Below are 472,592 nucleotides of genomic sequence, written 5' to 3' on the forward strand. Positions count from 1 at the left end.
ACTCACTGAAGTATGCAGTGTGTACATTCCTCATGCACACCGGCCACCATGTTGCCTAGCAACCAAGTCGATCAGTGGGAGCCCAGAAGTCTTGCATGTACACATCCTCCAGGGAGTGCTGCACTGCCTTAAAATGTTCTGCCCCCTCCTCAAATAGAACATTAGGCACTGCAGAAGACCTAAAGGTAAGTGTTTGTGCTTCGTGCATGCATGAATTCTTAAATTGGATGCATGCAGTGTGTGCGACTGTGAGCAAGCGTTTATAGTGCATCTCAGCATGTATGCATGTGTATATTAGTTTCAGTGTGTGTGTGTGTGTGTGCGTGTAAGAGAGAGAGAGAGATTGTGTCTGGGTATGACTGTGATCATGCATGCAATGTGTACATATGTCTATATGGCAGAGTGTGGGTGCAGTACCAATGCTGATATCTATTTGGGCTCAGCTTCATGAAAGTTATTTAGAATTACCATTACTGGCATAATTAGACTGTGGTGGCAGCTTCATGAAAGTGATATGCAGACTATAAATTGCTTTCATGAAGCTGTGGCCGCAATCTGTTTATGACAGTAATAGCTGTTTCGAAGGGGTGGTGGCCACTCAAGGGTGGCAGTGGTCTGCCCTCGGGGTAGCGTACCAGTAAAGGGCTGGTAAGATTTATATACACAACAAAAAGGGTACTGGTAACGCAGGGAAGGGCCCATGAAAACTGTTAGAGAGTTAAGTCCTATATGGGTCCTATTCCCAAAATAACCTCATTGGTTATGTAAAACACTACACCCATTTGTATATTTCAAAGTCATAACCTCACATCACAATTGGATTTTTTGTAAATAAAAACATATTTAATACGAAATATTTGTACATACAATTAAGTCAAAACATGTAATACACATACATAATAAGTGAAATCATTGAAACCATATATTAACTGGTTGGAGCCAAATCAACACTTTTAACCAAACAAGGCCAAAGAACAAAAAAACAAAACAAGAAGGAAAGTGCCGGACCAAAGCCAGACATAAACAGGAGTTCCTAAATTGTTTTTAGGCTTACAATATTACTTAACAAAAACAAGAATTCCTACTCATATATAGGCATTCAATTTTTCTAGAATACATATTCCTTTGAAAGTGAAATCCCAGGTTAAAAATATTAGGAAGCTGGGATTGGGTCTGCCAACGCATCAGAGGGGAGTTTTTAGAACCCAAAATAATGAATGCCAATACTGCGCGTCCTTAGAAAATGGAGCACAAAGGGCAGGGTTCGAAACCCAAAGTGGGTGAGGCGTGTTAGTGAAGAGCCTCCAATATCCTCTGATCAAGAAAGTGCGTTTCGGCGGTGGTAACTGTGCGGAGAAAGTAGCATCTTCACAGTTGAAAGACTGTTCCGCCTTCGTCAGGGCAATAAGTAGCAAGACCCCCAGTGTGCAGCCCCAAGTCGTGCTTCAGCCCCCTGGGGGTGTTTCCTCTTCAGGGAATTGAATTTTAAATAATCCAAACGACCTCACAAAGATGTGTGTATCGTGGCGTGCAGTTCCGAAAGATCGTAAAGATGACAGTAATAGCAGCGTAAATCACTTTCATGACTGGCATAGATAGATTGTAGCTGCCGCTTAATGCTTAATGCAAGTGATTTACAATGGCCATCACTGGCATAGATAGATTGTGACTGTACCTTCATGCAAGTGATTTACATTGGCCATTACTTGCATATATAGATGGTAGCTGCAGCGTCATTCAAGTGATTTACAGTGACCATTAGTGGCAAAGATTGTGGCTGCTGCTTAATGGAAATGACTTACAGTGACCATTCCTGGAATAGACATATCATGGCCACAGCTTCATTCAAGTGATTTATGAGGACCATTACTGGCATAGAAACACTGTGGCTGCAACTTCACGAATATGTTGCAAAATGTTCCTGTGCACTGCTGGTGACATGCCTTTTACTTATGACTATATACATAAACATAATTCACACAAATTCATAAAGAGTACAATACACTATCAAAAGAACTCTTGAACTCTGTAGTACACATACACAAATGGGAACAGTGACCTGTGTGCCACCAACATAGGAAAGCTGTAATTGATTAATTTGACACTGTGGCAAAAGCAGAAATATGAGGTAATAGAATAGTTCTAAATATATTAATAATATAATTATTTGTTCACAGGCGAAAAGAGAAGCCAAAGGGTGCATGTAAGATATATGCACAAAGGGGAGAACTTACACAAGTGCTATCAAAATAAGAAAGGGATAAGAGAAGGCAAAAGGTGTATAATATGAATCAAGAAGACTGGAACAATATTAAAGGATTCTCCTGAAAATTAAAGGATATCAGAAAATACTATTGAATAAAACTTTGGGAAATCTATGAGACATTAGAAATATGATTTAGAGCACACCCTTGAGGAATGCCCTACAGTTAGAGCAATTAAGAATATCGATCATGTAGAGTCAGAAGAACAGATACACATATTGTTTAAGGTGTATCTAAAGTGACTTGCAGAAAGAAATGAATATAGACCCCATATCATTGTTACTTGGGAGTCAGGGTTCCATGTGTCTCAGAGAAGAATGTCGTAATGAAAGCACTTTAATAGAATGTGTGCACACCCTATGTGTTTTAATTTATGTTGATCGTGTTTTGTACTTTGAATGCCTTTGTGCAATTGTATGGAGTATGTATATATGTATACGTCTGTATTTCAGTATTCAAATGGGTATTTATGCATTATCGAGTTCGAATATAAATAAATATTGAAGTTAAATATTGAACAATAAGGTCAGTGTTCAGCCCATGTATAGTAAATAACTGTGAACACAAATATACATGTACAGGTCTCTCCTTCTAATTAATACCTACCTACCATGTATGTTTGGAATTCCTACAGCACAAACCTGGGTCGCTAGCTATGGGGCAGTGCAGAAATAGGTTGTACAGAGTGTACATAAAGGGTAATTAACATGTATTATGGCTGGGGCGGGGGGCGGGGTGTGTCTGAAAGCAGTCATTGTCCGAAGTGGATGAGCAGTGTCTTCGCTTATTTCAGGAAGTGCAGGAGATAAGGCCCCATCTAATTTAGGACGGCAATTACTGGTGCGATGCAGGGGAATCAGTGCTTTACCTTTTCTTTCTTGCATTTCTTCTTTTAATTCATTTGTTGTTTTTGGTTTATAAACAAATCGTACAAGATACAAATACAAGGTTTCAAGCAAAGCGCAATAAAACTTACATTACAATAAATATCATTTCAAAATCACCCCAATTCAAGTAGTCGTCATGATACATTCAGTATCCTTCCATAGATGAAACAAAGCATTAGTGAGAATAATAGAATTTCCAGAGACCACATAAGACCAACACTGGTCAGATTAATCAGTGTTTTATCATGCACATATTTCCTATAACTTGCTTCAAATAATGACATAAGTGCAGAGCATTGAGCCAATAAATGTCAGCTTGTTTCATATTCACCAGAACATAATCGACAGATTCTTGCGTCAAGTGTTATTGGTATTTTTCCAAGAACCAATGGTTATTAATGAAGGTAACAAATTAAATATAAAATAGGAATCTTTGAAGCTGTTCATCCCTGGTATACAGCAAAAATTGAATGGAGCTAAATAGGGGAAACCCTGTCCCGCAGACTCTGTACGAGTTTTCCTGGAAGCAAAATAATCAATATTAAGAATATGGTCCCAACAATGGGCTGTATCAATTAATTGCTTCTTCAAAATGGCAGAATGCATAGGATAATCTATGGACCAATTTATTTCCTCATGGAAGTCAATGCAGGAATTCCCAAACTCTTTCAGAGCACTATATTCATCTGTTATAGTCCTAATCATGTTAGTAAAAAATCTCAGAATTGAATTGTCATTGTCTGACATTTTACAATATAAAATACTTTGTTTTATTTTCAAACGTGTGCTAAGCAATGTCAATCCTAATTCAGTTCTCATGGCCTCTAGAGGTAGGGATCTTGTTATATTCAAAAAATATCGCCACGGTGTGCCTTCTAATGTTTTTAACCATCCCAGTTACACCTCTGGGTAAGTTTCAAGTCCATAAAGATCTCATCGACGTGATAGCCAGATTGAGACGAGCTCAGTGAAGTTCCCAAATACATGTCTACTACTTCGCTGGGGTGGGTAGCAATATGTCACAAAGATGTTCTTAGATCTTAATTTCCTTATAACAAGTATCTTAATTTTATTATGATTTTAAATGATTGGCTTTAGAATATGTGGAAAGCGCTTGTAAAGATCTCTCTAGGACAATAGGGGTCCTGTCCATGATATCTGTGTCATTTACATACGTTTTGTTATATGTCACTTGTGTAGCACCTACTGTCATTGGTATGCCCTCGAAGCGCTGTGGAGTTAACACCATTCGGAAGACTGTAGTCAGAGATGCAGATAAAGAAAGGATTTCTGAAATACGTGTGAGCATTTTCAGCCAGAACCAAGGTGGGTAGAAAGTGGCTAGGTCTTTGGAGAAACCCATAGTTATCAGGTGAGAGAACGGGTGCTGTGACAAATTGTCAGGGGAGTGGAATTGTCACAAGGGTATGATTATGTGAAAGGCTGGTCCAAATTTTGCATAAATCTCAGCCATACTCTATTGGATGAGGTGATGCATGTCTTGGGTGTGTGCAACCGAGTAGTGTTTATTGAGAGGTATGCTGTTAAGATCGCCCTGCCCATGCGTAGTACGGTTACGTTTTGTAGCATGCAAGTATGAAAATGGAAAACAGCACAATACAGGAGGGAAAACCCCACCCTGGAGCCTAACGGAAGAAGAAAAGCAAGTATGGCTGTGGAAAAATTTAGCAAAATACAGTAGGGAATCCCACACCCTGGACTCTAAGATAAGAAGGTCAATAGGGGGTGGAAAACAGCAGCAAAATACATTTGGGAAACCCACACCATGGACCCTAGGGAAGACAAGCAAGTATGGCAATGGAGAACAGTATCAAAATACAGTTGGGAAGCTCTGTGGGAAGAAAATGCAATGTGGTGGAACAAAACAGCGAGATTCAAAAGTGAGCCACGCCATATGTTGGTGAGCTATTTTAGGGGGAACATTCTTACAGTTCTTGAAAGCCATATGAAGATCTGCAAAACAGAGGTTAAGAAGATGGGATGACAGAATGCACCCCTGCTTGAAACCACTGTTAATCTCTATATAAGGTGATAAGGATCCGGTATTAACTAATCTTACTGATACCGAAGTTTGATGGTACAATTGTCTCATCAAGTTCAATAATGCAGACTCTAAAACCCATTTGGCTAATGTATCCCATAATCTGTTGCGATTGACACAATCAAAAGACAGCAGAGTAATCAAAAGAAGGTAAATATAAAGATTAACAGGGTAATTCATGGATTATTTGTGCCGAAAAAAATGAGACTAGTGCGCCATTCTGCCCGCAAATCCCCATTTGTTAAACAGGGATTTGTGGGCAGAATGGCGCACAAATCCTGTTTTTTTCGGCGTAAATAATCCATTAATTACCCCCTAAGTATAGTCATATGGTAAAAGGGTCTGATTCAATTGCAATCACGAAGGAGCATGGGAGGCTCTCTACAATATAAGGATGAGATGCACTTTATCCAGGTTTTCTCAGACACCAGGTTCATTTCCAATGTTTGAGAAAAAGTGTTGTGTTTTGTGTAAATGTACCAAAATGTCTTATTATGTTTGCCCCATAAAGCGCTGTACATAAGTTGCCAGTGGACATTTCATGATCATTATTCAATCAATTATTTATCTTTTTAATGTTGTTTTTGTTCCAGGTTACACGATTTCCTGTAAATTAACTGCATATTTGCCAATCACATAGGTTGCCTATAGATACTGGGTACATTAAAGGATGACTTTAATAAAGAATTGTCACTCAAGAAATTGGGCAACATTTTAAATGCTTGTTGCCATTTTAAATTTTTCAGAGACAAACATGTAATCGATTATGCTTAATGTCACTCCATTTGTCCGAACAAAATTGTGTACACCCTGTACGGTTTCTGAATCATCAAGATATCTTAGTCCATAACCTGCCATGAAATGTAAACATTGGTCACCTTGTTTCATGCGAGGCATCCTAAGTGTGTGTCCTAATGGTTTTCCACTAAGCACCATGAGCCCTTGGCGCTTCATTGTTATAATAAGTCCAGTTACATTCAAGTAAAACCTTGCTCATTCATATAGGTGATAATAATCAATGTAATCAATGTCTACCCCACCACCACCCACCCGGTGGGTTATATACTTTTCATTTTCAATATTCTAAAATTGAAATGACTGCTGGCTGTTTGGCCAATTGTGCATGATAAACACGAAATGAACAGCCCCTTTTTTTCGAATACAATTGTGCATAATACATTAGCCAATTCAGAAGGTATACTTTCCGATAAAGAATACAGAGATTTAGCACCAATTACAAAGCCTCCACTGGTCCTACCAGCAATTCCCCTAGTGTCCATTCTTTCAATAGTTGAGTAACCATCAATCAACAATTTCGATCTTGACAATGGGCCTCATTATGAGGCTGGTGGTCGCAGAATGAACGGTGCGGGTAAGGTACCGGCACCGTTCATTCCGGGCCGCTATATTACGAGTTTGCTCGCGGGTGGCGGTATGCACATGTTGGCCAGACCAGACGTGCATACCGCCACCCGCCAGCAGACCAGGATGCTAACAACGGACCCGTCATTAGCGGGTCCATTGTTAGCATCCTTCTCATTCCCATTGAGCCCTATGGGGGCTCGAATGGGGATGTACCAGGTCCGGGTCCCGAAAGAAGGGAATTACCTGGCCCGTAAAAATCGGAATGGCCCGGTAATTCAAGTTTTTTGGGACCCGGACACGGGTTTGCAGGCAGCCATGCCGCTAGGAACGGCATGGCTACCTCCAAACTCGTAATGAGGCCCAATGTCTCCTGGAGAACAAAGAGGTCACAAGTTGCTAATCCATCATATCCAGCTGAAAATTGAACAAACTGGGGATGGCCTTGTGTGTTCCAGGAGATCAGTGAATGAATCGTGTATTCTCTGGGCATTGTTATTTAATTTACTACATCCTTCTAAGATAGCTGGTTGCCACGCCCAATTGTCACAAGAGCCATTTTGCAAGAGTTCTCTGTGTTTATGATTAGTGTTAGAGATCTATCTACCACTAGCATGATCGGTTATCTTAATATTGCACCATTGTCTTCTGTCAGTAAAAGAATGACACACAGGACCATATTAAAATTCAAAGCCTAATTTAAAAATATAAGATGAGAAGGACATAATTAAATCTACTGCGAAGGGCGAATAAAAATGCAAGCATGACCAATTTTTATCGATGCATTGTTCTGGTAATTCTACCAGGTTCAAATCTTTTGAGATTACTCTAATTTGTGGGATAGTTTGCAGCACATTTAGGACAAGCTCACGATTCAAAAAGGGGCTTTCTTGCGTTGCAAACAGTTCTGTGATTGTCACAATCTGTTGTCCGCTCTTATTCTTGGTATCCAAAGTATGTTTATACTGATGAGGTGACCTTAACTGAAGACCTGGGTTGACGTAAAGGTCCTAATTTGTTACTGAAGTGTGACATTGCCTCTACCTTTGTCTGATTTGTTTCCTCATCTCCAGTTTCGTTCAGATTGATACATGACATACGAGATGATAATACTATGGAGGCATCAATTATGACAATGTTATCTTCATCCATGGCAATACCTTTAGATGTCTGCAACCAGTTATCGAGAGTTCCATTATTTAGTTCATTTTATGACCGTCTTTTCTTTCAATGGATTGCCTTTCTCCAGCAGTTTCCTCATCAGATAGATATCCATTCCAGCGCTAGCTATTCAGAATTTGTTTCGACAGGGGCATAGTGCACCTCGACTCGGCTGTCGGTCCATCTTGCCTCGTTCATCGGCTATGGAAGGGATGCCGTTGCCGTACATATACTGCGTCACCACACCTTTGTACCTCAGTTCCTTTTTTTTCGCGCACTCAGCACGCTACTCGAAGAACAGCGTTTGTCGTTCTCGTTAGACGCAACTCAAACCCTGTCCGCACCCAGAGTCTCTGGATTCAAACACTGCAGAAACTGCAGCTCAAAAATGTCTGTTACGGACCCAAACGGCATCTCGTGTGGTGCCTCGCGCCGGTCATGACACTGAGGGCTGTAGTTCGTGTTTCAAGATGAATCCAAAATCCCTCAGGTAATGGGCGACAAAGCTTGTAGTAAGCCGACCTCCCACTAAACCCACGGCACGGTCGACCGTTCATTCATTGGAAGCCGAAACAGAGGTGCCGACTCCAGAAAAGGAAGAGAGGCATCGGAAAAAGACCAAAAAGAGGTCCCATTCCCATCCTCATTCATCCTCTTCATCCTCCCACAGGAAGAACTGATGCAACCAACACTGGCATGAGCCCAATTATTCAAGTGACCATGGTAAGTCGTGGGCGGAGTGGGAGGAATTTGAATCTCAGATGTTGGATATGTTTCACAAGGCAGCTGTGGGTATGGGAGAGCCCTTATTGCAGCAGGCCCAGGCAGCTCCAGCGGTGCACAGTGACCCCGGCCCTAGAGCAAAAATCATCACAACGCTATCGACGGAGGAGCCGTCTGGCTCATCGCCAAGCAAGGTAGGTCCACCTTCAGCCCCGGTACTTGCCAGTGTTCTTCCGATGCCAGTTCTTTTCCGACACACCCTCAGCGCTGAAAAACCTGTTGGTGCCGGTTGCAAAGCCATCAACATCATTGCGTCTAAGTCCAGAACCAACATTTTCGTCTCCATGGCTGATATTTTCGGTGGCGTTGATGACGACAACAGGGCGGCTTCGACCATACGTACTCAGGGGCTGGAGGATCGACGCAACAGACCCACCCGTATGGTCAAATATAGGGTTTGGTGGACAGGGTGGTGATACCCTAGTCTGGAGAGTGCCAGCAAGGCCAGTTTCAGGCTACGATTTAACTGATATTCTTGATGAGGTTCCTGCTACTGAGAGGGCTATGCCCTTTAATGCAGCTATCGCTGATGCTATCGCCACCTTGTGGCAGAGACATTGTACCACACATCCGGTCAACTCTGGGTTCTCCAAAAAGTACAGGCCGGCAAGGGCAGACACGCTGTATCTCTCTACCCACCCAACAACGGAGGGGCTAGTGGTGCAGGTGGCCACAATGTCTATCAGGCCACATCTATGTACAGTCTCCCAACTGATAGACAGGGAAAAAGGTTGACGCTTTGGCAAATAAGATATTACCATCAAGCAGTATGCCCTTCAAGGCCATCAATGCCTCTTGCAGTTTTGCAATATATTCTTTTGGTTTGTGGATGGCCATTGGGGAGGCTGCCCAGTATATCCCTGAAGAGGAGATGCGGGAAGGCGTCCAGAGGTTGGTAGATGACGGCAAGGATGTGGCCCGGCAGTCTTTGCAGATGGGCCCGGACATTGCAGACTGTGTGAGAAGATCGATGGGATCGGCCACGGTGCTCAGGAGGCACGCTTACCTGCATACTTCAGGATTCTCACAAAAGGTTCAAAATTAACTCTTTGATATTGCTTTCGATGGATTTGAAGGCCGGCGACTCTCTAGAGAAATTCAAAGAGTCCAAGCTAACCGCAAAGTCGTTGGGCTTAGCTGTGCAGCAGCCAGCCAAGCCTGCCATTAGTTTTGCATCAAGGGGTAGAGGCCACCGCCTCTATGTCCTCTATGGCAGGAAGGCTTAGCTCCCGCAAGCCAGTCAGGGGCAGAGGTGTTTCTTGTTTGTCCAGAAGGAGCAGGGGGGCCTCCAGTGCACAGCAGACAGCAGCAGATGTGGCTGGGGCAGCTCTGCCTTCAAAGCCGCTTAGATGTTTCCCCCCATGATTCCCCGGGTTGGAGGGAGGATAACAGAGCACTGGGCCTAATGGCAGGAGATTACCTCCGGCGCCTGGGCTCTTCAACTCGTGCAGTGGGGTTACTGTCTGCCTTTCCTAAAAAGGCTGCTGGTCAGACCACAACCACCTCCTCAACAACCGAAACAGGATCTCCAGGAAGAAGTGCGAGCCCTGCTTTTGAAGGGTGCTGTGGAAGAGGTTCTGCCCGAGCACAGAGGATTGGGTTCGTATTCTTGGTATTTTCTGTTACCCAAAAAGGGGGAAGGACTCTGTCCCATCACGGGCCTACAGGCCTTAAACAAGTTGCTGAGGAAAGACAATTTCAAGATGGTGACGTTGAGAGAAATTCTCCAAACTCTCGAGTTGCAAGACTGGCTGGTGTTGATAGATTGAATTGAATTGATATTTTATTTCTATCGCGCTCACACACAAGTGTTTCTTTGATGTGCCGATCCAACAGAATCACAGGAAGTTCCTGTGATTCTTCATAGAGGATAGGCACTACCAACTCAAGGTGCTCCCCTTTGGGTTGACCGCCACTCTGAGGGTCTTCACCAAGCTCATGGCGCTAGTCACGGCTCACCTCAGGAGATCCAGCGTCCATGCGTTTCCTATCTCGAGGGCACCTGCAGACAATAAGGTGGGGAAGCTTTTCCTCCAGAGGAGAGAGGCGCCAGCATCAGACAGATGGTCTAGCTCTTCCAGAACCACACCACCTTAGCAGCTTCCTTCCTCTGCCTCTTAGGTCTCATGGCCTCCTGCATTTTTCTGGTGCCAGAGGTCAGACTGTGGATGCGGTCTCTGCAAAGGTTTCTGCAGGGTCAGTGGTCCCAGTATTTCAGAACTTTGAGGGAGGTTCTCAGGGTGTCCAAGTCGGTGGTTGACGACCTCTCGTGGTGGCCCAGCAGCAACAACATGTTGGCGGGAGAACCTTATGGCCTCCGTAGCCCCAAGCGAGGGTGGTTACGGATGCGTCCTTGAAAGTGGTGAGCGGCCTTTGGTCAGCGAAGGAGGCCAGGTGCACATAGACTGGAGTTGCGAGCGATCAGGGTAGCCCTCAAGGTGTTTGCACCCTCTCCGAGGGGGAAGAATGTCCTGGTTTTGATGGACAATATGGTGCATGCAGTACCTGAACATCAAGGTGGCGTGCGCTGCCCCCCCCTTTGCAGAGAGGCAATGCAACTGTGGTTCTGGCTGTTGGGCAATCAGATCTCATTCTCGGAAAGTCCATCTGGTGGGGACAGAGAACGGTTTGGTGGATGCTCTGAGCAGGCAGAGTTGGTCTCACACAAGTGGGAGGTGTTCCAGGAAGTCCTGAAAGAGTTCTTCTCTCTCCGGGGTACCCCAGCAGTGGATCTGTTTGTCATGGAGTCCAACAGAAAGTGTAGACAGTTTTGCTTGAAGGAACTCCCAGCAAACGGCACGTTAGGGGATACGTTTCTAGTGGACTGGACCTTCACTCTCCACTATGCCTTTCTTCGTTTCCTGTCATTCTGTGGGTTCTCAGGAGGTTGAGGAACATTCGAGCAACCCTGATCTTGATCGCCCTGGACTGGGCGAGCAGGACATGGTACTCTGACCTTCTGGGCTTGACCATCTGCCTACCTCTCCGTTTGATCTCCTAGCCCAGTCAGAAGGTCGCGTGCTCCATCTGAACATGGAATCCCTCAATCTACACGCGTGGCTCTTGAGAGGATGAGGCATGATGACTGGGACATCTCTGAGAGGTACTTGGTGCTTCTGGCTGCATGCAGACTGTCAACAAGATCAATGTATGTGTCGAAGATTCGAGGCAAGGTGCAGGGAGCGCAGGATTGATCTCCTCTCTTGCCCCACCACTACAGTGATGGAGTTCCTTCTGTCACTGGCCTCGTCAGGCCTTCAGGTCACCACAGTCTGTTTCAGTGTTCAAAAGGTCTATGGAACAAGGGTCTTTCTTTAAGATCTCAGTTATGGCCAAATTCCTGAAGGGCTGTGTGAATAAGTTTCAGCCTAGACCATTTGTCGTTCCAGACTCTGACCTTAATTTGGTTCTCACATTTCTTATGGCAGCTCCGGTTCAGCTTTCACATCCTTATTCTTTGCAATTGCTCACATTGAAAAACGCTTTCCTAGTGACCATCACATAGCGAGCTGCAGGCCTTGTCTTGTAAGCCACCTTTCCTCTGTTTCTTCCAAGAGAAAGTTTCTCTAAAGGTGCAACCCGGATTTCTGCCTAAGGTTGTGTCAGAGTTTCACTTGTTCCAGGTCATTGACCTTCCTGTTTGTTACCGGCCTCCGCACCTCTCTAAGGTGGAGGAACGATTTCACGGGTTAGACCCAAAGAGGGCATTGAGTTTTTATGTGGCCAGAACGACGGAATTCAGGAAGGTGGACCAATTGTTTGTGGCCTTCTCTGTGGATAGGAAAGGCTTAGATGTTTCAAAACAGACCATTGAGTGTTATCACAATGCAGGGAAAGAGTTGCCTCCGAGTATTACAGCCCATTCCATCAGAGGGATGTCCACCTCAATGGCAAGCAAAGACGAATCAGACAAAACTGCTAGCGACTGTGCATTTTTCTTTCGGTTACATTTTTTTTGTGTTTTTTTTATTTATATTTAAAGTGTGCACGATCCGAGATTACTTCCTGCTCCTCTTCCACAGGGGTCATAATCATCGAAGATTTTGATATAGCCACCACTGCTTGGGGTGGGATTCCTTCTGTTGTATGCATAAGTAACCTAGCGGTGCTAGGTTGATTTTCGATTTCATTTTGTGTACCCGGCACGATCACTGCCTCCTTGATCATGTCTTCGAGCAAACTCCCATTGACTGTTGATGTGTGGGAATTAGGTGCCAAAACAGAGTCTTCAATTCGTTTTAGAATTATGTTACTACCACTCTTTTCTCTGAGGATTTCAGACCATGTGAATAGAAAGTGTCTTTGGTAGAATAATAAGCATGCTGTGATCTTCAGGAGATTTACTGGGGATTTTATCACTTAATAGAGAAGAAAATCTCTTTCCACTAGTTGGATCTGATGATGTTAGATATAGCATTATTTCTTGCTACACAAATAAAACGCCCCCTCCTCCAAAAAAAGGAAACTTCGAAAGGGCGTAATACCCCCAGGTTACACCCAATTCACCCACCCCAACCTCACACAAGGTCAATATTGCCTATACCCCTATATCATACATTATGAACAGTAAATCACATATATCAGATAACACACAGTTACCAGATCCATCGTTTCAGTCAGGCTTAGATCCCCCCACCAATTTTCCAGTAATGAAAAACTACTAATTGTAACCAGAGTAAGATTAAATTACAATTCCAAAGGTCGAAATGCAAACACAAAGTATTATAAACAGAGTCTATCAAGAGGGCTTGTCATCTGAGGAGGATGAAAGTGCAGACAGAAGTAAGCCCCAGTCTAAGGTCATGTTCCCTGTATCCTCCTGCTGAGGGTGACGATGCAGCACCCAACCTTCCGCAGCCACCCATATTTTCACATCGCTCAAACACTGAACCGCCAGAGGTCCTATCTGACACTGCCAAGAAATAGCTAAACTTCTGCTCACCAATAACACTAGGAACCCTGCAATTGTTTTCATGGATCTCTTTCTGCGACTCCCGGTAGTAAACCCAACAAACATACCTTAAGAGCAGAATTGAAGGCACCCTACACTAGTTCATTCACTTAATCCATCACCATTTGCAAACGGTTTTGATAACAGGGCATGTGCACACCATATGCCAGAAGCCAGCATTGTCTTGCGAACACCTCAGACACTTGGCAGGAATTTCCCTATTTTTCGTTTTTTATTTAAAATATGTTTTTACTGACATTTACAATAAACATCCATTAGTTCCTTACATTGTTCCAGCCACTTATAAATGCTATACAAAAAGATACAACAAAAACAGAGAATTCCCATGTGTCAACCAGCCCCAACTCCCCTCCCACCCTCCTCAATTCACCTTTTATTGCGATTTCCACAGACCGAACAGCATGAGTTAGTTGCCAGTCCACCATTGTGACCCAGATAGAACAACATATCTAATTGCAGAGTAAATACAAATCCAGTTATGGTTTCAAGGGGATCTGTCATCTAAGGGGTACAACAATCCCTCCAGAAATATTGCCCATTGTGTTCTGTTTGACATATTTACATTGGTGAAGCCTGCAGTTTAATCAATACCACCAGTTGCACCATGGTCTATTTGAGTAAGTCTCTCTCCCAGTCTGTGAACTTTGGAACAGTCGGATTAAATCAAGCCATAGCTATGCACCTTTTCACGAGAACCATGGATAAATCACCCATTTCATACAGCTGTTCTTTTTCATTTACTCTGGGGAATTTCACATTAATGGCATCAGGTCTATCCATGTGGCCCGCATGCTGTGAATTTTGTCTACTAACGCCTCCCAAAATTGGCGCAAGTGTGCGCATTGCCATATCATGTGTAGAAATGGAGCATCCTTGTCCCCACATCTCGGGCAGTCCGTGGACCTGGATGGGTTCATTTTATGTAGTCTTCCTGGCATCAAGTAGGTCCTTTCTGATACATTGTTCTGCACTGATTTCAGTCATGCATTACAAGACAAGGATTTTGTATATGAACATATTTCCTCCCATTGTGTGTCCTCAAAGAATAATCCTAAACCCCACTCCCAGTAATCTTTCATTTTAAGCACTGGTTGCTTCACTCTTCCCAGTAGCAAATTATAAACGGTGCAGGTGGTGTAATGTCTTTGTCACAGCCTGTCACTGTCCTTGGGCCAAGGGAGTGGCCACATTGAGGCGCAAATGGAAGGAAAGTGACGTGGGGTTAGGGAGAGGGTTCTGTGGGTGGAGGAGTTTGGTTTCAGTGTTGTAAGAATAAAGGTTGTGGATGGCAATGCACTTTGAGTCTTGCGTCATCTTAAGGTTATGGAGCGGTTCTCCGGTAAGGCAGGCACACTGAGTGCACACTTGCGACAATGGGTTCAGACCCGTGCTGTGGGCCTGCTGCCCGCACCTGGTGCAGGCATCTCTGGGGAGGCAGAGGACTGCCTATGTGCCCCGGAGCGGTGCACCCATGCGGCGCAGGTGAGGCCGTTGTACGGGCTGGCCAACGCACCCGTCTTCCGCTCATATAGAGAGGAGCTGTGACATCGGGCACCCATTGCTGCATGTCAGCGCTCTCCTCTTCCTTTTGGTTGGGCTCAGCTGTTCCAGTGAAGAGCTTTGTGCTAAAGTAGTGAGCTGCTGGGGAGCCATGCATGGCTACTGGAGCCGGCGTGCTGTTACAGTGGGTCCTAATAACACGGCTGTGGAGGCTTCAGGAAAGAGACAACTAAAATAATAAGTACACATTGGTGATACCACGCTGCACAAAGGCACATAAGGGTGGGAGGCACTGAGGAGGTCTCATTGCGAGCCCCAAGGAAACTACCTATTGTAAGGAACTGAGATACCACGACTGCAAGTCCCACGAACACCCTAACTCACCCCATTACATAAGGAGATATAGCAGCAACGGTGCCCATGAGATGTCTTGCTCATTCCAGCCATCCCCAAGTGAGTCATAAACCATGGATTTACCTCCTGAATTTGACCTTCGTGACACCAGTAACCTGGGGCCCAGGAGGGGGTGAGGTGGCGAAGAGACTTCAAGTTCCATGTTGGAGCCCTCGGTATTACAGATGATGGCAATTAAGAATATGCTATCGCTTGCAATGGGTGCTGCTGTGAGGGATATTGCAGGCGAGCAGCTGGATACAGACAGCCTCTTTCAGAGACTTACATGAGACACTGTCAAATTATTTTGCTCCCCACACCAATGTGGATTACAAAAGACATGTATTCCACACAACACGCCAGGACACAGGTGAAACCCTTGACGACTTAGTTATGAGATTGTGCATCAAGATCATGCGCTGTGAGTTTCACAGGTACTCCAAAAATGAAGCTCTGCACTCCAAAGTCATTGCGGGGTGTGAGTACCTTACATTTCGTAGGAAATGTATTCAAAATCAGAGGTCACTCGAGGAGATACTTGCGTTAGCCCGCATGGAATCAGCCGGCGACCAACAAATGGCCAGGATGAATAAAGTATCCATACTGCCTAAGCAGATAGAAGGGGAGAGCGTAAAGAAGCTCACCCTATCCAACAATAACCCCCTGAGACATGGCGACTCCACGTGTTTCAAGTGTAACTATCAATATCCACACAACGGTAAATGCCCCGCGCTGCTACAAACATGCATGGTGTGTGGAGGCGAGGACCATTTCAGGGTTGTTTGTAAAAACACACCAGCGCCAAGACAAGGAAAAATGCTCACCGCCAGGTTCAATGGAGAGCTCAGAGGACCATCCCAAATGATGTTAGCTCTGGTAGGGAAACAAGGAAATACAAGTCGGATGACCGTGAGAGCACCACATTTTACTTTCACAGTGAACGTCAGGCGTAAGATGGGCGCGGCCATTGGTGATCCAGGAGACATGTTCGCTACATTGAGGTGAGATCACCATTGAGCAGTGACTCCGCATTGTCCACAGATCACCACAGGAAGAAGGGATATGTGTGGGCACAAAACAACGATGTGGCTAAAAAACAAAGTCCTACTCTAATAATGCACGTTAATGGCATGCCCGCAGAATTCCTCATTGACACAGGGGCGACGGTAAACATCCTCAGTGAGGAGGCATACAATAGTCTCCCTCAGCCTCCAAAGCTGAAACCGGTCAGCATAGATATTTACCCATATGGGTCCACCACACCCCTACCATGAGAGGGAGTAATCTTGGCAGTCTGCTCGCACAAATCGCACACAGCCCATCTCCAACTACATGTCCTCAAGACAGAGACCAATAGCGTTGCAAGATGATGTGCGTCGAGCTCACGATAGTGGAGGATCACATAATCATCAAGGGCTGCAGAGTCATACTGCTCAGCATGTTATGTCAGCGAGTCATTAATCTGGCTCTTGAAGGACACCAGGGAGTAGTGTCAACAAAAAGACTATTGAGACAAAAAGTCTGGCTCCACAAACTAGACCTGATGGTAGAGAAGACAGTGCAAAACTATGACATGTCAAGTCGTGATCCTACCTCCTCACCTCAGCCCACGACACATGTCCCCATTACCTAAAGAAGTGTGGGAGGAACTAGCAGTGGGCTTCTTTGGGCCACTATGAAATGGGACACGTGCTGGTGCTGATAGGTGAATACTTGCGTTTTCCACTGATAGTCGACATCAGCCACCTGTGTCATTTTGGTGTCAGACCGCATGCTGCCAATTTACTGAATCCCCAAAATCATCAAATCTGATAATGGCCCCCCATTCACGAGCCATGACTTTGTGAACTTTGCAAAATACATGGGCTTGCAGCATAGAAGCCATTGTGGCCACATGCCTACGGAATTGTGGAAGGTTTCATGGCGAGCATCAAACGATCCCTAGAAGTGGCAAGGGTGACCAACAATCCATTCAAACAAGCATTGCATCAACTGCTTAGAGAGCATCAGCATATGCCGTACAGCACCACAGGAGTGTGCCCGGCTGAGCTCATGTTTGGAAGGATGGTACAAACCAGCCTGCCTGAGGGTCCGATCATGCAGTACATGAATCCACTAGAACAGCAGTTGTGATCAGGAGGAAAAACAGAAAATGAAGGACAGGGTGGATGCCCGTTGGAGAGCCAAGGAAGCCACCACTGAATTAAGGGGCCAGTTGATAGTTTATGATAGTTAATCAACTGTAATGCCGAAAGGATACACCCATATTTTCCCCTGAACGGCTGACCATTACAGACAAGAAGGGAACATTGCTCACGGAAAAGAAGGACTCACACCAGATGATTACCCGCAATGCATCGCATCAAGTGAAGGCACGTGGTACACCACTCGTGCTGATGGTAGTGACCTGGACTCTGATGACTAATATCTGGGGACGGAGAAGCATCCGATGAAGAAGAAGAGGTCCCAAGACTGATCGACAATCCAGAGGTCACAACGCCCGGGCAGGAGAGACACTCCACGAGGTCTTGTATAAAACCCTAAAGACTGAATGAGGAGATGGGATAAAATGGTTCATCTAGCTTGTTAAAAAGGGGGGAGATGTAATGTCATTGCTTTTTTTTACAACCCAGTCACTGTCCTTGGGCAAAGGGAGTGGCCACGTTGAGGCGCAAAGGGAAGGGAAGGGACGTGACGCAGGGTTAGGGAAGGAGTTCCGGTGGTGGAGGGATTTGGTTTTAGTATTGTAAGAATAAAGGTTGTGGATGACAATGCACTTTGAGTCCTACATCTCCTTAAGGTTACAGAGCGGTTCCCCGGTAAGGCAGGTGCACGAAGTGCACACATGGGTTGGTGCCCCTTATTTAAGTTGTGAAGACCACGGTGCAACACTCTAGTCAATCCAGTTCAAATCTTACGAGCTCTGCTAGTAAGCCCAGCATGAAAGGGAACATGTCCTTTATCTATCTATCTATCTGTTACAAAGGTCAGAGTACAATGATAGCTGTCCATTCACAAACAGATTCCCCCACACACAGTCCTTTCAACTCCCAGTTCTTCAACAACTTCCTACTCGCTATACCCTGATGGTCCATGCTCATGCTCAGTGAGATAATAGCGGAGTATGGGTGCAAATCTCCACTAGCTTTACATGCCTGTTCCCAAACATGTTTACCCATTTCTATAATATACACACAGCTCCTGTCTTCAGGCGTTGCCTCCACTGTGCCACAAATTGTAACTGGGCAGCCTTATAGTATGATTCAAAGTCTGGTACCTGCAGACTCTGATTCTGATATGTTTGCTGCAATGTTGATAGGGTCACTCTCCTATGGCCTCTCACACAGTGTATCCGTATTATGAGAGTGTCCAGTATCCTGGAAGTGTTTTTTGGAATAACATATGGTACGCTGGTGAAATAATATGAGGCAATAAGAAGAGACCAATTTTACAACAGCTTTAGGCGCAACACCCGCAACTGGCTACGGCACAATGACCAATAAATCATAGCCACTTATGCCCCCCCTCTGCTCTTTCTGACCCAGGCAGTAACCAGTTATCAACAATTCTTACTCAGGCATATGTACACACCAGCAACTAGGCCAATTGTAATTATCACTGTAACTGTAACTACCCACACACTTGTACATACCTGTAACTATGTAAATTATGTAAATGGTAATCCTATATGTACCTGTATATATTTATCCATGCAATATGTAATGTAACCAAGCTATAAGTAATCTTGTTATGTTGTGCGCCCAGGTACCCAAGAGTTCAGGGTGCCCTATAAATAATAAACAAACAAGCAAGCATAGTAAAATAATAATAATTTTCTATCAACTCAGTGTCCTTCAAGGTGCTGTCTTTGTATGTATCCAGAAAGTTCTGCTTTCTCTTAATGCGCAGGAAAGGGAAGGTGTTCGTCTTCCATTGAATTGGGAGTTCCGGCAGTGCAGGCATTGTGACACTGGCTAGAGACGCTAGCGGGAAGAGCAGGATTTGGCCTTGTTTATGTGAATTTTCCTGACAATGTGCTCAGTACTTCCAGCAAAATCTGGATATTCAATTCCAGATTTGCGACATAAGGAAGCATGTTGTCTACGAACAGGAAAACAACATGAGTCACCCCATTCACCTGTATCCCCGCCTGCTTCATGTCCCACTGGAGAATCAATGCTAAGGGTTCCAGTGCCATGGCAAACAGAACCAGAGATCAGAGGCATCCCTGTCTTGTCCCTTTCTCTACCGCTCACTTTCCAGAGATCAATTTCCCTGTCTTGACTGTGGTCGTAATAGATTCATTCAGTAATTTAATCCAGCGGGTTATCATCGACCCAATATTGAATTTGTCTAGAGTAGCTCAGATCCACTCCCACCTCCCAGAGTCAAATGCTTTTTCAGCATCCAGTGATACCACAGCAGAATGGTGTACCATATCTTTAGATTGTGGTATGACATGATGAAGACATCTCAGATTGCGCAAGGTGTCCGGATAGGCATAAATCCAGCCTGGTCAGGGTGCACTAATGCAGTCACCACACGTTGTAAGCATTTGACTCTCAAAGTGCTCAGGGTTTCAAAATCCGAGTTCAATAAGGAAAGAGGGCAGTACGAACAGAGCTCGGTATGATTTTTCCCAGGTTTGGGCAAGGTGACAATCAGTTCCCACCTCATTGATTGGGGTAAGATACCTTTTCAAAGGCATTTTAGAAAAACCGAAGCAGTTTAACGCCTAATTCTTTTGCAATATGTTTTAAAAATTCTGCCGGAAGACCATCCAGTGTTAGAGGTTCGTCCAGCTCAGTGAAGCATGCAGGGCTCACGCTTGCTGCATCTATTAGTGCCAAAGTGACTGTGATCTCTGACTCCATACAAGTCAATGATTCTGTATACAAAGTCTCACAATAGTGTGCGAATAAATCATTAATGACTGATTGGTGGTAAACCTCATTACTAAGATTACAGATTGTTAAAATTGTGTGTCTGCCATTCGTTCATAGCCAACCATGCCAAAAGTCTTGCCGCCTTATCAGCCTCTCTTTGTAGATGACTTACATATGTGTTGTAGTCATGGTTACCCAGTGCTTCCCAGTACATCGTACAGCTCTTCCTCAATTCCTGCAATTCCGCTTCCCTCCCTAAAGGGCCGCATCTTCGTTTTCAATCAAATCTATTTCCAATGCCAGCCGATAATTTTCTCAGGGATTACCTCACCCCATGTGTGGATGAAATACATATTCCTCTTACCACCACCTTGAAGGTACCCCATTCTATCCCTGCACACAGCAATGTGCACACCCAGTTCATCCCTATAGGACAGGTCATTCACTCCTTCTGCATGTATTCTTCATGTTGGAACGCTGACTTCTTGGAAGCTAACTCAGATCTCCAAGTCCGAATAGTTAGACAACGTTCTGCCCAAATATCTTATCCCCTTACACATATAAGCGTGTTGACCAGCCATGAAGAAGTGACTATTCCTTGTATATACCAAGTGAGGGTTAGAGTTAAACGAATAACCGGATGTGACAGGGTGTTCAGCTCTCCATAGCTCTACCAATTTCCAATCAGCCAGACTATCTTGCAAAGTTCAGGAGGCCTTGGATTTATGTACTGTGCCTATAGATCTATCTAAGATAGACTAAATCATGCAGCTGAAGTTGCTGCCCCATATCCATTTCACATGCCTGTACTTCACACATCTACCCAACAGTTTGGGGAAGAGTTCCTCGTTATCAACATTCCTTGCATATGAATTATAAAGTCATAATTCTTTTCCTTCCAAACTACCATTTATTTTCACATATCTCCCTTCGGGATCAGTGTGGCACAGTTTGGCCCATAGGGGAACCCCTTCTGCCACCGTTATCAATATACTGCTGGCATATATGGAGCAAGAGGAGCCATATCCTATACCACCCCAATTCTTAATCAACTTAGCAAGCTTATCAGGGAGTAAGTGTGTCTCCTGCATGAACGCTATGTCCACCCTGTTTTTCCTCAAATATGCTCTCATTCTACATCTCTTGGCAAAATTATTTAAACACTGTACATTCCACGTCAGACACTTAACCGACACTGACATTGTGGTGTATAAGACAAGACCCCTTCCCACCACCAAAAAAGTGCACTTCAGCAACCTGTGTCCCACTCTTTATAGGCCCACCCATCCTCAGACATCTCCCACCATGATAAGATTTAGGTGTATTGCAACCCTAAACGTTAACACACCCATGCATACACAATACATGCTCGATGGCAAACGGCCATCCAAGAGTCGCAAAGGTGTATAGCTCATGTGCACTGCTATGCAACATGGGGTCCTTCAATTCAGGGCTGCCTTCCGAAAGATAAACTTGAACAAACGGTCTAGAGTGGTTGAACCCGCAGTTGGAACTGCCGTTAGGGCATAGGCCATTCCAGAGAGATGCCAATTTTCTCCCTCCCAACCAACCTGTTAATTTCCATCATAACTCCCTTGCCCATAATATCAGGGCATAGCCCGTATCATCAGGTGCTTTGTTGCCATAGTACAAGATGGTCATTTACGGAGACTAATGCACACATTATGTATTTCAATTTTGAGCAATATCAAGGGTCTGGAGGGTGTCCCAAGGAACCAATTCCATCCTCTCGCCACCTCCACACTCGGATGGTAAGACTGAGACCCCTCTAGTAGCCTTCGATCGAGTATTTCGCCTTTACCAGGAGGACCAGGATCATGTTTCAGAGCCAATGTCTTGATCCACTGGCTCCGTGTCCGCAGACCCACCTCGATGCATTGTCCAGCGTTCGTCTCCAGCCTGTCATTCAAGCGCTGCTGTTGTAGCCAAGACATGGCGTCCTCCGAAGAGTTGCAAAATAGGGTCTTGCTGCCCTGCAACACTGAGTTTGGCCGGAAATAGAGCATGTAGAGCAGCTGCCGCCTTCGCAGTATAGCTCAACCCTTTCATTTGATCTGTGTTGCGCTTACACTTGCCAGGTGTAATCTGCCTATTACCTCTGCAAATAAGTCCTTGTTCCTGCGTGTGTCATAAAATCAGTTGTTTGGGGCTCATTACAAGTATGTTGGTGTGGGCAAAAAGTGGCAGAAACAAAATGACTGCCACTTTTCCCGCTCCGCCATTCTAAGAGTTTGGCCCTGGAGTGGGGGATTTACCTCCAGCATCATGCTGGCAGCATATCCTGTAATATTCTGCTGAAAATTCAGCAGAATTGTCTGAATTGCTGCTCTGGTAATTCTGCCAACATCCCCAATGGAGTCCTGTGGACTCTGAATTAATGAGGACTAACACCGCCACCACCACTTGTAATCCGGCAGTAAATCCGCCAGACCAAGTGGGGGATAACAGTAAATCTGTTGAGTGGTATTCTGGTGTATTTATCACCAGAATACTGCCCAACTTGTGTTGAGCCTCAGTCTTTATAGTTCATAATGATGGCAACAATATCACCGGGGGGGGGCATCTAGTGGAGATCTCCTGGTCAGGGCCCTATACACCCGCTCCACAACAAAGCCCTATAATAGCTTTCCAGGATTCACTGATTGCAAGAGCATGTTCTCCAAATAGTTTTTAGGGTTATCCCCCTCTTCACCCTCCAGCAGGCCTATAATCTGTATATCGTTTCTTCTGGCTCTACATTCAGCATCTTCCACCCTCTCTTCCAGAAATGTAGTGCAATCTTGGTGTTCCTTCATCTGGGTCTGTAATGTAGAGGTTGATGTGAACACTTCAATATTCTGTCTGTGTTCACTTACTGTATCTGAGAGGTTGCAGAGATCCTGGCGTAGGAGCGATGCACATTTCCTCACCTCATCCACCTTTGTTTCCAATGACGTGCGCAAGGCAGCAATTTCCTCCAGTACGACCTATTCAGATTCACTATGCTTTGTGGGAGCTGGGGTAGTCACGTCTTGTTTCTGAGCCTGTTGGGGTGAGGAAGATTTTTTGGAAGGTGGCCCAGCTTGCATAAATCGCTCTATTTATTTATTAATTAGCATTAGCCCTTAGGCATTGTGGCGCTGTTACAGTAAGCATGTCTGGTTACAATGGGTATAACAGTTACAGAGATGAACAGTGGCATACATGGATAAATACAGTCTGGCGTGTTTTACATACTTAGTTACAATAGGGCAGTGGGTGCGGGGTGAGCAGGGTGGCAGGAGGGAGTGGGATGGAGTGTCAGTTGAGTGTGGTTTTGAGGTTTTTGCGGAAGGTGGCAAGAGAGGTCTCCGCTCGAAGAGCGTTGGGCAGGGCGTTCCACAATTTGGGATCTAGGTGGGGGAAGCACAAACCCCCTGCTTTGGTTTTCTTGATGGCCGAAACGATCAGTTTGTTTGCGTGGTGTGTTCTTTTAGGTCGTGTGGAGGTGTCTCTGTTGATGGTTTCAGATAAGTAGGGGGGGCATTAAGGTTGAGACATTTATGTGCTAAGGTGAGCGTCTTGAAGGTAATTCTCTCCTTAATCGGGAGCCAGTGTGCGACTTCTTGCTTGTGTGATGTGGTCTTTTTCGTGAATGTTGAGTGCTGCTCTGAGCGTGTTGTTCTGGATAGTTTGGAGCCGGTTTATATTTTTTGCTGTGGTGCCTGCAAGGAGGGCATTAGAATAGTCTATCATGGCACCAATGGTGGCTCGGGCAACAGAGAGGCAGTTTTGGCTAGAGAGGAATGGTCTAACGGTGGTTATAAGTTTAGTGGTGTGGGTGGAAGCAGAGGCGATGGTGCTAACATGTCTATTCATGGATAGAGTGGTGTCAAGGTAAACTCCAAGGGTTTTAACTGATGAGGGTGCTGTTATAGTGGTGTTGTAAATGAGGAAGTTGCTGTATTTTTGGTCTAGTTTATTCAGTGTTTCTTTTGGGCCAAGGATAATGATTTCAGTTTTTCTCAGTAAGGCAGAGTCCGTTGGCTGCCATTCAAGCTTGGATGGTGGCGTATCTTTGTGATAGTGCTGCTGAATCCTGGTCATAAGCGCCGGAGAGGGGGAGGAGGACTTGTGTGTCATCGGCATGGTTTGTGTAAGCTATGCCGAAGTAGTCAAGTATGTCGAAGAGGGGCTTGGTGAACAGGTTATAGAGGGTGGGGGCGGGTATAGGATCCCTGAGGAACGCCACAGTGGATGGTTGTGGGGGTGGCGTTGGCAGAGTCTGAGAAAACTTTCATGGCTCTGCCTTCCAGAAATGAGGTTATCCATGAGGTGGCCTGTTTAGAGAAGTGGGCTGCATTGGTGAGGTGAGTGTTTTGTGATCGACGAGGTTGAACGCTGCCGAGAGGTCTAGTAGTAGTAGGAGGGCTGGTTTTCCTTTGTCCATTATTTTAGTGATTTGGTTTTTCAGGTCTAGGAGGGCAGTTTCAGTGCTTTGGCCTTTGCAGAATCCGGATTGTCTTTTGCCTAGGACGGAGTTGGTCTCAAGGAAGTGCTGGATTTGGTTGTGGGTGGATTAATCAAGGGTTTTTAGCAGGAAGGGGATGGTGGTGATGAGTCGGTAGTTGTTGGGTGAGGAGGGATCGACGGAGGGTTTTTTAAGGAGGGGGCGGACCCATGCTTCTTTTAAACTAGATGGGACAGTCCCTGATGTGAATGAGGCGTTAATGAATGCTGTGATGAGTCGGGCCAGGAATCAGTGCTTTTCTTTAATGATGCTAGGTGGACATATGTCCCCTTTGCATGTGGATGGTTTGAGGGGTTGGATGAGAGCTGTGACTTCGGTAACACAGACTTCTCTAAATGCGAAGCGAGGATGGGGAGGATTTTTGGGCAGGGAGGGGGTGGGGGAGATGAGGTGGTTAGTGTTGGATTTGGGTAGGGCTTTGCGCTGCGTTTGTTTTTTGTCCTGGAGTAGGGTGATTTTATTTAGGAGGGCTTCCAGTATACTGGTACACCAGGTTTCGTCTTTAGTGATTTCGTCAGGGCTGGTTTGTAGTGAGATGAGGTCTTTGAAGATGAGAAGAGTTCCCTAGACTTTGAATTGGCTTTAGAGATTCGGGTGTTGATGGCGTTGGATTTGGCAAGGAAGATGGCTTTTTTGTATTGTTTAGAGATTTTTTTTTAATTCTTCAATGTTGGAGTCACAGGGGTTAGATTGCCAATTGGTTAGTGCTGTACGTTTGTTGGAGCGGAGTATCAGTAGGTCATCTGTAAACCAGGAGTTGGTGTTCATGGATTTCTTTTCTTTTTGCTTCAAATGGGGCTATGGTGTTGATGGCTCTGGTGAGAGTGTGGGTGTAAATTTCAGCAAGGGTGTTAGGGTCGTTGACAAGGGGGGTTTCAATTCCTTGATGTCTAGGAGTGGGCGGAGGTTATTGGCTGTGTTTTTTAGAGCTTCTGACCATAGCTAGGGGGCATAGAGGAGAGGTTTGGTAGTGGGCTTCGTGGGGATGGAGAATTGGATGCAATTGTGATCCGTCCATGGGTATGCCTAGTTGGAGGTTATGGTGGCGGAACAGTTCTGCAACCCAGTCGAGGGTGCGGCCTTTGGAGTGGGTGGGGAGAGTGAGCATAGCCGAGATTAAGGTCACCCAGTAGGAAGGATTTGGTGGAGATTTTCAGATTGTTGCTGAAGGCGTGGAGAAGCTGTCCTTGGAAGTCAGGGGGTGTGTCGGGCGGCCTGTATATGAAGTATATATTTATGGAACAGTTGGCTGATAGGGTAAGTTTAGCTGAGAGGAAGTCGGTGTTGCATTCCCAGGTGTGGTTACATAGTCTAACATGGAACTTGTCCTTGGGTATGAGAGCAACACCTTCGCCTTTTGAAAGTTGTCTGTCCTGGCGAATGATTGAGTAGCCTTGTGGGAGTGCAAGCGAGATGGCTGGGCCGGAGGCCTCGTTAAGCCAGGTCTCTGAAATGGCCAGTAGGTCTAGGTCAAGGCTGGTGATGAGGCCCTTGATTTCTAGGGCGTGTGCAGGGAGGGACCGAGTGTTGATGAGGGCGCATTTGAGGGCGTGTGTGAGCAAAGATTTGGTGGGGTTCGAGTAGGGGGGGTCGGTGGGGTGCCGGGGGGGGTGAGTAGGGGTGGGGCGTGGTGGGGTGTTGTGGGTAAGGTTAATGCTGGAGGGTCCTGTTGTGTAGAGGGGTTGAGGGAGCTTTGGAGTAGTTAGGTGAGCAGGAGCTGTTTTGAGAGGTGGACTATTGTGCAGAGAGTGGTTGGTTTTGGTACGGGAGCTGATTCCTAGATTTCTTTTAACCGTAGAATTGGGGAGGCTGGGGCGAGGCAAGGGCTCGGTGCAGGATCTCGAGTTTCTAGTTTTGACTGACGTTGTGAGATCAGGGGGGGTGTGGAGAAGTTGCACATGGCGGTACGATTGGTGGGCCTAGTGTACTTGTGTGACTGGAGAGGCAAGAGGTGTGTGGAAAGTGTGGTCGGGGTGTTTGTGTGTAGTAGTATGATTATTGTGAGTGTGAGTGGTGTTGGTGCTGAGTGATGGGTGTTTTGAGGTGAGGACATGGAGGCTGGTCGGGGATATGTGGTAGGATGTATTGAGCTCTGCAGGGGTGTGTGTGGCACGGTGTAGAGCACAGTAGAGGTGCGCAGGAACAGGGCACTATGTGCTGCAGTCAGTTTTTCCTGAAGCAGATACAGTCTATTAGCAAAGCATGTGGCACAGTGGGCAGAAATTCAATTAGCAATGCGAGAGGCATAGTAGGCTAGATGCGAATTGCTATACAACTGTCCTAACAGGGGCAAAAGCAGTTTGCTGTGCGTGAGTCATGGTGGGCTAAAAGCGATTTTCTAAACATGTGACACTATGGGCTGAGGACTGTTTATCTTAAGCGGGTGCAGCCTATAAGATCTGGTTAGCAAAGCCCTTGGCACAGTGGGCTAAAAAAGCAATTAGCAATGCGAGAGGCAAAGAATGCTAGATGCAGATTGTCAACAACATGCAGAATATGACAAAAGCAGATTGCTGTGCGTAAGGCACGGTGGGCTCAATACCATTTTCTAGACATGTGGTACATTGAGTGTTACATCAATTAACAGTGTGAAAGGTCGAGTGGCCTAGAATCGGTTTGCACAATGCGTTTCAGACTGTGCGATAAATTATTTTTAAAGTACAAGGCACTGTTTTGGAAGCATGTGGCACAGGGCACTGCGGTTGGAGCACACTATTGAAGATCCTGATGGGCTGATTCATGGAATTATTTGCGCCGAAAAACGGGGATTTGTGCGCCATTTTGGCCGCAAATCCCCGTTTAACAATGGGGGATTTGCGAGCAGAATGGCGCACAAATCCCAGTTTTTCGGCGCAAATAATTCCATGAATCAGATGAGCCTCTTTTCACGTACCTTGCTGCGGGCATGGAGGCAGTCCTGAAGTATGTCCTGTGGGAACGGCAGCAGACTGGTTCAATGTTCACGGTGGCGATTTGCAGGCACAGGGAAGGGTGGCGGTAAGTAAGCTGAGTGCGAGATGAGGGGGACAGACTCAGACAGACGGGTGGCCTTAAATACCCTGGCCGTTGCAAGCACCAGACCGGCTAGCTATCTTGGTTGGTTTGTGATGTGTACCCATCCTGTTGGACAGGTCAACCTGCAGCACTAAGAAAACAGTGCGCAGCCGAGGCCAGTTCACAAGGCGCACTTCATAATCCACATGCATGTATTGACTGAGCTGAGATGCACTGCAAGAGCCTGTGTCCCTGCATGCACCGTTATATATCCAGGGCCACAGTGTCAAAAGGTTGCAACCCAATCACTCAGGGCGTATATCTGGCAGCTCCAGCCTCCCGTTTCAACCGGTGGATCTCAGTATCCAGTCATTTTACAAAGAAAAACATTTCGATGGATTTCCCCCTGAAATAAATCCATCAAAAAACATTGATTTAAATATATGGGATACATTACTCACCGTAATCGTATTTCTGAAGCTTGTATCTGCTTAGATTCACATACTGTGCATAGGCCGACATCTAGTGGAAGCTGCTGAGTATTACAGTTTGTTTTTTGAAACTCGAAAATGGGCGTCGACACAGGGCGTGCCAGTAATACTATCCCTAATATGACGTCCACTGTACCCATGATCCCTCACGCGTGTAGGACCCTGATTGTATTTTTTCTGATATGAGGTAGCATGAGGAGTAGCGGGAGTACAGGTTATCCAAGCAGATAGATAGATAAGACTACAAGCATCCATGCGCCTTCTCTCAGAGGGGAGGAAGTGTGGGCGCTTGTGAATCTAAGCAGATACAAGCATCAGAAAAACGATTACGGTGAGTAATGTATCCCTTCTGAGGCTTGTGGAATCTGCTTAGATCACATGCTGTGCATAGATTAGCGAGCAGTGTTAGAGGAAGGAAGTGGGATGTGAGAAGGGTCATGAACAAACAGGTGTCTTCGAACCGCTTGTCCCACTTGAGTATCTGTCTTGGAATGAGTGTCAATGCAGTAGTGCTGAGTAAAAGTGTGAATAGAGCTCCATGTAGCTGCTTTGCAAATGGTGTCAAGGGGTACATTTGCAATGAAAGCAAGAGTGGCCCCAATGCCTCTTGTAGAGTGGGCTCTGGCGTAAAAGGCAGAGTCTTTTCAGAAAGGGAGTAACATAGCTGGATACAATTGACTATCCACTTGAAGATGGCACCTCTAGAGACGCGATCTCCCTCTCTGCCTGTAGCTACGGAGACAAACAGTTGGTCTGTTTTTCTTAGCGGCCTGGTCTTGTCTACATAGTAGAGGACTGCTCTTCGCACATCTAGAGTGTGTAGTTTCACCTCAGCAGAGCTGTTGGGTTCTTGGAAGAAGGCCGGAAGCTCAATGGACTGGTTAACGTGGAATTTAGAAATGAACTTAGGTGAGAACCTAGGGTGTGTTCGTAGAACCAGTTTATCCTTATGAACAGTAAAAAAAGGATCCTGCACTGACCGAGCCTGAATTTATTTCACTGACCCTTCTTATGGATGTAATGGCTACTAAGAAGGTAGTTTTATAGGTCAGGTGTTTGAGACTGGCTTTATGCATGGGTTCAAAGGGTGGACCCATGAGCTTAGCAAGCACCACATTAAGGTCCCATCCAAGTGGTGGGTTTGAAATTGGAGGGTGGAGTCTCTTTACCGATTCCATGAAGGCTTTAACCACTGGTACTTTCCATCATAAAACTTTGTTATGGGAGGTGGTGTAGGCTGACAGCACCGCCAGGTGCACCTTGAGTGAATTAAATACCAACCCTGCATCCAGTAGGTGGAGCATGTAGGTGACAATATTGGAAGGATTGCAATCAACCGGGTTGATTTGCTTATTCTGACACCAGATAACGAATCTCTTCCATTTATCAAAATAACAGTGCCTCGTGTTTGGTTTCCTAGATTCCTTTAGGATGTCCATGCACCTGTGGTAAGTTGAGATGTCCAAACTCTATGACTTCAGGAGCCATGCTGCCAAGTTCATTGAGCCAGGCTGAGGATGCACAGTTTAACCTTGGTGCTGGGATAGTAGGTTGTGCCAGCACGGGAGTCTGATGGGTTCGCACGCTGCTAGTCTGCGCAGGTGTGGGAACCACGGTTGTCTCGCCCACATGGGAGCAACTAGGATGAGCGTCATCGATTCCCTGTGCATCTTGTTGACCACTTTCCTCATGAGAGGAGTTGGTAGAAAAGCATAGGCAAACATCCCTGACCAGTTCATCCACAGGGCGTTCCCCTTTGAGTCTGGCTGGGGGAACCTGGATGCGAATCCTGGGCATTGTCTGTTTTTGCTTGTGGCGAACAGGTCTATAGTGGGGAAACCCCACTGTGAGAAGAGATCTTCTACGATTTCTCTGTGCAGACAGCATTCGTGTTCTTCTGGGAGGGGATCTCTGCTCAAAGCGTCTGCTAGTGCATTGAGATCCCCTGGAACATGTTGAGATGACAGGTAAATGTTCCATCTGAGTGCCCATGTCCAAATTTTCTGGGCAAGCCTGGACAGATTTGGCGAACGAGTCCCTCCCTGTTTGTTTATGTAAAACACTGCTGTTGTACTGTCTGTTAAGATCTGTACCGACAGGTTCAACAGATGGGGTTTGAACGCTCGAAGCGCTCTGAAGACCGCCAGAAGCTCTACCAGATTGATATGATTCTTGGCCACTTTGTGAGACCAGAGACGTTGAGCTGTGTGGTGAAGGAGGTGTGCTCCCCACCCCGACAGGGATGCGTCTGTAGTGAGTACAGCTTGTATCTCCGGATCGTAAAAGGGTTTCCCCTTTGACAGGTTCTCTCTTGTCCACTAGTGAAGACTTTGTACAAGTGTTGACGAAAGGACCACTAGATCGTCCCACTGACCACTTGCCTGAGACCACTGTTTCGCCAACCATTCTTGCATGGGTCGCATGCGCAGGCGTGCGTGGGGGACCAGGTAAATACATGACGCCATCATGCCTAGCAAACGCATCGCTTTGCGCACCCTTATCTGGCGGCCGGACCGATATTGAGGAATTTGCAGTAGTATATTCCGAATTCTTTCCTCTGATGGAAAGGCCAACCCCTCTTGAGTGTTTAGGACAGCTCCTAGGAACTGTTTGGAGGTGCTTGGCACCAGGCTTGATTTTTTCTCGTTGCTAGAGAAACCCAATTCGAAGAGGAGGTCAATTGTTCATTGGATGTTGGATCTGCAAATTACTTTGGTTTCTTCCGTGATGAGCCAGTCGTCCAGGTAAGCGTACACTGGGGTTGCCTCCCTGCGTAGGTGTGCCGCCGCCACCGCCAATACCTTGGTGAATACCCTTGGAGCCGAGGCTATACCGAAGGGCAGCACCTTGAACTGGTAGTGCTGACTGTCCACCTTGAAGCGCAAGAATCTTCTGTGCGCTGGGAACATGGAAATATGAAAATAGGCATCTTTCATGGTCAATATTGCCAAGTAATCGCCTCTTTTTAGGGGTGGGATTACCTCTTGTAGAGTAGTCATGTGAAATTTCTGGGGCTTGACATACTTGTTTGCAGGGCGTAAGTCTAATACTGGGCGCATTGTCAAATCATTTTTTGGCACAAGGAAGTAAGTTGAATAGATACCCTTGTTTACCTGGTTGCCCGGGACGAGTTCTATCGTTTCCTTTGCGAGAAGATTCACGATTTCCTCGAGGAGGATTTTCTGGTGATCCATAGAATGTATTTTTTGTTGTGGAGGGTGGTTGTGGGGCGCTCTAGCAGTTCAATGTAGTACCTGCGGACACTGTGGACAGCACCCATCTGTCCGATGTGATCCCTTCCCATGCCTGGGTGAAGTTGCGCCCCCCTACTGGGGATGCGTGGGAAGGGACCCTGAGTGGAACATCACTGCTTTGCGGGAAGCTTACCGCCTCTGCTGGGGCTGCCTCTACCTTTACCACGGCCCCTCTTGTTACCTCTGCCATAACTCTGGGTAGTCTGCTGGTTGCCACCCCATGATGTACCCTGTCCCTGTGTATAATTGGAGCCCTGTTGCGAATTGTGGCCACGTGAGCGATGAAAATGACCATTCCCTCTTTAATTAGTGGGCTTATTCGTCAATTGTCCCAGGGACTTCAGAGTATCATACTCGTCTTTGGCAGTTTTTAGCGCATCCTGTACCGATTTGCCAAACAAGACATTCGGTTCGACTGGCATGTCAATAAGGGTCGCCTGTGTTTCGGGTTTAAACCCTGACTGTTTTAGCCAGGTGTGCCTTTTAATGACAGTGCTCTCTGCTATGAGCCGGCCTGCATTATCTGCGGCGTCAAAGGTTGTCTTGAGGATGCAACCTGACACGGCTCTACCCTCCGACGCAATCTGGGCCAACTGACCCTTCAGTGGTTCCGGTGCGGAGTCAACGAGAGCAGCTACCTGCTCCCACTGGTGGCAATTATAGCTTGCCAGCAGAGTGGTGGTGTGGGCGATTCTCGCTTGGTAAGCGGAAGTGGGGCTACCTTCCTTCCTAACCCATAAATTCTCTTGCTCTCCTTGTCTGGGGGAGCCTCAGATGATGATAGCGGTGTCCCCGCTCTCTTTCTGGTTTTAGTAATTACTAAGGAGTCGGGCTTCAGTTGACCCCTTATGTAAAGAGGGTCTGTCTGGGCGCCCCTAAACATCTTCTCAATTATGGGGTTTACAGCCCTGGTGAGATTAGGATTAAGAAGGGAAGGATCAATTCTATGTTGGATTGATTTGAAAATAGGAATGGCTTTAGCAATGGGTTTCTTGTCTCCCACTAGCTCTTCTGCGAAGTCCCTCTCCTCTTGTGCTCCCTGAGTGTCAATGCGGAAGTGCTCTGCCGCTTTAGCCAAGACCTCATTTAGCAGGGGCTGGTTATCTACTGGAGACTCGGTAACCTGAGGTTCTTTGTGAACAGGAGAGTCTATATTGTAGACCTCTGCGACATCTTCCTCCTCCCCATCCTGGCCCTCATCATCTCCATAATAATCTACCCCCTTTTGGTCATCCAACAATTGGAAGTCTGGATCCTCAGTATATTGTTGTGGATCCTCACTATACTGTTGATAAGGTTGTATATAGTAAGGGTCTGAAATCAGGCCCTGAGTTGGAGTCTGAAACCAGGGTGTTTTACTAGGGGGCTGAGGGTCCCTGGATCCTGAAGGAGTAGCGCTGTCTGGAGTGTAAGTGAGGAAATGTTCTCGGTTTTTAGAGTAGAAATCAGCCAGGGAAGACATTCTCCTATTTACCCTGTCTATATCTTCCCTGCTCCATTCTCTGGAGCTGGGGATGACAACCTCTTGAGAAGGTTCCCCTCCTATTTCCCTAACGTGAGGAGTGGGAGGAACAGGTTTGGTCTTAGGGGCAGAGACAGGGGTCTTGGAACTTCCTTTATCTGAAGACTTAAGTGTCTGTGGTGCAGAAGTAGAGTGTACTGACTTTTTCTGCTGTTTACCCCCTTCCCCTTTAGTAGAAAGGTGTTTTCCTGAAGTTTTCATTTTTTCTAAGTTTTTCGACGCCTGGCGTCGAGAATCAGGGGTACTATCTCTCTCTCTTTCGAGTGCGCACGTCGGGACTCAAAAGCAGACACGAACGGGCTGCTATAGCCGACTTCTGGTGTGCGGCCTGGGGGTGGAGGTCAGATTCATCATCTGACGAACGTACCTCTGTGACTTGGGGAAGCGAGGCACTCTTGGCAACTGTGGACAGTTGCCTCGTGTCGTGCGGCGATCTTGACCTGGAAAGCCCAGACACCGACTCTGTGGACCGCTCTCTCCGTGCCTCTTTTTTCCCGAGAACTCGACACGCGTGGTGAGTCACGGTTGGACTTAGAGTGTTTATGTGTAGTAGTAGTGTGGGTAGTGCTCGTGTCGCCAGGTGTGTTCCCCATAACTGCCCTGCCGGACAATCCTCCGGGGTCAGGGACTAGCGCTTGGGCGTCTTTCGATACAGCTGTGCCCTCGCTGTCCGAAAGTACTGCGTTGCTGCCATCACTGAAGGCACCCACCACTTCCATGGCCTCGAGTTGCCTGGCGTGGTGGGCCCAACGTTTAGTGGAGCGGTCCTTTAGTGTTTTCACCTTAAACAGGCTACACACTCTGCAATTAGCCTCAGGGTTATCCCTCGGCAAGCAGAGGTTACAAGTGGCGTGTTTGTCAACACAAGGGTACTTGCGGTTGCGCTTGGGGCAAAATTTAAATGGAGTACTCTCCATATGCACCTAGTGGCAGCGGGCTTGTGTGTGTAGGAAATAATAGTGTAGAGTATGTTATCACCCCCCACTCTCCTTACTTGCAGGGCCAAGGCCAGAGGCCTTCCAAGGCACGGGCCGAGGCCAGAGGCCTTCCGAGGCCCAAAGTCCGTCGTGCAGCTCTCAACATTTGTTTGTTCTTCGGATCGGCATCGATCTTCGATGTCTCGACGTGGGAGTGAAAGAACGGGGAAATTAATATCGATTTTATGCAAAATGGCTGAAAGCCAGGGAACTCCGCGCAATGCTTCTGACAAGTATGGCGGAAAAAACAATCTGAGGGTCTTACACGCGTGAGGATTCATGGGTACAGTGGACGTCACACTAGGGATAGCATTACTGGCACGCCCTGTGTCGACGCCCATTTTTGTTGTTTCGAAAAACAAACTGTAATACTCCGCAGCTTCCACTAGATGGCGGCCTATGCACAGCATGTGATCTAAGCAGATTCCACAAGCCTCAGAAATATATATATATATATATATATATATATATATATATATATATATATGGGATACATTACTCACCGTAATCGTATTTCTGATGCTTGTATCTGCTTAGATTCACATGCTGTGCATAGGCCGACATCTAGTGGAAGCTGCGGAATATTACAGTTTGTTTTTCGAAAATCGAAAAAGGGCGTCGACACAGGGCGTGCCAGTAATACTATCCCTAGTGTGACGTCCACTGTACCCATGATCCCTCACGCGTCTAGGATCCCCAGATTGTGTTTTTCCTGACATGAGGTAGCATGAGGAGTAGCGTGAGTACAGATAGTCCAAGCAGATAGACAGAAAGGTAAGACTACAAGCAACCATGCGCCTTCTCTCGGAGGGGAGGAAGGGTGGGTCGCATGTGAATCTAAGCAGATACAAGCATCAGAAATACGATTACGGTGAGTAATGTATCCCTTCTGAGGCTTGTGGAATCTGCTTAGATCACATGCTGTGCATAGATTAGCGAGCAGTACCAGAAGAAGGAGGTGGGATGTGAGAAGGGTCATGAGCAAACAGGTGTCTTAGAACCGCTTGTCCCACTTGTGTATCTGTCTTGGAATGAGTGTCAATGCAGTAATGCTGAGTAAAAGTGTGAATAGAGCTCCAAGTAGCTGCTTTGCAAATGGTGTCGAGGGGAACATTTGCAATGAAAGCCAGAGTGGCCCCAATGCCTCTAGTAGAGTGGGCCCTTGGTGTAAACGGCAGAGTCTTTTTATAAAGAGAGTAACACAGCTGTATACAGTTGATAATCCACTTAGAGATAGCGCCCTTAGAGACGCGATCCCCCTCTCTGCCTGTAGCTACGGAGACAAACAGTTGATCTGTTTTCCTTAGCGGTCTGGTTTTATTTACATAGTATAAGAACGCCCTACGCACATCTAGGGTGTGTAGTTTCACCTCAGCCGAGCTTTGTGGGTTTTGGAAGAAAGCCGGAAGCTCGATGGACTGGTTTACATGGAACTTGGATATGAATTTTGGTGAGAACCTAGGGTGTGTGCGTAAAACCAGTTTGTCCTTGTGGATAGTAAAGAAAGGATCTTGCACTGACAGAGCCTGAATTTCACTGACCCTTCTTATGGAGGTAATGGCTACTAAGAAGGCCGTTTTATAAGTCAGGTGTTTGAGACTACTTTTATGCATGGGTTCGAAGGGGGGCCCCATGAGCTTAGCTAGCACCACGTTGAGGTCCCATCCTGGCGGTGGGTTCGAAATAGGAGGGTGAAGTCTCTTTACTTCTTCCATGAAGGCTTTAACCACTGGTACTTTCCACCACGAGACCCTGTTATGGGATGTGGTGTAAGCCGAGAGGGCTGCCAGGTGTACTTTCAGAGAGTTAAAAACCAACCCTGCATCCAGCAGGTGGAGCATGTATGTTACAACGTTGGAAGGAGTGCAATCAACCGGGTTGATTTGTTTATTCTGGCACCAGATAACGAATCTTTTCCACTTGTCAAAGTAACAGTGTCTTGTATTTGGTTTCCTGGACTCTTTTAGAATGTCCATACACCTCTGTGGTAATTTGAGATGTCCAAACTCTATGACTTCAGGAGCCATGCTGCTAGGTTCATAGAGTTGGGTTCCTGATGCAGTGTTTGACCTTGTTGCTGGGACAGAAGGTTGTACCAGGCTGGGAGTCTGATGGGCTCGCACACCGCCATCCTGCGTAGGTGTGGAAACCATGGTTGTCTCGCCCACATGGGAGCAACTAGGATGAGCGTCATTGATTCCCTGTTCATCTTGTACACCACCTTCCTGATGAGAGGAGTTGGTGGAAAAGCGTACGCAAACATCCCTGACCAGTTCATCCACAGGGCATTCCCCTGGGAGTCCGTTTGGGGGAACCTGGATGCAAATCCTGGGCATTGTTTGTTTTCGCTTGTGGCGAATAGGTCTATAGTGGGGAAACCCCACTGAGAGAAGAGATCTTCTACTACGTCTCTGTGAAGGACCCATTCGTGTTCTTCTGGGAGGGGGTCTCTGCTTAGAGCATCCGGTAGGGAATTGAGCTCCCCTGGAACATGTTGCGATGACAGGAAGATGTTCCGTCTGAGTGCCCATATCCATATTTTCTGGGCAAGCTTGGACAGATTTGGCGAACGAGTCCCTCCTTGCTTGTTCAGATAGAACATGGCTGTCGTGCTGTCCGTCCTGATCTGCACCGACAAGTTCAGTAGATGGGGCTCGAACGCCTGCAGCGCTCGGAATACTGCCAGAAGCTCTAGCAGATTGATGTGGTTCTTGGCTACTGAGTGAGACCAGAGACCCTGAGCTGTGTGGTGGAGATGGTGAGCTCCCCACCCAGTCAGGCATGCATCTGTAGTAACCACTGCCTGTACTTCGGGATCGTAAAAGGGTTTCCCCTTTGCAATATTCTCTCTTGTCCACCAGTGTAGGCTCTGTACGAGTGTTGGCGAAACGACCACTAGATCGTCCCACTGACCACTTGCCTGAGACCAATGTTTCGCCAACCATTCCTGCATGGGACGGATGCGCAGAAGCGCGTGGGGGACCAGGTAAATGCATGACGCCATCATGCCCAGTAACCGCATAGCTTTGCGTACTGTTATCTGTTGACCTGACTGATAATGCGGAATTTGCAGAAGTATATTCCGAATTCTTTCTTCCGAAGGGAAGGTCAATTCTCTCTGAGTATCTAGGATAGCTCCTAGAAACTGTTTTGAGGTGCTTGGCACCAGACTTGACTTCTTCTCGTTGATAGAGAAGCCTAATTCGTGGAGGAGGTCGATAGTCCTCTGAATGTTTGATCTGCAGATTCCTGGGGTTTCCCCCGTTATGAGCCAGTCGTCTAGATAAGGGTACACTGGGATTGCCTCCCTGCGTAGGTGTGCAGCTGCCATCGCCAGTACCTTGGTGAATACCCTTGGTGCTGAAGCTATCCCGAAGGGCAGTACCTTGAATTGGTAGTGGCGACTGTCCACCTTGAAGCGCAAGTATTTTCTGTGCGCCGGGAGCATAGAAATATGAAAATAGGCATCTTTCATATCCAAGGTTGCCATGTAATCCCCCTTTTTTAGGAGTGGGATTACCTCTTGTAGCGTGGTCATACGGAATTTTTGGGGCTTGACATACTTGTTGGCAGGTCGTAAGTCCAATACTGGGCGCATTGTTAAATCTTTCTTTGGCACAAGGAAGTAAGTTGAATAGATACCCTTGTTTACCTGGTGTCCTGGGACGAGTTCTATCGCGTCCTTTAGGAGCAGATTGTAGATTTCCTCGAGGAGGATCTTTTGATGTTCTAAAGAGTGGACTTTTTGTCTTGGAGGGTGGTTTCGGGGACGTTGCAGTAGTTCTATACAGTACCCCTTGGATACCGTCGACAGCACCCATCTGTCGGATGTTATCCCTTCCCATGCCTGGGTGAAGCTGGATATTCGTCCCCCTACTGGGGTTGCATGGGAAGGGACCCTGAAATGAGCGTCACTGCTTTGGTGGAGGCGTGCCGCCTCCTTTACTGGGGCTGCCTCTGCCTCTACCACGTCCTCTTCTACTAGCCCTACCATACCCCTGGGTAGACTGTTGTGAGTTGGTGTTCCACTGTGTACCCTGGGTGTGGGAATAGCTATTTCCTCTATTGGAATTTTGGCCGCGGGGGCGACGAAAATTGCCGTTCCCTCTTTGGTTAGGTGGTTTTGTAGTTAACTGGCCAAGGGATTTGAGGGTGTCGAATTCCTCCTTAGCGTTTTTTAGTGCGTCCTCGACTGCCTTTCCAAACAGGAGATCACTTTCCACTGGTTTGTCTAAGAGTGCAGCTTGTGTTTCTGCTCTGAATCCCGACTGCCTCAACCAAGCATGTCTTTTGATGACAGTCCCCTCTGCTATAATTCTACCCGCATTGTCTGCGGCGTCTAAAGTTGCTTTTAAAATGCAGCCTGAGACGTTTCTTCCCTCTGCACAAATGCGAGATAGCTGGCTCTTAAGGGGTTCGGGAGCGGAATCTATTAGTGCTGCCACTTCTTCCCACTGATGGCAGTTGTAGCTGGCCAACAGTGTGGTGGAATTCGCGATTCTGGTTTGGTAGGCTGCCGTGGAAGCTACTTTTCTACCCAAACCATAGAGTTTCTTACTTTCCTTGTCGGGGGGAGCCTCCGAGGAAGATAATGGGGTTCCAGCTCTCTTGCGGGTGTTAGTTACGACTAGAGAGTCTGGCTTAAGTTGGCCTCTAATATATAGAGGGTCCGACTGGGCTGCTTTAAACAGCTTCTCTACTCTCGGGTTTACAGGTCTTGTCAGGTTTGGGTTGACAAGGGATGGTGCTATTCTGCGTTGAATAGATTTCAGGATGGGAATGGTCTGGGCTACTGTCTTCCTTTCCCCTATTAGTTCCTCCGCGAAGTCCCTCTCTTCTTGGACACCTTGTGTGTCTATGTGGAAGTGGTTAGCTGCCCGAGAGAGCAGTTCATTCAGGAGGGGCTGATTATCTATTGGGGAATCAGACACTGGGGCTTCCCTTTCGACTGGTGAGTCCATTCTGAAAATATCTGGGCTATTTTCTGGCTCATCCTCGTCTTCGTCCTCTCCGTAATAATCTGACACTGCGAGATCTTCTGGTGTCTCAAAATCCTGGCCCTCTATAAGGGAAGAGTCTCCTTGGCCTGTAGGGAAAAGGCAAGAATAGGGTTGGACCTCGAAGGGGTCTGAAGCCTTTACTGGTGTCTCGACCCGGGGCCTTTTATTTGAAGGGATAGGGTCCCTTGAACCTGAGGGAGAAGATTCCTGAGGGTTTAAAGCTAGTAGTTGGTCAGGGTGTCTTTCGAAGAAATTTGCTAAGGAGGACATCCTTGACATTACTCTGTCAATGTCCTCGCATGACCAGAGTTTTGAGCTTGGGGTGACCTTGCTGGAACTCTCTATGGACTGTCCCTGAGAAGACTTGGACGGGGAAGTCAGTTCTATTGTTGTGGGGGATTGCAAGGGTTGTTTCCTTTGTTGCTTACCCCCTTCCCCGTGGGTGGAAGTGTGTTTACCCTTTCCCTTATCTTTCGACGCCTGGCGTCGAGGATCGGAGGTGGAATCCCAGTGTTTCGACCTAGGCTTCGAAACTGGGCCCTCCTCACTCCCAAGTGATGTACCCTTTCCCTGGGGTGCAGGCTGGGGATGGAAGCCGTGTTCGTCTCCGGACGAGTGATCTTCCGTGATGTTAATGGGCGAGGCACTATGTGCAAGTGTGGAGGCTTGCCTGACGTCGTGCGGCGACCTCGACCGGGACCGCCCAGAGGACGTCCTTTCGGACCGCTCCTTCTGTGCCTCTTTCCGAGGTTTCGACGACGTCGAATCTCGGGTGGGTTTTTTGTGTTTAGCGTGTGTATGTGTAACGCTCTTGTCGCCGGGGGACTTCCCCATAGTCGCCGGGACGGACGACCTTCCGAGGCCGGGGACGTGCGTTAGGCTGTCTTTCGACGCCTTGGTGCCCTCGCCGTCCGAAAGTCCGGCGTCGCTGCCGTCGCTCAAGGTACCCTCCGCCTCCATAGCTGCTAGCTTGGCGTGGTGGGCCCAACGCTTGGTGGAGCGGTCCTTAAGAGTCTTTGTCTTAAACCTGCTACAGGCCCTGCAACCCGCCTCGGGGTGGTCTCTGGGCAGGCAAAGGTTGCACGTAGCGTGCTTATCTACCCAAGGGTATTTCTTATTACACTTGGGGCAAAACTGAAAGGGCGTACCCTCCATACGCGCCTGTGGGCAGCGGGCAAGTGTGTGTAGGTAAGAAGGTGTCTATAACCGAGTGTGGAAGTGTACCACCCCCCACTCTCCCTACTTGTAGGGCCGAGGCCAGCGGCCCAGGCCCGAGCCGAGGCGGAAGCCTCAAGGCCCAATCCGTCGGGTTTCGACGTTGATCTCCTCCCCGGTTCGGCGTCGAGATGCTGGTCGACGTAAGGGTGACAAAATGGGGCAAATTAGAATTAGTTTTAAGTGTAAATATGGCAAAGCCAGGGAACTCCGATGAAGTGCTTCCGACCAGAATGGCGGAAAAAAACAATCTGGGGATCCTAGACGCGTGAGGGATCATGGGTACAGTGGACGTCACACTAGGGATAGTATTACTGGCACGCCCTGTGTCGATGCCCTTTTTCGATTTTCGAAAAACAAACTGTAATATTCCGCAGCTTCCACTAGATGTCGGCCTATGCACAGCATGTGATCTAAGCAGATTCCACAAGCCTCAGAAATATATATATGGAGCGGGGGATTAAGGGGTTGAAACGGGTGGGGAAGGAGTTGGGAGGGGTTAAAACATCAGGAAGCGGGTGGCTTTGGGGGACCCTCCTTCCCCAAATAGAAAGAAGTGTGGTGATTTTTTCAATGGATTTATTGGGTAAAAAAGTCATTTGAAAAAGATTTTTTTCAGTAAAACCCCGTACAACCGTGGATCTCTACAGTATATACGATTGGCCCCTCTTCCCTCAGCGCCATACTGTTTAAGGCTCTTGATCAAGCCTGGTGCTCCACAAGGGTTCACCCACGAGCAGATCCCTCCATGTAGAGTCAAGTCAAAGGCAGTTATATCCCTCAGTGCGGGTGCCTAGAGATTACCGTCTGGTTGTGTCTGGGGCCATTCAGCCATTTCGTCAACCACGTTCCAGAAGTCTACATGAATATGATCCACTGTATGTGGGCAAAGGCATGATTGTGCTCTCCGGATCCACTGGTCTATCAGGAGCTGAGCGTGACTACATCTTTGCGCTGCAGCTTCCATGCCACCAAAATGTCATATAACATGCATTAGTCTCCGGTTGAAGAAAGTAATTTAATTCGGGCTCTGCTAAGGTTGGTTGAATCTTTAAAAGTTAAGTAGCCCACAAACCTGGAATGGCCATACATTTTAGAAATCTGGGTGGTCAGCCAACAGTTCTCTTGGGCTTCTTTCACATACACAATGGGCCTCATTACAAGTCCAGTGGTAACCTGCTGGTGCTACCGGCGGGTTGCCGCCGGACTTGTAACACTGTTTCCACCATTTGAGATCCTAATCCCTCCAGTACATTACAAGTCCCGGCGGGTCAGGATGTCAGGTGGCAGAAAGTGTAAGTCTCCATTCCCATGGGGTCGCAGCATGGGAATGGGGACACGGAAGCACTGGCACGCAGAGTTGTAGTGTGGCGGTCCGGAACTTGTAATGAGGCCCAATGTTAATAAACATTTATTGCCATTAAGGGGACTCTATCTCAAGATACTTACTCAAAGAATGCATTGCACCGGCCCGTCTATTTAAGAGAAGTGTGCTTTTCGTTATTTGTTGGGACCGGGAGCTAGAGCTGTAGACCGTAACACCCACATAATTAATGCCCCAGACGCGCCCCCATGCAAAGCAAAAACAGCCAGAAACAGCTACCTTTGCATGGTCCCCGGGCACAAATACATGCACCCTTGAAACAGTGCGTGGGTTCCCGCAACTGTTACCGCCACTCCAACAACGTCAGTACGATTTATCGTAACATGGATAAAATTCGGAAAATCTGCATGCAAACCCCGTAAACCGTTCCTGCACCCCGCTACACTGTGTATGCATACCTATAAGTTAGATCGGAACCCCAGCTGCGTACACAGACCCCTAATTCCGACACCCGATCTTTCCTCTGTGCAGTGAATCCTTTGTGCAAGTGCCTGTATGCCTGCTTTCAGGTGGCGGATCGAATGAGGGCTTTGTGTGGCCCTTTCCCTGCCGAAAGGTTGCACGGTTGGATCCATGAATACGTAGCGTTCCTCGAAAAAGTGGGCACGCGATGGACTGACAGCAGGCCGTCGTCCGTAAAGCCTACATTTTCCCTTGTTCTACCACATTTTATGAGTTCCGCCCCTTCCCTGCCCTCTGCACAAGCCACACCCATGCTCTGCGTGGTGTCTCGCGCAAAGCACTTGGCCACTCGCAGAGACGTGCCGAGCCTGTGCAAAGTCCCTGCAGAGTCCATAAAATAACAAACGGGATTTTGCACACAGTTTGCTGCATAAGGTCCCTATTTACAGCACAAATAATTCCATGAATCGGGCCCTTAATATATAAAAGAAACGGGAGTGAGGTCACAATGCAACACCAGCATTGATAGGGAAGGGGTGAGTAGCTGCGCCCCATGAATCTATCTTTCTACCCCCGAGTGTAGGTTATGGAACATCTTAATATCTTCTAGTAGTGCTAAAGAAACCCCATGCTGTGCTTAAACTTTCCATACGATTAATCTACCTACTCTATTGAATGTCGTTTAGAGACCGATTCTTCCAGGCAGAACAATAAAGATTTGCTATAAATGTTAGCCATGCCTCCTACAGATTCCAGCTACCTCTGCTACCCTCACCCTGGGTGCATCCCCTATCTACAGCGCTCTGTTCCATCCCATCTAGGTTTATATACATTCCACACATACATATTTAGGAACAGAATGTCAGGTCATGATCAGTGGAAGATCAATGAAAGTAGTACTGGCCCGGCCGGATTACGAGTTGGGCGCTAAATGGGCTTTTTTACCTCCAGCTTTTTCCTGGACATGAAAATCCCATTTAGTGCCCTGTTTTCGCCGCTATTACCACCTGCTGTATTAGCGGTCAGTATTTGCACCGAAAATGCCCCATTGGGTCAACCCGTGATTCAGGGCTAATAACGCCAGACCGGCTAGCGCTAACTATTACAGTTTGGCGGTATTACAGCCGGAATGCCACCCCACTCAGGGCCTCATCACGAGTTGGGCGGTATCCCAGCTGGAATACCGCTCGACTGTAATAGCCTTAGCATCCACCGGTCCAGCAGCATTACCGCCGGACCACCAGTTGGGCGTTAACGGTAAATCCCCATTCCCCATTGGGTCCATTGGATACAATTGGGAATTTTTGACGCTAATACTGCGGGCTAATGCAGCCGGAGGCAATACTGCTGAAAACAGGGCGCTAAATGGGATTTTCACCTCCAGAAAAAAGTTGGAGGTAAAACAGCCCATTTAGCGCCCAACTCGTGATAGGGCCAGCCCTAAAATGCAGCAGGAATACCCTTACCGCCACATTTAAGGCCTACCGCCCAACTCGTGATGATGCCCCCAGTGTCTCTTCGAAATAATTTTCTATTCTAACAGCGGGGTTTCACACACGCAGAGGGAGCAGGATGAGTTAAAGGATATCTCGGAAAAAACGTATTCTTTTTTAAAATGTATATTTTATTGTGTCTAGTTCAAAGAACTTCTAAAATGTTGCATTATCCTCAAATTATTATATCACAGTTCATATTTTCAATAGATTTACAAAATGCAGCCAAACTCGATAAAGTGCAATGTGCAATGAAGATCTGCCAGAATTAAGGCAAAAGTTCAAAGGGCCTGACTTTTGATCGTCTCATAATCACAAAAAAATCTTTCTATATTACACATAGAAACACATCCCAAAGTGCGTCCTTCAGTTGTTACATGTTTCGGCGTTTCTAGTACATGATTTAATTTACAGATATGACAGTATCTGTTATTAGGGCGAAGCTTCATCTTGGTGCCACACACCGTTAAAACAGGTTGTTTATAGGTAGCACTAGAATTAATTTCCGAACAGCAGGGTTGGGGCATTGTAGAAGATATGGTTGTGTAGTCTTGTGCTCGGTGGACACAAAGGTCTCCCACTAAGGCCCTGGTCGATTCCTCTCTGGCCCCACCCGGCCATGGCAGAGCTACATTTTCACGCTTTACTGCATACTCCGATCCATCCCCAGATCCGCAGCTATACCAATGCTACCTGCTGCAGATCGTCGGGACCGCTGTAACCACCGATGCCAAAGCCATTTTATCTACGTTGCGCCAGGTAAAACCAATTCCTCTACTGCTGCGTACCCTTACCCTCATCCCTACCCATCCAAACTGTATTGGAGGTGGACGCCCCTACAGGGCTCACTTCTCCTGTTCTCTTTTGCCACCTGGCATGCGCTACTTCACTGCGTCGTCATTCACTACTCACTGTTGCGATCAATGAGTTGACTCACACAAATTATCTCCATTCATGACTATGCATTCCTGGTGTAGCCCCCACCTACTCTAGGTGCGGCTTCACACCATCATACATGTCACTCCTTACTTCGGGACTTCTTTCACTCTCATTGACAATGCATCTACACCTGGTTGATCCCTGGCCTGCCCACTTGATCACGCATACCAATTGTGCATCGATGCATCGCCAGCGAGTGGGGTTTTGTCCTGCTTGTTAGCCTTTTCTGTAAGTTTTTCTGTATATGTTTACTCCCTATTGTATTTTCCAGCTCACATTGGATCCACCTCCTACGTACCCCCCTGCATTATGAGGTGTGACTTTACCTGAATGTAAATGTACCATGCATTTCACGTTTGCGTATTATGTCCACATGCACCCCAGATGTAGCCCCCCGTACCGTGAGGCATGGCTTTACCTGAATGCACATGCATTTCACTTTTGCCTATTATGTCCACATGCACCACAGATGAAGCCCCTGTACCACGAGGCGTGGCTTTACCTAAATGCGTATGCATTTCACTTTTGCTTATTATGTCCACATGCACCCCAGACGTACCCCAGTACAATGAGATGTGGCTTTACCTGAATGCGCATGCATTTCACTTTTGCCTATTATATCCACATGCACCCCAGATGTACCCCCAGTACAAGGAGGTGTGGCTTTACCTGAATGCGCATGCATTTCACTTTTGCCTGTTATGTTCACATGCACCTTAGATGTAGCCCCTGTACCATGAGGAATGGCTTTACCTGAATGCGAATGCATTTCACTTTTGCCTATTATGTCCACATGCGCCCCAGATGTAGCCCTGTGCCATGAGGCGTGGCTTTACCTGAATGTGCATGCATTTCACTTTTGCCTATTATGTGCAAATGCACCTCAGATGTAGCCCCTGTACCACAAGGCGTGGCTTTACCTGAATGCGCATGCATTTCACTTTTGCCTATTATATCCACATGCACCCCAGATGTACCCCAGTACAAGGAGGTGTGGCTTCACCCGAATGCGCATGCATTTCACTTTTGCCTGTTATGTTCACATGCACCTTAGATGTAGCCCCTGTACCATGAGGAATGGCTTTACCTGAATACGAATGCATTTCACTTTTGCCTATTATGTCCACATTTGCCCCAGATGTAGCCCTGTGCCATGAGGCGTGGCTTTACCTGAATGTGCATGCACTTCACTTTTGCCTATTATGTCCACATGCACCTCAGATGTAGCCCCTGTACCACAAGGCGTGGCTTTACCTGAATGCGCATGCATTTCACTTTTGCCTATTATATCCACATGCACCCCAGATGTACCCCAGTACAAGGAGGTGTGGCTTCACCCGAATGCGCATGCATTTCACTTTTGCCTGTTATGTTCACATGCACCTTAGATGTAGCCCCTGTACCATGAGGAATGGCTTTACCTGAATACGAATGCATTTCACTTTTGCCTATTATGTCCACATTTGCCCCAGATGTAGCCCTGTGCCATGAGGCGTGGCTTTACCTGAATGTGCATGCACTTCACTTTTGCCTATTATGTTCACATGCACCTTAGATGTAGCCCCTGTACAATGAGGAATGGCTTTACCTGAATACGAATGCATTTCACTTTTGCCTATTATGTCCACATGCACCCCAGATGTACCCCAGTACAAGGAGGTGTGGCTTCACCCGAATGCGCATGCATTTCACTTTTGCCTGTTATGTTCACATGCACCTTAGATGTAGCCCCTGTACCATGAGGAATGGCTTTACCTGAATACGAATGCATTTCACTTTTGCCTATTATGTCCACATTTGCCCCAGATGTAGCCCTGTGCCATGAGGCGTGGCTTTACCTGAATGTGCATGCACTTCACTTTTGCCTATTATGTTCACATGCACCTCAGATGTAGCCCCTGTACCACAAGGCGTGGCTTTACCTGAATGCGCATGCATTTCACTTTTGCCTATTATATCCACATGCACCCCAGATGTACCCCAGTACAAGGAGGTGTGGCTTCACCCGAATGCGCATGCATTTCACTTTTGCCTGTTATGTTCACATGCACCTTAGATGTAGCCCCTGTACCATGAGGAATGGCTTTACCTGAATACGAATGCATTTCACTTTTGCCTATTATGTCCACATTTGCCCCAGATGTAGCCCTGTGCCATGAGGCGTGGCTTTACCTGAATGTGCATGCACTTCACTTTTGCCTATTATGTTCACATGCACCTTAGATGTAGCCCCTGTACCATGAGGAATGGCTTTACCTGAATACGAATGCATTTCACTTTTGCCTATTATGTCCACATGCACCCTAGATATAGCCCCTGTACCATGAGGTGTGGCTTTACCTGGATGTGCATGCATTTCACTTTTGCCTATTATGTCCACATGCACCCTAGATATAGCCCCTGTACCATGAGGTGTGGCTTTACCTGAATGTGCATGCATTTCACTTTTGCCTATTATGTCCACATGCACCCTAGATGTAGCCCCTGTACCATGAGGTGTGGCTTTACCTGAATGTGCATGCATTTCACTTTTGCCTATTATGTCCACATGCACCCTAGATATAGCCCCTGTACCATGAGGTATGGCTTTACCTGAATGTGTTGCAATCTTCCATCATGCTTTCATTATTATGTTTACACTTGTACTGTAACTAGTAGCTAGTTGCCTCTTGGTTTTGTGCGCTGCTATAAATGTAAAAATAAATACATAAATAAATAAATTATACTTGTGAACCACCAACTGAACTTCTTGATAAGACTTGAATTTGTTTAGGCGACTATTATTCAAATTCCAAACCCATAGTTCCAGTCTTGTTTTTGTTGGAAATAATTGTCCCCAAAAGTCACCTTCTGTACACACCCCACTTGTTCAAATAACACTGTTCAGATCCTTATATGTTTTGGCGTCTAACAGTGGTCTCAGAATTAAGATTTGCGCCGATCACAGACAACAACGGGCATTTAGGAGAACTGGAGGCCTTGATATAAAATTCCCCTCCACTTTTTAATGCCACACCTCGAAGGGAGATCAGACCTAGTTCCAATCTAAGATATTCCATTGGAACACTCAGGGAGAGATTCAGGATTGTACGCCGATATTGATCCCTTATTGTCAAAGCTTCAAGACCATACACTATTGCTGGGCAACAGCTTAGCTTATAAAGAGAAAGAATACCCGCCTGCTTCACACCATCATAAAGCGCACCGAGGTGTAACCAACAGCCTGCTTCACACCATCATAAATCACACCGAGGTGTAACCAACAGCCTGCTTCACACCATCATACAGCACACTGAGGTGTAACCAACAGCCTGCTTCACACCATCATAAAGCACACCGAGGTGTAACCAACAGCCTGCTTCACACCATCATAAAGCACACCGAGGTGTAACCAACAGCCTGCTTCACACCATCATATAGCACACCGAGGTGTAACCAACAGCCTGCTTCACACCATCATAAAGCACACCGAGGTGTAACCAACAGCCTGCTTCACACCATCATATAGCGCACCGAGGTGTAACCAACAGCCTGCTTCACACCATCATAAATCACACCGAGGTGTAACCAACAGCCTGCTTCACACCATCATAAAGCACACCGAGGTGTAACCAACAGCCTGCTTCACACCATCATAAAGCACACCGAGGTGTAACCAACAGCCTGCTTCACACCATCATAAAGCACACCGAGGTGTAACCAACAGCCTGCTTCACACCATCATACAGCACACTGAGGTGGGCTGCTCTCCTATTTTTATATCCACCAACTCACCAGAGCCGGTTCTCTTCCCAATCTCAACACCCAGATAAGAGTAACAGCATTCAAGAAAAGTATGGTCAAAAAATGCCTGAAATCCCGAAAACGTAAGTGCGATTCAGCAGAGCACCTGGTCCCTTGGCAGAAAGGCAGGAGCGCCTGCATCGATTTCACACGGCAGTTTGTCCCAGTCGGACTTTTGCAAACAGGTGGGAAGCGGGGAGATTGGGGCAACAGGACAGCACAAATTCGATTGCAGAAGGCTTAGAAACACAGGCACGGACGGCTTTATTTGTAAAGAGTTTCTTTTAGTGCACTTATTTATTACCAACCAGAATTCGCAGAGAAAGCGTTGGCCGCATAATACACTTTGCGCTCTTGGCATGTGTTTCATGAGGCAGGTGAGCAATCATGAACAATACCAGCATCTTTATCTTTAAACATTTATATCATCGTTTGATTAAACAAAGCGGCATCGCGAGCTCTCACGAACGAAAAGCGAGCCTCCGAATTATACCTCATGGGATGTGGCCTTGCTATGAATGATCGTGTTCTGACCGTTTTTTGAACAAAGTGCTTCTCTCCTTATCTGACTAAGGAATTCTAGGTGTAAACATGACAGACATTAACGTGTACATCATGTCTGTTCTGTACTGACGCCTGAAGTAAGAGAAGGATGGCCCCTCCTCTTGCCACTCCGGGCTTGCATAAGATAGCAGCACCCTTGGAGGTCTGCCTTCAGACCTGGTTAGAGGTGCTGAGGGGTGGGCGCTTTGGACTACTGAAATATGGGAAGAGGTGCCTTGTGAAAAGAGGGGGGGAGGGTAGCGGAGCAGACGAGAAGAGAGGGGGAGGATGTAGGATCCACATTCTGGCTTCCGGTTCCGGCCACAGCCTTGGAAAGTGAGGACCAGTAATAGGCTACTGATGAGTAGAGACACTTGGAGCAATGTTTATCAGTTCCAGTGGAGCTTGGCGGATACCTGTGGAATCTGTCAGGGTAAAGCAGGACTAATATGGGCCTATATTTAAATGAACCCCCACCCACTAGAACATGGCTGACAGATATACTTTGCTTTATCATGTAGTCTTTGGGCAACCATCCATCCATGCCTGATGTTTAGAGGCCTGATCATCATCGTGTAGATGGCATTAACCACTGCTACTCACTTGCTGCCTTCATGCAGTTCTCAGGGCACAGGATCATGAATGGTGCTTACATTTTCTTCAGGACCTGATGTAAATGATGGCAAATGATGGCAAAGTGCAAATGTTTGAGCCTGTCCAAACTGAAGTTGCTTAGGAAAACACTGTCCATCCGTGGCGAACATAACTCTGTGGTCGAACCAGGTCCCTCCACATCATTATTATGGCCTTCCACATAAATACTCGCCATGCTTTTTGCTCCCATTCCACTCCTTGTTGGAGTTCGCCCTACGAGATCTCCAAAGGCCAGGATTTTCATTCTTTCTATAAAGATTCCTCACCACCAACAGAGCGGCGCTCTCTTCAAAGGCAGCAGAGCCAAAGAGCGCCCGTGTATTGTGCTTCCTCTGAAAGTTGCCCTTCTCAGATATGACGCAAAGTCATGAGCACAAAGCATTGTATCACTTCTCAGTCCATCAGACCAAGCATCAAGAAATCCCGGGAAGGATCCTACTCTTCTTTCGGCGTTACAAGGAGCCATTTTCGTTACGAGGAGCCATTTTCGTTACGAGGAGCCATCTCATCAGTGGGATATGATCCACAAGTGAAGTTGGTTCTGGTCTTGCCCCAGCATCCTCTTTTGGTTTAGATCTAACCATTGCTGGTTAATTCCAGTCTTACCAACAACCCCAAAAGCAAAACTGAAACAGCAACTACGACAGCAAGGCCCCTGCGGAAAATGAGTGCTTCCACTGATAAGGTTTCGCCAATGGTTGCGACGGCACAAGGAGCGGTTTCTTGGAGCAGGGCGATCTCATCCATTTGGTCCTCAATCTGGAAATCGACACATTCCTCCAGTTCCTCTGCAGAATAAGCTGTGAAATCAAAATGTAGCATATGGTTAATATATTCAAATAACCTATGAAATTCTACACAGCTAACATGACCAACGCATGCATTTGCTTTTGTTCTGGAAAAAAAGTTACTCACCTTCAATTCTTTATCTTTGAAATATTCCCAGAAGCTTGGCTGGGAACCAAAGCTTGCCTCACTCTGCGCCTTAGATACTGCCAAGCACAGAGACCAGGAACATTTCAAAACAATGGAGGCCAAGAAGACATACAACAAATCGCCAGAGAAAAATAATTACCCCATGCTCCGGTATCCGGTAATATTTTCCTCATGTATATGGTTGCCATACATAATATCGCCGGGAAAAGGTCATGGCGACATTATGTATGGTGACCATATATGTGGGATCAAGGGGAGAAGGGGTGTCCCACAGTCCTCTTGAAAAAAACAAAGGTTTTGGGGGCGGCGGGGGTGTCCCATGTAATAATGACTGACTTTTTTGCCAGACGACATTTTTGCAGGGACATTATTACATGGAACCAAGAGCATTAGATTTAAGCCAATCATGATTTTCGGAACAAACGCAGAGAGAAAGTTCCTGCCTTGCAGTTTTCTTCAATGGGTACAGCCCTAAAAAATTAAGTTGTTGCTACTCTTCCCTTGTTGGAACAAGAAATGTGGACCTTTGTTTGATCATCACTGCCTGCTGAGACTACGGTTCCAGGCTTAAATACTCTATAAACGTAAACAAAATAAAAAGGAAGAGGTGAAAAATAAACTAATTTGAAATTCAAGATAGTTTATTCAGCAATAATGACGAACATAAACATATCATTTACCATAAAACTTCTGGTTAACTATTACATTATGTTTTAAAAAAAGAACGTGTTATCAAATGAGGTCACCCTCCATGACCCTACCACTAGAAAGCCATGATTTTTTTTTTTAATTCATTTGTTTTGGTTAAGTACACCTTTACAAATGTTTGTTACACTTTAAAACAACAGTATCAACATATATTTTTATATCATTAGAACATATAAAAGTATTAGTAAACATGAATATCATATTCCGCTAATAAATTAAAATCAAAATCAAACAGAGCTTCTAGTCTCTTCAAATTACTTCATACAGAATCTTCAATACAGCTATATCATTTCATCATTCTTATAGGTATTAATCCTTCTTATAGCAACCTTTAAGGTTTTCCTCAAGAACAACAATAAAGCGTATTCCCCCACATGCATTGTGACCATAGCAGCTCTCTTGAGAGAGCTAAACTGCCATTTTAAAATTTTCCTAAATGCAGTCTTCTAACGGTTTCAGGCTCATTACAGTACATAACCAAGTGTTTGAGCGACTCAGGACTGTCTTTGTTGCCACAAAATCTACAACACCTTCCCACACCACGATGTAAAGCTTCTGACCAGTACTTGGCTCTCTCTCCCGTTTTATAAGATTTAATTTAAATCTCAAATAAACATGTCTTGCTTTCGGACAGGGAAATAACAGTAAATATTGCAGTCTGGGTGATTGTTTATGAAAAAAGTAGTAATGATCATTATAAGATTTGTATGCTGCATTACCCTCTATGATGTTTGCCCAATCCATTTGGAAAAATGTTCTTTTTACCACATTCTGTTGTTCATACAATTCTTTGTGGTCCATCGCTATTACTAAGTAATAGCTCTTCCATCTTATCAGTACGTCGTTCGATAGAGCTTGGATTTTGTTTGATAATCATACAACAGAAATCTTGGTACAATGAATTTGGGGGAGGAAACAGCATTTTGCTATAGTTCGTTAGCTTGCGCCACCAAAATTTCGAAGCGAACGAGTTTAGCCCAAGTTCGTGAATTAGTATTGAGTTGGGCACAGATTTAGGTAAGCCCAATACTGCTTTCCATATTTTTCCTTGCAGTATATTCAATATCTTTGTGATATCCAGAATACACAAATCTAAACCATACAGTAAGACAGCTTCCACCTTTAAAGTATAGAATTCGAACAGCGGTTTAAGTGAAAATTTTGCATATTTGTGATATATAACTTTCATCTGTGATACGAGAGCAGTTGCGTTCTGGGTGAGGGTGGTCTTCCACATGATCAAAGAATTGGAGTCGCATAAGTTGTAGCCCAAATACCTGGTTTTTAACACACGATGAATAACTATATCATTCATATGCCAAGTATACCTACGTAGCTTTTTTCTATTAGCAAAAACCATTATGTTTGATTTATTAGCATTAATTAATTAATTTTGATATATTTCAAAGGCCCATAGGGGGTACGATCGCACAAAATGATGTCATCCGCGAAGGCCAACCAGTTAATTCGTGTTTCTCCCAATTTTATTGGAAATACCACTAATTCGTCCCACAGCTTATCTATATCACATATATAAAGATTGAACAGGATGGCCGCCACTGGCATCCTTGTTTGACACCTATCGCAGTGTCAATAGCCTCAGTGGTCGTGCCATCCTGCTTAATCTGCACCATATAGGACGTATGAGAGTGTAAAAGTGATATAAGCCCAACAATGTGTCCAGGAACCCCGTAATTAAGGAGTTTGTTCCATAGGCGCACACCCAAATGATGCTATCGAAAACGGTTGAGAGGTCCAAAGATGCCATGTAGATTGCCCCTGAAGATGTAGTATGAGAGGTTTGTAGTAAATGAGTTACCTTACCTTACATAAAGCCATGATTTAAATAACTTGTTGTATTATAATAAAGTTTTACTAGGAAAACCTACAGATAGACCCTTATGGCCTCATTAAGAACTGGACCTCTCCACTGTTTTCTCACTTTTATGAAGTTGCACTGTATGTACTTCTTATAAACGCTAAGAAAAAAACAATTGGGGGGAGGGGGTCATTTTTTATGTCTCCCATATTTTAAAAGGACTGTAAAGACAGGCTTTACGGATCAACCGTCTCCATATTGCCACTCTCAACTCTTGCTCAGCTGTCAAACAATCCTCTGATATCTGCCGACTCCTGGAAGAACTCGACCTTGATGTCGTCGCTCTCACAGAGACATGGTTCACGGCCAGCCCTGCCACAAGCTTTGACACTCTCCTCCCTGATGGCTACAAAATCCTCTTCGCCCAGATCCAACCGTCCTGGTGGGGATGTAGCCTTGATCTTTCCTGAGTGGATTCCTGGCTCTGTTATTCATATGCAGGCCTACTCCTCCTTCGAATCCCTTGTCTCCAGGCTTTCTCTCTCTCCTGGCCACTCTCTCACCATTGCTACTATCTATCGGGAACCTGGCCAGACTACCTCTTTCCTCTGAGTGGGCTGACCTCCTCCCTCTTGGCCTCGACCACTCAACTCCTCCTCCTTGGAGACCTCAACATCCACCGCAATGCTTCCTGTCCCTCCTCCGGACTCTTTCATGAACTTTGCAACTCTCTCTTTCTTTCTATTCTTCCCTCTGGCCCGACTCACTCTGCAGGACACTCTAGATGTTCTCATCTCCTCTGGCCTCCCCCTCTCTAACGCTCCCATAATGCCTCTCTCCTGGAGTGATCTCTGTCTCCTTTTCTCCCATCTCTCCCTCTCTACCCTGCAGGTCAAGCCAGCTCCAGCACTGCCACCTACCTTTTCGATCATCCGGCCCATGAAGCAGGTGTCAGTTGAGGCGCTGCCACTTTCTCTCCCCCTCCTCCACCCCTGGCTGGCTCTCACCCTGACACAGCCCTTTTCAAGATGTAGTCTGCTATCTCTGATACTCTCGATGTTCTTTCCCCCGTCATGAGAATCCGCTTGAAGCCCTGTTGGTATGACTCTGACCTCGTCACTCTTAAAAGCAAGTGTAGGGTGGCTGAAAGGAAATGGTGGGCATGTTGTGCACCCTCTGACAAACTGGCCTACCGCCTGATCCAAAGGCAATACCGGCTCTCTGTCCGCACTAAGAAGAGAGCCCACATCCAAGCCTGCGTCTCTGTGGTATCTACTCTTTCAAATCTGTAAGGAGCTGGCCAACCCTGCTACAGTCTCCGCTTCACCTGTCCCCTCCCAGGCCCTCTGCACAGCCCTGGCTTCTCATTTCATCTCTAAAACCCAGCCCATCCCGTCCACCCTCTCGTCCTCTCCTCCTTTTCCTTCCACTCTCTCTGACACTTCCGGCCCCTCTGCAGCCGCCTCTCCTCCCTCTTTCCTTTCCCATGTTCTCCCTCTGTTCTCCCCTGATGACATTTCTAGACAAGTCCGATCTAAGAAAGCCTTGTCAAAACAGGTTCTTGCCTGTTCATCCAAAACCATCAAGGACCATATTGATACGCTTGCTCCTGCCCTGGCTCACTTCTGCAACCACTCCTTCACCACTGGAGCCTTCCCCTCCCCTTTGAAGCACTCTTGTGCACCCTCTTCTTAAGAAACCCTAAGCCGACCCCTCCTGCCCGGGTAACTATCACTCCTTTCCTGGGCAAACTCTTGGAAAAGCTGGCCATCTCCCAGCTTAACCTCCACACTGATTCTGTTGGTGGTCTCCATGGCCATCAGTCTGGCTTCAGAGAAGCCAGAAGCACGGAAACTGCTCTCCTGAAAATCTGTGAAGACCTGCTCTTCAACCATGATTCTAATCTCCCCTCTGTCCTCATCCTACTTTCTTCTGCCTTTGACACCGTCAGCCATGACATCCTGCTCAACCGCCTCCATGATAACCTGGGTATCACTGATCAGGCGCTGGCCTCGCTGACCTCTTTCCTCTTCAATTGACCCTCCCAGGTCCAACTTGGGTCCTTCCACTCCTTTATCTCACTCTCCACTTGTGGTGTTCTGCAGGGGTCTAACCTCTCTCCCTGCTTTTCAACCAATGCCTGGCACCCCTCGCCTACCGCATTGCTGCTCTCTGCTCCAACTTTCAGTGCTACGCAGATGACACTCATCTCGTTTTCAGGCTCCCCTATACCACCTCCTCTCCCTCTCTCATCTCTGACTGTTTGTCTGCAATACAGGAGTGGTGTGCCGCCAACGACCCCAGCCTTAATGCCAGTAAGACAGAGATCCTCCTGCATCATCCTTTCCTGTCACTCTCTGGCTGGCCTCCGTTGGCCCTCTACCTGCTCCCACCTGTGAGGCTAAGAACCTCAGGGTCATCTTCGACTCCACGCTTTCCTTTGTTACATACATCTCTGACAGACTACCAAATGCATCTCCTCCGAGGTATTCTCCCTTTCCTCTTCTTCCCCCAGAAGCTCACTGTCTCCAGAGCTCTGGTTCTCTCTAGGCTGGACTACTGCAACAGCCTCTTCCTAAATATGCCTGCAACTACCCTCCGCCCTCTTCAACTCATCCAGAACAGGACTGCAAGACTTGTCCTTGGCCCCAAGCCCAGGGATCGTATCTCTCCAGCCCTGAAATCTCTTCATTGGCTCCCAGTGGCTGCAAGGGTTAAATTCAAGACCCTCTGCATTGTCCACAAAGCCATCTGGGGCCTGGGCCCACAATACCTTCAACTGTCCCTTCAGAAATACCTTCCTTCTCAAGCTCTTTGCTCCTCCACCGCCAACTCCCTCACGGTCAGCCGCTTCTCCAAGCAATGAGTTGGTGATAGATCACTTTCTTAGGCGGCGCCTCTCTCTGGAACAGCCTCCCTGCCTCTCTGAAACTTGAGAAGAGCCATCTTTGGTTCCGGAAGCACCTCAAGACCATCCTCTTTGCTTCTGCCTTCTCCCTTCTTCTCCCCTCCTGATCTGTCTGCTTCTGCACTGGGCACCTGGCTACCCTCTGAATTCGGTCCAGATCCCTGCCCACCGAGCTGCATACCCGCACTTCTTCCTGGCAACTCTTGCACTTGGGTCTGTATCTGCAACCCTACAGTCCCCTTACCTGCACTTATTAGACACCCGTTTGTCTACACCTAATTCTTGCACTCGCCACCTGGCCGCATTACCTGTTGTTTTGTTTAAGTGTTCAGCACTTTCCACTCCTCTCGTACCCCTTGAACCCCCCCTCTCCCCTGCACTTGCGCATTATCAATGTCACTGGGCCTAGTAAGATGGTGGTTTTGTCCTCCCATGTACCCCTCCCTTGCCTCGTCTCACCTTGAAACACTTGTGAATGGGTGCGCTACAAATAAAATATATCATATATCATATATCATCAACACCTCTCTCTACACCTTTATTACTGATCCAACAGATTTTCTTCTTGTTTTTCCACAATTGAAGGGGCAGGACACTCGGCCTCATTCTAACTTTGCCGGTATCCTGGCTTTTAATGCAAATGTGTTGACTTTGGGTTTGTTTTGCCAAACAATCAATTCAGCGCCGAAACAAGGAGCCAGGGAGAGAAACCTGGATCGCTACAGAGGAGAAGGGCAATTACCCTACGAAAATTCTTAAGTTGTGTCCACAGAAAGTACATAGACAGAGTTAATAAAATTGAATGTTTGGCAAAAAATTGATGGACAAAAGTGAGCAAAAGTTTATGCATGAAATAAAAAGATAATTCTTGAGAAAAAACCTGACAAGTGTGAAGACCCCCCTTTTTTCTTTGGCACTCGCAATTAAGAATCAATATATTATATGGTATGTCGCAAGTGGATATGTCTACAATTGTAAAATAGTTTAACCCTATCTATGGCAACCTATATATTGATGCAATACCACAGCTGACATCCAAAAGAAACAAAAACAAGCTACCAAATTGGAATTCGCCCAAGGTCAAAGTCCTGTTAAGGATGCAAATAGTGTGTTAATACCATGAGCACTAGCATTCTCAAGAAAACCCCAGATGGATATTTGGTTGTAAGAGCTGCTATGGTCTGAAAGTTTGACTCTCTCTGGGGGAGCAAAAGCCGTGCCCTGCTCTGCGTCGAAGACTGCACAAATATACTGGAGTTGCAAGGAGGGAGTCCAAACCAACCTTATTAGGATCATAGAAATCTCTAAAGAGTTTAAAAGGTTGCCTGGGGGTCCTCCACTGCCTCGTTCCTCTGTCCTAGTCCATAGCAAACCTCTGCAAAGATAAGCTTCCACCTCCGCCATGACGTTCATGAACCTGGATGGGCGATCAGCAAACTGTTAATGAGTGTTTCCCACCCCAAAACTAAAGAACTCCTGATATGTGGGATGGATAGGGACAAGAAAGTATGCATCTTGCAGGTCTAAAGAGACAAACCAATCTTGCAACTCAAAGGCTTTGTGGGTCTGGGTAAGGGTGACAATCTTGAACGTGTCCTTCTGGAGAAGCTTGTTTTGGAGACTCAAATCTGAGGTGATCAGAGTCTTCAGGCTTTCTCGTTGATGATAAATGAATGGGAATAGTAGCCTTTAACAATTTGTGCTGATGTTACAAGCACCACTACTCACTTCAGCAGCATCAGAGTGATCTTTAAGAAAGTGGGTTTCGAGAGGTGGAATGTGGAGGGAGGTCTGATTGGGGATGGCTGGTTCAGGAACAGAGGATTGGGGCACTAGGCCAGTATCTGAAGGATCAAGTGTTCCAATGTTATGGCCTTCCTAATGAAACCTAATCCTTCCCTCGGAAAAGAGTTGTGCAAACACACAACTATCCTAATGAGTCTGGGGTGCTAGAGTGAATGGAAGCAGTGGACTCGCACTTCCCAACCCCACTGCCTCTGGATGGATAAAAGTGTCTGTCTTGCTGGCATCGAACAGATCCCTGTAATCTGAGGGAAGGAGTATGTGAGATAGTGACTTCTCCTAGAAAATTAGGTGGAGGCTGTGAAGTGTCCCAGGCGAGCTGCAACATGTAGATGCCCCTCCAGTGTCCCCTGCACTCCCACTGCAGGCCCTGCTGATTCACGAGGGAAGAACCCCTTCTAAAATGGCTGCTGCCACTACCACAGACCTATTCTTCACCCAGAAGTGCCTGCAACAGGCCTCTGGATCCGACCACCTTGATTGGCTGCCCCCTTAGCAAATGGGGAGATGTGCCTTAAACCGGCAAGCGCAGCCGGCCCATTTGCAAGGGCCGTTTCAAAGGGCACTGATGCCTGTCTTGACTTGTCCAGGACGCGGACAGCCGACTCCTCCCACCACACCCAACTCAGTCTGCCAGATAGACTGCAACTTAGAATCGAGTCGGTGAAGCAGACACGGCCACAAGCACTAGGTAAAGTGCCTCCTCCTAACATGTATAACTTACATGCATGCACCGAGCATATGAGTCGTGGTTCGCTATTGAAACACAACCTCCTGCTGTCCTTGCCGCTGCCGACTTGGTTCCTCCCACCCCTTACCTATGCCCTCATCAAGGCCCGGCTATATTATCCAGCACATCCCAGCCTTATGGAGCAACCCACCTTGACCACTCAGGACCGGATGCTTTACTCCGCTACGGCTTCTCGCTATAGTCCTCGTAGTACCCACACCCCACAAGCAGAGAACCTCCATCCACATTCACAGACTCTAGCAATTGCTACACGTCCCTTACAAAGAACCCAATCACTAGGGAAAAACAACATTGCACCCCCACAGATACCCTTGATGCTCCTAATCCCATCTGGTTCCTACTATGCCTGAAGTTCCCCAGCAACCCGTTAAGCCTAGAGGCTAAAACCCTCTCCCCCCTAACTTGACCAAGTCCATCTGCAGCCTCCGTAGTGCCATGACTCTTCCTGGTACTGGTTTAAACATGCCATCACAAATTCACTTTGACCGGGCCCCCCATCACCATACAACTAAACAAAGTAGCACCCGTTTATTCCTAAAGTCATGTGGCAAAATGCCACTACAAGGAAATCTTGCTTAGGCGATTGCTGCACAGCTAGTCAGAGACCCATCAACCTCTGTCCTACCACTAGCCCTTAGGGGACCACACCAACACTGCCAAAACTAAAACCACACATGCAACTGCCATATATGCCCACCACAAGCCTACTAAGACCTTACCATTGCGGAAATACATGAACAAAACCCTATCCAGCAATCAAAAGAAATGTACTCCTACCCTCACATTACAATGTGCACTAATCAATGCTAGGTCTATTCCTGCACATGCCCTTGAAATCCACAATCTCATCACTTCCCGTAATCTTGATATCTTAGCAATTACGGAAACCTGGTTACATGCAACCTCCGGCCATGCCCTATCCATTGACCTTCCATCAGGATACACTATCTTACGCACAGAGTGAATACCAGAGGCGGGGGAGTGGCACTCATCACAAGGGACACTCTCCCCATTAGACAACTGAATTGCTCCCTTTCTCACAATAGTGACATCCTGTCAGCGGAATAGGAGTTATCTGACTCAGTCACCATCACTCTCCACACCATTTACAGCCCCCCTGGTCCATCCTTGACTTTTGAAGAAACCACCTTCACTCCCTGGGTGCCCACATCACAATGACCTCTAAAACAATCCTCCTGGAGACTTCAACTGAGGCATTAATGATCAAGATGATCCAGCAGCCCTTTCGCTGTCTAGTTCGCTTAGCTCCCTTGGCTTCCAACAGCACCCCCACACACAATAAAGGTCGGACTCTCGATTCTCAGGTATCTGTCCTCTCCAACGACCCCTGCCCGTGATGAGACCACAACATTGTGCAATGCCCCATCTCGCCTGTCATCCACTCCACACCCATCCCTATCCCACTGCCCTCCACCTTGGCCCACAGCTACAAAAACCTCACAATGGAACGCGTAGCCCCCCTGCTTAGCTCACTCCTACCTAAGCCCCCTTTCTCCAAAGACTGTAACACTCTCTCGAACCAATACATGAAAATACTAACTGCAGCCATCAACACCATAGCCCCACTTAAGCCCTGTAAACGTAAACCATCTGCTCATAGAAACTCATGGTTTACCCCTGAACTTCAAACACTCTGCACCAACAAGTGTATAGCTGAAGCCAACTGGGAGGCCAGTAAGTTACTGTACACAGCAGCCTCCAAACTCTACAAAAAAGCTATCATCCCTGACAAATCCGCCATTTTCACCATTCTCAGGGAATTAGAAACTCCCACCATCCCTCCCAGCACCTTAACCAAAGAGGTCACCTGGTGCTCCAATATCCAAAACGCCATGCTCACCAGAATTGACACCCTATAAAACAAAATTGACACCAAACAAGCTCTGATCCAACCCCTCACAAAGACCTTAGATAGCCCCCACCCCTTCTACTGACCTCCTTCATGACCCTCCTATGTTTCGGAAGAAGAAGTCAAAGTCATCCTTAAAAGCCTCAAACATTTTCGCTGCAATGGCAACATTTGTCCGGCGAGCCTCATAAAAGATTGCTCAGACATTCTAGACCCCCTCATTACCTCCTTTATCAACGCATCCTTCTCCATTGGCATAGTCCCTACTAGCCTTAAAGATGATTGGGTTCTTCATCCTATCAAAAAACTTACACTAGACCCTGCAATCCCTACCAAATACCGCCCAACCACAACTTAAAATTCTTAACATTCTTAACAGAGCCGCCTATCTACAAATCCAGCAACACCTTGAAGCCAGCCAAATCTTGGGCATGCACCAATTAGGATTCCGGCCACGCCATGGGATTGAATCGGCTCTTATCCACCGACTGATCCAGATGTATTTATTTTATTTATTTATTGTTTGTTTGCTAGGCGCTTATACAGAAAGTAAAATACTGTTTCAAAGCGCCCACAGGGCGAGGGGGGGGGGGAGACAAGGGAGTGGAATACATTACATAAAAATAATTAATAAGAGCAGTGGAGTGAAAAGGAGGAGGGACGAACCTACTATGCCTTGTGAGTATTCAGAACATGCAAGTGCAGCAAGGAAAGGGCAGAAGTAGTACGTGCTGGGGAATCCGGGCTCATGGGTGAGCCACAGATGAAGTGCTTGGGTTGTTGAGTGCTACATGGTCAAGGGCCACGTTAGGAGTAAGTGCAATCCTCTAGGGTGCAGGATGTGCCAAGGCAAGTGCTGAGGGAAGACAGGAGCTAGGCTGATTGGGTGTGGGAGGTCATGGGACCAGAGGATGCATAACGGCACTGGACACCAATCACAGCAACTGTCAGATTAGCAGAGAAGAAGGGAAGGAGGAGGTGAAGAGGAAAGTCTTGAGAAGCTTCCAGCGTCCTGCTCAAGGGGCAGAGGCAGGGGGAGGCTGTTCCATAGGAGGGAGCCAGCTGAGGAACGCGATCGACCGCCTAACCTCTGTTTAGCAAAACGGTTTACATGGTGTGCATGAAAAAGTCAAAAACATTGGCCCGCATTATGACCTCGGCGGTAGCCATGCCGCTGTTGGCGGCATGGCTGCCGCCGAAATCGCGTCCGGGTCCACGGAATGAGGAATTACCGGGCCATTCCGAGTTCGGAAGGCCCAGTAATTCCTCCCTCCAAGGACCCAAACCCGGTCCTTCCCCATTCCCATTTCAGCCGCTATAGGGCTGAATGGGAGAGGGAGCAAACAACGGGCCATTACGAGTTGGCCCGTTGTTTGCTCCCTCTTCCCCTCGCGGGACCCGGTAAGCACGCCTGGTTTGACCAGGTGTTACTTACCGGGTCCCGTGAGGGGACCTCGTAATGAGGCAGTACGGGGTAAACGGCGGCGGCACCTTTTACGGCGCCATTAACCCCGTACCGCCAGCGTCGTAATGAGGCTCATTATGTCGAAAGTCATAATGTTGAAAAAAAAATATCGAATTTTTTTTTCTTCAAATGTTTTATTTTTTTATTTACATGTTTTTTTTGGGTTCCGCAAGTAAAAAAAAGTGGTAAAACAAAAAAATAAATTAAAAAAAAGGGGGTTTGAGGGAAGCCCCCTATTACGAACAGAAAAAAAACAAAAATAGACATTCGGAAAAAAAAATGTTCAACTTTTTTTTTCGACATTGTGACTTTCGACATAATGTAATTCGAAATTATCACTATAAACCAGTTTACACACAAAGAGTTGGTGCCAGAGGAACGAAGTGGTCTAGAGGGACAGTATTTAGTAATATAACGTTGAATATAGTGTGGTACCCGGTCCCAGATAGCCTTGTGGATGATGCAGAGGGATTTGAATTTAGTCAGTGCAGCAACCGGGAGCCGTTGAAGACATTTTAGGGCAGGAGAGATGCAGTCCCTGGGCTTAAGACCAAGGAAAAGTCTTGCTGGCCCATTCTGGATTAGCTGGAGGGGTCACAGAGTGGCAGAGGTAGATTCAGGAGGAGGCTATTGCAATTAGGGATGAAGGCAAGCCAGCCCTGCTAGTTTTCCTAGATCTCTCAGCTGCCTTTGACCTGGTTGACCACAACTCCTAGGCCAGCACCTATCCACCTCTGCCAACCTCTCTTCAGAAGCCTCAGTCTGGATTGCATCCTTCCTAGGGAACAGATATTGCAAGCGCACCACCAGCATTTCCTGCGGCGTCCTGTAAGGTTCCTTTGTGTGACCAACTTTGTATAACATATTCACAAAACCATTATTCACCCTATTGGACTCCATTGGCATATCTTATGCAAATTATGCAGATGACATACAGATCTTTCTCCCCCTGTCTGGAAATTGCCAAGAAAATTCCTCCTCTCTCAACTCGGTCTACATGACCATCCAATCATGGATGGCCATGCACCAGTTATGCCTGAATGATGAGAAAACAGAGCTTTTCATAGTGGATGCCCCTTTGGTTATCAATAAGCTAAGCCTCAATACGAATCCTTCAATATTGACAGGATAGTAATCCCAGCCTCCCCCGTGGTGAAAACCCTTGGCGTATATCTAGACGCTTCACTATCGCTATCATGGCAAGTGAGTGGCATTTCCTGCAGTGCCACCTATACGACGAAGCTAATCAACACCTCCAGACCTTTCCTCTCACCAGAGAGTTGCATGACCATAGCCAGAGCCACAATAGGATCTAGACTCGACTACTACATTGCCATCTTTGTAGGTACCATCTATGTCAAAATCCGGAAAATGCAGGTTATTCAGAATAACGCACTCAGAGCAGCGCGCAACATCCCTAAAGCCGATCACGTCACTGCAGATAGAAAACTTGCCCACTAGCTTCCGATTCATGAGCGAATCATTTTCAAAAACTCTTTCCATCACACATAGATGCCTATCCAAAGTTTCCCCTCTCTACTTATCCCAAAAAATCACCAAAGCATCCTCTGTCAGACCGACCAGAGCAGCGTATGCCCACCGCATCACCACGCCTAAATTTAAGCAGGCTAAAACTGGAGGATCTAGTTTCCCAACATTTTCTGCCAAGCAGTGGAACCTCCTAGCGCCCACTCTCCAGGCTGAACAGTCTTACCGGACCTTCAGGAAAGCGCTAAATAATCTGCTGTTCACCTAGCTCTGACGAACACTGTTCCTTCCTTTGTGAGAGTATGTCAACAAAGAATGTCCTTCGATCTCAAAATTCATACCATGTTTTTTTTCTGTCGTCGATATTGCTCACATGTGTAACTGGTTCATGTAACAGAACCTTGATGACCATTTATTTATTTATTTTTACATGTATAGAGCGTGTTCTATATATGTAAAAATAAATAAATAAATAAAATAGAATTGAGCCCATCAAATAGCATGTCAAGGAGTTTTTCTTACACATCATGGCTGAAATTCTACAACCACATGTAAGGGTGACATCTTACACCAACACCAGTCCTATTGTACCTTGCCACACAATATGTGGTGCCCAGACCAGGCTGAAGAATCTGAATGCATGTCTACTTTCGGTCGAGTGCAAAACACTGAAATAAACCCTGCATTCTTGGAAGCAAATTCTTCATGACCACACCCTCACAGGGAATGAGAAAAACCAAAGTGCAGTTTGAGTTGATGGTTTGTAAGAAAAGACTTTACTTCACCATCCCCGTGCATCTAATTTCCCAGACTCCATGTCAGCAGTCACAGACGTGAAAGTCGCAGAATGGGACCCAGCTGTAGTGGCATGGACCACCAAGCTTTCCGGGGTCAGATGTGATCTTAAGAACATCGGATCCTTAGGTACTAAAGAATGGTTCTAGACAAACTCCTTCAGCATTGTGTGCGCAGGGATGTGTCTATCCCATACCACCATCATGCATACATGCCAACATTCTGTGACCAAAAATCTGTAGGAATCTTAAAGTTTCAAAAATAGTCAGGCGAGGAGGTAATGATAGGAATAGGGCGCGTCAGCAGCCCATTGTCATTGAATGAGCCCGCCGCCGCGGGTGCATTCAATGACAATGAGGCGCCTGCCACGCCTTCTGCAATCAGGCCAGCTCGGGGGAGCCCTTGAAAGACTCGCCAGAGTTGACGTGGTGGGGGGCTAATGGCACCTTTTGAAAGGCACTCGCGGCGGAGGGGCGCCCTTAGCCCACCGCCGTGGGCGCCTTTTACATCAAAGGCCTGCATGCTGCGCCTTCTCCCGCTACGCCAGCTTGGGGAAGTCCTTGAACGACTCCCCCGATCTGGCGTGATGGGGGGCTAATGGCGCCTTTGGCCAAAGGCACCCGCGGCGGAGGGGCGCTTTTAGCCCACCGCCGTGGGTGCCTTTGACATTAAAAGCCTGCATGCTGCGCCTTCTCCCGCTATGCCAGCTCGTGGAAGTCCTTGAAAGACTCCCCGAGTTGGCGTGGTGGGGGGGCTAATGGCGCCTTTTGCCAAAGGCACCCGCGGCGGAGGGGCGCTTTTAGCCCACCGCCGTGGGTGTCTTTGACATTAACAGCCTGCATGCCACGCCTTCTGCCGTTACGCCAGCTCGGGGAAGTCCTTGAAAGACACCCCTGAGCTGGCGTGGTGGGGGGCTAATGGCGCCTTTTGCCAAAGGCACCCGTGGCGGAGGGGCGCTTTAGCCCAGCGCCGTGGGTGCCTTTGACATTAAAAGCCTGCATGCCGCGCATTCTCCTGGTACGCTAGCTCGGGGGAGCCCTTGAAAGACTCCCCCGAGCTGGCGTGGGCAAAAACAAAAGTTTTTTTTTTTTAACAAAAAAATCGGTATTTGGTGTCAAAAAATCGGTAGGCGGTAGGACTGCTTAAAAAGCGGTATCGTACCGCCTAAATCGGTAGGGTTGGCAAGTATGCATCATGGGTTAAATGTGAGCAGAGAAACAGTAGCAACTTGGACTCTCTAGGCTGCAAGATGTCCAATAGAGAATACATCTTTCTCTCCACTGGAGTGGCTTGTGACTCTAAAATGCCAACAGCCCTTGCTATGAAACTTATGAAAGCCTTGATGTCCAGACCAAGGGCTAACATGACGGTGGGACCTATCTCGATGAGTCACATTTCCTGGCATCTCACAGACCTTCTGCCAGGTCAAGAACAGCAGGATCCATCTGACTCAGAGGCAAATCCTTCGGGCAGGGAACATTCCCTGAGCTCATTCTAAGGAAGCAAGTCATTAGGGATGTTTCCATAGTACCCCTCCTTCTTCTTGAAAATGCTGTGAAAGTTTACAAAGGTCGTCTGCCTATCAAGCGGAATAAAGTGTGAGGCTTTCACATCTGGTTCTGGCAAGGAGCATCCCATCAGTGCTGGCTCCAAAGAGTCAACAGCTCAGCGGTAGTGTCAGGAAGACCAGGCACCAGAACCAATGACATCACCAATCCCAGCTCACTCTGTGCTGTACTCTGAACATAGTCCTTGGGCGTGAACAGCATCAGTAGGCCTGGGCTGAACTGTGGAGGAGCAGCAGACTTCAAGGTTGGTGGCAGCATGGTTGGACGGACTGTTGGAAAGCCACCATGGCCAATCTGAAGCCACCTCACGTCTCTGGAGTGAATGAAGAGGTAAGGAAGTTGGGATTGTTGGTTTCTGTAAGCTGTGAGAAATGTCACTAACAAAATCTTCCATACCTTCCTTGACGAGGAGGATGTGTTCAAGAAGACGACGTACTGCGCAAATGATGATGGAGCTTCCTTTTCCTCATGCTCCATCTCCTCAGACACTGAAGAAGCCTCCTGGGGCTGGAGAAGGTGGGCACCATTGCCACACACTCCCTTAGCACCTTGAGGTGCATAGAATGGCACAAATTACACTCCTCGGTACCAAGGTCCTTACCAAGACACCAGGCAAAGGAAAGGAGTGAGTCAGAGATTGAGGTTTGGTGGTCACAAATTATAAGTTACTCACCGTAGTGACTAACATACCCTTAGTCCTTAGTGCCCTTTCCTCCATACTGCATGGGCATCCCTTAGACGTATGGAGGAAAGGGGACTAAGGACTAACAGTACGTTAGTCACTACAGTGAGTAACTTATACTTACTCTTACGTCCCGTACCCTTTCCTCCACACTGCATTGGCAATTACAACTGAGTGTAGCCCCAAGGTGGAGAGGAAACCCTCTTTAAGCAAACAGGTTCCTAAGAACCACCTGTTTGAATGCCGTGTCTGATCTAGAGCCGGCATCCAAAGAGTAGTGCTTGCAGAAAGCCGAAGGTGTGGCCCATGTGGCCGCCCTGCTTATGACTTGCCAGGGGACATGCTGCTGGAAAGCAATGGCCATTGCCTTGGCTCAGACCACGTGGGTGTACATGTTGGTCGGCAGTGGCATATACTGTACCTCATAAGCATCTCTGATGGCCGAGACCATCCAACGGGTTATGGATGCCTTGGAGGGATGATACCACAGTCTTCATCCGCCGATGGTGACAAAAAGAGCATCCGACTTGCAGAAGCCCTTGGTCCTGTCTAAGTAGAATTTCAGTGCACGCCTGCCATCAAGGCAGTGCAGAACTCTCTGTGCCTCGTCTTTAGGCTCAGCAAAAAACGTAGGCAGCGCTATTTCATCGTTCGTATGGAATGCGCAAGGAACCTTAGGTAGGAATGCTGGGTGTGTCTGTAGGACTACCTTGTCTCTGTGAAACGTAGTGTATGGCTCGGAGGAGACCAGCGCCTAGATTTCGCTGAATCTGCCAGCCGATGTGAGGCCGACTAACAAGGCCGTCTTAATGGTGACCAGCCTGATGTCTGCGGACGCCATTGGTTCAAATGGTTTGTGCGACAGAGCAACCAAAACTATGTTGAGGTCCCACACGGGGTGCGGCCTCTTGATGAGCGGGTAGAGCCTGGCGAGTCCCGTCAAATGTTTCTTGACAATCGGGTTGGAAGAGGAAAAGATCTCCTCCTCCGAGTTTCTGCAAGCCCCAATGGCTGCCATGTAGGTGCAGCAAGTGTCTACCTGCACGCCTGAATGGGCGAGGTGCACCAAGAAGGAGAGCACATCGCCCAGGGTACATGCTAGGGGATTGACACCCTTAAAGTCTGCCCAGTGGCAGAACCTGGTCCACTTGCTCTTATATTGGGCCCTGGTAGACTTGCTCCTGGCGCCCTGTATGATCTCTTGAATGGCCTGGGAGAGGCTGAGGTGACCTAGCGTGACCTGTTCAGGAACCACGCTGTGAGGGCTAGTTTCTCTGGCGCGGGGTGGATGACCCTGCCCCCCTGGTGCGCCAGAAGATGTGCCGGGCCTGCCGGAAGGCGAATGGGAGGCTTCTCCGAGCGGCTGAGCAGCTCCGAGACCCATGGCCCGGCTGGCCACCATGGAGCTATTAGAATGATGCTGAGGTGGGGAGATTCCTAGATCTTGGATATCACCCTGTGAAACAGTGGAGTAGGCGGAACGGCTTATACTGTCATTCCGTCCCACCGGATCTGGAATGCATGGCCCAGGGAGCCCAAGCCTTGACCCTGCCAGGAGGTGAACAGTGGCACTTCCTGTTGCACCAGGAGGCAAAGAGGTCCACCTGAGGGTGTCCCCATTTGTAAAAGATCTCCTGCAGTACTAGGTCGTTCAACTGCCACTCGTAGTTGTCAGCTCCCAGTCTGCTGAGCCTGTCTGCCTCCAGGTTTGATTCTCCTGGCAGATGGACAGCCATGAGGTAGATTTTGTTCTCCAGGGCCCACTCCCACATGCTGACTGCCAGCCTGCACAGTGGGGGGGATCTGGTACCTCCCTGCTTGTTGACATAGAACATGCAGGTCGAGTTGTCTGTCTGAATGAGGACGACCTTGTCCAGCCAATTGATGTGGTGCTCCTGCCAGGTCCAAGTGCCATGGACGAAGTGGTTGTCCAGGGTGGCCCCCCAACCCTCCAGAGAGGAGTCCATGATGATGGTGACATGTGGGGTAGGTTACCAGAAAGGCTTGCCAGTCCGCAGGTTGCAGTCCCTGGACCACCATGTGAGGTCTGGGTGAAGCGACGGAGGAACGTTGATCATCTCTGACTGATGGCCCGTTCCTGGTTCCAAGAGGCTGCAAAGTGCAGCTGTATCCTCCTCATCCTGAGTCTCGTATGGGGGATGGCCATGAGGACTGCTGCCATGAGACCCGGTAGGTGTTGGTACCATATTCCTCTGCTGAGGAAGTGCGCCGAGGCCCTCTTGATGGCTGTGATCTTGTCCTCCGAGAGAAAGACCTTCTTGGAGCACGTGAGGCCCAAGAAGGTCAGTCTCTGCGTAGGCTGCAGCTGCGACTTCTTGAGGTTGAGTGAAAAACCCAGCTTGTGCAGTGTGTTCATAAGAGTGTGGGAAGTGTGTTGTACCGCTTCTGGAGATGTCGCCCTGACGAGCCAGTCATCGAGGTATGGATAGATGTGGAGGCCCTGAGGCCTGAGGGCCACCACTGTATTCATCAGCCTGGTAAAGACCCTGGGGGCCGAGTTGAGGCCGAAAGGAAGCACCTTGTATTGGAAATGGTAGCCCATGATCCCGAATCGTAGAAAAGAATTATGATGCTGCCATATCAGGACGTGAAGGTACGTGTCCTTAAGATTCAGGGAGCACATCCAGTCTCTCTTGCACAATGTCTCCGCTATCAAAGCTGGCATAACCATCTTGAATTTTTGTAGAGGTAGGGAGAGGTTGAGGGTGGAAAGGTCCAGCACAACTCTCAGGCCCGCCTGATTCTTTTTCTGAATGGTGAAAATCCTGGAGTAAAAGCCCAAGCCTCGCTGGGAGGCTGGGACTTCCTCCACTGTCTGGCTCTCGACGAGCGACCGGATCTCTGCCAAAAGAGTTGATGACCCAACCTGTGGGAGTGGAGGGGAAGAGACAGGAGAGGCTGGGATAGGGAGGCGGTACCCCGTGGATACTACCGAGAGGATCTAGGGGTCCGCAAAGTTCTGGCACCAGAAACGTGCATTGAGAGCAAGCCTGTCCCCCACTGGAGACACATGGACCTGGAGGGGCGTGTTATGCCTTCTCCTTCTTTCCCTCTGCGGCTGTTGCGCAGGAGGGGAACTGGAAAAAGCCCTTACTCCGCCCCCGCCCCTTTTGTTGATTGCACCGATGCTGTGTCGGCGAACGGTCAGGCTGCCTGGACCTCCGCTGTTGGAAGTTGCTGTAAAACCCTCCGTACATATGCCCCTTATCAGAGCGCTGCTGTGACTGGGTGTACGTTTTGGGCGTGGTCTTTGTAAGGATGGATAAAGATTTGGTCGTTTGTAAGATGTTTTTTCTTTTTGTCCAGCTCTTCGTCTGTTGTGGAGTGGAAGAGGTCACCCCCTTTGAACGGAAGATCTAAGATGCATTCCTTGACATCTGGGTTGAATTTCGTAGCACGGAGCTAAGCCATTCTTCTCATGTCCGTGGCAATGCAGATGGCACGTGGCCAAAGGTGTCAATGTGGGCCACAGTGGACGAAATGATGTTCTGCGCCACAATCCTGGCCTCTGCCAATCCCGCCTTGAATCGTGATTGGCTCTGTACTGGAACCTCTGGGAGGAAATCAGCAATTTCCCACGAGAGCCTCTGGTTAACGGCTGCCAGCATGGCTTCTGCATTGGATTGACAAAGGTACAAGGACGCGTTGGACAACAGCTTCTTCCAGTATGCCTCCAAGATCTTCTCCTCTTTGACTATGCAGCGCCGCAGAGGAGGAGGCTGAGGACGACTGAGGCTTGGAGTATGGTGATGCTGTAGCGATCACCGAGGAGTGTGGCTGAGGGTGGGCCGATAGCAAGAGTGTACCCCCCCATCAGCCTGTACTTGGCGTCCAGGTGTTTATTCAACGGCTAGAATGAGTGAGGCTTGAGCCAACCCTTCTTGGCCAAGGCAACTACGTCCTTCTGCATCAGGATACCCATTCTGGCCAAGGGATGTAGCTTGAGGACTTCTGCGACGACCCCCTCTGCTGGTTGCTCGACCTTGGGTTGAGGAAGGCCCAAGTACTCTGTCAGCCCTGCAAGACGTTCGTGGAAGGCCTTGGCCGAAGACGGTGTGTCAGGGTCTTCCCCCTCATCTGTGTACACCTGAGGGTCCGGTTGGTCTGGCACCTGAGGAGAGTTGTTGGGAGTCGAGGGCTGAGGTGTGTAAACGGGAGCCAGAGGCTGCGGTGCAGGCTGGAGCGGAACCGCCTGTAAAATTGGTTGGGGGGCTGGGGTGGGCTGCTGAGGCTGTACTGGGGCCAGCGGCTCCAGAGCCATAGGCGGGAACACGTCCCTGATGGCGTCCCTGAGGATGACCCCCATCCGAGGAGATTTCATGAGCCCAAGGAACCGTTCAAAGAACCTGTCCTCGAAGGCCGGAGTGGTGGTAGGCGATATTGACAGGGTAGGGAGTGGCTGCTGGAACCGTTGCGTGCCCTGCCCATACGGACGCAGCGGGAACCTGCCTTGGCGAAGGAAGGGTAAGCTGTAGGCCACATACCTGGTTGACATCAGTCCCAACTTGACACATTCCTCCACATGCTGCCTTCCTTGTAGCGGGGGTCGGCCAGATGTCTGGATTTTTTAGCACAGTGGCTATTTTGTCGAGCTGCCTTCAAAGTGCCTGCGTCGTGTTGCTCGCCTCACTGGGCCCCACCCAGGACTCTTGAGTCTGGATCATGGGGCCTACCCTGTTCCTCAGGCTGAGGCCCGGTAGGCGTTTCGCCCTCGGCGGATCTGCCAGTAGAACTGTGAATAGGCGCCCCCTCTGACATGTTGCCGGTAGTAGGGCGTAGCCCCTCGGGTGAAGACCCGGTAAAAGAACCTTCCGGTCCCTCAGCACTGTCACTGGGAGGATCCACTGACCCCTCGGCCTGTCGGCCGGTAGCTGATTCAGCCTCGGGTCTTGTGTTAGTACAAGGGCCTCGGCAGTCATTCCCGTGCAGGCGAGTCCTTGGGAAGGAGAGCCCCTTGCGGGGTGCACTGGAAAAGAGCAGCCCTACCATGGGCCTGGATCGATGATAGACAAAGTCCTTTAGGTCCTTTGGAGGCGATCTCTGGAAGCGCTCCCGCCACCTGGCTAGTCTGTTCTTCAGAGACCTTGAGGAAAGAGCGTTGCACGTGGTACAAGCTTGCCAGCCGTTATCTGGGCCAAGGCACCGTAGGCAGAGGGCATGGGGGTCTTTAATTGGGAAGAGCCCATCGCAGGATGGACACCTGCTGAACCCTGCAGAAGTCGACATGCACCGAGGTGGAGCGTGACGCCTGAGGACCGAGTACCTCAATGACAGAAAGACAAAAAAGACAGAAGAGAAGAAGTATCCGTGCGTGGAATTACATGGCCGAAGCCAAACCCAGGAGTGCTGGTGGATTTGGCCCGTTCCCGTCGATGCGGAAAAGGGGACCGATGTGTGGCACCAGAGAGCGGAGTCAGGGTAGCGCATGCTCCAAGGGCTGCACCCCCGCACGCCTCTAAATTTAAAGGGGAAGAAGGTTTTATCTGGTTAAAAAGGTTCCGTCTCCTGTCCCATGGAAGAGACGCCCATGCAGTATGGAGGAAAGGGGACGGGACGTAAGAGTATGACTGTTAAAGGTTTTTTTTTTTAGACCAGGTGGCACATGGAGGGGAGTTCAAGGATGAGGAATATGTAGGAAAAGTGTATTCATTTGCAATGTATATTTATAATTACGAGTTAAACATAACACACCTACTCTAACGTGTGTTGAAGGTTTAGGACGTATGCACTGATGTCAAAGTAAACATTTCATTCTAAGTCATTATGAGCACCCATTTTCCATCAATATGCCAAGACTGTGTGGAGTGTCCATGAAAACGGTCAAGCTAGTAGTAACACCAGACGACAGGTTACGCAATGCACATGTACATTTGAAAACTATTTTGAGAATTCTAGTCAGGTCTGGAATTTCAACAAGTGGCTTTGAAGTCAAAGGTTCCCCAACTGTTTCAACAATCAAGAGCAGTATTCTGCGTTTGACCTATACATACCATGGGGGATAGTTGTAGAGGAGATTTCGTTGATGTCCCCCTGGATCACTTTTACCCCGGCACGAATCCGAGCCTAAAATATAAAAACACAACAGAATATTGACGCAAGCAGGAATATGGAATATTTGAGGTATACCATTGGTTTGGAAAAATAACATAACAGTGAAGAATCTGTTATAACCCTAATCCCCTTTATTTGTTATTATAGCTTACCATTTAGGAGAATGTGCATTTAACCTAAGTATTGGGACATGAATATAAATGTGTCGTGCTGGCCCTCTCTAACCACCATAAAACTCAGTATGTTGACATAAAAATTGCCTGGGCAGAGACGCCTATTTGGATAAAATGTTTCTCCCCAATATCTGCTCAATATACTCTATGCACCCTCATTAGTTGTCAAAGGGTGCCATTGGCAGTTTAGTGTCCAAGTGGCTCAGTTGGTGCAATTGTGGCCAGTATCAAAAGACATTGATTGCATGTCACTTGGTGGCATTGGCGTATCCAGCTACCAAAGGGCTGCTTGGAAATTAAGGCGAATATTTAGGCAATAAGCCCCTCGCCTGTGGGCCATTACAGCATAAGGTAATGCCCCCGAGGCCCATAGTCACTTAACGAAGGCCCCTGGGGCATTACCCTATGCAGTAATGGTCCGCAAGCGAGGGGCTTATGGCCATTAGTACCCTGGCCTGTTAGACTAGGGTACTCATTTTTTTTTTCGTCTGAGAGATGCATTGCACACTCACCAGTTTCCAACACTCCAGCCCTTTTACTGTAATATAAGCAAAGTGGGAAAATCCGGGTGGGGTAGAAGTAGAAAAGTCACTAACGCAAGCTATGCCCGGGCCTCTTTTCTCTACACTAATGGGAGGATTACAAAGTACTTATTCCAAATTGAGTGGGTCACATGGAGACTTGGTGACTGCAAGCCTCTGGGTGAATCCGATTGTGCTGCAAATGGTCCAACACAAACAAAGAAGTTAGAAATCCCAAGATACAGGTGAAATTTGTTTAACCACAGTACTTCTATTTGTGAGTGCCTCATCAAATATATCCAAAAGGAACAGAAGAGTTCAGATTGCAAATAATCCAGACTTTATTGGCAAAATAGAAGACACATTTAGATCCAGTTAAGTCGACAGATGCTTTGCTCGACACTGCGCTGTTTCAGGACTTCTAAAGAAGAAACATAAAACACAAATAAAAGAAGGATCCATACAGAACTGAAACAAAAAGCCTCTGTGAAACAGCTCCACCTCGGGCATCACAAAGGTGCAGGATGCCATGAGGGCCAGAAGATGAGGAAGGGCTGAGACTGGAACCTGTCTTTGGGAATGGAAAACCTAATTCCTGAGACATCTGCAGGAACCTTTTATTCCCCGCTCCCTGCCCCCGCCTCCCCAAAACACAGATGCTTGCGTCCCTACACAACCAAAAAATCAAATACGCTTAACTCAAAACAGTTCAACTGTGTAAACCAGGTTGACCGGCGCAAACCCTCTCTTCACATTGAGCCTTGTGACAATCCTTCAAGTAGCTCTGTGGTTGACGTAGTGGAACCTGCTTCTCCTCCTCCAGAGCCCAGGGACATTCTCCCCACACCAGCCCAGTGTTCTCCTGCACATGGACTCCCTTACCCGCTTCTCATGGTGCTCCCCATTTACCAATCAATGGGCCCCATCCCTCATGAAACGTTCCCACAAAGGGCCTCATTACGAGTATAACTCAAAATTGGCGGTAACGCTGCTGTGGCAGAATTAGCATTACTGCCGTGTGGATCTGTGGAATTTCCCCTGAATTACAACCTGAGGGGGAACGTACACAGCAATGGCGGTAATGATAATTCCCAGTGGAGTAAATGCCGAGCAACCCATGGAACAATGAAATTCCACCAACAATCGGCAGAATTACAGTTACCGTCCTGGCAGTCGGCGGAATTTCCAACAGCTGAAATTCGTCATCACTAAATAAGGAAGCACTGCAGCGCCCATTTTGGAAATCAGAATCCATTGACTATTTCAAGATCACAAATCAAGGCCAAGGTGTATTAGATCCACTCAGGTGGAGTATAAAAGGCCCTCACCCACCTCCAACACACATTCAAGCAACATGCAGACGTAGATTACGGGCTCCATAACCTGCTACAGTACATTGAGCTACAGCAGCATGCTGGAGCACAGCAGGGAAGGAGGCAGGCGCAACAAAGGCGCAGGAGATGCATGCTGTGGAGGCCACCCATACCACATGTCCGCCCATCCCCATGGAAACTCACGGACAGCCAATTAGTCACCTTATACCGATTGGACCGTCCAACCATCTTCCAACTGCTCACCCTAACACAGGCAGAACTGCAGAGTGCCATTGCCATCAGAATAGCCACCCCACCCTGCTGAAGTCCTACATTTCTCTGGCAGAGGTGCATTACAACACACAGTTGGGACACTGCATGGGTTGTCACAGCCCACCTTCTCCAAGGTGCTGGACCAAGTCCTGGATGCCCTAATGATGCATGCACATCAGCACATCTCCATGCCCATCACCCAGGCACAGGTGCATGCTGCCAAGGCAAGGTTCTATAGCATTGCCCATTTCCCCAACACCATTGCGGCACTGATTGCAACCATGTGGTGTTGGTACCCCTCCCCCCAGGCAACAGAACAGGCTTACTGCAACCGTAAACAATACCATTGGATGAATGTGCTGATGACCTGCGATCCGACCTCACCATCAGTCACTGCTAGGCCTGATATCCTGGGGCCACACATGACTCACTGATTCTGCACAACAGCACCATACCTGCGTACATGGAGAGGCACAGAGAACAGCACACCTGTCTTGTGAGTAAGTAGCACTCAGACCTGACTGCCAACAGCACTGACACACATCTGGGTACGTAAGCAGTAGTAAAGTGAATGAACTACTGAAGCCCCTAGGTTAGAGAAAAGATATAGCAGCCGAGGGAGAACATTCATTTGAAGAGAGACCATCCTCCCATACCACCACAGCATCCAGGGAGCCCACCTCCCCAAATCCCTGATCAGTGTCCCAAGCATTTGGGTATCATTCAATGAGAACAGCGTGGTGAGATCTCTAGGAAGCTGGACTCCCAGGTATGTGAGTGCTACTTTCTCAAATCTCATCCCCTTAAACTGAGCCCTATTCTCCACAAAAGAGCCCTCTAGCAAGATTGGCACGATACATGATTTGTGAATGTTAAGTCCTGAAAACTAGCCAAAGGTCAGAATCAAAGACAGAAGCTCTGGAATCGATGAGTGTACATCCACTAAATATGCCAAAATATCATCTGCAAATAAGGACAGCTTGAAGGACATTTCCCCACAGTGAATACCCTTAATTTTTGGGTTAGCACGGACCTCAATCGCTAAGGGCTCTAGGGACATAGCATACAACAGAGGCGAGAGGGGACACTCTGGTCAACTGCAAGGAGGCGGTGAGAGATCCATTAACACCTGAGCCGTCAGGGACCCCTAAAAGGCTGCTATCCATTTCTGCATGTGTGGCCCCACCCGAAACCTCTCCAGGACCTTAAACATATATGGCCACTCAACACGGTCAAATGGCTTTTCCTAATCCAATGAGATCACTGCAGCATCTATATCCGCCTCCTGCGCCATATGCATCAGATCAATGTTTTTTCTAATGTTATCTGACCCCTGTTGTCCCTGAATAAAGTCAACCAGGTCACCAAAAATCAGTGTCAGAATATATCCCTTGAGCCTCCATTCCTGGAGTCTAGCAAATATTTTCACATCCCTACAGGAGCGATATAGGCCTGTACGAGGAACACTCGGCCAGGTCTCTCCCCGGCTTATGGATAACCACTATAATCGCACTCAGCATCGAGACGGGAAGAGCCTCCCCTTTCAACACCCTGTTAAAAACTTTGGCCAGATGCGGGGCCAAAATAGACCAAAACGTCTTGTAAAATTTGACTGAGAACCCGTAATCTTCCTGAGTGGTACCTGACTTTAATTCCTTGATGGTAAGGGCCACCTCTTCTGGGGTGATCAGACCTTCGATAGTGTCTGTCGCTAGGTCAGATAAACCCGGCATCCGTAGTGAGGCAATGAAATGCGACACTGGATCACCGTCTACTGAGTACTCTGTGTATACAGTGCCTCATAAAACGTACAACACTCCTCTCCTATTGCCCCAGGGTCGAACAGGCCCCCCCTCTCTGGAATTTTAATTCTATTGAATAATTTGGATTTCTGCATCTCCCGCAGGTGCCATGCAAGGATTCTATCGGCCCTCGTGAAATCTCTTTCTTGTAATACTTCTGTTTCAAGAAGGTCAACATCTTTTCTGTACCCTGGATAACCAGGGTCTTCAACCGAGATTCATGATTTATATAAATGCAGCTGCGCTGCTCTTACAGGTCCTGTCCTCCCGTCCTATTACCCCCCCCAGGCTAAGTCCCTCTATTTGCGATTGAAGATCCTCTGTTCCCTCAGTTTCTCTTGTTTTTTCCATGCACCCAAAACTATCAATACCCCCTAATCGTGGCCTTGAACCCTTCCTAAACAAACCGAGGACTGGTATCCCCCCCACCACCATTAAACTCAAAGTATTCCTGAATGTGGTGTCTGAAGTGTTTGAGCTAACACCTTATCCTATTGCAGCAGGTCATTGTACATCCACCTCCCCGGGGCCTTCGAGCCGATACCTCTAAAAATACCACACAAACAAGATCGCTATCCGACCACGGGATGGTAACAGTCGACAAACCCCTCCAAAGCAGAATCAACCAGAACTAAGTCTATTCTATAGCAAAACGAATGGACTTGATAATTAAAGGTGAAGGGAGGCTCCTCCTCTGCGTTCAATGTAGGGGCGTCTTCAACGGCCCTTTCAGCATTAATGCTGTGGAACTTTGTGGACTGGGAATGCTTAGCAGGCAATATCCGCTATCCCCTTTCACCTTTATCTATCTTTCTGTGGGTCGAGTACCATATTGTAGTTGCCTCAAATTATCAGGCATCCCTCAACAAACAGTTTCAATTTCTCTTTGAGGTTAGCCCAGAACACAGCCTGCCCCTCATTGGGACCATAGACTGACACGACTGTGGTTGGTTGGGCTGCCCCTCAACAACCCCTTGACTGGAATATACCTCCCCTCCGGATCCCAAAGGAGATCATGACCCAACAGCCCTAGTGTGGAAGCTTGCACTATGGCCACCCCTCTCTTCTTAGTCAGGGCCGAGGGCAGAAATGCCTGCCCAACACATCTAGCCTTTAGTCCTGGTAAACCCCCTTCAACCAAATGGGATTCCTGTATAAGCAGCAGGTCTAGGCGAGCTCTCTTAAATTCTCACAGTAAAAGACTATTTTGTAGGAGAGTTTAGACCCCAGACGTTAAGAGACCCCACCACCAAGTCCACATCACATCAGGCAATAAAAGAAATTAATTCCCCATGATGGTTGCACCTGGGCTCCTGGCATTTTGCCAAATTAAGCATACTTTCCGCAAAATGAAATCTTCAAGCAGTGCAAGCTCACTTGTCCCCAGCCAATAACCAACTGCGAACACCCCACAAGCCATCTCCTCCCCCAATTTAGTACAACCCCCTGACTCCCCAAGGGCGTCCAGACCTGCCAAGTTACGGTCACTGGCATTAGACAGAACCACCAGATAAAGCCTGTTTTGTCAGGTGATACTCATTACATTCATACTTCGAAAAGCCCCCTCCCTTCCCCCCTCACCATAGCACAACTACAGCCCGAGAGATCCATCTGTCTCCGCAATGGCACCTTCGGGCAGCATAATGTTGGCCGTTTTCCCTGCCCCCTCCCCCAAACTACACCTCTGTGTTAATACCCCACAGTGTATAAATCATAACAGTTTTTTTTTATAGGCAACTGCCCAATTCAAAACAACTAAACAAACACCAACGGTAGATCAGAGAGTCACTCTCTCCCCCACTTCCCCAACCGCCCAACCCTAAGGTATATCCCCAGCACTTAAGGGTCTGTATCTGCAACCCTACAGTCCCTTCACTGTGCACCTATGAGAAACCCTCTGGCTGCACTTGTGAGTTAACTGCACTTCCCCCTTCCCCTCCCCCTGGCACTTCTCCCCTTCCTTCTTCCCCGCACTTGTGCAATCTGAATGACACAAGGCACAGTAAGATCATTTTTTGTCCACCCTTTGTTACCCCGCCTTGTCTTGTCGTGCCTGGAAACACTTGTGTACAGGCCCGTTATAAATGCCACATCATGTCATAACAAAGATCCCCTTCCGGGGACCCCACCCACCATAGTGTACAGGGTTGTCAGCCCTTTAAGGCCAGCTGATAGGTGGTCAGCTCCAACACAAACACTAAGCCCAAGAGTCCTAACATCCTCTGATGTTCAAGTCGCATATCCATGGGGTGAGCAAGCATTTTTTTAATTTCCTGGAGCCTGGCACTTTCCGCCACCAGCCTCCCTTCACCTTTTGGAATAGGTCAGCCTGAGGTCCATCGTCCTCTCGAGGCCACCCGCCCAAGGGATCCATGAGCTCTCCCATGTCTCTCTGAATGTCATCTTCCATAATCAACTTGTATTTGTGACAGTCATTCAAAGGAGAGGGAGACAGATCTTAAAAAACAGCTATCTTGGAGTCCCCCAGGGACAATGGCCCCACTTTCTGGCCTTTTCCAGAATCCTAACTTTTTTCTTGATAGTAATAGAAACGTGCCAGTACTGACCTCGGGCCTCTACCCCCCCCCCCCCCCCCTAACCCAATGTGCTCTGTCAATAGTCAGCTCAACTGTAGAGTCACCCCCAAAACAAGAGCTTGATCACCTCATATATAACTTTTTTGATGTCACTGTCCGTTTCCCCCTCCTTCTCCTGGATCCCAAAAAAACCTGATTATTCTGCCTTTCATGGTTCTCAAAATCATCCATTCTGCGTGCCATTTCCGATTCTTGTCTTTCAAGTTCGGAGATTCGCATATCGACCTGTGCTTCCATCGTATCCAATGATGTTTGATTGTTCCCCAAGTTCTACAATCTGTCATCAATTTTGTCGACTCTTTTGCCTGAAGTATCTGTACGTATCCCAATATCGGCACGTATGCCCCTTATCTCCTTGAAAAAAGCTGCAATGTCGTTTTAGTGGAAACTGGGTCAAGAGCAGACTCTGCCATTGTCCCCAACCCTGTTCCTGGCCCCACCACAGTGGAGGGAGAGCTATTGAAGTGTAATTTCTGTAGGCAGGACTTCCAGTCCATCCGTGTGGAAGGGGAATGGGGTCACAACTGTATAACCCACAATTCCAACCACTTCTTATCGCAGGTAAGCGCATCTGTGTGTGGATGCCCCCCCACCCCTTCCCGGCTTAGTGAGCCAGAACCGACCAAGACAACCAGCCCTGCACACTGGGTCTCAGGCCTCAGTCCACCTCCGCTGGCCATAGAGGTTGAGCAGTGTATTAACCAAGAGCCTCCGCACCCAGGGTTCACGTCTACACACCGAAATGGGGCTCCATAGCAAACTAGTCTCCCCCTTGTGGCCCCTCCGCTGCCTCACCTGCTTCACAAGCTCCTCCCGCTCATCGAAGCTTGTCGGCAGAGCTCAGTGTCACCAGGTCTGAGGGATCAGGACTTCCCGCACATAACCTTCTCCAACTGGACACCTCAGGACACCTTCACCAGCAGGGACCCAGCACCTCTACACGGCAGCGGCACGTTCAGGCCACAGATGCTGGCGCAGCTGCCACAATGAGCATGGCCTGCAAAGCCACCCTCCGGGGGCAAACTTCTTTAGCTTGTATATTCGGAGCCCGACACGCTCAGGCTATGAAATCTCACCAGGCTGTGCCACCACCCTTCACAACCCCTCAGCTCTAATTCTGGCCTTTCTAGGGTGCCTGAGACAGGGGCTCCTGCCATTTCAGACACTCTGAAGACAGAGCAGAACGTTCAGGCACCTTCCAAGAATGTGCCCACTGGTGGCCTCCTGCAAGAATCTTTAAGGGGAGATAGAAATGCCTGAGGGGTGTGTCCAGAACCTCTCATGTGAACTGGAGTGACTGGGATAACGTGACATGAAACTTCTCCAAGTTAATGGATACGCCCAAGCTGTGCAGATGACAGAAGTGGTGCATATGGCAGACACCAGATCAAGGGTTGAGCTCAAATGAGCCAGGCTTCTAGGTAGAGAAATACATTAATTTCCCTGCTGAGATGTGTGGCTAACACACTCTACAGCTTAATAAAGAACCTTGTGGCTGAGTAAAGGATGAAGGGCAGGGTCCTGAACTGGTAATGGGGGTCACCAACCATGAACCACAGGTAATTCCTGTTCTTTGGATGGATCAGCAAATGGAAGTAGGTGTCCTGAAGGTTCATTGACACCAGGCGGTACTGCAGATATAAAGACTGTAGAACCGGAGCCAAGGTGACCATCATCAACTTGTCCTTTTTACAGGTACAAACTTAGCAACTGCATATCCATGGAGGGATGGGGGTCCCTGTCCTTCTTTGACACTAAAAGATAATGGGACCCTCTCATCGGCGCAGGTACCAAATATGCCGAAGGGATAATGGAAGCAACAACATTGTCTCTCCGGGCATCTCAGCCTCTAAAGGAAAAGCAACTGGTCCTCTTTGCCAGAGTGTGTCTGAACTCTACCATGGTAAGTAAAGGGAGTTTAGGGCTGAAAGAACCTGCTCCTGGTAGCAGAGGCAGTAGGCTATTGGAAAAGTATATAGAAGGACTTTGCAGTAGCCTTGTATTTCTTTATGGACTCATTGACTTTAGCACCAAATGGGTTGTTGTCATCAAACGGCATATCATGGAGCATTTCTGGGATATTCTCGGTAAACCAAGAGTTCCTCATCTAGCATTTTCTGAGACCGACAGGTCCCAGCGCAAAGCACGTAGTCAGTTGTGTCCCGGCCAGACTGCAGTATCCGACACTCTACCTCCTTTCCATCTTCTACCAGAGTGGTGAACCCATTTTTCCTTTCTTGCATGGGTAAATTCCCTGACGCTTCAGAGACTCCACTCCAAAGGATGTGGATCTACATGGCCAGGGCCTAGTTGGCATTCACAGCCCACAGAGCTAGACTCCCAGAGGCAAAGATGTGGTGTCTCCAAGGCATGATGTGTTTTGATCTCCCTGTCAGCGGGTAAAGAGAGAAAGGTAGCAGAGGCCCGCACCACTGGGCTCTCTGGGGTTGGTGCGTGGACAAAATCCCTGCGTTTGTAGGGGGAAGGGCCTGGTCCACAGCCATCGCCTAGGCAGCTTTAAGTCATGTTGCTAGAAAGTTGCTGCAATACCTGGGTTAAAAGCAAGAGAGTATCAGTGGGATGAAACTGGACCACAGGCTTTGGCGGCACAGCTGTGGCAATGGGCATCTGAAAAGACAAGTAGGGCTTGCATAAAATCAAGCTCCGGTGATGTTGTAGAGTAGACCATTGGCATAATGCAGGATGGATGCTATTTCCGTTGGAACATAATCTTGGCCATTGAATTACTCCACCTCAGCAGAATCCAAAGGCTTCAGCCCATATGAGACAGGGTCATCATTTTGATCATATCTTGCTTATATTGCAAAAGAATTGCAAACCAGAGAAAAGTCCAGCAAGGTGTTGGTGTTGGCACAGAGGATGGTGAGGTCTCTGTGCCAGAAGATGGAGGTGCATGGGGCTGAGGGGCCCAGAGTCCAACAATTGAGCTGGCTTGAAGCCAGCAGGCATGTGGTTGTGGTTCAAAGAGGTTTTTCTGTGGGCTTGACCAAGAACAATTGGTCCTGGCTCCACAAACCAGGACCTGAGCCGCTAGCACCAGGACCTTGCAGATTATGCCTAGCATCTGGTGCCTGAAGCCTCCCTCTGCTCTTGGGTAGAGAAGAAACAGTACTTTATATGATGCTTCCGCAGAAGTGAGATAACCATTTCTGGAACAGGAGTGATTCTTTTTTCATTGGTGGAAAAGCTGTTTTGATGTTTCTTCTGCTTTTTCTCTATTCAGTCTCCATCCTGAGAGTGGAGGGGTTTCCATGGCAGTCACATCGATTTTCCTGGAGGAAGGATCCAACAATTATTAGGGTATTTATGAAGCGCAGACCTAGCTTCAGGAAGCAACGGGGAGCTTTACAATCATAGTGGGAGAACAGGCGGAGGGAGTAGAGAAACAAGGCATTGGGGATCTGGCAATAGGGGAGGGAGGGTAATTGTCAGCAATGGGTCTACAAGTAACCAGGGGAGGAATCCGTGGGGACCAGATCACTCAATCTCAGGTATGATGGAGAGTGTGTGGTGTATGGGCCTAGGTGTTGGGGAGGAGGAATTCCTTGAAGAGGAGGGTCTTGAGCTCCTTCCGGACCTGTAGAAGCGAGGGGGCGAGTAGGATTATGGGGAGGGTGTTCCAGAACCCTGAGGCGTAGACACAGAACGCCAGCGGAGTTCAACTCTGCAAATGTCCTTATTTCTGGTGTATCACAGGCCGCCAGAGATGCTAAGTTTCTCAGTGAGGTAGCTCGGGGACTTCAGGGGGATATCCTTGTACATGATGCAGCAGGGTTTGAAGAGGATACTGGCTTGCAGCGGGAGCCAGTGCAGTTCAATGAGGGTTGGGGTGATGTGGTCGAATTTGAGGGGTCCTTTGATGAGTCATGCTGTAGCATGCAGGACACATTGCAGGATAGTCGCTGGGAGGCCTTGTAAAAGGGCATTGCCACAATCCAGGTGGGAGAGCACCAAGGCTTGGACAGCAGATGTGAAGCTATTTTCTGGGATCAAGGGCTTGATTTTACACAGGTGAAAAAGTTGTTACAAAGCCGTTTGTGTCTTGCATGCTATGTGTTGTTTGAAGGAGAGTTGTCTGTCAATGTCAAACCCAAGGGGCTACAGGTGGCCAGCTGTGGTGTGAAGCCTTCATGTTACATAGCAGAGAGCCAGGTCTGGATTTCAGGGTGTTTGTGTTGTTGACCAGCAGTAGGAATTCCGTCTTGGAGGGGTTGAGCTTCAGGTAAACACTGGACATCCATGACTTGATCAATGAGAGGCAGGCCTTGAGCCTGTGGATGTTTTCGATGGAGGATATCTTGAAGTAGAGTTGTGTGTCATCTGCAGAGACTTTCGAAGGAGTGCGTTTCTCGCCTTTGTGGAAGAAATTGCAGAGTTTTGTCGCATACTACTAGAGGGCCTTAAGGTTTATGGATTAGCACAAACTTTAGGCGCCCTTTTTATGTTCCTTCCCAAGGCAATAATGGTACACCTTGTGGGAAATCAATACAAACCACACAATCCCAATCCTTGGTGGGATAAGGCATGAAGCAGTAGATAATTAAAAAAAGTGTTGTTACTAAGCAGCACATTGAGTGTGCACAAAACACGATTGGGGTTATGTGGCGCTGCTTGCTCCATTTTTACTGCCCATGCCATCACAACCAGCTTCATGGGCACCAAGTGGACCGATTTGGAGCCACACTGCAGGCCCCCACCCCTCCCACCCCCGATTGGTGAAACATTTTCTGAAGAAAGCTGATGAAGAGTAAAGATGCAGAATATGTGAGTATTAGAGATCAGAGCTTCGGCACATGTTGGTACGGAGCCACAGCAGCGTCCACAATCCCTTTATGAATGCTGGTGCCTTTTGGAAAGCTGCTGCACTGGTCATTGTGAGGACACTACAACTACCATAAGCTCAGAAGCATGGTAAAGACATCCCACAAACGCACTGCCAACCAATGGCGTACGTACAATATGCCCAGAAGACGGCAGACCAGGAAAATAGAAAGTAATCACAAACATCAAAAATGTTTCTCAATAGATGTCTATGAACAGTCTTGGACATGTTTCTGGCACCTGTAAATCCCCTCCAGGTCCCTTTTGTCTTTTCTAAGTTCTTGGCATTGACCATGGCTTTCAAACTACCGAGCCTGATTCTGGACTTTCCTTGGCATATGGCGAGACTGCTTACATCTTGGTGGACTACCCTTATTGGATTATGTGTTTTCTTGGCTTACTATAATCATGACCTACAGTATCCGCTTGAAGGATCCTTCTTGGATTTTTTTTAATGGTTCCCACTGAATCACCTTTGACGTGCACTTCAAGTTCTATATCCCTTGGCTCTACAGTCCTAGGACTGTTTCCTCGGGGAATGCCCACCCATCCGTGTTCGTTGTTCTTGGGACCTGCCATGTGGGCTATAACTGGGCTATCCAACATCCATCGGGTGGTTTTCTGGCCTATGGACTAACAATTCATCATCAAGGAGGTACAATATTTGGACACACATCAGGTGGGTGTGGAAAAACCTAATACGAGCATGGTTAGGAAAGGTGTTTATCTACTGCTTACATTACCAATTCTTTCCTGTGTTCTTGAAGTCTGAGAGAGAAAGAGCCTTGCTGCCATTCCTCTGCTTTTTCACCCGATTACCTAGCTAAGGGTGTCTTTATGGTCATCCCTGACACAGGGTTAGGGGAAAAAGGCATACTGCCCTGCTGGGGGTATAGGTGGTGGGTAATGACAGAACCAATAGTGGGAGGAAGGAATACATTATAACTAAACACTTTCTGGGCTCACTGATCTCAATCAGCGCCAACCCACTGGACAGGAAATTTCATTTGCATTTCATGACTCTATTGTAGACCTCTTTATGATCAATTGTGACTGATGATTTCAATCCGTAAAGCATTTTTCATTTCACACCATATACAGTTACATTGGGCATTTCCAATATGTAAATCTGAAGTCAACTACCTACCTGTTTTGATTATCTCGAATTATTTTTCGTAAAATATTTTTTTACTTAATACATTTTTTTTCCATAGAACAATTTCTTGCATTCATTGCTTTCCATCTTACTTATCTGATTCCCATTTTGTCACCTATTAGTTAATTTCTTTGCACTCTTTAGGGCACGTCTTACACCAATATAGGCACCCTTACTTTACATCACCCCCAGTCCATTATAGCCACCCTTGGGACGCATCTCCATAGCTTTACTTACACCATACTATAGTCCTTCCCTTATGTCGACCTCCTTGAGATCCACTATATTCTCTATATGAGGGGCACGCTTCAGGATACTTGCGTTAGCGTCCTGGTTACTGTTGCCATCAGTAACGCCATGTGGAGCCCTCCGCACGGAGGACTTTTCCGTTGGATGAACGTTCGCACACCAGTGATATTTTTCACTGATCCTAGCGATTCAAGAAGACTCAGTTAGTTGCTAACTTTGCGGACACGTTATACCTCTTTCTTGCTTTCCAGTGCATTGATTCCGTTTATACACTCCTTAACGTAGCCTCACGTTTTTCTCACAGCTCCTATCTGAATCTCTACAACGCACGTGCAAGACATCCATATTGTACGGCGCATCGCTGACACACTCTTGATCCCATTCATATACATCTTTAATATTTACACCAAGGTGAGTGTTCAGTCTTTATCTCTTTACTCTCTCGACTCCACTGACTCTCTGTGTTTGTTATATCTGTGCCTATCCATTAATTACAGGACCAGTGCTCTGGCCGTAGATTTCACCACCCAGGATTCACACTCTAAGGAACCCCAGAATATATGGACACTAGGATCAAGCTCTTCACCCAATTCGATCAATACAATGAAGTGATAAACTCACTCTTTTGAACTCGGGTGAGTGCTCGGATGCAGAGCTAACCCATTTTTTCTTTAAACTAATGCAGATATTTTGAATTGATAATACTAAACGGTCCATTTGGTATACCTTTATTTCTTTTAACATCATATATATGTCAAATGTGGTTTTGGCACTTCTACTTGGTTTTTATCGAGATAGCACCCGACTATGAGATCACCTTAACACATGGTGGTTGTTGGCTTCAGATAATGATTCAGATTTACGAACATTACAAATACTGTAATCAATGATATATGAAATTGTGAACTCCTTTGTTATTTCCCATTAAGTAACAGATGTTAGCTGTATGTATGGATTTAGCCTCATTACCTCTTCCTTTTCTAATTTTCAGTTCAGAAATTCCATCTGGCTCTAGAAGAAGAGAATGTTTTTCTCGAAACGCATCAGCCATATTTTAATTTGAACTGTACTAAAAATTTGACCAATGTGTTTTTCTTATTTATTCATTAAACTTACTTTCTGTATCACAGTTATATTTATAGCTGTTTCTCTTGTAAACCTATAGACGTAACAACAATTGCTTAACCTAATTGTCATTGACTAATGATTTAACCGTCCAGTGACAGGATTGTAAGCTGTGCAGGGGACGGGAGGGTTCCATCTACGGATCCTCTTTTCTTTGTGACATATCAGATAGTGCAAGAGCTAAGACAAAGAAAGGAAGGGGGGAGGAGGTGGGCAGAGAGGGAATGGGAACAGACATGCAACTAACATACTAGGCCTGGTGACATTTTAGATAGTGCTGGAGAGGTAGGGGGAGCAAGAGAGATGAGAGGGAGGGGGAGGAGACAAACAATGTAGCTTTCATACTATGTCCGAGGACAATTATGATAGAGTAAGTGCATAGAGTAAGAAAGGAATGGGGGGGAAGAGAGAGGAAGAAGTGAGAAAGGAGAGAACAAGAGTAAGCAGTGAAATGAGTGGAGAAACAAATGGGGGAAGACAGTACAGTGCAGGAGTCGGTAATACACACAGTGTTGCAGGGAAACAGCAGATGCAAGACAGAATTCAGGAAGCTATAGAGCAAAATGACCAAATCCGCCTGCTTTCAACAGGGGAGTAAGGTTTAGGGGGTGGTGCTTTTTTTTAAAGGGTAACTGCTTGATGGCCTGAGACAGATGAGAAAGACACTTGCTGTATTAAGGGGGAGAGGGGCAAGCAGGCACCAAAGACTGTCCAGGCATGTCAGCCAAGCATCTGCAAGAATGTATCTTGTCCTTAAAAAGGCTGGCTTTTTAACATCTACCTCACTCTGCTTGCAGGCATCATCGCCTCCTTCTATTCCAACTTCCAGTGTTATGCAGACAACACTCTGCTCTTTTTCAAACTCCCTGCCAATCCTCTTACACCCTCCATCATCGCTGACTACCTATCTGCCATATAGTCCTGGTGCACCACCAATGATCTCTGCCTCAACACCTGTAAAACTGAGATCCTTCCCATCGGGACTCTGCTCCCTCCTTCTTCCCTTCACTCTGGCCTTCCTCTTTGGGCTCTCCCCCTGTGCCCTCTTCTGAAGCCAGAAACCTTGGAGCATCTTTGACTCCTCCCTCCCCTTCCTTCCTCAACTCAGGACATTGCAGAGAAGAACAAGTTACTTTCTTACCTGGTAACGTTCTTTCGATGGGATGGTCCGACGACGTATTCCATATCTATGGCAGGTAATCACCACAGCTGTGCTGCTTCGGAAACTTTTCCGGCGTCTGCGTCCTGCGTCGATGACGTCGATACGCCGACGTCGAGGACCTCCTCCGACGTCCGACGTCATCCGATGTGATAAGTAGGACGCACGACGCCTGTAGCCTCAGTTGTAGTTTTTTCCCCCAGAATGTGTGACAGAAGTCAACTGCCAGTCAGACACAAAGCCTTGCGGAACGTAAGCTGCAATCGCAAAAGAAATTCTGCAGCGGGGAAGGCAGGGCGGGAGCGATATGGAATACGTCGTCGGACCATCCCATCGAAAGAACGTTACCAGGTAAGAAAGTAACTTGTTCTTCGAGGGGATTGGGTCCTCCGACGTATTCCATATCTATGACAGACTCCCAAAGCAGTACCAGAGCAAGGAGGAGGGAAAGAATTTATAAACAAATTTAGAATAGCCAATCAAATAGCAGAGCAAAGGACCGCCTTGCCAAAGGCCAGATCCTGCCCTCTGATGGAATCGAGGGAATAATGCCGTACAAATGTATGTACTGAAGCCCAGGTGGCTGCATCACAGATGTTGCGAATAGGAACACCCCTCTGCAGGGCAGTAGATGCAGCCATGCCCCTGGTAGAATGGGCCCGCAAGCCAGCCGGTGGGTCCTTACCCGCCAAGCGGTAACACTCCGAGATGGCCAAAATAATCCAGCGGGACAAAGTCTGTTTCGTCACAGCTTGCCCCAAACGCTTACCAGCGTAACCAATAAAGAGTTGATCGTCCACTCTGACCCGGGACATGCGTGAAACATAAAAGCTTAAAGCTCTCCTAGGATCAAGCCTATGGAGCCTCTCCTCTTCCTTACCAGGATGCGGAGGAGGATAGAATGCCGGAAGAACAACCTTCTGGGCTAAATGAAATTCTGTCACTACCTTCGGAAGAAAAGAAGGACGAACACGAAGGACAACCCTGTCCTTGTGGAAAACAGTGAAGGGTGGCTTAACTGAAAGTGCCTGTAACTCACTCACTCTGCGAGCGGAAGTAACCACAACTAAAAACACAGTTTTCAGAGTTAACAGCCTCAAAGGGCAAGAATGTAAAGGCTCAAACGGAGCACCCATAAGAAACCTAAGAACAAGGTTTAAATCCCAACCGGGCACCAGGAAAGGTGACGGAGGGAACACATTAGTGAGCCCTTTCAGAAACTGTGAAATTAAAGGGATCTTAAAGTAAGAACACTCATCAGACGAGCGCTTAAAGATGGACAGCGCTGCCAGGTAACCCTTAATGGTACCCACTTGCAAGCCCCTGTGGGCCAAAGAAAACAAAAAGGACAGAACCATGGGGATGTCACATGCAAAAGGATCCACATTCCGAACTCTGCACCAGTCGCAGAACTTACGCCAACGGCAACGGTACAGAGACTTAGTTGCTGGCCTTCGGGCCGAAAGCAACACCTCCATCACGTCTTCAGGGAGGTCCCAATCCCTATACCTCAACCTTTCAGAAGCCAAGCGTGAAGGTTGAGGGATCTGACCTATGGATGGAGAACCAGACCCCCCTCCCGTGAGAGCAGATCGTCTCGGTAGGGAAGAAGACGTGGAGGGCAGATGGACAAGTCGAGAAGGTCCGGGTACCACGTCCTCCGAGCCCACGCCGGAGCAATGAGGATCATCCGGGAACCGAACTTCCGCAACCTCCGCAGCACTTGCGGGATGACGGGGACTGGAGGAAACGCGTACAGCAGCGGGAACGACCAATCCACCACGAACGCGTCTCCTAAGGCCCCTCTTGGAGGAAATTCCCGCGAGCAGAACCTCCCGCACTTCCGGTTGACACTGGAGGCGAAGAGATCCACTTGAGGGGTCCCCCAAAGGGCGAAGATCTCCAGGAGAATCTCCTGAGCCAACTCCCACTCGTGAGAGATCACGCTCTGCCTGCTCAGAGCGTCCGCCGTCACGTTTTCGACTCCGGCCAGATGAACTGCCGAGACCGAAACTTCCTGCTGGATGGCCCAGAACTCGAGCTGCATCGCCTCCCTGCACAGAGGAAGTGACCCTGCCCCCCCCTTTTTGTTGAGGTAGTGCATGGCCACCGTGTTGTCCGTCAGGATCAGGACATTCCTTCCTCGCACAGTCGGCAGAAAAGCCTTCAGGGCTAGCCTGACGGCCCTCAGCTCCAACAGATTGATATGGAGTCTGGACTCCGACGGAGACCAACGACCGCTGACTGTCAGCTCGTTGGCATGAGCTCCCCATCCCGTGAGGGATGCATCCGCCACGATCGTCACCTCCGGCCAGGGAAGCCAAAATGGAGCCCCCTTCATCAAGTTGCCTTCGACGGCCCACCACAGAAGGTCCTGGGCGACCGAGGGCGGCACCTGAATCGGGTCCGACATCCTGCCGGAGGACTGCGACCATTGCATCTTGAGTGCCCACTGCAAAGATCTCATGCGCAGGCGAGCCTCTGGCACCAGAAGAATGCAGGATGCCATGAGGCCGAGCAACCTCAAGAACTCGAACGCTGGGAGCGACTGGGCATGCTGAAACTTGTGCACCATCTGCTGAATGTGAAGAGCCCTCACCTGGGGAGGAAAACACTGCCCCAGGGAAGTGTCGAGCACAGCTCCGATATACTGGAGCCTCTGCGTTGGCGTCAAATGGGACTTCTTTAAATTGAGGGAGAAGCCCAGCCTGTGGAGGGAGTGGCAGGTGACGGACAGATGATCCAGGACTTGCTCGGGAGAGCGCCCCCTGATCAACCAATCGTCCAGGTAGGGGTAGACGTGAATCCCCCCTTGCCTGAGATGCGCTGCCACCACCACCATGAGCTTGGTGAAAACCCTCGGGGCGGAGGTCAATCCGAACGGCAGGACCCGAAACTGAAAGTGCGAGTCGCCAACCGCGAACCTCAGGTACTTCTTGTGCTTGGGATGGATCGGCACATGGAAGTAAGCATCCTTGAGGTCGAGTGACACCAACCAGTCCTGAAGCTGAAGGGCCTGGAGGACTTGAGAGAGAGAGTAACCATCTTGGACTTGACCTTCCTGAGGAGTTTGTTCAAACCGCGCAAGTCCATGATGGGTCTCAATCCCCCGTCTTTCTTGGAAATCAAAAAATAAGGGGAATACCATCCCTTGTTCCTCACCGCTACAGGCACCAGTTCTATAGCGCCTTTCTCCAGCAGGGCTTGAATTTCCTGCGCAAGGAGCGGATCCGGACACTTCAAAGAGAGGTTCCCCGGTGGATTGTCGCGAGGCCTGTGCCGAAAGGGAAGACAGTAGCCGTGGGCTATGATCTCCAGAACCCACACATCTGAAGTAATGGCTTGCCACTCTACAAGATGCTGCGCCAGCCTTCCCCCAACCGGCGAACCATGGGACATGGCCTCATGACTGAGTAGGAGCGGCTGCGGCGTTACCCGAGGGCAAAGAGGCAACTGCCCGAGCGGCCTTGGCACCACGGGTACCCTGTCGTCCACCTCTGGTACCCCTGCGTTGGCCTCTTTGACTGCCAGCTCCTCTCGCTCTACTGAAGGATGAGTAATAGCGAAAGGAACCACCCCTCCACTGCTGTCCCCTAGGACGAAAAGGTGGAGGTTGGCGAACTGCAGCGCCCAACGACTTCGCTGCAGCTTTTGAGATCTGCAACCTCTCAAGGCTCTCGTCAGCCTTGCTGCCAAAAAGAAAGGTGTTCACCATCAAAGGGCATGTTGAGGAGCCGGGACTGCACATCAGGAGCAAACCCCGACTTCCGCAACCACGCAAACCTGCGTATCACGGTGCTCGCCGCTATGGACTTACTGACGCATTCAGCCAAGTCCAGACCCGACTGAACGGACTCACACATGGCATCCTTACCATCCTGGACCATAGCAAGGAAACCCTCCCGTTCAACCCCTTCGGGAATATGTTCAGCCGCTAACGCAACACAGTTCCACAGAGTGTGCGTGAAACGTGACAAGGCACAAACGGAGTTGGCCGCCTGAAGCGCCATACCACCAGAAGAAAACACTTTCTTCGCCCAGCCATCAAAACGTTTGTCATCCCTATCAGGAGGGATGGTAGGGTACGACGCCTGCTTTGCCGGGGCCGTGGCCGCCTGCACCACCAAACTCTCCGGAGTGGGGTGCCTGGTCAAGTAGCAGGGGTCGCTACTGGCTGGACGGTATTTACGCGACAAGGATCTGCCCACCGCCGGGAGACTCTCCGGAGCAGTCCAAGCTGCCGCCACCCTTCTCTGCAAAGCCATATGGAACGGCAGTACCGGGTCAGTTGGGGGACCAACATCAAGGATGTCCGTCAGATCATCCTGCACAAACTCCCCTGGGGGAGCAGACCATCCCAAATACTCAGACACCCTAGCCATAAGGCGCCGGTACGAGGAATCGGCATGGGAGCCAGGCTCAGGCCTACAAAAGTCCACCTCCGGGGAGGTGTCCAGTCCACTGGCATCATGCAGTGACTGCCTCAAATCGTCAAACTGACTATGGCCCGAGACAATTTCATCAGGCACCAGACTAGGAACCAGGCCATCAGAATCCTCATCCGCCTCCGAAATAAATTCCAGGTGGCGAAAAGGCACCCGAGAGTGCTTGCTCTTAACCAGAGCCTTCCTAGGGGGTACACCCGTGACACGGGGCACCTCCGACACGAAAGGCGTCGATGGCGTCGAGCGAATCGGCGGCGACGCCGAGAAAACCGGCAACGGCGCCGAGAGGATCGGCGTCGACGTCGAGGAAATCGGCGACGACGTCAGATGCAGCGCCTCCAGTATCGGCGGCGTCGACACAGCCCTCGAGGCCGGAGCCCCGAGCGTGTCCCTCGACGACCTGAACGTCGACGGCCTCGACGACGTCCTCGAAGCCGGAGCCTCGAGAAAGCCTGTCGACGCCCTCGACGCCTCAGACGTCGACGTCTTCCTCGAAGACTTCACAGGAGCACACGGTCTCGAACGCGTCGAGGACCGGGACCTGGAACGGGTACGGCGAGAACGAGCCTCCTTGTCCGAACGGGACCGCTCCCGTGACTCGTGCCGACCACTCTTGCGAGCGGCGTCTCTCGACCTCACACGGCCGACCCCACTCGGGGGCGCGGACGGCTGAGTACCCTGCGACTCAAGAATCGCCAACATATTCTTCCCGAAGGAAGCCCATTCCTCCGGCGTCGCACGGCTGGTGGGGTAACCGACGTGCCAGGCAGAATCCTCGGAAGAGGACCTGGAAGGCGACCGGTGACGGCGCTTCCGAGAATGCCTCGAAGAGGCTGAGGAGTGGCGAGACCCACTCCTAGAAGAAGACCGACGAGACTTCCGACGATGACGCGGAGAGTCACCCCTCGAATCATCCGTCGAAAGCCCCGCCGACTTCGACTTCCGGGGCTTGGACACCCGACCTACCGACAACTTCTTCTTACGTTCGCGTAAGGCTTTGGACGTGAGCGACAGGCAGTCAACACAGTCATCCGTGTCGTGGGCCTCCCCGAGGCACCAGAGGCAGGCGTCGTGCGAGTCAGTCACCGACATCTTGGACCCACACTCCCCGCACTTCTTAAAGCCCGGACGCGGGGTTGAAGACGAAGTGGAAGACATCGCCGAAATTCACAAACGAACAGGTTCGAAGAACCAGAAAGAACAGAACTCCAAAGAGTCGAGGCTTAGAACCGAGAAACACGAAGCAACACGTTCGCGGAAAAAACAGAACTGAGGCTACAGGCGTCGTGCGTCCTACTTATCACATCGGATGACGTCGGACGTCGGAGGAGGTCCTCGACGTCGGCGTAATCGACGCAGGACGCAGACGCCGGAAAAGTTTCCGAAGCAGCACAGCTGTGGTGATTACCTGTCATAGATATGGAATACGTCGGAGGACCCAATCCCCTCGAAGTCGCACTTTCAGCTCTTCCTTCTCAAAGGAATTCTCTCTTTTCGCACTTTCCCGCAGAGGCTCAATGTGACCCAAGCCCTGGTACTCTCTAAGCTTGACTATTGCAATAGCTTCCTCCTGAATCTACCATCTTCCACTCTGCGACCCCTCCAGCTAATCCGGAATAGGGCAGGAAGACTTATCCTTGGCCATAAGACCAGGGGCCGCATCTCTCCTGCGCTAAAAAGTCTTCACTGGCTCCCGGTTGCTTCACAGATTAAATTCAAATCCTGCTGCATCATCCACAAGGCGGTCTGAGCCCAGGAACCACACTATCTTCAACTGTATTTTACCAAATACTCCCCTTGTAGACCACTACGCTCCCCTGGCTCTAACTCTGTGTGTAAAGCGTTTTGCTAAGCGAAGGGCAGGTGGTCGTTCTCTTTCCTCAGCTGGCTCCCTCCTATGGAACAGCCTCCCCCTCCAACTGCACCTTGAGCAGGATCTTCTTAAATTCCAGAAGCTCCTTAAGACTCCTCTTTACCTCCTCCTTCCCTTCTTCTTTCCCCAGCTAATCCCACAGTTGCTCCGATTGGTGTCATGTGCTCTTATGCATCCTCGGGGCCCTGACCTCCCTCACCCAAACGGCCCAGCTCCTGTCTATCTGCACGTGCACTTACACCCTCCGCTCTGGTGACTCTCACTTACACCACTCACGGCTCCTGGCCGTATAGCACTGAACATTCCTAGCACTTCATCTGTGGCTCACCCATGAGCTCAGATTCCTCAGCAGTGACCCCCGACCTTCTTCGTTGCTGCACGTGCAAGTTCTGAATACTCACAAGGCATAGTAGGTTCGTCCTGTTTTCCTCTTCCCCCACTGCTCTTATTTATTGTGTTTTTCATGTATTTCCCCACTCCTGCTCCCTCCCTTGCCCTGTGGGCACTTTGGCACAGTATTTTCTGATTGTATAAGCATATAAAAAGCAAACAATACATTAATAAAATACATACACTATAGGCCCTTGCTACAACACATTTAAATAACCAAGTTACTCTGGTTTTATCTCCAACTAAAACCTATCCCATGCATACAGGGTATTTCAGTATTCTTTGCCAGCAACAATCTATTTACAGGAGCAAATGCAAGTGCTCACAAACAAACAAAACCTTGTGAACTATTGTAAATTATACAGATCATAGAGAATGTCCTTCCTGCTGTTTTATATAACAGATACACAATGAAAATGGAATCCTCATTCACATTACATATGTAAATAAAATCAACTTCAAGAACTCAGACTCATGAAAATGTTACGCACTTTTCTCCAATTAAAACAAAATATTTACAAAAACACTGGATTGGGATTACACTACATATACTGTTACGATACATATCACTGGTCATCAGAGAGTACATACACTAATTACAAATTATACTGATTCCCATATATTCATTTCAGCTATAAACTACACCAAATATGCAATCATTCATTTTCATCGGAACTCGGCTACCACTGGTCACCGTGTAGATTACTTTAGGGAGAACACCTTGTGGTATGAATGCAATTACGATAAAATTACAATTAATTTAAGTCTGGCTAAGAATTGAAAATACACCTTCATAATGTTAAATAAAATGTAGCATATTATCTTAACCATTTCACAGCTAGGATATCAATGATTTCCTATAGGAATTATGACATACACATATAGATTGCAAAAAAGTAACAGTAAGCAAGCATTTTGGTAATAATGAACAACTAATGTAAACAGGCACACACACCCACACACATCCATAAAATAAACAAGACAAAAGCTCTTTTCTTACTGATTATTAAAAAACTGACAAGCATTAAATCCATTCTAAACAAAACATGTCAATGTTGCCAACTCCAACTAGCCACAATTCACCACATCATTTATTCACCAAATTATACAAACAGATAATTAACAATGTTTTCTTCTAATGCACTAAGCAATGCTATAGAGACTCTGGGTTACCCCTAGACTAGAACTATTCTAGAACACACAAAACCCATCCACTTGTACTCTGATTGTTTGGTTCGTTATTTCATTTTATTAGCAGTGCAACTTGGTAACATTTTATCGGCCCACTAGATTAGTAACCATGTGGACTTCATAAGGCATTACAATGTATTTCTCAACAACACATATTGCTAGAGTACAAAAGTGCATACTTAATTCATATAATGTTGATAATACCACTAAATACAGCAATATAAACTAGTAAAATCATTCATGTATACATTGTTCTCATACTCACCCAGCACAGCTATACAAAAATGCAACATAGTGCCAACATGCAAAATGTTCACAATAATGCCTTTCTAACAATCTTTGTCCATTGATCAGGGATTGATCTTGATATAGCTTGCGTCTCAATCAGCCAATAACCATCTCAAACAATGTCAATGGCCTCACATCACACAGATCACTATATATTGTAAAATGGTATCCTAACCTCTCCCAACATGTTTCATTCCTTCAACCAACATTCACTTACAGAACTTCTTCAGGGGACACAACATCTATCTAATGCTCAGGGGTGTCACAGAGCAAGGTTTTTATAACCTATTCTTCTCTAGATAACTCAAATCTTGCATTGCCTTTGTTTTCTTTTCTAAGCAGCCCTGCTAGTGTACAGTAACACCGCCAAGCAAGGGACCCCTCTAATAACCTTGCATGTGATGCGCAATGGTCCGATACACGTAAGGCTTCCTTTTACTTCATACAGCCCTCAACGTGGATGCCACAGTTAGGGACATTAGACTATAGTTCCAATCCGGCACACACTACAGTGTCTTCTTTCACTGTACACCTAACCTGCAGTGTACACAATGCCGAGCATTAATGCTAGTAATTACAAACACGTTAATGCTAGTAATTACAAACAGGTATAAGAAAATCCTTCAACAATGTATGCTCATTCTTAAAAGCCCACGTGCGGTGATACTCCAACTTCAGCAGCATGAGAAAGGTCTGGTTAATGGGCCTGGTTCCAACCTTGCACTGGAAAGACAAATCATTGTGGTGGTCTTCCCATCTGTCTTTTACCCATACACCCTATTAGGTAGGCTTCTGCTTATCATATAATGGCTTCCACATTTGTCTTACTCACTTATAGGCAGCATTTTTATGGTATACGCCACTGTTTTGCAAGTATCCATTCAACGGGCATGTGGGCGCGGCATTCACTGCTTGCAGGAATCAATGCGTAAGGGGCACTTGTACTGTCTCTGCCTTATGGATAAAATAAATGTTATGACGTGAGGAGCGTGCATAACACATGTTCTCAAAGCCTTTTCTCCAATGCGAGTTGGACTCCCAGTCTCTCAGGAATATAACAACTCAAAGTCATGTTGAAAACGTTATAATGCAAAAACAAGGGTGGTCCTGGGAGCCCCTGTGCCAACCAATAAGTCCTGGTTTCGAGAGTCTTACCCAGAATCTTTAGCTCACTATCTCTTTCACAGAGGAGAAATACCCATAACATATCAGTCTTTGTCCTCCCTGGGGCAGTCCAGCACCGAAATGCCAGGCAATTCTCCTCTGAACAAGAGTACCAACAGCAACCCCAGACATGTGTTTCAGCCTCCTTGAGCCTCTTCAGTAGGGTGAAGCTGTGCCTCTCTAAGAGCAGTGAGCAAGGGGTCCACGCCTGGATTACCCTAGTAACTAAGGGTGAGACCCAAAGTTACTTTAATTATGCAAAAACAAGGGAGGGTCCTTGGAGTCCCTCTGCCTACCAATAAGTCCTGGCTTTGTCTTACCCAGATTCTTTAGCTCACTATCTCTTTCATAGAGGAGAAATATCCATAAAGTTATGATGCCACAGCTATGAAGAAATTCTATGTACCCCAATATGAATCGCGGTACACTCGCTCTCCACAAAAGGCTGAGGGGATGGAAAAATGCAACACAATGTTAAAAAACAGTGAGAAGCAGTAAAAACTCAGAATCAATGAAAAGCAGAGAGCGCAAAATAGGTGGGACATGGGCTAGCAACAGCCACTGTCTCAAATTATGTTTTAACTTAGTGTCACTCAATGCACAACTAATACACTGCCACTAAAATAATCACCCTATAAGAACACAACCTGATGAAGTAGAAGGAAAAAGCAAAAACAGAAAAAAAACTCTAGACCATTTCAACTCTCACATGGTCAGTCCAATTTTATTTGGTATTGTACGAGCATGTACAACAATGTTGCACCATAATAAACAAAAATCAGTGAAAAAAAAAAGAAATGTAAAAAAGAATATTGGTTATGAAATTTAAAAATGTATAAGCTACAAACTTTGGAAATATTAAGGTGCAAACCATTGCACAGTGGTCGCAGTGTATGAAAAGAAGTAGTGGAACTCTGCTCCCTGTTGGATTTCTCCAGCTTCCCCCATAAACCCATACGCCACGTCCCTCTCACGTGCAATCCAACTCCTCAAACAAACGGGCCTGCTGTTTAATGGACAGCGCATCGCACCCTAAGGGTCGTAAGATGTGTCGACTATCACAAGACTTCTCTGGAAGTCTTTGGTGCTCCCATTTCTAAGAACGTTTCCAAGTGGATAGACTGGTTGAACCTGATAAGTATATATTTTGAATTCTGGTCACAGCAATCATATACCCGAATCTCTAAGTGTTGATCAACCAAACGTTGCATAGATGATGACAAAGTCACTTACTATTAACACTGAGTCACATTGCTCAGCATTATTGTGTAGTGTATATTCTGTTTGATGACATTTCTGTTGTATTTGGTTTTTGTTTTTACATAAATACTTGGAATAAATAGTTTTTTCAACATACTTGATGGTCACTCTATGTCGATTTTGACTTAGTAACACAGTCAAAGAGAGGCAATTGGTGTGGTCACACAGAGGTGTTAAGTCTAAATGGAGGGATAACCAGTTTCCAACTCGTTTTTTGATGTGTAATGGAACATTCAGTGCAGTAAATTGCTACGCTTTTTTTTTAAAAAAACCTAAGCCATTCCGCAATGGTTTCTTTTTAAAATAAAAGTATAGGAACAGACAAAATTAATTTTAAAAAGTAGAGAAGCACCGTTCCCAATCGCTCCCGCCCCTTTGACCACTGCTAATATGGCACACTATGCATACAACCAAATCATCAATGTTGGAACAAGACCTCATCTTCCAAAATGTTAAACCACTTAGTTCAATTCTATGATGATAATGCCATATACATACATTTTTACCAAATTTGAATGCAAACCATCTATGGACAATGCAAATTCTGACAAAAGAATTCCCTCGTTTATCATTGACATCAAACCTCACCCAAAACCGACCTTTTAGTTTCTGAATGAAGATATCACAAGTTAGATGTTGGATGATTTGCATTCTACTCGAAATTCGTACAAGACAATACAAAACAGTGAACTAGGGAAATAAAAGATGGACAATGGACAGGTCCTTACTGTCGCCAAGGTTCATAGAGAATATCAAGGAAGGAGACAGGTTTCAAACATCCAATTGAGGTATTGGCGAGTCAAAATCGTTTCTAACAAGCCCTAAATGCTCATATTAATTATCAAACCTCTACTTTCTCAATGAATCCCTACAATGACAAAGTATAAAATAGAAATAGCAAAAGGACATAAATCATAGATAACAAGATGAAGTTCCTTTATAAGGGAATCCCACTGGCACTCAGTTTACAGTGTGGAAAAAGCACTCCTATTTTCTATTGGCGGTATGACGGGCCTATGGCAACATTATATTACAGCTTTTAAAAACATATAGAGCAAATTTAGCCCTCGAGAACCGTTTCACAAAATCCATCGAACATCACGTGCCGAACCGGGCAAGGTTACCCACATTGTTGTAGTTTGCAACATGACTAGAGCCACTTCACAAACATATTACAAAGCTCAAAAGAGATTGGGCTTTGTGTGCAAAGAACAAGTTACTCTCGTACCTGGTAACTTTCTTTCGATGGGATGGTCCGACGACATATTCCATATCTATGACAGTAATCACCACAGCTGTGCTGCTTCGGAAAATCTTCGGCGTCTGCGTCGATTACGTCGATACGCCGCCCTCGAGGACCTCCTCCGATGGCCGACGTCACTGGATGTTATAAGTAGGACGGACAACGCCCGTAGCCTCAGTTGTAGTTTTTTCCCCAGAGCGTGTGGCACCAGTCTTCTGCCAGTCTGACACACAAAGCCTTGCGGAAACGTAAGCTGCAATAGAATAAGAAATTCTGTAGCGGGGAAGGCAGGGAGGGAGCGATATGGAATACGTTGTCGGATCATCCCATCGAAAGAACGTTACCAGGTAAGAGAGTAACTTGTTCTTCGAGGGGATTGGGTCCTCCGACATATTCCATATCTATGACATACTCCCAAAGCAGTACCAATGCAAGGAGGTTGGAAAAGAATTTAGAAAACATAAATTTAGAATGCCCAATCAAATTGCGGAGTAAAGTACCGCCTTGCCAAAGGCCAGATCCTGCCCCCGGATGGAATCGAGGGAGTAGTGACGTACAAAAGTATGTACCAAAGCCCAGGTGGCTGCATCACAGATGTTACGAATAGGAACACCCCTCTGTAGGGCAGTAGAGGCAGCCATACCCCTGGTAGAATGGGCCCGTAGGCCGACCGGTGGGTCCTTACCCGCCAAGCGGTAACACTCAGAGATAGCCAAAATAATCCAGCGAGACAAAGTCTGTTTCGTCACAGCCTGTCCCAAACTCTTTCCAGCGTAACGTAACCAATGAAGAGTTGATCGTCCACTCTGACCCGGGACATGCGTGAAATATAGAAGCTTAACGCTCTCCTAGGATCAAGCCTATGGAGCCTCTCCTCTTCCTTACCAGGATGTGGAGGAGGATAAAACGCTGGAAGAACAACCTTCTGGCTGAAATGAAATTCCGACACCACCTTCGGAAGAAAGGAAGGATGAACTCTAAAGACAACCCTGTCCTTATGAAACACAGTGAAGGGTGGCTTAACTGAAAGTGCCTGTAACTCACTCACTCTGCGAGCGGAAGTGACCGCAACCAAAAATACAGTTTTAAGAGTTAACAGTCTCAAAGGGCATGAATGCAAAGGCTGAAACGGAGCACCCATCAGAAACTTGAGAACAAGGTTCAAATCCCAACCGGGCACCTGGAAAGGTGACAAGAGGGAACACATTAGTGAGCCCTTTCAGAAACTGAGAAATTAAAGGAATTTTAAAATAGGAACACTCTTCAGACGAGCGCTTAAATATGGACAGCGCTGCCAGGTAACCTTTAACGGTACCCACTAACAAGCCCCTGTGGGCTAAAGAAAGCAAAAAAGACAGAACCATGGGAATGTCAAATGCAAAAGGATCCACATTCTTAACCCTGCACCAGTCGCAGGACTTACGCCAACGGCAGCGGTACAGGGACTTTGTTGCTGGCCGTCTGGCCGAGAGCAACACGTCCATCACGTCTTCAGGGAAGTCCCAATCCTTATACCTCAACCTTTCAAAAACCAAGTGTGAAGGTTGAGGGATCTGACCTCTGAATGGAGAACCTGCCATGAGAGCAGATCGTTTCGGCAAGGAAGACAATGGGGAGGGCAGATGGACAAGTCGAGAAGGTCCGGGTACCTGGATCATCCGGGAACCGAACCTCCGTAACCTCCACAGTACTTGCGGGATGACGGGGACTGGAGGAAACGCGTACAGCAGTGGGAATGACCACTCGACCACGAACGCGTCTCCTAAGGCTCCTTTTGGAGGAAATTCCCGCGAGAAGAAACTCTCGCACTTCCGGTTGACACTGGAGGCAAAGAGATCCACTTGAGGGGTCCCCCAAAGGGCGAAGATCTCCAGGAGAATCTCCTGAACCAACTCCCACTCGTGAGAGATCGCGCTCTGCCTGCTCAGAGTGCCCACTGTCTCGTTTTCGTCTCCAGCCAGATGAACTACCGAGATCGAAACTTCCTGCTGGATTGAGCTGCATCGCCTCTCTGCACAGAGGAAGTGACCCTGCCCCCCTTTTTGTTGAGGTAGTGCATGGCCACTGTGTTGTCAGTCAGGATCAGGACATTCTTCCCTCGCACAGTCGGCAGAAAAGCCTTCAGGGATAGCCTGACGGCCCTCAGCTCCAACAGATTGATATGCAGTCTGGACTCTGACGGAGACCAACGACCACTGACTGTCAACTCGTTGGCATGAGCTCCCCATCCCGTGAGGGGTGCGTCCGTCACGATCGTCACCTCCGGCCAGGGTAGCCAAAATGGAGCCCGCTTCATCAGATTGTCTTCGACGACCCACCACAGAAGGTCCTGGGCGACCGAGGACAGCACCTGAACAGGGTCCGACAACCTGCCGGAGGACTGAGACCACTGGAGCTTGAGTGCCCATTGCTGTTACGCTCACCTGGTTCCCACGGGGGCGTCGATCTGAACTGGCCAGCTGTTTCCACCAGTGAGACGCGTAGTGCCGAGATGATGGACTGGACTGGCCCACCCAGCTTCGTTTGTTTGACTCGTAGGAATATCCTTCTGTAATGGAGAAAGGGAATTAACTACCTGTGGAGTTTGAGCGCTAACCCCACCTTCCCCTCTCCCGTAGTTCTTCCCACAGGTCACTTTTGGATTCCCTCTATGCTCTCACCTGATGGTTTGGAAAGATGAGCTCTCCATCCTGCTTCGAGCGCAGGGGCGCGTAGATGACCAGTTTCTTCACGGGTGTGGAGGAGTTGGGGAGTTCCAGAACGGTATTGACTCAAAGAATGCCGGCAAGACGCCGTAGGTCTGTAGTTCGTAAGAGTTCAAAACACGTCTGACCTTCACTCTGTCCAATTCCTTTTAGGTTGCTGCATTGCCCTTATGAAGAGTTCCACGTGGCAACCGGTAAGATGCAGGTAAGGGTTTTTATTATCCGGCTCAGTTCGATACAATGGTGTCAATGCATAACATGTGGCTTTTCCCCCATTCAGGCGCTGATGTGGTATGAGGTCTTGGGGATTGATGCCTCCAGCGGTAAAACCAGGTAAGTCTATTGGGAAAAAATCGGTTTCCCCTTATTGCGCCTTGCTGTTCTGTTGTTTCCCCATAGGGGCCGGGGCATGGCAGAGATGCAGCGGATGCTGCGCTGACCCGAAATGAGGTAAGTTCCCCCTGTGGTAAATCAGGTAAGTCTTGGGGGGTAGCTTGTACAGTCTTAGAGTATCCCCTTGGCTCACCTTGCTGTTTTTGTCTCCTTAGGTGTCGGAGAGCGGCCGCGAGATGGAGAAGAGCGTGATGGAATGTTGAAGTGCTGCAAGGCAGGTGAGTACAGCGCTGCGCTGCAGGATGCAAAGTAAGGCTTTTTTAAAGACTTCTTCTCCAGCTCCGTGGCGTGATGGATCAGGATTCAGGTAAGGATTAAGGGTAAAACTCCTGTTCTGACCTTTCCTCCTTCTTTCTTCTTGGTTCCAGGAGCTCCGGACTCGAGGCGGGCGTGGCTGAAGACTGGAAGCTGCTGCAGGCACGGTGAGCGTTACGCTGCTGGATGCAGAATAACGCGAAGCGTGTGCTGCTGTCCGGGCGTGGTTTAAATAGCCTTGGAAGTAGTCCCAGGTAAGTATTCTTCCACAGCCCCACCCGAGTAAAAAGTAGTCCCTTAGGTAAAATAGTCCCTCCTAAGCCTCATTTGGCTTGTGGCTTCTTGCAGCATGGTCTGCATCAGGTAAGTTTGCAGCATGATCTGCATCAGGTAGGTTTTCTACTATGAGCCTGGCGCCCATGGCGCCAGGACTGACTCTATTCTTATGAGCCTGGCGCCATAGGTGCCAGGACTGCACCCAAACAGCCCCTAGCTGTGGTTTTTGGGCTTGCTCCAAATGGCATGAAGCCTGCTTCTGGGGTTGCTGGGCCTGGTCTGGTTTCCCGGGGGCAGGCATCATGACAATTGCAAAGATCTCATCTGCAACCTGGCCTCTGGCACCAGAAGAATGCAGGATGCCATGAGGCCGAGCAATCTCAAGAACTCAAACGCTGGGAGACTCTGAGCAAGCTGAAACTTGAGCACCATCTGCTGAATGTGATGAGCCCTCATCTGGGGAGGAAAACACTGCCCCGGGGATGTGTCGAGCACTGCTCCGATGTCCTGGAGCCTCTGAGTTGGTGTCAAATGGGACTTTTTTAATTTGAGGGAGAATCCCAACTTGTGGAGGGAGTGGCAGGTGACTTACAGATGATCCAGGACTTGCTTGGGAGAGCGCGCCCTGATCAACCAATCGTCCATGTAGGGGTAGACGTGAATCCCCCTTTCCTGAGGTGCGCTGCCACCACTACCATGAGCTTGGTGAAGACCCTCGGGGCGGAGGTCAATCCGAACGGCAGGACCCGAAACTGAAAGTGCGAGTCGCCAACCGCGAACCTCAGATACTTCTTTTGCTTTGGATGTATCGGCACATAAAAATAAGCGTCCTTGAGGTCGAGAGACACCAACCAGTCCTGAAGTTGAAGGGCCTGGAGGACTTGAGAGAGAGTAACCATCTTGAACTTGTCCTTCCTGAGGAGTTTATTCAAACCGCACAAGTCCATGATGGGTCTCAATCCCCCGTCTTTCTTGGAAATCAAAAAATAAGGGGAATACCATCCCTTGTTCCTCTCCGCTACAGGCACCAGTTCTATGGCGCCTTTCTCCAGCAGGGATTGAATTTCCTGCGCAAGTAGCGGATCCGGACTCTTCAAAGAGAGATTCCCCGGTGGATTGTCTTGAGGCCTCTGCCGGAAAGGAAGACAGTAGCCGTGGGTTATGATCTCCAGAACCCACACATCTGAAGTAATGGCGTGCCATTCTGCAAGATGCTGCGCCAGCCTTCCCCCAACCGGCGAACCATGTGACATGGCCTCATGACTGAGCTGAAGCGGCTGCGGCGTTGCCTGAGGGCAAAGAGGCAACAGCCCGAGCGGCCTTGGCACCTCGAGTACCTTGTTTTCCACCTCTGGCACTCCTACGGTGGCCCCTCTGACTGGCAGCTCCTCTCGCTTTACCAAAGGAAGAGTAATAACGAAAGGAACCTCCCCTCCATTGCTGTCCCCTAGGACGAAAAGACAGAGGTTGGCGAACTGCAGCGGCCAACGACTTTGCTGCAGCTTTGGAGTTCTGCAACCTCTCAAGGCTCTCGTCAGCTTAGCTGCCAAAAAGATGTTCCCCGTCAAAGGGCATGTTGAGGAGCCGGGCCTGCACATCAGGAGCAAACCCCGACCTCCACAACCACGCAAACCTGCGTATCACGGTGCTCACCGCCATGGACCGGCTGACGCAATCTGCCATGTCCAAACCCGACTGAGCGGCCTCACACATGGCATCGAAAACATCCCGTTCATCCCCTTCAGGAATATGTTCAGCCGCTAAGGAAACACAGTTCCACAGAGTGTGCGTGAAACGTGACAAGGCACATACGGAGTTGGCCGCCTGAAGCGCAATACCCCCTGAAGAAAACACTTTCTTCGCCCAGCCATCAAAACGCTTGTCGTCCCTATCAGGAGGGATGGTAGGATATGATGCCTGCTTTGTCAGGTCCGTAGCCGTCTGCACCACCAAACTCTCCGGAGTGGGGTGCTTGGTCAAGTAGCAGGGATCGCTACTAGTTGGGCGGTATTTTCACGGCAAAGACTTGCCCACTGCCGGGAGACTCTCCGGAGCAGTCCAAGCCGCCGCCACCCTCCTCTGTAGAGCCATATGGAATGGCAGTACCGGGTCAGTTGGTGGACCTCGGTCGAGGATATCCGTAAGGTCATCCTGAAGAAAATCCCCTGGGGGAGCAGACCATCCCAAGTACTCGGTGACCCTGGACAAAAGGCGCCGGTACGAGGAGTCAGCATGAGTGCCAGGCTCAGACCTACAAAACTCCACCTCCGGAGAGGTGTGCAGCCCACTGGCATCGTGCAGGAATTGCCGCAGGTCTTCAATCTGGCTATGGCCCGAGAAAATCTCGTCCGGTACCGTATCCGGAACCATGCCATCATCAGAGCCTTCATCCACCTCTGAAATAAACTGAAGCTGGCGGAAAGAAGGCACAGAATGTGGAACAAAGCCATGCTTGGCCTTTGCCAGTGCCTTTCTAGGCGGTTCCAGCGAGCCCAGGGGAACCCTTGTCGAAACAGCCTCAAAAGGCGTCGCGTGAATCGGCGTCGACGCTGAACGCGGTGCCGACAGTATCGATGGCGCCGACACAGTCCGAGGCCTTGGCCCGAGCATGTCCCTCTACAGCCGGAGCGCCGATGGCGTCGACGACTTCCTTGAAGACACCACAGGTTCACACGGTCTAGAGCGCGTCGAGGACCGGGACCTGGACCGGGCATGCCGAGAACGATTCCTCTTGTCCGAGCGGGACTGCTCCCGCGAATCATGACGACCACCCGAGCCCGAAGGCGTGCGAGCGGTGTCTCTCGACCGATCACGACCGACCCCACTCGGAGGCGCGGGCGGTCCAGTGCCCTGCGATTTGAGAATCGCCAACATTTTCTTCCCGAAGGAAGTCCATTCCTCCGGCGTCGCATGCTAGGTGGGGTAAGCGACCCGCCGACAGGCAGAGTCCTTGGAAGAGGACGAGGAAGGCGACCGATGACAACGCTTCCGGCAGTGCTTCGAAGAGGCAGAGGAGAGGCGGGACCGACTCCGGAACCGAGATCCACTTGAATTCTGACGACGACGCGGAGAGTCGCCCCTCGAATCGTCCGTCGAAACCCCAGCAGACCTCGACTTCCTTGGTTTGGACACCTTACCTACCGATAACTTCTTCTTGCGCTCCTGCAAGGCTTTTGACATGAGCGACTGGCAGTCGACACAGTCATCCGTGTCATGGGCCTCCCCGAGGCACCAGAGGCAGGCGTTGTGCGAGTCCGTAACCGACATCTTGGACCCACAGTCCCCGCACTTCTTAAAGCCCGGACGCGGGGTGAAAGACAAAGTAGACATCTTCACGAAGAAAGACTTCTTACAATGTGAAACAGGTTCAAAGAACCGAGAAAGAACAGGAACTCCAAAGAGTCGAGGCGCACCGAGATCTCCGAAGCGAACACGTTCGCGGAAAAAACAGAACTGAGGCTACGGGCGTCATGCATCCTACTTAAAACATCCAGTGACGTCGGCCGTCGGAGGAGGTCCTCGTGGGCGGCATATCGACGTCATCGACGCAGGACGCAGACGCCGAAGATTTTCCAAAGCAGCACAGCTGTGGTGATTACTGTCATAGATATGGAATACGTCGGAGGACCCAATCCCCTCGAAAAATGTATACTTAAAACTCTCATTACATGGAGATGGTTGAGGGCTAAAATGAGCATTGGTCCTGAAACTAGGTCTTTACAGCAGACTCTATGCATGAATTTCCCATTTGTTGGGGCTAACAAGAGAGTTCAAAACTGCAGTGCTGTACTCTGGGATGTGTGTACCTCACCAATGATTGCAGTGTTTGCGTGAACTTTGCTGCATGCCAGGGGAGATGAACAGTGTCAAGCAGCCAGTCAACTCTGCCTGCCCTCTGCCACAGTTTGGGAGGGAAACAGAAGGTACAGTCCTTTCCATGCTTAGAGGCTGACCGGCCCTTGGAGGGGGCGCTAGAGGGACAGCCTACATAGCGGGCTGTCCCCTCTGGCCAGCCCCTTCCGGGGTGGTGCCAGCCTCTACTCTTCCTCCCCAGTTTAGGTGGAAGAGGCGTCCCCCTGGGCCTGACTTCCGGTCGGGGTTCCCGGAGGATGCATATAAGGTGGGAGCTGCGGACAATCAGTCTCTTTGTCCATCAGCTCCCGCTGTGTTTTTTGATCCTGGGTTCCAGTCATCGCGTCAGGTGATTGGAGTTGGAGTGGGATTGGTAAGTATCGTGGGCGCTTCGGTGCCCAGCGATTGAGGGGGGTTAGGATGGGGGCTGCTCGCTGGCCGCTGTGCCAGCTGGAGCGGACCCGATTTAGGCCATCTATAAGGGGTACTATCGACCGTGCTATTATTTTGTAACATGCTTTGCGCACTCGTATACCTAATTATTTATCCTGTGTTTTGCTACAGAACGTTGCCATCTCGTCGGAGGGTATAGGCAGCGCGGTAGCTTCCGTGTGATTGTGTATTTGGCCTGGTCGCTGTACCACCGCGTGGCAAGCGTTCCGGTGCCTGGGTTGTTCGTTGTTTGGGATTTCTCATTTGGCTGAGGTCCGAGGTGTTTTCATGCACGTTTTCTTTATGTGGGCAGGAGCATGTAAGTAGTACAGCCGCCATGCCAATGTTGTATATTGGGCTTTAGGCTTGCAAGTTTCTCGTGCGGCAGACTGCGGGAAGCTTGACATGTGTGTTATTGTGGTTTATATGCATGCGCTTAATTCAAAGTTTGCTGGATCAAGAACGGGGCACGGCCGCCGTGCTTATGTAGTATCTTGGGCGTTAGGCTCGCAACGTTCCTCTTGCGGCAGACCGCGGGAAGGGGTACATGTGTTGTATTTTGTTTTTATTTATGCATTTATTTAATAGTTTGCTGGATCATGAACGTTGTACGACCGCCATGTCGATGCAGTATATTGGGTTTTAGGCTCGCAACGTTCCTCTTGCGACAGACCACCCAAAGGTTTTACAGGTGTTGCAGATTGTTTAAATGCATGTGTTTCCTTTAATAACTGCTGGATCATTTAAGTAGTACGGCGACCGTGCAGAAACAGTGGATTGGGCCTTAGGCTTGCAATGTTTAATTAACTGTATACTGCGCAATGGTTTTCATATGTTGCTGTTTCAGTAATTATGCAGTTATAGGAACGTTTTTTTTTTTTAAATGTGTACTGCGCGCGGTTGTAGCTGATGTAGTTGTACAAATAATTTCAGATATATGGGCATTTTGTCGTTATCGATGCCTTGATTTACAACGTGACCTGGCCGCTGCGTTGCGCACTGCTGCGGTGTAATGGTTTTTCTATGTACGTGGTGGCCCAGGCACCACGCGCGTGCGAGGTACAGCTTCAAAATGGTTTGCGCTGAGGTTACACATTGGTGGAGCTAATGGGTTCCAAGGTCCTGAATGCATCCCTCAGCCGCTGTGCCATGTTTAACGTGCTTGCATATAAGGAAAGGATTTTTTTCTCACATTCTTTGTTCAATGCGTGTGTCTGGTGTTGAGACAGGCGTTGGTTGTTTTAAGTTGACTTAAGGAGTGACTGATTTCTTTTTCTTAGCTGCCGTGACCTGGCAAGGAACTAGGTATAGGATTGTGCGCCAAACAGTTGCGGGGCCGCCGTGCCTTTGCATGGATTACATGCTTAATGCCCGGGGCTGCCAAGTATAATTCATACGTTCTTCAAAAGCCAGTTTCTGTGGCACAGTCAGTAAGTGTTGTGACGTGTACCCGAAAGTTGGGGGTTCGAGCCAATGCTCCAACTTCAAATTCTGAAAGTGTTGAAAAATAATTAAATTTTAAATACAAATATTAGCACTTTTGATGCGGCTCCACAACGCGGAATTACCGTCTTAAGGGTGGTTTGAATGAGTCACTGTCCACGGGCAACACGAGGTTCACAGTGACATTTGTTTTAACACAGTAATTTTGTATGAACACAGGTCTAGTAAAGAGCAAAGCATTAGGAAAGGATTGTAGGCTTTCTCCGCAGAAGAGAAGAAAGTTGGTAAGGTAAAGGCCTATGTTTTCCTATTAATGTTAGGCCGTTTCGGAGAACGGGAGACCAACAGCCCATCCATGCACTGGGAAACACGCAGGGTATTCAGGTTATTCATTTTCAATTTTTCCCACCTTTAGTCTAGGATGTCTGTTGAAGACTCACAGGACCTGTTTCACACCATTGACGAGGTGCCCAACACCCCGGGTTCAAGCGAGCATGAGGATGAAGGAACAATCTGGGCTTTATTCCAGGAAAAAATGCGCAGTGAAGAAAAAGGCTGGGCTAAGAAGGTTCTAAAGGGCAAGCAACAACCGCCCACCCAGCGCTTGGTAGTAGAGGCGCAGGTTTGCCCACCCCCTTTGGTGGACACCCCACCACCGACTTAGATTGCCCCGAAGCCATTACCCGCTAAAAGGAAGCGGCAGCAGAAGGGTAAGAAAACAATAGAGGAGGTGCAGGTGGTGGCGCCACCTCAAGTCACCGCCGAGTTGGCACAAACTGGGTTGGGGGCAACAGCTGCACAGTCCTATGCAATGCCTGGTACGCTAGTGGGTAACACTGTGCCAGCAGTGGCCCCTGAACCAACACTGGTGCAATGTCCAATTATTAGTCCAGCTGTGGTATCCCCTGGTGGGGGCATAATGGGCAATGAAAGGTTTGGTCTGATTTTGGAGGAAATGTTGTTGATGGTCAGGGGTGGAGGGGCCCCACCCTTAAGGATGGACGGCCAGCTGGTGGCAAGGAGTGTTTGGGAGGGTCCTTTTGTAAACAATTTAAGCAATGGTCCCCTCCCCTGCTCCCATCCACCCTACACCCCTCCTCCTGGTGCCGAGCAGCAGTACCATGGGAGCGGTTCCTACCATGCCCTTACCTGCTCCAGGAACAAATCAACCGACGACGGTTGCCCCCTTGCTATCTGGCAGGTCCTCTTTAGCCTGGCACATCCCCAAGGACATGAAAGAACAGGTATGGACCAGAAAATATTTCGACATATTTAGCCTCTTGGCGGTAGAGGATGCTGGCCCCAACTTAACAATAAGTGCAGAGGAAAACAATAAGAGGCACAAAAAGTATCATCCAGAGGAGAACATTGCTAACTGGGAAAAAGTGTTCGCTATAATGTCTGTGATAGTGATGGAAAAAAAAAAAAAAAACCTGGGCCGGGTTTGGTAAAATATAGGGAAACAATTGTAGGGGAGGCCAAACAGTATGGGTTTACAGGTTGGCTTGATTATGACAGGAAGTTTAGGCAAATGATGGAGAATTGCCTAGAGATGACCTGGGACCAAAAAGAGATGGATGGGTGGGAGGACCAGTGTTGTCTGGCCTGATTTGTACAAAGGAGGCAAGAAAAATTGGTACGGTAAGAAAGACCAGGGAGGGAGGGGTCGCCCCTTTCCTAATGGCCCCCATCGGCGGGGGGCAAAGATTCGGGAACAGCAAGCTCAAATGCAAGTGGAGATCAGGAAGGCCGTAAGACAGGCAACAGCACATGCCGGTTCTTCAACAAAGGTAACTGCACTTGGGGCTCCAAGTACAGGTACTACCATGAATGTGAGAAATGTGGGTGGAGTCATCTGCTGGTCAAGTGCATTAAGAGGGCAGGTGCCTCTGGGGGCAGGGGCCAGCGTAAAGGACTGTAAATGCCCAGTGGCCGAATTGCCTCCCCCGGTCACCATTGCAGTGACACATAGCATGGATTTAAAGAACAAGGGACCCTCACCGGTCATTTTGCGCATTTTAGTTGAACATCAGAATTATTATCCCAAGCAGCAGGAAAGGGAGTTGCTTTTTCGGGGTATCACGGAAGGATTTTTTATTCCTTATGAGGGACCTCTGACCTGCCAGTTAGCAAAGGACTTACCTTCTGCTATGGATCTGCCGGGTGAGGTGGAGAAAAAGATAAGCAAGGAGCTTGAAATGGGCAGGATTTCAGGACCTTTTTCAGGCCACTCCTTCCCAGCTTCATCGTGTCACCAGTAAGCATAGTTCCTAAGAAAGAACCCGGCAAGTACAGGCTCATTCACCATCTATCCTACCCAATGGGTGAGTCAGTGAATGACTGGTTGAGCCCGGAACAATGTTCTGTGCACTATGCCTCGTTTGATCAAGCCATGGTGGTTGTAGCAAGCATGGGAAGGGGGGCGCTGCTCGCAAAAGTTGACTTAGAGTCTGCATTCCGCTTACTACCAGTGAACCCGACCATCTTCCACTTGCTTGGTTTTCAGTGGAAGGGTGGCTTTTATGTTGATAAATGTATGCCCATGGGTTGCTCGGTGTCTATTTCGCTTTTTGAGACATTCAGCACCTTTTTGGAGTGGGCAGCGCGCAGATTAGAGCAACGAGGTGCCATTGTTCATTACTTAGATGGCTTTCTGTTTTCAGGCAGGGATGGGTCCAGGGACTGTGTGCTTGCCATGTCTTCCTTCCAGCATTTAATGAGCGAGATGGGGGTTCCTTTAGCTCCTGAGAAGACTGAAGGGCCGTGTAGGGTCCTGACTTTCCTTGGCATTGAAATAGATACTGTGGAAGGGACATACAGGTTACCGGAGGAGAAAGTGAAAGGGTTGATGGCAGAGATTGAGAATAATCTGGCAAAGGATAGAACTACCTTGGAAAAAATGCAGCAACTCCTTGGAAAACTTAATTTTGCAGCCAAAGTGATCCCAGCGGGCAGGGTCTTTGCGCGCAGGCTAGCTAGGGCAACGGCAGGTGTAGTGCAAAAACAACATATTAGATTAGGTGTGGCAATAAAGGCAGACTTAAGGATGTGGTGCAAATTTCTAGAAAGTTTCAATGGGGTGTAGATTTGGTGGACTCCTTGGGAGACCAGCGGGGAGCTGCAGATGTTTTCGATGCTGCAGGGAGTGAGGGTGTCGGAGTGATTTTAGGGCCAGAGTGGCACCCCCAGAGATGGCCTCAACAGTGGCACAAAAAAGACAGGTCTAAAAACATCATGGTCTTGGAAATGTTTCCCATCGTGGTTGCGCTTTTGTTGTGGCCGAAAGCACTGGCCAACAAAAGAGTGTGCTTTTGGTCAGACAACCAGGCCGTGGTCCAGGCAATTAATTTACAGTCAGCATCTTGCCCGGCGATGTTGAGCCTGCTCCGGAAATTGGTGAAGGTCTGCCTTTACAGTAATATTGAATTTAGGGCTCGGCATGTGCCGGGCACTGCAAATATTGCTGCTGACGCCCTGTCGATTTCAGTGGACCAAGTTTCGGAAGGCCCGCCCGGCACCCATGCTGGAGGGAGCGCAGTTCCGGAAGGAGTGGTGGCAGCTGGTAGCGTGGACAGGGCGCTCTGTGAGTTAAGTGAGCGTTCGCTTACACCTGGCGTCCGGTTTAGATATCAACAAAATTATGTTAAGTTCAGGAATGCAACTGCTGCTTTGAATTGCAGGGAACACAATGCAGAGGAACAGGTGCGCACATTTGTGATCTGGGCGCACAGCGAAGGCAAATCAAAAAGCTGGGCAGCATCTCACCTGGCAGCAGTAGCTTTTCATTTTAAACTGGAAGGTAAAAGTGATCCCACGAAAGGTTTCTTGGTGCGCACCGTGCTGAAAGGCTGGGCACGATCGGAGCTTAGGCAAAAGGACGTGCGCAAGCCCTTTGGGTTACTTGTAAAGTTTTTATCTGCTTTGTCAGGTGTGTGCTTTAATGAGTATGAAATATCCCTATTCAGGCTGGCATTTACATGGGCTTTTTTCGGGGATTTTAGGATTAGTGAGTTGGTTTCTGCATCCAAGAATGCCAGATCGGGGAGGGCCATTGCCTCGGGGGGTGTCGCTCTGTTCTGCAAAAGTATGGGAGAAGGGATCACCATCCAGTTGAGAAAAAGCAAAACAGACCAGCAAGGTAAAGGTTTTAGTATTGAATTGCATGCGTCTCCTCTCAAGGACAGTTGCCCGGTTCATCGCCTCAAGCTCTTCCTCGGGATCAGATTGTCAAATGCTGGCCCCCTGTTAATTCACGCTGACAGGTCCCCCCTTTGTTTTTTAATTCCGGAAGGTTCTGGCTATGTCCCTGCGGGTCCTGGGCATCCAAGGGGAGGGCTGGTCCACCCACAGCTTTAGAATAGGTGCGGCTACCACGGCCTTCCAGCAAGGCATGTCTCCCAGGGCTATTATGAAGTTGGGTAGATGGGAATCTGGCCGTTATCGACTCTATGTACGCCCGCAGCCTGGTACATTCCCAGGAACCTGTTAGACAACGCCCCACTCCCGCAGGTCCATGTGCAAGGTGGTTGATCAGGGGGATCCGGGATATTATGGCCGACTTATGACATACATTTTTTCCCACAGATGACGCAGTTTGGCTGATCGGCCACTCATTCGTATCGCGGGCAGAAAAGAGAGCCATGCAATGGACAGTTGGCCCAAACCTAGGATTTAAGGGGACCAAGTGTGCATGGTTGAGCATACCTGGAATGAGGTGGCACTCTTTGCTGCCTGCCATTCACTGGCAACTCTGGTGGAGGCGGGCACCAAGGATGATGTTAATTCACTTGGGTGGCAACGATTTGGCCAAGTTGGTTCGGGGACGCTTGTTGGCACAGATACAGGTGGCTTTGCGAATAGCAGCCCCGGAGTTACCAGGCACTGACATTTTTTGGTCTGAGGTGGTGCAAAGACAGGTCTGGAGGGATGCCATTTCCTTGGCGGGCATGGAAAAGTCCAGGAAGCGTCTGAATAGAAGCGTGGAGAAATTCACAAGGGCAGAGGGCCTGGGTTACGTGGGGCATTGCTGCTTGAACTCCCTACCTTCCCATTTCCATGCAGACGGTGCTACCCTATCAGACAAAGGCACTGACCTGTTCAGCAGTACAAGTGGCACTAAGAAGGGCTGGCTGCAGATGATTGTTATGGTGAGTATTGTCCTATGGATTATGTTTGGGATGGTGAGTATTGTCCTAAGGTATAGGGGCACCACCAAAGCGTGGCGGAGTATCGGGGCGGTCCTAGCCAATGAGGGACTTACACGCTGCAGCTTCGGCGGCAGTGGCTCAGGATTGGCCGAGCTCGAGCCAAATCCATCGTCGGGCACTGATTTCCCTTTTTAGGGCTCTATGCCAACAAACTCCTTGTCAGTGCCCCTAAGTGTCCTACTGGTAGTAACCGGTGTTAGCCTGGTAGTAACCAGAAGCTTGTCAGCTTGTGCCGGTGGCAAATAGGGTGACACGGTTCACCCTTACCTGACTGTAATGATGTGTGGCTGGGACCGTCCCAAGTTTATTGTTGCTCCAAATAAACTGTGACCTTGTACATTCCAAAGAACCTTAAAAGTTGTCTGTGGTTATTTTATCTCATGTGTGTTACACTGGCCAAAGGAGGTGGGGTTGTCCAATGGGGATCTCCCCGCTAAGAGGCTGACTGGCCCCCGCAGGGGGCGCTAGAGGGACAGCCTACATAGCAGGCTGTCCCCTCTGGCCACCCCCTTCTGGGGTGGGGCCAGTCTCTACTCTTCCTCCCCAGTTTAGGCGGAAGAGGCGCCCCCCTGGGCCTGACTTCTGGTCGGGGTTCCCAGAGGACGCATATAAAGCGGGAGCTGCGGACAATCACTCTCTGTGTCCAGCAGCTCCCGAAGTGTTTTTTTATCCCCGCCCACCCACACCAGGTTTAATTGAAAGGGAGATGGCAACATGGTGAAGTGTGAAGTGACATAAAAGTAGTGCGTGAAGTAGTTGTTAGGTTTTTGATGCAAATAAAATAGCTTTTAAGGATCACAGTGAGGCGTTCGTATCACCGAATAAGTTCAGGTAGAGATTGTAGCAATGACAAAGTATAGACAAATGGTAATGATAATTGTGTTGTGTGAGTTTTTTCTAATATTCCTTTCTGTTACAGGCGGAGTATCGTGTCAGTCCTAGCCAATGAGGGACTTTCACGCTGCAGCTTCAGTGGCAGTGGCTCAGGATTGGCCGGGCTCGAGCCAAATCCAACGACGGGCACCCACTTCCCTTTTTAGGGCTCTATGCCAACAACCTCCTTGTCAGTGCCCCTAAGTGTCCTACTGGTAGTAACCATTGTTAGCCTGGTAGTTACCAGAAGCTTGTCAGCTTGTGCCAGTGGCAAATAGGGTGACACGGTTCACCCTTACCTGACTGTAATGATATGTGTGGCGGGGACCGTCCCAAGTTTATTGTTGCTCCAAATAAACTGTGACCTTGTACATTCCAAAAAACCTTAAAAAGTTGTCTGTGGTTATTTTATCTTATGTGTTACACTGGCCAAAGGAGGTGGGGGTGTCCAATGGGGATCTCCCCGCTATGGACTTCCTTGCACAGCTTCCACAGACTATTTCCTCCAACAGGCCAGACCCCTGAACCCATAGCTCTGGCTAGGCCCACGCCAGATTGAGCATGTTGCCTCCTCTCATGAAAATAATGAGCATAGCTGGGATAGGCAGTACCTCACAGGAAGGGATGCAGAGCCTCTCTGAGAAGGTGTACATGCTTGCTGAGGGGCTGAAGTGACCGATTCACAGGGGGGGGGGGGGGGTCAAGTGGCTTTAGGGCCTGCATTGCATCGCTGAGGTACTTTTTCCTGAAAGTATTTGAAGCTGTGCAGAGTGCGAATAAAGGTGTGCAGACTGAATGTAGCTCAGGCCGACTATAAAAAAGTTGGCATGGGCTCAAGGCCATTTTTATTTTTAGTATCATCACACTATGGGCTCATTAAAGGTGACATAGTTTCCTGAAAATTGAGAGGTTGGGACAAAGGTCAGAAGACCAGAAAAAACAGCCTATTTAACTTTTGTTCACCTTAACATTTATTCACCTGATTTTGAAAAGTAACGGCCACCAAACGCATCACTTTGGAACTTGCCAAATCAACACGGGGTCATACAGAGACAATTCCCAGAGTGTGCAAATGGCAGACGATCTCCCGAGTCCTGTGACATTGGGTATGCCCCCTGTGAGGCCATTGACATGGATACAACCCCAAGCCTACCTTTGACTGTGACTCACTTTCTCAATTCTCCTAGGAGGCAACCATTAAAGTGCTTTAAGGAAAGGAGCGGCCAGGGCGAGGGCAGGCGGACATGAAGTTCTGAGGATGTGAGTAACTGAACAGGGGGGCAGATGCATTAAGTTCACCTCCTGGGAATTGTATTGGGGACAATGGTATCCAAGTAGCTCAAGGAGGGACTTATCCTTTTGCAACACATTGACCCTCATTATATGTTTGCCGGTCCGGTAAGTACAGTACCGGTAAGCTTGCCGGTACCGTAGTTACCGGACCGGTAAACTATGAGGTCTACCCGAGGGTGCCCGTCAGCCGGGCAGGTCCGACATGCCGTACGGAACGGCACCCATGAGCAGACCTACCCGGTAGCGCCGGCATCGTTATGAACGGTGCCAGTGCTACCGGCCTCTACATTCCCATTGAGCCCTTTAGGGCTCAATGGGAATGGGGAGTAATAAATACCGGCACCCGGCAATGGGCAATTACCAGAATGCCCCGCTAATTGGCCATTGCCGGGTGCCGTTAAAAAACGACTCTGACAGCAGCCGTGCCAGTAATTACCGGCACTGCTACTGCCATTGTCATAATGAGGCCCATTCCCCTTTCAGGGACTTATTATAGACCTTGTTAGAAGTCACTGTTTGCTCACCCCAAAAGCCCCCTGCACTCCACACTTAATTCAGAGGGCAGCGCATGCATTGCAAGTCTCTACACTTTAGGCACATTTGTCACCCTTTCTAAGTGAGTATGGATATTTGGGAACATGTGGAAAACTGAAGTAAAGACCGTAGCAGTGAGTTTTTTAAACTGCAGCTTCACTTCGAAGAAAAACAACGGAGAGATGGTGCAGATGTGACACCATCAGAAGAGCAGGGCCTGGTAAGCGGAGAGTAAGCGCTAGTCTGGTCAATCAATTCTCTCTATATGCACCTGAAACTAAAGTCAGAAAACTGAGGCTACAGGCAAGGCTGTTGAGTCCACGTTGTGGACCTAGAAAGTGGTTATCCTTAAATGTCTAAGGGCCTCATCAGGAGTCTGGCAGTATCCTGGTGGTATACCGCCGGGATACCGCCAGTGCAAATAGCGTTACCGCTACTTCGCCCGGCACGGTTAGCGCTGGATCACGAGTAGCGGTACACCAGTAAGTTCCCATTCCCCATTAGGGGCCTCATTACAAGTTGGGCGGTAGGCTTTAAAGGCAGCGGTAGCAGGGTTATGCCGCATTTAAGGATCCTCCCAATCACGAGTATGGCGTGTTTACCCCAGCTCAGAGCTGGGGGTAAGCACACCATGAAAATGCTGATGGACCCAATGGGAAATGGGGAAAAAATGCCCAACCCGTGATCCGGCGGTAATCCCATTGGATGGGTGGGCGATAATGCAATTACCGCCCAACTCATGATTGGGCCAACCCTTAAACGCAGCGTTAATAGCGTTACCACCGCATTTAAGGGCTAAGGCCCAACTCATGATGAGGCCCAAATTAAGCTGCTGGGTTCACAAATAGAGGATTTAAACACAATCAAAAAGATTCCTAGAGGCTGATCGGGTGCACCAATAGACTACCCGCAAAGGACAGATTGGAGGTGAGGGCAGGGGTGGTACTGTGATGGTGGATTTGCACTCTACTGAGCTGACAGCAAAACATTACTGAAGGCATGCAATTTCAGAATTGCTTCTTCTATTTAATCCCTTCCTCCTACTGATTCCTCATTTTTGTTTCCCAAAGCAGTACAGAACCTAGAAGAGGGAAAAGAGCCAGGAAGCACACACACACACCCATGCACACCAGGAAAGGAATGGAGCATCGCACAATCAAACAAGGTGTCTTGACCAGATAAGGAATCCAGGCAGTAAAGCTTGGCAACATGTGCAAGGATGCCCATGAGACCACCTAACATATGTCCACAATTGGAACACCCTCTGTAAAGAAGGAGGTAACCGCCAGGCCGCTGGTAGAATGATCCCCAATACATGGAGGTATTTATTTTTTGGCCTGATTTCAGTGTAGCAATTGAAAATGACGAGAACCATTTCACTTGGGAAGGACCATTTTGGTACTAGCCCTGCCGGAGCACTGGGAAAACCAACCAAGCTGGATGTCTTTGCTGAAGACCCTCGTATGAGAGACGTATAAACTAAGAGGAAATTTTTTGAAAAATTACATGGAGGGAAGAATACTGAAAGGTGAAGTCCAACAAGACCTTGGGAAAGCAGGACGTTCTCACCATCAAAGTCACATTTTACTTGGATAGACGTGGTAAGACTGTTTGACAGAAAGGGCATTCAGGTCAATTACCTGTTGTGTGGACGTCGTGGCAACAAGGAAAATCATGTTAAGGGTAAGCAAACACAAAGGGCATGCATGCTCAAAAGTGCTGTATATCAAAGAAATCAGAAGAAGGTTCATATCCCATAAAGGAAAAACAACTGGTGTAGTGGAAAATGTTCAGTCAACACTCATGAAATCAGTGGGGTAGTAAAGAAGGAATCAAGTTCAGGAGTCATCTTAAAGACCACACTAGTGGCCACACACCACCTACTGGTATATGGGTTAGGAAAAGCAGAACATCAAAAACAGAAGAGTACAAACAGATGAAGCGATCTAGACCCTTTCCACAGCACCAGCTAAAGAACCTCTGGCATTGGCAGTGAGAGGCAGACTTGGTGGCCAGCCCCCAGACCCAAATCAACACATCTGGGATCTCAAACAAGTCCCAGACGTTTTACCTGAACCTCTCAGCAGCCAAGCATGACACCATAGACAGCTCAGGCTCAGATGGCAATCTCAGTCTTCTAACTGGGAGACCAAGTTCAATTATTTTTTTTATTTGTTATTCTTTATTTTCATTTCTTAAATAACAGAACACATTACAATAGATTTAATGAACAAACTGAAATCTTAGAATCAAGTCTAAACTTATAAATAATACATAAAATCAATCTGTTTAACATTTCACAATTATTCAAACTATATACATCTTACATCATATTTGCAACCTAATTTGCCCCCTTCGAATACCCCCGCCCCATTCATCCACACAAATTGACAGACTAATATAAGTTCATGAATTTCCCCAAATTGTATCAAAAAAGGAATTATTCCCTTCTCTACCATGGATTGTTCTTTCCATCTCAGCTAATTTGTACATTTCATCAATCCAATTCTTCAAATCTGAGGATACCCTCGATTTCCATCCTCTCAAAATAATTTTCTTTGCCACTGAATCACCCCTAAATAACCATTTCTTTTGGCAGGTGCTCAAATCTCCCAATAGCTCATCATTCCCCATGATCAGGGTTTTAAAGTCATAAATAATCGTCTCACCTAGGACCTCATCCAATATTTCACAAATTTCCAACCAGAAATCATGCACTCTCACACATTCCCATAATATATGTTCCAATGTTCCAGTCCGAAGTAAACATCCCCAACAGTCATTCGAGTCTGAAATACCCCTTCTGTGTAGGCGCTCCGGGGTCCAGTAGACTATTTAAAATTTTAATTTGATGTGACTGTTCCATCAAACTATTGAGCACAAGCTGACATTCTTGCATAAGCAGACATTCTTACACATGGTTAACCACTGTTCAGAAGACATTTCACATTGTAGTCTTCTACTCCAGTCCTCATTCAACGGCCCTTTCTCCTTATATCTCGAAACAATTTGTTTATAGAACCAACTTGCCAATCCCCCCTCCCTTTTTGTTTTCAACTTTAAATGCGTATAAATCTAACCTATTCTCAAAATCTACCACTCCTATAGCTTTTTTAACCATCCGTAATGTGAGGAAGAAAAGTTATCTATGTCCCATTTACTCTTTACTTCATTCACCATTTCCCATCTTTTTGCAAATCCCCAATCCATCTAATCCCTCCTAAAAACCATATTTTCCCATTTTCTTTAATTCCTGGGTTGTACCAAATGGAAGCATCTAGGCACGTAAATGCATTAACACCCAACAAACTTAAAAGTTCTTTCCAAGCACATTGTAAAAACTCAGTGATGGGATTCACCTTACTTCCAGGTCTCGACATTGTTGATAGTATTGCCCTTGGCGTTAGTGGTACTACAAAACCAGCTTCTGCTGTCGCCCAATCATTTGGTACCTTTTCCCAGAACGGAATAAAGAATTTGGCCGTGAACGCTAAATAAGCATAAATGTTCAGGACACCCAGTCTGCCTTTTTCAAGAGATAATTGTAACTTCCATAGCTTTAGTCTCGGGGCTTGTTATGCCATGAAATCTCTGTAAGAGCCCATCAAGCTCTTTCCAATATTGTATGCCTATTGTCAGTGGTAACATACTAAGCACATAGTTCATCTTAGGCGTTGAATTCATTTTTAAGGCGTTCACTTTCGCCCAGAATGAAAGGTTTAGTACTTTCCATCTCTCTAGATCTAGTCTTAATCCTTCACTTAATTCTTTCAGATTTTCGAATACCATCTCCTCTATCTTTGGGATTAACCAAACTCCTAAATATCGCATCCTTTCCGAGCACCATTTAAAACCCAGTGACGTAACCCACGGTTTATTACAGGTTACTGTCAATGTCATCACCTCTGACTTCGTCCAAATAACTTTATATCCTGAACATGTATTGAAATTTGAAAGAATTTTCATCAAGGTGGCCAGTGAGTGTTCTAAATCTTTCAAGACCAACAGTAGGTCGTCGGCATAAAACCATTGTTTTTGTTCCACACCCCAGAAACGTAGCCACTTATCATTCTCACGCCTACTTATAATAGCCAACGGTTCTACCGCAATGACAAAAGTGAGGATAATAGGCACCACTGCTTAGTTCATCTTGCTAGTGCAAATTTGCCTGATCTCAAACCATTTGTAATCATATCGGCAGTCGGTTTGGAGTACAATAACTTAATCCAAGATATAAATCTCTCACCTCTGCCCATTTTGTGTAGCACAGTATATACATAATTCCGAATTTACACGATCAAATGCTTTTTCAGCATCTAATGACATTACCGCAATATCATCGAATGAATCTGCAGCTTGTGACATTGTTTGAAGAAGCCTTCGCATGTTACAAGAAGCGTGTCTTTTCTGGACGAATCCAGATTTTCTTTTGTGAATTAACTTTGGTTATAAAGCTTCCAACCTTATAGCCAAAATATTAGACAAAACTTTGTTGTCCGTGTTAATTAAGCTGATTGGACGATTACTAGATGGCAGAGTCTCATCCTTTCCTTTCTTTTTAAATAATGTTATCATGGCGTGTCTAGTTGTTTGAGGTAGTATACAATCCCTTAGTGATGACAAACACATCTTTCATTAGGTTCAGGATAGAACTTGCTACATTTTGGAGAATTTAGCCAGAAGGCCATCGGTCCCAGGTGATTTCCCTGTATTCAATTTTGCGATTGACTTCCTTATTTCTTCAATCGTCAGCTCTTCTAATACTTTTTGTTCCTTCTCCAATAGCTTTGGGATCTCTAAGCTTGCCATTAAATGTTCCGCTTCACCTCACACTGATTGTTCGTTGCAGTACAAATTCTCATAGTATTTCATGAACATTTCGTTGATGTCTGTGGGTTTAAACGTGATTGAAAAGAAGAAACGGATAACTTCCGTCCCTGGGTGAGCTCACTCAAAGAACCCTTTCTGGGGTTTCAAAATTATGTTCCACTCAATTAATCACTTTAATGCCAGTAAGACACGATTGCAAGTTTCTGTGTAGTTTTTCCTCAAATCTCATTATTTATTCCTGACCCATCAGTGTTTATGCAGTTTTTAGCCAATGCATTTCGGACGTCCGTCCATCATCAGGGCTATTAACACTGTTATACATCAACCGTACATTCATCAGTCCTCATGATATAATCCACATATTCAATTGAAACAGTTGAAACAGTTCCCCATCATAAAGTGCATCCCACGATTAGAGCAAGATATAAAGTATGGCATATAAGTAATGTGAATTAAACATACCAGGTGATAGTTGCAGTCCACGTGCAATTCAAGAAAAAAATAGAGAAACATACAATAAATCAACAAAGATTCACTAGAGTACCTCATTCAGTTGTCTACTTGGCTATTTGTTTTAAAGATATAACTCGCTACCTGTGTGTCCTTTTCTCCCAGAGCACTGTTCCGCTCTGCCGAGTCTCTCAAAGCAGCCCGTATTCACTGTGAAATAAATGTGCATATCGAGTTCCCCTACTAATTAATACAGATCTATGTGCTCATCCCTCCTAGACGTACGATTACCTTGCGTCCTGTCGTTCGCAGTGATGAACTGGCTACCCGAAAAGAGTTGCCGCCATCACTGCAAGCGTATATAAACACTATTCCCCCTCGCGCATGCACGCGACTCGTTGTCTCTTTCTTACATATACTCTGTCAGCCTACTCCGTATAGTGCAAATTAGGGATATGTGGCTCCTGAAAGATCAAACTACTCACAGATCAAACCTCCTTCCTAACCGCTTATTGTGCTAGCTAAAAATTAGTATTAAACCGGGCAGAAAATACCTTTTCATTACGTAACTGTTGTGCACTACTCTCTCGGCGGTACCCGAGAGAGTAGTGCACAACAGTTACGTAATTGTTATTACCTTGTGCCGAGGCTACAAGGTGAGCTCCCACAACAATTGTGAACAATAAGAAATAACTGTGAATTATTGAATATAGAAATGGTGCCCACCCTTCCACCTGATTTTGAATTTACAAACGGGTGGAGGCACAACGGGTGGAGGCACACAATAACATGTAATTCGAAGACATTGAGCAACTTACGAATGTGAGAGCATAGACCTTAGGTTTTACGCCTGAGGAAGCGGAGGCAATCCTGACCAAAATCAGTGATTCCACATGGAAGACAAAGACCGATGATCCCAATCCAACTAAGAAATTAAAACAATTGGAATATTTAATTCGGAAGGAGATCAACAGAAAATTACATGCTATAACTCTAGGTAGATATTATAAGAATCAAAGAATCCCAAGAGGACTTTGAATAAACTTGAGACCCACGCTTTGTAAAGAAAATAAAGAATTTGTGCGCAAAAGGGGAGGCAATCTTAAATAAATGTTTCCTAGATTTGATTCTTTTAACAATTTAAGAACTTACTAAGAATGTCAAAACCCTTAATGAGGAAATTGGAGAACTTGAAAAAGAACTTAGCACACTGGTTGGCAAAGATGAACTAGGTGCAATTTTGGTAGAGATTAATCAGAAGTTAGAATCCTAGAAGAGCGAAATAGAATCGAAAAAAGTAAGGAAATTCCGGAGAGACACCTACGATTACCTAAATGGTGAGGTGTACACCTGGATGGATAAATACCAGACTCCATTCCAGAAGAAATAATATCAAGGAAGTACGGACAACACTTCAAGCACAGACTCTGAAGATCCAAGGGATAAACAAAATACCACAGAGAAAACCTCAACAGGGCGACAAACGGAACCGACAACATCAACGGGAAGAGAATTGAGAACAGAACCATCAGCGGCACCAATTTATTTAGGACGAGAAACAGGAAGAAAAGAACGAGACGGGGGAAGAGAAAACCAAAGGGTAGAAACCAGAGGAGCAAGACAGAAGAAAACTTAGTGGTTAACATATCATCTAGAATATTGACTGACAGAGATAACCTTGCTTCAAAAAGGTTTAAGCTTTGTCCCCACACATAGCACAACCATGTTTGAGACGAAGATCGAGTTATTCAAATTGGTACGTAAACTTAAATTGAAAGTGTTTTTTGATGAACTTGAAATGGCACAAACAAAAGAGCAAGATCAAGAAGAGCTATTTCATGCCACCAATAAGTGTTCCATCAATAGACATTTTTCATAGACCGGTACTTAAAGATTTGAAGATTTCATTCAAATGTCCAAAATACAGCAATTTGAAACAGAACAAATTTAATTTGCTTAAGGGTTTGTTTGGAGATGACAACATAACTATACGCCCTGCTGATAAAAGGGGGAGCGCTTGTGATTATGGATAGTCAAGATTACCATAATGTATATATGGATCAACTGATGAACTCTGATGTTTATTCAAAACTGGATAGTGACCCTACGGTAGAAATACTGAAAAATCTTGAAGAACTGTTGGAGAAAGCTGTAGGTTTAGGCTGGAAAAGTGATAAAACAAGATCTTTTCTCACCAACAAACACCCAAGAATACCAAACTTTTATACACTGCCCAAGATACACAAAGATCTAACTAAACCACCAGGCAGGCCCATTGTCTCTGGTGTAGACAGCGTATTACAACCATTAGGGCAATATATCGATCAATTTCTACAACCACTCATACAGAAAACAGATACCTACATCAAGGATACGACACATTCTTTTGAGAAACTGAAGAATAATAAATACACAGCAGATTCTATCATGTTCACGATCGACGTAAAGAACCTTTATAAGTCTGTCCCTCATGACTTAGGTATGGAAGCAATAGAGTGGCTACTCTTAAAGGAAGGTGACTTGAAGGCAATCCTTGTGTTATTACAATTTATTTCTGAAAATTCTTATTTTCAATATAGAAATACATTCTACATACAAACATCTGGGACAGCGATGGGGGCTTCAATGTCCCCGACATATGCTAAAGACCTTTATGCATAAATTCGAAAAGGAATTTGTATTCGATCATATGGAGAAATTATATTTCGATATGGGTCAGATTTATCGATTACATTTTTGGAATCCGGATTGGTACAGAAGAATCTTTGAAAGATTTTTTTTACATATTTCAACAGTATTGACCAGAGGATTCAATTTACCCATGAAATTTCAAAAACTGAAATACACGTTCTGGATGTGGCCATACGAATTGAGAACAACAACTTTTCAACCAACATTTATAGAAAAGAGACAGACCGTAACAATCTTCTCCACCGTTTAAGCTTTCTCCAACCGAGTCTGATAAGGAATTTACCCTTTAACCAGATGATGAGGGTGAAAAGGATTGTGAATGACCATACAACATGTGAAATAGAAATTGAACATAGGGGTGAAAGATTTGAAGCAAGAGGGTATAAACCCTCAGAGATAGCGGCAGCAAAAGAACATCTGATGGAATTTCCCAACAGTGTGACAAAAAAGGAAAAGAAAGAACCTCATATAGTCTACGTCTCTTGTTACTCTGTACAAAGTAACAAGATTAAGAATGTGATCAAAAAGAATTGGCATACATGACAAGTGACTCAAGAGTGGAACATCTGTTTAGAGTAATGCCCACCTTTGCGTACAAAAGGAGCGTGAATCTAAGAGATAGATTGGTGAAAACGAGACCTGGAAAGAAAACACTAGAGACAGCAAGAAGAGGGACATACCCATGTTTATATTCTAGCAATTGTAAATTCATAAGGAAAGGAGACATCATAGAGCACCCACGCACGGGTGAAAAGATCAAATTAAAGTGTTACGCCACATGTGATACATCAAATATAATTTATGGAATTAAATGCCCATGTGGCATTTACTATGTAGGGCAGTCCAAAAGAGCTGGGAAACTACGGTGGAACGAACACAGATCCTGCATCCAGAACAATAACGTAAATTCAGCAGTAGCAAGACATTGGAACTCAAAGAAACATAACGTAAGCCAAATGAGGATACAGGTTTTAGAAGTCATTCAGCCACTCAATGCACATGAAGATTTGGGGAAAAGACTCAATCAATGAGAATCATTTTGGATCGATCGTCTTGACTCCTTGAGACCGGGGGGTATAAATGAAGAATTAAACCTCATGTGTTTTTTGTAACTAGAATTGGAATTGAACATTATGACAGCATATCACCCAGGATCATAAGTATACTATCCAGACAGAATCCAGGCTACGTCCCACAGGGATTGATCCCCCTGTGGGACGTGAGGCAGTGTGATACTGCCAAACAGCGCATTCGGTTCATAAGATATGTTTGAACATATGTAAATGCAGAAAAAATGAGTGACATATCTGAATTTACGTAGACCAGATGGTCAATGTTATGAGCTAGAGAATGTATATAATGCATTTAATCAGGCTAATTTGATTTTACAAGAGAAACAGAGAGATAAACACATGCAAGATAAAGTATGCAGGCACCACGTGAATGTGGATAAGAAATTGGTGGCAACATTGCAAATAATGTCTTACATTGAGCAGAAGTAAGGAGATATATTTGGGTACATTTGGGAATATACCTTATGACTCATTTTTGGCATTGCAGTAATGATTCAGGTATCTACAGAACGGCACTTTGAGAACATATGTATAATTCATTTTACCATTTGGAAAGCGGGACACTACCCCGAGGTTGGCGCGCAAGCGCGGTACCCGAGAGAGTAGTGTACAACAGTTACGTAATGAAAAGGTAGTTTCTGCCTGGTTTAATACTAATTTTTTGCTAGCACAATAAGCGGTTAAGAAGGAGGTTTGATCTGTGAGGAGTTTGATCTTTCAGGAGCCACATATCCCTAATTTGCACTATACGGAGTACACTGACAGAGTATATGTAAGAAAGAGACAATGAGTCGCGCGCATGCGCGAGGGGGAATAGTGTTTATATACGCTCGCGGTGATGGCGGCAACTCTTTTCGGGTAGCCAGTTCATCACTGCGAACCACAGGATGCAAGGTAAGCGTACATCTAGGAGGGATGAGCACATAGATCTGTATTAATTAGTAGGGGAATTCAATATGCACATTTATTTCACAGTGAATATGGGCTGCTTTGAGAGACTCAGCAGAGCGGATCAGTGCCCTGGGAGAAAAGGACACACAGGTAGCGAGTTATATCTTTAAAACAAATAGCCAAGTAGACAACTGAATGAGGTACTCTAATGAATCTTTGTTGACTGATTGTATGTTTCTCCATTTTTTTCTTGAAGTGCACATGGACTGCAACTATCACCTGGTATGTTTAATTCACATTACTTATATCTTCTCTAATCGTGGGATGCACTTTATGATGGGGAACTGTTTCAACTGTTTCAATTGAATATGTGGATTATATCATGTGGACTGATGTATAACAGTGTTAATAGCCCTGATGATGGACGGAAGTCCGAAAAGCATTGGCTAAAAACTGCATAAACACTGATGGGTCAGGAATAAATAATGAGATTTGTGGAAAAACTACACAGAAACTTGCAATCGTCTCTTACTGGCATTAAAGTGATTAATTGAGTGGAACATAATTTTGAAACCCCGGAAAGGGTTCTTTGAGTGAGCTCACCCAGGGACGGAAGTTATCTGTTTCTTCTTTTTGATATTGTTATTACCTTGTGCCGAGGCTACAAGGTGAGCTCCCACAACAATTGTGAACAATAAGAAATAACTGAATTATTGAATATAGAAGTGCTGCCCACCCTTCCCCCTGATTTTAAACGTGATTGAACCATCTAGACCTCGTACTGATGGAATTGCTCTAGCCGAATCTAGTTAACTCAACCGGTGCGCCAGCCACTGATCACATTTTTCTCCTTTTTCAATGTAGGTACACTTTAAATGAAATTAACTGCGTTCAGCTCTCTGTTAGTATTTTATTCATTTTAGATTTTAGCGTCCGTAGCTCTTTGGTTTTCTCTGATTGCATCGGATTCTCCATCACCTCATGCGAAAGTCCCTTGATCTGTAAATCTAAATCTTGGCTCTCCCTTTCAAGTCTTTTCTTCTTACTGTTTGACAAACCTAGTAACAACCCTCTCATTGTACATTTGAAAACTTGTTACACCGTTTTTGCATCTAAATCCCTGGAATGATTTTCCTCTACAAAGTGCTCTGCTTCAGAATCTATCTTCTCCAATATCACCTACTCACTCAATAATGATGTATTCATCCTCCATGTGAATGATCTTTTGAGCTCAAAATCCAAGTTCAAGTACATTTCTACTGGTGCATAGTTCGATATAAGTATTTTTCCTATCCTTCCTGTAGTACAATTTTCTGCAACTTTACCTGCAGTTCAATTCTGCCATGAGGGTGCAGGGAGGACAGATGGATTTGTCCACTAGACCTGGGTTCCACCTTCTCTGGCCATAGACTGGCGAAATAAAGAAGTGGGTGCACCAAATCTCTTTAGTCTCGAGGACCATTGGCATGACAGGAATGAGGCAAAGTATAGAGGCAAACGAAGTTCCATTTTACAATGAATGAGTAACCCAGCACTCCATAGGAGAAATTCCCAAGAGCAGAAATTGCACTTTCAGGTGATAGTGGAGGCCAATACATCTAGCTAAGAGAGCCACCAAGAGGCAATAATCTCATCCAGAACTTACTGACAGAGTTTCCACTTGTTGTAGACTGAAGAACAACTGCTCAGAAGCCATTGTAAAAATGTTCTCCATTCACGAAAGATGGTTTGCCAACGGGGAGACATCATTCTCCAGAGCCAGGAGCTATAGTCACATTGTCTCCTTTCAGAGAGGCAATAACCAGACACCACCACTTTTTGGGGCATTGCATGGCCACATTGTTGTCCATCAAGCATTGGATACACCTGTCCTGCAAAGAAGGAAGTAAAATAACCGGGGCAAGCCTCATGACCCAGAGCTCCAGGAGGTTGATATGCCCCATTATGGGGGACCACAAGTCATTCACTATCAGTTCATCCAAGATAGCAGCCTAGCTTTTCAAAGAGGCATCCAGGACTAATGTCAATTGAGCTAAAGGTTGCCCAAAAGGCTTCTCCTTTGGGAAGTTGTCTCTGAGGGCCCGCCACAAGATGTCTTGTGGCACACTGTTCCACACCTGCAAGAGAACTATCATGTTGCCTTTGAAATGAGACCTTTGACAGTGTGGCAGCCACTGGAGGGACCTCATGCACAGCCGTATCTCTGGCATCAGAAAGATGCATGGGGCCATAGGACCTAAAAGACTGAGAAAGCAGAGGCTAAAACCCATCTCTGGGACAAGAAAAGCTGTACCAGCTTGAAAATGTTGAAGACACAGTGATACGGGTAGGCCAGCACATAATCTGTTCCCACTTGTAACGAATGGTCATCACAACTAAAAGCTTGGTGAAAATCCAGGGGGCTAAATACAGGCCAAAGGGCTGGAGAGCAGTCTGCTAGTGGGTGTTGCCAACCATAGACCTTAGGTACTTCCTGTGCTTCAGATCGATCGGCACCTGGAAAGAGGCATCCTGAAGGTCCAGGGATACCAGCCAGTATTAAGGTCCAATGACTGAAAGATCTAGGCAGAGGTGACAAATATGTTGTATTTCCTCACGCACGTGATGGCATCCCAACGCTCCATATTGGAATATCATTGAGTGCGCTCCTCGGCATGACAGTTGACCGTTACTTGAAACAGTGACTCCAGCACTTGTATCTTGGTGACTGGACCTGCATGGGATCTTATTCTTCAATAAAGTTATGATCATCACTCCCTTTCTTGGTGCAACTATTGATTACGGCATCATAGCGGCAACGAGGATCCAACCGGAAGGAAGACCCCCATCGCGGAGGGCAGCTGATGGTGACTGCGGTATCCGGAGCTTACTGCTTTGTTTGGACTGGGCAGTGCTCATGTGCTGTGTTAGGCTACCCTATCCGCTGCTACAACCCTGTGAAGAGATCGGATGTTATGTGGTTAATCGTGGTGGTAGCTGTGCTGTCATCTGTTTTCGTGTCATCACACCAAGCTGAAAGGGTGAGTTTCGGACCCCTCATATGGGGCTGGAGTGATCGGAGGGGGTGTGGGTTCTTCCTAGGGTCCCTGCCTGGGGACAGTTGCTGCCAAGGGGAGCGCTGGTCATTGGGGCTCATATTGGGGCCCAGGGAGGTGGAGCATCCTGTGAGGGGATTCAGAGGACAGTTGCTGGCAGGGGGGGCACTGGTCATAGGGGCTCTTATCGGGACAAAGGGAGGTGGTGGATCCTGTGTGGGACGGCAGAGGTCAGATCACAGAATTTCCCTTTGTCTGCTCCCACATATCTGGAACCTGTTGCAGTGCTGGGAGGAAGAGTGCTACAGTGCCCCGTTGTTAGCCATTGGGGGTGCGCACGTCATCTGCTCCTGTTGTGCGGGGCTGGTTGTCACGGGTTGGTGGAAGTGTGCTCCAAGCCTGGTTGGCAGCCTCCCACTTCAGGGCCCATGTGGGGGCTCGAGGAGGTGGCGACAGAATTCGGCATCAGACCCCAGGTTGGGGCAAGTGTCCAAATGCCTCTGCCATACGTGGACCAGTTGCTGCAGGTTTGAGAGGCTGTTGTCTCCGGCGTGGAAAGCAGTGCTGGGATCACATTCATCTCGCTTGCAACGTGCATTACAGTAATAGAGACAGATCCTCCTACAGTCAGGCTGGATTGTGAGACAATTGAATGGTACATTGGCGAGGCGACATCTTTAAGTCGGGAGACAGATCTGACATTGTGATGCCACAGTCTTCCTGGCCAGAATTCTAGGACATTCGGATTGGTTTATAACATACTCTGAATCTAAGTGAGGCTGATATTTTTGAGCATCACTCTTCTTTAATTCTGGAACTATCCATTGGAGTTGGCATTGGGGAGTATATACTGACAAGGACCAATCTATGGGCAGTGGAAAGGTACCCCCCTGGGAGATTAAGGGTGCCGCTGTAGCACACTCATCTCAGGGCTTCCAATATTGTGGGTTTCTTTCATGGCTCACTCTTGTTGAGGTTTTGCAGGCAATTTCATGTGTTTCTTCACCGGTGGTGGGTGACTCTGCTTGCCATTATCTTTCTTTTGGGTGCTGTAAATCACTTTATTTCCTCAGGGGAGTTTGGTTGGTTTATTGATTTTTATTTTTCAGTCTTACCATTATGCAGAATTTAGATCCACCAAAGTGTTAAGCTATGCCAGGGGAGATGCCTGTACCATGGGAGGACTGGAAAATCCTTTTAAAATTCTATTTTGTGGCATCTGGTTTTGAGAGATTTGCGGATGAAAGGAAGTTTTCAACTCGCATGTGTTGTGTGGGGGCGAAGGTGGCAAAAGAAATAAAGAAACTGATAGATTTACAAGGGGTTGATGAGGAAGACGGTGGGAGTGGAGATGGAGATGGTTTGTATGGAAAAGCAATGAGGAAGTTGGAGGCCCAGTATGGTAAACAAGTAAATGTCATGTTGGAAAGGTATATGTTTTTTTCAAGGAAGCAGGGGATCAGTGAAACAGTGGATGCGTTTGTGGCTGACCTGAGAGGGCTGTTGGCATCACGCGAATTCACGGGAAGGGGGGATGAGTACATCTGAGAAACTAATTATGCACACATCTAATCCCAAAATCCAGGAACAGTTATGGCACGTGAAGAACCCGCCAGTACAGGACACTTTCACAATAGCAAAGTGTTTGGAGATAACAAGCAGGTCTTTAAAGGAGGTGAATGCAAAAAGTGGCAAGGAGAGCGTGAGTGTGGTAAAGGACAAAGTGTGTGCAGTAAAAATGTTTAATAGAGCAGGGAGCAGTCCAGATTTTCAACATGTTAAGCATAAGGGGCATTGCCGAAGATGTGGGTTTGAGAAGCATGCTCTCAATCTAAGGAGTGTCCTGCTATGAGAGGAAAATGCAGGAAGTGTGCAGATCGGGACATTTCAGCAGATTGTGCAAATCCAATAATAGTGTAACAGAGGGTGAGGCAAGTGTGAAGTGTTTTCTGGAGGAGAAACAGGAGTGGTCCAACAAGATTGTACACATTGTGGGGGAAGTGGGAGATGATGAAGAAGGGGAACACACCCCACTGAGGTGAGGGGAAAATGGTGGTGGTCAAGTGACCCGGTAAGGCTTTGGCAGATTCAGGATCACCTGACAATTATTTCAGAGGAAAAATATGAGGAAATCTGGGGTGTTACACACAACTGATATTCAGCCCAAGGCATATGGAGGTGGCAAAATTGACGTACATGGTTTTGTTTGGTGCAGTGTTGCATATGGAAACAGACACATCCATGCCAAGGTGTATGTAGCTGCAAAAGGGGATTGTTTGCTAGGAGGGAAACACCAGGTAAAACTTGGATTGGAATTACACCCTGGAAAAGAAATGCAAGTAAGGCTGATTGGTAAAGACACGTCAGAGAAATTCATGGATGAGTTGAAGAGGAGGTTTAGTAATGTGTTATGCCAAGGGATAGGTAGGTTGCGTGGCTATTGGCACAAAATTCAGTTGATGGAGTGCATATGGTACAACATTCACTCGTTCCCTGTTTTTTTTCACTGCACTTTTTGCTTAAAATATTTTGGTGAAAAGAAATTTGGAAAATATGGGGGGGGAGGGCATATAAGTGGTAAGGTGGGGTGGTGTATAGTGAATAAATAATAGGGGAAGGGAAGATGGGGGGCCCCCACAATAAAAAAAAAAGAAATCAATTTTATTCAGCAAACTATTTTTGCCAAAAAGTGCCACAAAAAACCGACCAAAGAATAACATGGAACCTGTGGGATGTTTTTACCCACTTTTGCTCTGCTATGCTGCATCACTGTGTTATGATGGTGCCAGAAACATCAAAATGGCTGCAAAACCCTGGTGCGCTCCAAAACCCCTGAAAATCGCGCTTTGCAAAGCACACAAAGATGGCTGCCCAATCTGCCATGCATGTTGTCAGAGGTGGAACAGAGCTCTCACTCCTGGAATATGTCACCTGGCTCCACAACAAGTGAAAATGGAGTACAGAAGGAAAAAGCAGTGCTTTGCTAAAGGAAATCCAAAATCTTGCTTTAAATCCCTTTGTCTTTGTTGCTGAAACTGCAGAATGCCGGTACAAAACACCCTCAAACATCCAAAATTCTTGCTGGGTGCTATAATTCACTTAGTTTAAGAAATCATTGTGAACTTGCAAGGTCCTGAAAAGCTGAAAGCATAAAGGGATTTCCACAGCAAAAGTGGCCGGTCTATGGATGTAAAAAAATCTCTATGCAGCATAGGGCTGCTGGATGACAGCTGTCAGGAGCCTGCCTGATTAAACTTTAACATGTATAAACTGAAATCAAATGTTTGCAATCTAAGAGACCTGTTGCTGATAGTAACCCATCTTGTAATTGTTTTCATCTCATGGTTTAAAATCTTGAATGAGAATTCTAGCTGCTATTTGAAACTACAAGTTTTTTTTTATGTTAAGGGAAAATTCAACAGAAATAATAATTAAAATAAGCTTGGCTAAAGCTACCAAACTGGAATAGCAGGTTTCTCACAGAAGGAAGGCCTTTCCCTCCAGCAGGAAATCACACCAAAGTGGTAATTCTAGGGTTTGGGAAGAACCTGGTCTACAGAGCCCTAGGGAACAATGAACAGCTACTGCTAAGGAAATGTGAGGTGTGAGGACAGTCGTAAATGCCCTCTGCCAAGAGCAAACTTGGGGGATGGCTCCTGGCTTTCCAGGGAGAGACCAAAGAGGCGGAGCTAAACAACCATGTGTTGCTTAACAAGGACAAAGAACACATTTGAAAAAGATGGATAACTTATGGTGTAAAATTGTGAAAAATGTAAAAACAGATTTGTGAATCTAAATTTTGGCTGCACATTTAAAGAGGCGGAAAAATTGTGTGACATGTTCTGGAAAGAAATGGCAGAAAATGTGATTTTACACAAAATTTATTTATGCTAGCAGTATGAAACTTTATATGTTTATGCCCATGTTAAACGCGCACACTTGTAGAAATCTGCTTATAAATTGGACATTGTGTTCCCAATGAAAAGGGCAAAATTCTGTGAAAAGCTGAGAAAAGGTACCACAGCTCCAGGGTTTTGAGGAGTAGCTGCTATGGAAAATATGTAATCTGTATATGTGACTGTTATAGAGGTTGCACATGTGTAAATATGTATTGTGGCAAAAGTAGATTTTGTGTGGGAAGGGCCAGGGGTGGATTCTCAGCCTCATAAAATCACACCATAAAGGTGACACTGTTTTTCTCCTCCTATCAAGGCAGAGAGTAGACTCTGAGCCAATCACCTGCCAAAGGGGTGAGCTTAGGATAAACCAGCCCCCACGCCCCCTTTATCACAGCATAAAGAGACAGCTCTCCACTCAGAAAAAAAGACAGATTCACTGACTATCCTGATACTGGCCCAGCACCCTGCTGCTTAACTCTACATCTTCCTTGGTCCAGACTCCAGAAACTTGGCAAAGCAGAACACATTGCATATTGAACCATTTTCAGCTAGGCCTCAATTTCCAGAACCAGAACCCCACAAACCTAAGGGGAAGCATCATATACAGCTGGGCTGCGCTATACTGCTTGCCTACTGAAAATAATTATCATCAGAACCAAAAAGGGCAGATCCAATCCAGTCCTGTGCCGTGCTGTGACCAGAACCCTTGCAGATCCAGTCCAGTCCGATGTGCCCAGCTGTCTTTCCTAAAACCAGATCCCATTCCCTGACCAGAATCTTGATGGACCAGAATCCTGACAGTTCCATTTAAAAACATATCTAGTGCGTATCTATAGAAAGAACTGTGTCACTAGCATAGTCAATCCCTATCTTAAACCAATCCTATCCTGTATTCATAACCTGCATTGTTAGGAGTATTTTTGAATTGTCTGAACACTCCATTCAAACCTCCTATCTTCCTCCTGTACTAGTATTGCTAAAACTATCTTTGCGTTGATCTTTTCTCATCTGAAGAAGGCAAGACCTCTGCAGGCAGTCATTCTGATCAAGTGGCTGTGTTCCTGTGTGGTGTTCGTTTTGTTCATAGTCATTCTCAAGTGTAATAAATCCTTTGGCCATTTTAAAAGTGCATTCCTGTTTTCCATTCTTGCGCCTATCTCGAAAAAACAACCTCCACTAAAATGTCCATAATTTCCTCCGTTTTTGTGCTAGAAATCTTTTTCAACTTCTGCTCGTAGCTAAATCCACAGCTTGAATTTGCATCTAAAACCGCATTCCAAATCCATACGGTTCTCCCGCTATCGCGATTATAGCCCAGTGAAAAGTTTGCTGCAAATTTCGTTTTTGGGAAATTCTGACACGTGTAAAACAGCTTTTGATTGCTTCCGACTTGAATTTCAAGATTTCAAATTGTTTCTTGGTATTAAATCATTGCTTGTGTTTGTGTGCAACTATCCAAAGCTCATGAGAATTTATAACAATTTCAGCAATTTAGACCATATTTAGTGTTTTTGCCCAGCCCATTCTCAAGATAACTTTAAAAGCCATTCTGACAGCTTGACAGTCAATTCCGCTTTTCTCTTGTGTTTGTTGGGAGAAAGTGGGATTGAGATTCTGTTTATTTTGCCTTTCCTGAATACCTGCTCTCTCCTATCTCTTTGCATTTCCTATTGGCCTCCTATATTGGCCTCCTAAAAAAATCATCGGCAGGTGAGTGCCTGCGGCCCCCGACCTCCTTTTTGCCCCGCTGACCCACCTTCCCACCGCATCCCTTCCCTGAGCGTGTCCCTGCTCCCTCCCGCCTCCCAACCCGCCCACCGCCCGTGATTGGTTACTGGGCTTCCGGGCCCAGGGTCTAGCGACCCGCGCTGCAGGCGCCCACTGCCTCCTAAAAAATCATCGGCAGGTGAGTGCTTGCGGCCCCTGACCTCCTTTTTGCCCCGCTGACCCACCTTCCCACCACATCCCTTCCCCGAGCGTGTCCCTGCTCCCTCCCGCCTCCCAACCCGCCCACCGCCCGTGATTGGTTACTGGGCTTCCGGGCCCAGGGTCTAGCGACCAGCGCTGCAGGCGCCCACTGCCTCCTAAAAAAATCATCGGCAGGTGAGTGCTTGTGGCCCCCGACCTCCTTTTTGCCCCGCTGACCCCCCTTCCCACCGCATCCCGCATCCCTTCCCCGAGCGTGTCCCTACTCCCTCCCGCCTCCCAACCCGCCCACCGCCCGTGATTGGTTACTGGGCTTCTGGCCCAGGGTCTAGCGACCCGCGCTGCAGGCGCCCACTGCCTCCTAAAATAAATCATCGGCAGGTGAGTGCTTGCGGCCCCCGACCTCCATTTTGCCCCGCTGACCCCCCTTCCCACCGCATCCCGCATCCCTTCCCCGAGCGTGTCCCTGCTCCCTCCCGCCTCCCAACCCGCCCACCGCCCGTGATTGGTTACTGGGCTTCCGGGCCCAGGGTCTAGCGACCCGCGCTGCAGGCGCCCACTGCCTCCTAAAAAAATCATCGGCAGGTGAGTGCTTGCGGCCCCCGACCTCCATTTTGCCCCGCTGACCCCCCTTCCCACCGCATCCCGCATCCCTTCCCCGAGCGTGTCCCTGCTCCCTCCCGCCTCCCAACCCGCCCACCGCCCGTGATTGGTTACTGGGCTTCCGGGCCCAGGGTCTAGCGACCCGCGCTGCAGGCGCCCACTGCCTCCTAAAAAAAAATCATCGGCAGGTGAGTGCTTGCAGCCCCCGACCTCCTTTTTGCCCCGCTGACCCCCCTTCCCACCGCATCCCGCATCCCTTCCCCGAGCGTGTCCCTGCTCCCTCCCGCCTCCCAACCCGCCCACCGCCCGTGATTGGTTACTGGGCTTCCGGGCCCAGGGTCTAGCGACCCGCGCTGCAGGCGCCCACTGCCTCCTAAAAAATCATCGGCAGGTGAGTGCTTGTGGCCCCCGACCTCCTTTTTGCCCCGCTGACCCCCCTTCCCACTGCATCCCTTCCCCGAGCGTGTCCCTGCTCCCTCCCGCCTCCCAACCCGCCCACCGCCCGTGATTGGTTACTGGGCTTCCGGGCCCAGGGTCTAGCGACCCGCGCTGCAGGCGCCCACTGCCTCCTAAAAAATCATCGGCAGGTGAGTGCTTGCGGCCCCCGACCTCCTTTTTGCCCCGCTGACCCCCCTTCCCACCGCATCCCTTCCCCGAGCGTGTCCCTGCTCCCTCCCGCCTCCCAACCCTCCCACCGCCCGTGATTGGTTACTGGGCTTCCGGGCCCAGGGTCTAGCGACCCGCGCTGCAGGCGCCCACTGCCTCCTAAAAAATCATCGGCAGGTGAGTGCTTGCGGCCCCCGACCTCCATTTTGCCCATTTTGCCCGGCAGCCCCCAGCGGCTAAGGGCCCCGAGGCCAAGGGCGATTCCAACAGAGGCAACTCCAGGAAGTGTCAGCAGGTGTCTGCAGGGGAAGCCACCCCAGTGACCAGCCATCAACCAGCGACTACAAGGACCAGTAAGGTAGGAGGGCCGGGGTTGGGAGAGGTACAGCTTTACACCAGATACCTAACCCCGTTGCCCCAAACTGCATTTGATAGAAGGGCCGCCGCGCCCAAATTGCATTGTCTATTCTCCAAACTGCATTGCTGGGCTTTTCTCCCACTATACAGGTGTCTCAAACTTAGCAGGGCCGCCGTGCCCAAAGTGTATTGTCTGTTCTCCAAACTGCATTGATGGGCTTTTCTCCCACTACACAGGTGTCTCAAACTTATCAGGGCCGCCGTGCCCAAAATGTATTGTCTGTTCTTCAAACTGCATTGATGGGCTTTTCTCCCACTATACAGGTGTCTCAAACTTAGCAGGGCCGCCGTGCCCAAAGTGTATTGTCTGTTCTCCAAACTGCATTGATAGGCTTTTCTCCCACTATACAGGTGTCTCAAACTTAGCAGGGCCGCCGTACCCAAAGTGTATTGTCTGTTCTCCAAACTGCATTGATGGGCTTTTCTCCCACTATACAGGTGTCTCAAACTTAGCAGGGCCGCCGTGCCCAAAGTGTATTGTCTGTTCTTCAAACTGCATTGATGGGCTTTTCTCCCACTATACAGGTGTCTCAAACTTAGCAGGGCCGCCGTGCCCAAAGTGTATTGTCTGTTCTCCAAACTGCATTGATGGGCTTTTCTCCCACTACACAGGTGTCTCAAACTTAGCAGGGCCGCCGTGCCCAAAGTGTATTGTCTGTTCTCCAAACTGCATTGATAGGCTTTTCTCCCACTATACAGGTGTCTCAAACTTAGCAGGGCCGCCGTGCCCAAAGTGCATTGTCTGTTCTCCAAACTGCATTGATAGCCCACTCCCACACCGTACGGGTGTCTAAACCTAGCAGGGCCGCCGTGCCCAAATTGCATTGCCTGCTCTCCAAACTGCACTGATAGGCTTTTCTCCCACTATACAGGTGTCTCAAACTTAGCAGGGCCGCCGTGCCCAAAGTGTATTGTCTGTTTCTCCAAACTGCATTGATAGGCCTCTCTCCCACTATACAGGTGTCACTCAAACGTAACAGATAAAAGGGCCGCCATGCCCAATTTGCATTGCCTGCTCTCCAAACTGCACTGATAGGCTTTTCTCCCACTATACAGGTGTCTCAAACTTAGCAGGGCCGCCGTGCCCAAAGTGTATCGTCTGTTCTCCAAACTGCACAGATAGGCCACTCCCACACTATACAGGTGTCTCTCAAACGTAACAGATAGAAGGCCGCCTTGCCCAAATTACACGGTCTGTTCGCCAGGCTCCATTGACGGGCCTCTCTCCCACTATACAGGTGTCTCTCAGGCTTAGCAGATAAAAGGGCCGCCGTGCCCGGGTTGCATTGCCTGTTCTCCAGACTGCACTGATAGGCCTTTCTCCCACTATACAGGTGTCGCAAACTTAGCGGGGCCACCGTGCCCAGGTTGCATTGTTTGTTCTCCAAACTGCATTGATAGGCCTCTCTCCCTCTATACATTTGTCTCAAATTTAGCTGGGCCGCCGTGCCCAAAGTGTATTTTTCTGTTCTCCAAACTGCACTGATAGGCCACCCCACACTATACAAGTGTCTCAAACCTAGCAGGGCCGCCGTGCCCAAATTGCATTGTCTGTTCTCCAGACTGCACTGATAGGCTTTTCTCCCACTATACAGGTGTCTCAAACTTAGCAGGGCCACCGCGCCCAAATTACACTGTCTGTCCCCCAAACTGCATTGATAGGCCCCTCTCCCTCTATACAGTTGCCTCAAATTTAGCTGGGCCGCCGTGCCCAAAGTGCATTGTCTGTTCTCCAAACTGCACTGATAGGCCACTCCCACACTATACAGGTGTCTCAAACTTAGCAGGGCCGCCGTGCCCAAATCTGCATTGTCGCTAAGGGAGACGGAGACCAAAGAGAGCCACTGTTAGAACCCAACTACATAACTATACAACCCTTAACTCCACCCTTACACCCCGACCAAGACAACAACTAAACTAAAACAACTCAGAATCGTACAATGCCGCGCAAACGACCCACCCAGAGGGAAAGAAGAGAAGAAAGGACAAACACCCCGAAACTTCAATTAAGAACCGCAACAACAGAACACACCCCCACAGACAGGTTCAAAGATTGGACCAACACTGAAAGAAGAGACAAATCCCTTTACCTAACTCCATACCTCACTGAGACCTACTCACCAGATCGAAACAACGCGACGCCAAAACCAACTACACTGAACAACCTACCAACATCACGAAGAATGTCAAACTCCACCAGATACAACATGCGCACAACTGAAGCGATAACACCATACATCACCAAAGCAAGAAGAACCCCCAACCCACAACCATGTCCCCTGGAAGACGAACCAGATGAAAACAAAAACCCTAGGCTAAACCTAGAAGTACTACTTGAGAACGCTGACAACCCGAAACCTGCTCCTGAACAAGATCAGAAAACGACCCTAACAAAAAAAGGCAAACCAAGCTACACCTCTAAACTCCACTGCAATCTAATAAATGCGAGATCCATGTCAAAACACTCTACAGAGATCTTCGACCTACTCGACGACAACGGCATCGACATCCTGTTCATCACAGAAACTTGGCTGGACGACAACTACAAAATCACACTCCAAAGCTGCCTCCCAGCAAACTTTAAATGCCTTCAAATAAACAGGAAAAACAGAAAAGGAGGAGGCATCGCAATAGCATTTAAAGAGCAGCTAACAATAAGAACAGACGAACCACTCAACATCCCCAACTGCGAGTCCATGGTCACACAACTAACAACTAGCCCAAAACCCAACATAACATTCATCCTGGTGTACAGACCCCCAACTTATGATGCATCCTTCGTCGAAAACTTCATAGAAGCCATAACCAACATAGCCATCAACCACGAACACCTAATCATACTGGGGGATTTCAACATCTGGTTCGAAGACAGTCATGCCAACTCCCAAAACTCAATGATTGAACAACTCGCCACCATGAAACTACGACAACTAGTAAAAGGGGCAACTCACTCGGCAGGACACACCTTGGACGCAATATTCGCAGAGGAAAAACTCATCACCATGGCACCGCCGATACAAATACTGTGGAGTGACCATCTCATCATCCCATTCGTAATCACTCTGCCTACTCAAGTCTACATCCAACCTCCCAAACTCACAGCCACCACAAAAAGAAACTGGAAAGACGTCAAAAAAGGCAACCTATTCGAACAACTGGAGTTAACCAAGCCCTCAACAACAGAACTAGACCTAGCTGACCTAGACAGGAAAGCGGAGATACTACACAAATGGATTGCAGATACAATCGACAAGATGGCCCCAGAAAAACCATTCACACCATCAAAAAAAAGAGCAATGGCAAAATGGTTTACCCCACTACTAAGCACCATGAAAAAGGAAAACAAAAAGATGGAAACTGAATGGAGGAAAGATTACAATCCAGACAAAAAAACAATGTTCCAGAAGCACATTCGCGCATACAAGAAGGAAATTCAAAAGGCAAAGAGAAAGCATTATGATGACAGAATCACAAATGCCACCAACACACAAAAAGAAATGTTCCGTATCATTAAAGAAATGAGAAACCCACCAGGCTGTGACAACACCCCAACCCCCTCGGAGAAACTATGCAACAACCTTGCAGACCACTTCAAAAAGAAGATCAATGACATCCGACAAACCATCCAACAGGGACCAACCAGCAGCGACTTACAACCAAACGAACCCAAATCAGAACCGCAGCGCAAACTCAACAACTACCCTCAAATATCAGCAGAGGCTTTCGCAATGCTAATAAAACACAGCAAGAAAGCAGGCTCACCGATGGATCCCTGCCCCCCGGACATCTACAAATCAATCCTCGGACAAGGAACACCAGCAGAATACTTCAGAAACCTTCTAAACCTATCACTGGCAACAGGGACAGTACCAAGGATCTTCAAATCGGCTTACATCAAACCACTTCTGAAAAACACAAGCGGGGACGTAGATGACCTCTCCAACTACAGACCAATCTCCAACATCCCCTACCCAGCCAAACTCCTCGAAACCTACGTATACAAACTAACCCAAGAATACGTTGAAGAACACCACCTGCTAGACCAAGCTCAAGTCGGCTTCAAACCCACAAGAGGTACAGAAACAGCACTAGTATCCATCTGGGATGACCTAAAAACAAACGCAGACTCCAACACAACATCTGCCCTTATCCTGCTCGACCTCTCAGCAGCCTTCGACACAGTTAGCCATGACACCCTAACCAAAAGACTAGAAGACATAGGCATAACAGACACAGCGCTACGCTGGACTAAATCATTCCTAGCAGACAGAACTGAAACCGTCTGGATCAAACCCTTCAAATCCACCCCACAAGTCAACGACTGTGGAGTACCACAAGGATCCTCACTATCTCCATTGTACTTCAACATCTACCAAACCCCTGTAATCAGAATCTTCAAGAAACGCAACATCAAATGCTACAACTATGCAGACGACACTCAAATCATCTACAAGATCGAAGACACCCAAGCCGATCATTCAAACCTAACCGACTGTCTAAAAGAAGTCTTCAACTGGATGAATGCCAACAACCTGAAAATCAACCCAGGAAAAACAGAAATCATGGTCATATCCAAAGACCAAGAGAAGGAAACTGCCATCCCGTGGCCAACAGAAATGGGATCTATACCATCACCATCTAAGGTAGTAAAAAATCTGGGAGTCCTGATGGACAACACCCTAACCTTAGAACCGCAAATAAACGCAACAGTCAAGAAATGCTTCTTCCTCCTCCACACGGCAAGAAAAATACTACCTTTCCTCTCCTTCACACACAAAACACTCACCATCGTCGGCCTCATCATGTCAAGTATCGACTATGCAAACAGTCTCTACCTCGGTATACCGGAATACCTACTGAAGAAGCTACAACGGATCCAAAAACACTACAGCCAGACTACTCCTCAAACTATCCAGAAGAGACCACATCACCCCGGCCCTAAAAACACTACACTGGCTCCCAGTAAAACAGCGTATCATCTTCAAAACAATGTGCATAACGCACAGGGCAATCAGCGGACAAGGAGCCGAATTCCTACAAAAAAAAATAACAATCTACAAGCCAACGAGACCACTCAGGTCAACCAACGAAATCCGACTGGAACAAAAACCTTACATCAAGAAGAAACTCGGAGGCACCGCTTTCTACCACTTAGCCGCGAAAACCTGGAACATCCCAAAATTGATAAGGAACACCAAAGACCACCTTAAATTCAGAAAATTACTAAAAACCTACCTCTTCAACACCGGAGACTAAAACCGAAACAACAATAAGACAAGCAAATCATCAAAAAAGGACAGTGACAAACCGCTAGAACCGACAGAAGTACCCTGGGCACCAGCAGGGCTGAAGCTGGACACAGGGGTCCACTCGCGAGACCCAGAGAAACGGATACAACTACTCCAGCCAACCCTTACCATCCCCCACCGCCCTCACAGCCACAACTAGGTCCCACGAGGCTGTGGAACAGACAAGATACCACCAATCACCACACAACCGGGTGTATGGACAATAGCAGCGGCGCTAGTCATGTGGAGGGGGGGAGGAGCATGCAAGGTTATTAAGGGAGGGGGCGGAGGGGACAGCTAGATCCTCAAACGGCCTCGAATGGAAAATCGGGCACGTACCTCCAGAGGCTCAGGGTGTACAAGCATCCCGTCGGGTAAGATTACACGAGCCCAACCGGTTTCAGTCCAGGATAGAGATGACTAACGAATACCATTAACAATTTCCTTCTCTGCATACACCTCTCAAACTCCAAACCAAACACAACCACAAACCTCTAGCGCAGCAAACCGCACGAACTTCACTACACTGCAACAACAAAACAAAAAAACACAGACTCGCACATCAGCACACGACGACTACCGGCCGCATACACCCCAGGCCCAGCCGACGGAACCACCGGGCTGAGGCTGCCAACAGCACATCACTGCAATCTTGCACTTTTCCAGCCTCCACCCACTAACCCACCATCCCCCCCTCTTTCAGAGCCGCCAGAGCGCCAGGGGACCACTCCGGTGGTGATAGTGCGCGGTACAAATGACCTTTAACATTAACATTAACATTGGGGGTTGAGGGGTGTGCAGGGGGAACCTTTAACCACAGTTCTATCTGATCTGCACACACACACAAAAGTATTATTTCTGTGCGGAATTGTTTTGCTCACTACTACTCCTGGTGTATTAAAGTGATTATTCAGTGTTATATCACCCCATTGGTGATTATTGTGTACCCATTAAAACATAGTGTGATTAAATTGTAAATACATAAATAAATATTTTAACTTTGCAAACCAGCCTGATTCCTGGTTCAGTGTGACTGAGGGGGGGTTCCAGGAGAGGGAGGGGCGTGATATGAGTGGTATATCGTTCAGAATAAAGAACTTTTAGACAAAAATAAATAAGGATTTTAGTTATGCACTACATGCCAGGCGTTGACTTGGGTGTGTGCCGGATTGAAATCACTTACAAACCGTGTGTATAAGGTGAGAAATCTGCCTTTGGGGTGAGGGAGAAGGTGAGGTTGGAGTTGCAGGGTCTGGGTGTCTACCATTGTTGTGACCCTGTGCACGGATGGTCGGGTTAGGCTATGTGTTGCAATATATTGGTCAACAGACACCCCTTACCCAGAGTTAATGAAATGTTAGCAACTATAAAGGAGGCACAATGGTTTTCCACCCTGGACCTGTCGGCAGCCTACAACCAGGTGGATTTTCAATATACATCAAGGGCGCTTACTGCTTTTATTACGCCCCTGGGCGCGTATCAGTTTGAGAGATTACCTTTTTGTATGGTGTCAGCGCCCGCTGTCTTCCAGAAAATTATGGAAGATCTATTAGCGGATATCCCTGGAGTAAGATGCTTCCAGGATGATATTGTGGTGGGAGCTAAAACAGGGTTGGAACATGATGCAAGGGTTATTGAGGTTCTGAGAAGGCTCAAGGTGGCGGGAATGACTGAAGAAGGACAAATGCCAATTTAAGGTTCATCAGGTATCATTCTTGGGTCGCAGATTGTCTGGAACAGTCCTGGAAACTCGCCCGTAGATGGTTGATGCCATTTTGGAGATTAGGGCGTCATCAAACAAGGATGATTTGCCAAATTTGTAGAGAACTTTCAGCAAAATGTGCTATATTGATAGATTTGTTGAAGGTAAGGGCGGAAAGTTTTTCGGGGGGGAAGAAGAGAAGGTATTCATAGGAATGAAGGAAGAGGTGGAAAATGCATCCATGCTACATAGGTTTGATCCCTTGGCAGAGACAACCATTACTGTGCTTGCACCCATGGTCTGGGTGCAGTTCTGAGTCACTCCAGAAAGGGCGTGGAGGTACCGGTAGCATTTGCATTGCAACCCCTTCCAGTTGCTGAGTCTAGGTATTCCATAATTGAGCGTGAGAGCGTGTCGTGCTATTGGGCGTCAAACTACTCCAAAACGTATGTGTGGGGAATTCCTTATGTCATAAAAAGAAACCATAATCCTTTGGTGCATTTGTTTCCTACAAGGGTTTCAGGTTTAGCCACACCAAGGATCGCTACATGGTTATCTGCTTTGCAGGGTTTTAAGTTTGTGGTCAAATTTGTCATGGGGTGTTGTAATCCTGTCGCTGATTGCTTATCAAGGTCTCCTAGGATGGGTTCTGCTGAAGTAGAAGTGGTGAGCGACGAGTGGATTGCACAGGTGGTTAATACCATGGATAGTGCATTTTCCAAAGATATCTGGTTGGAAGGCATCGATAGTGATATTAAATTGAAGGAAGACATGTCCAGGACCGAGCAGGGTTGGGGTCATGGGGAGGATGTCAGTTCACCGTTCTACAAGATCAGGGACAAGTTGAGTAGTTCCATGTGGGGTTTGGCCAGGGGTGAAAAGATTGGTTCCCCCTACATCACTTCGGAGATAACTGGTTAAGCATGCTCATAGGGGGCATCTTGGTAAGATCCAACCAAGAGCAGTTTGAGGGCTAAGTTCCGGTGGCCCAGCATGGATGACATGGTGGATGAGGAGGTTGGTTTTTGCCTTCCTTGTAGAGCAAGTGATAATTCACCAAAGACCCAGAAGATGGAGATTGGGAATGTGGATGTACCGGAGCACTCATGGAAGAAAGAGGCTATCGATTTCATGGGACCCGTGAGTATGTTGGGACAGGAACATAGGTTTCCATTGTAATGGTGGACTATGCATCAAGGTGGTTTGAGGTGGATTTTGTGGAAACATTTCTACCAAATGTGTGATTGATTTCATGCAAAGGTTGTTTTCAAGAGAATGATACCCTAAAGTTGTGATTTCCGATGGTCCATGTCCAAGTCGCCATGAGGTTGACGACTTGGGCATGCAGCTTTCAGGCAATGATTGAAAATCATGTTTGTTCTGGTTATGATTGAAAAGACCAGAGAACATGACCATTTTGAAATCATTGCAATGGCATCATGCAACATGTGTGTATTACTTACAAAATACAAGGAAGAAATACTTCGCACCAAACGCAAGTCTTACAATAACAAAATTAATCAAGGTAGCTTGAGTATTAAAGAGTTATTTGTGATACTCATTGCCTATCACCCCCACGGATCCATGCGTAAAGGACAAACTCTGGTGCACGAACATTCAGAATGCTCTAACTAACAAAATAGCTTCACTGCAATCCAAAATTGCGGCAAAACATCAAAACCTCCAAAATGCCGGCAACCTGCAAAACCTTAAAAACTCAGACAGCCCCCACCACAACACAAACCCTAATACTAAACCACCCCAAGACTTTAAATTCTCCCAAGTCTCCGCCCTGGAGGTACAAAAAATGATTGCATCACTTAAACCGTCAAGGTTCTAGGCGATAGTTGCCCAGCGCAAATAATTAAAGATGCTGCGAGAGACCTGGCACCATTCATAACTAAACTGATTAATGTTTCCTTTACTTCACGTGTAGTACCTAGCCACCTTAAGGAATCATGGGTTCTACCCCTCCTTAAAAAACAATCTTTGGACCCGACTATCCCTACAAACTATAGGCCAATTACCACAGTCCCATTTTTATTGAAGAGACTGGACAGGGTAGCTTATTTACATATCCAGAAATATCTGGAAACTAACCGTCTCTTAGGGACTCGTCAATCCAGTTTCAGACCTCAACATGGCACCGAAACAGCGCCGATTGACTTAAAAGCACAGATCGACGAACTGAAGGACAATGGGAAAATTGCCCTGTTATTACTCCTAGACCTCTCTGCGGCATTCAATCTGGTTGACCATAAATTATTATGTAACCACCTTGCCTCAGCAGCCCATTTCTCCAATAACACCATTACCTGGATACAATCTTTTTCTCAACAGCAGGACAATGAGAGTCTTCTCTCCCACTGCATCAGCTGACCCTACCCCAAGGCTCCTGTGCATCACCCACTATGTACAACATATTCACAAAGCCGTTGTTCGATGACCTGGATCATCTGGGTGTCACCTACACTAATTATGCAGATGACACCCAGATCCTCCTTCCTCTAAAGGGCATCTGCGATTATGATGCATTACTAGTGAATAAAATCTATCTCATTGTTCAGGCGTAGATGGCCACCCACGGCCTATGGCCTAGGCCTGAATGACGACAAAACTGAGCTGTTGATTGTAGTATCTACAGTTAACCTGAAAAAACTTAACACAGACTACACTTCCTTCAACACAGATGGCAACAAGATCCCAGTGGCTAAAGAGGTAAAAACTCTAGGTTTCTATCTCAACGCCACATTGAATCTACATAAACAAGAGACGGCCACAGCTTCGGCTACGGCCTATACAGGTAAACTGATCAGGGCTTGTAAACCTTTGCTCTCGAAGGAGAATTGCATTACCCTTGCCGGAGCACTAATACTTTCCAAATTGGATTATTGCAACGAACTGTACCTGGGAGCAAGTAAATCTGTTCTCAACAAATTACAAATCTTGCAAAATAATGCTCTTAGATCTGCTCCGAGTATCTCAAGGAGAGCTCACATATCTGAAACAAGTAGACAGCACAAATGGCTGTCAATCAAGGACAAGATCCAACTTAAAACTATGTCCCTGACGTATAAATCCGTGAACCATGATTCCCCTACATATCTAACAGAAAAATGTAACCTCAAATCTTCAACTCGAGTCACTAGGTCTTCTAACACCCTTGGCCTGATAGTCCCTAGATACAAAGTACAAAAATCAAGGGGGGCGCAGTTTCCCAGTCTTGGATCTCTCTCTCTGGATCTCTATCTCTCTCTCTCTCTCTCTCTCTCTCTGGATCTCTCTCTCTCTCTCTCTCTCTCTCTCTCTCTCTCTCTCTCTGGATCTCTCTCTCTCTCTGTCTCTCCGTCTCTCTGTCCCTCTCCATCAAATGCTAACAAAGAACGATGAACTTCTAATGACCAATGTGCCTCATAACTGGCTACTGAATATCTGTTTCATCCCTAAAACCTCCAACTGCCAACATACAAGTTGAAACTAGGACGGTATTTGTAAATGATTGTCTTTATTACTGACTGACTGGATATCTTTGCACTTTCTGTATTCTATGACCTTTGTACAAGTGTAACACTTGTAATATCGAATGTGCCCAGATATCTCTGGGTTAAGGTGCGATAGAAATAAACAAACAAACTTAACTAGATCATGGATATATATGTGAGGTGAGCACACATCTAGTTGTTTCAATGTAAAGATTACATTAACCAAAACTGTACCTCCTCCATAGCTTTGGTCCAATTCATCCGGAACACCAAAATGAGATAGAAAACTGCTTGCAAGGCGACGCATATGAACATTCCGAACCACAACCCTATGATAGGAGAAATAACATTGTGCAGTTATACAAAACCTGACGTCTACATTTGCAATATTTTATATTTAACATTTCGACGAAAGAGTTGCACATTTTGAGATTGTGTAATAATCCAGAAATAATATCTCAAAGTTAAAATGAAGCTATACAAATAAAATACAAGCTGTACCAGCGTATCATGCGCCCCTCTCGCAATGGCTCTCTCTGTGCTCTCTTTCCCCTTCTGTCTCACAATCCATGTCTCTTGCTCTCTGTGAGCTGGAATCATATTGTCAAGAGCACGTGTAGCTGCTGCTGATAGATGCATAACCAGACAAAAAAAGCACATTGATAGAAGCATCTCTTTGCAGGGGACCAACCTGATGCTTGCAAACATTCATTGCCATTTTGTATGTCCTGCTATCAAACTGAGGGTGCATTGTCGATATGGGGAGAGTTGAGGATAGTCTCTGCAGGATATCCTGGGGTTCTGACAGGCCTTGCAAGGGACCAGAGGACTAGGCTGAAAGGTCTACAAATGCATTTATTATCTATTTTTGTTAATTATTAATGCTTTTGCAATAGTGGGCGGCAAGCACATTCTAACATTGCTGTGGTGCTCAATTATGAAACAGACTATTTGTTTTAACCGGAGAGCAACTCTTTACAAGAAGGAGTGAAACTAAATTAACTGTATGCCTGGTAAAAGAAGGTATAAAAAAAGGAAATTATTTAAATTAAAAACTGGCTTTGAATTTTTCCAGTGTTCCTTTAAATTGTTTGTAATAATGTTTCACTTGTCTTACTGAACACCCAGAACAACTAAATTAATCATTTCTGTTTGAAGATTATCCTTCCAAGATTAAGAAAGGCGAAGGAGACAAATAGCACCAATGAGTATTCTGTCTGTTTTGCACACAATTAAAGAGCATTTTGGCAACATTAAAATGACTACAGATCTTTATTTTATTATTTATTTATATTTATCAGGTGAACTGAACTTTTACCCATATATGAATTAAATTCATTAAAAACGTAAGTGCATTAAATACATATTACACAATGTCAGACAATTTCCTTAATACCAAAAATAGAAATAAGCAATAAAAGCAAAATGAGAAACCCTTTAAAAAGAGGCAAGAACTATTAATTAATAATAAACCTTTACAATATCCTATACATTTAAACGAACTAAAAAACGTACAACTGTTATTAAGGGGTATACGAACCACTAAATAACACGGAGCACCATTTATCCACTGATAGCATTCTATGCTGTGCTATGGCTATTTGAGGTAAAAGGGCTGAATGCTTGAATCACTAAACACATAATGCACAAAGAACTTGGTGTGAATTTTAGTTTTCGCAACACTCGCTCTGACAGTAAATCGTTTGTAAGCATAAACAATACGTTCTTATTTGGACGGCCCCAGGATTTGCAGGCGAGGATAAAATGGAGGTGAAATCTGGAACAGAGACCCCAAATAAGCAAGAATTTTAGAGGAGGAGGGGCTGAGAGGGGAAACCGAGCTATGCCCAGGCCTTGTCCCCAATACACAAACATTCTTGTACATTTAAATGTATATAGGTTAACCTTTATGCTGATTAGGCACTCTTGTTCTCCATCTCTCCATCCTTCACAACATATTGGGAGTCCTACCACTGCAGCAGGATAGGCAGAAACATTTCTACATCAAATTTGAAATGCAGAACCACCCAAATTCTAGTATCTGTTCCTGTGCAACAGTTTTACCACCACATATATTTGCGGGCCAACCGCCTGTTCGAAATATTTTACGCCAAGCACTAATACAATGACATTGAAATATGCAGGAGGGGGCAGTAGTAGTAGTACAGGAAATACAAAGGTGGGAGAGCTGTAGATCAAAAGTTCCAGAATCACCATGAAGGTAATATTTCATTACGCTTGCACTCTTCTACCCTTCCAAATTATTGAGCCAAATGTCAAAGAATAAACATACTGGGGCCGAGGAACTGAGAGCATAAGCAAAAACGCTTAATGCAAACCAAATACATAGAGCACCCATGCCAGAAGAAGTATCACGTCTGACGGAGATGTCCAGCGATTAAGGGTTAAAAAGTCATGGGGCATTGCTTATGTTACCACCGGGAAAATCTTAGTGATGGGCGCATGCCTCTGAAATTTTAGAAATGCTGCATGGGACCTAGTAGAATATGCATAAAGTCGCTCTAGAATCGGCAGGTCCTAATGTGTAGGTTGTAGTAATGGCAGACACACGGGGTGGCGCCATTTTATGTTATTAGGATTTGTACCACGCACTGCTGCCATTTACATGGTCTTCAGGCGCTCTGGCGGATCTGGAAGAGTGGCTTAATTTGGTTAGTTGGGAGCGGAGGGAAAAAGCTATATTGCGGTGCTCTGCATTGATGGTGCAGAGCGGATGTACCCTGAGCTCTGCATGCATGAGAGCTTTCTAGGTGTTATGTGTTAGGAGTATTGAAGGATTTCCGTCTAGAGAGGCAAATTCAAAGCAACGACGGAGACAACAAAAATGATTACTTGTCCTCCACTTGAGAAGCACGCACTAATGTGAATTAAAAAGCGTGGTGTAAAGGCTATTCAATATAACTTGTGTATGTCACCACCTGCCAAGACACACTTACGGTTGGTCCTGACAAAGATTGTCTGATAGTATTTGAAGTAACATCTGTACCATTTATCTGTGGTTACCTCCACCAGGGATCCTGCTAAGATCATTTTATCAATGTTCCCTAATGAGGACTGATTCGTGTTGAATAACAAAATCAATTAGGCATCATTTAATGATCATATCTATTCATGTCACGTAATGAAGCCTGATCTATGTTTTGATTAATGGAATTTGGTCAATGTCACTTAATGCAATAATTATTTAATGTATATTTGTTTAACCATTCTTTGGAATTAAATATATTTTTCTGTTACTATTGGAAACACATGAATGTCTATGTAAACACATGTTTTCTTTTCATACATATTACATCATGTAACTAGTCTTCGGCATTGGTCGCCCCGACTGTTCTACAGAAGGGGCACCCAAGTCGGTGCTGTGACAGTTTTATTATTCATTGGAATCTCTTAGCAAATCCACGAGTTGTGTGATTAGGCACACTTCAATAATACCCTAGCTGAGATGTACTATTATTACCGTGGTTAGCACATCTTTTATTCTTGGGCTGATGCCTCAGGTCACTGCCTTACACATGTAGTTTGTCCTACGGCGATATAAACTTATCTGGGGTGGCGTGACCAGTAGCATGTTTATACATAGGGTTGTCTTGCACATCAACATCAGGGTATCCATGCATTTAGAGGTTGCCATCATTTCAATAATTGTTTTAGACAAGGTATACCATTGCAACCACAGCAATTCACGACTTTGTACATTGTGGGATAAGATGGTCTCCTATCCTTTCTGCATTATTTCTTCTAAAGGTTCGGGTTGATAGGCACCCTTCCAAGATGGCAGACGCCTTGTTAATAAACATTAGTAACCCGGCAAGAGACAATCTGAATGCAACAAGCATTCTGATTGGCTCTCGCCAGGTCCCTACCCGGCCGGGAATCCCTCTGTCGGGATTCCACCGCCTTTGTCCAAGCCGGGGGGCGTGGCAACCCCTCAGCCAATGAGGAGGCTCGAAGCGGGGCCATTCCCGCTCAGAGCCTCCCCGCGACTGAGAGGCTGCATTCGCCCCCCGCCGGGGACTCGGGTAAGTTTTTTTAAAAAATTTTATTCCCTTCCCTCCCTCCCTCCCACCCACCCCCAACTTACCTTCTTGGTCCTGCGTCCCGGGCAGGGGACGAGGGAAGCCTCCAGCCGTGTGGAGACTCGGAGCGGGGCCATCCCGGCTCTGCGCCTCCACATGGCTGGGGGATTCCCTCGTCCCCCGCCGGGGACGCAGGTACGTTTTTTTTTTTTTTTTCCCCGTCCTCCCACCCCGTCCCACTCCCGCCCTCCCAACCCCACTTACCTTCTTTTTGACCCTTTTTCGGGAGCAGACGGACTGGGAACATTTGTGTTCCCAGCGCGTCCGCTCCCAATGGCCGCCATGGAAAGGGAAAACGGACGGCCATCTTCTTTTTTTTTTTCCCCGAAATGCTGCAGCGTTTCGGGACAAAAAAAAAGCTTTTAGTGCCCCGGTCACGCAATTTTTGCGGGCAGGGGTACTAATAGCATTAGAACCCTCGTGTCGGGGGCATTACTGACTCTGGTAATTCCCCGGGGCCTTCGGTAATGCCCCCGACGCTCGGGTTCTATTGCTTAATTAACAGCCTTGACAGGTATCCACACATGCTTTCATCACGTGACGCAGGCCGTTGCCATCAGGTTCAGTTTGCTTGAATCTTTACGGCGATTAGCAGTCTCGCACTTTTAAGTATCGGGATAAGGTGAGGATTAGTATCATTGTGATATACGCCGACCTCTTCGCTTATGGTATATTGCCGTTGATGTGAGCGGGCAGGCACTCATGCCCTTTTCTTTTTTCCAGAGTGGTTTTTCGAGAAGTGTGCGAGTCGTTGTTGAGACAGGATTTCTCTTCCTGTGCAGGAATTCGGTTACCCAGATGTGAAAGTTTTTATTCTGAAAGGCAGGTTTTTTTCTGGGAGATCAAGACAATTTGTTTTCTAGATCTGTGCACTACAGGTAGAGCATTAAGTAGTGGGGTTTTATTTTTTGTGTACGCATCATGTAAACTGCCAGATTTGCTTGGTCTTCCACAGTCAAGGTGCTGGGAACAAACAATTGAGTGAGATCAGTGTCTCCTATTCATTTTTGATTGTTTTGTTTTCTAAAGTGGGTCATAATGTAGAGTGGTGTTTAACCAGTTCACTAAGGTCTATATATCTTCATTACATTGTAGGTACTGAATAAGGATGTACCCCTGAAGATGGGATTTGATCCTGAAACATGTTGGGTGTCTTGTTTGGATCCTTTATTTTAGGTGTTAAACAGGTGATAGGGGAACTGATCCTTTGGGAAATAATTGGGCATTATGGTTGACTCTCTATTTAATATATTTACTTTGAATTTCTTTTTATACAATACGTATACTAACACCACCAATGAAGTAGATGTGATATTGTTTTTTTATTGTATTTCTTTAGTGTACCTTAGATTATACTCTGTTGCATTAGTACACATTTATTTTGAAATATTCTGTGGCTGTCAACTCTTTGACTGCCTCAATACAGTTTGCAATTGAATTCTGGATAATGCTCATTCAGACACTTTGTTCTCCATTTGCAGTAGGGTTTTAGGGCATACCCTTTTTCAATTTTGCACCTGTGAATTTATTTTTAGAATTATTATTGTGTTAACAATTGTTATAACTATTGCATTTTAGTGTGGTCTCAATTCTCTTCGTTTCTTCCAAAGGGGGTTCATGAGGCTGCCATATGAACTTTTTTCTGTAGCTTCAGTAGTAGAGCATGTATGAATTGTTGCAGGACCAGCATATGTTTTACTTCCTCATAGGTTTTTATCTGCCAATCATTTGGTAGGTCCCACACTCAATAAGATAATTGTTGGGGTGTTGCTACCTTTCGTATTCTTAGGTGACAGAGGCTGAGCCAATAATGTTCTCTGTTCTGCCCCAGTCTCTCCAAGATGCCCCTCTTCAGGTCTTCATAGGGGGCTCTTCCATCGTAATGGAGGAACTGAAATGCCTGTTGTGCCTTTCTCGTTAATAATTTGGGTGATGCATTTGGCCCAATAATCCCATTGCCACCTGGCAGTTTCAGTGACCCTCTCACAATGTATAAAGCAGGCTGCAGGGTACCTAACCGTGCCTAATTTTTGTGGGATTACCAGAAGAGCTGTTGGGTGTTCTCTTCTCTCAGTCACCATGTCCTGTAACGCTGTTAAAGCTTCCTGATGTCGACAGATGGCCAATTCACCATCTAGCAGGGCTCTTAACATGTCTGCCATTGTGGTGCTGCTTGGACCTTTATGCCTCGTAGTGACCTCTGGATTGGATGGTACTACTATTTCCACTTCCTCATCTGAGCTGGTAGGGCTCATTGACTGCTGGAATGCCGAGCTGATGGGACGACTCTGTAGTCCACTGCTACTACCTTGGGCTCGTCTCTACTTGCTGGTTCTCTCTGGCCTCCTGTATCTGATCTATCAGACGTCGACTGGTGTTGTCGGACAGGAATGATAGACTCCTTGTCCACTGAACTCAACAGGGTTTCACTCTGATCCAGCAGACTCCAAGGAACTTTAAGTTTCTACTGACACTGTATCAATATTTAGGAATACTAGCTCTACTCCAATTTCCCCAAATCATTTTGGCAGTAACCAAGGTGTGTTTGGCCTCAGACTTTTCTTCCATTCTCTTGGTTTAGGCAGCCTCTATTTTTGGGCCTGAGGAATCCCACTTCTGACACCACATGTGATTGCTTAAACAACACTTAAACTCCTAGAAAGGTCTCAAGGGTTTTTCAGGCACTGTGCTAAGGCTATTCCCCTTATCATGTATAAGCAACAGTCCCACCCTAACCCAGGTATCCTTTTCCCAGATAAATATAGAGAGAAGGTATATCACTGCTGACTAAGCTCTAGCTGAAGCTAAAAGTGAAACACTATAGGTCAATGCCTTATCTACCTAATCTCCCTCTGGGACATTCTGACTGACCCTACACTATCAAGTGGTTACTCAACTAAAAGGGCTAGGGGATTATGCCTTCCAGACAATTTGGCTGACTGTCTTCTTTCTGTCACACCTACCAACTCCCCTCCCTTTGATATTGCAACACCCTCCTCCTGAGTACTACCCGCTCCTCCACACTGCTACACCTCCCTCAACACTGCTGCTCCACCGTCCACACAGCTACTCCCTTCTTCACACTGCTTCTCCTCCCTCCAGACTCCACCCCACCTTATACTCAAACACCCACCTTTCACTCACATAAACACTTCAAAGTTCTACACTCCTTCTCCCAAACAAACTTGCCACTATTTTACACACACTCACAAAAGAGTACCACTTGCACACACTAACCAAAACCTCACTGGTTACAAATATTGCCTCCACACTCCACTTCTCAGTCCTTGATCCTGGCGGTCTCTTGTTCTGTCACTTCCCCCTTTGACTTCACCCAAACAATTTACAAATACCTGTTTCCTGGGGCCCCCTTTGATCCCCTCCTTATACTCTGGACGATGGTTTGCTGCCGGCAATTCTGGCCCCATCGTCCCCACCTAAGAAGTGTTCCATACATAGAAGATTTTCAATAATGTATTAAGCTCTGACCCTTTTTTCTATGCAGGACCACCGTAGAATGGTGGTAGCGGCTTGGGGCATGCAGTGCCCAGCTTCGTGTTAGGGGGCCCTAGTTTGGCCTCCACCAAGGTAAGTACATTCTGGGTGGGTGTCTGTGACCCTTGATTTAGTCCCTAGCGGTCGAGGGAGTCTGCTGTGGCCTGGTGCAGCCGGCGCCAATGCTGGGGAATGGTGCGCTGCATCTTTTTCAGCCAGGTAGCCTCTGCAACCTTCTCTCTGCCTTCCCTCTCTCACTTTGCTGCTTACCGATTTCCTGCATTGGGACATGAGTGGCAGATGCCGGAGGGCTGCTCTCTCTGCTGGTTTCTCCCGTGAGTTCTTTTGAGTATGCTGGACCTAGGGATAAGAGAGACAACCTGACAAGCATGTGGCTTAAGTTGCATGTGGTGATGCAAATGTATATTACTCATGTTTAAGCTGCCACTTGAGGGAGGGGGCAGGGATTGAGGCCATCTCAACTGCCACTATTCCCTCTATGGGGCAGGACTCGCACTGGAATACACACAGCTCAGCCTCGCGCCCCAGGCTGAGTGGGGCTCCCATCCCCTCTTGACAAGGTCAGTGTACCTACTCGGTTTTATATTGCAAACTTGAATTTGGCTATTTTCTGATGCTTTCCATCACTAGTTTGTGCTTCTTTGTTTACTATATTAGCGCCCATGAGCCAAGGAAGCACACTATAGCACATGTGGACCTTACAAAAAGCAGACCATGCAATACAATACTCCAGTGTTTTCTGGGACGTTTTTGAGCAAGAGGAATGTGGCTAGTTTCCGGCTAAATGCAGACAGGAGCACGTGACATCATTGGCTCATCTGTTGATGGTGTAACTTGTGTTTATATAAACGCTGCACTCCTGCAGTTCCACACAATGAAAGAGTGCCATCTTTTCTCCATGCAGCAGGATCCTGAAGCTCAGTCAGCAAGTAATCAAGCAGATTACCTTTGATGGTGGAGATGATAACACTGTCTGACAAGACTTCAATCGTATGGCTGGCTGGAGGGATGGGGACATTCCACAACAGCAACTGCTTACCTGAAACGCTGGATTTTTAGACAGCCAATGCACCCCTGACCGATAGTGTTGCACAGTACCAGAGCCTTTATTGTTGTTCATTATTTTATCACAAGCTTATGTAAAACATTCACTGCTTTATAGTCATTGCAAAGCTCTTTCCCATGGGGAGACAAGTCTTAGAAAACAAGGATTGGGGGAGGAGGGGTCATACGACTTATCTGGAAAGGATACTGCTATGTTGAGTTGTATGCATCTGCTGTTCAGGCTTCTCCATGTTCAGCTCCTAAAGAGGCAATGTTCTGGATGGTATTCAGCAAGTGGCCAGGGTCTGGGCATTGTGCATCTGGTGGGCGCCGCACGGGCTAAAGCCTCATCAATCTTCAAGGTGCTGCTTGGCCAAAGGTACCAATGAACAGATGGGTTTTAGTTTATTGAATCTTAGGAATATTTCCTCCAATCTGAGATGAAGTGGAAGCAGAGAGGTTCAGGAGTGGAGCATTTTACATGGAAAGACTTCCCGAAACACTACTTAGCCAGCTGATGAGCAGTAGATTCAGCGATGGTGGACTTAGGCAACTGTTTGACATGATCGAATTTGACTTCCCACCTTATTTACAATCTTTGGCAGATGTCTCACAGTACCCCCTCTTACCAAACTGCACTGGTTCTTACTCCCGGTACAGATAATTTTCAAAACCTTATGTATTGTACTCTCAACTCATTATCATGCTGCCCTCGGCCACCTCATCTCCTTCTCTCTTCTCTGACTTCCTATCTGCCATTCAGGATTGGTGTGCTGCCAACATCTGCCTGAATGCCAGCAAACAGAGATTCGCCTCATTGGCACACCTTCTCCCTTCTTTCCCGTCTCTATCTGGCCGGCCTCCCTTGGCCCTCCTCCTAATCCCACCTGCAAGGCTAAGAACCTTGGTGTCATCTTTGATTCTACGCTCTCCTTCTCTGCTCAAATCTCTGTCTCAAAAAAGTCACACTACCAGCTGCACCTCCTCAGAGGTATTCTGCCCTTCCTCTCCTTTTCCGAGAAGCTCACTGTCTCTTGAGCCCTGGTCTTCTCTAGGCTTGATTACTCTAACAGCCTCTTTCTAAATCTACCTGCTTCTACACTCTGTCCTCTACAACTCATCCAGAACAGGACTGCAAGACTTGTCCTTGACCTCAAGCCCTGGGATTGTATCTCTCCAGCCCTGAAATCTCTCCATTGGCTCCCAGTGGCTGCAAGGATTAAATTCAAAACCCTTTGCATTGTCCTCAAGGCTTTCTGTGGCCTGGGTCCAAAATACCTTCAGCTGTCCCTCCGTAAATACCTTCCGTCCCTAGCTCTTTGCTCCTCTAACTCCTTCAGGGTCAGTCATTTTTCAAAGAAACGAGCTGGGGGTAGATCTCTGTCTTCGACTGGTGCCTTCCTCTTTAACAGCCTCCCTGCCACTCGGAAACTCGAGGAAAACCATCTCTGGTTCCGGAAGCACCTCAAGCCCTTCCTCTTTGCTTCTGCCTTCGCTCCTCCTCTGCCCTGCTGATCTGCTCTGTCTTGGCACCGTGCACCTGGCTTACCCTGTGACTTTCGGGCCCAGATACCTGCTCACCCTGCCACCCACCCGCACTGCCTCCTGGTGATCCCTTGCACTGGGGTCTGTATCTGTAGCCATACAGCCCCCCCTTTCTGCACTTATCAGACACACCTCATCTATTACCTTATACCTAGCACTTGCCATTTGTCATTTGCTGGCTACACTATCACTGTCTATTACTTTTACTATTTACTTATTTATCTATTTATTTATCTGTATTCCTTTGCTCAGCACTTTCCACCTCCCCCCTCCCATGCACTTTTCCCTTTTCCCCTCTCCCATACACTTGCACGTTCTCAATGTCACTGGGCCTAGTAATATCATTTTTTGTACTCCCTTGCTCCCCTCCCTTGCCTTGTCGTGCTCTGAAACACATGTTAACGAGCATGATGTAAATAAAATATCAATATCAATTGTGTTGCAATGTCAGCCTTAAGCAGTGTTCTAGGCGAGTACTAGAATACTACACTTCACTATCCACACTTTGCTAGTGTTGCTTAGACATAGATTGGCCCAGCCGGGCGGGTACTTTTGCATTCGTGCCTCAGCAATTTCAAACACACTCCCTTGTTCCCTGTTCTTACTAGCTTCCCCTGCAAACTGCTGATATAGCTCTTCATTTCCACTTTTGCTGAGTAACTGTGACTGTTTTCCTCTGGTCTAGCACCAGGAAACCACGTGAGCAGTCAGTGCACTTTATAACTTTACAAAACAAACATGGACGAGCGAAAGATGGTGGTGGGGTATTCAGAGGTCCCTCTCGAGGCAAAGAGTTTTAAAGTGACAGAGAAAGAATGCAAGGTTTGGAGGTTATTTTAATCCTGAAGTGCATTGATAAGAGACAGTCCTGCCCTTCACTCCTTGGTCCACTTCTCTTCACTCTCTATACTTCAGGTCTTGGCCCCCTGATCTCCTCTTACGGCTTCTCCCATCAAATCTTCAAGGACGAAACTCAGATCTGTTCCTTTCACTCCTTATTTGACGAGCTGTTGTAAAAAAATGTAAAACTGTCTCTCTGCCATCCAATATTGAATGACATCTCACTCACTCCTGCTCAACTCCACTAAGGCAGAAGTTCTCTTCTTCACAGCCAAACAGGCTTTTTCTCCCTCTCGCCCTCTTCTTCGCTCTCCTGACTACTTTCCTTACTCTGCTTCTGCTCATAACATTGGTGTCATCTTCAACCCATCACACAACTTCTCACTCTTCATCTCCAAATCTGCCACTGGAGCCAGACTCAGCCTCCTCAATATCAGAAAAATCCATCATCTTCCTTTCAATATTCATAAACAGCTAATCTCCTCTTTAGACCTTTCTATATCCTAGTCTCCCCTATGGCCTTCTCAACTATGCTTTTTCCCCTCTGGAAACTTCGTGGTTGGCACACTTTTTCAAGCTTTCTCACTTTACCTCTATCTCCTATGCCTGTCGCCAGATTGGCTGGCTATCTATGAAAGAAAGAGCTAAAAATAAATGTCTTCCTATCATCTTCAAAACTATCCATGGACTCGCCCCCCTCCCTATCTGCTCATCTCACGCCCTACTCTCCTCCTCGCTCATTAAGAACATCCTCAGCTCACCACCTTGCCACCACTCAAGCCCTCTGTGCTCCTCTCGTTTCTGCTTTCTCTCTCCCCTACTCTGGAATGCTCTTGATCGCCCCTCCACACCGCTCCAACTCAACATTTAATTAAATCCAAATTCAAAGCTCTCCTTTCTGAAGAACCTGTTTCTTAGGACTCTTCGCTACTGCATCACACTGTTTTCCTCTCTGCCTGCCATTCATGGACAACCGTACAGCACTTTCCCATCACCCCTCCATCATTAATTCAGCACTTCCTCCAACATCCAGTTCCTATGCCATTCTGTCCTGTCCTCGCCCCTAGTTTATCTTTCCACCTTCCCCTGAAACATCTGGTCTACGAATCAATCTCTCACCCCATTGTAAAGGACCCATGCCCGCAGCTCTGTTATTAATAATACATTCTGTGGGCGTTTTTGTGCCACAAATGCATTACTTTCCCAGTGATTTTTATAAATCGATTAGGTTTGAAATTAAGACCACAATTTTTATAATTCTGGCTCAGACCCGGAAGGAACTGCAGTGGAATTCCACACACCACTGCCAGAGAGACATTTTCCCCTAACTAGAGGCTATCAGGACTACTCAACAGTCCGATTTTGAAGATGCAATCATGAATCAATCAAGGGGTCTGAGACACAGTGTGGCATATTGCATTAAGGGTGCAGGTACCCTTGCGGCCTCAACGTGCTCACAATGCCCAGTGAGGGACCTTGGCCCTGAAGAAAGTGGTACCCAACGACAAAAACACTGAAACCGGTCGGCCTAAGGATAAGAGTCTCAGTGCCCCCTAATATTTAAGGAGGCCACACCAGAAGAATCGTAGTGTACATCACTCCTTAACTATGGAGTCTTGTTTTTAGTCTTAATTGTTTTTAATTATATGGGAAGCCGTTAAACAAGGTTATTAAAAGCAATTACAACCAGGTATGACTGCCAACACCTATCAGGCCAAGGAAACACCTAGGAGGTGCTTTTCATATTAGCCACTTTGGCACTTTTTTAATCCTACTAGCTAGGGCAAGCCTCTTCTCCTGTCCCCTCACACTAGATAAGCGGCGCATCACCGCAAACTAGGGATAGCCACTCAACGAGGGCTTAGAAAGATTGGTTGGAGGGAAAGATTATCTGTACTCCTACACAGCACATAAATAGCTAGAACTCAATACTTAACCTGTCTCTGCAGTGTGTTAATGTGTTAATGTAAAAAGGGTTAGTTACAGGTTAGCTACCCACCCCAAGCCCCTAAATGTGTTTTAGATCATCAATGCACACCTATTTGAATCCATAGGAGATGCAAGCCCCCAAACAGCGATTCTTTGGGCCCATCTCGGTATAAATTTGTCAGCTAACCTAGGAAGGAAATTAGGAATGACGTCTAAAATGATGTATACAGTGTCTGAGAGCAGGACAAAGGGGAAAATATGGACTTGTGTTGAGATAAACCCTGTGATTTGGTGAGTGACAAGTATCAGCAGCAGTCCTTTAACCTGGGGACTCCCTTCAGCACGACGTGCAGTTGGAATCTGCGGGTAGCCTATGGGGGCTAAAACAACAGCCACTCCACCTCATTGGCGAGAGGGAAATTAGCCCAGAAGTATGTGGATTGGATGCATGTAGTGATAGTTTTATTTAACTGCTGTTTTAAAATGATATAGAGGATCCCCAACAGGGAATATTCAAAGCAAGGAAATCAACGATGGATCCAGTGTTGGAGAAATTAAGTTTGACAAAATAAAGAGCTTTTTTGCAATTATGATAGAACACGAGTGTGATGACAACAAGAAACACGCATCAACAATGCCATCAGTTTTGACTTTTGTGTAAGCATGGGAAAGGCTTTTGCCAGGCACTGCTGTAGTGGTATGACTTGGCCATCAATGGTAGCAGCAGGAAAATGGTGCGAATACCTGGGCATATAATAGTAGTGCCCGCAAAAGCCTAATACTTATACACACACCAAAACTGTTGGCTTTGCCAATGCTTGTTTTTTTGTAGGACTTCACTGAAGGACATGCATAGTGCTTATAAATCGAGTGGCTGAAAGCTGACCTTGTTAAGACATTTTTATTACAACTCCAATTAAGTCATGAACTCGCAGAAGACTGCTTTGAAACAGATGCGTGTTGGGGGAGGAGGGGCAGGCAGTGGGTGAGAATGGCCACAGGAATTAGCATGGCCACAGGCAGTCAATGGGTGGTTAAATAATCAAAAACATCACCTACTTATATTTGGTCATTCTTTATATGCCATTTCTCCCTAGCTGTACTCTAATGCAACAGTTTTGGCTTATAAGTGGCACTTCCATCTAATAGCCAAAACTAACAATGGCCACCTCGATGAACGAACGTCTTACATGAAGAAATAGTGCAGAGGATGCCCTGGCCACTTAATGGAAAGAAAATGTTTACTGGCCCAATGACAGCATTTAGCAGTACTGCAGCCAACATGTATTCACACAATTGTGTTATGGCCAATACAAAATAATCTACATGCAGAGAGAGGAAACTACAAGAATTACAAGGCCTTTATTCTGAAGAGGTTGGTGGTTACCCAGATTGGAAAAGGTTGAACAGGGACTTATACAAAATATTGTTTTTACAGAGTGATGGTTTTCCATTTAATTGCATTATGTGCATAAGGGCATACACAGATTAACAACTCATAAACCATAGCATATACCAGCAATAGCACATGTATGACAGCCCTTGAATCCAGGAACAATACTCTTTGCTTACAGTGAAGCACTAACAAGTCCGTAAACATAACAGGGCGGACACGGGATAAACATGGAAGCTTGAAGAGAAGTTATAAGGAGGAGAAGGACTTCTTAATGCACATTTGGCCGACTCGTGTTATGGCTTTCATACTACAACTAGCAAGTAGACTGTGACAAATGGATCCTAAAGTATGCCAAAACTACAAGTGCATCTACTTAAAACATTTTGCTGAATTACTGCTTCTAAACTTTAGAAGCACAGCAAAGCCTAAAGTTGAATATGTTTCCAAAGCAGTTCTTGAAAGAGTGCGTGGTTTGGAGTTGTCTTTGCTAACAGTGTTTTGTATTTCTCACAGGCCCCTGGACGGACATGAGCCATGGGCAGAGTAAAACTGCAGCCATGGCTGTGGACATGACGCAGTGAAAAGCGTAAGCAGTTTTCAGTGTTTGGGACAAAAAGAAAAGTGGACACAAAGCCACGCGACCATGAAACTAGTCTGAACCGGGTAGCTGGCACGCCAAGCAACGCGTGGGATGTCACCTATGAAGGCGAGGCCTTCTTGCCTGCGAACCAGAGCGATGATCACATGGGTACTAGTCGCCAGATTAAGTTCTGTTATGTGTAAAGGAAAGGTTTTCTGCAGACAAAGGTTTCTCTCCATGCCTGATGTAGTCTCCCTCTCCGTACAATGAGGTGAGACTTTGCCAGTCTGTATACTCAAACCTATTTTGCCTTTTATGCGGTCTGCATGCCTGATGTAGCTTCTCGTACCATGAGGTGAGGCTTTGCCAGTCTGTATACTCACACCTATTTTGCCTTTTATGCGGTCTGCATGCCTGATGTAGCTTCTCGTACCATGAGGTGAGGCTTTGCCAGTCTGTATACTCACACCTATTTTGCCTTTTATGCTGTCTACATGCCTGATGTAGCCTCTCATACCATGAGGTGAGGCTTTGCCAGTCTGTATACACAAACCTATTTTGCCTTTTACACGGTCTGCATGCCTGATGTAGCCTCTCGTACCATGAGGTGAGGCTTTGCCAGTCTGTATACTCACACCTATTTTGCCTTTTACGCGGTCTACATGCCTGATGTAGCCTCTCGTACCATGAGGTGAGGCTTTGCCAGTCTGTATACTCACACCTATTTTGCCTTTTATGCGGTCTACATGCCTGATGTAGCCTCTCGTACCATGAGGTGAGGCTTTGCCAGTCTGTATACTCACACCTATTTTGCCTTTTATGCTGTCTACATGCCTGATGTAGCCTCTCATACCATGAGGTGAGGCTTTGCCAGTCTGTATACACAGACCTATTTTGCCTTTTACACGGTCTGCATGCCTGATGTAGCCTCTCGTACCATGAGGTGAGGCTTTGCCAGTCTGTATACTCACACCTATTTTGCCTTTTACGCGGTCTACATGCCTGATGTAGCCTCTCGTACCATGAGGTGAGGCTTTGCCAGTCTGTATACACAAACCTATTTTGCCTTTTATGCGGTCTGCATGCCTGATGAAGCCCCTCGTACCATGAGGTGAGGCTTTGCCAGTCTGTATACTCACACCTATTTTGCCTTTTATGCGGTCTACATGCCTGATGTAGCCTCTCGTACCATGAGGTGAGGCTTTGCCAGTCTGTATACACAAACCTATTTTGCCTTTTATGCGGTCTGCATGCCTGATGAAGCCCCTGTACCAGGAGGTGAGGCATGTCAAGGTATGCTTCTACCACCCACCATTACACTGTAATCCTTATGCACGTTCCCGTACCTTAAGAACTGTATTAAGCATGGGTGACCTGAGCTGAATTGTACAGGTCTCCCGTGGCGCTGTAAAGCCAGAGGATGCTCTGTTGGGCAGCTCATTGTTCATGTAAGTGACTAAATGTAGCTCTGGCTGACTTTTGTGTGTGTAACTCTTTGTGTAAGACCCTATACAACTGAGGTTTGTGAGCTTGGCTGCCTCATTTATGGAATGGGGATACTCTACCAGTGTTCCTGCCCATTTCAGCACAGCTGTATGGAAATCAAAGCCGACTGTACCTTTGCTGCCTGGGCTGCTTATTGGATGTATTGCCGGGTTTCGCGAGGGTCAAGGAGAGCGATGTGGTCAAACACAGTCGACTAATTGGCCTTCCTGCAGTACTCCCTCCAGACTGCGAAACACAGGCTTTGGCTGAGAAGAAGGCGCAGAGAGGCAAAAAAACAACCAATAACAACATGAAAATGACAGGACTTTCACCATCATGGATTTTTACCTATAACTCCAAGTTTGACGGCAAACATCAGGGAGATCCCAATAGGAAGACCAATAAGGTAATATCCAACTGCATTCATTATTGCACCAATTGCTTGTTTCCCAGTTCCTCTTAAAATTCCACCAGCTGTGGCCTACAGGGAAAAAACATATGGTACAATGTAAATTGACAGTGTATAATGCATTAATTACTACAACAGCATTGCTAGTTATTTTATCTGGTGCTAAACCCGCCCTAAACATAATCAAACAAGATCGTATATATAAAAGGTACACTTAACAAATGCTCCCTAATCACGGGACATATATGGATTATGAATACGACTGCAAAATAATAAAGTACTGCAGTGAGAACATCTGTTAAATTAATATTTCTCACTGTAGTGACTTGCACTCTTAAATCTACAGTTTCACTTCCTTCAGACTAGTGAGGTAACCATCCAGTACAGCCATGCCCTGGAGACAGTACACTTGCCTGGACTATAAAATGTCACGTGACGTGTGTGCACCTGCCAAGATTTCCCTGCCTGTACTGCAAGCACAGAAGAGACCTATTTTCCCACCCCGCCTTTTCTTATTAGAATAGCCAGTGGGCTACATTACGAGTTTGCCAGTCTGGAAATAAGGGTGCCAGTAAATTCACTGGCACCCTTGTTTCCAGATCGGCAAACTCTGAGTCTGCCTGACATGGCCGCTGTGCCCGACCAGTCTGACCCTGCTGGGCGCTGCAGCCACGGTAGGCAGACTGTTCATGGAAGCACCGGCGCTGTTGCTAACGGTGCCAGTGCTTCCATGTCCCCACTCCCATAGAGTCCAGAGACCCCCCTGATGCGGATCCTGTTGATTCATGGCCCCATTGCGTACATAGCTGGCTGCACCACCTACCTGCACTTCAACATGCCTAGTGTTGATTGTCCTTATCCTATTAAGTACAGCCATGTAATGTCCCCGGTGACTGTTCTATTTACTCCCCACCACAACCTGGTCAGAATGTCACTTAAACGGCCCCCATTGTAAGAAGTTCAATGCTTCCCATCACATCTTCCCACAAGCCGCGCAGCTCTGGAACTCCATGCCTCCTGCAATCCGAGAAGATCAGCCTTATCAGAACTTCAGATCCAGATGTACCATCTGGCTCAAATCTTCTGACATCTAACCCCTGCCTTGTGTCCACCAGCTGTAAATTACCTTTATGCCAACAGCAACGTAATGTATAACTTTTTGTCACCTTGGACTCTATGGGAATGGGGACTAAGAATTTGCTGGCGCCTGACTTCCCAGGCCGCCGGACACGTAATGAGGCGGTGGCACCAGGAAGTCAGGCGCCGGTGAAGTATTACAGGTCCGGGGGCAAGCCACCGGTAGCACCGGCAGGGTTCCCGCCTGACCCGTAATGAGGCCCATTGAATGCATTTTTTGTTGTTTCTGCATTCTACTGCGAACAGTAATGCTGTTTCAGAGTGGAAGTACTCTTCCCCAACAAATAAGAGTCAACATTCTTTTAAATGTAGGTATTTTAGCCAAGCAAGTTGCATGAATTTCCGAGGTTTTCAGTGATTTAGTTGAGTGATGAAGTAGTCCCATTTCTAGCTCAACGTCCTGCAGAAAATAAACATCTTTGATGTCCATTAATGCAAGATTAAGAGAGCAGCCAAGAAATAGAACACGGTCAAAGAAGAGGTGTGACAGTTGTGAGAAAGAAACATTAAGGAGGCAGATGGCGCAGCACAGAGCTGCGCAACAGAACAACGGAAGAGCATGGTGGATAGAGCAAACCAGTTCCAAACACTTAAGGTGCAGAGAGACCAGATGTAGCCAACCCAGCAACAGAAAGCAGACGTAGTAGGCCATTCAGCCCTAGAGCAAGTTTGGAGATACAAACCGGAGTTATGGAGGCAAGCATGAACTGGAGAGAAATCTCTCAGTGAGAGATTCCACAGAGCAGGGAGTGAAAGATTTCCCGAAGCACCACTGATACTGAAGAGGGGACAGACCAAAAGATAGAAACGACACGCGAGGCAGAAGCTGTGAACTAAGGTTCTAGAGATGAGAAATACACACTCATTTGAGAGGGTGGACACGGAGGAAAGAAGCTAAAAGAGAAACCAAAGGCAAATTTTGCGTTAGGAGCTTTGGTTCTAACGCTACACGATCTTAGCTGAGTGGTGCTGACAAAGAGAAGGGAACTAAAGACGAGCTCCACATTGAGAGTTGTGATCCTACCACTCCAAAAGTCTAGTGCCTTGCAGAACAAGCAAGGATTTCGGAAGTTATGATACTTATTTTCAGAAGAGTCAGCGCAACAGCGCTGATGAGTAAAAGCGAACCAGAGTAATACTTACAGGTTAACAACTGCGGCATGAACGTTTCAGGAACACAGCATGTGCATGATGACGAGTGAACAATGACCAGCACAGATTTGCATGTTGGCAGTTGTGGTTCAGATACTCACAGAGTATAAGATAGACTCACTGACATGTGAGGGAGCCTCCAAAGAAAGCCACCGTGACAGTATTAACCCTACTGCCTAATTTGGAGAACACAAACATTAGAGACCGTGTTGCGTTGATGCAGAACTGTATAGTAAAAGCTCTAGGATTCAATCACCAAAAAGACTATTACAAGGAAAGGATATAGAAAACCAACAGAGTTGGAACCAGAGACCCCCTGATCCGGATCCTGTTGATTCATGGCCCCATTGCGAACATAGCTGGCTGCACCGCCTACCTGCACTTCAACATGCCTAGTGTTGATTGTCCTTATCCTATTAAGTACAGCCATGTAATGTCCCCGGTGACTGTTCTATTTACTACCCACCACAACCTGGTCAGAATGTCACTCAAACGGCCCCCATTGTAAGAAGCTCAATGCTTCCCATCACATCTTCCCACAAGCCGCCCAGCTCTGGAACTCCATGCCTCCTGCAATCCGAGAAGATCAGCCTTATCAGAACTTCAGATCCAGATGTACCATCTGGCTCAAATCTTCTGACATCTAACCCCTGCCTTGTGTTCACCAGCTGTAAATTACCTTTATGCTAACAGCAACGTAATGTATAACTTTTTGTCGCCTTCTAGCCTTTGACTATTCCTGTGTACATATATATATATATATGCATTGTTAATTTAGCTTTGTGTAACTAAGCTGATAACTTACTTGTAACCTCTGCGCCCTGATACATCTATTGCATGTTCGTTTGTGATCAAAAGAGAACTGTTCTTCCCGATATCTGTAAATGATATATTTAGTGTATGAAGAAAATACATTTTATTTCCTACACAATACAATATCTTGGGTGTTGAGTCTATTCCACGTATCTCAATATTTGGCAGAAGCTTGGTTCCTTCTCCTCTGTGGTGTGTTGCCCATGCTGGTATTTTTACAAAACAGTTTCCCGGCAAATTAGGGTAAAGATCCATTGTACAGGTGCTCTCTGCAAGAGTTCCGTGGAGAACGAACCAAGCAGCTGCAAGATACTGAACTAGATGTCTAATTCCAACATAAATGCAAAGTGGAACAGTATATACGTTGAGGAGGATTTTATTACTAACTTTAGTGAAATAAGAAAAGGCTCATGTGTACAAGAATGATTTGAAGCCCTGAGGAAGAGTGCGATTCTCGAAACATGTTTTGGCACAGGAGTATTGCTTAAAATGAGCCTTGAAAGAGGAGTTTAATGCATTTCTGAAAAGGTTTATAATTGTGTAATTCCTGATGGTTTGGCGCAGATGCAACACAAGATATTTTATTGTGTTGCATTAATTTAAAAAAAAAAGTGAAGAAGTGTCTCAATCTAAGGGTGTTTGCAACACCATTGATTGCAACTTGTCAGCGCAGGAGCCCATATTCTTTCTTCTCTGGCATACAACAGTTAATTTACATTTTTGTTCTACTTTCAAAACTAAATTAGACGTTGTCACTTGTAAATAGTTTGCTGCCTATTTGGAATCACCGTAAGGATATATTGTTTTTTGCTAAAACCTTTGCACCAAAATTATCCAAGTCTGCTCGAGGTACCTTAAGCAGCCTGGCATAACTGGCCTGCAAAATTTAGTGTCCTTTCATTCAGAGTTTTTGGCTCTACAAGCAAAATAAAATCCATACTGGCATTTCTATAAAGTGTACTTTTGTTCTCGTCTGGTCCTTACTATACTGAATCGAGGGCTTAAGTCGAGGGTACACGCGGGGGGACGCAGCCTACCCACTTTTTTCAGAGGGTGGATTCAGCCCACCCCCAGCTAAGAGAGAAACATTGGATGTCCTCTTTGAATTTATGAATTATAAAGTCGACCTCGGGGATCAAATCGCAGTCGTCCGGTTTGTAGGCCAGACACTTCACCACTGCACCATATGACCTGATTAAAAAATAAACAACTAAAGGTGAAATGTCCCATTTCAGTACTGCAAGTCCCAGGAAAAACATTTGTATTGGTTCTTGGAGATTAAAACGGGCGCACCTTTTAACGTTTTCAAAAACACTATCTGACGAAAATATCCTGTCTTGGTTTTGTGTGTGTGTGTGTGTTGAGTTTATGAATGGCAAATACCATTCATCCTGTTCAATTTGGGTGGTTGTGCAAAGCCAATTTAATGAAATGTGCATATTTTACCTTGATATGCCGACGTCAAATCCCATTGCGTTTGTTGATGAGTCCCCCCACTTTAATTTTTAGGGCTTGACCCCTGACAGAATGCCTCTCATTTCTTCACTCTCCACCTCAACTTCCGCACCCCCAGCAGATACCAAACTTTGAAAAACAAAATGAAATATTGCTTTATACCCAAACAACGTTTTTTCAATATTTTGGTACAGATGTGTCTATGGGTCCCATCTTCCCCAACTCCCCTCCCTCTTCTACGTTTCAAAAGCATGAGGGAAGGAGACACTGAAGGAAGGCTTCAATTGGCTCCGCACATCATGACCAGACTGAATGAATTTTGACATGTATTTGATGCACACAAACAATAATAAAGACTGCACTAGCTTTAAGGTGACAAGTCGAATTACCATTACACAGCACAGGCAGTGTGTATTAGCTGTGATGGCCTGCCAAACTATGTTGGTTAATTGCTAAAAAGGTTTGCACCATCACATGTTTTTTTAAGGAATTCTGCATTGTACCACAGCTGTGACATCAGAGTTCCAGCTCAAGTGTGCCCTAATTAGTACCCTGAGCCCTATATGTCACAGGTTTCCCCCCCTTCTCATGTGTCTGTGTTGTTTGTTCGAGTTCTTCGATGAAACCTTCTTTCGCACAGTTCGGGTCTTGTATAACCCTGTGCGTCGGTCCTCGGTTTCCAGCGTGCGGTTCGTGTCCCGTCTCCAAGGAGCGTTCAGATGTCTGGGAAAAAAGTCCAGGAAATGGTGAGGAGCGCACTCGGAAGGCGAGTGCAAAGGAGATCCAGGAATGCAAGGTGAGGACAAAAAAAGGGAGGATGAAGGAGGAGGAAAATTAGGGGACCGGCAACCAGGAATCAGTGGAAATCGCTGTACGAACTACAGCAGCACACGTCTGACTACTGCAAGCAGTAGCGTTGAGACGCGCACGGCCGCAGGGGCGTGTCTGCTTTTCAGAACGCAGGGCGTACAACGCAGAGACTGGCAAACAGCGTTTCACGTTCAGCTGCCATGTTGGGAGTACTGCTGAGTTCAGTCCCCTATGGGTCAGGGACCACAAAGTCCAGAAGGGACGCATCCGGTGGTTCACGACACTATATGCCTTAACCACCTGACTGCACATCTTTATGGATTTCGAGATGGGAGAGCCAGGTGATATTCGGGCCACAGGGCGGTCTCTAACTTGACTCCAGTTAAGAGCCAGTGCCTGGCTATAACTTGGGCCCGCCTTGTCTGGTCCCAACATTATGTGTATGGAATAAAACCATCACATGCTTCCTGTAGGATCCAAATCAATGTCCTACGGGTTACATGCAGTGCTTTCCAGTAACTGGGCTATTCAGTACGCTTTCAATTTTTCAGTTGAGTATTCTATGTGCCTAGGAAATCTTTTCCAAGTCGGTGAGGGAGATTACCTGAAGCCCCTCTGAGTTGTTCAGAAGGGCTGAAGTTTTCTCTTCGCCAAACGTGCTAAAGACAACCGTTTCCTGTGTTAGGAAAAAAGTTATTCTGGTCTAGCCTCTTCCTCACCCCAGCTCAAAACGATGCTGGAACCCCGCTTCCCCTGCATTTAAATACTGCTACCAGAAGTGAGGAGGCAGCAACTATGCCGAGTTGTTGGTAATCAATGGCCTTTAATCCTGCAGATGATGGAATGGTGTGCTCTACCTTAACCTGCTAAATCCCTCTATCCCTTTAAGTACAGTAGCTGATGGCCATGCGTAGATGAGACAAGCTGTAAATCGCTCCCTTGAAAGAGCATAGGGCTAATTTATGGAAACAAGGAGAGTTTTAGAGAGACTGACATTTGAGCAGGCCACTATATCTATTAAAGCCCTTTTGTATTTGAAGAAAAGCCACCTTCCCACAAAAGCATTATGCCACGAGCGTGCCCTGCCACCATGAAGTAAGCTTCAAATGAAAACAGCTAGAGACAGATATATTTTTCCCACCTCCCCACAAAAAAATCCACAGCTGCCTAGTCGCCACTACCTGGCACTTTATTTCTTTAATGTTATTTTAAGCTGCACCATATGTTAGCTCTGGTTGCTTTCATGGTCCAAGCATTCAATGAGTATTTGTACGCAGCAGTGTAAATGAGGGTGTGTGTTTGGGGGCAAGGAGCAGGGCATCAGGTAGGGAGCTTCCAGTGTCGGGGTGATTTACAGTACTGTAAGTGGGAGCTCTCCCAGGTTAACCTGATTTCTTTCCCTGCGAGGTTTAAGCTTTTTCCACGTCACTATTGCTTTATACAGGCTGTCTGTAATATACCCCGGTGTCCCATTCCCACTTCACGGAACTCACTGGTCTCTTCTGGCACCTTTAGTTTCTCTTGCGGTGGACCGTAGCAATGGCTACAGTGAAGTCTGCTTTGCTTTTGCTTCCTTCTGCTTCTGCAGTCTCCACTTCTTCCAGAATCTTGAGTAAGAACTCTGGAAAGCCTCATCTGGCTTGATTGCACCTGCGAACGCCCCCGAGCTTCTCCTCTGCTCTCGGCATCCCTGCAGCATGCTGCTTTCTTTCCGCGACTCTTGTCGCTGAGCCTCCTCGCTCCACCAAACTGGCACTCGCTCTTCTCTCAGCACGACTTCCTAGGGAGATTTGGTCCTTTCACGTCCACAACCATAACCTTTCTGCATCGCGGGTATTTAAACCTCCCACCGAGCTGATTGGCTCTCTGACTACTACACCGCACATTGTTGGTTTTAAAGTCTTTCATCTCTTTTTGTTGCTTCTTCCTCGTCCCAGTAGCAAAGTGGTGTGTGTAAGAGTTATGTCAATGGGTGAATAGGGATCTGACCTACAGTATCCCACAAAGGTAAGGGGATTGAGGGGACATTTGGAGATGAAAAAGGGGTATACCACGTCTCATCTAAGTGTACCTCATCCCCTTTCCCCAAGTCTCCTCCAACCGGTAGTCCTCCCTCGCAAATCCACCTCCAGGGTCAGGATCCGACAGCTACAGCCTTTCCCTGGCCACCTGGCAGGAAATATATATTAGGGGAAGTGAGGATACCCTTAGATTCCTCACACAGCCCAAACCTTTTCATTGTGCCAGTTGTGTTTACCTTGTAAGGTAAACAGCAGTGAGCAAGATCTTCCCCGTCACATCCGGTCTTTTGCCCTCCTTGCTTAAAGGAATGGTTTGGTCAGAAATATTATTCTCCCTATGGTTCGGCCATGTGTTTTTAACCATAAGTCGATCGATCGTACAAACATTCCTATGCACCTTACCCGAGTTTTCGTCTCTTGAACACAAGCGAAATCAGGCAGCAGGGCGCGGCCATCTTGTGATAATCTTATCACTTGCCGCATCGCCCTGGGTGACCTGCATTTGCGGCACTAAATCATATCCCCCGCCCCTGAGCCTGGCATCAGTAGACGCGTGCCACCCATTTCACAACGCCAAAGCACGTCTCGTGCCAACATTCTCTGCGCTTCAGCTAATGACGTGTCACCATGGAAACGGCAGGAAGCCTCTTTCCTCGATAAGTATAAACAGACCGTTTCACAACACACAACAGCAGATTTTCTTTTCCATTACCCTCAATGCATTTCTTTGAGTATTCTGTGACTCGTTTCTGTGCTCTGGTCAGCTGCCTTTGTTGCTTGTAGCCCGTGTGAACAGATACCAGTACCACCGCTATAAATTATTTTTGTTTGTTTACCACACAATGGCAACAATAATGCCCTACCTGTACGAGCCCGAGTATTCCGAGGAGGAATTACTGGAAAGAGAAAGCTGCGCAAACGATGGGCCTTTGGACAACAGTTGGGCGACCGTTTCAACAGATGAAGAGCCTGGGCCTAGTCGCATGGATGGTGTTTCCACCTGGTGTACCTGCAATCGGTGCGCGCTAATGCCAACCGAGGAGAAGAACTGCTGTTGCTGAGAAAACTCTGGATGCTCGTCCTACATATCGCAAGGCGATCCACAGCCGCAATGCGTTAACGAGCTGCCAGACTTCACGGCAGCCTGCCTCACACGGTCCGCGTTGAGGATTTTGATGGTGCTTATGCACGAACTTCGCACAACAGTTCGCCCTCGTAATCCAAGTAATGAGTAAGTATAGTCTGGTTGTGATGTCAGTTAGGCCACTACTATTTCATGGTTGTCCCCTATATTCTCGTAACTTCAATATATCATTGTCATATCAGTTTAGTCTTGCAATTCTCTAGCAATAGTCGCATAAAAGTCGTTCAATATTGTGCAGTGTCTAGTTATCATTTGTCCTGCCATAAATGCCATTGCATACAAGAATTGTCATTGACAACTAAGGTTTAATACACTTATCTTGGTCATTTAAAAACAGTTTGTATCTTTCTCTTCCACGGGTGGTACCAGCTGGTGGCCTATCGTTCGTACACATGGTGGCTTCATGGGAGGCTTGGACACCGCGTTAGACGAGTAATACCCGCCTGAGTCGTTGGTGCCATTAGACAAACTTTCCCCAGTGACAGCGGTCAGTACAGGGGATTTTCCCTCTCTGAGCTGCAACCAGACCTTTACAATGTGTAGTATTTGTGTGCCATCAAAATAAGAAACCAAATAAAACACAACATATTTTATATCAATGGTTGTTTCAGTTTTTAAGTGAATCAAGTGTGTTTCCATTCAGGAGTGTTCCGGTGCCTTGTCTGCACGCCCCAGGCCCATCCATCCCCCCTCCACTATCAAAGGCAGTTCGCACCAGTGGATGTGCGCTGCCAAGGGGTGCTGTCAGGGGCACAAACGGCCAAGGTGCCAAACACCATGTACACTCAAAAGGTATCTTATGTCCAGGGGCCATTGTTCACATGGCCTCCTCAGACCCCGTGTCTCCAGGCAGGCACCCCTTGAAGCAGGTCGCTCCCCGGCAATACACATAATACCATGACATATACATGTAATTCATTCACAAACAGACCCCTTTTTGTTATTCTTTATAAACCACTTGATATTTACCATGAGAACATCTTTGAGCACTGCAAGTCAACTCGTGAACGTGCTACTCTGTGACCGCTTCAAGTGAACTCGTCAGTGTGCTACCTGTGAACATCGCTCTGTTCTCGTGCCACCAATTACTCTGCTTGCTGAATCCAACTGTTTGTTGGTCAAGGTAAGGGCACGTAGCCTAATCATATCTCCTTCATTTGTAAATTTATATCTATTTCGAAGTAACGTACTCAGTAGTGCTATGTTAATTTGTCTCATTGCTATTGACTTGAGTTTCTTTTTGTTATGTTATCGATATATCAATTTTTATCAGTGTCAATTGGCATTGTATTGCATCCTTCGCGGACCGTGTCTATAGTATATGCATGTTTCCTTTTCGTGCATGATAGAACATTCAAGGGACGAGTAAAATGTACTGATTTTGAACACATCAATGAATCGTTTGTGAAATGTATCATATAATACAGCCGCCCACGCTGCACTGGTTTTGCTGTGGTGCCCAAAAGAAAGCGTGCAATGACCAATGTATGATCCAATTCATTCTTTCTCACATTTTTATGCAAAATAATTTTCTAATAATGTTGACCTTTATTTTGCAGAATTTACAACAATGACTGCATGTTCTATTTTCGGTTGCCCTTCGAAGACCCATGACAAATCTGAAGGCATTACAATGCATGTATTCCCGAAGACTGTTGATCAAATAAGAGAATGGGTCAGATATTGCGGATATCCACTGGAAGAGCTTGAAATTAGAATCAAACAAGTCTCGGAGGACAAGAGGGGTCATCAATACTGCATCTGCAGCCTGCACTTCAACCTGGATATGTACAAGACATCCTTGTACACAAAGAGGAATCAACTGAGAACAACTCGGAAATTGCTCCCAAACACTATTCCGACTTTATTTGTGAAAATGCCGCCAGAGGTGAGTCACGCTTCCAGATTTAGCTTTACGCCTGCATTTTCGGTGTAAATGTAACTTATAATACTTTTAATATTTATCTGATTGAATAGCTCTTTAAATAATGACTATTTTGCTAAACATCAGTCCTTGTTTTTGAGAACCCACATAGAAAACATGCCACTTTTTAATGTTGGAATTTCTAAATCGTATAATACTTTCCCTTTACAACTCCATGACTATCCACCGAATATGAAGCAACAAGATTCAACATCCATGTCTTGCCTGGAGTCTTCAACCACTTCGAGTGCGTATCAGGTAATCTTACCTAGCTATTCTGTTCCAGACTGGTTTTATGCACGGAATTCTAGATAATGTGATAATATTTACATATCGTGTAATTGTTTTACACAATGTTTCATTCGTACTTTACTTTTGATATGTACCTTTGTCGCCTTTCCAAAATCTGTGTCCAGATTCCAATATTTTCGTCCTTACTAATGCTAGTACTGTGTTTCAGGGAGATGCTGTAGCGTCCACTACAATTATAACATCCCTCGTAGTAGATCCGGTGCCAGAGGTATGGGTCGTCTCAGTTCAATTGGACGAGATAATCTGATCATAGTTACATATTGTGTCATTGTTTTACACAATGTTTCATTTGTACTTACTAATGCAAGTACTGTGTTTCAGGGAGATGCTGAAGCGTCCACTACAATTACAACAGACAACGATACAAATGACAGATGCTGCTTGCCAAACTGTTTTCACCATGGAGGAACTATTAATTGAGGTGAGTTCACACTGGAGATGCCTATGTCCAATGGCCAGAAAATGAATTTAATATGACCGGCAAATCCAGCAAAGTGTTTTTGGACCATTGCTACAATGCGTCTGCTCCGCCAGATGAAGGTGAAAGTGAATTTATAGAAGATAGTTTTACATTACTCGGTGAGCACATGACACAATCGACACCCGCCAAAAAAAATGGCCCCCAAAAAACAGTCCACATTGATGTTTTTTCATATCCATGGTCAAGTAACAGATGTTGAAATGACAGAGACTGAAGCATCAACACTATCGACCGACGAACCATTCAAAGATATCGACTGTAGTATGTCCAGTTTGGCTGATATGTCAACAACGGTTCAGTCCGAAACAACAGTGTTGCCGGATGACAATCTAATAAAAGAGGCCAAATACATAGTATTCGACAGGAGCTTGATGGAGATTATAAAGATGCTGAAATGTGTGCATTCAGTGGGAGTAGTAGTATGTGGGAAGCCATTGGTGAGCGTGACTCGTCTAACACAAGGCAGTAACCTGTAATGCTCACCTCGTATCCACGGGGACGTCACTCAGCTTGTTCTGACCTCTTATGACCTTGAACCCTTCCCTGGAGGCTATTCGACTGGAGACTGGGCCTGAAACACAGATTTGGTAGAGTTTAACTCCCTATTGTCTCTGTGTGCTTGAACCCCTTCTTCCCCGGGGTCCAACCCTTCCCTTTGATCCAAAGCTCACCTTGTTTTCTTGGATAGTGTGCTCTCCATCCTGCTTTCAGCACAGGGGCGCGTTGATTGATGCGGGCTCATTGCTGCCTAGTTACTTCACTGGCAAGAGTCCGACAGGTAAGTATAATTAGACTTTTGAACAGTTCTCTAACTTTGTTCCTTTCCTTCCTTAGATGATGGCCGGCGTCCGGGGATGGTGGAATGGGAATGACATCGCTGAAGATGCCCGCAGAACAGAAGGAGCGAGGAATGATGGGCAGAAGCGCTGCAAGGTAAGGCTGTTCCTAACGGTGTTCTTGTTCTTGCAGGAGCTGAGCGCAGAAGAAAGATGCAGGCCTACTGGAGACCGATCTGAACACGGTGAGTGTCACGCTGCAGGTGCAGAAAACACAAATCATGGTTCTCAGCCTGGGCATGGCTTAAATAGTCTCTGGGTATCCCAGGTGTCTCTGGGCTGAACCACACCCAAAAGACTAGACTGCACATGCAGTTCTGGGAACCGAAATATGTGGGGGCATCCATCTTGTCCTCATCAATGCTACAAGTCCAATCTCCAATGTTATCCTATGGGAGTGAGTGAGTCTGGTGCCACAAGCGCTAAGTCTGACTCCAAGTGGGTCTTTGGAGGGATGGAGAGGCCCTTGAGGGCCATGTAGGTGATCGTGGCCTGGCTCCAGCCTGACATCTTGGAGGGCTGGGGACATGAGGGGCGGGAATCATGACATAATCTCAAAATACATGCCACCTGTCAAAAGTTCCATAAAACATTTTCATATTCCGCTCAACCGATGCCGGGAAAACTGCCAGCTGGCAATCTATTGTGTGCAGCAGCTTTACTTTTCAGTGGCTCTAGTTTCACGAAGTTATCCAGTTTCTTTCAGTTTGTGGGACTCCATTTCATTTCTAAAACGCAATACTACAAATACCAACGTGATTATCTATTCCCTGTCATTAGTGAAGCTTGGAAAATAGAACAATTGGCTATTGAAAGTACATTCTCCGACAAACGGTTCAGGCTAGCCGGCGATGGACAGTGACACAGCCCCGGACTTTCTGCTAAGTACTGCACCTACAATTTTCAGGACATGGAAAGTAAGAAAATTGTGAGTTTGGTGGTCGTGCAGGTGTCCCAATTTAAATCCTTGGTGGCCATGGAGAAACTTGGTTTTATGAAATCACTGGAAGATCTACAATCGAGGGGAATGCAAATCGACCTCATAGCTATGGACAGACACGTTTCAATAGCCAAGACAAAGAGAGCAGCATCCAAATATTACACATCTATTTGATGTATGGCATGTTGCCAAATCAATCAATTAAAAGATCTCGGCAGCAGGCAAAAAAAGGTTTTGAAAGTATTTCACAATGGTCCCAGTCTTTCAGCAACCATCTTTGGTGGAGCTCCAAAACATGTGATGGTCTGTGGAAATTCTACTGGAAAAATGGTGGTTACTAATGTACCACTGTTCCAATGTTCACCACTGGACAGAAAACCAACATTTCCACCAATGTGAACATGGCCCTTTGTCCCCAGAGCAGGCACAGAAGAAGAAGTGGTTGATCCCATCTTCACCTCCACACAAAGCCCTTGAGAAGACTGTGTTTGATAAAACTCTATCAAGAGATCTGAAGGGACTCAATGAATTCTGTCACAGGAGATTTGGAGGTGTTCCACAATATGTGCCTAATGTACAGGCCAAAGAGATTGCATTTCGGCATCCAAGGGATGAAATCTAGGACTTTACTAGCGCTATTAACGCATAACGAGAATGTAGGCCGGGAACAATCTAGGACTGCAGGAAACTTAGGGATGCTTGGCCTTTACGAAAAGAAGCACAAAATGGGTTGTCAAACCAGTATATGAGAAAATGGAATTCGATTTTCTGAAAGATCTTATTGTTAATGTCGTAGAGATGCATACTCATGGAATGGCATACAAATCTGTTCAGAGCACACATACATTGCCACAAATCATTGCCAACGTGCCATGTCCACCCAAAGCAGAGCTCGTTCAATCGTTCAAATCCCGGTACAAATGACTACCATCTGTTTTTATTTTTGCCAAAAATGTTTTTATAAACTGTACAAATAAAGTATGCAATTTGTCTTTTGAAATCTATCCTCTTAGTCCTTTTCATAAAAAAATAGTACAATTATTAGGATTGCTTTCACATTTCTTCACAGTTTAGTCGAGCTACTGTGAGACCTTCATTTTTCATGTAAATTACCAATGGATAACAGTGTGTAAGAATCTTTGGGTTTTGGCAGTTGCCTTGCCATAAAGTTCCCCAAACAGCTGAATATCTGCTCTTCACAAAAAAGGGATTAGACCTAGGCTACAAAAAATTCTAGGCACGCAAAAAGTACTGACTGTGAAAACATGCCATGGGGTAGGAGGCCATGAAATAAGCAGAGGTGGGCCTATTACTAGAGACATTTCGACTCAGTTTTTGTGTTACATTGACTATAATTTGAGAGTAGGGGGCATTCTGTCATTGGCAAGTTTCCCCTACACCTCAGCAGCGCCACGAACGACGACCAGTGACAGCACCCAATTTTTTCATCCTGTGCCTGTGCTTCAAAATTCATGTTCTCATGGATGCGTTGACATTGGATGTTGCAAAGTAAGAAAGTATGTTCATTGTGAGTGAAGGTCAACAGCTTTGAATTTTTGCTTCGGAGCTGGGAGACCCACGCGTCCCGCGCACATTATAAGGTTCTATTGTTTTTTGACCTGGAGAGGCAGGGACCATTCCGAAAGGGAGTGATTTGAAGGGGGGTGTAATAACGTATGATATGATATGGTTGCCCATTCCGAAACTGTACCTAGTTACTAATAAGTTCAGTTTATGAAAATTCGTTGACACGAACGGAGGAGTCTGCATTACGGTCTGCATTACACCAAGAGAATGGAAATGCCGAATATAATGTAAGTTTATCTTTAAACGATTTTATACCAGAACTAGTTGAAATACGAATAGCTGAGCGTTATTGCTGGGTCACATTGTACTTGTTCGTTCTGTGTGGCATATTGCAATGAAGTGCTAGTACAACCTTTGTGTGCTTGGCTATCTACCGGGCACATGGGCAGGCCAGCATAGAGACGCATGTAGAGCACCACTCGTTTCTCCCTGGTTCTACGCTAATAAATCATTACATTGTTTGTGCACCTCGAATTGTTGCCCCAGTTTACGCATTACGTTTAGAGCTCAACATACTCCATTGCACTATCCTCGGAAGCAAATAGCGGAGTACTGTATCCTCTCGGTTCACATTGTGTCACCTCTGCGCTAATAAAGAAAATTATTAATTGTAATAAAGATCGGCTACTGAGACACATTTCTATTTTTATGTTTTGCAAACAGGTACATCGTGCTATTCTGCGATTGTCATTTATTCCAGACCCCGACCGATGGATTCTTCAACCGCCAGCTGCAGCTACATGTCACTCACTGGATCTACTTAACCGTCTTTTGGGACGACAGACAAGGTCCAATATGCCCGTATGTGGTACCAGCGATAATGAGCAACATAACAACCTTTACTGTGGTCTAGCGCCAAGTTCATGCACCAGCTTTGCAATTCACAGTGCGACCGAAGTGCTTAATTTAGACAAAACGAACACCCTGTGTACCAAAAAGGAACAGCGCGTGACTCACAATAAACATTTGCGGATTTGCGGATCGAGAGCAAAGGAAAAAAGTCCAATTTTGATCGATTATGTCAGACACTGAATGTTATTGAAACATTTAATGTGAAATAAATGTATTTTACCAATTGTACAGTCTTGCTGTTTCCTTTTAAAGTCCAGTTTCATATTCCTAATTGTGACCCGCTGTGCTGTGAGACGATGTGTGTTGTTTTCCGGGTTCCGCGACTAGTCGCGTAGGTGACGACTGGCTACGCTGCCCAGTAACGTCACAGAGAATATAAATGATTAGTTGATGTCAGGCTCGGGGCGGGGGATATGATTTAGTGCCGCAAATGCAGGTCACCAGGGAGATGCGGCAAGTGATAAGATTAGCACAAGATGGCCACGCCCTGCTGCCTGATTTCGCTCGTGTTCAAGAGACGAAAACTCGGGTAAGGTGCATAGGAAATGTTTGTACGATCGATCGATTTATGGTTAAAAACACATGGCCGAACCATAGGGACAATAATATTTCTGACCGAACCATTCCTTTAGGAGAAAAATAGCAGCTGTATGACTTACGGATCTCCTGGTCACTGTGATAATCACCTGCTCTGGCCTTAGTAAACACAATAAGCATAAGGGAGCTAGACACTGTCCAAAGTAGAAGGTATAGAAAGGGAACTTTTAAAAGCAGCCGGGCAATTTCCAAATTGTGTGCATGATTTAAAGAGTGATAGTGGATTTGTGGGATCGTTAGACTTAGCACCAAATTCTCTTCACCACTGGTGTAGTATAACAGGCGATGTCATATTTGCATGAATGACTAATCATGTTGCACTTCTCATGCACTGGTTTCCAGTGTGTGTACTCAGATGGCTTCCTAGCATTCAGTTGTGTTATACATATCTATAGACTTCTCAACTTCCACTAAGGGCTGTGCAAACTGTACCTTCACACAGCTATAAATCTCGCTACTTTGAAGCCTTCATCTTTCTGTATGTATTCTGTGCTCATTTGAATTCTTATAATTTTACATTTAATACAAAACACGGGTAACACTCATGAGGACACCCCATTTTTCAGTTCTATCCGAAATCAAAACATAACACAAAACAATTATCTGATTCCATGCCATCTTTAATTATACACATGTCTGTGCAGTATACATTTGTATTGCTTTGGGTTTCCCTGAAAATGTTATTCCCTATCTTACCTAAAGTCTCTATTGCTCTGTCTCTGCCACTCGTGCTGCCACATAGCGTTGAGTTTCACAATTCATATATTATTGACATTACTGATTATTTACTTTTTCTTCCTCATGAACCTATAATACAGACTGCTGTTAAACCGCATCGCACGTCACACCTACTCTAATGGCTTACAATTCCATGTTCTCGGTTCCAAATTCTTCTTGCAATAGCGTTACCACCGTTTCATAAACTTCATCTTTAGTAGATATTGGGCCTCATTACGACCCTGGTGCTCCCGTAATGAACGGTGCCGGTACGGGACCGGTACCGTTCATTACGGGATGCCCTATTACGAGGTCCCCTTGCGGGACCCGCTCAGAATGTCTGGTCAGACCAGACGTCCTTAGCGGATCCCGCAAGGGGACCAGGGAGCTAATAACGGGCCTATTATTAACGGGCCCGTTATTAGCTCCCTCCCCATTCCCATTGAGCCCTATGTGGGCTCAAATAGGAATGGGGATGGGTTTTTTCAATGAGGAATTACCGGGTCCTCCAAGGTTGGAATGGCCCGGGTATTTCTCATTGAAGGAACCCGGACCTGCAACCCGGAATGGAGGCAGCCATGCCCTTATGGGCATGGCTGCCTCCATACTCGTAATGAGGCCCACTGTCTTGAATCCAAGGAAATATGAATAAGGTATACATAGATGAAATATGTCAAAGCCAACTCATTTAATAAGCACCAGGATATGCAAAGTTCCAATGAACTTCCTTTTATTTCTTGGGAGAAAAAAAGGCATTTTGGTATCTAAAATGGCTATTTAAAACAGTACTGAATAGTGCAGTCAAATACTTATGTAAGTCACCTTCTGATTAACAAAACATTATCTTATTGCTTTAATTCCTTCAGTAAGTGGGATTTCTATAAATACTATGACCACATGTATTGTATTTATGATTTTTTGCCTTTCAATCCTGAATACCTCAGACCCCATCTCTGAGATCATAACTTTTAACAGTTTAGTACTGGATACCTTCTTTTCTTCTGGATTAATCATCTAGCTGTTTCAGAAAGGTGTCCACGAACCTCGGGCAGAGATCATTACCTAGAAAAGGGTCAGAGTTACGGAAAATGTGAGGCTTCTGTGAAGTTGGACAGCTCATACTATTCCCCCTACCCCCAAGCCCAGACGCCCTTTCGTTTACTGCCAAAATGTACCTCTTCACCTTGTTGCACCCGCTGAGCCCTCCCTAGACCAGCAGAGGGTACACCAAGCTTACTGGGACACTCTCGAGGACTCCACTGTTTACATTTCCTGCTACTCATTTTATACTGAAGAACGCCTGCTGTATTTTAGTATCTTTCTGAAACCGGAGTTAAAGTCGCCTCAACATCCGTAACGTGGGGCCATTGCGAGAATGTAATTTTGGCCCATGACTGTTCACTGTCTGACCAGTTCAAGGCTTGTAGGACACCCTACAGTAGATCTGTAGCAGACACCATGGTTAAGGCCCTTGCCCCAATCGCTGGATAAATGCTGTTCACGCAAAAGGGGGGGCCTGGGAGGAACGCAAAGCGTTTCCCCCCGGGGAGGTTTTTGGTGCTGCACACAGCCAGCGAGTGGCCGCGGGGGGCAGAGCGCCGCTCCAGGGTATTTAAGGGGCTGGGGAAGGTTCGGGAGGCAGGTGACGGTTGGACTTGGCGATTGTCTGGAGTCCGTGTCACCTGCTCCCGAGCCTTTCCCTGGTAGCGGTGGTGTCATCTTAGTTCGGTGAGGTAGCATAGGGAGGGGGTTAGAGTGAGAGGGGGGAGGTTAGGTTTAGTGAGCGTTAGCAGTTAATTGCAATTTTATAATTTGGTGCTGCATTTTAATTTTGTGCATAGGTTTGTACATAAGGTGCTCCCATTCTTACCAGTGTTTTTTGTTGTCATTTGCCGGGTGTGCCGTCTGCACCTTGGGGGCGGAAGTTTTTGGGCTTCCTCGTATTACGGGGGCCCCCGGGATTTGGTCTTGAGGGAGCGGAGCGCGTTCAGTCGGGAGTCACCCGCCCCCTTCAGGCGTGGGTACGGGAGGGATTGGAGCCTGCTGCCCGTGCCCGGCTGGGTGGTGGGCTGGAGCGCTGCCATTGCGGGCTGTCACTGGAAGGGCAGTGCCTAGCGGTAGCACGAGCAGCAAGGCCGTCAGGGTAGCGCCGTGGGGGGGAAGGAGTGCGGCTATCCCGCGTGGGTGCCTGCTCCGGGTCGACTGGTAGGGAGCGCGGTATCAGCCTCCGGCCAGAAGGGGCGGTGCGGGCACCTTAAAGGGCCCGCAGCTGTTTGAAGGAAGGGGAGTGCGGTGAGGGTGGAGTGGCCCGCGTCCTTTTTTGACAGAAGTGGGAGAGCGTGTGGAAGCTCTGGGCAGGGGCACTGTTTGGGGGATAGGGGAATTTCTAAGAGGGGTCCACAGGGCGGGTTAAGTCAGGGGAATTAGTTAGGCTTTTGGGGGCAACAAGGGGGCTGTGCAGGTAGGGGGGAATTAATTTTTTAAAAAAAGGGCTTTGTGTTTGGTTAGGGTGGGGAGTATTTAACTGTACTATTATACCTTTTGTTAGGTAATCCTTTATCTCTAAGACAGTGGTTTTAGGTATAGGGGCATTTTGGTCCAGGGGTGCCCAATTTTTAGGTCCTTGTCCTCGGGTAGTTTCTGGCTCGGGGGTTTAGTTAGTTAGCGGTAGAGGGCTTTAAACTGGTGCACAGTCCGGAGTAGGGGTGCGCAATGGTGGGACAGGGAGCAGGCAAGAAGGCCCTGGTAGATGCTAAGGCGCTGAGGGAGGCCTTGGAAATTATTAGTAGGGCATCTAGGGCCCAGTTGGAGGGGGCAGTGGGGAAGGTCACGGGGGGTGAGGTCGCGGGTGAGGGGGGGATAGGTGGGGGTAGGCCAAAGCGCAGAGCGGCTGCGGATGGGGCTCTCGCGGCAGTGGTAGCTTGCAGCCCCGCGGCAGGGAGGGGTGAGGTGTGGGAATGCAGGGGCAGGAGGATGAGGAGGGAATTGGACAGGAGGGCGTCCGGGGGGAAATGAGTTCGGGGGGACAGCCATTGATGGTGGGAGTGGTGGATAATACTAGGGAGGATGGGGGTGCACAAAAGGAGGTGGCTACAAGGAACCACAGCGGGGCCGGGGATGGGGCGCAAAAGGGGGGGGCAGGAGAGAAGGGTAGAGGGGGTAAGTACCTGCAGAAAAGTGCGGGCGGGAGGAGGAGGGAGAGGTCCCCGTCAATGGAGGAGGGTAGGGAGGGGCGCGGAATGGCCCCCCCGGGCAGGAGGAGGGTGGAGGGTGCTGCGCAGCCCCCGCTGGTCAAGTGGAGGGAGAGGGCTTCAGAGCGGCCCATCCCCGGTCATCGCATGGAGAGCCTAGAGGGTGCAGCACGGCCCCTAGCAATGAGGACTCCAGGGTGGAGGTCGGAACGCCTCGCCCGAACGAAGAGGACCAGGCAGGGGTTTCCGCGGCCCCACCGAGAAGACGTCAAAGGAGTGGCAGACGGACGCCCCGGGCTCGCAGGAGGATGATCGACTCGACTGGGGCACAAGCCCGCAGCCACAATGGTATTTGAGGGGCGATGAAGTTGGTTTGGAGGATTATGCGGGGCTAGGGGAGGTGGAAGGTTATAGGGTGGTGGGGGAAAGGGGGGAGGAGAGAAGATATTGGGGGTGGGACCTGGAAAGGCAGTGGCAGGGGGGGGTCGGAGGGTAGGAGGGCGGGGGAACTGTTGGTTGGGTGAGTCCGCTGACATGTTTTGTCCCCGCAGTAGGAGCCCTCTAAGAAAAGAGATGAGGAGCATTGGTGTGGACGCCAGACCGCAGATGGCCGGTGTGGAAAGAGGTGAGCTTGAAAGGGAATGGCCCTCTGCATGGCAGAGAGGGGTCACGGAAAGGGGGTCGGGAAATGTAGGGTTGGGACGGCAAGGGGCGGGGAAGGAAGTTGGTGTGCAGGCCATTGGAGCCTTGGGGGTTGAGAAGAGCATTTGCTCAGTGGAGAGTCAAACGGACAAGGTGGTGGAGCCATTGGGGCTCGAGGTGCAAGTTGGGAAAGAAAAAGAAGTTGAAGTGAAAGGCAAGGAGAAAAAACTGCCATACATGGGGGTAACAAAACCGTTGGGGTCGCACTTGATGGCAGCGACCAGGGAGAAGATTCAGGCGGGGGAATTCGTAGACGTTTTTAAATTGCTCCATAGGGAAGTGAGAGCTAAGGAGGGGTCTAAAGAAGAGGAGAGGGAACTGGCTGCGCGCCCAAAGGTACCGGTGACCATCGAGAATTGGACGTCCGCATTTATCATTTATGCCAGTGTGTATTGTGAGAAATTCCCTGAACGCTCTGTGGCCCTGCTAAAATATATGGACGTCATTAGCACGAGTTTTGGGGGCTTTGCCTGGGTAAGGTATGATGAGGAATTCAGAGCGAGAATGGCGGAAGACAGTCAGGCAGTATGGGGGGAGATAGATATGGATCTTTGGCTGCAATGGATGGCCCCAACGAGGCCAGCCCCGATATTGCACACACCCAGTGGGCTGCCGGTGCCTTTCTGGCCCTTTCTTGGTCGCCCCGCCCATGAAGGGGCGGGGGGAGGAGGCAGAGGGCAGTCCTCAGCGGCATGTTGGGCGTTTAATAAGGACGGCTGCACAAGGACCCTGTGTAGGTTCAGGCATGAGTGTAGCAAGTGTGGAGGAAAACACCCTCTTACGCAGTGTTTCCAACAGGGAGACAGGGGGAGGGGGAGAGGTTCAGGAAAAAGGGTTGTGGGGAAAAGCTTCTACGCCAGTTAAAGTGGGGGTGCTGCAGAAATGGTTGCAATTTTATCCGGACAGGTAAGGGGCGAAGATTTTGAGTGAGGGGTTTAGTGAAGGTTTTAGATTGGAGTACCAGGGCCCTAGGGTGCGACGGTGGGCTGAAAATTTGAAGTCAGTCAAAGAAAATGTTGAAGTGGTAAGGAATAAATTGAGCAAAGAAATAGCGGCGGGAAGGATGGTAGGGCCATTTGATGACCTGCCGGGTGATTTAGTGATATCCCCACTGGGGGTGGTGCCCAAGAAAGCCCCGGGGGAGTTTCGATTAATACAACATCTGTCATGGCCGGAGGGCATGTCAGTCAATGATTTCATTGCCCCGGAAGAATGTGGGGTTGTATATGCAAGTGTTGATCAGGCAGTGGAGCTGGTAAGAAAAGAGGGGCGGGGGCCTTCATGGCCAAGTGTGACATCAAAGCGGCTTTCAGGTTATTGCCGGTGCACCCGGAGGATTGTTGGTTGTTAGGCTTGCAGTTTGAAGACCGCATATACATAGACAAAGCCTTGCCAATGGGGTGTGCAATTTCCTGCGCGTTGTTTGAACGGTTCAGCTCCTTTTTACAGTGGGTTTTTTCATTTACCTCGGGGTGGGAGAGTGCTGCACTATCTGGATGATTTTTTGTTCATTAGCGGGGCAGAGAGAGAGGGTGAGTGCAAAGAAATGCTAAAGTTGTTCCAGGAGCTAATGGAGGAGTTGGGTGTGCCATTAGCGGAAGACAAAACAGAAGGGCCAGCAGTGGTGTTGACATTTCTGGGAATTGAACTGGATTCAGTGGCTATGACCTCACGCTTGCCGCACGACAAGGTGAGCAAACTGGTGGTGTTGCTGGAAAAGGTGGTAGGGGCTAAGAAAATGACGCTGGTTGACATGCAGAGATTGGTAGGGCATTTGAATTTTGCATGTAAGGTGGTGGCCCCAGGACGGACGTTCTGTAGGAACATGGCGAGGGCGATGGCGGGGGCAAAGTGCCCACATCACCGGATAGTATCAGGGTCAGTGAGGGAGGACTGTAGAATATGGCTGCGTTTTTTGGAGAAGCTTAATGGGGTGTCAATGTGGTTGCAGGGATACCCGGTGACATGGGAAGTACAGATGTTCTCGGACGCAGCAGGAGCAGGTGGTTTTGGAGTATTTTGGGGGAGAAAATGGTGTGCTGAGAAATGGCCGGACCTGTGGTTGAAGGAGGGAAGGAGTATTGCATTTCTTGAATTTTTCCCATTACTGGTGGCTTTGGAGTTGTGGGGGAATGATTTGCGGGATAGGAAAGTGAATGTCAATGTGGATAATGAAGGAGTGGTCCACGTGGTAAACAGGCAGTCAGCTAGGGACCAGAGGGTGGCAAGACTCACGAGGGAGTTTGTGCTGCGTTGCATGGAATTGAATGTGGTGTTTAAGGCAACACATGTGCCAGGGAAGGATAATGGCATCGCTGATGCATTATCTCGTTTTCAGTGGCAGAGATTCCGTGGATTGGCTCCAGATGCGGATCAAGAGGGGAGGAAGATTCCGGAGGAGCTGTGGAAGATAGGAAGATGAGAGCGCTGGTTTTGGTGGAGGGTTCATTGTCCGGGGCATCTAAGGAGTCATACAGGAGGGCCTGGGAGGATTTTATCGGGGGGGGAGCGCGTAGTTGGAAGGGTAGATGGGATGCGGAAGAGAGGAGGAGGGATGATGTCATGAACTTCCTACTGAGGTGCATGGACAGGGGCTGGTCGAGAGCAACTATAGCAGGAAAGTTAGCTGGAATTGCTTTCTACGGGAAATGGTTTTGGGGTTTCCAGCCGAGTGGGGGGGAAATGGCGAGTAGGATGTTAGAAGGATGGGCAAGAGAGACAAGGACAGGAGGAGGCCGATATCGGCTGAGTTATTGCAGAGGTTGGTTAAGGCAGTAGGGGGAGTTTGCTGGTCAATATGGGAAGTGGAGCTTTTTGCGACCTGTTTTACATGGTTATTTTTCGGGGCTTTCCGGGTGTCGGAGTTGGTTGGAGGAAAAGGGGGGTCTGGGGGATTGCAGTGGGAGGATGTGCAAATAACTGAAAGGGGTTTGGACATCAAGATTAACAAATCTAAAACAGACCAGAGGGGGAAGGGTTCTTGGGTTCTGTTGGGGCAGGGGAGCAAGGATTTATGCCCGGTGCAGGCAGGCAGGTTGTGGAAGGAGCGGTGTGGAGGGAAGACAGGCTTGGTGTTTAAGCATGAGGAAGGGTCGCCGGTTTCAGCGGCACAAGTTTTGGGGGTATTGCGGAAGGCTCTGCTAGTGGTTGGAGAAAAGGGGGAGGATTTTGGTACACATTCATTCAGGATGGGTGCAGCATCGGAGGGTAGCAGGTTGGGTTTTTCGGAGGATAAGGTGAAAAGTTTGGGGCGTTGGAGGTCTGGGAGATACAAGGGGTATGTCAGGGATTTTCATAAAGTGGAATTTTGAAGGAAAGGGGCAGAATATGGCGGACAGCGGCGTGGGGGTGGTTATAATGCGGTGGTAATGTTGTAATTTCTTTTTCAGATGCTGTGCGAAAGGAGGGGGAGTTGGCGCAAGTGTGGATTGTCGGCCATTCAATTGTTAAATGGGCTGGGAAAGAAGCGGAGAAAAGGGTTATGGGCAGGCAATTGGAGTGCAGCTACAAGGAGGTGGTGGTAAGATGGTACGGGTTAGGGGGCCTGCGCTGGGACCAGTTGCTGCAGATGTTGGCGGGATTGCGGGAACGCTACGGGGCACCGGAGGTGTTGATTATTCACGCTGGGGAGAATGATCTAGTTAGGGATACGGGGGTGGCACTGCTGAAGAAAATGAAAAGGGACTTAGTATGGGTGCGGGAGATGTGGCCCCAGGCAGAGGTATTATGGACTAAGTTGTTGCCGCACAGAGTGTGGAGGGGGGCAAGGAGCGAGGGAGCGATAGAGCGGGCTAGAAAGGGGATCAACAGAGAAATGGTGAAGTTTTGTGCCTCGGTGGCTGTGCAGGTGATGGAACATAAAGAAATAGTGTATGAGGGCTTTATGATCTTTAGGGAAGATGGTGTACACTTGTCGATTTATGGGAACAACCACTATTTGGCGGATCTGGCCTCTTGGCTAGGAGACTGGTTAAAGAGTTGGAAATAAAGTATAGCTATGGGGCAGGGGGGCAGAAAGAACACCTCGGGGGACGGTTTTTCTGGTGCCGGGGGCATGGCCCCTTTTGATGTGGGGGGGGGAAGCACAATGGGGGAATGGCACGGGAAAGGATGGGGTGGTGCTGTTTGCACAAGCGGGCCATCCCGGGGGAACAGGTATTGAGCCTGGAGGGGCATGGCCCCAGGGAGAAAGCGGGACGCCTGGAAAAGGGGTAAGGAGATGGTAGGGTCCAAGGGACAGTTAGGGAGGAAATGGCTTTATTTAATTATTTAATTGTTGGGGGAAATGAAAATGTGTAAATAGTTAATTGGTTGTTTAAATATTTCAGTAGTCTGTAAGGCCATGGAGCCAGGTAAGCGTTTAATTGTACGCTTTGGCCTGTCACATTAAAGCAACCTTTTCCACTTTTAAATGAGTCTGGGTTTTTGTGCAGTAAGCCAAAAGGGGGGCCCTGGGGGGAACGCGAAGAGTTTCCCCCCGGGGAGGTTTTTGGCACTGCACACGGCCAGCGAGTGGCCGCGGGGGGGCAGAGCGCCGCTCCAGGGTATTTAAGGGGCTGGGGAAGGTTCGGGAGGCAGGTGACGGTTGGACTTGCCGATTGTCCTGCCCTCCCACCCCTTCATTTTGTTTTAGGTCTGGGGGTTTGGTTTGTTAAAAGGGGGGAGGACCATCGTAGGTTGGTGTGGTTGGGGTTTTGTTACATCCCAGAGCAAGTTGTTAGAGGGTTTTTGGTGTAGGTTAAGGGGAGACTGGCGGGTAGCTTGCTGTGACAGGTCGGGGCATTAGTGAAGTTGTGATGTAAAATTTCTGTTGCTGATGTGGCAGGTCAGACTGGCTGCAGGTCATAGGAAGAGGGAGATTGGTGTAGAGGGGAGTCTGATGGGTATTGAAGGGGTTCTGGGCTCCGGGGGCATGGCCCCTTTTGATGTGGGGGGAGGGAAGCACAATGGAGGAATGGCACGGGAAAGGATGGGGTGGTGCTGTTTGCACAAGCAGGTCATCCCGGGGGAACAGGTATTGAGTCTGGAGGGGCATGGCCCCAGGGAGAAAGCGGGACGCCTGGAAAAGGGGTAAGGGGATGGTAGGGTCCAAGGGACAGTTAGGGAGGAAATGGCTTTATTTAATTATTTAATTGTTGGGGGAAATGAAAATGTGTAAGTAGTTAATTGGTTGTTTAAATATTTCAGTAGTCTGTAAGGCCACGGAGCCAGGTAAGCGTTTAATTGTAAGTTTTGGCCTGTCACATTAAAGCGACCTTTTCCACTTTTAAATGAGTCTGGGTTTTTGTGCAGTAAGCCAAAAGTCCCAGCTGGCAATGGAGCACAGCATCAGATCCCTGAGCAAATTATAACGAAGTTTGAGGTGGCTCTGTGCTTGCCATCCAGCATACTGAAGAAGGTGAAAAGGGTCCACATATTTCAAGCAGCCCTTTCTCTGAGCCAAACTTTCTTGCCTCCCATAACCATAAGCATGTAGCTTATGGGAATGAGGGGTGTCTTCAGACAGCCCCATTACATCATCTGTCAATTTGTCAATTCCCAGATCTTTGCTGCTCAAGAGGCACACTGTTTCTATGAGAGAGACAGAGAGAGAGAGAGAGAGAGAGAGAGAGAGAGAAAAGAGAGAGAGAGAGAGAGAAAGAGAGAGAGAGAGAGAGAGAGAGAGAGAGAGAAATAAGGGGTGCGAGAGAGTGTGCAAAAGCGACAGAGAATGCAAGAGAGCGCAAGAGTGTGAGAGAGAGCATGAGAGAGAGAGAGCGTGAGAGAGTAAGAGTGTGAGATGGAGCGAGAGCGCGAGAGAGAGCAAGAGCAAGAGCGTGTGAGAGAGAGCACGAGAGAGCGCAAGTGAGAGCGATCAGGAGAGAGAGCGTGAGAGAGCGAGAGACAGTGCCAATGCGAGAATGTGAAATGGGAACCGTCTGCTAGAGAACAGTGCTAGGAGTGCATAGAGGATACCAGGACTCCCTCAAAATGTCCTCGGCCATTACACTACACACTGAAATCCCCCATGGACAGCAACCAGAGACCTAGTCATTAGCACATCAACAGTAATCAAGCCATGACTAAGCTCCTACCTGTAGCTCTATCACCCTCCCCATGTCAGTGGCTAAGCGGACCAGAAGCACTATAGTCTATCAGATATTAGGCTCTCCCCTTTGGATAACATAGTCTCAAGTGTCTCTGCCAAACCGAAAGAAGAATCATGGCACTCTGGTCCTTCTGACCTGTACTTACCAACATCACATGTTTTGCACCTCCCACTCCTACCCCACTAACACCACCCCTCCCTCTTTCCTCAGAGACGCATGCAGCAAGGCCAACAAAAGCTGCAGAAGGGCACTATAGAAGACCACTTTACATTACATTTCGCAAGCTCACACATTTCTAGTTCTTGAACAAAATCTGTGGTGTCTTTGTTGTGATGATACTTATTTTGTAACGGGACACTAATGTATGATTGACAGATATACATAATTGTTCGAAGAGCGATTCATTTGGGCCACTATGGACCTGAGTAATATGTGTGCACTTTCTAAAGGACAATAAAATATTGATGTAATCTGATACAGATTTATTATGACTTGCTTAAAATTTCCAATAACCATTAATTATAGGCTCCAGTTTTCCCCAGTGTTTATAGAATTGCCACAATCATCTGGACCAGGGGCGACAGAGAACCTGTCAAGATTTACATGCAATGATTCCTACATTTGTAAAAAAAAAAAAAAAAGAACACAAAATATGATAAAAACCGTTATGAGGAATAGTAATGCAAGGATCTCCAAGCATGGATCAAGAGTGCCACATGGCCAAAGGGAATCTGCCTTTAAAAATCAAACAAAGAAGATACAGTGGGACAAATGGCAACCAGGGCAAGGCTAGGATAAGGCCACAAAACCGAGAGTTAAATACAAGTTTCTTAGCCAAAAAGAAGAGGAAAATAGGGAAAAATAATTGGGAATTGCTGCACCCAAAACAGATATAAAGTTCAGGGGACATTTTGGAGAGTAGTTGCCAGATGCTCAAATTGCAACCATAGAGAATTACCTATTCGATTATCTGCATGGTATGACCATTCAACTTTAGGGCAGAACAACCACCAATTATGTTGAATTTCTATAGCCTAATGATATTTTCTCAACAGGAAGTGGAGTCGGAACCATCAGTCGAAAAAAATGGAAACGCCTCAGGCCCTGATAAAATTCAATCAGATGTATCCCTGGTTTTGGTCCCTGCTACTTCCAAACTTTTTTAATACAGTGCTTTTTTATGCTACTGTCCCAACATCCTGGAAAAATGAAGAATAAGTTCCCATTCATGAAAAGAGCACTAGATTAGACCCATGGAATTCCAGACCAATATTGGTGAGTGATGCCCTCTGTAAAATGTGCGGCAGCTTGATTCTTTGCCATCTGAAAGTCTGGGTAGCAATGAAGAATATAGCACCTGATTTTCAAATGAGATTCCACAGTGAAGTAGGGACTGTAGTCCAAGCATAAAATTAATCATGCAAAAAGATATATTTCAAATGAGAGTCTATTGAAGAAAGGGTGCCAGGAATGCCCCTCCTCACCCCCATGAGCATGACGGGCCGAAGAGTCAAGAACACTTGAAGTTGTTCATTTTTTGGAAAAACCCAAGTGCACCACTGACTAGCACGTATGCAGAGAGGTATCCCCTCAGACAGCCATTCCAACCATATCCTTCCAGATCCAGGGAACCCAACTGAGATTGTGGATCTGAATACTATAATGACTGCATCGAGTAAATGCCACAAAACACTGGGCCGTTGTCACTAGTGAACCCATGACACAGCAGCAATAGTCATGAACCACACTCACAGCCATGCACAGCATTACACAAACATACACTAGTATACACAAAGAACATGCTTACACAGTTTTGTAGATAGAGGACAGATACATATATATACTGTCAAGAACTTTATTATTTTTCTCATTAACCAAATGCTGTAACGCTGAAACACAAGGCAACAAGAGATCCTGAGCAAGTTTGCAGATGCTTATGGCAACTAACCCTATGGAACTACAGGAGTATATATGGAGCCTGGTAGGACCATGTATGACTAACTTATAGGAAACACAGCAGAGCATGAGCATGTAGAAAGCACATTATAAGTCTTGGAAAATTACAGAAGGCCTCAGCTGCAGGTCCCCAGACTAGAGAAGCAGGCTCAGGCTGCACGAAGCGGGAAGACCAAGTTCACAGCCAAGGACAGAGATAAAACAAGTGCATTCCAAGCTCCACATGACATGGGGTCAGCTGCAGGAAAACAGAATAAATCCTCATAAATGCAGACACTAAGAGCTCAATTTTGTGGTCCACAACCATGTGATGCAGCCCAACTAGACAATGGGCATTCACCTGTGGTGGGAAGACAAGCCGTTCTCAGCAACCAAGATGAGAAGTGAAACAAATGTTGCAATGGGGAGCACACTCTCATAGGCAAAGGTGGTCTACTACCAGATACAATTAAGACATATTGGGCCTCATTACGACCCAGGCGGTAAGTTACCGCCTGGGTCGTACCCTTACCACCATGGTGTAAACTACGTTTTCACAATTCTCTAGAACTTCTCTGCGCCCCAAGATGCGCTCCAGTTTTGTCCTCAAATGGCGTTATCACCTGGGACCTGCCCCAAAAACCTATCCCCACTACTGATTGAGTGCTTAGAGTGATATCACCTATTTTTTATTTTATTTTACTTAATCATTTGTAATGCACCGGTAACTCGCAAGTCTCGGGGCTTAGATACATGTACACGAACGACATACAAAGGACAAAACGAACAAAGAGGACAAGACAAGAGCTAGGAGCTATGTGCATGGGCCTGAATATACCACAAAACTGCTATTTAGTTGAAGAGGTGAGTCTTCACCAGTTTGCGCAAACGTGGATAATTAGCTTCTTTTCTTATATTTATAGGCAGATTATTCCAAAGGCCTGCTGTAACGATCGGGATGGATTTACCTATAGCTAGCCCATATAGAGGTTATTGTACTGGCCCTTGAATGTCAGATGGCTGACCTGCCCCGTCCCTGAGAAACTATCTATTACATTGTTGCAGGGTCGTAGACTTACCATTGGCCCTTGCCCTCTGCTATCCTCCCCTGGAGTTCTGTCTCTTGATTGGCTAGATCTGGTCTCCCCAGGCCTGGGACCCAGTTCGGTTCTCAGCCCTCTCTGCACCTCTTCAAGGTGATGTAAAATGACTATGGGCCTCATTACGAATCAGGCGTTAAGGGGTTAATGGCGCCGTAAACGGCGCCGACCCTTAACGCCTGATTCCGAGGTCCCTTTGCGCCATGGTGAGTTTAACGCCTGCTTTTTGCAGGCGTTAAAATCCATGGCGCTAAGGGACCATGGTGCTAATTACGCCACCGTAATTTACGGTGGCGTAATTAGCGCCTTCCCCACTCCCATTTGGTATATTTTGGTATATTTTCTATTAGGCAACTTTTGTTTGTTTTGCAAATATCATTCTTCACTTCCATATACTTCAACTATGATTCAGTCCACTGTTCCCCACTTATTTTGGTTGATTTATCTGCCATTTATCCCTGCTTATTTCTATTATGTTGTTTGTATCGTTACTTTTTGGGAAAATCCTACAGTTCTCCATAACAGACTTTTATATTTCATAAGGTGGTCCTAAAAAGAAAAGTGATAGTCATCTCAATTCCCTAAAAGCTTTCCCTGCTGGTTCCACAACAGCTTTGAAAACTAATTCCCTTTTTATAACAATGGGCTAGATTTGCAAATCATCATCTCCATATCCTTAGGGTTCAAACTGTCCACATGATATATTCAGTAGGCTTCTTTTCGTAATAGTCTTTTTTTCTCAGTCGCATTCTCCTAGAGGTTAGCAGTAATTTTCAATATTTTCTTTCCTTCTTTCTTTTTCAGCTGATGTAAATATTAGCTGTGTAAGGCCATTGCATTATGTCACACCTACTCTAATGGCTTACAATTCCATGTTCACAGATCCAAATTCTTCTTGCAATACTATTACCACCGTTTCATAAACTTCATCTTTAGTAGAGGGTCATTACGAGTCGGGCGTTAAGGGATACCGGGCACCGGTAAGGAGATTGGTGCCGGTAATCCCTTACCGCCCAATTCCGAGGTCCCTTGGAGGGAACCGTAAGGAACGTGTGGTCTGACCACACGCCCCTTACAGGTCCCGCTAAGGGACCAGGGCGCTAATAACGGGCTTGCCATTCGCAAGCCTGTTATTAGCGCCCTCCCATTCCCATTGAGCCCTATAGGGGCTCACATGGGAATGGGGAATGGTTTGTTCAATGGGGACTTACCAGTCCCGCCAGGGTCGGACTGCACCGGTAAGTCCCCATTGAACAACACCGATGCCGGAGCCGGTATTGGAGGCAGCCATGGTGCAAATAGCGCAATGGCTACCTCCAATCTCGGAATGAGGCCTGTCTTGAATCCAAGGAAATAGGAATAAGGTAGACCTAGATGAAATATGTCAAAGACAGCTCATTTACTAACCACCAGGATATGCAAAGCTCAAATGAACTTCCTTTTATTTCTTGGAAAAAAAAGGCATTATGGAATCTAAAATGGCTATTTAAAACAGTACTGAATAGTGCAATCAAATACTTATGTAAGTCACCTTCTGATTAACAAAACATTCTCTTATTGCTTTAATTCCTTCAATAAGTGGGATTTCTATAAATACTATGAACACATTTATTGTATTTATGATTTTTTTGCCTTTCAATCCTGAATACCTCAGACCCTATCTCTTGAATACTGGATACCTTCTTTTCCCCTGGATTCATTATCTAGCCATTTCAAAAAGGTGTCCACGAACCTCGAGCAGAGATCATTCCCTAGAAAAGAGTCAGAGTTACGGCAAATGTGGGGCTTCTGTGAAGTTGGACTGCTTATACTATCCCCCCTCAAGCCAAAACGCCCTTTCTTTTACTGTCAACATGTATCTCTTCACCTTGCTGCACCCGCTGAGCCCTCCCTAGACCAGCAGATAGTACACCAAGCTTCCTGGGACACTCTCGAGGACTACACTGTTTACATTTCCTGCTACTCATTTTATACTGAATAACACCTACTGTATTTTAGTATCTTTCTGAAACCAGAGTTGAAGTCGACTCAACATCCGTAGAGTGAGGCCATTGCGAGAATGTAATTTTGGCCCATGACTGTTCACTGTCTGACCAGTTCAAGGCTTGGAGGACACACTATGGTAGATCTGTAGAAGAAGAGACCATGGTTCTGGCCCTTGCCCCAATCGCCGGATAAATGCTGTTCGCTGAGCTGGTGTCTTGACATGCAAAAGTCCCAGCTGGCAACAGAGCACAGAATCTGATCCCTGAGCAAATTATAACTAGATTTGAGGTGGCTCTGTGCCTGCCATCCAGCATACTGAAGAAGGTGAAAAGGGTCTATGTATTTCAAGCAACCCTTTCTCTAAGCCAAACTTTCTTGCCTCCCATAACCATTGGCATGTAGCTTATGGGAATGAGGGGGTGACTGCCCCATTACATCATCTGCCAATTCCCAGATCTTTGCTGCTCAAGAGGCACACTGTTTCTGAGAGAGAGAGCGAGAGAGAGAGAGAGAGAGAGAGAGAGAGAGAGAGAGAGAGAGAGAGAGAGAGAGAGAGAAATCAGGGGTGCGAGAGAGAGTGCGACAGTGACAGAGAGAATGCAAGAGCGCAAGAGTGTGAGAGAGTATGAGAGAGAGAGCGTGAGAGAATAAGAGTGTGAGAGGGAGCGAGAGCAAGAGTGTATGAGAGAGAGAGCAAGTGAGGGCGATCGAGAGAGAGAGCGTGAGAGAGCAAGAGACAGTGCCAATGCGAGAATGTGAAATGGGACCCGTCTGCTAGAGAACAGTGCTAGGAGTGCATAGAGGATACCGGGACTCCCCTCAAAATGTCCTCGGCCATTACACTACACACTGAAATCTCCCATGGACAGCAACCAGAGACCTAGCCATTAGCACATCAACAGTAATCAAGCTATGACTAAGCTCCTCACTGCAGCTCTATCACCCGCCCCATGTCAGTGGCTAAGCGGACCAAAAGCACTATAGTCTATCAGATATTAGGCTCTCCCCTTTGGATAACATATTCTCAAGTGTCTCCGCCAAACTGAAAGAAGAATCATGGCACTCTGGTCTCTGGTTCTTCTGACTTGTACCTACCAACATCACAGGTTTCGCACCTCCCACTCCTACGGCACTAACACCACCCCTCCCTCTTTCCTCAGAGTCGCATGCAGCAAGGCCAACAAATGCTGCAGGAGGGCACTATAGAAGACCACTTTAGATTACATTTCAGAAGCTCACATATTTCTAGTTCTTGAATAAAATCTGTGGTGTCTTTGTTGTTATGCTTCTTATTTTGTAACAGGACACTAATGTATGATTGACAGATATACATAATTGTTCGAAGAGCGATTCATTTGGGCCACTATGGATCTGCGTAATATGTGTGAACTTTCTAAAGGACAATAAAATACTGATGTAATTTGATACAGATTTATTATGACTTGCTTGAAATTTCCGATAACCATTAATTATAGGCTCCAGTTATCCCTGGTTTTGGTCCCTGCTACTTCCAAACTTTTTTAATGCAGTGCTTTTTTTTATGCTACTGTCCCAACATCCTGGAAAAATGAAGAATAAGTTCCCATTCATGAAAAGAGCACTAGATTAGACCCATGGAATTCCAGACCAATATTGGTGAGTGATGCCCTCTGTAAAATGTGCGGCAGCTTGATTCTTTGCCATCTGAAAGTCTGGGTAGCAATGAAGAATATAGCACCTGATTTTCAAATGAGATTCCACAGTGAAGTAGGGACTGTAGTCCAAGCATAAAATTAATCATGCAAAAAGATATATTTCAAATGAGTCTATTGAAGAAAGGGTGCCAGGAATGCCCCTCCTCACCCCCATGAGCATGACGGGCCGAAGAGTCAAGAACACTTGAAGTTGTTCATTTTTTGGAAAAACCCAAGTGCACCACTGACTAGCACGTATGCAGAGAGGTATCCCCTCAGACAGCCATTCCAACCATATCCTTCCAGATCCAGGGAACCCAACTGAGATTGTGGATCTGAATACTATAATGACTGCATCGAGTAAATGCCACAAAACACTGGGCCGTTGTCACTAGTGAACCCATGACACAGCAGCAATAGTCATGAACCACACTCACAGCCATGCACAGCATTACACAAACATACACTAGTATACACAAAGAACATGCTTACACAGTTTTGTAGATAGAGGACAGATACATATATATACTGTCAAGAACTTTATTATTTTTCTCATTAACCAAATGCGATAACGCTGAAACACAAGGCAACAAGAGATCCTGAGCAAGTTTGCAGATGCTTATGGCAACTAACCCTATGGAACTACAGGAGTATATATGGAGCCTGGTAGGACCATGTATGACTAACTTATAGGAAACACAGCAGAGCATGAGCATATAGAAAGCACATTATAAGTCTTGGAAAATTACAGCAGGCCTCAGCTACAGGTCCCCAGGCAAGAGAAGCAGGCTCAGGCTGCACGAAGCGGGAAGACCAAGTTCACAGCCAAGGACAGAGATAAAACAAGTGCATTCCAAGCTCCACATGACATGGGGTCAGCTGCAGGAAAACAGAATAAATCCTCATAAATGCAGACTCTAAGGGCCTCATTACGACCCAGGCGGTAAGTTACCGCCTGGGTCGTACCTTTACCACCATGGCGTAAACTACGTTTACGCCATGGTGGTTGGCGGACTTACCGCCCCATTCCGAGGTTGGCGGGGCGGTAAGTCCCCAATCCCCATTTACCCTTCCCCATTCCCATTTTTGCCCCATAGGGCATAATGGGAGTGGGGAAGGCGTTAATTACGCCACCGTAAATTACGGTGGCGTAATTAACATCAAGGTCCCTTAGCGCCATGGATTTTAACACCTAGGTGTTAAAACCTCCATGGCGCTAAGGGACCTCGGAATCAGGCGGTAAGGGTCGGCGCTGTTTACGCCGCCGTAAACCCCTTACCGCCTGAGTCGTAATGAGGCCCTAAGAGCTCAATTTTGTGGTCCACAACCATGTGATGCAGCCCAACTAGACAATGGGCATTCACCTGTGGTGGGAAGACAAGCTGTTCTCAGCAACCAAGATGAGAAGTGAAACAAATGTTGCAATGGGGAGCACACTCTCATAGGCAAAGGTTGTCTACTACCAGATACAATTAAGACATATTGGGCCTCATTACGACACAGGCGGTAAGTTACCGCCTGGGTCGTACCCTTACCACCATGGTGTAAACTACGTTTACACCATGGTGGATGGCGGATTTACCGCCCCATTCCAAGGTGAGTGGGGCGGTAAATCCCCATTTCCCATTTTACCCTTCCCCATTCCCATTTTTGCCCCATAGGGCATAATGGGAGTGGGGAAGGCGCTAATTACGCCACCGTAAATTACGGTGGCGTAATTAGCACCATGGTCCCTTAGCGCCATGAATTTTAACGCCTGCAAAAAGCAGGCGTTAAACTCACCATGGCGCAAAGGGACCTCGGAATCAGGCGTTAAGGGTAGGCGCCGTTTACGGCGCCGTTAACCCCTTAACGCCTGATTCGTAATGAGGCCCATAGTCATTTTACTTCACCTTGAAGAGGTGCAGAGAGGGCTGAGAACCGAACTGGGTCCCAGGACTGGGGAGACCAGATCTAGCCAATCAAGAGACAGAACTCCAGGGGAGGATAGCAGAGGGCAAGGGCCAATGGTAAGTCTACGACCCTGCAACAATGTAATAGATAGTTTCTCAGGGACGGGGCAGGTCAGCCATCTGACATTCAAGGGCCAGTAGAATAACCTCTATATGGGCTAGCTATAGGTAAATCCATCCCGATCGTTACAGAAGGCCTTTGGAATAATCTGCCTATAAATATAAGAAAAGAAGCTAATTATCCACGTTTGCGCAAACTGGTGAAGACTCACCTCTTCAACTAAATAGCAGTTTTGTGGTATATTCAGACCCATGCACATAGCTCCTAGCTCTTGTCTTGTCCTCTTTGTTCGTTTTGTCCTTTGTATGTCGTTCGTGTACATGTATCTAAGCCCCGAGACTTGCGAGTTACCGGTGCATTACAAATGATTAAGTAAAATAAAATAAAAAATAGGTGATATCACTCTAAGCACTCAATCAGTAGTGGGGATAGGTTTTTGGGGCAGGTCCCAGGTGATAACGCCATTTGAGGACAAAACTGGAGAGCATCTTGGGGCGCGGAGAAGTTCTAGAGAATTGTGATGTTCTTGTATGATCCCTGTCGGTTTTTTGTAATAAACCTCAGTCTGACTTGCCCACGGCTGAGTCCTCTGTTATTCTGGGGAAAGGGTTGTTGGGCCCTCTGGAGCAATACCCCATATCTCTGGCATACCTGGTTTTCTCACCAACACTATATATATATTTATAGACTCAAAAATGCCCTTTGATTCTGTTCATCCCGCTCCTAATGGAGTTCACTAAAAATATATTGAGGTTAAAGAAAATACAGATGCTTTACTTCAGGAATAATGCAGTTGTGAGATGGGGACGGGTGAACAGGTCACAGTGCACTGAGCAGGAATTTGTCTGCAGAGGGGGTGCATGCTCGATCGCTTCTCCTCCCCACTCTTCATTAATGCCTGGCCATCCGCCTATCCAATATGGAGGCAGATATTCTATGGAGTGGATACTGAGCGTGACATATTCTCTCATTCTGTGGCAAAAAAAGGACATCTTCCCAGGCTTCCAGTGGGCAGTAATATCAACAAGTGGGAGGATTTTGAGGTAACATTTTAGGTTGAGGGATGTCTTGGCAATGGTGACAATGTTGTCTGGATAATCTGTGCAAAAGGTGTTTTCAGCAACTGATAGAAAACAATCTGGGGGTACCCACATCAATTAATGAACATATAATGTTCCACCCAATCACTATAGGTTCTCGTTAGCCCCCTGGGTGCGTCTGTCACCCCCCTAAAAATCAATGAAATGCTCCAATTTTAATAACATTATCATATTTATGTATTCATACCACTCCGAGGACCTACCGTCCACATTAAAAAAAAACATACCCAACAATGCCTTTCTACACGTTTGCAGTTGTGGTGAAAGGGATAATCTAACCCAATATATCAGCGGTCTAAGATGTATTTCATTTCCAAACATTTCAGGCTGACTTCAATTTGCCGTGGTAAGTTTGATGCCCCAGTTGGTAAATGAAGGACTGGCTATATAAATGTGTTTTCCGGCAACTTTAGGGGTTCAACATTTTGGAGTCCCCAATGTTAAGTCCCATACCCGACTGCCGATCAGACTTGGGCCCTAAAATCATCAACAGCTCATGTAAGAGCCTTACCTCCAAAGCGGCTCAAGAATGATAATGTTGCACAAGCTCTCCATTTTAGGGTGATTTAATTATTGGCTATCTGGGGGCCCCATATTCCTCCCGATGAAAATCAAAGTCCTAAGTAGTGAAAGCGATTGACCTCATTTAGGGGTACACATGCCAGTTCTAATTTCAAATTTGGTGGATGTCTGCAATGACAGGTCTGGTGGATGCAACCTGGGCATGTCGTTCAGCAGCAACCAACCTAGCAGCATTTTCTGGTTACCCATTTAATGCATGGAGGAGGTGGAGTGCAGTACCCAGCTCAATTTTACCACTAGCAGCTCTGTACTATGCACATGGTTGGTTAGTGTTACTTTCCCCTAGTCTCTGTGTTCTGGGTTGAGGCACAATAATCAGCACCTATATTTCAAGGCTTCTGTGTATATGTCTGACTCTTTCAGTTGGAGACATATCAAATCAGGCAAGACTATACTCGTAAGAAGGGAACGGGTGGCAAAAAGGTACAGGTTAAACATGAGATAACTCAAAAGGTGAATGTCCACGCTGTATATCTATGTCAAAAACATGCCCTTCACAGCTCCATCAGGAAACAAAATGCAGTGTTTTACAGGGGACTTTAGTATTTTTGGACTAGATTCTTTAGGGCAGTGACTTCCGCAGAAGTAACTAAACGCTTGGAATGTCCCACACAGTTTCAGTCCTGACCAACTAAACAGTCTTCTTGGCAAGCCTCTTTCCTCTTTTGGCTTCTCCTGCCACCTATATGAGGAGGACACTCAAATCATCTTCTCTTTTCCTTTCCATTAACTTTGTCTTCACACAGGATCTCTCCTCAAGGATATCAAACTCCCTGTCAGCTATCCATCTTTTCTTGAGAGTCCACTGTCTCATGCCCATCTCCTCCGAGGCTGAAGTAATCTCGAAACCCAAGTTATGCATTTTTATTTGTTTATTTGTAGCGCGCCGAATCCCCCAGGCATCAGGGCACGAACATAAAGACAGCGGACGAACATATGTGACAGGACAGTGGGAGCAGCCCTACCACGATCTAATTCCTGATTTAATTATTTGAATAATAGGGTTTTCAATTTCTTTTTAAACATCAAAAAGTGATACTCTGTCACCTTGACTACTGCTTGAACCTCTTAAACTTTCTCAACCACTACATTCCCCACTGGACAAAATCCTCACTATTTATAATCTGCCCCACCCATCTACTCCATGCTGGCGCGCTCTATCACCAAATGGTTGCCCTACAATTCCCTGCTACTGGTCTCTAAATATATTCATGGACTATTCCACCCCCCGTCCCCGTCTCCAATCACGCTTCTTTTATCTCCCTTCATTCTAGCTCCCTTGTTATTGTATCCGTTCCTCACCCATCATGCACAGCCTTTCACTTCCGCTCCTCTCACCTTGCTACCCACTACTCAAGTTCTCTACCCGTTATTAAAAACACCATCAACATTCATGTACCCACACAAGAGTCATCTCTTATACTCTGGCGGTGCTCCCACACTAATCCAGAATATTCTTGCCACCCTCACCCATAAACCCCACTCCCCTCTGATAATTATAAATAGGTTGACATCACTTTGTAGATGTCCCTCTTTTCCAAAGGGTTAGATACTTGTCTCCAGTGCATGTTCTGCTCCACAGTTATCATGACCTGCTTCATTGTCCACTGCCCATAATTCAAGTGAAAGGCACATGCTAGTGGCATTGCCCTACTACACCTGATGTTCCAGACAAATGTAATGCATGCATTGTGATATCTCAGGGTTTTCCAGTCACTTTGCATGATGCACAGCTATACTTATTCTAATAGACCCAATAAAAGGATGCAATGTTATTTTACAGTAGATAAAATGTCATTCCCGTTGAAGGAGATGAAGTTAGACAAAACATGTGTGGGCTTGAATGGGGAGGCTCTTGGCAAAAGAGACAACATTCTCATGTACAGTCTCTGTCATACTAAGCAACGGTAAGACAACATGATGCATATCAAATGATGAACATGTTTACAAGGAGATTTACAGAAGGGTCACTAGTAATGCTTGATGACTGGCTGCTCAATGTGTCATCTTGTTTAATCTCACTTAAGAACAGGATCAGATGTTGGGAGTTTGAAATGCCGGCGTTTATACAAATATTTTCAAACTCTGGTTGCACCTCTAAGGGCGAATAAACATGCCATAAATGTATGCCTGCTAGGAAAAGCACTCTGTATACCCTTTTTCTAAAAGTGAATGCAAAGATTTGAATACACAGAGTGTGTGGTTCATTAACCAGTTGGCAGAAAACTGAAAGATTAGATCATTGATGGAATCCAACCTGTCCAAAACACGAAACCGAGAGGTCTGGATTTTCCCAATAATCTTAGTGTGGGAAACAGATGCTAGTTGGCATTTTCGCATTGGCTTTCGCAAAGTTATGACCTATTACATTGTGTTGCCTATCCCATGGCCAGGGTGGATAAACTGAGACGATTAGACCTTCAACCGTGGTGACTACCTTGGACCTTCCTAAGGGTTATTGGCAGGTTCCCTTAGCTCTTGCAAATGAGGACTAAAACAAGTTGTTTCAACCCCTTGTGCAGGATTCTTTCATTTAACTCTATTGCTCTTTGGGTGATAGAGAACAACTGCAACATTCAAGCGATAGATGGTTTTGATACTCAGTCTTGATTGTGCGTTTGAGGAGCCTACATCAGTTAGATCATTATCCACAGTCAATCTTGGGGCAGGAGGAAGCTTATACATTACCTATACTGGGTAGGTAAGGCGTTGACGAAGGTGGGACTAACTGCCAACTTGTATCCTTGCAAAATGGTCTGTGAAATACGTTAGATTTTGTGTGGGCAATGGGTTAGTGCAACCAAAGATTGAAAACTAGTTCAGAAAGTCCATACTCCTACTAACAAAATCCAAGGGCTTTATCAGAACCTGTGTGTAACTATTGTAGATATATTCAAACGTTTTCCACCATAGTGGAACAGACAGCCTGAAAGCAAACCAATCTTCCTGACTGTCCTAGGCCCAGCTTGAATTACAAGCCTTTCAAACATCTATCCTGCTAACTGGTGACTCAAAGCACACCTTATGCACTGCGGTCTCAGGATAGACAGGAACTGGAGCAACATATTTTGCACATAACTCCTAAGATATATCCTACAGAGAAGAACTATGCTATTATATAGCTTCATTTCTTTACCATTAAGTGGGCCACCAACACCCTGAAATACTAATTATTGGGATGAAGTTCAGACTTTCAGCTGACATGGCTATCAAGTAAATATTTTAGCAGGGGAAATGTAAAAGATCCATACCTGTGCGTCCCTCAGTGCCTGCCATCCTCTTTGTTGTTCATAAAACAAAACTCAGGAGCATTGGCAACAACCATTTACTGGTCTGTACTGCTACTTTGTAGATCTTTCTCCTGCCTCCCTGATATGCATAAAGGACCTTTATCAATTTAGAAAGCCTTGTAGACTTTTCTCCATCTTATAGATTTCTCAATGATTCGACTTTAGCTCTAGGAACCTACTGTTGGTGGTGTCAGTGTGCTTAATTAAAACTAAACATTAAATATCTATGCACGGATAACACAATTGTTCCAAGTCTCCATCTCCCAGCATGTTCCTTTTCCATCGGACACCGGGTGCAGGGGGTACATTTCAAGTGAATGTGGTCTTCCTAAGCCAACACCCAATTGCAAATGTTAAACAAGCTATATGGGTCAAGGTACAAGGGGAGGAGGTGTGAGACAGTCACCAGTCAGTCAATGCTCGGGAAGTCTAAGGAACTCTGTAGTCCTGGGAGAAGCCAGCTCTGCAATGAGCCCTTAACAGAGGTACATGAAGGATTGTACAGAGATCCGCCAGTCCTACCTTCTGTGGCATCCTGCATTCTGAAACCCCCAGTGATTCCCAGGTGGCCCAACAGAAGATGTTCTGGATAAATAATGGTGGGAATTTTTTACTGTTGATCCTCAGTAAGGTGCCTGTGCAGAGGGTTGCACTTGCAAGGACGACATTCCTACTTTCAAGTTTGTGAACTGGGCCAGTACGCAGGCCACTTCTTTCTGTGGGTCCCACCATGGAATGTGGAGCGGTGTTAGCAGCAAAACTGTTCCAGAAATTAAATTTACGGAGCACACATGTTTAGAGAAAAATACTCACAAGGAAGCTGTCATGAAAGTAATGCCACCCCTTAAAATAGTAGCCAGGTCTTTTATGAGGTAAGGCTGTGGGACTTGGAGGGACAGCCAATTTCCTGCATTGGGTAATCCTCCCCATGTGTTCCCATTTAGCAAAGAGACACACACAGATAAAGACACATACGAAGGCAGTGGACCAAATTAGAAATGGCCAAAATGGATCCTGGATCATAATGGGGAAATGGACCCATGTATCGGAGAGCTGAAAGAATTGATTGATTGTACAGAAGGAGCCAAAACTCTGATATGAGGGAATCGGGACAGCATTCTAGAGTGAGGTGCGAGTTAGAGCACACATTAACAATGGAGACTGAGACAGTGTGAACATGCATTGGCCAAGACAAACAGATCAATAGCATGGGATGCTGTAACCATATATGAATAAGCGAACTGGGCATTAAAGTGAAGCAGGACAGGTTGGGGGATGAGGAAGTGAATGTTAGAAATGTGTAAGACCTGTGTCTAGGGGCTAGCAGGAGCCAGGCCATAACAAAGTTGGGAGAAAAGCCAGCTGGGGGCATTGCCCAGATTTTGACAACCTGGGTATCACCGATCAGGCTCTGGCCTGGCTGACCTCTTTCGTTTCTGATCGACCCTCCCAGGTACAACTTGGGTCCTTCCTATCCTCTATCTCCTGCTCTACCTGTGGTGTCCCTATGTTGTTCCTCAGGGGTCTAACCTCTCACCCTGGCTTTTCAACCAATACCTAGCAACTCTCGCCTACTGCATCTCCATTTTCTGCTCAAACTTCCAGTGCTATGCTGATGACACCCTACTCATTTTCAGGCCTCCCTCAAACATCCCCTGTCTTTCCCTCATCTCCGATTGCCTAATCACCATTCAAAATTGGTGTGCCACCAATGATCTTTGTCTAAATGCCAACAAGACAGAGATCCTCCTCATTGATATACCTTCAACATCCTTTCCCCTCACTCTCTGGCCGGCCTCCCTTGGCCTTCCTCCTACCCCTACCTGCGAGGCTAAACATCTAGAAGTCATCTTTGATTCCACAATTTCCTTCTCCGCACACATCTCTGATGTCTCTAAAAAGTCAAATTTCTTACTGCATCTCCTTAGAGGTACTCTGCCTTTCCTCTCCTTCCCTCAGAAGCTCAATGTCTCCCAAGCTCTGGTTCTTTCTAGGTTAGACTACTGTAACAGCCTCTTTCTAAATCTACCTGCCTCCACTCTCCACCCTTTACAACTAATCCAGAACAGGACTGAGACTTGTCCTTGGCCTTAAGCCCTGGGATCGTATCTCTCCAGCTCTGAAATCCCTTCATTGGCTCCCAGTGGATGCAAGGATTACATTTAAAACCCTTTGCATTGTCCACAAGGCTCTCTGGGGCCTGGGTCCAAAATACCTTCAACTATCCCTACGTAAATACCTCCCCTTTGGAGCCCTTCGCTCCTCTACTTATAACTCCTTCAGGGTCAGTTGTTTTTTAAAGAAACAAGCTGGGGGCAGATCTCTGTTTTCAGCTGGGGCCTCCCTTTGGAACAGCCTCCCGGCCACCCTGAAACTTGGAGAGAACCATCTCCGCTTCCAGAAGCACCTCAAGACCTTCCACTTCACTTCTGCCTTTGCCCCTCTTCTCCCCTGCTCATCTGCTTTTCTTTCTAGGCACCGTGCACCTGGCCACCCTCTGTCATTCGGGCACAGGTACCTGCTCACCCTGCCTCCCTCCTACACTGCCTTCGGGCCACCCCTTTCACTGGGATCTGTATCTGTACCCATACAGTCCCCCATTTATTTCTTCTGCACTTATCAGATATACTCTGACTAATCATGCACTTACCACTTGCTGGCTGCACTACCTCTTTTCACCGCCTTTATTTATTTATTTCTCTCCTCTGTTCCACACTTTTCACTTCTCCCCCTTCAAAGCACTTTACCCCTTTTCACTTACCATGCACTTGCACATTCTTAATGTCACTGGGCCTAGTAAGATCGTTGTTTTTGTTTTCTCCCTTGTTCGCCTCCCTTGCTTGGTCGCACTCTTAAACACTTGTGTATGAGCGCAATATAAATAAAATATCATATCATATAATTGTGGTGGAACCTGCAAGTTACCAAGCTCAGTTTAAGAATCTTGCAGTGCTGAACCTAGGACACATGTAGTGGGGCTTAAATACCAGTGAAAACTGGCATTTTAGAGCGAGGAATATCGGCAAAGAACAGATCACAAACCTCTAGAGTTAGGGGGATGCACCTTACAGGTCTTGCCCAGCTAGCTGTTTTCTGATCATTGCTCCTTTCAGGAGGCGAGGCAATGGAAGGTCAATCCCAAGAAAGACAAACTCCTTCCAAGAAACAAGGTCAATTTACACGTTTTGTTTCACCTAAGCGTGCTTTGAAATCCATTGATCATGGTTCAGTTGATATGTACCATCATGCTCGAAACACGACAATGTGATTTAGCACTTCAAAAATGTTACAATAAGAATTAGCTTTCCAAATGACATTTCATAGTTACAGTGCTCTAAAGACAAACACACATTTATTCAAATTGAACGCTGATTAAAATACTTACAGATACTGCATCAAAGAAGTGGAAAGGAGCGAATATCAACATAAGCCGGGCCACCAAGGCTACAATCTCTCTGCAGGAAGAAGATAGCAAAATAGTCAGTGGCATGAAATGCACAATCACAATAGCCTTAATCTATCCTTTATTACATTTCCATCCTACTACCCAGGATTTGCTTCATTTTCTAAGGTTCTGGGATGGAGAAACCAACTATGAAGTGGTCAGTCAACCTGACCTCTTGTTAGCCATGTTGACAGCTTAGATCTCACTGCCTCTCTTTTACTTGATGTCCAGCTGCATGGAGAAATCAATGTGGTGTAGAGTGCTTCCCCCCCCCCCCCACTCAGCAGAGAGAGTGATTCTTCCACCTGGCCTGATAGCCGGTAGGTAGGGCAGAGGAGGTGCACCCTGGTCACAAGGAGGTGCCTGGTTCAACTTCAAAAGTTGAACTTCTCTTGCAAGAGCCACAGAACAGTATTAGACAAGTTGTCCCAGGAATGTCCACATGGCAGGAGGCAGGGTGCCGGCGTGGTGGAAAATCAATGTGCAGACAGTGGTAATCACCACTTGTGTATGTGTAGCAGAAGAAAATGTAATTACACATCAGAGTGAACATTGTATAGGATTTCCTAATAGGACACTTTTGCATGTATAGTAAACCCTTTGGAAGTTTGTGTTGCATTGCATTATCATGGCATAAGAGGAAGAGCCAATTCATTGGATTGTATTGTTGCAACTCTGTGTATTGGTAAATAAAAATAAATTAAAGAACACCACTCTAAGCCCATAAAGTTCCAAACAGTCCGTCAAAACTTCCAGGAGGCAAGGGCTAGGGCTTTGGTCCCAGAGCAGTCATGGCTCGAAACCCACCCTCATTTAACAATGTGCATATTTCTACCCAGCTTTCCTTCCTATATGACCTGGAGGTTTGTAGCCATTCAAGGCCTGGAGGGGTTTAAGGTAGAAGGGTAAGTAGATGGGGTTTCCTCTCCTATTTTCTTGGGCATGGTTTCAAAATGCCCAGGCTCCCGATGACACACTGCCACTATGAGCACTACTACTAGGGCTGCGTATTATTATACTTTGATAACCTACTCCCAAGTAAGGCACCAACCTGTCTCACTGTGAACTAAAATAAAGTCTAGCATGATATGACGCTAAACAATCTTTTAATATTAAGCTTTTTAGCATCAAGGCTCTGAGCAGGGCCTTGAACTGCAGCCATCCTGCTGAAGTGTCAAAATGCAGAATCCTGCAGTGGGGAGGCCAAATTGTTGTGTGCATGCATTGTGCAGGCACATATTCTAAGTCATGCTGGATGAAGGGAGGTGGTGCGACAATGGCCATTAGGGGGCACTGCACTGTTGTGTACTGCACCATGATCTCGCAGGAGATGCACATTTCTAGTATTATCTCCCCATCATTGTCATCGAAATGTTCTGCATCTGTCACTTCCTTGAGGGGTACGGTGGGATCGACGCACAATACAGTACGCCACTGGCACCCTTCTCTGTCTGTTCCGAGGACAACTACTCTTTTGCAGATACTAACAATCCTTGTAAGTCTAAGGACAGTATTCTACCTGCTACCAATTCTGGGGACACCACAGGGTGGAAAATGAAATCAGTTGGCACTCTCAAGCAGGCTTTGGTCATTTCTGGCACTGCTTCTACAAGCACTGTTATGCCGTATATGAACATGTCTGAGTCGATGCCTATTCCTCACACTACTACCTCACGTGCCATGGCGTGTATTATGACCATCGCTCTCACTGCGCCCATCCCTGGCGTGGCGCAGGCAATGCCGTGATCAGTAAATGAGATCGTCATGTTCAACTTGCTGAGCAGATCTTTGCCGAGCATGTTGACAGGAGAACGTTTGGAACATAGTAGGGGAACGCATTCTACCTTTCCCCCCAACTTTACATCCAAATCTTTAGAGTATGGAAGCATAGAAATAGCCCCAGAGAATCCGTGTGTCGAGAGTTTTACGAGATAACGGGAAGTCCCCTTCACTCAAGCATTATTTCTCAGCACCTGAATCAACCATAAAAATGAATTGCTTGTTTCCTATGTATGCCCTCCAAGGGTTCCTCTTCGGGGTTGAGGGTCATCGACAGGACCAGAAACACAAGTGCTCTCTGTGGGCTGTCCTAGTCAGGGAAATGAGAAGGGGCTTCCTCCCCACCACTGTTGCGCCCTGGAACAGGGCTATTGTGCCACTAGCCGTTCTGTAAAAGGGGTTCGTGTCTCCTGTCTGCTGGAGGTTGTTGTGAGGCATGTATTGTTGCATCATCTGCTGTGGTTGTTGCTGTTGGGAGGGCCTGGAATCTGTGGGGCCAACTGTGTGTATGCCTGATGTATTTCATAGGGTATGGAGGTAATCCTGGGAGTTGGCCCCTGAGGCAACCCTTAAGAGGGCATAGCATCATTTTATGACTATAACTAACCACCCCTTGTATGCTTCTACACTCTTGAGAAGTGTCCCCACTTGCCACAGTTCCAACATTGCCCCATTCCTCCTCCCTGTGGTCCCATTCCTCCAAACCCCACTCCACCTTGATCCTCGGAACCCACCTCTTCCTCGCTGTTGTCCTCCTTGCCACTGCAGGTCGGGGTATTGTGTTCCCGCCCCACTGTCCCTGTCCTCCTTCTGATCACATTGCTGGTATTCTGGCGTTCGAGAAATTAGGTGTGCACCCTGCCACTTCCTTCTGGGCTGGCATCGACACTGACGCCTCCACAGCTACTTTAGCTAGTTTGTTTTGTACTACCTTTGCTTCTTCTGCTTGTCGCCTCAGAGTAATTTCCATCACATTCTTTTATTCGTCTACAATGGTGTATTATGCTCTGTATTTCAGGCCATCCCTTCTCTTCAACACCCACATATTTGTCTAGTGCCTTGTGAATCTCCTTGGGTAGGCCCTGTTTAACAATAAAATAGAAGAGAGCATTGTTTGGTCCCATGCGTTAACCGTCTCTACTCTCCACATATCTTGAACCTTAAGAATGTCTTCGTCATCGCCCATAGTACATTGCATGATAGAGTTGGGTGTGTCAGGAAATGCTCTCTGAAGCACATCCCATATTTTCGCTTGAATCTTATTAAAGGAGGCCCCATCATGTCTATTGTTTCCCAGGGTTACTCCTGGGTACCACGCTTTTACCCACACATCACCAGCCTGATCTCCGATGGTAGCTACCGATAGCTTTTGATGTCTCCTATTGACAGGGGCACTCCCGCCATTTGCTTTTAAAATGCATAGATCCATTTGCCCGCAATAAGGGATGGGAGCGCTTTTACAAGATTGTTTTTGTCCATCTGTGCCCATGGCACATACGGAGGCCTGCTGGTCCCGTTTTGTATGAGAGGCATTTGTAATCGTGCTAAGTTTCCTTTGCTCCTTTTCCCACTTCCCTTTTTCCTTGCCACCGCCATCTGGCCAAACCTACTCCTTAACCTCCCATCCCATAAGCTTTCCACCCTAGGAGTTCATTCAGGTTCCTGTTCTGCTTCCTCATCCTCATCATCCTCAAACTCGTCGAATGTACTCCACCCGTAAGCATTGTCATATCCCAAGCTGGCGGCCCATTCACTTCCTTCTCCCTCCTTTTTCACATTATTATCTACCCTGAATAGGAATTCCCTGCTTTCTAACCATCTGGTGCCTGTTCTACCTGCCTGTCACAGCTTGTACTTTGTTTTTGCACTGTTCGTAGTCTATTTAATTCTGCTCTTGCTAAGGCTAATGCCACCTCTAAATCCCTTTTTTTAACATTGGCATGCCCTGGGGCGTCCGGAGGAGACACATATGGGGAAGGTGGAGCTGTTGCTGCTGTGGACACAGCTCTCGCTGTTGTGGACACATAGGCAGGGTTGGTATTGCCTACTGTGGGGCGAGATGCCAGTGGGTATATCACTCTGCATTCTGTTGCTGCCCTGCCCTCTCTTCCTGGGCACTTACCCTTGCTACCGTCCTGTCGTCTTCTCCCTTACACTCAAACATCCTCCAGAGATCTAATATTTTCTTCCGTCTTTGTAACTGTTTTCCCTTATACTTGGCTGTTAGAAAAATTGACATATGTTCTAGCATACGCTTATTGTGGGAGCCCTGCTCTGGCCACGAGCGGGGCATCCCCCCTCCTCTTGTCTCTGTCACCCACTGCTTATGGTACTTCTCAATTTTGTCTTGATATAGCGGTAAGGGCCTAACCATATACTCTATCTCTGTTTCTCCTCCCATGTTGGGCGTGTTTGCGCCTCAACTGCCCTTATTCTTGTGCTAACGCAATGCACACAGTGTTACAGGGTTATCAAAAAATACAAACAATTAACACTCCCTCCCTTTTCTTCACACTATCGCTCACACACTACACACACTCAAATATACCACAAATTACATAATGCCCCTCCTGGGCCTCCACCCTACATAATAAAAACACCAATAAAACAAGCTAAAATAAACTAAAATAACAACTACTATTCCTGAGCCCTCTAATTATGCAGGGCTCCTATATAATTCCTTTTTTCTCCGTTATAAAGTATGAGTGGCGCCAACTTCTCCCCTCACTCGGGGAGGCTCCCTATGTTTCCTTTTTGCTTTCGTAAATATTCTCCTCAAAAAATGAATAATACCAAAGAACAAAACAAACCACACACATGCCACACCTATAATTTCAATATCCACGTGTTCACACAGTTCACACTTTCCCATCCATCTATGCCCTACTTGTTATCACTTGCAAAACTACACTCATGTGCACGTGTACACCAGAACCCCTCTGTTACGGGGTTCCAACAACACAGACCTGCATTTCTCCTCTGAGCCACGCCCCACTCCAAAGAGCAGACAGGAATTCAGCAAAGACGGCTCCTGTACGGCCACTGGGATGTATGTGTTTTTTGGGAATGGTCGCTGTAGGTGGGAGCGGACAGGCTGCCTGGACACCTCTGCAGATACGGGGTGGAGGGTGTTGGGATCACATTGGGGTCACGAAATGAAGGCACGCCTACAAACGCTCATGCTAGAAAAAATACAACCCGCTAGGAAAAAAAGGCCAAGAGATTCTTGCTAGGATTACACGTTTTAATCACACAAAAAATAGGTAGTCCAGTAAAGAACTGTGCTGCTCAAGAATGTTCTGCACACAAATAGTACAAGCAGAATGTTATAAGGAAACACATTGTTACTGATGATGTCAGATATACAGTAAAAACCTGCATGGCTAGTTGGTGAGACCCTGTATATGGGTGGCCTGCTCCCAGCCCCGTCCATCTGTCTTTCATCACGTGGGATCAGCTGGGCTCATCATCTCCAGGGAACTAAGGCCATGTTCATAATTAGTAACTGTGTAAGACAATGCTACTCTATCATTATGGCGGGCACCTGGGAAAGTCGGGTACTGGTACAGGGGGAGGCTTAAGATCATGCTGACCCACACATTCTTCATTCAGTTGACATTGCACTCTCCGCACCCAAGGTTTCCACCCTCACTTTGGACTATCATTTATTCCACCTGGTATCTCGTATTACAAAGATTGTCATTATGCAAAAGGTGGAAAAGCTGTATTCTTTTAGATCTTTTATGACCACTGGGTTTACGGTCGGTGGTCTGAGGTCACCTATTATCGCGGAATTCAGGGATCTTAGACAGGTGCATTTGTGGGTGTCATAACTCATGGTGGCCTGGGTGCGGTTTGGATGTCTGCGATAAACGTGCATTGTGAGGCATCTGGTGCTGTCTCGCGACCTTGCAGGGCACATTCTTTCTTGGGATAACACATATTAGCAACAGTAATGGAACAAAGGAAAGTTTCTATGAGAGCTAGCAATGTGGGTCTCTCTATCATCAGCGCTTGGGCCTGTTCGGGTTCTGTGTTTATTGGTCAGCCCTGCAGGGCCGAATGTTTGTACCATAACTAAACAAATGGCACTTATATGCGCGCACTAAGTCTATGCATTTGTCATACTGTGTACATGCAGGGTTTAACATGCTCCACTCCCCCCTCGTACATTGCAAGTAAAGTTACGGGATTCACCTTACTCTAAAGCACCTAGGGGGGGTGGCAGAGGTTCATTTCCTTCCCAACAAGGTCCACCACACAGCCATTTCCCCCCAGCTAAAATGGCACCAGAATCTATGCTGATGTAAACATCTTGAACCTCTCTTCTGAAAGTTATGAGGTAATGTGAACTGAAGTAGGATAAAGCGAGGATAGTACAAAGGCCAGCCTTGTCCTTCGGATCTATGAACAACAGAGTAGAAGCCCTCCAATCCCACTCCTTGAAGTAGTTCCTCGACCACTCCCTAGACCTTTTATGATCTGTGAAATTTAGGGAAATGGGGAGAGAAGGGAGAACACAAAACCTTGACTTACCACCAAAAGCATCCATGAGAGAGGATTGAAGTTGTCCTTATAAAACTAGACCCAGCCTACTGTCGGGATAATGTGCTCATTGGGCTGTGGGATGTAAATTCGTCTTTGTATCTGAGCCTGCCAAGGAGAAGGGGACAAAGTCCTTGTTGGTTATTTCCATTTTGTAATGTTGGGAGGAGGATGAAGAGTTGGGCTCATCCCTTCAGCCTTGCAAGTGAGACTGTAAGAACTGGATATGTCCTGCCTCTGTTTGTCCTCTTATGTGGTGGTTTAATGGCAGTGCTTGCTTGTAGGTTGGCTGGCAGGAAATGGCTGAGAGGGGTTTGTCTTCTCCCTGTACAATTCCTCATCCATTGATGAGTGAAGAAACAGATGGCCGTTGAAGCTTTCGCAGGACTTCAGCTTCGTGTTTTTTTGCCAAGTTCCTCAACAGATGTCCAGTGCCAGACACATTCCTCTAGCTGGTTTGTCTACAAGTCCTTACAATGACTCCAGCATGTACTGTGGTCACCACTCGGCCTCTGAATGAAATCCTTTGCTTTTGTCAGCCAGGAGTTATGAGGAGAAGTCAACAATACCACTACAAAGGCAGGTATTGAATGCCATCAAGATAGAGTTGCTTTTCGTCTGGTGCAGGTGCAGTGGGCGGTTGCTGTGCACTTCCTTTCCTAAGGATTCTAGAGTATTTTCCTCTTTCCCTATAGGGGTGATTATTGAAAGCGAAGAAGTCAAGCCACTGCCATAAGCAAGGGCAGTTGGGACCACAACCAACTGGGCCAAAGGGGTGTAAGCTTATTCACAAAATAATTAATTAGTCTTTTTTAGTGCATTCTAAATGTTTTATTGGTATTAGAAGTAGGTTGCCCTTTGAAAGGGCAACCTACTTCTAATACCAATAAAAATAAAAATTGGGAATGCACTAAAAACATCATTATAGTTATTGCTTGGTCTACTAATTAATTATTTTGTGGCGCTGCAACAAACAAGTGAAGGAGGTTTTTCCTCCTCCCCCCTTTTTTTGTACATGAGTACTAGGTGTACATGCAAGCCAATTCACACAATGTATCAAAGACACATTTTGGTATCATGCAGGACAATATTGTAAGTCATTGAAAACACCATAGGCTGTGAAAACGTGTGCATTTTAAATGTACAGCAAGAATGCTCAGGAAGCAAGCAGATGTGTTTCCAGAACTGGTAGTCCACAGCACATGTGCTTGGTCTAGGCTCCAGCAATGAGGAGGTAGTGCCCACTACACGAGAAGCTAGGGGTGAAAGCCCTTTTCAGCTTTTACTGAGAGAGCATGAGTGTATGTAGCTACTCATGGTGAATACTTCTGTTGTACTGCTAATTACATGTATGTTCAGTTAAGATGTAGGTATCAGAAAAAACTGCTCTTCTGAAATCTAGAGTGATCTAATTTCAATATTCTGCATTTATCCATGGTCACCTGAGACACATGCTTATTTAAAAACATGTATTTAAAGTTACGTAATATTGTAAAAAAAGGCATATGGAGATGAAACGCATCACTGAAAAAGTTAAAACTAGTGTAGTAGAGACTACCTACTTGTCACTGGTAAATATATACGCCACCACATCTTTTGAGGCTGCCACCAAAACTCCAATGATTATAGCCCAAAACACTAAAAACAAAGACAAGAAAATATTAGAAATTAGAGTTCTTAGACTGCAAAGGGACGGCCTGTAACATGTCACTGGAAACACTAGACACTTTTTTGAAAAGTAGGCAACTGTCTCCATCGTACCTCCTTGAAACTACTAGATTGCAAAAGAATTGACCAGTCCTCCAAAAGACCTTACCAAAGGCATACATCTTCAGTCTGAGCAGTTCCATTGTTTGAGGCAGAACCCCTGTACAATGTGGCGCAAAAGTGATGCTAAGCATCTTCCATAAGTCTTGCATAAATGCTCAGAACTGAAACTAAATCGCCAGTCCCCATTCTCCACCCAGAAGCATCCCAATCACAGGTCAGAAAGTTAATGACAAGTTGTACATTTTGGACACATCAAAATAAAATGATTTCCAATCAAAGTACAGAGAATTACCTCAACTACAGGATAAAATATATAGGATACTTTAGACATTTCAGAGACAACATATCACCCAGATTGCACTGGCTAAGTATGGAGGAAGAGGTACCGGGTATGCAGGTGCTTTGGTGCCCAGGTACTCGCCTAGGACCCTGAATCAGACCTGCATGGTGCACACTCAGAACACAGAGCACCAGCACCCACTGAGAAATTCATTTGGCTCTCCTGTGTGGAGGTCACTAAAAGCAGATAAGTCAAAAGGAGACAGTACAAGTGTTACAGATGATAACTTAGGATGCAAAGCAGGGAGAACTCACCTGTGCACAGCAAAGACAAAATTGCTGATCTCTTCGCCTGCTGAGCACTGCCTGCTCCAAGTGCATTCCCTACACGGACACTTGCAGCCACACTAAAACCAGAAGGAACCTAAGAAGCACAAAACAGGAGAATTGGCAGATGCTTAATCAAACTTCATGACATTTAAATCCCTCATTTCCAAACTTTGCACTATAATGAATCTTGCAACTTTCATGGAAGGATCTAATGTCATGAATTGCTGTTTGTGTTTAAGTGCATCCAAATGTTAATGATTTTGCTTTGATTTTAGAATTTGTATTGCAAATTTTCAGAAGGAACCAGGCAGCAACTGCATCTGGGCGTAGATGTTAAATCAGAGTCGAGCAAGCTGAATAAAATAGTATTTTAAGAGCTAGATCCCCATTGTAAGCGCTTCTAGCATGTACCATTAATACGACAAGTCAGAAATATACTTTGGTTCATAATTTTGTATTTAAGTAGACATTTTTTACAAGTTTGTCTCACAATCACATAGCATCATTTGCATTTGTAGTCATACACATTGTGGTGTGTTAGTATGTTTAGTGACTTGTTTCTTACCCTTATCGGCCTATTGGGCCATCTAATTTAGCCTAATGTACCAACTCCATGGGCTGAAGTTTCGACCTTGGGGATTTTCCAAGGCAATTCTTATGGCTAGTATAGAACAGATAGTTAACAGTTTGATTGTTCTCTGTAATTACTCCCCAATTCTCTTTGTTGGTTAGGTTTGGTACCAGTATCTAAGAGTTACAGAGCTATACAGATTTAGAAGGTAAAACCGCAGTCATGCAAGATATTAATTTGCCTATCAATCAATACATGTAAAGTAAATAACATGGAAGTAATACGTTTGGACATAAGTTGGATGCATTAAGGAAAAGAAGGAAAAGGGCTAAAGGAGAGAAAGATTCATGGTATTTACATTTAGTAATTTGTTGCTCATGCTTAGAGGTGATCCGAGTTTGGTGTTTAGGGTAATGCTAGCTGGTCACTGCACCCTGTGTTCCAACATAAGGCTGACTTTATAGGTGAGATGTTAACTGGCTGTTGTGAAAAAAGGGGATTGAGTGAGGTGATTTTGGGATGAAGTGATTGTGATGTGCTTGAGTAAGATGGGAGTGGCTAGGTAAGAGTAGGCGATATTAATACCTGATCATGGATATTGGTGTGCAATCTGATAAAGGTCGGCCTCTATATTAATTGGGTTTAGTTGGTGCAAGATAGTTATATCTTGTTATGCTCCCTAAGTAAACATGTACAGGTAAATGTATATGGTGGATGGGTAGTGTCAAACTTGTAAGTGTGGTACGAATGGTCACAATACTTTGTGGTCAATAATACTTGGTACTTCAAAACAGCTGGTCTTGTCAATTGGTTGATTCCCAATATCTGTCAGTACTTATAATCCGTTACATTGTCATGAATGGAGCTACTGAGGAGATAAAATAGTCCTATGCCTTTATTGGAAGAGAAAGGTTTTTAATTCCATCCTAAACTGCGGAAGAGAATACAATTTGCGAGAATTAGCAGGTAACATGTTCCATGCTCGCGGGCCCCCGACAGAAAAATATCAGTCACCTCAATGAACAAATTTGGATGGGGGACCACCGAAACGTTTCCACTCATAGAACAAAGAGGGCGATTTGGCTAATACACAATGAAAGATAATACATTTTTATATAGCACTTTAATCTAAAGCTCTCTACATAGGACATATTTACATAAACTACTATTAAAAAGTTAGCTGCGGGCAAGGTCATGGAAGCGTTTAAAAACCAAACAGAGGGTTTTGAAAAGAACAGTCTGCTGCACAGGTAGCCAATGAGGACTCCTCAAAAAGTGCTGGGTAGGAAACATATTGCTGCATATTGGCTAGTTTGTTCTTGGATCGGAGTACCATGATCTTGGTTTTAGATGAGTTTAATTGAAGTTTAATCTCCAACATCCAATTGTGTATCTTACATGCACAGGCTAGCACTCTATCTACTGTTTCCAAACCAAAGGCTATTTCAATCGAAAATAAATGTGGGTATCATCAGCATGTGAGTGGTAGTGCATGTTAAACTGGGAGAAGATACTCAGTAAGGGCCAAATTGAAATGTTAAATAGCAGTGGGGATAGAGAAAACCCCAGGGCCACACCACACTTGACGGTACAGAATTGGAGCAGTGTGGACCCATTTTAACTTGCTTAGTACAGTTCGATAGAAATTATATTAACCATCTCAGGGATTCCCTAGAAACCTGCGCCAGCTCGGTCAATCTTGAGATGAGAATATTGAAATCGACAGTATCGAAGGCTGCCGATAAATCTAGCATGAATAACATGCTGATCCCACCATCATCAGCAGTCCTCAAAATGTCATCCCAAAAAGTGACTAGTGCAGTCTCAGTACCATGTCCTCGCCTGAAACCTGACTGATCCATATCAAGGATCCTATGATCTTTCAGGAAACTCAGAGTTGTATAGTAATAATGTTTTCTAAAAATCTTGGAAGGCCAAGAAAGACCTGAAATATGTTGATAATTTGACAGCGCCTTGTGGTCCAATGAAGTCTTTTTGAGCTGAGGCGTAAGATATGATTTATTTTAAGTTTATTGGGATGCATCCTTTGGGCTAAAGGGGCATTTACAAAGGTGGCAATAAGCCCACCCATTGGGGACGCATGTTGTATGGCCAAGTATGCTGGAATAGGATTGTAGTTAAAATGTGCAAATTTAAGTTCAGAAAGAAGATCAGTAACTACTTCTGGACTAACAGGTGAGAAGTCAAAGAAAGATGATGTTGAATAAGCTGCAGTTGTTGTCTCTGTATTCGACAGGGACATACTGGTTAACTGAGCGTCAATGTTTGAGCGAATCGAATTTTTGCCCATTGAAAAAAGACATTAAATTAATTCATCAAACTGAGCGATTGGTATATCACACTGAGGGGAGGCAAAGTTCTTCATAGCTGCCAAGAGAGCTTTTGATCTGTTATAAGCAATGTCAGTCTGTTTCTGGAGAAAAGAAGATTTTGCTAAAATTATACCTTTTTGTAAGCATAAAAGGCTGTCTGACAGCCTAACGAGCTTTAGGATCTCTGTTTAGCCATTTCTTCTAAATTTTCCTATAGACTTTGAGTGTTTTCAATGACTCATTATACCATTGGTTACTCCCTATCCTGGGTTTATTCATATTTTAAAAGGGGCAAGGATATCACAATTGTCTTGTAGTAATGTCATGTTAGTCAGATAGAATTCTAAACAATTTAAATCGGATGAGAGAGAAGTCAATCCCATAAGTAATTGATCACTCTTAATGGTGTTGAGATCTCTTTTGCGGAGTGAGGAATGGGCAGTAGTAGTGAGAATTTTCCAGGGGTCTGCGTGTGAGGTAGGCATAGAGAAAATTACTACAAACTGGTCGGACCATGAAACAGGAAGATGTTCCTGGTGAGACAGGGTTTTACCTCTAAATATTACAGGATCCAAGCAGTGACCGCCTATATGGGAAGTAGCAGGAAAATCATATGACCGTAAAATGTCTCTGAACTTGATACAATCTAGATAATCAGACATATTGCACCAAATATCATGTTCCTATGAATTGGAATTTTTCTTGGATTATGAATTAGAATTTAAAAATTACACCCTCTTTGGTTTTAGTAACTTTTAAGTCAATTGTTATTGCGCTGTACTGGATTGAAGTCCCGGACTCCATTTCCCAGCTTTCTGAATTCAGCACTTTGTTATTGCATCGTTGTGCCACGCCACAAGCACAAAAGACTAGCGTCAGTGCGACTGTGTCCCTGGTAAAACATCAGGCTGACTCATGGCAGTATTTGCATGGCCTGCCTGATTTGTATAAGCTGAATTATATAAAGACTTGTTTTTAGTTTTTATTGATTGTTAATCATGTTTCTATGAATAGGAATTATACTTGGATTATGAATTAGATTTTAGTATTACACCGTCTTTGGTTTTGGTAACATTTTTGTCAATTGGTATTGAGTTATTGTGCTGCAATAGGCACTGTGTTGATGTCCTGGACTCCAATGCCCAGCTTTCTGAGTTCGGCGCTTTGTTATGATGTTGTTGTGCTGTGCCGGAGGCACAAAAGAATCATGTCAGCCTCTTTGTGCCGGTTCGAGCAGGTCGATGGTTGGCGCAGAACGCTGCACAACCTTTGGTGGGGCCGTTTATTTTTTGATTCCCGCCCTTCTATATTTACGGACAGCATACTTTATATGTATTAAATCCAGTGTACTGCCTGACTGTTGTAATATTGGTCCTTTTGATCACCATATTAGCAATAGCATTATGCTACAATATATGACAACTGCCTTAATGGCATTAAACAATGAGCACAGAACACTCACCTTATGTGCCCTTAATAAAATCAGACATGTAGGTATACAATGAGTGAATCTTCTCACTCCCCACATTATATGATTTTTAAAAAGCAATCACTACTGTTGCAGGCTGGTCTGATCAATGCTAGATCAGTTGTTAAAAATGAAACTCTACTTATTAGCTCTTTAAACCTGGACTACTTCTGCTTTACAGCCAATTCCATTTCACATGTCAATGCATTGGTACAAATCAAATGGTTAAACAGAGAGTCCCAGAAAAGAGGAGGAATTGCCATGATTGTTAAAGCCTCCCTGGAACTGCTCAATTTTCGTACCTTGACCTGGGACAAAAATTCATCAAAGTTATCTGTACACTTCAGCTGTCCCCTAATGAATCCAATCAGTTAATTCTCTGTTATAGACCCGCGGACCCTGCCAGTTCTCGTTTACATGATTTTGACGTCTTTCTTATCGCAGAAGCATATGTTATCCTAATATGATCCTTTTTAGGTGATTTTAACAGTTGGTGCATAGTGATCATAGTCTTAGCTGTCCTTCTGCATAGAAAATGTTTACTTATTATTAACGAAAAGCTACAGTGTCGGACCCTTAGGCATATTGATATACACAGACTATCCGAAATTATAAGAGTGGGATCTCTGAATCAGTTTTTCATTAAACCCGCTTAGGCTTTTGCACACATAATGGTAAACGTTATCAACAATATTAAAACTCAAAAAGCTCAACTGTTATTGTTCCAGGTAGTTAAAAAATGTGACTTAATAAAAAGGAAGAAGGAAAGAAAATAAAGCTAAAAGTTAAAGATCAAAAGCAGGGTTAAGCTAGAAGTTGCTGAGGACGTTAAGTATTTCACTCAACTGTTAAAAATGGGGTTGTGATCACAGAACAAAAAGAACTATCTGAAAAGGAGTCTAAATCCCTACAAACAGAAAAAAAAGCATTTAGGCCCAAAAGTTGAAAGTGGCAAAATACACAGGGGGAGCAACATGGGTAGGCTTAGATAGGGGATAAGGGTGTGACAGTCCCCTGCTGTGTCACTGTGGGTGTTGGATGGCGTGCTCACAGATGCTGGGTGCCACCACCAGCAGTGTGATGCTCCACATAGATGTGGTGTATGGGGATCACCTGGTCCACTCCACCATGCCCCAGCACTGTGGCAGAGGACTGCCACAGTAATCATGCAAAAGGCTGCGTGGCTCCCTTTAAGGGATACCCCAAGGCATGTACAGGTCCAAACCAAGATGGAGGGCAAGCGTTTTGTGAGCTTGTTCAGTGTTCTGCCCAGTCCTGCATGGCCATACTGCCATCCGGTGTGCTGAAGCAAGGCAGTCCTTTGAACCAAGCACAGTCCCAAATGCATTACTGCACGCAGGTGGAGCACTCACTCATAGGGAAGGCCATCAGCTCAATAAAGCCATCAATCCTGGGGCTTCAGTGTGAAAGTTAGGAGTTAGAGAGCTACAGAGATTTCAGGACAGAGGATGTTGTGGCAGAGAACAGGAAAAAGATGGAAGGCTTGAGAAGGAAGAAGGCAGGCTGGCGACAAAAGGAGGACAATGGAATATAAGGAGGAAGGCTTGAGGCGAACAGCAAGGAGGTGATTGGGAGACACTGCAAGGAGGATTGTGGAAGGAACATTGAAGAAGAAGAGGTTGGAATGCGTTGCAGGGAGGAGATTGAAAGAAGTTGTAAGGAGGTTGGCAGAAGCTAGAAGAGGCAAGGGGTTGTGAGGGGGTTGCGCAGAGCACATCAGTGAAGAGATTGGAAGGAATTGAGGAGGACATTGTATGAGTTGTGAGGAAGAAGGAGACCAGCAACGACAGGCCAGGTGGAATATCAGGAGGAAGAACTACGGCGGCGGTTGTAGGAAACCATAATACTGAAAAACAGAGCACCATTGGAAAAATGTTAGGACTACAACAGAAAGGGGGTGGGGAGATACAACAAAAAGAAGTAGAGTAGGAGAGTGGAAAGGAGGGGAGATGTTGAGGAAGAGGTCCCCTTAAGATAGAGATTGTTACTGATCATCGAGACGGAAGATGTAGTTAGGGTTTTGAAGATTACAGTCAGGACCCCGTGACAGAGAGATGGCAAACAAGATAAAGAAGAGGAAGATGGATTGGCAATTTCCTGCTGGAGGCTCTGGGGATTTTTCAGCCTGCACAAATTCCCGCACTAGCCCACTGCAGGCGTAGCACACCGATGAGCATGGGCCTGAAGATTCTTGGGAAGGATCTTCCACTGTATTAGAGGTGAGAAGCAGATTACCGGATTCCACAGAACCAAAAGACAGGACAGGGTGCAGGGAACACTTACAAACCCCAGCTCTGTGAGTGACTGCACCTACTATCCTTTCCAAGAAGGTATCCATATTCTGTTTTGCAAAACCAAAAACTGTTGAAGTGAATGATAAGTTATTCTGTAGAGGGTGTGAAGATGAGCTCATCAAGAAGCTTTCCTGCTGGTATTATGTAACCAAGAGCTGTTGAAGCCATCCGGTTAAACACTATTTGCCTTTCACTACTTATTAGGTCCAGCATTGTAAATATGATACAATACGATATGTTATTTATAACGCGCTTAATACCCAGAGGTTTCTAAGCGCAGACCCGGGATCGATGCGTCATCTTGCTTCCAAGGCGAGCGGGTTGGCCCGGAGCTATCCTCCCGAGACTCTATAATAAACCCTAATTGAAGTATATCTCTCTGTATTTGCCTCTTGTTGATACCTTTTGGCTTAATGACTGGGAATAATTTGAAAGTGCAAATAAAATACTCCATACAAGCATATCGATGGTGCAGTTTGGTAAAAAAAGAACAATTAAACGTTGTAACCTGTATTAAAAGTCCCAGATCTGATAAAAATCGATTGGTTTCAGATACTGTATTCAATTCATGCAAGTTTGTATGGCTGCTTTGACCGTAACAATGACTTACCAAAAATTAGGTGGATTGATTCAAACCCCTCCTTTTCCTTTTATCTGCTTCTATCGTGTTCAGGTTTTCTTTCTCTGATCTCTTGTACCAATATGATTTTACACTGCTTTCCGGGATTCCATTTGGCTAGGGCTTTCACTTCACCAAGCGATTCACAAGAAAATAGCTCTATTTTAAAAAGTGCTATTACAGAGACATACCCATGAGGACAGAGCTTGCTCAAGTATGTATTGGAACATGATGCTGTATTTGGTGTCAGGCTGGAGCTGGCCTTGATCTAGGCCAAAAGCCATATGTAGACAGGAGGACACACTAACATCCTTAAATGGTCCTCTCTAAGCCTCTCAGAACCTCCCTCTCCAGGGGTCCTTGTTCTATAGTAGAATTAGGCAGAGTAAGTCAAAAAATGTCCACAGCGCTTATACAGGTATTCGGCAATTAGCACCAGGCAGCGGCTGTCTGTGTGTGTGGGTACACTGCCAATGTACTACCACAGTGCATAAACAGTAATCAAGAGGTCCACAGACACACTGCGCCAAGTGCAAACGTTAAACTGCGGTCTGGTGTGTATTCAGAGATTTGCCAGTATTTGTGACAACTCTAATGCTTCGCGGATGCGGTAATTTTCTGAAAGCAGTCGGGGTTGCAAAAAATGAATGAACGGCATTAGAGTTGTCACAATTACAGGCATAATTATGCCTTATGTAATTTGATTCAATCATTCTCAACCACAAGCCTCAGATGAAGAGCCAGTTGAGCTTGAAACACGTGTCAGGCGGTTTTCTAAATTCTCTGAATAAACACCAGACCGCAGTTTAACGTTTGCACTTTCTTGGCGCAGTGTGTCTGTGGACCTCTTGATTACTGTCCTTGTTCTATAGTTTTCCAACCCAAACATACTCTCCTCAGCATCCCACCATAAGCTTGTAAAGTGGGGGCTTTCTCTTGTTCCTTTCTTCGCGCCACCCTCATTCTTGTACTTTCCCTGGCCCTCCTTGACGTTTCTGTTTTGGCTCATACCCCACCCATACCAGACTTTGTGCCTTCACTCAGTCTCCTCACCCCGTTCTTCCATTCCCCATTCTCTTCCCGAATACTCTTACTATTTCTTCCACTCTGCACACTGGCCACCCTTTTCTCCTCAGACACCTCTAAAAAGAGCTAACTTTGAAATCTCTCTTCCCTCAAACTCCTGGGTCTCTCGCTCCCCAGTTTGCAAAGTGCATTGCTCCAACCTGCTCCAGGATCTCCACCTCCCCCAGATTCATGCATCTCTCCCTCTTCCCCAGACTCCTGGATCTCTTCCTCTCTCCGAGCCTGCTGGGTCTCTCCCCGAGCCTCCTGGTCTCTCCCCGAGCCTCCTGGGTTTCTCCCCACCACCAGCTTCCTCGGTCTCTCCCCTTCTCCCAGCCCCATGGGTCCCTCGCTTTCCCCTGCACCACGGGTCTCTCCCTTTCCACAGCCCCCTGGGTCTCCCCTTCAGTCTCTAATATGGTCCTTACCCAAGTCTCCTAGGCCCTTGTACACTTAGCCTTCAGGTTCTCTCCTTTGGATACCTCCCTCCTGCATTCTTCCTCAGCTGTCTCCAAATGAGCTCCTTCGCTGGACTCCCACAGCCTTCTGTCACATGCCATTCCTTGTATAGGGCCTTGACCCCACCTTCCAGCCTCTGTGGCCTAAAGAAAGTCAGATGTGCCTCCCTATGAAAGTGGTAGGCCGAATGTTTGATGGACCCGCCCCTGGGGATGGCTTGCAGTGTTGACGTGGGACTTCTTAGACACTCCCCATGGGTGGCACTCGTTCTGTCTACTACACCTTTGCTCCCGCACTCAGGGAGAATTACCTTAAGCTAACAGTTCTTATGTGGATGTAGACTGGGTCTAATTATGAGTACAGCATTGCGGGAAAAAACCGTAGTAATGTGCCAGTAATTCCATTACCGTTGCATTACCATGCCACCGTACTATGAGTTTGTTCATAAGGTGGATATTTAAACCTCCAGCAAAAATCCCCATGGAGTCTTTTGGACACCAACAATGGGGACTTACACTGCCCTACCACCACTTGTAATTCATGCAAGTGTTGCCGGCTCTGTGGGACCACTCCATGTTAATTACCTTAAAGGGACAGATGCTGCCAAGTCCGTTATGTAATGAGCCCCTGCTTCACATGTATAGTATGGTGGGCGCAACCAGGGGACTCATCCTGTACTATCTCTGGGCCGAGCATCACCTTGCTGGTGGCAGCTTCTGGACCACCTGGTGACTCCACCACCCACCAGTAAGGTCAGGCAGGTTACGTCATCACAGTGCCCACAATGGAACACCAGAGAAAGGTGTTGGCTGTGGTCTTGGAAGAGTATGAGCCACAGTTAGAAAGGTGGTTTGGAGGGCATTTAACAACTGGACACAAATGAGGTGATGTTTGACAATCTGAAATGGAATGGGCTGCGTCAGGTGCTTGGGACCCCGAGATGGTACCAGTGGATGTGTTGTCCCTGAAAATATAGGTTGTTTCGGATGTCCAAGTATGAGAATTTGGAGCGGGGACACCAATGACTGGTGCCTTAGGCCTACAGGAATCCCATTAAGGGAAAGACATCAAGAAAGGTTGACAGAGGCACAGTCATGATGGTGTTGCACATATCAGGGGTCTAAGGAGAATATTTTATATGTTGCCATCAAAATGTAGGTTTTGTTATTGGATGACTGTTTCATTCTGATATTCCCAAACTTGAGTCCCTACATTTTGAACATGTCAAAATGGAACTGGATGACAATGGCATGACAGCTACTGTGGGTTTTCCAGTGCATTTAAAAGTTGCATTTCTGGGGAAAAGATACTCATTCACCCAGGTGTTGGCTGACATGAAGATTCTGTGAGATGGGCATTAGAAAGAAGAATATACTACCGGTTGACTGTGGTTGATCTATTTGGGTGGTGTTGCTGCTGGTCCTATCAATGAGACCTGTAGTAACCCCAGTTTTGGCCACTGTGGGGTGGGGGAGAGGTTGGTGGAGCTGGATCCTAGGAGGAGTTCGGATTCCTGTGTTACTTTATTGTGTTCTCTACCAATGCACTCTTCCCCTATGAGATAGAAGTGGGACCCTAGGTTACGTAGGTATCTTCAGAGTTTTTATGGACTGTAGAAAGATTATAAGGTCAGCCTTTCTGTTTTGCTTTCCATATATGAAGCTTTAAAACGAAGACATTTTAGGCATTTCCACACACAACCTTTCCTACAATCGGTAAACCAAATTCTGTACCATTGGACCCTCCTCCTTTAATAGACATTCTTGATATTTTCCTACTTCTTTAAAGTGCTAGTTCAAGCGTTCCCTGGTCCTGGACAGATAAGACAATGTCAAATGAAGATCTTCACATTTTCCACACTCACTAGACATGCAACTCTTTCCATAGCCTGGAACCAGGTCACTAACACACAGTTTCTGCATACTTTTAGTAGGGAAGTTGAACAATGAGGTCAAAGTGCTCAGGAGTGACATTTTTGAATCAAGAAACATCACTTTGAACACCGTATTCTTGAAAGGGAATGTCACTATATTTTGTAAGCCTTCTCAAGATCAACAATGTCTCCAATGAATAGAGTTTGGTGCAACCCACCGAGTACTGCCCGAGGTGTGGAATGGGACTCTTAAGAGCGTCTTGCAATGCTGTTCCAGATTCTGAGGACAGTGTTGCAAAGTTGCATTAAAAGAGCTCTTGTGTGGATCAACAGGCTTCTAGGTTGCTGCCACCGATCACCAGGCCGCTCACGCTCTGGTTCTGGGGAAGTTGGCCGGGTTCCGGGTGCATGAGATTGGGTCACAGAGTCACGTGCAGAGGATCCCAGTGCCTGTACGTCCACTGGCATTTTGCAGCTTTTAGAGCAAACAAAACAGGGCAATTTTCTAAAGACGGATTTGGGATGGCACAAGGTAGAAACCATAACAATGCCCCAGTGGACTGCAACAGCATTTCACATAGCCCGCTGACTTTCGGTATTCAGGCGCAAGAATAAGAGGAAGAGATGGACAAGAGTAATATTAAAGGACAGTGGCACTAGGCGTCTGATGCAGGCTGTAGAACCTCAAATGAATCATGCTGTTGATAAATTACACTGAGTATTTTTCTAATATACAATCTCTTCTGTTCTCGAAGGAGGAGTAAAGAGCAGGGGGGGAAATGGAAGGGCATGCGCTTAACAGTACCAGGTTACAAGAAAAGAGTGCAAGGATTCCCCAGTAGACAAGCCAGATGAAGGACATATCATGGTAGCATAAGTCTCAGCCACCAAGGTCATAGGATTTCCTGACGTGGGAAGTTTTTGTTTTTGTTTTTTGCGGAAATGTATGTGGTTGTCCATATAGATGGCCAACGGTATGCTGATGCAAAGTGACGACCCAGCTGCTGCAGGAATTCTGCCTCCAAGCTGCTTTGACGCCTAGGATCTCAGATGCCTTGGGGAAAATATATTTTTTATTTCTGTCATGGTTAGTGGACTGATGTTCCAATAAGCTCTGCTGATGAGGCCGAGGATTTTGAACTCGATGCAAGATTTAAAAGATTGCCAGTGAAGAGATTGCTGAGGTGATGTCATCCCTGAATTTGAGGCCCATACGAAGTTTAGCTGCTTTGTTCTGGATCACTTGACGTGGTTGAGGAATGTTGTGGGGGAGACCAAGTCCGAGGCTATTACATTAGTCCATGTGCAAGAGAGGGAACCATTGCGAAGGGCACCTCAACCTTCTGAGACATATTGAGGAGTTGGAGGCTGCATTTCAGAATATGCTATTGGAAATGAGATTAGTGAATTCCTGGCTGTGAGGTACATAGGACAAAAGATTACCAAAGTTAATATGAAGGTTTTTCGCAGAGTGTGTCAGTTTTGGAGAAGGGCAAAGAGGGGGGGATCCAAATGAAGGGAATATAGGTGCGATTGGAGTTGCCAATGTAGATGATCACTATTTATGAGGCATTCAGACAGAGATCCTTATCAATCATCTCATCTTGGATCTGGTGTAGGCAGCCTGGGATACAGTGATGGGTAAGGGCTAATTACTGCAGATTTAAAGCATTGCCCGCATAAATTTGGAGAATGGCAGCGTATGGTGCAATGAGGTTCACCAAAGGTCTGAGATAGATTTAAAGAGCTAGGGGGATAGTACAGAGAGTTGCGGGACGCCAACGTGTTGGGTGATGGGCTACATGAGTAAAGGGCCTCGCCTGACCTGAATAACACGGTTGGACAGGAAAGAAGAAATCAGGTGGTTTGCAGAGCCAGATAAGCAATATGATTTTTCCAAGCAGCGGGGGGTGGCAGTGTGGGTGGTTTGCTTGGTGTGGTTTAAAACCTAACTAGCACAAAGTCACTCTCCTAATGGAGACATGGAACCAACACATATGTGCTACAATGTGGAATGTTACCAAGGCATAGACTCCAAATACTAGAACAGCGGTGAGCAGGGAAAGGGACCCAACAGAGACAAGTCTGCTATAGTAAATGTACTCCAGCTAGGTTTAGTAAGTGCTCTTTAACAATAGGATTAGGCACCTTGAAAAGTAAGAAGAATGCAACTGTGCCAAAAATCTCATATTATGCACATTTTGAGTGACTACACTATGACTTATGCCATCAATGCTTCTCTGAATAGCACAGATTAAGAACACCATACATGAGTCCATCCTTCCCCCCACAATGATTCCAGTTTATGTAAATCTTGGTATGTCTCGCACCAACTGGCTTCCTCCATCTTCAAAACAGCTTCAAAGTGGAGCGTCATGTCAGGCACATTGGTCAGTTAGCAGTCCTGGTTTTTCACTATAGATTTTGGTGCTTGTAGTTTGATGCTTTGCCTTACAACTGTGGCCCTACAAGTCACTGCATACACAGCAAAATGGCAGGAAACTGTTACTCATGGCCTGGGGCAACTTTGCAGCTATACTTCAAGTAGAATATCCCGAATAGGCGGACCCCCAAGGGCTCTTAATGTTCAAGGAGTTTCAAGGTAGACCCAGGTGTTCCGCTGCACAGTAGGTAGGATCATGGTTCCTTTTTTGACTGAGGCAAGTCCAGCAAGATCCAGCAACAGGAAAAGATGTTACTCAAATGACGGCAAACTCGTTGGATGCAAATCCAGCACATGAAGGCAGAAATTACACTATGTGACAAAACCAATACAATATCTGGTTCACTACAGAAACAAAAAGGAGAAAAGATTGACGCCGCTCAAGCTGAACTATTTGGAAAAACAGGTCAATTTCACTCTGGACAAAAAGAAAAAAGAAGATTCGATTTAGTAGTAATACTGAGAACTTAAGGGATGTGGTGTGAGGTCAACACATAGGTATATATAGGACCTTTGAAATCATACTGCACTCACAGCTTTTTTTCATTCCCAGCAGCTGACACTTATTCTGCTCACTGGTTGGCTTCACTGAATCCACGGATCAAGCACTGCCATCGCCTTCTTCTCAGTTACAGCACGAATCAGAAGTTCCATAAACTTATGATCCTCACGAACACATTACCTATCTTGTTAAATAAACAATTGATCCTCCAGATCCCACCATTACCCTATCAGAAAGAGGATTACGAGAGGGGAGGTGGGGCAGCAAAAGAAGTCCTACTATTGCAAGGCTTCCCTAGGTTGATCCCCAAGGACTTTGCTCCTCCTAGAATGGGCCCCAAAAGCGTGTACCCCTTATCAAAAGTAGAAGACATGAACAGTGGCAGTTTAGTAAACAATTCTTCACTGGTTCCAATTCATTATTTGTGATGACATGCATTGCATCGTAGATGTTGGGTAGTTTTGCATTCCAGGTGCAAGTGGAATGCATGGATAGCTGCCCACACTGGCACTCTGCTCGAATTATTTCTTCCCAGTTCTTACCATGTAGCTTGCAGTTGCCAGCTCCAGCATTATGGCTTGTGCCCCAAGCTCAGTGATACTGATGAGCCCTGAAAGAAAGGTAGACTTTAACAGAACAGAATACATTTTGGGAGTAAAAACACTAAACACAGTATGGCAATATGCTTACCAACCTGCCAAAAAGCCTCCAATTTCAAAGGTCCACCACTCGATGCAGACCATGAACATGCTAGGAATGGCCAGACGTATGAAGCACCCCCATTCCTGGAGGCAATCCATGGACCAACCTTTAAAAAGATTCAAAGCAGGTTAATCAATGATCAGCCAAATTATTTCCGAGTGACAGTTCATGTCACTGAAATAAAGATACATATTAAACATGTAATTGCCAATGTGATCTCGGCTACGACTAGCAGACCATAAATAGGTGCATTCCATTACCAACTTTCCAAAGTAAGAAAACCTGTGGCTTGCTGTCTGGATACCCCCACATTGCAATTGTTGCCAATCTGCAGGCAAGACACTGATGCAATGTATGATCTTTTGACTGGATTCTCCCACATTGGAATGTTTTTCAATGTGTATGGGAGACATTGATGCACTTCACGATCTCTGTGATATACATGTATTTGGTGATTGATTACATAGGCTTTATGATAGATGCATGTTTGAGTGGTTTGTAAGAATGGATTGGATGAGTGAATCATTTTTAAACAGGATTTTTTTTTCTCAGTTTTGTATATGTTTTGATACAATCTTAAAATGTTTAAATTGTTATAATACATTCATCTTTGTCCTCGTTACAGTAGTGTGTGAATTCCCTGTGGGTGGGAACTTATCTAAAGTTATATTTAGTGACATTAGTACTTTGAAGTCTCATGTGACAGCATCCTGTTCTGGTTTGTGTTCAACAATATATGGCAGCATTGCCACGGTAAGATATGTTCATGCTGCTTGTGCCCAAAGAAGCACAAGGCTGGATTCAGCAATATAGGCGTGTTTTGCCTAAACACTGGCATCAGGAAATTCAACTAAATCCCTCCCATGTTTCAAGATTTTCTTTAAAATAATATATTCAAGGCTATACCAACTTAATTAGTAACATCTTAACTGGTCTAAAGGTTAGCCATTTCTGAGGGTCAACATATTTTCAGAAGCCCCAACATGTGAAAATAACTAATGCCAAAAAGTGTAGAACAGGAAACGGGTCTTCTCTTGTTATAAACCAATAGAGAAAAGCAACAATCCACCAGAATCCGTGCCACTCCAACACTATTAATGTTCAGAAAAGATGAATGCCCGGCAATTAAGGAGGCCCTCTTGAAGCAACTTAATCTGAAGATGCTGGTCATCCTATGAGATGGCCAAAATGTGCCCGGCTCCTGTAAACGTTGCATTAACCTTTGCACAGCACTCCACTTCCTCTAGCTAGGTTCATGCCATATACATCAGTAGTCACTGTAAAGAACAAGTTACTTCTTACCTTGTAACGTTCTTTCGACGGGATGTTCCTCAGCCGTATTTCTTATCTTTGATAGATCATCTCCCAGCTTGCTGGCCTCAGAATTGTTTTTTCAGTAGAGGGCGCTGTGCGTCGACATCCCTCGAGCCGATGTCCCTCGACGGCCTCCGTATCGGCACCGACGTCACCACGCGTATAAATAGACTCACGCAGCGTCCGTTGCTCAGTTCCGTTTTGACGTTAACATTTGTTTTACATGAATTGGTTATTGACCTTGAAGGAGCGCAAGCTGCAACCACAAGGGAAGTATTACTGCGGGGATGGATGGGAGGGGCGATAAGGAATACGTCGGAGGAACATCCCCGTCGAAAGAACGTTACAAGGTAAGAAGTAACTTGTTCTTCGAAGGGATTGTGTCCTCCGACGTATTCCTTATCTTTGATAGACTCCCATAGCAGTGGTGTGCAATCGGAGGTGGGAATAAAACGCTATGTTTTCTTTAGGAATTAACCGAATGTAATACGGCTTTGCCAAACCTAGTCTCTTGACTAGAGGAGGAATCCAGGTTGTAAAATCTTGTGAAGGTATGTGCAGACGACCATGTGGCAGCCGCACATATGTCTCGAACCGGAACCCCTCTTTGGAGGGCCGAGAAGGCTGCGATACCCCTGGTTGAATGAGCCCTAAGATTTTGAGGAGGCTCTTTCCCTGCCAGTTTGTAACATTCCAGGATGGCCAAAATAATCCATCTGGAAATGGTTTGTTTTATCGGTAGTCCCAACTTGTGCCCGGAGTAACCCACAATCAGTTGGACTGCTTGCCTAATCTTAGCAAGTCTGCTGATGTAAAAGCTTAAAACCCGCCTTGGGTCCAGCCTATGTAGCCTTTCTTCCTCTTTCCCCAGATGGGGAGGCGGATAGAATGAAGGCAAAGTAATTTTCGGAGTGATGTGGAATTCAGAAACCACCTGTGGGAGGAAATTAGGCTTCACCTGTAGGACAACCTTGTCTTTATGAAAAATTGTATGAGGGGGTTTACAAGATGGAGCTTGTAATTCGCTCACCCTTCTAGCAGATGTTAAAGCCACTAATAAGATAGTTTTAAGGGTGAGAAATTTTAGCGAACAAGAGTGGAGTGGTTCGAAAGGAGTAGCCATCAGGAAATTTAAGACTAAATTTAAGTCCCATAAAAGGAACCTGGAAAGGTTTTGGAGGGGAGACATTAGTTAATCCCTTTAGAAATTGTATTACTAAGGGTAATTTGAAATACAAAGGTTCCTCCGCAGTGCGCTTGAAGATCGATAGCGCTGCGAGATAGCCCTTGATAGTGCCAACTTGAAGTGCTGAATTTGCCAAGTAGAGTAGAAAGGATAACACTGTTGGTGTACCACATGAAAAGGGGTCGATATTCTCTTCTCTACACCAGCTGCAAAACTTGTTCCAATGGCAGCGGTATAAAGACTTTTTTTGCTGGCCTTCTGGCCGAAAGCAACACTTCCATGACGTCATCAGGGAGGGCCCAATCCTTGTATCTCAACCTTTCAGAAGCCAGGCATGAAGGTTGAGGGTTCTGATGTCTGGATGGAGAACCTGACCTCCCTTCTGTGAGAGAAGATTCTCCTTGAGTGGAAGACGAATTGGAGGGCAGATGGACATGTCCAGAAGGTCCGGGTACCACGTTCTCCTGGCCCAGTCTGGGGCAATTAGGATCATGGTCCTCCGGAATCTTCTCAACCTCCTGATCATTTGTGGAATGACAGGGACTGGTGGAAACGCGTACAGGAGTGGAAACTCCCAGTCCACTACGAATGCGTCCCCTAGAGCTCCTCTCGGGGGAAATTCACTTGAACAAAACAGATCATACTTTCTGTTGGTACTAGTGGCAAACAGATCCACTTGAGGGGTTCCCCAAAAGGCGAAGATCTCCTGAAGGACTTCCTGAGCTAGTTCCCACTGGTGGGAGACTGTGCCCTGCCTGCTCAGAGCGTTCACCGTCAAGTTCTTCTCTCCGGCTAGATGGACTGCCGATAGAGAGATTCCTTCTTGAATTGCCCAAAACCAGAGCTGCATTGCCTCTCTGCCCAGTGGTAGTGATCCTACGCCCCCTCTTTTATTGAGGTAGTGCATGGCCACTGTGTTGTCCGTCATTATCAGGACATTTTCCCCCTGTACAGATGGCAGAAAAGCTTTCAGCGCTAGTCTGATTGCTCTCAGCTCTAACAGGTTGATATGTAGTCTGGACTCCGATGGAGACCAACGACCGCTGATGGTCAAGTCATTGGTATGGGCTCCCCACCCCGTGAGTGAAGCATCTGTGACTACTGTTATCTCCGGCCATGGTTGCCAAAACAGTTCCCCCTTCAAGATGTTTTTCTGGCAGGCCCACCAATGTAGGTCTCGAGCCACCTTGTCCGGAATCTGAAGGAGGTCTGTCATTTTCCCTGAGAATTGTGACCACTGAGTCCTCAGTGCCCACTGAAGAGATCTCATTCTCAGGCGAGCCTCTGGCACAAGGAAGATGCAGGATGCCATGAGGCCTAGCAACCTCAAAAAGTCAAAGGCTGGGAGACGTTGGCATTTTGAAACTTGGTGACCATCTGCAGAATATCTTGAGCCCTCACCTCTGGTGGCGAGGCTTTTCCCAGGGAAGTGTCCAGGACCGCTCCAATGAACTGGAGTCTCTGTGATGGTATCATCTGTGACTTCTTTAAATTGAGGGAGAAGCCCAGTTTGTGAAGGAAGTGGCAGACATAATCTAGCTGGATCTGAGCTTGTTCCGAAGGCACAGCTCTGATCAGCCAATCGTCCAGGTAGGGGTAGACGTGGATCCCCTCCCTCCTTAGACTTGCAGCCACTACCGACATTAGCTTGGTGAAGACCCTCGGGGCGGAGGTCAGCCCAAATGGCAGAACTCGAAATTGATAATGAGCCGCCAATTGCGAACCTCAGGTATTTCCTGTGTTTGAGATGGATTGGCACATGGAAATAAGCATCCTGCAGGTCCAGAGATACCAGCCAGTCCTGGAGCTGGAGGGCCTGAAGGATCTGAGAGAGAGTTACCATCTTGAACTTGTCCTTCCTGAGGAACTTGTTCAATTCTCGTAAGTCCAAGATAGGTCTCAGTCCTTCGTATTTCTTCGGTATGAGAAAGTAGAGGGAGTACCAGCCCTTGTTCCTCTCCGCTACAGATACCGGTTCTATGGCACCTTTCTCTAGCAGGTCTACAATTTCCTGCAAGAGGAGCGGATCTGGAACTCTCAGAGAGCTGTTCCCCAGTGGATGACTCTGAGGGATGCGTAGAAAAGGCAGGCAGTAACCTTGGGCAACTGTCTACAATGCCCAAGCATCTGAGGTAATAGCCTGCCATTCCGTCAGATGTTGAGTTAACCTGCCCCCTACTGGTGTTTTGTGAAGAGAGTCCTCAGAGCGGTTTGGAGGCGGCTGATGCAGATGCCGAGGGTAAAGAGGCACCTGCTTCTGCTTTTGTGTTTTACCCCGTCCACCTCGGGTGAATTTGTTCTGACCCCTTTGAACCGGCTGTCCTCTACCCTTTCCGAATGCGGAATAGAAGCGAAAGGACTTGCCTCTCCAAGAGGTTCCTAAGGGGCGATATGGTGTCTGATGGATTGCAGCTCCTAAGGATTTTGCCGCTGCCTTTGATGTTTGTAGTTTTTCTAAACTGTCATCCGCCTTCTTACCAAACAAAGAAGAGCTGTCAAAGGGCATATTCAAGAGTCTGCTTTGCACATCTGGAGCAAAAGCAGACTTTCGCAACCAAGCAAATCTCCTGGTTGTTGTACTTGCCGCCATGGCCCTGCTAATACTGTCAGCAGAATTGATGCCAATCTGAAGGGATTCGCACATTGCGTCCTTACCATCCTTAATGATGTTGAGAAACGCTTCCCTTTCTTCTCCCTCCGGGAGGCAGTCAGCCGCTGATGAAGCACACTCCCAAAGTGTTTGGCTGAACCTTGCGAACGTACAAGTAGCATTGATGGATTTCAACACCATGCTACATGCGGAAAATACTTTTTTGGCCATAGAGTCATATCCCTTATCATCCCTGTCCTGTGGAACAGTAGGGTAAGCCGATTTACTACCTGCTGAAGTAGCTGCCTGAACAACCAGACTCTCTGGAGTTGGGTGTTTGGATAAGTATTCAGGGTCAGCAGAAGACACCCGATATTTAGCTGATAGTTTTTTGTTAACTGCTGGGATAACCTCAGGTGTTTCCCAGTTTGCCAATATTCTCCTTTGTAATGCCGGATGAAATGGCACCACAGGATCCTCCTGTGGACCTTTGACCAAGATGTCTGTGAGGTCGTCTTGCTGAAAAGCAGGCGAGGGTGTGGACCATCCCATAAACAATTATCCTTGCCATCAAGGTTCTATAAGGAGTTTCAGCATGTTTCCCTGGGTCTGGTGTGGCAAATTCCACTTCTGGGGAAGTGTCCAAACCACTTTCTTCCTGTAGGGTTTCATGGAGGTCTTTCAACCTACCTTCCTCAGAGGTAAATTCCTCTGGTGCAGGAGTTGCAGATCCTTCCAACTCAAAAGGTCTTTCCTGATCTGAATCCTCCCCTTCTTCATAAATAGAAGACAAGACCCTGGAGTGGTCAGGTCTTGAAAATGGTAAAAATCCCATTTCCAGAGCAGAAGGAGCCAAATTTGTCATGATTGGCTGAGAAAACGTCGACGTCGTCGACGCAGACGTTAAAGGATTCAAAGCCATCGAAAAAGGCGTTGAGAATGGTGGTAGAGGCCGCGATGAACTCGAGAGTATTGGGATTCTACTCGAGGTTGTCAATGACATGCTCGTGCTTGAGGCTCTGGGTATGGCCACTGGCTGTGAGGTGGCCGTGGGTTTATCCTTTCTCGGCGTCGACGGCATCGACTCGACTGACCTGTGCGTCGAAGAACCCTTCAATAACTGCATCAAGGCCGATCTATGTGTCGAAGGGATCTTCGACGACGGCATCGAAGACGCAACTTTGCCTTTACTCGAAGGGGTGTGACGCTCTCGAGTGGCTTCTTTCGCCGGGTACTGCGACTCGCGGCTTTATGATTTTTCGGGTCTTTCACCCAGGGTATCACAATCAGCAGTCTTCGAGGGGGTCGAGGCCGCTTTCTCGAAGACGTTTAGCATCTTTTTCCTGAATTCCTCCCACTCAGACTGAGAGCTATGTTTTGTGGGGCAGGAGACCCTTTTTGGGGAAACGAGAGAAGACGAAGACGAGGAAGGGGATCTTCAACGTCTCTTTTTTGAATGCTTAGATCTCGAAGAGTGATGGGAACTGCTTCGAGACCTAGAACAAGAATGTCTTTTATGATGGCGAGTAGACGAATGTCTCGGCTCTGCCGAGAAAACTTTCGAATAAGTTTTAACTGCCTTCCCTCTCTCGAGCTTCCCCTTACGCTCCTTCAAGGCTTTCGCCGTCATGGACATGCAGTCCTCGCACTCCGAACAATGGTGCTCGATTCCCAGGCACCACAAACAGATCCTGTGAGGATCCGTCAATTACATTTTCTTTCCACAGTCTCAACATTTTTTGAAGCCGGACCGTGGAGTCGTCAGTTCGGGTGAGGAAGCCATCGGGTACGAGTGGGTATTCACGAGGAATATATCGATATATTTGACTGAAGAACTGAGCAACGATATTCCGAGGCCCCACAAAGCGCAGAAAAACAGAACTGAGCAACGGACGCTGCGCAAGTCTATTTATATGCGTGGTGACGTCGCGCCGATACGGAGGCCATTGAGGGACATCGGCTCGAGGGACGTCAACGCGCAGCGCCCTCTACTGAAAAAAAAATTCCGACACCAGCAAGCTGGGAGATGATCTATCAAAGATAAGGAATACGTCAGAGGACACAATCCCTTCGAAGCATATTTTAGTCTGCTTGTGCCTCAACAATATATGCCAAAGCTGCCCAAGTAAAATTATTTTCTTGCTGCTTGTTGCCCCATTTCACTCTCCCTGTTCCACTTTTGCACTAATTGCCCAATTCTACTGCATTTGCCCCTCAGTGTCAAATTATTTCCCAATGCTCGGCAATGTGCCTCTCAGAGCAAAGTTCTGCGGCAGAATGCCCCTTAGTGCACAGTTGTGCCCCATTGTCACTTTCACTGCATCAACACTGTCCCACTGATCCCTCCACCAGACACCACTCACGTGTGCCTCAATGTCCCCGCACAGAAACACACTTTTACTTTAAAAAGCATCATTAGGCTGCGTTCCTCTCCTCCGCTCCGCACCGATTACTCTGTTCTGGGTGCTATGAGGGAAACAGTAACATGGGCGGGTGATTGGTTGACAATATCCCTTTCTGATTCCAGTCTCCAATAGTCTCATAAAATTCCACAATAGCTAAAATTCTCTTGCATGCTGGGGTTTCAAACTGGACGCTCTCCTGGCTTCCAACGAGCTTGGGATCATAAGCACCATGGTGGTCTCCTGAGCATCTGTCCTTGAGGCAGGAGGCATATAATATAGGGTATTGCCAAGGTAGGTTTACTGATGAGAAACCTCCTGCATGAAAAAGTAGCAGCCTGCTCATATCGGACCAGCACTGCACCAAGAAACATTGTGCACTGGCTGCCACTTCCGTGGTGGCTGCGCATGCGTTAATCCATAAAATGGAGTTTAGGATTTGCTTTGTCAGTGAGGAGTGCTAAAAAGCAGAGTATTGGAGGCCAAGGTGCTGGGCAGACAGCGCCCAAGACACCAAAGGTGGGTGCAGGCTGTAAGGGGCATGGTGGAGAAAGATATAGCTCTATCACACAGACAATGGTGCATCATTTTTGTGATCGCCCAGGTGGTAGGACGTGTTTAACAGATCCCTCATCCATGCCGTTTTCAGACTGACCTGCATCTTCTCTACTTGGCCTGCTCCTTTGCCCACTCCCAGGTGTGGGTAACCCATTCGGGTTGTGACCCTTTCACGGTACAGGTGCGGTTAGGAGACAGGTTCTTAGTGATACATTATACTGGGTCTGCCAACTACATAGGGCCTCTTTACCCATTCTGAGAGCTTGTATGCCACTTTGTCTACCCTCTAGTTCTCCAAGCTGGCCACCATTTGTGCCTCCACCACCTCCTAGGTCTCGGCCCAGCCTGCTGCTTCTGGCCTGCACCCTAATGAGTCTCTTCATCTCAGCATTGACTTCATGGGCCTTCTCTGGGTTCCTTCCCTTAACCTTCAACTCCCCTACCAGGGTGGCCTATCTCATTGGCCAGTAAGCTGCCATATCTCTCCTCCTTCCTTCAATCTCACAGGCCAGTGCCTTCCCGAAAGGTGACTTGCAATTGTGTGTTGGTCTGATTATCTTTCTCGGGCTATGGTTTGGAGTTGAACGGTTCCTCCCTGTCCTGTTTCTCTTTCTTCTATAACCGAGGAAGCTTGCCACTGCATTCAGCCCGGCAAATGTATATACATGAAAAGGTTGCAATGCAAGATGGCGCTGCCGGCACCCAAGTGGCATGGCCCCTTCCAGCAGAATTTATGGTATGTTGCTGTAGATGTGGAAGACGTGGTAACACTGAATATGTGTAAACCCCAGACCACAAAACACTTCAGAAAAGGCAATATGTTATTCCAGTGCTAGACAAGATAAGGACGTATTTAATTCTGATAACAAAATCGATAAAGAAATGGATGCCCTGATGAGAATGGAGGTTTACAATGTAAGGATGGGATTAATAAAGGTGTGTCTGCCCACACCCAGTTCCAATTAAACCCTTTGAACATGTGACAGGGCCAGGGACTAGAAATGTGATGAGTGTTGCCTTGCACTGTAGTGCAAAAGGGGGGACGACTGTGGGCGCATATAATTTTGCCTAGGCCTTTCTCTCAAATATACTAGAAATGGAAATCTGATTATGTGTTAATATTGCTGTCTCTCATAACCAATGGCCTTCAATGTTAGTAAACACACTCGTTTGCATTCTGTGCCGTCATAAGTATTTGGTTTTGACAATGTTTCTGTCGTGCTATTTGACATGCGCAGACCTTTTCATAACAAAGACTTTTGTGAACACATTTTTTTATTTGTTTGTTTGTTTACAACGTTAATACCCGAGTTTGGTTTCAAAGCGCGGATCCGGGATTCGAACCTCTGTTGCTGTGGGTGGTTTTGCAACCAAGACCAGCACGTTGCCCATGTGCTATCCTCCGTTTATGATAACAGAAACGAGTGCCTACCACACAAAGTCTAAGCCACTGAGAGAATATTGGAATCGGTCATGGGGGCCGGGATGGGTAAGCGGAGCGTCTTCATGGAATGCGTCCAGTTGGCATCTCAGCAGATGGGGGACTATTATAGAGAGGTTTGTGATTAAGCACGATGCGGGTAGGCCTTCAATCCACTGTATGGGCAAAGGTTAAGGATTCTGCAAGATACCTGTTAGATTTTGCATCGTTCACCTGACAAGTGACCTAGAAATAATTCGAAGGTCAGGTTGTTGTGCTCAGTTCCAGTGCTGTAAAGATGCATCTGGGATTTCATCTAGTAAGATAAATAAAGCACTTTCTGTTTTTATACTACCCTAAACTGTGTGAGCTTGGTTTCTCCGACAAGAAAAAACACCACCGTCGAGCTAGAGGAAAACGCACAATAAAGTTGCTCTAGTTGGGTGAAAGGAAACGCTAAATTGTATATGAAGAACCCCTGATTTTACTTCAATAGGTGAACATAAAGCAAATATTGGCACAAACATTTTTGAAAACATTTTCCAGGAGGTAAAGAGGAAACTACAGAACATCCAATACAGTTGGAACAGCCTAAAAACACACAGCAAAGTTAGTGTCTTATTACATCAAGGAAAAAGGGCCACACTAAGGATCCCTCAAAAGGACATACACAGGAAAAAGGCCAATAAGCACTACGAACTAAAACACTGGCAATATAACACATTCGTGACCTAAAGAGAATTGTAGATTGACAATGTCAATAAATGCAATTAGAAAGTAAGCCATCTTTCAAGAAAGGCAGTATTAGAAGACAATGGGCCAGATCCCCAAAGGTAGTGCAAATGAAAGGAGAGCAGAGAATGTGCTAATTTTACGTGCGCTATTTTTTGAAATTCTCAGATCCCCTTATTCGCAAAGGTGACCAGAGCATTTCAGGAGGCGCTGGACAGTGCCACAAAAATGCGCTGTCCAGCCCCCTTGAATAAAGTAGTGACAGGATCCCAGCAACCACGAGGTTTCCCCTAGAGATGGGCCTTTAAGTTGCCATCTCAATGAAATGCTCAAAAAACAAAACACTTCCATCCTTGCTTGGGGATGAAAATGCAGGTGTAAGAGCGCCTGTCAAACTTAAAAAAACAAAATCATGACAGGGCTAGAAATTACCCTGTCATGATATCTGCCTCTGCCTGCGCTTGTTTCAATAGCAATAAGTGCAGGCCATTTAAAAGCTTATCACTGTTGTGAATTTGGTATTCAAATGCCTACACTCGCCCCCTGACCCCTGCAAATGGTGAAGCTAAGATGCGCTCGTTCAGATGCCCTATGAGATTGTCTCGGGAGGATAGCTCAGGGGCAACCTGCTCGCCTTGGAAGCAAGACGACTCGATCCCCGGGTCCGTGCTCAGAAACCTCAGGTTATTAAGTGTGTTATAAATAACCAATTAAACTAAATAAAAGTGCCTGCTCCTTTTATGGCTACTGCATCTCATCACTTCTGCTAACATTTTTGGGAGAATCTGGCCCAATAGAATATAAGAGTCAGTGAAGATGGTGTTTCTATGTGATTTTGTCAAGTATTTTTTTGCCGGAGTAGATTTCATCAAATTTTATTTTTGAATGGGTGATTTTGCTGACAATATATGCAGGGGGAACCCCTACAGCCCCCACCCCTCTTAACTCCCTTACAATAATTATTCACCTAAACCCACCCCCCATATATATTGTCAGCAAAATCCATTGGAAAAAACTCTATGAAAGATACTTCGATGAAAAATGCTGCGGCAAAAACTCCCATTTCAAAAATGATAGGTATTTACAACTTACCTCCCCAGGTGTCCGTATGTATTTTTCTCCACCAAATGTAAAGGAAGAGTAGGCCAGAGAGGGCAAACTGAGAAAATGTGTTGGCCCACGCAGAACCTCTAAAAATGGAAAATAAAATACAATTAAGCAATGTTCTACCTTGCAAACAATAACAAAACCTTCCACGCTGTGCTCCTTGTTTCTTGTGCTCCCTACGTACCCACCCACAGCCAAATACGTTTGGATTGACGATCATGGTGGAATCAAAAGGCGTGGTCCTTGGAGGCAAGGGCACTAGAATGTTGGCAACCATTCGATTGAGTGACCAGTCACTCTAATCTTGCCACCAGTTATCCAAGTTTGATGGGATTCCTGATTGTGAGAGAAGGAAAGGTAGCAGAGAAGGCAAAGGTTCTTGTTTTTTGGGAAGCCATTCTGAAGGCTACCCCACACCTCCACAGCACACATGCAAGCCCTTCAACTCCTCCATGCCGGTCAGTACACCACAACAAATGCTGCTTTAATGTTGCAACCCTTTGAGGTCAAGACACTGATTCCGTGATGGTTCCACAACACACCACAATTGCCACAGTGTCTTGCTTTCGGTTGATTGATTTTATTGTGCAGGGAGTGGCCGGAGGGGCCGCTTTTGATATTTTCTTCATATTTGACAAGGATGGACATTTCTGGAATGATGTTTGCAGACGAGGAACAACCATTGAGACCGCCTTTGCTGCCTTGAGAAATCGTACAGTAGCAGGTCTAAGCATCCCATGGTGGGTTTGGATCGCAGCGAACACTGGTCATAAAACACCACACAAGGTGATTAATAAGAGGTGAGGAACGGTTCCATGTAATAATGTCCCCTCAAAAATATCGCTGTGCAAAAATGTTGCCAAAAAATGGCCGTTTTTTGTGGGGACATTATTGCATGGAATATGCTGGGGAACACCCCCGCAGCCCCCAAACCCTTTTTCTTTTGCTGCCCCTGTCCCTATTTATATGGTCATCCATATAATATCGCGACAACCTTTTCCCGGCGATATTATCTACGGCGACCATATATATGGGGATAATATTACCCGATACCGTGAGGAACGATAGCTGGAGCAGCACAGCCTTCCATTATTAGGTTATGTGGGAGAGAATAGCACTTTTTTGAGGCGTTACTTGTACACCAATCTCAAACGAATGGGCGTTCGATGAGTGGCCCTTGCAGCACATAAGTAATCAGAAAAGGGCTAATGGACCAACGACCATCCAGCATTGACCAGGTTGATTATTACTGGGAGTTTGTGATGGGATCCCTTGCTTCAGGGGCCCGAGCATAACCAATGTGCTGATATTGCTACCAAGGCAAAGGCAAGCTTGACAAAGTTGCACAGCAACACAAATTCAGTTTCACAGTTTTGGTGCCTAAATGCACCCATTACAATCCTGGTTTGTCCGTAGGAAATGCTGTCATTTATATTATATGTTCAAATTGCATTTTGCATTTAGAATTGTTTGATGAACAATAGATCATTGTTTGTTCATTGCAACCTAACGGTGCACACAATTAAATCGCAGAGCACATTTACCAAGGTTTTTTTTTAACAAAAAGATTGCTGGTGTTGCGGGCAGTAGGGACAGTTTCATGGTCTCCCCAAATTATCCTATTTTCTTATACATTTTTGTTGTTGTAGTTTCGTTTTATTTTATTGTTTAAAGCGAGGGTCCAGCACAAAAGCAGCAGAGCACTGTACAGGGTGTGGATAGCCAGCGTTTGGTTTGGCCCGGTGAGTGGCCGTCTGTGCCTACATTGGTATTAGTTCTTGGCCAGTGCGTCTGCATTGAAGTGGTTGACGTTACAAAGGCTGACGTAAAAACAAACGGTACTGCGCCAAACGTATGGTGCCAGGAAGAGTTCCATCACAAAAGCCTATACAAGTCTCTTCCAGTCAGGGACATCAGATGAAGGTGGCACGCCAATACTTTCCACATGCAAATGTTCATCAATGATCAGAACTTTCAGCAACTCCCATTCAATGTTCCTGGTTCATTAATTTCCTGTTTTAAATAACACTGGGAGAATTGGCCTTTGACGGCCACAAGCATTGTGCTGTGCAACAAGGTCACCTGTTCGTTACCACACAGAGGGAGCGTGGGGAAATCTGCGGATTATGTGATGTGACCCCTGGAGGTTGTAGGATTCTCTCAAACTCCCTTAGCACTTACGTGAGTAAGCCCAAAGTACAGACAGTGCCTAAAGTGATGAAAATGCCGCCAGGTGGTTCAAGGGGGATGTAGTTAAGGATGTGACAGGACAAGGTTGCATCGTTAATTCCATAGCTCTCAACTCACACGCTTTTGGCAGGTGTCACCCGCCTTGTAAACAGCTGACTCACCCGCCAAGCCTCCTGCACGCCCATTCATTTCAATGGGCCTCTCACCCGCCAAAAATAAAATCGGGTGTTTTCACCCGCCTTTACAACACAAATGGTTGAGAGCTATGTTAATTCATAAGATCAACCATAACTCAGCAGCGAAGAAACACTGAAAATTCATCCCCAAAATCATTGTTTTTTTGTGTAGCTTTAATGAGTGATTTTCTGCCTTGTTCAGAGGCCAGGCCCAGGTGCAGACCGGGAACTGGGGGATCACCACACGCAGGGTGCACCATCTACGACTGGAACCAGATACAGAACCAAACAAACATCACAGGACAGACACCACAGTTGCACACGGTGATCAATAGTGCTTCAGGTACCACTGCCGAACGAGGGGCAAGAAACTCACAAGGGTGTGGCACACCAGAACGCCCGATTTCAACATGGCGACAGTGTATTTGTAATGTTCGACTGCTGAGGCCAAATGTTGATCCGAAATTCATGCAAAATACGCACCACCAGCAGGAAACTACAAATATCGACCTCAGTAATGTCAATCCATCTAAAGGCCTGGTAAAAAAGAAATAACAAACCTTACATTGAAGGGGAAAAGAAACATAGTCCCTGACACTGAGCGGTGCTATACTGAGGAGGGCTAGAGAAAGAGGGGAATCTGGATTGGCCAAGCCAAGAAGACTGAACAGCCAAGGAGAGGAACCAGGAGAACAGACGCTGGGTGTGCCAAGCCATGGGAGACAACCCGGAGCTAGGACTGTAAAAGGGAGTTGGCTAAAACAGTGGAGCTAGAGATTAAGGGAAGCCAGGTGAAAAGACTGGCTAGTTGGAGTGGCCTGCCAGGAACCGCCATTAGACATGCCGTGTGACCCCCTGAAGCAGAGAGAAAGTGAAATTCGCTGAATGCTATAAACTAGACCCCGATGGCGGTATTAAGGTCGCCAGACCAAGGGAAGAAACCTTGCTCAAGTTAGTGGAGCCCAGACTCTGGTGCAAGTAGCCAAGCCATCAGTCTAAATAAAGGAACCTTTCTAGCGCTTGTGTGGGTGGATGGTGAAAGGGAGTAAAGTGAACCTACAAGTCTCCAGTAGGGTAAAGAATATTTACCAGCCTCGTCCGAAACACCACTACAGTGAGACAGGTCCCATACAGCTCTTGATCAGGTACCTATTTTTTTAGACCTTTGTCTCGACCTGCCTTCAAGGAACAAGACACCAACCAAACATGCCAAGGGTCAGGATCAGGAGAAGATGAGGGTCGGAACGCCAGGTAAAAGCCCAGTCAAACAAGGATCCCATTATCATGAATAAAAGAGTGCTGGTACACTCTGAAAACCCTGAGGCAGTGAGTGGCTTGCTGAACGCTTTCTTGGGTGAACACCTGGGAGCTCTTATTTAAAATGATACCAGGGATTGTACTTTGGCTCTCCCGTCCTTTAGGCTAGGGGCCTTTTGAAGGACTTGTAATAATCAGCCTCTTGTTCATCCTGTTCCCTAGAATTACATCTATGTAACATTCCCATCTTGCAAGCCATCCTCCAACCTCACACAAAATCATGATACACGGTTGGGAGTTACCAGAGTTGGCGGAGTAGCCTGATTTGAGAGGACCAATGATCCAGTACGTTTCTTTTTCCAAGTCACCATGGAGGATCCTTAGGCCATACAGTACACCATAGAGGGGATTTTGAGGAATACGAAAGACAGAGGAGACCTATTCTCTTGTGTTCATCTTCACTACCCTCTTGGTTGAATTCCAGAATAAATAGGTTAAAACCTAAAGTTGCCTGTGCTTTCTGTTCCTCCCCATTCATGACACCTCCCACAGACTAGGTCACACTCTATAGAATAACGAGAAATCAACGAGTACTTACACCACTCCCAGGTCCAACACATACAGGCATATGGCATTAACTACCAAGTTCAGGACATTCACTATTCCGCCAGTTATAACCTGTGGCCAAATCACACCCTGTAAAAGAACAAAAAAGGATTCAGAAAAGAAAACCATGAAAACGACCAGCATTCCATACCTACTAAAGAGCATCCTCCTTCCCACCCCCCATCAGTACTCCATTTGGTTTGCCTGTCATCATGCCTCCATCATGCACTGGAGGCAAGTTAAACGAACTGCGCTACAATTTATCATTTCCTGAAACATTAAATTGAGAAAAAAAACATGACGCCCAAAGTTGTCGGCCTAGATACATCTATGCATGAACATTTAACGGACAGGCACCCACACCAGCTAAGAAGATTAACATATTTATTATGACAGAGAACAATAAATAAAACAGAGGACAATAATATATAACAATTAAGGATGTTATATTACATCCATAATCCTGTCCAGTGGGAACCCAATTTAGTGGAACAAGTAGCTCAGAGACAGACGACACTGCTTCACCGACCTGTGTCACTATGAACAACCACTGGTTCCAGCGGGAAGGATCCCTGTGTGTGTCTAATACACGCTACTATATCCCACCAACAGCATCAAGACATCTTCTCTTCGCGTTCCAATGCATCAGAACCTGATGGTGAACGCAGAGGTGTAGACAGGGTAGGGCCTGAGTGGCCAAGGCACACTCAAAATCTGTAAATGACCACTCAGGAGAGCTGGGTGGGCATTTACAGATGTTAATGTCACTGTGGTCGGCCCAACTACATTATCCTCCGGCCCCACTTCCTAGACAATCCTGGCTACGTCTCTGGGCAGTCAGTTGTTCATATTTGGCAAACATTCCTCCACCGGTAAAAAGCAGCCGTGCCTTAACGGCTCTCAGACCAGCACTATCTGCAAGGCCAGAACATCTTCCTACTTCTCATCAAATTATTCAATCAAAATATAAGCATGCAGCAATGCTGCGAGCACAACAGTGTTAAATAGTAGTTAACCCTCAAGGTACCAAAATGCCTGCTCCGCTACAGAAAACAAGGCATTTTAGAGCTAAGGATTGAGAGCCACGTAGCACTGAAAACAAAGGCTACGTGAAGCAGGGCCAGGGATTAAAAAAAGGTGATTCCAGGCAACTGCCTGGGCCACCACGAGAATGACAGTATTAGGAGATGCTTTTGAGTTGCTAAAAACACAATCTGACCTTCCCCTAATGTGGGGCTGGTACACCAAAATAGCACTATGCCTATGGCGATATAAATCATTACACCATCCTTGAAGTGAAGGCAGGTATATAAGAGGCAAGGCTGCATTAAATCATCATTCAGCAGGGGTGCACCAAGCAGGTCGTTGGTCTGGAAAGGCACATGCCCTCAGTTGACAAAATACTTCGATTTTTGGTACATGCATGTGCCAAAGTGTGACCACTGGCTGGTGGAAATCATATTTGGCTCACTCCTATGCTAGCCAGAAAGCAGGTTTCTCAGGTTCCATGTCTTTCCTTTGATGCGTGGACCTCTAGTTGTCTTTGCATTGGTGCACATGATTCTTTTTTTTTGTAATTGGAGGCAAGCCTCTATTGCCCACCTTTTTTTAAATCTATCCTCCCTTGCCTTTTTATTCCTTTATTAGCTGTTCCCAGCGTAACATATGCTGCTCCAGTAAATCCAGTAAAGGTCAATATTGGTTTGTAATTCATAGGGTTACTTCTATCCTCCTTCTTAAATATCGCAATCACCACTGATCTCTTACAGGAAGGGGGCATTGGTCCCTGTGACTTATTTTTTTTTTAAAACTTTGGTTTTATTGGCATTTTATTAGTTTTACAAACCGGGCTGAGTAACCCATAAGGCACACAAAGCGATTAACTGTCCCATTCAACCCTTAACCCCTCCCTTCCCTCCGCCCCCCTCCCGACAAAGCCCCCCCCGCAATCCTGCAATAACTTCAAACGAGAGAGACAATGAGCGGCTTTATCCTCCCCTCTGCTCGGGAGACGATGTGGTAGGTGACCATTCTTTCCGGCTGTGGTCGATGGTGCCGTTCCCCCGGTCGTGGGCATTCAAAGCGGGCCCAGCTGGGCTCCGAGCCCTCCTCCCCTCCCTCGGTGCGGGCCAGTGACTCAAGTCAGTGTACATCCCATCCCCAAGATTGTTGCACCCCATACCAATGTGCCATGAAAGGCCCTGAGTCATTGTTCACCATAGCTGTGAGTTTGCCCATCAAGAACATATTCTTTACTTTCTTCAGCCATTCCTCCTTGGAGGGGAGTTCCGGGCTCTTCCACTTCTGAGCCAGGGCCACCCTCCCCGCCCGCAGCATTGTTTCCATCATCCTTGGATATCTATATATTTCCATATCTTCCGGGGGTATCCCCAACAACATTGACAAAGGGTCCTGGGGGAGAGGTTCGTCCGACACCTCCGCGATCCAGGTCCGTACTCTTCCCCAGAAGACCTGAACTTTCGGACAGAGCCACCACATGTGCTTCCTGGATCCCCTCTGGCCACAACCCCTCGGGCACATTGGAGTAACACCTGGGAACATTTTAGACAATTTTACTGGGTCCCTATGCCACCCCTGCAATACCTTGAAGTTATGCTCCATGTCTGCGGTGAACAAGTTCCCATGGAAAGCGATTTTGAAAATTCTTGACCAGGTGTCTTCCGAGATGACCTCTCCCACCAAATCGTCCCAAAAAGAGCGGAAGCCCCTTCTCCCGGGGAGGTTGAAAGTGTTCAAGATTTTATACATGTTCGACACCGCGCCCTTTCTCGAGGTCGCTGTATCTAAGAACTTTTCAAAGGGGGTCAGCTGCCTCCTCAAGTTTTGGCCCCATGATTGGTCACACAGTATGCCCTTGAGGCGGAGGTATTCAAAAATGGTGAGGGACCCCCGGCCGAGGGCCTCCCTCAGGTCCTCGTATGAGAGAAACTCTCCCTCCCTGAACATCTGCCCAGCCCATTCCATCCCCAAGTCGGACCAGATCTGGGAATTCCGAAACCCCCTCCCGCCCAGGTCAAGTGGGAGCCCCCAAAGGGAGGACAACGGGGACGGCCATGAAGTGAGGTAGGCTGTCTGTGGGCGTTCCTTCCAAATTTCCCAAAGAACTCCCAGGGTCGGGTGACCTCTTAACTTCCGCGGGATAGATTTGCGTGGGGACCACAGGAGATCCCTAACCTTCAGGGGGTGGGCGTCCATGTCCTCTAAGTAAGACCAGAATGTCCCCATCCCTTCTTTCATGTGTTCCAAGAGTACCCTCAATTGTGCAGCCCGGAAGTACATGCGGAAATCAGGGAGCCCAAATCCCCCCTCCTCCCTCGGCAATGTCAGGGTCGCTCTCCCGGTCCTTGGGGTTTTCCCCTGCCATATAAATTCTTGGACTGCGTTTTGTAGGACCCTTAAGGTCTGCTCTGGGATGATGGTGGGGAGCGCTGTGAACAGGTACAATAGCCTCGGTAAGACATTCATCTTGACCGCTGTCATCCGGCCGTACCAGGACAGGATCATCTTGTCCCATCTCCTCAGGTCCGACCTGATCCCTGCAATTATAGGGTCATAGTTAGTCGAGACTAGTTTAGATAGGTCCCTAGTTAGCAGGACTCCCTGGTATCGGATGAAGGTCTTTCCCATCGCGATTCCCTCGAACCTGTCCAGGGGTTCCAACCCGGGGTCTCGTACTTTCATTGGGAGCAGGACTGATTTGGTTGTGTTGATTCTCAGTCCAGAGAAGCGGCCAAATGTGGACACCAGGGACAGAAAGGGGGGGAGTGAGGTGGCCGGGTCCACCACATAAGCAAGGATGTCGTCTGCAAAGAGGGAGAGCTTAAACTCCACGTCGCCTCTGCTAATCCCTGATGCCCGCATGCGCTCTGATCGCTATAGCTAACGGTTCTATCGTGAGGACGTATATCAAGGGGGAGAGGGGACAACCCTGCCTGGTCCCTCGTGAAAGTGCGAAGGACTCGGACAACCTCCCTTTCACCTGGACCCTCGCTGTGGGGGCTCTATAGAGTGCCGATACCCAGCTCCTAATGTGCGACCCGAAGCCCATTTTCTGGAGGAGGAGTTCCATGCATCTCCACTCCACCCTGTCGAACGCTTTTTCGGAGTCTAAAGAGAGGACACATGCGTCCAGGTCAGATTCCTGTGCGAAGTGGAGCAGATCTATTGTTTTACGGATATTGTCCGACCCCTGTCTCCCTCTTATGAAGCCCACCTGGTCCCCATGAACCAACCTCGGCATTATCCCCTCCATCCGCTTCCCCACCACCTTGGCCAAGATCTTGACGTCCGTGTTCAATAATGATATTGGGCGGTATGAGGAGCACTCTGCGGGATCTTTCCCCTCCTTGGGCAGTACTGCTATAATGGCTCCCATCATGGAGTCGGGGTAGAGTACCTCCCTCATGGACAGAATTGAAGACCCTCGCCAGATGCGGGGCCAAACTGTGGCGGAACCTCTTGTAAAAGTACACTGTATAACCATCCTCCCCCGGGGAGGTTCCCACCTTCATCCCGCTAATCACTTTGTCTATCTCCTCCTCGGTGACCGGACCCTCTAACCCCTCCGACATCTCTTTTGTTAGGGCCGGGACTTGAATAGATTCCAGAAAGCCCTCTATCCGGGCATCGCCCTCGTCATATTCTGAGGTATGTAGTTTCTCATAGTAGTGGCGGAAGGCCTCTCCTATGTGGGAAGCATCATAGCCTATCGTCCCCTGGGCGTCCTTCACTGCCTTGACCATTCTGCTTCGTTGGACTTCCCTCAGTTTCCAGGCTAGGATACTATCTGCCTTATCCCCTTTGTCGTAATATTTTTGTCTCACCATCTGGAGGCTCCTCTCCGTTTTGTGCAGGAGGAGGTTTTTAAGTTGGAGTCTGTAATCCTCCAGGGCAGTGACCTGGTCACGCTCAAGTGGCCGTTCCGGAAGGCCGCCAGGCCGGTGCTGGGCTATCTTATCCCTTAGGGTCTTTTCCAGGGTCTCCCTTTCTCTTTTCTTCTGGGCTCCTATTTTAATGAGCACGCCTCGTAGGGTTGCCTTGAAAGCGTCCCACAGTGTGTGTATGCCGACTTCCCCATTGTCGTTCAAGTCAAAGAACTCTGTTGTGGCATCTAGCACTTCCTGTGCAACGACCTCGTCTTTGAGAAGGGGGTCATTACATTTCCAGCGGCCTATGCGTTCCGCATGCCAGCCCTCAGCTATAGTGACGCAGGCCATGTCATGGTCCGTCCAGGGGATCGAGTCCACACTGTAGCCCGAGACGTGTGGGCGAAGCGTCTCGTCCACCAGAATATAATCGATTCTGGAGAATGAGGTATGAATGGCCGAGTAGTACGTGAACGAGGGGACGTCGGACCTGGGGGATGGAATCGTGTCGACCAGGCCCAGCTCGGTGTTGACCCTCCGGAAGCAGCGTGCCGTGGCCTCATCCACCGGTCTGACGTTCGGAGGGCCAAGTCGCTTCCTATCTAAGGCCGGATCTAGGACCATGTTGAAATCCCCCCCTACCACTATTTTGCCGTGAACAAAGAGTTTAAGCCTGTCTCTTACTTCCTCCCAGAACTGGGCTTGGCCTTCATTCGGGCCATATACAACTGCGAGGGTTAAGGGGGCCCCTTGTAGTGTGCCCCTCACCATTAGGTAGCGTCCCTCAGGGTCCTTCAGGGTCGCCTCCTGCTCAAAGCCTACGCTCCTTGCTAGCAGAATTGCCACTCCCCTCTTCTTAGACTTATGTGATGCACAAAAAATCTCGCCGATTCCTCCTCCCCTCATCTTGGGTTCCTTCCCCCGGGCCCAATGAGTCTCCTGCAGGAAAAGCAGGTCTAGCTTAGCTCTTCTGAACTCCCTGCAAACCAGGGACCTCTTTGTGGTGGTATTCAGACCTCGCACATTCAAGGTGCCCACCCCCAGGGCCGGCAAGCCATCAGCCATTGTCTATGTAACTCTCCCGGCTGGCCACCCACATCATGTCAAAAAACCTGTATCGCTTAATTTGTCTCGCTTCTAGATTGCTTGGATTCTCCCTACCCCCTTCCCCCGGGCCTTAAAACTGACCCCAAACATCCCCTCCTCCCCCCTCCCTGAAAAAACATCCCCAGCCAACTTGAAAGAACCCCCCACCCCCCTACCCGACGTCCAGCCAGTAAGTTCCGCCATCACTGGCATGTGGCCGGACCACCAGCCTGACCTCCCCTGGCTAGGCCCACAGTACAATGCTCATCTCCTTGAGCCCCCCTTTCCCCCCCGGCCTCTTCCCCGTCGGTTGCCCACTGTATACTTGCTGTTCCAGGGGACAGAGTCGTCACTAGGACCTCACGTACTTCCACACCTGTCCCGCAGCTTGTCGGGGCTCCCCCGCCGTCAGCCCTCCGAGTCCATTTGCTCTCTCTCCTGGGCGGGAGGTGGAGTATTCAATTTTTTGTATTTTCGTGAAGCTGTTTTCCTTCTCCTGGGTCCCGACTGACCTGGCCCACCCTTGGCCAGTGCCTCCGGGCCGATTAGGCTTCTTCGGGGGGCTGGGTCCACCACGTAGTCGTGTATGGCTCCTCTAATATCCTCTTCTGTGACCAACGTAGTGCGTTGGCCCATGTATTCGAAGGACAGGGAGAAAGGATACCCCCACCTGTAGCGTACCCCCTTCTCCTTGAGTAGCTGCGTCAGGGGACGGCACATTCTGCGCTTCGCCAAGGTATAGGCGGAGAGGTCCTGAAAAATAGTGATCTGGGCATTGTTGTAGGTGATCACCCCTGCCTTTCTCGCTTCTTCCAAAACCTTGGTCTTTTCCGTATAGTAGTGGAATCGGGTTAGGACAGATCGGGGGTTCCCTGCCCTGCCCCCTGCTCTATGCACCCTGTCGAACGTGGGTTCCGTGGTCATCTCCTCCGCGAACAGAAGGGTGATATGTCTTTCACGACTCGGGTTAGGTCTCTCTCTGTCTCCCCCTCCGTTTCCGGGATCCCGAAAAATCTTAAGTTATTCCTCCTTTCCCTGTTTTCAAAGTCGTCAAACTGTCTGGCCTTCTCCTCATCCCTTTTCTCCAAGGCCGAGAGCCTCATGTCAAATTGGACCTCCTGTGCCGTTGACGAGGACTGGTTGGTTTCTACCCGTAGGAGCCTCTCCTCCACTTTGTCCACCCTCTGTTCCATTTTTTTGAATTTCTGGGTGATGTCTGATCGCATTTCCCTAATTTCCTGAAGGATGGAGGCGAAGCCCCTCTCCATCGCCGTCGAGGATTCCGACATGTTTCCCGGGTGGGTCGGATCACTGGAGCCCATGTGGCTGTTGTTGCGATCCCTGTACCTAAACGCTTGCAGAGATTCTAGCCAGTTCATGCGATCCCCCTCTGTGCCCCCCTCGGGGTCCGCCGCTGGCCAAGAGCCCCCACGTCTTGGTGCGGTCCCGTGGGGAGGGGGGGGCTGCCAACGTCGTGTTCCAGCCTCTGTTTGCTGTCTGAGTTCTCCACCCGGGGGGGGGGGAGTCAGGCGGGCACACGCCCCGGGGTTGTCACCGGGGGCCACCACCTGATTAAGCCTTGTCTCTGTGCCTCCGGGCTCGCTGGGTTCCTTGTTGGGTGGGTGGGAGATATCCCCTCTCCCCAGTGTGTTTGCGCTGGGCGGCAAGGCCAGGGCCCCTATGGGTCTGTGGTAACGGGGGTGGGGTGTGCTGCGGGGGTAGCCTTGGCCGCTGCCGATCCCAGGTGTGCTCCCCTTTTCCTGCGACTGTTTCCTGGGGTTTTAAGGGGGGCGACGTTTTCAGGCCTCGGATGCTGGGCTCGGGGCCGCCAATTGGATCGTCCCGGCCCGGTGCGGGAGCAAGAGCTGGGGGCCCGGTTCCCCTCTTAAGAGCTATTGCCCTGGGTGGGCCCGGGGTGTGGAGCTGGTGCCGGCGGGAGGGGCTGATCCTGCCGTCGGGGTCTGGCAGGGGTGGGCCCGGGCCGATCCTTTGAGGTGATCCGCCGGGGTCTGTCCGGGGGATGGCCTGGCCCGCGAGCCGCCTCGCCGCCGCGGCCCCCCTACCTCCTCCGCCGGTGTTGGCGGCCGACTCCGTTCGCCCGCCCCTTCTGGGTCGGCGGGGCGCTGCACTCCGGCTGGCGGTCGGGGTCCTCTGCTGGGCTCCGCACGTCCGCAGGCCGCTCCCCGTCCTCACTTGCTCGGTCGCGGCTCCGACACGGCCCGAACTCCGGTTCCCGGGGGGCGGCGAGATCCGCTCCTTCGTGCCGGCGTCTCACGGGGGGGTCACCAATCGATGGGCAGTTAGCTGTTCCGCCTGGGGGGGTCCGGCGGGGCTCAATCCCGCTAAAAGGCCCTGTTCTGGCGGGAGCTCGGCACTAGGCAGCCATTGCCTCTGCACCCCCTGGTGGTCTCCCCCCCTGTGACTTATTAATGGTCATTGAAAAGGCTAAATGTATCAGATGGTATGAGAGGTATGCGCGGTATGAGAACAGTATCTAAGTTCTAGCGATTACACGAGCCTCTATGATGTGTCTTTGTAGACGAGTAATTGTCAACCTTGTTCCATTGCATAATCCCTGTGATGGCTTAAGATTGCGTAGTAGCCCAATTACAGCACCTACTTTCAGTTTTAGCAAAGGTGATCGCGTATAACCGTGCTCATTCTGTTTGTTGAAATGATAGCTGTTGTTCAAGTGGGTGCCCTCTAATCAAGACAACGCAGAGCAGCACATGGTTGAATCACAGTCCTGCGCTTAGAGACTGGTCTCTGGTATTTATTGTATTATAAAAGATGTATTAACACATACATTTACCTAAAGAATCCTTTACCGGCATAACGCTTCATTCGCAATAACTCCACAATAATTGAAAAAGAAATGCACCACCAGGGAACTAATCTTACCTGATTTTGTAAATATCTGGTCTGCAACCCGTAGAGGAACGAAGCCTATAAATATAAAAAGCACACATTTAAAATCAAATGACCTTAATTGGGACTGTAAAGACTGCTGCCTGCCCTGCAATATACATTACCTTCTTCAAACATACTAGACAACATGATTGGACAACAGGTGTTAAAACACTTCAGCAACAGCGGCGCTGCTGCGTAAAAAGGCAGATTAGATGTGGGCAGCTCTAGCTCTGCTGCAGTGCCAGCATTGGTAGGCTCCGAGACCTCCCCGAAGTGCCGGGAGAGAACATACCCGCCCAAGAACAATCAGAACCCGCTGACAAGCAGCAAAAATGGTGCCCCGAGTCGCGCACCAAGCAAGACAGGGAGAAAAGGCAGCCTACAAGATAGCAGAGCGGGAGCCTGGGAAAATGATTCAGCTGGACTTGCGACAACTGCAGATGCTGGGAGACGGAGGTGGGGGCGGCCGGGGCCGTGTTTGCATGGTGAGCGTGCCCGGTGCAGCATCCCCCTTTGCAGCCGGGCCCGGAGGGCATGCTGTGACAAGAAGCAGAGAGGCGCAACATACAGGGCTGGCTGGGCTCCGACAGCCAGTGAGGTCAGGGGAGAGCAGCGGGAGATGCCACTGACACTGCAGTGAGAAGGAGAGCACTGCCCCTTGCAGCACTCTGACAGCAGCACGTATACACAGCAGCAGAGTGGAAACAGAGCAGCAGCAAAGAGGCAGATACAGAACAGAGAGCGGCGGACAGGCTTTACTGAGGACTCGGGGTTGGCCTGGGGGCCAGAACACCCATGCCAACAAAAGTAAGCGAGGAGCACCTGGGTCCCTTAGGGAGCCTTGGACCAGGGGGCGGCCAGGGAGGCAGTGTGAAAACAGGCAGGAAGGAGGTGGGACATAACATGGGGGTCTGGTGACAGGACTGTATTCAAGCAGCTGAGACACATTGCGAGCACCAGTTTCAAAGCTCACCACCCGTCGTGGCCAGATACATAGGGAAACAAGCGGGGGCAGAGGAAGAGCAAGGCTGCAGGGATTGGCACTAGAAGGCACAAAGGGCGAGGAGGTGTCCACAAACAACGGCAGTGTGGAGGATGCACGGAATGGCGGATTGAGGCCTAAGAGACATTCAGACTGCAAAAGGTGCTGGGGAGGCAAGACCCTGAGGCCAACAGAGCTCAGGACCTGAAAGACCTCAGGGCAATAAGCAGGGGGGCACTGAACACCCACCAAGGGGGTATAGGCCTCAGATGATACCCAAATTCCAGAGGATATTGTCAAGGAGATTCTGGAAGGCAGTGGGGACCGTAGACACCAAAAGCCCTAAAAGTGAAGGTGAAGGGAGCGACGGAACGCATTGGGAGGGTAAGGAGAGAGCCGGAAACTCACACAAGGGTGGATGAACTGGAGGGAAGTGGCACCCCTAGACAAGTCTGAGACGGCGCGTATTAGAGGAAGGGAGCACTATGATGAAAGAAAAACTGAAGAAGGGTTCTCTGCAAGCAAAAATTGACACCTTCACACTCCTCCCCCTACCCCTAAGGAGACCACGGTCGGGACAGGGAATGGAGTGGCTACTGGAGGGGAGGAGGCGGGAGCGGCACCCTCCACGAGATACCTCTTGATTGCCATAAGGTACTCCAAGAGCTCGATGGAAAGGAAGGTAGACGCGGTGGGAGTGGAGGTGAGCTTGCCGAGACAGGACATGCAAAAGATATTGGCCATGGTGGGATAGGCAGAAAAAAGAATATTGGATATGGAGGACGCTGTGCAGCCCATGTAAAAAGACATTCAAAAGCTTCAGAAAAGATCAGAATTGTTGGAAGACAAGGTGGAGGACGCCGAAGGAAGGGCCCGACGGAATAACATCAGGGTGCTGGGACTTCCTGAAAAAGTAGAGGGGCCGTCTGTGGAACTTTACCTAGAACAATAGCTGACAGAGTGGATGGGACCAACGAGCCTCTAACAATTCTTCTCCATTGAGCGAGCACATAGAATCCCCAGTAGAGCAATTCCAGGAGCCCACCCGAGAACTATTATAGCAAAAATATTGAATTACTGAGACTGAGATGCGATACTGCAGGCATCCAGAAGGGCAGGGCTCAATAATAGTTAAGGGGGGCAAAGTGACAGAAGAAGAGGCACTCATTTGAGGAAGTTCAAAAAAAGATTGCGAGCAGCCAACATTAAATATGCCATGCTCTTTCCGGCCACCCTTTGGGTGGTTGGTCCAGTAGGGGTTCAGTTCTTTCAAAGCCTGATGGAGGCCTGGGACTGGGCAGACAAAGAGGGCCTAAACAAGATGAATAACACAAACACAACAGAGGAAAGTGGGCGTTGCGGAGGGCCCAGAACATGATACAAGTGAAAAGTGGATAACAGTGTCCCAGTCTCAGACGTGGCCTGGGCTGGGGAGACAAGGAGCAGGCAAAGCACATGAGATACGCAGCTAGAGCGTAGCTGGAGAAGCGCTGTATGCAGCACACCCCTGGATCGTTGGCTGGAAACTGGGACGATCGTAGTTTGACTTCTTGTTCTGGGGTGTAAGGAAGGCATGGTATCAACAGTAAGACAGATACAAGTGACCACGGTTCAAGGTTGTTTATTGAACTTTAGAAAGGGGTTGAAAAACGCCTTTCTAATCCAACCATCAAATAATAATAACACACTCCTAGTGGTGTCTTGTCAAAACAAAAGGGCCTATACTAAAACACCTATTGACAATCCTTACCTCTAAATACAAATAGTGTGGGAAGCAATGTTATGTAAAAGAAAGAAGTGTTCAAGAAATTATAAATCAGGATATTCAGGCCGTTGGCCTGCCTTCCTGACGTTTTCAGCACAAGACAAGGCGGCACACTCGAGCTTAGCATAGTCCCTAGCTTCTCTAGCATGAGGGTGCAGTTCAAACATTAGCATCATGGCCTTCCTTGCCCAAGTCTCTTTGCCTTTCAAAGTCTCTTCTTTCAAAAGGACTGATGCGACTAACAAACAATACATTATTTTCCTCTGAGGATTTCACACATATTCAATTTCGCAGGTGATTCACTATTCACCATGGATCCCAGTCAGCTGGATTCAGAGCCCCTTTAACATAATGCTCCTAGGATTTTCATGTATCCAATTTCTCGGGTGAATCACGGTTCACCCCGGATCCTTCTCAGCTGGGCTCAGATCCGATTTAACACAATGTTCAATCAGTCTCCCTCTACTAGGCTTGGACCAATTTAATTAACTCTAACACAAACTTTCTTCAACCCACAGCTTTCAATTGATCTCCCTCGTTCGGGCTCAGACCAACTTTATCTACTTTCTCATCAACTTTCTTGGCAGTATCAACATCAAAGACTTTCGATTGTGCATAGGACTTCACTTGACCCATTGCAGGACCACTTTGATGCACAGTTCTTTTCCACTCTTTCACCTTTGTCAACTCTCAGTTGGATACCTTACAGAGACATTCGAATGAGCACGCAAGCATTGCCAGACCACTCTGTCAAAGGTATTGTATCTTGGTTTCAAAGTTCAATCACTCTTTTGTTATCCAGTTTTACTCGCGGTTATTACATGCGTTTCATACACTTGGTCGTTTCAGCGCTCACCATACAGTGTTACCGTTTGCAACTTTGGCTTCAACACAGACCGGTCTGGTATTGGTGTCCCCAACTCACTGGCAGTGTTAATTTCACTGGTGCTGCTTTGTTGTTGGAGCCAAGGAAAGTACCACAGCAGTAGGTGATTCTCTCCGCCTTGATTTTCGGCGCGGGGGGGCCCCGGTACCTCCGACACACAATGCATGATTCTTCTTCCTGGTTTCCTGGTTTCTTGCGCTTTCTATTCACAAGGTTTTGTGAAAGTAACAGTTCCTCCCCAAAAAGGTCAAGGGCACTTCCCTCCTTGAGATATCCTTCTGTTTGACTGTCTTTCTCCTCGTGTTAAACTGCCATCTCAGAACTGCTGTGTCCTCATGTGCTTTGCCTCTCTGAGGGTGCTCTCGTGCTTGCCTTTTTTAATGGACGTCAGGTGTGCGTGATGTTCAGTAATTGCCTGACTCTGCCTGACCATTATATTGGGACATGTCAGGTATATGGCTTGGGTGTTAGTCCGTTTTCTCTCATAGCGAGCTGTCCGTGAGAAAGTGTGTGTTGCGAAAAGGGGGGGGGGGGGGGTTTGAGTTCCTAAGTATCCTACCTGGTAGGAAGGGGTAAAGTTGTTACAGGGAAGGGGATACCGCGTCTCACCTGAATGAGACAGGTCATCATAGATGGGAGGGCTGGGTAGACCCCACACGAGGCTCCACACCTTCACCGAAAACACTGGGATGGACGGACACCTGGCAGGAGCTGCATCTGGCAATGAGGGGGATTCTCTTTCTTCTCAAACGCACTCATGAATTGATTACCTCCTAGTACCATCCATTAATTTAAGTAGGGTCCTCAAGGCCACCTTTCTGCCAAGAGGCATCTCAGACCACTATCCTATGGTGGTCACGGTGTAAGAAAGGGGGTACCGACCCCAAGGGGGTTGGAGATTAAATGCATACCAACTATGAAACCCTGAAATAGCAGAGCGGATTTCTCAGGCATCCAGGGAATATTATACGCTCAACGAGGGATCAGTGGACAGCCCCTTGGTACTCTGGGAGGCCTATAAAAGGTGGTGATGCGGGAGGAGAACTCTTTGGTGGTGGGGCATCAAAAGCGCCTCAGGCGGCATAACGGGATGATGAGGTTCCCTCCCGAAGAGTTCGCTAGGCATCATGAATCCAACAAACAATACCTATAGCGGGGGAATACATTAACAATGATGTTATGCAGGGGGCGCTAGCGAGCCTGCAACCAATATGGCCTCATTGCTATGAGCTATGAGCTGGATCTCTCTGAGGGGAGGCAGACCTATGACCCATCGGGGTCCAACTAGGCCCAAAAGCTAGCAAAGTGAGGCACATTGACCCGGCAGGTGGTAGCCCAAACGTCAAGAAAATATTTGCCCCAGAAGTCCTTAACAATGGCAGGTCGCCAGAGACGCCACGGACACCGGTGGTCCGGACGGGCGACTCGCGGTTGACAATACCCGAGTGTGTGCACGGTCCAGGTGTAGGAGACCAGAGGCCCAGAGTGTTGCGGTGAGGAGGCGACCCCTCGTGAGGGAAGGAATAAGTGCCCTAGACGTCCTGCAGTGTGGAGAGAAGCCAGAGGCGCCACAGATATCGGCGGCCTAGGGGTACGGATCGCAGTTCATCCCACGCGAGTGCCTGTGCACTGCCCAGGTGGGAGAGTACGGCACCATCATAGCCCCGGCGTGGTGCGGTGGAGGTGCGACCGCCCCCGGGGGAAGAAGCACCACTTGCCGCCCTGCCCCCAAGCGGATGAGACCGCCAAGCAGAGGGCCCAGAGCAGAGGCAATCCAGAGCGGGAAAGCCAAACTCGGCGAGAAGGGAGAGCGGCTGAGACAGCGGCCCACGGGAGCCCAGGTGAGGTGGGCAGCTGCCCTCAGCGAGGAGTGTGGGACCCAGAAACCCCATAAGCAGCAGCCGCAGCCCCCCCACCCCTCTGGAAATGAGGGGGAATAAATGAAAAATAAGGCGGGGCGAGCCTGGGAATCGGTGCGTTATTACCGTACTTTGTAAGACTGCTTGTGACCATACGCCGCACCAGCCCCGGCTCCCCAGTAACCACCTGAATAGTGGATTCCGGCCTCGGGTCTGGCAACTTGCAGGCTCTGCAGCGCACAAGTGGCCGTGTGCATTACACGGCGGCCTGACACCTGGGAAGCCAGGCAGCAGCATCCTCGCCTCTCCAACCCCCTGAGGCTTAACAGTAGGGAACTTCTGACACCCTGCTTAGAGTAGGTCACTTGCAAACACTGCTGAGGCATTACACTGTGCCGACCCACAATATAGGCATCCCTGTGGATGGCGGGGATAGTGAACCCGGACAGTATACCGGAGGAGACCTGACCGGTACACCAAGGAAACGTGCACTACCACAATACTATGACTGGCGCACAGAGGGGGAACTTAGGAGAAAGGGCAGATTCAACCTGCAAAACATACATTCGGAGGGGCAAGGCTGCAACTGGACAGCCACCGTAACCGGAGGGAGGAACACGTGTGCACATTAGGGCCAGAACCCCGTAAACCATCTGCAGTATTTCCGGGAGGGAATCTGGTAGAACGAAGGGGACACTGGCCACAAACTGACACAAACCTAGCAATAACTAAAGGGGCGCTCTCCCACGACTCGACCCCATGCTGGGGGTAGGTTGGCACGGCCCCCGTCAAAAGCTACATGGCAAAAGGGAACAAGCGGCAATCTTGTTTACCATTTACTCAAAAAGAGGGGCTTAGTAAGGGCAGAGATACATTGACAGCACCCGAAGAAACTCCCACAATGCTGTCCATGGCATCCCAATTGGAAGAGGCGGCCGACTCGAGCGTGTCCAATCCCCCATCGGAACTGAGCCGGGTGCTAGCCGAAATGCGATTTGGTTTTGCCGCCATAAACACAAAGTTGGATGGAATGGCATACAAAGTAGACAGAATGCAGGAACGTTTAGACAAAGAAAGCAGCGGACATCCGAGGTCGAGACTCAAGTCAGTGCGCTCGAGGATACTAGCAATGAAACAATGCAAGCAGTCCGAGATCTGCGGCGAGAGGTAAATTCTGTCATAGATGAGAATAAAGATTTGGAGGCCAGCAAAACATGGAGGTCTTCGTGGAGAAATTCATTATGGAAGTGCTGCAGGCCCCAACTTTGTCTTCCCAATTCTTAGTGGAGAGGGCACACCGATTGTGACAAGTCACCCCGAGACCGGGTCAGAATCCCTGTCAGAGCTTTGCACGAGTCCTGAATTATCGGGATCGGGAAACCATACTTTGCAGTGTGAGAGAACTTGAGACCTCACTTGCGAGAACACAAGAGTATCCTTCTATCTGGACTTTACCCCCGCAGTGCAGAAGGCCAGACTGTCCTTTCTGGCAGCGAAACGAGCGTTATGAGACAGAGATACAATATTCCATGCAAGAGCGGAGTGGTGTGAGAGTGGGCAGTCTGTGGCAGTCCCTCTCAGTCTTTCTACAGTGGCTACAGAGACATTTTTGGCGCCTTTTTCCTTCAAAATCAGAAGGCAGCAGCGAAGCGGAGTGGTGTGAGAGTGGGCAGTCTGTGGCAGTCCCTCTCAGTCTTTCTACAGTGGCTACAGAGACATTTTTGGCGCCTTTTTCCTTCAAAATCAGAAGGCAGCAGCGAAGCGGAGCGGAGTGGTGTGAGAGTGGGCAGTCTGTGGCAGTCCCTCTCAGTCTTTCTACAGTGGCTACAGAGACATTTTTGGCGCCTTTTTCCTTCAAAATCAGAAGGCAGCAGCGAAGCGGAGCGGAGTGGTGTGAGAGTGGGCAGTCTGTGGCAGTCTAATGGCGTCTAGGGCGGATGGGGGAGAGACCCTGGACCTGAGACACAACATCTTTGAAGAGGAGGATGCTCCACGAAGACTGCGGAGTGCCAACAGTTTGTCTGCCCTTTTGTTGGGTCCCTCACCTTCTAGAGAAATTCACTCTACCCTGACTTCTAACACTCTAGCCTGTGCAGGCTCTTTGAAAAGATCAGGAGGCAAACCACAAAACGTCCCATTAAAGAAGTTGAAGTTACTCAAATCAAATGTGCAATCAACTGTACAGCATGCCATTAAAAACATCATCTCCATACAGAAGCACAAACAACAATTACTACCAGAGGAGTGGATCGAACATACCTCTGGTTCCCCCACGGCTGGGGACGCCGCTGGCAGATCGAGGCGGCGGGAGCAGTGTAGCGTTTTCACCTTGGAGCCGGTGATGGGCTCCAGCCCCGGAGGAGCCGCGGTGCCGCGGAGGAGAACGGCGTGGGGGGTCCCCCCCTCGTGGGAGGGGGGGCCTCCCGGGCTGGAGACCGGGTGGGGCTGGGGTCGGATGGCGTCGGCGAGGAGCTCGCGAGCAGGGCTGGCGGCAGGGCTAGCCGCGGCTCCCCGGATCAGCGGAGCTGCGGGAGAGCCTCGTTTGAACAGCTGTTGGAGGCTGGGGCCGAGCGCGGACAGATTCGCACGGGGGGTGGGCAGGCTGGGGCCCGGTGTCCATTCCCGGCGGATGACTCGGAGGAGCCGCCCCTCGGAGGAGGGGAGGCCACCATGGTCGTGGACCGGGGGGAGCCGCGGCTGGGCTGCACAGGTCCTGTTGCACTCAAGGGAGCTTCGTGCACACTCCAGCATCCGGATGAGGAAACCAGAGTCTGTGGGGCAGAGAAGCCCTTAAACTTGACTCCTCCTGGTTCAGCTGCCCCACAGCGCCATCAGGCGGACACGGATATTGTGACAGAGCCCCCACTACAAATTCTAACAAAGGCTCAAGTTCATAATAAACTTTCTTTACCACCAGCAGAACGTGCGGAACTGTCCATTTATGAAAGAAATGGCCTAAAATCGCCAGAGGGAGGGGACAAGACTCTTGAACACTCATCCAACCTCGCCCGCACTAACCTTTTCTCCTTTGGCCCCCATAAGTCTTGAGTCCATCGAACCTGAGGTTGTCAAATCTATAGACTTGAGGAGGGGTAGCAAACAGGGGGATCCAACTCGCCAATTACATGGAATCCCATTCAGACTGCTTTCTAAGAAAAATTTTGACCTTCCAAAGTCTACCAAGCGAACAGCTGCAAAAAAACCTCCGAGATTAGCAACACCAATGGCGAGTCAGCGTTTGGAAAACTCACTAAAAACGCTTTTTCACAGACAAGCCACAAAGAAATTGCACCACGCAGGGCTTGGGGAAATTTCAGACGCAGACCTTTTGGAAGCCCTCCTAGAACCTCTACTCACTGCATCATCGGGCTCTCAGAAGAATTCCTCCAACAGTGGGTTTATGGCTCCATTAACTCATACAAAGGTGCATCCAATAGATACTCCTAACCTTGGTCCATCAGGCTCACCAACTTTCTTGGAACTACAAAAAACTGGGATAGAGAAACCGGTATCTCCACCACCATCACTAGTGTATACCGAGCCTTGTGGTGAAGTCCAGGAGTCTCACAGTGAAGCCCCAACTGTCTCGGAGGCTGAGCCTTTAATTGAACCTCTACTGGGAAGTAAGAATTTCTTACCCCAGTAAGACAGCACAAGATCAATACCACCTCTACCTGTGTCACCGGATCTAATCTGTTCGGGGCTAGCTGACAGTCCAAGTCCGACGGAGTACCCTTTTGAGAAAAGCAACTCGGGATACAAGCCCACCCCTTCGGTGGCTCCCTCGGCCAGGGAAGCACATGAGGAAAATGGAATCAAAGACGTCCTGCTGGACCCCCGAGAGGGCTCCCTCCAGAAACCAAAGGAACTGCCGCGGCTATGGCCGCCTTCAACACCTGTGAGTTCCGCATCGAATAGAAGATCAAGTGAGGCTTCTTACACTATCCCTAAGGAGACTCCGTCAAAAAAAGCGGATTTCATGTACATCATGTCTGCTGTAACCATCGCTCTAGCACCTTTTTGCAAACTCTATGAGGCAATAAACGACTCTTTGAAAGACCACACTTCTATCTTTGCGATGATGAATTCTAAGCTCATTTACTTAGAAGGTTACATCAACGCTTCAGAGAAAAGAAAAACTGACCCAATTGGTGCTTTGCAGCTCCAACAAGTTGAGTTCATGGAAGCCCTATCAAGCTTAAGAAAAACCAACAAAGATAGCCTAGGGATGGATGTAAGTACCCAAACAATAGCACCAGTCACTCCGTGCAGCGACGTATCCTACACTGATTGTGGGACAAGGCCAAAAGCGGGCTCAACCTCCATGTCAGGCTCTCTTAACACACTGCCAATCAGAGCAAATCTGACATCTAACAATCTGAGCGTAAACGATGTAATTTGTTTAGACGCCATCCTCCCACAGAAAGACCACTTAGGACCGAAACTCACCCAAGGCCCAGGCCACAAACCAATGAACCCAGGGCCGCGTTTTGAGGGGAATTTGGACACGAGACCAAAGCAACAGACTCTCAAAACGCACACATGCCTCAAGACGGCTCCTTTGTTTAAAGCATCTCCAGTAATGCCGCAATGTGATCTCCAACAAAAAGATCCCTTACCAAAGACGCCCCAAAACTGGGGAGGGATGAAACCAGTGACAACAAATGAGTCAGACATAGAGGCACATTTAGAAGTCACATCGCAGTCACCAAAAACAGTAGAAGATTTTCTTATGCAAAAGGACTTGATGGACATAAGTCAACACTTTGACGACTCCCCGGACAAACAGAAAGGGGCGAACGCTCATCTAACTAAGATGACACACAACCAGCAGTCAGTCACGAGAGACCTTTCAGGCTTTAGCTCACTGGATGAGCGCTTCAAATCTCTACGTAGCACTCAAGGGGATCAATTCAGGAAATTCACTGAAAAGCGTCCTGAACAAAATTGTGAAGTGGTCTCACCTCCTCATCGGCCTCAAGTGACGTATAGATCAAGAGTTCACACTCAAATAAAATCTGATCTACCGGATAATTCTAAAGACTTGACGTATTCTCACAAGAGAAAGGGACCTCAAGAATATAAACAACATGAGAATGGGGATCGTAGATTCCATCATTCGAAGAAGTCGCACCAAGACTTGAAACACCACAACAAGAATCCAGCGGTCAAAATACGCCAACGGTCTGGGAACCAAAAATATCTGGTACTAAATAGACGTACGGTGTTGAGACTGCTACATAGTATCTCCTCCTTAAGAAATATAAAATCAGAGGACCTTACAACGGTGGAACCTTTCCACAAGGACCATACAGCATATTGTCTGCTATACACATCAGCTGATCTGACTACAGCACTACTAGCAGCAGAGGAAGTACTATTCAAACAAGGGTTTGAGTTAACATTAACCAGACCACCTAGAACAGATAACGACAAGACAAAGGATTGTACAATGGAGGAAAGATCAAACGAAGAATGTCAGTCCACTAACTCAAAGGAAAATTCCGTAAAGAAACCACCAGCTACTCTTAAGTCCAACACGATCGACTCTATTCCTCAGGGGAAAGCAAATTCCCCTAGTAGCTCTTCTAATACAAAGGCTCCCACAACCTTAGAAGAGACCCAAAAAGTGACTCAGACCAGACCGTCTTTAGAATCGTCTTCATGGGCCTGGCTACCAAAAGCTTTATCCACACGCCTACAGAAATAGCCATCAGAATCTACAAACACTGACCAAGACCAACATCAACTGACTCTGGCATCATGGAACACAAGAGGGTTTTTACATTTGACAACTTCTGGAGACATCAATTTAGGGGACTATGACATCTTATGCCTCCAAGAAGTCTGGTTACAAACCAAACCAACATTGGATGGTTTCGAGATCGCCTTCTCAGAAGCATTAGCGGGCCCTAAAGGAAGACCATCATCAGGCCTAATCATCGCAGTCCGGATGGGTGTGGGTTTAGAAATAACCAAAACCATCTTGACGACCCCATACGTCATCGCGGTACTCATCTCGTGGCAACGAAAGGAGGCTGGGGAAGAACATCAAACATGCACCCCCCTGTTGGTGATGTCGATCTATTGGAACCATAAAGGGATTCAACAGACCTCACTGTTTGATATAGTAACCTCCACATTGGACTCAGTCTACTTAGAGTTTGGGGTATGCGATGTTATAATATGTGGGGACTTAAACATCAAGTGCCCATTGGCTAATAATAGCACCACAGACCCCGCACAGAGTAAGCCTTGTAAACAAGGCTTAGCCTGGCAGAAGCTGATGACGGCCAGACATCTTTTCAACTCTGCAACTACATTTCTTGACTCTATCTCTCTACCAACATGGAAAAGAGGTTTGACCAGCTCAACAATAGACTACATATTCGTCTCTGATTTGCTGTTAGCCCGGTTGATAGATTTCAACATTTGCCAGTCACAGCAAAGCGATCACAACCTGCTGGCCATTAAATGGGCCTCCATAAAACCAGATACCTATCATTACTCTGAAAGAATAGAACCGGTAGGAAAACGCAACCGGGTAAGGATCTCACGGACCAACATTCAAGAAATTACTTGTTTGTATGGAAGCAGCAAGGAGGCCGCAAAGATGGACTACAGACCATTCTTGGAACCATATAGAGCCTCGTTAAAAAGATCGAAGGGGCCCAATACAACCCAGACCTACCATGCACATACTTTTGACTCGCTGTTGGTGGCACAACTAAACATCCTCCGCAGAGCTAAAAGAATGGCTGCAAGAAACAACTCGCCCGCTACTAGGGCTTACATGAAGGAGACAACAAGAGCCTATAAAAACTGGCTACGGGGCCACCGCTTAAAACTACACCAACAAGACTCTGAAAACATGTTAGAACAAATTGGAAAATCCAACTCTAGAGACTTTTGGAGTCTGGTTAACCCACGCGCTAAGGAGGCATCTACAATGATGCTAAACAGTATATCGGAACCAGCATGGACTGGGTTCTACTCATCACTCTTCAAATCTCCAGACTCTGAGGCAGGACCTTTATATCCCCAGACGACAGCTCGGTGGGTCGACCTTTCGGACAGAGCTGAAATTCTGGACAAAATACTCAAGCTAAAGAAATCAAGGGCTCCAGGGCCTGACGGTCTGTCAAACGAGAACTTGAAATCCGCGCCAGAAGAATGGGCAAACCTGCTGAGCATAATTTTCTACAAATGCACTACCTCTCGCTCAATCCCGCCCACTTGGACCTCAGGAATCATTATTCCCATATTCAAAAAAGGAAGGAAGGACGACCCTAGAAATTTTCGCCCGGTGGCCCTCCTAGATGTGATAGGGAAAGTTTATGGTTCCCTTTTGTTGGATCACTTTAATCAGTGGGCAAAAAGTGCGCCCTGTAATGACCCTCTCCAATCGGGGTTTAAAAAAGGAGTAGGAACTAGTATAAACATCTTTATACTCAGCCTCTTAAAAGCAAAAGCCTGCGAAAAAAATCGGAACCTGTTTTTTGGCATTTATAGATCTGTCCCAGGCCTTCGACTTAGTCAACCGAAGGAAGCTCTGGGGAAAACTTTCCAGTTGGGACTGCCCTCAGGAGATCCTGAACCCCATCAAGGCCCTGCACGCTGCCACATCAATGCAGGTACGACTGAATACCAACGGCCTACTCTCGACATCCATAACAGACAGAGGGGTTAAACAAGGCTGCCCACTAGCACCAGCCCTTTTTCTGTCCTATTTTGGGGACTATAAAGATTCTCTAATCAGCGCACGAGTATTCCCCCCAGAACTGACCCCAATTGGTTTACAACGGCAGCTATCTGCATTGATCACATATACAGCCGCCAACGACCTAGAGGTAAACAAACAGAAAACGAAGATAATGGTATTTGGAAAGAATCAAAAAAAGACAAAAATGAAGATTTTTTCGTGGTATCTGGCCACAAACAAAATCGAACAAGTGGCTGAATTTAAATATCTTGGAGTCCTCATTGACTCCACGGCCAATGACTCAGCGATGCAGCACCATCTTTCTGAAAAAATGAAAACTCTAGCCTCGCAAGCAAAAATACTGGATAACAAATACGGACGTTTTTCATTGTTGCCACTACTTAAATTCTACAGGGGCAAAGTTATCCCGGCCATCACCTATGGAGTCGAGGCCATGCCATCTTTACCTCACTTCATATGGGCCAGACTGGAGAGTCAGTTCTGGCGCTCAGTACTGAACATGCCATCTTCTACTCCGATTGCTCTGATTAGACGTGAACTTTCCCTCTCTTCCTTAGAGTCAATCGTGAAAAGAGCGTCAGTTATGTTATATCGGAAAATAATAGATCCTTCTTCCTCTGCAATTTTCCAGATGGTCCATGAAGAGATGAATTCAAGCAAATCCATGTTATCGTCTAAATGGGAGCAAATGTGTTTACAGCAACTTGACATCTGCGGCAGCTCGATTGAAGAACTTCTGGGGAACCCGACAAGAACTAAAACCCGACTAGAAGATTTGGACTGGATAAATACATTGGAAAAGGCATCTGAGTACAAGTTAACTAGCCACCTTCCACCAACAAACAGAAAACTGAATGTACTCCAACCCTTCCTGACAAAGCACCCAGACAAAAAAACTAGGAACACTCTACTCCGTGCGAGGCTAAATTTGCTACCTACAAATGAGATTCTGTACACAAGGGGCCTTTCAACAACAAATACTTGCCGCTTTTGTAATAACATTGAACAAAGCGAAACATTACGGCACCTTTTACTACTATGTCCAGGTACTGACAAATTTAGATCACCATACATTCTTCATCACTTAAAAAACTTCTACCTGAGGGAGGAAGAGCTCTGGTGGGAGCGCCTAATAGGAGGCTTGAGAACATCTTGGTCTATTGCAGCCACAAAAATTTTGGATCAGATCTTCGCACATGTACCCCTGTTTTAACGGGCCTGGCCACAGAAGTAGACAGTTTGACAGATAATTGTTGGAACTGGGGAGTGTTTTCCGTTGTTTTTCGTTCATCCTCTTGTAAAAATCACCACGGTCGTTATACACTCGTAAAAAAAAAAAAAAAAAAAAAATATTCCATGCAATACCCCTCCAAATTAAGGGTTGAACATAATGGGCTGACCCATTTCTTTACAGATCCGGGGGCGGTGCACGACTTTCTTGAATCCCTGCCGACGTGATCAATTTGGATTCACAACCAAGCACCTTGAAGCGACCGTCGAAACGGTGTCAGCCTTGAAACTTCTTGATCCTCGCCAAAGAACAGCGGCAGGCGAATAGACGCTCTCGGCGGGGCTTCCCCCATGGGTCTTTATAATGTTTTGCTAATGATGTAATGAATCAGTCCAACAGCATATGTAAGATTTGTTTGTCTCTTTAGGCCCTGCCCTCGAGGTCTGAAACGGTTGAGGTCACTTGGGCGGCGGTGTCCAGCGCCCCCGGGCTGTTGCCCATTGTAATGAAGATGTTGAGGGATGTTGGAAAGGGGGCTCCAGCCACTGCAGGTTGTGAGAGGGAATTGTGGGTGGGGGAGGGAGGGCTGGGGATGTTTTTGAGAAGGGGGGAAGAGGGGTTGTTATGGGGGTTATTGGTTTAAGTTACATTAAAAAAAATGTGTGCCTCGGGCAGTGGCCAAGAGTCGGAAAACCTGTGTGCTATCGAGGCGGCGTACAATCGCCTTTGAACACATCCCTCACCCATGCTGCAGGAAACTCACCTCATGGGAAGGGGGAACGAAGGTGTGGCCAAAAGCTGGAGAAACTGCAAATATTACACCTCATACTCTGCCTACTCAGCTGAAGTAATGACATTAGTGCACAAATCTCTGGGGTTCCGAGCGAATGCCACTAATATCAACCCACAGGGAAGATACGTTATAGTCTCTGGATGCTGGGGGACCACTAAGCTCACACTTGCCAATATTTCTGGTCCAAACCTTGATAACCCCCGAGTTTTTCCACACTTTAGTGAGGCTATGCCAGAAATACACACATACCAACATTGTGTGGGTGGGGGACCTTAATGTGGTACTAGACCCAAGCAGAGACAGAACAGCAGTGGGGGTGAGGCAACGCTCCAGGGCGGCGGAAGCTGTCCTTAGTGGTATGAGTGTGTTGGAGCTAGGGAACGTATGGAGACGCCTTAGGCCGGAGGGGGAGGAATTATCTTACCACTTATCTGCTCACAACACCTCATCACGGTTAGATTACAGCCTCGCATGACCACACCTAGTGCACCAAACAGAAAACTGTGTACTCGACCCAAGAACACTCCAGTGCTGTGGTCATTGCAGCTAGACACGGCCCCGCCTCGCCCTCACTGGAGGTTCAAGTCGGCGGCATTGGGGGACTTGGTGTTCAGGAGCGAAATTCACAGCATGATCAAAAACTATTTCACTGAGAACATGGGCAAGGTCTCCACAATGGGTACACTGTGGGAGGCGTTTAAGGTGGTCATTCGAAGTGGGTCCTTGTCTCTAGAACTGGGGGTGTTAAAACAGACAGAGACAACTAAATGATACCGAGCTTCAAATTAAAAGATGGGAGAGAGGTGAACAAGGGGGAAGCGCCGGGTCCACTAGCTAAATTAAGAGAGAAACTGGATCGCTTCGGTGCCCTTGCTGAGAGGGAGGGGAAATATTTTTCTCGGACATCAATGGCCGCAGAACTGGAGAAGAGGGTAAGCCTGGCAGACACCTAGCAGCAATTGTGAGGCATGAAAGGGGCTACAGGGACATAACTGCGATAAAGACACTGGAAGGGGAGATGGTCGTGAAGGCAAGCGAGATAGCGGATGCCTTTCGACACTACTACGAGTCCCTGTACACAACCCGGGGGACGCTCCCGAAAGCAAAACTGCAGGTGTACGTGGGTGAGGCTGCTCTACCGAAGATCAGTGACGAGGCGGCAGAGGTCTTAGCGACCCCTGTCACGGTCGATGAGATTTTAAATGCAATACGAGCCCTGCCCTCCTCTAAGGCACCAGGCACTGACGGCCTGACTTCAGAGTTTTACAAGGAGTGGGGTCCTGAGGTAGCCCAGTACATGCTGGCGGTATGGGAGGAGGGACTGACAGTAGGTCATCTCACGCCCTCGATGTGTTAGGCAGTGATCACACTGATCCCCAAGCCGGGCAAAGACCCCTCCAATGCTCTTCCTACCGACCAATATCCCTGCTGAACCTTGATACAAAAATATTTTCCAAGGTGCTGGCAGATCGGCTACTCCCGTACGTCTCCCAAATTGTCCATATGGACCAGTCAGGGTTTATCCCAGGGAGGTCGACCTCTCTAAACCTGCGGCGATGGTTTGCAATACTAGCTCAGATAGACCCCAATACTCAAGCAGTGGCAGTACTGCTGGATATGGAAAAGGCTTTTGTCTCAGTGGAGTGGAGTTATCTGTTTGAAGTATTGACTCAATTTGGGGTCCCAAAATATTTTCTCTTGGCGGTGCAGCTCCTGTATGCAGGCTTGAGCGCCCAGATAGGCACTGGTAGCACGCGCTCCAGCGTCTTCAAACTAGGACATGGAACCAGGCAAGGCTGCCCCCTCTCGCCCCTGCTATTCGCCATGGCAATTGAAGTAATGGCAGCCCATCTGCACAGATATCATGGGCATAGGGGCCTGGCGATGGGGGCGAGAGAACTAATATCGTTATATGCGGACAACGCAGTCGTATATATCAAGGACCCAGCTAATAACCTAGCTCCAATAACTCAGGAGGTTGAGAGGTTCGGTGCGGCCTCTGTCCTTAGAATCAATAGGACCACATCCTCTCTATTCCCCCAAATGAGAAAACTGTTCGACCCCCTGATACCCAAGGGTACGGTTAGTAACAGCGAGTGGTCACATGCCAGGGGGTGCGGGTGAGCAGGGATGTTAGAACACTACTAGAGGACAACCACAACAAATATCTGCAAGTGTTGAAATCCAGAGTGGAAAGGTGGTGTGGGCTGCCCCTCCCCCTTACGGGAAGAATAGCTATTGCCAAAATTATAGTGGTACCCAAGCTTCTTTACATTTTCCAGAATATTCCGGTCTGGCAGGGGGTGGGCTTCTGTGGGGAGGTGTGCTCCTTGCTGATCAAGCTGGCCTGGCACCTAAAGTGCTCAGCATAAGCTGGGAGACATTAGCTCTGCCCTGGGAGTTTAGGGGAATCAGAGCACCGGACGTTGAACTATATTTCCTGGCGGCACAACTATCTTTTACAAAATTCTGGATGCCGGTAGCGCAGACGACCCCCCAAACCCTCATCTCCCTATTGACCGTTGCTTGGTGCACCCGTACAACCTCCAGGGAATGTTGATATCCGGCAAATCCCAGGACAAGTGTAGATTTGACCCTATAGCTTGCACCATACTCGCCTGGAAGAGAGTCTTGAGAAGGCTGGAAGTGGATTGCCCATTTGATGCGGGCATATCCCTATGGGACATAGAAATCTTGGCACCAACCTGCGACAAGGCCATCATTCAAGACTGGGCGGGGAGCGGGCATCGCTCGTATAGAAGATATGTACCCTGATGGGACGTTCGTCTCTCGCAGGAAATGTTTGTGGAAAAGATGGGTGGTGTTTTCCAATGCACACTGCAATATTTCAGAATGAGAGCGGCTTTCAGAGAGTGGTCCCCGGTGTTCCCGGAAATACTGCATACAATCCCACCTCTGACACCCAACTGATCGTAGAAATCAGCAGTGATCATGATCTAGACACTTTGTACCTGAATATCATCTATGACATCATTGAAAGTTGGATGTCTCAAAGGTTGTTTTATTGCTGTTGTGTGTAAAGTGAAGATGCTAGGTTTGTTCCTCAACTCCTCACTAGACGCAGAGACTCAAACAAGTTATGTTTCAAGGAACTGCCACCACCACCTAAGACTCTTAAGGATCATCAAACCCTATATTTCAGAGACAAATTGTGCCTCAATTGCTCAAGCAATTATTCTCTCATGCCTGGACTACTGCAACGCTCTGTTGGGGGCTAGCAAAAAGTACCTGCAAAAGCTTCAGATTCTTAAAAATGATGCCCTTAAGGGCATCCCCAGGCATGAGCATCTCTCTTCCGGCAGACAATCCCTTCACTGGTTCTGCATCAGGGACCAATCCTGTTTAAGACTGCATCCATAGTGCACAAATGCCTCTTTTGCAAAGCACCCGTCTATTTGAAGTACTGTATCGCACTATAAAAAACAATCTACGCGCCACAAATGTGGGACTCATAAATGCTCATAAATTTAAAATAGCTAAGTGCCTGGGTAGAGCTTTCCCAACATTAGCAGCAGGCATGGAACTCCCTTCCGATGACCCTACCTATGGACCAAAACGAGAAAAAGTTTCAAATCTCTCTGAAGACCACTCTATTTCAGCTAATTAGTGCCCTGCACAATCCACTGTGAAATTGACCACCTTCACATGATTCCTGTTTGAGTCCTGTCTTTTGTGTTCATCTTGCGAGTATATGTGCACCCAGATGCCTGCAGGTTCCCCCCTGAGCTAGATAAGTCATTAAATAAAAATAAATAAATTTGTCAAAATAGGCATCGGTGTGCATGCTTGCATCGTTGGGTTTCTGTTAAAGCAGACTTGATGAGCTTGCTGTAACTCTTAACTAGTTTACAAAGAGCTTATTTAAATAGTAAGGTAACATATTTACTAGAGTCACCCCCTTCTGATCTGCAATCCCATAGATTTTGAGGTTAGCCCATTGTGAATGATTTTCAAGGTCGTCCATTGTGCTTGCCTGCACTTTGCTCAAGGCATGATTGGTTTATATTTACTTGGCATCATGATCCTTGCCATCTTTCATGTCTTACACCCTAGATTCCAGCTCATGCTTGTGAGTAGTTACAAATGTGAGTGAATAGCTAATTTTCTTCAGTGCATCACACATCCTTTCCAGGTCCTTCTGATTGGTATTTTGCATTTTAACTTCTTGGCTATCCTTCCTGTTTTCTTGCTGTGCCACTTTTTATATAGTTTGAAAGAAAGGCTCCGAGTGAGGTATGGGGGATGGGCTGGTCACCTTTCCCAGGATCCAATGGATCACTCAGCATCAGGTTGACAGTCTTTGCAATTCTGATACATTGCCATAGTGTTCTATTCTGAATGAATCATTGGGTCACTACTTGAGGTGCTTTGCTCCCTTTATAGTATCTTCAGTTTCCGACCATTCAGTATATCTCCAACTTTTGGTGGCCTTTGAGGTCGTTCTCCCTACGTCTGCTGCCTCATGCTCCATTTGATTTGGTGGAAGTATCTGTTGCAGAGATCATGTGATCCTTTCTTTTGTTTTTCTATATGTTGAGTTGGATACCCACTTCATCTCATCTGTGCCGGATAGTCTAGTTAATTTGAGTGAGGGATCTAGTGATTGCTTATCAGATTTTATAGCAGCGCCAGAGTTTTTTCAAATGTAGCCTCATTGAGTTCTTCACCTAGTACATCTGCTATTCTATTTTTTAGGTGTCTCCTTGCACTCATGATCGGTCTACAGATCCCCTTGCTAGTATCAGAGATTCATCGGTAGATCTTTGTAATTTCGTCAAAACCTGATCATATGTAATGGATTTCCCCTTATTGGCATTATTGTGCTGATTAAGAATTATTGTGGCAGGCTTGATTGCTGATCGTGCTGCTGGAATACACCCTTCCATTAGCCTCAGCACTAAAGTAGAGCACTGGTGGAAAAAATGTTCTCTTAATTTTGCCCCGAGGTTGCCACTTTGCTTTGCCCCTTTTCTGATAGTTCCCACCCATGTTTCATGTGTTACTCCAACTTCCTTCACCACTCTTTTGCATGCCCCACTACACAGATCCTGGGCCACTTCTAGTTCAGTTTAAAAATGTGTTGGGTGCAAATGCTGACTCGCTCACAAGTGCTCTGCCCCTTTGATTTCCCCCTTATCAAAGTGGAGTGTTTATCACCCCCTGCACAACCTCTTCACACCACCTCATTTCCGATTTGACTCTGCTGTTGACTTCCTGGTGAACTCAGCTTCTGCTGCTTCAGCCCCAGCTGTTGACAGATGTGGTCACTATGATGCTCCTTCCCTAATACGTTGAATCTCTAAACGACTGGGCTCAGATCTACAGACTTAGACTTTTGTGCACCACATTTGCTCTACCGGGTCAATACAAAGGTTCAAAATGGCACCCTTATGATAAACATAACTTTTTACAAAAGTGGCAATAAAAAAGGGAAATAAATCCTTAACAGGGGATGGAAAATAAGGATCCATAATAGAGTAGTGGTATTAGTAAAAAGTTTATTCAGCGTTAGCCATTAACAGTAATTAAAAATGGATACTTATATAAATATCACTTTAAAACCATACTTTAAAAATGGTTGCCCGTACATTGAGTCCTTTCTTTACAAAAGTACATTTATCAGATATAAAATTCAGATCGTTCCAATTCATAAAAAGAGACATCACTTTCGAAGTGTCCCGAATACCAAACTTAACAAAATTGTCAGGAAATCACCTGTTTGTAAGATTCCTGGCGTACCATCTCGTGGATTATTGTCTCCCTCCTCCACAATTAGGACATCTGGTCATTTTGTCACACGCAGACCAAAAGTACACAACACCCGTTTTTCTGTGCAAACACATCACCAGACGTTTCGGGGGTTGCTCTGGAAACGTTGGTGTTCTGTTTTCAGCGGGTCACGTGTTCTGGCACGTTTGACTCGCTCTTCGCGCTAAATCAGCTGATTTCATTCATTCTTACACCCGGCCTGCTAGTGCACTCAGGGCTTCTGAATCCGCATTCTGCAGTGTTGCGTTCTTGTACTCGAATATCTGTTTATTGAACTTGGCTATGTTTTTGACCCTGTTTTTATCTTCTCCCATTGGTACCGTCATTTTCTTTACTGGAAATCTGACCTCGGTTTGTTTCTCTGACCTGCTACTGCCTACGGATTAACAGGCCGATTCATGTAATTCCTTCCAAAAGTGTCGCACGCGGCTGGCGCACAGCGTGCCCGTGCGAATGTCTGCGCCAGCCGCGTGCGATAAAACCAATTTCCGCGCACAGCGTATTCATGGATTCCCAACCTCCAAAAGCAGACGTGGCGCAGAGTGGCGCAGCGACCCTGCAGCAGCGCCAGTTACGCCCCCAAGAACGCCCTCGCGCAAGGAAAAGCCATCAAGATCGCAAAACCATCGCAAAGGGCTGCGCCAACCCTGTACCAGTGCGATAAATAACACACGCGACCTGGCCTGGGGGAGCGTGTGTGTGTATTTCAAGGGTGCGCGAGAAGTTCCACACGCGATTGGCCTGGGCGCGTGTATTTCAGAGGTGCGCGAGAAGTTCCACACGCGATTGGCCTGGGCGCGTGTATTTCAGGGGCTTGCGAGTGGTTTCACACGCGATCGGCCGTGGGGGAGCGTGTGCGTGTATTTCAGCGGTGCGTGAGAAGTTCCACACGCAATTGGCCTGGGCGCGTGTATTTCAGAGGTGCGCGAGAAGTTCCACACGCGATTGGCCTGGGCGCGTGTATTTCAGGGGCTCGCGGGTGGTTTCACACGTGATCGGGCCTGGGGGAGCGTGTGCGTGTAATTCAGGGGTGCGTGAGAAGTACCACACGCGATTGCCCTGGGCGCGTGTATTTCAGGGGTGCGCGGGAAGTTCCACACGCGATTGGCCTGGGCGCGTGTATTTCAGGGGCTCGCGGGTGGTTTCACACGCGATCGGGCCTGGGGGAGCGTGTGCGTGTATTACAGGGGTGCGCAAGAAGTTCCACACGTGATTGGCCTGGACGCGTGTATTTCAGGGGCTCGCGGGTGGTTTCACACGCGATCGGGCCTGGGGGAGCGTGTGCGTGTATTACAGGGGTGCGCAAGAAGTTCCACACGCGATTGGCCTGGGCACGTGTATTTCAGGGGCTCGCGGGTGGTTTCACACGCGAACCGGCCTGGGAGAGCGTGTGCATGTATTACAGGGGGGCGCGAGAAGTTCCACATGCGATTGGCCTTGGTGCGTGTATTTCAGGGGCTCGCAGGTGGTTTCACACGCGATCGGGCCTGGGGGAGCGTGTGCGTGTATTTCAGGGGTGCGCGAGAAGTTCCACACGCGATTGGCCTGGGCGCGTGTATTTCAGAGGTGCGCGAGAAGTTCCACACGCGATTGGCCTGGGCGCGTGTATTTCAGGGGCTCGCGGGTGGTTTCACACGCGATAGGGCCTGGGGGAGTGTGTGTGTGTAATTCAGGGGTGCGCGAGAATTACCACACGCGATTGCCCTGGGCGCGTGTATTTCAGGGGTGCGCGGGAAGTTCCACACGCGATTGGCCTGGGCGTGTGTATTTCAGGGGCTTGCGGGTGGTTTCACACACGATCGGGCCTGGGGGAGCGTGTGCATGTATTACAGGGGTGCGCGAGAAGTTCCACACGCGATTGGCCTGGGCGCGTGTATTTCAGGGGCTCGCGGGTGGTTTCACATGTGATCGGGCCTGGGGGAGCGTGTGCGTGTATTTCAGGGGTGCGCGGGAAGTGCTTCGTGCGGGTATTTCAGGGGTGCGCGCGAAGTTCCACACGCGATTGTGCTGCGTGCGGGTATTCCAGGGGTGCGCGCGAAGTTTTACACGCGATCTGGCCTGGGGGAGCGTGTGCGTGTATACCAGGGGTGCGCGGGAAGTTCCACACGCGATTGGGCTGCGTGCGGGTATTTCAGGGGTGCGCGCGAAGTTTTACACGCGATCTGGCCTGGGGGAGCGTGTGCGTGTATACCAGGGGTGCGCGGAAAGTTTTACACGCGATTTCAGCAGGGTACGTGTATTTCAGGGGTGCCGGGGAGTCCTACATGTGATTTGCCAGTGTGGGTCCTCCCAGGTGTTCCCTGTATACCCTCCACGGCCCCTGCAGGCAGCCCACACCACAGGGGACTACCCTGCATCCATGGTCATGTCCCGCAGGCAGCCCACCCAACATGGGCATGCCCCCCAGCAAAGGCACATGTCTCCTTGCACTAATGATCACCAACTCATGTCCCCTTGCACCCCCACCCCCAGAATTGTGGGGCACCTGCCAGCAGGCCCCCACCCATGTCCAACTCATGTTCCCCAACACCCCCACCCCCAGAATTGCGGGGCACCTGCCAGCAGGCCCCCACCCATGTCCAACTCATGTTCCCCACCACCCCCACCCCCCAGCATTGCAGGGGCACCCTCCACCAGGCCCCCACCACCCCCACCCCCAGCACTGTGGGGCACCTGCCAGCAGGCCCCCACCCATGTCCAACTCATGTTCCCCACCACCCCCACCCCCCAGCACTGTGGGGCACCCTCCACCAGGCCCCCACCCATGTCTCCCACCACCCACACCCCCAGCACTGTGGGGCACCTGCCAGCAGGCCCCCACCCATGTCCAACTCATGTTCCCCACCACCCCCACCCCCAGAATTGCGGGGCACCTGCCAGCAGGCCCCCACCCATGTCCAACTCATGTTCCCCACCACCCTCACCCCCCAGCAGTGCAGGGGCACCCTCCATCAGGCCCCCACCCATGTCTCCCACCACCCCCAGCACTGTGGGGCACCTGCCAGCAGGCCCCCACCCATGTCCAACTCATGTTCCCCACCACCCCCACCCCCAGAATTGCGGGGCACCCTCCACCAGGCCCTCGCCCATGTCCCATCCATGCCCCCCTGCACCTGGGTCCCAACAATCCCCAATCATGTCCGTAATGGCCATCCTCCCCTGCCAAAAGGCCCATCCAACTATCACATCCACCCACATGTCAAAGGCAATTACATGTTACACACCCAATGTAAATAATGCAAATGAACACATGTCTGTCACACACAATGGCTGCAAGTGAATGGTAAAACACCCAACATGACATGCATGAAAGCAATGAGATGATACGACACATTGAAGGATGAAAATAAAAATGTATTGAAAATCAACTTGAATGGAAATGAAATGAGAAAAACCACAAAGAAAAACAACCAAAAGAAGATGAATGTCCATGAAAAAAATCCAAAAAATAAAAAAAGCCATTGAAGAACTATTTACAAGATAATCCCGGGTCCATGAGCCCAACCAAATGAAACCTAACTATGACAACTAACTAAAAACTGAACTATATACAAAAATGTGGCGCATTGTCCAATCGCAACCAAATAAAAAAGAGAAATTAAAGGAAACCTAACACTAACTATATAACTATATACAAAGGCAGCGGGCTAGTCCGAAGGCTCACTGGTTGTTGTCATGGGCCAGGGCATCATCGAACTCCTGGTCAATGGCTTGGAGGCGGGCATGTTCCCTGGCCCCGAGGTCCCGCAGGGATAATGCAGTGTCCAACTCCAACTCCCTGCGAAGACCCTCGAGGCATTCAGCCGCCTCAGCGCCCTCCGCATGGAGTCCTCCGCCCTGACCATTGTGAGCCGTTCCTCCTCTGCCCGCTGCCGCTCCGCACCTATCTGCTGGCACAACCGCTCCCACACGGAAGCCACTCCCATTCCAGGGTTCTCCTGCCCTCCGGCCGATGCCTGCACCCCTGATGTTGATGGCCCCGAGCCATGATGCCTCCCACGTTGAGCCTGCTGCTGCCTCCGACGCAACTGCCTGTGCCAGCACGACGGCATCCAGGCTGATGGAAACCACCGATGCCGTCGTGCACGTGCCCTGCCCGATGATGCCGTTACATCCTCCATCTGCTGGGGTCCAGTTGCTGTGGTGTCCACCCCTGCTGGACCTCTGACTCCCGACTGTGGCAGGGATGGGATCCCCACCGAGCTGGCTGCATTGGTCAGGGCAGGTCCACAGGGGGCCCTGGTGGCATCTGGGCCGGAAGACGGCAAGGAGAACGACTGGCGTATAGTCTCCACAGAGGAGGAGAGGGCCGCCAGATTGGCCGACACATTCAGGAAACCCCCGAACATGGACAATCCCAATTGGGCCACGTCGGCACGGTGCTCTTCGTGATGACATGCGTGCTCCACCTGGGAAGCACGCACGGCATCACAAATCACAGCCGTGCGCATCGCGACCCCAATCAGGACCTTCTCCATACGGCCAGGGGTCCCCTCGTCCGCAGGTGGAGGGGAGTCAGATGACATGGACATCCCCTCTACCTGCGGACGGGCCTGGGACAGGGCATCCCTGCTGGTGCATGGTGGTGCACCCACAGGGTCAGGGACAGTGACATGCACAAGCCCCTCCACGGTGACCTGTGCTGCCTCCTGCCCCTGCCCCTGGACTGCACCACTTGCACCAGCAGGGATGCCCCCACCAGGCCCCATGTGCGCCTCAGTGGCGGCCTCCTCCTCCTCTGTGGAAACCACCAACCTGGATGGCTCCTCACTGTCTGCCGCCGTAGCATGCTCCTGTGTGGCTCACCCACCCCTTCCGCTGCAGCCGTGAGGGCATCCCTGCCGCCTTGCTCCACAGCACCGTCTCCGCCCTCTTCTTCACTAGCCGCTGCGTAGAGGGAGACATAGAATACAAGCATCAGGGTACTGTACAATGGTCCCCTAGACAGGAAGCAATAGCAGATGAGTGCCACTGTCAAAGTACACTTCCATCATGTCACTCCACAACACATGTCAGTCCAGGCAAAACACACACAGTGACAGTCATGGTGCATGCCATGGACATTTCCATACATGTCCAATGGACTCTCGAATCATACAATGTAATGATACTCACATGCATCATGGGTCATGCCTATCACATGCACACACTTCACCTCAGTCACATCCATCTGGCCCCGTACACCCCAATCACAGTGCATACAAGGATGACTAGGCTGCATCAGTGAATCTGTAAATTGTCACAGACATGTGTCATGCATCCATGGCATTCACAAGTCACAGACACGCAGGTCAGGCACACAGACATGGATACCATATATGTACCTGGCACCAGCACCCATCCCTCACCCCCACCCATGTCCAGGAACAGACTGCCATGCTCTCATGTGTGCAATCTGCATAGGGCTCCCCATGTCGCACTTAAACACATGCAACAACCGTGCGTTTCACACATTACTGGTTGCACATACATGCGTACATGGCCTATGTCACACATGCAGGAAAGTATCAGACAACCAGCACACTGCAACATGCCCTGTCTCACACAGCAATGCTTGGCCACTTACCGCTCAACTCCAGACGGGTCTCCCTTTCAAGGACCTGGGCGTGGAGCGCTGGGTGTACGCGTTCCAGGACCCTCATCTGGATGGAACTCATGCGGCCCCGGCCCCCCTCCACGAGGCGCCGGGCCTTTATGAGGGTCCTGGACCTCAAGTCCTCCCAGCGCTTCTTGACCTTCTGGATGGTGCGGGTTGCCACCCCCTCCGCGTTGATGGCAACCACACAGTCGGCCCAGATCCTCTCCCGTCCTTCCTTGTTGGCGCGGGACGATCCGAAGAGGGCATCATACTGCCCCAGGGCTTGCTCCACCAGGACACCAACTTCGGTGGCAGTGAAGCTGGTGCCCCTCTGCCCCTTTGGCCGGGGGTTGCCACTGGTGTCAGATGTTGATGTGCCCGACATGGCAACCCCAGGGGCAGGAGTGGGTGGGCAACTGGGTCCTGGGGCTGGGCTGTGGAGCGATGTTATCCGAGTTGGGAGTCTTCTGTTCCAGCAGGGGTGGACACAGCAACTGGACCCCTGTAGATGGCTGATGTGCAGGCACCAAATGGCAGGGCACGGTGGCAGCAGGCAGGCAGGCAGCAGCAGATGGCACGTGGGAGGCTGCTCGGGGCACTGGGGGGCAGTGATTCAGCCTTCTGGGCAGAAGCGTGGTCTTCCGTGTGTTTTCGCGTGGCCAGCTTGATACGGAGTGATTTGGCACGTGAAAATCTTTGCACGTCAGCGTGAAATTCGAGGAAAGGGCCTTAGTGCGTAAGCGCGTCAGCACGCGTACGCGATTTCATTGGACCAAAGGCCCTTACAGCATAAGCACGTCTATGGAGTTTCGCGCACGGGCGTTGCCCTGGCAGGGCTTGGAGATCCTGCGTGTCTTTACACTGCTCTGTACGTGCTTTTCGTGCGGTGCGTGTGTTTTCCATCCGTTGGGGTTCACACGCTATTACTTCACAGCGGGTGTTGGCTACGCGTTCTTCTACACGCAAGGCAGACAGTGAGTGGTACCCCGCTCCCCCCAGGCGCGATCACGTGAAAAACTTCACGCGCACCCCTGGAATACACGCACACGCTCCCCCAGGCCCGATCGCATGTTAAAACACCCGCGAGCCCCTGGAATACACGTACCCCGCTCCCCCAGGCCCGATCGCGTGTATAAACACCCGCGAGCCCCTGAAATACCCGCACGCAGCCCAATCGTGTGTGGAACTTCACGTGCACCCCTGAAATACACGCACACGCTCCCCCAGGCCTGACCGCGTGTAAAAACACCCGCGAGCCCCTGAAATACACGTACCCCGCTGCCCCAGGCCCGATCGTGTGTAAAAACACCCAGAGGCCCCTGGAATACACGTACCCCGCTCCCCCAGGCCCGATCGCGTGTAAAAACACCCGCGAGCCCCTGAAATACACGCGCCCAGGCCAATTCCGTGTGAGAAGCTTCTCGCGCACCCCTGAAATACACGCGCCCAGGCCAATCGCGTGTGGAACTTCACGCGCACCCCTGAAATACACGCACACGCTCCCCCAGCCCGATCGCGTCTGTAAACACCCGCAAGCCCCTGAAACACACGTACCCCGCTCCCCCAGGCCCGATCACGTGTAAAAACCCCCGCTAGCCCCTGGAATACACGTACCCCGCTCCCCCAGGCCCGATCACGTGTGATAACACCCGCGAGCCCCTGAAATACATGCACCCAGGCCAATCGCGTGTGGAACTTCACGCGCACCCCTGGAATACACGCACACGCACACGCTCCTCCAGGCCCGATCGCGTATGGGCCTTCTCACGCGTGTAGGACTTTGGCGCACATTTTTTTTCTGCGCAGGGACGCTACCGCCTGCTTTCGTGTGGCGGACATGTATGGGCCTGTGCGCGTCTTTGGCCGTGCGCTGTTTTTCCCTGTTCGATTCCATGAATACGTGTTGTAGGCGAGCGTGTGGGCGTTCTGTGCACTTGCCTCCTGTACTTCCCCCGTGACGCCCACATTTTCACGAGTTGTTCCCCATTCTGCGTGTGACGCCCCGTGTTACGCCTACTTTTGTTATGTGCGCCGCGCTATGTGCGAATTCCCTGTGGCCTTATCGCACGGCATTCGTTGACCTGTGCGCCAGCATGCGCCAGCATGCGCCAGCGTGCGCCGCGCACTTTCTCAGCGCACATCCCACATTTCGTGCGTGCACGGACTTCCATGAATTGATGTGCAATGTTTTCTGTGCGATAATCGCACTTGCACTGCGATTTTCGCAGTTTCTCTGCGAATCGCACGTTTTCGCAGGCGTGCGCCGTTTTTCGGCGCACGTGGATTCCATGAATCGGCCTGTAACTCTGTTCCTTGCCCGCACGTTGCTGATTTTGGACTGCATCTGACCTGTTTTTGCCTGCGGCATCAACCTTGTCTTCCACACGCACATTGCTGTAATTGGATTGTATTTTGAACATAGTTTTTCTCACCGTTTTTTTGGATTGCTTTCCTGGTCATCTTCGCTATTCATCTAATATACCTCTGAGCCTGCACTATTCTTCTGTATTCTGGACTAGAGTCTGCCTATTGGAATACTCTTAGGCATCCTCGTGCCGGCAGGTGATAGGTTGCACCTTTCTGGACTAGAGTCTGCCTATTGGAATACTCTTAGGCATCCTCGTGCCGGCGGGTGATAGGTTGCACCTTTCTGGACTAGAGACTGCCTAATGGAATACTCTCAGGCGTCCTCGTGCCGGCGGGTGATAGGTTGCACCTTTCTGGACTAGAGACTGCCTAATGGAATACTCTCAGGCGTCCTCGTGCCGGCGGGTGATAGGTTGCACCTTTCTGGACTAGAGACTGCCTATTGGAATACTCTTAGGCGTCCTCGTGCCGGCGGGTGATAGGTTGCACGTTCCTGGACTAGAGACTCTCTGGGGATTTTCAAGGATACTAGAACTATACTGAAGCTGTTTTTCCCGGACCCTTTTATCATTTTCTCCTTCACTGTTCTGTGGTAAGTATTGTGGCATTCTTTGCATCTGTTTAAAACATACTTGATTCTGGTTTTTCCTGTTAGACTCATGTTTATTGTTGTCCTTATTGCAGGATAACGTCTGTCTTGTCAGGAAATATTAACTGCTGATATCTGGTCCACAACCTTGCTTACTAAGGTACTAGCGGTTACTTTCGTTCATTGTTATTTTGACATTAATGAACTGCCTGGTTGTCTAACTGTACCTTCCTTTGCAGGTCAGCGGGTTTCCTGTGGCGTTTTCCATCTTTGGGTCAATAGACCTCTCAGTTAGTCCTTTTGTACTGCTGAGAGGTACATTGGCAGAAGGAATACTTCGGCTAGACGACGGGTTCAACTGCCTAAACAGAACTGCCCTCCGTTCTTACAAAAATAATTTTTAAAGCATAGTCTTCTAAGGTTAATCAAGAAAGGACATATTAATAACAAATTGGGTATGCTTTCCTCGTATTCCATCCAGCAAGAGCATTCTTTACGGCCGACCAGCCAAGACATTCTGGCTGTCAATGGTAGAATGTCTAGTCGAACCATTAGCATTATTTTTTTCTGTGCTCTAGGGAATTCAGGGAGCTTACAGCGCCTCTCTCATGGATAGTCTGTCACAAGCCAACATAAAATGACATTGATGGGAGAAAGGATATACAATTAATTATTGTAGAATATTCAAGTCTGACAGCCTTTTCGCTAGGGATGATCTTTAATTCGGCTGGGGAATTAATTTGGTTAAGATCGATGTGCCATTTGTTTATCAATCTGTTCCCATATTTGTACCATGTATATTTTTCTTTGGCTGGCGACGAGCATTTCCTGAGCTACATTTCGTCTAATGGGATTTGGGGCATCAAATATATTGTTTTTGAGATAGACTTACAATAATTTACGCACTACTAGAACTGCTATGCTATTAACACCAAGTTCTGCTCAAAGAGCATCCCCTGGTGCACTAGGGTCAATCCCTGCTATATTCCTTAAAAAATAGAGGTGACTTCTTGACCAGCTTCTCCTTCTCCCCTTTGTTCTCCTTCTCCCCTTTGTTCTCGGGCCATGCAAAGCTGCCAAAAACGAAAAACCGATTATTCAGAGTGGCTAATTTGCTTTAAGGCAGTTTGTCCACTTTTCGTTATCTTTGTTTTACAGCGCTTCTGCTTATGTTATGAAACCTCTTGATGACAGATGTCGCTCCGCGAGATCAGTGCAAGTTTTTACTCTTAACAAAATGAAGATCTTATTTAAACTTCTCAGAGACAGTCAGACATCTTCCTGGGTACAGATCGGTCTTTCCTTGGCTCCCTTTAAAAACCAGGACACTCGCATCATGACCCTGGGTCTTAACATTCGAATCCCTGCATTGCCTGGATGGGCCTGATTCTTGGAATTTTTCCTATGGGATTGCACCATTATAAAACACTTCCATGAATCAGGCCCGATAGGTTTTCTCAGCACTTTATAAGATGCAAATAGGAGACGGTGAATAGGATTGTTGGAGCGGGCAAATATAAAAAGCCTTTTTCCCTGCAAATCATGCAGATCGAATATGTAAGGCTGGTGTTTCCTTCAAATGCCCTATTCTACCAAAGCAAGTCTATTTATCTGTGTTTTTCTTCCAGTTACTTTACTTGAAAGGTCCCTCTACTTTTCTAAGCCTGTTTAATGTGGTAAATTCACCAGATTCAAGACGATAACCTATGGAGGTAACAGGTGTAGTTGAGAGTGGCCTACTTAGTTTGCCTGCTTGGCAGATTTTATTTTGGGCTATGGTTCCTTAATAAAGGGAATGGATCGTCCTCAGAAATAGTGGATCTATATTCATGTGGGACAATTTTGTACACAATTTTACCAACTGGCAAGGTGAAATGCACTGCTAAAATCTAAAAACAGTGCAATATTTGTGAATAACGTTCAGGAATGGGGGGAAACCTGGCAGATTGTAGACAGCCCTGCTTTCAAGCTACCCAGCACCAAATTCAAGATATTTGTACTTTTCAACCCATCTTGTAAGGCGTTCAAAACTGTGTGTGAGAACAACTTGCAGACTAGCAGGCCGATTCATGGAAATACAGTCAAAAGTATTGCACGCGGCTGGCGCACAGTGTTCCCGTGCGAATGTCTGCGCCAGCCGCATGCGATAAAATCCATTTCAGCGCACATCGTATTCATGGAATAATCCTCCAAAACAAGCCGTGGCGCAGAGTATCGCAGCGACCCTGCAGCAGCGCCAGTTACGCCCCCAAGAACGCCCTCGCGCAAGGAAAAGCCATCAAGATCGCAAAACCATCGCAAAGGGCTGCGCCAACCCTGTACCATTGCGAGAAGTAACACACGCGACCTGGGGGAGCGTGTGCGTGTAATTCAGGGGTGCGCGAGAAGTTCCACACGCGATTGGCCTGGGCGCGTGTATATCGGAGGTGCGCGAGAAGTTCCACACGCGATTGGCCTGGGCGCGTGTAATTCAGGGGCTCGCGGGTGCTTCCACACGCGATCGGGCCTGGGGGAGCGTGTGCGTGTAATTCAGGGGTGCGCGAGAAGTTCCACACGCGATTGGCCTGGGCGCGTGTATATCAGAGGTGCGCGAGAAGTTCCACACGCGATTGGCCTGGGCGCGTGTATTTCAGGGGCTCGCGGGTGGTTTCACACGCGATTGGGCTGCGTGCGTGCATTTCAGGGGTGCGCGAGAAGTTCCACACGCGTTGGCCTGGGCGCGTGTATTTCAGGGGCTCGCGGGTGGTTTCACACGCGATTGGGCTGCGTGCGTGTATTTCAGGGGCGCGCGGGAAGATCCACACGCGATTGGGCTGCGTGCGTGTATTTCAGAGGTGCGCGAGAAGTTCCACACGCGATTGGGCTGCGTGCGTGTATTTCAGGGGTGCGCGAGAAGTTCCACACGCGATTGGCCTGGGCGCGTGTATTTCAGGGGCTCGCGGGTGGTTTCACACACGATTGGGCTGCGTGCGTGTATTTCTGGGGTGCGCGGGAAGATCCACACGCGATTGGGCTGCGTGCGTGTATTTCAGGGGTGCGCGAGAAGTTCCACACGCGATTGGCCTGGGCGCGTGTATTTCAGGGGTGCGCGAGAAGTTCCACACGCGATTGGCCTGGGCGCGTGTATTTCAGGGGCTCGCGGGTGGTTTCACACGCGATTGGGCTGCGTGCGTGTATTTCAGGGGTGCGCGGGAAGATCCACACGCGATTGGGCTGCGTGCGTGTATTTCAGAGGTGCGCGAGAAGTTCCACACGCGATTGGGCTGCGTGCGTGTATTTCAGGGGTGCGCGAGAAGTTCCACACGCGATTGGCCTGGGCGCGTGTATATCAGAGGTGCGCGAGAAGTTCCACACGCGATTGACCTGGGCGCGTGTATTTCAGGGGCTCGCGGGTGGTTTGACACGCGATTGGGATGCGTGCGTGTATTTCAGGGGTGCGCGAGAAGTTCCACACGCGATTAGCCTGGGCGCATGTATTTCAGGGGTGCGCGGGAAGTCCTACACGCTCGCCTACAACACGCATTCATGGAATCGAACGTGGCCAATCCGGAAGCACGTACGCCAGCAGGAAGCAGGCGTACGTTGACCCGCACAGCATAAAAGTGCGCGCAAACAACAAACAAGCTCAGACGCCAGGATGAATATACTGTTCCTAGCAGCAGTGGCCGTGGGGTATCGCAGGAGGAGGAGGATAGTCCGGGCCAGAATTTTCACACCCAGAACCAGCCTTTTTGGGATGCCTGATGACCAGGTGTATGGGAGGTACAGGTTCCCACCTCATATTATACTCGACCTGGTCAGTGAGTGGGAGGATGACCTCACATCACCCACCCTTTGCTCCCAAGCCCTCAGCCCCCTGGAGAAGGTCCTAAATGTACTGCACTTCTTGGCCACTGGATCATTTCAGCGGACAAGTGCCATAGTGGGGGGGGTGTCACAGGCCACCCAGTCACGCTGCCTACACCAGGTCTTGGCCATCATCACTGCACGCCCATCAGTCCGCAGGCACATATACCTGCCCAGAACACCTGCAGAAAGGCAGGCTGTCACACAGGAATACTACAGGGTGGCACAATTCCCCAAAGTGCTAGGCGCCATTGATTGCACCCATGTGGCTCTACGTCCCCCAGGGCAACTGAGCACATCTATAGAAACCGCAAGCACTGGCATTCCATCAACGTCCAGGTAGTATGTGATGCCAAGGGAATCATCACCTCAGTATATGCAAACTATCCAGGCTCAACCCACGACAGCTTCATCTACAGAATGTCTACCCTAAACCGGGACATAGAGGCTGGGCGGCATGGCGATACATGGCTCCTCGGTGAGTATAAATGCCACTGCGCGTGCATGCATGTCAGATACTGAGTAATGTCACAACCCCACTAATGATACCCATCACCACCTCCCCAGGGGACAGTGCCTACCCTCTCAGCACCCACATGATGACGCCAATTCGGAACCCCACCACGCCACCCCAGGTAAGATACAACACAGCCCACATTACAACCCGGGGCATAGTGGAGCGCACATTCGGAGTGCTCAAGTCACGCTTTCGCTCCCTTGACCGTTCTGGCGGGCAGCTGTTATACGCTCCCCCAGTAGTGTGCAGGATCATAGTGGCAGCATGTGTCCTGCACAATGTTGCAACACGCCGGGGCCTGGCCGTGGACATGGTGGTGCCCCCACATCCCCAACCACATGCACGCCCGCTGCACATGGGAGGGGAAAGGGCACGGGGGGAGGCAGCCCGCACGCAGCTGGTGGCTGATTACTTCACATAAAATCACACCCCTGTGGATTGGGCACAGCCCTGGCACATACCAGCTGACAATCAATGATGACTCATTCTGACAAAGATGATGCCTCAATGGAGAGTCACCTGTCACAACCATACCAGCCTGAGACTGTACAACTGGAAGTGTACCATTGTGTGCCACCCTACCTACACAAACACCACCAATGCTGTGTCATCAAAAGACACACTTCAATGATGCCAATATCACTACCACCATCAAAGATAGTAAATGACAACAGTGCCATGTCACACAACGCCTCCCCCCCAGGCCCCCATCCATGTCCCCCTGCACCCACACCCCCCAGCAGTGAGGGGCACCTGCCAAAAGGCCCACACTCATCTCCACCATGGCATGTCATGCAATGTGAGAGCAAACAAATTCATACCCTAAACATTACACAAGTGCCACAGAGTACAGTGTCCCAAATGGAAACTGCCCACACACAGTATGCCCACATACATGTATAAATGACAACAAACATAACCAAATACCAAAGGATACGTTGACCTACAACCTGATGATGCCAGCACATCGACCACCTCTTACTGTACAGTGTTGGTGCCAGCCACATCTGCGAGTGCACTGCTAACAACATGAACTCCATCTCCAAAGTAGACGGGCTTGCGAAGACATGAGGACTGACCCTGCAAATTAGGAGGGAGACATGGAAGCACAAGCACACATCAATACACCATGCAGTGTACAATACTACTACAATATGCACTAGGAATGTATACACAGTATTGACTACAGACTGGCCACATAGCTCATGGGAGTCCAACGTCACTGTGTAATTCACTGTCACTTGGGCACACCCTTTGCAAGCCCATGGAAACGGGAAGCAGGAGGGGTGTGTGTCTCACAAACCCAAGCATCTAACCCAAACTCAGTACAAGCCTGCATGTGCCCAACGGAACACAGTGGAAGCCCACGGGAGCCACACAAGGCAACACACTGCACCTCAAAAATCAAAAAGCAAAAATCAAAAATGGCCATGTGGGGGACAGGGGGGGTGGGGGAGGCCACCCAGGAGGTCTGAGGACAGGATGCTCACCAACAGCCACCTGGGTGAATGTTGCGAAAATAAAACACCTCCATGGGCTCATGGCCTGCACGGCTACTAATTTGTGGGAGAATCACTGCTGGATTCGCTCTCCTCGACCTCTGCTGCTGCCACAGGAGGTGGTGGTGCTATGGGAGGCAGCCCACGCAAAGCCCTGGTGTGGTCCTCCATTGCAGCAAGCATGCGGGTGTTGAAGGCCTCGTTCTGGAGGGATATGGTGCGGAGATCCCCATGCAACACCCGACGTGTTGCCCGGACCTCCGCACGAGTTGCCTGCATCTCTGCCGAGAGCGTACAGGTGACGCGCTCCAGCAGCTGTTCTGTCCTGGTGACAGTGGAAGCCTCAAGGTCCAGTAGAGTCTGCCTGAGGTGCTGGACCTCCCCCCTCAGGGCTTCCCTCTGTCCCTGGGCATCTAGAGAAATTGATTCCCTCAGATTGTCCAGGGCCACCCTGTCCATGGCTTGAGCAATCATTTCTGATGATGCTGCCTGTTGGTTGGCCATACCATATATGGATGGCTCCCATACGGTATTGCCAGGTGGCGGACGGCCACCGCGTTGGCGGGCACCACACCTGTCTGGGGCAAGGCGAACTGCGCCTCGCTGTGTCGGCACTGCCTGAGGCTGCAGGACTGCATTTCCCCTCTGATCTGCTGGCCCAGGAACAGGATCAGATGTTGCGGAGTGTGGCCCTGCATCCGTAACCACCACAGGCGCACCTACCAACACTGACATCCCCATTGTGGGCTCTACCCCTGGTGCAGGTGGGTCAGACAGAACAGTATCCCTTCCATGAACACATACCTGCGAATCCACATGGGTCTCACCCGAATCAACACCTGAAAAGAGTTCTGGGGAGGTGCACCCATATACAGCCCTGGAGAGAATGCCCTGCAGCAAGAGTGGGTTCTCACCCACCAACACACCACGTCCCCCACTCATGCTCGGACGTGTCAGAGATCCCTCCTGGGTGAGCACCATCTCCTCACCCTCAACAGCATCAAGTGCGTCATCCTCTGAAAAAACATGAAAGACAGAAAATGGAAACAGGCATTAGCACCATGGCACACAAATAGGCCAGACAAGCTACAGGAGATGTACTTGATAGACACGTCCCACATGACTATGTCCCTCACATGCATGCACTGTCACTGAGTTGGAAGGGGAGGTAAATGTCAGACACTGATGACACCAAGATGGAAGGGCAACACATCAGATGCATGCTGGCTAGCAGTGCCATCCCACAGTTGGCATGTACCATAGGCATGTCATATTTGTGAGAATAGGGCAGAGTGATGTGCAATAGAACTGGGGGTATTCCTACAATCAGCCAGAACGTGCACAGCGAAATACGGAACAATGTTGTTGCATGTTGCCACTTCAAGGTCAACTGGCGCAATATAGTGGCAAATGCCTGCTGTGGCCAGAAGGGACACTGCAATACCCAAATCCCGGGGGGCAAAATGCATTGGATGAAGCACATGGGTGACCCAAACCACTCAGGCACACACACCCTGACCTGGCACCCACCCTGGACCCCTCCCACATGCAACGTACACATGGATCACACACACATGCATGTGCACTCACCGGACAATGCCTCGTAATCTGGAAGTTCTCCCACACCTTGGATCTGCTCCTCTGTGACGTAGGTCCCAGCGACATTCTCATGTGGACTGGGCTCAATGTCCTCTACTGGAGACCCACCTCCAGTCACCAGAGTTGCGGCATGACTTGAGGCCAGCTTACTCTTTGCCCTGCGCTTCAGGTCATTCCATCGCTTGTAGCACTCGGTAGCTGTGCGCCTCATAAACCCAAGGGAACTTATGCTGTCCGCGACGGCCTGCCAGTGTGCCTGACGGCGAGCAGGTGTGATCCTAGACCCTGGAGTGCTCAACATTTCGGCGTCATGATCGGACACGTACTGCACAAGTTGATTCAGTTTGGCATCATTGAAGCTAGGCTTCCTCGGCGTGCCGGACTGTGTAGCCGTGTCTGGGGCATCAGCCTGTAGTGCACGTGCACTCTTCCTCTTCCTCTTGTAAGGTGGTGGGGACTGTGAGTGGCATATGCCGCTCTGGCCACTCGGGGCAGGAGCACCGGTGGACTGTGTCGTAGTGTGCAATGGCACACTGACCATCTGACTTCCTGCAGGCATTAGCTCGAGTGTGATAGTGGCAGGGGGAACCTCAGACTGACGGACTGGGACCAACACTGTCCTGGCTGGGAGAGTCAGAGCTGGGGTGGACGGAGCTGCATCTGCCCCTGCAGCCTTCCCACCCCGCCTACTTGGGGCAGCAGATGACATGGCTGCCCCTGATACACGTGGCCTGGTGACACTGACTGGCATGGCCACCCGTGGCCTAGACTTGTGGACCTGGAAATCAGTCTCGGAGTCAGCCTGTGCCAGGTCAGGTGCCACAATGGACGGGTCCAACAAGGGCTGAGCATCGATGGTGTCCGCCACGTTTTCCTCAACCATGGGGGGGGGCATGGGTCTCCCCGACTGGTCCTCCACACGTGGGGTGCTAGGGGTAGCCTGCAAATCCCGGCCACGTCCCCTACCGCGCCCACCACGCCCACCTCTTGAGGGTCGGCCACCTTTGCCACCCTTACCTCTTGCTCGCCTCCCAGACATGGCACTGATGTAGCTGTGCGTATGGGAGTAGCAGGGAAATATTGTCCTGGGCAATTGGGGGTCAAAGGGGTAGGGTACTAGATGGTATTCATACCCTAATGCACTTGCAAGGCTGAATGGAACCCCTGGGGAAAGATGACGGGTCACGCAATGCACAGGCACCCCAATAACAGAAAATGACGTGCAAGCGACCCCTCGTAGACCACGTGCGTGTAAACAAAAACACGCACTACGCTGTGGCACCCAGAAACACAATAATGAACGTATGCGTGTCACATGCAGCCTACAATGACCTCTGAAGGGGTACGCGACACACGGGGCAAGCACTGTTGGAAAATAGGTGCGCAACTCACCGTCTGCCTGGAAAAAGTGTGTGAAGTAACACCCCCGCCAAAAGAAGAATTGTACGCTGTCTGAGGAGACAGGACTACAGGAGAAGTGAACGCTGTCTGAGGGAACAGGTCCAGAGAAAAAGAGAAAAAAAAAATCTGACAGAGGTAACAGGGAGTACGAACTCGAAACGCTGTGAAGTAATTCGCGTGTGAACCGACAAGAAGTACAGATTTCACCCACTCGCTCTCCACGAAAAGCACGTACAAGGAAATGACGTCCTACACGTACCTTTTAAACCGGACCACACGTCCAACGTCACTTCCGCGTATACGTGCTAAGGACCTATTACAAGTGCTGATACTAGGACGTGCAGTTCACGTCACAGACGCGCCTGCGCTGTAAGGGCCTTTGGTCCAATGGATTCGCGTACCCAGCCAATACGCATGTGAAAATTCTCGCGCACCCCTGGAATACACGCGGCCAGGACAATCGCATGTGAAAACACCCGCGAGCCCCTGAAATACACGCACACGCTCCCCCAGGCCCTGATCGCGTGTGAATCTTCTCGCGCACCCCTGAAATACACGCACCCAGCCAAAACGCGTGTGAATCTTCTTGCGCACCCCTGAAATACAAGCGCCCAGGACAATCGCGTGTGAAAACACCCGCGAGCCCCTGAAATACACGCACCCCGCTCCCCCAGCCCCCATCGCATGTGGGACCACCCGCAGGCCCCTGAAATACACGCACACGCTCCCCCAGGCCCGATCGCGTGTGAATCTTCTCACGCACCCCTGAAATACAAGCGCCCAGGACAATCGCGTGTGAAAACACCCGCGAGCCCATGAAATACACGCGCCCAGGCCAATCGCGTGTGGAACTTCACGCGCACCCCTGAAATACACGCACACGCTCCCCCAGGCCCGATCGCGTGTGGGCCTTCTCGTGCGTGCGCACATTTGTTTCCTGCGCAGGGACGCTACCGCCTGCTTTCGTGTGGCGGACATGTATGGGCCTGTGCGCGTCTTTGGCCGTGCGCTGTTTTTCCCTATTCGATTCCATGAATACGTGTTGTAGGCGAGCGTGTGGGCGTTCTGCGCACTTGCCTCCTGTACTTCCCCCGTGACGCCCACATTTTCACGAGTTGTTCCCCATTCTGCGTGTGACGCCCCGTGTTACGCCTACTTTTGTTCTGTGCGCTGCGCTATATGCGAATTCGCTGTGGCCTTATCGCACGCCGTTCGATGACCTGTGCGCCAGCATGCGCCAGCGTGCGCCGCGCACTTTCTCAGCGCACATCCCACATTTCGCGCGTGCCCGTGCTTCCATGAATGGATGTGCGCTGTTTTCTGTGCGATTTTCTGCGATTTTTTCTGTGCCACTGCGAATCGCACGTTTTCGCACGCGTGTGCCGGTTTTTCCGCGCCCATTATTTCCATGAATCGGCCTGTAGATCTTTAACAGGTTAATATGTATGGGAGTTGGCAGAGGGTCCTTTCTTATATATGAGTACAATGATACTACAATTATAGCTAGAGGGATGCTGAAAGCTCCACATCTGCACCTCAGAGGACTGGAAGGTTGCAGGCTCCACAGCACCACAGCAGAATTACTACCTGCTGCCGTCAATCGAGCTCCATACTCTGAAGATGGGAACCAGCTATGTATAACACTGCTTGCTCTTTCCTTCCTTCCCTCACCTTTTCTTTCCTGGATCCGGTAATCTGTTTAGAATCGCAGTTGTACTGAGGCTTGAACGGTTGTTTGTTGCAGTACCCTGGCTGATTCTTTTTTGTTTTAAATACCCTATTTTAGCCCATGCCTAAACATAATCACCTGTATTCTTTCTAACCAAGCAGTTGCAATTGGCAACTGTTACATTTCTGTCATACAGGATGCCAAGTTGAGGCTAGCCTGCAGAAACACAACTCATTTTGCTTCGACTGGAGACAACTTGTCAGTTCTCTCAACATTGCTTTGAAGGAGGCAACAAACTGTGTGTGTTAAGCAGAGGTTCCTCAGTCATAACAACGGGAGCAGCCAGTGCAACACACAACCAGAGTGGTTACTAATATCGGGCCTATCCTCTTTTACATAGGGCGAATTGGACAGCACTCTCATTCAAGAAATCCTTTAGTATTTTCAGATAGGCATCACACTTGGTAGTTGTCAGGGACAGCCTCTCACCCATCCCTCATCCAGAGTTGGGAGCGGCTCCAACCAGAGGTGTTGCTATGGGGCACGGGGACTGAGGGGGCTATAGCCCGGGTCTTTACGTTGTAGCCCTCGATAGGAGCGCAGGGGCTAGCACCAAAAGACTAGCTAGCCCAGAGTCCTGACAGTCCCGACATTAAGAGTTGCACCAGATCTTTAACAGACCTTGCAACACCCCTGGCTCCAACACATCCTAGAGTGCTACTGATTGAAGGCGGGAAATGTTCTCAGTTTCCAATGACTGGAATTCAAATTGTGACAGTTGGACTAGCAGTATGGGCAGGGCTGCTCCCATTGGTGGCAGTACCTGATTGATTTGCATATGGCTGGACCTCTTTTGCAATGGCGCAGACGGGCTAATAAACGGTGGTGTGGAAGGTTGCCCAGAGCAACGCCAGTGGTTCAGATAATTCAAAACCTTCCACCCACGACTTCTTTGGTCACAGTTGGACAGCCTTCATTACTTTTGTTAGTTCAAATTTCAGAGTAAAAGTAGAATTTTATTGGATTTTCATCCAGCGAGTGGTGGGCATCATATGCGCTTACTTCTTTCCAGTGACTCTGGGAATGACAACAAAGGAGACGCTGCTTGATGCATTCTGTAGTCCTCACTGGGTTCACAAATAAACACCACACACTGACCCAAGAAAGGAGCTACAGTTCCTTGGGAGAGGAAAAGCACTTATCAGGGGAACCTCTCCTTGTGGATGGAAGAAGTGGGAATCGGGAGGATGGTGGTTTGATAAGGCTCCAAACACGACAACTTTTAGCAGTAGATCCATAGTTAGGTTATCAGGACCAACAGCATTGGCAAAAACAGGGAAAATTGATAGGAACTAAAAACACAAGTAATTCCAGATTCTGGAATAGAGTAGCGCTATTTACTGTAGTTACTTGTATTCAGAACCGCCAATGGCCAATACGTTACTAATGGGTGCCCATTACTCTCCATGACTTTGTTCTCAACATAAGCAGAACTTCATCAAAACATGCTTAGGAGACACTTTTGCAGGTTGAACAAATCTTGCCTTTGTAAAAGTGCTGTATTAAAGAAATGATCATGCAAATGTTTGTTCTTATAAAAGCTGTTAGGTCATGATTAACCCTTTCAATCTGTAGACATGTGCCTTTTGAAGAAATCTCTGCATAGTCTGCAACCATGCAGGATCCTGTCCAATATTGAGACTGCACACAGTTTTCATTGCATTGGCGGAAAGAATTTCAGCAGTATCTACTTTTGACTAGTTCTATATTGTTTCGATCATGAAAAACAAATATGTGCCATGTATATTGCTCTACAGTGGTTAAAAAAGCTTTCAAGATGACATTTCAAGCAACAGAGAAAAGTAGCCAGACAACTTACAGGAAGTGCAGGGATGAAGATCATGACATACTGCTGGGTCATTCTGAAAATGAAAAAGAAACAGAACATAAGATAGCGAGAAGTTTCTTGCCCAAATTCCAATCTTTGATGACTGCATTTTTGGGTCTGGTCAGTGCAAGATTTGGTTGCTTCCAGAGCTCATGAAGATACATATGAACGAAGGCCCCTGGTGGAAGTAAGCTGCTCAGTCATGCAGAACGGGAGCAGCTTTGAGAAAGCTTTGTTAAAGCAGGGGCCCTTTTGTGGGAGCCAGTGGAAGGCACTCATTCTTATTTCTATCTCATATAACTGGCTTTTATTTATGGCACCTAACAATTGACGAGTTTCACTATTACGGGCTTCCTCAGAATTGAAAAACATACATGTGAAACACCCCTTTTAAACGTGTTGTGAGTGGTGTCATTGTCCATCTTGATATTCACTCATTCACAGGTTCCACTGTTTGAGTTTACAAAAACAGCCGCCATCTTAGAATGTCTGGACTTGGATGCATAACATGTGAATATTTACAGCATTTCCTTTCATGGTCTATAAACGAACTTCAGATATGTGCCATGGTACTTAACAATTAATTATTATTTTACCATTATTTATTATTTCATCAGTAACTGTGTGCATATGCCTGCATTGTCATAATTAAAATCAGGTACATATGCTTTATGTGGGATATTGATCTTAATAAAATGCATAGTGCTGCTGTTTGGTTTATTGCCTGCTATAAGTTCGTATAAGGTAAAGTGCACAGTGCTATTTGATTCACAAGGACTACATGTTAATGTAACTTTACCCTTTTAAACATAAAGGTCATAATGCAAATTTGATTGACCCTATTAATATCCTTACTGATGAAGTACATAGTGCTTTTTGTTGTCATCCTCAGAACCTAGACATATTTGTAATTCGTTGCCTTTGACATGATTGTCAAACAAGACCCCCACATGGAGGTTCATAATACAATCAGACTTTCCAAGTTGTTTGTAGTTGTTGCTACAATTTCCTATGTCCAGCCTAACCATTAATGTAGGTATTCAAATGAGAAACCCAAGTATATCAATCCCTGGTTCTCCCTTATGTGACCTCTTCACTATCAGATACATGTTCAGCTGTTATCAAGCCCGCACTAAAATATACACAGTGCTAATGCTGTTAAAAGGCATCATAGCAAATTCTACTACTTATAAAGTGCTCTCATAAAGTGCGTAGAGCTAGGTACTGCTGCGGTTAAAGAGCATGTTGACAACTGATATTGCTTACGAAACACTCTCATGGGTAAAGTGCAATAGGGTCAATGTGGTCATGTTGCCCATCCCCCTTGAGTCTTCATACTGAACTGTTGAACCACCTTGTTAGTGTATGCATGTAATTCAAAGTGTAAGAAAGTGGTCTGAGTCCTGTATTGATTCCTAAGCTTTTGCATAATGTTTCGGGCCAATTCCCCATACAGTTACTAATGTGTTATCATCCAGGGTACGATAAGAGCACATTGCAAACTGGTTCTTACATTTTCTCTTTCAACATGATACTAATATCTTAGTGCATTGACAGGATACAACTATACTCACATAGTGGGACTATTTGAATAATTGCCTACAGTGCTAGTGCAAGTTATCATATATTTTTCTAGTAACACAGTAAGTCATATTGGACAATATGTCACGTCCAAACGTATGTGTGCATTCCTGTGGTGAAGGCATGTTACAGTCCTTTATGTGGTCACACATTAATGATTATGCTGCCTCCAAATCCTGCAAATGTCAATGGGCCTATAGACTGCAAATATTTTGCAAAATAGATTAGTAAAGAAAATATAACACTTTTGCCCACAACCTTAAACCTACTGCAAATTGTTAAAAAAAAAAAAGAGTAACCTGACAGAATACATATATTTCACTCAACGCTTGTATATAAAATGCTCTCTCTATTTGTCTATAAATGCAATGATAAACACGTGCCTTACATTTCAAATCATCCATCGCATCTATGTCCCCAGAAAAACGTGCATCTCTTCATCCACATATAGTCCCGTTGGGATTTTGGTGTCCAACTCTACAATGTACTTGGATTCCTTTTGCCGCAATATCCTTCTTTAGCTCCTTCAGAGGGATTTGTGACTACGTTATCAAACACAAAATATCTAAAAGATGCCAATTCTCCTTTGTGTGCACCATTGAAGAGTTTGGCTAATGCATATGCTGGGTCTTTGTTTTGTATAGCCTGCATATGCTGTATAATGCGTGTTTTCGCTACATGCATAGTGCTCCCCACATACCATTTTTCACAACTGCACTGGATTACATGAATCGCAAATGCACTGTCACATGTTAATGCTTTGTTTATGATGGTCCTTTTAGTGAATCTATGTGATCACTGCGCCGCCCATAATGTGGACCATTAAATTGCCGACTCCCATTATTGCGCTGTGCAGTGATCACATAGATCACTGTGCCCTGCATCCCCATAACTGCCTACCCCTACCCACTTAGCTTTTCGGCAACACACCTTGAAGGGTGCCTCCGTCTCTTCTCCGACCCTGCGGCTTCAGTTCTCGTCCACTAACGTGGGTCTGAACTGGCATCGCAGGGACTTTTTTTCTTTTTTACTTATTTTTTACTTTATTGTCCCCGCTACTATCTAATGGAAGCGGGGGACACCCCTGAAACCCCTGCTCACATTCGTCGGTGTAGTGGGGGCGGGGGGTCGGCATTTTATTACCGCGCAAAGGCACAGTAATGAAGGTCGAAATTTTGGGGTGACATTTTAGTATTATTCCCTTTTCGTGTGTGGGTGAATGTATTCTTTGATATTGATTCAAAATGTACATGCTTTAAACTTACTTCACTTACTGAAGCATTTTATCTGCCCAGATAGCCAATTAATAGGTTACAATTTCCTGTTTAAAAAAAGTTGGCACCAATAAGGTTCTAATTTATATGGTTTTCTGAGGATTAGCTGGGCTCTCTCACCAGTATGTGAACTGATGCCATGGTCTTTTCGGTTACAGGTCATTTGGTCAAAAAAAAAGGTCGACAGGACAAATGGTCGACGCAATTTGGTCGAAAGACAAATGGTCGAATTTTCTTTTTGTATTTTCACATTGTTTTTTTGTTGTTTTTTTGGGGGGGATCCCCCCCACCCCCAACTCCCTTTTTTTGCTAAAAAACCCTTTTTTTCCTAAACGAAAACCTAGAAAATATATATAAAAATAAAAAAAAAATTCAACCATTTGTCTTTCGACCAAATTGCGTCGACCATTTGTCTGTCGACCAATTGTCTGTCGACCAAATGACTGGACAGCGGTCTTTTCTAAGAATCTTAATCTTCCAGTATTTACCCAAGATGTTCCTGATCTTCTGTGCTTGATTGCTAAAAGTGCTGATAAATCTAAGTTGTTTCTCTTTTATTACTTTGCACATTCCTTTCCGTTAATAAGTCTTCCCTTTTATGGCCCATAGCTTTCTCATAGGCAAGGTCAATAACGCCCCAGGGATATTTACGTTCCATGAATGTTCTTGCTGTCTGTTGTGCGAGTTTACCAAACTCTGATTCAAACTGTTTCTTTTGATTCCAATGAACTCCCCATATTTTATGCTGTGTATAAGGTTCATAGGGTGGCATTTTTTTGCATGTAATACTGCATTCGTAATGGAGGATTTTCTAAGCACAGAACTCAGCATGTGTTTTTTCTCAATATACACTGTACCGTCCCGGTATATATATATGATTTCTATATTATCATGATGCTCAGTAAATCTGATGTTATGGGTGTTTGCATTGATTATGGAGGCAAAGCGTAGCCAGTCCTGTGTGGAGCCATCCTACATGATGAAACGATCTATATATCGGCTCCGCAACACAACGTTATCTCTGTATTCCTGAAGTTACTCAGAATGTAGTACTTCTCTTTCCCACATACCCATGATAAGATTTGCAAATGCTGGAACAAATGTTGTGCCAATCACTGTTCCACAGGTCTGTAAGTAATAGACATCACATTGAAAACATGCTCTAGGCAATAACTGAGCATTTCCACAACCATCTGAGAAGATCCCTATAGTTAGCCGATTACATAGATCGAAAGCTTTTTACAGATGCTATGCCTATGTCATGGTATATGGAGACACGACATGAAATGCAAGCCTGCTTGGCTGATTAGGCTATATATAAAGTAGCACTGCCCTGTAAAACACAGGCAATTTCCTGGAGCAAACAGGCTTGCGTTTTTGCTGATTTACATACCCACAATTCCTTACTTATGCACCTCTGAACTGGAGCTCTACTTCCAGCGATGGTTGCTATTGTGCGTTGTGGCATGTGACTTGGCTCAAATGGAGTATTGCACTTTCACATTTAAGGTGGAAGGATTATTTTCCAAGCCTTATAAAATCCCCTAAAATGTAGCTGATATAGTTAAATTGAGTATCGAGATGCATAGGAAACCCGAAAAATGAATTGCTAATAACTTTTGACACACATGACGGATTTGGCTGAAATATTGCAAAGAAAGCATTTGTCAGCCCCCGCCCTCTTGGCCCCCCAAACCCTGTAACACCACCACCCAGACTGGACATTCTGGGAATGACCAGTTAAAAAAAAATCAAAACAATTAAGAAAGTTTAAAAAACAATGTTTTGGCCTAGTCCATTCATTTTCCCATAGAGGAAAACTCAAAATCTTGATCCAGCGCAAAGCCGAAACCAGTGGACGGAATTGGACCAGGTACGAAAAAACTTGCACAGAAAGCATGAGATTTCCAGGGAGAGGTGGGGGGGTAGTGGTCTGGGGTTATTCCGTCCAGTAGTTAAACGATTTAACGGAGAAGGGAGTGCCCCCTTCTCCAAAAATGACATCTATATCTCCCATGGTGTTTTGCAGAAATGAAAAGCTGCCATTTGTTTTTGTTCGATGAGAGAGCTAGTCGAACAATTTTGAAATGTCCACCAGTATTCGAAAACTGTTTGAAAAATGCCTTTTGGAGGAGGAAAAGGGATGAAATGGCATCAGGCTAGAGGTGGGGAAGGGGAAAGAGGACACCATGTGAAAGTAGGGAGTTGTTGCAGGGTGGCGCTATAGAACAAAGTTCAGAGCTTGAACATTTTCTCTTGTTGAGGTTAATTTTTTATAGTTGAAGGCCCTGCCTAGTGGACCTGAAAGACATGTATAGTGACCACAGGCATCCAAAATAAACATATTGGGGAACATGTACAGTGGACATGGACAAGGGCTAGTGGTATTACAAAATCCTTGAAATTCACAGAAATAAATCTTAGTTACAGTGCAGTGAAGTTGCGCAGCTTTAACGCAACAAAACACTTGACCATGAGTGCATACATGTTATATGAGAAGGGATTTAAATGACATACAAAATGGCATTGTGGGGGAACATCAACGGGAACATGAAGAGTTGTCGTGACTTCTCACATCCACTGAATTTCAAGGGTTTTGTTGCGTTAAATCTGTGCAACTAAACTATGTTTTTTCAGTGAATATACCATATATATATCCCTTTATCATTACTTTCTATGGTCCAGGATTCATGTCTTTGCACACACAGCATTATCAATAGGCATAGACAAAAGGCTACAATGCACGGTTCACATAAGTCTTTTTATTATGCTAGTTAGTGTGTTATTTTTTTGCCTGAAAACAGCTTGCACATATTTGTGGACCCTTAGAAGTGATTATAGGTATGTATTGCCCATGCAAACAATTATGGTGACGTGTAAGTGCATTTTGAGAAGGTGTTCTCACCATCTCAATATTCCATTTCCAGTCACCATAACTACCTACATGGGCTCTGCAAACCCAGTAATTACTTCTAATAGTACAAAAAGACATGCATGTTATTGTTTGCATACATATAACATATGTCCTCTCGAAGATGGCTGTGGTTTCTAAAGGGCAGTGGAAGGTGGTTCCCACCCCATCTTACTTACACATGAGCAGTGTGCCTTAGATGGCATCTCCTCTCAGGCTGTCAGTGGAGCCCCTGCTCGCTAGGCCCAGGCTTGTCTACTGCTTCCCACGCCCGGCTATTAGTCATGTAAGGGTGGCATGCAGAGCCAGAGTCAGACCTGAGTTACTGCAGCGTGACTCAGGTTAATAAAATGCAGGCTTGTGGCTCTGGGCTACTTTTGCAGTATCATAATGTTGTGGGCTGCTTTGAAACACAATTGACTTACTGTATAAACGCATAATAAATAAAAGGTTCGACACTGCCCCTAAATATATGTTTAAAAAGGATCAGGGATCCTAATGGTATTTCAGCAAAACAACGCAGGATTGCTTTTTGTTGGTGCATGGTTCATAATGTTCCAACATAACATTTCTATCATCGAATCGGCCTTGTAAAGGTTAGTGTCATGGTTTTCATTCTTATTTCTAAGGTACACATGATGTTTTTTTCCTTAGTTTTTTTTAGCAGGAGTTACACATAGTGTTGGAGCCTTGTAACCATTTTAGTAGAAACAGGCCCCAAGCGTCAGGCCTCCCCCTCCCCCCCCACCCAGCAGCTGCCCCCGTGCTGCAACAACATATTTCTGTAATTCGGAAAATAAAATGTGCGCTTTGCCGCCCAGTCGTCACAGGCTGCCACAAGCAGTCATCTCACTCCAGCCTCTTGCAGCATTGTTATACATCGGGTGCCATCATCATTGAAATTGGACTTACTCCATTTTGCTTGGTTGCCATCTTGGGGTTTTGTGGAAAGAAAATTGGTCTGCAGTGTCATCTCCACACGATTCTCTTAAACATATCACTCTGGAGGAAGCCCCAAGATGCTCATAGTGTTAAGCTGCAAGTTGGGGGCGTTCTTAGCCTTCATTTGCCAAGTCAAAGTCCACCCCTTCATTGACTTACAATATTAACTGGTGTTGATAGTAACAATATATGTATTCTTACCTTTTTAGTTTTCTTAATACTGTGATACACATAGAGCTGTCACTGTAAGGTTAAGAGTCTTCTTTGGTTTCCCCATTTACATATCTAGGAAACACCCAAAAATAGTACTCACACACTTCTCTAAGGACTTAATACTTTGTAATCCCCAATCCTAAATAACTTCTTCTATTAGTCATTAGTTATGCTGCATAGTGGATCATCAAACTGCAACCATGATTACTCAAAGTAGGATGAGATCAGGATAGAAAAGCATTATTTGCGTGGAAGGGCGTACATTACATCCTTTCACATACAAAATAACATCTGGTGAGAAACTTAGAGAAAAATGTACGGACCAGAAAAAATACATAAAAAAAAGATCACAAAATATTGGGAAATTGTAACTCTGAGTGAACATCTGGAAAATGAAATTATCCCTTGCGGATTAAGAATTTCAGTTTTTCCAAATTCTGATGAGGAAGATGACAGTGAATCAGCAGAACTTTGGGATAAGATGAACTACAGGGAGTCCTTTCTCTTTGTCCACAACAGCGCGGACCCAGTGAAGGAGAAGCAGGCGTCCTCATAAACCTGGTACCAGCACGAAGCACCGCAAAGGACGTAGGAGGACAGTTGTGACAGCGGAGGCCTTGGTGCACTGAAGCAGGGTTTGATCTGCCTGATTGATTTGGTATATTTGGTTGTGTAAGCACATGCAGCTTTAGTCTGTTGTATGTTGTGAGAAACCTGAGAGTATCCTCACTTCCACTCCCTTGGGATCTTCTGAGTCGGTAGCCAGGGAAAGGCCATCACTCTTGAATGGCGACCCTGGGAATTGACAAGCGAGGGAAGACCACTTGGGTGGAGGATACTTGGGGGTTGGAACTGCGGTACCTTCGGAAGAAAAGCAGTATTCTCCACTTCCCTTCCCAGGAGAAAACTTTGTTCCAGAGGTAGATATGGGATATTGTTATCCATATCCTATAGACCAAGAAAACGGAAGGAAATATTCTCAATCCAGACAGGTTAGGAAGAAAACAAAAATAATTCAATATAAAAGGGGTAGATGATCTGTGGGGACTGGGAGTGGGATGCCCTTGGGAGAGACATGGTATCCCTATTCTCCTACTAATGTACAACCCAACCCTTTCCATCCTTCAGGGGTTATTACGAGTCAACTCCCCTGACTTCCTCCGATATCACTACTAACAGTACTGGGAAGAAGAAGAGTCAACCGAGAGTAATGACGACTAGGTGCTTTTACCATTCTGATACTGGGACGAGGAAGATGCCCGCAGAGAGGAGTAGAGGTCTGGCATCTCCTTTTAATGATGGTCAGGCAGGACTAATTGTACATTCACACCTGCAGCCTGTTAAAGGGCTGAAGGTGTATAAAAGGCGCAATCAGATGATGTCAGGGAGAGAAGCAGTGGCGAGAGAAGCAGTGGTGGTAACGGTGGAGCGGCAGCAGAGAGGCCAAGAGAAGCAGTGGGGAGCTTGTACTTGTGTAGCATGCCAATAGTTCAGGGGAGAATTGCATGGGAGCTGGAGCTCTGTGGAACCAAAAGAACACTAAAAGAGGAGCCGTGCATGGTGGCTGCCCCTTTTCCAGGTGTTCAAAGTGCTCGTTCTCCTGGGGACAGATGCTGCCTCGGAGTGCCTGAGGGGCAGGAGGAGTAGAAGATGTAGAGAACAGAAGACCGAGAGATCTGTGCTGTGGAAAAGATAAACAAAGCCACCAGTATGCAAATGTTTGATATTACACGGAAGGTTATTTTGTAACGGAGTGGTCAGTGGAATGATGACACGTTTTCAAAGGTCTCCGATCCAAATCCGTGTTAACCAGCAAAACAATGGAACTTGTTAATCATTGAACACTTGAGAATACTTTATGAAGTGGTCGCATGTACATGAAAGCACATTTTGGAAAAAGTCTCTGTGCTGGGTGCGGTATCCAGTTAAAAAGTAAAATTTGGTCGAATGCAAAACTGTGGAAAAAAAATGTCGAAAAAATATTTCAAATGTGTTTTTTTTAATTTGTATATTTTTTTGGGGTTTAGCTAGTAGAAATAAATTGTAAATAAAAGAAAAAAGCGGGGGGTTTAGGGGAACCCCCACATAAAAAATAAAAAAACATTCGCATTTTTTTTTCGCCATTTTTTTTCTTCACATTTTTGCATTCAACATATTCACTATAAACCGCTGGGTGCGCTTAAAGGCAAAACTACAAAGGCATATCACAACGCAATAAATGGAATATAACAACAAAGTGATTTAAATGAAAACCTTTTACAATTATTTAATTCTGAACCGAAAGCAAAGCTTAATAAAACTATCTTTATATTTACTAAATGCTGCATTGAAAGAAAACTGTCACTTATTAAGATTATAAAATAATGAAGCTTTGAAATTCAGATAAACTCGCTGTGTGCCAAATCTAAAGTGAATGAAACTTTAAAAGCAAGCAAAGTTCATAATTGTTTTGTCTACAAATCCACCAGACTTTGAACCAAATAAACCAATACAGATTGAATCTTAAAGTGAATACAAGCTTACACAAGTCAAGCGAACCCAATGTATATTGGACTCCAAAGTGAGTGGAATTTTGCCAAGGAACTTTAATAAGTGAACCAAAACGAACTACAATTTTCAGCAAAGACACTTTTTTTTGTTACAAAGACTAACCATATGCAGAGGGTGCAAATGAGGAGCAGACCTTTAAGAAAACTGGGAAACACCAGTATACCAATATATCATTGAAAGTGCATCTTGGGAAAAGGAACACTGTGGTTTGAACTACTTATTGACTCGAGGATGGAATCTCAGGATATTTGGTGTTTTGAACTGTGTTTTGAAACTTGTGGGAGGGAACCCTGAGTACTGCTTAATTCTATATCATTCTGAACTGTGTTTTGAAACTTGGGGAGGGATCCCTGAGTACTGCTTAATTGTATATCAACCTGAACTCAAGGAAATCCAGAGACTCTTTTTGGAACTGCTTTATACTTGGGGAAGGGAGCTAAAAGAAAACTGCAAGCTGGCCAGAGCTCGGAACTTTATGATGATCATGGTTTTTATTGGTTGCTGACATCCCTACACATTGTATAGATCAGTTGTGAGGGTAAGTATAGGTTTTGGACACAGACAGCTTCCTAAGTAGAACTCTTGGACTTTGAGGTTCCTTAGTTTTGGTTTGGTAGGGAAATCCCACCATAGCATAGGGCAAGATAGGCCTTTTTCCATACTGACTTTGAAGTAAATAACATTTTATTATTAATTCAGAATCGGTTGTCTGCGTCTTATTCCAAGATGCCTTCACAAAGTGTTTTGTCCTGGTAAGGCCTAAGTCTAAGTAGACCTCCACAGTCTTTACCCATGAGCTGACTTGTATAGTGCCGTTCAATATTTTTTCATACTCTGGTTTGTGCCTACAATTAATAGCTCTGTCCTATTCTTATTCAAGGCCAATTAATTAACATTCATCCATTCCTGGATTAAGTTGTATACTCTATTTTTTCTGCATCCTCATCACAGTTCCCATTAAGTTCCAGGACCATCTGGGTATCGTTAGTATAATCTATGCCGATGCTATACAGGGGGGTCAAAAAGTGGTCTTCTATACACATTAAATAATGTGGGGGAAGAGGCATGCACCTTGATGTATATCTCATACTTGTTGCTGTGAGGGTGTCTGAAAACCATCTGAGGCTACTCTAGTAGTTTGTGGTCTGAGAAAAGATGCCATTCAGGTGACAGTATTGTCAGCACAATTTGACAGAGCCTTCAACTTCTCGAGCAGCAATTTATGATCAATGAGGTCAAATTCTGCCGAGAGGTCGAGGAGCATCAGTAGTGCAATTCGGACTTCATCTACAACCTTTGCAAGATTTCCTTTTAGATCCAACATAGCGGTTTCCATCCCATGAGAGGTTCGGAAACCAGATTGTCGGACACTCAACACATTATATTTTTCAATATGTTTGTAACTGCAAATATGTCGCCCTGTCTAAGATCTTTAAAAAAATGGAACCTATGTGATAGGACAATAGCTATCTGCCTCCAAAGGGTCAGCAGTGTTTTTTAAGGATGGGGGAAATCCACACATCATTTAAACACTGAGGTACAGTAGATGTGCTAACAGAGGAATTCACTAATTCAATCACAAGAGTTGCTAAGCAAGCAATAGAGGATTTGATTATATTGGCTGGACATGTTTCACCAATACATAGCGAAAGTTTCAGGCGTTTCACAATTTCAATCAATTTTGCCTCAGTGACAGCATTAAACTTAAATTCAGGAGGGATGGTTGAATGGTTAGTTGATAACTTATTGTTCGATATCTTTTTAGGAATAAGACAGAGTCTGCCTGCTTCAATAGTTGCCTGGTGTGACATCATAACACACCACGATTCACTTTTGTAGTCTGATAGGCCTGCCGTTTTCTTACCATCCAATTCTCTGAGAACACTAAAGAGTTCTTTTTGGTCCTAGCTAGCATTCTTTATTCTATTTTCGAAATGATCTTGCCTGGGCTTGAGTATATCATTATTATAGCTGGCTACCACCTTTCAATAAGCTTCTATATTTGCTTGACAGGGTTGGTTCCTCCACACCCTCTAATTTAGCCTTTTGGCTTTCCTACGTTCAGTGATATCTGATGAACACCAGGTTTTACCTTGCGTTTTACTTTTTCATTTCTTTGTCACCAAAGGTGCCAGTATATCAATCACAGTGGTAATAATATTAATTCTGGAACTGATTAAACAAGGCATTAATTTCTCCAGAGGGGGTTCGATTAGTTAGCATCTGACCAGCAAGACATGAAAAGGTCTCTAGAGTAACTTTACGAATGTTGTAACAGAGGAATCAGAGATTTTAGCTAGCTCTCACCCAGGGGAAGAGTCAACATCTTAAGCACATTCTGATACAGAGAGAGTCTCAGAAATAAGCATAATCAGTCCTCATCATTAGGAACTGGCAAAAGAAAAAGCAGGGGGAGAAATGTACTCAAAAAGATTAGACAAAGGGCACATTAGATGAAGACAAATTCATTGAAGACATGCTTGTCGTTGGAAAGCTGGGTTGTACCAAAAGGAAAAATACTCGCTCCTACCAAAATACCAAGGAAATACAATGAAGGAACGAAGAAGGCACAGAAAGACCTATAGATTCCCCCCGAGAAGGGTAACATTAGACAAATGGGCCCATTTTAAGGAGGACAGTATAAAAGTGCAAAATTCCCCAGAGTAAAATAATAATATCTGAACAAGATGATACCAACGAGATAGAGTGTTCCAGTGACAGCAGGCACCCATTAGGCCAAGGATATCTAAACCCTCCAGCTATGGAAATCATTAAGGTTCCAGTTATTTGTAATTCACACCAAGAACCCACCATACTACCGCTGGGAAAATGGGTAAGGTTTGTGGAGATAAAACCCACAGCGAAAAACCCTTTTGTGAATAGGAGCTTCTTGTTGAACTTATTGAAACAAATCCTGCCACTGAAATCAATACATTTTGCAGATATTGTACATGTGGAACTCCCAGAGATAGGTTGCACCAAAGAGTGGGCACTAGTGGAGTTTCTGTCTCCACTTGTGATTGAGCTTATTTGTGAAAATATAAATCTAATATATAACAAGGGATTTAAATTGAATATAAGTCGAAAGTATTGCTTAGAACCACAGACTTCAGAGATTGTGCAATCCAAGTTATGGAGATTCAGAGAACCATCTAGGACATGCCACAACGCAATGAAGTTTACTATCTTGTATTGATAAATAATTACCACCAAAACCATTACCTGCTCATGTGCATCGATGGATTACTGAACTATTGGGAAAATAATTGCCATGATATGTGTCCATGCATACATTTTACTTGCTATCTTGGAATGAGCAGGGCTATCAATCATTTCTGTATAATGAATTGGGACTAAATGAACTCCGAGAGAGGACAATTTTTGCATTGCAGGAAACCTTCTCTATTAGAGAGTTTATGATTGATGGTTATAATATTATCTAACAACCTGCCATCTCACGAGAAAGAGATAGACCAATTGAAGGATTGTGTATTGGAGCGGGAAACTACTTTAATTTAAGCAGGATTGCCGTTGGTAAAGTGTGCGCTAATGTGTTGAGTGCCATCGTAAAAGTGCTGCCCCTTCCACTCAAAAAGATGCCCATTATCAACCTCTGACACCCACCAGGAGGGATTAATACCACGAGAATACAGAGTTTTTTTGTTTTTTTTAAAGTTTTTTATTATTTTGAAAACAAATAAACAATACAAACCAAACTTGCAGCATTATTTACAACAGACTCGTGAACATCAATTAACGCACATTACTGCTCCCCAAATCCCTCCCCCCTCAAGAGCTTGTTTGCGTTTCTCGTTCTGTATCTGCTGCATGTGGCCGGGTATCGCTTCCTTCCGAAGCTGCAGAATCCATTATTGTGCCAAACAGGCCTGTTATTAACACTCTCCAAGCCATCAGGTTACCCACTTCTTCCCCGCACTTGCTACATGCCTCCTGCCACACTACCATTTCAGCCTCCGCCCATTTTTGCAAATCCCGACACCATACCTCAACCCGTGGCTTGTGGCACTGCTTCCAGCCCATGGCAATCCTTTTAGCAAGCACATATGCCAGGTCCCTCAGTTTCCCAACATATTTAGTATTCCGTGGTCTGGGAAACCCTCCCAACAGGCAGGCCCAGGCCGTATCTATGTTGAGTGTGACCCCTTTATCCGCTAGTTTTCGTGCCACTTCCCCCAAAAAGCTTCAATCACTGGGCAAGACCAGAACATGTGTGTCATATCAGCATCTTCTTCATCGCATTTTGGGCATGCTTGTCTTCCTGCGTTTACAAACTTAGATATTCTCTTCGGGGTCATATAGGCTCTATGCGTTATGTATAACTGTATCTGCTGCAATCTGGCGTTTCTGGACACCTTCTTGTGGTATCCCATAGCACGTTCCCACATCCCATCGGTCATCTGTGCCCCCACCTCCGCTTCCCAGTCCAGCCTCAAATGAGTCAAATCCTTCCCCACCCGGGTCATCACCATCTCGTACAGTCTAGAGATCTCGTGCCCTCCTTCTGATATGTCATATATTGTTCCCATTAGGACGTCTGGCTCCTCCGCCAGTACAATCTCTGGCCAGGTTTTACGAATAGTCTGTACTAGCCTAAGATACGTGACATATTGGCCTCTGTGCAAACCTGCCTCTTCTCCCAGTTCTTCGAAATCTTTAATAATCCCCTCTTGCCATAAATCTCCCAATGTGACCAGCCCGACCGATTCCCAATAGGTCCTAATTATTATTCTGAGTTGGTTGTCTCCCCCAGCTAAGGCGACTAGCGGTACCTGTGGGGAACACGGGTACGGGTTCTCCATCAGTCGGCATACTCTGCGCCACATCTTCCACCCAAGCAACATCATACCCGGGCGTTCTTTCATTTCAAGTCTAGGCACCCAGATAATCTCCTTTAGGTAAAACGGGGTGCAGTCCTGCCCAAACAGCCTAAATTCAGGAGTTACCTCATCAGAAATCCATTTGGTTACATATTGCAACTGACTAGCTACATAATAGGCCTCAAAATTTGGCAGCTTAATGCCCCCTCTATCATGGAAGTTCTGCAGCTTCCATAGCGCCACTCTATTGCGAGTGCCATGCCATAGGAAGTCCCTGCACATGCTATTCAGTTTGACAAAAAACTTTTTGGGTATCAAGTATGGTATATTACTGAAGAAATGTAACAGCCTGGGCAGGACCACCATTTTGAGCATCGCCCCCCGTCCCATCATCGCCAGCGGCAGCTTCTCCCAAAACTTCATACTTGTTCGGATTTTTTTCACTGCCACCTCGGTATTATGCAAGTGTTCCCCCTCCACCGTATGATACACATCTATTCCGAGGTAGCGGAAGGAATCAGCCGCCCAAGGTACGGACAACACTGGCAACCGCTCCAGAGGGGCTCCTATGTAGCTCCCCAATGGGAACATGCTCGATTTTTGGGGGTTCACCGCTATGCCGGACAGTTCTGCATACCTTTCCATAACCTCTAGAATATACTGAAGATTTTCCTCTGGATATTTCAAGTATAGTAGTAAATCGTCAGCATACAAGGATATTAGGTGTTTCTCTCCCCTTACCTCAATACCAACGATGTCATATTGTTGTCTGAGGTACACTGCCACGGGCTCCAGGGCTAAAATGTATAACATCGGGGACCAGGGGCACCCTTGTCTGGTGCCTCTACTGAGTTGCCATCTCTCAGATATCACCGATCCTGTGTGTACCCTGGCCAGTGGTTCACTGTATAGTAATTTTGCCCACCTAACATAACCCGGCCCCATCCCGTATTCTTCCAGGGCCTCCAGCAACCATGGCCACCTCACTGAATCAAAAGCTTTGACTGCATCTAGGGACACCACCGCCATTTCCCCCTCGCTCCCGTTTCCCTCTTCAATCACCCGGTGGAGTCGCCTATGGTTGTGGGTTATATTTCTGTTAGGGACATAACCTGTCTGGTCCGGGTGCATCAGTTTGCTAATAACTCTATGCAGCCTATTGGCCAGGACCGCCGTCAATATCTTGCTATCCTGGTTCAACATTGACAACGGCCTATAGGAGCCGCAGCTATGCCCTGGCTTGTTGGGCTTAGGGAGCGGCACAATTAACGCTTCTCTAAGCGATTCCGGCAGCCGACCCATCTCAAAAGACTCATTGAGCATCTCTAGCATAGGGGGAGGGGGGAGTACTTCCTCTCTATATGTTTTATAAAACTCGCCAGGGAATCCGTCCGCGCCCGGGGTCTTACAGGTGGGCAGCTGCTTCACCACCTCCTCCAATTCCTCTAAGTTAATCGGTGCGTCCAGCTCCTCCCTTTCTTCAGCACTAATCTTAGGTAATTCCATGTCTTTTAGAGTTTCTCTAATCACCTCTCGATTGTCCCCTCCTCTGTCCTCATATAATGTCCTATAATAGTCCAAGAATGCCTCGTTGACTCCCTCCTGGGTGTCAACCACCTCACCGTCTTCTCTAGTTATTGTCCTAATCGGGGGCCTGGGGGTTTTGCTTTTATATAACCACGCCAACAAGCGGCCAGTTTTATCCCCTCCTGCATGTTGCCTCTCGACATTCTTCTTATAGTTAAGGTTGCAGAGCCTTTCCCAAAGCTCTGCGCACCTCTGCTGTAACTCGAGTACAAGTTCTGCATCCCCTCCCGCCCTGTTGCTTTCCCGCTCCAGTTTCTCTTCCGCTTCCTCTAGTTCCGTTAGGACCCCACCCTGTAGGCCTTTTGATTTAGCAATACTACCTTAAAGGCTTCCCAGAGCGTGCACGCTGAGTCTACGCTGCCTGTGTTTACCTCAAAGTACTGTGTGATCGCATCCCTGATATCTTCCCTGAAGACCGGGTCTCGGAGCGCCTCCACCCGGAGGCACCATGTCGGTATCCGCGCCCTGGGGCGGCAGTACCGCCAACTCAGCACCAGAGGCGAGTGGTCCGACAGGTCCCTCGCTCTATAGTCTATTTGGGTGGTCTCTATCACCACATCTGGCGTGGCAAAAAAGTAATCCAGTCTCGTGTGCAGTTGCTGCAGAGCTGTGTAATAAGAGTACTGTGTTTCATTAGGGTGTTTCAGCCTCCAAACATCTGCCAGCCCAAAGTCGTCTAGTAATCTCTGCAATACCCTGGCTGCTGGGGTGGGCCTATCGATCTTCCCATCAGATCTGTCTGCCTTTGGGTTGAGCACGCAGTTGAAATCCCCTCCCCAGATAACCGCTCCTCCCACACACGCGCCCAGATGAGTACACAGAGTTCTAAAATATGTCGCAGTGTTTTGGTTGGGGGGATATGTATTTATAATGCACACCTCTCTATTCTCTACTAAAGCCTTCAATATGACCAACCTCCCCTCCGTGTCCACCACTTCTTGTGTAAGTTGGAGCGGAACGTGCGGTGCCACCCAGACCAGCACTCCCCTAGCGTAGGCGGAATACAGAGAGCCTACTACAGTACCTCTCCACTTCTTCCCCACCAGTTCCAATTTTTGCCGGGTCAAATGTGTTTCCTGCAACAACGCAATATCAATCTTCTGTCTTTTCAAGTACATCATGACTTTGTTTCTCTTTGGGTAACTGTTAAGTCCCCTGACATTCCATGTTACGATCTTAAGGTCCCCCATGGTTCACGAGTGTCTTCTTGCCTTCCGTGTAGCGACTCCCCTTTGCCCACGCGATACAGATACAGCTCTCCATCTTTACTTGTAGCTTCTTGTACCAGCTCAAACTATCCATAACTATGTACACAGCAAATTCCCAACTTCACTCCCCTCCCTCCACCCGTCCCTTCCCCAACATCACACCCCAACTGCTGCCCAGCTCCAATCTCGGAACTCAGGCACCCCCACATCTAGCCCTGCAAGCACCAAACAATGCACAGAGCTCAGTAGGGTGAAGTCGCCCTAATGGCCACTTAACTAAAATTGTTGTGGGGTAAAGAGATCCGCTCTGTAAGGCTCCCATTATTTCAATAATAACTACAGTGCTCATAACATCTAGTACAATAGTCTGACCTTCTCTACTGAAGGCTGCGCAAATGACTACATTCAAGTCCCACGTGCCGCGCCATCTTGTGGCACCTTCCTCGTGCATTACTTATCTCTTCCGTGCTCTCTCTCCGTCCGAACTTCTGACTCCTGGGGATATCCCTGCGCATCGAGCCATCCCATGGCATCCTCCGGGGTCTCAAAAAACAAAGTTTTGTGTTTATGAATGACTTTCAATTTTGCCGGATACAGTAACATATTTGTGGCCCGCCTCTCCCAATCTCTGCTTTACCGTCCCAAAGTTCATGCAGCTACGCTGCACAGACATGGTATAGTCCGGGTAGGCCGTGATGTTTGCCGCTCCTCGCGTAATCGTTCCTCCCTTCCCAAAGTGTTCCAATATCCTCTCCCGATCTCGGTAATTAAGAATTTTGGCTATCACCGGCCTAGGCGGGTTTCCCGGCGGCGTCCTCCTTGTAAGAGCTCTATGTGCCCTTTCCACCGCAAATCCTCCGGGTATCTCTTGCAGTAGCATGGACTCAATAAATTCCGTGGGATCGTGGCCCTCCAATCCCTCCGGTAGGCCCACGATGCGGATGTTGTTTGTCGGGCGCATCCTTCCGCCTCCTCTGCTCTGCTCTCCAAGTTGCCCACTGTTTGTATCAGGGCATGCAATTCGGCCTTATGGGAGGCACAATCCGCGATATGCTAACTTCCTTCTCAAGGGACTCTGTGCGCTCCGCCAAGGCCCTGACGTCCTGTCAGAATAGATTAACATCCTCCTGCAACTCTCCGACCTTGAGGTCCAGTGCCGTTTTCAGTTCAGTGACGGCTAGTTCGAGTTTAGATTCCCAGGCCGCCTTTAGGTCCGCAATCGCAGCTAGGACTTCTTGGTTAGCGCCCGATGTCGTCATGCCGCTTGCGGGCGGCTTATCCCTGCTCTTGGTATTGTCTTGACTCAGGGACGTCTTAGCGAAGTCGTCTAAGGTGGGCTGTTTCGCCTTCGGCCTCACCGTTCTATTTGTCATGACCCAGAGGACCTGTATTTTGCACACATGACAAATGCGCACCCAGTACGCACCTTTCGCTCGGTCACCGTGCGGCCTGCTCCTTCCTTTGTTCCGGACATTGGTTGGCCATTTTGTGTCGTCTTTCGTCTCCGGCGCTCCTTATCCTTTCCGCACAGATCTCTGCCGCCGTTCTTCCTACACCTTCCAGAAGTTCACCAAGCGTGGCCCAATCATTCACACACCGACATGTGTATTTTCAGCGGTCGTCGGCCCATCGTTACGCACTTTTTCACCCGGATCATTGCAGGATCTCAGGAGCTCCTCCAGATCACGTCCTCCTACATGGCCCTCGTAGCCACGCCCCAGAATACAGAGTTAAGGTGCTAGTAAGTGAGTGGCGCTCTTGCAATAAATGTAAAAATGAATTGCAATAGCAGACCTCAATGACCATGAGATAATGAAACACGCAACAGTTTATGTGGAAATAGATTAGAGCACCCAACCAATACCATACCGGGGTGTTGGGGGAGTCAAGTGATTAGGTGGAGTTATTATCTTACTATGATCTCTGACTTATGCAAATGAAAAACGAGGAAGGTAGTAACAAAGTCCACACATGGCCGAATGGAAAAGTGTGTTTCCATTTGGACTATGTTTCGCCAGTCCCTCGATTAGAAGACTATCTTCGACTATGATGGTGGATCATAATAAGCTCGGTGACCACGCAAAGCTCACATGGTGTCTAGATTATCCCCATGAAAAAATAATTCACACATTTTATACAGAAGTGGAGGTAAATCCTCAGGGAAACCGATAGATTTGGAATTTACACAACATTGAAAAATCTAACGTGCGTTTAGCATCAGACAAACATCCTATTGCGACTACGTTAGAAGCATATGATTGGAACATATGCAAATTAGCAAATGCAACTATATCTCGGGTACGACTAGGTAAAGTAGGTCACATTCGAAAGAGCAGGGAATAGGCCTTTATGTTGTTCAAAAAGCCAAAAGGAAAAGAACTCAAAGTGGCAATACAAAAAACTAAGACATATTTCTAATTTGCACACGCATTATAGAAATTGGTTGTAAAATCAGAAATTACGTTTGAATAATGCCAATTGGAGGGTTCTCTTTACTTTACCAAAGACAAATGATAGTCGTACATTTTGGCATACCTACAGAATGCATCTAGCAGGTGATGTTCCCTTGATCTTAAATCCCATATTGGAAGAGGCATGGGTAAAATACATCACCAAGTGATATTGAGACAGTAAAACATACCTATCAGGGACAACTTAGTATAGAGGGCTTTGAAGACACGGATATACTGATGGCCATAAAAATAATCAAGGGATGGTGTGCCCCTGGACCAGACCCCTTGGTAAATGTGGTCATTAAAAATAACCCAGAATACTGGGCCCCGGGTTTGGCTGTGGTCTAACAGGAACCACCCCTACAAGTTGGAAAGGCCAATAATAATCATCCCAGTGTTTAAGAAGGGGTGTAGGACAGTACCATCAACATATAGACTCTTGGTGATGATTGACTCTAGCTATAACATTTTTGCTGGGTTAATATTGAAAAAATGTAATATTTGGGGGAAAAAAACAAGGTCTTTTAACTCACTTCCAAGCTGGATTTAGAAGTGGCTTCTGCACATCACATAACATCTAAGCTCTTAATTATATAATGGCAGACACTATTCGTCATCCTGAATGGAGACTATCTATGCTATATGGCTACATTTAAGCATTGATGGAGCCTCCCGCCCCCAATACTCTGGGAAAAGCTTAGAAGTTGGGGCATTGATTTAAGTCTGCTCCATTTAATTAAATTACTTTACACTTATAACACAGTGGGCCTCATTATGAGGCGGGCGGTAAGGGATTACCGGAACCGGTAAGGGCACCGGTGCCGGTAATCCCTTACCGCCCTACTACGAATTCCCTTTGCGGGTCCTCCCTTAACGCCTGGTTTTTCCAGGCGTTAAGGATGGGACCCGCAAAGGGACTCTGGAGCTGATAACGGTACCGCAATTTGCGGTACCGTTATTAGCACCTTCCCCATTCCCATTGAGCCCTATGGGGGCTCAAATGGTAATGGGGAAGGGCCCTGGTGAATGGGGAATTACCGGTCCCGCCAACCTTGGAATGGACTGGTAATTGCTCCATTCACCAGGGCGGAGTCGGTAGGGTTTTGGAGGCAGCCATGGCGCTACTAGCGCCATGACTACCTCCAACCTCGTAATGAGGCCCAGTGTCTGTCCAACTCGACTCTGAAGGCCTTCTCACTCACCCCATTAAAACCAGCTTAAAGTTGAAGCCGGGATGCGTTCTTTTGCCCCCGTTATTCAATTTATATACAGCAACCATGAACATGGCAGTAAGAGCAGCCCGTAACCTGCTGCCTCGAGTGGGTGACGTGGTAGTCCCATGGTTGGCGTATGCAGACAAACACCATCTTGTTGGACCAAACACTGATAGGTCGCCAACATTCGGTCGAGGCACTGACCAACTATGCAAACAAAAATAACATGACGATAAACATCTCAAAGACTTCTGATGTTCTGCAAGATGGGGCATGGAGGGACACATTTCTGCTGGAGACTAGAAAAAGAGAAATTCCTAGGACACAACTTGGAATTCCGATTGTATCCACTCCCAATTCCACTTTTGTGGGTAATTATGTATGTTTTAAAGTAATGAAAAAATGCAGTTATCTGAAATGTTGTCATTAGAAAGGGGGGCCAAAACATTGAAGGTTTCCTAGAAATATATAGAACTGGGATTGTACCTTGCATTCTCTAGGGCGTGGAGACCCTCCCATTGAGAATGGTCACTTGGTTAGATCACCTACAGGGCAAACTGTTATACTCGAATCTTGGAGTGCCCCAGGCAGCACCAGTAGAGGCACTTTGATGCAAACGGAGAACACCATCACTTCAAGCCCTTTGGTTGATACTTTGAGTGGAGTTGTATGTCACACTCTGCAAGGCTTGAAGTGAGAGCAAGTAACACTCTTCTACACAAAATCCATAATGAGTGAAACAGGTTATACCAGGACCTTAAGAAGTCAGCGTTGACCCATCTAGAAAATATAGACCTCGCCTTACAAATGAAATGACATTCCCCTTATTTTCCAAGGAATTATGCAAGAAAACCCTAATATGGGATAGAGAGGAAAATCTGGGTACATTGGCTCAAAAGAAAAGATACCAATTGTACAGTAAACCGGGCTACCGGCCGCAAGCACCAAGCTCTTACTTATTGAAACCTTGTATGAATGAGGTGAGACGTTTCATTAGCTACTTACATCTCAATATTTTACCCACATTAGACTACATAGGCACGTGGAATGAAGTAGACAAAAAGAAAGACTGTCACCTTTGTGGCCTTACAATCGAGACTAGCAGACATTTGCTTACCACTTGTAGCACATTGCAAGAACACCACATGTTGAGCTACAGCAGATTTATATATGCCAAAACTGGGTCAGAGGGGGTGGGGGGGCGGAAATCGATGGTAATTACTAGAGTGGCCTTCCATCGAAGGAGATAACTAACATTTTAGAAAATCAAAAGATAAGAGAATGAGTATATAACCCGCCCTTTGGAAAATCAGTTATTTTTAATAAATTGGTTAATGAATGAGCGAATATTGTATATGTTAGTGCAAATGATGAATTTTAAGATTATGTGATCATGTAATTTAAGAATGAACTATTGTATGTGCATTTTATTTTCATACGTTAATATAGTGCTGAAGGTTATATTTATTTAAGCATAACTATGCACTTATTAAATAAAATAAAGAGAAAAGGGTTTAGTACATATATATATATATGTTTTAATTTATTGTGAATCTAGTTGTTCTGAGTCAACCTTACACAACTATTTCATTCAACATTAAAGCTCCTTACATAAAAGCATCACACAAAAGAAATTCTAATTACACAGCCGATCAAAAAGAAAATTCATATTACATTCAACATAAAAAATCAGCTCAGTACATAAAACCCTGCATCAACGGAAATTCATATTACATAGCATAGCAAAAGAAATTCATATTACACCAGACATAAAAACCTTCACTTAGAGGATACTTAGTTTATCACTTAGGACACTTGATTCAAATCACAACAAGGGAATCAGCATCGCAGCTTTATCAATCTTGCTTTGTTTAACATTTTTATTACTGCTATTGTGGCCGTAGCTTCCTCTCCAGTCGATACCCGAATGCTTAGTATATTTATAACAATGAAATTGATGATAACACATATTTAATGATGCTACTTTATGTCTGTTCCTCTGTTTCTTTTGTTATTCTTTGTCTCCTATACCTATAGTTGTTTGGTTTGGAAACTTGTTTTGGCAATTTGAAATATGCAAATTAGATTCAATTGTTAGGGAAGTGTGAAACTTAAGTCAGCCCTGAAGAAGCTCACGAGGGCCACATGAATTGATGCGACAGTTTAGCGAAAAACCTGTTGGCAGGGACTTAGACATGATAGATGCATGGATTTAGGCAAGATATATATTGACTAAACAAATGCATTGTACATAAATGCTTTGACTAAGTATGTATTGTTAGGCAGGAACTGAGGTACAACATACATTTGCTAAATCAGTGGATGTATTTGTGTTGTTGCAAAAGAAAATAAGAGTTGTTTCAATAAATTTGACATATGGAATGGAATTTGTGTATATGTGGTTTACATTGGGGGAAGAAATTCCCAAGGAAATAGAAGGTAGTTGAGAAGTATGTAAGAAAAAAATAATTGAGGGCACTTAGGGGATGATCTGAAGTTGAATTTAAGTTGATAATATGGGCACTTTCAGGTGGGTGCTGTGATGAATCAGTAGTGATTCCCCCCAGAATTTTGCCCTGGTACCCATCTCATGTGGCATGGGGAAGGCAGATGCTTCCTGATCCCGACCAGAAGTGGGATGCAGAGGAAAACTGCTGTAGGAGCGGACAACTAATTAGTGTTATTGACTTACACTTGAGGGCAACTGAGAGGCTTAAAATGCTCCTTCAGATGCAGGCACTAGAACAGCTGAAGCAGAAGCAGCAAAAGCAGCAGAAGCAGCAGGAGAGGAGAAAGCAGTGCTGGCCATGTATGCAGAGGAAAGTGAAGCTGGAGGCGAGAGAAGATGCTGGGACCACTGTAAAGCCTAACGCAGTGGCAGTTCCTGAGAGTGTATTTGCCTCAAGGTATCCCTGTTGCAAAAGGTCACGCAGTGGGAAGCGTAAGAAAAGGACACTTGCCCTTTGAAGGGTTGTTGAGCAGAGGAAAGCAGAGGTAGCAAGGGAAGTTTGCCTTTTTTAAAGGCTTCAGGTGGCTGGGTTGCATCTGAACTTCTCCGGAGCAGAGGAAGCTCCAATTCCCAGTGGTGCGAGCAGAGGTGGACCAGAGGAGGTTGTTCGCCTGACCGCGAAGAGCCACAACGACAGAAGGCCTGCGAACACCAAGTGGAGAGTGATCGAGCGACTTACCCGGTGAGTTCAAAGCTTGCAAGTGGCTCCGGAGCGCTCCGACGCTGTCCGCATGTTCACGGCAGGCAGTTTCACTCGTGTGTGAGTGGAAGAAGCTGTAGTGACACTTTTGAATACCAAACTGTTTGATTCAACACTCTGGAGCATGGCTGTAGAATTTCTCATCTTATCCAAAGTCAGGTGAGTGCTCAGTCTTAACCCTCCAATGGCAAGATCTGTCCCACTCATGCACACCAACAGTGGTCCACTCAGGGACTACTGGGGTCCTCATGCACACATCCACCAGTATGTGGATTGGGACCAGACAGTCCTAGCCCACTTCCTGAGAACACAAAAACACACATGTTTGGCTGTACTAGCCCACAAAATATAAGGCTTTCCCGGGCAAGTGCATGCATTTCCCGATGTGGCAGGAAGGAGGTCATAGAACAAAATGGCCAAAAGAACAAGCAAACACTGTACTAGCCCACAAAATATAAGGCTTTTCCGGGCAAGTGCATGCATTTCCTGATGTGGCAGGAAGGAGGGCATAGAACAAAATGGCCAAAAGAACAAGCAAACACTCTGTGGCATACACATGTTGGGACACTAGCCCAGTTAGTAAACAAACACAGTAAAGGTGGTAGGGCTAAAGAAAAGTACTGCAAAAATAGTAAAAATGCAACTGCTGCCAACAACTTGGCTTAGACACATCAAAGGTAACCAAAAATCCTCTATTGGCCAAAGGTCATAAAAAAAAATAACCCCATTTGCACTGCATTGTAAGATGCATTGTGCAATGATCCAAAGTTACCCAAAATATAAACACTTGTATCCAACTAAGGAAAACACAGTTTCCAGTACTGACAGCCTTAAGGACCAGTCAGTTTCCCCATGACAAATCAGCAAAAATCACTGGATGAAGCTGAGGGCTTCACCTACAGGTCCGATTAAAAAACAAAAGCAAACGGTTTGGGCTACATAGAAATGGAGGGAAAGATGCCTAAAAGAGAAATATTTTCTAACATTAGAATGGTACGGTTTAACACTATGTTGTACACCTATATGGACAATGTTTCATTTATGCAGCTACCTTGTGTCCCTTAGCTGGGTTCAATGGGGATTGTGAAAGTTTATCTGTGACTTTTCTTTTCTCTTTAAGCACCCTAGGTTAGTCTTAGCTCATAGTTATTCATATAGTATTAGTTGTCTTTCTAACCCTACTTTCCTTCAAAGCCTGCCACCTTTTATACAGTGCAATATTGTTGCCAACACAGAGCGAAATCAGTCTGTGATTGTTGGATGTCTTTGAGAGGGGACTGCTGACAGATTAAAATGTCAAGCGAATGTTAAATGTACACCATTATACTGAATCGTTCATTCTAATGTTTTAGTATGCCAGTGTCCCAAAGCCCAAGCTAAAAATAATAGACAGAGTGTAATCGGGTGAAAATATGATTAGAGCTGGGGTAAGTGGGGAGATAGACAAATAGAAAGTGTTTCAAATAAAATGTGAGACAAAAAGACGAACACACACACAGAGTACGTGACTCCGCAGGGAGATGGGGTACAATTCATAGAACTGGGTCGTGAAGACACTGATGAGTCCCGGCACGAGAGTAGTTTTTGGACCTTACTGAGTCTGAGCTCCGGCCCACTTAAAGCCTAGACTGGTGAGCACCTGCACTTCTTTTTTTTCCATTTAAAGCACTGGATACAGAAACTGAAATATACATGTGTTACAACCTGACGGTATAGCATAAACGTATGTACACTTTACGACTGGGACTGCGTTTTCACATAGAAATAAATCATTCTTTCACATGCGGCATAGCCAGACTGACCGTCAGTAACATGTCCTGACAGCAGAACAGTGCTCTGCACTTAAGCCGGTAATGCAGACATGTTGATAAAGTATTTTATTATTTTTGTTTACATTACACATTGGCACTGGAGTAGGTATAGGATTGTTTTATAAAGGAGCTTGGATCCTTAGTATAACTATTTGATAGGTTACTGGTTGAATCTCTGGGAATCTAACTACGCCCCAGTAAAAGTTAATAAGATTGATGTATATCCTTTAGGAAACCAACCTTTTGACCACCGCTCATTAAATTTGTAGCGAGGTACTGACTTCCAGGCAAACCAAAAGCCTATAGAAATGATTTTCGAACTTCTGGATCCTCACGCAGCTGCGCTACCACCAGCAGACATTGTGGTGTTTGAATTGTGGGTTTCCGCAGATTTGCCTAGGGAACTTTGTCCAGCTACAAACAGGACAAGCCTGAATCCATTTGGGGGGAAAAGTGTTCTTCTAAGGTGGTTTATAAAAGTGTGAATATTATTTCTGTACAAAAATAGTTTTTCTTTGCATGTGTATAGACTTCGTTTTTGGCCAAAGTCTAAGCATTTTGCACCTGACCTGCTTCCCACAAGTACAGTGAAAATCTGTTGCCAACATGTTTTCTATCACTTTATTTATTTACTGACATTTTATAACCCCACATTTCTAATGATCTAGGGAGGTTTGGATGGGTTAGATATGCATGCTATGCCCATGCACGTTGTCAAAATGTGATGACAATAGAGGTAAGTTAGCGTAAACAAGTGAATGTTTATTTTATTTTATCCTCTATGTTTTTCCATTCTTGGGATCAGGGAACACTGCTTGCGGGAATGAGCTCAACATTCCTTGCATGCCTAAAGCACTCCTTCCAGATGTTGCGCTTTAGTTTGGCCAGTTGGGCTTCCATCTTCAAGGCCGCAAGTCATTATCATCACTAGCAGGCCTCAAACTTGCGGGAGGCCTGGTTAAGGGTTTTGCTTCTAGAGGAGCCACTGTTCAAAACCCCAGGCTCATTAAAAAATACCCATAGTTCCTTCCAGATCCCCGTTCCATGAAACCCAGACGTTCATGGCCTTGGGAAGCGAAAGTACGTTGCTCTCCTGCTACCTTGTGCAGGGTTCAACATGCCCAGACTCCCAATAACACCCTTGCTCTGTGGAAGTCTTAAAGACCACTGCTATGCCACTGACTGCCAGAATGTCAAAGCATACAGGAAGACCGGCATCTAGCCCATCTCTTCCTACCCATCCCATTTGCCAGCATCCACATTCACCTTTCCTTGGCCAATAGGCCTGATAGTTCCAGAAGAACAAGTAATTTACCAACTGGTAACGTTCTTTCAACTGGATGTTTCTCCAACGTATTCCTCATCCAAGATATGCATTCGGCCAGCTTTAGCTGCTTCGGAGATTTTTCGTTGAGTCGAAGTTCCTCGAAGGCCTCCGTCGAGGGTGACGTCATCGGGTATACAAGTAGCACGCATGGCGCCTGTTGGCCTGAGTTCTGTTTTTCCCCTCTTACTTTGCTCTATAGATAGTGTAGGTAGCCAGATGTTAGCCTTGCGAGAGTTGAAGTGGTAATAACACTGGAAAATCTACAGAGGGGTAGGATGGGAGGGCAATGAGGAATACGTTGGAGGAACATCCAGTCGAAAGAACATTACCAGTTGGTAAGTAACTTGTTCTTCGAATGGATTGTGTCCTCCAATTTATTCCTCATCTTAGATAGACTCCCAAAGCAGTGTAAAAAAGCACTCTGGAGGAGGGAGTAGATTATATATTTTTTAAAATATTATATATCTGAATATAATACTGCTTTACCAAAAGCAAGCTCTTTAGAGTGGGAAGCATCCAGATTATAGAATGTAGAAAAAGTGTGCAGCGATGACCAAGTTGCTGCTTCACAAAAGGATTTTATGGGAGCACCTCTTTGAAGGGCTGTCGAAGAGGCTATGCCTCTGGTAGAATGGGCCCTCAAGCCTTCTGGTGGATCTTTGCCCGCCAATCTGTAGCATTCTGAAATGCAAAGCACAATCCAACGTGATAGGGTTTGTTTTGACACCGATTGACCCAATTTCTTTCCGGTGTAGCCAACGAAAAGTTGATTATCCACTCTAAGCTTGGAGAGCCTACAAATGTAAAAGTTTAGAGCTCTTCTCGGGTCCAGCCTGTGCAATCTTTCCTCCTCCTTACTGGGATGAGATGGAGGATAGAACGCAGGCAGAATCATTTTCTGATTCAAATGGAAATCAGACACAACTTTAGGTAAGAATGAGGGTTTAACCCTCAATACGACTCTGTCCCTGTGGAACACAGTATAGGGTGGCCCAGAAGACAGTGCCTGCAACTCGCTCACTCTTCGTGCAGATGTTAAAGCAACCAAGAAAACTGTTTTCAACGTTAGTAATCTTAATGGACATGTGTGCAAGGGTTCAAAAGGGGCACACCTTAAAAACTTTGGAACCAGATTAAGGTCCCAAACTGGGACTTGTAAAGAAGTAGGGAACACATTGGTGAGTCCCTTTAAGAATTGTATTATCAAAGGAATTTTGAAGTAGGAACACTCTTCCGAAGAGCCCTTGAAGATGGAAAGCGCTGCAAGATAGCCTTTAATGGTCCCAACAATGAGACCTCTATGCGCCAATGATAAGAGGAAAGATAGTGCTTCTGGAATAGGACACAGAAAAGAATCAACATTCTTTTCCCTGCACCAGTTGCAAAACTTCTTCCAGCGGCAACGGTACAAAGATTGTGCTGCTGGCCTTCGCGCCGAAAGCAACACCTCCATGACGTCATCCGGAAGGTCCAAATCCTTGTATCTCAGCCTTTCAGAAACCAAGCATGAAGGTTGAGAGTCCTGACCTCTGGATGGAGAACCCAGCCATCCATTTGTGAGCGAAGGTCCTCTCTCTGAGGAAGATGTAACAGAGGACAGATGGACATGTCTAGAAGGTCCGGGTACCACGTTCTCCTGGCCCAATCCGGGGCAATTAGGATAATGCGGTATCCGAACCGTCTCAATCTCCTGATGACTTGAGAAATGACGAAAATCGGAGGGAACGCGTATAGCAGTGGGAAGTTCCACTCCACCACGAACGCGTCCCCTAGGGCTCCTCTTGGGGGAAATTCCCTTGAGCAATACTTTTCGCACTTCCGGTTGATTCTGGTCGCAAACAAGTCTACTTGAGGGGTTCCCCCAATGGGTGAAGATCTCTTGAAGGACTTCCTGAGCCAGTTCCGACTCGTGGGACACAGTACTGTGCCTGCTCAGAGCGTCCGCCGTCATATTCTCCTCCCCGGCTAGATGAACTGCCGTTCAGGAGATTCCTTCTTGAATTGCCCAATACCAGAGCTGCATTGCCTCTCTGCACAGAGGGAGTGACCCTACACCTCCTCTTTTGTTTAGGTAATGCATGGCCACTGTGTTGTCTGTCATTATCAGGAAATTTTTTCCCTTGATAGATGGCAGAAAAGCTTTCAGCACTAGTCTGATTGCTCTCAGCTCTAAAAGGTTGATGTGTAGTTTGGACTCGATGGAGACCAACGACCGTTGATTATCAGACCGTTGGCATGAGCTCCCCACCCCATGGGTGAGGCGTCTTTCACTACTGTAATCTCTGACCATGGTTGCCAAAAATGTTCTCCTTTTAGGATGTTCTCTGTGCAAGTCCACCATAGAAGATCCTGCCGAACCTTGTTCGGAATCTGAATGAGATCCGTCATTTGTCCAGAGAATTGGGACCATTGAGTCTTTAGAGCCCATTGAAGGGATCTCATACTCAGGCGTGCTTCTGGTAATAGGAAAATGCAGGATGCCATGAGGCCAAGCAACCTCAAGAAGTCGTAGGCCTGGAGATTTTGGGTATTTTGGAATTTGGAAACCATCTGAAGAATGTCTTGAGCCCTCGACTTGGGAGGCAAGCTCTTTCCCAAGGATGTGTCTAGTACAGCCCCTATGTACTGGAGCTGCTGGGAAGGTGTCATTTGTGACTTCTTGAAATTGAGGGATAAGCATAGTCTGTGGAGGAAGTGACAGGTGACTTTCAGATGATTCAGGGCTTGCTGGGCGGAACACGCCCTGATCAACCAATCATCAAGGTAGGAGTAGACGTGAATCCCCACTCTCCTGAGGTGGGCTGCCACCTCTGCCATCAACTTAGTGAAGACCCTTGGGGCGGAGGTCAACCTGAATGGTAGGACTCGAAACTGATAATGCGAGTCGCCAACCGTGAACCTCAGTTATTTTCTGCGCTTGAGATGGATTGGCACATGAAAATAAGCATCCTAAAAGGTCCAATGACACCAACCAATCCTGAAGTTGAAGGGCCTGAAGGATCTGAGAAAGAGTAACCATCTTGAACTTGTCCTTTCTGAGGAGCTTTTTGAAGCCTCTCAAGTCCAAGATGGATCTCAGTCCTCTGTCCTTTTTGTGATAAAAAAATATGGGGAGTACCATGCCTTGTTCCTCTCCGCTACAGGTACTGGTTCTATACCACCTTTCTCTAGCAGGGTTAAAACTTCCTGCTGTAGGAGTGGGTCTGGAAGCTTCAAAGAGTGTCTCGCCGGTGGATTGCTTTGAGGTTGCGTTAGAAAAGGAAGGCAGTAACCTTGGGCTATTATTTCTAGAGCCCAAACATTTGAAGTAATGGCTCACCATTCTTGCAGAGCTGTGACAGCCTGCCTCCTACATGTGTCTTGTGATGAAAGTCCTCAAAGTGGTTTTGTGGTGGTTGCTGCAGCTGCTGATGGCAAAGAAGCTGCAGCTGAGGCTGGCTTAGCATGTTTTCCTCGTCCACCACGAGTTGCTTTTCGGCGGCCTCTGACTGGCCATTCCTCTCGCCTTTCCATATGAGGAGTAATAAAGATAGGATTGTCCCCTCCAAGATTGTTCTGATGCACGAAAAGGCTGAGGTTGCCTAATAGCAGCTCCTAAAGATTTGGCAGCCGCGTTTGAGGTTTGCAACCTCTCAAGGCTCTCGTCAGCCTTGTTGCCGAAAAGGTGAGACCCGTCAAAGGGCATGTTCAAAAGACCGCTTTGCACGCCTGGTGCGAAACCCGACTTTCGAAACCCCGCAAATCTGTACATCACCGTTCTAGTGGCCATGGACCTGCTCACGCTATCTGCAGTGTCCAATCCAGACTGAAGGGATTCCTGCATGGCCTCCTTTCCATCTCTAATGATGGCTAGGAATCCTTCCCTTTCTTCCCCTTCTGTTATGTGCTCCGCCGCCATTGCTATGCACTCCCACATAGTGTACGAAAATGTTGCCAAGGCACATGTGGAGTTGGCCGATTTTAGCGCCATACTCCCAGCTGAAAGTACCTTGCGTGCCCAACCATCCACACGCTTGTCTGTCGTCCCGATCCAGAGGGATGGAAGGGTATGCTACCTTATTTGAAGCTGTGGCTGCCTGGACCACCAGACTCTCTGGAGTAGGGTGTTTGGACAGATAGCCGGGTCGCTACTGGAAGGGCAGTATTTAGAAGTGAGGGACTTATTCACAGGAGGAATTGAGTCGGGGGTCTCCCAATTTGGCCATCCTATTTTTTAAGGCTACATGGAAGGGTAAAATTGGATCTTCGGTGGGGCCATGATCTGATATGTCAGTCAGGTCATCCTGGATGAACTGAGTTGGTGGTTTAGCCCATCCTAAATAATCGACCACCTTTGTCATCAGCTGCCTGTATGAGGGACTGGCATGTTCCCCTGGTTCTGGTCTGCCAAAATCTGTCTCAGATGAAGTGTCAATTCCACTTGCGTTATGCAAGGTTTCCACTAGATCCCTCATTCTGCTTTCCTCAGAAATCAGACATTATGGGACATTAGGGGTGCCACACTCTAGGCCAAACGGAACCTCTTCCTCAGACCTCTCTTATTCTTCAAAAATTGAAGTGAAGGATTTAAAATATTCCTTCCTTGGCAGAGGTATATACATTTTTTCTGGAGGAGGTGTTGCAGTAGAGACTGAAGGCTTTGCAGTCTTTGCAGCCTTTTCTTTTGCTGCTATTTTGACAGTTTCGGGCTGAATTGGAGCCTTTGAAAAACATTTGGTGCGGAGGGCTTCGGGGTCGACGTCAACAAAGTCGGTGATGGCGTCAACGAAATAGTAGTTATAGACGGAGCTGGCTTCGAGGGTGTCGAGATGCTCTTTGAAGGCTCGCCCTTCGAGGTGTGTCGGGTTCCGCATGGCGTCGGTGACCTCGAGCGGTCGACTCGACTCGAGCAATCTTTCGCTCGGGGTCCTGGATGGTTCCTGATCTTTCCTCCTTCGATCACCCGGGCTTGAGGGCGCGCGAGCGTCAGAAAGGTAACGCTCCCGGCCGGCTTCTGAGGAAGGCACATACCGAGGCTTAGCCTTTTAAAAAAAAACTCCATCATTTTAATTCTAAATGCTTCCCATTCTTTGGAGGAAGAATGTTTTGTGGGGCATTTCATTCTCTTGGGGGATTCGTCTAAAGACGATGTGGAAGGGGACCGGTGGCGTCTTTTTTTGAGACTTTTTCGTCGAAGACGAACAGTAGTGTGAACCACTTTGGGACCTAGACCTATGCTTTTGCCTTTTGCGTCAAGGCGATTTCTCCTCATGGGATCTCGACTCAACGCTTAAGGCTTTTCGGTCGGGTTATCGACCTACCTGTAGTTTTCCCTTCCTCTCTCGCAAGGCCTTGCCCGTCATTGCCTGACACTTCATACAGGCCTCCATGTCGTGGCCTTCACCAAGGCACCACAGACATTCTCGGTGCGGATCCATGATCGACATTTTAGACCCGCGGGATTTACATTTCTTGAACCCCGAACGCGGGGTAGTCGGGGTCGATGACGAGGACATCTCGAATATCTTTCACAATAACTACATCACAGAACTATCGAGGCGCGCCGAGTCTCTGAAGCAACACGTACTGCGGAAAAATTGAGGCCAACGGACACCGCGCGTGCTACTTGTATACCTGATGACGTCACCCTCGACAGAGCCCTTCGAGGGACTTCGACTCGACGACATCGACACACGGTGCCTTCTGCTGAAAAAAAATTCCAAAGCAGCTAAAGCTGGGCGAATACATACCTAAGATGAGGAATATGTTGGAGGACACAATTCATTCGAATTACTATTCTGGAGATGGTTTTGCGGGAAAAATGAAATATCGTCCCAGCCAATGTAAGCAATCGCGCTTCCAGGGGATGTTTTATCACATCTCGAACACATCACCCACAGTCATGCATTGCAGCTTGCAATACTCTATATTAATCCTGCCCTCAAGTAAATTATCCCTTATCTAGTTATCTTTGAACTTACTCTTAACTTTCTGCACATTTCTGTCACGTTACAGCTTATTGGAGCACCATGCACCTAAACCTTCACAAACACTACTCCTCTCTATTTTACCTGCTAGTTTAGGTCTTCCCCTGTTTGTCTTTTATTTGCTACCGCCTTTATCTCCTCCTGCACTCCGTTCCTTGTTCCCTTACCTCAGACTAAGGCCTGGAAACCTCTAGCAGGGGCACCATAGTTAATGTTTCGGATAAGCCAGAGAAAACAGTGTTGGTGATTTGGGACTTTATACACATTCTGTAATATAAACAAAAGAAACAAAGGTTTGCCAAAATATTCTTTTTTCAGCTAGTCGCAAACTTGGGAAACTCACATTTCTGGCATTCCAACTGTTGGTATTAAAATGGTTTCAAGGTGTACAAGCTAGCCAGATCACCATTTCTCAAGTTCGTTTTGGCACACATTCACTTGGGCTTAAAGCCCATTGTAGGCTTCAAGGTTGTCTTGGCATTATGTGCTGTTAAAAGAACAGTTTGTTCAGTAAATCTAGCTGTTTTCCCACAGTTATGTGGGGTCACGCTACTGACATTGGTTAACCTAACTGAAGTGTTTGGAATGAGGTGCTTTTATTGAGAATATTCAAGAGTGCCTAGCTGCCATCTAAGAGCCTCCACAATGCCCCAGCAATCCATCAGCATCATTGAAATCTTTATTCAACTCAAGTAAAGTAGATGCAACATACAGATAAACATGATAATAGAAACAAGAAATTTAAAAACATTTGGAAAAAAAGAACATTGATAAAAACCCATAATAAAACAGGTAGAAAATACCTTTGCATAAAAATCTAAATTCTCCCCGTTCAAGAAACGCTTACAGGTACCCTTGCCCTGCAAACATAATTTCCACTAACACTTTGTTCTCACCAGCCAGGCTCTGTGGATGTATTTGGCGACATTACTAACAGTCAACCAATCTTGGGTGTTAGCCAAACAAGAGATTTTATCCAAAACAGTCATTACTTCTGCTGCTCTCAGTATTGGCTTTAGATACATGGACCTCAGTGCATTAAAATGTTTACAGCAAAGTAAAAAGTGGCATTTAATTTCAATATCAGAAGCACAAAATTGCATATGTCTGTTCCTTTTCTCTTCCTGGACTTCGTCACTCTCAGTATCCCAAAACAAAAGTCAAGGTATAAGGCACAAGCGTATAATATAACTAGCCTAAGTACCCAGCTTCGCCCGGGATGTCCATTCTCAGATTTTTTTCATATGCCACTAAAAAAGATGAACAAATATTGTTGTTTGCCACAAAGGTAAAATGCAAAACATGTTAATTTCACTAATTAATTGAACACCACATTTTCATGTATCTCTGATTCACATTCTCACATGAATATCATATGTGTATGCTTACTCTGATTATTTGCAGTGTTGTTAGCAGTGGTGACTATTGTTGCTGCAAAACACATTGCAAATAATCAGTAAGCATACAAATATGATATTCATGTGAGAATTGAATTCAGAGGTAAAATGTATTTATTTAGCTATATACTGTTATTTCGTTCCTAACCCTACAAATAGCAGCTTTATTAATCAAAGTAGGGATTGTCCATACCTTTTGTTCACTTAGGACCAACAAAGAATTCTGTACACGTCTGACCCACATTAGACCCCTGTCACTATCCAAATTCAACAGATGGACAAAAGCATCCTATATTGGCACAATGATGGCATGGCCCATAATCTCAGCCGGTACAATAATGGTTTTATTTGGAGTTCAATGTTAATTGGGCACAAATCAAACTCCATATGCATAGTGGGATATGGTGTCCGCTGGTTGGACATAGTACGTTTCTTCAGGAAGTTGTTGTCCAGGACAGAAGCCTTTACATGGTCCCATATTTCAGTGCCTTATACACACTGGCGCAATTGCTCTTCTGCCATGCCTGTTAAAGAATTACTTGACCCCCCCACTGTGTTCTTCCAGGTTTGCACAACCTTCTTGATCTGTGAGGACCAGATCCCGGTATCATTGAATCTGACCACCAGGTAGTCATAAAAGGTAACCTATTCAAGCAGATGCCCATCGACTTTGGGATAAGTCTACGATGTTTAGTAAATTTTGGTTTGACCACCATGGACTTAGTTTTGCCTATTTATAGTGAGCAGGAGGTTTTTTTTTTTTTTTTTTTTTTACATTTATAAAGCGCTCATACAGCCCGGAGGCATCGAGGCGCTGTTACAGGAATTGTTAGTTTTAGTTGTGTAATTGTGTTTTTTCTTTGTCTTAGTTACGTATTTATAACGCGCTTAAACACTCAGAGGTTTCTAAGCGCGGACCCGGGGATCGAACCTGTTGTTGCTTTGTGTCGTCTTGCTTCCAAGACGCGCACGCTGCCGCTGTGCTATCCTCCCGGGACACATTCCCTCGCCAAAAACAACTCCAGTGTTGCCTGAATACCCTGTGGTGTTGTTGACAGAAGCACAGCGTTGTCCGCGAAGAAGAGTGCTAGGAAAATGCAGGAACCCAATTTAGGTGGGTCTCGACACTCCTTGAGCAGAGTGTTGATAACTTCCTCCACCATGCCCCTACCTTTTTGGAACCCTGCCTGGATAAAACAGATGATATTTTTATCATCAGCCAACTCCTGAATATGTTTTAAAATTACCTTTGCAAAAATAAATCTGGTAGTATCAAGCAAAGAAATTGGATGGTAATTGGCCGGGGATTCTCTTGTACCCTTTTTATACAATGGGATAATTTCAGCATTCCTCCATGAGAGCGGGACTGTGTTCAGATTGATTCATGCTGAAAAAGCTTTCCATAGGACAGGGCCCCAAACAACTACTAGGCGGTGTACTATTACCAAAGTGTGCTAGTGCAGAGTTAGAATATAGAGGATGGCGGTATATAGAGATTGTGATGGCCCAGAGGGTGCAGTCGTGCAGAGGCTGAAATAGTACAATGGCCAGATGGTGAGACTCTGCAAAGGATGGGATCTTGCAGATAGGGATAATGTGGTGATGCTCACACGTGTCGAGAGTGAGAACGTGCAGCGGCGAGGCTGAAGCGCATGAGAATATGAAGAGGGACTGATAAGGGGGCTTCTGAAAAAGCATTAAGACTGAGGTTATACAAGGTTTAAAATGGTACAGAGAAGACTGTACAGTGGGAGAGATTGTGCTATGCGGAGGAAAATGTTCAGAGAAGGAGTTGGTGCAAAGTGTGAGAATTGCCACTATTTGTTATACGTGAAAGAGTGCTCCGAGATCTGTTTTGAAGTTGATGTTCGGTGTCCCCTCCCAATGTGTGTCCCCTCCCAATGTTTGTCTTCTGTAGAGCAATTATGTAGGACAGGAACATACTGAGAGTGCTTGGCTTCTTCTCATTAAACTTTTTAGTAGCTGCTCTCAGGCTGGATTTCTTGTTCTCAAATAAGTGTTTCTAGGGCATTTGGGCCTCTGATGATCGGCATGGGAGACCGTGCCCAACACTTTTGATTATAGTCTGCATATGAAGCTTTAAGTGGCATGCATGGTAGTCTTAGATCATTTGGGTCCCTGTGAGCTATTTGATGGGCAAAATATTTTATTTTCCAAATGTATGTGTCCATTTTCCTGCTTGGCTCGTGTTTGGGCCTGAGAGCCAACTTCATGTCTCTGCCTTAAATTCATACAGAAATGGTTATCCGCCAATTCACTATGCCTTACTGGGGCTAAAAAGGGAAATTCCACTCATCGACAACCAACACGAAATCACCCGATTTTACATTGTTTCTTGACATAGGAACAGCTCCCACACCACACCACAGACCAAAGTAAAGCACATCAGCACGCTATTAGACTCCTACACCAATTTCCATTCGCAATAACAGTGCCCGTCTTTGACATTTGTAATCCTGCAAGACCCATAATGTAGCTTTGCTGCAATGCAATTCCAGTCCCACAGCTGCATATGCTGAATTAATTAAATGTTTCCCCGTTTGCGACAGGCATAAACAGAAAGAAACGGCACATCTCTGCGAAGCATGGCGATAAATGCAAACTGAACTGCCCAAGTGTACAGTTTTTGCTGGTGAGTGCATGGTTATCTCGCGCTTGGCTTTGCTAAAGCTAATGTAGGCTTGAACCAGATGTATAGACAGAGCAATTGTGGTGAAATGGTTTCACCATCGGCATGCGAAAATAGAGCTGCCACAGGAGCTGGGTTTGAATTTCTCCTGCTCCTAAATTTGCCCTAGAATAGGGCAAAAACGTGGGGCCAAAGCCTATGTGCACTTATCACAGCAACTAGTCTCACTGCTTGATAGCCAAAGGGATTTACCAGGATAATTTCAGGTAGCCTGCCCATGGTTCACAGTGCCTCAGATAGCAGATCCTTGATAACCAATGCAGCGGTTCGTTTTGTAAACAAACCAAATCTAATAATTAATAGGACAATAGCTATTATTTTTTAGAGGGAGCAATTACCCAAACAACACTTTTTTTTATTTGAGGTATATGTTCCATAAACCATTCACCAGAGCAACAAAAAAAACAAGACTGGCATAGGGAGGTACTAACAGAACTTTGTGGGAAAAGTCACCACCAACAGTATATAACAGACTACTATCAACTATATGGCTTGCGCACAAGCCTTTCCGCCAACCACCTGGAAAACTGCATACCATGCATGATGGGCCAGGATGTGTGTTGTCTCAGCGTGTCATTTCTTTCTCATATGTGAAACTAAGTGTACTGCTTGACCATGTGGACCAACAGATGGCTGGTCGAAGAGGCCAGGGCCGAACCACAGTTGTGTAGGCTGGATCCAGAGGAAGTAAACAGTGCATCATCAGACAACCAGGAGTGGGTCCCCACACTAAAGCAGGGCGCATTCACATGAGTCCTCACACCTACATACATCTCTTACCATCTAGAGAAGCCAGGCGACATAATGGGGCAGTCACCAGGGCTGCAAAAAAACATTTACACCCCAGAACCCTGAGATGATAACCTGGTCACTCCTACGAGGAAAAGATTCCTCTTCAAACAGCAATTCTAACTTGTCAAAATAAATTTAAATATTCAATTCCTGACGTTTTTATAAATGAGAATTTTCTAGAGTAAACATTCTTCAGTTCACTATTACGAATTCCTGTTGTAATTAATTCTAATGCTACTCAAAAAAATAATTTAGAGCACGAAAATCAATAATGGACAAACTTCTTATGAAATAGTAATTTCAAACATGATATGTCAATTTATTTTCAAGGTTAAATTCAGAGAACATTCAAACAAATATATATGGTACATTCCAGTAACAATCCTGTGTTGATTAAACAGTATTTACTTCATACTGTTTTACAGTGATTTCATCAACACATCATACGACGCGTTTCGGGGTCTTTTAATCCCCTTCTTCAGGTATGGATGTTACTTGTTCAATTTCCCTTGTCTGTTAACAGAAATAAATAATTTCAATCATTAACATCTATAGGATGAATCCCATTCCAAGACCAAGTGCACCTGCAACATCAAAAGAACTTCACTGACCTTGTAGTCATGGGGTAACTCTCACCCCTGCCGGTCAAGCTGGTTAATGGCCAGGAGTCAATTCCACCATGATCTGTGGACAATGGTCCAGAGAAAATTTGTATAGAAATATGATCCACTGTATGAAGAATAAAACCAAATAATACGCCAATATAACACTAAAAACAAAGAAAGAGTCAACTGAACTGCTACCTACTTGTAGAAGCCTCCAAGAACTTCCTATTGAATGGACACCAAGACTTTCAAAATGAACTCTGCTGTCTGATGGCCCAGGTAGATCTGTAATAAAAATCACCCATGTACCATGAGACCCATTCACCAACGATATGCTCCCTAACAATATGTATTCAATTCAATCTGTTTATCACTCAATACCAAAGAAGTCTAAGCAATAAGTCCATAAGAAAATCTACACAAAAATATTTTATAATTCTCCTCAAACAAAATATCCATATTCCTGTAGACCCATTGGGACTCACCTTCCTTTGCGTAAATTAAAAAAACGAGGACCAGGAGTACAGAGAACAGCTGCATAAGCAGCCTCCTGTCCGGGGCCTCGTTTTTATCCATTTCCTGGATAGTGTCAAGTGATCGCCTATCCGATCACGTGACCAACGCTACGTTGCTTTTGTGAATACTAAGACGATTCATGAAGGAAAGTGAATACCGGAGTTTATAATCGTATATGAGAACGATCTAAGTCACAGCATCCTGCTGTTGCGAGTCTGTAATCACTAGTTTATTCAACATCCGAGAAGATTATTGTCACGTGATCGCCTGTCCGATCACGTGACTGAAGTGATGTTATTCCTATGAGTGCAGAACTCACCGCAAAAGAGCCAAAGGTTCCAAATCTTTTTTTGTGTATACAACTTTATTACAACATCTTGCCGTTGCAAAATAACACATGATCGCTCTCCCAGTCACATGACTGCCGGATTAGCAAATCACGCGAAGATGGTGCCTATCAGGAATACTGGAATACTCTCTTCGTAGTGAATATGACATGGAGCAATCCCCATGTTCAAATAATAAAACATGTAAAGTACTGATAGCGTTCATAGCGCAATATTACTATGCGTCATTAGTGCCTACAGAGTCCATCTTCAGAATATTGATCTAAATTACATTGCATCACGTGATGACAATGTTAATCACGTGATTAGATGATAGAATCCTGAATAAATGCTCTCATTCACTACTTCTAAACATCAGTGAAGGGAAACTCCCTATTGTTAAATAAGAAAAAAATATATAATTATAAATTATACAAAATTCACTCTAGATCAATGTAAACCACATTGAAGGTGCTAATCCTAATCAAATAATGTAAAAAATGTACTATGTATATAACTCAATGTTATGATAATGTTCGAAACCTACAAGGAGGAGGCGAATCCTTCCAAGCCGCAATAGGGTGCAAGTTGTACTTGGTAATGGGAAAACAATGTAACATGATTGCTGTTGCAATTCCACAAAAGCCTGTATCAGTACAGAATTGTGAACACATTTTTATTTTTGTTTCCGAATTGATCACCACTAAACAAAAAGAGAGTTTAACATCAAATCAAAACAGAAATACATTCCTTATTGATCTCTATATTGAAGGCAGAAAAAAGACATACACAAAACCATCACTCAATATAACATGTTAAATTAAACTCATTGTTCATCCCTCTAGGTTCCAATGAGTCGAGCCTGTCAATCCATTCAATTTCCTTTCATCTCAAAAGCAACTTCATATCACCTCCTCTTTTTGGAGTTTTAATGTGTTCCAGAATGATCAATTTCATCTGGGCTATATTGTGGTTATGGGTGTTAAAGTGTTGTGAGACTGGTGAATGACTAGACTTGTTTCTTATATTTGATTTATGTTCGGTCCACCTTATTTTGACTTTCCTGGAAGTTAGACCTACGTAAAAGATGCCGCAAGGGCCCTCACATTACCACCCCCCAATTACCACCTGAAAGAGATGGACTAATTTGATCCCTTTCGAGACTGCTGTATCAGTTCTGCTGAGTCAATCCCACTCGCCTTGTCAGACCCAAATAACCAGAATATAGTGTTAACCACCCGTCCCAAGGGCTAGAACAGGGGTTAATGGCCCAGCAGACCAAGTCATAATGAGGGCACCAGGCCGTTACCCCTCGTTCCAGCCCTTGGAATGGGGGTTAACGCTATTAGCACTCCGGGTTACCAAAGGGGTAATCCGGGGTGCTAAAAAAAAGTATTTTCATTAATTCAACAGGACGCTGCACGTGCCCCGTTAAATGAATGAAAATACTTAACCAAAATGGCTGCCTTGGTTATAGAAGGCGGGGCTCCGTACGCAGCCCCTCTTCTATGACCATGGCAGCTGGAAAAGGGAAGCTGCTGCGGCGGTTGGTGGCACCAACGCAATCAGGTAAGTGGTGAGGGGGAGGGTATATATATTGTTTTAAAGACACAGGAGGTCGGGGGTAAGGGGGAAGATGGTGGCCTGTGGTGGGGGAGGCAGGCTGCAGTTTCTGTAGAACGTGGGCTTAGATTACAGGCTTCAGCCCACGATCCGTGGATCCTGATTGTCTGCGCTCCCCACCCCAGGTGCTAATAGAAATTCAAGCCTCTTTCTTTAAGAGAACAAAAAATCATTCTAGGCATATCCCCTGAGAGCGTTGTGGACCATTGCACCTCTATGCACTGCTGCCAAGGGAAACTTCAATTCAAATTCTAGCTTTTTGTGGAACTCCTGCGATGGCCTTGAGTAGCAAAACAAAGGCAGCAGATGTACACATTCATTGTGCAAGAAAACAAACAAATAGATTGCTTGCAAGCTCATGAATGCTTTGTGGGAAATACAACAGCACAATTTCCCCAATGACAAATACACACTGGTAACCCCATACCTACAGAATGATTTCGTGAACATGGGATCACAGGCTAGGGAGGCAGCGGGACATGATACACTGCATGGCATACCAGCAAACCTCAAGAGGTGAGTGGGAGAGAATGCCCAGAACTAAAAGGCCAGCATGCAATCCAAAATGGCAGCAGGCCTTAAAGGAACCTTAGGTCCTACCCCTCTCAACTCACATGGTCACAGGCCCATGGCTCAAATCCAGGCTAGCTAAGCCCATACTACGTAGCTGGAACTTGTGATTACAAGCACCACCCGGTGGGGGACAGAGGGAAGACCACCATATAAAAAGCAGGCAGTACTTTCTGGCATTGTTGAGGAACTGGAGGCGAGACTTGGAATGTCAGGGGAAATTAAGGATGTTGGCAGGAGAGAGTATCATATAGAGGAGAGAATTGGCAGTTGGGAAGAAAGGAATGTGGTGGTTGGGGGAGGAGAGACATTGTGGAAGTGGAGAAGGATCACCTAGAGTGAAGGAGGAGGATAAGGTTGAGGAAAGGAGACAACTCCATTGGAGAATGAGGCCAGAAAGCTGGAGGGGGAAATAAAGTGGCTACACTTGAGGAGGCGGGAATGAAACAGGTACCCTCACTAGTAAAGAATAGAAAGGTTCTGGCATCCCAGGACTATCCGGCACTGACTTCATAGGTGGGAGGAGGTATGCAAGGGTACAACATCACTTGGGGCCAGGGAGCTCATTGCAAGGACAGTCAGGGTAGGGGCGTCACCAAGCCTAAGACCCCACAGAGCGACCCTTGTCCCGGAACTGTGGGCCCACACAGACTATAACCCTGACTCCTCTGAAGAGATTTCAGGAACCCCAGAAACATACAACCCAAATACAAAGGCGTGGGTAATCTCTTGGACTTTAAAACTGGGGGAAGGAGCAGCTTACCCTGAAACTGTGTAAGAGGCTCTTTCTTTTGATTACAATTTTCTTTAAGGAAAATTATTCAGACATTCTTTTATCTGTTCTTGTTAATAAAACTGTAATTGTATCATTTTATCCGACACTTTGTACCCCCCACACTCTTGCACCCAATGACATGTGTTAGAGTATTCTAATAATGACTCAGGAACGATATTGATATTGATTTATAGGTTAAACGTCAGCAAAACACACAGTATTGGAGGTCTCCTGCACTCTGCCCTTTTGCCTTTTGGAAAGGTGTGTATTTGAACCTCTCTAATGGGAGATTTCTCACTAGCCAGGATGCAAATGACAATTAAACTTGATTAAGGCACCAAGCTTGCAAATATTTTCATAGCAGATACAGTAGTTTGTTTGCTTATTTAATTATTGGGTATTTATAATGCACCTATACACAATGTGTTTCAAGGCGCAACAAGTCGCCGCCTGCAACCTTGGGCCCAGCACAGTTAGGTTTTACAATCTATCTTCTTCGACTCACCGGCTGTGCTGAACTTTACTTTTACTTCACTTTATTTAATTTATATAGCGCACCTGGGGCCCCGAAGGCATAAGAGCGCTCACAAAACAAACATCAATACATTCACGAACCTAAAACAAAGAATAATACATTCAGTATAGATAATTCAGAATTAGTCCAGGAAGTTTCAACAAACTCAAGTAGCAGAGAATCAAAAGTCCATAGCTTTGGAAGTAGGTAAGGAGAACGCAGAGGTGCAACCTAACTAACATCAGAGGATCAAATGACAGATTGAGGGCCCTCTAGGGAAATATTTACAACAACTGAGAAACGCAGGTAAGGTGCTGTCCCCACAACCCATTAAAACTCAGTCGCGGTTACGCTGTGAACACCAGTCACTCTGGTCCATTCTACGCAGGATTTTTAAAATCAGTGAGTCTAACCACACCAGGTCCAGTTCTCTGCCGCAACCAGGCAAGGACCTTATTGCACAGACCTTCTCTAGTCTCTTTTCCATCGATTTTCCGAATGTTGGTTATAACAAAATGTCTTTGGTCTATGATGAAGTCATGCATAGTCGTATCCTTTATTGCTGGCATTTGAGACTTTTTTAGGCAAGCGTTCCATGCGGGTAGAGTCTCACATTTAGCCTTCATCGTTGTGGGAGGTTTGACCACTTTTTGGTCAGATTTCTGGTCAGGGATCAACGAGGGGAGCGATATATACTGTATTAGGCTATTGGAGACCAGATTGGGAATTGTTGTTTTCTCCCTGCGGCCCAATATAGGCATAGTGGAGTTAGGTGGCACCTCGCTACAGGCATTAGTTCGTAGAGCTTGATCTCTTGTCTCCTTCCATATAAGGACTTGACAGGCATTGTTGACCTTCAATATCTTCGGAAGGGCGAAAAGACTGGACAGCCGTCTGTCTGTGAGGCAGTATTCACTTTAGACGATCGCATGTCCGCCATTCGCAGCGAAGTTCATGGATTTTCCGGGGAATGGGTATTTGACTGAGGTTAATACTGGCACCATGGTCTCAGCAGTGCCAGATTTTTGTAAACATTCTGGGGATACAGATTCTAGGGGACCAGTCTTCAAGGGAGGACTGTATGGTTCCTGACTAGGACTTTTTAGCAGATAGGCAAGATTTTTATTTTGAGGCATTATTGTGGCAGGAGCTCCATCACGCAATCTCAGTCTCCTGCGAGTACTGAGGCCAAAACCTCCGAAACACGGTCTCTGTGGTCAAAGGGGAAGAGGCCACGGAGCCCTGTAAGGCCCATTAAGCCTGTTCCTGGTGCCTATTCAGTAGGCCATCAGCATTGCTCTTGTTATTAGCAGCCATAATGACTCCAGACTACGCGGCCGAAAAACTAAATCAGCAGATTAGAAGATGCAGAGGAGGGACAACAACCAAATGCAACACCACCCACGTGGCGCAGAGCTGTCCCGAAATTATATGCAAATCGAGGGCGCTTACCACAAGGGGATGGCCAAGATGCCCAAAATGGCAAAGGGGATTCCACAGGTACTCGCCTCAGTGTATCAGTATAGCCTCTGCAGCACCGGTCCACCGAGCCGCGGATCCGTGTAGTTGCTGGCGTCTGTTCCTGACACGCCAGAGCAGGCGAGAGGATTAGAGAAAGGGACCCATCAGCGTCAGCATCAAGCCGCATGGCAACCTAGAGCTGCCGCCGCTTCCGACACTCCATTTTCCAGGAATGTCAGAGTTTTCTTGTCGTGTCAGTCAAGGACGGCACCATGGCGGCAAATGCTTCCTCCCGCTTTGGCTATCAACGTGGGGAAGCCCTGTGTGCTGTTGACACCTGTCACACCACACGCCAGCTGGACTTCCCGGTTTTATGATTTTCCTTTCGAATGCTTCACGCGTCTGAGTTGAAAAGAACAAGGGCAGTTCCCCCTTCGTCATCCCTCCAGGTCTCACTGCCTTTCTCCTGCGTTTGAAGTGGCGGTCCTGTGTTTCCTCGTGCATTCAGCGTTGCTCAAAGTGTGCTCTTGTGCTCTGCCTTTTATCGCAATGGGGAAGGGAAAGGGCCGTCAGTTGTGTGTAGTTATTGTTAATTGCCTGACTCTGCCTGACCCTTGTGTTGGCACATGTCAGGCAAACGGCTCTGGTCTTAGTCCGTTGTCTGTTACAGTGTAGGAAAGTGTTTGTGTTGAAAAGAGGGGTGGGGGAGTAGAGCTTCTAAGTATCAAAGTAGCTTCTAAGTATCGAAGCAGGATGGGGAAAAGGGGTTCGAAGGAAGGGGGTACCGTACCTCGCCTGGTGTCCTGCTTCCACTCCAGACCACCCATCCAGGTGACCCCCCCCCCCACTGGTCCATCTCCAGGAACTGGATCCAATAGCGATGGATGTGTCCTGGCCACTGAGATGACAGATCTGCAGGGACTAGCGGGTGAAACATTTCAGGTTTCTCAGTGTGGGAAAAGGCACAAAATAAGATAGGTGGGACATGAACTACAATGTTAAACACTTGTTGAAACCTGAAGATAGACAGTGGTTGTATTGCTTGAATAATTATTGGCTGTGATTAATTCACATAGAAATTAGGCAAGCATATTAGAGAACAGTTTGCAATAATCAAATCTCTCATCTTAACCTTTATATGAATGATGGGTTTAATAAGGTTTATGCCAATCAGCTGTATTTTACATTCTCTATTTTTGATTAATGACTGGGTGCTTAAGGTTGTAATTGTTTAATCAAATGCACAATAAATAAAAAAATTAAAAAAGAATTACCCTCGGCCTCAAAAGAATGTATAGTTGAATCCGTGAGCGGTACACTTAAGTCTTACAATGGCTTGATTTTTAGTTTTTTTAACAAGCAAATTCGATAAGGTTCTCAACAAGTTGGAAGACAGGTGAAAATTCACAGGACTTTACAGATTATTTTGCTGCAAAATGCAAGGGGGAGGTTTGGGTGATGTAATATGGAATGGGGAGGGGGCATTGGGTCTAGTCTCAAAGTGTGAGGCGGAAAATGCAATAAAAAGAATGTGTGGTGAGAATCAGCAATAAAAATACATGGAGGTCACTGCACTGGCACAAGGGCTCTGGTAGGCAGCATGTCCTGGTTTGCAGAGTCCAGTCACCGCACAAACAACCACACACCCAAATGTCCCCTAATTAAATAGCCTTTTGATAAAAGAAAAAGCCTTCATGGTGGGTCATGCCACCTATAAAGTTAAGCATCTACTGAGTAGCCACAAGGTATTATCAGAGCTGTTTAATGACCCACCAAAGAAAACGTGTTCTTTGTCTGACACACACAATATAAGGAAACAAGCTTCAGGTAAGGCAGTGAATCACTGTCACATAGCTTTCTTCAATCGCGTGTAAAATCTGCATGACAGCAACAGGGGTTCGAACCAAAAAAGTGATGGGTGGAAGGTTTTGACGTAATCTGAAGTACTGGCACTGCTCTAGGCAACCTCCCACAGCACCGTTTTTTAGCCCGGCTGCGCCCTTGGAAAAGGAGTCCAGCCATATGCAAATTAGTCAGGTACTGCCACCAAGGGTGAAATGACAGCAGCTGCCCATGTCCTACTGTGGCCAGGGCCACCAATGATTTAACAGTGTGAGCCTAGGGAAGATGGCATAAGGCCAAAGCACTGGCATACACATGTCCCTGATTTTGTGGCGCAAATGTTCTCCATCGCCATAACTCCCCATACTTTCATCCACCACCATGGGGTTGTAGGACATTCCACTGTCTTCCATCGTTGGGCCACTGTCATCCTTGCTGCAGACAGTAGGTGGGTGATGAGAGCCGCTCTGTTCCCTGAAGCTGCGTATCTTCCTTCCTTACACTGCTCCCAACAGAATGACCTTAGGGGATTGTGGTAGGTCTGCGCCTGTTATATCTTTGATTAGACTCAGTATTTCCTTCCAATACACTTTTTTCCTTGGGCATGACCACCACATGTGGAATAGGTCACCTCTTTCTCCACACTGGCGCCAACAGTCTGAAGGATACGTGGGGTTCATTTTATGAATTCTACTTGGGGGCAGATACCACCGGTAGCATATTTTATATGCTGATTCTTTGATTGCCGTGGATTTGGATAGTTTGTGAGCCCTTCTCCAGATTTGACTCCATTCTTCCTGTGTGATTTCCTCCCCTATGTCCCGCTCCCAGTCCTTCATATATTGGAGGGTTTCATCTGCTTGCGATTTATCGAGTTACTTGTACAGTCTAGTGATCCCTTTTTCCTGTGTCCCCTCCAGTATCGTGAGTTCTAGACCTACTGGGGGGCGTAATCCAGCCTGTTTTACGTCTGGGTGTGAGATCCAGTGACGCACTTGTATATATTTAAATCTGTGATGCTCGGTGATGCCAAATCTTTGTTTGCATAGTTCAAAGGAAAGTGGAGCATCATCTTGGTACAAGTCTCGTAAAGACACTGTCTGCTCCCTGCCAACCGTCCCAGAAACTTTGTTGGAGCCCAGGCGTAAAATCAGGATAATGCTATAGGGGACATTGGACCCAGGCCTAGTTTGATCCCCCTGCCGTGAATCGCCGTGTCCCAGGTGTGAAGTGTTGTTTTTGTCGCTTCCAATAGGATACCTTCTCTCTCTCGTGCTTTTGGCTTGAGGAATGGTAGCATACTTAGTGGGGTGTCCGTCGAGGACTGTTCTATTCCCCCCACCCTGGGAGGGGGTCCCTACCAGTCCATTTCAGTGCTGGCACCAACTGGGCAGCTAAGACATATCTCCCTATATCCGGCACTCCTAACCCCCCCATAAGTGTTGGGCGCATCATGATCTTTTTTTGGATTCTCGGCTTCCTATTCCCCCAGATGAATTTAAACACTGCTTTTTGGAGTTGCTGGATCATTGCCGGGGGGATCACCACTAGGGTGGAACTTACCACGTACAGTAGTCTGGGTAACAAGGTCATTTTTATAGCCGCTATCCTAGCAAACCATGCTAATTCCTGGACGTCCCATCTCTGCAAGTCTTCTTGCAGGCGCTTCCATAGGGGAGTGATATTCGCTTTGAGCAGGTTTTTTGTGGATCTAGTGATTTGGATTCCTATGTATTCTAGGGACTGTTTTTCCCACTGCAGGGGGTAGCATTCCTCTAGGTAAGTTATATTCTCTCTACCCTCGGTTACATTCAGTACTTTGGATTTGGCGTAATTTATTGTGAACCCTGATGTTTTTTCGAATTTCTGCAGTTCTTTGATTATTCTGGGTAACGTGTGCTTTGGATCTGCCATGTAGAGCATAATATCTGCATATAGGGCAATCTTATGTTGGGTTTCCCCTGTACACACCCCTCTAATACCTGGGTCCTCCCTAATCCTGTGGGCAAGTGGCTCCATTGCCATGGCGAATATAAGAGGGGAGAGGGGACACCCCTGTCGTGTACCTCTCCGGATATTAAGTCTTTCCAATGTGTAGCCATTTACAATTAGGTGTGTAGAAGGATGCTGGTAATTAGCCAGAACCATCTTAGCAAATGTCGTCCCGCAGCCGAAACCCTCTAGAACCAGACTTATGTACTCCCAGTCTATGCTGTCGAATGCTCGTGTGGCATCAAGTGCAGGGACGGCGAATTTCTGGACGCCCCTGGTGCCCCAGTCTATGATGTCAATTACCCACCTGACATTATCCTGAGTGTGTCTTCCCCGTACGAAGCCCGTCTGGTCTGTATGTATATCCCAGGCAATACTGTCGCAAACCGATTTGCGAGTATTTTTGCATATAGTTTTGCGTCAGTATTGAGGAGGGTAATGGGGCGGTAACTGGAGCATTTCACCGGGTCTTTCCCCGGCTTTAGGGGAAGGATTGTGACTGAGTGTCCCATATCCTTTGAGACCGCTCCCTTATCCCTAATTAAGTTGAAAAGGCGAGTGAGGGGGGTTGTCAGCTGTGTCAGGAATACTTTGTAAAACCCGTTCCCTAAACCATCTGGGCCGGGTGCCTTTCCTCTAGGTAGTGCTGCAATCACGTCACTCACTTCTTGTCTTGTGAAAGGGGCTCCTAAGTGTTCATTTTGCTGTTCGGAAATCTGTGTCAGTTTTATGGTTGACAGATAGGACTCTTGTTGTGCCGCGTTCAGGTTCCCACTAGACATCTGTTTTTTGTGAAAATGGACCATCGTTTCTAATTTCTCATTATCTCCCGTTTGCAAAACCCCACTACTATTTCTTAACCGGGTGATGTGGTTGCACGCCTTCTGTTTGCGTAATTTGGCTGCCAAGAATTTGCTCGCTTTCCCCCTGTGTATGTAATATGATTGTTAAGTGTTTAGCAGTATTTGCGCTGTTCTGGCCGCCATGTGATTTTCTAATTTGGATCTAGCTTTTTTTAGGTCTCGCCAGGTTCTGGGGGTCTGACGGGTCTTATGGAGCTTTTCAGCATTTCTTACCTCTTCTTCTAATTTCTGCGTTGTAAGTGCTTTCTCTCTGTAGTATTGCGTTGCTTGAGCTATGAATTCCCCTCTAATAACTGCTTTCCCCGCATCCCATACTACCCGCCAGTCCACCTCTCCATTGTCATTTTCCAGGAAGTAATTACTTATGACTTCCTCCATATGTCTCTGAGCGCTATGTCCCTCAGGATTGTTTCATTTAGCCTCCATTGTGGGCGGGGCCTATTCGTTATTTTCTGCAGTTCTATGCAGGTTACCACTGGGGCGTGATCTGAGAGGTATTGGACCTTGATTTCTATTTTCTTGATATAGGGGATCAGGGTGGAAAACACCAGGATCATGTCAACTCTAGAATATCCCCTGTGTACTGCCGAATAGTGTGTATATTCCCTGCTTTCTGGGTGGAAGAACCGCCACGTCTCTATCACCTGCAAGTCTCTGAAGAGTTTTCCCAGGGCCTGTCTATTTCGCTGGTCTGCAGCTGTCGGGGGGAGTGTTTTATCTATTTTTGGGTCCATGACGCAGTTAAAGTCTCCACCAATTATCACTCTGCCTCACACCAGCTCCCGATCTTCTGGAGTAGTTTGGGGATATACTGGTCCTGTCTTTCATTGGGGACATATACTGCTATAATTGTGTACATTTTGTCATTGATGGTACCCTTCACACCCAAGTATCTGCCTTCCCGATCCTTCATGACATGTTGTTTGTGGAAGTCCAAGTCCCCGCTACATAGGATTGCTACCCCTTTCGTTTTAGACTGGCTTGAGGCGAAAAACTGGAGAGGGAATGATCTACTACGCATCCTTCTCTCATCTTGCTGGAGCAGGTGTGTCTCCTGTAGGATCGCTATTTTCGTTTGCATGGTTCCCAGCCTACTCATAATCGATCGTCTTTTAGCAGGGGAATTCAGACCCTGGACATTAAGCAAGATTATGTTCACTTCTACGATTGCTCTCTAGGAGATGGGGTTCGGCATATTGGATCTTGTATCCTGCTACAGAATTTTCCCACTGTCTGTTTTCTTTCTGTTAAACCCAGTTGTGGAGGTGGCTCATTTTTGCTCATAGTTTTTTGGTTCCTTGCTTTCCCAATCTTCAAACATTCCCCCCCCCCTTCCCATCTCCCCCATCCTGGGAGAGTATGAGGCCTGGGCCCCAAATGGGCTCCTCCGCTGAACCAATGGATGTAAGGCCTCTAGGGTCCCCCAAGTTCACAATGGTCAGGAGTAGATTTACTCTGATCCTGCTTCCAAGATGAATGACCTCCTACCTCCGTGCAGGCGCTTCAGAGTCATTTTGCGGTCTTCTCACTTTTAGGTGGCGTTTCACTCATTGTCTGTGTGCTTGGCTGCCTTCGGGTCTGGTGGGCCTTTGGGTTCACAAACCTGAACTGGTTGGGTGCTGCCAGTTTTACCCACTCTTCCTCATCTTTGCCTTCTCCCCGTCGTCCATTCCCATGGTTTGCTTCACTGGCCAGGTGTGTTTGGCCGAGGGCGCTCGGGTGCCTCCTGCTGTTCATCCTCCAAGTGTAGGAGAGCTAGACCTTCTGCACAGTTCCCGATATTCCTCTGTTTGCCTTCCCATGTGAATGAAAGGCCGAACGGGTGCAACCATCTATATCTGATTTGGTGTGTCCGAAGGGCTTTCGTGATTGGTTGCATTAGCCGCCTTTTATGAAGAGTGATTCGGGCGAGGTCTTGGTATTGCTGTATGCGGGACCCGTTGATCGTGAGGTCCCGTTCATCCTTGCCGCGTGTAGCACCTCTTCCTTCAGACCATACGATGTCATTGCTATTAAGACATCTGAGTCGTGACCCCGGTTCGTTGCATATCGGGCCCACTCGATGAATCCTGTCGAAGCCTATAGTTTTAGGTTGGGCATCAGCTAGTAGGCTGCTAAAGCAGAGTTGCATAGTGTCTCTTAAGTCCTTGTCCAGTACTGATTCCGCCAGGCCCTTAACCCTGATATTGGATCTTCACAAGCGTTTTCTAGATCCTCCGCCTGGAGTTCCAAATTGTTCGTTGAGGTTGCCAGCTGGTCTAGAAGCATGCTATTTTGATTAGTCTCCTCCGTGATGTTCAAGAGGCCTCTTTCCACTATGTCTACTCTTTCACCCATCTCCGCCATTTCCTTGTTAACCTCCTGGAGGGACGATTTCAGGTCCTCCCTAAGTTGTTCCATTTGAGTATGGAAGGCTTTTGTCATCCTGGCCTCCATACCTTTCAAGCAATTTAACAGTTAGTCTTTGTCGGTTGCCATATTACTAGTAGGGTGGGCCTGTGCTTCAGTGAGTGGCGCTGGGGGAGGAGAGGGCGAGTCCGCCTGCGTACGGCCTCTTTGTCGCCAGCACTTCTCAAGCTGTCCCTCTGGGGCCTGGCCGGGGTCCGTGCTCTTGATGGGCCCGTTTTGGATTTGGTACCTGGCATCTGAGGCAGGCAGCTATTGTTGGTTTGCCTGAGGCAGTGCGAGTTTCGGTGTTGCAGCCGTTGCCTTCTTCCGTTTTAGGTGTCCCTTGCGGAATTGTGGATCAAGGGTCTGGATCACAGCTCCTTTTGGGCGCCTAGGCGGAAATTTCCGTGCCTCTCAGGGTTCCAGTGGCCAGTTACTGGGCTGCTAGCGTGGCGCAGACTTAGGGGGAACCTTTAAATACTCCTAGCGTGCTCTGCTCGCAGCACCCCTTCTAGCCTAAACACCTCGTGTAATATCATGGGTGGGGGTCACCCACTGCCTGGCGCCTTGTGATGTGCTACCTCCTCTGGTCCAAGTCCGACCTATGTCTCACCGCTCCTCCGGGCGAGCGTTCGCTTTTCCACGGCTTCAGGGGTGTCAGCAACCTGGGGGTGGGGGTCCCCAGGTCGCTCTCAGATGGGAAACTTCTAGAACTTGGGGCGCTGGATGTGCCCGGTGTCCACTCCCGTGCTTCCGCAGGGGAGGGAGAAAGGGTCCCAACCTCAGCAGCGTCTCACTCTCCCCCACCACCGCAGCTCACTGATTCCGTTTCCCGGGCCTTCCCCCAGCGCCCGCCGCTCCCCCCTCCATTCACACCGCTATCTCTCCCTCTGGTCACTCACCCCACAGTATGTGCTCCTTTTGCAGGAGCCACGGGCACCTCGCGGGCCCCTCCACGCCGCCAAGGTGCGTTGTCAGGTGGGGGGAGGAAGGGAACCCCCAGCGGGCTTTTCTGCACCGGTGAGGTGTGCTGTAGGGTGGGGGGAGGAGAACTCGCAGCTCCGATCAGCTTCGCTGCCTTTGGTGCGGCCTGGCTCGGGGCTTCGTTGTCTGGAGGCGGGGGAGACCGGGCGCGTGGGGCTGCCCGTCACCGCTGTCTCGGGACCTCTCGCCTCCCTCCGAGGTCTCCCGCTGGCACTTCGCGGGCTCCGTCGCACTGCTGAGGGGCAATGGGAGGGGAGCTCCTACCTCCGATCTTCCTTCGCTGCCCCTTGCGTGGCCAGGCTCGGGGCTTCGCTGCTTGGGGGCTTCGTCCGGACCGAGCGTGTGCGGCTGCCCGTCACTGCTGTCTCCTCCCTAGGTCACCGGCGGGCAGCTCGCGGGCTTCTCCGCGCTGCCTAGATGTGTTGCGGGGCGGGAGGAGGGGAACTTCCACCCCCGATCTTCTTATGCCGCCACAGGTTTGGCCCCTAATGGGGCTCGAGGCTTTGTTGCTTGGAGGGGTGGGGGTGTCTCTGCCGGTCCTCCGCTGGTCCTGGCTCACAGGCTTCTCCGCACCGCCTAGAAGTGTTGTAGGGCCGGGGGAGGGGAACCTCCACCTCCGAGCCTTTTTGCCGCTTCAGGTTTGGCCCGTAACGGGATTTGGGGCTGCGTTGTCCGGGGGCAGGAGTGTCTTCGCTGGTCGTCCTCGACCGAGCGTGTGGGGCTGCCCGTCACTGCTGTCTCCTTCCTAGGCCACCGGCGGGCAGCTCGCGGGCTTCTCCGCGCCGCCTAGATGTGTTGCGGGGCGGGAGGAGGGCAACTTCCACCCCCGATGTTTTTGCCGCCACAGGTTTGGCCCCTAACTGGGCTCGAGGCTTTGTTGCTTGGGGGAGGCGGGGGTGTCTCCGCTGGTCCTCTGCGACCGAGCGAGTGGATCTGCCGGTTGCTGCCGCTTTGGGTCTTCCCGCTCCTCTCCGGGGCCTCCAGAGGGCTAGCACGCCCTAGCTGCTGGGTGCGCGCCCGGGTGTAGTAAGCCCCGTCGCCTGCGCCGTACACCGTGCTCAGGCATAGGTCGTCTGGGTGCACGGTCCACGTCCTGCTGTGCTTCCCCCTCGGTTGCTTAGGGGGCTTTCATACGCCGCTATATTCACCTTTTTCTCAGCCTGCATGGAGGACTTGAGGAGTGCGTCCTCACAGTCCGGCGGCCATCTTGGAATCTTATCTCGCTTTTTACGTGCAAAACTAGTGCTTTTGAAAGGAGAAAACCCTCACAATAGCTGCTTTGCATTCCTCATGGTTGCTAAGGCTGATGCCAAGCAGCAAATTATACACATGCAAAAGCGGTGGCTTTGATGTCAGGATGCCACAATATCACTTTAACAGAATATGGTGCTTTTAAGGTAACTGTTCTTCCTTCATGGAAGAACACTTTCCTATGTTTGCAAGCAACTCAGAATCAGGGCCCAGTGAATTCTGTCAGATGCCCTGCATCTTCCTCAGCCTCAAGTTTGGCATGTGCCTTATTTATGGCTTGACAACAGCCCTAGCAACCATCAGGATTTCGGGGTAGGCACTGTGAGGGGATTCCCCTTCCAAAAGCCATGGATTTGCATGTCAGAAAAGGGAGTTAAAATACAGCGCCTGTAAGGTGAGGTTCTCTACTGCACACTTTTTGCCTTTATAAAATAACGTTTACTGAAAGCTTAAGAAAACTTTCTTGAATCAGGAAAGTGGCAGTCTTAAGAAATGCTCAGAGTCTACTGGTGCACATGTTTCTATCTATCTATCTATTAATGTTCGAATTAACAGGAGATTACACAACAGATAGCGCTAAAATAGAGGAGGTTTATAAGATCATTGACATCTGGATGCAGAGGCACTGGATGTGTCTAAATAATAGCAAGACAGAGCTCATGATCTTTGGATCCCAGCAAGTTAGATCCAAGTTAGGAGTCCCATACAGGGAATTTATGATAAGAGAAGCCAGAATTCCAGTGCTATCTCAAGTTAAAACATTAAGGATGATGGTAGAAGCATCAGTGGGGGCTGAAGCGCAGGTAAATTATTTATCTAAAAATAATGCATACTACTTGCGCCTGCTGAGAGCCATCAGACCATATATTAGCGAAGCTAACCCGGCAAACATCGCAAGAGCGATCATTCTGTCCAGGCTAGACTACGGCAATGCGTTACTAGTGGGTGCCACCAAGAGGGACCTGCAACGATGCCAGGTCATGCAAAATGATGTCGTTCGTATTGTCAAGAAAGCCAAATACGGAGAAAACATATCTGCTGCAAGGAGAGATCTCCATTGGCTCAGAATTGAAGAGAGAGTCAATTTTAAGGCCATGACGATTGTTCATAGATGCCTATATGGCAAGGCGCCAAGGTATTTCAAAGAGAAATTCTCACTCTACACACCTGGGAGAAACCTTCGGTCAGCCAATATAGGCCTCCTGGCCACCCCAAGGGCCAAACGAGCAGCAGGTGGAGGCAGATCTTTCCCGATCAGAGCAGCCATTTTCTGGAATAGTCTCCCATGGAACCTAAGACGGGAAGAAAATTTCAGCAATTTCAGGAAATCACTGAAAACCCACCTATTTCAATAGCTCCCAGACAATCTAGGGCGTCTTCTTCCTGGGCATTTCACGATAGATCTGATATGCCTGGTCTCTTAACCATCTTCTCACTCCCCATGCTTTCTTTTTCGTCACCAGGATGTTCTCCGCGCCCTGATGCCTGCGGGCTGTCGGTGCGTTATAAACACACAGAAATAGAAATAGAAAAAAGATAGATTTTAGCAGCTTTTGCTGCTGGAAAGCCCAACATCTCCCCCTCAATTCTTCCACTGACCTCAGAAAGGTGGTGCTGGAAAAGGGGAGAATGTCAGATTTCAAAAGCTCCGAATCAGGCCCTAGGTCTCAGAGAGATGCAGAGTGATTAGCTAGAAACAGCACCTGTAGTCCAAGCTGCGATGCAAACCATTAATTATGAAAGTGAAATAAAAAAAAGAAGTCAAATAAAATGACTAAGAAATAAGAAATCGAAATTGCATGGCAAACTCATGTTATTGTAGGTGCCCAAGATATAAATACTTACTACAGTTACCCACAATACACTTGTACATAGTGCTCAATGCTACAGGTCTGCCTTTTTGTACTGCGGCTACCATTTTCCAGCTCAATGGTACTCCTATCGACCTCCGAGGATGAAAGGCTGATTGTAAAACTGTTTTGTACCTGTTGAAATGTGATCTGCTCCGATGCATTTGTGCCTGGTTCGCTCTGTAGAAACAATGCAAATAAATACATTTGAAATAATAACAAGCAACCCAGGAGACTGCATGGAGTCTGAATAGAGGGTGGAACTAAAGGCCTTTATGAAGACTCCCGTGAAGTATCCCATCCCACAAGGGGTGAAGATAGGAGGAGTTTGGGGTAGGCAAGGCAGATTGGCCCAGGGAGATAGCTGAACCAAGTACCCATTGGGAACTGTTTTAGTCAGGTAGGGGGTGGTTATAAAAACCGAGGAGAGTCGGTCTTTAGTTAAAGACCCAGAGAGGAGAGTGCAACAGGGTGGGGAGGAGTTGCAGGACATTACTGGCATGTTTGTAGAGCGTGACGCTAAGGGGTTGGTATTGAGAAAGGGGTATCAATGTTGTTGTATGTCCGCATTTGAGTGAGTGAAGGTAAGCGTGAAAGGCGGCGAAGATCAGGAGGAGAATGGTAGGCAAAAGAAGAGTAGGGAGAGATGCAGTAAGATTAGGAGGCAGGAGGAGTGTTGAGGTAGCAGGGGTGAGAGGTGAGGGGAAAGAGCGAGACCCACACGAGGGGTAGAGAGTAGAGAGGAGGAGTGGAGGATAGAGTGAGAATAAGAATCGCAATGCCATTGAAATAAAGAGACGAAGGGTACGGCAAGAGGCTCAGACTTCCCCTGCTTAGATCACTTAAAAAGTCCCAGAGGGAAAGGGATAGATAATGCTGCGGCCTTTAGGACTCCACGGAGTATGGCAAGCTTGGACAGTACGGGAACCCTGTCTGCAGCGAACCAGTACTACACAAAGATAAACTGAGGAAAGTAGGGAACTTGGATTGTGGAGGTGGGAGCACCCTTCCTGGATGAGAGCCAGTGTGGAGAAACACACCCCTAAACTCAGTCCAAACTGCTTTTATTTGTATTTTGTGTCTGAAAATGTACCGACCCAGTCACGTGAGTTATTGGTTACCTTGGCACACCGATCTTACTTCATTGGGTGATCCCACCAGATTCTGGGATAATTCCATATATTCAATAGGTTAACTCAGGGCTTTAATTGGGCCAGGGCCTGCCGGGGCCGGGCCCTGGCAGTCTCCTGAAAAGGCTCCCGAGCCGGGGCCCTGCCGGGGCCCACCCGACTAGCCCCAGACAGCCGACTACTCAGGCAGCCCGTGTAGAGGCTGCATGGCTACACGAGACACCTGCAGGTGTCAGCACTTCAGTTTAGAAAAAAGAAAAGCCTTTTCTTTTTTCTAAACCGAAGTACGGACGGCTACAAGCAGCAGGTGTAACCATGCAGTGTGGGCTGCCTGATGTCTATGTACTCGAAAAAGGATAGGGCTAGACTGCCCAGCTCTCCTTTTGTTTCGAGTAGCTAACTAGTCATCACCCAGCATGATGTGGAGTGATGACTAGTTACTCGAAAACAAAAGGAGAGACTGGACCCTCCAGCCCTCCTCCTTTTTCAAGAACAGACCTTTAATTCAAGGAGCCTGTGGTTAAAGCGGGCTCCTTGAATGAAAGGGCTGCCTGCTGCGTGCAAGCTGGGGCACACTGGCGTCACACCCTTTGGTGCGCACAGCCCCTTCTTTTGTTTAAAAGGAGAGGCTGGGCGCATCAAAGGTAATAATGCCAGCGTGTCCTTAGGCCAACCCCCCTAACTAGGGCCCACCTCGATTTCTAATCCCACTAAAACACTGGGTTAACTAAGCAATAGGTGAGCTTAGCTCACCCACTTGAATTTCTTATCAGTCAAAAGTGTATTTGCTCAGCAGAAATTGTGCCACTAAACACAGTTTTAAGTAATCACAAACTAAAAAATAATTGAAGCCTATAGAAATCAATCAGGTTTGAAAATATATATGTGACTAAAAAGCCCACCATGTTCTTAAAATAAGATTTAAAATAGATTTCAGCTGGATCTTGGAGCCTAAAAGATGGAAGGCAGCATTGAAGTCAGTCTGCTAGCCTTGCAGTCCACAGGCATCCATGGATTAGCCAACTGCTCAACATACTGCAGGCTATTACAATGCCAAGCCGCAGGTTAAGCTATCCGGCGCACCCAACCAAAGGCCTGTTCAAGATGGCTTATTCCTGCTTCTTTTAACAAAGATTTTAGATATTTCCCTCCAAGAATTTTAAAATGGTGACAATAAGAGCCAATTTTGCAAGGGCAGACACAGTCACTGGGCTGCAAACCATGCCTTTTCGGTTCCACATGGTTTTACCTTTATAATTTTGAAAAGTGGTACGTTGGTTGAGTCTTTTCAATCAATGCATTTTTTACCTTTTGTCTCATGCCACTCCTCTCCCAAAGCTCTGCCTTCCACCACCTTTGAAATTAGGGATTCCAGAGGGGTTCTTTGTCTCATCCCTGGGACTCAGAACCGACATCCTGGAAATGGGAGCATGCACCAGATTAAGGAAATTTCGAAAATAACCTCATAGTGGGTGGGGGCGGTTACCGTTAGGAATCCTGAGAGATTTACGGTCCAGTACTAGAATCAGCTGTTACAGAGATAATGCCTGGACCATTCAGGGGTATACATGAATCTCCTAAACACATTTATTTGATGGTGTGATAGAAGCTCCATTTCAGGATGGAAGCAGAGTCAACAATGCAGATATTGGCGTTTCTGATGAACGGTCCCAAGTTGATTATATTGTCTATCACTAGTGTCCAAATCGCCACGCTGCTCTCTGCCTCCTTGAACCACCAGCAGACTGAAATATCCAATGATGAGGTTATGGAGTCTGCTCTCCTTGGGAGTCTTGGGCAGATAGCTCAGGGGCAATGTCATCGCCTTGGCAGCAAGACAAAACAGAGAAACACAGGTTCAATCCCCGGGTCCGCGCTTAGCAACCTCTGGGTATTAAGCATGTTATAAATAACCTATCATATCATCATATCTTCTCAAAGGTTCCCCATATGATCCGTAGCATGGGTAATAGGAATTTTTCCAAGATCGTTCTAGGGTGTTTTCCTTGAAGTCCACATTTCAAGCAGCTTTGGGATCTTCTAGTGAGAGCATCGACAATTGGCCCTACCTACAACTTCATCATATGGAACTTAAAAGTTCTATGAGAAATTGTATGGCAGCATTGGCATAGGAAGAAGCAGAATGGATGAGCCATGTTTAATACAAGTCCTGACCTGCTTTGAACTAGGTGGATCTCTCTTGGTCAAGGTGATAACTGTGGTGGTGTGTCAACCAGCTGTGTCTTGTCCTCAGCTGAAAGGAAACTGCACATCCATTGCTCTGGAGCTTCTAGTGGGCTCTCTAGGTTCATTTATCTGACATCCACAGATGCCAACTGGCCAACAGTACAAACAACAACCTGGGAGTAATGAAATCTGACTCCTTAATCTTAGCTGGTTCACCAATTCTAGATGTTTTGTTGCAAATGCCACATTGCATTGGTCACTCTGGGAATATGCACCATGCACAAAGTATGATTGGTTCTTGAGACGAGAGGTTCCTGTGTGCCTTACTCCTTGTTTTCTGTGAATTGCAAGAGTACAGTCACATATCATTTGTCAACAGGCGTCTATCCTTCTGGTGGCAATAATGAAGCCAACTAAAATGGGGTATCTGCATCCTCTCAGTCGTTTCACTCTCACCTTCAGTTTAGGGGATGTTCCAGCCCCAACAGGGGGCGCTTGAGGGACGTCCCACATAGCGTGGGCGCCCCTTTGGCAGCCCCCCTCCCCTCGTGGCTTTGCAAGTCCCTACCCCTTCCGCTCCGTCATGAGCGGGGGCGGGTGTCCCCAGGGCAGGCATTTCCAGCCAGCCCTGGGGACGGCCTACAAATACAGAAGAGGACTGCAAGGCCGACATCGTATCCATCGTCATCGCCATTTCAAAGGGTGAGTTGCGGAGTCCCATGGTGCGCCTTGCCGCTCTCTGGGGTGAGAATGGCGAGGGGGCCGCCGGGCCTTAATATGTCTAGCTATGCAAATCCTTAAAAAGGAATCGGGCCTGGGGCTTTTAGTGTGGAGCAGCATGGTTAAAAGAAATGTCATGCGGAAATGTGTTGTCAGAGGAGACTCGAAAGTTTGGTTTGTGCATTTTAATTTTGGATGGGGAGAATCCAAAACCGCTGTGCAGTATGGCCAGGAGTTTGAAAATTGTATCGTGTTTAATTCTCCATGGCGTCACACACACACACCTGAGCGGGGTGGTGGCGGTGGTTCCATGTTTATATGGGCAGTGAAATCAAATGGGGAGAGAAACCGCATGACGGGATGAATTGCCAAAAATATCATTTTAACGCGCCATGTGCCTTTTGGGCTTAATGCACAAAAACCCAGACTCGCTTCAAAGTGGAAAACGTCACTTTAATGTGACAGGCCAAAGCTCACAAATAAACGCTAACCTGGCCCCTGGCCTTACATACTAAAACTAACCACTTTAACAATTAGCCAAACATTAAATAAATAAATAACTTTTCATGCCTCCAACAATAAATAATTAACCCCCAACTACCTCCCTACCTATCCCCAGGCCCTTACCATCCCCTTACCATCTACTCAAACCTTCGTCCCGCTTTTTGGCATCAACTCCCCCGGGCCATGCCCCTCCATCTTCAAGACCTGCTCCCCTCTCTGCACCCCCAGGGTAGCCCATTCGTGCAAACAGCACCACCCCCATCCTATACCCGCGTTATTCCCCCCATTGCTTGCCTCCCCCCTCATCCAAAGGGGCCATGCCCCCGGGCACCAGAAAAAAACCTCCCCTGAGGTGTTCTTTTCTGCCCCACCCCTCAATAGCGTACTACCTCCAACTCTTCACCATGTCCTGTAATAACAACATCAAATCCAACAGGTAGTAGCTATTACCATAAACTGACAGGTGAACCCCATTTTCCCTAAAAACTTCAAAGTTCTCATATACAATCGCCTTATGTTCCAAAACGCGCACTGTTGCCAAACCACAAAACTTGATAATTTCCCTGTTAAACTTCTTCCTCGTTCGCTCTACCGCGCCCTCACTTACTGCACCTCTCCAAACTCTCCTCGGTAGAACTTAGTCCATATCAGATTTACCTTAGGCCATATTTCCCTAAGCCATACCAAATCCCTTTTCATCTTCCTCAACAGAGCTACTCCCGTATCCCGCACCAAATCATTCTCCCCAGCATGAATAATCAACCCGTCCGGGACCCCAAAATGCTCCTTTATCCCCGCCAGCGTGGCCAGCAGTTGGTCCCAGCACAACCCCCTCAGACCTGACAATCGCACAATCCCCACTTGATAGCTACAGCCTAACTGCATGCCAAAACCCTCTTCTCTGCCTCTCTACCCGGCCATTTCACAATTGAGTGCCTGACTATCCAGATCTGCCGCATCTGCCCCCGCCTCCTCGCTGTCTCTGAAAAAATAAATCATATTGTCACCTCACCATCCAAAAAAAACCTTTTCCCCCACCACAAACCCGCTGCCCCCCACTCAACCCGTCCCTTTTCCCAGCTCCCTAATATATCCCTTATACTTCCCAGACCTCCACCTGCCCAAGCTCTTAACTTCATCCTCTGATAACCCCAAGCGCTTACCTTCAGAAGCTGCACCCATTCTGAATGAATGCATCCCCAATTCCTCCGGTTTCTCCCCCACCACCTCCAACGCCTTCCTCAACACCCCCAACACCTACGCTACCAACACCTTTGACCCCCCCTTCATGCCGGAAGACCATCCCTGACCTCCCTCCCGATAGCTCCTTCCACGCCAAACCTGCCCTTACCAGGCACAGCTCTTTACTTCCCCACCCCAGCGACACCCAACAGCCCCTTCCCCTCTGGTCCGTCTTTGACCTCCCGATCCTAATATCCACCCCCAAATCCGAGAAATGGACATCCTCCCACTGCAACCCATCAGCTCCCTTTTTAACCCCCACAAGCTCCGATACTCGTAAGGCCCAGAAAAACAACCACGTAAAGCAGACTTGAAACATAACTCCCTCCCAGGCCGACCAGCAAACTTCTTCCAAAGCCCTACACAAGCTGACCAACAGGGTCGCTGATACCGGTCATCTGCTATCCTTCTCCTTACCCCTTTCCCTCGCCCATCACTCTAACATCCTACTCGCCATCTCCCCGCCACTAGGTGGGAAGCCCCAAAACCATTTGCCATAGAAAGCTATTCCAGCTAATTTCCCTGCTATGGTCGCCTTCGACCAACCCTTGTCCATACACCATAACAGAAAATTGACCACATCATCCCGTCTGCGTTCCTCTGCATCCCCCCTACCCTTCCAGCTGCGTGCCCCCCCTTTATGAATTCCTCCCACGCCCTCCTGTAAGCTGCCCTAGACGCCGAGGCCAGGGAGCCCTCCACCAACGACAGAGGTCAACTGCCTAGCTTCCACAGCTCCTCTGGGATCCGCTGCCCAATCTGGTCTGCTCCAGGTGCCAATCCATGTAATCTCTGCCATTGAAAACGATCAAATGCATCAGCGATGCCATTATCCTTACCCGGCACGTGCGTTGCCCTGAACAGCACATTCCATTCCATGCATCGCAACACAAACTCCCTCATCAGCTTCGCCACCCTCTGATCCCTTGCCGACTGCCTGTTGACAACATTGACCACGCACTTGTTGTCCACATTAAAATTCACCTTTCTGTTGGAAAACTCCCTGCCCCACAGCTCCAACGCCACCAACAAAGGAAAGAACTCAAGGAATGCTATACTTCTTCCCTCTTCCAACCACCGCGGCGGCCACCTCTCCGTACAAAATCTACCTTGCCAGAAAACTCCAAACCCACCCACACCTGCTGCATCCGAAAATATCTGTACCTTCCAACTTACAGGATCCCCCTGAAGCCACCTGGACACCCCATTAAAACCTTCCAAGAAACGCAACCAAATCCTACAATCCTCCCGCACCGCCCCCGAGACCCTCACCCGATGATGTGGGCATTTAGCTTGTGACATGTTCCTACAAAAAGTACGGCCCGGAGCCACCACCCTACATGCAAAATTCAAATGCCCTACCAACCGCTGCATTTCCAGCAATGCCATCTTCCACGCCACCACCACCTTCTCCAGCAGACCCACTAAACGACTAACCTTGTCGTGCGGCAAGCGTGATGTCATGGACCTGGAATCCAGCTCAATCCCCAAAAAGGTCAAAACCACAGCCGGCCCTTCCGTTTTGTCTTCAGCCAAAGGCACCCCAAATTCCTGCATCAATGCCTGAAAAGACTTCAGCATGTTCCTGCACTCCGATTCATCCTCCGCCCCGCCGATGAACAAAAAAATCATCCAGATAGTGCAAAACTCCCTCTGCACCGGAACTAAACATAAAAGCCCACTGCAAGAATGAACTAAAACGCTCAAACAACGCACAGGATATCGCACACCCCATCGGTAGAGCCTTGTCCAGATATGCGATCTTCAAATTGCATCCACAGCAACCAAAAATCCTCTGGATGCACCGGCAGCAACCTGAACGCTGCCTTGATATCACACTTGGCCAAAAATGCTCCGCGACCCACCCTCCTTATCAACTCCACTGCCTGATCCACGCTTGCCTATGACACCCCACAATCCTCTGGGGCAATAATGTCATTGACGGACAAGCCATCTGGCCAAGATAAATGATGAATCAGCCTGAATTCCCCCGGCACCTTCTTGGGCACTACCCCCAACGGCGATATCACCAAATCACCCGGCAGATCTAAAAATTGACCTACCACCCTCCCTGCCTCCACCTCTTTGAGCAACTTCGCCCTAACCACCTCCCCATTCTCTTTGGCTGATTTCAAGTTTTCTGCCCATCTATGCACCCTCGGCCCTTGGTACCCCAACCTGAAACCCTCCCGAAAACCGACTCCCAGGATCTCCGCCCCCTCCCTGTCCAGATAAAAATTGAGCCACCTCTCCAAAACTTCAACTTTAACCACCGGAGTAGAAGCTTTTCCCCACATCCCCTCGACCTGCTCCCCGCCCCCGCCCTCGATCCCCTTGCTGAAAGAACTGTGTAACCGGGTGCCGACCCTCACATCTGGTGCACTCGTGTCTGGACCTGCACGCTGTCCTCGTGCTGCCCTCCTTATTGAAGCCCCAACACACTGCCGACTGCTGGCCCCTGCCTCCTCCCCCACCCCCTCATGGGCGGGGCGACCAAGAAAGGGCCGGTAAGGCACAGGTAATCCACTCGCCGTGTGCACCGTCAGCGCAGGCCATGTCGGCGCCATCCATTGTAGCCAGAGGTCCATATCTATCTCCCCCCCAGACCGCCTGGCTGTCTTCCGCCATTCTCGCCCTGAATTCCTCGTCATATGGCACCCACGCGAAACCTCCAAAGCTCGTAAAAGCCTTCCTAATCACATCCATATACTTCAACAATGCTACACACCTCTCCGGAAATTTTTCGCAATACATACTGGCATATATGATAAACGCTGACGTCCAATTCTCTATAGTCACAGGTACTTTGGGACGCATCGCTAACTCCCTCTCCTCTTCCTTGGAGCCCTCCTTGGCTCTGACCTCCCTGTGAAATGACTTGAAAACGTCCACAAACTCATCCGCCCAGATCTTTTCTTTTGTAGCTGCCATCAAGTGCGCTCCCAATGGCTTAGTGATGCCCATATAGGGTAACTTATTTTCCTTTCCTTTACCCTCTCCATCCTTTTCCTTTGATACCTGAACCTCAGTTGCCCCGGGCTCAGTCGCCCTGTCAGTCTGGACCTCCACCGAGGACACTTTCTTCTCCTCACCCACTGCTCCCACAACCTGCATGTCCACCTCTCTCACCCCTTGTACCAGCACCCCTTCCCCGTTTGCCCCCAACCTCCCATCCCTCCTTCGCCAAGCCTCTGACCATTCCCTCTCCTGCTCACCTCTCTCTGCCCTGCTGCAGCCCATCTACAGCCTTGCCTCAACTCCAACGCTCCGCATTTCCCTCCTCAATGGGCTCCTGCTGCAAGAAGAAAACATGTCAACCCTCTCTTGATAATTGCCCAGACCCGACCCTTGCCGAACTCCTTGCCCTTCGTCATCCCCTTCACATCTTAACCCAACTCCTCTTTCTCCCCTCTTAGCCCCACCAAACCCCTCCTCCAACCATTGTCCCACATGCTCTTCGACCCCTTCATCATCCCCCAAGCCATACCAGGGCCATTGCGAGCACATGCTCAGGCCGGGCAGTTCCTCCTCTTCCGAACTCGGTGTCCACCCCACCGCTCCTTCTCATTCTCTGCGGGGCCGTGCTAACCCCTGCTTGCTCTTCTCTTCTTGGGTGAGGGGTCCTCACCTCCACCCGTTGCTCCTCCTCGCTAGGGGCCGTGCTGCGCCCTCTAGGCTGCTCCCTGATAAACTGTAGAGGGGCCGTTCTTAAGCACTCTCCTGGCCGTTCCAGCAGAGCTGGGGGGCCGCCCCAAGCCCTCCAACCGATGCCCTCCTCACCGGGGAGGCTGTTCTGCGCCTCTCCCTCTCCTCACTGCTCTCCGGCGACCGCTACCTCTCCGCCCTAACATTCCCCCTTGCCCCTCCGCACCCCTACACTCTTCTTCCCCCCCGCCAGCACTCCTGAGTACATTCCCCTCTCTTCCTTCATCTCCCCCGACCTCTTCACCCAAAACCCTCCTTATCCACTCCTCTTCCCTGGACCTCTTTGATGCTCTCCTAGGGATCTCCCTCCTACTCCGCCTACCTCCCCCCTCCCAGGACCCCCCTTTCCCGCCGCTGGGGTGCATGCGACGACCACCGCCAGCGCCCCGTCTGCTGCCACACGCAGCTGCGGCCTTCCCACCTCCCCACCACCCCCGCCAGTAACTTCCACCACTGCGCCGTCCAACTGTCTTTTGGAGGCCCTACTGATAATCGCAAGGGCCTCCCTCAATGTCTTGGCTCCACCAGCCCTTTTATGTTTGCCACGCGGCCAACCATCCCGACCTCCCTCACGCAACACGTGCCAACCTCCACCGCAGCCCCCAGCCCAGCAAACGCCAAAGGTTACCCCAAATCTTGCGCCCCCTTTTGCCACCGAACTTCCTGCTGTCCCCCCACACTATGAAGCAACTATGGGCTATCCCAATTGACCCTCTACTCCCCCTTTCCTCGACCCTCCTTGCTTTCTCCCTCCCACTTTTATATTGTTTTTTTTTTAGCCCCCCCCACTCGCTACTATTCCCTCTATAAACCCTTTTTTTTATAAAACTATAAAACTTACCCCCTAAACTGCCCACCCCTCGGGCCTAGAGAGGCAGCTATGCCCCCCCCCCCGAAAACCGCCCCAAACTCTTTCCCCTACCCCCGCCCCTGTCTAAACCTCACGCCCTTTGAAGGCTCTCCGGTCACACCGCACTCGCGTGCAGCTGACCGCCTACACCACCCTACACGGCCCCTTTAAGGCAACGCGCTTCACCGCGAGTGTCAGCCGCACAAGCTTGTGCGCACGCCGGCCCGCGACTGCCTTCCCCCCGCCTTCTGACTCATGGCTGAGGCATGCCCCAACAGCGACGACCCAGCCCTGGCCCCAGGTAAGCAAAGGGGGTACCTTATCTATGGTACCCCCGCTATTCTTCTCTGTCCTCTTTATATTTTTTTTTTAACTTCCTGCCACCTAACGCTACACCCGTACAACACCCCACCACCTCCGCCTCACTAGCCCCCCCCTGCTCACCTCACTACCTAGCAGGCCCCGAGGTAAGGAACGCTCGAGAGCAGGAGACCCTGACAAAACGACTTGCCCTTAACGGTCTCTTGCTCTCGAACATTACATGCCCCTTAAATATGCCCCCCTGCGGCGCTCGCTGGCCTGTGCAGCGCCCAAAACCACCCGGGGGGGGGGGGGGGACTCTGCGCGTTCCCCCCAGTGCCCCCCTTTTATGATGCGATGAGTGGAAGTATGGGCCGCATGTTTTCTTTAAGGTATTCTTTACTGGGAATGCTTAAATAAAGTCGAGAACACGTGAACGGGCAAGATGGTTTGTTGCAATTGTCCATTAGGCGCGCAAGAAAGAGGCCAAACATTGTATGGGTGTCGGTCGGCCCGCTGCCAGACACAATGGCGGGGTGACCACGTTGCGCATCCATTCTGTGCTGTAACGGGGGGTACACGGCAAGACGCGCCGTATATATAAGGGGATATTATTATTGCTTTGACACAGAACAATTAATTCCTGACCGCCCAGAGAAGAGGGGGGTGGGGTACAAATACATACATATGTGATAGAATATATGAAATATACACGGGAGGTTATAAAGACATAAGACCATAATTCACGTGTGATAGTTCCAGTACAGAATTGTGTCGTCATGCAGGGGTTGCCGTGTGTAACAGGCGGCAAACCGTGTTTGTTGGTTGGACGGGCCGGCGGGCCATGGCGTTGGGATGTCGGGCTTGCTTGTGTTCGTTTTTATTGCAATGCTCAAGGTTTATGGTGGATCACATTTCCCTGGGGGGGGGGGGGGGGGGGAGGTGGCACGCAATGGGGCCTACAGGATGTTTTGCTACATAGGAACGTGGGCCGCAGTTTTTCACTTTACGGCCGCCACACTGGCTAAGAATTAATTTATTGTGCTGGATTTACTTCTTTGGCCGTGGTATGTTGTTGTGATTATAAGGGTGGCGCACCTCTGTATGCGTCCTGCAATTATCGCCCCCAAATTTACTGGGTGGGTCGGGTATGCTGCAGGATGCAGTTTTTATGGGGGGGGGGGGGGGGCGCCACGTAGGCGCAGTCTGGATGCAGGATGTACCCACGACGCTGTATGCGCCCAGTTATGGCCGCTGTGCCATCTCTCTTTTGTTCCAATGCTGGAGTGTAATGGCTTGGCGCCATTTCTGTCTATACTTAAGAATGAAGTTTGCTATGTTTTCTACTTTTACGTGCAGGAATAAATCATTTCCACAATAACTATTACTTACGGGCAAGTACTAGTGCGGGGCCCACGCGCAGCAAAAGGCATTAATTAGACACGTCGGTTGCGAGGGATTTCAAACATACAATGGCATAAGCTTAGGCTGCTTTGTTTGAAGAGTCTTATTACGGGCTCAATCGCCAGCGTGTGGCAGTTATTGGTGCTTTTCACGATCGGCTGCAGCGCCACGTTGGAATTTTAAGGTTTCTAGATTCTTTGTTTACTTTGCATGGCTGAGAACAGCAGCCGACCACGCGTGATATCGCAATTTGGGGGATTGGCATTTTTAAGGTATAGGCTTGTTTAATGCGGCTATTCATGCCTGGAGTTGGCCGCATGGGCTCTCATCAGGTAACTTTGGAAGATATGTCATTGGGATGGCAAAGGGGAGGAGGTCGCACACAATGGATTTGATTACAATTGCCGGCGATTACGTTTAGGGGGCACACAGTATTATTCTATTTTGGCTAACCCAGTGCAGTTTGTTTGGGATGGCACGGGAGAGCTGAAAGGGGTTTCTGATAGATTTTACACACGCACATTTGTTTCCTGGGTCCGGGGCGAAGCACAAGCCCGCAATATTTATAACACGCCTATGCACAAGTGTTTCTGTGGCCTAGCAAGAAGCAAGCAAGTGCAGGTAAATGTGATTTAATGTTTTTTAACCACGGGCCGTGACCGGGGCTATATCTGGACAAAGTGTTTCTTCTTTTTCAACATATGGGAATGAGGGAGTCCGTTCGAGGAAAGATGGCGCCTTTCAGTACATTAGGAGGTATATATGGAGGTTCCATGGTTTATCAAAGGGTGGGCATATTTATTTCTGCACGGGCGGGAGTAACCTTGGTTTTGAAAGTACAGTTCAATTTTCGGAATCTAAAGGCAGCAGGTGCTTTGTGAAGGGCTACAAACGTGTTATGGTGCGGGATGAAAAAGTGGAAGGCATCATGTAGGTTCTGACAAGGGATTAGGGTGTGTGTGAGGAGACAGGACAGGTTAAACACGCACACAAGCGTTTTTGTCCGGAGCACAAGTATTTCAGTGGCCTCGCAAGAGACAAGCCAGCAGTATTTATAACACGACTATAGACAAGTGTTTCAGTGTTTTTCAGTAAGGTGGGGGGGGGCTACAAAATCAATACACAGGGACGTGAGCCGCAGTTCACTTTTCGGGCCACCAACCAGGCTAACATGTGAACTTATTGATTTTAATTTACTGTTTCAGGCGTTGTAATTATCTCGGGTTTCAGTGTGGCGCACCTCCGTTTGCAGAAGTTGTAGGGGCCTGACGCAATGTGGTTGATACTTGGACAAAGTGTTTTTGCAACAGATGGAATAACAAATTTCGATTTTGTACCAAAAACAGGTTTATAGGGCAGCTGGAAAGGACCACATTTTAGGGTGCAGGAGATACAGTGGACAGTGCTTATTCATGGGTAAGGTGTGTTTGTGATTGAAATACATTCCTGTTGCAAACAGCAGTACAAACGGTTTGCGTAATGGATCAGGTGCAGGAGTTTCGAAAGGGGAAGCGGGGGGTCAAAACAAAGGAGTTGGGAGGTTTAAGTTGCGGATAATATCTTAATCCCTGGTTGGTTCGTATTTAAAGCAGTAAGGAGCAGAACAAGGATGTTGGGAGGTTTAAGTTGCAGATAATATCGTAATACCCAGTTGGATAGTACTTAAAGCAGTAAGGAGCAGGAAACAATCAGGTGAAGCGGCCTGAAGTGAGGAATGAAAGATATGGAAATTCATTTGTTCTGCTTTTTCACCCAGCTCCAGGTTTGCATAGAAATCATCTATCAGACATGTTTGCAGTGGTGGAGATAGTTTTGGACACATCGGCCAAGGAATTGGAGGAGGAAGCCTGGTTGTTCGTACGATTCCAGGAACGAATGCGGGCCAGAGGAAAGGACTGGGCAGAAAAAATGCTGAGCGAAGGAAAAGGGCTGCTACCCAATCAGCAGACCGTGGTAGCACAAGGGCGTGCAGTTCCACACATCCCCCTACTTAGGAATGTACCCCTAGTGAATGGCCCAAACCCTAGAAGGGTATTCAGGACCAAGCAGGGTGAGGCAGCGGTTTTGGCGCTGGTAAGTGCACTGGTGGGATCAGGGTTGGGGGTCCAAGGAACACCAACCCAAAAGAAACGGGCGGTTGGGGAAGGTAGGGTGGCACAGGCTGTGCACTCCAAACACCATTGGGATTGCTGTCCTGCAGCACGGCAAGTAGCCCGAGACTAACGGTAGATGCGGTCGGCCCATCCCCCCCAATGATCACACACACACCGATGGCTGCCCATCAACCAGTTGGGACTGCAAGTGCACCCAAAACAATATGTGTTGCATCGGCCATTAATGAAAGGGGGTCCACATCCAGCGGGTTGCAAATGCACCCTTATTAACTTCCACGTGTGGGATGGCTTGGTACATGCATAAAGAATTTAAAGGAGGAATCTGGGACAGAGCAATGCGACACAGGTGCAGTTGCGAGACCAAAAACGCGGAACCATATCTTAACATTAGCAGGGGCGAGAGGGGTGCCCCTTGAATTTCCGCAGGAACGCCCGAGTGCTGGGGATAGGCAATTACTGTGGGGAGGGTTCTCTCAGGGATTTAGGATGTTATAAGGGCCCCTTGTGGCAGGGTGGCGAAGAATACCGTGTTGCCACTACATCACCAACAGAGCGGATGGTAAGTGGTTGGAGCATGGGGGGATTGGGTGTATCGGGGGGCTACCCCCAAAGCGTGGCAGAGTTTGGGACAGTCCTAGCCAGGGAAGATGCCGCGGCTTGAACCTTGGGTGGTTTCCTGATGGCCGTTCTCGAGCCAAAGTCGGACGACGGGCATTTGATCCCTATGGACACTGGAGACTCCTCACCTTCATGTGCAGTGGCCCGAGGGAGAAGCACTCTGTGCACCAATCTGGCACAAATGTCCGGTGCCTTGTGACATGCATAGAGGCGGCAAGGGGAACCCGGAACAGTCAGAAGTTTTGCCCCACTTTTAGGAGGCTAGGCGTTTTGTGGTATAGATGGTCAGGGACCATGGTGCTTTAGGGCTGTGACTGCCCCCTATATATTGCATGCTCCAATAAACTGATCTGTGTTTCCAAAAAATGTAAACTGTTGTCAGACTACTATTCACTGACTGCTCTGGCTTTGGATTCCCAAGGTATGTCATCCGCACATGACATGTTGGGGGGGCGCCAATGGGGGCCGACACCGCTATGTGTGGGAGAAATGATTACTGACATAATGTGCTTTTTGTTCAGGCGGTGCTCTAGGACAGGAGTCAGCAACCCGTGCCTCTCCATATGTGTTGTGCCATGACTCCATGAATCCCTCACCATGACTATGCTGGCATGGGCTGATGGCAGTTGTAGCCCAAAAACATTCGGAAAGTAAAAGGTAGCAGACCTCTACTCTTGGACATACTGCATCTCACAGCCTAGAGTGTTTCAAGGGACCCTGGAGCCTTGCAGCACAGACTCATGAACTATGTAGGTTTACTGGTCCACCTGGCCCAGGATGTTCAGGTGGTGCAGTGGAAGGCACGTGTATCCATGTTGCGTTTTGAGGGAGCTTTTCAGTTGCTTTTTTTCAGCTCATCCACAAGTTATTGTTTCAAACTCTTAGCTATTGATCTGGCATTTTGGTAAATTGCGTGAAAATGGAAGGATTTTCAAATTCCAATACCTGCTCATTGTCAGGCTCATGACTTGGTTTCTTTGGCTGGACCTAGAATTGCAAAATACAAGGAGTTGTGGAATACTGTGCTGTCATCCTTTTTAAAAGAGCTGTGTGTCATCTAACATTCTTACCCTCGTGAATCATTTTTGGCAAATTGCCAAGTAGTGCACTCGTCATGATAGCCAAGGACATCAGGAGCAGCACAATGGACGTGGATAATGGTTGTGTCCCAAGTAGCAAGGCCAAGCATGGCATTCCTTAACCTTGTCGGGGACACTACTCTGTGGTCCGATTAGTCCATTCCAAGAAGACTGCCACTGTTTCTCTTCTTCCCTTCTACATATTAAAGAAAGAAGATGGTGGTTGCAGCTTCGTTCCTGTTGGATGGCACTGGTGCAATGTAAAAGTAGGGAGTTGGGGGTGGGGGGAGCATGTTGCAGATTTTCTCCCTCCATGATCACTGATGGATTCACTACTGCTTGGTTCATGGTCTTCATAATTCACATGTTTGGTAGTGCTCATGCACATGGTACAGGTTGTTTGTGTCTTGTGTTTTGCCTCTATGGCCCCTTCATTCTGAATTTCTTAGTTTTCACACCAGCAGCAGCAGGGTCACCCTACCGACCGAGAAGGTAAGAAGGATTTTAGTGCACCACAATCCTTACAGAGCTGCAATGCCAAGAGATTTTGCTTAGGGTGATGGATTAATAACGGGAGTGGATGCCTGCCAGCTCCACAACACAGGGGCACATGATGTTGCAGAAGGACAATCTTCTTTCAGAGGACAGGGGCATTTGGCTGTGCTCAGATTGCATGGTGCTGGGGGCAATGAGCTGGCGGCCATGTTCAAGGGTGCAACGCTCACCGCAGAGTATGCAAGGGGTCATCAGGGTGGCATTTCACAATAGCATCCATCATTCACGGGGTATGCATGGCACAATGTGCGGTTCCTTGAATTTCGAATATAATAGCCCATCAGGGCCTACCTGAATGGCTGGGGCCACAGGACCCTCCCAGGTGCAGAGAGGCATCTTCATCTTTGGAGCCTGGATATTCAGCTACACACAGAGATCCTGGCCAGACAGGGGTAGATGGAGCCCTTAGTGTTTGGCCTTCGCGTGGGGCCGGCTTTGCCTGCTGGCTCCGCAATACAGGGGCACATGATGTTGCTGAACGCCTATCTGTTTTTGGAGGAGGGGGGCATTTGGCTGTGCTTGGATTGCATGGTGCTAGGGGCAACGAACTGGTGGCCATGTTCAAGGGTGCAAAGCAATGAAACGAGAGTACAACAGAGATGTTTAGGTTTACACTTATATTGAGGTAGAAAAAAACATTTGACTAAGGATGGCTTAGTGCATTCAGCACAGTAAGAATAATGGGAAACTAGCTCCTCGACTTCATTTGAGAAAGACATTTGGTAGATTATTTTACCTTCCTCCAGTCTTAGTCAGTTATACACAGTCCATGTTGGCCACTTTTGCTGGCATAGAGTCTTTGCTGACGTTGAAAGTAATTTCATCGTTTCATGGTCCAACCTAGGAGACACATCTTTTGTTGGATTGTGGCCCCTTATGGATGTGAACAGATAGATCAGGCATTGCTAAGGATACTGGACTTTGTGTGATTCCCAAGGACGTGATGCATTGCATGTTGTGGATGGGACAGAGTTGGTTTCTCGCCATTTACTACCCAGGTCAGGATGGAAGGGGGTCAGGGAAAAGAAAGATGATATTTCTTGATGCAACTGCATCTATTCTGAGGTTTCAGTTGACTATTGGAATTCATTAGTTTGGGAGAAATAACCTCTATATTAAACAGGTATACTTTATCTGTGTTCTACTGTGAGTGGAATGATTTGGCTGATGTAAGATAGTGGGCTCCAAAAACTGAGTACCACCACTCAAGGATTTCTTTAAGAGGATTAAACAAAAATCCAACTTTTGATACCTTTTAACTGAAACTGTGGGGGATGCATTAGCTTTATGTTTGATTACAATTTGGATAGTTGTATTATAAAACTGGGTTAACACAGCATTTGCAGTTCTATGCACATCTAAGGAAATTAAAATTGATTCAGATTCTCCAGGACTACCATATTGCTAGAGTATTGCAGGATCTCATTTAAGGCCATTCTCTTGCCTAGGTCAATTCCTATGAGGTTTTTATTTTATGAATTGTTCTTTACCCATTTCTGTCTCTGTTACTCTGAAATAGTTTTCTGGTATTTTGCTGCTTGGCTACCCAGAGGTTGTATTGAGTCAGAAAAAATAGAGACAAACACAAATAGCTCGAGTGTTTCATCTTGCTCTCATTCTTTTCTGAACATGTTCCAGAAAACTAGTGTAAACCAGTTTTGGTTGGAATGTGTGGTGAAACCTGGCAAAATGAGATTAACAATCTGTCTGCTTGCTGGGCCATGCAACAGGAATGAGGGTCAGTTTAAATATTAAAAATAAGGAATGCAGCTTGTATTGCATGTGGCCATCTGATTTCAATTCCATGACTCAACACATTTTCCCCCAGCAGTAACAAAGCAGATTACGGTTTAAGGTCTAGTGAGTTTATGTAGCTGGAGGGTATCTCGGGACAGCCGGAGGGAGGATATCTGCAGCGGGAGTGCAAACAAGAGTGATTGGTGGAAGACAGTTCCTGTGGTTTTGTGGTAAGGGGCCCATGATTAGCTTTTGGAAGATATCCCCCGTGTTATGGTGTACCGAGGCCCCCTGGCTGCTACTGCAGGGACAAGTAGGTCCCCATTTATGCTACCCGCAACACCAGAGCATAGCTTGAACCCTCCTTTAGAGCCACACTAGAGGCATGGAAAGAGATTAGTCAAGAATGAGCTTGTGGAGTGATTATTGCACCCAGGCCCGTCCAGTGATTAATGACTTAACCGATGCCAGTACCTCTAGTCAAATATGAACCCCTCTGTGTGAAACCTCCTTCAGTCAGTCCGTATTAGCCCTCTTCTCAAGGACCATATACAGCTGGGCCTACCCAAGTGAGTTCTCCCAGTAGAAAATATGGCACACAGTTATAACTCTTTCCTCAAGCCACACTCAGATCCGTACCTGGATCTGAGAGCAGCGGTGCCTGCTACATAAAATCAGTAAGTGAGATCTTCCTCAGAGGTCAGTTGCCACAACAGAGATGTTCCAAATATCCAAGTTTCTCTCAACTCGAGATTATGAAATCCTGCAATGTAGAAACAGGTTGTCTGATTGAGATGAACTGGATCTCCAACAATTCGGCCTTTCTGCAAAGGATGCATATGTATACCATGAAAGGAGATAATACAATAAGCTTGGACAGTTGATAATTGATGCCTTTCTTTAGAGGATTCTGCGTTTATTTTCTGATTATGTACAGGCTGCTAGTTCTTCAACACCAATATATACATATGTTCAGCATTAACTTAATTCTCTTAGGGTCCCTGTCTGTCAAATTGGAAAGGTGGAGGCAAGAACCTGGAGGAGCCATCTGCAATGGGCTGGGGCAAGGGCATAGTTATGCACACTGTAGAAACTCAGGAGGCCGTTGAAATCTGAAACCATCAACCAATACAGCTCACAGTTAGTACCTAGAATATTACAGACCATGCTTGTACTATATAATACTCCCACACTACAGAAATGGGTTGTACTATATATATGGTACTCACACTGCAGAGATTAGGACAGAGTTATCGATTTGAAGCCTGTGTCAATGGTTGCCTCTGGACACATGTACACCAACAGAGTGAGAATGGAAAACACTAAAAATTTAAGCTAAAGAGCAATCACCGGAATGGATTGGTTGTTATGACCAATTTATCAGACAGTGGCATCTTTCATTCCCAAAAAAAGGCAAGAATTGCATCCCTCTGTGGCATTTCAAGGGATAACTAGTGTGACAATCAGTATTCTCTTTAGTTAATGGCATTTTGGAATCCGTGGGCAGGACTAAAGTTTTTCTTTCACCAGATTCATGTGTGGGATGCTGATCATCCATTATGAATATTTGGTGAGTAGAAGAGCTTGTTCACGGTGCCCTTCTGACACTATGAATATTGATTGAATGATAATCTTTTGGGTGTATAATGTTCCATCCATTTCTCAGAGGCGCATGGATTCCACCTTTGTGAGGTTTGTGAGGTCTTGAAACGGATATCTGGTACCCATTTGTCAGCAGCTAAACCTGAGAAGTGAGAACTTGAATGGGAGTCTGTTGAACATCTGGGATTCGTTCTCTCACCTTATGGATGGGAGAAGGACCTTAAGGTTTTTCGGTTCTCTTGGATTTATCCTCTACTTCTTCTAAGAGGTTCGATCCAAATTATTATTAATATGAATCTAAAAGTTCTCATCTTTTGAAGAACAATGTGGTGAAAGTTTTTTTCTCTAGTATGATTGCGAGGAGAACACCTTTATGCACCAAGACCGCTCACTACTGCCCTGTTCTACACCATCAGTTTCACTGAGTAGGGCAGGCTTATGGCTGGCTTACAAGTCAGACTTGTAAGCCCGGTGTAAGTCGGAGTTGGTTGGTGTAACTTCTTTTGTAAATAGCATAGCAAGCACACTTTAGGTTTAAGTCCGGTCTAAGTCGGAGCACTCCATGGAAATCCTTTGTGAATTAGCCACCTAGAGCTTTTAATAGTTCAGTCCAACGCTGATGAGGTTCAAGAAGACTATCACCTGAAACATCATTTTCAGTTCTCACACATTAACTTCATGTGAAATTTAGCATGACCAAGAATGTATGACTATGGAGGAAGCATGTTCCAAGTAGAAGTGTTTATTGTTGGGAGCATGCATTACATTTGAGATCTGCATGAATAGCAAATTGATGTTTGATAGAGGGTTCAGGGCCCAAACAATTGCAAAGCTAGGTGGTCTATGTTTTTGCCCATAAAGATCTTATAATTGTACCTTTCTGGGGCCAGCATTGTCTGCCGTTGTATGTACAAAGCGCAAACCTAGCTAAGAAGGCACAAGTAACTTGGGGTTCACAATGGTCGCTGGAAGGCCTTAGATTGTTAAGGTGGCACCTTACGTTAGATCATGGCTATGGTCTTCCTCCTACTATACTGGCTCCAAAATAGATTGTTGGTTTTGCACTTCACTTTTTAGTTTGCCCGGGGAAGCTTTAGAGCATGATAGGAAGGGTTGGCCGTATCTCCCTTCTTCCATCCACTTGACTAAGAAGGATGAATCCTTTATCATATCGCATTTGTGTCTCCTCAGTCATAACCTACCGAATTAAGCATTTGGGGTTATGTTCCGATAACGTTTATTAAAGTCTTAAGTGTTTAAAAATTACTTTGGAGCTGGCGGAGAGATCATTTTGGTGCCCTTTAGTGGTCTGTGATGTTCAAGCCCTGTTCCTTTCTCATGTGTCCTCAGATTGATACTTCAATCAGTGTCCGGTGGGTGAGGTGAGCGCTTTCGGAGTGGCTTAAGAGCCATTGATTGACACCAATTTTATTGGGAGATTGCCTCATTCTGAAGGGTGATCTGCAAATATTGTGGATATTTTTTCCAATCAGGGGAACACAAAAGTTTCTCCCCAGAGCAGAGCTTGTAAATAATGCTGTGCCTTCTGCTGCCCAGGTTTCGTTTATGTGTTCACCGTGTTCATCCTGGTGTTTTCCCACATATTAGTCCACCTCATCATAAAGTGATTAATTCCAGTGAGGTTTGTGGTTTCTCTTACATTTGCACCCACTTAGATAATTAGTGACTGTTTGGCCGGATAATTATTTGATGGTTAAGTGGTCAGCTTGTTTTTATGGCTCATTCAGTGAAATGGGCTGGGACTCCTGTATCTGGCTTTCCAATTTTTCAGGTTGGACCTCCAGCCCAGAGTCCCTTTGGCCTTTCTCTAGCCCTTAAATCTCTGTTGTCAATATAGGGCGGACTTGAGGTCTTGGAGATCTGTGATGCTCAGATTTCTGTTTGGCATTCGCAGTATTTAGCTCTTTGGAAGAATATGTTTGGGGCTCAGATTTTCGATGCTGGTGCAACATTCATATTGAGCAATTTCTGGACAAACTGGAGCCTTGGGGGTGTCTGCATAGCTTTCGGGAACAGTTGCCAATCTTCACAATCAAAGATAAAAAGGAGGGGCCTTTGAATACCATAAACCCGACAAGTTAGTGACGTTAACAGTTCTGCTGGTGTACCTCAGGTCAAGGGGCCAACAGTTGGACTATTTCTAGGACCTATTTTCTAAAGAGTGAGTAAGCAGCTTTCTCATCATTTTTCCTGTGTAGCTTCAGCAGCTCCTTTGGGTGGATTTAGCACTGCACTTTAGTTTAGACAAGGCAAAGGCTGTCAAGACGGAAGACATGGATGCTCTGCCATTTTTGCCAAACCACATAAGGTGGTGTATTAAAAATACGCTCCGATATTGGACCAAAGTAATTATGTAACAGGTGGGTATCTACGCTTCTGGTATTGGGGCGAGGGATAGGAAATTGAAAGAAGCTGCTGGTATGGAGATTATAGGTGTCAAGGTGGGCCAATTAGGCCTGTGCGTCGACTCTCTGTACATTGTACTGCAGATTAATCAATCCCATCTCTATGGTCTCTAAATCTGGTGAATGTTTAGAGTAGCATGCCTGTTAAATTCTTCATGCAGTGCCTGAGAGTGAAAGTAGGGTGCATTTCACGTCAGTGAAAGGGTCGGGGGGAATTGTGCCCACAGGAGAATAGCTGAAAAAGTAGGAAGAGCAATGGTATGGTGTCCACGTGCATGCAACAGTGCACATGGATGGCAGAGTAACAGGTCTGCAGAAGGTAGTTTCTGACCAAAATGTACCAGGTGGGACGTTTTAGGGGAAGGGGAGCCTGCCATACATGTGAAGATGGTAGGGAAAGCATGCTTTAGCTGCCAGTTTGGGCAGGCAATGAAGGATTCTGAGCCTGCAGTGCGCTCTTGGAGTCGGGAGTCGATAGACATGGCTTGATCTCTGTATCATTAAGCATTGGGAATTCTGTTGAGTGCTATGGATTGGGCTGAGTCTTGGGACTCTACCTCCGTTACAGACTGTCTGGTTAGCCCAGAGTTTCACGTCGTGCCTCTCCGTTCACTCTGGCCAGATGAAGAAATCAGTCATCAAACAGAAGGATAGGCTGAAGCCAGCCCTTACATCGCGCTCTGAAACACTTGTGTATGAGCGCGATATAAATAAAATATCATTTCATTTCAACATTTGGTATTTGGCATATTTGACCGTCTGCCATAGTTGCAATGGGACTTTAAAAAGTTGTCATCTACCAGAAACTAATACCTCCCACACCCATTCTGAAATGTTCAGCTTGGGGTGAGTCGTCTCTGGACATTCCTTAGTTCCTCATGACAGAATCCACTCCACTCTTACAGTGGACTTTTAGGCCTTACTTCTCCCTCTGCCCAATCTTGGAATTTCTACAGGGGAGACCCGGCGTTGACATCTGGTCTGCCCTACAGTCACTGAGCATTTGTGCTTCAAACTACTTCTGGTTGCAGAAAGGCCCATCGTGCTTTCATCGCCTCACATTCCCCACCATGGTCTTAGTATGTGGACTAAATGGAGCTCATGTTGTAAAGCAGAGAGCTGCTCCGTTTCCAGTGTGACGTAAACGGCTCTCCGCCACCAAATTTTCATCATTTGCACTGCCGGGTTCAAAAGAAAAGTGCAAAAGGCAAAAGAGCTGTGTTCACCACCTTTTGGCCTTCACCTTTGCACTCTGCGGTGCAAAGTGAGAAAACCCTGACTGGCATGCTGCCATGCCAGGCAGCGTTTACTTTTGTTTGTGAGCACCGCTTGCCATGCTCGCATCGCAAGTGGTGCTCACAAATGACATGAAACCCGCCCTGACATGCTCGCACTTCGGGGAGGGTTTAATTTCAACTAGGAACACTGCATTCCATACGGGCATGTTAAGCAGTGTTCCCAATTGAAATGTAACCCTGTCCGACATGCGAGCATGTCAGGGAGCGTTTCATTGTGAGCCTGAACAATGAATCCCTATGGGGTCGGCCTGCTTTGTGCTAGAGCATGAAGCAGGTGTAACCCCATAGGGTACTCCAGAAAACTCATACTGGCACAGATGCTGGAGCATTTGTATGGCAGAGAGGAAGGAGGTGGCAGAAATGCAAGTTGCGTTCCACCAGTCCTCTCCAACATACAAATAATTGAAAATGAGCCTTGGCTTGATAGCAAGTTGGTAAAGCCTTAGTGAAGGCTTTCATGCCTTGCAATCACTTTACGTCTCCATGTAAAAATAACCCCCAATGAGCTTTACTGATTCTTTAAAATAAAATAGTGAGTTTCTAAGCCTTTTCTTATGTCTTCTTTTCATAACCAATAGCCGGACCAGAAGGAAAAGTACAGACACTTCAAAATAATTCAATACTTGGAAGGCCAGAAATTAAGGTTAATGTTACATAAGGAAGTTTAAATGGCACTGGTTGGGCTGGTGACCCAAGTGAAGCTCCAAGTAGCTAGTCGGGGTCCAGCGAACAAATCTCTTCTAGACTATACGTAGGATGTAAATGGCTCCGAGTTGCCAGGAATTTAGATCACTGTGGCTTTTATGCAGCACCGACCTCCTGGGACGAAGCATGCGCAATGGGTAGACCCTTTAAGGTCCGAGGCACTCAGAGGAGCTGCAGCGATAAAGGAGGGGAGCAGGTTTCCTTTATCCTGGTTCGACAATGGAAGAACATGTTTGATTTTGCTCAGGAGTGTTGGAACAAGGCCATTTGGACCTTTTCAGCAATGTGAGGTTTGAAGGCTAGGTTGCTGGCGAGAACATCCAGGGATCTGGTGCTAGGCACTAGCTGCAGCTTGCACCCTTTGGGATTCATGTTGGACCACCAAGATTGGCTGAATCTTTTTCTTGGCTTGGTTGCGGAAGAACAAACAAGCTTTCGGAGACTTTGAGCTTTAGGTAGGAGCTTTAATCCAGGGGTGGAGAAGCACAAGGCAGCATTTCCGGAGCCACCGGGCTTTGGCGTAGCAAGTTGCAGATTAATCACCAAGGAACCGCGAGAAAGGGACCCCACGGCTGGGCTTGACGCTGCTAATATAGGTATGCAAATCCTTGCTTGCAGGACAGAACCTGCTTGTGTTCCAGTGCCCAGGGCATGCAGCCTGGGAAGTTTGGGCTGCACTGCTCTATGGACTACTCCATTTTAGGGCGGGGTCAATACAGATTTGCATATGGTTCAGCCAATTATATGAAGACAGACAGATAACGGAATACGGTATGTAGAGCTACCCTGGGCAACTGGCAGTGCTTATGCTTTCAACCTACACTTTTTTTTGGTGCATATAACAAAGGCCCATCATATGAAAGACAGTACAGTCACTTAAGGAACCTGCAAGGGAACCTTGCATACAACTGTAGGTCATAGTTTCCAAGCGCGTGACAAAAGCGCCCCCTGCAGGAATGTACGGCTGCCTCGCCAATCCGATATTGCTCCACACCAACATGTAGACAAAGAAATGTGAACAGGAAAGGCAACACCAGATTTTACACGAAAATCTTAGTGATTGGCAATAATGCGACCTGCTCATAAAAGTAAAACCCTAATAATTTAAATCAACACCGGTTTTAAAGAAGAAAGGCAGAGTTCATAACCAATCTTTTTCAAGAAATAGAAGGGAGCAAGGTGCCATCAGATTACAATTTTCAGCACATTAAATGCCAACAAAAACATCAAAAGAAACAAGATTGCCAACTGGTGGTCGAACAGCTACAAAAAACTAGTTGCCTAGAGTGTAAGGGCCTCATAACATTGATGCCACACACTACGCAGGGAAACTGGCACCACTTGCAAGGATGGATTGGTAGCTTTCTGCTCCATGCTGGCAGCATGCCACGCTCTTCACTTTTAACCTCTAGATCCATCGCAGCCACCTCCAGCTCCCCCTTTCTAGTAGTCACATTGCACCCAATATGTCCTAATGGGTGCAAGTACATTGCATTACTGGCTTGTCTGTTGAGGTAGTTTGGATAAGTGCATGTATAGATAGAGATGCGTACCCAACTCCATCTGAATCAAGTATCAGATATTCTTTCACAAAAAGTGAAACACAGACTTCCGATGAACCTCCGCTCACTTTACTGAGCACAAGGCAAACCCTGCACGAGGTGATGGGTTGCAAAATGCTGATCATGTCCCCAGCTCAATTTGAATACGGGCGACACTTGATGCCATCTAGAAAGATTGGTGCTACAGAATCTAGAAGTTGACTTACTACTCTGACTCGCATGTGCTCCTCATCATTTGGCCCTCAACAGGAGAACAGGCAAGGTACCGGTCCGCAGCAAGTGTTCATATAGGTCCAAGTGAAGACTCTTTGGTGACAAACAAAATTAACAGTGCAGAGGATTGTGAGACAAACAATTGTGTCCTGGAGTCTTCTTTGCGCTTCACATGTTAATGTCAAGCAGAGAAGCACTCCCAGGAGACTAATAAGTGATATCACAACCTAACCAAAGTAGGGTGTTTGGGACCTGCTATTTTGGCAAGCTTCAAGCCCAAACATGTTCAAAATAATGCATTCCAAATAGACAAAAGTAGAACATGTGATGGCCACGTGACAGGGGTCACATGGGCAAGTAAAAAAGGGGTGTGGAATGCCCACGAAAGGCAGTGCCCGCTCTAGCCAGAGAGAGACTGTGTCCTGTGTCTCTTTGTGCACCCGGCCCGCCCTGCACCCCGGAACCTGGAGGCCTGGTCCCTAAGCCCCGAACCAGGCATCACACTGGCGACAAGGTGGTGGTGGTGGTACCATTCCCACCCACCACAACCCCTCTGCAACACGCCCGCTTTGCGCTCCAGGCACCACTAGGGCCCGCAGACCCGAGTCGCGCCCATCCACCAGAGGTGCCTGAGCATCGGCGACACACAGAAGACTGGTGCATCGAGGAGGAGCCCGAACGTTCCGTCACCGCGCCCCAGGGCCTACCGATTGCATGGCGCCCCCCACCAGGTGCCTGGCCGTCAGAGATGAACACGAGTCAGAGACTCGTACAAAGTAAGTGCGCTATCCGTGCTCGCACATCAAAAAAAAGTTGAAACAGACTTTCAGCCTTCGCCTCCCTACGCCTCTCCCACGGCCCGCTCAAAGGCCCAGCTTTCGCACGGAAGCAACAGGCACTCAAAAGCCCCACAAGCCCCAACATTTGTTACAAATCCCCAGGAGGCACCAGAAGCTTACACCTCTACGGCAATCACATGGGAGCAACTTGCAGACAAAGGCCCCACAAGCCCAAGCTTTCAATGTAAACCCCCAGGAGACACTAGGGGTTGGGCACAATATTCCAAACCTTGCATCCACGCCCGTCATAAATATTAAACATAAACATCCACACGGGGAGGTACATTACACAGTGGACAAAATACCACAAGGACCTGGAAAACGCTCCAAAGCTAGGACTTCAAAAAGGAGACTCACAGCGTGCATTTAAAGCGCAGCTCAAAGCGGTTGCCCCCGCCAGCATCAACACTATCACGCCACGTGCACGCAACGAGAAAGAGCCCAGGCTCACAAACACAGTGCAGCATGTGCGCAAGCCTGCGGAAACACAGCAAGCTCCGCCCAGGCCACTTCCAACGTGGTGGACGACACAGAGGCAACAAGGCCGAAATCCAGACACCAACACATGGCTGGACACCACACAAGGGGCATTCATGCAACCTTTTCAACCCTTTGGGCCCTGTACAGGCCTCTGTTGGGAGCTCTGAATCCAGCAATTCGAGCTGTGCATCTTGACATCACCAGTGAGGAGAAGAAAAGAGCCTTCCTCATGCTCAATCTGGGCAGTATGGCCCTTCGCATTTTCAATGCACTCCCAAACAGAGGCACAGTCGATGACTACGAGACAGCGAAGGACCTCCTCACCAGGAAATTCAAACTCAAAGTCAGCTCTGACTTTGAAAGATTCAAAATGAGCCAGGCCAGACAGCACCCGCAGGAAAACATCGAAAACTTCCACAGCCATTTGCAGGAAATGGCTCTCGGAAGTGACTTCCTGGACAAAGAGTTTGTGATGCGGCAACAAGTAATTCATGGCCTACCCTCAGACAATGATGCAGAGGGATTTGAATTTAATCCATTCAGCCACCAGGAGCCAGTGAAGACTGGAGAAATGTGGTCTCTGGGCTTGGCCATGGAGAAGTCTTGCTGCCCTATTCTGGATCAGCTGGAGAGGTCACAGAGTGGAACATGGTATATTCAGGAGGAGGCTAATGCAATATGTAAGCCAAGAGAGAACCAGGACCTAGGTAACATTGAGTGACTTGGGGAAAGTGACAAAAGGGTGAATTCCTTTGAGAAGGAAAAGGTGAAAGTGGGGCTTCTTCGCAATGTCCGGAGTGTGAGGGAGGAAGGAGAGAGAGAGAGTCGTTGAGGAGGACTCCAAGGTTTTTCATCATCAAAGTTTATTTGGATAAAAAAAAAATCCATAAACCAGCATTAAAACAGCAATACAAAGAAGAAACTTCACCACAGCAACATTCACAACAATAATTAAAAATCACAATATACAAAATTTCAAAAGAAATAAGATTTGAATAAGATACAAATTAAGGTTTTTGCTTCGAGCATTTATTTCCGTCGATACCAAGCTTTTCTCAGGAATTCTAAGCAGTCCCATGCAACTGGGGTGGATTCTGCTCGCAACAAAAATATCAGAGCAGGTCTGGCTTAAGTGGAGCACACATTTTTAAGCAATGGGACAATGGTCCTCTTTCTGACGTCCTGATAACAGGGGCAGAATAAAACAAAATGCAGAAGATCTTCTTATGTCCCATTAAACCCCAGACAGACTGTAGATTGCTCAGAACTCGCCAATTTTTAGTTTTCACCCTAAGCCACCCTAAGCCACAATAAATTAAAACGAGCCCCAGTCAGTGCCCAAAGATCTATTGTCTTGTTACAGGTTGTATGCCTTCTAAGCCAGAAATGAGCAGGTGTTTTCTATTTGACTCCACTTGGAGCCCAGATGTTTCCCTATTGGTCACAACAATAGAGAAAAACAACTGCTTACATTTTTTCGCAACAGCAGGAGTTAAAAGGACCGGCGGACACTGAAAGCTTGGGGCATTCAGCTGTAATAAACACTGAGAAATAAAATTCAGCCATGGAATTTTACGCCATGACAGACTTGCAATCAGGGTTTTGATAATCACATGCATTAAACTAGATCTTGGGTTTGACCAGAGTGTCAAGCAATAATCGCCTATTTGGGGGATTCATAGTTCAATATGCACGGCATAGTTTGGTGCCGCAATGGGTAAACCAAGTAGTTTAAGGAAGGCATTCTCCATTGTTTCAATGGGAGTAATTTTCTCAATGCCCCAGAGTGCAGCACCATAGTTTGTTGCAGCCTTAGTTTGCGCTCTGTAAACTTCCAAAATCATTTTAATTGGCTAGCCTGAGCACATGTTTCTAAAGCGAGACAGACCCCCCACCACCAAGGCCTGTTTCATTTTGGAGCACTGATTCTCTATGTGTCAGGCCCCCTGCCAATTTTCACTAAAAGTAACGCCCAAATAATAAAAAATGTCCACGCGTGGGATATTTTCACCGTTACTCCACATTTTTCGCATCTTTATCCCTCTGCCTTCTCCACTAGAACACACCATCACTGCCAATTTTTTTTTAATTTACCGATATCTTGAAATTTGACATAAAGGCAGTGTAGGCATCTAGCAGGTGTTGCATAGCGATTGGGGTACGAGCAATCAGAACCGTGTTGTCAGCATAAACCAGGACAGGGAGGGGCAGTACACCCATCCTAAGAAAATCAGCGTTTGTTTCAACCAATGCCCTATATAGACAGTTAGTATAGAGCGCAAACACAGGGGCTACCACACGACCTTGGCGCACTCCCGAAGCCACCGCAAAATAACCTGTACATTGGCCCTGTTACCTAAATCTCACACATGCCCTGGTGTCCTTGTGGAAAATCTGTAATACTTTTACCAACTATCCTGGACACCCCATGGACCCGAGCACCTGCCACAACGTAGCTCTATCCACTTTATTAAATGCTGTGCTCAGGTCCATGAAAGCCAAGTATAATGGTTCTCCCCTCAAGAAAATGGAGGATGCTCCCGCTAGGTACAGATGAAGTGCTTGATCTCGTGTCCCCAAGCTTGGCCGAAAATCGTATTGAATATATGAAAGGACATCACTATCAGAGACCCATTGTTCGAGGTGCTCCAGGACAGAGCGTCCAAAGATCTTAAAAGATGTATCCAATATGGAAATGGGCCTACATGAAAGTGGATTTCCTGGGTCTCCATTTTAAAAAATTGGATACATTTTTTGCATTTTTCCAGGACTGGGGGTATTCCCCCAGTTCCAGATAAGAGTTAAAGGAGCTAGTCAAAAGTGGGGCCCACAGTTCTAGTTCCTCCTTAAATAGATCTGCAGGAATAGCAGCCGGGTGCCTGGTTATGCAATTGACGATTAACTGCAGTTTACACTTCCCCAAGAGTAAGGCGGAGTGTGGTACTCTGCTCCTCATCCTGAAATCTAACTACCTGATCCTTGAATAAAGACTCAAAATGGTCTGCTCAAGCCTTGGACCTCACGTTGTTCTCTCTATAGGTTTTGCCCTTCTTATAGACCGGGCCTTCCACTACAAATTCCCAAAAATGTTCAGAATCTCTGGACGAGACAGCCAAAAGGAGTTCTTGCCATGTCTGATCTTCAAGGCAGGGCACTTTTATACTGTGCCCTCGCACTAATTACCCCTCTTCTGGTACTTGCCCTATCCCGCAGAATCCCCTTCAGGTTATTCTGTGCTAACCTGCATGTTCCGTCAAACCAGCTGTGCATATTATTTGAGTCGGTTTTGAAATCCTGTTGGAATAAATCTGTCAGATTTCCATATTTTTGTGATGCCAGAATGGTTGCCCTAGGTACTTTATCATGAGAGAAAATAGATGCAATATGCTCCATAATTGGGCTGAACTGCCTTACACTGTGTACCACTGGATCAAGCTTGGCCCAATTTACTGTATGCTTACATAAGAAATTTATTTCACAAAAGTCCAAGTGCTGATGATGAACTGTCTGAGTCCCAGAGTACCCCACCCTCAACACCAAACCCAAGGGGGAGCGGTCACTATAAAACGTATCTATGACTTCAAAATCCACAATTAAGGCCCAGTGTTGCACATGCATACAAATATAATCAATAATCGATGTACCTTGGGTACTTGCAAATGTAATTTTGCCCGGTACGTCCAAACCCATTAGGACCATTCAAAGGTCAAATTCCCCAATCCATAAAGCATGCATTGAGCTTAAGGCCCCTAACACACATTCTATCAATCGGTTGAGGATTTAGAATCTCATAAGCAAAATCTTCGCCCGGGTCCACCAATTCAACTAACGTCCCATTCCCCAATTTAGCATTAAAATCCCCTCCCAGAAACACAATTGCATTTTGGGTCCCCTGGGACAAATTGTCAGCACTGTCAGATATACTGTCCCCTTCCCTCAACTCCTCCTCACCTGCGTCTTCCAAGGAGTCTTCAGGAAGTTCAACCTCCTTCTTGCTTCTAGATCTTCTTGGCTCCTTCTCCTTGCTTTCTTTTGTGTGATTTAAGTAGGGGCGTGAATCCCCAGTGGCCACTGTGATCAGAAGGTGACCTAGTCTCGGCATAAGCCCCCCCCCAGTAGCAACACCCCAATCTCAGGGAAAAAGCCGGCCGGCAGAAAAAACCCTGAGTTGAGTCGATGGTATGCCTTATATGCGATGTATTGGCTCCGGTAGTTTTAGTCCTCTGCCGTGAAAGGTAAGCAAACAAATTATCCAAGTTCAGATAGCTGGTGGCAGAGTCCTTTGCTGTGAGAGGTAAGTTAACAATTTGTTCAAAGCTCAGATGGCTGGATCTGCAAGGAGTGGTGGCGTCCGGGAACACCAGAGGATGCAGCTACGCAACGGAGAAAGAAGCGGCAACACTGCAAGTCACAAAGCCGCCAGACAGAAGGGTACTGAAAAATCGGCAACCTCGCTGACAACCGAGGCAATAGCTCAGCAACCCAAAGGACGGGAGAACTGTCGGAAGAAGAGGGTACAATATTGCTAGTACAGGGAGAAAAAAGTAAGTGGGAAAGAACAAGAGTAGAAATACGGGTACTACGGAAGATATAGAGTGACTAGGATAGTCAAAAAGATATAAGTATGCTCTAAGAACTGAATTCCGTTGACCTAGCAAAAGGAATAGTAGAAACAGGGAAAGACCAGAAAAAGCAGAAAGGAAGGAGAAAGAAGGCAAAGGTATTCGAGACAAAAAGTACCTTTACCTCCTCCCTGAAATAACAGATAGCAACCCACAAACGAATACCTGAGAAAGAATAGCCTCCACGTGTGTCAGGAAGAACTATAGGCAGATAACATTTTACAAGGCAAAGAAGCACTAAGGAGAGTAAAAGAATCACAAAGAGCGCTAGCATTTGGAGTTTGGGAAAACTTCGATACAAAGCATCGGGGAGCTGGTACGTGCAACGTAAATACGTTTCAGTGGCCATCTTGGAAAAGGCATAGACCGGTAAAACAGAACACCTGCATCCATGTTAGGTGTATCTCCATCGAGCCAAACCTGATGCATTACAAAAATATTCTAATTCAACGAGATCTTTCAATGCCCCTAAACAACCCCTGTTTGAGGTGTCTGGACTATTATAAAAATTAACCAAAATCAATTCTCTGCCCAGGCGAGACTCTCAGGCATTGTAGAGTGGGATATTTCAATTCCCTCACCGTTACACAATTTAGGGAAGATTTAAGAAATATTGCCACACCCCCATAACAGCGGCCTCTCACACCCTTCTTTACTGGAATACATATTGGAACATAACCATCCAAACACATGTTTCCCGCAGAAGTCATAGCACATCAAAAGTGTCACCACTTCCTTCTTCAAAAGTTTCGTCCCTGCACCAGCGATGTTCCAACAGAAGAATGTCATATCAGTTCAGTATGGTGGACCTCATGCTCACTTAATAAGGTGGGTCCTACCAAGAAAACTTCTACAGGCCCTTCATAGTGTCCTCTCCGTCAGGGGAACAAGTCAATCCAACTCCTCGATACCTGATAAGGCCTCAAAGCGGTTTACAGAAATAGTTACCCCATTCCCTTCCCCTGAACCTCCCTGCCCCCTACCAGACAAGGCCCTTACCCCCTTCGAGTTTTGGAGACCTCCGACCCCTGTTGTGGTGTGAGAGGGTGGTAGAGGGTGGTGTAGGGTGGGTAAAAGGCAGCTAAAGGGAGAAATGCACTTTTATGGGCAGTAGACAACTTGGTCCACCACAATGGATTAAGTGCGGAGACCAAGTAGTCCAGCATAGTCGGGGCAACCACTGAAACTACCACAAAGTCCCCCTCTGTCCATTTATTCGACTTTCCTACCCAGGATACCCCCCTTGCCATCAAGATGTCCCTAGGATTAATCTCCATTCCCGGTAGTCGAGAGTTTATCCATTGCAAGATTTTATTTGTGAGGAAAGACGCTGTTTCTTCTACATCATCTAGAGATGGCAATCCTGTTATGACTCCCACCAAGTGTGCTGCCTCTGGAGGCAGGTCAAGAACTGCTTTTTTGTTCCATGAGTAGTAGATTTCCATATTAGGTATAGTGCCGGGACAATAACTGGCTTTGGTCCATTATTAGATATAACAGGATGTTCAAAACGTCTCCCATTCGGATGGATATGGGCAGGAACTCCCGACTGTATGGACTGTTTAGTTTCACATCTCCCCTTCGGGGCTAGATTAGGGGTTTTAGTCGCTATAGTTGTGCCAAGACCAGCCTCAGAGGGGATGTTTCTTAGCTCCACCATTCCCTTAAGATCCTGAATGTCGCTCTTTAATCCACTGATAAAATCATCAATGATTCAGAAAGTTGCACTCAGAGAGTTTTTAAGTGAGGCAGTTCCAGAAAGGACAGGGGACAGTTTTTTTTATCTAAAACCTCCTCCAATATTTTAAAATCACTAGAAACCGAGTCCATTGTATCATCAAGAAGACTTAGACTGGGGAGTTCGACCCTATACCCCCCCCTGCCCAAAGTCCTCAAATTCTGTCCGATAGACGGATGTTCCTGTCCCAAAGTACCATGCGTAAACTGAGGTCCCAACTCCACTCGGTCACTAAAATTAAGGCATTGGGATAAACTGGGAGGGCTATTATTTGGCAAAGGCAAGGGTAACAGTATAATCCCATGGTCACTCGTATGAGAGATAGCAACCTCAATGGCCCTTTCTGTGTTCTGGATGCATTCCTCTATTTTGCCAGCCATCTGTTTCAGGTAATCATTCAGGGTGGGCTGATTAGAAATTGAGCCAGATCCGAAATTGACCTGGCTCCTTTTGCCTTTCTTGGTTTCATTTGCGATTGGGATGGGATCCATCCTGGCAATCACCTGACTGGGCTTGCTTTTTTTGGTTTTATTCACCGCCCGTGGCAAATCTTTAGCTTTGCGCTTAGACATAATGGTTACCAGTATTAAACCTTGATTGAACAACTATATGAACAGGTGGTGTAGGCAAAACCACAGTGCTAAGTAAAGTGCAGGTGCAGAAAAAAAAACACAACCATTAAAGACAACCATTAAGCCTAAAACTTCATCATAAAATACATACAGAAGGGAACACACAGTAAAAATATAAAAAATGGTCCAGTTGCAAAAATACTATTAAAAAAGCACCGTTAATTGAGGATGAAATGCTGAGCTATGGAAACAGAGTTAAACAGACCAGGGCACAGGCAATAGGCACTCAGGATACCCACGGAGACTGCCGGCACTAACTTTCAGAAGCTACTAAGGATTTGAGTGTTTAAAAGTGCACAACCATGAGGTATGACTAGTGAGCAAAACAGTAAAAATCCCAAAGATCTCATTTTAATTAAATCTACAGCACGCAAACAATGAAATCTCCGGTGGTAGTCTTAATCAGATATATCAGGTGACCTCTGTAATCACTTATCACCTTAGCTGCCAGCTCTCGCAGCCCCTCGAAATCCCAAAGATCCCGTCTTTAATTAAGTCCACAGCAACCAGACAAATAGATCTCTGGCGGCGGGCTTAAACGAATCGGTAAGGTAACCTCAATAAACACCTACCACCTTAGCTGCCAAGGGGGAAAGAACAATCGCAGAGCTCTTGCAGCCCCCCAGGCAGACAATGGTGGCCACAAAGAGATTCCCAGTTTTTCCGTGGACACAGTGTGATTGCAACGACTTAGAGGAACAACACACACCGCAGAAATAAACCAGTCATGAACATCCGCATCAGTATTCAGAAAAGGCTACCTCTGGGGACAGGGCACACCCGACGGCTTGAGGAGCCGCCCTAGTCTGTCTCCCCTCCCCGCCCCCACTGTCCCTCGGAGCTGTGAGATTTGCGTTTTCACAGTTAGCAATTATTAGTTCAATTCAATTCAGTTATCAATTGCACAGTTTTCACAAATCAAGTGTAAGAGAAAACAAACTCCAGCATAGAACTCACAGGCAGCTTGTTCCTTTACGCTGTGTCCTGCAGATCCATGTGCATATCCAGGCCTGAAGCAGGAAGTTCAAAGCACCAGAAAGCCAGTAGTTTAAAAAAACTCTGAAAACCACAAAAGCAGTCTGCACCGCTGCCTCCCCCGTGGACTGCGCTGACTGCAGGAGACTCTGCCCCAGACTCCCAAGGTTTTTGGCTTCAGGAGGAGCAGGTGGAGAGCCCAAGGAGGAAGACCAGAGTGAAGAGAAGGAGGAGGGAGCAGGGCTCCCAATGGGAAGGATCTCAGTTTTACAGGCATTGAGGGAGAGATTGTTGGAGGTGCACCAGGTCTGGATGGCAGATAGGCTGCCACGGATGATGGAGGGTGCCAACGAGTCAGCAGGAAGTTTGAAAAAGAGCTTTGTGTCATCTGCGTAACACTGGAAGTTGGAGGAGAAGGAGGAGATGAGGCATTTAAGCAGAGCAAGGTAGATGTTAAAGAGTCAAGGGGAGAGGATAGAACACTGGGGGACACCAAAGGTGGAGAAGGAAAGAGGAGAGGAGAAGGTGCCTAAGATGACTTGGGAAGAGCGGTCAGTAAGGAAGGATGCCAGCCTGTCCAGTGCCCGTTCTGAGATACCATGGATATTGTGGAGCTTTTGTACGAGGATGGAATGATTGACTGTATCAAAGGCAGAGGAGAGATCGGGAAGGATGAAGACAGCTGGGGAGTTGGAGTCCAGAGATGCAAGCAGTTCTTCACAGGTGTTCAGAAGAGCAGTTTCCGTGCCGCTGGATGCTCGGAATCCAGATTTATAGTCGTGGAGACCACCAAAATGTTCGGTGTGTGAGTTGAATTGGGGCAATGCCAGCTTCTCCAGCAGCTTCCCCAGGAAGGGGGTGCTGGAAATAGGGTGGTAGTTGGCAGGTAGGGTCTGTTGAAGATGTTTTCAGGAGTAGGCGCACAAAGGAGTGCTTAAGGGAGGAGGGGAAGATCCAGTGTCAAAAGAGTGATTGCAGAAATCAGCAAGTGCAGGGGCAAGAGAGCTAATGTTATCCTTGAGGGTCCTGGATGAGCAAGGGGGAACCTGTTTAGAAGAGACCTTCATGGAGCAGACAACTCTTGTAACTTCTGCAGGTGTGACGGGGAGAAGGAGGAAGGAAGAGAGTGAGGGGCCAAGGGATGTAAGGGTGTGTGGGATGGGTTGTGAGGGTGTGTAGCATAGGTTATCAGGATGTCCTGAGTTTTGGTGTGCGAAGTGTGTGGCCAGTGCATTGCAGCGGGCCTGGGAAGGAGACTGTGGAAGGGTTGGCTAGTTCCCTGCAGATCTTGAAAAGTTCAGTCGTGCTGTTGCCGGAAACCTGTGCCTGTATGTGGGCTCTTTTCTTAGCATGGATGGAGAGTCTGTATTGCCTTTGGAGCAGGCGGCAGGCCAGTTTGTCAGAGGGTGAGCCTGAGGTTTGCCACTTCCGTTCTGCCGCCCTGCACTTTCAGAGCCATACCAGGTATTACGCTTAGAGGCAGTTTTCAGGCAGATCCTCGTGACTGGTGCAAGAATGCCAAGAGTATTGGTGATGGAAAGGTGGAGTTTGCTGAGAGCAGAGTGCAGAGTCCGAGGTAGAATCAGAGGTGGGGGTGGGATGAGTGGGGATGTAGTTGGAAGCGAAGGTAGCAGCTTTTAATCGGGCGGATGTTAGCGAACAAGGTTGGCGGGGCTTTTGGTGGGTAGCGGTCAGAAGTCCAAAGGGACCCAGGTGGGAGGAGAGAATGGTCTGACCAGGAGAGGGGGTGACTAGTGGGGGGAGAGAGAGGTCAGAGTGTATGAGGGCATCCAGAGTGTGTGTAGCTGAGACGGTTGGCCCAGAAGGGAGAATGGAGAGGGAAAGCGAGGTGCAGAGGTCAGTGAAGAGAATGGATGCAGAACCAGGGGAGTCCAGTTGGATGTTGAAATCACACAGGAGGAGGTTAAAGGTGGATAAAAGTAAGGAAGAGCAGATATCAGCCCATTCAGAGAGGAACAGGGTGGTGGTGCATGGAGGCTGGTAAATGGTAGCAATTATCAGGGGGGAGATGGGAGAGATGCCCAACTTGCAAACCAGGCTTTCAAAGGAAGAGTAGAAATGGGTGGGTAAGATGGAAGCCGGAACCCACTCTGAAGATTAAGGCAAACACACCCCCCTGCCAATGCAGTGAGGTTGAGGTTTGGAGATGATCTTGAAGCCGTCAGGGAGATGGGAGTCAAAAACAGTGAATGAGCTGGCATTGAACCATGTCTTGGTAAGAGCGAGAATGTACAGGTAAATATCTTCCAAGAAGGAGGCAGATGTCAGTGAAGTGTTTGTTGGCTGAGCAGGCGTTGAGTCGCCAGATGGAGGAGGTATGTGACTTTGAAGGTTTTCTGAGGTGGTGTACAGGGATATGGTACACCAGTCAGAGGAGGGAGAGAGAGAGTAGAAGAGGGAGATGCAGGCGAAGGAAAGAAGTTAATGAGAGAAGGCAGGATCCGGTCAAAGAGAAGGAGATTGGTTTTTGGACCCTTAACTGGGATAGTGCTTGTGCGATAGACATTAACGAAGCAACGTGAGGATGAGAAGCCGGCCAAGATGACATCCCACTTGGTGCCACTGTTAATGGTAGAGGATAGGGAAGGATAGAGAGTGGAGATGAGATAGGGGGGTCCATAGATTTGGGGAGGGGACAGAGAAGAGGATAACAGTGAAATCCTCTCTAGAGGAAGCACTAACATAGGTGTCTCAGATGGGAAGTCCAGGGTTTTCACTCAAGATGTCTTATTTGTGCTTTTTCCTACCAGACTTTGTGAGCGAGGGGGGAAAGGTGATAGTGTAGTAGTTAGACAAAATAGGAGAGATGGAGAGAGCCATAGGGGTGGCAGAAGTTAGCCGAGGAATGAAAGAAGAGTGGCTGCACAGCACAGTTCTACCTAAACTCACCATGTGGCCTACTAGTAATCACAAAGGCATGAATGCAGACGAGAAAGGAATAGAATTTCAACAAACAAAGGTTCACAGATGTAAAAAGTAACCACCTAAAATCGTTTTCTTTTTTTTTTTAATGGAGGCACAATGCAGTGGGAGTAGACGTAGGTTAGTTGCAGCAAGGAAGGCAGAGTGCCAAGGCACAGTAAAAGGTTTAGAAGAGGTTAGTGGAGGAGTTCAGCCATAACTCCCTTGCAGATTTGCAGGGAGCATCGATGTCCAAGGATGCAATAACATGAGGAAGCAGTAATTAGTCTGGAGGCCGAGTCATAGTTTCAGGGGGGTAGGGGGCCCTCCTCAGCCCATGCAGGCATAGACAGACAGGGGTCTTAGAATCGGGCCTTGGGAGGCGGGCTGGCTTCACCTACCAACTCGCCTGATTGGGCCTTTCATGGAAGAGAGGCCCAATAACAGCAGGGCTTTCCACCCCAAGGCAGGCACTCCAGTGCCTACAAATCCAGCAGAGGCCCTGATGGAGAGGATGGCCCTCAACTGAAGCCAATGAATGGTAGAATACACAGCAGCAGTGCAACGCAGCAAGCGTTTTTCTTTTAATTTAAGTCTTGCAAAAAATTATTATTTTGTTTATCTGGTTTTTAAGCAAAAAAACGCATGTGCCCCCACAGCTCCAGTGGTTACGTTCCACAAAAGTCCAACAGGGCTAAGCTTTCATCTGGGTGGTCAGGGGACTCCTCCAAGCCTCGTGGTGAGGAGAGAGCAATTCCGTGCTTGCTCGATGAGTTAAGGAGAGGGTTCAGGAGAGAGTTTTACCAAAAGTCCATTATCACTAACTAATGGCTAGTGCAAATGTTGTGCCCTGCTTCCAAGTATATTTAAGCTTAAGCAAAGCGCAGTGCACCGCCACCCTTATCAGGGACAACTTTGGGGTGACACTGAATAGCAACCCTTTAGGACAGTCCATGCATGAGAGTCAGGGTATGGCGGGGCAACCTTGTGCATGGGCAGTACAGTGTATGTCTAGTGCCCAATAAGTGAATACAGTGGATAGCTGTAGTAAGTTTGCTTTTATCGACACTTGGGAGAAAAGAGACAAATGTGCGAGAGACGACTTGCTGTAACACAAAGTATCTTATTGCGGGAACGTGTACATTGCATGTCAGCTAATCTTACACATGTCAATTACGAGTACTGTATGTTCCCACAGCCCATGCCATAGAGTATTTCTACAACAATGTTTATTCTGCACTCTGTGCCTTTATGTACTGAACATTCTATGCTCCAAGCTATGCAGATGATTAATTGCACATTCAGTTTTTTAACTAACCATCAATCCTGATGCTGTTTGTACACATCCAATAATTGGCCACAAATGGTTTCTCCAGTGCTCCAGATAAGATTTTGAGGTGGGAGTATTTTACTCCCTATTTTTAAACTTTGAGAGTAAATGTGATTTTAAGAGAGTAAAAATGACATTTCTCCTTTGCAAGAGAGTAAAATAATGTGACATCCAGCCAACGTGGGCAAAAGCTGTATGGAAATTATTATGATGCGGCAGTTTTCTGCATTGTGGCAGAATACACCTTTCATTATTTCTCTAGCTTCAGAGAAATACATTCTGTTTGAGGCATTTATCCCTGGCTTGCAATTACATCCATGCAGATAAAAATCAAAAAGTAGCCTTCTGGTTTCTTTCAAGTAACCTGACCTTTGCACTGCCCTCTGCTCTAAACTTGTGTGTAAATGTACACAGGAAAATAATAAATCTGTCGTATTTACAAGATTTTCATGCGTAAAAAGGCCTCGTACGCACCTTATCTGGAGGGCTGGGTTTCTCAGTGAAATCACTGAGTTAGTAGGATGCCCTAGGGGCCTATGGCCAGCAGGCAAACATTCTTGACACTTAAAAAGAATCATCTTGAGATTGAATAAAGTGGATAACCACCTCCACCTCAAGTAAATGTGTATGTCTATGCATTTCTTGTTCATCAACCCACAGACACTACATAACACAGGACTGTATGGTTCCAAGGACATCCTATTTGCACCAGCCACCAACCAGGTGGATCCTAACCAGGTTCTCCCATTCTTCCAAATGAGTTGGAGCCTCCGTTAGTGAGCTGGAACAGAATGGAGGTGGGCAATCAGACACAGTCTGCATTATAAGATCATGTAATACTCCTTCCAACATGTATTACAGTCCTGTAAAAGCATATTTTTAAGGTAGCATCTTTGCACATTATACATCAACTAAACCTAAAGATTATCCATATATCGCCATGGTGGTACTATACATGTATGTGCGCTAGTTCCAGTACACAGTTAATGTGCTTCAAGCCAGTCCTCCGGACCACACCTGCAGTGGTTACCCCTAGGTAGCCAGCATAGTCTGTGGCGAGGGATCAAGGGAGTTGTAAGCCAAAAGCATCCGGAGGGGTGAAAGGTTGGCTACCAAACAACTTCTAAAATGTGCAAATTACTAATTCACCTTATTCATGGGACTGATGAGGATATGATTGTTGAAGGGCCGAGACATTAAATTGTCGGTGTGGAGTATGATTGTAATTGCTTTTCTGTGCATATGGCCACTAGTCCTGTGAAATAATAGCAACTTTGTCAAAGGTACTGTACCCCAGATAGAACGGTGTCTCAATGATGATTTTTTTGTGCTGCGTCTGTTGAAAACACATAGGCTCCTTGCTCCATTTCCTTTGGGCTTGCAACATTTCTGAATTTCTGGTACGGGGAAGGATGCACGTCTAGCAGTCTGTGCTGTTGTGATTTTGTTAAAGCTGGGAGAGAAGATGTATTTTTGCATAAACTGGTGTGTTCCAGAGGCATAAAAGTGTGATTGTTACTGTTTTGAAGAGCCACAAGAAGCCAAAAATATAGGAATAGGTGCAAGCTTTCATAAGAAAGCAAATGGAGATTGAACAGTGTCTCGGGTGTGTTCAGAGAAACATGTGGCTGATCCTGTTTTTTATTCTGCCCTGCAGTGAGTACATTTCTACCACATTATTCTCTTACGCCATTTTTAGTACACAGGCAAGGCAGAGAATTAATTGCAAGGGCAGTGCCAGAATCAGGCCCAGAAACTTACTTGGCTGGAAAAAACAAGCCGAAACATCAAAATAATCGCTGCCTAAAACCTGGCATCCTGCCTCCCCAACCCCACAACCCCAAAGTAAAAATAGCTTGTCCTGCCTCCACAGCCCTATCTGGCTCACCAACCTGGTTTTATCTGTGAGATTGTTGAAGCCAAAGCCGGTTCTATTATTTTTTAAGATCATGTGACACAAAAGATGGGTTGGAGGGGGGCATAATTTGTATATGCTTTGACTTCACTGGAAGCCACATCAAAGACAATGCGGTCACAAGAAGTGGCATTAGTCTTTGACACTCAAGGGCATCATGGGAAGTAACATTTCAAGAAGTGACCATGAGGTTGCCAACAAATATCTGATGTGCAATACATAAATGGTCGCTAGTATTATATATGGAGCAACACTATGGACTAGTAAACCATGATCTAGGTTTTTCTATTTAATAGGGTACACTGATTGAATAACTTATAGGGACTCCAATTTTTGCAGATAAACCAAGACGTGAAAACATGTCTGTATCACACAGTACGGTAGTGAAGTTTAGATTTGTGCAGAGTCCGCAATTTAGGCACTTGGCCACACATCTTCGCATTAGTTGATAGAAATGTGGTAAGAACTACAACTAATCCAGAGCGCAGCAGCAAGCCTCCTTCTGATACTCAAGAGAACACATCACGGCAGAACTAAGATCACTGCACTGGCTACAAGTCAAGAAAAGGATCCATTTCAAAACACTTGTCATTACAATTCAAAGCCAAGGAGCAGAATTACAGCAAAAAAAAAAATCCTTCTACAGACCAAACAGAACCCTCAGGATTAGCAATGACATACTGCTTAAACCGCAAGGTGATTCGAAAACTAAATAAGCTGGATCATCTGAGCTTCAGGAAAGCAGTATAAAATCACTACTTAATATGCCGCGCTATCCCACAAGTCACAGGCAGTCATCAAAGAGACCAAACATAGCTGACCATGATCAAAATGGATTTCACTTACCCAACTAGCCACTTGGGCGACTGACTTAACCTGATGCCATGAGGATCGCAACTTTCTTGCCCTCACTAACCCATCCTAGTATACCTCATGCAAACCAGCTATGCCACGCATGCATGTCACCTACAAAATCCCCCCGACATGGACACCAAACAGCAGAACTCCACAACGATAGCTCACACAATCTCAACACATAATCTCAACACAGCCAATGTACACTTACACCACGGCCACACAAGGCCTCCCATATGGATGCAAATGTCTTGCATGCCCAAAAACCCAGATCACCTAGAAGCAAACCAGCACAGTGTTTTAAGTCCAGTTATTGCAAACTGAAACTGCCAACACTACAGCAAAAGCACTTGTGTTCTTGCCTTTTCCTCCCAATAACAAACCACCCCCTTTCATTTTCACATCCGCCAGAGGACCTGGAAGCCATGCAAATTTGCAGCGGTGTCCAGTATAAATCCCCCCAACATAGCATAATATTTGACTTCCAAGAGATAACGTAATAATATTCTTTGCAGTGAAGACCTGAAAGGTGTAGGAGTATGGCTTCAAATTCTATCAGTTAGACTCAGCATTGTAGCATTTACATGTTAGCGTGGGTTTGAACTTGAACTGGGGCCCATGGTGTGAAACTCATTACTGGACTTGAGTGCGAGTCTCAGGTAGAATTAAATAGATGCCAATGCACAGAGCACATGTTTGAAATTGCACTTTGCTTCAGGATGATATTTCAATGAACTGAGCTGCACTGAATATAATACTAACATAAATTAACATACAAATCAACCCAACCCCATTTAACATATAACTGAATCCCTTAATAACATTTAGCACAAATTAGTTAGTCCATGATGAAATAAGATGAATGCAGATTGGGAAAATGCATGATGCTCTGGAAATCATAATTTAAACGTGCAGGCTGAATCTGTGCTGGGTGATTAACTAAAAAATGTGAAGATTCGTTCTACTGAAAACAGGGCATTGTATTAGATCAGGAAGCGCAAGAAAGATGTATCTTTTGCCCTCCCTCAATGATATCACATGTCATTTCAGTGAATGATCTGCTCAAGAGGACGTAAATGGGTTTGACAAAAAGGGTTTGGAGACAGACTAGCATTCATTCCTCTTCGGGCACTGAGAGACAAAGGAGCAGAGGGCTGGCTAGGCAGACGGAATTCAGTGCTGGCAAGCTGTCTGCTGAAGAAGCTGTCCTTATTTGGGCTGACCCTGTGCAAGGCAGGCAGAAAGATTGGGGAAGATTTCCATGCCAAAATGAATCATAAATACCGCCACCAAATCTAGGTAAATATGAAGTTAAGTGAGGGGCTACAGTTGTGAATGAAAACAGGTAGTCTAGGTTAAGTAGTTCACTTTATTTTAGGTGCGGTCTATTTTTAACGTGCATGTAATCCTGTGTTTATATTTCTCAAAGTTGTAATGTGTTTTTTTTAAAGTGTATTCTCTTGCCAAATTTCACGAGGCCAAGGACTCTGCACAGATAAAGCACTGAAAGCTATTGCAAGAAGAAATGTACTTGCACTATGAAATACAATGTGGGCATGAATGCCATTCTGTGCACTTGGAATATTTTTATTTCACGATAAAAAAAACAGATTCAAAAGTAACCTAGTCTCAATACATTTATTCAGCATTCAGTCTATTTAATTTGACAGGTTTAGGGAGACAGATGTGCGGTAAGAAATAGCTCAAAGTAAAGAAGGCACTGTTAGCTGTTTATCTAAAGAGATTTAATTACTGTGCAGTATTTCAATTGCAAGCTTTACATTTGTTGAAACTCAGCCAAAAGGGCTTAGTGTGGTATTGTACATAAGGAACCACAGGAGATCTGTGAAGACCTGCTCTGCAACCTTGACGCTAACACCCCTTGCGTACTCATCCTGCTTGATCTCTCTTCTGCCTTTGACTATGTAAACTATGACATCTTGCTCAACCGTCACGGTGATAACCTGGGTATCAATGGTCAGGCTCAGGCTCCCAGGTCCAACTTAGGTCCATCCTCTCCGCTATCTTTTTCTCTACATGTGGTGTCCCCTAGGGGTCTAACCTCTCCCCCTGGCTGTTCAACCAATACCTGGCACTCCTTGCCCACCGCATTGCCACTCTCTGCCCCAACTTTCAGTGCTATGGTGACGACACCCAGCTCATTTTTAGGCTACCCTCAGCCTCCTCCTATCCTTCCCTCATCTCTTGACTGTCTGATATCCAGGAGTGGTGTGCCACCAATGACCTCTGCGGTAATGCCAGTAAGACTCAGATTCTCCTCATCGGCACATTTGCTCCCTCCTTTCCTGTAGCTCTCTGGCCGGCCTCACTTGGCCCCCTTCCTGCTCCCACCTGCAAGGCTAAAACCCTAGAAGTCATCTTTGACTCCACACTCTCCTTTTCTCCTCACATCTCTGATGTCTCCAAGAAGTCACACTACCAGCTGCACCTCCTCACTGGTATTCTTCCTTTCCTCTCATTCACCCAGAAGCTCACTGTCTCCAGAGCGCTGGTTCTCTTTAGGCTGGACTACTGCAACAGCCTCTTTCTAAATCTGCCTGCTTCTAGTCTCCGCCCTCTGCAACTTATCCAGAACAGTACTGCAAGACTTGTCCTTGGCCTCAAGCCCAGGGATCGTATCTCTCCAGGACTTAAATCTCTGCACTGGCTCCCAGTGTCTGCGAGGATCAAATTCAAAACCCTCTGCATCGTCCACAAGGCTTTCTGGAGCCTGGGGCCGTAGTACCTTCAACTCTCTCTCCCTAAATATCTTCCTGCTTGAGCTCTCCACTCATCTGCCTCCAACTCCCTCAGGGTCAGTCGCTTCTCCAAGCAACCAGTTGGTGGTGGATCTCTTTCTTCGGCTGGTGCCTCCCTCTGGAACAGCCTCCCTTAAACTTGAAGGGAACCATCTCCGGTCCTGGAAGCAGCTCAAAACTTTCCTCTTTGCTTCTGCCTTTTCTCCTCCTCTCCCCTGCTGACCTCCTAGCTGTAACCTGAACCTGCACTGGCTACCTGGACACCCTTGGATCTTGGGCCCAGGTCCCTCCCCCGCCAGCATCACACACCTGCACGGACCACCTGGCAACCCCGGCATTTCGGAATGTTCTGTATCCCTACAGTCCCCATACCAGCCTGACACCTGGTGTCTGCACTTACCCATGCACTTGACACTTGCTGGCTATTACTTATTGTTCCCCCGCCCCATGTACTGCACTGTCCCTGCTCCCTTCCCACACTTGCGCAATCTCAATGACACCTCGCCTAGTAGTATCGTTGTCTGTCCTCCCTTTGTTCCCCATCCCTTGCCTCGTCGCACCTTGAAACACTTGTGTATAGGCGCGTTATAAATATCATATCATATCATAACCATCTATCCAGAGTGAACAAAGTCCAGTATTTTGTTTGTTGTTAGTGACTCTGGCAAAAATAATTATCAGGCAGTATTCTGAAATAAGTCTCAACACTACAGGACTACCCCAACAGGTTACCACAATATATTGCCAAGGATTGTAGAATAATACCATAATAAAAAAAAATACCACAAAGTAATAGATATAACCCCAAAATATACAAAATATATCCAACAAAAGTACACAAGTCACAAAGAAAGCAAACTTGAAAAATATCGGCATTTTATAAACAGGTTAAACAAAGTACGTAGATTTTAGCACCAGAATTTAAAGTAACACAAACGTAAAAAAGAAATGTACTTTCAAAACTTAGACACAAAGAAACTGAACAAGAGATTCACATATGTTTTACATTGACATCCAATTGGTTTTTATTTAATATAAAACGTGAATCATTGACACAGACGTGCATTATGTTTTTATGCACTAGAAAATGTGAAGATCTACCAAAAAACAAAAAGCACTTTTACAAAAAAATTACACCTTTTAAAAGAGTGGTCTGTTTTATGACAACTTCTGATCGGTTCTTATTGCCCAACCATTCACACTTTTTCGTGCCAATTTTCTATCTTCATTTACAAAGATTTGCAGTGTAGCAAACCTGGAAATGACTGGGATATTATTGAGAATTCCGTACAAACATGCTCAAAATTCTCTTAAACCCACTTGTAAAACCTTAGCAAACATGAGTTCATTTTCATGGAGAGTGTAGTATTCACACTTACCTCGCCACATCCGGATCCTGTTTGAGGAGCAGCAACATCTGCTCTGTGTTGATAAAGACAGCCCAGCAGGGGAAGCAAAACAGCATCAAAATAAGGATTCCTCTCTGGAGGATTGTGCCAACGCGTTTCAAGTTTTTACTGCCATGTGTCTAGGAAACAAAACACACAGGACAACCTCCAGGTTTTTAAATAGTGAAAACAAATGCAAAATAAGTAGGCAGAAATGAATAACCATGTTATTGCAATGATTGCTTAAGGTGGACGGGCTGGTGCAATCATGTTATTGTAATGATTGTTTAGGGTACACCGGGATGGTGTAACCATGTAATTGCAAAGATTGTTTAGGGTAGACAGGGATGGTGTAACCATGTAACTGCAATGATTGTTTAGGGTAGATAGGGATGGTGTAACCATGTAATTGCAAAGATTGTTTAGGGTAGACAGGGATGGTGTAACCATGTAACTGCAAAGATTTTTTAGGGTAGACAGGAATGGTGTAACCATGTAATTGCAATTACTGTTTAAAGTAGCTAGCGATGGCATTACCCTGCATTTGCAAGGATATATTGAATGAGTGGAAACCCACATTTAATTCGGGAAACTATGCTATTCTAGTATAACATGTTCATGGGATGATCCACAGGGCAGTAACCCAAGCAAATCTGTACACTCTGTCCCTTTTCTGGTATTGAGGGTTTTCCAACAAGTAGGGAACGAGAAGCCAATTTGCCTTTTTGTCTACTGGACATGATATGGCTTGCACACAACGTGAAGCCCTGGCCAAACCCCATCCCACGAGAATAGAAGCAAAGTAATGGCAAAGGAAGGATGCAAGCAGCCGCACCAATCATGCAGAGATGCATGCTAGGCGTCATGATTAGCAATCCATACCACAATTTCAATAACTTTGATCTGGCTCTCCCAGATCACAAAAAAAGAAACACAATTTAACAAGGGTGCCGAGAGCTGCTAGCTGCCAAACCGGGTGGATGGGTTGGTAATTTGAAACTTGCAAAAGAACCTAAATGGACACAAGCCCCTATAACGGGGACATCACAGCAAGTGCCATCTACTGCAATTTAGTTTCGACCATATGATACCCCTGATTAAACTGCAAACTCGTATGCGTGAAGTAGCATTTTTGCAAGCAGTACTTCGCTGCTACAGGGTTTGCCGATGCCTCGTAATTTTACATGCATCCTCCGCATTCAGCGAAATCTCGCACTGGTCTGCCAGGAGCATCACAGCACAGGACCGCATTTATTTATTTTTTATATATTTATTTCCATTTATAAAGCACACATCGGCTCTTGGGCATCGTGGCGCTGCCTTGGGCATTCTCAAGCAAGTGCTTGCACCTGCATTTGACACAGTACTGACGCCTTCTCAATAATTGAGGAGGAGCCGGGAATGGATAAACGCGCGGCCATGCAAATGCTGCGTGAACTGGAGCACAGTATGAGACAAGCAGGACGTTTTTGCCGGGAGTAATACTTTCAATGTCATTTTAATAAGGAAAGCTTGTTGCCTCTACTCTATTTTCAATCTACTATGCAGACGTACTGGTAAAAATTGGTGATGTTTTAAAGGAGGCGGCCAGAGGCGTTGCTAGGGAGGGCTGAGGGGATATAGCCCTGGGTCTTTTGGTTGTAGACCCAGATAGAAGTTCAGGGACTACAACCCAAAGGCTAGCTAGAACCGAGTCCCGAAAGTCCCGATATTAGCATAGCCCCGGATCTTTTCCAGACCTAGCAACATCCCTGGAGGAGGCCATCCCAACAACCCCTCTCTCTTCACCAAGATAGGAATGCGACCCAGGGGTTTCAGTGCTTAATTTGTGAAAAAATAAGTGCCAGGGCTCAAATATTTTCTAGCACAGCCATGACACATTGATTACAAATTCCAATCAAGGTAACATAAAATAATATACTTGTTGTATCTCGATAGAAGTCAAATACGTAAGTGTGTCTTTAAACACAATCCTTGTTAACATTTTGCTCTGATTGTACTTCTTAGGTGACTGAACGTTAAAATACGAAAGTTGCCAAAACACTATATCATAATTGAACCAAGGCCTAGACAATAATTGCCACAGCTCAGAAATAAGTGCGAGGGCTAAGCCCTGGCAAACACCCCATAAATTAAGCACCGGGGGTTCACAACGGATGACTCCATGTCCTTCTGCCCCCCGACTGCATCCTTTTTTCCAAGTCAAGATCTGAATGTAATCATGGGTTTAGCTGGGATAATCCATGTGGCGCATCCCCACCCCCCCCCTCACACACACCCTCTGCAGCAATTAGAATTGCCATGTTGCACGTTCAAAAACATCAATACAATTAAAATACATTTTATGGGTCACTCTAAAAGACAGTGAAGATTCTTTTATTTGGCATAGGAGGAGTAGGTCATAGGTTACAAACTAGCAATAATATTGGGCAAGCAGGGCAGAAAGGCTATTCTTTATTTTGCCCAAATTATGGCACAGCAGTTATCACATCTTCCGAGAGCTGTAATTTTCACACATCAAATAAACTAACATCCTGAAATAAATATGGTGGGAATTTGTACCTTAGCGCCCGCTCTTACCTGAGACATGAGGGTGTCACATGCAGAAGAAAGTCCTGACCCAACTGAAATGCCAGACACATTTATAACCTAAAAAGCAAAATAAATAACATTCAGGGTTCCACTGATAAATGACCCTTCTGATTTTTCCAAATGTGCATTTTGCTCAAGGTACTCTTCTCGGACCGGCGATCGGATTGTGAATTTGTGCTTTCAAAGTTAAATACTTTTTTGTTCAATTCTGCCAGCAAAACGGTGAAGCAAAACCAAGAAACTTAGAATGAGAATATGCTTACCAGCTATGGGATTTTGTTTTTTTGGGAAGCCTCGGTAGATTATCAAGAGGTTTCTTTACAAACCCTACATATTACCCGGGGGCATCACCTTACAGTGTTCAGTACTTTACATGCCATGGCTTGAGCAATTCCTATTGCTTCCCAGGAACTGGCTGATAATAGCTCCTCCTTTTTCCCAGAAAAAGGCAAAGCTACTCCACCCATCATCTCTCACAACTTTCGCACTGCTGCTCGATGCCCCCTTTGGTTCTTTTGACTAAGTAACTCTGAACAGCTCTATCCATGCCCTGCTACCAAGATCAAAGACAATGGGCCTCATTACGAGCCTGGCGGTAGCTGTGCCGCCGGTATTCATTTTTTTCAGCGCCCAGAAATGGGCAATTACCAGGTCATTATGGCCTTGCCGGACCCAGTATTTAGCCATTAGTGGGCGCCAGAAAAAATTCTTCCCAATTCCCATTTGGGCCCATAGTGCTCAAATGGAAATGGGGAGGTCGAATGCACCGGCACCGTTTATAATGGTGCCAGTGCATCCGACATGTTGTGCTTGCGGGTGCCTTTCATTCCGCCAGGTCAGACCTAGCGGAATGAAAGGCACCCACGAGTGCAACTCGGAGTTTGCCAGTCCGGATACAATGGTTAGCGGCATGCTTACCGGTACCGTTGTATCCGGACCGGCAAGCCCGTAATGAGGCCCACGATTATGACTCTGGCACGCAGTTTGTCAATTCTATTTCCCAGCTCTCAGCTCAGGCTCCTTAGTTTAGACCTTGAGGACCTGCATAACTCCACACCTGAACAAGCTATTCAATGACCCAACTGCGCAAGATAACTACAGACCGACAGCAAACACCACCTTCTTGTGGAACATCCTTGAAAAATGGCTACCCAACTGCTGATCTGATACACAGGATGCCAATGATCTACTGTAATACCATCAGACTAGTTTCAGGCCCTTCAGAGGAAACTAATTTGTGCTGCTCCTCATGAGGGACATATTGCAGGACAATCTTCATCCTTCTCGACTTTTCAGACCATCAATCACATAACACTTCTCAATCTCCTAAGGGGCTTACATGCATCAAATGTCAGGCTCTGACATGGATTGCTTTATATCTCCAAGATTCAGAATTTCAAGTAAGACAGGATGCAATCCTCTTCAATCCCTTTATTCTAAGATAGGATGAGCCACAGGATTGTCCTCGCGACATTGCTTTAACACCAACATTAAACCACTTGCTTATCTGATTAAACCCTACTCTGCATCCTTCTAAACACACCGATGACAACGATCCTCGTTCATTTAACACTGCTCTATACACAATCTGCATATTTGCTAGCTTGTCTAGCATAAACGATTGCATGATCCACAGCTGTTCATGCCTCAACCTATCACGGAAAAATTCACGCAGATCCGTTGGAAAACACAGGAAAGGTTGACCACCTAGAGACTGCCTGCTGACCAAGATTGTCCAAGGTCAGAGTGGTGGTAGACTGACTAGCTTTCTTTGGGTACACAGGGAGGAGCAATGTTCTTTTGCTCACAAAAGAATGTACACAAAATAAGAAATCAGATTTGACGGGAAGCAGTGAGCTTCTTACAATGGGGCGAGTTTAAAGTGAAATTCTGACCAGGTTGTTGAGGGGTGTAAATGGAACAGTCACCAGGGACAATACATAAGTGGACATACACTACTACTATATGTCACACCCACCCAAGTCTTACTTCCGTCTACAGGTCAAATAGTGGGCAGTACGTACAAATTGATTCTCAAATGAGGTGTGGCATTATTAACTGCTTGGCAGTATCTTTAAACTTTCCTCCTCGCTAAAAAGTAAGTGTGAAGTAGGGGTGGTGGCGGAGGGTTGAGGGAGGAGTAAGGGATAAATCTCCATTATATTTTGCAAAGTGTCCTTTCAACGGTTCCTTGAATATGCAAGCACAAGGGCCCAAGTAACATGCAGTGCAATGCAGATATAACAGGCGCACACACATGGTAGAATCATAGGACACAGCACCTCAGCAAACACTGCAGTGCACTAATGCATATTTTGGTTTACTTTCTTTCAGCTACAAACTTCCATAAGCACAGCTGTATAAAATAGTTAACAACAATACTTACAGCAATGGCAAGCGTCACAGAGTCCAGCTCGACTTTGCCAAGATGTCCACAAAATATGGAACTTGTTACGCTTATCAAATAGCCCATGAACGTGGAAAGGAACTAAGAGGAGACAAGGAAAACAAAAAGCACAGCATTACCTTCGTGTAGACATATTCACCACTAAAGGAAAAACATCAGAAAGCAGAAATAGTAACTACATTTTTAATGTAGCACCATGACTACATGCGCAGTATCCTCAGGCTGCGTAACCCGTATTTTCCCTCATAATAGATTATATTGTGCATTTAAAAAAAAGGGGCATGCGGAGGACCATAGCAATTGAGTGGTTGACTGCTGGGTCGGGGGAGATAGGGAGATGGTGCATTTTCAGGGAGATGGTGCATTTTCAATAGTTTTCTGAATGGAAAGAGATGTTGTGCCCATCATCCAGCAGGGACTGAGGTCCTAAAGAAGAGACAAATGTTACTTTGAAGGAATGGTATCCGGGGCAGGTAATGTTTGGTGTTGGGATGACCACCGGCATCAAACTGGCGCTTTTAGATGTTTTTGCCCCATAGAATCTGTGTGGGGATGTCACGTGATCGCGGGAGCGTGATCTCACGAGATCTCGATACAACGAGATCTCGCGAGCCCACGCTCCGTGAGAGAACGTGGGGAGAACGATGCCGCGAGAATTGGCGGAGTGCCAGAATACGAATGTCTGCAGACAGCGCTGCTCCTGATAAGGAGCCACCGTAACTGAGGCCCAGAGAAGCCTATAGAGTCCAGCTTCCAGGGCATAAACCCATTGCCACAGGAGGCCTCATAGGGTTCCTGGAAGCTTACAGCGTGCCATCCATGTGCACACCCTGCCTCCAGCGAAGTAACTGGGAGGCCCAGACTGAAACTGTGAGTAACTCCCCTGCCCTGCTCAAGGACAAGTTATGCCCACCAGTTTGTCTTGTTAATAAAGACAGTTAGAACCCATCTAAGCGTCCTGACGTCCTTAGAGGCATCACATAATTGGCGACGATACCAAAAGACCCAAGGCCCCACCATGCAAGGCGCCACACTGCCCCCTGCGTTTCTCCCCTCACCTGGGACCCCGACAATTCCGTGGATGCATTGGGAGCCCCTTTTCTCCACGCATCTGGAGGCTGTGGGCGGCACGGGATATGCCCCCGCCAGGAAGAAAGCATTGCTGCTGAACGCAATGGGGGTTGAATGTCAGCGCATTTTTACCAGTTTAACAGCCATCCCAGTGGTTGATGATGACGTCTACAAGGAGGCGACCCGCCGCATTGTGAAGAGGTTCACCAATAAGGAGAACGTGGTGCTACACAGGCTGAGGTTCTACACCCGTAAACAAGAAGGGAGCGAACCCGTGGACAACTATATCACCAGGATGAGGCAGCTGGCTTCTCTTTGCACGTTCGGTGAAAACGCAGAACAAGTTATCTGCAACATGCTGGTCGTTCACACTAACTCCAGGAAAGTGCAGGAAAAGTTCATCCAAGAAAATGTGACCCTCGACAAGGCCATCCAAATTGCCAGCGCGGAGGAAGAAACCTCCAGCAGGGGCAAAGAGGCAGGAAGCCACCTGCCCGTACCCGAACTTGCGGCGCTACAATGGAGAGGACGCAGAGACAAGCAGTCCCTCAACAGCCTCAGAGACAAAGGCCCCAAGCAAAAGGATGTGCCGAAATGCTATACATGCGCCAGTACCAAGCACATGGCGAATGATCGTGACTGCCCCGCCAGGAATAAAGAGTGCTCCAAGTGCGGACGCATTGGTCACGTAGCCCCGGCATGCACGTGGAGGGAGAGAACCGTTTCCCGTGTTGATGGCAACCGCGCCTCAAGCGATGACGACGCGCTACAGGACAGGCCCATGGTCATCATGGTCAATGCCCTCCACGCCAGGAGAGAAAAGCCCCACTGCACCATTAAAGTGGATGGAATGGAAACACGTGTCATGGCAGATTCGGGATCAGACTTCACAATCCTTCCCATCGACACGTATAAGGAGATAATGGGACAAGCACAAGTGGAAATCAGAACCACCAGGCAAAAACCGGTGGTCTTCGTAGGTGCAACTGTCAACCTGCTGGGCTACATCAGAGCCCAGATTGAATTCAAAGGGAGGTCTACCACCACCAAAGTGTACTTCTCACCCAAAAGGCCCAGCCGTGCTTGGATGGGACGATCAGCACAGACTCAGTATTAAACTGGATCCCAGCACTCGGAACAGGTACTCATGGTCTCCTCAGGAGCCGTGCAAAATTTCAAGGAAATTTTCCCTAGCCTGTTTTCCGAGAACCCGGGGAAAGTGAGAAACTTAGTCCACAAGATTTGTTTGAAACCCAATGTGGTGCCGGTGAAACACAAAGTTAGAGCAGTACCTGCCACGGCGAGACCTGCATTAGATGCCCACCTGCAGAAAATGGTCAAAGAAGGAACCATCGAGACAGTGGAATCCTCCGAGTGGTTGAGACCAGTGGTTCTAGTTAAAAAGAAATCCAGCAACGACCTCAGAATATGCATCGACCTGAGAAGCCTGAATCAAGAGGTTGTTACCGATAGCTTTCCGCTCCCCAGCATCAGCAAAATTGTCCTCATGATGAAAGAGGCGGCAATCTTCTCGAAGCTGGACATGCGTGACGCCCATCACCAGATTCCTCTACACAAATCTTCACGTCCCCTGACGGCGTTCATCACTCCTTTCGGCACTTTTAATATACTCGCATGCCGTTTGGGTTGTCTTCGGCAGCGTCTGCATTCCAGAGGATGATGAATTCCCTACTTAAAGGACTCACAAATGTTTCATTCTTTCAGGACGACATCCTTGTGTACGCCAAGGACAACGAGACCCATGACAAAGCACTCAGGGCAGTTCTGAGCAAGCTTCAAGAGGCAGGCGTCCATCTACGCCACGAGAAATAGGTTTTTGAAGTGAGCCAGGTATAATACCTTGGGTACTGCATCTCAAGTGAAGGGGTGAGCCCCAAGAAGAATCTTATGGAGGCCATAACAGATGCCCCGGCCCCGACGTACAGAGAAGAACTACGCTTGTTCCTGGGCCTAGCCAAGTACTATACAGTATTCGTCCCAAGGTTCTCCAAAACCACGTCCCCCATGAGGGAGCTTCTGAAAAAGGGGGCAGCCTACTCCTGGGGGCCAGAACAAAATGAAGCCTTCACTGAAATCAAAAGGAGAATCCTACACGCACCATGCCTGAAACCGTTCAACCCTGAATGGGACACCTGTATCACAACGGACGACAGCGCGTACGGGCTGCGGGCCACTCTGACCCAGAAGAAGGGCGACAATGAAAATATTGTGGCATTTGCATCAAAAGCCTTATCATCAGCGGAGAACAACTACTCCACCATTGAAAAAGAAATGTTGGCATGTGCCTGGGCCCTCGACTACTTCAGATCTTATGTTTGGGGCACAAAATTTAGACTGGTCACTGACCACAAACCCCTCATTCACATGTTGAGCCCGAGTGACACCAAGACTGCCACCCCGAGACTGGCCAGGCTCGCCGCAAAACTTTAAGAGTACACACACGAGATAGCCCACATTGCTGGCTGAAAGAACGCGCAAGCGGACTGCATGTCAAGACTCCTGAACCGAAAGTTGCCATGAGTGCACAAACAGTGACAAGCGCCTGGCTGTGAGACAAGCCCCCATGCTGCCCACCGAAGTCCCCAAAGGGGTGTGGCGCAAACTATGGTTGGACTTCATCGGGCCTCTGGACAGCATGCCCCCAGAACATAAATACAGGATAGTCCCGGATGTCTATTTCTCCAAGTGGGTCGAAGTTGACTTCACCTCAGACATTACCACAAGCACAGTCATCGAAGCACTCACTACCATATTCCAGCGCGAAGGCCTCCCCGAGGAAATTGTGACGGACAATGGAGTTCAGTTGGTCTCTCGAGAGATGGAGAAATTCCTCAAACTCAACAACATTCGACAGCAGAGAGCAAGTCTCTACCACCCACAGGCCAATGGCCTGCTCGAGCGGGCAAACCGCTTCATCAAAGGGGCACTGCAACTAGCGCAAGCCTCGGGCCTAAACCCGTACAAGACGGTCAAGGAAACTGTCGCAGCCCACCGCATCACCCGCAACGCTGTCACCGGCGTTTCACCATTCCATCTGCTAAGGGGGAGAAGGGCAGCATCCACACTGGTACCACCTTGGCTCCATCAAGTGAGGGCTGACAAAGATGTGCACAAGAAAGACGTGTTTTTTCGTATGCAGCGTAACAAAGAAGCCATGAAGGCTCAAGGGGACATGCGTCGAGCCGCTCGCCAGACAGCAGTTAACAAAGGCGACCTGGTAAAGATACGTCTCCCTCACAAAGATACTTCGACCGGCTCCAGATACAGCAGTCCCATAGAAGTAATTGAGAAAGGGTCAAACCACATTTGCACCAGTGACGGAAGGAAATGGAATCTAGAAAGGGTGGCCATGTACCGCAAAAAAGAATCCATTGAGCAGCCACACTGGGAAACCGGAGAAGACCCAGACCAACAAGAGCCACCCGAAAACCCTCGCCAGTCAGGAAGAGATGCCTCGGAGTCACCCTACGGCAACAAGTTCTCAAGAGCCAACTCCCCAACCCCACTCAGGGAGTCACAGCGAAGGGCAAGACAAGGAGAACCTGAATTACCCACACCTCCCCAAGAGTGCTCCCGCAGCCCTGCCCCGTTTCCAGATCAAGGCAGATCTCGGAGAGAAAAGGAAACCCAGCAGGTTTGGAGACTTTGTCATGGAATGATGATATATCCTTTTCCCAGCAAAGGTGGTGTGTGGGGACGTCACGTGACTGCGGCAGTGCGATCTCGTGAGATCTCGATGCGAGATCCCACGAGCCCGCGCTCCGCGAGAGAACGCGGGGAGAACGTTGCAGCGAGAATTGGCAGAGCGCCAGACTAAGAGGTCTGCAGAAAGCGCTGCTCCTGATAAGGAGCCACTGCAACTGAGGCTCAGAGAAGCCTATACAGTCCAGCTTCCAGGGAATAAACCCAATGCCACAGGAGGCCTCATGGGGGCCCTGGAAGCTTACAGCGTGCCATCCATGTGCACACCCTGCCTCCACTGAAGTAACTGGGAGGCCCAGTCTGGAACTGTGAGTAACTCCCCTGCTCAAGGACAAGTTATGCCCACCAGTTTGTCTTGTTAATAAAGACAGTTAGAACCCATCTAAGCGCCTGTTGTCCGTAGAGGCCACCACAATCTGTTTAGGCCAAGTTTATAAACAGGTAGTTAATGCATACAATACATACTGGAGACGCATTGTGGCCTTCCTAGGGCAGTAAACCAAGCTGATGGAGCATGGATGTGACGTGCCTAACTGTGGAGGCTGGAGATCAGAGGTTTTCAATGCCATAAGCAGAGATGCATTGTGTGAACCAGGAGAGATGGACGCTGTGGGACTCTGGAAGTGCGTTGAGGAGGGTGGAGTGGTACGGAGCAGGGCTCCTGCTTGCCAGTACCTGTCCATGTGGCAAGCCACCAGACAAAGGTATTTTATTGTGTTGAGGAGTTTTGACTCTGGAAAAGCCCAGGGATGTGAATTGTGGACTAACTTCTGTTCCAAAAGAGGGATGGAGGCTGGAATATGGTAATGAGTCCGCACCACTTTATTTTTTAGGACTTGTGCCCTGGGTTTTTGAGTGGGACGTCCCCAAGTTTGGAGCACCGACCCACTTACTTCCTCACAAAGGGCCTTGAATCATTTGCCACCTTCAGTCTCCCACGACCCATGCTGGGTAAACCTAAAGAATCTAGATTCATATGTTTAACCTTGCAACTTTTTGTTGCCGGGTGCTTTAACCCAAACCATTTCCAGCAACTGCATCCCACTAGATCTGCATTTTGGCTTCCAGGAACTTCATTTGGGGGCTCTACAAATGAAAAGCCAGACCCCTTGTGAATGACTGGAACGCATATTTAAATTGAATCAGAAGCCAAACTAACATTCCAGTGACATAATTATGTATTTAATCGCCTGATCCAGACAAATATAAACATCATTTGGCACACTCCTTTCATGAGCGCATAGAGCATCAAAAATACCTATCCTTTGCCTCCATAACACGCTATGGGCACCCCATGGGGTTGGTCGCCCTAAGAAGTGGAAATGGCAACTACAATAAGGCAAAGTGCGGGTGTGAGGTAATGATGAAGGTGGTTTGCACTGCTTATCAGATAAGACATTCCTGAGGCAATAAGGAGTTCAGGTGATGCGTCACTTCTCTTTTCCACCCCTTCTACAGCACATACCTTGCTAGAGCAACAATGCATGTACTCTACCCTACTTTGCATCTCACTGCAACAACACGAGGGAGGCCAGCATACAAAGGCTGATGTGCCGGGAAGAAATTAATGTTTATTCAGGGCAAGGCAGCACCATACAATGGGAGTCACATAATGTAATTTTAAGTGGTCTTGTACAGCATACCTCTGACATTTTGGGGACTTTGCTGTCCATGCCCCTATATGAAAATAGTGTGGGGGACTATAGTGGGATAGAGAGAAAGACAGGTGAGAATCCTTAGATGATGTTTCCTACAGGCTGGCACTACCAGTTCCGTTTTCTCATTCCCATTTGAGTCTTTAATGCCAGCAAACCAGATTATTTACATGTTCAAATGACCATTTCCACCAACATTTATTGGATTCCAAACATCATGGTTTCTGCACCCATTTCCACATGTAAATTGTAATCGACCTGTTTGCCTGCCTTAAAGGTCTTTGTCCACTATCACTGCAAAATCAAAAGACACCTCCAACCTGCACAGGCAACCAAATCAACCTATGCAAGTTACTGCCAAGGACTTCAGGTCGATGCCACATGAGCGATGCCACATTGAGGTCATAGGAGAAAGAGCCTTCTGACACTGGCCGTGGGTACGTCTGTGAGGGACAACCTGTACGAACCTCCTGAGGAGTCCATAGCCTCATTTTGGGACCTGAAAGACACGTTATCAGCTTATTATGCCTCTCACATGAACATGGACTATAAGAGGCCCGTCTTGCATTCCACTGTGCAAGCGAAAGATGAATCTATGGACGCATTTGAGATACGTCGGAGAGCCCGACTGAAGCATTGTGATTTCCATTGGTACTCAAATGATGAGGCTTCGCTATCTCAGTTCGCTGGGTATGAATCCTCTGCATTCAGAAGAAACTACTGCAAAAGCCCCACTCTCTAGAGGAACTAGAGGAAATTCAGATAAAGACAAGGACAGACCTAGCTATAGGAGAGCAGATGGAGATGGACAAACTACCAATCACGCCCCAACCTGCGGAACAAGCATCAGTGCATCAGGTGACATCCACAGTGTCAGCCGCAAAACCTACTGAGAATTTGTGTTTCCGATGTGGATATGAGGGCGCGTGTCCAGCGATGGGGCAGGAATGCACAGCATGTGGCTGAGAACCATTTTTGTGCAGTGTGCAAGGCCTGCTCACACACTGCTGGGACACAAAAGTGACAGACCAAGATACACCTACCCTGACCCTGAACAGGGTCAAAAGGTCAAGGATAAGCGACGGCATGTCACATGACGTTAGGCAGGACATACGATTTCCAGAACACAGGCATCGCCCGAAGGCAAGGCGAAATATATGGTACATGGACACTAGATCCAACTATGGGAGCTAACTCGAGTTCTTGGCAAGAAGACCATCCAAAGAGGGGATATGTCTATATGCTGGGGCGCAAGTCGGCGATGGAAAACAGACTTCAAATTTAGTTTCTGATTGACACCGGAGCAACTGCAAAATGTCATCAGTGAAGAGATGTACAGCTACACATGCCGCGTGCTTCAAGCTACCTCAACTAACTCAAGTGGACATATATTCATATGGCGCGTGAACACCATTACCATGCAAAGGTTCATTTTCGCCATGTGCACAAAAGACACATTTTGCCAATATAGAGTCATGTGCCGGAGGCTGCTGCCAACAGTGGATGCATATTGAGCTTAAATGTGCGCTAGACATGGGCCTAGTTCACATCATATACAAACTGATGGCACACAAGTACATGACAAGGACTGACAACAGAGCACATATTTTCTGCACAGTTCAAAGGTCTGGGAAAATTGAGAAACTGCCAAGTGCAGTTACACTTTGATGAATCTGTGAAGCTGGTAGTCCAACACTTAAGAGGAATCCTGATCAATATCCTACATTAGGTACAGGCGGAACTACACAAGTTGTTGGAACATGACATTATTGAATCAGTCACAGGATCAATACGTGAGTGTTCCCAATAGTCCCGGTGCCCAAGATGGGCACAGTTTAAATCAATCCACTTATGTATGGACATGCCACGCCCCAACTAGGCGGCAAATGGGCAGTTAGGAGAAAACTGTTAGAATTTAATTCTGTGTGTGTGGTGCTTTATTAGTTACCGGCATCCGCCAGCCCTTCTGAAGGGCTACAGCTGTGGCAGCACAGTTAAAACACCAAAAGTCTGATAGATCTAAAGATTCAGATTGACGAACTGAAAGACAACAGAAAACTTGCTCTCCTCCTTCTACTGGATCTATCAGCTGCTTTCGATCTGGGAGATCATAAAGTACTTTGCAAACATCTGTCCACCGCGGCACACTTCTCCCAAGAAGCCAATGCATGGCTACAATCCTTTCTTAATAACAGGACTATGAGAGTCTTCTCCCCGCCGGCCTTAGCAGACCCTATTCCTATAACATGCAGGGTCCCTCAAGGCTCCTGTGTTTCACCAACGATGTATAACGTCTTCACAAAACTACTATTTGACAACTGATCTGGGTGTCATCTACACTAACTATGCAGATGACACTCAGATCCTCCTACCTCTCACTGGAGACTATGACATTGACATGGTCCTAGTTAAAAAAAAAATATATCTCATTCAGGCATGGATGGCCGCCCATGGTTTATGCCTGAACGATAAGACTGAACTACTGATACTATGAGCACCAGCTCACCTTAACAAACTTAGCCACAAATACTTGTCCACAATACATCGATGGCAACGACATCAAAGTTGCGAAAGAGGTAAAAACTCTATGCTTTTACCTCGACTCAGCTCTAAATCTGGGCAAGCAAGTCAATGCTTCTGCCTCTGCCACAGCATATACATGCAAATTGATTCAAGCCTGCAAACCATTCCTTTCAAGTGTTAGCTGCATAACATTAGCGAGAGCCTTGATCTTGTCAAAACTCAACTACTGTAATGCCCTTTACTTAGGAGCCAACAACTATGTCATCAACAAACTCCAAATGCTTCAAAATAAGGCTCTTACAACAGCCTTAAGCATTCCCAGGAGACAGCACATCTCAGAGTATAGGCGAAATAACTGGATGTCGATTAAGGACAGAATTCTGCTTAAAACAGTCTCTATCACCCACAAATGTCTTAATGACTCGCCCCCTGCAATACCCAATGCAGAAAATTATCAAAAAATCTCTACACGCCCAATTAGGACTGCAAACTCATGTTGCCTCGTTTTCCCGTGATTTCATTTGAAAAAAAAGTAAGGGGTTGAGCAGCTTCCCAGTTATGGCTGCCCAGTTTTGGAACTCCCTCCCCCATCCCTGAGAGCAGATCAGTCCTTTGCCAGCTTCAGGAAAAACACAAAAAACTAGCTGTCGACTAAGGACTGATGATTTTGCCCCATTGCGTCATCCTTAAACGGTCATTCCTTCACTGTGTCCCTCGTTATTTAATGTTTTGATATCCTCAACTTGCACCTTGCTGTATATTATCTGCTTTACCATTTTTTTGCTGTTACCCTCATACTGTATGCTCTTTGCTGTATTCATTTGTACATAATGTACGTAATTTTTTTTCTTTGCAACTGTAAATTGAATTCACTTGTAATGCGCCCAGATACCCCCGGGTTAGGCGCGCTATATAAATCAATAAACAAAATATTTCAGAGGGTCTAATCAGGACGCTCATGAGGCATGTGTCAGTTCTTTATGGAGCATTACTATAAATGATCACTGCTAAAGGGTGAAACAATGAAAGGCGAGTAAATTGCAGGCCACAACCACCGGCCAATGAGGCCAAAAGAAAATTCATGTTAAATAAATGAAAAGACGATTATTTAAACATGTGTGTTGGGAGAGGACATACTTTTTCCTGTGTCTGAGTCCCTGAGATTATCTTATATCGTCCGTCGGAGTGCTGGAGTGAAAATACCCCACCAATTGTGGCTGTTCAGTCTGCGCCGGAGGACGCATGCAGCTCGGTTCACAGGTGGGTTTTGTTTTTCTTGTCTGGCTAGTCTCCGATATGCACTAATGCGTATAGTGCTGCTTGTACCCTCTGCACCAGTTCCTCTTCCTACACCAACCTTTTTTCTCATTTCTGAGGCGAGATTGATCTTTTCTTAAGGTTGGCTTTGTCAAGTCGTGGCGCCAGGGGTCCCGTTTATTCATTTTTGCCAGTTTTTTTTCATATTATTGTTTAATTTTTCTACCTTGATCTTAAAACATGCAGGACACTAGAGAGGCAGCTCGCCTTTTACAGGCAAAATAATTATTTAATGAACAACAGACACTGCCATCGGGTGGCAATGCCATCAATACCAAGAAGAAAAAAGATGAAAACATCAGCAAGGAGTTAACCTTACTTAGAAACAAAGAACAATTCTGCAAAAAAGAAATATCTAAATGGTGGGAGGAGCATTTCTTACAAAATTACTTCGACACTGTCTGAGTACCTAGAGGTCAACGCATCATGACTACACCGTCATTTGAGGACCAGGATGCAGAAATGCTTGAGGAATGGGGTGGAGCTAGTAAGGACTGCTCAGCCTGTTTCCTCACCGTCAAATATGCCAAAAAAGATTGGTTAATTGCATTACAACTGCTTGAAAAAACTGAAAACGAACTGAAAGAAATTCCAGTTACAGATGAGGGCAATAAGCTACGTGCCAAGATTGATAAGTCATTTATTAATTATGAAGATGAGATCAAGCAACGAAAGAAAAGAAAATTCATCAGAGATAAGCTGGACTACGAATCTGGCAGAGTATTTACATTCGCCAAGCGATTTGACCCTTTCTGTAAAATTACCAAACAGCAACCCTTAATGTCGGAGCCTTTGGAAGTTGGAGTCATTTCGTCTGAATCAGATGTCTCAAATTCAGAAAATGAGGAGCCTGCAATAAGGTTGCATTTTTTAGAAGAAATGCGACTCCTGTGCCAGGATGGCAAAAATCAAAAACGTGGCAGGGGTCGTGGAAGAGGCAAAGGCAGAGGAAGCGGTCACAAACAACCAGCGGCAAGAAAACCCACTGAGGCCAGCGTGGGAGACGGCTCAAAAACGGATCAACAGGGCAGATCTACACGCTCTGGAGCCAAACAATGAATCCCACTATGAATAACTGTCAGATTGTAAATCTCTCTTCACACATTCTTACCAACTCCCAAAATGTACTTTTATCTTTGGGTTTGAATTTTTGTCCTACCACCTCCTTTGATTTTGTTCAATCACGTCTTGATTTTGATATATGTTACCGCAAAATCAAACTAAAAGTTTTTTGCTCTAAAGCCAGCCAATGTCAGGCCACAGACTTTGCACACAGGTCGCACCAATCTTTGTATCTCAGACATTCCTTCACTGATTGATCTAGCTAGTTTTCTCATTCCCATTTGAGTCTTTAATGCCAGCAAACCAGATTATTTACATGTTCAAATGACCATTTCCACCAACATTTATTGGATTCCAAACATCATGGTTTCTGCACCCATTTCCACATGTAAATTGTAATCGACTTGTTTGCCTGCCTTAAAGGTCTTTGTCCACTATCACTGCAAAATCAAAAGACACCTCCAACCTGCACAGGCAACCAAATCAACCTATGCAAGTTACTGCCAAGGACTTCAGGTCGATGCCACATGAGCGATGCCACATTGAGGTCATAGGAGAAAGAGCCTTCTGACACTGGCCGTGGGTACGTCTGTGAGGGACAACCTGTACGAACCTCCTGAGGAGTCCATAGCCTCATTTTGGGACCTGAAAGACACGTTATCAGCTTATTATGCCTCTCACATGAACATGGACTATAAGAGGCCCGTCTTGCATTCCACTGTGCAAGCGAAAGATGAATCTATGGACGCATTTGAGATACGTCGGAGAGCCCGACTGAAGCATTGTGATTTCCATTGGTACTCAAATGATGAGGCTTCGCTATCTCAGTTCGCTGGGTATGAATCCTCTGCATTCAGAAGAAACTACTGCAAAAGCCCCACTCTCTAGAGGAACTAGAGGAAATTCAGATAAAGACAAGGACAGACCTAGCTATAGGAGAGCAGATGGAGATGGACAAACTACCAATCACGCCCCAACCTGCGGAACAAGCATCAGTGCATCAGGTGACATCCACAGTGTCAGCCGCAAAACCTACTGAGAATTTGTGTTTCCGATGTGGATATGAGGGCGCGTGTCCAGCGATGGGGCAGGAATGCACAGCATGTGGCTGAGAACCATTTTTGTGCAGTGTGCAAGGCCTGCTCACACACTGCTGGGACACAAAAGTGACAGACCAAGATACACCTACCCTGACCCTGAACAGGGTCAAAAGGTCAAGGATAAGCGACGGCATGTCACATGACGTTAGGCAGGACATACGATTTCCAGAACACAGGCATCGCCCGAAGGCAAGGCGAAATATATGGTACATGGACACTAGATCCAACTATGGGAGCTAACTCGAGTTCTTGGCAAGAAGACCATCCAAAGAGGGGATATGTCTATATGCTGGGGCGCAAGTCGGCGATGGAAAACAGACTTCAAATTTAGTTTCTGATTGACACCGGAGCAACTGCAAAATGTCATCAGTGAAGAGATGTACAGCTACACATGCCGCGTGCTTCAAGCTACCTCAACTAACTCAAGTGGACATATATTCATATGGCGCGTGAACACCATTACCATGCAAAGGTTCATTTTCGCCATGTGCACAAAAGACACATTTTGCCAATATAGAGTCATGTGCCGGAGGCTGCTGCCAACAGTGGATGCATATTGAGCTTAAATGTGCGCTAGACATGGGCCTAGTTCACATCATATACAAACTGATGGCACACAAGTACATGACAAGGACTGACAACAGAGCACATATTTTCTGCACAGTTCAAAGGTCTGGGAAAATTGAGAAACTGCCAAGTGCAGTTACACTTTGATGAATCCATGAAGCTGGTAGTCCAACACTTAAGAGGAATCCTGATCAATATCCTACATTAGGTACAGGCGGAACTACACAAGTTGTTGGAACATGACATTATTGAATCAGTCACAGGATCAATACGTGGGTGTTCCCAATAGTCCCGGTGCCCAAGATGGGCACAGTTTAAATCAATCCACTTATGTATGGACATGCCACGCCCCAACTAGGCGGCAAATGGGCAGTTAGGAGAAAACTGTTAGAATTTAATTCTGTGTGTGTGGTGCTTTATTAGTTACCGGCATCCGCCAGCCCTTCTGAAGGGCTACAGCTGTGGCAGCACAGTTAAAACACCAAAAGTCTGATAGATCTAAAGATTCAGATTGACGAACTGAAAGACAACAGAAAACTTGCTCTCCTACTTCTACTGGATCTATCAGCTGCTTTCGATCTGGGAGATCATAAAGTACTTTGCAAACATCTGTCCACCGCGGCACACTTCTCCCAAGAAGCCAATGCATGGCTACAATCCTTTCTTAATAACAGGACTATGAGAGTCTTCTCCCCGCCGGCCTTAGCAGACCCTATTCCTATAACATGCAGGGTCCCTCAAGGCTCCTGTGTTTCACCAACGATGTATAACGTCTTCACAAAACTACTATTTGACAACTGATCTGGGTGTCATCTACACTAACTATGCAGATGACACTCAGATCCTCCTACCTCTCACTGGAGACTATGACATTGACATGGTCCTAGTTAAAAAAAAAATATATCTCATTCAGGCATGGATGGCCGCCCATGGTTTATGCCTGAACGATAAGACTGAACTACTGATACTATGAGCACCAGCTCACCTTAACAAACTTAGCCACAAATACTTGTCCACAATACATCGATGGCAACGACATCAAAGTTGCGAAAGAGGTAAAAACTCTATGCTTTTACCTCGACTCAGCTCTAAATCTGGGCAAGCAAGTCAATGCTTCTGCCTCTGCCACAGCATATACATGCAAATTGATTCAAGCCTGCAAACCATTCCTTTCAAGTGTTAGCTGCATAACATTAGCGAGAGCCTTGATCTTGTCAAAACTCAACTACTGTAATGCCCTTTACTTAGGAGCCAACAACTATGTCATCAACAAACTCCAAATGCTTCAAAATAATGCTCTTACAACAGCCTTAAGCATTCCCAGGAGACAGCACATCTCAGAGTATAGGCGAAATAACTGGATGTCGATTAAGGACAGAATTCTGCTTAAAACAGTCTCTATCACCCACAAATGTCTTAATGACTCACCCCCTGCAATACCCAATGCAGAAAATTATCAAAAAATCTCTACACGCCCAATTAGGACTGCAAACTCATGTTGCCTCGTTTTCCCGTGATTTCATTTGAAAAAAAAGTAAGGGGTTGAGCAGCTTCCCAGTTATGGCTGCCCAGTTTTGGAACTCCCTCCCCCATCCCTGAGAGCAGATCAGTCCTTTGCCAGCTTCAGGAAAAACACAAAAAACTAGCTGTCGACTAAGGACTGATGATTTTGCCCCATTGCGTCATCCTTAAACGGTCATTCCTTCACTGTGTCCCTCGTTATTTAATGTTTTGATATCCTCAACTTGCACCTTGCTGTATATTATCTGCTTTACCATTTTTTTGCTGTTACCCTCATACTGTATGCTCTTTGCTGTATTCATTTGTACATAATGTACGTAATTTTTTTTCTTTGCAACTGTAAATTGAATTCACTTGTAATGCGCCCAGATACCCCCGGGTTAGGCGCGCTATATAAATCAATAAACAAACAAAATATTTCAGAGGGTCTAATCAGGACGCTCATGAGGCATGTGTCAGTTCTTTATGGAGCATTACTATAAATGATCACTGCTAAAGGGTGAAACAATGAAAGGCGAGTAAATTGCAGGCCACAACCACCGGCCAATGAGGCCAAAAGGAAATTCATGTTAAATAAATGAAAAGACGATTATTTAAACATGTGTGTTGGGAGAGGACATACTTTTTCCTGTGTCTGAGTCCCTGAGATTATCTTATATCGTCCGTCGGAGTGCTGGAGTGAAAATACCCCACCAATTGTGGCTGTTCAGTCTGCGCCGGAGGACGCATGCAGCTCGGTTCACAGGTGGGTTTTGTTTTTCTTGTCTGGCTAGTCTCCGATATGCACTAATGCGTATAGTGCTGCTTGTACCCTCTGCACCAGTTCCTCTTCCTACACCAACCTTTTTTCTCATTTCTGAGGCGAGATTGATCTTTTCTTAAGGTTGGCTTTGTCAAGTCGTGGCGCCAGGGGTCCCGTTTATTCATTTTTGCCAGTTTTTTTTCATATTATTGTTTAATTTTTCTACCTTGATCTTAAAACATGCAGGACACTAGAGAGGCAGCTCGCCTTTTACAGGCAAAATAATTATTTAATGAACAACAGACACTGCCATCGGGTGGCAATGCCATCAATACCAAGAAGAAAAAAGATGAAAACGTCAGCAAGGAGTTAACCTTACTTAGAGACAAAGAACAATTCTGCAAAAAAGAAATATCTAAATGGTGGGAGGAGCATTACTTACAAAATTACTTCGACACTGTCTGAGTACCTAGAGGTCAACGCATCATGACTACACCGTCATTTGAGGACCAGGATGCAGAAATGCTTGAGGAATGGGGTGGAGCTAGTAAGGACTGCTCAGCCTGTTTCCTCACCGTCAAATATGCCAAAAAAGATTGGTTAATTGCATTACAACTGCTTGAAAAAACTGAAAACGAACTGAAAGAAATTCCAGTTACAGATGAGGGCAATAAGCTACGTGCCAAGATTGATAAGTCATTTATTAATTATGAAGATGAGATCAAGCAACGAAAGAAAAGAAAATTCATCAGAGATAAGCTGGACTACGAATCTGGCAGAGTATTTACATTCGCCAAGCGATTTGACCCTTTCTGTAAAATTACCAAACAGCAACCCTTAATGTCGGAGCCTTTGGAAGTTGGAGTCATTTCGTCTGAATCAGATGTCTCAAATTCAGAAAATGAGGAGCCTGCAATAAGGTTGCATTTTTTAGAAGAAATGCGACTCCTGTGCCAGGATGGCAAAAATCAAAAACGTGGCAGGGGTCGTGGAAGAGGCAAAGGCAGAGGAAGCGGTCACAAACAACCAGCGGCAAGAAAACCCACTGAGGCCAGCGTGGGAGACGGCTCAAAAACAGATCAACAGGGCAGATCTACACGCTCTGGAGCCAAACAATGAATCCCACTATGAATAACTGTCAGATTATAAATCTCTCTTCACACATTCTTACCAACTCCCAAAATGTACTTTTATCTTTGGGTTTGAATTTTTGTCCTACCACCTCCTTTGATTTTGTTCAATCACGTCTTGATTTTGATATATGTTACCGCAAAATCAAACTAAAAGTTTTTTGCTCTAAAGCCAGCCAATGTCAGGCCACAGACTTTGCACACAGGTCGCACCAATCTTTGTATCTCAGACATTCCTTCACTGATTGATCTAGCTTCTCTCGATGATGATTCTTTTGATCCTTCTAATTTTGATTTCTCTGACTTTGACATTGATCCGAGCTGGAATATTCGAACTAAAATGAAATCGAAATCAAGATTTAATCCACCTATTCCAGACGGTGGTTGCATTGAAGCCTTTCATGATCTGTGCATCTGCGACCTCCGAAAACTACGCAGAAGTTCTACGTTCAATCATAAACAAAACCTTACCCTGTCCCAGCGTAAAGCTATGCTTGAGTTGGAAAATGTATCCCACATAGTGATAAAACAAGCGGACAAGTGTTCAAAAATTGTTCTTCAGGATCATGTTAGTTATGTGGCAGAAGCAAACAGACACCTTCATGACCATTCGTGTTATCTTCCCCTACCTACCAATCCTTTCTCTGAAATTCAGTTGAAATTGACTTGATTATGTGCTAAGTGGTTGGAAAATGGTTTGCTCGATGAGGATCTTTGCAAATTTCTTGTTCCCTCTAGTTTTACCATTCCCACAATTTATTTCCTTCCAAAAACACATAAATCATCCACACATTCACCTGGCAGACCCACGTCACTTTATGTGGTTCACTGTTAGAGCACTTGGCACAGTGTATAGATGAGACTCTGATTTTATTTGTTTCAGTTTTACCATCTTATTTACGTGATACCAAGGATTTTCTGCAACATATTAGTGACATTCCATGGGAAGAGGGTCTTATTTTGGCCACTTTTGATGTTGTTTCTTTATACACCTCTATTGATCATGGCATTGGAATTAGGGTCTGCAAGCATTTTTTGGATTCACGATCTTTAAATTTATTGAGTCATACCACCATGATTTTGGAAATGTTACTTTTCTGTCTGACCAATAATGTTTTCTTGTTTGAGGGCACTTTTTTCCGCCAAATGAGAGGCACTGCAATGGGCAGTACATTCGCGCCCTCGTATGCCAATCTCATGATGGGATGGTGGGAGGCCACATCATTGTCTGAGTTGATTTCTGTTTATTTTCCCACACAGATTATTTCTTGGTGGAGGTGTATAGATGTTTTTGGTATTTGGAAGGGCACGGAAAAGGATTGGTTATCATTTATTAAACTTATCAACATCAATCGGGTGAATTTGATTTTCACAGAAGCACACAGTGTGACTGAAATTGTGTACCTGGAGGTCAATGTTAATATTGACACCTCGGGTATACATACCTCTTTATAAAAAATCTTTGAACACTGGTCTACCTTTGCATGCTAGCAGCAGCCATCCACCGAGCTGCAAAAAAAGTATTCCGCATAGGGAGTTCATTCGGTATTGTCATAATTGTAATTGCAGTGATGAAGCACAATTTGATAATTTTTGTGCTTTAGCAGCCACAGACTTTTTAAGACAAGGGTATGCCAAAATAGTCATTGAGACAGCCTATAACAAAGCACGTGCCCTATCAAGGGATGAATTGTTACATGGCAACAGACCCATTAAGTCTGTCTCCAATGATGATCCACGTCTCATCACCTATGACGGTTCATCTGGTCAAGTGAGAAAAATTATCCAAAAACATTGGCGCATTTTAAGATTGGACAAGGATCTTCTTCCTTTATGGTCAGTGCGTCCTACTCTCACATACAAAAGGGCGTCATCTCTAAAGGACAAACTTGTATCCAGTTTTTTATCACCCCCTACCAAGTACTTCCAAGACTCCGAGCTGGTTTGCTGCTCCCGCGATGGGGTTTACAAAATGTTCTAAATGCAAAGTTTGTGCACATGTGCACATGCTACCATACAGAAATTCTTTATTCGCCCAGTGACTTCTATTCATCATGACATTAAGCCTCTTTTGACCTGTGATACATCATTTGTGGTACATGTCCTATGCTGCCCTTGCCAGAAATGGTATGTGGGTAGCACCACCTGTAAATTAAAGCCGAGTGTATTGCAACATTTAAGGGCCATAAAAAATTCGGACCCGGCCTACCCAATGGCCAAGCACTTTAAAGAGACACATGATAATGACTTTCGGCTGCTCACTTTTTTTGCAGTGGCACATGTGACCAAGAACGCCAGAGATGGCGAACGTGTCTTAAAATTACGACAACTTGAAACTAAATATATATTCTGGATTTTGACACCAAGACACCAAATGGTCACAATGTTGACGAGGAGTTATATACCTTTCTGGGAGTTTAAATTGGTTTTCATAGAGGATTTTTCTGTGTATCAGGCCTTTTTGCTTTTCAGCGTCATTTTGTGTGGCATTACAATTCTTGCTCAATTGACTGGCACTTGTATTAGATCTTCAGTTGCTAGCTTGAGGTCAATTTATTTTCTCATTTATAATCTCTGTTTTTATACATTGATTTGCTGTTTTGGTTTCAGTGTCAATGGGGGAGTTTGGAGATGGTCCATGATCATCATTTACAGGTTTCTTTTGGCACATGGAGTGTTTTTTATTCTTGGTCTGAATATTTTGTTTATTTATCTTGTTTTGGCCTAACATCTTTTTTGATGCTCAGCAACATCTGTAATCCTATAACAGCATCACATTTCTGTTTGCTGTTGAATGGTTATCCATTTTTGACCTTGGACACTCCTGTCATTTCCTTTTGCCTATCATGTCCGGTTGCTGCAGAACAATTGCAATTTTGCTTCTTCAGGTTTTAAATTTTGTATTGACATTTGCACTTTTTGAGCCTATTGATTGTTTTTTATCATCCAGCAAGGTTATCGATTACTGTTTTGTATTTAAGCACTTGTGCTTTAACTGTTGTTTCAGGTTGCTATCTTGACTGGTGAATTTTTCAGTTACTTATATGCGCTTGCACTTTATTGCTATCCTTAAGCTGCTTTCAAAGCTTTGCACTTTGCTAAACATAATGCTGCTATTAAGCACTTGCACTTTGCTTTTATTTTGTGCTGTTCATACCGTGATCAACACAATTGGTGGATGTTTTTAGCTCATTTTAACATTTTTTTTATGTCATACTGAAGCTGTTGCATTCTACAATTATTTCATTTCCATTCAGCAATTGGACTGCTTGGTTTGAGTTTGTACTGTATGTTTTATAACCTATGCAACTGTATGAAAAATGTTAACTTTTTTACAAATTTTAGCTCGGGTAATTTTACTTATTCTGCTACCCCTGTGTTTTTGTGATCGGGTTGTGTCCTAATGTCATGCATTTGTGTTTAGGCACAAGCACTTTGCCATTACGTTACAAGATGTCTGCCATGGCTTTACCTATACAGGTATCCATTTGCAGAGGTGTAGAAACCATGAAGGGACTTACACTGCTATTTATACTATGCTGAGCTCCTCCCCCCCAATTGGTGAACAAGCACTGTGTATAGCGCAAAACGCGTCCATACAGGACTGCTCTCTGGGTGTCCTGCTTCTGTTTTGGGGTCTTGTTTCAAGTTTCTGGCTCTTTTTATGTACGAGCGGGACCTTGCTGCTTCTTTACATGACTTGGAGTGCAGGTTGAACTGTCCATCTCCATGGCGGTTTTTCCTCTATTATATATATATATATATATATATATATATATATATATATATATATATACACATATACACATACATACATACATACATACAGACACACACACACAGATTGGGCATTTGCCATCACTATTACCGTTACCTAGGTTTTGTTTAATGTCACTTGCAGTCTCATGCCCATATCGATCCATCAAATGGGCAGTGACAGCCTCACATGCACAAGCACTGACATCATATGTAGCCTGGTTTATAGTGATAATTTTGAATAACAATGTCAAAAGGTCTAAAAACATGGCGGAAAAAAAAAAAATTGAATGTCTTTTTTTTTAAAATTTCTGTTTGAAATGGGGGGGTTCCACCCCGACCCCCCTTTTTTTTCTTAACCCTTTTTTTTAACGCACGAAAGCAAAAAAAAAGTACATTAAAAAATGACATATTCGAAGAAAAAAAAATGTGGGCAATTTTTTTCCACATTTTTGTCATTCGACATTATGGATTCGACATTTTTACTGGACACCATGTAGCCTCATGTGGTGAGGCACTGCTATAATATGACGAAGGTGGTGTATCAGTTACTCAGGTATAAGCTAAATGCTCCCATCTGTAGCCACCCTAGGCCCAGGCCCAGCCTTGAGTGCCAGGCATAGCTATCATATCCAGTCCATGTACCAAATCCAGCCTTGAATGTTAGGTACAGCCTCACATGCCCTGCTACTCCAATAACATGACAAAGTTGCATGAAAGTCCCATGCAGCTGTAAAACTGGGTGCTCTTCCCAGACAGAGGAGGGAAGATGAGATGCAAACTCTGCTCGCTGCCCTCCTATGCGTTGGAACAGCACACACGGGCAGAGTATTAAATGGAGGGGTAAAAACGTACGCCATCATTTAATGATGTAAATTACAGATTCTCAAAACCTGCCGTCGGGCAACTCCTTACATGCGCTAAAAAGGGGAGCTGCCCAATTTTTTAAATTGCATCTGAATGGGTGCCCCTTAGACGCGCTCATGCAGAAGCCTTTTTCCACTCATAGTGCATTTGGGCAAATAAGAGGGCGTCTGTGTATTTAAAAGCACATCCCGAATTTGCAAGTGGGTTGCGCTTTTAAATGCGCAGAAATGAGGATCTTCTCCCCGTGCCTGTTCAGAATAGGCCCAGAGGGAGGTGCAAACTCATGGGAGCATAATTTCTGGCCCTTTCATCTTTTTTTTTTGGAAAGGTGACAGCCCTGGTTTGAACCGTGGCTGTTACACTGGACATGCTTTTTTATTTTCGCTGTAATTTCACTTAGGCGGGCCCTTTAACAGCCCCTCTCGGTGGACGTGGTTTCTGGGAATTTGTCATACATTCGTTTTTGGAGTGCGCTCCCGACACTAATGTGCGCAGTCTGGACAGCGCATCTTCGTGCTATTGTGCAGCTCCTCTTGAAATGCTCAAATCACTTTTGTGAATATGGTGACCTGAGCATTTCAACAATGAGCACAAATGAAAGAAGTACACTCTCTGCGCTCCCTACATTTGCACTCATTTATGAAAATCTGTCCCCATGACTTTTAATGTGACAATGATGGTGTCATTTTATTACAAGTGTAGATTACTTACGTGCTGTGGTGTCCATTGTATGCAATTTTAAACATGTGCAAGCCGTAGTGTAAAAAAAAGTAAAACCAGGCTAAACTCGCTATTACTATTCCCTTTTACTCTCCACTAGTCAAAAAGAAAATACCACCGGCAAATTATGCTTTGAAGACCGCCCTTGCAAATGGGTTCCTATGGACTCCACCTGCCTTTACAGGTGCTAAATGGATGCAGTATCCCCAGGAACCCATTTGTTTTATGCCTGCAGATGAATCACAGGCTGGCGTAAAACGAAGAACACTACAAGACAGATGGGGGAAAGAGCTATGGTATAAAGTCCGCTTTGTGCCCTTTCTTCAACTTGTAAGCACTTGAAAAAGAGGCAGAGCGGGAAATGAGGGCTTAAAAGCATTACACATTTTATCATTTTTATCAGGGTTTTTACTGAGCATAGATGTAGATTTGGGAAGCAACAGAGCGCTTTGCAAATGATAGTGGGAAGGACACAGTGAGGTAAGTAAAGGTACAAGGTAGGGAGCGGGTGGGAAATTTTGCAGCAAGGGTTCTATCAGCAACCAGGGGAGGAAACAGTGGGGTGAAGATCCCCATGGTAAGTCAGGCGGGGAGTGGAGGGTGTGGACCCATTCCTTAAACATTAGGGTCTTAAGCTCCTAACTGAAATGTACTAGCAAGGAGACCAGCCCCGTGTTGATGCGAGGGAGGTTCCAGAGTATTGGGTTGTAGATAGATAAGGCCTTACTTCTGGTTCTTTCCTTCCTGCACCGGCAGAGTTCAAGTCTGCACATGTCCTTTATTCTGGTGTATCGTAGGCTTCCTGAGATGCTGAATTTCTCAGTGAGGTAGCTTGGGCACTTCAGGGTGACAGCCCTGTAGATGATGCAGCAAGATTTGAAGATGACACGTACTTGCAGCGTGAGCCAGTGCAGTTCGATAAGGGTCAGGGTGATGTGTTGGAATTTGAAGAGTCCTTTAATGAGTCGTGCAGCAGCACACATCTCAGGGGTGCCAGGGTATTCACTGGAAGGCCTTCCAAAATGGCATTGCCACAATCCAAGTGGGAGTGGAAAAGGGCTTGCAGATCTGAAGTTGTTTTCTGGGATGAAGGGCTTCATTTTATGCAGCAGAGAAACTTGGTAACAAGCTGTTTGTGTCTTCCTTGTTATGTGCTTTTTGAAGGAGCAGTGTCTGTTGATGTCGACCCCAAGGGACTTGGAGCAGTTTGGCCACATGAGGTGTGAAGCCCTTGAGGTTCATAGCAGAGAGCCAGGCCTAGATGCCATGGTGTTTGACATTGTTAGTCTGCAGTAGGGGTTGGGTTTTAGGTAAGCTCTGGACATTCAGGACTAGATCAATGTGAGTCCTGCCTTGAGCCTGTGGATGTTTTCGATGTATATCATCCTGAGGAAGAGCTGGGTGTCATCTGCATACTGATGAATGCTGATGTTGTTTGGAGCAAGGAGGGTTCAGAGCAGTTCCATGTAAGATTGAAGATCATGGGAAAGAGGTTGAATCCTTGCGGGACTCCACAGTTGATTGGTAGAGTCGGTGTTCTGGAGGAATCCTGGTGCAGATTAGCAAGGTTAGATTTGAACCAGCCGAGGATGATTTTGTTGATCTCCATGCAGCGATGTAGACTGTCAATGTTTCTGGTGGTCTACTGTGTCGAATGCTGGCAAGAGTTCAAGGAGAACCATGAGGCAAGGATGGCCATGTTCAAGGATTTTAAGGGGATTGTTGACACTCTCTTGGAAGCCATTTCTGTGCTGCATCTGAAGCCAGACTGGTAGGACTGAAGGAGATTGTTGGATTCCATGTATTAGAGGATTTGCGTGGCTACTGCTTTCTCAAAGATATTGACTAGGAAGGTGAGGTGGTTGTTGCTGAGGTTGTCAGTGTCAAGTGTTGGTTTCCTGAGAAACAGGAGAATTTGTCCAGTCTGGAGGGTTGAGGAGAAGGTGCCTTGCGTTAGGGAACTGTTGATTGTCACGTAAGGCAGGAGTGCTTCTGTCAGAAGGGTCTTGAGTAGGGAGGCTGGGTGGATGTCATCTGCATATGATGCGGCTTTGAGGGATGTGAGGGAGGCTGTGAGGTCTTCCATAACGAGGGTCTTGAAAGTTGTCCGGGTAGTAGTGGTTTTGCAAGATGGCATGTGTAGTAGGCTGTTAGTTGTGGCATTGGTGTGTTGGTGGATAATGCTGATCTGGTTGTTGAAGAGAGTTGATGGAGTGTGGTATGAGTGGGTCAGGCATCAGTTTGGTGGCTTTGAAGAGGGCTCTGCTTTCACTGTTTGCCTTGGCTGTGGAGTTTTGGTACTAATTGTGCTAATTGTTCTTGGCAGTGGTGATCAGTCAGCTGTGTGTAGTTCGGAGTTCCTTGAGCAGGGCAAGGTCGAATGCGCTACACGATTTTCACCAAGTGTTTTATTATGATGCTTGCTTTTGTTGTGTTTTTTATGCCTTCATTTTCTGCCCCGCCCATGGAAAATTACCCCTTGAGAGGGTTTCCAGTCCCTTGGAACAAGAAAGGTAGACTATCTGAACCTTGAGGTAGCAGAGTGGTTTGTGGGCTACTACTCTGTACTGCATTTGTATGAAAGAGTGAGGTAGGGGTGCAAAAGAATGCAACCTTGGTGAGGTACAGTGCAGCCAGCACTTGGATGGATTTGTAAACTATGCAGAGAATTTTTGAAACTGAGAGGCAGCATTCATGTTAGCAGGGTACCAGATTGGATTGTGGACGGGGGTTGAAAAAAGAGCAGATGTCAAGTCATACTGTCGCTAGTTGGGGTCAGAGTATTGTGGGAGACCAACAAGAGGACTGTTGCAATAGTCCAGCATGTTGAGGACATCCATGTTGAGTATTTTGGTTGGACAGAGTAATGTGCTGGGACTCAGATGTTGAGCATTTGGTGACATGCAGTAATGACAGCAGAGAAGATGGAAGATAGATGCATGTGATGGTCAAACTTTGCCCAAGGGTTCTAGCGGAGGTTGTTCTGTGGGAAGGAAAGGAGTGTGGGGCGTTCTGGAGGTACAGAGAGGTTTCTGTAAATTGATCGGTCATAAAGTGGTCAATAATGGCTGTGGGGGATTTGGTGAAATGAGAATCCATGAGCCGCTAGGGGACAGAAAAGGGTATTGGGGGGTTGGAAGTCAGGGACAGGGAGAAAGGAAAGAGATGGAAGAATCACACTTTAGTATCAATCCTTTCAGACTGTGGCCCCTGTTGCCCGAGAGGGAAATTCACACTGCTTTAACCCATTAAATTACAGAGCCAGTGGTACACCTACAATAACATCAGCTACCATTATAGTAGATTGCAAGTTATTACTAGGCGTTGGTTTTGTTACCCGAGCTGAAGAAAATGATCTTTTTTACTTTATGCAGAAGCAAAAACATGACAAGAAATCACCCTACAAGAGCTGGAAAAACTTGGATTTAGTAAAAGCAACTTATTGATAAATGAGCAGGCCGCCAGGAATGTGATCGCACACCCACCTAAAAAGGAAATTTGTTCTTTTCAGATTCTGTTGCTAGGATACAGTAAACCAGGCACCAGGTTTAAAGCTAACGAGGTGCAAGTAGAATTTACTTGCTAAGGCACACTGGAAGGCCTGGTGGAAGCAGTTTACCATGAAATTATTGCTCGGTTTGTAAATGCCACTGTTTAGATCTGACTAAAACCGGGGTCTGTTCTCTTCGGCCGGCCAGATGTTTTGGTCTACAACTCCCTTCAGACTCCCAGGTAAGCATAGTCAGTGAGGAGGGATCATGAGAGTCAATAGTCCAAAACATCTGGACCCCTGTCGTAGAAAATATATTCCTGCACAGTTCATAATAACATTTTGCTATAGGTGTTTGGTCTGTTACTAACAGATAGAAAAACAGAAAAACATTGTCCAGAGAAACAAATCAATTTTAAAAACTGTGTATCAAAATTTATTGAAAGTGATACCAACAATTTAAACAATGGTGAGTCAATCACAAATAATTAAACACTGATCACTTTAATACAGCAAAACAACAGCAACCGTATACCTAAAGACGGCTAAAACATTGTTTCGAGTGTGGAAATCTATTTCGCAGAGTCAACCTTTTTGACCTCTATTATCCACTTGACAGAGATGGATAATTGTTTGATGGAGTGACCTACAGACGATACTGGTGTTTCGGGTTAAGCTGTGCTGCTTTCCCAACTTCCAACATCTGCAACTTTGGCTTTCCCTAATTCAATAGGGTGCCTTTTCAGAATGGTAACATCCACCTCCAGAGGAAGACGTTGTGTTTACTACCACTACACGTCGAAACCAGTCGAGAGATCAACCCTACAGGGATGTGATCTTTTGCACTTTTCCTTCCGATCCACCCTCACAATAGATTATTTATTAATTAATTCTATTAATTATGAATACACAAATTATGTCTGTTTGATGGGGATCAGTCATGAATTCCTTCTCCCCACAGGTTTTTAGCATGATTCTTTTGTCTTTTAAGCTTTTGGATGTATGTCACGGTATGTTGAGTTGGGTTTGAATGAGTGCACTATGAATGGCAAGTATGTGTGACAATGTTTTAGCCGACTTTAGGCATACGGTTGCTGCTGTTTTGCTGTATTAAAGTGATCAGTGTTTAATTATTTGTGATTGACTCACCATTGTTTAAATTGTTGGTATCACTTTCAATAAATTTTGATACAGTTTTTCAAATTGATTTGTTTCTCTGGACAATCTTTTTCTGTTGTTCTATGCAATTGTAATACTCTGGTCCAGAGGCTAGAGTTTCCCTGCCCTTTTCAGATCTTCTGTTACTAGCAGATAAATTAACCAATAACACAATCTCGTCAGGCGAAACGTGGTTGTACGCTAAGCAGAGAGCAACATTGAACTGACATATGGTTCCATCAATGCACAAATGCAAAATGTTATAATCTTCCAAATTCCACAGCAGAGCAATATTTTCCTGGGAGGTGTCATCCCCTACTGACGTGGCATCCAGTTTTAACCAATTTACCTCTTGCCACTGTTTGAACGACACATACAATTGCAAAACAAATCCACTTGCACCGCATTTTACATCCTAGAACTTGTAATCTCTTCATGGCCCACCACAAATTTAACATCAGCACGACTCGGATGAGAAGACAGTGCAGTGTGCAGTGATCGGCTGTCTGTAAGCGTGAACTCATAATTGGGTTTATTCACTTTCAAGGAATTTCCATTATCCACGTCACAGCCAGCGTGATGCACCCCACTCCCATGACACACAGCGTCTGGGGCAGTAGGACCAGCTCCCTAATGACCTCATAATTCCCTTTTGAAACATTTATTTTGTTATTATCAGTGCCTCTCATATGTTTGGATGCTTAAGCAATTCGCACTGTGATGGAACATTTCCAACTGACAGACTTCACACCGCTCCAAATCTGTGCCAAATTCCAAGATAATTAAAGGGCCTCCACAATTCTCCAATTTCACAAATCTCTCCACACATGTCTTTTTCAACAGCATTCTACCATGGACTAATTCCAATGGATGCACAGAATGGAACTCACAGTACTGCACTACTGTTAAAAGATGCACCAGGGGGCACAGTGATGTGCTAGCTCATCTGCGTCGCTCCCCTCCAGCAGGGCATAAACGGGAGAAGAGCACCCCAAATTAGCCCCCAAAGCACAGCAACGCCACCCACGACCCAGCTAAGACCAAGCACAATGTGGGTATGAAACGGCAGACTGGGAGACCCCCGGAATTATATAGAAAACCTGCTGGAAGCTGAGGTGGAAGTAGCAACATCTCAGAGCTGCATTGCGGTTCCAGAAAACTAGGCACGGCTGCGGATAATAAATGGTGCCACATGCGGTCAAGCACACAGAAACACATAAACCCCCCCCCACAGGGGCACCCAACAAAATGCAGACATATGGCAAGGGGAGAGCGCACTCCGCGATCTAAGCGCTCGTGGCAGGGGTGAGTACCATAGACCCCTGCCCGCTGTGTACTGAAGGATCCGAGGGCCCAGGGAGAGGCCCGGATAACCCGCACCCCGGCCCCCTGTCAAAGGGCCAGGTAGGTGGAAGAGTGGTGGGGGAGAAAAAGGAAACACCCTGCCGCCCGTGACCCCAGACAACCTCTGCTGGGAGAGGGTGCCTCCTCCCCATCCACACACGCCAGAGCACCCGGTCTGCGAGAGCCAACAGCGTTCCATCCCGCGGGGACTGGACAACCTAGAGACGCAGTGAGGGGTGCTCCCCAAGAGGAAGCAAGTAGGTGTTATCCAAGGAGAACGAGGCGGTGCAGTAACTCCTCCTACAGGTGGCGACCTTGTCCAGATAACAGGGGGATGGCCCAGGCTGGGCGCAGATGCCCTTGCAGGGCACCCCCACCACCCGGCAGCACCCGGCCGGTTAACGGCCCAAGAACTGTGAGCTCCTGGAACAGGGTGCCCCTAAAAGGTCCAGGATGCTGCAGTCCCTATCATTAGCCCTACTCAGATCAGCGGCCTTCGGTGGTGATGACACTGGTATCGCATCTGAGCATTAGACCCCAGCAAGGGGAGGCGTGGTGCCCTTTGGCTTCTATAACACATCTGAGCAGAGCAATGAGGAAAGAAAGCCTGGGAGAGGGCTGGAACCAGAGTCCCCCCAGACCTGTGTGTGTCCCACTATCTAAGAACTAAACCCACCTGCATATTCATGAGCTGGGTGGCCCCGCTCCAGAAATTCAAGTTCAACCCAACCTCCAGGCCAAAGGTAGAACAGTTGGTCCCAGTGGACTCAGCCATGGCCGATGTGACGTCAATGAGGAGGGACATGGTGGCAATCCTGGAAGAACTTAAGGTCGTCAGGTCCGACATCACCCGGTGACTAGATGGACTAGATAAGAAGGTGGACGACATGGATGAGAGACTCCAGGGGCTAGAGACCAACTAGTCCTCAGTAGATGTCCTGGAAACACAACTTGACATGCAGATCTCAGAACTAGAAAGACAGGAAGAAGAATGTGCCCTAGAAAATTGACAATTTTGAGAATAGGGAGCACCAAAACAATCGCAGATTCTTTGAGTTTCCTGAAAAAGGAGAAACACAACGAGACATCGTCCAGGCAATCAATGGAATCATCAAAAAACTCTTCAACGATGAAAACACCACAGAACCCACCATTGATAGAGCCCACAGAGCGGGTGGAGGAACCAGAGGGCCATGCTCCATACTGGTGAGGTTTCATTACTACCCGGAGAAAACCAAAATTCTAGAAAAGCCCAGAGCAATGGGTCAAATGGAATCGGGAGTATCCCGGGTCACCATCTGCCAGGTCTTATCTTCATTCACTCTGTCCAGACGATGCCTCTGTGTCCCCTTGATGAAATGGCTCAATATGAAAGGCAACTCTATAGATGGGGATTTCCCTTTTCCCTGAACTTTGAGTATGAGGGATACAAGTACAATTTGATAACGGAAGAGTATCACAAGAACTAATGGGAGAGTCACCACAGAACGATGCGTCCATGGAGGTGAGGGAGATACAGGGAGAGGACTCAAAAGGCTAAGAGAGCCAACAACAGCCAACAGATTAGGGGATACCGCAAGTTCAAGAAGTTAAATCCGCCATCTCCAGCACAATCCTGAAGTGAGAATCAAGGGACCTATTTGTGTCTCCGGAGAGGGACCATGCCCGCACACAGTTGGTTGTAGAATAAACAATGCGAGGCGGTAAGGGGCAAAGACTGACGCCCCGAATGCTCAGCCAGTAGGTGCGGGAGGCCCGATCCAGGGGAGAGGACTGGGAGATGGCGAACCATATGCAGGTGCAGGGAGGTCTAGCGTACAAAGTATAATGTGGCAGTATTGGGGGGTGGGCTCAAAGGAAAGATATTAAGGGAATAATTATGCCTGGAAAAGGAGGGAAGACCGATGGTCTGGATCAATGGTGGCATACATCTCATCAGTGACTCAGATGTGATCAAAAGGGGAATGGGGGGGGAGTTACAATTTTGTTGTTTGTGTAGGGGGATTTAATAATATTCATAGTGCGACACAACACAGGAGGATAACAAAACACCATGAAAAGTAGGGGAAGGAGACATTCTAGTCTCCACACAGAACCACTGGGACAGTGATTTAATCCAATGCTAAATGGAGCCTCGAATGCCTGATCTGAACACAGATATCATTAGGCTCACTGAACATTAGAGGCCTTAACTCCCCAATGGAAAGATCCCAAACGGTCAGAGAATTTAACTGTCTGAAGCTTGATGTTATGTTCTTGCAAGAGACTCATTGGGGGATGGGGAGGAACCAGCCATGAAAGTGAGGGTTATTGACAAAATATACCATGCCTCGTGTGAAACCAAAAAGAGAGGGGTAGCTGTTATTGCTAACAAGTTGGGCTTCACAGAGTTCACCACCTAAGGGGATCCAAAACACAGTGAAATATGGCTCAAGACTTGGTCAAATAAATAACAAACTGGGAGTGGTAGATGCTTTGACCTGAGAGGGAAAAGCAGCCCCATCAGACACATTTCACTCAAAGGTCAATAATACCTATTCAAGGATAGACTATGTCCTCCTAGAATCCGAAATCAACCATAGTACCGGTTCCTTGGTAGGACCATGATTTGGTCAGTGTAGAACTGGGTGATTGGACTTCAGAGCAGAGAAAGGGGAGATGGATGTACAATGATCTTCTGTTGAAAGGTAGAGAGGTGGCCCAGGGCTTGCTGAAATCGATAAAAGACAACAGGTAGGTGGGGTAGACGACAGTCTGGAAGGCATTTAAGGCCACAATACCAGGGGAATTAATCCGACTTGGAGCGAAAAAGAAAAGGGAAAGAGAAAGAGGAGCTGGATCTGAGGAGTAAAATAGATGCCCCAAAACCTAAAGGGACACTTAAAACCCACATTACTCCAGATAAACTAAGTGCAAAAATATAGAGCACAGTTGAGGGACCTTCTCCTGCATCAGATAGAGAGGAAGCTTGCGTTTCTCAAGCAAAAATATATGGAGAAGGGTGAACGTGCGAATAAAATACTAGCCTGGAAAGTGTGTTTAGAGAAATGCCATGAAAGTAGGGTCAATACGCCAAGCAGGCTTAGAAAGTGTATATAGAGGCCAACATATAGCGGAGAAGTTCCACAAATATTATGAGGGCCTTTATACGACTGAATACCAGGGGGCGGAGCCCAGATAGACAAATTCCTCAATGCTCTCTCGATACTCATTATCCCACCAGAAAAAGCAGCAATATAGGAAGTCCCATTCACAGTTGACGAAATAATCCCATCGATTTTGAAGATTAAATCGGGAACATCACCAGGGAAAAATGGCTTCACTGTGTTTTTTCAAAACATACTGCTCTGCTCTAGCAGCCTTCTGAGCTAGAATGTTCAACCAGGCAATGGAAAAAGATGTACTTCCCGACTCCTTATTGGGGGCCTTGATAGCAGTAATCGAAGGAAGGCAGGGACCCGACACAATGCCATTCATATAGACCGATCTCTCTGTTAAACACAGACCCAAAGATTTTTGCAAAGATGTTAGGCATCAGACTGGAGTCACTCATGCCATCATTAGTGCATGGAGACCAGGTCGAATGTATTGCTGGACGATAGGGCGCAGACAATATCCGGAAAACAATTGATTTAATGCACCTGGCTCAAGATCGGAACCTGGATGGTTACCTGGTCTCCATCGACTCTGAGAAAGCTTTCGGCAGGGTGGAGTGGGGGTACATGGGGAAGTTATTGGAGAACATGGGGTTTGGCCCCAACATTCACAGATGGGTCTCGGCCCTATATATGGACCCGACGGCCAAAGTTCTAGTTAATGGCACAATATCACAGTTCTTTCACTTAACCAGGGGAACTAGACAGGGCTGTCCTTTTTCCCCCACTCTTATATGCCCTGACCATGGAACCTCTTGCAATAGTGATTAGGAAGAATTCGGACATCAGAGGGATATGGTGCAGTGAAGTTTAGCTTAAACTGTCGCTGTTCGCAGACATTAAAATCTATCCGATGTGTAACACTCCCTCCCAAGACTACTAGACCAAATTACTTCCTTTGGGGCCTTCTCTGTCCTAAATATTAACAACACAAAGTCTAGTGTAATGCCACTACAGCTAGAGCACACACCCACGATAGCCCAGGGAACACAGAGGGGTGAGGCTTGAAAATAAAGAAATTGCCTATTTGGGGATATGTTTCCCTCGAGATCTGACCCGGCTGATTGAAGTTAACTTCACCCCAGTCCTGGCTAAACAGGGTGCAGACCTTACATGCTGGGCCTCCTTGACTCTTTTGTGGTATAGCAGGATGTCCTCAATTAAAATGTCGGTCCTCCCACACTTATTATATTTATTCACAGCGACCCCCACACGTCTCAGATCCTTTTTGGGAAACTTAATTCCATGATTTCCCGATTTATATGACAAGGGAAAAGACCCAGAGTCAAAAGATCCACCTTAACCCTCCCAAGAGACTTTGGAGAATTCACCCTCAGATTTCTTCCTGTATTACAAGGCAGCCCAATTGCATATATTACTAGAGCACACGAGGGATGACATGGGCACATTCTGGTCCTACCTGGAGGATTTGTATTCCCACCCAAAGAAATGGAAAGATACGCTGTTGAGAACATGTAAGGCATTGCAACTGTTCCACGTGTTAATAATTGAATAAATACAACGTTTAAAGCAAAAACAGATGCAAGCCGAAACGCTGGCTACCCAAACGACGTACAGCGCTCTGCCGTTCTCGAGCTAGTTCCATCCTTTAAACAATAAAGTAAATTAACGATAAAGGTGCCTTTTTTAAAGATGCATTTATACCACGATGTCTACTTCCTTGACATGCAATAAAAAGGTGGCTTTATGTGGCCAGTCAAATGTTCTTAACGTCATGTAGACCAGCAAGTTGTAAGTTTGCAACGACGAACAAGCTCTATTCCTAGGTAACGTAATGACATGACTTTTTGTAGTGTGTCTTGAAGTGCAGAAAGTCCAGTGATGGGGAAGGAGATTTTTCAGTCTTGTATTATTGTGCTCGGAGACTTCTACTTTTCCATTCAGGGCGTCGAAAATAAAGCTACAATGGTTTTCCTTTGGCCTAACATGTTTCTATAAGGATTCACATATTGCCACATTGCTTTACAATGCAATTGATGTATTTTCCAAGTACACTCTGTAAGACAGTATTATTGTAGGCCTTAAAATACAAAACTTAAATATTTGTATACCAAAAAAAAAAAGCTTGGAAAGTATCTGGGCAAGTGCTAAACTGCAGAAAGGGTTAACATCCCTGTTAGTCTGTTTAAGCAAAGTGTATGATACTGGGCAAATAAGGTAAACTCACTTTAACTTAACTGTAAAATGTTGAGTTTATAATTGGGGTGTTTTTACACTTGCTCTCCCTCCATCCCGAATCAGAGAGGATAGTTCGGAAGCAACGTGCTCACCTTGGGAACAAGGAGATATCATGCAACCTGGGTCTGAGCCCAAGTCCAGTACTAAGAAGCTGGATAAATCCGGCATTAAGCATGACATAACTGATTTGACAGGGAAATATATCGTTTCACCATCAAGTGCACTACAGAATTTAGTACAGAGGTCTGATTGCAGCAAAACCAACATTTAATTTCCTCTACTATTGCTGTCAGTCACTGGTCGTCCAGAGTAATGCCCAAACCTTAATGAGTGAAACTCTCTGGTATGCCCTGTTAAGCTATGTTATTAGGTCTTACACAGCATGTAATAGTTGATGCACTGAGGCCATACATGGGCATGGGTGGGCGTGTCCAGAAATGGTTCACCTCAAATCAAAGTCTTAACGAGAGGCATGACCAAAGATGGATCCAATCTCTTCCTTTGACAAGTTCCGCAAAGGTTCCTCCCGTCACCGATAATGTTACCTTATAAAAGGGGCTCATGGCAGTCCGCGAAGATCCAGTAATCCCCAAACTGAGAAAACAACCAGTTAAAAGAGACACCTGGAAACAGTCCTACACTCTGTAGTGGACGGGATGCCCCAGTGTGCTAAAGGTTCTTGTTTAGCCAGTTCCCATCCAAGCCTGGTGTTATGAACAGATAGTAGACAGTGCTGTTCAGGTACTCAAGACTATGTTGAGACCTCTACAGAAATACCATCAAATAGGACTAGTGCCAACCGCACATACTTGATCCAAGAAATAACTTTGACCAACTATTCCAACATCTTCACAACTGCATTCCCTGCTCAAGTTGTACTACAAACACCAAGCAGCACATTCTGTGGGCCTGCTGCACAGCCCACATAACCCAATCCTACAAACCCTGAACTGGCTCCCCTAAGGACCAGATACGTAGAACGCAACCGCTCTGTCGAACTTACAAGGATCTATCTAGCTAAAAAAACGATAATCCTTGTCAGACCCTGCTCGATCAGAAACAAAACTATAATTGACGAACACCCAATCTCATAAAGGAAATAGAAGCCCTGTCCATCATTCAAAGTCAACAGAAATGTCGACCTCCCTCCATGATACTAGCATTGCACAAAACTTCCTAGTCCTCAGAACACTTATTCACCCTGCCTCCAACAAAATGACTTAAGCTACTTTCACATTTCCGTCTCATCACTTACTTGCGATTAAATCCACCTCTTGACAAGTCGTGAACCTTACCTGTCTCCACATGGTGCTTCATTATGTGCAATGTCTGGCTGGCTGTACAACCGCCATTATATGCATTGCTTGTACTTGTACATGGATCTATGTGGTTTTACCGAAAAACATTTCATAGAATTATTTTTTAACAAAACAACAAAATCGAAAAATCAACAATTTTGTTTTCTTTTATTTGGGGGTCCCCCCCCCACGCACCCCCTTTCCCTATGTTTATAACCCCACCCCAAACCCCTCCCCACCCAATTCAACCCCTTACCCCACCATGTATGTGTATATATATATATATATATATATATATATATATATATATATATATATATATATATATATATATATATTCGATGTTTACGATTCCCTGTAATGTTTTCGTAAAATCACTGGACACCCACTGGATACCCTTGTACATCACTTTAGAACTGTGCAAATGGATGAGCAATAAATACATTTTTTACCTTCAAGTTTAGTAAAGAAACCATGTGTAAACTTACTTTTCAGTTTGAAATCAACAGAGGAAATGCCGGGAAAAGGTTTTCTTAACACAAAAAAAAGGCCTCATCTCGTCCAAAATTTTCTAACAAAGAGAATTGTGCAATATCCTGCAGGCTTGCATTGTGTAACAACTTGCAAATTGTCATACATTACTGATCACGAGATCCTGTAGACAGGACATTTTTTTCGCAGGTTTTCAAATTACAAGCAGGCTGCTGCCCCAGAAGTGGCAATACAATAATTGATAATTGTGCCTCATCGATTACACCTCTCGCCTTACTTAGCTGTGAAATGAATGGCAGAACATTACTTCTCTGCACTGCATCACTGGCGTGCCCAAACCAGGAAATTAATGCCGGCCTTCCATTACCTCTTGGTACCACAAATATATGGATACAAATAGTTTTGCATATTTGCACGTCAACTGCAACAAATGTCCTTACTGATGTGCCTCACCAAGACCGAAACATGTTTGGGGATGCGTGTGGTCCCGTGCAAAAGGGATGCGACCAAGCAGTTTGGGCTTGCCTGCTTTTTGGGTTGGGGCCAAGCTTGATTTGCATATGGTCTTTCCCCTTTTGTAATGGCTTGGCAGGCGAAGAACAATGGTCTCGAGGGTTCCCCATAGAAATGACAGAGGTTAAGATTAATTCTAAACCTTCAAGCCATGACCTCTTTTGTTTTGCTTATTTGAGGTATTACTGCCTCGTTCCATCATCCTCGTCCCCACCCAGAACGATCTTAAGGAATCTTGCGACCCAGGCACAGGTACCTTTATCCCGCTCCCCCCCGAACTCAAGAAATTAAGGGGTCCAGAATCTCTGGTCATGCAATTTGCAAGAATATTCGCTTAATGTCCCCTTGTCCCCTTTATCCTTATTAGAATAAGAATAATAAACAGTGGCATATCAAGGGCAACATAAGCAGTTCACGACCAGGGTACTTGTGTCCTAGCATAGGTACAGGGAACTGTTTAACAATAGCAGCAACGAGGAAGGTTTATCAGCAATAGTATATATGCGGGGCACAGATCAGCAGATGTTTGAAAAAGGAACACCTACCCAGTTTAGACACAAAACGCGGATTAGCAGAGTCTCAGAATATAAAAGTGCTCATGAATGGATCAAGGGGGCAGATCGGAAGCAAAGAGAACAGGGCACATACCATAGCATGGATAGCGGATACAGATTAGATGCTACCAGGAACCTGCACATATCAGGATTTAGGCTAAAATGCGAAGAGGGACACGGTTTTCAAGGGGTATTGTTGTTAGTGAGCAAAGAAACAAATGACTTTGTGGTGTGCTGCATATCAATGGTCATTATTATTAATATTATTATTATTCATACATTAAGCAACAGTATAGAGGTCTTTTGAAGAGTACCCAGCTCAACCACTTGCTTACGGTTCCTAATTTAAAATGTACCCTCAATCGCCCTGTGGAACGCTTAGCTAACAACAACTCTCACATTATTACTGTTTCACTCCAATGGCTAATTAGAGCTAAAATCCAAGACGACTGGGTGACCAACAATGATGGATCTCAGAACATGTCTGCCTTCATTTGCTCTAGGGAACAGCCCAGTCTACCCAGTATTACTTTTCACTTGTTTTCTGTGTAGGAATAATGCGTAAGGAGATGTCGAGCAGTTTCTTGCTCATTTACATAACAATAATAAAAATGTGCACTTATATAGGCATCTGAGCACTGCTTATTATTACCCACCGTGTGTGTTGCTCATTTATCAATCTCGGAAGGATGCAAGGCTGAGTTTGGCCCTGCCAGGATTCGAACCTGCGTCAGCAGGCTCTGTACAGATGTCAAAGCGAGTGCTCTACTGGCAGTGCTATCTGACCAGCACATAACCTACAGTGCCTCAACTCCAGGGGATCAGTCTCGGACCAGTCATTGCTAGGCACGGCAGACAATTAAACCGAAGTAACCTGTATTCCCTTCTAATCTTGGGACTCAGAAATTTCTTTAGATACAGTTGCATCTCACTTAGGCAATATGCTCTCTCAATTAAGTCCTGAATCCATTTGTATTTTTTCAGGGCTACCAAACTCTTTAAAAAAACCCACACTTTGGCATTCGAACGGAGGCAGCTACACAGAGTTACGACAGCATCTTCCCAGTTAGAGGACTAGTTGATAGACTCAGAGACTGCTATACTCTTGGTTCTGAATTTTTTTTAGGTACCCAGTTTCCTTCTTATCCAGTTCTCTTCCGAGTAGTTTGTTAGTGGGAATATCCGGTTGCTTCATTTTTTTAACGTAAATGCTACCACTATTTATCTTCCACATAGTTTATAGGGAAGTTAATCCCAACTCAAGCCACATTGTGCTTACAGGCACATTGTTTGGGACCTTCAATACTCTTCTTAGAATAGTCCCCTCAAGTCGTGCCATTTTGCGCAGGTCAAGGTTGCTATGCGCCTCTAGGGCATATGCTACTGATGGAACGATACACTGCTTGTAGACCAGTATCAGGCCCATTTAGTAAAACCGGCTGGAGTACTCAGGAAGTTTCCCACTGCCCCCAAATTTCTTAGGGGCTTTTATTTCAGAAGCTCATAAAGGTCTGTGTCTGACTTTTTATCCTTTACATACACCAATGTATTTGTATTTGGGTACCATCGAGATCTTATTAGAGTCAACAGCTAAGCCTTCTTTGGGGTTTTCCTTTTGGTTGCAAAATAAATTATTTTGGTTTTGTTGTAATTTATCACCAGGTCATTTAGTCCAACATATTCTCTGAGAGTGGTAAGGGATCTCTGAAGGCCCACCCAGGTGTGGTCAAAAATGGTCACGTCATCAGCGTATCCCAGCATGTTAACGGCTTGCCACCCCATTTTGGGGGAAAGCTCCTAGTTCTGTCAAGTGATCTTTTCACAAATTCATCAATTAGGATCCATCTACTCTTCCCAGTTAGAAGTAACTGTGGGGTGAGGCACCCCCTTGTGCTTTTGTGTGCTAATGACACATTGATTTTTCCAGGAGTCAATAGCCCAGAAGATGATGTTTCAGTGCTTGCCAATGGTCCTAAACTGATTAGTTATTGAATGCCTGACCGGGGCCTTTAGCCTGGATGTTTCCAAAAATGGAGGTATTGCTAATTGGGCTCCATCACTTGCTGTTCAGTAATTCCCATATTCCATCCTCCCTATTCCTTCTAGGACCATTAGCATAAATTATTTGAGAAAGTGAAGAACTTGGACGTGACCTGGAACTGAAATTGTAGTCTCAATGCTCAGATCAGATCTATGCTCAAGGGTTTCTTTTTTGAAATTCAACAACTGAGACAGGCCCTCCTTTTTATTCCTAGGGACCTCCATCACGTTGTTAACTCCAAGCTGGAGAATGTGAATCTACATTGCGCTACATGCCTACCAGATTTAGCACTTATATTTGGTGCAAAACGTGTCAATTCAGATCAGGCACAATCCACTGTGGTCGCTGTTTCATCACATTTGTGCGTTACTTTTTATAAGAGCAAGTCCCCATACCGCCCTTCCATGTACCCCCTCCGCTGCCACTCTACCCTAGAATTCAATCTAAAATATATCCTGGCCCCCAAACCCTCCTTACAAATCCACAGAAAATGCAGTGAAGCGGCCACAGAGATGTTGGGTAGATATCGGCCATTCAGCTGATCAATGGCTTATGAAGGAAATATCACATTGATCGACTACGCCAGAAATTACACTAGATCCTGGTCTGCTGTAGAATACTATTAAAAATGTTGTGCTTGTTGTCCCAATAGCTTGAGGTTTGGCTCCTTATTCTCTTGCAGATAAACTCCGTCCCTACCGTACTAAGGGATTCTTACGCTCTGCCCATCTACAGTTGCTTGAGGTTCCATTTGCCAAATTTTAATCCAGAGGAGGAAAAAGCTTTTCTTATCAAGCCCCTAAAATGTGAAATTCAGTCCCTCTGTATATATGTATGAACCCTGGCATTCCTGCTTTTAGAAAAGCCTTTAAAACGTCCTTATGCAGTGAACATGTCGGAATCTCAAGTGTTCCCCTTAGATCCTTGTTATTTGCCTCTAGAGGCAATTTAATTTGCAGTGGCGATTTCCCTAAATAATATATAAGCTCCAATCAGACAAAATGGGCGTTGGTTAGAGAACATAGGCATTTGGGTGTTTGCGGTGGAGGATTAGCCAGAATACACTTGCTGGGTTCACCACCAAGGATAGGATGGGTGGAACACCATCCCCATTTCTATTTCTCCCATGGAGCCTTTCTCACAGCCCCTTTGTTGAGATGTTCTTACTGCTTGGAGATGTGCAATTTTCTTCATTGGTTTTTTTCACTACTGAGAATCCTTTTCACTGGAATACTAGGCTTTTTGTTGAATTCCATTTTGTATACTTGAGTAATTAATAATGGTCAGAAATGGAGTCTAACCATGGGTTTTAGAAGTCCAATATTCTCCCACCTACATTCGGCAGACAGCTGCTTGCCGTCAGGACTGTAGTTTGGCTCTTTGCTGGCGTTGGAGGCATGGATCACAACTCATAATGTGACAGGATAGGTTATTTATAACGCGCTTAATACCCAGAGGTTTCTAAGCGCAGACCCGGGGATCGAACCTGTGCTGCTCCGTGTCATCTTGCTTCCAAGGCGAGCACGTTGCCCTTAAGCTATCCTCCCGAGACTGCCCTTCTTCCACGTCCTTAGTCTCAAGGAATGAAGGATTCTAAACCTGGCATGACGGGTCTTTCCAGAATATCTAAGCCACACTAGAATTATTGTCCTTGTGTGCCGGTTTCATTCAAACACCTGGTTTCGGGAGAAATAACTTTTGACCTAGGAATGATAGACTTACTAGGGAAGCCTTCTGGACAGTGTTTACATGGAGAAACTAAACTCAGAGTTACCTTTTAGCTCGCACTGTAGGTGAACATGCTTGCGCTGCCAACATGAGATTATGACTGACATACATTGTCCAACAACCGGTGAACCTGTCGTTCCACAGGTATGGCATTCCAAGAAGTCAGCGCCTTATTCTGCAGCCACCGACATAGCTAAAAAGTAATTTTGCTGACATTGGGTGATGCAGGAGGCATATGTGAATGGCAAGCTTAGCTTAGGCACAGGTATGCCCCGAAGAGGCTGTGACTTTATTTGGCGATCTGGTCTACTGGCACAGCATCTTAAGAAGCCAGTGCTGCACATCTTGAAGCAGAGTCTATTTTCAAGGACGCTGGCAAGTTGCCTTTAAAACCATGGAGAGAGTGTAATTTAGGCAGAAAAGATGGAATTCTCGGTTCATCCAGCTCCTTGCATCCCTTTGAAAGGATGTCCTTTAATTTGGGCAGGACTGGAAGACCAGATGGAGTCAGGGTCATAAGCTTCTAACCTCTACTTCAGCTGTAGAGTAGTTATAGGATCAGCAGTCTCCCAATTCTGAGACCCATATGCCAAGAATTGGCTCTTGATTGGTTTATTATTTTAGCTTGTATTTATATAGCGCCTCCTGCCATAGTTTATGGCATTGAAGTGCTGCTGGTAGTTTATAACAGTGTTATACCCAGTTTTTGTCTTTTTTACTGTAGTTCACTGGGAAGAGTGGCAGCACCTACTGCCACCACAACAGCAGCAATCGTTTTGTGGACCCGGTCTCACAGGTGCAGCTGGGGCCGCAGGTTCCACACGTTTCCCTTCTATGCACAGTTTTCCAGTGCCTGTGGAGAGCTGAGGGAAGGCTTGACTACCTTGGATCACCAAATCAGTCAAAGGGAACAGCACAATGAATAGTGTTGAGGAGGTGTTGTGGGCCTCTCCAGGGGCTCACGGGCCGGCCCCGTCAGTGCTGGAGCGCCAAGCACCTTACTTCTTTGCTGGAATCACTCAGACTTATGGTGCTGCAGGGAGGACCCAGACTCGGGGTGCCAGGGCACCGGTAGCATCCAGGTGGGGGAGTGGCCTGTGCAGACCCAGGTCACACATGCTGATCTGGGGATCCCAGATCAGCAGGACCTGCAGTACCATGATCACATGACGTCAGCCTGCAGGCCAGGGCACCAGGCAGTGATCACAGTGTTAGCTTGCAGGCCCGAAGTGATACAGAGACAGGAGTTCCATTCTTGGAGCCTACTTCCGTTCTAAGGCACGTGCAAGCGCTTCTTCTTGCTGATAGATTTTTATCCATCAGCAGTGATTTTTGGATACCGAGGCTAGAGCCTCATTACTCCATCTTCTCAGGTTGAGTATGTAGTCGTGGGTTTGTATTCTTCTTGGTCAATGTTGTCTTGTCACAGTAGGGCTGGCTTCACAGGATCTTTGCCGTGATGGGTCGCGGGTAGCGGTTGAAGGGGTTTGCAGTGGTGGCAGTGAGTCTTCTAATCCGAGGGTTCTAAGGCACGTGCAGGCAGAGGACCCTTTAATTTCCAGCCAGTGAAGACGTTGCCATGACACATCCTTAAAAGGGCAATACATTTACTTAAAGGGGCAACGCAACAGGAGGGGGTCGAGCGAGCAATGAAAAATGCAAATTGTAATTAAATGTGTTAAGCAAGGGTTTGTCCTGGTGAAAGACAACCGCAGATACAAGTACAAGAGAAAGTAAGTGTGACAATGAAAGACAACGAGCTAGAGCACCACCAGGTACAGAAACACGGTCATGTTCAGGGAAAGACCAATTATCCACACAGTGCCAGGAGGAGCGTGTGGTATGGTTATGGAGTGCATCATGACGATTAGCCAAGCAGACAGAGATTGAGTACTCAGAAACCGCCATCAGAAAGAAGAAAACTCACAGTGAGAAAGCATCAGAGAGGTCAGAATGCAAACTAGATATTCGTAGAGCAAGCTAAGCAAAAGCTGGCCACAAAGTAAAGTCAAACAGGAGACTAGTTGCGAGTATACATAGATAAAGGAATAGCCGAGGGGTAGAGTGAAAGGGCGTCCCGAAAATAGAAAGGAACGAGATAGTTACGCAGATAAAATAAAGCTATGCTGCTAGATACAAAATGAGAGAGGGTAGGGTGGCTGCCACAGAACAGAGACAGACAATTATTAACCCGAGCACCAGTCACGCAGAAACGAGAATGAGGCCGAGAGGGTGACGGTCACGCACTATTGTAGACACGTTACGCATGCTTAGCCGCCGCACGAAGCGCTACCCACAAAAGAGCCGTTAGCAGCTGCGTCACGTGACCCCCGCCTCTCACCACGGGTCCGGCGAGGAGGCACTGCTCCCGCACCTCCCCCCAGGGATTCAGAGGCAGGAGGCGACGGATCCTCGGCACGCAGGGCTCCCCACAGCATCGGACGTAGCCCCGTAGAGAAGAGGCAGGCTTTAGCTCCTCGTTGCTCCGGTGTCCCTGACTGCCAGCGTTCGCCATTCTGACAAGCCTATTCCGGCAAAAGTAACTGCAGCTTCTCGGGCAGCGGTGCCTTATATAAGCGCCGAGGCCCAGCCCCCGCCTGCCCCAGCCAGCTCTTGGCCGGGCCCCCACGCATAGGTAGGGCAGGGCAGCGTTTTATCATCTTCTCTCGTTGGCCTTGGTAAACGGCTGACGTAGCACTGCAACGCCTATCACTAAGCACTACAATACCCATAGCAGTGATAAAGAAGGTAGTGGGACGGTGGAGAGGCGGGAAGGGCCAGGGAAGAAGGAGGACGGGCTTGGCCTATGTTGTGCCTTATTCATTGTCTCTTGTTCCATTGTGGCTAGACCTTGCCTGGAATAATACAAAAAAAGCCACTCGATTTGTACCTAAAGACATGTCCAAACAATATATTTTCTTACATGAATGGCACAGGAAGCCAATTTGAGCTTTTGGCAGGTGATGATTGAATGTTTTAATTTTAAATTATTACAAATTATTACTGTCTCCCTTTGTCTTAATAATTCATTTGATTTATAAAGAAAAGAAATGGCGCAAAACAGAAATCAAGTTCTTTGGGCAACCTCATATCCACAACTTAAATTCAATACACGTTATAGTTGCTAATAAACATCTGGCTGCAGTCACTTCAATGCAATACAAGCACTCGCAAAGGCAGCAGTTTTGGCTCTTGTGTATATGGGATAGACGTCTGACAGGCTTTGCCAAAAAGGCAGGGGCGCCGAGTACGTGGGTGCTCCGGGGCCTGGGAACCCCCAGGCAGACTGAAGTCGGGGCTGAGCCCCCCCCCCCCGGGGCCGGAGAGAAGAGACGCAGTATGGATGCCCCTTTGTTCCATCCATACTGTGTCTCTCTCTGGCGGCCCGGGTGAAAGCCAGGTAAAAAAACGATGTTTAAAAATAGAGGGACGGATGCAAAGGAAGTGCCCTTTGTTTTGCACCTGTCCTTCAATTTCTAAAAATCGTTTTGGGTTGGGTATACTTCTACATCTATAAACCCGGGTGCACAGATGTAGAGGTACATCCAACCCAAAGCGATTTTTAGAAATGAAGGCAAAGCAAGTCTGTCCCTCAATTTCTTAAAACCTTTTTTGGGTTGGATGTATTTGTACATCTGTGCACCCCTCTTGGCACCATGGCTTCTATAATTGTAATACTGTGCTTTTGTTGAGGCAATGCTAGTTCATTTTAGTGGGGCTGCTATGCTTTTGTTGAGGCAATGCTAGTTCATCTTATTGGGGCTGCTATACTTTTGATGGGACAACATCAGCACTTGTCAATAAGCCCCAGCCCTTCTCAGCAGATTTATTTATTTTAATTGGTTATTTATAATGCACATAATACCCAGAGGTTTCTAAGCGCAGACTGAGGGATCAAACCTGTGTTGCTCCATGTCGTCTTGCTTCCAAGGCGAGCACGTTGCCCCTCATCTATCCTCCCGAGACTCTGAAGATCTGAAGTACATTTAATGATAGAGAACCAGAACAATTGAACAATTCTGATATCATCATCAGAATAACTCAACACTGTCGTGGTTGTACAAGAGCTGATATATTTAAAGGGATGGAATTACTCAGAATGTAGCAGCACTATTCAATAACCCAAAGTGCTTAAGCATAATTAATGTGAAAATACTACACTTCTCACCGTTTGGACAGTACTGCCACTTCTCACAGAGGCTTCCACACCTTTTATGGGGCAGCACTGATCCAGCCTACTGGACAGCTTCACCTTTAATGGCACTTCTCAATAGGACTGCTATACTTCAATAGGAAATGACCAACACTACCCCGCCGGGAAATGCATACTCTTGATGCCACCGAAGCAGCACTTCCACCCACCACAGCTGCTTTATTTTTAATGGCACAGTGTGTGTACTTCTCAGCCACTTTGCTTTACATTTAAACAGACCAAATTGTCATTTCTCAGCAGGACTGCAACACTATACCATTGTGTTCTGTATGTTGAGTGCTTCTTCACCACGAATGTGGGTTCATGGCACTCTCCCAGTGTCTAAATAGTAGATCTGGCTACATTCAATTAGCAACAGGCATGTCTCGAGCTGCCCGCTGTACATAAGAAGCTGCTCAGGATGTTGGAAGCCATGATGGGGCAGGGGATAGAAGGCTCGAGCCTGTAGGATAGCAGAATCAGCAGGGTCTTAAAACCTGCTCACTCATTCTGGATTGAGGGGCCATATGGCAAAATGTGCCTGATCCCACATACAGGGTGTTGTTACCCCTTTATCTCTCCTGAATGAAAGAATGTGCTCTCTCAGACACAGGTTATCACCCCTGCACACACAATGAATGAATATGGTATGGATCTATAGATGAGAGTGTTTTAACAGAAATATATTTATTATTTATTCACATTTGTTGAGCGCACAACAGCCCGGGGGCATTGTGGCGCTTGCTACAGTGGGTGATCATGGCTTAGTTACATACAGGAAATGAACATGGCTTAGTTACAAACAAAAAAGACAGACAAGCATGCTAGGACTAAATAGAATGCTAGTAGCGGCAATATCCAGATAATGCGTGTAGATGGTTAGTTGAAGAGAGCCGTTTTAAGATTTTTGCGGAAGGCTTATATAATTGTCTTCCAAGATGGGTGACCGTCTCCGTTAATATACATGGGGTCACTAAGATGACCAAGAGTGAAACTGTATGTTCAGTTGTGAGATTACCAGCAACGGGTATACTATGCTCCAAGGAGTGAGGTGCCCACTCAATATATCACACACTTTAAAAGTGTGAGAACCATCCTGAATGCTTGCCCAAAGCGCCTTGGCCAGAGTTTCACACTAAAGAAGTGGTCATGTGATCCGGGGTCTGCAGCCCACACACACGGATGGAATTCCCATGCACCCACTTACGAGATTTGCACCAAATTAGTGAGATTGTGCTCCAAGGTAGGAGGGACACGCACAGTCTTTGCTCTGAGGTTTGACACACTCACAGGATGGGATGGCATTTCGTTCTCCCATCCTAGTTGTGTTGCTCTGCCTTTTGAGGGCTACTACAACCGGGAGGATTATAGAGGGGTGGAGTAGGGGCAGTGATGGCTTACTGGAATGCAACTGGAAGGCTTAAACCTCCTTCTTACTTGTCTTTAGTATATGCAGTACATGCTAGCCAATGTGTCCCCTGTTCAGCGCCCCCCATAACCTCCTCGCACCAAGTTGGCGACTACGTGAAAATGCGGTCATATAACCGCTGGTGATATCACTTCCTATATTTGGGCACCCCCCGGGAAATTCATAAGTCGGCTCCCCTGCATAAATGTACTAACTTTCCATAAAATGGCAATAGTCCCGAGAGGATAGCTTAGTGGCAACGTGCTCGCCTTGGAAACAAGACGACACACAGCAACACAGGTTCGATCCCCGGGTCCGCGCTTAGAAACCGCTGGGTATTAAGTGTGTTGTAAATGCGCAACTAAGACATATTCCTGTAACAGCGTCTTGATGCCCCTGGGCTGTGTGAGCACTTTAAAAATGCAAATAAATAGCTGGAACATCGTGTGATTACCTAGGATTGTGATAGTTGTGCCTGACATCCTATCCCTCTTTCCTCACTAACCTACCCCACCCACTTTCTGAGCCACATGCGCGCCTGGCGACCATGCAAATGGTAGCGATGCACGGTATAAATCAACATAACGGCTTATATGATGGAAACACAGCGAGTGTAAGATGGAACCAAGCAGGTGATCTAACGGCTCAGATTAGCATCGAGCATGGTGCGAAACAAGAAATTGTTCTCGCACCAACATTATTTTGCGTATTTAGTAACAAGATAATCATCAGCCTCGCAGATCTTCCATCAGAGTCTCCGAAACTGTGTGCAGATCCACTTTTATTATTTGCATATGATGCTGTTTTGCTTTCCACGACACTCGTTGGACTGCACCAGCAGACGGGTGCATTTTATGCTTTGTGTAAAAACAGTGGGCTGATCATTACCTATGAGAAGATTTGGGCCTCATTACAAGTTGTGCGCTAAAAATCGACATTTACCGGCATGGCGCTATTAACGTGTCTGCCTTGGCAAGAGGCTGCTAATAGCGTACCATTACGAGTACGTGGACACGAGCATAGTGCCATGCCGGTAATGACCCTACCACCATGCCGCTAAAGACCCCAAAAAGACCCTTAGCGGCACAGTTGAAAGCGCTGATAGCACTTCCGACCTCCCGCAACATGCAACAGCGGTCACCGCTAATAGCGGTCACTGCAATTAGCGGTCACCGTTAAATAGCGGAACCGGAAATAGCGTCATCGCACAGGAACGGGAAAGGGCACGGCGGCCAACTTTAAAAACACAATCCATTGCCATCCTCTGCCCCCTGGACCTGTTTCGAGAACTGTGCCATTCCACAGCCACAAGGATTCCCTCGCCATGCCTAAGGCTATAAAAAAACAACCGACCGCCAGCACAAGGAGAAGTTCACCAACGAGGAGCTAACAATGCTCACTGAGACCCTTGCAGCGAATGCTGATGTGGTATTTTCAAACGACATGCGGCGGGAGACCCTGATCCGGAAGAAGGCTATCTGGGCAGAGGTTGCCCTGAAAGTGAGTGCGGTGGGCACCACCACCCGCACTGTCCGGGAGTGCAGAAAGCGGTGGGACGATCTCCGCCTCCGGGTCCGCAGCATCCTGTCTGCGAACCACAACATGGCCATGGCCACAGGCGGTGGAGCCGATTCGCCAATAAAATTGAAGGAGTGGGAGGAGACCTGCGCCAACACGATTGGTGTTGAATCAATTGAGGGAGCATGGAGCATGGTGTAGCCGCTACATCAGATGGAGGTGAGTGTACACATGAAACTATGCACTGTGAATGTTGGGGTCCCCCCCAAATGTGAACCCAGATTCACCTCATGGATGCGCCAACATCCATACATGCATACAACCCTGGCCATGTCAGTGTCAAACACACACACATGCACGCATCACCACAGACAAGTGCCACACAGAACCATGCATGGATGACCCACTCAACAGACCCATCACCTGCACAACAGCATGATTAACGTATTCTGCATGAAGTACATTGAACCGTCACCAATGCCATCCCCCTCTTTGTCCCCCACAGGCTCACATACAGACAGTGAAGAACCTGGCACTGCGACTCAGGCACCCTCTGCCAAGAAAAAACAAAGGCCACAGGGGACACCTCCACTACATCAAAGGGCAAAGGGAGAAGTGTTCCCATGCAGAGTGCCAAACATCGTCGGAGCACCACTGCTACCATACCCAGTCCACACCAGCAACAACTGCCACACCTTCAGATGTGAACCCCCCATCACAGATTCCAGCCATGGAGGGCCCACCCTCCGCTGCCACAAGTTCCACAGGTGAGGCAGCAGCCCCAGCGCCGCTCTCAGATGTGGAAGACCCGTTGGAGTTCTCCATGGAAATGCACACCCCAACCCCCCCCAGGAACCCCAGAGGCAACTCCACAGCAAACACCAGGGTCCAGTGTCCATGGCCAGTCTGGCGAGGACAACACGGGAGGGTGCAGTAGCCCACTGGTGGCTTCACCAGATGTCCTCGTTGCAGAGGAAGGCGCAGCAGCCACACCACGAGCACGCCACAGAGCCCTTGACCTGGCCAGCATCAGGCAGCGCCAAGAGGACATAACTGTGCTGGTTGGGCAGCATGTGGAAGAGGCTGCCCGTCTCAGGGGGGAGATAACAGAGACTGCCAGGCACTCAAGGGAGGCGATTGAAGCCTGTAACAACAGGCTGTGTGTGGGGATTGGCCAACTCAGGCAGGTCCTCGCGCGTATAGCGGACGCGATGGACCGCCAGTTCCCACCACAGGGACAGACAGCCACATCATCATCCGCTAGTTCGAGGCAGACAAGCCCCCTCCGCCGCTCCACGCGCACCACAAGGCGCACGTCAACCCAGCCTCCTAATGCTGGTGGTGGCAATGGGGAATAGGGACTGCAGGGTCAACCTTCCGCGTGTGCAGCAGGACAACAACATTGTGCCATACACATAAGGGGTTGTTGTCGGGGGGAAGGGGTAAAGGGTGTTTCGAGACTGTTGTGGGGGGAGGGGGGAAGGGTGTTTCGGGACTGTTGTGGGGGGAGGGGGGAAGGGTGTTTCAGGACTGTTGTGGGGGGATGGGGGGAAGGGTGGTGGGATAGTTGGGGACGTGCACTTTTACATCTTAAAATTCCTTAATACACGTGTTTAATCAAAACACAGGCTTGGACTACTTCATTGTGTATGTGTACTTTATTGGTGACGGGGTCCATTGTGCGCTTCAACACAGACACCAGTGCATTACTAACCATATCCATCCTACAGAGTGAAACCATATTACTCAGAATATTTGCTTGATCAGATGCTGTCTCACATCACGTCCCTCCTGACCATCGCCTCTTGCATGACCTGCATCTCGTCACCTCCGTCCTCATCACCATCATCATCCTCATCAGGTGCTTGTATTTCAACGTCAGGGGGCAGTGGCACATTCCGTCTGATACACATATTGTGCAGCATGACACATGCCATGGTGATCTTGGCCACCTTCTCATGGCCATACAGGAGAGCGCCACCAGACCTGCTAATGCACCTAAACCGTGTCTTCAAAAGGCCAAAAGTCTTCTCAATCACGACGCGGGTACGGGGATGTGCACGATTTGTAGTCCTCTTTTTGCCTGTTCTGTGGGTTCCGTACAGGGGTAAGGAGCCACCTCTTCAGGGGATAGCCGGCATCACCTGTATGGGGGGAAGAATGGGGACCTGTTACTGTTGACCTCAAGAGCGGCCTGTACATATCACACAAATCGACTTTGCATTGTGATTGAAATCCACGATTACCAGCATGCATGCAGACGATCTGTGTGACTGCAATGTGCAAAGGTGAGCTCGACCCTGCAAGTGGACATGCCCCATTCATGCCTCCGACAGTAATTGACATGTCCTGGGTGAGGCCAGGTCTTAAGTGTCCCTGGGCCCAGGCAGAATTGGTACCACACTGCTAGTGTACTGCCATTCCGACATCGATGTTGCCATGCTGTGAAGCATCACTTCAGTGGTGCTATAGGTGCGTGGTTCAATGCTATGGCTAGGGGTGATCCCTTTGTATGCATTCAAGGGCACATTGTTTTATTGATGTTGTGCTGCGCTAATTCTGTATAACTATCTTGACGCCATGTTGCAGATTTGTGTATTATGTGGTGTGGCATGATGTGCAATGTGGATGTGGATGGGTGTGTGATATTTGGAGAAACCTGGATTGTTCTCAATGTTGTGCATCTTCAAATTGCATGTGGGTTCTTCTCAAGTACATTGTCGCCTTCCCTGATGGACATTGGTGTACATCTGTATGTCCATTTGTCCTACTGACGGCTGTCTACACCCAGTTGGAGTATGTATCTCTCCCCCCCCCCAATCACACCCGGTTGGAGTATGTATCTCCCCCACCCACAATCGCATCCAGTTGGAGTATGTATCTCTCCCCCCCCCCAATCACACCCAGTTGGAGTATGTATCTCTCCCCCCGCAAATCACACTGCCATGTGCTTGCCCTGCTACTCACCAAGTAGCCACGAAAGTTGTCCGGCTTATCGCTCCATGTAGCGTGGTATTGTTGAGTTCCGCAGGACCATTGAATCATGGGTTGATCCGGGAAATTGGGCACAACAATGTGTGATTATCTTGCTTGCGTCACATACCATTTGGACATTGATAGAGTGGAATTGCTTTCTGTTTCGGTAGACTACTTCATTGTGATGTGGGACCACCAATTCCACATGTGTACAGTCGATGGCCCTGATGCAACTTGGGATGCCTGCCAGTGAATAGAAGCCAACTTTGGTGTTTGCGATCTCCTGGGCAGTCCGTGGCAGGAATATGTGTTCACGTGCATGCTTCAGGAGGGCATCGAGTACCTGGGTCAGCGTGCGTGAGAATACTTGTTGTGAGATGCCATGCATCTGCCCCACTGTGTGCTGGTAGGTGCCTGTAGCCAGGAAGTGGAGCGCGGTCACCACCTTCAGTAGAGGGGGGGATGGCAGTTCTGATGTCTATGAGGCTCACAATGTCGTCATGTATCATGTCCACGATGCTGGTGATGGTATCCCGGTCCAGACGATACAGGGTGTGTATCGGCTCAGGGGTTAGGTTAAATGGACTGGCTCGGATCCTGGGGATTGGTGGCTGCTTCTGTGGTATTACTAGGTGCCCTGGTGGTGCTTACTGCGCCTGTGTTGCCCTCCTCCTCCTCCTCCTCCGTCTCCTCTGTGCTGCCTGTTGTTGTTGCTGCTGCACTGCAATCATATCCTCCAGCCCATGTAATGCTGCTAGTATTGGAACCATCTTGGTGTGGGAAGGGGTGTGGTGTGCTCCTTTTGTGCTGCCACAGTCTCCATTGCCTCCACCTGTGCTGATTGTGTCCACCTGTGGCAGGTGGGAACATTGCTCAGTTCTCTTAACGGGTGGTTCTCGATGCCGGTATTAGCGCCATGCCGGTAAGGGGTTTTGGGGGCTTTACCATGCCGCTATTTGTATGCCCGCATGGCTTGTGATGGTGTGCTATTAGCGACATGCCACTATTTACAGGATGTAGGGTCGCGCGACTGCGGACAAACCGCTATTAGTGGCACCGTACCTAGCGGTGCCGCTAATAGCGGTAAGCCGGGTCGTGATTGGGATTTAACGATACCGGTATTCCATTACCGGTAACGTTAATCCCTTAACGCACAACGTGTAATGAAGCCCAAAGTCTATATTTTTTTTTATACGCCTGCTCAGAGGGGTTCTGCTAGGCTAGGGGTTCTGCTAGAGGGTCAGTCCATGGAGCAGGTGGACACCTTTGTGTGTTTGGCATTAACTTCTCAGGAAATGGTAGCTGGGCAAAATAGGTGGCTAGGACTATGCATACTCTTGAGAGACAGAGCAACGGTATACTGACGTTTAGCCAAAAACATGGTAATGGTGCTTATTTGCCAGTTCTACATTTGTATAACTCAAATCTTATATCTTCGGTTACCCTTGGTGCAGAGATATGAAGCTATTCTTCTATGTCTAGGTTGGAGACGATCGAGAAAACATTTCTTAAAAAGGGCTTGTGTCTCCCCACCTCGACTCCTAATGTTATGTCATGGATGGAACTCAATCAGAGTTTCACCTCTGATATAATTTGCAATTTCCCGAGTGTATTATTGGGCCCGTTTATAGTCCTCGCCCCATTTGGGTAAATATAGAGAGGCAATGGTAGATGTGTTGTCTCAAAGTGGTGGTCGAGAGTTGAAATGGTGTTATCATGTTCGCTCATTATTGCAGGAGCTGAACCTTGAAGAGCTTTGGAATAAGCCAAATCAAATAGTTGCCAGCTCTAGGTATCTACTCATTCATAGATTTTAATGTTTATTAAGGGTAGGACACATTTAGCATGCTATGGGTCTAACTTCTCGATTGAATACTGGTCCATTAAAATGGATTTTAGGTATGAAATGTATTTTGATTTTTTGTCACCACAGTATCTTCGTGCCCTATACATCAAATTCCGGCAAGGTACTCTCCCACTTTACGATCGGTTGACGGTATGGCACATGTGTATCTCTGATTTATGCCCGGTGTGTCATCTTCATAGTCAGAATCCAGCACATTTTCTTTTTTTTATGCCCTTTTCATAATGAACTTAGGGCACATTTCCTATTCTGCGGAAGTGTGCTGTTCAACATCTTAAGGATGCTTTGACTTTTTGTAAATCTACCTTTAGTGTGTTGATCATCTTCACAGTATCCTCTTACATTCATAAGGCCTGGGCAAAAAGAGCCAAGGCTCTTATTTGGATAGCCCCGGGTATAACCTTTGCGGGCAGTAGGCAATGACAACAGATCATATCATTGAATGGGGTCTGGCGAGTATAATTCATAGTTGCCAACATGCTCAATTCCAATCTGTAGGTGCTTATCCAGTTATGGTTTTTCCTTTTGCATTCTGGGACCTGTAGTTCTGCTTCTCCCATCATAAAACTATGATTACAACTCCCAGAATGCAAAGCAAAAACCAGAACTAGATAAGCACCTATAGATTTGAATGGAACATGGTGGCAACTATGATAATTTTTGAAACATATGGGCCGTGGCTTCAGTCTTACACCACATTGTTCTTATGAATTGGTTTGGGATTGTTTTATCTTACATCAATTGAGCAGTCATTGGAACTGATCGAATATGTAATAGAGTTAATTTAATGGCTTTTTAATTCATGAGTTTGTTGTCATGTCTTTTTATATGATGAAGTGTCTGGACGGCTATTTGTATTCTTGGTTTATTTAGGGTGCTCCCTATTTGATGGTATTTGTTTTTAATTGTTATTTGGTTAACAAAGATACAAAACAGGAAACATACAAGGTAATATTTCATTTAAAATACAAAATACGACATATGAAGCAAAAAAAAATACACGTTAAAACACATTTTTTTCTGAAAAGGAAAAAAATGGGAGCTAAAAGCAAAGAAAAAGTGAAGAAACAGAACAAATCAATCATGTTACCATTTCACCAGAATCCAAAATGTATTTTCGAAAGTGAATTGCAGCGACTATCGATTCGTTATGACCGTAAGAGTTTGTGATGAGCTGTCATACTCTTTCAGTAAGGACCTGGACATAGGGTTGAATAAGATTGCCAAAATAAGACATGTGCCATGCTTCTATTGGTCTATAAAGCAGTAATATGTGGCGCAAATTCTCCACCTCTTCAGGCAAGGAACAAAGCAACATGATCTGAAGGCTCTCAGAACTTTATTCTTGGCACCCAGAATTTCTTTAGTATGGATCATATTTAGCTGTAGCCTCATCACCCTTGATTGCTACAATCTGCTGGGTGACTTTTTGAGGTATTCAGGACAGGTTCCGACTGGTCTAACATCAATCAGTAAGTCAGGGCCTTTACTGATTGTGTCAATCAAATCCCATTCTTTAAGTCTCCTTTTCAGTGTGGTTGAATTCTGAAAAGCTGTCGGCCTCATCACGAGTTGGGCGGTATCCTGATTGGGATACTGCCCAACTTTATTTGTGTTTCTACCCTCCCGTCCGGTGGTATTACTGCCGGATCACGGGTTGAGCGGTAAACGTTATTCCCAATTCCCCATTGGGGTTGGCGCAATTACCGCCGGCGGTATTACCGCACAGTATTTGCGCCAAAAATCAGCATTTTTCCAGCGTGTTTATCCCCAGCTCTGAGCTCATGATTGGACGGACCGTGCCATTGCAATTCTGTTGTTGTAGGTAGTAGCTTCAGCTACGTGAATACTTTGCTTGCACTTTATGGCGATGACTGAGAAAAGGGCTTTGTTTGTTGTGTTAGAATACTTCTGGAAGCAGCTTCAGCTGCTCTTTTTTGTGTGCGTAAGGCACGGAGATCGGTGGTGAACCATGGGTTGTGGTGTCTGGCGTTTATTGCTTTGCAGGCTTTGAGGGGGGCCAGGGAATGAACTGCGTTATAGTGATCTACCAAGGTGTTGGTGTCCTGTACGGTGGGTATAGGATGTCTGAGTAAGGAGAGGATGCGAGTACTGGTGAGGTTGCGGGTGCTACGTGCAAGAGTGGGGATGGGGGCAGTGTTTGAGCAGGTTTTAGGTTGGCTACTAGGCATAGGGATGGTGTAAGTGATTATATGGTGGTCTGACCATGGGCAGGGAACATTAGAATGGACAGATATGTTACACGCATGATCCAGCAGCCAGTCAAGAATAAGTCCTTGGGCATGCGTAGAGTTGAGGATGCGTTGGGCAAATCCCAGGGCAGAAGTGGATTTGATCAGGCTGAAGCTTCTGTGTTGGACAAATCGTTAAAGTTGAGGTTAAAGTCCCCCAGGGTAATGAGCTGGGTAGTGGGCTTGAGGTTCGTGGATATAAATTAGGTGATGTCATCTTCAAACGTTAGGATAGAACTGCTGGGTGGTAGATTAAGTGAAAGTTGATGGTTGCGTTGGGCGACTAGTTACGTTTCATAGAGATGGATTCACAATTTGGGAGCTGGGTGGGGCTGACGTGGCAGAGTGGGGGACTATCCTTATAGATGAAGGATACACCTCCACCTTTTCTGCTTGTTCTATCGCAGTGTAGGATGGCGTAACTTGTGGGGACCACAATGGAGAGCCCTGGGCCAGCTGTTGGTGTCAACCACGTTTATGTAATGGCTAGGATGTCAGGCTCGTTCAAAGTAATGAGTTACAGGATGTACGGAGCATGGGTCACTAGGGATCTAGCATTGAGCAGGATACACTGAAGGGTTGGTGTCTGTGTGCCATTAGCTTCTGCATGGGTGGTGTTGTCTGGTATGTTTGGATGGACTTGTATTCTGTGTCCCAATTGTAGGGGGAAGAGCAGGTACGAGCTGTCAGGTTGTCAATGCGTTCTGGTAGTGGGCACGTAACAGAAGTAGAGGCGGCAGTGACACCGGCAGACCGAACTGGTTCAGGTGTGATTAGAGTGGGAGGACACGGGAGGGGAGCCTGCTAGGCTTAACAACCCCTAGTGGACAGGGCAAGTGGGATCCCACTGGGTGAAACTGCCCCTTCCTGGACTAGGGGTCCCCAGAAAGGGATTGTTTTAATCCTCCAAGATTTTTACATTGGGATTGACCAGTATAATCGTATCTATAAACCTCAGCTTGAAACATAAAGATGTAGCAGGAGCAACGCCCGAGGAGGAGGAATGGGAAGAGGAAGTCCTGCTGTGTGAGCCGCAAGAGGGGACATCCTCCTGGAGGGCGGGGTCAGGCAGCTGTTTGATACAAAAGGGTTCTTGCATGTAGGAGCCAAGGAGCCTTCAGAATGCTGCTCTCTCCAAAACAGTCTGGATTCAGCAGGGCCCGAACGAGCAAGCTGAAAAGCACCACCCTTACCAGAAATTGTTAACCGATGCCCGCAGTCCATGTCACAGATGAACTAGCAAGCACCCGGACGAAAAAGAGGCTGACGTGATGAATGGACGGGCGGGGGACACAGAAATAGGCCAAACCGTGGTTCTACAACAACTGAGGAAACAGTCCAATGAATCCCGCCACGACAAAGAAGATATGCAGCTGTTTCCAGTAGTAAGGTGGAGGAGGGTAGAGAACCCAGCAAAACAGCATGGCGGAGTGAGAGACCAGGAACCCTAGACGGCGTGAAAGCCAAAGGACCCCAAGCTGTGGTAAGAGATCCACAGAAACAAGATCAGGTAAAGAAACCCGATGGCGGGAGGAGAGACCAAAGCGCCCTAGTCTGAGTTAAAACCAAGGATCCTAAGCTGTGCTAAGAGATATATAGACCCAAGATCGGGTGAAGAATTCAGACGGTGGGTTGAGAGACAAGAGAACCCTAGATGGGGTGAAAGCCAAACGGCCCCATAAAGGGGTAAGAGACACAATAACCCATGACAGGGCGAGAGTGTCCGGACCCCAAGAGAGGGTGGAAGAAACAAAACCCCAAAAGGGACGAAAGAGGCAATACAACAAGGTGGGGAGAGAGATAGACATCCCCACCAAGTTTGGTTCAGAGAAACCATCTTCCGAGGGGAGGAATCACAAATTGATTGCCATTGTCAAAGACTGTTATTCTGGGAAATTAGGAAGACTAAAAAAAGACATTTTCATTGGAAATCTGAATTATCCAACCAGGCACAGGGCCTGGAAACATCCAGAGAGACATTTGGGTAGGGGGCACACTACAGCCACCATTGCAGCTATTGAGAAGGAAACCCTTTAGAGACCTGTTCTGGTCAACTTTATGTTAGTCCTTTTCTTTTCATTAGTAGTAGGTTCAGAGTTTAGGTTAATTTAGAGTTTGGGATGGAGGACTGTGTTAGGTTTGTAAAGCTTGCTAGGGGGCACCAATTATTATTTTTCTGTTTAGATAGGGCCAAGATACAGGGAAAGAATATGCCTTGTTCTCTTTGTTTAATACATCAGAGGTGTTTGCCTTGACCTCTTGCCTGCCTCCTGAGTCTGACTTACCACAGCCAGGATGTCTCAAGGCCTCCCATCCGACACGCCCTTCTTCTTCATGCTGGACCCGTACAAACCTACCGCTGATGGCTGCCTGTTTAGCACTTTGCTGCATGATCAATATGGGCAAGAAGAGGCAGTGCTCCTTTGTTTGCTCTTTCACAGGAAATATCTTCTGTCCAAAATGATTCACAATGACCATGACCCCAGGAGCCACATTAGGACAAATGTGTGCAGCTCTCCACAATAAGAAATGCTACTTGGGCGGCCAGAGGGTCTCTCGTAATGTATGCTTCACTCTAGTGACACCCCACCCCCGAAATTCGAGAACCAGACCACAGCATACTGAAATTCGCCCTATACTTAAGTTGCTCCCCTGTAGTCAAATTCACTGGGACAGCCGCGGAGGAGCCCCAAAATTGGAGCCGCACTGAGAGCCAAGAAAGAATGCTACCGCTACCATCTTGGGATTGCTTGCTCTGTCCTCAGCAACATGGTTTGGTTTTTAACTACATCTACTCCATTTCATCATCTGTCTTTTTTATTATATGTAGTCGTGGAGGGGTTGCGATCATTTAGTTCTGAGCATTGCCCAAAGCGCTAGCATGCACTCTCTTCCTGTTGTTCCATCCTCCCTCCTTCTGTACTCATTATTCCTCCCTCTGCTCCACCCTTCCTTACCCTTCTTTCCTTGCTTCACTTTTGCATTTGCACTCCTTTCTTGCTCCTCCTACCTTCTGCCCAGATTTTTCCACTTTCCACCTACTCCACTTTCCACTCACCTTTCCTTCTTCCTGCTTTCTCTCTCCCTTCTCCTCGCTCTTGCCCCCTCTCCTCTTTTCGCTCTCCCCTCCTCTTACTTAAATAGCAGTGCAAACCTGCCTACTGCGACTGTGAATGCTGAACCATGTTCAGCCGCTGACCAAAATCGTTGGCTCTTTGTATGTTTCTTAACAGCTGTTTCTGGTTGGTCTGTGCTCCCCAGCGTGACTCTGTGGACCAAGTCTTGAAGAGGGTGGCCCGCCATCTTCATTCCAAACCTGTACTGCATTGGTTGCCACTGATCCTCTTGCACTTAGCAACCTGCTGTCTGTCTCAGAGATCCTCCTTGCCCACTAATGCTCATCTCGTGAGTTCGCAGGTTGGCACAGAGGAGTAAATGGCAGCCTTCCATGAGTTAAACAATTTCTGAATGTTTGTTGACTTAACCCTGCAGCGCCCCAAATTATTCCATTACATTTCGAGTGCTGCTGCCCTTGCTTGGCTCTCTTGAATATGATGCACATGACAGGCAAATCGTAATTGCGTGTTTCCATTGCAATTCCGACCAATCACAGTTACAGGTTATTTCAGGGAGCCTTGCCATCCCACAAGAATTTGTTGCAGAATAGGTATTTGGGGAACAGGGAGTTTGCAATATTGGTTCATGATTAGGGATCATGGGCAATGGAAAAACAGGAGATGTGAGGGTAATGGGATGGCCAGCCTCAAGGTTGTGGGAAAACCATTTGAAAAAAGAATAATACTTTCTATTATGGGGATCATGGCTCTCAGGGGATTCACTTACAGGAAAGGGTTATCTGGGAATTGTAAAAAAGGTAGCAGGTGCCCCTCTCTCGAAAGAACACAGCATGATAACCTGTTCAGTGGTTATTAACCACTTTGAGAGTTCACAGCCATCTGCTTTTTGCTCACTGTACCTTTCACAGATGGGAAATACCTATTTGCATATCAGTCTTTGTCCCACCCACATGGGCAGTCCAGCACTGAAATGCTATGGCAATTCTCTTCTGAACAAGAGTACCAACAGCAACCCCATACACGTGTTTCAGCCTTGTTGGGACTCATCAGTGAGGTGAAGCTGTGCCTCTCTAAGCAAAGTGAGCAGGGAGTCCACGTCTGGTCGCCCCCAGGTAAGCTAGTGTGACCAACCCTAAGTTCCTTCAAAAAATACAAAAAAGGTAGCAGGCGCCCCTCTCTCGAAAGAACACAGCATGATAACCTGTTCAGTGGTTATTATCTGGGAATTGTGTCTTGCTCCTTCTACCCCAGCAGGTTGTGCACATCTTTCCTGGCTAGCACATGGATTCCTTCCGCTTGGGTCTAGGATTAATGGACCAGGCCTTGGGTCTTCCACCTCTTAAAGCATCCTGTGCTTGATTCAGAAAATGTCACAGGTACTTAAGTGTCAAAGTTATTCTAATTATGCTCAATGTTATTGCTCTCTCTCTGTTGAGGCAGACCTTTGCTTGATGGGAAGGGGAGGAGGGTAATGATCCCATGCAGCAAGGCAACCATCAACCAGCTGGAGACCAGCTGTTGAAGCACAATCTGTTTAATGGCCAATCTGCCTACTTCACCCTTTCCACAGAACCTCCCCAAACCCTGTGCATCTTCCTCCATGACTTCTCCTTCACTCTATCTTCTTCTCACCTTACTCTGATTTGTATTCCTCTCATCTGGCCGACTTATTCGGTCCACCCTGTCCTACTCGGCTCCCCCTCTTGTGCCTCTGGGCCCCTACTCTCAGTCATTTTACTTAAACACTCCCCAGCTCTCTGCTGCATCTATTGCCTGCTTCATATGACCTCTTCTGCTTGGCTCTGCTGAGCCCAATATTCCATTGCCAGAACTTCCTTACGGTATACACGCATTTTCGCCGACCTATTTTTGGTCGTGGTACTTTTCATCGCCGACCCTTTCATTGCCAACATTTTAATTGAAATTTTATTTTTTAGGGGGGGGGGGTGTTTGTGCGGGTTGGGGTATGATTATTTAAGTAAGAGGAGGGTTTGGGTGGGCACAGCCCCCCCATAAATAAATAATAATAAAAAAAATGTTGGCTATGATAAGTACCACGACCAAAAATAGGTCGGCGAAATCACGTAGAACCCTCCTTACACACTTCCTGCTTATGCCAGCTTACTTTTTCTGACCCCTCCCCTTTTGCACCCACTCGAGATAGTGAGTAAACAGAGATACAATCAGACCGGTACTAGGAGCAAGACCATTGAGCATGAGGGTGGGGATTAGCGTTTTACGTAGTGTTTAGTAAGAAATTGACACATTTTCCAAATGTTGAGAAGGTTAATATGAGCAGCAGAAGCAGTGGTAGGGATGAATTGTTGCAGTCGTAGGTCGCTATCAAAGAGGACCCCAAGGCGTTGAGCCTTGGGCAAGTGAGCAAGGCCAGATTGGAAGGATAGAGGAGAGGGTAGGGCACAGATTGCATTGAAAGCCAGGAGAGAGATGACCTCCATTTTTTAAGCATGAAGCAGTGGAGAGCCATCCAGTCATTAATTGCAATGACTAAGTGGCTAATCGGTTCCAAGAGGGCTGACGTGAAGGAGGGAGAAAATAATTGGAGTGTCATCCGCACAGACTTCCAAAGAATGATTCTTGGGGAGGCATCGGCAGGGAAAGGGGAGGACCAGAAGTTTGCGATTTCCAGGAGAATTTAAAGGAGCAGCTTTCCAGGCAGGCGATCTGGGTTTGCGAAACCCAAAGTCCAAAAGCGGCAGAGAGGTCCAAAAGAATGAACATGGAGAAGAGTTTGGAGTGGTGGGCATAAGAGAGAAAGTTGTAGACATGCATGAGTGCCATCGCATCAGTGTGTTTACTATGTACACCAGATTGAGGTGGGTCTCCAAGGCCATTATCCTCATGGTATTTAGTGATCCAGTTAGAGTTCATCAACTGTAGGACCTTTGAATAATGGGCATAGTGGGAATCTGGTTGCTAGTTTGCCAGGACGTTGGGTCAGCAGAGGGTTTCTTCAATAGGTTTTGGAGAAGTGCAGATTTGAAGGAGGAAGGGAAGAGACCAGCAGAGAGGGAGAGATTAAAGAGCTCCAGGAGATAGGACAGGTGATTGAGATTAACTATTTAACCATTTGGGGAGCATACGGGTCGACAGGAGCACCGGATGTGTTCACATTGTGAAGGATGGGTGCTAATTTGACAGAACATGGAGGGGAGATGTAGTTGGGAGAAGAAAAGGGAAGCAGAAAGGTGGCAGACAGAAGGAGGGTCGGGGATGGGGATAGGGGAGGGTTGGGAGAGTGTCTCAGATTTTGGAGCTTTTAGAGGAAAAGTAGTGAGCAAAGCCGTTTGTGGAAAGTGGGGGGTGATGGATATTGGCTTCAGAGGTGTGAACGAAGATTGGAGGGTAGATGAACGTTTGAAGGGGTGTTAGCAAAGGGAGGCGATTAGGTTTCTTATGCAGGAGGACTTTGCAGAGTCCAGTGCAGAGCTGAGGGCAGAAAGTAGGAGTCAGTGCTTTGCAACAACATCATAAGTCGTCATGGTGCAAGTTTGTTTTCATGCTCTGAATCTGAGAGGTGATTCAGGGCTGAGGGTAGGGATGGGAAGGAGTGAATGAGGAAGCAGCGTGGTGTTGGTCAAAGACAGCCATAAGTACATTGTGAAAGTAAAAAAAAAACAGTTAATGGAAGAGGCATGAATAGGCGAGAGAGAGACAAGAGAGAGGTCCTCACTTCATCCTGGTAAGGGGCAAGTGAGTCCTGCCTGAATTTCCTCTTAGTCATTAAAGAGGTGAGATAAGGAGTAAAGGATGAAGGGACCAAAATGCTAAAGTGAAAAAGGGAGTGATCAGAGAGGGAGGGACAATGGAGAGGTCATATGAGGAGAAGAGTGAATTAGAGAGAACGACATGGTCAAGAGCGTTCCCACCAGAGTAGGTTGGTTGGTTGAGGAGGAAGTAGAGCGAGTGGGCAGATAGACGGAGTTAAGTTCAAGGTGGGTGGCTTTGTGAAAATGGGGATGTCAGTAAGAAGTGACTCAAATTAGAGAAGACAGAGTTGAGAGGACAAGGTGTTTGTTAGCCAGAATAGAGAGAGAAGTAGGAGGGGCGAGTTGAATAGTGGCAAAGTCAAAAGAGGAAGAGGCAATATCAGGCGGGGCCAGGATGGCTTAGAAGGTGGCAGGGTTGGGGCTGGATGGAGGCTTGTAAGAGGTGAATGGGGGATGTGACATGTCATAAGATGGTGGGATGGGATGGTGTAGAAAGTGATACTATACATGTGTACTGATTGTGTGCGGATTGAGATTGGGATAGGTTGAGAGTAGGGACCTCCCTGTGGGTTTAAGCAGTGTGTCTGTATTTGTGTGTGCAGGTAGTATGCTTTTTAGAGTGAGGAGATGTGGGCTATTGATAGAGGGCGGGAAGTGGCTGTGAGAAGATAAGGACGACTGACGGTGAAACTATGTTTCAGGGTTAATGGAGATAGTGGAGAACAGGAATTTGGGTTAGTGTTTGAGGTGTTTTGTGAGACCATTTATGGAGTTTGGGGTTATGCTTTTGGAGGCAGGATGGGCTCTATCTCTGAGAGTAACAGGTGAAAATAATATAACGTGAGAACTTTCTGATTTGTTACAATGGTTTATATCCTGCTTGAGCTTGCTCTTTATGGCTTATCCATTTGGATGGCCTTTGCTGGTAATACTAAATAAAATCGTCAACATTGCTGAACCCCTTCTATGTATCATTATTGCAAACCCCTAACATGCTCATCAGTGTTGCTAACCCTGTTTTATGGGCATTGTTGCTAATATCTTCTGAGGTCAATATTGCTAATCCCTTGCCTATTGTCATTATTGCTGACCTCTTGTCTGCTGGTTGTTTTTGCAAATTCTGCCAGATGACTCGTATTCCCAATCCTGTTTTAAAGCAAGCCTTCCTAATCCTACTTTACACAATCATTGCACTCAAAGAGACAGAGGTGTGGGTCTTATTGGCCAATGCTCCTGAAGTGCTGAGTTTGGATCCTATTTTTAAAAAAAGACTTGCAGAGAAATAAACTTAAACTGCTTTCCAAACATTCATGTATGCTTCACAGTGAGCCTTGGTTTGTGGGGTATATTGTGCCAGATGAAAGGTTTTCTGAAATCTCATGGAAATTTTGTTTCCACAAATGTCCATTCATATTTCCTTTTATCCATTTTTGTAATCATGTAATAACCTGAACAGAGAACGTAACTGTATGAGTATATGCATATTGTTGATTGTAAAAGCTCTCTGGCAATATTACATCTTTTGTTCAATGCTCAATACATTTACCTCTTCTAGATATGCTTATCCTTCTTCACCTAATAATCAATCAAAACAGTGTTCACTGCTGAATCTGTTATCTTGGCACTATGCAAAGGGCTACTTATAAAATGAGCTATAAGGAACACTTTTTAATGAAATACAGAGGAAATACGTGTGAGTGTTTGAGGATAGATACTTCTGTGAGTGAGGGCATTAGCTACAATGACATAGTAGATTTAGTATGTTAGCAATTGGTTTTGGTTGCCAGCTTTTTTAATTCTATGAATATTGTGTCATTACCCATGCATATTTTCAATAATGCCTTCAGCAATGGGATGCTGGCTCTTAACACTCTTTTGCATCCCTTAGGATTCTTCGTTCAAAGTGTGTCCTGCACAATAAGCTGGACCTGTCTGAGGATGGTTAGGCCTTGTGTGGGAGTGAGGGGTCGTTTGGGCCACCCTCACACCTTCAATACGATAAGGACCACTTGCTCGCGCAATAGTGGGGGACGCCTCCATTGCCCGTATGCTAACATTAGCATAAGTGGGGCTATTGCGGGGGACACTTGGCTTCCATTTTGTGTGCCCTTGACTCCATCTTTGCACTAGGCCTCACTTCAATAACACGAAAAGGCTTCTTTCCCCTCTGCAGCGCCGCGCACACCATGCTCATGGCCTCCACCTATTCTCACTCTGTTTGCAAGCCCTTTCTCACGGATGAGCGGGGGATAATTGAAGCAAATATACACATGTAGCGTCTCACTCTTCCTCTGAGATCACTGTCCTATGTGTGAACCGCCCTGAATCATGCCTTCTAGATCATCCATCTCCACAAACCTGTCAGTGCCCTCTTACCCCTGCTGTCGGAAAATGCCTGCCACTATAACCCTGTGCCCTTCTAAGGTATTCTCTTGATGTACCAGAAGTGTGACCCTGCTGTGCAGCCCACCCCAGAGTGCCCCATACTAAAACCAGACCACTGTCACTGTATATTGCAGCCTAAAACTAACAAATGTCAGTGTGTCCCACAATCTCTTTGATGCGCACAAGCCCGCCCTATGACTAAGGTTATCACACCAGTCAAGACCCCTATACCCGGTACCTCACATGAGTCCCAATGAATGATGGTATAATTATATGTATGCAATTTATAGGTTTTTAAGATTTACTCAAAGGTATACTAATGATTATTGTTGATTGTGTGTCTAGTGGTAGTTTTTCATGCTAGCTTAGTTAGTGTCTGCCCTATCTCACCGTGACCTAACCCTCACCCCTCCTGGACGCTGGCAGCCAGACCACGTGAGGTTCACCCTCCCGCCAACTGGGCAACCAATCCAGACGAAGCAGCACCTACTTTTCTATATGTAACTATATTGCCTAGCCAATCCAGTACTGGTTTAGTACCCTATGTTAGTTGCAACAATATTTTGATATTCATATATTTGCATTACTGTACGTTGTATTGTATTTTTGTCGGTCAATAATTATATGCTTTATATGGTTTCGTATTGGTTTGATTTATAGCACATTTAAGCTGTTTTAAGGATCTGTCACACGTTATAAACTTATTATCTAAAACGAATCTATTAAATGTATATTTCAATAAAAACACTTTGCATAATCTAGTGCCGATTTTTCACAGAGTAAATTCTATTATAAAAAATAACTGCAAGACATATGTTTAGTGCCACATATACAGCTGGACACCTGAACTCTGCCTATATATTACAAAATCCTTCTGATCTTAGCTTTGAATCATTTAGGCTAAATATCGGTGTCCTTTAAAAGCTCATTTTGAGCAGGCCAAAAAAATGGCCGTCTGGTGCTGAAACATGCAGCAACAAGCCCTCTGCTTGCTTCTCTGCCTCAGAGCCACAGTGGCCTGCTCCATGCAGAGAAACCACCAGCGTCTCCACCAACATCAGATTTTCATGCCAACAGAGAGACTGGGAACCTTATAGATTCCAACTGATTTTTTTATGGCAGGAAATATAAGGCACATATTATAGGTATTTTCATGGACAACGGATAAACCGACGACTCAAAAACAGGTTATCAGATTTAAGGGTTTTCTTTACAAAAGCAGACACTGAGTGAGAATTCAACAAAAACAAAATTCAAGAATGTAGTCCTCTGCCTTTCCCTCTATCCCTGACACTATGCCTCTCTGGTGGGAAACCAAAAGTCACAAACAGTGTTTGTAGGTTTAAATGGGCCCACTTTCTTCTTGCCAGTTGTAGGTATGTGCTTGTTTTGCTTAGATGTCAGAATTTCACAGGTAGCTCCCAGGATATACAGACATCTCCACTCCTAGAGAATTGGATCGGCTAGATGGGGCCTTGAAATCAGACACCTTAAGATCCTTTACATTATTGCTGTGGGCCCAGGTGTTATTAGTCTTAATCCCTTTTCAAGTGACATTCTTAGGTGGTACTGTCCCAACAATGTATCCTTCCCAGAAACTTACTTGAGTCCTGACCAGCCCTTTCTTGTCTTGTCTTTCTCTCTAATTACCTCCATTACCTCCACCTCCTGGTTACTGTCTCTATTCTTATCCGTAACTTCAACACCTCCTTGTCTCTCTTCCTCGTTCTCCTCCCTCCTTTCCTCCTTGATGTTTAGCCACACTGTATTCCTTTCCTCATACAAACCTCACTTTCTTTCTCTTGTCCTCTCTTCCGATTCTCTGCCGGTGTGCAGCTTCACCTCTCTCCTTCCTGGACGTCTTTCTTTTTCATTTCATACAGTCCTTCTCCTTGTAGTTCTTCTTAAAATCCTCTGCTACTCTCTACACTCATACTCACTCCATCTCTTTCACCTCCAAGCATACTTCTCTCTCTACCCTCTACTGCTCTCCCCCACATCCTGATCCTTCCTTGTTACTACTGTCCCTTCCTCTCCTCCACTCTTTCAACTGGTGGTCTCTCCTCCAAGCTGCTCTTCCTCACCTCAGTTAGCTCCTCTCTCAACTGATGGCCTCGCCACCTCCAAACTGCTCCTCCTTCAGTCTCTTCTTCTCTCCATATTGACTATCTTCCCTCCTCCTCCAGATTGCTCCTTTCTGTCTCTTTTAGCTCTGCTTCCTCCCTTATCCAACACTCCTCTTTGCCACTCCACCACCCACTAATGTTCATTCTTGCTTCCAACTCCTGACTCCCAAACTCCTCCTTACTCTTTGTTGCTTTTTATACACCGATACTACCCCACAGAATCCCTGGCCACATCCCTGAGTACAACACATGGGAATTTGTCCCATTATGCCCTGAATGACGGCCACCATGTTTGTTAAGGTCCTGCAAAAAGCTGCAACGAATGTGCCTTGGATGGGCAACTTTACAATCGCCATCCTTTAATATGTAGATGATGCAGTATTCATAGAAAAAACATCCAATGCATTACAAACCTGATTATATGTTTTGAAACATTTTTGTATCAGCCATGCAGTTCCAATTACTTGTGCCAAATCAAAAGTGGTACTGTTAGGACAGAAGAAATAACTTATGCAAATGACATTTTGGAAACTGTTGAAACCTAATGTTACTCGGTTGTATTCCCAGCCTTATTTGATTGGGCACTCCAGATAACCACATAAGAAAAGAAATAACCACAGCAGTTCAAGCAAATGGCACACTGATATCTTTCAGCAAACAATTAGGCTCCCATTCTATACAAGGCTCACTGATGACCTACAAAGCAAAATCATGCTCAGTTGCTCAGTTGCGGCTGAAATCTTGACTATGAAAGTCGAAGGAAATTTCTGTACTTGAAAACTTATTTTAGAAATGTTCTGTTGATCACAGTCTCATCCTTAGTAGAAATAATCCTTTGGGAATAATCCATTGGGAACATTCTGTCACAAGAAATCCACTTGAAGCCCTTAATACAATCAGCGAAGTTGCCCAAACCTATGACTCTGAACCTTACAAAACTGCTCTTCGAAGATGTTTTAAAATCGGCTTGATTGCATAAAAACCTATGATTGCATGCCTTTAGATCAGGACTACGGCAGCTCAACCTTGAAATATGGTTTCACGATAGTCCTTTAAACCAAGCAGAGCTAAACCGCTAGAGAGACTGGAGATGGAGTGGCTGGGCAGGGTGGGTAACAGAATCTTCATAATGCAAGTTTTCAGCATAATGACCAGTGTCAATAGAGAACCATACCTAGATATTATTACCGTATATTTTAATAGAATTGGGTGACCAAGGTGCGGCTTGGACAGTTACCACTGAAGGTCAATCTGCAGGACTTAGGTCAATTTGACCGAATCGGACAGAAACGGCAGCACATTGTGTCCTTTTCTCTGCACAATGTAATCAGTTAAGGAAAATTCTACTAATCCTAATGTTTAATAAACTTGATCTCATAAACTACAAAGAAGCATTTTAATATCTGCGAAACATGACCGATGGAGACCATTAATATAAACGTATAATTGCTATAGGAAACGTCCTTGTGCAGAAACAAGACGACTGAGCCTGGACAATTTGCTGCTTTAAGGTCTCTTTCTAAAACTGTCATGAATCTGTCACTGTAGACCAGAATGCTTCTAGATATAAGGCTGTGTGTAACCAACAGAAACATGGTTATGCTGGTATGTATTTTAAATAAAGTAGAATTATGTTGTAGGTTGCCAATGTATTGCAAGGGAACTTTGTTTGATGATTAGTAAAACTTTGATGGAATAGATCTTAAATCACCTTAAATTTGATTTTGATATAGCAGCCTCCATTTGATCACCGCCATCGGCATATCATGTTGATTCTAGGGCCTCTTGCTCCTAAATTAGAAAATAGCATGAGAATGCAGTGACTGCCCAGAGTTCCAAACCGTCTCCTGCCACATGTGCAAAGTGATTCAAATCGTCCACATTTGTTTGTGGCATCATAATAATGACTTTAAGGAGTATTCCTAAGACAATGGGACCCATTAAGAGTTGGCCGGTAGACATGAATAGTGATACCAGCACTTTTACCAGACCGGCCAACTACATCTTTGCCGGTAGAGAGGTAAATCTGACCCCTACTGGTAATAAAAGTTCTGTATTACCAGCACAGCAAAACCGTTGCCGGAAATTTCAGCAAAATCCCCCATGAGTCCTCCATGGAAATGGGAATTTACCGTAATATCGGCACTCTTAATCTGCCGGTATTACCAGCAGACAAGTGCCGGTAAAACAGTATTACCATTTGCTGGTATCCCGGCGATATTACCGCTTGGATAGCAGCAAACCTGCAATGAGACCCGATGCCTTTGTTGTGTGCCTAGATTAATCATTTAGAGCTGCAACCCAGGAATGATGGGATGTCCAAGAGTAGTCGAGTGTGTTGATGATCATGCAGGATGTGTCTTTCTTTTCGAGCAGTGGATGCATTTTCACTCATTATTATCAGCGCCCTCCATAGACAATAAGGACGAACCTTTAATGTAGGCTGAAGTGTTTTAGTGAGGAATTGCTGAAATAAGCATGTTGAAAACAAATGTTTAATTGGTTACATCACACACTGGTGCAGCCAGCCCTAGCTTGGTATCGCATGTAGCCATGCAGTTTGTGCATTTCAATCTTGTGTTTACAACGTGAAAAGTGAAACTGCAAGTCCCAGAATGCAAAGGGCAGCACACAAAAGGAACACTTATGCGTTCTTTGGGGAGTGTTTTTTGGGAAGTGACCATAGGTGA

The 472,592-nt window shown here is 46.8% G+C and overlaps 1 protein-coding gene across 2 annotated transcripts; it reads right to left on the reverse strand.

Moving 5' to 3' along the window:
• Positions 1 to 48,474: 48,474 nt before the first annotated feature.
• On the reverse strand, positions 48,475 to 447,004 carry LOC138488295 (multidrug and toxin extrusion protein 2-like). Of its 2 annotated transcripts, none has more exons than XM_069615178.1 (17): positions 446,715 to 447,004; positions 404,627 to 404,728; positions 402,229 to 402,297; positions 399,640 to 399,788; positions 297,691 to 297,733; positions 255,709 to 255,753; positions 246,828 to 246,925; positions 242,592 to 242,689; positions 231,290 to 231,403; positions 231,138 to 231,205; positions 216,933 to 217,041; positions 216,131 to 216,206; positions 208,185 to 208,254; positions 164,300 to 164,432; positions 147,751 to 147,845; positions 72,236 to 72,308; positions 48,475 to 50,231 (listed from the first exon to the last, which is right to left on the reverse strand). In XM_069615178.1, the coding sequence occupies exons 1-17, from the start codon at positions 446,886 to 446,888 to the stop codon at positions 50,008 to 50,010; spliced, it is 1,740 nt and encodes a 579-aa protein (XP_069471279.1). In that variant the 5' UTR covers positions 446,889 to 447,004; the 3' UTR covers positions 48,475 to 50,007. The 2 variants fall into 2 exon arrangements, with proteins under 2 accessions (XP_069471279.1, XP_069471278.1); XM_069615177.1 differs by having other exon boundaries at positions 49,860 to 50,231; positions 446,671 to 446,920.
• Positions 447,005 to 472,592: the final 25,588 nt, after the last annotated feature.

The sequence above is a fragment of the Ambystoma mexicanum genome, chromosome 9, assembly GCF_040938575.1.
Source record: "Ambystoma mexicanum isolate Mex_15411 chromosome 9, UKY_AmexF1_1, whole genome shotgun sequence".
Classification (NCBI taxonomy): domain Eukaryota; kingdom Metazoa; phylum Chordata; class Amphibia; order Caudata; family Ambystomatidae; genus Ambystoma; species Ambystoma mexicanum.

Coding starts and splice junctions, on each gene's coding strand:
- LOC138488295 (XM_069615178.1), bottom strand. CDS start 446,888: ATGGCGAACGCTGGCAGTCAGGGACACCGGAGCAACGAGGAGCTAAAG. Junction 246,926..255,708: donor CCAGATATTTACAAAATCAG/GTAAGATTAGTT, acceptor GTTCTTTTACAG/GGTGTGATTTGGCCACAGGT. Junction 217,042..231,137: donor TGGCAACTGCAAGCTACATG/GTAAGAACTGGG, acceptor TGTGCTTCTTAG/GTTCCTTCTGGTTTTAGTGT.